At 40.1% G+C, this 559,016-nt stretch overlaps 20 protein-coding genes and 2 long non-coding RNA genes across 41 annotated transcripts in view; 13 read left to right on the top strand and 9 right to left on the bottom strand.

Annotated features, from left to right (window-relative positions):
* man1b1a (mannosidase, alpha, class 1B, member 1a) overlaps positions 1-11,023 on the top strand; it is a 20,544-nt gene extending 9,521 nt beyond the window's left edge. For all 3 annotated transcript variants that reach the window (XM_086053952.1, XM_086053951.1, XM_086053953.1), the window contains 8 exons: positions 1-35; positions 727-875; positions 1,474-1,662; positions 3,480-3,670; positions 3,841-3,961; positions 4,217-4,411; positions 5,473-5,604; positions 7,032-11,023. The exon at positions 1-35 is cut by the window's left edge and continues 145 nt beyond it. In XM_086053952.1, coding sequence (XP_085910078.1) covers positions 1-35; positions 727-875; positions 1,474-1,662; positions 3,480-3,670; positions 3,841-3,961; positions 4,217-4,411; positions 5,473-5,604; positions 7,032-7,241 — 1,222 coding nt within the window. In that variant the 3' untranslated portion in view covers positions 7,242-11,023. The remainder of the gene's footprint in view (positions 36-726; positions 876-1,473; positions 1,663-3,479; positions 3,671-3,840; positions 3,962-4,216; positions 4,412-5,472; positions 5,605-7,031) is intronic.
* A 17,065-nt stretch (positions 11,024-28,088) lies between these two features.
* whrna (whirlin a) lies at positions 28,089-181,407 on the top strand. 3 transcript variants are annotated; one of them, XM_086053738.1, is made up of 13 exons: positions 28,089-29,826; positions 99,106-99,324; positions 102,206-102,331; positions 117,695-117,787; positions 121,443-121,651; positions 126,496-126,532; positions 147,675-147,887; positions 149,859-150,080; positions 152,930-153,004; positions 153,575-154,154; positions 157,644-157,801; positions 161,042-161,164; positions 180,936-181,407. In XM_086053738.1, exons 1-13 carry the CDS (start codon positions 29,083-29,085, stop codon positions 181,116-181,118), a joined length of 2,982 nt encoding a protein of 993 aa, XP_085909864.1. In that variant the 5' UTR covers positions 28,089-29,082; the 3' UTR covers positions 181,119-181,407. The 3 variants fall into 3 exon arrangements, with proteins under 3 accessions (XP_085909864.1, XP_085909865.1, XP_085909866.1); XM_086053739.1 differs by lacking the exon at positions 117,695-117,787 and having other exon boundaries at positions 121,374-121,651; XM_086053740.1 differs by lacking the exon at positions 117,695-117,787 and having other exon boundaries at positions 28,091-29,826.
* On the bottom strand, positions 45,019-48,256 carry LOC147135184 (E3 SUMO-protein ligase ZBED1-like). Of its 3 annotated transcripts, none has more exons than XM_086053662.1 (3): positions 48,238-48,256; positions 47,081-47,289; positions 45,019-46,501 (listed from the first exon to the last, which is right to left on the bottom strand). In XM_086053662.1, the coding sequence occupies exons 2-3, from the start codon at positions 47,184-47,186 to the stop codon at positions 45,468-45,470; spliced, it is 1,140 nt and encodes a 379-aa protein (XP_085909788.1). In that variant the 5' UTR covers positions 47,187-47,289; positions 48,238-48,256; the 3' UTR covers positions 45,019-45,467. The 3 variants fall into 3 exon arrangements, with proteins under 3 accessions (XP_085909788.1, XP_085909787.1, XP_085909789.1); XM_086053661.1 differs by lacking the exon at positions 48,238-48,256 and adding an exon at positions 47,646-47,977; XM_086053663.1 differs by lacking the exons at positions 47,081-47,289; positions 48,238-48,256 and adding an exon at positions 47,646-47,976.
* A 7,655-nt stretch (positions 181,408-189,062) lies between the features above and the next one.
* Positions 189,063-218,290, top strand: akna (AT-hook transcription factor). 3 transcript variants are annotated; one of them, XM_086054496.1, is made up of 22 exons: positions 189,063-189,170; positions 194,042-194,497; positions 196,539-197,238; positions 200,019-200,331; positions 203,418-203,492; positions 205,476-205,632; positions 205,881-205,993; positions 206,084-206,137; positions 206,220-206,338; positions 206,411-206,558; positions 208,720-208,841; positions 208,913-209,069; positions 209,176-209,282; positions 209,518-209,726; positions 211,143-211,290; positions 211,761-211,898; positions 214,039-214,175; positions 214,332-214,451; positions 214,557-214,655; positions 214,758-214,850; positions 216,221-216,332; positions 216,432-218,290. In XM_086054496.1, exons 2-22 carry the CDS (start codon positions 194,164-194,166, stop codon positions 216,682-216,684), a joined length of 3,708 nt encoding a protein of 1,235 aa, XP_085910622.1. In that variant the 5' UTR covers positions 189,063-189,170; positions 194,042-194,163; the 3' UTR covers positions 216,685-218,290. The 3 variants fall into 3 exon arrangements, with proteins under 3 accessions (XP_085910622.1, XP_085910623.1, XP_085910621.1); XM_086054495.1 differs by lacking the exon at positions 189,063-189,170 and adding an exon at positions 189,285-189,561; XM_086054497.1 differs by lacking the exons at positions 189,063-189,170; positions 214,557-214,655 and adding an exon at positions 189,284-189,561.
* Positions 218,291-218,675: 385 nt separating this feature from the next.
* Positions 218,676-227,864, top strand: LOC147135181 (uncharacterized). 2 transcript variants are annotated; one of them, XM_086054535.1, is made up of 6 exons: positions 218,676-218,798; positions 221,722-222,437; positions 224,674-224,787; positions 225,002-225,106; positions 226,251-226,376; positions 227,398-227,864. In XM_086054535.1, exons 2-6 carry the CDS (start codon positions 221,753-221,755, stop codon positions 227,592-227,594), a joined length of 1,227 nt encoding a protein of 408 aa, XP_085910661.1. In that variant the 5' UTR covers positions 218,676-218,798; positions 221,722-221,752; the 3' UTR covers positions 227,595-227,864. The 2 variants fall into 2 exon arrangements, with proteins under 2 accessions (XP_085910661.1, XP_085910660.1); XM_086054534.1 differs by lacking the exon at positions 218,676-218,798 and having other exon boundaries at positions 221,626-222,437; positions 227,398-227,863.
* Positions 227,865-229,812: 1,948 nt separating this feature from the next.
* Positions 229,813-262,768, bottom strand: stxbp1a (syntaxin binding protein 1a). 2 transcript variants are annotated; one of them, XM_086052859.1, is made up of 20 exons: positions 262,291-262,768; positions 255,148-255,197; positions 252,201-252,282; positions 252,014-252,090; positions 251,541-251,619; positions 250,702-250,805; positions 246,485-246,633; positions 244,922-245,006; positions 244,067-244,197; positions 243,878-243,985; positions 243,721-243,781; positions 243,315-243,380; positions 243,152-243,232; positions 242,679-242,817; positions 242,087-242,196; positions 241,518-241,619; positions 240,390-240,475; positions 240,015-240,169; positions 237,851-238,009; positions 229,813-231,587 (listed from the first exon to the last, which is right to left on the bottom strand). In XM_086052859.1, the coding sequence occupies exons 1-19, from the start codon at positions 262,325-262,327 to the stop codon at positions 237,900-237,902; spliced, it is 1,812 nt and encodes a 603-aa protein (XP_085908985.1). In that variant the 5' UTR covers positions 262,328-262,768; the 3' UTR covers positions 229,813-231,587; positions 237,851-237,899. The 2 variants fall into 2 exon arrangements, with proteins under 2 accessions (XP_085908985.1, XP_085908986.1); XM_086052860.1 differs by lacking the exon at positions 237,851-238,009 and having other exon boundaries at positions 262,291-262,766.
* Positions 262,769-263,324: 556 nt separating this feature from the next.
* Positions 263,325-299,057, top strand: niban2a (niban apoptosis regulator 2a). Its single transcript, XM_086052858.1, has 14 exons — positions 263,325-263,910; positions 271,326-271,456; positions 273,383-273,511; positions 273,615-273,720; positions 274,382-274,549; positions 287,778-287,893; positions 291,619-291,723; positions 291,818-291,980; positions 293,340-293,527; positions 293,616-293,771; positions 293,966-294,079; positions 294,220-294,327; positions 295,650-295,761; positions 296,985-299,057. The coding sequence occupies exons 1-14, from the start codon at positions 263,856-263,858 to the stop codon at positions 297,818-297,820; spliced, it is 2,487 nt and encodes an 828-aa protein (XP_085908984.1). The 5' UTR covers positions 263,325-263,855; the 3' UTR covers positions 297,821-299,057.
* Positions 299,058-300,293: 1,236 nt separating this feature from the next.
* On the top strand, positions 300,294-317,423 carry taf1c (TATA-box binding protein associated factor, RNA polymerase I subunit C). Of its 2 annotated transcripts, XM_086053615.1 has the most exons (15): positions 300,294-300,745; positions 301,513-301,624; positions 302,846-302,895; positions 302,970-303,065; positions 304,806-304,873; positions 304,964-305,211; positions 305,584-305,715; positions 305,786-305,903; positions 305,980-306,051; positions 306,141-306,276; positions 306,577-306,705; positions 307,165-307,354; positions 307,442-307,579; positions 307,778-309,153; positions 315,590-317,423. In XM_086053615.1, exons 1-15 carry the CDS (start codon positions 300,629-300,631, stop codon positions 315,749-315,751), a joined length of 3,144 nt encoding a protein of 1,047 aa, XP_085909741.1. In that variant the 5' UTR covers positions 300,294-300,628; the 3' UTR covers positions 315,752-317,423. The 2 variants fall into 2 exon arrangements, with proteins under 2 accessions (XP_085909741.1, XP_085909742.1); XM_086053616.1 differs by lacking the exons at positions 300,294-300,745; positions 301,513-301,624 and adding an exon at positions 303,566-303,708 and having other exon boundaries at positions 302,845-302,895.
* A 110-nt stretch (positions 317,424-317,533) lies between these two features.
* ccng2 (cyclin G2) lies at positions 317,534-325,620 on the bottom strand. The gene is made up of 8 exons (XM_086053617.1): positions 325,470-325,620; positions 324,392-324,523; positions 323,515-323,652; positions 323,160-323,410; positions 321,743-321,821; positions 321,482-321,580; positions 320,501-320,703; positions 317,534-318,798 (listed from the first exon to the last, which is right to left on the bottom strand). The coding sequence occupies exons 2-8, from the start codon at positions 324,494-324,496 to the stop codon at positions 318,663-318,665; spliced, it is 1,011 nt and encodes a 336-aa protein (XP_085909743.1). The 5' UTR covers positions 324,497-324,523; positions 325,470-325,620; the 3' UTR covers positions 317,534-318,662.
* A 746-nt stretch (positions 325,621-326,366) lies between these two features.
* ccni (cyclin I) lies at positions 326,367-337,193 on the top strand. The gene is made up of 10 exons (XM_086053863.1): positions 326,367-326,590; positions 327,064-327,223; positions 329,805-329,939; positions 331,421-331,495; positions 331,625-331,765; positions 332,734-332,862; positions 333,143-333,244; positions 333,962-334,109; positions 334,372-334,568; positions 334,702-337,193. Exons 2-10 carry the CDS (start codon positions 327,110-327,112, stop codon positions 334,912-334,914), a joined length of 1,254 nt encoding a protein of 417 aa, XP_085909989.1. The 5' UTR covers positions 326,367-326,590; positions 327,064-327,109; the 3' UTR covers positions 334,915-337,193.
* A 1,890-nt stretch (positions 337,194-339,083) lies between these two features.
* On the bottom strand, positions 339,084-346,542 carry sowahb (sosondowah ankyrin repeat domain family member B). 2 transcript variants are annotated; one of them, XM_086053211.1, is made up of 5 exons: positions 345,195-346,542; positions 343,576-343,806; positions 342,646-343,022; positions 341,357-341,547; positions 339,084-340,252 (listed from the first exon to the last, which is right to left on the bottom strand). In XM_086053211.1, exons 1-5 carry the CDS (start codon positions 346,435-346,437, stop codon positions 339,799-339,801), a joined length of 2,496 nt encoding a protein of 831 aa, XP_085909337.1. In that variant the 5' UTR covers positions 346,438-346,542; the 3' UTR covers positions 339,084-339,798. The 2 variants fall into 2 exon arrangements, with proteins under 2 accessions (XP_085909337.1, XP_085909338.1); XM_086053212.1 differs by having other exon boundaries at positions 341,357-341,544.
* A 551-nt stretch (positions 346,543-347,093) lies between these two features.
* On the bottom strand, positions 347,094-412,007 carry shroom3 (shroom family member 3). Of its 3 annotated transcripts, XM_086053208.1 has the most exons (26): positions 411,447-412,007; positions 399,868-400,022; positions 386,460-386,651; positions 371,921-372,046; positions 368,058-368,264; positions 365,844-366,166; positions 365,510-365,744; positions 365,215-365,270; positions 364,656-365,097; positions 364,266-364,550; positions 362,282-362,720; positions 362,026-362,159; positions 360,282-360,428; positions 359,763-360,202; positions 358,432-358,638; positions 358,002-358,188; positions 357,583-357,877; positions 354,794-354,870; positions 353,598-353,689; positions 352,151-352,910; positions 351,888-352,059; positions 350,929-351,071; positions 350,757-350,829; positions 349,736-349,901; positions 349,515-349,636; positions 347,094-349,442 (listed from the first exon to the last, which is right to left on the bottom strand). In XM_086053208.1, the coding sequence occupies exons 1-26, from the start codon at positions 411,597-411,599 to the stop codon at positions 349,038-349,040; spliced, it is 6,033 nt and encodes a 2,010-aa protein (XP_085909334.1). In that variant the 5' UTR covers positions 411,600-412,007; the 3' UTR covers positions 347,094-349,037. The 3 variants fall into 3 exon arrangements, with proteins under 3 accessions (XP_085909334.1, XP_085909336.1, XP_085909335.1); XM_086053210.1 differs by lacking the exons at positions 399,868-400,022; positions 411,447-412,007 and adding an exon at positions 396,291-396,484; XM_086053209.1 differs by lacking the exons at positions 386,460-386,651; positions 399,868-400,022; positions 411,447-412,007 and adding an exon at positions 376,992-377,474.
* On the top strand, positions 368,058-369,014 carry LOC147135174 (uncharacterized). The gene is made up of 3 exons (XR_015089804.1): positions 368,058-368,343; positions 368,412-368,480; positions 368,636-369,014. It is a non-coding gene; the product is annotated as an uncharacterized LOC147135174 (long non-coding RNA).
* Positions 412,008-414,729: 2,722 nt separating the features above from the next.
* LOC147135172 (uncharacterized) lies at positions 414,730-432,177 on the bottom strand. 5 transcript variants are annotated; one of them, XM_086054215.1, is made up of 8 exons: positions 432,040-432,177; positions 429,248-429,367; positions 427,218-427,294; positions 426,908-427,154; positions 424,546-424,659; positions 418,337-418,903; positions 417,408-417,524; positions 414,730-417,133 (listed from the first exon to the last, which is right to left on the bottom strand). In XM_086054215.1, the coding sequence occupies exons 1-8, from the start codon at positions 432,119-432,121 to the stop codon at positions 416,520-416,522; spliced, it is 1,938 nt and encodes a 645-aa protein (XP_085910341.1). In that variant the 5' UTR covers positions 432,122-432,177; the 3' UTR covers positions 414,730-416,519. The 5 variants fall into 5 exon arrangements, with proteins under 5 accessions (XP_085910341.1, XP_085910342.1, XP_085910343.1 ...); XM_086054216.1 differs by adding an exon at positions 428,660-428,788 and having other exon boundaries at positions 426,908-427,294; positions 432,040-432,058; XM_086054217.1 differs by adding an exon at positions 428,660-428,788 and having other exon boundaries at positions 426,908-427,291; positions 432,040-432,058.
* A 904-nt stretch (positions 432,178-433,081) lies between these two features.
* slc71a2a (solute carrier family 71 member 2a) lies at positions 433,082-458,277 on the bottom strand. The gene is made up of 12 exons (XM_086053753.1): positions 457,969-458,277; positions 452,247-452,345; positions 449,881-449,943; positions 449,309-449,436; positions 448,637-448,751; positions 446,692-446,910; positions 445,497-445,610; positions 440,106-440,177; positions 438,765-438,877; positions 438,358-438,455; positions 438,000-438,157; positions 433,082-436,787 (listed from the first exon to the last, which is right to left on the bottom strand). The coding sequence occupies exons 1-12, from the start codon at positions 458,041-458,043 to the stop codon at positions 436,515-436,517; spliced, it is 1,527 nt and encodes a 508-aa protein (XP_085909879.1). The 5' UTR covers positions 458,044-458,277; the 3' UTR covers positions 433,082-436,514.
* A 4,429-nt stretch (positions 458,278-462,706) lies between these two features.
* Positions 462,707-472,463, top strand: LOC147135170 (uncharacterized). Its single transcript, XM_086053809.1, has 14 exons — positions 462,707-462,845; positions 462,981-463,127; positions 463,676-463,727; positions 463,818-463,918; positions 464,586-464,671; positions 465,344-465,425; positions 465,505-465,590; positions 465,909-465,996; positions 467,005-467,053; positions 467,149-467,239; positions 468,725-468,825; positions 470,730-470,814; positions 470,955-471,059; positions 472,067-472,463. Exons 2-14 carry the CDS (start codon positions 463,112-463,114, stop codon positions 472,169-472,171), a joined length of 1,047 nt encoding a protein of 348 aa, XP_085909935.1. The 5' UTR covers positions 462,707-462,845; positions 462,981-463,111; the 3' UTR covers positions 472,172-472,463.
* Positions 472,464-474,272: 1,809 nt separating this feature from the next.
* spina (spindlin a) lies at positions 474,273-486,399 on the top strand. The gene is made up of 7 exons (XM_086053376.1): positions 474,273-474,418; positions 477,551-477,656; positions 477,880-477,928; positions 478,022-478,157; positions 478,333-478,450; positions 479,328-479,561; positions 482,637-486,399. Exons 2-7 carry the CDS (start codon positions 477,617-477,619, stop codon positions 482,834-482,836), a joined length of 777 nt encoding a protein of 258 aa, XP_085909502.1. The 5' UTR covers positions 474,273-474,418; positions 477,551-477,616; the 3' UTR covers positions 482,837-486,399.
* Positions 486,400-486,652: 253 nt separating this feature from the next.
* Positions 486,653-493,468, bottom strand: dnajc25 (DnaJ (Hsp40) homolog, subfamily C, member 25). Its single transcript, XM_086053374.1, has 5 exons — positions 493,062-493,468; positions 489,339-489,491; positions 488,824-489,194; positions 488,617-488,716; positions 486,653-487,425 (listed from the first exon to the last, which is right to left on the bottom strand). Exons 1-5 carry the CDS (start codon positions 493,392-493,394, stop codon positions 487,303-487,305), a joined length of 1,080 nt encoding a protein of 359 aa, XP_085909500.1. The 5' UTR covers positions 493,395-493,468; the 3' UTR covers positions 486,653-487,302.
* A 5,887-nt stretch (positions 493,469-499,355) lies between these two features.
* On the top strand, positions 499,356-500,779 carry LOC147135167 (GTPase IMAP family member 9-like). Its single transcript, XM_086053515.1, has 2 exons — positions 499,356-499,613; positions 499,711-500,779. The coding sequence occupies exons 1-2, from the start codon at positions 499,523-499,525 to the stop codon at positions 500,460-500,462; spliced, it is 843 nt and encodes a 280-aa protein (XP_085909641.1). The 5' UTR covers positions 499,356-499,522; the 3' UTR covers positions 500,463-500,779.
* Positions 500,780-510,224: 9,445 nt separating this feature from the next.
* On the top strand, positions 510,225-521,537 carry LOC147135166 (uncharacterized). Its single transcript, XM_086053789.1, has 8 exons — positions 510,225-510,366; positions 512,009-512,143; positions 513,905-514,340; positions 516,416-516,658; positions 516,763-516,983; positions 518,625-519,423; positions 519,484-519,775; positions 519,827-521,537. Exons 2-8 carry the CDS (start codon positions 512,010-512,012, stop codon positions 520,759-520,761), a joined length of 3,060 nt encoding a protein of 1,019 aa, XP_085909915.1. The 5' UTR covers positions 510,225-510,366; position 512,009; the 3' UTR covers positions 520,762-521,537.
* A 4,778-nt stretch (positions 521,538-526,315) lies between these two features.
* Positions 526,316-532,823, top strand: june (JunE proto-oncogene, AP-1 transcription factor subunit). 2 transcript variants are annotated; one of them, XM_086053724.1, is made up of 3 exons: positions 526,316-526,695; positions 529,135-529,257; positions 530,806-532,823. In XM_086053724.1, the coding sequence occupies exon 3, from the start codon at positions 530,969-530,971 to the stop codon at positions 531,998-532,000; it is 1,032 nt and encodes a 343-aa protein (XP_085909850.1). In that variant the 5' UTR covers positions 526,316-526,695; positions 529,135-529,257; positions 530,806-530,968; the 3' UTR covers positions 532,001-532,823. The 2 variants fall into 2 exon arrangements, with proteins under 2 accessions (XP_085909850.1, XP_085909851.1); XM_086053725.1 differs by lacking the exon at positions 529,135-529,257.
* A 7,589-nt stretch (positions 532,824-540,412) lies between these two features.
* On the bottom strand, positions 540,413-547,159 carry LOC147135164 (uncharacterized). Its single transcript, XR_015089858.1, has 3 exons — positions 547,064-547,159; positions 546,804-546,961; positions 540,413-540,647 (listed from the first exon to the last, which is right to left on the bottom strand). It is a non-coding gene; the product is annotated as an uncharacterized LOC147135164 (long non-coding RNA).
* Positions 547,160-559,016: the final 11,857 nt, after the last annotated feature.

Genomic DNA, 559,016 nt, shown 5'->3' with positions numbered 1-559,016 from the left:
CCTGGACACCATGTGGATTATGAACTTGAAAGAAGGTGCTTTTTGTTTTCAACCTGAAACCATTTCTTGCGAACTATTTCCGCTTTAAGTGGAACAATTCCTAAATGAATATTTTGGTATAAAGCATAAAGAGATTCGACTATCTTGATGACATTAAATAAGCAAGATGAACTGGGCTGTACTGTCTGTCCAAATTTAAAGTCCTAGGATAAATAATTATCTGTTACACAGATTAAATTACTGTTTCTTTTCATTCAGCTGTAATAATTGAAAATACCGGTATAAAGTGTGGTGGCAATTGTCACCATACTTGTGCATCGTATTGCTGGTTTTTCAAAATAAATCTACTTTAAATTTTTACTCCATAATTGTGGGAGCTGTTACATGGAAATCAACACCATATTTTCTGTCATAAAAATGATTCTGCGCGGGTAATTTTGTTGTTCTTACAAGGCTTTTTCGCATTCAACGTGCTGAATACACACTTGTCTTATATGTATAGTAATGCAAATCAAAAGAATGAGATAATTAACTGTACATGCTCTAAATTACACCAAAAAAAAAAGATGGCGTCGCCGTCACACTCTGTCATATTGCTTTCTACCAACTTTACTACTTTATTTTCCTAATGAATCCTTTGTATCCATCCATTATCCAAACCACTTATCCTCACAATGTTGTCATATTTTGGCCTGTATTAAGTTTTACATTGATTTTGTGCCACAGAGTTTGCGGAGGCAAAGCAATGGATAGAGAAGGAGCTTTCTTTCAACCAAAATGTGGATGTGAATCTTTTCGAGACAACCATTCGTGTCCTTGGCGGTCTGCTGAGTACCTACCATCTAACTGGAGACCAGCTGTTCCTAAATAAAGCTGTGAGTCATACAACAGGCACCTCTCTTCTCATTGAGCTGTTACAAATTTATAGGAGACTGACGCCTTCTGTTTTGCTTTGTGCTGATGTTACTGTAAATCACTTTTTTTGGCGGGGGGGGGGATTACGATCAGTATCAGAAAAGTTCCAGGACTGGTGTCACAAATGATGTATTTTAAAGCAAACTTAGAAACTACGAGCTTTCCATTTTGTTGTGGGTCGGATGATCAACCAGCAGCGTTTGCTTTGCGTTGTGGCAGCACAACTCGTGGTTGCTTCACCTTGATTCCATGTCTGCCCTCGTGCTCCTTTTTCACCTAGCCAGGCTGAGTGTAATTTTTTTCATTTTTATTTTTTATTTTCCTTCTCTTTCTCAAGCTCAAAGGGGCTAAGGGGACCAATTTTGAAGATGTGTATGACATAAAAATGGCTGTGACAGCATAGCTGCAGAGAATCCTCCCTGGAGTGCTTCGAAAGTGCGTTAGACCCTAGGGGGGTTACTGAAGAGAAATATGAAATGTATCTTTAGTGACAATCGTGGAGCTTTTCTGACACACCTTGTATATTCAAGGATTTCAATTTGACGTTGCTGCTTACAGAAAGACCTTGGGTCCAGGTTGATGCCTGCCTTCAAAACACCCTCAAAGATTCCTTACTCTGACGTGAATATCGGGAAGGGAACAGCTCACCCGCCTCGATGGACGTCTGACAGCTCCATGGCTGAGGTCACAAGCATTCAGCTGGAATTTAGAGAGCTGAGCCGCCTCACTCAGGACCCACAGTACAAGGTCAGGAAGGCAGAACACCATGAGAACAGTCAAATCTGCTGTAGTGTATGCAATGATGTGTATAATGTATAAATATAGTTCCAGTTTTGATGACCATATTATTGGTTAAAGCAGCATTTACCAACCCGTAGAAATTGTTCATGCGATCCTCATATGTGGGGTCTGGATTTTAGATTTTGTCTTGATGAAAAAGAATGGAACCCAGATTCACATCACACAGGTATTTTGTTGAACGTTGAAGACTCACCCAATACAAAATAAAATGTTTTCTTCGTGAGATAAAAGTAGAGACAGGCTCAAATTTGTGGCTTGATTCATTCCCAATATGAATTCAAGTGCCTTACCCCATTCGATTTATCATCATTATTGATGTGATGTAATGTAATGTGTTAACACATGTTCAGTGATGAATTAATTAAAATTGAAAGGCCAGTTTGGAAATGCTTGTCCCTGCATAGACTAACCTTTTGCACTGGTTGTACGAGTTCACCCAAAGGTTTTCTTCGGTGCACGAGCACAATCGTAAATTATCGACTGCATTTCATTTGTTTGCAATTGCTGCCTGTCTTTTTAGGAAATACTGACTGGTGAATGATAACTAACAATCTGGTCATTGTAAAGTATTTGAATCACAATTCTACAAGGTATCTTACTCAAAAGTATTGGTCCTTAGACCCAATCCCAATAGGCTACCCCTCAATTGTGCTTTCCTGTCGAGGCTGCGAGTGTATAAGGTGTCCTAATTATCCGAAGTGCTCCGTCGCCCCGTCCCTTTTGCACCCACCTCAGCCGAAGCATATTACCCACAGTTCGTTGCAGATTTGACCAAAATAGCAGGAAACTTGCGATGTTCAGTGGAATTCCTTTGCCTGTGCCGAAAAAAGTCTTTTCAAGAGTAAATATCAAATTATTACATACTTTAGAATTTGTATTTAATTTCCATCGATGTTTTAAAGTTGCCTACATATTTTTAAAGCTACCTCTGTATTTTGTCCCAGTGTATTTGCTGTACTTAGCAACCTTCTGCGTATGTGTCGCAGATCGTGCAGGGGGCGCAAACAGTACAAATAATCAGAGCTGGGCATTCCGCCTATGTGACGCCCATTTTGTAGGCGATAAACAATAGACGGAAAACCTAAACAAATATTCGGACTAAGCATAGGGCTGCAAAACAAGCCCATTTTTTCTGTCTATGTAATTGTCGATCATCTATTTTTGCGGTGAGGCTTCAATGGCCACAGGGGCGCTTCTGTTTCCCGTTGGCTGGGGCCGAGGTCCTCAAAGCCTCAAATGTCTCCTTTTAGGACCTTTGCGAACCTTTGAGGACCATGGCCGCGGCCAACGGGAAATGGAAGCCTCCCCCCGAGGTCCTCAAAGGTCCATAAATGTCCTAAAAGGAGATGCATTTAGTCCGGCCGCGGTGAGGCTTCCACGCCACGCTGAGTCTTTTGTTTCAAATATTGCCCAATTACAATGAAATGTGAAATGTACCAAAATACACTACCACGTTTTGGGAAGCTAAAAACCTCAGAGCATGGCATTAGACACACTGCGGTCCTTTTGACAATTAGAACGGGGTAGGCAGGACACAAGTCACTCTTATCTTAAAAGAAACATTTTAAAAGGGAAATAAAAGGAAGCTGTAGTGTGACAAGCTGTTATTATGTATTATAGGCATCCAGGGTTTATGCATGCCATCTGAGGAGCACTACTGCTGGGTGCAAATGTAGATGATGTTGGGCAGGTTAACTTTTTTTCTGCACATTTATGTACAGTATTCATAACACCTTCTGTCTTCCTGCGGTAATCCCTTTCAGGAGGCTGTAGATGAGGTAATGAAGCAGGTCCACAAGCTGCCGGGCAAACATGATGGTCTGATACCAATGTTCATCAACACCAACAGCGGCCAGTTCTCTCACAGAGGCATCTATACGCTGGGCGCCAGGGCAGACAGCTACTATGAATACCTGCTCAAGCAGTGGCTCCAGGGAGGCAAGACTGAAGACGAGTGAGGACAACTTTTCAATGGAATATAGAAATAGGCAGAATTATTTCTGTTGTGTGTGATTTTACTGTATATTACAATTGGTTAACTGCCAGAATTAAACAAAGTAATGTGGGGGTGGGTTTTATTAGAATCAATCTGGTGGTCTTATTTTTATTGTTGTATTCTGCCAGGCTTTTGGAGGACTACATTGAAGCAATCAATGGAGTGAAAAAACACCTTGTTAGACAGACGGGGCCACGCAAATTGACCTTTGTTGGAGAGCTGTCCCATAACCGCTTCAGTCCCAAAATGGTAGAAATGCACACAAAGACTCGTCAAGTATTGAAATCTTACTTGTCTGGATGTAATCATGGAGACGTGATCAACCAAGAGCTTCTTGTTATCTTGACATTGTGTTTGGAGATGAATACCTTGTGCCTGTCAGTGAGCTACTTATCCAACTCTTGACTGCAATTGGACAAATTGAAGTCAACCAATTCACAATGATCAGCTTGTTGAAGGTTTGAAATATTTTCCTTTCTTCCATTCAAATTCCTCTTCTTTCAGGACCACCTGGTGTGCTTTCTCCCAGGGACCCTGGCGCTGGGAGCCCACAATGACCTTCCAGAGGACCACATGGATTTAGCTGCACAGTTGATGGAGACTTGTCACCACATGTACACACAGATGGAGACCGGACTTAGCCCGGAGATTGCGCACTTCAACCTGCATGCCACTGATAGTCATGACATTATTGTCAAGGTGAGGCTTCACATCTCCAGTATACATTTTTAATTTTATTTCCTTTCAAAACGTGTCCTCTCAAAATTTACTGTCCTACTTATTTCTTTGACTTGACAAGATTATTTGTGCCCTTTGACTGAGTTCAGGACAGAGGCTGACAAATATGGGATAGTTGGGACCGATACGGTTATCAAAACAAAAAGCTATCCAGTATATTGGACGATTAGAAATAATAGCGCCACCTGGGGGTGACCCTGCAAGCCCCACCCCTTTTCAATGTACTGGCCCGCACCACTGGCCAGTATAGATTGTAGTCGCATCAGCTATGCATTTCATCCCAAACGCACAGCCAGCCAGGCAAGCCGCTCTTGATCTTCCCTCACTCACAGCACGTCCACTTTGTCAGAGTGCACATTTTTGCACTGGAGTCGAAGAGAAGTGGCTCCTTTCACACACTGTGTCTCATTCACTTGAAAGAGAGGTCTCCAGCCGCCAGAGCGGAGCGTCGCCGCTTCCCCGGCCCGACAGTTGTGGCCCCCGCCTCAACGACGGCAGCTTTGGGGAGTGTATTTATATTTTAGTGGCCAAGACTTGCCATGTGAATGTTATGGCAGAACCTCACACACAGCGAGTGTGGCCATCAGGCGCGCTCCCATCCCTCCGCGCGCCTGTTGTGAAAGCAAGGCCGTGGCGGTGTGGGCCGGGCCAAGTGAGGTGGTGTGTTGCTGTTTAAGACTAATGGAAAAGCGGCACTAGTCTGCCTAGTGACAATTGTTCATTACTGTTTGGTGGTTGGTGTGCGCAGCAACCAGCTTTAGGACGACATCATGAAAGGGGTGCAGCAGCGACACGGGGAGAGGCGGCGTTTTAGTGAAGCCGGCGTCTTACTTTCGGGTTAGGAAAATAGCCACCAAAGTGTGCTCTTCTGGCCACTCCTATGAACAATTTCTGTCAGCGCCCCTGATTATAAAGGGTTGAGATACTTTTTCTTGGAAATGTACATTGCATGACTCCCTACTTGACACCCCGATTGTATCTTTTCGAATGATTTCAGTGTTGACAATGTTTTCCTAATACAGCCTGCAGATCGACATAACCTGCTGAGACCAGAAACTGTGGAAAGTCTGTTCTACATGTACAGATTCACAAAGGACCCCAAATACCGAGAGTGGGGATGGGAAATTCTGCAGAGTTTCAACAAATATACTAAGGTAAAATGAATGAACAGCTACAGTCTTGATAGCAAAAAACAACTCAGGGATCACTTGTTCATAGAAGCTGCTTAACTCATTCACTGCCATTGACGTATTTATTTGTCTTTTCACAGTCCAGCCATGCAATCCCAGGAAGTTATTCATATTTTTTTCAAATATTTTCAAATGTTAGGGTAAAAGAGGGTCGGTCTGAAAAGGGTAAAAAAGGGTCTCAAAATGTCTGGCAGTGAATGAGTACACAAGAAAGGCCTTCAAAGGAAGACAGAATATATACCCGTGAACAAAATAGTTGGTACCCCCGCTGTTAAAGGAAGCAAAACCCACAGTGGTCACAGAAATAACTTGAATCTATCAAGTGTAATAATCACACCGGTCAACACATTTTTACTATTTTGTTTTCATCAGATATGCAAGTAAACTTTTCTATATTATTTTGATCATATGATAGGTTTGTAGCTCCCCCTAAAGAGGTTTAACGGAGCCCTATCCTGGTATGTTTGACCTATGGCTACGAAAATAGGAAGACTCATTTAGGACCCAGAGACATACAAAAAAAAGTCTTGGTATCTATATCCTAAGATGTACAGGGAGTAAGTTATGAATATTTGAATGTACAATTTTGGCCCGTTTTTGCACATTTACAAGGATCCTAGATTTTATGCGGTTGCTCTGTACCCTCTCAAGACCTGGGACATTAACGGGGATAAATATCTTGAGTTTTCGAAATACTACATGATGAGGCAGGTCACCAAATTTTGCATTTCATAATTCCTTCACCATTAAACAGGAAATATTTAATAACTCCCCTGTGCATGGTCCCAAAAATCCAAAACACGGATATTAATTGTTCGGGTTCGATAACCGGGAATCGAGTGGAAATGGAAACCATCATTCCCGTTCTCCTGGAATGGCTTTTCATTTTGTCGCATGCTGTTGCCATGGCCGTGCGCTGTTTGCAAAGAAAAAATATGCCGTTTTTCAGTATCTAACCCTGGGCACATTCATCAAGTCTGGCAAATACTTCTATATTTTTGAGAGTTATTGTCCTTATGTGCCAGTACCCCAATGTGACCGGGGTTGTGAGGGTCCTTTATAGACCTTTATAATTTGGGTCTATGATAACCAAATATCACGTTCGTAAAGACAGAATACCGGTATTTTAAGCCGCTCTTGTATTCCGTATCATTATCTGGTGCAAGTGGTCAGGATATTGCGGCAGTTTAGTGTACAATAGTCAGTCTTTTATCCAGAAGAGCTGTCTGTGGGAGGGACGGTTTTATTTGGCAACCTGGAGGAAACACCTTTTACTGTAAATGTCATGTTATATCACTGTCCTCTTATATTACAAAGCATCTTTTGCCTTTAATGTCCTAACCATAAAAGTAGATTTGAGCCACCTGACCAACAGCCTCCTTTTTTCGCAGGTCTCAGATGGAGGCTACACATCTATCAACAATGTCCGTGACCCTGAGAACCTGGAGCCCAGAGACAAGATGGAGAGTTTCTTCCTGGGCGAGACATTGAAATACTTCTACCTGCTCTTTTCTGACGACATGGAGCTTTTCAGTCTGGACAAATATGTCTTCAACACCGAGGCCCACCCGCTCCCCATATGGCCCTCTCCACCCAAGTAATGGCACCATACAGGAGATGTGTGCTTCAATCATGCCGTGACGTCCTTATCAGACTGTAGGCGTTCCTCAGTCAGGTGCGCCGTTGAGCTACCGAACTGCTGTGATGGTCAGTGACCCAGGTGTGCGCAAGGCCACCTGTACTTGGGTACATTTTCCAAGTGGAGGAATTTCTGTTCAGTGTTTCTCAAGGAAAAGGTCTGAGCTGGTCTCTCCTGTAAATAAAATGGTTTGGAATTTGGCCTGGGGCTTGTCATGATACAGTATGTGGAAGGTCTTTGTCACCTTAGGGCATTGATATTTCGTGTATGTATGAACGATAAGTTTGATTGTGATTCTTGACATTAAGAGGCTTGTGAAGTTTTTCTATTTAAACCGATTGCTGTCAATTACTGTTTGGATTATGAATCCTTAAATAGCATTTTAGCCCTGTTGGAGAAATGTATCCGCTGTAGTTGTTCTGGAACAAATTTTCAGGATTAGACTTGGGTTCGTTCTCAGTTCTGAGGTTTCCATCAGGCTTTATTGTACAAAAGGAGATTCAACTTTCAGAATAGCTAAACATTACATTCATGGCGAAATTTTCATGGCACAAAATAACATGATTTACTGCACTGTTGTAGGGTCACAAACCACTGCAGGCTTCTGAAATAAAGTTTTGTCAAGCCGCTTTGTTAATCATGTACCGGTACTATTGGAATGTCACCAACATGTATGCCAAAGACCTGGGAAGTCCCAGATTACGTTTACTCACCAATAACTGCAACAGAGAGCAAAGTCGGACAACAAAGTTGACCTGTCACGTAACAAAAAGAACGTTAATATTTGGACACTTTCATTACACATTGAGCAAGTGAGAAGGGAAGAAAATGGACCTGGCCCCCTTTTGTAGTTATGTTTTTGTGTGTCTGTAGTATTTTTGTCCATTCATTTCGAAGTACATTTCTAATGTTAGCTGTTAAGCCTGGCTCACAATCCCTGTTCTAGATCATCACAAAGGACTATTGGGGCCACACTGAAAAGAAATAAGATGTAATTTTATGTGATTAAAGCTGCCATTTTAAGAAGTGATCCCATTCCCACACAGCATGACAGAAATCTGCCATGTATTCATCATCAGCTTTGTACTAAGCATAGTGATACAGGGACACAGAAAGGACTCGCAGAAAAATGAACTGTCCAAAATGTCTTGAGATAAAGAATTAAGATTCAGGTGAAACTTTTGGGTTCAGAGTGGGCATCTGTACACTGTATAAATATCTTTTGTACCATGGTTGTAAGACCTTTGGAAGGAGTGATAGACTCACTCTTTGTAAAACTGATGCATTATTATCATCATCATCATCATCATCATCAGAGGTCGACGTTCGTCAATGCTTTAGTCCGTCTATGAGTTCTCTTACATATTTCAGGCCCGCCCAGTTGGTCAGAGTCTGCCAAAGGGCATCGAAAACGGACTTACCGGTACCACGTGACACGCAGGTGCCTCACCCCTGACACACAGCCAAATAAAGAAAAATAAGACGGTGTTGTATACCTTTCGGTCCCCCAGACGCAATGACGTGTGCCCCATATTGATTTTATTTCACCGATGTGTCTGTTGTTTTTATTTGATATTTTTTTTCTTTATTTAGTGCCATGTCTGCTTGTGCGGCACCTGCGTGTGACATGAATATTACGTTCTCGATGCCGATTGGCTGTCGCCGACAAGGGACGGACTGGGACCACGCGGATCGGTCAGAAATACAGAACTTAGTGACGGTTAGACGATGCCATGATCAGATTATTATGATCACAATTTGAATGTTATTGTGTTGCTACCACAGTGGTGCCTTGAGATATGAGTTCAATGTGTTCCGTGACCTCGCTCGTAACTAAACACATATCAAATCATCTTTCCCTACTGGAATGAATAAAATGCTCTTATTTGTCCCAGCCTTCCTCACCCCCCCCCCCCCCCCAAAAAAAACATTGCACACTCATATTGCACTTTATAAAAGCATACAATAATGACCTAATTAAAGAGAATGTTAAGAGTTTTTGCCATGTTTCAATTCAGTGGATGTGCTGCTCCTGGTGTGTACGCCTTGGCCACTGGGGGGCCAGTATAATACACAGATATACTGCACGTTTGAGACAGTCTCAGCTTCTCAGTAAAGCAGTAATATTAGTCATTCTTCTCAGAGGATAAAGAATAGATGCCTGTGAGTATTATGTCTGCAGTACATGTGTTGCTCCACCATTTGTGTTCATAAGTCTAGACTGTTGATATTCATTTGCCCAAGGCGTTTTACATTTGTAACCATTAGGCCAAAAGGATTTAAAGCAAAACCATGTAGTTGTTAAACACATATGTAATGCTCTTAATTTTATGACGTTTGACTGAACTTCAACTGGGAGTGGCACTTAACAGCTTAAAGCCTCTTTTTTTGAAGATTGTTCACCACCAATTAAACTGCCGCTTATGTGAAGTGACTTGACTTCTTTGCCACCCTGCTGCACTCGTCTCGCACTTTGAATTTTTTTCTGGCAAATCGTCCAGACGATGGCTCGTATCTCGAAAACATTGTAAATTGTGTCAATCGTATCTCGAGGCACCACTGTATCACAAACATCCCAAACACTCATTCCTTTGATGAATGTACTCGTTCACATATCATTTTCACGTTGTGCACTCACTGTGATTCAAATTAAGGTTCTATGTGTGCGGCTACTATGTTGCAAAGTAGATACCTTTGAAATGAGGGAAAATTGGAAAGGATTTAGTTTATCAAAACAATATACAACACAATGATAACATTCTGATGTCAGCTAACACCATTTTCTAATATTGATTGCTTTTTGGGAACATTTCATAGAAATATGAGCTTACTGTGTGTTTTTTTTTTCAAAGTATTCCTGATCCCCATGTTGCAATGTTCAGCTAATCTTCCTCAAGGAAGTATGAGTAATGTTTCCGAATTTCCTCCCATTTTTGCTGCGTGAGATTTATAAGGATTTTAATTGTAAATGCAGTGGGGGGTTTTATAGACATGTATGTGAAAAGTGTGTAAACAAAAGCAAAACATGAAATGTAAAATTGCCTGAAATGCTAATGTGCCTCTCAACACACCACCATATCATCATACTCAACACTTGCCAGTCATCCGCATGTCCTCCATCCTTCTTCAAAATCAACTTTGAAGTTTGTAATGTAGCGTTTTCTGTATAGTTGAAAGTTTGTTTTGTTGCTCTTTAAAGTGTATAGTAACGTGTCTTTCCCAAGCGGTTGTACTTAATTCTTTCCCTATACTGGCGTCAAAGACACTTCTTCTAAAGTTGGGGTTCAAACTATTTTCGTCAGACATGTCGAAGATCCAATCTCCTCATGTTCTGACCGGTCCACACAACTGAATGTGCACCATAGTCATCCACGTTCTCCTGTGCCTGATAGAATGTTGTTGTGTTCTTTTGCTGCAGGCTTACGAAGTGGCTGCAGCCCTGGTTTGGTTGTTTTATTTCGATTGTGGTGTGTAGCTGACAGAACATTGTGATGTACATATTTTGTATAAATGATTTTGAACTTGCATTTCCAGCTCCACTATTTAATTTCAAGTTCTACCATTTGACTTTTAACACAAGAACCACTGCCATATTTGCAACCTTTAACTTCTTTCCGTTCCATTTAAGATGCCTTCTATTTTACCTCGAACTAATGTCTGTTTAATAATTGATTGATTTTTGATTTACTTTGTGGGAAAATTCTAAGTTACCTAATTAAAAATTATTCATAAATCTCCCTTCTACATTGACTCATTTCACATTGCTGTGCTCTTATTTAATGATCCCTAATGGACAATTGGTAGAGCATAAGAAATTCTATTAAATGAGACCACTTTTAATGATCTTTTACCGCATAGCTATTAGGTTTCTCAATTCACCTTGAGAGTCACTGTTGACCCAATATGTGCATGTCTAAGATTGTCATTGTGACTTTCAGGCACAACAGTTTGGGGATTTTTTTTTTCCCACCCATGTGATGCTTTCATGTGCTCTTTACACTGTGTTACCCTGGTCTGGAACCATGACAATGACGCAGGGTTCAAAACGAAATTAGTTGTTTGATGCCTCTATTCTAATCAGTGTAATTAATGGATGAGTGTGCAATATTATCCGTTTAATTAGAGCACACATATCTGGCCAACTAGTCACACTAAAATGGGGAAGGTTGGCATGTACTTCTAAATGAACCTAGTTTCTTCCATCAGAATGCTATCAAAACAGTTTTTATTAATACTGATCTATGTCTGATATGTAAGTAGTAATAGTAGTGGGGGGGGGTGATTTTAAGTGGAATGTAAACCTTAAAAGTGGAAGTCAACCCAAACATTTTCTTTTTCAAGAATATGTTTCCAGCAGGCCCACTAGTTGAGACACGACATTCTGATTAATTTTGCGTTTGTGGAATATAAGCAAAATGCACTAGTTTTTAGCTATCTGTGGGGGCGGCCATTTTGTCTTCTGTCGACTGGAAATGACATCACAACTGACCAATCACGACTAATGATCCTTAAAAAGCTTCTGCCGTTGGCATCTCTCCCGCGCTGGCGTCAATCACGGACACTTTTTTTTTTTTGGGGGGGGGGGGGGGCGTAACGGGGCGGGGGGGTGTGATAATTTTTATGAATAAGGGCGGGGGGTCGCGGCCAGAAGGGTCAAATGTATCTGATTGCAGGCCGCGAACCAAACCGAAACGGCCCCTAAAACGAAACGCCCTCCCATGGGAACGGAAGATGCAATTCTATCCCTGCATAGTACCAAAAAAAACCAAAAAACCGGTAAGAGACACCACGTACCCTGAAGCATCAAACACCAAAATGAAGCTCGCCAGCGTGCGAGCTCCTGCTGGGCAACCAAGGTTAACCAATGAGGTTGAGCTTCAGCCGCCCAAATCCGTCGCACTTGATTGGTCGAGATGCCGCATTTCACTTAGCCCCGCCCCCAGCACCCGCCTCTAAATGTACAAGTACAAATCGTGAGTCTCTACTCCATACGGTAGTGGTAAATGTGGTGCAAAAGTCACGTGTGCGTACAGCAGCAGGAAAACAGAAAAAGAAGTCGCCACTCGTGACTCCTAGTGGCGACTTCTTCAACTACAAATTGCCATCCATACAGGTACATAAAGTGTTCGCCAACCTTAAAATGGGTATCAAGTCAAAACTTTTCTTGGCAATAAAATGTTCTATGCAACCCCACTAGTCTAAACACAACATTCTGATTAATATTGCTTTTGTGGAGTATGGATTAAGCAGCAAAATCCACCTGTTTTTAACCAACTCCCCGGGCCCACAGTTTGATGAAAGACTTTTGCGGACTTGTGGTTGTATGTCGTCATTCGTGTAGAGAGTGGCAGTGTTGTCGACTGATTTCCACCTAGAGGTGTGTGGGCTCCAATGGTGGGGGAAGATGCCAGTCCAACCTGGCACACTCAGATCTATTGGGAGGGTCTGTGCAGTGTGCCCAACGCACAAGCTGTTGCAGGATTTTTTGACTTTCATTTTAAACACCCTGCTATTATTGTGACACAACTACATCCTGTAGTTTTATATATCCCAAAAGTTGCTATTTCAATAGGGTTAATGTTCACTTTCTGCATCCATGGAATAAGGCCAAAGTGTGTGCCAAAGTGTCACTGAAATTAAGTCATAGCAAGCAAAATGCAAATATTCTTTTCAAATGGATGTGGGCAGTAATGCAGTTCAATCATTTTCTTGCCACCATACATTGCCTGAGTGCTGGGATTGATTAATTCACCTAAGGGACTGGGTGGACATTATGACTTCATCTCACCTACAAGTCATCTGTCAAAGAATAGATGCTGAAGTGCACATTCTTGTTTTCATTGTGGTAATTATCAGAGATGGATATTTTACTAAAGTTTGCCGGTCCGTCATTCGTCGTCCGTCAGCAGCCTGGGCTACCCGTTATCGTTGCTGTCATGTGAAAAACACATCTCCATTTTTTTTTCATTTTCTTATTTTTACATGAATCATGTTTCCGCATTACAGACATCGAATTAAAGTGAAAATTTTAAAAGTTTCCAAAATTGGAGATAAGTGTTTTTCACAGGACAGCGACGATATGAAAAATCTATCCATCCATCCATTATCTGAACCGATTTAATTAAAATGGTAAAGTTTCGTTTGCCTTAACCAGAATCCCGTGTCACATTGTTGCCAAAGGTACAATCCTGGTGTATTAAAATGCTTCCTAGTCCTTGCAAACCGAAATAAAGTAGAAATTACAAGAAATCAATGTTTCTTCTTCTTCTTCTTCCTCTTTTTGAACGGTCACCCAGAAAAAATAATAAAAAATCACCCACCTAAAAAAAAAAAAAAACACACAATGCAGTTCTCCGAAAATTACCTCAAAGAATGATTTCATTCAAGCTCTCCATGATCTCCTGACGAGGAAGTATTTAAAAACTCAATTGCTTTCCCATCAGCACGTCGTAATAGCACAGGGAGCGAAACTAAATTAGCCGTTTAATCCTTCATCACTTTAATTCATAGAAGAGTGTAATTTTCTCATTACACCTTATTAAATCTGCAACAGGCAATTCACATTCTAATGGAAAATGATGACATATACCTAAATGTGAATGCTCTGAATTTTTGAACATTAAGTCACAGATTTGATTCCTCAATGTTCCGAAATGTGCCCCACTTTCAGATTCCCAATTAATGCTCTGCCTTCTGTGTTACAGTTAAACGCTAACATCATCTGCTTGGAGGAAAAGCAATAGGTCTACTGTTTATGTATGGCATAGTGAGTAGTAAGTACTGTATTTGTTTCCGCAAAGCCAACTAAACAGCTAACTTACACTTTTTAAAATATTACTACATGTAACAGCCAAACTTGGACAATGTACAGTAGGTGGTGCCAGAGACACTCATTTGATCAACAGAGCAATTCTATTGTCGCAATCAATTATAAAATTATTTTGTCATGACATCAGGCGTATTTGTTTAACCCACCAGATAATATTGATAAAGTATTTGCAGTACATACATTACTGGCTGTTTTGTATTTTTATTTTTCAATGTTCATTTATTTTGAAAACCCACTCTTAATTTCAATAATATGCAAAAAAAAAGTGTTCTATCACATCTACGTACTTTTTTAAAAACATAATCATAGGTCTAGTAATAGTAATCGCTGATTATGTATTATGCGCCTCCCCGACCGGAGGCTGCCATGTTTTCGCTGCCATCTTTCTTCAAACGGATGCCCGAAGGAGATAAACTCAGCGAACGTAGTTCCTCAACATCATGACTACAGCATGTATAACAAATGCAATGCACTTTCTTCGTCACTTGAGGGAATACTAGAAGTCGATTGTGATGACATTTTGCTTGCACCTCTGCTGAAGAAATTGGTGGTAGTTTTGTGGCGTGGGGTCTCTGTGAGGCACCGTAGTACATGTGCTACAAAATGCACGCAACTTAGGTTGTTGTGTTCTATTAGTTCGCCACTATATGGCACTAAATTCTACACAGTGGCCCTACTAGGGCGGGAGCAGCGACCGCTTGCTTTTGTCACATGTATTATTATTATCCGTAAAGAATCCCATTTTTAAGGAATCCAATAAACTTTCACCCTCACATGGGGCCTGGTGATAAATTTTATATTTTAAAGTTGCTATACATGAGTAAAAAAAAAAAAAAAAAGGTTTGTAGCGCCCCCTACAGAGGTTTAACGGAGCCCTGTCACTGTATGTTTGACCTACGACTACGAAGATTGGGTCACTTGTAGCACCCGTCCCGAGACGTACAAAAGACTATAGGGTAGCTATACCCGATATAAGGAATATTTTATAAAATTTTGGCCCATATTTGCACATTTACAGTGATCATACTTCTCCTAGTTTACGTTGTTTTTGTTTATTTTAATTAATAAGAGTTTTCATTCTTTTACATTTGGAAATCAATTAAAGAAATGTGACGCTAAGTACACAATCATCTGCAGTGATCTCGTAAACTTGGCATTTACGGTATTTCCTTCGTAGCTTTCAAATCCCGTATAAGCCAACACTTTCACATGGTCTGTGCATAATTAGGTTGGCATCGTTCTCAGGTTTATGCTATTGATGGCTCGTGGGATACTCTGTTGGAAGTGCTATGATGGTCTGTGGTTAGGCTGGCAGATTTCGCCCGAGGCTTAAAGCTGCACCTCTCCCACAGATGGAAGCAAAAAATAAGTTTTCAAAAACTAATTGATTCCCAGGAGGAGTTTAGAGGGATTTTCTTCAAGTACCCTGCAGCTGTCTGTATGCTTCGGCCAACAAATTGGAGCAAAAAAAATACTGTGAATAATATACCCAATTGATGAATGGGAAAATCTTCATCGTGGGTTCGATCCTGGCCCCAGCCTCCTTGTGTGGAGTTTTCATGTTCTCCCCGTGCCTGCGTGGGTTTTCTCCGGGGAGTCCTGTTTCCTCCCACATTCCAAAAACATGCATGGTAAGTTGATTGGACACTCTAAATTGCCCCTAAGTGTGATTGTGAGTGCGGGTGTTTGTTTGTCTCTGTGTGCCCTGCGATTGGCTGGCAACCAATTCAGGGTGTCCCCCGCCTACTGCCCGAAGACAGCTGGGATAGGCTCCAGCACCCCCCGCAACTCTTGTGAGGATAAGCGGTATGGATAATGGATGGATGGATGTTTAATAAGTGTGTGAAAGTTATCGCAAAAATCAAGCATGTGCACATGCAACTGCAATAATTCATGTCCCCAGCATGGGAAGAATTCACATGGCAAAGCAATGGCATGATCACTGAGAGCTGAATCGATCAAAGACGCAGTGGAGAGGTTGGCATGCACCAGACTGTGCTGTGAGATGTTCATCAGTCAGCAAAATGCCAACTGAAACCCTGTTGTCTCCCCTGTGAGGGATTAAAAGAAAAGACAGGGAATTAAGGATTTAGTAGTGACAGATGAGAAGTCTACCAGCCTCTATAATCACTTACAAGGCAGTGCTTCTCATAAAAAAGGTGACTTGTTTAATATGCCTTGGTCAATACAGATAAATACATGGGTGACCATCCATCATCCATCCCTGGTTGCAAAAAGTCAGTCGCAGGGCCGTTATAGACAAACAAAAATGTATACAAACATTGACAGCTACAGAATACAAATCGTTTGGAAACACATTGGAGTTTAAAATGTTCAATAAGGTGTGAAAAACATTAGTTCCAAAGCTGAAAGTAGAAGAAGCCATTTAATAGATGTTGGGAATAAATACAAACATTGATTTGACTGCTTGTTTTTGACTTTTGTTCAAAACAAACACATTTGTATTGAACAGAATGCCACCTGCTGAATCACATTAGCTACGAGAGCAACATCTCAATAGAAGATAAAGAGGATGCATTTATACTATATTCGAGCAAAAACCTTTTAGAATTAAACTCTATTTGCTGCTTTGTTTTTTTTGTTTTGTTTTTGTGCTCTCCTTTAGGGACTGTAATTGCAAATCCAAATGTAGAATTGTGCCTACTCTTAAAACTACATGAAATTAGTTATGAGTTACTAGTCCAAACCAAATACCGGTACAGTATATATATATATATATATATATATATATATATATATATATATATATATATATATATATATATATATATATATATATATATATATGTATGTATATGTATATATATATGTATATGTATATGTATATGTATATATATATATATGTATATGTATATATATATATATGTATATGTATATATATATATATATATATATATATACATATATATATATATATATATATATATATATATATATATATATATATATATATATTTTTTTTTTTTTTCTTTTTTAATTATTTGTTTTTGAGTAAGCCAACAAAAGAAGTTTATAGACAAAACAAAACAAGAGGTTTAGGAATTAATATTATGGTTGAAGTTGGCACCGGGGCCCGACAAATCCGATAATATGAATATATTTAAAAACAGAATCAATAGAACATTCTGACAATGTAATGTAGCCAATGACTGTGGAGTACGAAAAGTTGGTATATTGTGTTAGAATTGGGAATTAGAATATTCTCCTTTCCTTTCATGTCATTCATATAATGTGATCACATATTTTTAAATGATTGATTTCACAAGTTTGTTTTTACAGTAAACAGGCAAGCCCAAATTTAGAGTTGCCTACCTTGAGTGTTGTAGCCTACTTTGTGCCACAACATGCTGAGCAACACCGAGGTCTATTTGAGGAGATGTAGACTAAATAGGAGCAAGAAGAGGCTGTCTAACTGAGCTGCAGCATCATAGTTGTTGTTCTCACAGAGCAGAAGAATATATACGCCTGTGACAATTCTTGTGCGTTCTCTTTGGATGTATCGCTGCTAACTGAGGTTTATAATTATTGTAACATCTTTGCTAATTACAGTTAGCCCATCTTTTTTATTTCACATAACACATTAGCATTAAGATAGCAAATTTTCATGAGATGATATGGTTTGGTCGAACATTTTGGTGTTTTGAACAATATTTCATTTTCTTTTGTTTGATTGTCAGTTTTACAGAAAACTTGAACGGCGAGTGACAAATAAACAGCTTCAAGTTAGCGCGCATGCCTCTTATGTGGATAACTGTCAGTCTATGAGTAGAGCCACTAAAATTACTTTAAAAAAATATTATTTTTAGTCAGTTAAAGTTTGTTTCCACAAGTTTAATGTGCGGGAGGGGTAAAATGATTATTTTCCTTTTTTTGTTTTAATGTTTCTCTATATTGCAGATTTTCACATATTGCGGGTGCCGGGTGGCTCTCAAATGCATCCCTGCAATGACAGGTGTTCCCTGTACTCCCGCCATCTATCTTCATTTAGTCCATTCTCGAGAAGCAGTGGGCAGTCACGGGATACCAAATGCAAACCTTGAGTCAGGCTCTGGAGGATATGCAGACACAGGAAGTACCCCAAAGAATTGATCTGTGGACCTTCCTGCTGTGTGACCTCAGTGCTGACAACTACGTGGCCTGTGATAGATTGTGGATGGATGGCTGGTGACCACCTTCATTCTGTTAACTGCAAAAAGCTGCTCCTATAAGCCAAACTATGTGGGTTGTAACCATGACAACGTTATTGCAGTGGTTCAAGGAGGATCAAACCAAACCCAGTAAACCTGTAATTGGTAGGAAAGTGTACATGTGTGTGTGTGGTCGTGTATGGGTGTGTGTAGGGGGGTTCATTATATAGAAACAACACATGAAAAAAAACTGACTGCTTGTATGAAACTCCGACAAAGTCTATCTGAACCTCACAAAAATCCAAAGTCTGATTATCACCTTTATTTTAAGAACCTTGCTTTGTGCCTTACACATGTGAGTAACTTAATTTGCATTCTATACAAATCACTGTCAGTGATCTCAGGGTTTAGGCGGAAAAATTAAGCAATTATATTTCATCATGGAGACACTCACTAAAATGCCAAACTGCATGCAATCAGTATCACTTGCAATGGCGAGAAATGCACTAGTCGGTTTCAAAGTATACATTACTGTCTGTTTTGATTCGTGTTCTCAGTGATTAATGCACAAAATGTCAAATGTGTTGCTGTGTGAAAAATGCATCAAGTTTTCCCCAGTGTTGTAATATTGCATAATAATCTTGAAATGCAGTACATTTCATGGCTATGTTAAATATTAAATAACACACCATTGATGTAAGTTTGATTGCTTTATACTTTAGGTCAAACGAATGGCCAAGGTGCAAACCAAACCTATTCTATAGTTCAGTGTCAGCATTTTAAGTAGAACATTGCAAGGAAGCATTGCTCACACTATTCCTGCTCAAAATTGCATGTAAAATTCATGTTCCTCAGGGCTAAAAAAAACAACAACAAAAAAAAAAAACGAACACAATTCCCCTTTTATATAAGCAGTTGTATTCCCCACAGCTGAGAATAGCAATGTGATACCTATTCAACATTTTGTCACAAATTCCATGGGGGTATGTGCAACAATAGAACAGATACTGACTGTGAACAGATGTGGACAACATTTTTGGACCAATTCCATAACAGAAAGAAAACCCAACAATGATCACTGTAGCTGGAAACTTCAAAGAATTAAGAGAGCCATTGATCGTAGTATGAAAAATGGCGTCGGCTGTCCGTGACAATTGATCATTCTGATTCGCTGTCAGCTAGAATCAGTGCATGAGATTGAAGACGATGAGATAGTACACAAAGGCAAAGATGGCATTATCTAGTAAATTACGCTCAGCAAAATGACGCTGTCTACTTGGATTTGTTCCTGCTTGATTATGAATGTGATGGGCATTGTCCTGCATATGAGTGAATTTTATTGAATGAAACCCTGAGTATGACGGACAGATGGACGCATACATGGCCAACCTTCACTGAGGTGTTGTGTAACCCTGGCAACCCCACTGAAAATGTTCTAGCTCCGCCCCTGGACCCCCTAGCATGAAACCAATTGGAAGTCGCACGGCCGTGTTTTGAGCTAGAGCCCAAAATGCGTTGCCTGTGTGATTTTTTTTCTTTTCCAGACGATTCAAACACCACAAAAATAATTAAAGATCACTTCCCAGTTGGAATTGATTGATTAATGACGCATGTAGATTAGGTTACTATCAGGCCAGTGTGATTATTCATTCATTTTTTTCCCCCAGAATTGTGTTGGACCACAAACTAAAGTAATATCCAGTTTTAATTCTATAATTTTCAGTAGATTTGCATTACTGTATTCCTTTTCATAGTTGCAAGTTATTTCCGTCATCGTCCTATCTTTACTGGAGTGGTCGCAACAATTCGGTGCATGTGTATATTAACAGTAAAATGACGATGGCCAGTGAGCAGTGTCGAAAGAATTTTGTGACCTTGAAAGTCACATATTGACTGAGACAGGATTGGTCGTTAGCATGCTGCAGAGGTGTGTCACCTAGAGTGACAGGTGTTATGGTGGGAAACGGCAGACGTGCTATGTCTGACGACCGGGCTGCTGTGATGAGCAAACAGTGCATGAATGCCATATGGTGTAAGTGATTTACAATTACAACAAAACGGGAGTGCATGACAAGTCAAAAGAGCCAAGATGCAATATTTGCAAAACAAAAATAACTATTTGCATTCAACCAAGCCAAACCATTTCAGTGAAATTCCATACAATTGCTTTCAATTTCCCATGCAAACCACTAACACGCAAACACTTGATTTCCATCACCACTGTATTGCTTTTAGGAATGAAGAGTCTTCTTGATGTGTGTATTTTTCCTCTGAGTGGTCTTTAAATAGCTCGTAAACAAGCAACGGTGGTATCGTCCTTGCTCGACAATTGGAATTTTATGAATGACCACATCCAGCATATTTAAAGGGAAGTCAACCCAAACATATATTTTTCAAGAACATGTTCTATGCAGGCCCACTAGTTGAAACAAGGCATTCTGATTAATATCGCGTTTCTCGAATAAGAGTTAAACCACACGTTTTTAGCTATCGCTGGGGGCGGCCATTTTGTCACTTCTGTCAACTGAAAATGACATCGTAGTTGCTCAGGGCTGAGGTAACGACCAATCACTGCTCACCTGTTTTCTGAAGCTGAGCCATGATTGGTCGTTACCTAAGCCCTGGGTAGTTGTGATGTCATTTTCAGTCGACACAAATGACAAAATGGCCGCCCCCGGAGATGGCTAAAAACGAGTGCATTTTGCTTCTTAAGTCATATTCCACAAATGCATCATCAACCAGAATGTTTGAACTAGTGGGCCTGCATAGAACATACTCTTGAAAAAATATTTTGGGGTTGACTTCTCTTCTTGACCTTTTTAACACTAGCCTGCTTTTAGAGGCGGCCGTGTTTGTGATGCAAGTGAGGCAGCCCTCATGCCGCTACTGCTGGATCAACTGGCGAGTCTGGCATGACCACAGATTTTGGCAAATATCGACAAAAAAAAGTGAATTCTTGTAAATATGATCATTATACTGTATATATGATATAGCTCATATAGGCCATCACCAAAGATATGTTGGCTGAACGGCACTTAAGTGACACGACTTTTTGTGCGCACCCTTTAAGTTGAAAATTGTGTGTGAATAACCAATTGAGCTTTGACAGAATTGGAAAACTCAAAAGGCTTGCATCTGTCAAACCAAAACACTTCATCCTTGCGAAGCCCTTCATGGAATGGGTGGCATTTTTGGAACAGCAACACTTTAAAGAATAGCTCGGGCATTTTTGTGTCTTGGGGGGTCATTCTGGTTTGACATTTATGTCATTGGATGAGTAAGGCCAACACTCACAAACATCAACCAGAAACAGTTTTGCACTGGCTGTTGGATGTGGGAGTAGTGGATGATTCTTCTTCCCCTTTATTCTTATGAAAGTACACAAAACAAGTCTGGAAGGCATCAACATCTGCTCAAAAAGGGACTCACCGACTATCATAGAACGATATCTCATAAAATGCATGTTAGACATACAAATGTGGACAATATAAGGGGCATAAAGAGATCATCGGGGGGCTATTTATTTATTTATTTTGGCTGTTTTTGGAGTCATAGAAATATGATCTGTTAACAAGCGCTTGTTCCTCTGTTCACACCGCCTCCTCTTGGTCTGCTGTCGGGCAAGGCGGATCTCGGCTCCATACGCCACTGTTTCTTTCTGATTCATCGTAATTGCAAACCCAAAGTAACTGCTGCTGGTGCTCATATGCTGACTTGTTGCGGGTATTGTTTTTTTTTTTTTTTTTTTTTTTGACATCATAGGCAAAGAGTTTTGGATAAAATATCCCTAGCTGGTGAGCCAGTGCAGCCATCTTGGTCCATTAAAGAAAGTCAAGAGATAAATACACTCATTTCATGGCAGTCCAGTGCAAATGTAATCTAAACAACAAGATTTCTGTGTGGCAGTAGTTGCAGCTCTTGTCAGGAAAAACGAAAGTAGTACGATATTCTAAGATTCATACTGACTTCAGTCAGAAATTTCTTTCGCTGATCACTTTTTTTTGTTTTTTTGTGACTGCAACGGTACTCTGAGAGATATGGGTAGGCTACTGGTATAAGAAATGTCTGAAAACCTATTTTTGACAAATTTATTTCAATTAATTTTTCAGCATCTGCCCTAGCTGAAGCGCCGACGTCACAAAATATAAGAGTGTTCCTTTCTCAGCTAAACGACCGCAGTGAGACGTGTAGAGTGCAGGTCATTTTGCAGAGCTTGGGGCGCAGTGATATAAAAATGTACTTTTAACACACTCTAAACACCAGAGTGATTCATGATTGATGTTGAGCCTTTCCCTAGACAGTCTGCAGCTGGTGGCAAAGATAGAGTCACGTGTGTGCGTGTGGGTGTGTGTGTGTGCGCGCTTCCGTCTGCATAGGAAAATAAAATGGGTTATGACTGTCCATCTGTAGCTGCTCTGCGCTGTGTGATTGCCTGATTTTTGTTCTTTGATCTTTAATTTTTGTTAATCCCCCCACTGTACCGTATCAAAAGATAATCTTCTAATTCCTTCAATTAAAATCATTACATAAAATAGTTATTAGCCTGATGATTGATGAAACAAAACTCCAGGCTGAATAGCATGATGGGAAAGAGTTAAAACAGTACCAGCGGTATATGGAGAAGCAGCTCGCCTTATCTGTGGGCTCCGCACTTTACAATTTGAACGCATTCAACCTGCTGTGGATGCAATAATATTTTGCAGTTATAAACATGACTCTACAGCTCACCTGTTTATGAACCGTTTAGCTTCCATTGGTGGAATACTGATGACTCGGTTAAGCATTCAGTCATGCACAGTTAAGCCTATTAGGTGAATGCTAAGCCTTGTTAAGCGTTCAGAATGATTACAGCTTGGCATGAAATGTTTTAATTAAGTTGGGAGTAGGTATCATTTTATGCAAAATAATTTCCTTGAACTAATCTGACTTGGGGTTATTGAACAGTACAGTACATAATTTGTTGTTTGACTGACAGGAACTCAAAACCATAAGTGAGTTTTCTGCTTCTGCCTTATCAGGGGTGGAGCCACAACGTGGCTAATGGGTGGGCCTGGTAAAATCAGGTTGGTCTTGAATATTTCTCTCACTGAGCACAATCCTCCTGTCCAAACACATTGTACATTCAAATAAAATGACAAACAGAATAATATGAAGTTCAAATCTTCCTTAGACAACCACAATTATGCCATGTTCAATAAAATGAAAAAAAAAACCACAACGAAACACAAATTCTAAAATAATTTAATAATAATTTACTAAAAGTTGAAAAGTATATCTTTTTTCAGGGATCTCAGTGGGTGGGCAATCTGCCAATCTGGATGGGCCTGTGCACACCCATTGGCTCCGCCCCTGTGCTTTATACACCATACACACTACTACACTAAATCCTCGTTACCATGTCAAATTCCTGTTTTATTTGTTGATTTCCTGTTTGGACTTTTAGTTTATAACAGCATCGTTTTTATATGCAGTGCTGTTCATGAGCTAGGCATGAACCTAACCTAGCTGACTTAAAGGAAAAGGCAGGCCCGTGATCTGTCAACAACAACAGACAACCATTCCAAGTCTTTACTGAACCGAACATTTGTTCGGAATGTCATTTTCTAATCTCTAGTAGCATACGGTCGCTAGCGCAGTCAAAATGACTGGGAAATAGGAATACGACACGATTTACACAATGAGAGACACCAAACATTTGGGAAAACAATCATCAAAACATTATAAACTGCTCAACACGCAACTGTCAGCAGTCTTGTTCAGTAATGACAACATGAAAGCGAATTCACTGAGAATTATGAGATTCATTTAACTTTGGAAAAAAACCCATCACTTTTCTCTGTATTGTATGTGTGTATGTATCTGCAGGTTTTTATTAGCCACCACCATAAATACAAAACCAAAAAAAGAGCAAAACAACATATCTCTTGGAGTGGAGAGGAGAAAACTGAGACAAACACGATCACATTAACTGATAAGCCTCCTTTGAAACTACTGTATGTACAGTACACTATTTCCTGTGAAAATGCACTTGGCTTTATCTTGGTTGTCTGGTATGCTGCCTTGCCTTGCTTACAATTCTGCTGCGTCACTTGCATCACTTTGGTGGTAGAGTGCAATAATGTGTGATTCCACTCAGCGCAGCTTTAACCTTATGTGCTCCTTTTTTCAAAACGGCATGCTCTTTTTGTTGATTCATTCAATTGCACTTTTTTTTCCCCCCAACAGCCCTTTTTTTATGTATCACCCAATAAAGTCTTAGCAGATGGTCATCATGCAAGGAGCAGTCTTACAAAACCAATCATTGCAGGATTATAAGGCAGAAAATATCTAGATTGTGCCTTAGAATGACAAGCGTTAAATACAACATGTTGATCTTAACAAATTGTCAGCAGGACAATGTCATGAAATCAAACCTTACAAAAGATGTCGATGTGATGAGAAAGTGATAATACACAGTCGGGATTAGCCTAGTGATTGATAGTGATATTGACTGGTATCAAGTTCGTCACAGATGTCTCCTGTCATCTACATCTCTGCTTGATTTTATGACATTCTCTTGGTTGATTGTCTGTAAATATATCAGTCAAAAAATATTACAAAGCCTTGTAAGGTTTCCGAATTCCAGTGAATCATGACCAACATTTACAAATGGAGAAAACACGGAACAATGGTGTACCTTCTCAGATGTGGCCGGCCCACCAAAATGACTGCAAGAGCACAGCGACAACTCATCCAGTAGGTCACAAAGGATTCCAAAATCTAAGGAGGCCACCTTGCCTTAGTTAACGTTTTGGTTTTTGCAACCACTGCAGATCAAAATCTGAATGATATTGCAAGACGAATATTCTATGCACTGACCTGATGAAAGTTGAATGTTTTTGTGGTGGATGCTTTCTTACATCCGATGTATACGTAAAAAAGCATTTCAGAAAAAGAACATCATATCCATAGTGAAACAAGGCTGTGGTAGTGTGATGATCTGGCGCTGCTCTGCTTCTTCAGGACCTGGACGACTTACTTGCTATGATTGATGGAACTCTCAGTTCTACTCCACACAATCAAGTTTTTGTCTGAATGGCCCGAAAAACAATACTGCAAAGAAGAGTGGGCTGAAACGTCTCGACTGAGATGTTTAAGACTCAATGGCAGTTATAGACAACGCTTGATTTCAGTTGTTATTGCTGAGGGTTGGCTCGACAATTTAATAGATATACGAGGGTAGGGTTTTTTTCACGCAGGTAGCTTTGAATTTTTTTTTGTCCTTAATAAATATAAATATCATTTAAAAACTGCAATTTTTGTTGCCTTATGTTATCTTTGTCTTGATAATCTAAAAATAGATAGTAGGGAAAATATGCAACAACAAAAAAGATTGAGTAGAGGGCAAATACAGTTTGATGCCACTGTATTTATGAATAAATCAACATTTGTATGTTTTTTTTTTGCTCTTTAAAACTTTGGTGTTTCGACTGAAAATAATCATAATCACACAATTTGGACTGGTTACTTATTTAGAACCCCGTAAAATCCATTCAATGTCATCAATTATTATACCTGTCAAACGCGGGCTGTGCCGAATCTTACAAAAGTTGTCATTTTCCCGTACATTTTTGTTTATACTGTAATCTTACACAGTATACAGTATCTGTATATAATCTTACACAGTATTTATCGCTCGGCTAGAGAGGTGGGGGAAACAATTTTTTTTTCTCCTATATATAATTGTACACAGTATTTATCAGTCGGGGGGAGGAGGGGGATTGCAAGTGAAAGTCGGACGAAGTTTCCAGAATCAGAGAGGTGGACAGGTCCAGAGTGGCGGTAGCAACGTAGTTTGCCCGCGATTCGGAATGTACGGCGTACATGTTTGAAAAGGTGTCTCCGCCAGTACAAATTACGCCGAACACGTACAACTTGACAGGTATGAATTATCATTTAATCTGATGTGTGTCCGGTTTGTGGTCTCTTTACATTAGCTGTCCTTCACTAGTTGAGTTACAATTTGGGTCCTTGAGAGATTATTTATGGAGGTTTAGCCTAAAGCTGCAATGTGGTGACGGGTTCAGGTGCCCGGGTTATCAATCATGAAAGCAACACTGACAATATTTACTGCTACGGGAACTGCTGTGCTCAGCTATGGTTTGTAAAGACGACATATCTAAAGTACATTGTTAGTATAATGTGCTCTACTGTATGTAGCAGCCCATGAAGTCTTGATAAAGCTGTCTACTACGAAAAGAATTATACCCCTGCCTCGTATAATGGAATGGGTTATCCATCAGGTGGTATCATAAGCCTCAGATTAAAGCTGTCACTTATGTAATAAATGACTTGAGTGCTCTTGATTACACATGTTTCCTGAAGCTGTGTCATCTTTGTGTGTGGGTGTGTGTGTGTGTGTGTGTGTGTATGTGACATTTGTTACGTCAGCTTGATTAGGAGTCAAAGAGGACAGATTTATCCCTTTCACTCTTAATCGTGAATATTGTTCAAAATATGCTATTAAGCGGGATCAGGAACTATAAAAATCAATGATACTTGGGGTACTTGCAGAGAAAAAAAAAACAATGCCTTGTAAAGTAATTATGGTGTGCGTGTTTCTATGGATCTTCCTGGCTACGGTTTGGGATAACTTAACATGAATTTTTAATGACGGGGAGGCATTTCCATGTCAGTCTTGATCACCAGTACCCACTATATGCTTGAGGACTTGCCTGCTGCAAGAAGAAAAGAGCAGGCAAAATTCTCTTGGACTTCTCCTACCATGGAAGCCAGTAGTAGCGCCTTTTCCATTTCCTTCCCCCAGGTTGGTGCTATCAGTCATTGCACACCAAGAATACTGTACCGCACATTCCAACATCTTTTCGCCACATTTGTTCAGACACTGTAATTAATATGTCATTGGTGGAATCGGTGGACTCATGAAACAACCTCAAAGGAGTAGTGGTAAAAAGCACAATGACTCTTATTTCTTCACAATTTATTTACTGCTTTTTACTTAGGTTGCTGTTTGTATTTTGAGTAAATGTTTTGCATTTTATGAAACCCTGACAGTGATTGGTGTCAAAAGCAATAATTTCTCAGCCATGACAACTACTGACCATTGTGTAGAATCAAATGAAACTCTTGGAAGAGAACGGAAATGGGTAATCTACTCATTTTAGTTATGTTATGTCCCTAGTGAGAGACGGAATTCTGATTGTGGCTATTGGTTAAGTAAATAGCGTGTTTTGGAAGTGAAGTAATAAACTGTTCTAATGTTGAAATTATAAGATTAAATGTGTGTTGTGCTCCCGAATTTGTAACGCATTACGAGGCTCAGTAAGAGTAATGCCATTACAGTAACAGTAACAATACACCCAAAATGTTAACGGCAACTCAATTACATTACTTTGTTACTGCCCAAATGTAATATTTTACTGTACTGTGTTACTTTTGTAACGCGTTACTCCCAACACTGAATACAAAGCAATAAAGAATCAAAGGAACATTGTTATATAACAAACATACATGCAATACAGTTAGCAACACATTTGAGAGCACATATCTGTAACAGGTTGTTTTGCAGCTCCTGCCTTGACAACAGTAATCGTGTGTTAATGTTAAATCGACTACGGTCTTTCTAACGAACGGGGAAAGGGGCAGTGACGTATGCCATAAAGCAGTCAGCACATTCGTAGTTTTTGTGTGGCAGGGTTCCTACCACCCGCCTCAAAGTTGTTTCGTGCCAGCGATACAGACCCCCTCAGGCCATGGCAAAGTTACCGTTCAACTAGTTGTAAGTCAATGTTTCATCAAAAGAGTTATGAAAATATTTTATGAAAGTTGAAATCCTACCTAGTGTTGCTTTAAAAAAACAGCAATGAACACATATATTTGAACTTTGAGTTCTTTTGTCATAACTTGACAATAAGTGAGTCGTTATTCACTCATAAAGCTAAAGGGTCAAATCACATCCAGTCAACACAAGTCCACTATAATGTCAGGATGCATTGTGTAACACCAATGACGAGGCTCAGACAGGAGCTAATCTTAGACTTGGTTCTACTAATTGAGAAGCGCTTTTTAGCTTATCTTGCTGCCGTCATGCGTGCTCGTGCGCGTGCGCCGGGGGCTATAAATAATCCACGAGAACCAAAAAGTACGTCACTTCCTCACAGGCGCGTCAGGCTTGGGAGCAGGCAGCTCTTCACTGTCACAGTCGGTCTCCACTCGGTCGCTGTAGTAACGCGTGGGAAGCGGAGGCAGCGATCTGCAGCTCCCTTCGACCGATAATTGTAACACCACCTGCCCACACGCTTCATTTTTGGTGGTGAAGTCATGACCGGTATACTTAGTTTTTACCACCTTGACGTTGTTTGGAACTAATCACCACAAGAGGAACAATACGCAAAAGCTGGAACTTTTTACCGTTTTTTTTTTTTTTTTTTTTTGTTCGTCGTAAAAAAAGAAGCCCCATAGTGCAGTTGGTCGGCGCTTTGGTGGCTTTCGGTGTTCGTTCCGCTTGGAAGCAGTAGACGAGGAGGCGGACACCAGAGAAGCGGCTACTCGCTGGCCACCTGACCCTCAGGAAAACAAGACGGCGGCTAATGACACCAAGCTACCACACTGACTGTGCGAACTTTGCGCAAGGTTGATGCTTGGTTAGCCCGTTGAGTTCCCTCGTTGCCTCGGGAAGTGCACTTTAATTTCATTCTCCCAGCGAAGACGTACGTGTCTGTGCGCTACGTCGCTGCGCCCACCATGCCAAGCGCCGGTGTAATCCCGAGGCAGGAGCCCGCAACGCCTGCGCTCTAACGTGCACCCGGTGTGGCGCCGCTGCCGGGATGAGCACCACCGACCTGGAGCGCGTGTCGCTCAGCTCCTCGGCCAACTCGGTGGCCTCGAGTGCGCGGACGCTCTCGGCCAACGTGAAGAAGCTTCACAACGCGCTCAACCTGCTGCTGAACGACTTCGAGAGGGAGCAGTTCATCCACTGCCTCAATGTCTACCACTCCAAGCGCAACGTGTACGACTTGGTGCAGACCCTCAACGTCATCCTCAACGCGCCCAGCAAGCGACAACTTCTCCCCATGCTGCGGCTTGTCATCCCGCGGTCTGACCAGCTGCTCTTCGAGCAGTACACCTCGGAGGGCCTCTACCTGAAATCGGATTTAGTTGCAAGCAACGGTACCGCCGAGCCCCCGTCGGGCCACTTCCCCGGCGCCAGCCCGACTCCCCCGGCTCACTACTCCCAGGACAACACAGCCGAGTTCCAGTTGGCGTTGCGCGGCTCACCGGATAGCTTCAGCACCAGCAGCGACGGGACAGCTCCCCTGGTACCGCTGCTCGGCAGGAACTTCATCCACGAGCCACCGGGCGAGCTGCGGCAGGTGACCATGAAGCGGCACAAGAGCAACGAGGGCCTGGGTTTCAGTATCCGAGGTGGCTCGGAGCACGGCGTGGGTATCTACGTGTCCCTGGTGGAACCGGGGAGCCTGGCGGAGAAAGAGGGTCTCCGGATCGGGGACCAGATCATGAAAGTCAACGATAAAGTCTTTGACAAAGTCTCCCACGCTGAAGCAGTTAAGGTAATTGCCTTTTTCTTTTCTTTCTTTTTTGAAACGCGTCACATCGACAGCACTTTTAGAAGCACATTCTCACGAACATGGCTCAATCGAGTTCATAATGTTGACTAAAAGGCCCAAGAAAAGCAAAATTGTTGAAGGTAATTAGTACGAGGCTTCGGTGGGTGATGAGTTGTTAACTTGTTTGACGAGGTTGTTATGCAACCACAGAAGTTTAATGCAATAAAAACATGTGTGTTTGCTTGGATGTTTGTATGGAAGGAAGAGTGTTTTGTAGCCATCCATCAATCCATTTTGTGTACCGCTTGTCTTGTTCGGGGTCACTGTGAGCTGGAGCCAGTCCCAACTGACTTTGGGTCAAAGGCATACTACACTAGTTGCCTATCGATGGCAGGGTACACGTACACGCACACACACCCACACACACAGAACCATTCACATTCACACTGTCACCAAGTGAGAAGTGACTAAGCTTGTGGCTGTCTTTGCAAAGCCCATGAAAATAAAGACTTGGACCACTTAGGCCCGAGACACTTGTCTGTTTGTCCATGAGCATCAAGGCAGCCCATTAGCAAATGAGGTGATGAAAGAGTGTGGCTGATTTGTGTGTAGCGCTGATTGATTTAAAAGGAGCGAATGTCAATAACTTGGCTTTATGTGTACTGAGCTACTGAACATGTCTCTTGTCTTCTTGTATTATCCATTTCTATGCGCTTTTCTTCCTGTATAACCATTTGTTATTGATTACACAACTACAGTACTGTTTTACATCCTTTTAAACCAGTGGTAAATAGTCTCATAATATGGATTCTTTGGGCTTTATAACGACCCAAGCCACTTGTTACCTTTGATTTTCCATCCATCCATTTTGTACAGTGCTTGTCCTCGGTAGGGTCTTGGTTGAACTGTAGTCTATCCTGGCAGACTTTATGCTAGAAATAGAGTACATCCTGGACTGGAACCAGCCAAATGGAGGGCACATAACCATTCACACTCACATTCACACTTACAGTATGGGCAACTTCAAGTCTTTATCTTGCCTACCATGTGGAATGTGGGAGGAAGCAACTGTAGAGTACCTGGAGAAAACCCACGCAAGCGCAATGAGAACATGTCAACTGCTGAGCCATGATCTGAGGACAGAACCTTTCATATGTTAGGCGGACGTGCTAACCACTTGTCCTCCGTTTTAACAGTTCTGTTGAACGCAACATAAAGCCATTCTGACTTATACAAAGGGGTGCACATAATTTTTTTCATGGGTTACTCACAGGAGTGCCAGGAGATTGACGTTGGTACTCACTAGTGGTTCAACGGATCACATAAGTCACGGTTCAGATGGGTCACGGATTTTGAGTCACGGATCGGATTGTGTTTCGGATCAGCAAAAAACAAAAAAGAAAAAAAGATAGTTAGAACTTTGAACTCATTTATTTTAGAAAACACTTTTGCCCATTAAAAAAAACTCCTAATGTTTAATATGGCCATTCAGGATTTAAGAACGCAATATACACTGTATAAGAATAAAATAAGAATGCTCTTACCAGACATTTTGAGCTGAATGTTTTCTTAAAATTATTTAATGAGAAAAAGTGTTTTTATGAAATAAATGAAGACAAGGTTTTATTTTATTATTTTTCATCATGAAAAAGACCTTGAAGTGCAATTTAAGGTACCTTCCTTTACTCATATACAGCGCATTACAAAATAGTAAAAAAGAAGTTAAAAAAAAAAGTAAGCCAGGGAACAGCTGTTGAACTACCAGCCAGGCACTTGTTGCTAATGATAACAGTTGCTAGCCACTAACGCCAGCGTACTTAACTAGCGTTTGTTAGCTTCCTAAATTAGCGACTGAATATGACTTCGGGATGGCGTTGTGTTGATGTAGGTGGCAAGCTGAGACGTCGAAAACTAAAGTCAAGTTAGCTGTTACGCCACCATGGAGGTCAACTTCAAAGTAAAAGTCTACTAAGGCATTGGCATCAATGACGCAATGTATTATTTGGTAAGCCTTATTTTGAAGTTAGCCTTTGCGGAGGAGGCGGCCATTTTGTCACTTTCTGTCAACTGAGAATGACATCAAAGTTGCTCAGGGCTCAGCTAACGACCAATCATGGCTCAGCTTCAAAAAACCGGTGAGCTGTGATTGATCATTACCTGAGCCCTGAGCAACTGTGATGTCATTCTCAGTTGACAGAAAATGACAAAATGGCCATCCCCCAAAACGGTGGATTTTGCTGCTTAACTCATATTCCAGAAATGCAATATTACTCATAATGCAATGTTTAGACTAGTGGAGGCACATAGAACATATCAAGACACATTTGGGGTTGACTTCCTCTTCAACACATCAGTGACAGTCTAAGTAAGTAAAAAATAGTGGTTCTTAGCCTCTGAGTGGTTGGCCAACCCTGTTATAAAATGTTGAACCTTAGTAACATCTTGAGTCAGTACTTAAAATAACCTGGATTTGTACAAGGCTCAGACATATGTTGTGAGAAGAATTTAAAGTTGTTCTATGCTGAATAAAAGTGTCAGTCGTAGTTTCCAGTGAGGACTTCAAGTTCACCAACCGTGAAATGATATCTAATACTTTTACCTAAAGGAACATTGTATTTTTTAATACTCCACTTAGTCATGAAGCAACTAAAGTTGTTGAAGGTATCCCTTCTTTTGTTGACAATTACTGCCCCGGCAGCATTTGCTCTAATGCCAGCATATTGTAGTTGCAGATGGATTTTCGAATCATTTAGGTTTTCACCATCAATTGGATGTATGAATATGAATATATTTCAGTATACTATGTTTTCTTCTGGATGACTGTCTCACTTGCCTCACTGTTCCATATTTCATAAGAGTGACCTCTCCTAACTGACCTTTCTGTTGGTAAACATGCACAATGTCTAAGAAACCAATACAAGCTCTGTATCAGATATGCCGCTACAAAGTTAATAATGCCCCGTATTGATTGACACGGAGACTTTTTACCTTCGTATGATTCATATTGTGGTTTTTGTTTCCAATGGTGGGACTTGCATGCCATAATAATGAGAGGTGTTTCTTATATTTCAGTGCGCACGAGTAATGGCTTGTGTGCCTGCGCACCTGTGATAAAGTTGATTTCATACTGTCGGCCACGAATATAACCGAATTGACCGCACGCGTTCTATTCATGCAATTTTCTTCACATTTTTAAAATGGTTTCTGGTCTTTGAATACATGGCAACTGATTACAGCAGCTGTAAATGCTCTCTTTTGGAGTAAATGAGGTAGTGCTTTTTATTTCTCAGCAATGTCTGAGATGTGACAGGGGTAGGAAAGGATATGAATAAGTCTGTAAAGCGTTATACTCTGGCGTCTCTGTATTGCGTTCATGTTTGGAAGTGCCATTTTTCTGCCAATCCTCGTCTCCGTGTTTGCTCACCGATTATGTAAAATGTGTCAGCACGAAAAATTCAACTCCCACGTATTGCTAACTTTACCTGGCACTTCAGTGACTTCCTATTTATTTCAGTATCTGCTTCACGAGTACATACTGTATTTTACAACACGTTCAACAACTGTGGTTGGTCTATTGCCGTCAGGTACAGTATGCAACCATTTTCTTTCCTGACTGCATTTATTTGTCTGGCAGCCAGCCAAACGAGAGGCTCTGCCTGAGATAAAAATCTCTGGAGGTCATTAATTCTCAAGTTTGCTTATTTTTTTATGCCTTCTCAGTTTAGACTAAATGTTATTAGCAGCGTTTACAACTGTACACATTTTAACCTCTTCACCACAAGTGACTACAAGCAGGGCGGTTTCTCTCAATTCTGCACCCACGAAAGAAAATGGAATATGTTGATCTTGTTGCAGTGGACATCTTAGATTGCAATTTCATAAACAATGCCGAATGATATTTTTTGGTTTGGTATTTTTCTTAAAGATTTATTTTTCTCAAATTTTTCTCTAATACTTTCTTCACACCTGGCGAGATAGTAGATAGTACAAACAGAATAACATTTGTAGCGTAGTACTGTAGAAGTGCACAGGTCATTCTTTTAATGGGGAAAAAAAGTGCCTGGGGTTGCAGGAATATAACTGGAGTTCCACTCCACCCTGCAGCTGGCATTAGTGTCAATGTTGAATACTTTTTGAATGCTATTAAAGCATGCGGGAGAAGTAAAACTTTTTCAAAGGGTTTTTGTTTTTTTATAAAGCCCAATATAATATTTTTTTTTTTTTTACCTATGGGTCTGGAATGTATCTCCTATGATGAATGGTCTCAACCCAATAGAGCGTGCTTTTCACATACTCACAAGACCAAAGTAAAGGTGGCAAGACCCACAAAGAGAAAATTAATGTGACAACAATCATATCAATTGTCAAACTGCTACCAAGCACTCGAAAATTGTTGTTGACTATTTTATTGTAGATTTATTGTGCTGGTGTACGAACAAAAGAAAAAAAAAAACCTCATTGCCCAAACACTTCTGGACTTCGTAATTGTTAAGTACCCCCCCGGCCAAATAAAACATGGCAAGTGTTAAATTAATATGCGGGTTTAAATAATTATCGAACACATTTAATAAATACATAAGCAGGATAAATAAATGACAAATTAAATGGGAAGACACTTTCTTTTTTTTTTTTAAATTCTGCTCTAGATGAGATCGCCTGTGATTGAAAGTCGAAGCGATGGAAGTTGGTCCACTGTTTTAAACTGGGGTCGGTTACATAAAGCAGGTTCAACAAACTCTTGAGTCCAATCCTGAAGTTTGAGTTCCTCTACTCGGAGATAGGAAATTCTGAGTTTCAGGTTCCAGAACAGCTGATTGGAATCAGTTTACTCAACTTGGAGTACTGTATGTTCACCTAAAGTTCAGCGCGTGCACCACAATTTATGAAAAGATAGTATCCATGAAGACCCGATTCGACAAGTCACCATGGCAACGGGGAAGATGCATGGGAAAACATTGCTGCTTGGGCCAATGCGGAAGTTTCAATGTACACTGAAATAAATGGTGTGTTGAATTTACTCACTTTTATTTTGTCAAAAGGTAAAACAAAATAAAATCATCTGGATCAAAATACATTTATTTTGTAGATGAATGGTCTACTTAAAAAAACGTATCTGGATCCAGATGATTAGATTTCGTGCAACCACTTGAAGAAATAAAAATTGAGTAAATTCAACAAACTTTTTTCAGTGTATCACAATAATATAACATAATGGAAGTCTATTAATTCATTTAATTTACTGTAGGTGCAATCTCATTTTACATTAAATTCCAATACATTTTTTAAACAGATGTATAGCCTACATCTACTTACATTTTTTAAGTAGACATATAGTCTACTTAAAAAATCTGGATTCAGATGATTTTATTTCATGCAACCACATTGAAGAAAATTGAGTAAATTCAACAAACTTTTTTCAATGTATGTAGATGATGAACTGTCACGTGAAACTTTCGCCTCCCAGAGCAAAGTCTTATAATTGATCAGCTTTCGGGCTTACATATACACTATGGCAGCACAGAACGACCCTGAAGTGAACAAGGTTGTGTTTGCTAAAACGTCATTCATAGATCGCGCAAATAATATTACAGTCGACGATGCCGATTTTGCATAAAAATGCAAAGTATAGTCTGATTTCGAATTTTTGCTACACTTGATCAGATTGCTGTAAAGTTTATTTACAATAGTTGTTGACCAAATTAGGATGTTTGGGCAGAAGTGGCTTTTTTCCTCGCTCTTGCCGAGTGTATGAATCACACGTCTTGGCAAAGTGGTGATGAGTGCTGAAATACTAATCAGTAATTAAATCACTAATTAAATCATCTTGTCTCATTCCACAGACAAAGACGATAATTGTATCCCACTGGATATCACATGAAGTGCCGTAGCTATAGAACAGTTTCACACCACTAATTATAACCACATACAGTATATAATTGGGTTTTTTTTTCCATTCACAGACATACCGAGGCTTAGCAACAACTCTGAATTGCATTTTAGCTCCTGGCTTATTTAACAGAGATGATGTCACATTCAAATAAGATGCTCAGTGGATTTATGCCATTGGGACACCAAGAATGCCTGATTCAATCACCTCCTCTTGAATTAAACTCTCATAGAACTTCATTACTTCTATAATTATATATGTTTTGTACACATTACCATTGAATCCAATGCCCGTTTTTTCCTGGGTAAGGTATCTCTAGTTTGTATAGTATGTTATCACCTCACCAGTGTTTTAAGGCTTTCAAGACCCAAGTTGAACATTTCGACTTAATTCATCGGAACATCAACATTTCTTCCTCTACGCAGGAATTTGTTATCGGCAAACCCAAAGAGGATAACAATAAAGCACTTCTAGAATTAAACAAGTGGGTGAGAAAATAGTTTGACTAAATGGGCTGAGACGCTTCCGTTGCTGATTTAACAATTCTGTTAAGAACATTTCTTTGTTATTCTGTGACACTGTTAAAATTAACAACTGTAAAGAGATCCACCTTTTGGCGTTCTTCGCAAGTGATGCTATTGCTTTTGTCATCCCTTTGCCACTCTGCGTGCTACATGTCGGAGTATATTGAGATTTGGCACGTCGTTTAGTCTTTGTGAGACGGTTCAATGCAGTACTGGAGGAACATCAGCCAACACAAGCTGAGACAACGTGGCCGTTTGAGCAAATTTAATTGATAGACGGATCAGGAAAATTAGCCAACCTTTCTTCATGGTTATTGCGACTCCTTGTTTAGCACGTCATTGTGCCATTGGGCTAATTTAATTGCATTTGCATATGGATTGCATGCATTTTTGTGAAACTTTCCACGACTTTCAACACAACCATTTTCAGTTGTTTGTTTTAGGGTGACTCTCTTTAGTTCCTTCTTGGGTAAAACACATGCTCTAAATAGTTTAAGTCTGGAAATGGAATTGTCCAGTCTCATACATTGCGCTTATTTCTCCTGATGAAGTCATTTGTTGTTTTGGCATTGTGCTTTGGGTTATTACCTTGCTGCCACGACGAAGGCTTTGGCAGTCTGTTTGGTTGCATCTTTCTTCAAATTGCTGGACTTTTATTTTGAGCTTTCATTTTGCCCCTACCATCATGTTGTTCATTAATGAAAATGAATGAAGAGCAAGCCATGCAAGGCCAAGTCACGACATTACCTCTGCTGAGTGTCACAGATGAGCTCAGACTTTTTCCCCGTGAAAATGTACGCTTTTCGTCACTTCAGTAAAGGTTATCTTTAAAACTTTTCCCTGCTCCACAGTTATTAAAGCGTGTCAACGTAATTTTCAGACAAATTTCTGCACGGCCTTTGTAATCTTCAATGGATTGCAGCTTCCCGGGGTTCTGTTCGTGAGTGTTCAACAATAAGTACATTTTGAACGAGCTCTTTTACTTTGGAGGTTGCTGATGATGATACTAACAAAATATATTTTGTATCTTTTTTTTTATTACTCTAAAAATGTATCTTTCATCAGCTTCTGTGCTTATCCTTGATCTGTCTAACTGTTATTAAGTGCACCAGTGGTCTCTTCTTCAGGACATTCCAAATGTTTATGTTTTTGCTGAATGTTTGTATAATTGCTATGATAGAATTTACATCTTCACCAAACATCTTAATTGTTTGTTTTTCATTGATGGTCACATCTGTTTATTCATTTATTGTATGAAGGTACAGTGAAATTTTTTTTTGTTGAATTTACTCCACTTAATTTTTTCAAGATGTTGCACAAAGTAAAATAATCTGCATCCAGGTACACTTTTTAAGTATCGTATTTTCAGGACTAGAAGCCGCTACTTTTTTCCTAGGTTTTCAACCAAGCGGCTTATATAAAGGTGCGGCTATTCTGTGGATTTTTCTTCCACCGCTATGGGAGCTCTAACTGGAATTAAAATCAAAACTAAGAAAAATTCAATGCGATGAAGAATGCGCTACTTTTTCTTTAGCAGATAGAATACGGATGGCAAATTACAAACAGTTAATTATTGTCAAATCCTCGCCCCTTCATCATGGAACCCACACGAAGAAGTTTGTATGATGCAAGTTTTAAGTTGAATGCCATTGATCTTGATATCCAGGAAGGAAACCGCGCTGCTGCATGCAGGTTTAGCGTCAATTAATCTGTGGCGAGACATTGGAGGCTTCAGCGGGAAATGAAATGAAGATAAGTACTGCATATTTTTTTCTCTTGGTTCTGTTCCGTTTAATCGGCAACGTTGCTGCCTGTTAAAAGGCACTGTTAGGAAAGAATCTGTTCAGGTACATACATGTACATTTACATTTAGTTCAAAATCGTTCTGTAAATGCAGTAAATATCTTTGGATGCGGTTTATATAAAGGTGCGTCTTATAGTCCAGAAAATACAGTAGACTATAATTCACTTGCACAAGGCATGAACAAGGCATTCTGGGAAGCCTTTTTTCTAACGCAGCCATCTTGGGTGTTTACACAGGCGCTGCACACACATACAGTTGTTAACATCAATCATCAACTTGTTTTATTATGACATTTTCAAAGTATTTTGACGACTTGCCAGCTGATCTATAACCGTGATACCGGCAGAAAGTTGCTCTCTGTGTGGAGGAATCGGGCCATTTTTCTGCAGAGAATGCTAGGCCAAGTGTGTCTTATCCCGACATTGTTTACTACCAGGTGTTGACAACATGCTCTGTGACATACGCCAGATGAAACCTTACAAATAACTGGATGAATTATTTTGTAAGTGGATGAATACAGAGTGTGAACTTCAAAATTTTTTTCCGAAGAAGTAGGTTTAATTGTTGAATGGGTAAGTAAACCGCCGGGTGTTGTTAATGTAGCACAGCTATTCTCTGTGATTTCCCACTCATCCTCTAGCAAATTACCATCATGTCACAGTTTCTTTAATGGTCGGCCAGAACACGTCCACCTAATGCTAGAAAATTCAACTTAGCAGAGGCATTCAAGCAATGCACATTGCACAATTGCAATTTATTGTCTCAATGAGCAGTGTAAGACACAGCTGCACAACAAAAGTCACCCGTTAGACACATTTTCCAATAATTTTGCTCGCATGAAAAATGGGTGGCTTAAAAAAAAAGGTGTCTTCTGTGTGTATCGCAACACACTTTAATATTTCATCTGCCTTATTAACGCAGAATTTTTTTTCTTTTCTGTGTGCTTAGCAAAAAAAAAAAAGTCTACCTTCAACACGTCTTAAATATTGGAAGTACAGTACATGTTTGTGTCATCTTTATGACAGATTTCTGTCACGTGGACTACAGCTTGTGGGCTACCTTTATTTATTTCTTTTTTAAAAAAACATTTTTATGAATATTTTTGTTTTCAGTTTACACACTAAGAAACAATCAAGACTTTCGGACTTGTGTTTCTTTCTTTTCATAGTGTATATTAACACGTTGTTGTTTTTAGGGGATTTACATGACACAGCAGCAGTCTCTTATTTTCCACCATGGGAAGTGGCATATAAAAGTACTGATGATACCTTCAATGGCTATGTTAATGTTAAAAATAGGAATATTAAAGTAATTATGTATTAGTAACACAGACTTAACAGCATGTGTTTGTTTACTATGAATTAAGAGTGAATCTTACTGGTCAATCTGAACTTTTGTTTGTGAGTTCTCCTTGTAGCCAATCAAAGAAATCACTAATCCACTACAAATACAAGGTGGACTTAAAGTATTATCTAATTTTCAGCAAATTCCTAAAGTAAATTCATACACTACAGTTTTTGCCCCCATGTTCATCTATTAAGCTCAATCATCGGGATCAAGATCATTTTATTCATAGGATGTATAGTCTACTTGTTGTTTTGAACATTTATATACTGTTAATTGTCAGCGTTTTGTTTGGTCGAAGGGAAGTGAAATTTGGCCAAAATGATGATGATGAATAGGTGGAAGCTGTCATTTTTACTAAATTGTATTAATGTTTGGCTATTTGCTTTGTCGGACACAGCTTAAAGCAGTGTTATGTCTAATTCATGACACGATGTGTCAGTAAATGTGCTTCACTTACACACAAAATTGTCAGTACCCTTCAGTTGAAGGAAGGAAAACACACAAAAACTGGAAGCTGACAAACTGTTAAATACTTTAAACAAAAATACTGAGAATTAACTACTGAAAATCAGGAATTTCTTTTTTTTGCAGTCCAACAGAACTATTTTAAGACACAACTAATGAAACTGCTTTGGACAAAAATGATACAAAATATCGAACTATTCGAAATCCTTCCCTCATTTTTTCTATTTACTGTTTGTGTCTCTTGTATTCTGAGTTTTTTTTCCATTTAACCTCCACTTTGCTAACAGTTTTTTTTTTCCGAATGTCTTTCAATTTTACAATACCGTAATTTCCTGAAAATAACACACAAAATTGAAGGAGGTGTATATTATCTAAGGAGAAAAAAAAAAGGAAAATGTTCACATTGTATAGACATGTACCAGTCACGAGGGGCTGTAAAAACAACAAAAAAACAAAAACATACTTTTCATTCCAACATGATAAGGTAATTTTTGCTACTACTCACCGAGAATCACAGAGCATCTTGGTCACCACCATACTGACGCCATATTGTAGCATTGTCAAAGGATCTTGGAGGGGGGTGACTTTAGTCTGTGAACTCTGTTTATTGACAACAAAACACAGCCTACTGTATGGCGGCAGCGGACGCCCGAACAAAAAGTACTCGTAAGAAATGAAGAGCACACACTTTTGTATCGCTTGCTAATTTGCCAACTCACCCCGGTTCCGACCCGTGCGAACAAATGACACATTCAAGAGCTTGGAAATAGCAACATTTAAAAGAGAAGTCAACTCAAACCTATATTTTTTTTCAAGAATATGTTCTATGCAAGCCCACTAGTTGAAACAAGGCATTCTGATAAATATTGCGTTTGTGGAAAAATAATTAATCCACCCGTTTTTAGCCATCTCGGGGGGAGGCCATTTTGTCACTTCTGTCGACTGAAAATGAAAACAGGTCAGCCGTGATTGGTCATTACCTGAGAAGTTGTGATGTCATTTTCAGTCGACAGAAGTGACAAAATGGCCGCCCACTGAGATGGCTAAAAAGGGGTGGATTTTGCTGCTTAAAGTGGAAACACACACACCTTACTTTCTCAACATTTACTTTTATTTTACATAGAAGCTCATTTCAACTTCACCAGCTCAGTCCACAGTTAAAAGGTCAATCCTTGGTTCTTAATCATCCCGGGCCTCTCCATAAACTGCTCACTGTCTCAGTTTTGAAGAGCGACTTCTCAAAGCCGTGTGATTCAGATTCTTCTAAAGATGTTTGACAGGTTCTAGTTCACACCTATTTAGAATAGTAAGATGTTTTGCTCTTTGCCAGTTGACATTTAGTTAAGATTTCTTCATGTTCATGTTCTTCAAGAAAACCTGAAAATGACAAGAATTTACCAAAATATATGACGGTGTCAGGTTCAGCTATTAGCCTTAACAAGGATCCCAAAGCAAAGTCAGTAAACCAACAACCAACAATAGCATTTTAATTAAACAAGAGACCATGGAGATTGTGACTGAACAAACACAAACAAGGTAACAAAAAGAAAAAAGGTCAATGTTACGTGTGAAAAACCTACAAAGTGACCAGTACAATAAATGTGGTGAATGGAGCCATGTCAGAAAGGGGCCACCCCCAAAAAAAACACATCTAGTCAAAATTCAAAAGTCGACCCACACAAGGGACAAAACAGAAATATGAGGTTCACCATAATTTGCATAAGAATAACACACACCCAGGTATAAAACACGCCAACCCTTCCAAAATAACAGTTAAAAAGCAGGTTTTCCTCAGTACTCGTGTATAATACGGTCCCTTGATTTGCTGGTATCCATTATTATCATCTGGTCATTTGCATTTGTGCAAGTGCAGGTTTTTAATGCTTCCATAACACAGTCTCACTCTATACTTCAAACATGATGGTTGAAAGTTGCCCTCTTTTTCACAGTTTTGGTCAATATCCTCCCCCTGCATACACACCTGTTTTGTAAAGAGCGCTGGCCCATGACACACTTTGGGACCCATCGCCAATTTGAGAGTTTGACAGAAAAGGAAAAAAGATATTAGTGAATACTTATGTCAATGATAAATTATTAGTCACATAACATTCTTTTCTTTTTTTCGCAGTCGACTCTTAAGGGCTGGGGCAATATGGCTGAAAAGTAGTATCTGACATGTCCAATTTATTAGTTGGGGCGGGGTCAATTTGCATTTGTTTAATTTGAGTGACGTTTCGCGTGACAAATGAGAGGCGGAGTCAGACCCGTCACCAGAGCCCAGCCTTAAATGGGTGCCATTGGCCCGCCATGAGCGATTATGGCAAATATAATCAAGGTTATTTAGAGTGACCTTAAAATCGCGAAGCATGATTATTGAATATATTTATACATATCGTGGTGTATATGATTTTATTAATTGCTCAGCGCGTGGATGAAAAATGTAAATGCGTTGTTCTGAAGTTCAAATTCACCCATGAGTGTTTCTGCTGTCTAGCAATATAAGATGCTAAATCCGGTGCCACGAGTTGAAACACGGCATTATGATTAATGTTGCGTTTGTGGAATATTAGTTAAACCAACAAGAAAAGGAAGTAAAAGTGCATCGTATTTTAGCAGTTTCACTAATAGTAATTCTGATGTGAGATTATCAATAATCAGCATCAGAGTCATAAAAAAAAAAAAGATATTATAGCAAAATACATTTAGGACTTTTGTAATAATTTAATAGTTCTGCTCTTGGTTTGACCATGGTTTCCTTCTGCTGGCTAATATAACATTAGAGAGAACTGAGTGAAATAAATGTTTGCACTCTGAGGCTTGTGTGTCCATGCTCATATTGGTATGCACCTAGTAACACAGCATCTGACTGGACACAGTTAAGTGATTCGCTTTTGACAAAGTGCCAGCTGAAGGTATAGCGAGAGCACTGCACATATGTCACACGAGCAAGAATCATATCACCCAGTTCTTTTTCTTGGCAGTCCAACACATGCTGATACTACTACTAAGATGTTCTTCTGAATATTCTTGTAGTGCTGAGAGTGTGGCATTACCTTTTCTGCCATATTGACTGAAGTAAGAAAAATACTAGATGCCGTGCAATTCTGAGCCACAGCCAAGTGTCCACACTCACTATAGTAAATATTTTTCTGATTGGTTCAATCCAAACCAAACAATATATTTGTAAAGGCAGGATTTTTGAAGTGGTCTTAATGTTGTGGCTGGTTGTTTTATTTCCTGTTTCTCTGTGTGTCCCGTCCCATGTCAATTTATTAACACTGAAAACAGATTGAAGCTAAAAAGGGGTTTCGCTCAATTCAGGTAGGCAGAGAGAAACTATTTTAGTCTCCTTGGCGTTTAATCACCGCTGAAGGCTGACAAGGTTGAGTGTGGTTTGATGTTTTGATCGCTGTACAAGGAGGAGACGAAGAGCATATATGGAAATGTACAGTACAAAACAACATTATGAATAACAGCTTTTGAATTCTGAAGATGATGACCTTCATTCAGGTCAGCTCAGGCCTATGTGAGAGAGTGACTGACAGTTTCTGTGCATTTGTAAACAATTCTGCATCTATGCAAGCTAGCGGTGTCATCACAGACAATCAGGTGCGTAAAGAGTAGACACACAATATTCGGTCCTGGGATGACATGTAGTCTGTGGACAGAGGTGTTGCTTGGCATAAAGGGTGCAACTTATACACTAAGACAAAAGCATAGCAAAGCTGCTCTTGTGGCATATTAGCAGACCTCAAACTTAATTGTGCGCTCAGTGTTCCGCACCCCTGGGAAAGCTGCGTGCGTGGGGTCCTACTTTGATTTGAAGAGAGACGTTGTCAAAAAAATGGAGAGCACGTTGAAGAAAAGAGAAAAGAGCATGCTATATTTGGTCAGCTTGCATTAATATGTTCATTCAACATCAAAATATTGAGATCTGTATGGAATCATGAACAGCCAATCGCAGTAACAACTCCAATGCTTCATATTTTGTTTAATGTAACATTTTGCCACTACCGGAAAATTCAAGGGAAAAAAATAAATGTAGTATCTTTCTATCCCAAACACAAATGTTGTCTGGACAGACGCAGTTTGGATTGACCAAACTTACAGAAAAATTGTGGTTACGGTAGTTTCAATTTTAACATTTGACAGCAGATGCATTATTCTGCTTTTTGGAAGAAATGGTCATTGTCAGAACAGGACTACCTTCTTGCAGCATGGATAATAATGGCACATCTCTTTTCAGTGCAAAGACATTCAAACAAATTCTATTTGTTTTTTGGTTTCATCTGCTGGTCTGCTGTTTAATGATCGCCAGAAATGTGCAGTCAAAATTGTGATGATTAGTGATACTGGAACAAACTCAGAGCACTACTTTTCTTATGTGACAGAAAAGACTTACCAGTGCCACCTGTTTGTTCTCTTTTCTTCATACTATTGTTTTTTTCCCCCCTTCATTTTGCATTATTTCATCCTATTGAAACAATTGGCTCACTCTGAACATATTCGGTACAAAACAATAGCAAATGTACACAATGAATGGCATGGTCAAATCATTTTCATTTGAGTTTTTATCATCCTTTGGAAGATAATCTATTTGACAAGTATCAGCTCAGATGGACATTCTTGTCGTTAGCACTCCAATTTAGCAACCCCTCAAAATGTGGCATCTGGGCACATTTTCTGCATGAACAAGCTGCACATTTTCATTGGTCTTTTATTGTGACTGGTCCAAGGCACACGTGTGCAATAATCAAGATCTTTAAATAAGTCCCTTTATACAGTATGTCACATGTGCCAGATACATGGATCATTTCATTAAAGGTGACATGCTCACTAGAGAAAGTGTCAAATCAGTGAACCAAGTCCGAGAGATATGAGAGTCATTTCTTTTGTGGAGGGTATTACATACTTTATGAAAATTGGAAGCAAAATGTGTGTCATATAAATTACTTCTAAGTAGGGGTGGGCGATATGGCAAAAATATCATATCACAATTAAAAAAATAATAATAATAAATCACAATCACGATTTTTGTCCCATAATTTTCTCAGACTGATTTTCGCATTTCCGACCATTCTCCTCATGTTAAATATATAAGACAGATTTCTAATGTATATAAAACCCTCAAAGAAAAAAAAAGACATTTTAAGCCAACTAAGCTTTTTGAACAGGTTTTTAATTAAAGTAGTGCAACTTTTATCAGCATGTGCAGTGGTGCAAACATCAAAGGTAACATAAGGTAAACATCAAAATAACAACAAAAGGCACGTTTGTAACACACCAAATAGTAGTGATGGAAAACTTGCGGTATTTCTTTACTCCTATTGATGGTGCTCTCATTAAATTTTCAGTGTATCTTTAAACCAAGAGCACCAACTTGAGGACTAAAAACATATTCCAGGTGTTTCATGAAGCTTCATTTTACCCATCTCTACCAAATTATTTTACAATATTTTAAAGTGTGAAATAAAATGCCAGTGTAAGTAATGGTTGTCTCTTAAACTGCAACAATTTAGAACAAATATTATCTAACTGCAGTGTCTACAACTGTTTTTCATCAGCCAACTTTGAGCTTTTATCTCCTTCTAAAAGTGGAAACAACCACAGATTACAGTCATAAATTTTTTGCCAGGAAGACTAATTTGTCAATTTTATCTGGCTTGAGTAGCATTGACTGGCAAGTTACTATGTTGCCCCCTGTGCCGAAGATTCGTTCTGAGGGAGTACTCGTAGCTGGAATGCACAGATACTTTCGGGCTAGTTGGCTGACCCTTGGATACTTCCCCTCGTTGAGTCTCCACCATTCAAGAGGATCCATCTCACTGTCTGCATTTGGTGTGGACAGGTAGGCCTTCAGTTCCCCTTCTATTGCCTCTCTTAGAGTTGTGGGGGCGGACATGGTGGAGGTTGCGGATACGGCACTGGAGGTTTTAAAAAAAACGGCTAAAGTTTTCTTTTTTGCTTTCTTTGGCGGACTTTGGTCTTCTATCTCAGGGCTCAGTGATGTGGATGGAGGCTGATCGTGTGCTTGTGCATCCAGCATGAACTCCAGTTCAGACACAGCGCTGGCTTGTACTCCGTCTTTTTTGTCACTGTCAATGTATTGGTGTTTGAACCTGGGATCAAGAAGAGATGCCATGTCCAGCAGGGCATCAGTGGTGGGATCTTGGTATTTTTCTGTAAGGTAGTTGAGAATAGTTGTCTTCATCGTGTTTGTTAGCTCACTGTCCTCATCGTCCAGGTTAAGGAGGTTGACCTTCAGCAGGTGCAGGACTGCCTTGACATAGGAGACATTCACATATTCCTCCCCTGAAAGTGCATCTGTGAAATCTCTCAGCGGACAAAGGGCCTTCTTTATGGACTCCATTACATCAGTATCTTGCCATGTTGGCACCAGGTGTTTCGTCTTCTTATCATCCTTCAGGACCTGAGAAATGGCCTTTTCTTGCTCCAACACTCTCTCAATCATGGCAAGTTTGGAGCCCCATCGGGTTGGCGACTCTGTGATGAGTTTTTGTTGAGGTAGTTTCATTTCGGTTTGAGCTTGACTCAAATCCCTTTTCTTCTTCCAGCTGAATGAGAATGCACTCACCACTTTCTTGCAGACAGAAACTGCACGTGTGACACGACGGTCTTTGGCACTTTTTTCTGAAAGAACACAATATATTAAACACCAGATGTATTGATTAAATCAAACTAAAATCACATTTGGTACATGGTGTCATTGTCTATTGTTTTTATTGAAGAGTTCAGCAAAATTATTGTGATTTTTCCGGGGCTACATTTTTCACAAAGTTGATATAAAACATTTTTTTTTTTTCTGAAACCACAGATTAATTGTAAAATTGGTGTGTTCTGTGGTTCGAGTTTATTCTGGAGTTATTTTCATAAAAGAGCTCATTATATTATACAGACTGATACACATTTAAATTATTTAAATAAAATTATTACATAAAACACTAACAAAATAAATTACTATGATCTTAGTTTGAGTTGTTTTAATTAAAGTTTATTATATCATAGGCTAACAAAATAAATTATTAGGTTCGGTGTTCTTACCCGTAGTTTGAGTCGATTTAATAAAATGCAATTTTAATATGCAGCAATGCATCAATAACAATACTCCGATTACTGCTTGTTTTAAGCTTTTTATGTGATCCTGTTCAATATTTGGCCCAATATTTGCATTTATCAATTTATATATTTATTTATTTATTGTTCACATACCTATGGCTATGTGCAGTGTATGCCCAAAACAAAGCAGACGAGTCCAATTGTTGAGTTCCAAGGCGTTCACCATGTTAGTTCCACTGTCTGTGGTCATGCAGGTCATATTCTTTTCTTTCAGTCCCCAACACTGAAGAGCATCCCTCAGCCCTTGAGCTATGAGCTCCCCAGTGTGATCTTCTGGGATGTACGTTGTTTGGAGAGTCGCACTGCAGAGTTTCCAATCGTGAATATAATGAATCGTCAGTCCTAAATAAAGCTCTGAAGTGCGGCATGACCACAGATCACTTGTTGTTGCGAAAAAACGGACAGTCTGAACTTGACGTTCAATCTTTTCGCGGCATTCAGAGTACAGACGTGGAATGGCAGTGTTGGAGAAATATTTACGGCTAGGCAGTTCATAACGCGGGTCTAGTACTTTGAACAGTCTTTTAAACCCCTCGTTTTCCACTGATTTAATGGGAATCATGTCTTTAGCAAGGTAGTAAGTCACTGCCTCAGTTACTTCTTTCCACCGCTTGCTTGCTGTTTCATATGGAGTGCCCTTATTAAATGACTGCGTTACCGTGGGTTGTGTTAGCTTGGGGCTAACTGCTGCCTCTGGCTGCCATGTGTCTGATTTCCGTTTGGTTTGGCTGTCAGCGTAGTGTTTTGAATGCTGTCTCCGCAAGTGATTAAACAGGTTCGTCGTGTTGCCATCCGACGTCCGAACGGAGTCCCCACAAACTTTGCAAATAACTTTTGCTTGCGCTTTGTCCTCGGGAGAAAAGCCAAACCAAATCCACACTGTGGATGTGGAGTTTCTTTTCGGGACCAACTCCGTTTGGTCGTGACTTTCCGCCATGGCTTCCCGCTATACACACAAACAGGGAAGCGGGAGTGTCACGTACGTTGTACTGTGCGAGCTGTGATTGGTTGTTCTGTCACGCGTCAGCGGCTCCGAGCGTGAGCATAGAGCTAAACTGAATAGATTGTGCCCTATAAACGAAATAACGATCTTTTGGCTTTATGAGCTCGTCCACACGTTAAGTTAAAGTCCTTAACGATCTAATATCGTCATATCGCCCATCACTATTCTGAGTGTTATTTGAACCAATGGAACCATCCATCCATCAACCATTCAGGGTCACAGAGAAGCAAGATTCTGTCATACCTACTTTGGTCAGGAAAAGAAAGACATGCCATACACACGTGGGCAAATTTGTACCCTAAAGAAAGAAACATATATATATAAAATGCTCAGTAGAATATCTAGAAACTGAAAAGTAAGTAAATTAACATTGAAAAAAAAAAAAAAAAAGAGGTGCAATAAGTAACTGAAATAAGCATTGCTTTAATTGTGGTCCAAGAGAATTACTAAAAGGTAAACATCTAATACAACTGGCCTGGACACATTATGATAGCACTTTATCTTAATTTTGTGAGGAAAAACCTTCATAGGCAATCACTGAAAACCAGCAATTTCTTTAACTCCGTGAGACTTCTGCGCATGTCGACAACAATTTGGCCCACTCTTGGTGAGGAAACTGCTCCAGCTGTTTCGGGTTCCTTCTCCAGACTGCATGTTTCAGCTCCTTCCACTGATGTTCAATCAAATTTAGATCAGGGTCACTAACTAGAAGGCTTCTTGGAAAAATTCAGATGTTTTGTTCTTCGTTATTCATGGATGTTTTTGACTGTGTGCTATTTGCTCATCATCCTGTTGGAGGACCCATGACTTTCTGCTCTTTGATATTCCCACACACACACTGTAATAGATGTAGCAAAGCAGCCTCAGAACATAATCAAGCTTCCTTTTATAATTATGTTTCACAGTAGTTTTACAGCGTTCTTTGCTTTGTATGCTTTATGTTTGTTAAACATAAACATGCTAAACATGTATCTGTTAAACACAAGAGATGATGTGACGTGACAGCAGTTCAAAAACTGCAGTTTTGTCTCATCCAGCCAAAGGTCATTTACTCTGAAGCTTTGTCACCGGTTAATCAGCATTTTTGCTAAATTGTAGTCTCATCTGTTTCAAGTTATTTTAGTGGCCATTGTGGAGTTTTCTTTCTCTCTTTCTTTCTTTCTTTCTTTCTTTCTTTCTTTCTTTCTTTCTTTCTTTCTTTCTTTCTTTCTTTCTTTCTTTCTTTCTTTCTCTCTTTCTTTCTTTCTTTCTTTCTTTCTTTCTTTTAACTAGTGGGCTTCCATAGAACATAGTCTTGAAAAAAAATGTTTGTGGTGACTTCCACTTTAAGGGAGGAGAGGTAATTTTTGAAATGGATAACATCTCAATTACTTACCCAGTAATCCTGTATATCATCATCATGCATCCATTCGTGTAAGAAGATTGGTTTTTTTTGTGTTTTTTTTAATTAATCCTCGTGGGTCTTTGCAAAGATGTCAAATGCTTTCATTTAGAGGGAAGCGTCACCAATTGTTCCCAACTCAAGTATTAATTCACTCAGTGGTCATATTTGGTTTATTATTAGTTAAATTTGCAATTGCAATGTTAAACCTTGTTCTTGTAAAATTAACTACCTTTGTCTGGCATAAATTGTTGAGCTTTTGATTTATAATGATGAAAGTTCAATATCAAATGCCCAGGTGGAAATTAACATGACATTGTGAAAATGGTGGTTAAATAGTGCTATCTCTTCAGTGAATGTGTGTCAGTATATGAAGATTGATAGAGGAGATGTGCCCTGACCCCAGAGGGGATTAATGGATAAATTGTGTTTGATGGATATTTTCCATTACAAACATCACACGATTATGAGAATGAAGATAGTGTGCTTTGAATACTAATGAAGATTTGAAACATTCATTGTTCCAATGTCTGTTGCTTTTCTTATTATACCACAGATATAATTATGAGCTGATGGCAATGGCAAGGTGATATAGCAGACGCCATACATGATGAATTAAAAACGTTTTATTTAATGTTTGGGCATTGTAATTGCAACAAATTAAGCCTGTGGCATCGCTGGCAATCATCTGAAGATAACTGTGACGTTAGGGTCATATCTCTCGTTAGGAGTGAACCTCCCTCTATTATGGACAATGCTCACATCCTTTCCATGACATTCTGTAGCAGCAGAGGAGCTCTTTCTCCAACAGATTTATTCATCTTTGCTGCCAGTATCAACAGTTTAGATGAGGGACGGGCAACTGAAAATATGGAGGGGTCCATACATTTTATTCACCGCTAATGGGAGGGTGGGGGGTTTGTAGGTGGCACATAGGACCAACCTGTTGTACAGTATGACAAAAAGGCCATTTTAAATACATATGTGCATATAGATGTTTTTTTTTATTGAACCAATCAATGTACACAAGAGTATTTTGATACATATTAATGCTCAGATGCATATATAAAAGATCTGTTCCTCCATTCGTAACACTATTCAGCTATGTATCCGTGTTTTTGGAGGACAAAAATTTAGTAACTCCTCAAGCACTTCAAACGAACTGTTTGTGTACTTTTGAGATCGTGTTGTTGTGGCGACTTGGGTTGGGTATAATAATTCATCCATTCATCCATTATCCTAACCGCTTATCCTCACAAGGGCCGCGGGCATGCTGGAGCCAATCCCAGCCATCATCGGGCAGTAGGCGAGGTTGCCAGCCAATCGCAGGGCACACAGAGACAAACAAACATGCACACTCACAATCACACCTGGGGATGTGCTAACCAGTCGACCACCGTGCCGCCCTCATAATTCATCAATACATCATTATATGTCACTGTCAATATACGTCACTCTTGCACTGATTGTATGAATGCTTCTCTTCTAGCAAATTGACTACATGTATTACTTACCACAGACCAACAGGCAACACTTTAATCTTCAGTTTCTGTTCTTCCTGATTAGATTACATTCAAATTTCCTAATTTTTTTCTCAAATGCTGTGTATTTGTTTGTCGTTTTCAATAAATAGAGAAAAATGAAAAATATTGGTACTCCTGCTGCAAAAAATGCCTTAATCATTGTATTTCAAAGCACTATTGAAAAAAAAATGTGTTTAAAATGAGTACTTTCATAATCATATCTAATGCAGTAAATATCTTCTAGGCTGTTTGTCCACCTTGAATTTGTTTGGTTTAGAATACTGTTCCTCATGGGAAATAATGGAAATTGAATTAGTCCTTTGCAAGGTCAAACTGTTGACACCATAAAAACTCTATGTTCAAAAAGGCACAATGCAAATTACAATGCAATTAGAGCAAAAACATAAATCCAATAAATGTGTTTTGTTTTAGTGATAAATGATAGAGACTGTGTCAAATATGCAGACACTTAATGAATGTTTTGCAGGTGACTCCATCCACAAAAGAACATGTGTGTAGTGTGCATTTGTTTTTCTATGAAACAGGCTTGTAGAGAACTGCAGAGTTTTGTACTGTGTTATTTGTGTGACTTTAGTGGCATATTTTTCCTCAACATGTTTGTCGAATTTGGACATTTTCTGGAGCATTCAAATGTTCCACTGTAATAATCCAAAAGTTATTTAAAAAATGTTAACCCAGAATGACCATTGCATATACCCTTATTCAGTATATTATGGTGAAAAGTTATTTTCAGAGCTAACGGATGCCCATTTTGCGGACGGACGGAGGACGAGAAGTCTTTCATGAAGGATTAAGCAATGATGGAAGTGGGTTTTCGTCCGTCCCTCTGTACGTGTCTAACAGGGTCAAGTACCGACTGAATGTGTTGTGTTGGCTTCTTTTAAAAAGCAAGACCACTGCATGTTCTCTTCTACGGAGCTGCCTTCAATAATTGCCTGCACAACGCTTTTCATGTGCTTCCCAGTAGTCACGTTGCACAGGCATATTCTGCCCTCTAGTGGTTCAGCACATGTAATACCATGGATCATGCCACAGGAGTCAGGATGCCATTTCACTCACTGACAGAAACACGCCCAGCCTGTCTTATGTGTGTAATACGGGATAGCAATTTTGTTTTGTTAACTGTTAACTTTTAGTACCTTATCCCTATGCATGCAAAGTATGTCTTTGTGTGGGACATATTTAGACCGTAAAAATCTCGCCCAGCATATACATTTGTAGCGAAAGTCAACCCACTCTTTTTCAAGAATATGTTCCCAGCAGGCCCACTAGTTGAAACACGGCATTCTAATTAATTTGGGGTTTGTGGAATATAAATTAAGCAGCAAAATGCACTTGTTTTTAGCCATCTCTGGGGGCGGCTATTTTGTCTTCTGTCGACTGAAAATGACATCACAACTGCCTTCACCGACCAATCACGGCTGACCTGTTTTCTGAATCTGAGCCGTGATTGGTCGTTGTGAGCAGTTGTGATGTCATTTTCAGGAGACAGAAGACAAAATGGCCGCCCCCGGAGATGGCTAAAAAGGAGTGCATTAACACTTATTCCATAAACGCAATATTTATCAGAATGCCCTGTTTCAACTATAGTGTGCTTGCAAAGAACATATTTTTGAAAAAAAAAGGTTTGCATTGACCTCCTCCTTAATTGACCTGGAAGTGAAAGTCTTTGTTTCCTCTTAAAATAACCTTGCGTTATTTTGCAATAATTATTTGACAAAAACTCAAAACGTCTTGCGTTAAAACGCAAACGTCTTGCAATAAAACGCAATAGTATTGCGTTATTACCCAATCTTAAATATTCTTCTGATGTCCCCTGGCTTGCTCCAGTAAGCATCATCATCTTCATCACATCATGACCGTCTTGTGATGCAGCTATATGCTATCTTGGTTAAAGAGTTGTAAACAATTCAATCCACTCTATACCCGGTAAGTGGATGTGCATAGGAAATTATCTAGCTAATGATCTTTAAATAATGTTTATGAGTACACGGAGGTATTTTTTTTTTTTGGGTGGCGGATCGACGGAATGTAAGGACGGAAGCGCTTTAAAGTGACGAGGACGGACGGGGTCAGAGGACAATTATTTTCATGAATAAGGACAGAGGTACGATGACGGAAGGGTGCCGAGGTTGCGGACGGAGAAAGGACTGGCAAAAAAGGGTAAAATGCCCAGCTCTGGTTATTTTATTGCCATTGGACATTATATGTCTCACATAGGTAAAAAAAATAAATAAATAAATACAATTTGAACAATATTCCAATAATCTGACTGTCCCAGGAGGGGACATCACGTCAAAAAATGATTGAAAACCCTGCCTTACCAGAGAGATGTGTAAATCTTACAGAAGATCTTTGTTGATCGACCTATTGATACTGTGACCAACAGCAGACGTTTTAATCTTCTTATGGGTTTGTGTGTAGATTGGATTTAGTTTTTTTTTTTTTTTTTTTTTGGCGTTCTGCACACTCATGGATGGCCATAGCTGCTCTATTTGCTGGACCTTTGTGAGAGAAAATGAGATTATTACCAGGAGCAGGATACAAACCCACAAGGAATTGTGGGTTTGTCCATTGCAACTTAAGTCTACTCCCTTAACCTCTCGGCTATACTTGTGATAAGCCATAATGTGTTGACTGTCTCAGTGGTTTGTGCAATCACTATCACGGCTAACTGCGACATTTTTTTAAGACTAGCCTTGTCTTTTTGTGGTTCAAATTTTGACTGGCATCCATCCTTCCATTTTTATGTACCACTAATCGTCTTCAGGGCCACATAGAGTTGGAGCCTATCTTAGCGCCGCCTTCAGACAAAAGGCAGACTAAACCCTGGACGGGTCAGCAGTCAATCACTACACCATTAGTGACCATTAGAAAGGCAGATATAATTAAGTTAACCTCTGTAACATTAATAGTTAAACGTCTTTTAACTTTAGTCAGGAATGATCAATGAGGGAAGTGTGATAGTATCGTAAACAATACAGCTGCTCCCACTCTGATATAATTGCATTGTGTAAAATTATAAATAGTGAGTGACGTCACATTAATAAACATACATTTCAGTTTATTAATCATTTAAAATTCACAGTTTACTCCTTTTTTAAATGATGGCCTTTGTGGCTGATCCCTGCCATACAGCGGCAATCATCCTGTGAGAAGAGGACCAGTCCAGGGTCTTGGTCAGGATTGAAGAGTGAAGGACAGTATGGAAGGCATCACATTCCCCGTCATGCGGCGGTGAACCCGCAGCTAGTATCTCGAACATGTCCGAACTCAGACAATCGCTGGTCAAAGCTCTCTGCCGATTGGTTGATGTTGAAAACAGGAATTTGAGCAGCATTATTTCACATCTGATATAGCCAGGTTGGAGATAAGCTGATTTAGCTCAGATTAGAACCTAGGGCAAAATGGTTTAAGTAAAGAATTAAAACCAGATGCAGAAAGATAATTGACTCCAGGTTGAAAGGAAATTACAATTTCATTTTGGATTTGTTTCAGATGGGGAAGAAGGGATAGTATCAACGGATTGAGGTGATGGAGCAGACAAGTGGAAACAGTGAAATTAGAAAGATGTGAAGGAGGAGAGCAAGGGGGAATTGAGTTAGACATTTTCATCTGTCCACATGCTATGATCTGTCAAAATCCAATAGACAATTATCACAGCTGTCCAATGCCATCCTGTGTGTGCCCTCTGATGATGTAATCTGCAAAGGTGAGAATTAACTGGAATTTATTGTTGAAAAAAATGTCTTTCATGAAATAACCCAACTGGTTTAATAGCGTGGCATTCAGATAACATAAACAGGATAGGGATGGATCTCATATACTTTGCAAGTACGGTATATATTTAACTATAATTCAGCATCAAGCATCTTGCGAAGCTATGGCATACTGTAATATGCAGTAACGTGTATCATAATAGCATAATAACATTGAAGGGGTGATGAAAAGTGAGGCGAGAGTGTTTAATGTCTCTCCTTTATGGTAGAGGGAGGGAAGAAGACAGTGACGTGGAGGTCTTGTTTCTTAACGCCAGTGCACTTACTTGGAGTGGCTACTTAAACCACAAGCTCTAAATACAGACACACACAAAAATATCACACTCATAACTTCTCCACCGGACTGGGGATAAGGCGCTCACAGTGTCAGTGTTTCAATCATTTTTGAGCTTGAGTTTCTTTTTGATAGCTTACCTTTTTCCCCCATAGAAAACATGTTTTCTGAATATATCAAGAGCTGCTGGGTTGGCTGATAAAACATGAGTCAAAATGTGTATGCACATTCGTTAGTTACAGTAGCAGTGAGAGCCAACAGGATTGTCAATCTGACTTACTTTTATACTTTAAGTCATTTTGAAACCATTATTTTGAAACTTTTACTTAAAGAGGAAGTCAACCTAAAAATGTTCTTTGCAATAATATGCTCCATGCGCCTCCAGTAGTCTAAACACAACATACTGATTAATATTGCATTTGTGGAATATGAGTTAAGCAGCAAATTCTCAGCCATCTCAGGCGGCGGCCATTTTGTCACTTGCTGTCGACTGAAAATGACATCACAGTTACTCAGGGCTCAAGTAACGACCAATCACGGCTCACCTGTTTTCTGAAGCTGAGCCATGATTGTTTTTCATTTTCAGTTGACAGCAAGTGACAAAATGGCCGCTTCCTGAGATGGGAAAAAACGGGTGAATTTTGCTACTTGACTCATATTCCACAAACACAATATCAGGATGTTGTGTTTAGACTAGTGGGATTGCAGAGAACATATTATTCTAAATATTTTCTGTGGGTTGACTTCCCCTTTATGTAAAAAAAAAAACTCAAGTTGATGCTTCTACTTCTACAGACGTCTTCTTAAATGCTAACACCAATACTTCTAATTGAGTAATGAACATGAATACTTTTGACACCTCTGTTAATGACGTGATTGCAGTATAATGTAATATGCCTGGTCAGACAAAAATACACATTTACCGTCCAATATATGATCATTCTCTGCTTTGTCCTAGCTTATTTATTGCTGATGTTACTTGGAATATTTTTGTGTTGTAGAGCTGCACCATACTGTGTGTAGTTTGGTCATTGCTACACGTCTGTGTAACTGGAATAGTCATCGCAAGTCAGTTTTACAGTGTTACTGCAATGTAGGTGGCAAATAAGGTAAATAAACGTGTGTTGTCATCTACATTCAAGGTTATCTGACAGGGTTGCAAGGTAATAGTACCACACGTTCTAAGACACATTACCCTCCAAGATTGGGTATGTGCACCTTGCCAAGACTTCAGCAAATAAGAGGCAAAGCATTCTTATTTCAAGTTGTTTATTTGTCGCTCCCAGAGGAGTAAGCAAAGGGGATCAGAGGGGATCGAGCCTTTTCCGTTGCCAGTCCCTCTCTTTGAAATGACCTCCCCATAAACGTTAGGAGAGCCGCCTCGCTTCCCATCTTTAAAACTCGTTTTAAAAATCATTTTTATTCTTTGGCTTTTGACTCAGCATGAGACTTGGTTTTACTGTTTTTATGCTTTTTACTGTCTTAATAATTAATTTGTTTTATTGTCTGTTGTTGTATGACTTACTTATGCTCCACGTACAGCACTTTGTATACAGCGGTGGTTGTCTTAAAGTGCTTTATAAATACAGTTGAGTTGAGTTGAGTGTAACTGACTCATTACAATCAACTTGATATTAAAACAATTCAGAAAATAAAAAAAATAAAAATGAATGTTATTGATTTTTCCTTAGCGTATTTAGCTTTTTATTGTTTTTTTTGTATAGCTCTTTGTCAGTTGTTTAAAGGGATGGAAATTCTATTTTTTTTAAATCTGATTAATAAAACAAATTGACAGATTTATCAATTATTGAACTGATCATTAGTTGCAGCCATAATTTCATTTTAAAACAAAGAAATGTTAACACTTCAACGTGGGTCTCATAAAAAAATCATGAATGATGTATTTTGGGGCATTGAAGAGAAAGAATGGGAGATTTTGGTGAGAAGCTATAAATAGCAGATAACGTGAGGCTCCTGGGAACGTGACAATCTGCAAATAGGCCCTTTGTTCAAAAGGAATGATTTGAAGCTGGGGACAAAAGTTGTGGTTTATAGTCCAAATTTCATCTGACTATAACTCAGGAGACAACACAAGTATTAGTTTATCACCCTCGCTGACAAATGGTGGCTGGTGCCAAAGCATAATTTCACAAGAGATTTATTTTTTAGTGTGAGGGTTGTTTGAGACAAACCCATTTGTTTGTTTGTTTGTTTGTTTGTTTTTTTAAAGAAATCAAATAATCCCCCAACCTAAACCACCTAATCAAAGTTTTACCTTCAAAATCAGTCAACAAGGCCAAATTTCGTTGTCATCTGATATTTTACAATTTCTGAATAGAAAGGAACAATTTCTATTCTGAATAGAAAGGGTAACTGTAATATTACCCTAATTCTGGATGAATCCTTAACTGACACTCAAGACGTCCATATTTGCATCTATGGACAATATACAGTCTGAAATGAACCTAACAAACAGTAGGCTATGTGTTTTGATCAGAGTAGCTGAAGAAAAACCCTACACAAATACAAATACTAGGGATGTTCGATACCACTTTTTGTCAGACCGATACCAGAAATTTCAATTAACAAAATAACAGCTAATGGTGAACTAAGTGTTGCGCCAAATACTGCTAAGGAGGACTTACTCGATGTCAGATTTGTTTGCCTTAAGTATCTGTTACTGGTATTGGCAGTCTTCATGAAACCCGACTGAAATAGGGCCGCTATCAGTCTGACACCGATGCCTGGTATGGGTACTTGCCCATCCCTAACATATCCATCCATCCATTACCCAAGCCGCTTATTTTCACTTTGTAGAATCTCACCAAAATTTCAAGGAGCACACATATAAAAACAAAATATTAAAAATCAAAGTTGAGGCGACATATTTACTTTGCTACATATTTTACTATTACTGCATTCTTAGCATTGGCGTTTGTTACATCTCATGATTTGTCATACTTTTGTTTAAATGCCCATCACTTATTCACGGCTGGGGATATTCCACTACACTCTCAGGTTCCAATCAAGCATATTGTCACTGTCCGGTGGAAAACACTTCCCGGTATGTCCATTTTTTTCATTTTTCTTATTTTACGTGAATGGTGTTTCTGCGCGTCGGACAACGCATTAACGAGAAAAAAACAAACAAAAAAAAAAAATCACAGGACCGTGGCGATATTTAAAGCACACATGGTAACATGAGAGCAAATCGAGTATGCATTGGAAGTGGGTAATGATGGAGTTTAATGACTCAGTCTGACATACATACATGCAAATACATATATACATGTGTTAATTTCATACAAGTATGAATTTATGGCAGAATTATAATAAAGGGCTAAGAATGTGACATGAAGAAAATATGAATGTGAGTGAAACTTTTTATGACAATACTTAAAGCCTCAGTTTGTGCACGGACCAAATGCTGCTTCATTCAAAATGGATGCTGCTACATCCATTTTGGTTAGCTCATCATAGTACGGTATCTTGCCCAGCTGTCAGCGTTCTGCCTACCTGTCTTTTTTTTGTCATTATGCTATGTTTTATATTTAAATTTTGTTTCTCCCTTATCTTGCATGCAAAGCACTTCCAGCCTACATTATAAAATGAGGTGTGTGTATGTACATATGCTGAGAGACACTTGCAATCCATATCACACAGCAGGCATAAAGTCAAGGAGAGACAACAAGAGCTGTCGAGCTGAAACTAACTAAATGTCCCCTCATCTAACCTTTCCTTTCCTCCTAGAGTTGTCGTAGGTCTCCAGGCAGGTGTTTCAGATATATGCGCGAGTGTGGGCGTTGGGGGCTTGCCCTTTTATACTCCTACCAGGTGTTATCCAGCTGTCTCTTCTCTCCCCTGTGCCCACTGCAACAGAGACATCGAGCCAAAGCAATCAGCAAAGCAACAACAGCACTAGTAACAGTTAAAAGCATTGTGCCCTGTTTCACAACAGAAGACGCTGATGTTTATATGAACGCACCACTGTTCTGAACACATTTTCTAAATACAAATATGATAGTAACAATAGTAAATAAGTTGAATGGCAGAGAATTGGCAAAAATAAAACGCTAATCATAACTTGTATTGTTTGCCAGGCATTATACTGATACGGTATATTGCAATCATATTCTGTAATTTCCAGACGACGAAGCACATCACACAGTAGTCCAAGCCTTTTGAAGTCCGTTGATAATAGTGCATTTTTTGACACTGTTCTATGCTGTCAGGATCCACTGGAAAACCTCAGCAATAGTTGCTCTTGCAAGAATTACGCTTTGCATGCGGCAAGTTTTGATAAAAGATTTCATCATCCAAGCCAAACACTGACCCAAGCAAATGACTGATATGAATATTCAGTATGATTGCAGACTCTAATGGTTTTATTGGTCCACTGTGACGTGTTCAAAAATTTCATTGGACAGAGATGACGAGACTATTGATACATTTATTCCCGTCATGAAGCTCGTCAGTAAAAATTCATAAATAACACATTTAAAGCCGCAGGGTTCAAAGCATGGGGAAAAAAGTAGTGGCTTGTACCAATAAAATTACAAAATCTCCTTTGTAGACTACGCCAAAGATCAGCAGTCTAAATTGGGTTGAAAAGTGAAAGGTGAAAAGATGTCATTTTCATGTGGTTGAAAAGACGTCTTTAAAAAGTCATCCTTTTACAGTCTAAATTTGGTTGAAAAGTGAAAAACAGAGCTGGACAGTCCATCCCAGGGCGGACCGGACAAATTTTGGGGGAAAAAAGGGCTCAATTAAGTAAGGTCAGAGGTGGATTTTAGTCCGGCCCACTAATCGGACCTCACGCGTGTGACATGGTCACGAGGCAGCCAATCTCAACCTACTCGGTGATATGCGTATGTTAACATGGCAGGGAGGTCATTGTTTGTTGTGCGGGTGCTCAGTCATGGTTTCATAAAGTAGAATGTATGTGTTTAGAATTGTGGCAAATTCATATATTTTGCGTCATGGTACTCTTTAGATATGAATTGAATGTATAAAACACCAACGTCAGTCTGGAAAGTGTGTCAGTGACAATCACTCTGATTGGCTGTCAGCCAGGAAGTCCATCTCCATTCAAAATGGTGCGCGGGAGTGACATATATTTTAAATATCTTTAATAAATGCGAATAACGATAGCAAAGAAAAATTACATTTTCGAGACAATAGTTTTTTAACATCATGCAGCATTAAAAGCAATACAACTTTATTTATACAGCGCATTTCACAACAGCTGCAACTGTAACAAAGAACTTTACATATAAAAAAAAAAACAATAATACAACAACAAAGACGGCTAAACACAACCCAAACTTAAATCATATAAAAAAAACAAAACAATAATACAACAACAAAGACGGCTAAACATAACCCAAACTTAAATGACTATTTTTGGGCTAAATTTTGACCACATTGGACGGGCTAAACACAACACAATTATCAACGACTATTTTCGGACAAAATTTGGACCACATTGGATGGGCTAAATACAACACAATTATCTACAACTATTTTTGGACTAAATTTGGATCACATTGGACGGGCCATAACACAACCCAGTTTTCAACGACTATTTTGGACTTAATTTGGACCACATTGGATGGGCTAAAACAATAGCCAATTTTCAATGACTATTTTTGGACTAAAGTTTGACCACAATGAAGGGGATGAACAAAACCCAATTATTAACAACAATTTTTGGATTGAATTGGGACCACATTGGTCGGGCTAAACACAACCCAAATTTAAATGACTATTTTCGGGCTAAATTTGGACTATGTTGGAGGGGCTATAACACAACCCAGTTTTCAATGACTATTTTTGCACTAAATTTGGACACATTTGGATGACCCAAACACAGTCCAATTTTCAACGACTATTTCTGGGCTAAATCAAGTCTGAGACGGACCGACCAGATTTAGCCCAAAATCCAACGTCCAGAAGACGTCTGGTGCTGGGTGGGTACATTTTCAAGATATTACAGCAGGAACTTCTAGTACTACCACACCTGACTCAGAATCACCACTTCAACTTAAATTTGTTAATCTTAAAGAACATTTTCCATGTGTCATGATTCTGTTTTTGTTTAGATTACCGTATGGTTTTGTTTCTGCATGTCGTCCTAGTTCGGTTTTGTTTCCAACTATTCTTGTCATCCCGGTCCCTTGTGTTAACCAATCAGCTTCCTCCAACCATTGTCTCTTGTCCAGGTGTTCCTTGTTAACTCGTCAGCTTGCATGTATTTAGTTCCTTGCTTTCTGTCAGTCTTTGTCAGATCATTGTCACTGACGCTGTCATGTTTTTGGTTTCTCCTTGTGTTGTGTTTTGGTTCTCTAGTGTTTCTTTGCTACTTTGAGTTTTGGATTTTTGTTAAATATTTTCTTCAGTACGCCCTGCTTCTCCCGCCTCCCTGGATTTGGGTTCTCTCCCATGCATTCATGGCATCATGAACATCTATTATATTTGGAATAGTTCATTGCACGTCAGGCAATGTTGAAGTAATATTTTATCATTATCAATTATCACAAAAGTATAAGCAGATGTTAAACAGCCTAATATGATTCCAAACAATGAAACACTCATTAAACATTGCTGAAGGAGGACGAGTAGTAAATGTAGCATCGCTGATGGAACTCGTACATTCAATTCCTCATGGTTAATTGTCACACAGGAATAAAATGTCTCAACCACGAATGTAAGGTAAAATGTGAAACACACACATAAAACATTCTTTACATTTTTATTGCCAGACATCAGCTCAAAGTTGAGCCTTTCTATTCATTGTCTGTGGCAGTGTTTCCCAATTCTTTTCTGTTATGCCCCCCTCTTCCGACTCACTGCCATGGCTATAAATAGCATCATCTACAATTTTTTTTTTCATCTGCACATTGTATCCTTATTGGGCGGCACGGTGGTCAACTGGTTAGCACATACGCCTAACAGTTCAGAGGTCGTGGGTTCGATCCTGGCTCCGGCTTCCCTGTGTAGAGTTTGCATGTTCTCCCCGTGGCTGTGTGGGTTTTCTCCGGGTACTCTGGTTTCCTCCCACATTTCAAAAACATGCATGGTAAGTTGATTGGACTCTCTAAATTGGTGTGATTGTGAGTGCGGATGTTTGTTTGTCTCTGTGTGCCCTGCGATTGGCTGGCAACCAATTCAGGGTGTCCCCCGCCTACTGCCCAAAGACAGCTGGGATTGGCTCAAGCACGCCCCGCGACCCTTGTGAGGATAAGCGGTATCGATAATGGATGGATGAATGTATCCTTATTAACATTAACAAAAACAACAAACAAAACAAAAAAGACAAGAGATCAACATACAATGAAGAAGAACTTTATTATCATCCTATTTTAGTCTCTCTTTGCCTTTCTTTTCATCCCTGTTAAATATTTGTCCAAGATGTCTCTCAAGGGTTTGTGTACTGCACTTCATAACTTCCTGCTATGTGATATGTGTGTGAAACACTACACATAAGAGCCAATACTCTGACAATGAGAGCAGCCCTGTCACCTACTGTAGTGGATGTGCAATTACACATAATTCTAGTAAAGCATGAAAAAATAAATAAATCATGTTCCCTGGGCTCACATGTGCTCCCCCTTGGCGTCGCACCACATGCCTCCGGTGGGGTCAGCCCCCTTATTTGAGAAGGACTGATCTATGGAAATTAGGGTTCAAGATAACTGCGTGTATTCCATCTGGTTTTGAGAGAGACGAAGTGTACCCCCTAAACTGGACGCCAGTCAATGAAAGGGCATAGGCTACAAAACAAACATGCACACTCACTTTCACACTTAGGGACTGAGAGGATGAAGACCACCGGATTTTAGAGGGTATTGCTATTGATATATTTAGGAGGAGCTGAACTTTATTTTCATAGACGGTGCATGCGGAAATGCTGGCGGTTCCTGTTTTTCCTGCAGGCGCAAGGTAGTGTTGTCAAATGTATAGATACTTTGAAAAGTATCGATATTTACACGCTGTATCCGAATACGATATTAATATGTCATGGTGTTGATAAATGTCATGGTATTGATAATACAGTGTGCTGCCCGCAGCGTCCACCGCGCACACTCTGAAAGCAGAGCAGCCTTTCCAACAGAGGACAGACAGCCTCCGGCACTCAGCAGGGTAGGGCTTCCAAGATAAGACGAGTAATCACGACGTTGAGGATTAAAATCATTAACAATTAATTTTAAGAGTTGATGTAAATCTCCCTTTCATCGCAGCATGGTGGTGATAAACGAGCATCTAAAAAGGAAGCACGTGGCTGATGCCCAATTTGATTTCTGACATAAATAACAGTCGTGTCTGCAAGCTAGCTCTTGTTAGCATACACTGTCAACCGTGTGCGTTTGATGGAACACCGCACGCAGTTCCTGTTGTGGTACGCTAACATATTGTAGCATCTACTGTGGCTTATGGAGGCATTAGTTAGCTAAACTTACGTTTATTAAAAACCAAAACACAGTTTTTGTATAGCCACGATTCACATCGAACAGCAAGGGCACATTTGCTACCACACAATTATTTGTGACTATGCACAGTGTTGCGTTTATGAACTCGGACATCTAACTTCTCAAAGTAACACAACATGACCTGCCTGTGTATGCCACAAGCCCTTAACGGCAACTCTTAACAATAAAACACATAACCTACCTAGGTTGTTAGAATATATTCATTTACAGAGCTGGGCATACCGCCTATGTGACGGACCGGTCCGTCTATCCACCTATGATGGATGCCCATTTTGTAGACGATAAACCATAGGCGGGAAACTTTAAAAAATAGATGGACTAAGCATAGTCAGAAGCACATTTGTTTCTGTCTATGCAATCGTCTATTATTAAAATAGTTTTTAAAGTTATTCAATAATGAAAAATAAAAATGCAAAATAATGAAGTTATCAACTTATTTATAGACAAAATATAATTTTTTTACTGCTGCAAATGACATACATATGTGAAGTGACCAGCAGTTATCTCTAGCTTATTCTGTTTTTAATAATGGTGTAACCGCTTGCATTGTCTGTCGCCACACTGGCCAAGAGCAGTGACAATGCTTTGGTCACACAAAAGTCACTGTGTGCTTTTCCGCACAGAGATGTCACCATGCAAGGTGTGGGTGTTCCATATTTGAAGGGAATGAGAGAAGCCACTTTCATTGGTGGCACATCCACTACGGCAGTAGTTTCTAAAATATGTCGTTTTACGCGCGTCTGCGAAATTAGCAAACACCCGTTGGTAGCCTAACAAGCCTCCGTGCATATTTACGCAGTGGCAAATTTCCACCAGTCTTCCAACCTAAGAAGTATGGTAAGGGGATGCGGGAGACAACCCGAGTACCCGAAGGTTACTACCCACACAAGCACCATGCTGCCTCAAAGTTCATAATCCATTTTCTTTTGAACTTGCATTATTTACACAAAGTGACACAGTTTGTTTTCACTTTCACTCCAATTCACATCATACATAATAAAACATCAAAGGATGCATAAGGTGCTACATAAAATTTGGCTATTATTATTATTATTATTAGTAGTAGTAGTAGTATTATTATACAGGATTTCAGAACATGATATTATAATAGGAAGATAGCGTTAGATACTGTAACTGATGATCATACAAGAGACCATTTAAGATTTCTCTTTAAGAGAAGTTACTCCCATGTAGCCTTTAGTCTCACTCAAGCAGAAAAGAACTGATGACTAAAGGCCCTGTCCTGTCACAGGCACTAATGGTAGATGGTGAAGGTTAAAGAAAAATATCAAGCCTTGATGTATTGAAACCATGGATGGGTGTAATACCCAGTCACTTGAAAAACACTGCGACACATATCCGCAGAGGTTCAAGCAGAATGGACAGAAATGACAGTTGTCGGGCTGTCTGCTCTTTTGCTGCACTGTGTATTGTGAATTTGGCACCTGTGAGAACATGCGGTCTGGATGCATTGCAATAATTCTAGTGGAGCTGAAGGCCTTGGACTCGAAGTATGAAGGTAATAAAGAATAAGAGCACTTAACTGGTTCTGACAGATGCACCACAGAGAGTTCTACATCTCCCCGATTCTCGACATGCCTCTACTTGACTCGACTTGTTTTACCTCCACACATATACATAAACATAAAGTGCACAGGGTTGGCAATGGGTCATCAAAGATCTTAGCCAATGTGGCTAAACAGTATAAAAATCTAGCTACACATGAATGTAATTAGTCACAATCCATCATGTTGCTCAACCTTAAGCCACTAGCCGCTGTGTTCAGACTTGCAGGGCATGATGCAAACCAATCCAGTTTGATTTTTTCTGTTAAATCTGATCTTTTATGTAGCCATTCCAGACTGCAGTCGCATCGGACACATATCCTATTACTAGTCACATTTGAAAGAGGACTGGGTCAGTTTTGAAAAAGTTGGAATAAGATACAATGGACAAAAAGAAATGCATTGTGAGCATCTGGCAGAGCACTCCTTAACATTTTTGTCCAGTCTCATCTTGTCAACGAACAGTTGCACGTATTGTCATGTTTTGGTCATCAAAGAGCCATGTTTTACTCCTCACCGTCATGGTATCATCATGAATAAAAAATGGACGTCACAACATCATTTTGTCATCGTTGACGAAAAACTACACTGGCGTAAACACAAGAAAACAACAACAAGACACTAAACACCGGACACTATCATTTTTCTGTCCTCTTCTGCCCTCTTTGATGTCATCAACATCATTGGTTTAGAAAAACAATTAGATCAACCCCAATTGTTCTATGGCTAATTTTGAATATGATGTTCATACTGTAAGTCGGGTCGGCAACCTTAAATATTGAAAGAGCCATTTGAACCATCTCACACAGACAAATAAAATCACGGCGAGCCACAAAACACTTTTGATATCAAAAGTGAGGATAACACTGCATATATCGTTTTGTTTAACCTGTATATATAAAGAAATGTTACATTTATGATATCAATGAGCCGCGACATAGAACGGGCAACTTTCTGTCTGTTTGAAGCAAACACGTTTTAAACTCTTTAAAAAGATACTTGTTTGAATCTTACTTTATATAAAGCAGTTAATTCCACCTGCAGTGAGCCACCTGCTTCTTTGTTCCATCATCATTTTATCTCGTGTGCTTTTAGCGATGTTCGAAGGTGTGTTGACGGCCGATGCAAACGTGCGGTTGCAGATGAACTTTTTCCCAACGGAAAACAATGGTCCATGGGCGAAGATGTGCTAACGGAGAATGAATGCCCACCTGCCTCTTTTGAATGCCCCCCCCCCCCCCGATTTGCGAGTTGAGTTCGCTGCTATGGAGTGTGCAGGCAGCTTTCAACTTCTATTATGAGGTACTGTTTGACTTAACAATGTTAAATATGTATTTGCAAAATAATAGCCAATTAACCCTTTCATGCATTAATTATGATTTGATGATTTATGATATAAATATATTTTTTAGATGAATTAATATAGGCGAAAGCAACTTTTAAATAGCTGTCCACTGTAGTGACCACTGTGCTTGAAAGGGTTCAAATGTATATTTTACTTGGTTAATGTGATTTTTGCGCCTGAACCTCAGCGCTTAGGAGCGTCACGTCAGAGCTGTAAGACAACTTCATCTTCACTGTATCCACGGTTTACCTACTGGCAGCCAAATAGCTCAATACATCTTGGCGCCATGTGTCCCGCATCTGCGTGTGATGCATATTCCATCCATCCATTTTATAACACTTATCCGGGGTCGGGCTCCGACCTGGAGAGGGCACTCCACACTTTTTTGACTGAGGACCATGGTGTCAGATTCGGGGTTCTTATTTTCATTCCAATCACTTCGCACTCAGCTGCAAACTGCTCCAGTGAAACTTGCCATTCGCAGTTTGATGAAGCCAACAGTACTACATCATCTGCATAAAGCAGAGATGGAAATCAAACTGCACCTAGAAATTCTCTTTCTCAAGGTCATGAACAGAATCTGTGACAAAGGGAGCCAAAATCTTACTGGAAACAAATCAGACTCACTGCAGTCAATGTAGACGGAACTCTGTCAACAGCCCTTATCAAGTGGGTTCGGTACCCCATAATCCTGAAGCACCCCCCAGAGAACTCCCCGAGCGATGTGGTCGAATGCCTTTGCCGAGTCCATAAAACAAATGTAGACTGGTTGGGTAAACTCCCATGCATCAATGAGGACCCAGGCCGATGGTGTAGAGCTGGTCCACCGTTCCACGGACGGGACAAAAACCACACTGCTCCACACACTGTTGACGTATATTTTGAGTGACAAAAAAAAAACCAATACAGACATTTTGTTTTAATATTGAAAGAGCACCATAATTGTCAAACTAAGAATTACATTTGAGCAATAAACTAAAAAAAAAAGTATTTGAATTTAAACCCTCATTTACTTATTTTCCAAAATCAGAAATTGCCACAGCAAAAAGATCAAAGAGCCGCGTGACACTTGGGAGCCGTGGGTTGCCCACCCAAGTCTATACAGAGGACAAATACAAAGCTATACTCATGCAGTCCAGGTCTTCTTTGTTGTGCTGCACTACTTTAATAATAGTTACACTGTAATGAAGAGAAACAACACAAAAGCCACACAATGAGAATCAGCTCATGGACAATATTACCATTAGCAACAATTGGTAATGAGCTCCAAACATAAATATGTATAGCCATGTACAAAATTAATCAGTGATCACGTGAAAACTGATCTCAATTATCGTTGTAGTCGGCTGTCAGACCCTTTTTTTTTGTAATCTTGCCGTCTGAGCTTTGTGCCATGTATCTAAAGGCACCCAAGAGAAGTAGGCCAGGCTTGCAGGCCACGGTTAGTCGATGCCGTCAATATCTGCACTCGGGCACAACATTGACTCCACACTAACCGTCTTGTGTTGGGCCATTAGTATCCACCAGCACAGCGAGGAATGGATTATAGGCTGCTGCAATGTGGGCCATAAAATCGTCACCTCCCATCGCAGGGGTCCAGGCATCAATACGGACAAAGGGTGACATGGTCACAGGGAGGCTGACATCACGGAAAGGACACCTTCAAATGCAACAGTGCATGCGCATCGACCACGCACTCTTAAAATAACATGATGGGCTTGCGGATTGTGTAGGAGTGTCAGCCAGTGGAGTGTGGTCAAAGTTTAATGAATTAGCTTTCGATAATCACTGTTGCCAAACATATGGAAAAGGTGGCCATAGAAAGTATTGAGAAAGAAGACGTCCTTCACTTACCACGTGCAAAATTATTACATGATGCTTGAGCTTTAAATAATGTTTGTTGATTGCGAAACAGGCGGCACGGTGGTCGACTGGTTAGCACGTCCGCCTCACAGTTCAGAGGTCGAGGTTCGATCCCGGCTCCGGCCTCCCTGTGTGGAGTTTGCATGTTCTCCCGGTGCCTGCGTGGGTTTTCTTCGGGTACTCCGGTTTCCTCCCACATTCCAAAAACATGCAGTGTAAGTTGACTGGACACTCTAAATTGCCCCTAGGTGTGATTGTGAGTGCGGATGTTTGTCTCTGTGTTCCCTGTGATTGGCTGGCAACCAATTCAGGGTGTCGCCTGCCTACTGCCCAATGACAGCTGGGATAGGCTCCAGCACGCCCGCGACCCTTGTGAGAATAAGCGGTATGGATAATGGATGGATGATTGTGATGCACGTTTTTTTTGTTTTTTTGGGGGGCATACTGACGAAATATATGGACAGAAGCGCTTTAAAAGGATAAGGACGGACGGGGTCGGAGGATGATTATTTTTATGGATAAGGACGAGGGGACAATGACGGAAGGCTTCCCAGGTTGCAGACGAAGGATGGACCGACAAAATGGGGCCCATCTCTGCCAGTGGCGACTACTCTTGGTGACTGGTTGACTAGCAAAATAATCGTTTGTGGCAGTCCTTGTTAAGAGCATTACTTCATTACTGGGCTCCTTGGCATAAGGAAATAATAATATAATACAGGTCATGTCTATTTATTAGTAGAGTTTTCGCTGCCGCCTGTCTATTTACATTCATAACTAATTCGCTCGTGCTACTCGCCTCTAGACTTACTTTGCAGTGGACTGTGTGTAGCTCACTGTCGGATGTTGCAAACCCAAACCGATGTCAAATGACTGACAAAATAGTGACTCTTTAGAAAACTAGCTCCTCTCTGTTCGCAGCCATGTCATCAGTGTTAACAGTGCCAAACCGGCTCATCTGCAACAAAAAATATTTTATACTACACATTTTTAAAAAAGGGCAGATTTAAAGATCACACAAGCACGAATGGATGACAACCTTACTTGTACTGTCTCAAATTTTAGGGGGACAATGTGACCATATAGGGGCAGTCTTGAGCCCTGTAATGCCAGTGAATGATTTAATAACTGAACCACTGCAACTATAGTGAGTAAACTACACATTTTCCAGCACAGCCTTAAAGCGGAATTCAACGCAAACATTTTTTTTTTTTAAGAATGTGTTCTTCGCAAGCCCACTACTTGAAACGGGGCATTCTGATAACTATTGTGTTTGTGGGATAAGTGTTAATCCACTAGTTTTTAGCCATCTCTGGGGGCGACCATTTTGTCTTCTGTCAACTGAAAATGATATCACAACTGCTCACAATGACCAATCACAGCTCAGATTCAGAAAACAGGTCAGCCGTGATTGGTTGTTGTGCGCAGTTGTGATGTCATTTTCAGTCGACTGAAGACAAAATGGCCGACCCCAGAGATGGCTAAAAACGAGTGCATTTTGCTGCTTAATTTATATTCTACAAACGCAAAATTAATCAGAATGCCGTGTTTCAACTAGTGGGCCTGCTGGGAACATATTCTTGAAAAAAATATATGTTTGGGTTGACTTCCGCTTTAAACTTCGTTGGCATGGAGTTCACCAGAGCTTCACAGGCTGCCACTGCAAACATTTTCCATGCTGTAGACATAAGCGACCTTGTGCTCCTCCACCTGTTTGAGGATGCCTCACAGATGCTAAATAGCGTTCAGGTCTGGGGCATACTTAGCCAGTCTGTCACTTTTAATCAGAGTTTTTTTTTTTTTTTTTTTTTAGCAAGGAAGTGGTCATCTTGAGTGGGTGATGGTTCGGGGGGTTCGCTATAGCGGTTAAATACTGCCTGTGGCTAATTTCTGAATAAAATGTGTCTGATTCAGGGTTTTCTCAGTGAACTTGAGCTCCCCAGTGCCAGCAGCGTTTATGCAGCCCCAGACCATGACACTCCCACCCCTATGCTTGACTGAAGTCTGAAGGCAAATACTGGTACTCTTCACCTTGTTGCCACCACATACATTTGACAACATCTGAACCAAAGGTGGGATCATCAGACCACAGGACCTGGTTCCAGTAATCCATATCCTTAGTCTGCTTGTGTTTGCCGAACTTTGTGCAAGCTATCTTATATATCTCTAGAAAAAGGCTGCAAGGCAGCAATGCTTGCAGCACTCACATGTGTATTTTCCAAAGATAACCTCTGGATGTGACGCTGAGTAATTCTTTTTTTTAACGATTCTCAGAGTTCTTGGCCATAAGGTGCCGTATTGAACTCCCTGTGTCCAGTAAGAGAGAATTTGAGAGTGATAAGACGCCCTGGTTCCCATTCACACCTGAGATCTTGCAGCACTAACAATACAGAAGAGGGGAGGGAAAATAATTGGGTCCAATTTTGAGCGTTTCATATAGTAGTGTATTCACTTTTGTTGCCATGACACCATTTCTTCAATGCTGTCCTATGAAAAGACAAAAAACATTTGCAAAAAGGTGAGGGGCGTACTCAATTCTGTGAGATGTTTATGTTGCAATTCTAAATCGTATAACTAATCGTATAACTACACTGACAATCTCTGAGACTTCATCAATTTCTCTGTGTGAACTTATAAATTAACCTCTAGTATGCATGGATATATTGATTAGGTTTTAAACTATTACGATTTTGAGGGCTGTTCACCAATCTCAGATTAGTGAGTTAAAAAAAAAAAAAGTTACTTATCTGATCACAACATGGACCAATATGTTTATTTAAATAACTTCTTACTGATTAAAAAAAAAAAAAGTTGTTAATTAACTTATTGATTGAATTGAATTGAATTGATTAGGGCTGTGAATGAATCGGTCGTGACTCAAAGCGAGTTGGGATTTGGCCATTGAAAACGAACGCCTAATCAGAATTTTTGCATTCGAGTTAGAGTGGTGTCGTCAGAGAGGAATTTTGGGACGGCACTTATGGTTCTGTATGTGTGGCATGGTTACATGCGAAGTGCACATGCGTGAAATCTATGAGATATTTTTGGCCGGCTAATGAACAATAAATTCAGCTGTTAAGCAGTCAGTCAATAGCTAGCCGAGCTAGGCAGTGCATTACCGCCTCGCCGTTGGCTGCTGACGCCATCCTGCCAACAAACAAATGGGAGTTTGCAAACTTGGATGTCGAACCTGAGGGAAGAACTGCCTTAGCGCTAGCTCGGATAAAGCTAGTACTATACAATGAGGATGGATTTAAAATGGGACCTAAGTGAAAAAACCATTCTGGGTTCTGCAGTTAGTCAGGGTACGGCGCAGGATCCTAGGGATTAAAATAAATTATTTTAAATTAATAAGGAAAACCTTCCCGTGGGTTGATAGTTGATGTGCTGTGGCAAGGCGCCCATGCAGGCTAAACTCCGATATGTTTCAATTAGATAAGTGAATGTGACTTTCTAAACGTATGATGCGTATGAAGCGATATTTAAGTGCACTATATTTACCATTTGTATTTGATTTTTCATTTGTTGGATAAAAACATAATTTTTCTAGGAAGCGCAAGATAATGACTTGATTCGATTTATATCTTTATTTGTTTCACAACTATGATTTAAACAACTTTGCAACTGTATGATTGTGGATAATAGCGCATATATATTGTGTCATCATCAGTGACATTTGCGACATTGTGGGGCCTACTGAATTATTTACAACGCAAGACGTGCTCTGTTTTTGTCATATTTGGCCATTAATGGGCTAACAGAGTTGGCAGAGTCATGCTCTTTGAAATATGTGTGTGGGAGTGAAAAAAAGGGTACATTTGAATGTGGAAAACCCTGCAGCTGTAATGATTTAATTTGCGGAGCCAATCTATGATGTAATTGATCCGTCGGCATATTAAAGCTATTACGGCTGATCATAAAATGCAAAATATCGACCGGGATTAACACTTTTCCTGTGTTTTCACTGTATCAAAATGCATATTGATGTGCTTGTCAAATGTGACTCAAAAAGGGTTTAAAAACACTTCTTTTTTTTGTTGCCCAGTGGACAGTCTGAGCTCATGTTATAGAAGTGTTTTTTCTGATGACTTTTTTTTTTTTCTGGTTTAGTTCTGTGCCCTGCTTGAGCCCGTATTTTCACTGCCAGTTGAAGAGGGGCCAAGATTCTGGGTCATAAAAAAAAAAAGTACAATTTTAACTAACAGAATGAATGTGTCAGCATAAAGGATGAGCTAAGAATGATAACCAGACTGTAAAATGAAAACGGCTGTTTCCAAATGGTTCACTTAGCACAGGGATGTATCACCTACACTACAGTTCTGTCTTTTCAGTGCAATTCCAGCTTTTTAAGATGCTGCAGATGGATTACATGTGGCACCTTTTTTGGGGTTGAGGGCACTCATGTTGCAGCAAAGGAAAGGAAAAGCAAAATGTGTCAGGAGTTCATCACTGCGGTCTCACCAGTTTTGTGAAACATGCTGCGGCATCGTGTGACATCATGTTTTTTTTTTCTCGCGATTTAAGAGGCAATTTTTCTTGAACATTTTTGTCAGATTGTATGACCACGGTGGATGAAATTGAACCTCTACTTATGTCCTTATTGTTGTATTTTACTAGTACGTCTATCTGTTGTTCTGTATGAGGTGAGATTCATGATAATGGTGAAAATATAATTACTGCATTCTTATATCCAAGTGAACGAACGGGCGGGGGGAAATTGAGTGTTTCTTTATTTTTAACACATTTAACATATAAACCAAATCAAATTCTGCTTTGGGCCGCCTAAAAGTTTGGGCTGACACCGACTGTATTTTGGTCCTTGTTATTTGTTAAGAGACATTCCCCAAACTATCCACGTGTCAAATGCTTTTCTAGATTCTAAACTCGTATTGTTTTACTTCACTCCTTTTGCATTATTCTCCAACTGTTCCAGCCTGTCGAATGAGAAGTCTGCTGCTGAGCTATAGGCTTCCTCTGCCTGCTCCAAAATCAACTAATTAAAATCTGCTATATTCTACTTGTTTATCTTTCATTTGAAACCACATGTGAATTACAATAAGCAAAACTGCATGGTGCCTGTCTATGAAATAAGAAAAAGTACAAGGTTGGTGCCCTGCAAGCAACAGAAAATATTTTGTCATATAGGAACATCACTAAATCCTGACTTGTTTTTTGATGTTTTTGATTTCAACATTTATTATCACTGAGTGATTAGTAGAGGTCAAAGCGAAGCAACATTTAAATGAGCTTTGAAATGTGACTTGCAAAAGCCTGAACATAAATCACTGCGGGGACAGCATTAATTTTTTTACATGTCATTACGTGACATATCTCGTTCCTATAAAAGCTCACAAGAGAAAACACTAGAACAGTGATTCACAAATGGTAGTACGCAGGGTTCTTTCTGGGCTGAACTAATCTGTGAATATAATGAATGCTTTGACCAGATCGTGAATACGTTCTGTAATTTCCAATTACCTAGGAGGGCATGAAGGTAACAAAGTGTGATTTGTGTACGGGGAAGTCCAGGAGCAGGAAGGAAGGAAGCAGCGAGTAGGGTGTGCATTGGAGAGATGTCGGTCGAGGGTCCCGGGGAATCCGCGACTGGATTTGGTTTGGATCATTTGTTTCGAAATAATTTGCTGACTCCGCAATGCTCATCCTGGTTCCTTTGCTTGGGCAAAGCACTAAACTCTCCTCGTGAGAAAAAAATGATCTCAGCGATATAAAATTTGGTTTCATTTGGAGCGAGAGAGCTGAATCCGCACCGTGTGATTTGTGCTGAGCAATGAATACATTAAACTATCGTATCTCAAACGTCATCTTATATTAAAACACACAGCACCTATGGACAAACCAGTATTTTTTGTTTTTAATTTTTTTATTTTTTTATTTTTTATGAAAGCGTGATGAACTGAAACAATCAAAGTTCACTATTGAGTCTTGAGGTACAATGTACAAGCCTAACCAAAACAAAAGAACCTTGTTTGATTGATTGAATTGGGGGCAAGAGATCGGACAACGGCCCACCTGAATCTGCGGCCTGCTGGTCAATTGACTTTGCCTGGGTTAGTCTGTTAAAATGTATTTCATTTCAATGTTTTTATATGATGTTTGTTTAATATTGCTTAATTGTATGGAATTTTGGTTGACCGGCCAACAATGAATTCAAACTCAAACTTGGCATTGTGAAAGCATCCTGAGAGGCAGAGCTGGTTATGCCCCCCAGAGTGGGGGAACAACTGTCTCTAAAAGCCTTCTCCTTCCTTTCTTCTTTGACCACCAATTCATGTGAGAAAGGCTTCTCTTCACTTTTGTGTGATCCTTTTTCAAAAAGCAGACATTGAACTTTTGGATAGAGTGAATACCTTTCCATGTAACTAAGCATACAGCCTGTTTAAATGAAAAACACCACATCTACTACACTATTGCTTTTCAATGTTGGTCAAGATGGTGGTACTTGGACAGCTAGTATTTGTTGTTGTGGTACTTGGTGTAAAATGTTTGACAGAACCACTGTATGAGAATATACATTAAGGATCATTTGTTGATGGCGTTGCTTGAGTAAATCCTTTGTACCTTACACACCAAAGAGCCGTAAGAACCCGAGAACTTATTTTAATATTTTTCATCATTGAGGTCATATTGGTAAAACTGATCCAAACTCATGATTTAATAATGACTTAATTGCATTGTTTTGCACAGTGAACCAGCAACTCAAGCTTCAAAAATACATTTAAAGTCTGATACTGTTATGTTTGGGCTTTTTAGTTTTGTTTTCTCAGAATTTCCTTGTCCGTCTCGTCAATGATTGTGTCCACTTGTCTGCATTCCACCACCTTGTGTTAGCCAGTCAGCTCCCTCCTACCTTGTGTTTCTAGTTGTCTTGTCAGTATGCTTGTATTTAAGTTCCTAGTTTTTGTTTCTGTCCTTGTCGGATCATTGTCACTGTCAGGTTGTTTTGTTTCTCCCAGTTATGTTTTGTTTCTTTGCTACTTTGAGTTTTGGACTTTTGAAGATTTGTTTGTCCTCGTTTTTGTTAATAAATATTTTCTTCAGTACCCCCTGCTTCTCCTGCCTCCCTGCATTTGGGTCCTCCATCCCGGAAACGTGACAAATACAGTATATTTACTGTATGAACACAGTGCAATATTATCTGTCTTTTGACTCTCGCCCTATGTAATTATCTGGCATTATCCTACTCAAATGGTACCCCATTTGAGTTTGTTAAAGACTAACAGTCAGGTTTACAAATCCCTCTGTTGAATCGAAGTTGGACCTGTAAGTCACAATAATTACAAATTTAATTACAATGGCCCCAACACTCCCCGAGCCATTTAGTTTATCGAGTAATTACATGGACTCCACAATATATGTTTAGAGTTTAGCAGACAGAACCAACCCTTGGAAATTGCCCACTTTATGTATAGGCGCACTTTCAGAAGACCTATTACAACATTCACAGAGCTGGTATAGGTGTTTTGTAAGACTAGCTAGACTTTTATCCTTGGGCTGGCCAAGCCTATCACAAGGGGTGCGCAAAATGAAACAGGTTATCAACAATGAACATTTATTTTTATATTGAATAACGGAGTTATATGGAGCTAAATCTGTGGCTTCAAACCTATTATCTTAAAATGTACATATTCATTTTCTATTTGACATATTTTACTCAAATCTATGAATGAGTTAGGTTACCTGTATGTTCTAAAAATTAAATGTAGCCTTTTAGCACAAAGGTTTACCCACCTGTGTAGACAGTGCTTCTTTGGTCAACTTATTTCAAATATTTTGTGTGAATTGCCACCCTTAAAGTGCAGTAAGTGTTACTGACCAAGGAGCCAACGCCCCTCACGCCCATGCATGTGACATGCAGCTGTAAGTACAACATCCACTGTATATAAGCTGACATTAGCCAAGGCTGCTACGTTGCTAGCATGACTTATTTGTGTTGGAATTGCCAAACATGAAATGCTACCGGTTTGATGTTGTATATTTTGAATGTACAATCAATTAAACTCTGAAAATTGTTGGGTTAAAATAACACAATTTTGGGTCAAAAATAGACCGATACACAAATTCTGTCAATTCGACCCACTTTCTTGCATTGTTTTTACAAAACAGCCCCTTTTTTGGGTTGTTTTGTACAAAATTGTGTTATTTTTAACCCAACTGTTTTTAGAGTGCAGACATTGACGCCGTTGAACATGATCAGTCATTTGGTTTGTGTACACATGCTGACAAACTTTAGCGGATGACTTTCAAAGAACTTGAACCGTGTCTGATAGATGCTTGCTTGTAATGCAGGCTGGCAAAATGAGGCTATGTATTATACTGATGCATAATGATGCTTTACTTGACATATTTGACTTGTCTGACATTGTGAGTTCTATGGAACTATTTGCCTTACTTTTGCATGTATTTGTTTAAATCTCAGAGGACCATAGACAGCTTGTAAGTATTCGTTTCTCATAGGAATCCATTATTACTTTGTACATGGACATAGAGCAATGGCTGTGAAAAGATACATTCAGTTACAGTACATTTCATGATCCATCAAGCAGCGTTGATGGATATGCCACATTCTCTTCAAGCTGTTCTCTGTTGGGGGGTTGGGGGTGGTTGGGGGGGGATTGAAAGTGCTGAAAACTAAAACTGGGTATCAAAATGATACCAATGGATAGTAGTAATGCAAAAGTTGCATTTCTGACAGCATTTCTCCGGTTATAGGTTTCATAGGTGTTTTCACATAATTGGGGATGTTGGTATGTGTGTACATGTACACTGTGTGTTCTCAGTATCAGTGTCCTCATTAGTGTCATAGGAAGCTGGAGCCTATCCCAGCTGACTTTAGGGGAGAGGCGGGGAATATCCTGGACTGGTCACTGCCAAAGGCACATACTGTATAACAAACGTTTACACTCACATTCACAACAACGGGTAAATTAGAGTCAATGAAGGTTCTGTGAGGCCAAACTGTCAATAATATTTGCATATTTTTATGTACTGCGACTCTTAACACATTTAAATTCAGTATTAATTGGCTTTACTTTGATGGGGTGTGGCCGCTGTTGTGCTGATAATCCCAAAGGATGGCATATCCTGTTGAGTCACATCTCTCGAAAACATTCTCCTAATAATGTGATGAGATGCAAATTTAGAGTGTGAGTTTCGATGTAACTTGTAGCTGGAGACTCGATGGCTTACTCTTACTCGTTAGTCTGAATGATGATTAAAGCATTAAAGCAGCAGATTCTACTTTGTCAGAAACACATAGGGCTCTATTTGCGTGACCGGCGTAAATCCTGTGCGGCACGTGGCATAAGTCTACGTGACGAGCGCAGGCCGTCAGACCTGCAAATGGGGGCTGCGCTACTTTGGGAGTGGTCACCGAGGACTTCAGTCATAAACAATCAAAGCGGCTCCTTTCCTTTCGTTTAGAGGTCCTGCACTAGGGTCTCGACATGGCGGAAGCACAGCTGAGAGGTGAAGGCACAGACACACAACCTAAAGTCACTGTTTGTTTAAACAAAAACGGTGACAAATGTGAGCCTTAAATATGACACATTCAATTACCGTACTAGTAACGCACACACAAATACTGTATCTGACAAGGATTAACGTTTTTATAACTTCATTAATCAAATGTATTGCACAGAGTGCACCGAGTGGCTGGATATGACACGCATCTGCAGTGTACTGACTGCAACCCACCGGCAAAGTGTTTTTAAATAATAGTGAAAGAATATGACAAATTTACTTATAATTATTTCCATTATCCACCTGTCAAAAATGAGGTGATAATTGGGTACTTTCCCCTAATCTCAACCCATGTATGGTGTTCGGGTCTGTGGGATCCACGTTCAGTTTTTATCAAATGAAAAATGACCTAAGGCATATCTGAAACCTCCTCATGGTGATAAAACACTGTTATGGGATTTTCTTTTTTTATTACATGTTAGTTTTTAAAAAAGGAGTAGCACATTCATTCATAAATGTGATCTAACAAAGGTAGAGGGCATTTATTAACAATGTGTGCTGTTCATCTGACTTGCAATTGGGATGTAGTAAACATCTGTTGAGTATTTTAACAGAAAATGATTTGATTGCGTTGTTTTGAAAACCCCAAACTCTAGCGGGTCCATCAGAGCCAATAACACTGGCTGAGTAACAAAAATGCAAACACCATACAAGGATTAAAAGGTTTGGCCATGCACTTTGGGTTAACTATCAACTTTCAAGTTGAAAACCTTCAAACATCTTTAGGATGCATACAGCCACACACACATACACCCCCCCCCCCCCACACACACATCATTATCTGCCTCTAAATGTGTATTTGCCTGTAGCTGCTCATGTGGTGTGTGAGTTATATGGGGTCAGTCCTTCTTTGGGCCCATTAGTATCGAATATAGCATTTGGTTTTCACATGGTGACAGTATTCTACAATTTCTACAAATGCTGCCCACCCACATCTTTGCAGAGCAGTCACTAGTACCAGTGTGTGTGCTGCAGGAGGAGGGAAGCAGCTAACGGTGGCAGTGACAACTGATAAATGAATGAAATGTTGGCTTGCTGTTATTGTAGTTGTGTGCGTGTTGTGTGCGTGTGTATGCGTGTTTCACACTGGCCGAACGTCACATTTAAAACATGACTTGAACTGAGATTTGATCTTCATGTAATAGATGATTGTAGCTGTCTTCCCTGTAGCTGTAAGATGCCAGCAAAAATATTGTTTTTAATGTGTGTATTGGGTCACTGTCTGACAGTCCAGATTTCATCATGCCGAAATGTATTTTAAAGTTGCACAAATCATATGATCTCAAACGACACCGAGTCCCAATCCAATACCTCGGTGTACTGGCCTCACAGTACCTTTCTGCTAACCAGCCAGTTAAACACCTCCACACAATAAGTCACTGATGCCAGGATGGGTTTAGACCTTCTCTTTATATGGCAGGTGTGAAACTGTAACAGATACAGAATGAAAAATGAATAAAATATACGAAAGTCACCTATTCACAAACAAAATGGTGGCACAGTCGGCAATGTAAATAGTTACCTTAACAAATTGTAATTTGCAAGCTCGACTATCTAACATCAATCTATTATTAATACAAAATAATAGCTCTTGTCCTCGCGCTGATTTTTTTTTCACTCCCTCTTAAAGGGCAGCGCACCATAAAAAACGAAGGCTTAAAGGGAACTGAACCAAACAGTCTCTTAACTATAAACTACTGAAATAATAATAAGGTTCAAAACACTCAGTAAGGCATTAAGAAGAAAAGATTGCATATCCAAATTGTTGAAAATAAAAATTCATTAATTGGGATTTTCCACTAACAACCCAGGCTAAATTTAGCTTTTCCCCGACAAACAAAGTTGTTAGTCTCAGTCAAGATGTGTCACTTCGTCATACTTCCCTGACACCAATGGCCACTTTCCTATTAACCAGAGCATTGGCGCCATCAAATGGCATCTTAGAGTGACATCTTAGAAGTGCTCAAAGCACGTAAATACCGGTAGGTGTGTTTATCAGCAAAAAGTTGAGCGTAGGTTCTTCAGAAATGTCGACTTTGTAACCCACTAGTATTGTTTAGTGTATCTGTAAATAAATGACACAGCAGATGATCGATGGAGTAACCTAGATAAATGTATTGGCCTCTGCTGATGTGTTGTTGCCACCGGAGTTAATTTTCTGCCTTACTGAGTACAAGAAACATGAAGGCGAACATTGGTGTGCTGTGGTGAGATAAGACACAGAAACACAGCAGGAGGCTACAGGCGTTGTTTGACAGGATCTGGCTGCCCCGAGGAGGTTGCTGCAATGCTGACTTCTCAGAATTCCCAATTCAGGACACAAAGGTGAATGTTAAACATGTGTATTTCACAGATTTTGCCATATATATATATATATATATATATATATATATATATATACTGTATATGTGTCTTTTTTCACGTTTGCAACATAATGACTTGAGAAATTACTTTTCATTTGATAAGTTGGGCTCAAAGATATAGTGTTAAATTAATTAGGCCATAATACAACGTGTTGTTATGCAAGTGCACGCTTGGAATAGAATTGTCATGATTAGAGGATTAGCCTGTCGGTCAGTCAAACCCCTCGCTACAGAGATGCCTGCCATCTCATAACAAACGGCTTCATCATGTCGACTGGAGCGCGATGGGTACAGACTTTCACAGATAAAAATCAAGTGTAATGTAAATAAAACAGAAAGCGGCACTATGACATCAAAGTTTGTCATTTGAAGTCCCACTGGCCGAGTAAATATCCATAAATTGGTTAGTCTGTTCTTTAACTCAGTCGGTGGTTAGCCAATGATAGACTGACTCAAGCCACCAGCCCATTTTGCTAAGAGAGAATGATAATGATTTGATAATTATAAATATAAATTAGGTTTGAACTGGTCAGTTATTAATTGAATAAACACATTTGTAAAATGAGGTAAGTTTCAGTTCAACGGTACATGGTATGTACATTACATATATACATATATATATATATATATATATATATATATATATATATATACATATATATATATATATATATATATATACATATATATATATATATATACATACATATATATACATATATATATATATATATATATATATATATATATATATATACATACATATATATATATATATATATATATATATATATACATACATACATATATATATATATATATATATATATATATATATATATATATATATATAAAACACGTCAGCTGTTCAAGTTAGCTTGTTGAACCACTGTAATGAATTACCAATGTCCTTTGTCATTGCCTTTTTTCCAGAATAATTCTATGTGGTATTAAGAATGTGGATGCCATTTTACTCCCTAATTGACTTAATTAACAAACTTGTTACATTCATGAACAATTTTTAAAGGAAGATGGCATTTTATAAGGTTCATAAACACCTTCGCAGGGCAATAGTCATAGCTCGCGCAATTGTTTTCAGTCAAACAGGAAGAGAACTTTGAAAAGTACCGTTAGTTGAACCTTTGCTTAACTTTTTTTAAATGGTGTTTATTTTTTGTAATGTCTGTCTTAGTTTTTTGTTTTTATAATGCATCTTTTGCCTGCCCGTGAGCTCCATGTTTTCTTGATTGTTCAGCAGAAAGTGCATCAAGCAAACTGTGTTGACATTCTTGGCAAAGGATGAACAGGCTTATTTATTGCCTGAATCTGTGTGCATGCTTTGGCTGTTCACCTGCTGTTTTAGAGGAGACTTTAACTAATGCAGCTCTGTGTTTTTTTCCTGCGGAGTTCAAACAACAGAGAAAAGGGTAGCTGTTTAGTAGAGGTTCACATTTACTTAAATATAAAACAGGAAGCAGTATGATAATATATGTGTTTGTAGATCGAATCAATCCACTCTTGAAAACCAAATGTGTACTTTCTATCATTTATTGAGATTATGGATGTGATGCGGAATGCAACAGCTGAAAAAAAAGGGCTGCCCCATGCTGTTCTCCATCTGACAGCAAGTGCATTAAATGGTGCAATGTTAATGCGGAAATCATGCAGAGGCTGCACTTGACAGCTGTGAGTCCGTGTGGATCGTCTTTAGCTCTGACAAACAATGTTGCCAAATACAAGCAAGGTTTTAGGGGAATACAAAACGATGCTGTCACTTCCCTCTCACACATATTTCTCATTTTGTCCCTGTAACATTTTGTCCTAAAAGTATATGACCACATTAACCTGTAACTTTAAAAGTGCCTTGGTCTTCAAATATTTTATATCGTATGCAACATATAAGTAAGCATGTTATACTTACCATTTATATACACATATATATATATATATATATATATATATAATGTAAAGATTGTATTCAGTATCTCAATGAACATAAGAACAATTTCCAAAATTTTGAAAAAATATTTGTGTATAACGCCAATCGCGAAAGTAATATAACGTATAAATTACAAAATTTTAAGTTTAATCAATTTAATGACTGCAAAAAAATAAGCCCACAACAAAAATGACTATATCTAGTATTTTGTATGACCTCCATGACTTTTATGGACACTAACAAACCTGCTAGGCCTGGCATGAACAAGTTGTAAGTCTTTTTCTTGGGGTATTTGTGAAACATGGTCTTTAATGCATTTGTTAAGAAAAATGACTTTTTTATGTGTACAAATGAACAAATGTTGTTTGTATTGAATGGCCCACATTTGTGGGAGTATTTTTTAGTGTGGTATCCCATAGCAAATCTTGATTCTGAAAGGAAACTGTAGTTGTTCTTACAAACCTGTTGGGGTGTACTAATTTATGTTGGGCACTGTTTTGGGAAACAAAAAACTGGGTTTGACTCCCCCCAAAAAATCCAAAACAAACAAAGAAACAAAACAAATAACCCGTGTATTATATTATAGCTGTTTACCTGTCTGTACTCATAGCAGAATTCAAAATTAGTAGTACTGACCAATATACTTTGAGCTACGTAGCAATCTCTACACATTAATACATTTCAATTATCAGCATCTCTAGTCAGTATGGTGCATTTTATTTACATTGTTTTGTTTTTGCTTCTGAACCGCTCCAGATAATGTATGAGGCACAGTTCTGTTCTATTGTGGTTTTGCGTAATATTCATGGTTTGTGATGTGATAATGGTAGTATTAAGAGGTGGATTAAGTCGGATAATTCCCCACTGAAGGCTCAGGTACCAAATGCACGGCCCGCCACTTCATCTTTGTCATCACCGGTACCCTTGCGTTGTTCCATTTAAAATAAGTGTCAATAAAAAAAAAAATAAGCCAAGCAGTAACATAAAATGACATTAGTTGTGGCGATATTTAATCCTTAGACACATATTGAGGTTTTGTGAGATATGTTGAAATTTCGTTTAGGGCGCAGCATTTTCTACGAATTTATATAGTATGTTCCTTCTTTGGTTGAATTCGGCGACCTCTTCAACTTCAGAGGTTCCAATTGATACAGTACATATCAGTTATCCATAAAAAGAAAATCAGCACCAGATCTTTTTTTTGAAACAAAATAGAAAGAGTTGTTCACCACCCTGCTATTAGATCAAACATGCCTATTCATTAGGCTAAGATTGCCAAAGTATGGTGTCATTAGCAGAATGCTTGGCCAATTATCCACTGAGAAAATTGTTGGGGTTTTTTTTCAGCTTGCCTCTAATCTACACTGCCCAAATAACCTAATACTGATACCGAGTCCTGCTAAAATTCATCGGTTCATGTGGTGAAAAAATACTCCAATAGCCAATTGATGTTTACATTTATTTTGCTCTGGAGAGATGAAAAGCTTACATATCAGAAAATGCCCTTTTAGCTCAGAAGCTCTGACAGGGTCAGCTGAGTTCTGTCTGAGTGATAGCAGAATAGTTTCAGTTCAATATACAGTAGCCTACTGTAGTGTCTGCTTGAAAATGGCCCTGAGTGATAATGTGTGTGTCACTGGTATGAGAAGCTTTCAAGAACACAGTGTATGATGGTACACAGTGAGGTGACCAGAGCTTGTCCTGTATCTCCCTGAGGCCACATACATGACCACCTCTGCTGACAACCACCTGTAAAATAAATATATTAGCATCATTAAATTTTAGTAGCTCCTTCAAGCACATTCAAAATGGTTCCTAAAGGATTCCCTTGATCTATTTTCAAATACAAGACACGGTACGCACTACACACCAGCTATTCAATAAGTATTTGAGTTATGTTTTATTGAATATTGTACGTCTATATTCGTTTGCATGCACAACAAATCTTTTTCTTCAATATTTATATGGTACTCAGTAGCTTTTTGTCTTTCGGCAGGGGGGCTATATTTTATTAAAAAGGAGAGCAGTAGCACAGTCACATGTAAAATATGCAAGTCTGTCCTCAAATATAATGACAGCACAAGTGCTATGCACGCCGCCCATCCGAAAAGGCACTCGCCAAAGCTAGCTGATAAGCAGTGTTAAATCCTTACTTCACACGTCAGCAAATTCACCAAACACTCTCCTGTAATAGTGAAAAGACAGATAATAGAATGTTCGGGTTGATTAATGGACTCTTTATTGTAAAAATGAGCAGATAATGTTATTTCTTCTGGTCGATTCATGAACTCTTTATTGTAAAAATGAACAGATAATGTTATTTCTTTACAATATAGCACACTCAGTCGTCATGATCAAAATGCTACAAGATGGCTACCTTCTTAGATCTTAGTCATAGTTAGCTTGTGATGGAATGCTTAGTCAACTTCCTCTACGGTTAGGCCAGAGGATCTTATAACTTGAGAAATATGTATTGATAAAAAATATGACACATTGGTAGCTTTTTACAAGACTACTATAAAATATTTGTATTCACTACAGTCCTAATGGGTTCCTAACCTATAACAATCAGGAAGATATGATCCTCTCTTTCATTAGCTTTGTTTCATTCAAGCAGCATGTGGTATCATATCAACATGATTAAAACGGATGAGTGATTTATTATGAGAAGCTGATCAAATCATTTCTATTGTTATAGAATCAATGGGCATTGTTAATAAGGATTTATGATTTAAAGTGGCTAGTTGAAGCTGAATGACCCACAAAAAAGACAACAGTTGGTTGCCTTCATATTAATTGAATGCTTGCGAGAATATCTATGAAGTGGCTTGCCAATTCTAAAACCAAAGTATACATTTTTGACCTCCTGACTTGACACTGATGAATAGATAATACACACACCACTCAGGTAGGATTTATTTTTTGTAGGTACTGTAAAGAAAAATATTCATTATTGACAGAGGATGGGAGTAACAAGTTACATTTAGTCTGTTACAATTACTCAAGTAACTTTTTGACTAGATTGTACTTGACAAAGTGGTTTTAAAGCACCATGTACAATATTTATATTTTTGAGGACTTTTACTCTGTTACAAAGAGCTAGTGCACTCATTCCTTGTATTTTCTTTTTCTATGGGTATTTATTGCTGGTTCCGTGACCTATTTTGGTTCATCAGCGAGACAAACAGTATATCTCGATCCACTCCAACATGAGTACTTGAGTGACTCCATTTGACCAATCAAAACCACTTTTACTTCAGTCATGTTATTCTAAACTAACAATACTCCAGAGTAAATATTTTTGGCTACTCTACCCACTTGTGTTATTGGGCTCGTACACAGCATTTTGCTGTTTGTCCATAATGCACCTTTTATCTGCACAAGTGGTCTCTTCAGGAGACGGAGACAGATGTATAAAGCTTTCAGATGAAGGGACTGTTTGTAGGAAGTTGGTTGTGTAAGGCCGCCCACGGACATAGGCATCAGTTCTTTCTCTTCTCTCCCTTAGTTGGCTGACTCCAGGTAACTTTGTTTTTTGCATAATGCCACTGCGCATTGGCAATTCCACCCACACGTTTTATTTTACCTTCTATTTTTAATGAATAGCTCCATTTAAAAATATGCTTCTCATTCAAGACTTTTGGGGAAAGTGTGACGTTTTGATGTTCACATATTTGTTATGGACTTTCTGTCTTCCCATATTAAGAAAAAAATGTTATCAGGTTCATTGAAGATTCACATTGTGAATGTGAATAGTTGCTTGTTTATAACGTGCCCAGCAAATCAACTGACAACCAGGTAAGCGCCCAAAGTCAGCTGGGATTGGCTCCAACTCCCCCGCAACCCTAATGAACACAAGCACTGCCTTGAATGAATGGCTGGATCACCATCTGCTGCCAGAAATTTACGGGTATGTACATCAAACATTACTGGTCAAAAGTCTGGATAAGGTTTAGCATTATTGACAAAGTGTGTTTGGTAGTGTACTTATGTCATAGAACAAATTGATGTGTTGTTGACACAAGCAACAAAGGGGAGGTAAAGGCAAATCATGTATTTTGTTTTCACAAAACTCATGCTGTAAACAACTGCATTTGAATGTAATTATTCAACTTGATGTTATTAATCACATTGAGTCACAAAAGTCAAAATCCGGTAGGTCATTTAGGTAGTGTTTGTAAATTATGCAGACATCCTCACCTGCTGATGATTTGAAACAATTTTATAAGTTGAATTTTGTTGGACTAAGTTGGACTTTTTTTTTTTTTTTTTTAGCCACAGATGATTTCATCTTAAACAGTCGTTTTATTGTTACTGGCTGAAATACATTGGTCTTGAATACCTTTTCCACACATTTTTTAACAAGAATAAATAGTACAAAAGAAACACATAGCGCTGTCTACTACAATAGCTCCCCATCAGCTGCACACCTACACAAATGAATGCAGTTTGCCATTTTGCGTTGCAGGTATTTTTAGCTCAAAGTACCTTTGTATGATTTATAATTCTGAATATGGGGAGGAAAAACAGCTTTTGAACCCTTCAATTTCAGACTATGCAGTACTAATCTAACAACACAGATGGTAGTGCAAAGCACGCCCAAAGCATAATAAGGAGCAGTTGACTCAATTATATCATCTTTCCTTTCCTAAATATTTGCTTATGAGTGGTAGTGAACGCACAGTGATTTAAGTGAGTTAATTGTTTTTCTCTCATGTCCTATATAATCAGACAGGCTGGCTGGTTTGGATTATTCTTTCAAGTTTACGTATTGGGTGGATGTGAAAATGTAGTTGCAGAGCTGCCAAACTCGGGAGGCATTGGGGAGCATTTATTGATATTAGTGTTAAGAGTATACCGTAATAGCAAGCTAGTCTATATACCCATCAAGTCAGAGAAATAATATTTGTTGTTGTAACTCAAAATCTAGTCTTGACAGTTGTGAATGAATCTGAATGTTAATGTAATATGCGAAACGTGCAGACAACTGGAGCGGCCATTGGCACCAGTTTCAATTTCACATAACATTCATTAAAACTGCTCATTTGCTTGCGGATGCATTGATGTACATTATATTCAGGCTTCCTATTGAAGCCATTGGAAACGTGTCTGTGGTATCATGCTAATAATAGCGTGATTATCACATCTCCCTTCAGGGAGCCTTAGGATAGGATAAACACAACTCATTAAGTTAACAGTACATTCAACGAATAATAAGGGGTGAGTGCTTTAGAGTCACAATTATTTGAGCAGATTGAACAACCTCTTGTAAAATCCTAACTATGATGGCATGCTAAACTTGAAAGTAAACACTGAACAATTTCACAGAGTCTCTATTTTTTCAGTGAGATCTTCCATAGCATCTCTCAAATAGAAGAATACGGAAGACCATCCGTGGAATTGTTTCTAAAACATGAATGGAGTCTTCCAAGTTCCACAATATGGAACAGATGCTTATGTAATGCAAATATGCAATGGGCCATTAAACACAGATTGAGATGTACATACATTTTCCTGTTGTCTATGTTCTTCTTTTTCCTCAAATACTTCCAGTCACTGAAAGAGTTGTGACATCTGGAGGTGGCATTGTAAATTAGAGTTGCTGAGGGACATGCTGTTCAATAGAGGGACGAATGACGCAATAGGAGCCCGCTTTGATTAATGGGCTACTGTACTATAACAAGTGCCAAGTTGGGAGTAGATGAATTTATTGCCCCGTCAGCAAATAAGAGTATCGTTTTTCTTTTTGAACAATTTTACTCAGTTCAGTGTCAGGGTTGAGGACACTGTCGTGTATGTGGTTTGCTGCAGCACTTAGCAGTGTCGAACCAGACGGGCAATAGTTACCTTTGCCAAAAATTGACAATTTTCACTTCCCTGGACTTAGTTAGTTTTACTTTAATTGTGTGTAAACTTCACACCATGTGCCAACATTGTATTCTGTTGTGAAGGTAGTGATATTGATCTACAATCTATTTTGGGTGAAAAAAAAAATACATTTGATCCCACAAACATAAAGGGAAGTCAACCCAAACATATTTTTTTCAGAATATGTTCTATGCAAGCCCACTAGTTGAAACAAGTCGTTCTGATAAATATTGCGTTTGTGGAATAAGAGTTAATCCACCTGTTTTTAGCCATCTTTGGGGGCGGCCATTTTGTCACTTCTGTGGAGTGAAAATGACATCATAACTGCTCAGGCATAAGCTATCGACCAATCACGGCTGACCTGTTTTCTGAAGCTGAGCCGTGATTGTCGTTACCTGAGCCCTGAGCAGTTGTGATGTCATTTTCAGTCGACATAAGTGACAAAATGGCCGCCCCCTGAGATGGCAAAAAAGGGGTGGATTTTTCATATTCCACAAACGCAATATTAATCAAAATGCCGCGTTTCAACCAGTGTGCCTGCTGGGAACATATTCTTGAAAAAAATCTGTTTGGGTTGATTAAGATTTAAAATTTGAACAAAAGTAATACATTTGTCCACAAGGTCAGAAGCAACATTATGAAATCAACTTGGTCCATATTGTTCAATCAGACAAGAAAATGATAAACGTGTACGAGACATCGAGCCCTATTTCGGTAGCGTGGCACCCGTGCGCTTGGCGTAAAAACGGGCGTAACTTGATTTTCGTACCAGCGCAAGTCTAGGCTACCATGTTTGGGGCCGTGTTGCGCCTGTCTGGGTGATCCGGCACACGGACTTGCTTAGCCCGCGAGTCATCTGACAATTTGGTGAAAGTAGTCTGTGCTTGGTGTAGAAACGGGCGCATTGTCGTTTTCATACCGGGGCAATGGTCTAGTTCAGAGTGTTTGTGAATTTGGTGGACGAGCTACACCTCACTCTGCGTTTCTGCCTCGCCCCCAGAACATCTACAACTTTGGTAACAAAAAGTAGACAACATTTTAGACTGGCTAAAAGGAGGTTTATTTTGCAGTGCAAGTGGTCTAACGAGATTTTGGTGTATTTAATTGAGGCAGACAGATTCGGCGCTCTGCGGATGACTGATCCGTTACCGGATTTCATTCACAAATATGACACCGGCGTGGGACAATCCCTCTGAATCATTGTAGAAATCAATTGACCGGATTATAATCATCATCTTTAAAAATATTTTAATAGCATCCGGCTGGCAACCACCCACCCACACCGCAATTACCCCGGTCGACTTAAATCTATTAGGTGCACGTTGATCGGCTGATCAATCATAGATTCATGGGCATGTTGAAGGGGCATCGTGCTGGGATACTTTGAGAAAGCTCCATCAACATTTCCAACATGAAAATATTTTGTGTTATGTATGTTTTATGCCAGCTGGAGTTGTAACTTGTAATAAGGCGATTCAGCGGTTTTAGCTCAGTGGTCTGGTGCTCCGAAGTCCAAGTTGGATGTTTTGGGTTTTTTTCCGCAATGTCAGGGTTTGTGCACTAGGCCCGCCCTGAATTTGATGCCACAAAAATTGTCCGGGAAATGTCTATTTCCATCCCACAGTGACGCATAAAGGCACAAATGCCCCGTGAGGCCCAATTCTACCTGCACAGTCAAGCAAAATATCATAAGAAAGAAAACTCCACCCATGCGCAGAGTTAGACTGGGCTTTGTGCTAGACTTGCACCTGGCTCGAAAACAGGGCCCAACATGTTTTCATTCAGATCCAGATTTATTTTTGTTGGGGAAGAAACAAAATGTCACCACAGTACCAGAGTTGCTCATTGCATTTTGAAAGTTGCAACTTCCACTGTTGTTGTTTACTATGTAGGAAAACACTGTATAAAATATGTAAAAAGAAGCAAGTTACTTACTGTTTTGTCTTAAGAATTTGCACAATTATATTGAAATAGCCCGTAAAATGTTTACAGACTTTATCTGTGGATTGTATAATGTAAAAAATATATATTTTGTTTTTAGTAGATTTGTCACAAGCATATTCCTTCTTTGTATATACTTGTAATTAGGGGTGGGAATCTAGGGGTACCTCACGATTCGATTGGATTCCGATTTAGATGCCCACAATTCGATTTAATTCCGATTCAGAGGCCTATGATTCGATTCGATTGTGATTCCCGTGAATTGGCTTACATTTTATAGTCCATGTAAAACACTCGTACCTTTTTTAAAACAAAAAACTCAAGGAAGAGCAAAGATTTATATTTCACACTTTGACTTCGCTCCGCTCGTATGAGGTTTTGCTTGTTCCGCCATCTTGTCACATATTAGTTTAGCCTAGCACAGATGTCTACTTACAAATGCACGTAATCGCTTTTAGTTTTTTTAGTTAAACTTTAAATATCGATTATTAATACCTATGAATGATTCAGAATCTTTTCAATACTCGAAAAAACGATTAACGTTCCCACCCCTACTTGTAATGTTAATTTAAAAAAAAAAAGAAGATAAAACCACCCCCCATTTTACAATGCTCACCATCCAAATTCCCACACAACTACAGTCATGTCTCATGACATGGTTTTCTTTGATGTGAAGAAAGCTATTCATGACTCAATTAGAATTCACATATATTGTCTTGCTTGTGTGCTATGTGTGCGTCTGCGCAGGTGTTCCAGTACATTAATTCAATTTAATGAGAGAAACTGAGAGGAGTAGATAGATTGGGGAATTTGAGGATTAGAGGAGATGAGTATTGTGGATGTTTTTCTCTGGCTAATCCTGTGATTGATGATTTGACTCCATTAAATCTCTGTCTTGGCAGCCTTGTCATTTACTCATTAATCTTTCCAAGTGTTTACTTAATTTGGGTTCCAAACAGCTTCTTGTTAATATCCAACCAACGCACACGTGTATGCTCAAGCGTCTGGCAAACCACTGTACTCAAGAGTCGTAAAACTATTTTGGTCACACTAGTTGTGTTGTTCTATAGTGAATTTCTTTCCCAAGTGAAGAAAACATGTTTTTGTAGGTAGGTAGGTATGTTGCTAGGAATTCTGGTGCTCACTGTGCAAGCTTTGGTAAACTCATATGATACACTTTGCAAAAGTGTGTAAGGTTGCAGAGGAGTTGCAATCCCTCTGTTTTTTAACTGCTGTTTCCAGGCCACTCTCATTATTTGCAGTTGAATACTGGCCAGAGGAGTTGTGCCATAGTACATGTCTATCTGAATTTGCTGTACGCTTTAGCTCATCTCATTTTGTGCAGACAAAAAAATAGCTGAGACTGAATCAACGAGTTCACTTTCTGCAAGTATTGCACTCCAATTTGGCTCAATTTCTTTATGACAAGATTAGTCAACAATTATTGCCGCACAAATGTCAGAATTGTGTTAGTATGCCCATTCATTTACACTGAACTAAAATTCTGACTCAGATTAGAAAGCTCATGTATTGATTTGAGACGTGATCTCAGCTGTCACAGCCATATTATGTCAGATTGTACACATAGTGACAATCAATGGAGTTCTGCTCTGACAAAGCAAAATTAATTGAATATCAGTGATGTATTGGTGGGCACCAATAGACTAGAAATGCAGCAGATGCAGTGGTGGACCACAGCCAAGTCCTATTATATGCAATACAAAATATGTGCATTGTTTGTCACTTCCGGTACCTAGAGCCACGATTCCTCAAGCTTGAGGTTCCGGATCACTCGGAATGAGTAAGTAAAACCTATTTTCTAATCGATCTGTTGGTTGACAACTTGCAGGAAGTGACTTGCATGTATTATAAAACCTCAATGAGAATATGAATTTTAACAGACTCTGAAAAATGTTTGCACCCTGACCTTTAACTCATATTCCACAAACGCAATATTAATCACAATGCCGTGTTTTAACTTGTGGGCCTGCTGGGAACATATCCTTGAAAAAAATACGTTAGGGTTGACTTCCCCTTAAGAACATCACACTTGGCTGACTGTGATCGAATTTCAGATATTGAAACATAGTTACGGTGGAATATGAACTGCAGATATTGTGCAGAATTTTCAATGTGTGTTCGGAATTGAAAAAGTCAAATCTGTCATTCCAAGTGGAGTTTCCAGATGCCCCCTGAACCCAACATACTTCTTTTTTACACATGAATGTTATGAATCACAGTCTATGATGTGTGTGCAACTCCACACTTTCATTTCAGTTTCACAACATGCTCATCTGAATGCTTCTCTGTTACTCTTTATAAAGTGTTGTCGTCAATGTCAAAAATGTTCCATGTGATTTAGAATTGTTGTTGTTGCTGTTGTGAAAGTTCCTCACAAATCTCCCCTTCATGTTTGCTGAGTGAGTAGGCCTATGTGTGTTTCTGCAGGGCTTGATAGATCCAGTGTGACAGCAGTAAACTCACAAGAGAAAAGGCAATTTTCCTGCTTGAAACGTATTCGTCCCTCACATCTGATTTGTGCGTGTTTTTGTGCGTGTGTGCGCACGTGCGTCTTTTTGGCATGCTTGAATGCACTTGATTTGGCAAGCGCACTCTATGTCTTCATAACTACGTATTAAGCCTGTGCAATTAGTTGGCATAATAGACAAAGAATGGTTTCAACTATTGCTACTAATACATTTGACAGACACTCCAAGGAAGCTTCTAACTGATGGAGCGTTTTCGCCCTCTCCTACAATACGACGTGCTGTCATGTTTTTATTGACTCTTTCACCTAATTCTTTTAAAATTATAGAGATGAGCTTTGAGCTTTTGTACTGACAACAGAACAATAAAACCACGTTTGCTTTCATGCATAGGCCAGAAATAAGACTGACAGTTATAACACACTATTAATCTGGAATTTAATGCGGCCTCGCTATGTAACAGAGTACACATTTTATCCATCCATCCATCCATTATCTATACCGCTTATCCACACAAGGGTCGCGGGGAGTGCCGGAGCCTATCCCAGCTGTCATCGGGCAGTAGGCGGGGGACACCCCGAATTGGTTGCCAGCCAATCGCAGGGCACACAGAGACAAACAAACAACCGCACTCACAATCACACCTAGGGGCAATTTAGAGAGTCCAATCAACTTACCATGCATGTTTTTGGAATGTTGGAGGAAACCGGAGTACCCGGAGAAAACCCACGCAGGCACGGGGAGAACATGCAAACTCCACACAGGGAGGCTGGAGCCGGGATCTAACTCACGACCTCTGAGCTGTGAGGTGGACGTGCTAACCAGTCGACCACCGTGCCGCCCAGTACAAATTTTAATCAAAGTTAAATGTACTGTCATCTTAATTGTCTTTATGATAAGTATGTTCATAAAGAATTGTAGCTGTATGCTACTGATGGTCATATAAGAGCAGCTGCTTGCTGGTGTGATTATGCCGTGATTTATATATGATCCGATTAGTCGACTAACAAAGTAAACCTTAAAGCTCTAGTATGGACTGATGACATGGGAGTTGAACTTTTTGTGTGTCTCGTTACATCAGGCATAAATGTCAGATTTACAACATTTCAAAACAAGAACATCATACTAACAGTTGTAAGTCAAGTTATGGACTGGGGCTGCTGGCTACTTCTGGACCTGGACTGGTTGTTGTGATTGATGAAACCATGAACTGCGCTCTTTACCAGAAAATCCTGAGGGAGAATATCCGGCCTTCTTTTACAAACAGTATTTTGTGTTTACTTGTGTTTTTTATGACAAATATTTTTTTTGTTTTTTTTTATGATGGGAAGGGTTTAAATGCGACTAAGGTTATTATAGTTAACAAAAACTAACGAACTGATTAAACTAAAATTTTTAAAACATTTTTATTAACGGAATAAAATAAAAAAATAGAAATAAAAATATTTTAATGCTTTTGTGTGTGTGTGTGTTAGTGCTAGGTTTAAAAAAACTGATGAATCGAAGTGATTTTCCTTTTCATAGCTCAGTATCGATTCATGTCATCTTCCAAACCGCTCATCCTATACAGGGTCGCGGGGAGTTGCTGGAGCCTATCCCAGCCGTCAATGGGCGAAGGCAGACTACACCCCGAACTGGTCGCCAGCCAGTCGCAGGGCACACATCGACACTGTCACTGAGCGGGAATCGATCCCACGCTGCCCGCACACAACTCAGGCGTGTGTACCACTACACTATCAGTGGACCTGTATCGATTCATAAAAACATAAATTCATGTGACTTCTCGCGAGATCTCGTCAATAGCATAGTGTATCAAGACACTGCAACTACTGCAGAATTCAGCCGCTCGGGTGCTGACGAGAACCAGAGGGCGGGAGCACATTACGCCAGTTTTGAAATTGCTGCATTGGCTCCCTGTGTGTTTCAGGATCGATTTTAAAGTACTTTTATTAGTTTATAAATGTGTTAATGGTCTTGGGCCATCTTATTTATCTGATTTGCTTTTATCATACCAGCCCTCGCGGATCCTGAGGTCCTCTGGCGCCGGCCTTTTATTTATTCCAAGGGTGAGGACCAAAATGCATGGCGAGGCTGCATTCAGCCATTTTGGTCCTCACCTTTGGAATAGCCTGCCAGAGGATGTCAGGTCTGCAGAGACTGTTGATATTTTTAAGAAGAAGCTCAAGACACACCTTTTTAGTTTGGCTTTCAACAACTTTTAAATAATTTATCTTTTCTTTTGATTGAAGATAATTCTATGTTTTGCTTTGAATGTTTTAAAGCACTTTGAGTTGCATTTTTATGTATGAAAAGTGCTATATAAATAAAATGTGATTGATTGATTGATTGAAGACATGGCAGAAGCACTGAAATCAGCGCCAACAAGCTTGAAGGCAGATGAGGACAGCAATGAACTCATTAGTGAGACAGTCACAGGAATGTGAATGTCAGGAATTTATAGTGTATGTTTGCCACTTTATTTACACAGCCTGCCCTGTGGTTGGAATTGATTGAAATTATTTTTTTGTTTAATACAACATACATGATTCAAGTAACTGCATTGGGTTCAATTCCATCCACCCATCCATTATCGATACCGCTTATCCTCACAAAGGTCGCGGGCGTGCTGGAGTCTATCCCAGCTGTCTTCGGGCAGTAGGCGGGGGACACCCTGAATCGGTTGCCAACCAATCACAGGGCACACAGAGACAAACATCCGCACTCACAATCACACCTAGGGGCAATTTAGAGTGTCCAATCAACTTACCATGCATGTTTTGGGACTGCGGGAGGAAACCGGAGTACCCGGGGAAAACCCACACAGGCACAGGGAGAACATGCAAACATCCCCACGGGTTCAATACCTAATATAAATATTTATACTTATTTTTACTAACGCACCAAATTATAGCAAGATGTTTCTACTATTTGCAGAATTGCTTATTGTGTGAATGTCGTCCAGATGAAAGTAAAATTAGTAATGCGTGAAAACCCGCCTGAACCGAATCAAAAATCAATCAAAGGACATCGTGAAGCATAAATTGAATCGAATCGGGCGCTGGTCAATCGAGTCAAATTGATTTTGGAAATCTGAATCAATATCCAACCCTAGTGTTTGTGTGCTCTGTCCAAAGATGTTTAACACATTTAGATATGAATACCATTAAATGAAAGATGGTCTTCTGTTTTTCTCAGTCGTCTTTTAATCTGAATTTCAAATGTCATCAGTATACAGCGATAACAAAGGGATTGACCTTACGGTTCCCAATACTTTTGGAGGGGGCTGTACATACGTATATGTGCTTTTAATTTGACCCTTTCTGTACTCCTGAAAGATTACTTAATTTAAGTACCAAATCAAACCATAAAGGAAGATTGATGTGAGAATTTGGATTCAAGAATGGGGAATATTTGTTTCGTTCCTGCATTTATTTATTTATCAGTGTAAGAAGAAAATGTATCGAGTGAACACAGCACTCTGAAGGGCAGTATTTTAAAAGCTTGTATTGTGCTTCACAAAAAAAAAACACTAGGATTTTGCTCAAGCCAAGGACAGTAATTTTTTTTTCTGTATGACAACACTCTGCGCTTTAGATTTGTTTGCAGTAGGCACTGTGTGCAGGTTGAAACCGGAAGTGATGAAAAAACATAGTCCGCCTGTAATAGCCCTGCAAGGCAACAGTGTGATTTAGGTGAAACCTTCATGATTCCCAGTGCATGAAGCTTAAATGTGATTTCTCCACAGGTTCACCTCATTTGTCATGATTTTCAAGAACATGGTTCACATGGGCCCCCTTGCTTTTTGCCTTCAGAGTCATTGAAGCAACTAAATCATGGTGGTGTCCCGCGAGGACAAGCTCTAACTGTAATGGAAACACTCACTGAGGCACACTGCCCATCTAGCCAGATGCACTACTAAAATTGTTTTGTGATACATTGGGGAGCTACAAAATATGTTTGTTTTTTTTCAACTCACCCTGCTTCCCCTGACTTCTTTAGTTCGGGAGTAAGTGGAAGATAATCCCTCACCTTCTCACAATGTGGAAATTCATCAACTCAACCAGCCTCCGTAAATTTCATTATCATGAAAACCGGGGGCCCCAGCAAAAAATAAATAAATAAATAATAAAATTGGTCAACCACTCCTTTGCATGTACAGTTTCAAACCTCTTAAATGTTTATTTTCCCAGTTTCCAATGCATGCAGAAAAGCTTTATGTCTACTTTCATCACCTGTGAGTTTGATGAGCATTTTCTTTCTTTTCATTTGTCAAACGCGATTCCTTACCCACTCCTGCATTTTTGAAATCACAACAGTGACAGTGTCAAGTGTGCAGCTGTTAAAGTCAACAGCCTGAAATACTAGGGCCTCTGGGTATTTACTCAACTGCCCCGTTTGGCCTGATTTTATGAGCAGTCCAGGTACATGGGAATATATTGATCTGCCAGAGGGTTCCACACGCCGAAAGCCATTAGTAGGCAATGAGCCACAGCCAACAGCAATTTCTTCCAAAATTGTATTACTGTACATCTACTTTTCATGTTTGCGTATATGTATCTGTTTGTATCTAGCTGTCTGCATACATTTAGTTAGAATCTGCTGTAAAATCCGTATTTACAGTATCTCACAAAAGTGAGAACAACACTCCCATGTTTGGAGATATTTTATTATAGCTTTTCATAGGACAAAAATTTCATTAATTTATGAAATTTTGCTCCAATGTATAGCCAATGGGCGGCACGGTGGTCGACTGGTTAGCACGTCCGCCTCACAGTTCAGAAGTCGTGGGTTCGATCCCGGCTCCGGCCCCCCTGTTTGGAGTTTGCATGTTCTCCCCGTGCCTGCGTGGGTTTTCTCCGGGAACTCTGGTTTTCTCCCACATTCCAAAAAAATGCATGGTAAGTTGATTGGACTCTCTAAATTGCCCACAGGTGTGATTATGAGTGCGGTTGTTTGTTTGTCTCTGTGTATCCTGTGATTGGCTGGCAACCGATTCAGGGTGTCCCCCGCCTACTGCCCGAAGACAGCTGGGATGGGCTCCATCACGCCCGCGACCCTTGTGAGGTTAAGCGGTGTAAATAATGGATGGATGGATATATAGCCAATGTAAAATAAAGTAGACAACACAACTTAGTGTCAAATTACTATCCCTTCAAAATAACTCAAACCATTTTTGTCTATGGCAGACATGTCTTTAACCACCGCTTTCCTGCCTGTTTTCCATCTGTCCCTGCTGCAACACACCTGATTCAAATGATCAGCTCATCAGCAAACTCTCATCAGCGGGGGTGGATGGAAAACATTCCGGTCACTGACCCTTGAGGACCGGGTTTAGACAATGGTCACCCCTGGTCTATTTTTGTGCCGAGCGCAAGTGTACATGGTGAGCTGTCAAACTCACTCAGTTACAAACATGTTTTGGGGGGTGCGAACATGTCACCATTTCTGTGACCAACCATTTCCGAATTAATGACTCTGTGGCACTGTCCACGATAGGGTAGCAGTTGCCTTCAATCGCTGGTTGCATTGGTTGAATGGAATGACGACAGATCAAGGTAGGAAGAAGAAATGAGGGTTTACCTCTTCAAATAGATTCCAAACCCGGACCCCCGATGCCTGCCCATGACATTGGGTCAGTTTCTGTCATTGAAATGCACTGTTGCAGTCTCAGAATGGGGTGATTGATTATTTCCAGCAGCCTCTCAAAATGTTCCCACTCTCTTATTCTCGGCAGTTTCCTCTTCTTTTTGCGTCTTTCTTCAGTTATGATCATTTTCATGGCCGGATATGCAGCTGTATAGCCTCTATGCTTTTTGGACACAGAATTAGCCAATTCAGGTTTTAAGAACGACATTTTTAAAAAAAATATTGAGATCAATGCGTGCCATTTTGTATGTATAAACAAAATGTATACTTGCCAATGTATGTACTGTACATATACTTATTCACTATAAGCGTTTACATTACATATGTAAACATTTACATGTCATATTCTTGACCTTTTTGATTGCATTCCATGTCATCCATTGTTGATATTGATAATACATTTGTGCCGTTACAGTCAAGCAAATATGTTCATTTAATTGATAATTGGATGCCGGTCAGTGAGGTGCTTGGCCAGATTGGACGTGTTCCCAGTTTGAGCCGCGGTGGTTTTAAAACAAGCCTTACAGACGGGCTTTGTCATGTTGGTCGGCCATGAAAGCAAAAAAGTTCCATATAAGACACTTCATACTTTTCAATGAGGAGCGGAGGGGCAGCTAGCGCTTCAATGCTTGAGGCCATCTTCCTCACATGCAGGAGGCGTACCACGTAGACGGGCTCCTTTCGCGTATGTATACTTGCGTTAAGAGAGAGTTGGTGAGCTCCGTGTGCTTTTTTTTTTTTTTTTTTTTAATAAATACTGGTGTTGAAAAAAAAAGGTATTGAGCTGTTTTTTTATGCAGAAAAATCATAGGATGGCACTGGTACCAGTATCCCAGTATCCCGTGCAACACTATGTGTTGAGATATTTTGAGCGGACTGTAAATTTACAGTTCTACAATCTGTACACAGACTCTTTTACACTGTCACAAAATGTCATTTCGTCAGTGTTGTTCAATGAATAGATATAACAAAATATTTGCAAAAATATGAGGAATGCACTCTTTTTTATGAGCTACTGTAACCTTACTTCTATGATTTGTGTGCATTTGTTGCCCTTTGTCATATTTTCAGCATTCTCCCTTTTCCTTTCCTCAGGTGCTGAAGGGCAATAAAAAGCTTAGTCTCTCCGTGCGATCGGTGGGGAGGATTCCAGGCGGCTATGTCACCAACCATGTATATACATGGGTTGACCCCCTGGGCCATAGTGTGTCGCCTCCCCCGGACCTCCCTGAACATCACAGTGCCGCCCTCAGAAGAAGTGACAGCCAGCGACGCAGCAACATGCAACTCCTGCAGGAGGGAGATGAGAAGAAGGTGAGGCTTGTGAGAAACTAACACTGAGAATTACAAACACTGTATGCCCACTTGAATTAATGGTGAGAATAAGAGTCCCCGCTTTCATTATGGACTTTTTAACTGTTTCTGCTTGACGTGATGCTTCTTACGAAAATTTCACGCTGTTGTGCGTTTTTAATGTTTCATCTGCAAGTTATCGTTGTTATACTTCTTGAACCATCAACCTTCTTCAAAAGCTCTATGAGCCGGAAAACTAGAATATTAATGCATGTAAAAAGGCAAGAGGAATTTCTGTCATCGAAAGTACCTCATCTATCTCACTCCAAAACCCTGTCCACTTCCCCTGAAGGGACTAAGGAAGATGTTGCTTCTGTAATGGGCATTAATCTTTAAATGGACCGAAGACTGCCAAAAGTAACTGGCTATTTCTTTCACATTGAACATTTTGTCACTTGGACACTCGGAAGTCCTTTTTGCCTGTGCATTTTGGTCCTTACAGGTGGATCATGTGACTCCTTTCATACTGGAACTCCAACACTGACAATAGTTATCTCACAAAACCAACTTTCAATGATACTTTTACAATTGCAATTATAAAAATAACCACCAAAGCATTATCATCAGGTACAGTAATTACATTTGAAGTCCCGCCGAACTTAACCTGTAATCATCACGTAACCCTCAAGCAAGGGATAGTGAGACATGCTTAAAACGTTTCTTACTCCAGATCTTTTAAATGTTCATCATCTGAGAGTCACATGTATAAATCTGACAAAAAGCAGATGATGTCCTCCATTTTCTAACTTGGCAAAGCAATTTGGCTTTCTTCCAACATGACAGTAATACAGAATTTTAGTGACTGAATCACAGCACTACCAACCAATGCAAAATTGCATCACTGTGGGTTTATAAAAATGATGTTTATGGAAATATGCATTCACATACCCCAGCCACATTACAGCGTACATTTGTGATTGGTTTTCCTTGATAACAATCACAAATTAATATTAGGCATGGCTAAGCCATCACCGAACTTGTCCATGTGTAAAATTAAATTTGGCTTCCATGGATCATAAAAGAACTGTTCTAAGCTATTTTACATTAGCTCATAATAATTTCTGCACTCCAAATTAAGGATGGGCAAGATAGAGTGAAAAAAAATAGGTTGATATTACCAGTACTGATACAGTATGTAGATAATAATAAAATAACATTTTGTAATATGGAAAGTGATCAAAAGTGAGTTGTGTTTTATCTGACTGACAGTATCTGAATCAAGTTACCTACGGCTGGACGATATGGCTATAAAATCAGATTTGTCCATTTCCCCCATGGAAAAATCAAATGGCAGTAATATTCCCAAAATTATCAGCTTTTTATTTCTCTCCCATTTAGAGATTTGCTATATTTGTCCCGATAACACAAATTCTTTGGAAAAGCTTTTTCCAGGTTGTTTTAATTTAAAACTATTCTAACAAGAAAGTTGAACTAGTACAGCTGCAGATGTTGTGTCACTCACTAAATGTGCACTGGGAGTTAAAAATATAACAATTCTGGGTAGTGGCTTCTCTTTCCTTCTCTTTTCCTCCTTCTACATGTCAGGTGCTTTTTCTATAACCTTTCAGGATTGCTACAGTGGCTTGCGAAAATAGATTGCTCCCTTGAACCTTTTGACCTTTTGCCACATTTTTGAATATGTACCTGTATGTAGGGCTCAAAACACCACCACAATGGATTTCAAATGAAACAAACAAGATGTGCTTTAAATGCAGACTTTCACCTTTAATATGAGGGGATTTACGGTACACGGACAACAGGTCACTGGTGTAGGAATTATAACAGTTATTCGGTTGAATTTCCTCCCAGTTTTTTACAACAGGGGCAGGCTCGCTGCATGCTAGCATCAAATATCCTCATCTTAAACGGAGTTTCCATTAACACAGCCTTTTCCAGCCAGTTGTAATTCCAAAGTCCATTTTATGTACCACAGGTCTTGCGTTAGATATATTAAGACGGTCAGTAGCAATGGCTTACGATGCTGACGCCAGCGTCATTATGATTCCAAACAGAGCAGATAAAAAAAATATGATTGGCTGTCACGTCGCTGGAAGGATATGACGCGCCGCCGTAACCATGCACGGCGCCATCTTGGGTTAGTGCTTATTAGGGAAAGAAAAAAAAAGTTGTTGCTGTACCAAATCCGTACCAAACCTTCATACCAAGATGCGTACCGAACCGTGACGTATGTGAACCGTATATATTAGTATACAAGAAAGTTTGGATCTTCCCTGACACAATGACTATTTAGCCTTAGCGAAACGGTTAGCCGCCAAGTATGACGCTCTCAAGGCACTTACATTTGTTGACAAATCAGTTTTGAAGTCTGCATTGACTGCACATATTGTTGTGCAGAGCGGGCTTTGCCATAAATCCATATTTCAAGTTGGTCTTCTGGTATTGTCTGTGAAATGTACCCTTCTTTTTCTTCTTGGGCAACCGCTCTTGTTATGAATTCTCACTGGGCCTTTTCCCCATTGCAAAGAAACTTTCAAAATACATCTGTTTATTTTACTCATTTGCTAGCTTATGCAATTAATATTAGCGTTACGTGAAGGTGACAACTAGACATGCGTTAAGAGTCAGTCATAGATGGATGGAACAGAGAGAATCCGGTCACTTTTCAAAATAAAATATTTTTCAACCTCGGATCCGTACTGTACGTTTTTTTTTTTCTTTCATCCGTGCGGCCCTGCGCCCCGGTACCGGTCTGCAGCCCGGTGGTTGGGGAACCCTGTGATTTTGTTTTTATTTAAATGTGATATGTTTTTCTCCTTCACTATTTTACAACTGACTTGAGCTATAAACTGTACTTGAGTAACAATTCCACTGTCATTGATAGGTCAACTTGGTTTTGGATGATGGTCGATCCCTGGGCCTTATGATCCGAGGGGGAGCAGAATACGCGTTGGGTATTTACATCACCGGAGTGGATCATGGCTCAGCAGCGGAGTGTGGAGGGCTCAAGGTATCATGAATCTGTCTTTCTTACAATTACTCACTTTCATCTGACAAAGCATTGAAGACCTTCTAGATAAGATTCTAGTTATTGCCATTCCTTTAGATTTAAAGTTAAATCAGTGTTATATGTCATTATAAGTAATAAATATTACAAAATTATAATACGGTAAATATTTTTACACTACACACAACCGTGTGTATGCGTGGCTCGAGTGCAACAATGTAACGTTTTACAGTTTCTTAAAGAGAAACACTAGATTACTAAGCATTTGTGGCCTCAGAAAGGACTTCTCACAATTTACATTGTTGCTCGATGCACAAAATTGTTGTAGTTGTCACGTGATGGCATAACATTGTTGTGCTGGCGTGCTTCGTCATTATTATTGCCAAGTGAGCTCGACTCGCCTGCACAACACTTAACTCAGGTCTAGTGGCTATTTTTTTTAAATCCAAAACACCTCCAAATAAAGCTAGATGACTTAGTTTTTTTCCACTTAAGACGTTGAATGTGTTCTGCACTCTCTTTAACTTCTGTCTTCCCCTGCAAGGCATACAAAACCTGTTGTTCCCGCCCTTGGATGCTTGTCATCAGCTAGCATATGAGGCTGATTGGCTGGATTTAGCGTTTCATTCCAGGACAAGCATAAAACATACTTGTACTTTACATGCAGTTTCATTCATTGATTCATTTTCTTCCACTTATCTGAGGTCGGGTCCCGGGGACAGCAGCCTAAGCAGGGAAGCCCAGACTTCCCTGTCCTCAACCACATTGTCCATCCCGAGACGTTCCCAAGCCGGCTGGGAGACATAGTCTCTCCACTGTTTCCTGGTTCATCCTCTGGGGCTTCTCCTAGCGTGACATGCCCGGAACACCTCACCAGGGAGGTGTTCAGGTGGCATCCTGACAAGATGCCCGAGCCACCTCATCTGCCTCCTCTAAATGCGGGGGAGCAGCGGCTCGACTCTGAGCCCCTCCCGGATGAGCGAGCTTCTAACATTATCTCTAAGGGAGCCACCCGGCTGCTTGTATCTGGGATATTATTGTTTCGGTCATGACCCACAGCTCGTGATCATAGGTAAAGTTAGGAATGTAAACCAACCGGTAAATCAAGGGCTTCGCTCAGTTCCCTCTTCACCATGACGGACCGATACAGAGTCCGAATCACTGCAGTTTGCTCATCACTGCTGTTTATCTCCCACTCCATCCTCCCCTCACTCGTTAACAAGACCCCGAGATACTCCTCCACTTGGGCCAGCATCTAATCCCCGACCTGAAGAGGGCAATCCAACCTTTTCCGACTGAGAACCAGATTTTGAGGTGATGATTTTCATCCCAACCGCTTCACACTCGGTTGCAAACCACTCTAGTAAGAGTTGAAGATCACGGCTTGAAGAAGACAAGACTACCACATCATCTGCAAAAAGCAGAGATGCAATATTACGACCACCAAACCGGACACCCTCAACGCCTCGGCTGAGGCCTGAAATTCTGTCCATAAAAGTTTTGAACAGAGTCAGTGACAAAGGAAAGACTTGGCAGAGTCCAACCTTCATTGGAAATGAATCCGACTTACTGCCGGCAATGCGGACCAAACTCTGACACCAGTTGTACAGGGATCGAACTGCCCTTACTATGGCGTCACCTTACGGCCACAGTTATAGTCGGCACTGACTCAATGTCCACCACCTCCCCGGGATGTGAACAAAGTTCTACCGGAGGTGGGAGTTGAAAATCATTCTGACAGGGGATTCTGCCAGAACTTCACAGAAAACCCTCACAATACGTTTGGGTCTGCCAGGCCGGACCGGCATCTTCCTCTACCATCGGAGCAAGCACACCACCAGCTCCGCCCCTCTCTTCAGCCGAGTGTCCAAAACATGTGGCCGCAAATCTGATGACACAAGTCGGTCATCAAACTGCAGCCTAGGATGTGCTGGTGCCAAGTGCACATATGGAAACACATGCTGTTCGTTTTGGACAATCTGTGACGAGCACACAAGTCCAGTAACAGAACACCACTCAGATTCTGATCAAGGGCGCCGTTCCTCCCAATGACGTCACTCCAGGTTTCACTCTCATTGCCCACGTGAGCATTGAAGTCACCCAGCAGAACAATGGAGTGCCCAGAAGGAGTACTCTCCAGCACTCCGACCAAGGACTCCAAAACGGGTGGGTGCTCCGAACTGCTGTTTGGTGCGTAAGCACAAACAAAAGACAGGACTCGTTCCCCCATCCAAAGGCGGAGGGAGGCTACCCTCTCATCCACCAGAGTAAACCCCAATGTACAGGAGCTAAGATGGGGGTCAATAATGCCCACACCTGCTCTGCGTCTCCCAACATGGGCAACTCCACAGTGGAAATTAGTCCAACCCCTCTTGAGAGGACTGGTACCAGAACCCAAGCTGTGTGTGGCGGCGATTCCGGCTATATCTAATCGGAACTTCCCTACCTCGCACACGAGCTCAGGCTCTTTCCCTCACAGAGAGGTGACATTCCATGTCCCCAGAGCCATCTTCTGTAGCTGGGGATCAGACGGCCAAGGTCCGGGTGCAGATTTTGGTGGTAGTAGCAAATATTCAACCGAGAGCTTTGAAGGCCGAATTGGAGAAGGGTTCCATGTGAACAGCAGTTGGCTTTGGCCGGCACCCAACTCTCTACGCACCCGACCCTTTGGCCCCTCCTAGAGGTGGTGAGCCCATGGGAAGGGGGGCCCACGTTGTCCTTTCCGGCAGAAGCTGGCCGGGCCCCTTGGGTGCAGGCCTGGCCACCAGATGGTCGCCTTTGAGCCCCACCTAAAGGCCTGGCTCCAAAAAAGAGAACCCGGTAACCAGCGTCAAGGCAAGGGAAAACTAGATCCATTATTTTCATTTATCATAAGGGGTCTCTGACCCGCTCTTCGTCTGGTCCCTCACCTTGGACTTGTTTTTTTTTTTTTTTTCATTTTTAAGATATTAACATCTTCAATGTTCAAAGATCAATAACGATAAATGGTTCAGCCCTACAGCAAATGCAACCAGCAGGTGCAGTTGAAGTGGTCAACAAAGCATTGCCATCACACATGCACACACGTTTTGAATTATGCAGCTGTGATAGGTAGTTGCAGTTTAGATTCTCATCAATTGAAGAAAATGCCATCGCTCCTTTATATTCTTAATGTCTGACTGATACAAAACTCAAGAGTAGCATTTTGACACCAAATAGCTATTATGATCAAATAAAATAAAATAAATGTTTGTTAGTTTTACTGTAGACTAAAAATATTTGTGTTTTACATCAAAAGAGCGATATGAGACCACAGGTCAACATTTGAGTCTTTATTTCATGATTTACAGTTGCAAGAAAAAGTGGTGGGAAATGGACATCATACTGGTCAGGTGATTAGTAGGACGTAGAAGGGAAATAAATTGCAAGTGCACTTGTTCTGTTTGGTGCCTCCAAAGACAAATTCCTCAAAATTCATTTGGCATGAAACATTCATGATGGTGACCTTCTGTTGAATGCTATATAGGCAATCTATTCCTGCACAAGCTTGCCTAAAAGTAATTTTCATTCTTTAGCATTTAAAAAAAAACTTCTGAAGAACAATACAAATACATTTGCACATTTGTATTAGCTGTTTTTTTTTTAATCCAGCTACAGGAGTCAAGTGTCAAACTATACTGAAACTCACTGTTTCACGAAGCCCACAAGCACACTTGAGCTGGCAACCTCGCCAGAAAAATGTTTTAGGAAATGTTAACATACTAATACTATCATTGCATACAGTTCACAGCTTCTCACGGAGACAAATACAGAACTGTTTCTGGATTAATGGTGGATGTAATGTATTAAAACATATATGGGTCCATGAACAGGGGTACTGTTAAGACATTACTCCTTAGCCTGGCAGCTGTATTGTGGATATTTTCTGATTACTCACGTTTCTTACTACAAGTATGTGAGGTTCACTGAAAACTCTTTTATTCTGTTGGCTGGAGTTATGAATGTGAGCGTGGATGGCTTTCTTTCTGTGTCATTCTGCTGATTGATTGGATAAGGCGAGGATGTGCTCCATCACCTTCCCTGTGATGTCGAACAGGATCAGCAGAAAAGACAAAGGATGGATGGATGGATGGATGGATGGATAAAAGATTTGGGAGTGCTTTATTTACTACATGTACATTCTCTTTGAAAAATAGATTAGATTAGATTAGATTAGATGTGCCCTATTGTAAGCATTTGCCCGGTTCAGTTTAATTTTATTAAAGTGGTCAGAGAAAAAGGTCATACTGTACTTGCAACGATGCCCACACAGTAACTCGCATGCATGCAAACCAAGAAAAAGTGGATCTCACAGTTCTTCTGACTGCTTTTTCATGTGACTTAATTCTTATCATCTGTTTCATTTTGAAGTGGAATGGTTTAGCGAGAAGACTGTTGATAATCACGTTTAACATCTGATATGCAGACAATCTTTTCCCTTCAATGCCTCTTCGCAAGCTTTTTCTCCCAAAGATGTGGATGGTTGCTATGGATATACCAGAGTAGCAAATGTGAGTGCTAATCACACTGGTGGGATAGATGAACCATTTGATCGAACAAACACATGACACCGAAATTATGATGAATTTAAAATCTTACCGTCTATATTTTCACATCTGCTTGGACCATTTTACCAAAGCGTATCTACTTCTAATGACTCTGTAACATGTGCTGTATGTTTGAATATCGTCACTGTCCTGCGAAAAACACATATGTCCAATTTGGGATTTTTTTTGTTTTAATTTTCATGTTAATGCGATGTCTTTAATGCGGAAACACCATTCATGTAAAAATAAGAAAAATGAAAAAAATGGACATACGTGTTTTTCACAGGACAGCGGACTATATGTTCTGTATTGTTTATTTGGAATAACAACCAGCAACAAATTCCTTGTGTGTGTGCGGAAGGAAGAGTCTGATTTTGATCCTCCCCATGCAGTGTTGGTATGAGGCATTATTGGACTTCTAATCCTATCTAGGAGACTGGAGCATCAACAGAAAATTAGGTTTTGAGGCAGAAGATCTGAGGCTGTATTAATGCGGAATTAAATCATCTTGAATTTGGGTAATTTTGAGTTTTTCCCAGTTGTTTTGGTGCATTTCTCAGACCAGAATTGAATTTCTCAAAATTACTTGGTAAGCTCGACCTCATTGTGTCACTTGTGCACATCAAAAAAGCAGTTTCTCTTTTCTTTGAAAAAGTCACAAAGGCTGTAGCACATCCATGCAAATGATTATTTCCAATTCTCTGCTGTTTCCGACATTATCAGTTACTTACTAGTAATAGTTGGAATCAGAGCTGGGCATTGTCTATGTGACGGACCGGTCCATCTATCGGCCTAAGACAGATGCCAGTTTTGCTGACGGTTGACAAATGACGGGTTTTCAAATTTAAAAATAGATGGACTAAGCATAGTCGGAAGCCTCTGTATTTAATCCGTCTTTTGTCTGTAGTCCGTCTTTAGTCTATTTTTCGCAGCAAGGCTTCGATTGCCCCGGCGAGGAACAATAGTGAGTTGTTGTTGCTTGGAGGACAGATTTGAGTGAAGGACCAGGCTGTGAACAGGCTCCACGTCGCAGAGAGTCACTGTGAGTCATTCTTTCAGTTAAAATATCGGTTTGCAGTCAGAATCGCTGACGGAAGCCCGTTTAAAATCAGAGGTGGATCGGCCCCCCGAATAAAAGGCGAATGACGGACAACAGACGGACAACGCTGCAGACGAATGACAAATAACGGACACTCAATTTCTAGTAAAATGCCCAGCTCTTGTAATGTAAACAGAAAAAAACTGGAGAAATCTTTAACAGTCAATCATTCTACCACTCCTTTCACATGTGGCTTCATTGCTATCACTGGTTTCAATTTGAATATAAATGCTTTACTTAAAGATGACCTTTAGCCAGAAGAATGCTGGTATTGCGCTGCACTAAAGGGCTGCATATTGTTCTTTTTAAAACATTGTACAATAAAAAAAAAGAACAATGATTATTTTGAGGAATCAGTATGTATTTAAAATGTCATGCTGTAGGTATTCATATTCAATCTCACCCCTTTTGGAGCCATCTGACTTTCTGCCTCAAACAAGAGCTAGAGCAGTCCATTGGACTTCTGCTTTGATTCCTACTTGGATTACATGAAAATACCCAGACTTCACCAACATGAAGAAATTATAATAAATCAGCATTTGACACAACCTGTTCTCCATGAAAAGCAATACTTTGAGCTGTTGGAAAGGAAAATTAGCCCGTCTACAAGAAAAGGCTTTAGGCATGCCCTGTTACATGTTAACGCCACTCCCGACACTGAAAATCCTCTGATGCACCACTTGTAGCAGAGATTGAGAGACAATTCTCAGCTATGTTACTCAGCTGTGGGAAGTTGTATTCCCTGATGCTATGACCACTGAAGTAGATCAACATGTTGCTAAATCAATGCTTTTGCACAATATAAATTGGCAGCATGTTTCCGACAATGTGCAGCGCGTTTGACTCAGCTACATTCCACCGGGCTACTTTTATGTTATACGCAAAACAAAAGGAGTGAAAAGGATTCCTTTCTTTGTCGAAGTTTCCGGACTCGCATGTGCTTACGAGTCACGCACAGAGCAACTTTTAAAAACACGTATAATACGCTAGGGCAAAGACATGCAATAATTTTCTTATGGAATTGTATCCTTTAACTGAATTTGACCAATCAGATGCAGATTTAAATGTGCATCACCCCCCAATACTTGGACATTATCTAGTGGAATTACAATGAATTAGCTAAGAACATATTGAGCTTCCTTATTTTTCTGCATGAAAAAAACCACTTCTTTCATTAGGTAAAAAATATTATTATTTTTTAATTAAGTACATGCTAAATATTGCAATAATATCGATATCGCTATAGTCAACATCTATATGGATGGTCTTGCTTATTGCATGTTTTCCCAATATCGCGCAGCCCTAGAACAAGCGCATATGAATGAACAGCTATTCAGATTCAAATAGAAATGTGTGAAAAATTCAAAGTCTTCAAATAACTGAGCACGTTTATCTTTGGATTGTGCGAAAAAAGCCTGAGAAAACCCATACAAGCACAGGCAGAGCGTGCAAAATCCACACAGGAAGGCTGCAGCCAAGAGTAGAACCTCTCCACTATGCTGTCAACCCCCTGCCCCCATTATTTTTCTCCCTTAATATGAAATATAGAATTCACATTTTCTGAATTTGATTCCATCCATAATTTTGATTTTTCCTTTTCTCAAACCCCAAGCCTAAACATTGAATACACATGAGGGATGGCTAACTAAATGAAGAAAGCTGTGAGCATGTTAATGGCTCCAGGCCAAGGATTTCTCATTTGCGCAGGGGTGATTTTCCATCCTGTCTGATGATAAAGCAATCCTGCTGAGACAGCACATAACACAGTGTGACAAAAAAGAGGCTTAGCAAACAACAAGGTCATTTACTGACAATTCAGTCATCTGGAATTTGGCAATAACCCACAATGACTCTCTGATATGGATTACAGCATTTCAATGGGTGACAGAGTAATCACAAGATTGAAATTAAATTGTTAACAAATTTTGGAATAGGACAACTGTATTTTCAAGTATATTCGTTAACTTAAAATACAATCGTCCTATTTCTAATTGCAACATTTTATTTAACAAGAAATAAAGACTTGACAAAGTTAGGTATATTAAAAGAAGAGATTCACAGAGCTGGGCATTTCACTACAAATTGAGCATCCATTATTCGTCATCCGTTTGCGGCGTGGGTACCCTTCCGTCATCTGTCATTTGCTTAATTTTTTTTCCAGTGGTAAAAAAAAACGATCTACTATAGGCCGTTCCGCCTCTTAATTTTAAACGGGTGTCTGTTGGCGATTCCGACTAAACTTCGCGAAAAGTAGACTAATGATGGACTACCGCCAAATGGCGGACTAAATAAAGGGGCTTCCGTCTATGCTTAGTCCAACTGATTTTAAAATGTTCGCGTCATGGGTGTCCGTCAGTGACGAATAGACGGTCCGGTACGTCACATAGGCGGAGAGCCTAGCTCTGGAAATTTAAGGCAAATTTTTGACTTTCCACTTTAGGAAAGTGAAATTAAAGTGACCATTGCATTACTTACTGTAACAATTTACAAACCGATTGTACAAAAAAAAACTCATATTGGAGGCTGGCTGATCCATCCATCCATCCATCCATTTTCTGTCCCACTTTTTGTCACTAGACCACACAACCCACCTGTCCTATCATATAGTGGCTATAACTGCATCGGATCATACTGAGGACTGTTTTAAATATACAGGTGTTGTGTTACCTCATTTAGCTACATCAAAGAGTCTAAATATGAAATGACTGCAAGCGTAGCCTGTTTATTTCCATCATTTGTAGCGGTAGGAACGTGAAGCAATGTGAATACAATAACCACGGTGTACCTGAATAATATAACCCGAGAAAGCAGTTTCCTGTTTCTGTCTTCAATAAATATGAGATTCAAATTGGGGACCACACATAGACAGCAGTAAAGTGTGATTGCTACCCAGAGGTCCATTGATCAAAGTCAGACACCTCGCCTTTCTCATACACACAAGCCACCAGGGACCTTTTAGGGACTAAATAACAACTGCTGCCTGCTGCTGGTGGGCGGCAACTCTGTTGTCTTTTTCTTTTTTTGTAATCTCTACTCACTCGCTGTTGAGGGATGGTCTTTGTAAACCTTAAAGAAAAGTGGGCGTTGCACCCAGCATTTAATTGAGACCATAGCCATCAGTGTGAAGCAGACTATTTGGGAATATATGGTAAACACACAGGTTTTTTTTTGTTTTTTTTTCATAGTTAGTTTTCCAAATCATCAAAGAAATCCTGTTTTTGTTTATTTTCTTAAACAGCCAACAGAATTCAAAGTGAATGACATTTTTTTTTGATAAGCACCGATTATATTTGCCTTCATAATATTCAAGATTTTCTTTAACAAAGCCAGCATTATTGCAACGCCCCCAACCCCCACCAACACACCAAATTATTCCAAATGCATTATTCTGAATTGTTATGCACAAGAGTTGAGGGGAATAAAATAAGTTGTGAAGAACTCTGAAAAATGCATGTTGTTTTATCCATTCCACAGAAATCGTTCAATGGGAAGTCAACCGAAAAATCTTATTTGCAAAGATATGTTCTATGTGCCCCCAATATTCTAAACATGGCATTCTGATTAATGTTTAATTTGTGGAATATGAGTTAAGCAGCAAAATCCACACATTTTAGCCATGCCGGGGGCGGCCAGTTTTTCACTTCTCTCTACTGAAAATGACATCACAGTTGCTCAAAGCTCAGGTAACGACCAATCGCGGCTCACCTGTTTTCTGAGCTGAGCCTATCCATCCATCCATCCATCCATCCCATCTAGGGGTGTAACGGTACACGTGAGTGTATTAATACGTTTCGGTATGGCATGTTCGGTTCGGTCCACTTATTAGCGCGAATTTACGCACGGGCGCTATTGACTGTTGCCTGCGGGAGAGGAGGGCGGCGGCACTAAAGAGGAGCCAGGACGCCAGAAGCCGTGATAAATCATAAATGCACAGATAAATGGCATTATAATGGCATACGCAAACAAGCCAGAGCTCGAAGGTCCCCCCCGTACACTGCGGTCTCCTGTTTGGGAACATTCTATTCCATCCATCCATCCATCCATCCAGCGAGAATACAGTGGTCCTGTGATTGACTGGTGACAAGTTCTGGGTGTAGGCCGTCTTTTGACCAAAGTCCGTAGGGATAAGCTCCAGCTACACCGTGACCCTGAATGGGGCAAACACTGTGCAGGGAATGGGTAAAAGGTTTTCACATTTCTTCAAGCCGATTGGTGTACAGTATGTCAAAATCCTTTCTGGGCCAGATTGAAAGGGAACAAAAAATATGTTCAAATATTGAGCAGTGTTTGGTGTTTCTGTTTCACAATAACTTTGCAAAAAGTACAAACACTTAAATGCCATGTAATATACACAGACCACAATCTAAAATAAAATACATTGTATGTTTTTGCCAGTTGCCATGTATAACCCATCATGTATTATGCTGTGTATTAATGCCATAACAAATACCATAACAGGTTCCAGCGGTCTGCTATGTATGCAGAGCCTGACTAAATTCACACATCAATATGAATAGAAAACATTAGCTGATGCCGTTTGAGTGCCTGTAATTAATTAGTAAGTTCAAGCCGCATCAGTATATTCGTATCTGACAGGCAATCAAATTGTAAAATAGAATCATTTGGGCCGTATCGATTCAAACAATATATACAAAAGAGATTAGGCCGCATGACACTCCTATTCTTGAATATCTGTGCACTGATAAAATGGGGATTGGCCAGCTATAGTTCTTGAACTATCTAGAGTCCATAGTGCATTGCAATAGGAGTGCAAAGGCACACCAACACATAATTGAAATAGATGAGATAAAAAAAAAAAAGAAAAGAAAATGGCAAGTAATTTGGGGTTATGGGACAGAATATTAACAACCACGGTATAAATCGTACATGAGCAAAGGGGGGGAAAGCACTAATACAATATCAATAGATAATGATCAATGGAACTGCAAAGATTATAGTGTGTGTTTTAATAAAGTAAGAAGCCACAGGGCCTAATTATATTTTAAAAAATCACCTTCAATTATCAAAAACAGAAGATGAATGTACTTTTAGAGTTCATACGGCCCACTTTCCTTCTGCAATAAGCTGCATTTCATCTGCAAATTGCATTAAAAGTTCTGCCACTTTAAGATTACAAAGGTTTAAGAAGTTGGACATAGGCATACGGGTTGATATCTAATCTATGCTGTTCTGCTGCATCTGAAAGGAAAAAAAGAATATGACAAGATTGGAGAGCACCTAACCCCTCTAAATGGGGTTAGGTCTTGCTTAATAAAGTACTGTATTCATAAACGAGACCGAATCTGGTGAGTGGCAGAACAAAAAGTTGATTTTGTGCATTCAAGTCCCCTAAACAACATGCACATGTATTTCCATTTTTCATCTGTCTGCCCAGCCATCCATTGTGCCCACCTTGTTGTGGGGGCAAGAGTGATGACCATTGACTGACTGACTGACTGATAAATGTGTGTGTGCGTATATGCAGTGTGTGTGTGTGTGTGTGTATATATATATATATATATATATATATATATATATATATATATATATATATATATATATATATATATATATATATATATATATATATATATATATATATATATATATATATACATACACATTCAGGCAATGGGCGGGGGACAACCTGAACATGCAAACTCCACTCAGGGAGGCCGGAGCCGCGACCGAACCCACGACCTCTGAACTGTGAGGCGGACGTGCTAACCAGTCGACCACTGTGCCGCCATATATGTATATTAACTGAAAACATGTTTTGAACCCAATCATGGTTTGGGGTGAGCTGGACGGCAGAGTGAAGGCAAACGTGCCAACAAGTGCTAAACGCCTCTGGGGACTCCTTCAAGAAGGTTGGAAAACCATTTCAGGTGACTACCTCTCGAAGCTGAATGAATCGAGAGAATGCCAAGAATGTGCAAAGCAGTAATCAGAGCGAAGGGTGGCTATTTTGAAGAAACTACAATATACTGTCTCATTTATGAACCCAGTTCAAGTAAACACGTGAAGATAGCATGGCAGATTGAACGACAATCAGAAAGTAAAATGAAGCTTGCGCTGCTGCTGGACACCAGAATCGGAGGACCAATGCACTGAGAGTTCAAGAAATTGGTTCTCAAAAGTCTTTTACCACAACAGAAATATGAAGGAGGAGAGTTGGAAATTGATACTGCAATTGTACCAGATAAACTAGCAACTAGTCTAGCTTCTTCTACTATTCCTTCTTCGGAGAGTTCAGTAGAGAATTTTCAATCTGGAGATTGCTGCCTCTCACAGGTCTGGCCAGGTAGTTTCTATGCCGGCTGACAGATCATTAATTGTGGATGGCAAGCTATCAGATTTGTCTTTTTTGTCTACCCCCAATAGACTCCCACAGGACACAGGATACGATAGGTCTTATACCATTTCCCAGGTGAGTCGCAATTTGCATATAAACCGCCAATAACTGAAGTGAATCATTTCCTTTCAAATGTGATTTGGAAGCCAGCGAGCACAGAGGAAGAGAAACAAGGATGATATTTTATTACACCGTGCTGCTGTTGCAATAATGTAGATTGTCTGCAAGAGTCACCAGACAATCAGTGATGTGTGCATTGATGCGGTCGCAAAGTGCAATCAGATGATTTTAAATTTAAAGACATTTATAAGCTGAATTATCCTAGTAGGCCCTGTAAACAACGATAGCAACGTTTTGGTTTTTGGGTTTTTTTTGCTCTTTTTCAGTCAATATTGATTATAAATTACAACTTTAAAGTGGCTTTTTACCCTATTGTCAATAATGTAAGCCACAACTTTATATAAGATGCACCCACTCTACTAAAAAAAAAAAGAAAAAAAAAATGTATAAGCCGCACCTATCTATGTTGAAAAATTTGATATTTATCGAACGATTTTGAACTGTAAATGTACATTTATGTACCTGAACAGATTCTTTCCTAACAGTGCCTTTTAACACGGCAGAAACTTTGCTGATTAAAATGGAACAGAATCAAGAGAAAATTAAGTACTTATCTTCATTTCACTGCCCACTGCCGCTCCAGATTGTCAGCTCTACTTCTGCATACCACCTAATTCATAACCTAGTGCATTGCGCCCTCGCCTGGTGAACTCCTCCACCTGCAGTCACATCCTGCTCATGGCAATTGTATTGTAGTATACTGTAATTAAGGTTAGATCGCCCCTAGTAGTGGAATAAAAATACACAGAATAGCCGCACCTTTATATAAGCCGCATGGTTCAAAACCTAGGAAAAAAGTAGCGGTTTATAGTCCGGAAAATACAGTAAGTAAAAACTCTGATAACTGTCGATGTGGGCTCACTGACGGATGCCCGTTTTGTTAACGATTGACTAATAATGGGACACCTTTTAAAAAAGACGGACTGACAAATGCTGGGGTTTTTTGGGGGGGAGGGGAACAATTGATGGACCAATGGACCTCTGACGGACTAACTGATAGACTGGATTGACTGACGGCCTGACGATTACAAAAATGAAGGGGAGGAGGAATGACAGATCACCTAAATGTAGTAAAATGACCACCTCTGGTTATTCCTTTTCTGCAAAATGCTGCACCATGACCTGTGTTATATCTGGCCAAGGGGTGGCCCCTTTGTAGAGTGTAAGTTTTGACATCATTAAATATGAGTTACAGTCATTTAGAACTGGCAATGCGGCCAAATAGCGCAGCTCAGTGTGGAAAGCAACAGGTGTAAAAATAAAAATGGATATTTAGAAAAGTAATAATATGGATATTTAAAAAAATAATAATAAAACAAATAAATAATACGTACTCTATAATTAAAGTAGTGTGGAAGTGGACAGCGGGGCTTGCTCAAGGCGGTTGTATTCCCCCATCAGACATTTTAATACTTTTCATTGTCATACATGGCAATAAGATAAGAATACGTTTTAGTTGGTAAAATACGCCAATATTGAAACTTAAAACCTATAAACTGTGTATGAAGCATGCGCAGAGGAAAGGATGATTTCAGTTTGTGCCTGGGATGAGAGTCTCTTTGCACATGACTTGTTTTTAAGATATAATACTACTGTATACTGTATAAAGAGATTTAAATTCATTTGGATTATTCTGGGGCGGCACGGTGATCGACTGGTTAGCACGTCCGCCTCACAGTTCAGAGGTCGTGGATTGGATCCCGGCGCCAGCCTCCCTGTGTGGAGTTTGCATGTTCTCCCCGTGCCTACGTGGGTTTCCTCCGGGTACTCCGGTTTCCTCCCACATTCCAAAAACATGCTTGGTAGGTTGATTGGACACTCTGAATTGCCCCTAGGTGTGATTGTGAGTGCGGATGTTTGTTTGTCTCTGTGTGCCCTGCGATTGGCTGGCAACCAATTCAGGGTGTGCCCCGCCTACTGCCCGAAGACAGCTGGGATAGGCTCCAGCACGCCCGCGACACTTGTGAGGAGAAGCGGTATCGATAATGGATGGATGGATGGATTATTCTGAATAAAATGACATTCATGGTGGCCTGCCATCTTTAAAAACAGAATTTCACTCCTATAAGCAATATTTGTATACTTGCCAAAAATAGAGTCTATACACAGTCAAATTGCACGACAGGATCTATTTTTGCGTGGTCTTTTTATTTTCAAAAAAGCTCTTATTATTTTTGCAACAATACTACTATGTCGCAGAAATTTCCATTCGTGATTCTAATAGTCGTCATCACAAGTTTCAATTTTGCCATCAGAAAGAAAGACATGAAGGTCCATTGGGTTTGATGAACTGCCGTGCAATATGCTGCCATCTCAAGTGACGTGAAAAAAAATTTTCTTGACTGCATATATATTTTATTTTAAAGTGGAAGTCAACCCAAACATATTTTTTTCAAGAATATGTGCTATGCAAGCCTACAAGTTGAAACGGCATTATGATAAATATTGCGTTTGTGCAATAAGTGTTAATCAACTCATTTTTAGCCATCTCCGGGGGCGGCCATTTTGTCTTCTGTTGACTGAAAATGACATCACAACTGCTCACAACGACCAATCACGGCTCAGATCCAGAAAACAGGTCAGCCGTGATTGGTTGTTGTGAGACGTTGTGATGTCATTTTCAGTTGACAGAAGACAAAATGGCCACCCCCAGAGATGGCTTAAAACAGGTGGATTAACTCTTATTCCACAAACGCAAAATGAATAAGAATGCCATGTTTCAACTAGTGGGCCTGCTGGGAACATATTTTTGAAAAAAATATATTTGGGTTGACTTCTGCTTTAAATAAACAAGCCTGTTTCTATAAGTTTGTCCTTTCTTCAGTTACATATACTCTATGTATATACACTAGGTATGGTTATGTATTTTTCTAAAATATTGATGGTCACGCAATTGCTGTCTTTATATCATTATCTTTGCCAAAATACTGCCCAACACTGTATTCCATATGGTGAATTACTCTGTGATCCCCCCCAATTCATAACAAAAATTGTCAATACAACGTGAAACTCGTGGCATTTGAGGAAGTGCAGCCAGAAGTTACTTTTGCCCGCTTTACAGAATGTGTTCTTGTCTAACGGCAGCATTGATCATTCACACATCCGACAGCTTTTGTTGTGTTATATTGAATATAGCAGCCCTACAGCATCTCCGCTGTGGTGCAGAGATGGACCACAGAAAATGAAATGCTTGTGACGCAGCACAGGGCCCATCTTGTCTCAAATAGAAGCGTAATGAAGGAGAGGACAGGAGAATGGGGAGCAGAATAATGAGGAGAGAGAAGGAGGGAGTGAGGCAAGGACAGAAGGCAATATACCCGGTAAGTAGCAAGTTGAATACAGCAAAAAATGCCGCACCTATTATTCCTCAGCCACAATCAATACTCATCAAGGCGTACAGTAGGCTTGTCCGATTGTAGCTGTTGCTCACAGCTTTAGCCCTGACTCCAATTAATGACAATTTGACCGTACCTTGTACCAACGGACGGGCAGAAAAATGAATGCAGTTGTGGTGATACGACAACAGCGCTTGTATCTGACGATTCGCAAAACAAAAACCACAGAAATTGTGTGAATACTACGAGGTTATTTTTCTGAGTCAACTATTCAATATATTAACACAGTATGGTGTCGATTGATATTCAACAGACTAGCTATCCTGACAATATATTCCCTCTGATTTTTCTGCAGCGTGTATCACCTTAAACGATTTGACCGGACTCTTATTGAGGCTGTTACATCTGAAGCACACCATTGCCTCTCTGCCCATAATCTGTCAGCGTCTTTCCAAAATGTAAAATATTTCCAAATAAATGAATGTAAGGGATGAGCAAAGAGATCGAGAGCACTTGACACCGCTATCAGAGATGGCTTTTTCCTCAGTTTTCCCCGCGTCGCTATTCTGAATCGAAAGTGCCGAAACAAATTGGGGGTGCATGAAGGTGACCTGGCAATTTCCCAGGTAGTATCAGTTTCGTATCAGAGACAGGAGGGCTCACTCACTTCAGCGACTATTTTTACTCTCCGACAAGTATTTTACTGTAGACATGACGGTAGGGCTGAGCAATTAATCGAAATTCAGTTACAATTACGATTATTACACTCCACGATTACAAAATTGGCATAATTTTAAAAAACCTTGATTAATATTCATTTACATCCAACAAACTTGTTTGTTTACATAAGGAAATCATACTTGAATGTATACATTTGCACCTTGTTTTTAAATTAGTTCATAACTTATTTTATAAATTTTGTTTGGTCCAAAATGAACTTACTTACGTTTATTTATCTTTATATCTTTTTACATTTAAACATTTTCTTATTTTTTTCCCCCCAAAATCAAATGATCATTTGAATAGTCGTGATTTCAATAATTACCAAAATAATCATGATTAATGTTTTTTTTTTCATTAACGAGCAGCCCCACATTACAGCATCGTCTTTCAACCTTTATTTGCTAATGACAATATTGCATTACAATTTTTCTCAGTTGCTTGGGTACATTTCTCAAATCAGAATTCAATTCCTCAAAACTACTAGTTCAATTTTCACATCATCGTTCATATCATTGTCAATGGGTGTCTGTTAAATTGTCTCACACCTCCCAACATTTTGCCATTAGTTCATCATATAAGTCTTTACATGCAAAAGTTGTAATATCCATCCATTATCGATAGCGCTTGTCCTCGCAAGGGTCGCGGGCGTGCTGGAGCCTATCCCAGCTGTCTTCGGGCAGTAGGCGGGGGACACCCTGAATTGGTTGCCAGCCAATCGCAGGGCACACAGAGACAAACGAACATCTGCACTCACAATCACACCTAGGGGCAATTTAGAGTGTCCAATCCACTTACCATGCATGTTTTTGGAATGTGGGAGGAAACCGGAGGACCCGGAGAAAGGCCGGAGCCGGGATCGAACCCACGACCTCTGAACTGTGAGGCGGACGTGCTAACCAGTCATACACCGTGCCGCCCAAGTAGTAATATGTCAAGCATATTTTCACACATTTCCATTGGCCTTTTTCCCCAGGCGAATCTTGACTTCCTAATGAAGGGAAATGTGTGAAGCATTAGATGGACCAATGATCAACCAGTTCTCTAAAACAGCTCATCACAAAAGATGATCATTGTTGCGACGTGACGTGGATGAAAATTTGAAAAGACTGCACAGTAATTCGTCCAATGTTGCATTTTCCCTAAGGAGATTGCCTCACATCACATTTCTACTTTTTTTTTTTTTTTTTTCTCTTTGTGCTATGCAGTGCTGTCTTTCACAATGAGATGGTTTGTCAACACATTACAGTGCAAACAGTAAAAGTGAAATTGTGAGTCTCGCCGAGTCTCTTGCAATCAATCGTCCTCATACACGAAGGTGTAAACTTTGGATTTCGAATAATTGTCCTCAAAACTTAAGCAGCAGTTCACATTGGAACATGCCCCCGGACTACACTGTTATATTGACAAAATGACTAAGCACAACAACAATGACACAAAGACTTGTCGTTTCAGATGGCACTGACATGTTTAAGTGACACAAATATTTACTTTTGAGAGGTGTACTAAGGACTTTGAGAAAGAAAATGGTTTTTGCAGGGGAATCATGATGTTTGGCTATTTGTACAAATTGTTCTCAGAAATGCACTTGTTTTGCAAATTTCACTTCTGATCTGAGAAGTGGCCCAAAGCAAGTGAGAAAACTTAAGGATGATCATAGATTTGAATTAGCGGGAATGCTTTTCTTAGCATTTAGCAAACAAGTGTATTTCTTTGAAATGTTGTACACGTTATTTTGTTGTTTAATTGTAGATTATAGTGTTTGCAATCTCATAGTGGGAAATCTGGGGGAAAAAAACCTGTGAAAACGTCACAGTAAACATTGCCCGAGGGACGTCAAACACAGTACTAAGTAACGAGCAGTTATTGTCACTTTATTGTTTCTTTTGTCAAACTGAGCTGGAACAAGCCGCTTTTATTCAAGTTTTTGAATCCGTCCCTGAGGCTTTAGTTCTACCTGACAGCTGCGATGGCGACTGCTTGCTGGGGCAGCACTGTCTGTCAATCCCATCTGCACCCCTGACTTCAGGCTCATAGCAGAGTATAAACATTTCATGTAAAACATTTTGTGTGGAGCTGTAGTTTTTTTTCAAACTGGTCTTTAAATAAAATTCATAGAATAGAGCGTTGAGAAAAGAGTCAGCAGTTAGATGATAATATTGCTATTCTTCTTTACACAATACAAATTGCAACAATACAAGTACATGCAGTACATGCATACAGCGCTTAACAAAGGTATTAGACTAGCCGTTATAAAAAGCAGACGACACCATCCAGCGTCATGAAGTTCTTTAATAGGGAATTCAATAAGCTCTTGATGTTTTACCGTTTGAAACAGGATTAACGATTCCAAATTGGATTTACCTTTTAGATCCAGAGAAGCCAGCCACACCGGGCATGATAGAATCATCATAGAAACAGGAAAACTGATTTTGGCAATAGTGGCATAAAATTACATTCGTTGGTAATCTAATCATTTTGTTAAGCACTGTTCAATAAATCCATTCTTGCAGTCGTGCACAACAAACATTCAAGCGACAGCATATCTGAGCAGCAGCATACCAGACCCCACTCGTAATCATTTTTTATGGTCTTTTAATTTTTTTTATTAATTCTTTTTAAATGTTCAGACTTTTATGGACACAAAAAGTATAGATGAAAGTTTTGTTTCACATTAAGCATTGGTAGATAAGAATGTTCTCATTTGTTCTTCTCCATTGCGCAAGTTGGCAGGGTCCAAACGTGTAACCAAAAACAGACAACCACCTAATTATTTCAATCGCCTCTACCTCCTCCATCTGTTATGTGACCTCTCTATGACCTTTGACCTATGCACCTATGCATGTTACAGTCTCTGCCCAGCCCACCCTTGCAGTCTTGCCCCTCCACCACTCCTTTCTGTTCCTTGCCCTCCTCGCAGGTTGGGGACCAAATTCTGGAAGTAAACGGCCGCAGCTTCTTGAACATCCCGCACGATGAAGCCGTCCGAGTACTGAAGTCGTCGCGGCACCTGATGATGACGGTGAAAGATGTGGGTCGCCTGCCTCATGCCAGGACAGTGGTTGGTGAGACCAAGTGGATTGCCAGCTCCCAGATTGCGGAGAGCTCCGCAAACAGCAGTATCGCAGGGTAAGCTTCACACAAAATGCTCTACTGAATTCGATTAGGACAAAAATTGTAATCATGATTAGGGATGTAGCGATTAATCGAATTTAAAATAGTTTCGTCTCGATTAATCGATTCGATAAATTAAAAAATTGTTTTGATTAAATTCAACTAGAAAATTATGTCTTGAAACGTTTTTTTCATTCCAGATGCATAGCACATTTTGAATGTGTAGATCAAATTATGTGCTTGAGCCAAACATCTGTGCGTATTGCGTTTGTGGATGGCTGCAGAACCACATTAGTGCACAGAGACAAGCATGGTAGCAATTTTTTTAAAAAAATCTAATCGAATCAAAAATCGGGAACTTGAAATCAAAAATCAAATCGAATCAGGGCTTGAGTGAATCGTTCCATCGATAATCATGATTATTTTGTTAATAATTAAAATCATGATTATTCAAACGATCATTTATTTTTTGATACAAAACAAGAACATTTTTAACATAAAAATATATATAAAGACAAATAAATGTAAGTAAGTTCCTTCTGGACCAAAACAAATGTATAAAATTAGTTATTAAACAAAAAAAAGTGCAAAATTATAAATCCAAGTATGATTTTCTGGTGTAAACAAATATAGTGCGTTGCATATAAATGAATATTAATTAAAAAAAAATACGATTATGCCAATTTTGTAATTGTGGAGTTTAATAATCGTAATTGTAATTGAATTTCGATTAATTGCACAGCCCTAGTATTTGGGGCCGGCGATGTTAATGAATATGGCCGGGGGGTCGCGGCCGGAAGGGTACCCAGGTCAAGGGTGGAGGGTTGCGGCCAGACGGGCAAAAATAGGGTCAAGTGCCCAGCTCTGATCGTCAGTGTCTTCCAGTCGACCCCCCACAATATCCACCTACATACTTGACTTTTGACAGCAAGTGGGGATTTACTGTAAGATCTGCAAAGCTGCTCTTCATTAAACTGGTCTTATTATTGGAAAACAAAAGAAAAGAAAAAAGACTCAACACAAAGACAAGACAGACTTTATCTTGTGCTGTGTAGTGTCTGTGGTTGGCCAACACTTTAAAGAGGGAAAATTTATCACTGACAAACATCAACATATATATCTCGCTTTATCCATTATCACAATGAAGGATAGCCAGATGCTTGAGATTTAAGAGCAGCTTGTGCAGAAAAAAGAAAAATGTGAGGTAAATGAAGCCCCCCCCCACCCCCCCATCTCCTTGCGCCTCTAATGTGATCAGACATCCACCCATCTGATGACAACTATCACACGCTTCCTGAGGAAAACAAGCCGCAATTGCAGCGTCACAAGAAAAGGCCAGACCTCCTTTGAAAATGCCACAGCTGATCCACTCATCTTCTGCTCATGACTGGGAGCAGTGCGTGGCCCCAACGAGCGAATTAAAGTCGGATATCCTGCAAAAGCCACATGAGGTTTCCATCATGAAAACGCATCCCGACGCAACGCTGTAATCTCCAAAGCAAACATGGATATAAAAGATACTTAACATTTTGTTTGACAAGAAATATACGCTCGAATCTCCCTTGAGTTGTTCTGCCGTGGTGATGGCGTTGCTTTGCTAGAGACAGATGGCCGCTCTCTGCGACTGCTTCCATCCATTTGTTTCAATGCGAGACAACAGACGTTTTTGGCGTTAGATTGGGAGCTAGCATAAATCACTGCGAAGAACCGCTCTTCCATATCCATCAAAGAAACCAGAAAGAAAACAGCTATGTTGACACCTCCAAAACACATTTTTTTGAATGCAAAGGAGCTGTATGCTTCTAAGAGGGTCAACTATATTAATCTTTAAAAACTCATGTAATATATTAACATGTTATTATTGAGAAATAAAATGTGCTATTTCATAATTGTAATTTCACTTCAAATTCCTTCATATTCATTGGGTAACTGAATCACAGATTCACACTTGTATTATTATTGTGTATTCTCTGTTTGTGCGCTAGTCTTGTTGCCTCATTTTTTTATTATTTTGTAGCACACATACAAAAAACGGTTTTGTGCTGTGTAATCGGGTTCATTGAGAGTCAAAATCATAATGTGAAACCCCAGCATCCACCGAATGTAACTATTAATCTATTTGGAAGTGCTTTCTAGTCCTTTGCACTAGGGCTGTGCAATTCATCGAAATTCAATTACAATTACGATTATTACACGCCACGATTACAAATGTGGCTTAAACGTAAAAAAAAAAAGATTATTGTTATTCATTCATAGCCGACGTGTTTGTTTACACAAGGAAATTGTACTTGAATTTATTTGCACCTTTTCATATTTTAACAAATTACAAATTTACAATATTAAATAACAAATTTTACACTTTTTGTTTGGTCCAAAAGTATTTATTTGTCTTTTTTTATGTTCAAACATTGTTTCGTACCCAAAAATAATTAAAAAAAATTTAAAAACATTTTTTTCATAATTGAGCAGCCCTAATTTGCACATCAAGAGGCAAGGGCAGCTTTATTTATGTTGTGCACTTCATACACAAGGTAACTCCACGTGCTTCACAAGAACATTTAAAAGCATTTAAGAACAAAAGAAATAACGCCATTCAGAAACAAAACAGAAACAGAAACAAAAGTACAGAAATAAAAGATAGCTTACTAAAATGACTAAGAGAACGTATAGCGCAAGAAAAAAAAGCTTTTTAAAAAAAATGATTTTAGAAAATGTTTTAAAAGTGAGAAGTAAAGTGTTTTTCTCACTTTCTGCGATTAAGACTTCAAATTTGGGTTATGCCTTTAACTGCGGAGCCGCTGTCATCAAACTCTGGTGGAAATCTCAGTTGCAATCAAAGTCTGACCTCAGGCCATCTTGCAAAGGAAGGAAACAGTATGAGCCTAAACTACATAATTACAACATAACTACGGGTGGTGTGTAAATAGAGGAGAGTGATGGCTACCCAAACATGTTTCAGCTTAGCGGCCATTTTAGTCACATTGAAGTGCAGTCAGTTTTGGTATGCTTGGATTTTTAACTGCCTAAAAAAGAATTCAAACCACTGGGAACGTGACCAAAACCTGTAAATTGAAATACAACAGGTGTGCTTTCACACAAAGAATGCTAAATCATTGCTGAATCATTGAACCTTTATTTCACGATTTGTGTTTTTGACAGTTTGGTTTTGATTGCATTCAGTTTTGTCATGTTTTCCCAGTGTCCATTTTTGTTGTCGCGTCTTGCTCCTTAGCTTTTTGTTTCCACCTGTTGGCGTGTGCCAATGAGTTCCCTTCAGCGACTCGTTTCTTGTCCAGGTGTTCCTCGTTGTCTCGTTAGTTAGCTTGTACGTAGTTCCTTGCTTTCTGTCGGTCTGTGTCTGTTCGTCGTTTCTGTTGTTGTCAGTCATGTTTGACCTTGCTTTTTTTTTTTTTTTTTTTTTTAACTTTGTTAATTTGGTCTTTTTTGATTATTCCGCCCTCCTTGTTTGCCTTTAAGTATGCTTTGGGAAAATAAATACATTTTGAGATTACTCCTGCTTCCCAGTCTTGCCTCTCTGCATTTAGGTCCTCCACACTAACCATAAATCGTGACACTTCAAAGACATTTGGTTTTAACTAGGGCTGTCAAAATTAAAGCATTAACTATGGAGATTAATTTAAATTTCATATCGCACTAAAAAAAAAACTCAGTTAACTCAGTTTTATTTACGTCCTGTAGCAGCTGACCTCTGCTCACTCTACAGCCAAACTTAGAGCAGAGTCACTGTCGCAAGGACGGACTTTTACGTAGTTTTACTTGAAAAAGTTACTTGATGGCTCATTGGAGAAATCCAAAATGATTTGCACACTTTGCACAGCCAAATTCAAATACCATATTAGTTGTACATCTTTGGTGTATCGTTCAACTGTTGTATTTTACAGGAAAATAATCGTATTCAAGGATCAAAGAAAGCTATCAGAACTTTCTTTGAATCGAAATATACTTTTTTTTTTCCACCTTAATTTACAGATTTTACTCAAGTAAATAACGGTTCCAAGCTTCGTAAAAAATTTTAGTCGGAAAATACGGCTAATCACGATTAATTATGGAAAATCTTTCGATTCATTAGTTGAAAATTTGTAATCGTTTGACAACACTAGTTTTAACTCATTCACTGCCCTGAGAAAAGGCTTTTCTCACAGTTTGTCTCTCATATTGCCTCGTCACAAACAAATAATTGCATGTGTGATAAAACTACTTGTGGGATCGCGACAAATGCCTTCAACAGAAGTTTACCGTTGCACTCTCCTTGTCCCGGCTTTTCTTCTTTTCCCTTTTCACACAGCCATGGTGTGAAATTTGAACTGTCAGACGGAACAGCGCATAGAACAAAAGCAGTTAAAAAGGACGATTGAAAGACTGAAAGGAGTTCAAGAAAATCAGTAGACTGAGGTCAAATCGCAAGTAGTCCTTTTGCTTCAACAACACAGTAACAGGAAGAAATGTAGGACATCAACTAAAACCCCCAACCCCCTTTTTTTTTTTTTTTTTTTAAACAGCACTTTCTTCAGCCCAAACGAGATTGGCAACACTCAGCACAGTCAATAATGTGTGGTGCTGAAACAACGTGAGTGTGTACAAACTGGGTAGACTACTCAGCGCACCCCTATTAAAGGAATAAAATGCATCATCGGCAATCAGGCAATACAAAGCACACCGGACTAGACTATAGGAAGTACGAATAAAAAGTAAAAACATGAAATTGCGGATACTCTATCATATAACGACGTGCCTTGTCACAATAATCATTACATCATAATGCCATCATTTGTGTGCGCCATCAGCTGCTCCTCTCGTTGCCCGGTGTCTGAATGTGTCTTCGTTGCCTTTTTTCACAGCTACTCGGCGGACCAGGGAGCCTCGGCTGCTGGAAAGGTGAGATTTCCAAAACCCTATAGGTGTGCACATCTGTGAGTACCATGTCTGCGGAGGTGGATGTGTGCTTTTTAATTATCCGGCAGTTAAGATTTGACTTCCAAATGCACTGAAAGACCAACATATTGTCCACAGTAATCCACGGTACAGTGGACCCTCACAACTGAAACTCATTTGTTTTAGGGGGCTGTTAAGTTGCTCTGTCATCAATTCCATGTGTTTGGATATCTGACAGGCATTTATTTGAGTCCTTAAGAGAATTGCACATATCGTCCCCTTTTCTTGACTTGCTTTTTGCTTTCGAGCAGGGTGGAGTGAGTGAGTTTGAATGTGATCTTTGTCATTTGAGCTGTACAGTAGTGAAAAAGAACAGTTTAAAATGTACATACATATACAGTATTGGACAAATTATTGTACATCACAAAAAGAAGCCATTTCATCAGGGAGGTGTAAACTTTTTGTCATGTTTGTTTTTTTTAGCGTTTGTGTCTGTCTCATCAATGATTATTGTGTCCACCTGTGTGCATTCCATGCCCTTGTTTTAGCCAATCAGCTCCCTCCTACCTTGTGTGTCTCGTCCAGGTGTTTTTTGTTGTCTCGTCAGTATGCCTGTATTTAAATTCCTTGTTTTCGTTCAGTGCTTGTTGGATCGTTTTCGCTGTCATGTTTTTGGTTTCTCCTGTTGTTGGGTTTTTTTGTTCTCTAGTCTTTCTTTGCTACTTTGAGTTTTGGATTTTTCAAGACTTGTTTAAGCTGGTCTTTTGTTATTAAATATTTTCTTCAGTATGCCCTGCCTCCCTGCATTTGGGTCTTCTACCATACAACCATGACACTTTTTCTATCATCTTTAGCTTTCTTTCATGCCCTTTTTTTTTAGTTGTATCATTTACTGTGTTGATTGTAAAAATAAGGCAAATCCTAGTGCTATCAAGTGATTAAATTTGTTAAACTAATTAATTAAAATTTTCCATAATTGATCGCGATTAATCGTATTTTTCAACTGGAATTTTTTACAAAGCTTGGAACCGATATTCACTTGAGTAAAATCTTGGAATTAATGTGGAAAAAAATTTAAAGTATATTTTGATTCAAAGACTGTTCTAATGGCTTTCTTTGATACTTGAATACGATTCTTTTCCTGTAAAATTACAACAGTTCAACGATACACCAAAGATGTACAACTAATATGGTATTTGAATTTGGCTGTGCAAAGTGTGCGAATTATTTGGGATAAGTAAAACTACGTAAAAATCCATCTTTGCAACAGTGACTCTCCTCTAAGTTAGGCTGCACAGTGAGCAGAGGTTAGCTGCTACAGGAAGTAAATAAAACTGAGTTAACTGAGTTAATTTTTTTTTTTTTTTTTTTTTTATAAAATTTAAATTAATCTCTATAGTTAATGCTTTATCTTTGACAGCCTTAGTAAATAAATTATATATATAAAAAATATTGAACCTTGAGTTACGAACAAAGCTGTTCCGAACAATTTGGGCTCCGCACAAAATATTTGAGGAAAAATTACCTCTATTTACGTACAAAGTACGTACATGTATTCCTCCGTGGCGTGAGGTGGAAAGCTGTTGCTTGTGTAGGCAAAGGTTCCACCTCTGTATCGTCTAATCACAAATGATTGTGTTGGCCAAAAAGAAGTCCAAAAATATTTTTATTTTAATCAGAAAATACTATCAGCAGTAGGTATGTTATTTATTGAATTGTAGTTTTTCTTTCATTAAGCAATGGACGTTTAACATCAAAATATTTTGCATGTTCTCACGAGGCGGAAGTTGCACCTTCTTCCAATATATTCAGCAAATTACAGATGCCAGAAGCAGCTGCGTCCACTCCAAACCGCCTCCAAACGGGGGGCTGGAACAGATTAATTGCATTTCTATTCATTCCAATTGGAAACATTACTCCAATTTATGAACATTTCAGGCTACATACAGGCACATGGAATGAATTAAATTTGTAACTCGTTTCACTGTACACACGGGTGCCCTTTTTTTTGTCTTGGAACACCGACCCCAAAAACGACTGTGCATGTGCTTGCGTTGCTTTACTGATGCTTGTTAGCAAATTTCCAAGTCACGTAAACCTGACCAATTAAATGTTAAAAATGGACTTGGTCTTGTGGCCCATTTTTTATATTTTGGAGCAAAGCAAAAAAAAATTGAAAATTTAAATCCTATTTGGTGTTTGATTGAAAAAAAAAAACTGAAAATAATCAATGACTTTCCTGTTATTCGTTTTATTGGTTATACAATGTTTTATTTCAGGTGTATTAATGTACATGCTACACTATCACAGCAAATTTAAATCAAGCGTGTTTGCAACAACAAAAACGCCAATATTACTTTCTATTACATTGTTTATTACAACAAAACTTCTCTCCACCTCCTACCCTCTCCCTCTCATATTCTTGGGCACTTCCATTATCTTCAATGTTGACTTTGACTTTGACTTTTAAGCTAAGTTCAGAGCTATGTTGGAGTCAAGAAATATAAGAAGGAATGTTCGAAGAGACAGCTGCTGATGAGAGGGGAGGGGGTGAGAGAAATAGCTCACTGCTCATTACCATGTCGCTGATGGATATTCTTTTTTTGACAGATGGGGGGGGGAAAGGTACAAGAGGGAGGTGGGAGATATTTAGAGAGGAAGAGAGACGTATTAGTTCCAGACAGCTGGTGTAAAGAGGGTTTAAAAACAATCTGTTTTACACAGAACAGCCATTGCTGTAATTAACCACACATTCAGGCAGACAACTTAAGATGTGCTGTATCATGTGGCCAAACAGCGAATCATAATACTTCTACATGGGCAATTTGATAAATATTGTACTTTGTAGTCAGGCTCAACCGATGTGGATTTTTTTTTATTTGGCATAATGAAATTCCTATAACCGATTAATTGGACGATTAAAAATAAACAAAAAATACATAATGAATAAAATTACTTTTTTGGTCCCTTAACACTTACAGCAATAAATATTACAGGCAGAACATTTGACATTAATCAAATTAGTTTTCGGTTAGTGTTTGATTGTGAGAAAAATTGGCAAAAATCAGTCACTTTTTTGGGGGGGGGGCAGGAAGCAATGTTTGAATGGCATTGTCTTTGTCTTATGTTGTAATGTGTTTTTTTTTTAAAAAAAAGGAAAAATTTGAAGAAAAAAAAAATCTGACGATTTTTAGCAATTTTAAAATAGCTAATATTCCCCAATTCATCATTTGTAATGAAGATGAAAAAAATGTATTTAAATTAACAAAAGTAATTGTTAATTAGTTCCTTTTTCTGTTTCATCACAATGCACTGGATTGCACCACACTAATATGGAAGATTTTTTTTAAATTCATGAACAATTGTGTGTACATGCCCTTTGTCAGTACACCACATTATTTAATCCTCTCAGGAGCCTGGGACTCTGGAGGCTCCAATCAACACTTTTTTTTTTACATTCATTCCAAGTTTAGTTAGTATATTCATTAAGACTAAGTACACCTTAATGAATATCCATCCATTATCGATACCGCTTATCCTCACAAGGGTCGCGGGGCGTGCTGGAGCCTATCCCAGCTGTCTTCGGGCAGTAGGCGGGGGACACCCTGCATTGGTTGCCAGCCAATCGCAGGGCACACAGAGACAAACATCCGCACTCACAATCACACCTAGGGGCAATTCAGAGAGTCCAATCAATTTACCATGCATGTTTTTGGAATGTGGGAGGAAACCGGAGTACCCGGAGAAAACCCACGCAGGCACGGGGAGAACATGCAAACTCCACACAGGGAGGCCGCAGCCGGGATCGAACGAACCCACGACCTCTGAACTGTGAGGCGGACGTGCTAACCAGTCGACCACCGTACCGCCATCTTAATGAATACGAACATTGTAATCCAAAAGGCATGCAAGTTGGGTTTTGTAAAGACATATAATCACTCAGCTGACACATGCTAAACAAGTTGGATATATATAGCACTGCTACTAGTCGCATCATTGCAGCTACAAATCTGTATGTTCTATGCGGAACCTAATCTGAAGGCTCTACATTGATTAAAAAAAAAAAAAAAGCATTTGTTGTGGTGTGTGAATAAGCCTCTGTGTAGTTTCATTTGTGCTACCGCTCGTCCAAAGACAGTTTGATGCATTATCAAGGAATTGAATGGACACTGTCTGTCCACTTTACTGTCTTATTTAATGGGTTCAGTAAATACATCAACGACCCCCGCATTCAGAGGTGCCACATTACAACCCTGCAAGAAATTATCCACCCGTCAAATCTATGTTGCAAGGCCAGTTTGAGTTTCTTTTACCAGTTTGTGATTAAGTCACCTTGGTAATTCTTCTCATTATGTTATCGATTGAAAATGTAAAATATGTTTGCATTGTCATTATGAAAGTGAAACCTCAACACAATATTGTACATAGGATAGTACAGAAGTGTGAAGTGTTTAATGCTCTAGTCTGTCTTTGGCTTTGCTTAATGATGGCAGTGTTGCTACTTTAGAGTGAACATGTTTAATATGTGGGTATGGTTTAATATGGCCCCCTTAGTCCTGTCAAGGTATGTGTACGTGAGCAAGACAGCGAGCCCGCAGCTGCTGTTGATGCCTTTGTAAATGAGCTCTTTACGTTCACAACAGTGTACATCATCGTATCAATGAGTGAAGCAATTACATAACCGGTAGGTACAGCGCCATGAAAAACTAGTTGCCCTCTTCTCAAATGCTTACTTTTTTCAAAAATGTTCCCACATTAATGCTTATGATAAATACAACCAATGCCAAGTAAACATAAAATGCAGTCACTGTATTTATTGAGGTGAAAAAATATATATATTCATAGTGTGTGAAAACGTACCCGGCCTCTAAAGCTAGTAACTGATTGGGCCACCCTCAGCAGTAGCAACTGAAATCAAGTGTTTTCTATAACTGGCAACACTTTGTTGAGTGTGGTCCTCCATTTGGAGTAAAGGTGGGGAAAAAAAGCCACTATGCTGAGGCTTCATGCACTTTGCTGATATTTTGTGTGATGGAATGCATGCCAACAGTCCAAAAGGTAAAGTGGGGAAAAGAAGAGGAAAAAACATAATTACAGTTAATCTTTTGAGGTCTAGTGAAGGACATTGAAGTGCAGATTTAAAAGCAAATTTAGCCTTGGAAAAAAAATTCTCTGATTTCGCTGATTTTGTTATGTATTATATATGTTTAAAGATGAAGTCAACCCAAACATATTTTTTTCAAGAATATGTTCTATGCAGGCCCACTAGTTGAAACAAGGTATTCTGATAAATATTGCGTTTGTGGAATAAGAGTTAATCCACCCGTTTTTAGCCATCTCTTCGGGCGGCCATTTTGTCACTTCTGTCGAATGAAAATGACATCACAAATGCTCTGGGCTCAGGTAACGACCAATCACGGCTGACCTGTTTTCCGAAGCTGAGCTTTGATTGGTCTGAGCCTGATGTCATATTCAGTCGACAGAATTGAGAAAAATGGCCGCCCCCTGAGATGGCTAAAAACGAGTGGATTTTACTGATTAACTCATATTCCACAAACATAATATTAATCAGAATGCTGTGTTTCAACTAGTGGATCTGCTGGGAACATATTCTTGAAAAAAATATGTTTGAGTTGATTTCCCCTTTAAGTAAAATGAACAGGTATAATCTATTCTATAAACTCCTACAATATAATACCAAAATTCCAAATACAAATATTGCTATTTTGGGCATGTATTTGCACAAAATGATAAAAAGTTGAAATACCACCAGTGAGGCCGATTACTTTATTTTTGTAGACTGAAAACATTTGTATTTAGACTTCAAAATAAGAAAATATGCTAATGAGTGATTGCATATCTGCATAGCAATTCATGAAGTGTTCTGCAAACTGTAGATTGTGATATCTTCACTCGTGCCCTCTGGAGATTGTTGCTGATGTCACTCTGAGTTTTTTGGGGCCTTGTTTTCATCTCTCTGTGATTCACTGCTGTGTTTTCTCTCATCTGCCCCTTTCACATACGTTAATAATTAATACTCCAGTCGTTTCCTTCTTCATCTGGTTGTGTTGGCTTTGGCCAATAGTTGTGAAATGGCTCTGACTGAATTCTGTTTCAAGATTGCTTTGTTCTTCACCACTTTGGTTTTAATGTTGGTTGTACCCCTAACTAGTATAAATGTAGACTTCACAGGCAAAACCCACATCTCACTTGGGCAGCAAAACACTTCTTTCAGTCACATGTTCCAATACTTTTGCTCACATGAAAAGTGGATGGGTTAAAACAAAATGTGCTATTTTCTATCAGACCCAGATTTACAGTAAAAACCTGGCAATATAAATTGAATTTCGGATCTTTTGATGTTCATCCCAATTATTATTACTATTAATTATTCATTTATATCTTTTCTACACATACCAAATCAAAATGGAGCCTCCTGCCTCATGCATGAACCGTTTGAAATGCCTTCCAGGAGACTCTTTTGTCTGTAAAATAAGTGGGCGGGGTGTCTTATAGCAAGTCCATTAAACATAAGTTCAACGTGAGCTTATTCTGCACTCTAGTAAATTAAGTAAATGTTAAATTAATTCACATTCTTAATATAATACAAATATGGTTGGAAGTAGTGGTGGGCGATATGGCAAAAATATCACATCACTATTTTGTTAAAAATAAAATCACGATCATGAATTTATCATGATTCTTTTTTTTTTTTTAGACTAATTTGCACATTTTGGACCATTTTCCTCACGTTAAACATATTTAAAATGTATATAAAACCCTAAAAAAAAAGACATTTTAAGACGGCTAAGCTTTCTGAACAGGTTGTAATTTGAATAGTGCCAATTTTTATCAAAATGTTTAGTGAATGTAAACATAACGTAAACATAAAAACACAGCTCGTAACATGGGTCTAGTACTTTGAAGAGTCTTTTAAAGCCCTCGTTTTCCACTGTTTTAATGGGAATCGTGTCTTGAGCAAGGTCATAAGTCACTGCCTCAGTTACTTCTTTACACTGCTTGCTTGTTTTTTCATATGGAGTGCTCTTGTTAATGACTGTTACCGTGGGTTGCGTTAGCTTGGAGCTAGCGGCTGCCTCTGGCTACCATGTGCCCGTTTGCTTTGGCTGTCAGTGCTGACGTCCGAACCGAGTCTCTGCAAACTGTGCAAATAACTGGTTTGCGCTTTCTCCTCCGAGGAAAAGCCGAACCAAATCAACACTGTCGATGTGGAGTTTCTTTTCGGGAACAACTCTGCCTCGTGGTGACTTTCCGCTATAGCTTCCCTCTATTCAAACAAACAGGGAGGCGGGGAGTGTCACGTACGGTGCACTGTGCGTGCTGTGATTGGTTGGTCGGGTATGCGTCAGCGGCATAGAGCTAAACTGTATAGAATGTGCCCTGTAGACGATCAAAAGATCTTTCGGCTTTATGAGATCATCAACACGTTAAAGTCCTCAACGATCTAATATCGTCATATCGCCCACCCCTAGCTGGAAGGAAACATTACAAACAGTACATCGTAGCAGGTGAAGCTGGAATATTTATAGTTGAGATATTATACTCCAGATTATTAGCTACTCCTGGAAAAGGCGTTTCATTAAATCCTTACTATAATTGGCATGAAAGATGCTGTGTCGTTTTTGCGACTTATGTTACTTTCAAGACTGTCTCACAGAAATATACAATATACAACGAACAGAGCTGGCAGGAACATTTTGCCTCATCATGTGTTTTACTCAGTACGTTAAGTGTTCTAACTTTCAGGCTAATCTAACTACTACCTTATTCATGCACTCAAACTCACACGCGCAGCTGACTTCCATTACACTTTGAAAGCATTCCAAGGGAACTCTAAAAGCTTAGTGCAGTGACATGTACTATATTCTGTATGAAAATCATCAGTGTCCTATTTCAAGACTGATAAGTCCTTATTCCGCTTTGAGTTCACTGCAAAGTGCAAGACCTCAGGATGGCGAACTTTAAAACTCTAGATTAATCCAGTGATGAATGAGTGCAGCTGGATAACTACACCAAGGGAAGCAGTATTTCTGAATGTTGCCCTTGGAGTCTGTCATAAAAATGAGCTGGGGTAGCGGGGTCGCTAGGTTGGGGGGGCTGACTGAATGAATAGACTGTGGCTGATTGATGAAATAGTTCTCTCTCCGATTGATGTGAAAAAAGCTTAAAAAAGATACATCATCACAATTTAATTTCGGAGTAGTTTCTCTCAATCGGATGCATCAAAAAGTATTCGCGTTGATTTGGGAATATAAAGAAACAACACTTCACATCCGATGGGCAGTTTCGATTCTTCGATTACATTCATTTTGAAAGTATATAATCCCACCTTGCAATATTTTCCAGAATGTTTTATGCATCTGTTCAACACAATGGTGCCTTAACCCATTAAAGCAGGGGTGATCAATACGTCGATCGCGATCTACCAGTCGATCGCAAAGCTAATATTGGTAGATCGCATGACATTTCTAATGGCTGCCAACTGTATTTTGAAAAATGCCTTTATTTCAAAAATGTCATACCGGAAGAATTTGGCGTTGCGGCATTCACCCATGCGTGTTGCTTACTTTTTCCTCGTCATTCCTCGTTGTTTTGCCAAAGCCGAGTGAATATACAAAGTTAATATAACAAGTTTGTTGAAGCATCACATTTTTGACAATAAGGATTATCTCTGGGAGAAGACTGGCGTTGGTTGAAAGCAGGCCAAAGTGGTCACTACTATTATGCATTGTCTATCGTGATTAGCTTTGACGCTAAGTAAAGCTATCTTTGTCATAAATACAATATGTTGTTATATGTCTGATCTTTTAGTTCTATGGTGTGTTGGCGTTTTACAGCGTTTTGCTGAGCAATAAACATCTGTAAAAGGAACTGGAGTCTCGCATCTAATCAATGGGCAGCATAACATGAAAAAAAAACAAAATAACATAAAATAAAAGAATAGTTATGTTGTGTTGTGCAACATTGAAGGCGGCACGGTGGTTGACTGGTTAGCACGTGCGCCTCACAGTTCAGAGGTCGTGGGTTCGATCCCGGCTCCGGCCTCCCTGTGTGGAGTTTGCATGTTCTCCCCGTGCCAGCGTGGGTTTACTCCGGTTTCCTCCCACATTCCAAAAACATGCATGGTAAGTTGATTGGACTCTCTAAATTGCCCCTAGGTGTGATTGTGATTGTGAGTGCGGATGTGTGCCCTGCGATTGGCTGGCAACCAATTCAAGGTGTCCCCCGCCTACTGCCTAAAGACAGCTGGGATAGGCTCCAGCATGCCCCCCGACCCTTGTGGAAGCGGTATTGATAATGGATGGATGGGTGGATATGCAACATTGGCTCATGCGGTTATACAAGGTACATCAATATAGACCTACATTATAAATAAAGAATTCTCAATAGATTTGAAAATAAATATGTTTTGCATTTTTGTCGTGGGTAGGATGTACCCACTACAAATATGCAAAACATACTCTACCCCCGGGGGGCCCGCGGGCCGGATTAAACTTGTTTGTGGGCCAGATCCGACCCGCGGGCACCCCTGGGGTAGAGTATGTTTTGCATGTCATTTTGTAAGTAGCTCGCATGCTGAAAAAGTGTGAGCACCCCTGCATTAAAGCCTGAAGCCCCTCGTGACTCATCTCTCTAAAACCTACGGTCATCTTTGGAGTCACCCTTGAAAACCTGACATTTTTGCCACCTACAAAATAATTAATATCTCAGCCCCTGTAGCAGAAACATAATTCCAAAAGAATTTGAGAGCTTAGACATATGGCTTTCACACAGGCCCGAGTTTATTCATCTTTACTGTTTCAATCGAAGATGCAAGTGAAGCACTATTTTTATTTTTTTTTTAAATCGAGTGGTAATTACCATGCTGTATTCTCTTACAAAGACAATGAAGTCGTCATTGTCTACGAACATATATCTTAATCATACATCACGTTTGGATGGTTTCACGGCTTTAAAGTCTGCGAGCGTGTCGTCTATATCACTGCCGTGACTTATATCAAATCGCCCACGATTGACTGTGCCAACATTACTCCTCGAAAAAATTCCGGATATCCTCCGTCAACTCACGACATCGTCACACGTATATTCTGATGCATTTCATTGGCTAAGAGACCGAGAATTGGATTAAAAAAAAAAAAAAATGACGTACGGTATACGTTCTCCCAGCTTTAAAGGGAGAAACACACAACAGCGCTCCTGACAGGTGAGCCGTGATTGGTCGTGATGTCATTTTCAGTCGACAGAAGTGACAAAATGGACGCCCCCAGAGATGGACAAAAACGAGTGGATTAACTCTTATTCCACAAATGCAATAATTATCAGAATGCCTTGATTTAACTATTGGGCTTGCATGGAACATATTCTTTTTTTTTTTTTTTTAACTTTTTTTTTTTTATTAACATTCTTGAAAAAAATATGTTGCGATAGACTTTCACTTCAAACGGACTGTCACTTGTGTAGCGCTTTTCTAACTTTGGTACTCAAAGCGCTTCACACTGTAACTCAAGATATGAGTTGAATTTGTTCTGTGGCCACACACTTCTCAGCATGTCAAGATGATTAACGACGTTTGACTTCTTGAGCACCGCAACTTTCGCTTTGCATTCAAGACATGTCGGTGTGCCCCTGTGCTCAAACTGAAAAACATTCCGGCTCCTGTTTTTCTTGCAATTGGCTGTTCTCGTCGTAAACCTTTGTCTTCACGGCAGGTTTTGAAAAAGACATGACTGGGAGTGGGTGACGGGATATCTTTTCCTTCCAATTGGTGTCACTTCAGATTTATGCTTCGCCAAAGGTTGTCATGAGCCTGAGCTATGGTAGCCCATAAAAAAAAATAAAAAAGCCCATGTCAATGACACGGCCGCACTAACATTCAACTTGGATGTCAAGTTGGGGGCTGCAGAATATCATCCTGCGGGTCGCAAATGGACCCCGTGCCGGAAGTTTGAGACCCATGTATTAAAGTTCGTTTGAATACACATGGTGTATTTCTCTTCATTTTATGTTTAGTTTGACAGTTAACTTGAAATGGAAGTGGCAATAAACTTTGAGTCTTTTTTTTTTTAAATGAATGTTTCACTATTTTTCAAAGTGATCCTTATTGTGAAGTGAGTGCTCGTATTTCAAGTATATGCTCACAAGTCAAAGCAAAACAATCTTAAATGATGTCACTCGTATCTTAGAGTACCACTATTTCTATATCGACATGCATAATATGCATGTCGATATAGAAATAGTAGTATATTATACTACAATGATCACTATAAAACAATATTTGTATTCTCTCTGACATCTTTGAATGAGTGCAAAGCTGTATAAGAAGCTGGTTCCAGGTAACCAATAGAGCAGCAGTGTGTACATTGTGATTGGGAAAAGGGTAATATTTCAAAGGTAGTGTAATGCGCTAGAATCAATATTGAAATAATTTGTTTCAGTGTAGTAATACAATAAAACAATATTAAGGTATTTTGAGAAAAGGTGAGATGGAAATGCGAGCCACGTCACTACTTTTCATTGGTTACATTTCTGAAATAAGCTTCAACGTCCACTAAATTAACCGCTGTTCATCCATTTATCCATGATCTGATTCAGGGCCATGGGTTATGGGTATGTGTAGACAATCATTCCTCCTCACACCAATTTTGATTGGTAGATGGTTCAGGTTTTTGAGCAACTATTACAACATTTTTTTTTAAATAATCGCAGTCGTTTTCCAAACTGCACAACCTTCATGGTGTTCCAATTTGGAGGTGCCGAGGTATCAAGATTAAAATCCTAAATGAGACGAGCAAGTGTCTGACTCAATATGGTGATATTGGAAATGGTGCCACCATATTCCAATTATGCGTGTCAGTGTGTTCACCCAAGACACACGGCATACAGATGGGCTGGCTCTAAAAGGTGAAGAGGCGTAGTAGTGGGGCCCGGCTGATAACAGAGAGGTGATAATTCACAGCGAGGTTCCATGAGCCGAACGACCCTTAGAATGTGCCCCAATCGGGTGATTTGATTATCATTTTGAGCTTTCTTTCTGTATCCTCATTTCAATTTCTTCTCAGCTGATCTGTGATCATATCGCATGTCCTTCCTCACGCCTGGCCCGCTCCTCCCTTTGAGTGTCCCTTGTCCCGCCATTCTGTAATCATAGCCTTGAGGCCAGACCACACGATAAGCTAATTAATTACAGATAGGTCGCAAAGGAATATTCAGTCATTAATTTTACTCTGACCCCATTTGGGCTTCGGAAATTACCGACAGTAATATCACCGAAAAAAGGGTGATTATCAGTCAAATGAAGATTTCCAAAAGGGTATTCAATGTGGTCAGGTACAACAGGAAAATGTCCGTGGATAGTTATATGGCGTTATGGCATTAGTAATATACAGCTTCAACAACTTAAACATAATGAATTTTAAAGAAACATCCATCCAGACATAAGAAAATGAGGCCTTGTTATGTAAAAATTGTGGGTACATAAAGCCGACTTATGAAAGATTCCATTACAATGCTGACAGAATATAATGCTTGCCAATGCCATTTCAAAAATTCAAGTGGTTTGCAAACTAGCACAAGCAAAACACAATAAAAAAAATGCTGTAAAGGGCTATTTATAATGTGCCTTGGATAATTAAAAAACTGTATGCTACAAGACCTCAAATGAGGTTTCTACAAAGATACATTTATTGGCCACAACATTTGAGATCTAATGAGATGAAGTACGATGTTAATGCTCAGTTTTGATTGGTACAATGTATGTATTATGATTATAATATAAGATATAATTACATAATTGGTAATAATGTACAACTGTACAGTCGTGCCAAATAGCCAAATAAGGTCATTACATTGTGCAAGTGGTGAACATCTTAAAAAATATGTATCGATGGTGTAGGTGGTGGGCGGCACGGTGGTCGACTGGTTAACCCGTCCGCCTCACAGTTCAGAGGTCGAGGTTCGATCCCGGCTCCGGCCTCCCTGTGTGGAGTTTGCATGTTCTCCCCGTGCCTGCGTGGGTTTTCTCCGGGTACTCCAGTTTCCTCCCACATTCCAAAAACATGCATGGTAAATTGATTGGACTCTCTAAATTGCCCCTAGGTGTGATTGTGAATGCGGATGGATGGATATATCGATGGTGTAGGTGGTCTTCATGTTGTAGTAGCACGGTGTAAAATGAAACTTACTGTACATATGTACAATAATTTGGGCAGAAGTGATCATATTTTTGCAGTTATGATGCCCTGTTGCAGATTTTTGTATGTTTGCTTACTGACCACATTTCTGTGCTTAATTAGCCAGACAGCTTGGCCTGTTTCACACACAGTTAGGTTTTCCTTCAATGTTCATATTTTACTGACAAAACATGTTCATGATTGAATGAACATACTAACCGTGTCAATGTTTACAACTGGAACTCAACGTACCGATAAATGAATAACGCATGAATTGGGATTGGAAAGTTGTTTTTCCCTAACAAATTACAGTGAAAATGTTTTGTTTCAGAATCTATTGTCGGATTAAAATTCCTTTTGGGCATGAAAAGTGGAAATGGAAGGACAGTTTGAGACAACCTTGACAAGAATGAGTTTGTTGAACTGTGAAATACTGTACAGTCTGCATTTATTGGATAATGTGATCACTGGCCATTGTGGAGGACTATGTAAATTCTCCAGCACTAAATGGCTTCCAGTATTACATTATCCATCATCCACCCTTTATTCACTAATACACACAGTAATGACAATGTCGGGTATGTTTTGCATTTTTAGGCATTGTAGCCATTTTGTCACTTTGAGCGTTTGGCGCCTTCGGGAAGTAAAACCGTAAAGTTTATTGGAGATTTTGACTAATGATTTTTTTTTTCTTCATGTACTTTTCAAGGGCTCTGTAAGTATGACATAGCCTGAGAGAAAAGAAAAACATGGTTAGTGTTATGCCCAGTAATGTGTGGACAACAACTGTGTGCCAATGGGAACTTTATTTTTATTTCAACACACCCACATGACTACACTTGCATCGCTTTACGACACTGACGTCACACTATTTGTAGCACTAAGTTTGTGGGCAAAATCGTAGGGCCCAGGGTCGGAGCCACAACATGGCTAATGGGTGGGCCTGGAAAAACCAGGGTGGGCCTGAATATTTCTCTCACTGAGCACAAGAGGGTCTGAAAATGTCTGGTAGTAAATGAGTTAATAGTAATTTACAAAAAAATTAAAAGTATACATTTTTTCATGAATCTCACTGGGTGGGCAGTCTGTCAATCCGGGTGGGCAGGCCCACCAATGGCTCTGCCCCCGGTCCCCATAAAAGTTCGGGCTGTTTGATATGAGCATGTTACAGTTGAAGAGGTATTTGGTGTACATGAGGCATGACCTTTGCCACCTATCTTGCACCACAAGTAAACAAACCCTTCTATGGCTTAGACAAAGGCAGAGAGAAAGGAGGAAACAGTCAACATTGTTAGTGTGTGAAATGTAAGTCTGAAGAAGGTACTATCATTTTCAGGTTCATTTTTTCGAAACAAGACGGAATGGAGGCCGTAATTTACATTTGAGAAAATGACAAATCCAATGACGAAGGTTTGATTTCTAGTATGTCCCTTGAGAAGTACTTTGAAAAAAAAAAAAAAAAAAAAACTTATAGCTTTAGGTTAGTTCAGGCGGTGCAACCCCAAACACAACAATTTGTTGTCATAGTTTCTGTTCTGTTCTGTTCTGTTCACGTCAGCGGTAGTGGTCACTTTTCTGCCTACAGCGCTGTTGTAAAGTCTAATGTCGGTGGGCACAAAGGATCGCCTGAAGCACTGATCTGCTCCTGGGTGAAAATCATTTTCCATTCATTTTGATGTGCTTCAAAGTGCTTGAATTAAAGACTTTTGCTGCTGTAGCCATAGTTTCTGAAACCAGCTAATTGAACCTGTAATCTCTTAATTTAGTAAAAATGATACCTCTTTCTCTAATCACGTGCCTGCACTTTTTGAAATGACTTGTATCATGTAACCAATCACAGACAGCAAAGATGCACCACGGTTCGATATGCGGTCATCTGACCAAAGCCATATAGATGGGTCATTCCTCTACGTGCGTTAATTCATTGTTAACTTAAAATTCTGATCAGGCCACAAATTGATTCTGCTGCTTATAATTTAATTCTCTATGCATGAACGAATAAGGAAGTTGTATTGATAAACGGCAGCTGTCTATTTCCTTGATGAAGACTGAGATATTGGTAGTTTGAGGCCTGTCAAGGAGCAACAAACAGGATGTGACTTCAAGGTCCACACTCTTGTTCAATCTCAAAGCACTCTCATTAGTCTGTCTGATGGAGGCACATTATAGCTTGCACTGTGATTAAATCAGAACAGTCCCTGTGGGCAATAAAACATGAGTTACTATGCACAGCTCCTCCTGTGTTATCATAAATCTGTCTATTTATTAGACATTTTTGTTTAGCAGGGACCCTCACAAAATTTCTACAAAAGCTTTAACATCTTGGATCTTTGCATCTTTAACGTGAGAGGTGTTTCTACGGATTTTCTAAACAATGACCAGTATATGTTAAAAACTTCGGTTCAGTATATTTTCGGTACAAAAAAACAGATTTTTAAAATAATATTTTTATTTTGAAAAGACGTCAAGTAAACTGTACTTTTTTTCGAAAAAATAAATAAAAGCAAACCATTCGGGTGATGTTCTAAGAAATTACAACAGAATAAAAAATACACTAACAATAAAGGTCTCTTAATTTTGTAAATTATTAAGACACTGAAATCTTTAAACACTCAGCAGCAACAGCCTATGACTGACACATCTAAGTAGTCAAGTGTTAAAGCCAAGTTGTCATTACAGTACATAAAAATACATAAAATAACAGTTACAATTATAGCTAACTACATTAAAACTATTTTTATAATGAAAAAAATACAGTAACTTTAAAAAGTCTATGAAATTGTATACATACACTTTTTAGGCATTGAAATCTTTGAATGTTCAACAGCATATTGTAACGAATTGGGTTATCTGTGTTGTGGTCGGATTTGCGTGTTGCTGAGTTGTGATGTTTCCGAGGTTCATGAATGCATCGTCCGGCAAGCGAGTGGAGCAGCGAAGAAATAAGAGCATGAGCAGTTGTACTTGGATTAATAAAAACGTGATAATTAAGCTAGGTTCCTGGAAGACGCTACAATATCAAATCATATCAAATTTTATTTATATAGCACTTTTCACACATAGGATGCAACTCAAAGTGCTGTACATTAAAAACGTCAAAATACAACATAAAAAGAGAACCCGCTCCCGCCTTCCCTCCCTCCCTCACAATATATGCAAAGACAGACATCCACAAGTACGCTTGCACTCACACACACACACACACACCCACACACACACACACACACACACACATATAACCCTAAAAAGCGACATGGCAAAGCACAGAGAAACCATATGAGGAAATAGTACCCAAGGGGAGCTTATCCACGCTGAGAGGGATGATAGCCCATGGCCACGGGTAGCACCACCACCAAAGAGACCCCCGGGGCAGACCCTAAACGTAGCGCATGGAGTCCAGCCATAACTCCCAATATGATAAATCTCGCTATTTAAGTTTGACGTTTTTGCTCCGCAGTGTACGGGGGGGGCCTTCGAGCTCTGGCTCTCCCACTCTCCTCTCCCGCATGCAATAGCGCCCGTGCGTAAGCTCACGGTAGTAAGTGGACCGAACCGAACATGCCGTACCGAAACGTATTAATACACCCACGTGTACCGTTACACCCCTAATATATATACATACAGTATATATGGGCCTCTGTCTCCAGTGCAGTAATGCACATCCAAGACAAGTGAAGCAACATTTAAAAGGCAGTAGGAAGTCTCAGAGCAGAAAGTACACGAATGGCGTGAAAGCGAGTATATTGCTATTTTGGGAATTTTTTTTTCCGGAAACTATTAGGATTCTAGCTGTATGTGTTTTTAATTGTAGAGAATAGTTCCCCGTCTTTCACTCTCTTGCCAATTGATTTGCAGGTCTGCTTTAAATTCCAGAAGATCAATCTAGCAAAGTTAGTCATCCATTTTAATGTTTGCTTGGTGTTGCAAAGGTCCCTGACTATTATGTGGGCTTCATCACCCTGGCACCTCTGCCAGCTACTGGCCAGTTGTTCTGCATAAAGCCATTAGATGAGCGATTGTGAGCTATATTTAGCGATCAGTGGAAATTTTGTACAGTGTGTGCAAGGTTGGCGGTATGATTCAGTACTGAAAAAGGATGAGGAACAGTCTCATCTTACTTGGTTAAATACACTTCATTCTCACTCTTCTATTATGCTTGTAGTAGGTCAGGTCCTATCTGGGTCAGTGTTGATCTGGCTTTATCGGATTTTCTCTGTTATCGATTGGAGGTTGACTGTTGTTCACTGCGATAATAGGAACCGCCAGCTTAGCTGGCATTTGAGGAATCCAACTTTAGAATGACCTCGCAGATTGGAGCGGCGCAGCAAATGAACCACTCTTTCTGGATATCCGTTAACTGCAAAATGTATTCTTGCCTAGAACGCCCTGCCAAGCGGAGCATCATTACTGCCGTTCAATAGTGACCAATTGTATTCGCTCCTTTAAGTGCCAATCTGCCCCATAATAAGACAGTGAGAGACACGCTGGCTGCTCACATGCCTTGTGTGGTCCCAAGGGTTCACTCGCTTCCGCCCTTGAGTTAAGTAACAGAAGCATGGACGCTACAGACAGAATTTCTGGAGGTGAGCGTCGTGATTAGAATTCAGAAAAGGCATCGCCAGAGTTCACCTTGGTCATTAAAGAGTTGCTAGCTCTACCCAGACATTGAACAGCCACTTCCCTTAATAGAGACTGATGATTGAAGATGAGGAGAAGGCAGAGAGAGGTAAATGGGAGTCGGATTCTTCCTCGTATTTCTGACTGGTACTAATGTAAGACCTCACACTTTGAAGTTTTCTTCAGTATTCAGGAGTTAATCCAATAAATGATGCATGAAAATGAAAAAGGAAAAGAAGACCGGAAATTCTTACTGCTGCCTCTGAAATTCCATATGAAGGCTCAGGATTGCAGTTACCATGTCAAAATGCCATAAATGAGGAATAAACTTCAGGACTAAAATACTAACTAATACATTACAGGAAATCATAACGATCTTTGGAAACCAGGCAAATGTGCTTCTCATGGTGTTTGGAAATGGATGATGACAGCAGATCAGTGGGAAAGCATGCTTCATTTTTGCTATAGATTTCCCGTCTTACCATGACATCATTAATGTACTATTGCTTTTCTGTCCATGATGCTGCAGGAAAGCTCCCCCATCCTAAAGATGTGTCATATTTATTGTAATGCAACAGAAAAAACCTTGGGCCGAACTATGAATTCATCCTTGTTGCGTCCATCCAGGCTAAAGATTTTTTTGTTGTTTGTATTCAGAGACCAGGGAACGGTTTAATTTAGATCAAGTTCAAATTGTGTGTGGTAGGAGCGGTACTCAATATGTCAATATAGGCCAAAATGGTGTCTAATTAAATTTTGCTTAAGTAATGTGATATGTGATTTCTAGGGATGTAACGATTTATCGAAAATCGATTTTATATCAATTAAAATATGCATCGATGTAAAAAAAATTTGATAAATATAATAAAAGAATCGATTCACAACAGCTGCCAAGATTAGACTACTCACACGACAACTTCAATGATCAAAGTCATCGACAGTTAATTTTAATAGTGGACATGTGTTTTTCTCTTGAAAAAGCCTCATATCCCACGGCATCCGGCATCCATCTCTGCAACGCACATGCGCAGTAGTGGTAATCCGGCTCATCCGTGATGTAAACAGAAGCATTGTGCGTAACGGTGTCGTGGCTCCCGAGTTAGCGTTAGCAACCAAGTCTGGGCGCATTTCATAAAATGTAAATCACACTTTCATAGCTAATAATGCTGTGATAAATGAGCATCTATAAAGGAAGCACGTTGTGGCTAATGCCCGACTTCATTTCTCACATTGGGATAGTCGTTTCTGAACGCTAGCTTTTGTTAGCACACACAGGCTACCGTGCATGTCCTGTTGTGCTACACTAACATATTGTAGCATCTATGCACCCGTGTTGCGTTTACGAATCAGAAATCTCAGTACTCCAAATTAACGCAACATGACCTATTTTCCAGAAACCTTAATGGTAACACCTAACAATAAAAAACATAACATACCGACTTGTTAGAATGTACTAATTTAGATTGCTAAAAAAAAAAAAAAAAAATCTTCCTAATCTTTAAAGGTTGTTTTTTTTTCCATTCCAGGTGCATATCACATTTTGAATGTGTCGATTGAATTATGCATATTAGAGAAGCAAAACAAAACGTTTTGGATTAAGGTTCAATCCAAACCAATACAAGTGTTTAGTTTAGTTTTATTTAGCACAGTACTTTTCACTAATTTTACTCATTTGATTTCACTCTCCGAGACACTCTCCTCTAAAAAAAGGATTAGCGCCCAAAAAAGTGAAAAATGTTTCCAAAAATATATTTTTTTGTAATTATAGGTGGTTTCATAGTATAAGTGCAATTTAGCACTACTGTTAGTGATTAGTCAACTAGCAAAATAATTACGTATTACACGTATTATGTTTGCGAATGGCTGCAGCACCACTCTTAGCCCACAGTGACAAGCATGGTAGCGACTTAAAAAAAAAAAAAAAAAAAATGAATCCAAATGAAAAATGAAAATCGAATCGGGGCTTCAGTGAATCGTTACATCCCTAGTGATTTCCCTATGCATTCCACTATAACCGACCATTTCTACATATTAGAGCAGTGTCAATTTAATGTGCTTATTATTTAAGAGCATCATGTGTAGAATTGCTCTTCATTTTGGGAGCTGTTTCTATTATTTTCCTTTCCTCATTTAGCTTCATGAAAGGGTCCAATTATTATGTTAATCTCCGAGTATGATGCCTTAAAGTGTTCCCCGCATATTTGTAAGTTGTATTATTCACAGTTAACCTATTTGCCATCTTGTGACCTCTTGGTACCAATGAACTCCGTTGAAGTTAACAGAGGAACTTCATCAAGTCATGTTTCAGCCTTGTCAAATGAAATGAAATGCGCTTTGGACCCATTTTGTGGCATCTATAGGCAAACCTGTTTTGGTCGGCGTCAATCGATTGCTGATCCTCACTATTTGTGGCAGGGCTCTGTACTAATCCTTGCAAATAGTGAGGCAACACTACAGTTCTCCATCCTTATATACTAAATACTTGACTCTCAACATTGACACTAAAATGACAACAGACAAGTGGCAGGCTGCTCATCTGTTTCCGTTTGTGAAAAATATCACCCTTGTGATTGACAGCAAGCTCGTTGGCACAGCAATGATAGCTATGAAAGCTGTAGTGGGAAAAAAAAAAGGGTTCTGCCCACACGTCTGAACACTCATTCTGTCATGCTATAAGCTTTAGTTTTAGCATCGCATGATGACAGTGGATGATGTAAGCACAGCAGGTGGGATGATAATTAATACATTTGGGAAGAGCGAATGATGGGTTTCTCATTTTAAGTGGGAGTAATTTATGACCTTCCACTTTTTCTGTCCACCCTAATCAGTTCCCAGCCTTTGTTGAACCTCCCCCATCCTGCTCCACCTTTACCTACTGAGCCCCTGTGGTTTTAGCCTTCTTTCCTCCCAAGCCTTTTTGTCATCTGTTTTTTCTTCAACCAACACCATTCTCTTTAAAAACATCAACTGCGGTTTAGCAACTACCTGCCATCCTCTGACTTCATCCATTCATCATCTGTCACCCCCCTCTGGCTGTCCTCGCCTCTCAAAACTATCCCTCATATCCCCTTCTCTGTCCTTCTTTTATTCTTATTCCTCATCCCACTTCCACCCGTTATCCTAACTTCACATCCCCCTGCTTTTTTTTATAAACCCTTTTGCTGCTTCCTTCCACTTCCTCTTGAAACTTACTTGGTCTTACTCTCATTGTTCCCCCCAGTTTGTCCAGAAGACCAAGTCATTCAATACCTTACTTTATTTCAACTCAACTGCTCAACATGACAGAAAATTAATAGTATTGTGGTGGGATTTAATGTAAGACTTACGTATCTTTTCAGTCTGGTTTCTACAAGGGTGTGGCCGGATCACAGGTGACCTTGTCTAGTCTGGCGAACCAGTCCAGAGCTATGCTAGAAGAGCAAGCGCGTCACCTGCTGACTGAGTCGGAGCGGCAAACCATGGGGTACTACTTGGAAGAGTATCGGGATGGACACATTGGCGTGGAGCAGCTGGTCATGGCGCTTTTCGAACTGCTCAACACACATGCGAAGGTGAGAGACGAGATATTAGGATGAAAAGACAAAGGTAAAAATAAACCTTTTTTTTTTAAAACAAAAACAAAAAAAGGTCCTTGCGGAGGAACATGTGTCCGTTGTTTGTTTGTGTGTGTTTATGTGAATCTCTGGAGATTTTTCCCAGGGTTGTTTGTTGATGCTCTGCTCTATTTTGTTCGGCCTTCCGCTACTTTTATTGTCAGTATTATAAATATAAGCAAGAAAACAAAGGCATCATAGTTCCACTTTTTCCGAGGTGTTGTACTATATTTAGAGCTACATATAGATATAAGATTGGTTAAAATAATGCGAAAGTCCATTCAATCAGATGAAGGTGGTCTATGCAAAAATCTCCATCCCGGCGCCTCCAAGGCGGTGGTCCACCTCAGATCTTGTCTCGGTCAGTCGGTGCATTTGAATCCACATTTTATGAAATAAAATGCATAATATTTATGCATGCATAATACATAATATCATCTTTGCACACACACTCATAATACTTGTACAAGCAGGAACAAACCTAAGTAAAAAGCAACTTTTTGAATTATGAAGAATTAAGAGATTTTTGTGGCGTTGTGCTTTTTAGGTATGATTTGAATGAATGAGCCATTGATCGCAGTCTGCAAAATGGCGTCAGCCGCAGGCAGCGAATCAGTGCATGAAATAGACTATGAGAGCAAAGCCACGGCAAAACAAATGTCATTATCTAGTAAATTAAGCGCAGCAAAACGTTGCTTTTTACTTCGGCTTATTCCTGCTTGATTATAAATGTGATGGGCATTGATATGGATATGTGTGGATTTTATTCCACAAAACCCTGACTGTGGATGGTATGATAAAGAGTGACGCATGCATGCACGTGCGCACCCCCATGTCCACCGCTCACTGAGGTGTTTTGTCACCGTGGCCAACCCACTGAAAAATTTCTGGCTATGTCCCTGATGACGACGGTTCACCAAATTTGCGCAGGTTTAGAGGTATATTTTCTGAAAAATATTGGTATAATTTAGAATTGTATAACCTCAGCTTTCCTTGAATAACATACACCAGTCACAAAAAAGTGAAGGATATTCAACTTTCAGATGAAATTTTAGGGTACTTGAAGCAACACTCTGTCATATGTCAGTTTTTGTTGATTATGGTGGTGCCATGTGGACAAAAGCGGTAGTGTTCTGACAAAAATCAACCACATTTGCCATGCGTGCCAGCGCGTAGTGTTGTGAAATCCTGAGCCGCCCTTGTAGCAAATGGAGGAAGTGAGTATGCCGTAAAGCAATTCAGGACATTTGTATTTTTTTGTGTGCCAGGGTTGATCCCATCCTCCTCAAAGTTGTTTTGTGCCAGTAAAAACGATAGAGACCCCCTCAGGGCATGAAGTACCGTTCAACTACTGTACTTGTAAGTCAATGTTTCATCAAAAGAGTTGTGAAAATGTTTTATTAAGGTCGATTTCTTGCCCAGTGCTGCTTTAATGTGACTCTACAAGGAGCAAAACTCATACGTATTTAATCCCTAAAAATGTCCAGGCACATCCACTTCTATGCCTTTCTGTGACTCTTCCAGTCACTCTCAATTTCTGACACTCGAAGTGACCACTTTTCTTAGCCTGGCAATGGCGAGGCGCTGTTAATGAATCGTTCAGTGCCAGCCTGGTCTCATGATGTCAAACTGTGAAGAGCATGATGAAGACGACTATTTAAATATCATTGGTAATTGCTCAAACACCTGGTCTAAATTTTGAAAGCAGCAAGCCAAACGACTGAAACGTTGAACAGTTTGACACGTGTTCAAAAGGTTATTAAGTAACCCGGGAAAGGTTATCGTGTTTTTTTGAGGTTCTTCCTGGAATTTCACCAGTATACACAAATGTGATTGACTGTATGAGTGTTCACTAATGTGGCATGTGAATGTTTCGATCTTACGACTTTTAACTGTAGCTTTACCTCTACCGTCTTCATCTTCCTACAGTTCTCTCTACTGTCAGAAGTGCGAGGCCTGGTCACCCCGCAGGACTTGGAGCGTTTTGACGGACTGGTGTTACGCCGTGAAATCCAGGCCCTCAAGGCACGACAGGGCACAGCAGGAGCTCCTCCACTCCAGCCGGACACTCTATCCATGGTGTCGTATCCTGACACTCTGACCTCGTCTTCGGCCAGCTTCATGACCAACACCACTCTGAGCTCTGCCCGGGTAGGTGGTACTGCCGAGTAGAACAGACGAATACAAATATGACTCGGAGTAAAGCAGATGATGAGGCGTCATCTATTTATGGTGTGTGGCGGGGATGGGGACTAGATTTGTTTAATGAAAGCTCCCTTTATGGTGAAGACATTTGGCAATGCCACGTCTCACTACTTTCCTTTTAAAATGGCAACTACTAAAACAGTATTTTGAAAGGAAGTGTTTTCCTGCAACACTTTTAACCTTCTAATCTCCCCCTCCCCCTGGTAGGAAAGGCTGCTGTGGCTGATAGATATGATGGAGGTAGGAGTAACTTTTGAAAGTGGTGAAGCACCAACCCACACAGTGGGATAAGGGGTTGGTCAATTCCCTGTGGGCAGATGTGTACTAGATACCATGAGAAGAGAACAATTCCAAACAGGCCCTCCTCTTTGTTCATTATATTTTCTCCCAGACAAACACCGGATTCAATTGAATATCAATTTGACAAATTTCTTCCATTTAGCCCCAGTAAAAGGATTTTTAATGTCGCAGTCGTGTGCATTTTATCTCCATGGACTGCCTCTCTTGATTCTTAATGCTGTCCTCAAATTGGACAGCACAGTATGGTCTTGTATTGTAAACCAATTACCGGTAGATGGATTTATTTTCCACAGCATTTCTGATATCGTCTAAAATAATACATTTCATTCACAAAGAAATGGCTTGCAAAATATTCCTCTGGGTACCTATGTGACTTTTGGTTTTGGAGTGATTCTTTTTTCTGCTGTGGTTGGGTCTCTGGGTGGCGTTTCCTCATACAGTGGAACCCCGCCACCACCCCAAAGATGAAAAAAATCTTTCATTGCTGCAATATGGTAGTGACAAAAGTGGTACACTCTCTGTCCTACCTACTCAACACAATATGGCTTAAAGTGGCAAACATATTTTTTTCAAGCTGAGTTTCAGAAAACAGGTGAGCTGTGATTGGTCGTTGCCTGAGCCCTGAGCAACTGTGATGTCATTTTCAGTTGACAGAGGTGACAAAATGTCCGCCCCGAGAGATGGCTAAAAACTAAAAAATATCAACTCTTATTCCAAAAGCATAATATTTATTAGAATGCCTTGTTTCAACTAATGGGCTTGCATAGAATATATTCTTGAAAAAAATATGTTTTGGTTGACTCCCCCTTTATGTGAAATAAATTGTTATCAATAATATAGTACGGTCGGCATGCCAGTCACATAAGGTGGGGATTCAACTTAAGGTATTGTAATGGAGACAGTTGGAGTCTGGATCACATCATTTCAATTTTAATTGGGAGTAATTTGTTTGGAAATTGGAAAAAGGAGGTCAACTACTGTCCCCGAACGGAATGTGTTTGTCTTTAGAGGTTCCACTGTTCAAAGATTTTTGTATCCACCTTTCCACCAAGTGGTAAAGTTCAGTTGAGCTCACCACAGTAAGGCTTGGAGTTCTGTTTTGTCTTATGTTTTGTTGTTGTGTTCTTCCCTAACCATTCCCAAATGTTTCACATAAATGACTGCTGTGCTTGGTAACTCAATGGAACTGTGGGGGGAAAAAAAAATAGAGTGATACAAATTCATTTAATTGAAGTACCATTCACAGCTTTTGAAACACTGCTGAACGCAATATATGTGTGGTGGAAAATGGCTTTACAGTACTTAAGCTCTGCTGTCGCTTTCAAACTTGTGCAGAAACAATTCTATCCCTCTTCATAGTGTAATTACCAAACTGGAGGGCTTAAAAAGGAAAACGTGATTAAACACATTTGCTACTGTATAAGGCATGGAAATAAATTTGCTAATGCCTGCCTAATGCATGATTATACCCCAGATAAGATACACAAGTAATGCAGGTAGTCAGCTCACTGGTGGATGGAGTGTTTGTTTGTTTACAGATTTAGTAAATAAGATGGCAGAATACAGAAAATGAAGCTTCATGAAGCACTTGTAATATTTTTGAGTCCTCTAGATGGTGCTCTTGGTTTAAAGATAAAGACATCAGGAATTTCTGGAAATTGTGTTTTTTTTACCTACTTCTATGCCCCTACCCAATCTTTTATAATACTTTAATTGTTTTAGCGAATGGTCGACATGCAAGTGAAAGTTTACTGCCGGACAGACAAACTGATATCGAGAGAAATACAGTAAGCTTTGGCTTCGTTGTTATGAATTCACATTACGTGTTGGTTTGAGTCGTTTTTCAGCATTATACTGCCACTGCTGTGTATGGAAAATTAGAGAGCTAGGTAGCAAGATATTACAAACAATGACAGTCAACTCCATACCAGTGCTGGCAATCCATTCTACACCACTGGGAGAATGTTGTGAAAATATCTATTTATCTCATTTTAAACTACCATACATACAGTACCGCGTCTTCAAAAGCTGAGGGCCTTTTCGGATCAGTCCATCTTTTAAATGGAATTGTGTGTAAGTGCTCCCGGCGTAGCAATGAAGAACCATTAAGCAGAATTGATGGGGCTTCTGTTTTGGTTTTGTGGCACAGTTAAATGAAGGGCAGCATTTGTCTGAACTTAGCTTGTCTCTAAATTTGCTACGAGAATCTGCAAATGTCTTCTTCTTCACATGGGAAGTTGGAGTGAGATATCACATCCTGCTTGGCACAGAGCTGTGCGTGCGTGTGTAAGCATGTAAGCATGTCCTTTAATCGACCTGAGAACTTCTTGGAAAAATCTAATTTCTCATTTGTTTTGGGGGAAAATGCACGCCTCTTTGTAACATCTGCTCACAGGCTGTTTGCGCTGTTTTCCCTCTTCTCACATTTGACCTTTTTCTGATTGACTTCTGCATTTCTACTTTGTCCTCATCTAATGCTCTCATGCATCTTTTAGAACGACAGTGTGGCGGATTCTAATCAGCAGGATCCCTTGGACAGTCTGAACACACTGCTGGCTGACATCTCTCTGGTGAGCCCCGCAGTCTGGCACACACAAACACAAGTTTGACCCGTTTTGTTGGAGCGGAACACACTTTTGCACCAAAGCAAGGTTGAAGATGATCTTTTTTTTTTTATATGTCTTATTCATTGAATGGAAAATGGCGAGCAACGGCCAATCACAATATTCCACTCCTCTGCCTACCTTTCTATCTCAGCGGGAGGATGAAACAAAAACAAGTCAAGAAGAAAGCTTTTAGGCAACCATTATTCTCAGCTGCCTACTTCTCCAATCATGCTTTATTTTCTTTTGTGAATGTTCTTTTATGCTTATTTTATTTCTCACTCCATGCATTAGTGGCCATTCATGTCTCAGTGTTATTCATTCCACTAAAGTATAGAATGCAAAGTGTTAAATACTGTTCTGACGTTTTCCAACTTGATGTGAGGACCTGAATATCTGGAAGTGGGTTTTATATGCTATTTGAGAATCCTCATCAATTTACAAAGACAATCGCAGGTTAAATGTTGTTTTCTCACATGCAGCTTGTCCTTTCCACATCCCTAATTTATCATGATGAAAAATATCCTCTCACTTCAGGATGACGTACAGTGCGCCACAGCTGACTCTCCCCCCTCCTTCAAGCCTCCACCCCCATCAGGGGTGCAGAGGCGCAAGAGTAGAAGAGACCAGCTCAACAAATGCACTTCGTCCGAATCCACACATTCGGGCTTGCACTTCACAGCCCCCACCCGCCCTATCCACAACAAAAAGCCAGGTCACACCCCTTCATCGCCCTCACTACATCACATACAACAACCTCCCATGTTGCCTTCCCGGGACTATGCGGCCATGCGAAAGAAAGAACTCTTGGCGCCTTCCAAGAGAGAAAAGAAAACACCCGCTCAATTGTCCGTGGTGGCCCAACAGATTATTGGCCCTTTTCCACGCGTCCAGTCCCCAAACAGGGGTGCCAAACTGGCTGACGCATCCCCTTTACCGCCACCTCCGCCCCCACTCCCCGCACCTCCTCCCCCTCCTCCTTCTCTTCCCCTTAAACCAGCCACAATCTCCAAAGCCTCGTCTCCCGGCTCTAAGCAACAGTTTGTTACAGTGGAGGTTCACAGGCCCAACGCAGAGCCGGACGTCAATGAGGTGCGGCCGCTGCCCCAAGCTAGAGGTGAGAAAAGTAGGGCAGAGAAAATAATGTGCAAGTTTGGAATATACAATGCATCAAATCAACCACATTAAATAGCAAAGGAGCAGTATAATTATCGAAATAAATCAGGCCAAGCCCCGACAAAGCACACCTAGGCTCCCATCAAGGGGGTCTTTGAGTCATGGTCAAAATTCATTATTTTATTAACACAAGTAAAAGTATTATTTGTGTACACAAGATGTATATTAGGCTAGGATCACACTGCAGGTGTTAATGCTCAATTCAGATTTTTTTTTTTTAATCAGATTTTTTTGTGCCAGCGTTCATATTACGTTGTAATGTAATGCACATGCGTCGCCAAAGTGACCCGCATGCGCAGAAGAAGAGACGACGTCACTCCCGACGTTGTGTTTGCGGAAGTAAATGCGGTCCAGCGTGTCGGGGCATTTATACAGTCAAGCGATTAGGTAGGAGGTAGAAATAAATACAGTATTTGGGGGAAATTATGAGGCGAGACTTTAGTATCTCATTTCATAGAGAAATCACTAACGATGACGTCATGTCATATGTGCGCGTAAATAATGAATCGATCTGAACCGTGGCTGAATTACTACTATCGCCATAAATGTCCACTTTATGCTTCATGTTTCAAGTGGGATTAAGTTAAAGTAAAATTGTGTTACTCAAAACAACTTTGCAGATTCGATCCCCCGGCAGCCAGCACTTCCCCTCTGCTTGCGCGGAGCACATTTTGAGTTTCTGATGACGTCAACGTCGGATATATGCGACCTGGCCTTTCAGACCGCGGCCGCATTGAAAAAAATCGAATACGTATCCGATTTAGAACCACATATGAAAGCGACCCAGGTCGGATTTGAAAAATGGTAATTGAGCCGTTCAGACCGCCATAAAGAAAAACATCAGATACAGGTCACATATACAATACAATACAATTTGATTTATATGGGCAAAAAAATCAGATCTGGGTCGCATTTCCCTGTGGTGTGAACCTAACCTTAGAAATAGCCAATTTACACACATGAATGACCAGATTTGCCATACTACATCACTAATCTGTACTCACAGCAAAAAAAACAAGAGTTGAAAAAGATGATAGTCAGCACAAATCTATCTTGGGTTCTTGCTAAAATGAGCTCTACTGAGGTGAAGAAGTGTCATTTCTATTTGGAACTAAATGTGCAGCAGAATTCAGCTAACAACAGCATGGTACACAACTCAGGTCTACTAATGTGCATTCCAAAGTACAGCATACAATAGAACAAACAAAATCCATCACCTTGCATCCAAATCCTTGCATCCATCACTAGGCGGTCTGATGAAACTCTCCTCAAGGTGATTCTGCAACATTTAAATATGTTGGTGTTTCCAAATTAAGAGGAGTTGCTCTGTAGTATCAGACTTTCATTTAAACATTCAGATTCGTGAGTTCAACTGTTCTCGTTGCCTAACAGCTAGTGAAGAGCACTAAATTACTGCCATTAAATAATTACATTAGTCCGCCTGTCTCGCACATAAATAAAGCATCCCTAATGGAATGTAAGAAGATTTTGAAGATAACTTTGCTACGACAATGGCGAGAGGAAGAATTTATTTTTTATTTTTTATTTTTTTTTTATCGAATCAACATCAACAGCTGCACACAACGTGCATTTAGTGGGTGTGGGAACCATTTTCAAGATCCTAACGTCTTGTCGCTCCAATCAAATTGCACACATCTGTCAGCTTGCTTACCTCGTTAAAAATGAACAATCCCTAGGAATAATCATATATTGCCCAGCGGTATTCCCAGGTTGCAGTTGTCTTGATGCAGTAGGCCCACACCAGCCAGCCACAACGACATCATGGCAACCCGCACAACATAATGCTATCCGACACAAGAGTTGCATAATCCGCCTTTGTAAAGATGATAATACTCAGTTCTGATTGACACATTGTCAGAAAGGTCTTCATTTAACTTTTTGTTCATGTACTGTCTCATAATGAAAAGCTGTGTGTAATATTTATACATCTCACTGATTATCAAAGCTGAGCACTATCATCTTAGTCAAAGCACATTTTTGATACAGTTTTTTGTATTGCTATCATTATAATGTGCAAGTCATCATTATGTTGTGGCTGGTTGTGTGTTCATCAGCCACAAAGCAAACAGATGTTGTTGTCCACAGCACGTGGGAGATGAGAGTGGTTTGGATTGAACGACATAAATGTACCGTTTTCCCAGAAATACCGCTGTCAGAAAATTTTTCTTTGGTTATTTGGAAACCCAATGTTTTTATCCATATTTCGTATAAAACATGCTAATTGTCCTCTTCAGTACAAACAAGAATATTAATTCATTAAACGATATCTCCTCAAAATTAACTAAGATTTAAGATTATTGGACAAGAAGTTGTTTTAAGTGGTGTAGTTAAATATGTAATATTGTGTTAATATAAGTTAAGCAGCAAAATCCACCCGTTTTTGTCCATCTCAGGGGGCGGCCATTTTTCCACTTTGTATTGACTGAAAATGACATCACAGTTGCTCAGGTAACGACCAATCATGGCTCAGCTTCAGAAAACAGATGAGCAGTGATTGATCGTTACCTGAGCCCTGAGGGTCTGTGATGTCATTTTCAGTCGATAGCAGGTGGCAAAATGGCCGCCCCCTGATATGGACAAAAACGGGTGGATTTTAATGCTTAAAGTAGAAATCAATCCAAACACATTTTTTTCAAGAATATGTTCTTTACAAGCCCACTAGTTGAAACAAAACATTCTGATAAATATTGAGTTTGTGGAATAAGAGTTACTCCACCTGTTTTTAGCCATCTCAGGTCGGCCATTTTGTCACTTCTGTCGACTGAAAATGACATCACAACTACTCAGGGCTCAGGTAACGACCACGCCTCAGCTTCAGAAAGAAGCTCAGCCGTCAAGTTTAGTCAACAGTAGTGACAAAATGGCTGCCCCCAGAGATGGCTAAAAACAGGTGGATTTACTCCTGTTCCACGAACGCAATATTTATCCGAATGCCTTGTTTCAACTAGTGGGCCTGCATAGAACATTTGCTTGTAAAATAAAATTGGGGGTTGACTTCCTCTGTAAGGTGCTGCATAAAATGACCCAAAGATGTTTTAATTGCTGTAGTAAAAAAAGAAAAAAATGTGAAAAGTATGAAAACAGACAATAGAAGACACTAAGGAAAAACATGTTACATTTTGGTGAGGATCTGGATAAACGTACATACTGTACACATTCCCTCTGTTTGCCGCCCTCCATGAAAAAGGAAGTAGCACGCTAACATGAAGAAGGGAGACACGAGACAAAGGAGTCACTCTATAGAATGTTCAATATAGCAATTTTAAAACAACAAAATGGTATTGTAAAAAGAGTGCTGTTAAGGTCAAACTAATTGAACTGTTAAGCATCGGGATGGAAGACAAACACACTGATTTAGTCCCGAGAGAATGAAAGTGCTGATATCACGTGTGCCTGCTCCCCCCCTCAGGTGGCGCCCTGTCTCAGCTGTCAGACAGTGGCCAGACTCTCAGTGAGGACAGCGGTGTGGACATAGCTGAGTCAGGACACATCAGCAACTCCCAATCCTCATGCACACGACACCCTCAAGACACCCAGGGGGGCGGGGGGGACAACCCCACCAAACCGGTGAGGGTGTACTTCCAAACAGCCGTGGGCCCGACTTGAATGAATGAGCATAGAAATAGTTGAGGGGAATGCATCATGTGATTCCACAACTGTGTCTGCTGCTTGATCTCTACCTTTGTGAGGACCAATTGAATCGATTCCAAACAGTTTGATCTTAAAAATAACAGCCCTGTTACGTTGGACCGAGGCTCCTCTGCCACCCTCGCCTCATTGATGTGCATGTAACGTAATAGATTCAAGCTCTGGTTCTCTGTAGCACTCACACAGTGCTATTTTAAGAACAACCAAAGGGCTTTTGTTGCTCACAGTCCACCGCTGTGAAGAGCGCACGAAAATGAACGTCAATATTTACACACTCATCCTGTAACTGAAAATGTTAAATCTGCTGAGTTCAATTCAACGATTTGCATTGTGTGACAACCACTGCATGGTAATTAATTAATTTTGCCTCCCCTCCACACTCAAATGTAATGTAAACTTTTCATGAGCGGCTGCTTTCTGAGGCTATTTAAGGTTTAATGTTCCAATTAGATTCAAACGGGTACTGAGGGAATCATTTGTCACTGTTGGTTCTCATAAATGCAGACGTACAAGTCCATGTGGAACATCTTCCCTCTGTTTTTGCACAGTTTACTTGTTTTGCATTTTGGTTTTTAAATGTCCCATTAAATTTCATTCATCCACTCAAACATTCCATCTATTGCTTCATCCACCACTGTAGTGTAGTAAAAACAGACTTGAGAGAGATGTTCGTTGTGAAAGGTCAGAAATGGTGAAGCTTTGTTGGTGATGATGGAAAGGTTATTAGGACATGACATATTTCATTAGAAGGCTATTTCAAAAAACAATCACAATAATCAAAGGACGTTTGTTCCGGGAGGGAGGAAGTGTGAGGGGACATTTGACATGGGCCGTACAAACTTTCCTACATTATACATTGCTTACAATAAATTCTGGAGTCTACCACACATTTATGTATAAGAATTAGTTCCGGTGTTTCAGCAGGTGAAAAGTAGGAACCCCCAATGACAATGTCAGCTCATTCCATGACACTGATCTATTTATGAGAATTTTTAAACGATCTTTCCGCTGTCATCCTTATACAACCCTTTACTAACTGTACAGTGTAACTTTCATAACTGCCATACAAGTAGAACAAATATATAAAAAACTAAACAAATGAATTCATTTAAATATAATTAATGAGAGTAGAGTAGAGAGAACCTTGCTGACTCTAACCTGAACAAAAATATAAACCCAATACCTTTGGTTTTGCTCCAATGGGAAAAAGAAAAAGTCACTTCTTTACATGAGCTGAACTACAAAATAAAATATTTTTTTATAAATACACAGAAGGCTTGTTTCTACATTGTTCACAAATCGGTCCAAATACTCTCCTTTGCTGAGATAATCCATCCCACCTCACAGGTGTGGCAAGATGCTGATTAGACCGCATGATTATTGCACAGGTGTGTCTAGGCTGTCCAAATACTGTAACAGGCCACTCTAAAATGGACATTTCTACTGTATTAGAGGGTCTGTAATAGTCAGAAAAACAGTCGCATAGAGTTGATCAGGTTATTGATTGTTACCTGTGGGTTGTTGGTCAACGCCTTTTCAATGACTCTGCGAATTTGCTTGATATTGGCACGAACTGGGAAATCCGGTCGTATACACCTGTGAGATTGATGCATTATCTCGGCAAAGAAACAAATCGTCGCTGTCCTGTGAAAACACTTATCTCCAATTTTGGAAACTGTTTTAATTTTCACTTTAATGCGATGCCTGTAACGCGGAAACATGATTCATGTAAAAATAAGAAAATGAAAGAAAAGGGAGATACGTTTTTTTCACATGACAGCGACGAAATGCTGACTAACAGATTTGGACAAATATGTGAATACTATTTGAGAGAAATAGGCTTTTTGTGAAACTTTACATTTTTGAGTTCAGTTCAAGAAAAAGGGGAGCAAAAACAAAAGCATTGCTTTCAGAGTTTTTGCTCAGTGTACTGTAAGTGTATTAACAAGTTAACTGCGTGCGCAATAAAACTATTATGCTCAATAACTTTAACGATAGTTGAGGTAGGGTGGAACCTGAAGAGGCAGGACTCTTGCTAAAGCCATCTGGTATTGTACTGAGCGGCCATAACAGGGAACGGTTTTCCACTTTCCTATATTGTGATCCATTTCCAGTCTTGATGATCATCATCACACTTTCCTATTTGCTATCACTGGCAACCTTCGGTAGGTGGCATCACAAGCCCCAAAAATCCCAAACAAATCCTTTGGATGCTCACTGAGCTGAAGCCTCACAAGATTTGCTAAAGCTTCACAAGGTATTAGGGATATCACGATATCCAAATGTCACGGTACGATTATATCACGGTTGGAACCTCACGATACGATAATCATCACGATATTGTGGGGAGGTTGGCGATATATAAAAAGCTCACGATACTGTATAAAAGCTCACGATATTGTAAAAAAAGAAAAAGGAAAAAGAAGCTCATATTTAAAAAAAAAAAACATCACTATATTCTGTTTTTGTACATAATAAAAGCATTCACAAAGAAATAGGTTTGGCCAGTCATGAGCTCCTATTAGCGATTGGCGTGGGTCTTAACATAGGTGGCATCAAATTAAACTGCACTGATAAACTAACCACCAGAGGATGCTGGAGCTGTACAAATGGAAAACAACATGGCCTTTTAAACAGATTTGCTGCTATTAATATCGTCACATAATGACAACGATATATTGTGGCAATTTTAATACGGCGATATCACGATATTGCCGATATTGTGACATCCCTACAAGATATTCATGTAATATCCACATGATGATGGATGCAATTTTTTAGGGAGAATTTTGAAATGTTGGTTCAACTCCAACTAAGACTAGTTAGGGAACTAATAATCGGTAACTTCACCGACTGATGCTCACATTTGTCATTTGTCTTTATTTGCATAATAGCCTGCGTAAAAGTTAACATGATTCCAATCAAATATTACAGCACTTTATTGTATAAATTGCTCACTTGTATGTGTTAATTTCTCATATCGTTCAAGCGAATTCATGCAAGTGTGAGGAAAGCATAGCAGCAACAACAAGTACAACAAACATGTCAGGCAATCATCATTTAAAATTAAAATAAAATTTACTCCTCCCAGAGGCATGGAAATGTCTGCAACATAATATATTGCAAAATTATAATTCTAATCTCTCTGCCTTACTTTAGCCAGGGCTGTTGGAGCCCACCTCCACATTAGTGAGGGTGGCAAAGAGTGCAAGTACTTTGGGCATCGCTATTGAAGGAGGAGCCAACACTCGACAGCCATTGCCACGAATTGTCACAATACAGGTGAGTTGCAATTATGTAACGCTGCCACTAATACCTCACATATTGCCTGCTATTAACACAGCGTCCTAGTCAACATACATTTTGGTGAAGCTTTCTCTCGTTCTCACGTTGTCAGCAGTGTTCATGTTCTTGTCACTCTGCAATGATAGCACCCGCCCACCTGCCACATTCAAGATGGTATTTAATGTCCTTTAGGCCTATGTGGAATCACACTGAGAGCCTACCAGTGGCATTCTTGTTATTTTGCCCAAAGTCAGCTTGGATATCCTCCATCTTAAGTGACCTGAAAAAGGAAGTCAACACAAACATTTTTTTTTTTTACACAATACGTTCTATGCAAGCCCACTAGTTGAAATACAGCATTCGGATTAATATTGGGTTTGTGGAATGTAAGTTAAGCAGCAAGCTGCACCCACTTTTAGCCATCTCAGGGGGCGGCCATTTTCTTTCGAGTGAAGATGACATCTCAGTTGCTCAGATAACGGCCAATCACGGCTCACCTATTTTCTGAAGCTGAGCCAGGATTGGTCATTATCCGACCCCTGAGCAACTTCGATGTCATCTTCTGTCGACAGAAGTGACAAAATGGCCGCCCCCCGAGCTAGCCAAAAACAGGTGGATTGCTCACATTCTACAAACGCAATATTAATCAGAATGTTAGTGGGGCTGCATAGAACATGCATCCATCCATCCATTATCGATACTGCTTATCCTCACAAGGGTCGCGGGGCATGCTGGAGCCTATCCCAGCTGTCTTCGGGCAATAGGCGGGGGACACCCGAATTGGTTGCCAGCCAATCACAGGGCACACAGAGACAAACATCCGCACTCACAATCACACCTATGGGCAATTTAGAGAGTCCAATCAACTTACCATGCATGTTTTTGTAATGTGGGAGGAAACCAGAGTACCCGGAGAAAACCCACGCAGGCACGGGGAGAACATGCAAACTCCACACAGGGAGGCCGGGGCCGGGACCGAACCCACGACCTCTGAACTGTGAGGCGGACGTGCTAACCAGTCGACCACCGTGCCGCCCCTGCATAGAACCTATTCTGGAAAAAAAATATGTTTGGGTTGACTTCCTCCTTTAATTAATGAGGACAGGCAGTGTAGAAAATAGATGCAATAGATGCATAGTTCCAACAGCATCTTACTCCTAAATGGATAAATGAGTGTGAATTGTTGTTTGTATGTGCTCTGCAATTGACTGATGACTAGTGTAAAGTTTATCCAGCCATTTCTAAAAGGCAGCTGGGAAAGGCTCCTACTCACCTGCAACCGTAAACAGGTTAAGTGGTATAAAATGAATGAATGAATGAAATCATTGAAAACCAATAAATTTAACTAGATTTGTATGTTTTTGTAAATAGCTCCGCAACAACACTCGGGCCAGTACCACACTATCATCAAGTACATCATACAAGTGGCTTGTGGCAACGGCTCACGGGGAGGAGTCAAAAATCAACGACATTACAGTAATCTGTAAGGCTAAGCATTATGCTTGGATGGAAATTACCAGAGGAATACTCATCAAAGTCCATGGTCATTTCCTCATGGCGATAGTACTAAACCTTTTCTGACACAGAGTTACAGTTTAAAGATCAAAGCAGCCTCAGGCAGTAGTCCACAACGCTTTAAATGCCGTCTCTCAGCCTTCTTCCTAGTGAGGTGGTGATTGAATAAAAAAAGGATACTGATTGCAACAGGATGGATGAAAGGATTGGAAATCAGCACTTTCAAAATCTGGGAATGTACAGAAAAGACAGAACTGTACATTTGAAAGGAGGAGGATGAGTGGCGGTAATAAAAGGAGTAGGATTTGAGCCCATGAGGAAACAGAGGTCTGGTATAGCCGGCGGTTGCATTTTTGTTTATGCATGCTGTGGCATACATCCACTATTGTGCCATGCTTACTTTTTTGACAAATTTGATGTCATTGGTCTATTTCTGCTTCTTTTTGCTTTGTAATTGCGTTCGACTTGGAAATGTTTATTTGCAACATTTATGCCTAGGATTTATTTTTCCAGCTCCAAGATTTATTTATCCAGTGTAAGAGTAACATTAAAACAAAAATGTACAGGGTGCTGATTTATCGAGCCATTGGTCCATTTGCTCCGATATGCTCATTTACAGCCTTAAACAACGTAAATTGACTTGGAAAGAGTGTTCTATTTTCATTTAAGAACCAACTTCCCAGCCAAGCTTGTTGATGTTACATCCCTGAACAATAAAAGTGCAGTGTTTCATTCTTATTGGAAGCCATTAATAACACGGCAGCCTTGAGGTCACACTTTGCTGCAAAGTAGGGAGACTTTGGACGTCTTCAAGGTGGGAAAGTGAGCTTTGAAAACTCTCACCTGGGGAAAGGTAAGTTCATGTTATTAGGCCCTTGAGCAAGGCACACAACTTCATTGTTTCCCCCAGTCAGAGCCGAGCATCAGCATGATAAACCGGCGTTGGCGAAGGCAACAGCAGAAGAAGAGAAACATTAATTTTGTTTCTGGCTGTCCGAGGGGCATCGGTTCCATTCGAGGGACAGATGATGGCCTCAAATCCCAGCCACTACACTATATTATTCTGTCCCAATTGTATAACATAGTCAAGTTGATATAGCACACCGTTGGCTTGTGCATTCTGTTTCTCCCCGGCCACTGAATGCCAGCCGTAATCTTTCTAAATCACCAGTCCTGAAGCAGCCGTTATCACCGCTGACTTCACATCACGATGACCGACTGCTCTAGCGGCATCGAGTAATTGTTGCAAGCGCAGACTCAAAATAAAAGCCATAAAAACCGTATTGTGATGATAAAAATGTCTCTCTGTGGAAGCTATCTTACTCTCAAGGTCAAGCAAAGAGCAAGATTTGACAGGCACAAGTGAAATAGATCATTATGAAGTCAAACAATGGGGTTTATTGACAGCTATGTTGTTAGATATGGCTTGCACAAGGTTTACACTTCTTATCTAGACCGGGTGATTATTATGCACATTGTTTGGGATTTACCGGCACCTAGAGGTGATGTTGCATACTGCAATCTGCTAAGTAGCAGACCTCTCATGATTCCCCTTTTAACTCATTCACTGCCAGACATTTTCAGACCCTCTTTTACCCTAACGTTTAAATTTTTTTTTTATAAGAAATATAAATAAATTCCTGGGATTGAATGGCTGGACTGTAAAAAGACAAGTCAATTTGTCAATGGCAGTGAATGAGTTACAGGCACAACACAATTTGTTTCAGGGCTCTGGTGAACTTGCAATTTGTACAGATTTTTTGAAATAATGAAAATTATTCTGAACATTATTGTTGAATATGCACCATGGTGTAGTAATGGTTCACACGTCTGGGTTGGAATCTGCTTGAAGCTGGCATACTATCCTCATGTTTGCATGGGTTTTCTCCCACACTCCCAAAGCATAAATTTGGACTCCATTTCCATACTGTCTATAGGTGGGAACGGGAGTGTGAGCAGTGGTTGTTTATACAGTATGTGCCCTTTGATTGCCTAGCAACCAGTCCAGGTTGTACTCTGCCTCTCTTTCAAAGTCATCTGCGATAGGCTCCAGCTAACACGCAACTCGAAAGAGGAAAAAGGCTATAGAAAATGGATGGATTATTTTTTATCAAATAAATGTTTGTAATGGCCATGCAATTTTAAAAATATGTTAACCACTCTACAAGGGGTCATCAAATTACAAAGTTTTTTCGAGGTTAAGAACAGGGCACATTGACACATTCGTGCGATTGTGGGATGGATGAAAACCTACCTCCGTCCTTGCTTAATCCGTTCTTTTTAAAAGAGTTCTCATCCTCCGTCAGACCGTCCACAAAATGGCCGTCCGTCCGGGGATTTATATCCACATACAAAAGAGACCCAGATCGGATTTGAAAAAAATCTGACTTGTACTGTTCACTCTGCATGAAAATATCAGCATATAGGCAAAAAAATCGGAAGTGAGCTGCAGTGGGAACATGGCCTAAGACTCTCTCTAAGTTCATAATCAGGGCTGCATGTAACATTTTTGTCGTGGTTCCCAAATGAGCACCAAAGGTTGTTGTTTGGTGTTCATCAGTGTTGTTTTCGTCAACAATGACGAAATTATTACGTTAACCCCTCTTTGTTTTCCTAACGATAACGAGACGATGACGAGCTAAACGTGCTCCTTGACGACCAAAATATGACGTGACATATGAGTTTTATGGACGAGACGAGACTGGATGAAATTGTTAGTGTATAGTCTTGTCAGACATTCAAAATACATGACCGGACTCGTTCGGATTTTAGAATGTTGGTGCATAATCCATGCTTTCCCTCCAAACATTTCTATGTCAATGAGTCAATATCAGCATAAGGTGCCTTTGAGACTTCACTATTCCATCCCCCCAAATAAAAGCTGAGATTTTCTATTGAACTTCATATTCATTTTACTGAGTAGATGTTATACTGATAAAAATGCATATTGGTCGAGCTCCCATACTTTATTATAAAGTAATTTAAATTTTCCACATGCAAAATGTTCAATATGGTTATTGATAGTGAAGGAGGATCATTCAACCACTTATTAGACACACATATTACCTTATTAGTATAGAGCCCGCGGTGACACCAGTGTAACAAACACTTTGAACTCCCCAGTTTCTTTGTTTTAAAACTTTATGCCTGACTTTAACCCATTAAAACCCTAAGCGACATATACGCAACATCCTGGAATAAAGACCATGTGATAGTCATGTGACTCTGACAGGAAGTGTTACTAAAAAATACAAAGAACGTGATGTGATACTACAGGTAATTTCAAACTCATTTGACAGTTCCAATATTTTGGTAACATGTCCTATAGTGCCCTCAACCTGGTCTCACCATAGTTATTGAAGAAACTAATATCAAACCAGGGATCGAAATATCGCTGTGACATACATGTCACCTTGGGTTTACAGCCTTAAAATACGAATGAAAAGCTCGATGTGACATGTTTGTCACAATAACAAAAAATGTGACAATCCACCCAATTTATTTAGCGGTATCTGCTATATTCAATTGAAGTATGTTCTGCTTGTCTATTAAAAGTGTACTGAACAAATAGAAACACAAAATAATGTGAAAGTAAAACACTTTTTGGAACTTTAACGTAATGCTAACACAGTTTTACTATCCTATGAAATAGAAATAGAAATATAGTAATAATAAAAGAAATATCTCATTATTGTGTATTCTGTACTTTCTTATTTTTTAATACATTTTTAGAATGCAAAAGAACACGCAATACTCCCTTCAAAATGCGATCAAGATCATCCTGGGAGATGACAGTGACTTTGAGGGTTGTGACGATAACTCAGATGAAGACCCAGATGACCCTCTTTATAATCCCAATAGCCAAGATAGGGAAAGTGATGAGTCAAGTGAGTGTGGTGATTCAGACAGTAGTGAATCAAGTACTTCTGATGATGAACCACAACCAAATGTGAGTTCAAGAGAGCAAAATAAAAATATATCCATCCAAGGAAAAAAAACAAGAATATGTCCATGGTCACAAAAAAGGAACAGAAGAAGGAACTATCCAAGGGAAAAAAACATTTTCTTGGAGGAAGAAACCTTTTGAAATCCCTGAGTGCACATTCAAAGGACCACACGTCACACCTCCAGACAATCTTCTTAGTCCTCTGGAGTACTTCAGAAAGTTCATAACGGCAGAGATGCTTGAGTTGCTCAAAGACCAAACAAATTTGTACAGTGTACAAAAATCGGAAAACCACAACAATGTAATCACCACTGTAAAAGAGCCGGAAATAATGATTGGTCTTTACCTGAGAATGGGACTTTGCCAACTGACAGGAAATCGTACATACTGGGAAAATGACACAAGGTGCCCCATGGTGGCTGACATCATGTCACGTAATCGTTTTCTAAACCTGCTGATATCTACATTTCACTGACAACACCAACGTATCAAACAGGAAAGCAGAAGATAAGTGTTGGAAGATGGTTGGATATGTTTCGCAAACAATGTCTGGATATCACCCCTGAAGAGCGCAACTCTATTGATGAGCAAATGGTGTCCTTCAGAGGGACACACAGTCCAACAAGACAGTATGTGAAGGGCAAGCCCGACCCTTGGGGACTGAGGATTTTGAGTCGCTGTTGTTCTTCGGGAATCCTCTGTGATTTTGTAGTGTATGAAGGTGGCACTGGGAAAAAGGTTTTACTGGGCATGGGAGGTGATGTTGTCGTCAAGCTTTGTGAAACTCTCCCATCAGACCACAACTACAAAGTCTTTGCCGACAATCTTTTTTCTTCAGTACCACCGGTACTCAACCTTATTCAACGAAAGATCTACTTTGTGGGAACTCTGCGTGGCAATCACTTAGCTGGGTGTCAGCTTGAAGATGATCAAATTCTTGCCAAGAGAGGCAGAGGATCTGTTGACGCCAGGGTGGAAAAAAATAAAGGCTGGCCATTGTCTGGTCAAGTGGTATGACAACAAATCGGTTACCCCGATCTCATCCTATTGTGCAGTTGAGCCTCAAGATAATGCTCGACGCTGGAGCAAAGCAGACAAGACATTTTCGGAGGTCAGGAGGCCACACATTGTGAAGTAATATAACACATTCATGGGAGGAGTGGATCTCCTTGATGTATGCATTGCAAGGTGCAAGTATCACGTGAGGTCACGGAGGTGGTACCTCTACTTGTTCTGGCACACCATCATGTTAGGTCTGGTTAATGCATGGTTGATCTACCGCCGTGACTGTAAACTACTTGGTGTCAAAAATGGACTGCGACAAAAGAGCTTCCAGGCAGAGGTTGCCATTAGCCTCATTCTTTTGCAGGCACGAAGAGGCCGACCATCACTCAATCCCACATCTTCACCACCACCACCACCGACCAAAGGGGTTCGTCTTGGAGTTCCAGATGATGTTCGCTCCGACCAAGTTGCACATTGGCCTGTGAAATGTGACAAACGCGGCCGCTGCAAACACTTCAAAGTCAACGCAACTACCACTCTCTGTGAGAAATGTGATGTGCATCTTTGCTTCACTGAGGAACGAAACTGTTTCAAGTCTTACCATCTAGTGTAGGCTAAAAAAAATGGTTTTGTTTTTTTTGCACAACTTTTGTTTTTGGGTCTGTTGTTCAGTTCTCTGTACCCATGGTAGCTTGTTACAAATGCAACCAAATATGCAGCATTATTTATTTTTGATACAGTTGGCAATTTTGTGACACAAAACTAAACTGAAGAATTCTATTTTAAACCTTGTCATTAAAGTCACAGCTACAATATATGTTGTTGAAATGCAAATAATAGGCACTTTTCATGTTACTAAGCACTAAAAACTGTCATGTTTACTTATTGCCGAATAAAGAACATTTTTTTACCACTAACGTCCAATGTGGAATATATGTAACAACACAGATCTTTTGTATGAAAAAGTGTTATTCTGAAAAAAACATCAGAAATGTGTTTTATGTGATCCACTTGGCCTGTAGTATATTCCACATAATTTTCCTTTATGGAAAAATGGGTCTGGGTTCTTATGGGATAATATAATAATATGAAGGAAACTCATTTTAGACTTTTGTTGTACTGGTGTGTGCTTAGCCACTTCCTGTATAAGAAGACCTCAGAGTTTAATTATTGTGCTACATGTTTATGATGATTGAGTGATTCTGATAAGGACGCCAGAGGCACCTTATAGCGCCATTGACCCAAGTGCTCTAACCAGCCATGACAATAATTAAAACGTGTGATGTCCTATTAAATTATTTCCGCATAGATGTGACGTGTGTTACATTTACAGCCCGAGAAAATGGTTGCTTGTACTTGCAATCCAAACCTGGAGAGAGGAACGTAACTGTCATGGCAGCTGTCAGTAGGGAAACTGTGAAAACTGTGGTGAACAAATATAACATTTAAATTGGTTTGTCTTAAAAGAGCAGCACTTGAGCAATTTGTGCCATTTCTCTCGTAATTGACTTAATTACGTAATTAATTACGTAATCGTAATTGCAATAGAGAAATGCCGTGTTCAACTTGACAACCAATCAGCAGCAGTTCAGACAATGGCTCAGACAATGGAGCGGCTGGTTATTTCTCTGTTCATACATTTCAATGCCAAGCATTTTAGGAAAACTTCATAAATACGTATTTAGTCTTTGTTTTAGTTTTGTTTAAAAAAAAATAAGGAAAGAAAGAAAAGAAAAGAAAAATTGCTATCTTGTGTCATCAAGCTTTTGCTGTGATGTGTTGCGTTTTAGATTTGTAAACCAAAACGGATTTATAATAGTCATATGCGCAAATGATTCCACTCTTAAAAAATAATGTCAGCCCTAAAAAAAAATCATGAACGCTTGGTGAATAGCTCATTGGGTTAAATAGCCTGTAGAAGGGTACAAAACACAGTACTAAATCATCTGATAACATAATGTGTGGTCACCTTGGTAATAGAAGCATGATTGTGAAATTGCAAGTTTGAGATTATCCATTATCAGTCTCATACCTGCAGGGCAGTAGTTGACAGGTGTGGGGTGCAAGCACATTTTAGCCATTAAAAAAATCCAATCCATTCTGAACATTGTAACATGAAAGCCCTTGAAAGCATCATGAACAGTCATGTTATGAAACAGACAGACAGACAGACATACAGTATGCTGAAAATGTGTAGAGCAAACCAGCCTGCAAGTGGAAAAAAAAAGGTTGGATAAAAACTGTTACACGTTGATAATTAAGCAAATCCATGACGAATAAGAGCTAACCTGACGCAACGACTAATACAGTATTGTTACTTCCAGTATGTTAGCCTGCTTGCTAGCTATAATATGTTAACGCAAGACAAAAAAAAAAAATCCTTGGTTTTTGTTTGCAATTTGTACTTACTGCTTTGCACAATCTTTTTTTAGGTGAGCTGGAGACTATAAAAATCTAAATCAGCTCAGCAAATTCTTGAACTCAAATACTTTTTGATCAATTTCATTCAGTTTTCCAACCTCATCACAGCACAGAAACAGCTATTAAAGTACTGTACTAAATTGTATAAGTTTGAACACTGACACAGGGAAGGTGTTATGCTAGTTTTACTGTCTTCGGGCACACGGAGCTGGGCATTTTACAAAAAATCGAGCATCCGTTATTCGCCTTTTTTTCCGGGGGGGAAAAATAATACCAGTCTATCGGCCGATCCGCCTCTAATTTTAAACGACCAACTAATCTTTCACTCACCCCCTCCAAAAAAAAAAAAAAAATCTGAGGTAATTGTTTTTGCAAATGAAGAAAAGATGATTGCTGTCAGAGAACTCCTGGAGTCACTGGCTATAGAAACCAGAGATCAAGTTTCAAATCGTAGAGTGCCGAGAGGTGCTGACCTTACGTTCAGCAATCTTATAAAATCAATCACTAATACAGCCTTTTATCAACAGACCAGGAGATTGATTATTGTCATGGTCTTCTGACTTGACTCCCTTAAAAGAGCATCAAACAGCTCACTCAGAACGCTGCAGCTCAGGTTTTGACCAGAACAAAGAGATCAGAACATATTACTCTAGTCCTAAAGGCTTTGCACTGGCTCCCACTCAACTATGGAATTGATTTTAAAATTATAAACCCAGTAGGGCTCTGAGATCTTGGCTCAGTTAGTATAACCTAAACTTCAAAGTAAACATGGTGAATCTGTATTTAACTCTTACACTGCACGCAAATGGAATACGCTGCAAAAAGAAGTCAAACCTGAGTGTAAATGCTTTTAAATCAAGGTTAAAAAACTTTACTTTTCATTAAGGTCTTTTAAAAAATGTTAATCATTTTTTTTCTTTTAGTAATTTTAGAAACCTACCTTTATTTCTTTACTTTTCGATATTTTTAAAATATTTTAATGTATTTTTTTTGTGTAATTGTGGTAAGATAATTTTATTTTCTCTGCTTAGCGTCTGAATTCTATTGCTAAATCATTGTTTAGTTAATCACTAAAAAAATACCAAGCAATATTAATTGGGTAAACAAACAGTAATCAGGAAAAAATGCTTTTGGAATACACTTTAATGCAAAATAAAATGTTATCATATTAGTTGATTCATCGATGGAATAAGACGTAGAATAATCGATTCTACAAATATTCCATAATGGCAGACCTATAAAACAACACTGAGAAGCCAGAACTTTCAAAATGTCTGTCATATTTCTTTTCCCACAAATATGAGTCTGACACTTATGTATTCAAGGGAATGTGATGTGTCAAGCGTTCAAAGGTTGCTGCCACTTGAAGTTGGCTTTAGTCTGCTTTTGCCCTACTTTAGAGTTGGTCTATCCACAGTTTGGCACAGCATGCTTTAACGTATAATCAAAATGCAAATTTGTGTGACTTGGCCGTGCCAAACCTGACAGTAATAAATCCCAGTGACACTGCCTTCACGCTCTCAACTGAGAAAAGATGGACAAATATATGCTGCATTCAAGCCCTCGGGGCAAACTGGGACATTGGGCCTGCAGTGACTTCATGAATCGTTTAGATCAGTGGTTCTAAAACTGGGGTCGAGTGACACCCAGGGTTCTGTGAGCTGTATCTTGGAACTACAAATGAATTTGTGATAAATTATTATGTTGTATTATTTAGAGAGAAAAAAAATGCACCAGAACAACATAAGGTGACCAATGTGCAAATAAATCAAACATACAAAACTAATTACTCCTCCCTGCCTTAGTCAAGATGTATTATTACAGGAATAAAGTGCTATTTTGTTTTTCTAACAATTTTTTTTAGAGGATAAAGGTGTCTTTTCCGCAATAAAAGCCATAGTATTACTAGAATAAATTTGTACTTCTTACGTTAACTTGTTAAAATACGACTTTGTTCCCTTGTTAAACTTTGACTTTAAAGTGATATTGTGAATTTATTGTGGGAAAAAAAATACAACTGTATTCACATAAGACTGGCTTTTTGTCACCCCCAAAAAATATGTCTTTATTCTTGAGATTACAACTTTTTTTCATGCAGAAGCAGTACAATGTATGACCAATGCGCAGAGGTGTGTATTTTACTACAGTTTGCTGGTCCGTGTTTCGTCATCCGTCAGCGGCTATCAACATCCATCAAGTGACTTTGTGAAGATGACATTTGAGTGGCAGGTCCGTGTGTGTGTGTGTTTGCGCGAGTGTGTGTGCGTGTTTTTTTCTAAGAATAACATCACACTTTTGTTAATTGACTTCATCGTTTTAGTTCACTTTTGTCAGCCTGAAATTTTTCATGACAAACTGAATTATAATCGTCGGTGCGTCATTTTTTGTGACGAACTGAATCATAATTGTCAGTCCGTCAGTTAAGTCTGTCAGTTAGTCCGTCAGAAATCTGTTGCCCCGTCAGTCGGTCCCCAAAAAACGTCAGAAAAACGGACATCCGCCAGTGACGGACTAACAGTCTGACGGAATGCCGACCTCTGCCAATGCGTATACAATAATGTATAAAACATACAAAGTGTGCTTTGCCTAAATATTTCAGTTTAATGTTGTGTATTTATCTTAAAGAAATACGACGTAGACATTTGACTGATTATCTACTGCAAATTCAATTCAGTCTACCAACAGAAGTAAATTAGGTCAGCAGAGAAACTGTTCTGGATACATGCCCAGAGGTGCATAAGGAGATTGACATTTGAAATCTATTATTTCCCTCGTTTCAAAAATGTGGACGTATTAACAGTTGGAGCAATAAGTGCATGCACTGTGTTTTTGTGTATGGATGGTTCTCAGAAAGTATGGTCCAACCGGATGTTGAAACGCTGACCCACTTCAAGAGTCAATATTTCCTTCCCTTTACAATTAATCACCAGATTTCACTACTTACAATATTCCGGACATACTGCAAAGATGTAAAATAAACAACTTGACGGAGATTTGTGCTGTTGTTTGTGTGTTAATGCATTTTGAATGGTGAAATATAGCGATGGAGACCAACACACCCATGTAATTAAGAGCCTTTTATACCCTTGAAATCCATCATCTTCAAAAACAGTTGGTACCAATAAATTGTCAGAATGTCAATGCGACACAATACAATTTAATCGAGTCCCATGCTGTCCATAATGTGATAATACGTCACCAGAAAAAAAAAAAAATGGTGCGCTTCCTTCTCTGTTCACAAGGTGCCACCGATGATCTGCTACTGTAATGTACTATATACTTCCACTGGAATGACTTAAAGTGGAAGTCAACCCAAGCATATATTTTTCTATGTTCTATGCAAGCCCACTAGTTGAAACACAGCATTCTGATAAATGTTCGTTTGTGGAATAAGTGTTAATCCACTCGTTTTTAGCCATCTCTGGGGCGGCCATTTTGTCTTCTGTCGACTGAAAATGACATCACAACTGCAATCACGGCTCAGATTCAGAAAACAGGTCAGCCGTGATTGGTCGTTGTGAGCAGTTGTGATGTCACTTTCATTCAACAGAAGACAAAATGGCCGCCCCCAGAGATGGCTAAAAACGCGTGAATTTTGCTGCTTAATTTATATTCCACAAACGCAAAATTAATCAGAATGCCGTGTTTCAAGTAGTGGGCCTGCATAGAACATATTCTTGAAAAAAATATGTTTGGGTTGACTTCCGCTTTAAGTAAGTTGAATCGGAACTTCAATGGCTTCGCTGCAAAATATGCTGTTAACATTAAACATTTTTTTTATTTATTTTTTTTTATTCTGCGACGACCGAGTAAGCTATATGTGTCAAGCAGGGGATCCAGTTTTATTGCTAACGCACGTTCAATACAATAGTTCAATAAATTATTTCACGCTAGTTGCATGCACTATTTCTTTAGTGTACTCTTGGGTGTGAGTCAGCAGGATATGAAAGGCGCACATTTCAGCTGCAGTCATTACATATTTTGCGAAGAGAACGCTGATCATTTGTTGGTGTTTCCCTTGCCTCCAATGTAACACTCTGTAACATGATGGCTATTGTTGAATTAATTTTCTGCTTACAATTGGTCATTTGTTCCAGTTTTTCTTTGTATGAAGGTAGTGAAGCTGTTCAAGTTTAAAAATAGTCAATTTAAACTTTTTTTTGTTCCTTTTTTTTTACTTGAGTGCACATTGCTTGGTGTTTTATGTGCTTTTGTGTGCTTTTATGACACAACGGCATTGACCACAACATTCAACAATCTCTCTCAAGCAAAGGGCTGTGTGAACTAGTTTTATTTATTCAGAGCACGCTGCAGGAAGGATTGATTTAAAGCAAGTTTATTTTGGAGCTCTCGTCACACTCCTGGATTTTACACATACTTTCTGAGAACCATCCATATGTGCTTCCATGTCGGTGTGTGCGTGCATGCGTGTGGATGTGTGTATCAAATTGAAACGTCATTCACTCCATTGAGTTACCGTACGACACGTAAGAATGATAGGACATGTCTGCGGACTGGCACTGAGGCCTCAGTGATGCCAAAAGTACTTTTTCACCAGTACCCTTTTGTGAATCAACCCACCCACTGTGGGGTAATCTGTGATCAATGCAGGAGAAAACATCAGCTTCTGCAGATGACTTTGCTTTCATGATGTAAAAATCACCGTCCCGGTGTCAATGCACATTGCACAAGGTATAAAGCTGTATACAGTATCCTATCGTAAACCATCTGCCCATTCAGCTTCTATTTACCTGGATACGATCCATCTTTCCATTTTCTATACTGCTCTTGAGGATTGCAGAAACTGGAGCCTTTCTCAGCTTACTTCGGGCAAAAGGCAGACTATACACCCTCAACTGGTCACTTGTTAGTAACATGGCATAGCTGGATAATGATGTTAGATAATATCAAGGAAATTCAATCTAAAAGATAAAAGCTCAAACAAATAGAGTCACATACTGATTCAGTGTAAACCTTCATTTAACCTTGCCATTTAAATTGGATTACAGTACGTGTTCCATCACCGTTTGCAGTTGGAAGTCCCCAAATGGGCTGTTCGTCACCATAGGAAAAGAACTCAACAAAAACTTCTGACGTATCCATTTGAACGTTAATAAGGTGTGCATCTCGGGAAATGCACCAAGTTGGATGACAGCGCTTTAGTTCAAGTTGTGCTGGCTCATAAATCCCGACTTTCTCGGCAACTTTACTTCAACTCACTACTAAATATGTGCAAGCAGAATTTTGAGGGACAACACGTCCTTGATGTTGCACACGCTTTGAATGTTATATTTTATTTTGTGTCCTTTCTTCGACCAGTATTCACTATAAAGTTTGTGTTACAAAAGACTTTTACTCGCCTTTTTGAATAGAAACTGTTTATTTAGCAAGTACACTGAATGAACGTTCCTTTTGTCACATTATGCTGCAGAGCAGAGTCAATATGATGATCAAGTTTGGGGTGCATTGCACTAGTTTGTTAAGCAGTCAGTGTTTCTTCTCTTTTATATTGTGACTGTGGATATTTCTAATATTAAAAGTCCCACAAGTTATTTTGTAAGATGTTGCTTTTCATATACAGTGTTTAATAAAATGGGACCACATACTCTATAGCCTTATATTAACTATTTCCTTTTGTTTATTTCAGGAGAAAGTGTAGGATTAAATACTTTTTGAGACTTTAGTTAAAGTGAAAGTCACTCAAAAAAATTATTTCCAGTAATATGTTCTATGTGACTCCAATAGTCTAAACATGGCATTCTGATGAATGTTGCATTTGTGGAATATGAGTTAAGCAGCAAAATCTACTCGTTTTTAGCCATCTCAGGGAGCAGCCGTTTTGCTACTTTCTGTCGACTGAAATAGCATCACAAATGCTCAGGGCTCCAGGTAACGACCAATCACGGCTCAGCTTCAGAAAACAGGTCAGTCGTTATTGGTCGTTACCTGACCCCTTAGCAACTGTGATGTCGTTTTCAGTCGACAGAAGTGACAAAATGCCCTCCCACAGAGATGGCTAAAAACTGGTGGATTAACTCTTATTCCACAAATGCAATATTTATCAGAATGCCTTGTGTCATGGTCTGTTCTGTGTTGTTGTCATAATCTGCTCTGTGTTTTAGCTGATTAGCTGTGGGGGCGTGTCCTTCGGCGCCGCACTTATGCAGCATTTGCAATCAGGGGCTTTAAAAGGACTGCGGTGTCGAGGGCTAGGTGTGAGAGTATTACTTTGCTTGCCTCCATCGAACCTCGTGTCTGTTTTTCCAATCTGCCTGGTTTATCTTGTAGTTTTGATCGCATGTTTTTTCCCCGAGTATTTTGGTATTTGTGTTTTGTTATCTGGTTCGGAGTTTGGATGAATTTGGATTTTCCCTGATCCCTCTGTGGCAGGTGATTTTGCGTTTGTTGTTTCTCCTTGACTTTTGCAAGCGTTTTTGTTTTTTCCCGTGTTCTTTCCAGGCAATCCGCCTGCGCTTTATTTTGTACTTTTGACGGTAGTAAATTGTTTTTGTATTGTATGGTAAATAAATCTTGTTCAAATCTTCTCGCTGGTCTGTGTTTGTGGGATCCACTCCTTTTCCGGGTTCTATGCAACCCGACAGAATACTCTCACCATGGATCCCGCAGACGGCGAGAAAATTATGAAAGCTCTGGCCAGCCAAGGGAGACTAGTGGGCCAACAGCATTCTTCTCTTATGGAACTCCGTGGCGCATTATCCATGTTGATGCAATAATTGGCGGACATGGGTTCGCGGATGGAGCAGCTAGCCTCTCGTGGAGCACAGCCAGGGCCACCGCGGACCACAGTGGAAAGCGGGCACCCGGCTCCAACCGCAACCCGTGAACCTAATCCGTCACGCTACGGGCGTGAACCAGGTAGTTGAGGTCAATTTATTCATCAATGTTCCTTAATTTTCTACCAGCAACCCACCGTCTATGGGCATGACAGTTCCAAAGGAGCATTTGTTATGAGTCTCTTGACTGGCCGAGCTGCCGCCTGAGCGATGGCAGTAAGCAATGCAAGACCGGAGCTTCGGTCATCGTATGTTCAATTCATTGCGGAATTTCGCCAGGTTTTCCACCATCCGGTTTGTGGTAAGGAAGCAGGGGGACAATTATTGGACTTTTCACAAGGAGGCCAGTCAGTGGCCGATTATTCAATAACTTTTCGTATTTTGGCAGCCGAAAGCTGCTATGATGACTGTGCGTTACGCGGTATATTCCGTCGTGGACTGAACTCTTCCATAAAGACTGAACTAGCAGTCCACGATGAGACCACTAGCCTGGAGGACCTCATCGCTTTGACTATCCGGCTGGATAATCGCACGAGGGAATGTCGACGAGAACGCCATATGGTGCACTACCGGTTGACGGCGTTCACCGGCCGAACCAGCTAGGGGCAGTCGACCCATCCTGCTCCAGTGCCAACCAGACCAGACCACCAGCCACCCCTGGGTTTAGCGACCTGGACTGAGGAGCCAATGCAGCTTGGTGGAGGACGGCTACACCCCGAGGAGAGGCGCCGGCGATTCCAGTCGGGGGCATGTCTCTACTGTGATCTTCAAGGACATAGAGTTGCAGCCTGCCCATCTAGACCCAACCGCCCGGGACGAGCTGCGACCCTGCTGGGGAGTCGTAAATCGGACACCACCACCGTGGGTGGTGACCACATCGGACCATGTGAGTACAAGTCAACACAAATGGACTCCACAGTAGACTCCTCCCTGTGGAATTTGAACAGACACGAGGTGGCAGGGGAGGTGTCGGGCTATGGGAAGGAACTGAGAATCACCACGCTTATTGACTCTGGTGCAGACGATTGTTTTGTGGACCCGTGCATGGTGGGCACTTTAGGAGTTAACAGACCTGAACAAGTTACGGGTCCGTTAACGTTGAGATGGTCCGGTAACCATGTGGAACATCAACGTTTCCTTATCATGCCGTCCAAGGCGGCCCCGGTAGTGTTCGGATTGCCCTTGCTTAAAACGCGTAACCCTGATATTGCCTGGGACAAGCCCGCCGTTGATAATTGAAGCAGATTTTGCAGAGCTGGTCGGATCCTCCGGCCCGACTGGATGCCCATTTTTAGGGCGGAGGGGTGGGGGGTGACAAATTTAAAACAATGGCTGGACTAAGCATGGCCGGAAGTGGTTTTAGTCCGGCCCACTAATCGGCCCTCCTGCGTGTGACGTGCTCGCGAGGCGGGCAAATTAAATCTCAGCCTACTCAGTGAAAGGCTTCTTTTTAGGTTTCTTTCAAAACAACTTGTGTCCGGGAGTATATTCAAGCTGCGTGCAGCACTCAAGTATGGCACATCATGCACTTTCCTATCTTCCGGAAATATGCCGTAGCAAAACTGCTGTGTAGTGGTTTGCTGGCATGCTTTTATTTTGGAGGCCGGGAAGTGTGGAAAATAAGTAACTTGTTGAATGCTTGCAGACTTGTTGTCTGTTGGACCCAAATAATTATACAATACGACAAAACCAACTCCAGGGCTCGCAATGGAAGTAAGTACACGCAGCTGGGTAAGTACGTGGGTAAGTGGCGCATTTAAAGCGTGTCCACAGCGGGTTTGAATAGTAAGTTAGCCAGCTAATTGTCTTTAAATCAACCTCTTCCGTTAGCATCTCTCCCGTGGGGATTCATGCCCTTTTTTGTTGTTGTTTTTTTAGGGGGCGGGGGCCGACAATGTTTATGAATATGGCCGGGAGATTACCCAGGTCAAGGGTGGAGGGTCGCGGCCGGACGGGCAAAAAAGGGTCAAGTGCCCAGCTCTGATATTTTGTCATGCCCACTATTTGCAGTCTGCGACACGGGGGCGAGTTCAGTCGGAACCGCGTCCGACTGAAGTCATTAATCTAGACCAAGTTCCTGAGGAATATCGAGATTTAAGTAAAATTTTTAGTAAGGATCGTGCTCAATCCTTGCCTCCGCACCGACCATATGATTGTGCTATTGACCTGATCCCTAATGCTCCTCTTCCCAGCTCTCGGCTGTACCAAGTATCACAACCGGAACAAGAAGCATTACGTGAATACATTTCGAATTCCTTAGGGGCCGGGTTGATTCATCCATCAACTTCCCCGGCAGGGGAGGGTTTTTTCTTTATTGATAAGAAAGACAAGGCCTTACGACCTTGTATCGATCATTGAGGATTAAATGAGATCACAGTAAAGAACAAATACCCACTTCCTCTTTTGGACTCTGCATTTGCTCCACTACAATCGGCTACTGTTTTCACAAAACTCGACTTGCGAAACGCGTATCACTTAGTGAGAATACGCGAGGGGGCGAATGGAAAACTGCCTTCAAAACACTGTTCTTTTCCAGAAGATTAAACTCTGCTGAATCCAACTAGGACGTGGGAAACCGCGAATTATCAGCCATAGTGCTCGCCCTCCAAGAGTGGAGACATTGGTTGGAAGGTGCAAAAGTACAATTCATTGTATACACAGACCATAAGAACTTGTCATACATTTGTTCAGCCAAACGATTCAATTCACGCCAAGCACGATGGGCTCTGATGTTTACCCGGTACAACTTCGTCCTGATTTACCGGCCAGGATCCAAGAATCAGAAGCCTGACGCCCTGTCCAGAATCCTTGATTCCACCGAGGACCCGAACCTCCCTGAGCCAATTTTTACCTGACCGTTGCATAGTGGGGGGCCTACGGTGGGACGTCGAGAAGGTACTCGAGGCGCAGAGAGACACTCACATTCCGACGGGCTGCCCCGTGGGGAGATTATTTGTGCCTTCTTCCCTTCTATCTGAAGTTCTGCATTGGGGACATGCGTCGAGGCTTGCCTTCCAGCCCGGCATCAACAAGGACCCACTCGTTGATTGGTCAACGTTTATGGTGGTCGGAAATCAGGAACAATGTCACAGAGTTTGTGGGGGCCTGTTCGGCTTGCGCCTGTGGCAAGTCTTCCCACCAACCTCCAGCGGGCCTGCTGCAGCCATTGCCGATCCCAGCCCGTCCTTAGTCGCACGTGGCTTTGGACTTTGTCACTGGTCTACCACCATAGAGAGGGAAGACGATCATACTTATCGTGGTCGACAGGTTCTCCAAGATGGCGGTCTTCGTGGCTTTAACTAAGCATCCTTCTGCTTTGGAAACAGCCCAGCTGATGGTCAAACATGTTTTTCGACTCCACGGAATCCCCAAGGATTTGGTCTCCGACAGGGGCCCCCAGTTCGTGTCTCAAGTTTGGAAAAGGTTTTGCCGGGAGTTGGGGACCAGTGCGAGCCTGTCATCGGGTTCTACGCAACCCGACACCTTGTTTCAACTTGTGGGCCAGCATAGAACATGTTCTTGAAAAGAAAATATTTGGGATAACTTCCTCGTTCATTTTTTTTTTTCCTTTAGTTTTTACTTCACATTCAATTTTGGAAATATGAATCCAATTTTTGTATAACTGTAGTTTTCATTTATCTGTTCAATAATGCATTTTTTTTTGCTTTAAAAATAAACTGACAAGATGCACTAAAACACACACAGCCTTGACATAAATGTACTGTTCTGGGAAAATATGCACCATGGCAGGCATACGTGTTGTTATTATTCGTGTTTACAAGCTTGTAGTTGAGCTTTACAAATATCCAATACCACTATTCCTTCAAAGTAGGCTGTCATTTGCAAATGGATGGCAAGCCTTTACCTCCCGCCCATATTGTGTAACATGAGATGCAATTCTTGTAATCTTTATTTGTTTGTATCACCTTTCTTTTGACAGCCTTGATTTCCTGATTGCGCCACTCGCTCAAAATTCAGTAATTACCAGTGAGAAATTGTCAAGTGTGTAAATGCTCTAAAGTGATCATTTTTCAATTTTTTTTTTTTTTAATTAATAACCTTGTGTTTGTCTGTCTCTTTCTCCAAGCGGGGCGGTTCAGCTCACAACTGTGGTCAGCTGAAGGTGGGTCAGGTGATCCTGGAGGTCAATGGGGTTTCCCTGAGGGGGCGTGAGCACAAGGACGCCGCGCGCCTCATCGCCGAGGCCTTCAAGACCAAAGAGAGGGACTATGTGGACTTTCTGGTGACTGAGTTCAATGTAGCACTATAGCTGAGTGGGAGAGGAGAGAGACGAGCGGGGATTCAAGGACAAAAGGGGCGGAGGACATTTTCATTTTTAAATGGCACAACTCTTTAGCGGTGGACTAAGAGGAAAGTCCACCTCATTCGTTACACAACCTAATTTCTACCATGGACTCCTTCTCGATTCTTTTCAACATGTTACCTCTCCGCAGTGACACCCTATGCACTACAGTAGATAATTAATAGCAGAGCCTACATAGCCTAGATTTTGCTCTCTTGATATTGAAATAAATGGATTGGCCTCCGTTTGAAATCTACTGGAACGCCTTGCAGTCATCCAAGTTAGCGCAGTCACTCTATTTCATTACTTTTTGGCTACTGCACCTGAAAAGAATGGTCCCACTCTGCTTTCCTAGTTTGAATTTATATATGTACAGATGAATAAATATAGATGTATATATTCTATAGTGTACAAACTATAAAATCTCTATATGAAATATAAACCCATGGAGAGTTACATCAACATATACACATATATTTAAAAAATATAAATATATATGAATCGGAGCAGCTCACATCTGTCAGATAAATGTTGTCCATTTTCTTAATTTATGTATCAAATGAATGATCATTGTGGAAGGGGGCTGAAAAGCACCCCCACAAGCACAGGGAGAATATGCAAACTCCACAAAGGCAGCCAGCAGGTTTGAAACCAGAACCCCCTTGTTGGAGGCGAAAGTGCTAACCACTTTGTCGTGGTTCCATATTAATAACATATTGTCTGTTTCAGCGCAGTTCAAAGGTTGCACGGCATTGATCCTGATCACGCCTGACAGCATAAACACATAACAAGACAGCGTATAATGAACATACATAAGAACACCTGAATGTGGACATGCACTCAGTGGGGGATAACATTTCAAAGTGTTTCACTTAGACCACTCAGTGTTCTTTCCGATGCTCCTTAGACCATTTTAGTTGGTAATTTCCCAGCCTAATTAAACTCCCCAGGGAACATGATGAAGCCAAGCCCAGCGCATCAACTCGGGAGGTGTTGTCAGAAGAGGACAACACTGCCAAAGAGCTAAGCTATACTTCTCACTGTTGGACACCGTTCGTTTATTAGGAAAAGCAATTAGGATATAGGAGATCAGATAGCCTTAAGAGAGATTGCGTGAAAATAGGAGAATTGGAACAAAAAGAGTACATCATCTGTAAAGAGTAAACAAGATGTAACTGCTATTCTTGTAGAAGTACATTTGGTGAAACCACATCTGTACTTATGTCATGCGACAATGGAACCTTTGAAGTCCAACACGATTAGTTTGGATTTGGTTAATACAATTGTGGAAAAAGAACTAATTTTTTGAACTATTGTCATCATAAAACCTTAATTTAAGCAGGCTATATAATGTTCCACCAACAGAATTTGAGGTTGCACTGTTCACACCTAACGCAAACAATAGAATAAATAATGTAATGGAAAACAATCAAGCAGACAAAGTGGAAGTACGGTGGTAACAGAGCGTGCATTTTCGTGCTATGTGACGACGTATTCTAAAAATGCTGCAGACTAGTTAGTTGCACTCCGTTCGTAACATCAAAGACGTCATCATTTAAAAGCCAATCTGTAAAAGTGGAGAAGACGACCAATCACGGCGCAGTTAGTGAACTTCGCACGAACCGCGATTGGTTGTTACCTGAGCACGTTACGTCATTCTCAGTCGACAGCAAGTGGACATTTTTTTTTTTATATATTAATTGTACATGAAATATGATAAAGTTATCACATTCATTATAGATGAAATTAACTTTTTACTGCTGAAAATGACAAAATTAGTAAAATATCCCTTAGGTTTCTGGCTGTGTAAGTGAACTTATTAGTGAAACAACCAAGGCTACATTTAATATTTTTAACAACACTTTGTGACAAAATAAGATGACTATTTCTAATAGCAAAATGTAAAAACAATGAAATGCTCAGTCTTAATGATGAATAGCAAAAGTGTAAGGTGAAGGTGCAGTCACATTGATGAGCTGCATGGGTCTCTCTATTCTACAAAAGAAGGTAAACACTGTCAAGAGTCAAAATGACTGAATGAAATGAACTTATTTACTTAGTTTGCAAAGTAGTCTGCTCCTACACTTAAAGGCTAGTCAACCCAAACATATTTTTTTCAAGAATATGTTCTATGCAGACCCACTAGCTGAATCACAGCATTCTGATTAATATTGAGTTTGTGGAATATGAATTAAGCAGCAAAATCCAACCCGTTTTAGCTATCTCTGGGGGCGGCCATTTTGTCACTTCTGTCGACTGAAAATGACATCACAACTGCTCAGGGCTCAGGTAACGACCAAGCACGGCTGACCTGTTTTCTGAAGCTGAGCCATTAATGCCAAAATGGGTTTGGGTTATTTTCCCCCTTTAATCAAAAAACTGAATTGAAGCTCTGTTAACAATATAAACAACAAAAACGCAACATGTAGCAACATGTATGGTGTTCTGCTTTGAATTTGAGTGTGTTTACATCATCTACGGCAACTTGTATATTTTGTTCTTTCACACTTCTGACTTGCTCATTGTTAATGCTGGTCCTTCTTTTGGGTGTGTGCGGTGTCCATGTGTGTGTTGAAAAGCTGAAGATAAAAAGAAAACAGTTGGCACAGTTGCTCCTTTGACGCTGAGGTCCACTGAGGTACTGATGCCTGTCAGAATGCACAACAGTGGATCAACCTCCAACGCTTTATGCAGAATTAATTTTTACACCAAACTTTGGTAAAATTCGGAACTTTACCAACTGAGTGTTCACTTTTAAAGGTTCCACTGTACATTCAATTAAATAGCAATAATATATTTGCCCAAAATGTATATTTCGTATTTTAACAGCCAAAAATCACATTTGAGATGAGAACATATTGTCTTCCTCATAAATTAATCATCAATTCTAATACTTCTTGCCATAAAATGACTTCCTTGTGTTTTTTTAGACAAAACGAAAACAAACTCAAATTTAAAAAAAAAAAAGAAAACAGTAATGGACCTTGATTTTATCAAATCTTTGCAACTATAGATTCTGGGAAAATCCCCAAAAGATTTAGGCTCACAATTTACACTGGCTAGGATTTCATTTGCTTTGCAGTCTCTTGCATTGCTCATGTGTTTGAGTGCCGCAGCCAATTAATTGTCAAATCTCCTATACACCTTTTCATCACTTAATTAGAAGTGATGTCTTGAAATGAATGTACTATAGTCACTGCAGCACTTGAAACACATCAAATGCAGTGGTTGTTTCTGACAGCGTGTTCTAGAAACACGAGCGGCTGCTAAACAATTGAATATGCAATCAAACACTGACACATAAATGAAGGCTTTTGTGGTCTGTGTTGAGCATTTGCATATTCCACATTATGCCGCCATATAAAGGGCAGAGGACATCATTACATCCGAGCCTCTTGATAGCAAATACAATCAGTCTGCTTTAAGAGATTGGTGTTAAGAGAATGTGAGAAAAGAAGACACTCAAGCAGATTCACATTTGAAAAAATATGACTTGGAGTGGCAGGGGCGGCGCTATGTGGTGGCCACCCCTGCTCACTCCCTGGCCACCCTCACATCTAGGGGAAGATTTTGATACCTAGGACTTTTCCACTTTCACATGAATGCAGTACCTTGATACTTTGCCACAGTTAATTGATAGTAACTGCACATTTAAAGAATAGATCCACAATTTATCTCAATACAAACTAAAATAAAATGTATTTAGTAGAGAGTGTTTGATTCATACAGTCAATGTCAATCAAAATTATCACTTTCACACCATAGCAAGCAAATAACATGGCTGAGAAGTCAGTTTATCATACCAATTTCTCTTTTTCTTTCCCAACACATTCATAATACAAGCAGCAACAAACCTAATAAAGTAAAAAGCAATGTTTAACATGATAAAGAATTAAGAGACTTTTGTGTCAATGTGCCTGTTGAATAAGATTAGAATGAATGAGACATCGATCGCAATATGCAAAATGGTGTCGACCGCCTGGCAATTGATGACTCTGATTGGCTGTTAACTAGTGAATCAGTGCATGCATGAGATAGAAGTAGACTATGAGATCATACTTTATACACAAAAGCAATCCAACGGCAAAGAAAATGGCATTATCTAGTAAATTAAGGTCAACAATATGTTGAGTTATACTTTTACTTGTATTGATCAAAGTTCTGCATATTTTATTTCAAGCAATCCTGACTGTGGATGGTATGATAAACAATGGCTTCTTGGTTAAATAAGCACACGCTTATGGCCACCGCACTGAAACTTTTCTGGCTACGCCCCTGTGGAGTAGCTTACTTTTGTCCAGCATCACCATCATTTTGTCAGTTTTACAATGGTTAGCTTTTTTTAAATACATCTATGACCAGATGATATACATTAGCGGTACGCCTTTCTCATTTGTCATTAAACTGAGTACTTTACTGTTTTTATGTTCTAGTTATGGTTTAATTTGAACAGTAGTTAGCCTAGCCAGTTGGAGGTCAACCAGTGTTCCATAATGAATTGTGTTCAACCCTAGAGGTTCCACTCAACACTAAAATGTTGACTTTGATCTCGCTAGCTGAGTTCACTGTTGTAAACGACAGTGGCAGTCGGTAGGAAATTTCTCAAGCAAGACAATAAGGCCACTTGGAACTTGTGCGTTCTTAACCTTCCCCATCCTGAACCTCACTGGCCTGTAGTCGCACTGCTCTGTACTGATTCCAGTTTCATCGCGTTTACATGTGCCATTATGTCATAATACGACCCTAGGCAACTTCAACTTCCCTGCCTTTGTTGCTTATAGTATTAGTGAGTCGTTCTGTTCATTTCTATACTGCAGTGTGGCGGTTATCATTTTTAATTTGCTGGAAGAACAATCTAAGTGATAACACAACATGTTCGAGTTGGGAAACCGTGTGTGTGTGACTAAGAAACCTTGTTCAGGGTAAGCATTCTGAGAACACTAAGGGTCTATTCAAATAAACTGGATTTAGGCGTGCAGGTGTAGACAAATCCAAATCCAACTTTTCGAAAGGCAAGTGTGCAAAATGGTTTGAAATGCTGTACACAAAAAAAAACAGCCATTACATTCTTATGTTTCTGTTTAAGTAATAACCAATCAGTGGTTAGAGACCTGTGTAATATAACTCCTGAATGAGCCCATCTTTTATAAATGTGTCAATAGCAGCGGAACCTCACTGACTTGCTATTAAAAGGCCTGCGGGGAGGGAGAGATGGTGGAGGAAGTAATGGCAGCTTCAGACAGTCTCATTAATCAGATGCCACGACGGTCTGGCCTGTGCTCCGTGGCATCGACTCAAGCAACACGCACCCCCAACAAAGGCTCCTTCACTCCCAACTTCCTTGTTAAATCAGTGATCGTGCTTATCTGTTTCACTGAGTGTGCCTATAGCCAGTTAGCTTTGGTTCTTGTTGAGCTTCCACCTTGGGATCTACATCTGCCTATTTTTTTTTTTTTTTTGGTCCATTTTGCTTTTCTTTCTCATCTGTCAGTCCTGATGTTGTTTGCCTGCTCCCAGCACATTTGGACAAGGAGGGTTATACAATGCTATTTATACAGAAAGTGTGTTTAATTTTTCAATAAAGATAACTGCACAAAAATGTCAGTTGTCATTTTAATGGTGGAGAGAGGTTGCCTCTAAAGTGTCTGAATGTCAAATGATGATTATATAAAATTGGGACAATTTGCTTTCAAAACGTGGGCTGGAGTAGAATAACCACATTTGGGTGAATCTGGATAAAGACAGTCTTTTTCAATTTATCTTGAAAAACAAAAAAGTGTCCACGTAATGCAGTGGTTCTCAAATGTTTTACACCAAATACCACCTCAAAAAACACTTGGCTCTCCATGTACCACAATAGCTAATGACCAACAGTAAAATACAATGGCATAGTAGGCCCAAGTGTTCATCAAACATGAGTTAGATGTTTTATTCCTAACAAGCATATTTTAATGTTACTTAGTCACTGTGACATTATGCACCGGTGAAACATTAAGACTGTACTTAAATATAGGAAAATAAAAACTGTACTTAAATAATCATTCAAAATGTACTGTAGCATGCATACAAGTTAAATAGATCATACCTGAAAAGATGTTTGAAACAAACCATTGTAAAGAAATGCTAATTGTATTGTTAAAAGTTAAATACAACTAAACTGTGCCGAACAAACTGTACTGCACTTAAAAAACAATTGAAGCCACTTAAACATGCCGTTTTAATCCACATATTTAGTTAAGTGATTATTTCGCATATCACTCGAGGTAGCTTGCCGCGGTTTATGCGGTCTTATGCGGCTTTGAAGGCGTCGAAGGACCCAGCCTCTGAATTGCCTTTCTAGAATTTGGACAGCGTGCAGTTGAGTCGCACCGGAAGTGACATCAAGCGGACGAAAATACAGCCTTCGGAGGACGCAACCTGTGAATTTGGACACAGACTGAGAAATCACAAACTGTATGTGTTCGGATCTCTAGAATTGTTTAACAGCAGGCAACTACTTTGTAATGTGCATTTAGATCAACTACACTGTAGAAAGCACAACTTGCATTTTTTTGGCCTGAAACAATCATTTAAGTTGGAAAAACTTTCAAATATGAATTACTGACGTTTATGACAACAGTGTTAATTAGCGCAACAAAGCAAGCAAGCAGTTTGTACTTATATCTTTAAATTTGGGTTCACTAAAAGCGACAACCATTCTGTAAACGCTTCTTTGTTGTGAAAAGCTGGAAAGCCAATTTTCACACAGCAAATCTTAAAACATTGAGTTAAATTTGTTAAATAGTTAAATAGTTTGTTGCCTTGAAATTTTGAATTCACCCAACATCTTTTTTGTGTATGGGACCGGCATGGAACAGCACTGTTTCCAAATCTTTATTAGGTCAACGCACATATTTTATGTTAGAAACCAAATCTCAGCACACCACCAAACAAGTGGCACAAAAAGCAGATACATAGGTTAAATGCCATCTAGTGGAAGAACATTTAATTGTTTTGCCTGTTACAAAATAAAGTGTGGCAAAAATGTTCCTGAATTGGTGTCACTTACATTTTAAACCCACACTTGGAGTTTTTTACCTTCATTGTGCACCAGACGATCAACCGGGACATCTTGTGACGTTTGTTTCGTTCAGTGTACGAGTGGAGGAGAGATTTGTGCAGGACAACTCATGGCTGCATCACTGTGACAATGCACCTACTCACAATACCCTGAGCATCTGACAGTTCCTGGCAAAAAAACAACAGTCTGCTGGAGCAACCTCCCTACTCATCCGACGTGGTTCATCGTGTTTCTCTAAAGCACGAGTCCATTTTGAAGATGTCAATGGTAATACTGTAACCAAAGGTATTGTACTATACAATTTGTCTATACAATTTAGTCCCATGTGAACAGGAGCCTATCTCAGCAGACTCGGGCTGAAAAGCGGGGTACAACTTGAAATGGTTGCCAGCCAACTGCGGAGCACATACAGACAAACAAATAAAATAACATATAAATAATCCCACTCATGTCTGTGGAGATTCTTAGTATCCAGTAATCTTTAAATGTTAAATCATGGCAACTGGGCTTTTCTCATTTTTTTTTGAAGATGTTCACCTTTAATCCAAAAGGCTTTTTAAATTCTAATTTTTTAAAGGGCCCACAATAGGATGTTGTTGTTGCTCGACGAGGCTGGTGAACGAATCGTCCAACATGTGATTAAATTATGTTGGAACAAATGTTCCAAAATGCAAAACACCCAGCACCACCGCTTTGACATCACACTCGATATGGCATCCAGTTATTTTGTTCTGTTATTTTGCTGCACGTGTGTGACTCTATGACACGTATGTTTCACATCACTCGTTTCAAAGTACTCAAAGGCCAATTAAATGCACGGAAAGCAATCAATGTGTTATGAGTAATGATGGGGGGGAAATAACGAGTTGATAGTGTCCCCTTGTGGGCAAATCTTTCAACAGCAAGTCACGTGTCGAAGTAGTACATGTCAATCTTCCACTAAGCTCCTCCTTTCCAAGGTAATGATAGCAAACCATCCTTTTTATCCTAAATTTTGTCTGTTAGGAATCAATTCTGGAACAATCGCACAGCGACCACACTGTACTTTACACAAATCTAGTGTATATAAATTAGTCATAGGATAACTACAATTAGCAATGGCATTAAACGTGACGAAGTAGGGCAGCTGCTTTGTTACAGGAATGATCTGAGAAAAGCAGAGCCGCTCATGTGCCTGGGAGACTAAACCCAGGGTAAATAACTAATTGAGCTTAACAAAAGTTTGATCGGATACTCACTCAGCAAGACGCAAGCATGCTCATCAATGTTTGCAACTTAGAACAATGTCTTCAATTTTACAAAACTGGCTACTTCGACAGAAACTACAAGTGAAATATGTTCCAATACAAGGTACGAACATTGTCTTTTCAAAGTCGTTTTCATGGGGTGTACCTGTGCTGGCAAAATGTGTCCGGAGTGAGTTTATAAGACGTAAGGAATCGTTCTCGTGTATCCGTTGTCTGTACCTGTGTATAAATGACATCCTTTGCACTAAAGTAAATCTGCTTACTTTATAGTTTGACGTTTCGTGCTGTGTTGAAACCTGTTGACTTTGCATGGTTTGTTGTGCTGAGCGTGTGCCATGGTGACACAGAGGCGGGTCTTTGCTGTCATTAGTTTAGTGGTTTTCATGGCAACGGACCCTTGTGAAATCTGCAAATCCTGCCTTAAGGTAGACATAACTGCTATTGTATATTTAACTGAGTGAATATTTGTTGCCCAAAATATTTTGTCTTCAACGAAAATGTTTAGTCTGTGCTCGCTTGGTCTCTCAAATCAGCAGCAGCCAGGCTGCTCGGTATTTCTTTACAAATGTTGTTGAGCAAATCTTGCAGGACTCACAGATTTGGATTAGTGAAGGTGTAAGGAGCTCTTACAGGTGTCTCGTCTGCAAAATGAACAGATGAATGATTAGGAATGTCTCATGCCTTACATGAGATAGAAACTACTTTGTGCAAAGTTCATTCAAGATCAAATTGTAGACAGACCTCTCTCATATGGAAGACGAGTAAACAAATACGCTTTCCTAGTTTTACTTGTGGAAAATCACTGCTCTTTTGCACATTGTCGAAATTTGAAATGACCTTTTTGATGTTATTTTTAATAATTATGTTCATCATTGTAAAGAGTAAAGACACTGTTCATGTTAACGATTTCACAAGAATTATCAACAATAATTTAACAAGTTAGGAAATGTACATTTGCAGACATTTATTTCTGTAAACACAAAGTGTTTACATTGTCAAATGATCACTTCTACAGTATTCCAAGAAAAGAAAAACATCACCGGTGAGCTATATATAGAACAGGCCCACGGGCACCTCATTTTTGGGAATACTTGGTGACCCCTGCATTGGATCATGTCAGTACCCGATGTTGTGTTTGCTGTGCACATTTTCAGGAGGGCCATCGGTTTTACTTAAGTCGTCATGGTAGTTCATTATTTGCTTACAAGTGGTATGATCACATACAATGTATGCACAGTGTAATTTTCAGACAATTTGTAGTTAGTTTTCTACTCTGGGTGTTTGTATCTCTGTCTGAACAAAAGCCCCATTTATCTTTCAACGGAATCCGAAATAAAAGTTTCAAGGTGGGTGTGGTCCAAGGTCACATCCATGTCCAGCCACATGCTTTCCTGCCTGCCCATACTGTACTTTTAGTTATGGGTCTTATGAGAGATGTAAATCTTCCAAATAGAATGCGTTAGCGAGGTACAAAAGAAATGATTGAAAGTAGAGTGACTTGTAGAGTGTGGCAAGGAACCCCAAATTAAGACGTGAAAGATCGGATATTATAACCAGTATCTTATGTTCTTATTTGTTGGCTCGAGACATCTATTTAGTCAACTGCAGTGTCCTTGGCCTCTGTTAACTGTATGGTCTTCGTTTGTACTCACGGAACATGTTGTCAATAATACAAAGTGACCTTGTTTCTATCACTATCCTACGCCAATGCAGTGGTTAAGTCATAAATACAAAAGTTGACATGAAATGGCGTTAAAGTACGTCGATAACCGAGCTTGCCTTCTGGTGCATATTCTTCCACCGCTGCGCAAACTAGTTCATCACATGCACTTTGTAACTTGGAAACCATATGTTGAAGACCCCTTGTATATGCAGCACTACTATAATTATTTCGTACAAGATAAGAAATTGTATATATTAAATCATAAATCAAGTCCTTGCTTAATTCATTTTGTTTGTCCTTAAGGATACTCTTTGGTCGTGTACTCCCGTAAGGGAAAAAAAAACAAAGTCTTTCTCCAACTCCTTGCCAACTTTCTTACACTCTGCTCCAGCGAGGAAGAAATTGTTTTTTCCAACACCGTACTATTTTTGGGTCAATGTTGAAATGTCGGGCAGCTCTGGAATGCCTGTGCCACTCAGAGCAGCACTTTTTAAACGCCAAGGTGAGCTACAGTTTTACAGATGCCATGTGTTGTGGTAATGACACACGCTAGGATAGTGCTGGAAATTAGGGCTGCACGGTTCTTACAGATTAGCGCTCTTTATTTTTTTTCTAAACGTACACCCATCTGCTTCAGTGCTTACTTGTCTCCTGTGTGATGCCCAGTTTCGCTACATCTTCCTGTCCTGAGATGTTCACTAATGATCATTGAGTGTGTGGGAAGTCCTCCGGTAAGGGGTTAAATGCAGATGAATCCCCCCCCCCCTATGGCCACAGAGGAAAATCCTCAATTCATTTTGGCATGTCCAGGATAACAGGTGTAGTTACTTACTTTATTCATACAATGAGCAATATCACAAAGCTTCTCGTGGTATTTTCTGGATTTACTCCCAGGCCAAACTTGGATACCTGCAGATGATATTTTGTGGTTTCCTGATTTGAGATTCTCATGGGTCCCTTTCCAAACGTCCTGCGTTTGTCCAGCTGCTGAGTCGTCTCCACTCATTCTTTTGTGGTCTCCAAAATTGCATAGTGAAAAAAAAATGGCGTGGTAGCCAGTGTGAAGGCCCGATGGGCGTGTACTCCGCTGTGACTACATGTGTTGAATAGTTGTGTGCAGATATAGAGAATGCCAGATGCACCAAGATAACAATCTCCTTGTGTTAATCTGGGCTACTGAAGTAGCAGTGCAGTCACTTCTCCTAATGAGAATGTGAGTGCTGCTCTACTGCAGTGCTCTCTACTTAGTAAATGTAGAATCATTTCTCAATCAACATGAGAACATTTTCAAAATGTTGATTAGAAACTGGCCTGTTGATTAGAACCCTAGTTTTGCTCGATTTTCATGGTGTTTTTTTTTTTTTTTTTAACCATATTGCATCAAGAAATGTATTTGTGTGTGGAGAGACAAATCTCGTTTGCTGTCCATGGCCCACATTTGAGGGAGCATTTGATAAGATGTGTGCAGAATGTAGAAGATACAATTCTCCAAAAGCGATGTTAGCCACACTGTCACAATAATTAGAGTTTATTCTTTCACGGATCGCTATCCTACATGTATTTTAGTTCACCAGAGTGGTGGCAGTGGATGTGGTTGCGGTTTCAAGTCCACTGCCGGCGGGGGCCCAACCACTCTAGAATGATGGAAAATTTGGTTTCCATCAGTTCTATTTTAAATTTCACAACACAAATAGCATACAGCTTGGATTATCACTTTTCACAGTCTGATTACATATTTGCCTGGCCATGTTTTGTCACAGCAGAGTTAAATTCAGAGACAAAAAGATGTGTGCCATGTGATACAAAACAATGAAATGTCTAAACATGGCAAAGCAAATACTTTAAATACATGATTAAAAGAAAAAATGTCAGCCCAGCTCATCTAAATTGTTTTTAAAAGTTGTTTTTTTAATCACGGACAAGAGTATGCAATTCTCAGAAGTAAGAATTTGTATACCGGTAATCTGTACTTTCGATTTTCAATTAAAAAATAATTTGTTTTATGTCAAGGCCGACTGGTTAGCACCTCCGCCTCACAGTTCAGAGGTCGTGGGTTCGTTCGATCCCGGCTCCGGCCTCCCTGTGTGGAGTTTGCATGTTCTCCCTTTGCCTGCATGGGTTTTCTCCGGGTACTCCGGTTTCCTCCCACATTCCAAAAACATGCATGGTAAGTTGATTGGACTCTCAAAATTGCCCCTATAGGTGTGATTGTGAGTGCGGATGTTTGTCTCTGTGTGCCCTGCGATTGGCTGGCAACCAATTTGGGGTGTCCCCCCCCTACTGCTCGATGACAGCTGGGATAGGCTCCAGCATGCCCCGCAACCCTTGTGAGGATAAGCGGTATCGATAATGGATGGATGGATGTTTTATGTCAATTCAATGTTGGGCCTAGTTAAAAAATGCAACTGCACAAAACTGCAAAATGGGCCACAGGTCAGGATTAGAAAGCTATAGACACAAAAGTTTTATCTATCTTTGGGTTTTTTCTGTCTTTGTTTATTGTTAATTTTAAACTGGACCCTACTTATCGGCAGCCAGATGGCTGAGGAGGCGAGTTGGTGTGATGGGGCAGGCCTTATTGGACCATCGTGGATCAACATTAGACATGTCATACATAATTTATTTAAATGTGAGTCAAAACTTGTAATCAATGCCGTCAAGTTTATATGGCCCAATTATAACAGCCCTATTGGCCAATGAAAACGCTTCTTGAGTCAGACCCATGGGGTGCTTTAATTAAAAAAATAAAAAAATAAATTCAACTTAAACTAAATGTTGTACTTTGATCAGTAAGTAACTTGTAATGCGGAATTAGATGAAGGCACGTTTTGTTTTTTATAATGACGTTGAATGTTTTTAGGCTTCAAGTCTACTTCTCAATGCTTTGTTATTTATTGAGCACTGTTTTGTCACATTGTAGGAGCTGCATTCAAAGACTTCCTCAGCACAACTTGACTTCAACCAGCTAACCGATGGGACCCCAAGAGCCAGTTTGCAACATTTCCTCAGGTCAGAGTTGAGTCCCAATAAACTGACAAGTGAATGGAGACGGTAAAGAACACAAAAACTGGGGTTCTGTCTTGGACTCCAGCGCCAACGTGCATCTCACCCACCACCTCTGAAACATCTGAAGATGCGTGGGATGAGGAGGAAGAACAAGATGATGACTTTTATAGCCAAATGGATGAGAATGGCATCATTGGATTGACACTGGTGGATGACGCACAGGAACATGATGTCAATGCAGAATGTAATCGAACCTCATCTCCGGGACCGCCCACCCCTGACGATCTTTGTGGCTGTGAGGTTCCGGATATGCCATCTGAGGAGCTCAACTACAACCTCGATGATCATCTTGAAGATGTATTGTCAACCTGTGAGTCACTAAACTCCTTTAACTTTGGTGGTCTAAAGTGATAATGAACTGATAATATGCTATATTTTAAATTAACTTAATCTTCCCCGCAGAATGAAGTACGTATAAATAGATACATCTAGCTACACACACACATGTATGTATGTATGTGTGTGTTAGGGGTGAAACGGTTCACAAAATCCACTATTTCTCAATTTTGTGCTCACGGTTTTCGGTTCAGTATTGATGTAAAAAAAAAAAAAATTGTAACATGACAGTCTATATTCACATCATTATTTTTAATGACTATTATTATTATTATTTAAATTGTTTTTCTATCTATGCCAGTGGCATATAATGGCAGGCATAACAAACTTCTCTTCACTTGGATGACAAAAGGTACAAGCAACGTGTATATCCGTCTGTTACCATTCATACAACAGAATAAGTCATGGTTCCCGGCAAATACATCAGCTTTGTTTTCCGCTAGACAAGCCAACTCATTTCACATTGAGTACGTACTAAACTGAGACAAGATCATTACTTCCGAAAAACACTGATCTTATTACTGTCCTTTATGAAAGCTCAAATTAATTAAGTCTTATATGATGCACATTGACTAAGATGTCCTAATTCATATAATATGGATATAGTCATGATTGTGTGTATTACTTTCTACCAAATCCTCGCTGTCATGTGAAAAACACTTTTCTCCTTTTTTTTTAATTCTCTTATTTTTACATGAATCATGTCTCCGCGTTACAGATATCGCATTAAAGTGAAAATTAAAAAAGTTTCCAAAATTGGAGATAAGTTTTTTTCACAGGACAGCGACGAAATCGAATAGACGGTGTGTGAATGAGCTCAGCTGAAGTATGAATGTTAACTTCCTCATCTCGTCATTCACGGGACATAAACACACACAATTGTCATCTTTTTTTAGTATGAACACCACCACACTGGATTTCCAAAGAAACAAACAGGATGTGCTTTAATTGCGGACTTTCAACTTAATTTGAGAGGATTTACGGTACACCCAAATCAGGTATTGCTGTAGGAATTAAAACAGTTGATCTGTATTTATATGCCTCTCAGTTTTTTTCACAACGGGGGTCAGCTAGCTACAGGCTAGTATTGCCTTAGACTTCCACTTCCAGGTCGTTTAAGTGTACGTCGGCGCTGGCAGAGATTTTTATGGTCTAAAGATTTTGCACACAAGGACGTACTTTGCATGCAAAGGGAAAAGGTATGTGCGAAATGTTAAACCACTAGAGGGCAGACTATGCCTGTGCAATGTCACTGCAGAGAACGCACATGAAAAGTGATGTGCAGGCAGTTAATAAAGGCAGCTCGGTAGTATCGCAGAAGAGAACAGTGGTCTTGCTTTTTAAAAGAACCCAACACAACACGTAAGTTGGTACTTGACCCAGATAGGGACGGACAAAAACACACTTCCGTCCTTGCTTAGTCCGTCCTTTTTAAAAGAGTTCTCGTCCTCTCTTGTCCACAAAATGGGTCTCGGTCGGACGGGCCGTTCCGTCCCTGGGACAGAATGGACAGAATCTCTGTTTCTATATGAGAGAGATAGAGAGAGCTATACACACACAGTGGCTTGCAAAAGATTTGGCCCCCTAGAACATTTTTACCTTTTTCCACATTTCAGGCTCCAAGTATCAATATATTAAATATGATTTTTTTTGGGGCGGGGGGGGGAATCAACACCAGGTGGGTTTAAGAAATTAACCCCAAACAGCAATTCTAATTGAACCAGGAATTGACATTCAAATTTACTGAAACAACCATGTTTTTTAATCTATAAACACAGACAGAAAAATTGTGAAATTATCTTTTCCTTCAATAATGGATTTTTTCTTGATGCAATCACGACATCTCTGCAAAGTTTCTTGGAAAACACTTTTGCATTTGGGGTTTATTGTGCTGATTTATTTTGCCACACTACTATATTTACTGTTTGACAATGTCAAATTAGTATTGAAAAATAGTAATGAAAAACTACTGCAATACTTTCAAAAACTAACATCATTTCCTCCTATGTTTCTAGTCTGCGATGACGTCAGCCTCTTAGAAGAACAAAGACATAATGAAGACAAGGCAAACGAGATGAAGACACCGAAAGGGCAGAAGACCGATCACTACTCTGAGAGGGACACACACTTGGACATGGCTCAGGGGAAGAGAGATGGGGCAGAAGGTGAGAGGGGTTTGCGCAATGGACCAGTCAACAATAACAAAGAAGAGTCCGAAATCATCACTGAGCGCCAATTTTTTGAGTCCCCGCCCTCGATAGTAGAAGCTGATGGAGATTGCAAACCTCAGTACCAAACATACCAGGCTTCATCTCGTCCAACCCTGCCCATTTTCACTCACCTGTGCCATTTTACTTTGGACGAAATGGCTGCTGCTCCAGGGATCACAAGTGAAACTGTTCCAGACATGTGCTTTACAGATAGTCTTGCAGACTCACACAGTGTCATGAGCTGCCGGTCCAGTCCTCACCACCCAGAAAACTCTGAAAATGAAGAAGAAGAACTAGAAGAAGATGCTATCTCTCCTCAACCACTCATGACGAATCGGCAGAGTAGTCTTACGAGTGAAAATTCAAAGACTGGTCCTAAAAAACCCACTCACTCACCGGCGTATATGTCACCGCCTTGTCACGATGATGTACTTTCAAGGACAAGTTCTCATAACAAGCCAAAGGAAGACTGCTCTCACACTCCCAGAAGATCTAATGAATCAAGGTGATTCAATTGCAGTGGTGTCTTGAGATTGTCTAAAATGTACACGTTTTTTCAAGCCTTCGTTTAACCAATTAATTTTTTTGTTTGCTTTGACTTGCGAGCACAAAAAAAAAAAGTTGAGTGAACTCAAAATTTCAAGGCAACAAACTTGGATGAAATTGTAAGTTGGGCAATTTAAAAAAAAAAAATTGAAGTTTAGCAAATGTGAAAATGACTTTGCCGCATATTCTTTACAGCTTTACAGAGCTAATTGTCTCTTGTATTGTTCCCCCAACTTAATGGTATAAGAAAAACAACTCACGAAATTGACTTGGAGCAAACAACTTGCTTTGTTGCGCTAACTAATATTGCGGCATAAATGTCAATAATTTCTATTTTAAAGTTGTTACAACTTAAATTAATGTTTTAGCCCCCAAAAAATTCAAGTTCTGTTTTTTTACAGTGCCGGAGCACCATGGCAGTGAAGTCAACCCAGCACACTTTATAATAAGCAGCGGTTTGGCAAATAGTGGACATTTCATCAAAAATGAGGCTTCAAGCCGTTTATTGCCACTCACAGTAGAAGTTGACTGTCAAACTAAACAGAAAACCAAGACAATTACTCTTTTGTATTTAAAACAATCATATAGCTTTGCCGCTCACTCCTCCAGCTAAATGCTAATTAGTATCTATGTCGCAGTGTTTTAACCATGTAAGCCAACCACTTAAAGGCAAAGAGCCACAATTTAGGCTGTGTTACCACAAAGAGCCACAGCATACACATACACTTGGTATCTTGATTGTCGAATGTAGTCCGTCCCATTACCACGTTCAAATGAGACCTCCACACACACACTGTATTGCTCACGTTGTGTAAAAGTGACATTTTTCCTCATAATCCAATCATGGGCCGAAATTACATTTTCATCAGACAAACATGCTGTAACAATATCAAGAGCTCAGGGTTTGGTTTTATCACGGTATTGACATCACAGTATGATGTTTATTGCAATATTGTGTGAAAGCTTGCGCACCCTAAAAACAGTTGGGATCAAAGTAACACAATTTGGGGTCAAAAATGGACCGATACCCTAATCGGGTCAATTTGACCCACCTTTTTGCGTTGTTTTGTACAAAACAGCCCAGTTTTTGTGGTTTTGTACAACACTACGAAAGTTGGGTCAAATTGACTCAAGTAGTGGATCGGTCCATTCTTGACCCCAAATTGTGTTATTTTGAACCCAACTTTTTTTAGAGTGCAAAACTGAAGTAAGCCTCACTGTATTGCTGGAAAGTTCACGGTACACGCTCTGGTCACTAATTTCACAGTATCATATTTCTTATTTTTAGCATTTGGAATGTGATACTGTCTACTGACAGTGATTTCCTTGCTTATCAGGTCAGGAACACTGTGAATAAAGGCAGTAGGTATAGAAAAAGCAAAGTAACAATAAATAAAATCATCACCTTGTTAGTTTCTTTTTCTGATGCTTACTGATATGCTTACATTTGGAGGGCAACTTATTTGTGATGTGTTGTCTGAGGCAAAGGGTGGAAGTCGGGCGAAGTTGAAGTGTCAATCACGGACATTGCTCCCCACAAGACGATGGCACGTCGCAGTGACATATCTATTTTTTTTTAATCGGAAGATAATGTACTGTAGCTCTGAGCGTACGCGGCTGGCTTTTGTTTACATAGCTCCGCAGGAGAAATGTCACGTGCGCCAGTCGGCCAATGATCAGTGCATTGCTTCAGCCGTGTCAAATTATCACGTGGGTTACGCAGCCAAAATCCGATTGGCCGCGTAACACGAACCCAGAAGTGAGGTGCTGGAAAGCCGCACCGGCGAGCAAAATTACATTTAATAAATTACAGCTCATTATTTTGCAGCGAAAGAGCAGGACGATAGCAAGGAACTTATACCGCACCATTCCGTGCTCCCCACCCTGCACCACATACACAATAATGGAGTTGAGAGCGGGCTGCGCTCATCTGAACTCATTTTTGAAGTTTCGCATTGAAACCGGCCAAAGAGACGCATGCGATTTGCAAACCACGGGTTGGCCAGGCCTGATTGAACACTAACAGTGCAGCAACAACACGTAGACAGACAATATAATAGTACTAACAGTCATATATTCTTTGTCTTCTGCGTAGAATTATTATAATATTAGTAACCATATTGATGAGCTGAGAGGGGAGTTGAGAAGTCGCAATGAAACATTATTATGAATCCCACTGAAGTTCTAGGCAGGACACAGGACATGCTCCACTGCAGTGACCAGTGTTTCCATCTGCCTGTCTCATACTGCCCTAAGGTGGCCAAGGCAGGCACACCAGAAGAAGCAGCATTCATTTGATATAATGTGACAAAAAACGTTTTGACTTCTTACATCAAAAAGCTAGGGCACTGCCAAAAGTTTTTTTAGCATTGCATGTTTTGATGAACAAGAAATTGAAGAAGAGGCAGTTCAATATTTTTCTACTTAATACTATTTAATTGTCATGACTGTATTTTTGAGTACAATATTATGGAACGCTATTTTTCTTCATTAGAAGACATGTTAAAACAGATTTTATTTTTGGGAGGAAGGCTGGGCCGACAATGGCATTTCCATTCGTTTCAATGGGAAAAGATGATTTGAGATATCATATAAGCATGACCATGGTACAAATTCAACTCGCATCTCAAGGTACCACTGTATACTAATGATTTTGTATCCGGCTTCTTGTACCACATTCATTCTCTTTTCTACACTTTGCTTATTGTCTGTTAATAATGAACCCTTTTGATATTCCAGAAAAGGCTATCCAAGTCACTGGGTACCAGATTTGTCCAAGGTAAAGCCGAGGGTGTCTTTCCCTAAAGGGGATTACAAGCCTCCCAAGAGCAGATGGTCTTCCAAGAATCCTCCAAAGTCCCTGACACCAGAGGCCCCTGTTGTCTTTAAATCTCCCGCTGACATTGTGAAAGAAGTTCTGCTGAACACAACTGATGGACCTCAGCCACCATTCGACTTTAACAAAAGAACATCGACTGGCGGCCCTAACGGCACCGTGCCTCAGGAGTTCCGATGCCAGCAGAAGGCCGGCATCCTGCTCGATCAGCTCCAGGTACAGCTAAGCGCGTGTCCGCATTGCTGAAATGACTGTGACAGACTTTAATGGGTTTGACTGGCAATTTCCAAAATAAAATTGCCAGCCCTCAAGTTCCTTCTTGTCATATATACTGTAGCACAATGCATATACGACATGTGTCTTTCCAGTACAGTGGTCACTCGCTATATCGCGGTTCACCTTTCGCGGACTCGCAACATTGCTTTTTTTTTTTTTTTACAGTGTTATTTTGTAAGCGTATGAACCCGTATGGTGTCCTCATTGACTGCCTGTATTTTTACAGTGCAGTTCAACATGCAGTTTTTTAAAGCATGCAAACCCCGCATTGTACTGTAGACCTATTTGAGTACATTTCCTCCGTGCGTGACTCGCGCAAATGCGTTCGGCTTACTAAGTTGAATTTAGTGGGGGGGAAGAGAACAAGTGTCAATAAAGGTAGGAGGATGAACTTAGACTTGATCGCTTAGCAACCGTGGTGAGAATGGTCAATGAGGTTCAGTGAGATGCGCAAGAATGGGACTCTTTCGTTTTGTTCTTAAAGTTTTCAAATGTAATCGAAGGTGACATGTCAGGTTTTTCTCATCTTTTCGCCCAGGAGAGAAAAAAATAGCAATGACTACCTATAAAGGAGAAAATAAAAACGCATCAAAGCAGAGCCACAAAATGGGACGGTCAGAAGAAGCGTGAGATACGAGCAAGTCAAAATTGATCATTTCTTATGTTTGCAACTTCGTATATTGTTCATTAAAATTAAATTTGTTCTTTCAAAAATGTGTCATTTGTATGAAAATGTTTAGATTTTTATTTTTACTTAAACAGATGTTTGGGCTTTTAACTTCCTGTTGTGATCATTTATTAACAATGGGTCAGTGTGACGTGCTCTAATGTTTATCATAAAAAAACAATAAATCACATATCGCAATGTTTTTAATGTTAAGAAACAAAAAATTTTAAAATCGGCCAGCAGACAAACTTAAATCCTTTCTTTCCATCTCTTGATTTTCTAAACGGGTCCATTTGACGCACAAAATAACAGGAAGTTTAAAAAGGTTTGGACATTTGTTTTGTTATAAAATAATATTAACAATATGAATAATTATTATTACAACAACAATAATAATAATGTATACTTTTTCTTACTAAGGTTCGAACTTTGATAACGTTTAAACAAGAAAGAAATGTTAATGGTGAGGTTTACAGCCTTAAAACAAACAGTATAATAATTGCAAAAAAAGTTTTCCTTCTTTGCGCATTTCACCTATCGCGGGTTATTTTTGGAAATTAACCCTCGCGATAAATGAGGGACCACTGTATAAGTCTTGATTTTTTTTTTTCCTACTTTAATATCAATACATAGAGTGATCCAAAAAGTCTACACACTCCCGATTGTGATTATTTGTCGCTAATTAGCATGAAATATTAAATCAACACAAAAAAATGAATACAAAAATCTTGACACCCCTGTTTGGGGGGGGGGAAATATACAGTGCACAAGATTAATGACCAAATTGAAAAACAAACTGGAATCTTTTGCGGTTCTTAAAAAAATCAAAAAGGCAAGTCCACTTCCGTCTACTTGACCATTTCTTTCCCTTTTGGGGAAGTGCCGTCCTCCCAGCTGACTTTAGGTGCACCCTGTGCTGCTCACCAGTCAATCGCACCCAGCCTACCCCAAAAACATTCATTCATTCATTCATTATCCATACCGCTTATCCTCACAAGGGTCGCGGGCGTGCTGGAGCCTATCCCAGCTGTCTTTGGGCAGTAGGCAGGGGACACCCTGAATTGGTTGCCAGCCAATCGCAGGGCACACAGAGACAAACATCCGCACTCACAATCACACCTAGGGGCAATTTAGAGAGTCCAATCAACTTACCATGCATGTTTTTGGAATGTGGGAGGAAACCGGAGTACCCGGAGGAAACCCACGCAGGCACGGGGAGAACATGCAAACTCCACACAGGGTGGCCGGAGCCGGGATCGAACCCACGACCTCTGAACTGTGAGGCGGACGTGCTAACCAGTCGACCACCGTGCCGCCACCCCAAAAACATTTGACCACAAATTTGCTGTGTTTTTGCAAAATGTAGCAAGGTTTTTTTTGTAAGCTGCCATTTGTCTTTACGCCCTACCCCATAGCTAAGATAAATGAAAACAACGTTGGGGGGATTGTCGTACACAGATACCATCTGCCATTTCATGCTGCTCCTTTAATTAATGTTGCTCCAAGGCATCTTCACAGTTTATTTCCCTTTTCCTGACATACTTTTAATACACACATCCCTCTGATGCTTTGGAAGCTGTCTGACGTAATGTAAGATTCAACCAAGGAAATCTTACTCACGTTGTGGTTAATCAGAGTCACTTTAAATGATTTCACGTTTTTATTGACTGCTCATTTGTGAGTTTGAATATGACAGATGATGAGAACCACATATGTTTTTTTTTGTATTTTTATTTATTTAAAGCGGAAGTCAACCCAAACATATTTTCTTCAAGAATATGTTCCCAGCAGGCCCACTAGTTGAAACGCGGCATTCTGATTCATTTTGCATTTGTGGAATATAAATTAAGCAGCAAAATGCACTTGTTTTTAGCCAACTCTTGGGGCGGCCATTTTGTCTTCTGTCGACTGAAAATGACATCACAACTGATCACAACGACCAATCACGGCTCAGATTCAGGCTGACCTGTTTTCTGAATTCCACAAACGCAAAATCAATAAGAATGCCTACTAGTGGGCCTGCTGGGAACATATTCTTGAAAAAAATATGTTAGGGTTGACTTCCGCTTTAAGTTGTACCGGTGTACTGTAGTTGTCATTAGCCAAGGTGAAATTACCCAAGACGGATAGAAATTGTGAATTTTTTAATCTGTCATTTTTTTACATCACAAAAAGATAATCTTTGGGCTTTATGTATCCACTGTATACTCTCAAGCTATACTATTTTTATTGGGATACTTGTCCATTACCTACAGCATCTGAATTGGAAGGAAATATTTGAAAATAGGGCTGTTAATGTGTTTTCCAGCAAAGGTGCCTTTTTAATTTTTTTTCATGTTTTCTCTCCTCTGGCTGGCAGGAGGACCATGGCAGACTGCTGACTAAGTACGCCGAGGCAGCGAACACAATTGACCGCCTGCGGCTGGAAGCCAAGGTTTGATCATCTTGAACCATCGTTTGAATTGATTACTTGCATTACTACTTTCATTTCATTGGGCGTTACAAAGAAAGAAAGGAAACATTTGTCAATGTGCTACTTTGTCACTCACTATAAAATCTTAGAAATAAAAATGATGCCGCTTGACGTAAATGAAGACAATCAGTATTAAAAGTGGATGGAGGCAAAATTATGCGTGAATCAAATTCACTTTATTCACACATGAGGCTCAAAGTAATTCAGAAACAGATCGTTTATAATTTATAGATGTAATCTGTGCAAATGTTTTGTGGTGCTTCCATTTTATTTTAATTACTATCACCTTATTGATATTTTTTCTGTAAATTTAAATATTTCTTGCTGTGTCCCTGTATGCTTGGAGCCCAATCAATCAATATGCACTACACAATAAATAATTGTGCAATTCCTTCAGCATGCATTATGTACATTATTTACAGTGTACATAAATATTGGGACATGGACACAATTCTAATCTTTTTTTGCTCTAACCAACAATGCAGTGGATTTGAAATGAATCAAACCTGCAAACTTTCAATGTCAATTTGAGTGTATTTATATACAAATCCAGCAAACAGTGTGGGAATTACAACAGTTTGTATATGTGTCTCACACTTTTGAAAGGACCAAAAGTAATGGGACATATTAACAATCATAAATCAAACTGACTTTTCACACTTGGTGGTAAAATCCTTTGCATGAAGCCAATTACAGCATGAAGTCTGGAACACGTGCATATCAGCAGACTCCGGATGTAATCCTTGGTGACGCTCTGCCAGGCCTCTACTTTCACTGTCTTCAGTTACTGCTTGTTCACGAGCCATTTTCCCTTCAGTTTTGTCTTCAGCAAATGAAATGCATGCTCAATGGAATTCGGGGTCAGGAGATTGATTTGGCCCTTGAATAACATTCCGCTTCTTTTCTTTAATAACCTCTTTAGTTGCTTTTGCAGTGTGCTTCAGGTTATTATCCATCTGCACTGTGAAGCGGCATCCAATAAATTCTGACGTATTGGGCTGAATATGAGCACGATATTACCCAATCCACTTCCAAATGTATCCTACTGCTTTTGTCAGAAGCGGTCACGTCATCTATAAGTACAAGGGAACTAGTTCCATTGGTAGCCATACATACGACTACATACAACTAATTGTCACATTACTTTTAGTCCCTTAGAAACTACCAGGGACATAAACAAATTTGTAATTCATACAACATTCATCAGATTTGAATGTAAATATGCTCAAATTAAAGCTGAAAGTCTGTGGTTAAAGCACATCTTTTAGACTGGTTGAATTCCTTTTTTTTTCCTAAAAAAAATCTTGCCACATCTATAAATCTGCTAGAAAACTTACATTTTTTCATGTGCACATTGACAAATCTAATTAGCAATAATTTGTGTGAGTGGTATTTTTTGTAAAAAAAAAAATATATTGATCTGGAAAAGAAGCTCAAGGTTTTGTAACAAACCTCATTTATTTATTTTCAGCACTGTATGTCAAAAATATTATTAACTTAATTAAACAGAGCCTTGTACTATCTTACCAACATGATATAATTTCTTGCAAAAAGAAACATTGTGTGGACTTGGATGAGTCACTTTATAATAGGCACTGGGAAAATAAAGTGAAATTATGCTCAAATGTATTGCCACAATCCCTTATTTCATATAAATTTGTTTTCACGTTGTGGAGGGCCCAAGTAATGAGTGTTTATTATGAATGAATTATAAATACTAGGAGATACAATTTATAAATAAAAGGTATAGGGGGTCACATTTTAATCATCACATTTAGATGCTTAATTTAGTCCCATTGCCTTATTAAATAAAGCACTGAGAAATGCATTCTCCTTTGACCAGGTGATGTTCAGTAGCGAATGGGACTGTAGTGGATGTAAGGTAGGCTACACAATTTCGTCATTGTGGGTGACACCATTTTGTTTTCTTTCCATTTCCACAAGGTTAACCTGTACTCTGAACAACCAAAGTCTGCTCACGTCATGCCATTAGGACTGCATGTCGAGCCTTCAAAGTTCATGCGGCTGGACTTTCCTCAAGCTCAAAAAGCACAGCCCAGCTCAGTTTCTCTTCAGCCAAGTGGACCCAGCACACACATGAGTAAATTCATCATCGTCATCATCATCATCATCATCATCACCTCTGCTCTAATAGAGTACATCACATTCATTCAATGATTATGAAATGCTTTTAGCTATGCTAAGAATGTGTTGTTGTTTTTTTTTTAATGAACAATGGCGTGCAAGACGAGACATTTTTTGAGCATTATCTCATGTATAGTGAACTTGAAACAAGAAGATACAACTAAGAATGCATTCCTTCCCTTGCGTTATATGTGCAATGTACAGGAACCTCCTCCGGCCTATGTTTATCTTCCTCCATTTCAAAGAGCTCGGAGGCCCAAGGCAGTCAGAAGTTGGCAAATACACTCTACGCACAGGCCGACAAGTTCCTCCAGCAGGTTGTCAGCTTCTCATTTGTTTTCATGTCTCATATGTGAAGGGGTTCATTTCTTTATGTGGTGTTTTTTTTTTTTTTTTTAATCATTCAGCTCCATCATTTTGAGGACTTACTGAAAAGCAAAACACCCTTCCAACAGGGGAAGGTGAGACTAACTTATTTGGAATCCTTCAATCGAAATGCTTGCTTTCACAAATTCACACTCATAAACTGGTGCCTCTGTTTAGGGACTTGCACAACTTTATCAAGGACTTGATTCTTTAGAAAAGGGCTACCTGGCAGCCAGCAAAGAACACAAAGCCCTACAGCAGCAAGGGGTCGAGCACGGCCACTTTGACCCTAATCGGTAGGAAGGCTGGATTCCATTTTGATTACTTATTGTCAATTATGACATTTTTGCGTTGCCTGCGTGTGTTAGAGAGCTGGAGGAGTTCATCTACCAGTGTGGGCGGCATATGGATGAGCTGAAAGAGAGGGTGGATCAGAATTCCCGTGATGCTGATTCTGCTCATTCTCTTTGTCCTCAAGTCCCCAAATCACCTGCATCTGACGATTCCCACGCAGAGGTAACGTCACCCTTCTCTGTCGACAGCAGTCTGTTTCCGACCTGCGCTGTCTCAAGTCACAGACTACTATTTACGTGAGATTAGCTGGAACATCGATTTGTCCAACGCATATTGATTGGGGCTGATTGGCATTTTCAAGTTATGTAGTTAAATTGAAATATGGTTGGCAATTTACCTTTAAATCATTTTACCGTTGTCATAGGGAACACTCGACAAACAATGAAAATACGGGTCCAAACGAGGCAGGGGCGGAGCCATGGGTGGGCCTGACTGCCCACTCAGTGGGATTCATGAAAAAAATATATATACTTTTAAATTTTGTTTGAATTACGATTAAATATTTTGTCATTTGTGTTTCGTTGTGATTTTTTTTAATTTTATTGAATATTTATAATGGCATAATTGCGGTTGTCTAAGGAATATCCGAACCTCATATTATTCGGTTTGTGGTTTCATTTGAATATGCAATGTGTCGGGACAGGAGAATTGCGCTCAGTGAGAGGAATATTCAGGCCCACCCTGATTTTTTCCAGGCCCACCCATTAGCCATGTTCTGGCTCCGCCCCTGAAACGAGGTCCAAAGCCACCATGTTTAACAATCCTGAACCTGCATAAGGTGGCCTAGTGTGGCTTTTAACTCAGTTCTTTTTTGTATACAAGCATTATCTAATAAGTTTCAATACTCAGGTTATAACAAAGTTACAGTGCTCATAAAGTACATCCAATCATATTTGTTAAAAAAAAATACAAAAAATAAAACTTTTGGGCCATTGATTGTGAGTGAGATTTGTCAACATACTCACCAAAATTGTAATTATTAATATACTGTAGCAATCTTGCAAAAATCACTACACACCAAAGACCTTTTAGATTAAACAGCAAGAATTTATCCACAAAATTCAGAAAATTGTTTTCAAACTAGTTGTGGCACAAGGCCTTGTTGAAGCAAATTGGCCTTTGATGACATTTTAATAAACCTTAACAAGTACTTTTGTATTGAAGTTGTCTTGCTTTTTATAAAGCACTGTTATTTATTATTTGTGACATTAAAATGATCTTTTTTACTTCAGTTACCAACGGCACAATTCACCCCAGTGATTTCTGACTAATGGCACTTTTTAGCCCGCACTCGGGGCAAATTGTGCTACACAGCCACTTTTTTTTTCTAAAGCTATATTTCTCAAACAGTTTATCTAAGATCCAAAGCGATTGTTCCCAGGGATGCACAACTACCTAAACAATGTACACATTTTAATTGGAGGCATTCCTTAAGTAAAAATTGGCACTACTTAGCCCGCTCACCCCTACATCTCTAACATGCTTGTGTCGTACAAACCTCTCTGAGAACATCTGGGGCTGATCTTGTATCTGTCTCAAGGCAGAGAATATCAAATAAACTCCAAAATGTTGGGTACACCCCCACACTGACCACCTTTAAGTTGATGCAAAAAACTTTTCATTTTCCGCTGCTTTCTCTGTTTTAATGGATTCAAACGTACTTTCTAACTAGGGCTGCTCTATTATGGAAAAAAAAGACTACCATAATCAGGATTATTTTGATAATCATTGAAATCACGATTAGTTGATCGATCATTTATTTTTTGATACAAAACAAAAAAATGAACGTAAACAATATATAGACAAATAAATGTAAGTTTCTTTTGAACCAAACAAAATTTATAAAATGTGTTATTATAAAATAAAAAAGGTGCAAATGTATAAATTCAATGCGTTGTATGTAAATGAATATTGATCATCGTTTTTTACGATTATGCCAATTTTGTAATTGTGGAGTGTAATAATCGTAATTGTAATTGAATTTCGATTAATTGGACAGCCCTAATTCTAACCCTTTTTAGTTTCTTCTAACTGCATACTTTTAATCCTTTTTAAATGGTTTTGTCTTATTTTAATGTTTGCTTATCATAGTTTTTAATATTGTAAAACACTTTGAATTGTTTAATGAATTGCGGCATACAAATAAACTTTCCTTAACACCTGTCTATCAGTTTTAATCAAAATTTAGCATTATTATTTTGTGAACTAAGTCTTTAATGCAACTCTTGGATCATATTAGATTGTGCAGTTGTACCTAATGGGGTGTTCAGTGTCTCTGTAATAAATGCACAGTATTTTACCATAGGTTTGTCCCTCCTTCCAGAGTCAACATACGCCTTTGTTGCTTGATTCAGTAGAGTTGACCAAGAAGGACGTTGGGCTAGTTAACCTGAATTCTTCCGATTTCAAGATACGATGTGCTGAACAAGCCCCAGACGTTGATCAGTAAGTGCACACCAATGTGTTCTGTTATTTTTCTGTTATGTTTCATGTTGCGCCGCGTTGTTATTATTCAGGAGTTCAACGGTGCATCTCACACACGCTCTGAATAGCAGAACGAGGACGGAGGTTAGGAAGTCTTACAGCAGCAGTCAGAGCAGTTTGGCCGAAATAGGTACATCAGAGAAGAGACGCGCCAAACCTCAAACTGGGATTAGGAGAGTGCTTTCTCAGGTGAGCAGTGACCCGCTGACTTATAATGACCTTATTCTCGTTCAGCACCTGTAAACCGAGTAGCGTGCGTGTACAGTAGTCAAATGATGTGTGCTGTGTTGCGCAGGACGGGGTCATTTCTCCAGGAACGGACAGCGGCTTTGTTGGTTCTGAGTATAGTCATCAGAATTGGGCTGCAACTCACAACTCTTGCCACCAGAGAGCCTCGAAGCGGTAAGTAGGAGGTCTTGACTCTCTTGCAGCAGATTTACTTTGTGCACTTTGCCACAACATAAATCTCACATGACACATTCACATGGCATTCGCTCATTTTCCGATCGTGTTTCCATCAGTTGTCGCTTCAAATATGTTCACAATTTCTCCTTTTATCTATAATTCCGTTGTACGATAAAGTCATCTCTGTTCTTTTCTCTTTTTGTTGGTTCTCATTTGCTTCACGGTGCGCCAGTGTGTCAGGGCCGACAGAAGTGAGCTCAGTGAAGCCGCAGACAACGCGAACCTCAACACCATCTCGTGACTCCTCGCAATCACACAGGCACACATCAATAGAACCCAGTGAATATTTACAACAAGCAACGAGGAGATCCTTTCCGGGGGAGCGCAAACAAAGGAAGTGGGTCTATAACACAGACTCGACCAGGACTGACAGTGAAACCAGTGAGTTTGCACATTAGTCATTTTGGGCTCTATTTTTTTTTTAGACAGTGCATCTGATTGTTATATCAGCACTTGGCTCGCCACCACACGCATTTCCCAATTTGGAAGACCAGTCTTCGCAGAGTTGGACGGACCGGCACATTAGAGGGGTTGTTTTAAATTTAGGCCTGGCTGAGTGACAGTTTGGTGACAGAAAGTCAATGTAAACCGTACACATGTTCAGACCACATGTACTGTAAGTGCTGGTGCAGGGTAGAAAGCTGGTCTAATGCCACGTTCACACCAATCGCGGATGAGCGTTCCGCTTCGCTTTATCCGCTAGCGTTTCACCGCGGGAAATTTGAAACCTGAACGCAGCAGCCGCTCATTCGCGCACAGCGGAGAGGGGAGGGGCTTCGCTTGGTATTAGACGACGACAGCATTTTTCAACATCGCAAACAAGTGGCCGACACACTATGCTAATGCTAACAATATTGCTGTCTTGGTAAAGTTCAGGAACTGTAAAAAAAAAAAAAAAAAAAGCCGCCGAGTGAACAGGACTCTGTGTGACTCTGTGTGACACTATGCCCAATGCTGATTGGCTGCAAAATGGGAAAAAAGTTCATTTATTTTATACGCAGCGTCCCACCGCTCCAAACGCATCATCCGCGCCAACCCGCACGCAACCGCGCCCGCCCGCACGAATTACATTGACTCCAATTGAAACGCGCCGCCAGAAACGCTCACAACGGAATTGGTGTGAATGCAGCATAAAGCAACATATTTTATAAAGAAGTGAACAGTGGGCATCAAACCCTGTAAATCATGCTAATATAATTTTGAAAGGGAAAGTCAACCACAAGATTGTCTTTACCGTAATATGTTCTATGCACCCACACTAGTCTAAACATGGTATTTCGATTAATAATTTGCGGAATGTGAATAAAGAAGCAAAATCCACCCATTTTTATCCATCTAATGCGGTGGACATTTTGCCACTTGCTGTTGACTGAAAATGACATCACAGTTGCTCAGGGCTCAGGTAACAACCAATCACGAGGAGGAGCACACGAATGACCAGGGGTTGGGGTCGGTCTCCAAAATGCCATGTCGAGACTCTAGAGCGCCGCAATGAAAGGAGCCACTTTGATTGGCCACAACAGAAGTTGGCTGCAACCGCACCCACCGCAGTGCAGCCCTCCTTCTCACAGATCCTCTGGCCTACACTTGCCTGTGAAATTATCAACATGGGGTCTAACCTGCCTCTGTGCAGAGTTACGCCATGCATGATTTACACCAGTCACAAAAATAGAGTCCTCAATGTCTAACTTAAAAATATTTATTTTTAATCATTTTAACCATGAAATAACCACCAATGACTCCCCTATATTTTCTCATTTTCTTGTGTATTTAACCTGTTGCCTTTTGTGTCCGCAGCCCATAGCGTGTCTGAAGACATACAAAGTGATCAGTATGAAGAAACCTTCCCCTGTTCCTCCCCAAGCTCCTCCTCCTTTGCTGTGCGTCATCACCATGGCGACTCTCGTCAAACACAGAGGAGGTCCAGCCAGGTGGTGACTTGCAAGTGAGTGTGTGACGCAGCAGCTGCCATGACAACGGCTGCGCAAACAAAGCATCCCTCCTGACACTTGTACACAGGACTTTTGTAACCATTTATTTGGAGAGTATCAATCTCCGCAGCTCATGAAATGCTGACAGACTTTTTTTTTTGGGTGACGTCAAGCATTATTTCATGTATTTGATTTCAGGTCTGGCTTCTAATGAGTAGGGTTACATATAAAGAGGTAGCCTACTGTGTCTTACCCCCGTGCATGGTTTGGTGTGGAATAACTCATATGTGTGCTGAAATTGACACCTGCATCGATTGAGTGGGTGTTGTTGTCTTGAGTGTTTCCGCAGTGCAGCTCTCACATTTCGCACACTTTTCTCGACCTCTGACATGAATTGCAGTGGCAAAAAGAAAAAACTAAATTTGTTCAAAAATGATATTGCACGTGCTACTTGATGAGACGTTAAACTTGTGTGCCTTCGTAGTGATTCAAGTCAGGCTCGGCAGGCCACCAAGTCCAGCACACCAAAGCACATTGGGGAGAGTCCCATGACGAACCCTCTTACTGCAACTGATTCCAGTCAAGGCAACTGCACTCACCACCGAACGTCACGTCCGCTCAGGTTGGTTAATTTCCTCAAAGTTTGACCCCCAATGTTCATACAGAGGTTTACTCACAGCACACATCTCCATTACACAGTAGGTTGACTGAATAATGCATCCGTTTAAAGTTTACAGCTACCAAGGAAGCCTGTTCACTTTTTAAGTAGTCACAACTCTTGAATATACCGTTCTGCTTTGCATTCATTGAATATTCAGATACACATACACAAAAAGAAAAAAGTCCTAGCAGAACGCAATAGAAAAACGGAACTATTCTCAGTTTTGATTGACTCTGCCAAAGGGATACACAGGAAATATACACACTACTCTGCATATCGCCCACACACACAATTTGTTATTTTAATGACCTGAACATTAATTTCATAGTAGAACAGCAAATCCCATTGAGGAATTAAAACTGCTTGGGTTGTTCTCTGAGAACATGGTCCACGAGTGTGACAATTGAGCCCAAAACTGAACTTGTGCAAAACCAGTTAAAAATGGTACACGATTTACCGCTATGAATAAATATAGTTCACTCAGCCCTCGTGGACGTTGGTACGGTTGTTACATGGACACCAAACACTGAGCACTCAAGTACCAAATTATTTTTAAAATAAATATTTTTACATTTCAACTCCATCACTACCTTCATACAAAGATATTCAGTTCAAAAAATGGTAAATGAAAATTACCTTTAAAGGTTTTAGTTTCTGGCGGCACGGTGGTCGACTGGTTAGCTGCTAAGCGGGTGTGCTAACCGTTAGCACATCCGTTTGTCTATGTGTGCCCTGCGATTGGCTGGCAACCAATTCAGGGTGTACCCCGCCTACTCGCCGACCCTTGTGAGGATAAAGCGACTCAAATAACGGATGGATGGTTTTAGTTCCCAAAGTAGTTCCAGCAGATAATAATACGCCTTTTATTTTATTGTTGCAAGTACCTGGTGGACTCAAAATGAAACGCCCGTAACAGAATTTGTTTCTGCCGTCACATATACAGTAGACCGCGTGGAACTCGTTTAAACAATATTGTTGCAATTACATTCTGCCAGTTATTGGTAACTGTTTTTGAAACTGATTCATTTTAAGTGCAAAAAAGGGTTTACATGGGAATGTTGGGACGGCTGTAATTCACTGCAACAACACAAATCTCACTAAGGTTGTTTATTTTATCCCTGCAGTCAGCACTATTGTATTCTAGTGATTGATTTGAAAAAATATTGACTCAAATTGGATCACCATCCGCAGACCAGGGCGGACGGTGAGCCAATTTGAGTCAGTATTTTACCCAGTTCCATTATATTTAGAGCATTTTAACCGTGGCTCGTCCTTGCAGCTATACATTTTATGTTTTTTTATTTCTTTTTTTTTTTGCAGCAAAAGGAGAAATCAACCCAAACATATTTTTTTCAAGAATATGTTCTATGCAGACCCACTAGTTGAAACAAGGCATTCTGATAAAAAGTAAGAGTAAAGTAGCAAAGTCCACCCGTTATTAGCAAACTTAGGGGGCGGCCATTTTGTCTTTTCTGTCGACTGAAAATGACATCACTGCTGCTCAGGGCTCTGGTAACGACCAATCACAGCTTGCTTGTTTTCTAAAGCTGAGCCGTGATTGGTCGTTACCTGATCCCTCTGTAGTTGTGATGTAATTTTCAGTCGACAGAAATAACAAAATGGCCGCCCCCAGAGATGGCTAAAAACGGGTGGATTAACTCTTATTCCACAAACGCAGTATTTATCAGAATGCCTTGTTTCAACTAGTGAGCCTGCATAGAGCTTATTCTTGGAAAAAATGTGTTTGGGGTGACTACCCTTTTAAATGTATTTTTTCCTCCAATTGTATATTTTTTAGACATTAAACAGTAAACATTATGCACAGTGGTTCTGAGGTACATTTTATTGCATATTGAAAGTAACATGCAAGTACACACGTACACAATACTTTCACCGCCTCTCAGCATTTTTTTCTGTTTTTGTTACATTCCAATGAAGAGACCACATGAAAAGTACTGCAATAATATAGTCTGGTCATTATAGTATTGAGAAATGACTTCCCAAACCCTTTACACTGTCTATTGTGCTTGTATTTGTATAACGACACAGCATCTTTGTCCTTCTGGACGTTACGTAAATTTGTTGTCCATTTGTTGTTTAGGTCTCGAGAGCACTTGAGCGATGTAGGTGGAAGCAGCAGAAAGAAATGGACTATTGATGGGAATGAGGTGGACAAGGTGGTGAGACGCACTACCAGGAAAAGATTGGCGCCCAAACATCAAACACAACGTGACACATGTATGTTTATCTGAAATAACACTGGACCCTTTTATCACAATCATCTTCCTTCCACAATGTTTACTCCAAGATCTTCTGTATAAGTATATTATTATCGTTATTAAATGAAGGACCATTTAACATGATCATCTGTATGCGGTGATTTTTATGTTTCAGCAACTGCAACAGAGGATGAAAACTTTGCGCATCGACTTCTGGTTTCAAGATCCACTCAAACATCAATTGCGGTGGCTGACAGCCAACATTCACACACAAGTGCCCGAGTCCAGCACATAAGTAAGAATGTGTCACGCTTTAAAAACTGATATCCAACCCAGGAGAGCAGTTCATTATTATAGTTTTACAGTATGTGGAATTAGATTGGATGTGCATGTTTTGCAGCGCGGGATCATACTGAATGTGCAAATGACAATGATGGCAGGACTAGTGGAGTTCTTCCTTGTTCTCAGTGTTTGTCACATCACAAAGTGCCTTCTGAAAGTAAGCAACATCCCCTCATCCTGAAGGAGAACTCTTGTCTTTTGTCTCCTACTGATGCACTTTGAATCGCCAATGGTTATTGCGGCTGTTTTTAACCATCAGAGCCAGTAGGTGGCAACCGAGAGTCAGCCCAGTTCTGCCATCATTGCTGTCATCATTGTGGCCATTCGGATAGCAGGACAAGCAATGAGCAAGGTGAGGAGGCCTTGTGGTCAAACAACAATTACAATTGAGCTCCCGTTCACTACCTTTATCAATTGCAATGATCAAGAATGATTGAGGTTAATCTTAAAGATATCAAAACCCAAGCAACACATCTACCATAATATACCTAACTTTGTAACTTTCAATTGAGGTTTTCGAGTGTTTCACAAAATTAAAAAATAATTATTTTTTTAATCGCCACAGATTATAATATAATCAGAAAATGAAACGTTTGAATAAAAAGGAAGCTTTGGCATAAATTATGACAAAGAAATACATTTACAAAGAGGAAGCTATACTATAATCAGAAAATGAAACATTTGCATAAAGAGGAAGTTTAGGCATAAATTATGACAAACAAATACATTTACAAAGTGGAAGAATATGTGTCTTTGTCGGCACAATGATGGATGATCCCATACAGATGCTATTTTTCGGTCTCACATCTGGCCAAGTCTGATCACCCAACCTCCAGCAATCATCCAACCATGTATAATAAAATGGTCATCACATTTTTTTACTGCATTTTGTAATCCGAGATGCAAGTAAAGTCGTCTAGATTCATTTTTGCGCTGATTCCAAATCTGCCCTTGTTTTTCTCGAGCACATCAGGTTTCATAATAATAATATACAGATAATATAATAAGTAATATTGTAATATGTCTGTACTATATTTAACAATATTTATGAATTAAGGGTGAGGTTCAGCAGCAAGTGGATTTTTTTTTTCTGAAATTCAGCTATAAATTCCAATGCATGGTATTGCACAAGCTTTTATAAGTCAAACTTAAAACTGAAAGTATCTGTGCTGGAAAAAGAGTAAATAAATGTTTAAATCAGTGACAAAATATGTGTACGGACACATAAAGCCATCTCCTATTAAAATTTGCTGTTGACCAGTGTTTACATGTCGAAGGGGCATCCTGCTAGGCTAGAGGGGGCCTAAACTTCGAGAAAGATCAGTTGCCGTCATATTTTCCTGGGAGTCCTCCATCTTGTTGCGTTGTCATTCAATCACCACCGCTGACCCCAAAAGTTCCCGGCAGCTGCGCTAACCATAGCACTACAGACATATACTGTAATCGTGTTTAACGAAAACATTAAATGTAAAGGGCATGAAGAGCATCTGAACATTTACAAAATGAATTCATATGCAGCCTCTTCTGAGAATTTGAATCAGACAAAGAGTAGTGTGTTGTCAACATGTGACTGATGATCCAGGAGCAATTGTTTCAGCACTATCATTTTCTGTACCCAGACTTGCATACGCTACATACTGGAAATTAGATCAAAATAAATGATCGAAATAGTTGCACTTCTCAAAGTTTTAGTGGGAGTATCTGATGTGCTCTGTTTCACAGACTGTTGCAGAGACTCAAACACGGCCAGGATCTCCAGCTGTACACCAACAGAGTCGCCCAGCAGAGCGGCACCGCCTGCCGTGTGCTCGTCATTGTGTCCTACACCATTGCTGTAAGGGGCATGTGCACTTGACCCCCACACACCACCCCGATTTTTCCAATGTATTCATGTGAGCAATGTGTGATTTTATGACTGTTTTCTGATTTTTAGCCTTTATCTCCAACCTCAACCCGTCCACGTGTGCACCAACAACACAGGCTCCCCCTCAAAGGTCGACAGTAGCAAAGAGGAGGAGAGGCCGCGACCCTCGCCGTGCGTCGTTCCGCAACGCTCTGTGGATGACGCCCTCCTCGCTGCGCGCAAGATGAATGACAGGTCAAAACGCATGGTGCGTTCACTGACTGCGGGCCTGCGCTCTCTGGAGCGACTGTCCAAGTCGCACTCCAATTCCAACTCGGACTGACTGTCTGTTCACGGGGCAGGCGAATTGACTCCTCACAAACTTGCAAACATTTGCTGCCTATTTTAAGTTATTTTTTTCTTATTCAAGGCAGGGGCGGAGCCAGAATGTGGTTAATGGGTGGGTCTGAAAAATCAGGGTGGCCCTGAATATTTCTCTCACTGAGCACAATCCTCCTGTGCCGACACATTGGTTATGAATTAAAATGACAAACTGAATAATATGAAGTTCAGATCTGCATTAGACAACCACAATTATGTCATTCTTAATATTCAATCAAATAAAAAAACACAACGAAACACAAATTCAAAAATAATTTCATAATAATTTACAAAAAATTAAAAGTATATATATTTTTCATGAATCTCACTGGGTGGGCAGCCTGTCAATTTGGGTGGGCCTGTGCACACCCAGGCCCACCCATGGCTCCGCCCCTGATTCAAGGCAACTTTTGTCTTTTAATTGTAATTTTTGAGGGCATAGTCGTTATTTCATCAGATGCGCTGGCATGCAAGCTGTCATCAGACCTCAAAATATTTGACGTTGTGTAAAGCATATATTAAGCGCATTGAACACATTTAGTATTCCAAAATAATTAATAAATAGTTTTATAAAGGCACGTTTGGGAATTAAATCTGACGACTGTGCACTACTTCGCGGTTGGGTATGTTCGGAGATGCTCGGTTCACCGTGTCCCCAGTCGTAGAGCCTGGCGCATGCACCGACATTCCGTTTTTGGTGCACACTGAATAACAGAACGGCAAATTTGACTTCTGTGCAGGCAGTCCAGGTTCAGTTCCCACTCAAGTGATGGTGTGAAAGTGAGTGTGAATGGTTGTCTGTCTCTGTACAGTATGTGCCCTGTGACTGGCTGGTGACCAATCCTGGGGGTAGTCCACCTTTCACCTGAAGTCAGATGGAATAAATTCCCACTCTATGCTAGTGTAGAAAACAGATGGATGGATGGAATTTGGGGAAAAGGTGTGATCCATTCTTTTGGACAGCTTGTAGAATTACCTTAGTATTGTAGTGTTCACTGCTATTGATGATATAATGCAAGACCAGTGGGTTTATTTTTCAGTCGTTCATTGCATAAATTACGTGTATTATTGCCGTTGCGCTGTTGCCATATCACGAAACACTTGTTTGTGCATATTTTAAATTTTTCTGGGTTTTTTTAGTGTTTTATTGTCTTTTAAGTGAACGTTTGTCTTTATAGATAGGACGGCAAATGAAGCTCGCTTAATTTCACATCCAAATGTTTTATATTGTACCTGAAAATATTACTGTGAAGATGAATTGTGTTTATATTTGCATTTTGTTTTACTTGTTTTTAACCATTTTCTCTTTGTCTTTTTTTTTTGTATGTGTCCTAGAACCTTTTACACGATAGCAGCCATATAAAGGTTGAACATTTGTGAAGTACTGATTATTGTGTGATCAATATTGTACAGAGTGGTTATTTAGCAAAGTTGTAAAAATGAAGATGACACCCATAAATTTATTCTGGTCAGAAAACTAACGTACCATGTAAGTATGCATACACTTTTAGACTTTAAACATATGTTAAACATATTCTTGTATTCTATCTGTCTAGAAGTACTATATATTAAATTATCAATGATAAGCAATAAATTATAACTGTTGGGTCCTATCCTAGCGTACTATGTATACCATTACGGCCAAAGTATCACGTCAACATCAATATGACAACAAAATCATTTAATTGATTTCATATCGATATTGAATTGACATCAGATGCTACTGGGTAATACCAGACCTTTTTGCAACTGACACAGCATGAAGAATGGAGATATTTTTCTATAGCCGAGCAGAGACCTTCTTAATTGTTACTGTAACCTATATTAAAGACACGACATCAGAGGTAGCTAAATTATCTCCCTTTTTATTGTTCCAACAGGGCTACTGTGTGCCGTAGCCAATATGGTCCAGCCGCGGCAACCAACGGGCGTTCCCGTTTTCTACGGAAACGCCCCGTTCTGAGAACGGGAACGCCCCCTCACCTCAAGTTGACGTCACTGGCAGGAAGACGCCTGTTCTCCAGTATTAAGTTTCCAAAACGGCTGCGTTTTTTAGATAAAGTTCACGTGTTGAGAGTAAGTAATAGAGTGAACTTACATAGCGTTTTAGCTTCACCATATGATGCTCAAAGCATTTCAGAAAAGCAACTTTCAAAACCGTTTAGTGTGTATGCACAGGAGGCATGTTGTCATTTGGACGCGGGCTTAATAATGCAAACCCATGTCCTCCAAACATTTAATTTGGAACGTGGTTTACAGTCAACTACTTGTGAATTGGATAACATGGCATTCCTGAGCAAGAGAATGTCTTTTTTTTTTTTTTATGTTTGATTTAAACAATGAATAGGACGCTGTGCAGTTACAATCCAGTTACTGGACACTTTATGGCAGCTCTACACAAGGCTATTTGACACCATGGATAGGTGCCGGTCAGCTGTAATGTCGAAAATATATGATTACGTAGATGGGGGGGCGGGGGGGGGGGGGGAATGGGCTTCCGTCTATGCTTAGTCCGACTATTTTTTTAATTTCCATCATTTACCACCTGCAAAACGGGCGTCCATCATGTGCAGATAGGTGGACCGGTCTGTCCCATAGGCGATATGCCCAGCTCTGGTTTGTAGCGTGGCCTCGATAGGGGTCAGGTGGTCCATTATGGCTTGAGGTGTAAAAAGGGTGCGCTGGGCCTCCGGCTGTGTGAGACTGAATGGGGCCTCACTGCAAAAATCAGCTACCTAATCTAGACTTAGAATCTAATATCAAGCTGAAGTCTTTTTGATCTTATTTTGAGAATAAAATGCTATGCAAGTGCAGAATTTGTAAGATTATAAATATTGTTATAAGATTATTTGTCTTTTACTTCTTACTTGTTTTGTAGAGCCTAAAATTCTTTCATTTACATGCAAAATAAGATAAATTACTGTCAGAGTCTCAGTTTGATGCTATAGTTTGTTTTCAGAGAACATTTAGCTGTAAGAACTTGTTTCAAGAACCTCCTAGTAATTGGTTGTAACTTGTACCAATAACACACTTCACTATCAACACACTTAACACTTTTTGTTGTGATGTGCTCCAGGGTGGCATGGTAAGTGGTTAGCACGTCTACCTCACAGTGCAGAGGTTGTGGGTTTGAATACAGCCCGGGCCTTCCTGTGTGGAGTTTGCATGCTCTCCCTGTGCCTGCGTGGGTTTTCTCTGGGTACTCTTTTCGTCATTTCTATTGTTAAATTCACGAGCCGATGATTTAAGATTTAAAATTAATTTGAATAAGCACTTCATGAGTACATGTGTTCAAAGTACATCATAGTTGTTGTGGTGAAAGTCATTGATGAAAAGTAATTTGAGTGGAAGAAAAAGGAGCATATGTCTACAAATAAAGGAGTTTTACGGAGCCCCTCTGGTGCCAGGGTACGAGAATTTTTTTTTTCTGCTAATCTGTACCCACAGTTTAGTAATCTGTACCCACAGATTAATAAACTGTACCCACAGTTTAGTCATTTGTTCCCACAGTTTAGCAAACCGCTTGCGTTCCGTCGTACACACAGCCGTATATCTGTAAATGTAAATTCAATTAGGAAGTATATTGTTTATAGAGCGTAGTGCAATGCTTTGTGGATCACATTTAGAGCAGTCATGGTATGGTTTATTTTCACTTTCATATATCCATTATATCAAATGGAAACATTATTGCTTGAGTTCTGTGGTGTTGCTTAAGCAGTTTTAGCAGCTGCGAACGGCTGCAATTAGCCAACGTTCCTTCATTCATTCATTCAATATCCATACCGCTTCTCCTCACAAGGGTCGCGGGGCGTGCTGGAGCCTATCCCAGCTGTCTTTGGGCAGTAGGCAGGGGACACCCTGAATTGGTTGCCAGCCAATCGCAGGGCACACAGAGACAAACGTCCGCACTCACAATCACACCTAGGGGCAATTTAGAGAGTCCAATCAATTTACCATGCATGTTTTTGGAATGTGGGAGGAAACCGGAGTACCTGGCGGAGGCCCACGCAGGCACGGGGAGAACATGCAAACTCCACACAGGGAGGCCAGAGCCGGGATCGAACCCACGACCTCTGAACTGTGAGGCGGACGTGCTAACCAGTCGTCCACCGTGCCGCCCCTGCATAGAACCTATTCTGGAAAAAAAATATGTTTGGGTTGACTTCCTCCTTTAATTAATGAGGACAGGCAGTGTAGAAAATAGATGCAATAGATGCATAGTTCCAACAGCATCTTACTCCTAAATGGATAAATGAGTGTGAATTGTTGTTTGTATGTGCTCTGCAATTGACTAGTGTAAAGTTTATCCAGCCGGACGTGCTAACCAGTCAACCACCGTGCCGCCTATGTTAACTTTTCTTGCGTCAAATTCATTCACAACCTTTTTCGCTCGCCACAAGCAATCACCCTATTGTCATTATAGGGTGGCGGAATGCAAGCGGATTGGTAAACTGTGGGTACAGATTACTAAATTGTGGGTACAGATTAGTAAACTGTGGGTACAGATTAGTAAACTGTGGGTACAGATTACTAAACTGTGGGTACAGATTAGCAAAAAAATATGTTTTCTCATACCCTGGCACCAGAGGGGCTCCGTTGAGTTTGGATACAACTGAGTAAATTAAATATCAAGGTTGAAATATGAACTGATGAGTAATTATATGGATGGGGAATTGGTACTACTTTATGAATTGGATTCGTTCACGTGGTATTTCTGAAGTGTAAAGTATGGAGAGGTGCTACTTAAAGGGAAATGAAATACAGATTTGTTTATTTAAAATATTTTAAGCCAAAGCAGTAATAATTACGGATCATTGGGTAGCGGTATTGCACAATTTTCAGTGTACCAGCCGCCCTCAAAGACGAAGTAGAAAGACGATGCTAATGACGTTTTAATCGCGGATTGGTCAAGCAACAACATCATCATTGTGCGACAAGTCGCGTCAGAGCCTGGTACAAGCCTCCATTTTTAAACAAACCCCTTCTCTCCCTTTTTCAGATGATTCTTTTGCAGATATTCTATAAGTATCATGGCTTCACGGAAGTTCACTCGGTGGTCAGAAAGCGAAGTAGCCCTTTTCTTGAAATTGGTGGCTGATGAAAGGATACAGCAGGAGCTGAACGGAACTCGAACTGAAAAAGTCTACCTGGAACTTTCCCAGCAAATGGCCACGCACGGGTTCCACCGCAGTTCTCAGACTTGCAGAGAAAAACTGAAAAAGATGAAGAGTGACTACAAAGCTATAAAGGACCACAGTCGCCGCGGCAGTTTGTACAGAAGCGATTGGAAATGGTTCGGCCAGATGGAAGCCATATACGGCCACAGACGCAACAGCCGAGGGCGAAGCGTTGAAGCGAAGCAGAAACAAGAATGGTCCGTGGAGGAGACGGGCTGTCTCATTGCACTCTGGTCTTCTCCTGAATCACGGAACAATTTTGCAGGCAGGGGCAAGCTGATGATTGAGTTCATTCGGCTGGAGATGGCTAGTGCGGGTTTCAACCGAACCACGGAACAGATAAACAACAAGATGAAGAAATTGAAAATGGAATACAGGGGTAAGAAGAAGCAACTGAAAGGCAGTGACCTGGCACAAATGCCATTTTATGAAATGATGGAATCTGTGCTCGGCAACACACTCTCACCCTCGTTGATGGAGCACGTCAGTCCTGCCACTGCAATGCTGGAGCGCATCATTGACCCATCCGCAGGGAGTGGTAAGTCACGTCTGTACTATAGTTTTTCCAGTCATGTCATACATAGCGCTACATTAGGGGACGGTGCTCAGTGTTAGAGTTGTCATCTCGCAACCCAGAGATTGTGGGTTCCATCCCCGGCCCCGTGACCATGTCGAAGTGTCCTTGAGCAAGGAACTGAACAGTTGCTCCTGATGCTGCGTCATCAGTAGGTGAATGAGGAGTGGGCCTTGAAGGTGGGAAAGTGCAATACAAGTGAAAAAGCACCACCGTAATGGACAGCATTAAAATACAGATGCGTAGTAAGCCTAACTGTTCAAGAATGAGGCAGGAGGTTCAGTGCTCAATAGTTTTAATATTATTGTAAGCCACTTTACCTCCATAATGATTCTGTATACCTTCTGCACTGCAGCGCATTCAAAGGTCAGATGTCCCAACAGTTTACCCTGTCAATGTGTTTGAAGTTACTGGAGCACCATCCGACTGTAAAATAAACTGTCGTTAGATGCGTGGTAACCTAAGTTTGTGTAGTGAGTAGTTCTTCCACCCAACATTGCAGTGTCCCCATGTTGTCACTATACATTTACAGCACATGCCGACCGGAGGTTAACATGCTGCCTAAAATTGAATGCAGAAGTGCCGCGTCTAAAGAGTTTATTAAAGTGTGTTACGCAATATATTGAAATTGTACCTAAATAAATGTTTGAAAACAAACAACTCTAAAACATTTGATGCACATTTGTTATACTTGTACTAGTTAAATACAACTGAACTGTACAGGATCAAAATTGTAACATTATACACAATTTGAACATTTGTTTTATTACTTAACCCATTCAGGCCTGAAGCGCCTGGCTCAACAGCTCCCCAAAACCTAAGGTCGTCTTTGGAATTACCCTTGAAAACCTGAAGTTTTCCCAGAAATTCAACACCTACAAAATAATTAATATCTCAGCCCCTGTAGCAGACAGAAACATAATTCCAAAACAATTTGAGAGCTTAGACATGTGGCTTTCACAGACTCGAGTTTATTCATTTTTACTGTTTCAATCGAAGAGGTAAAAATGTGTCAAAGTGTAAGTGCAAGAGGGGTAATTACTATCCCCTTTTCTGTTACACAGACGTCGATATTGTCATTATCTACAAACATATATTTTAACCATATATCACATTCGACTGGTTCAAAGTCCACAATCGCGTCGTCTATATCACTGCCGTTATTCATTTCAGAGCTCCCGCGATCAACGGAGTCCGCCATTACTCCTCGAAAAAATTCCAGATATCCTCCGACGACTCACGACACTATCACATGTCTATTCTGATGCATTTCATTGGTTAAGAGACCGAGAATTAAATAATAAATAGAAAAAATAGAAAATAACGTATATGCTCTCCCGGCTTTAATGGTAGAAATATGCAACTGCGCTCCCGGCTCTAGTGGTAGATATCCCTAATGGTACTCTTACCACATTGAGTGAGAACCACTGATCGATACGATGAAGCAACTTTATTCCACTTCACATATTTGACAGTGTGCAATGAAGACTTCGAAAAAGTTCGTTAAAAAGTTTTTTTTGTTTTTTTTTTCAATCATTAATTCTGCTGATGGTGTCATATTGATTGAAGCAATTGAGGTCAAATCAATTGCGCTACTTGGCTTCATCCAGCGGGGGCGCTATTGATTTTGGCAAATAGCGTCCTTATTTTCCAATTGGCTTTGTGAACCGATTGCCGCTCACATTGAAATCGTGCAATAAATGTTTGTTTTCTCAGCTTTCTGCTCTGAAACCAATGTTTTGGGGTGAAACCGACCCATGTTGTTTCTGCTGATTGCAAAAGAATGGAAAAAGCTAGAAGCAAACTTTTTTTTTTTTCTGAAGAATGAAAAGGGTGTACTCATTCTTTTGGTAGGGTCAGTTTTTGTATCAAAATATTCCAAAATGGCTGGCAATACAAGGAACTCTGCTCTTAAAATTTCTAGCAATGAATACGTTAATATTTTGTGAATATTGTATACAAATTATTCACGTAATACTTAATCTCCTAGCAAATGACAAGACAATAACAATGTCCCCTCAAGGTATTTAATTTTCTTTTAATCATGTCGTCCTGCAGCCTACGTCCATGCAGCAATTTCCTGACGTCTTTTATAAATGTCTGTTGTGATTTTGCGCCACATTCTTGACAAACACAACAGTTCTGCTACAAACACACAGCATGTTTAAACACCGTTCTTCATTTGGGATGTTATTTTTAGGTTTGTCCGATGAAGACAACATGAATACAGCTGATATTGCTACGCCACCACGTCTATGCGACCCTCCTTCACCTTCCTTCCTGGCAGAAAGTGCAAAAAATGATGCCGGAACAGGTTGGATTTGAGAGTTTACCCCCTTTGTTGATGTTTTGGGATTTGTCTTCAATTTTCGACAAGATCTATTAACATGCATATCAGTGGCAGACGTGACAAGATTCGTTCTCAGTATTTTCTTGCATATGGTCAGGAGTTTATCCTGTTGTTCTCCATTTGTTGCCTTTGGGATGTGCATATTCTAAACTTTTATGTTTTGGGGTTGTTATTTCAGGTTTGTCCACCGATGACCACGACATTAAAGTCGACACCGACGTACCGCCACCGCCACCCCTTCAATGCAATACAGCAATAAGTGCAACAAACAATGCCACAAAAGGTACGATTTTTGCAGCTTTCTCGCCGTTGACGAAGCTCAGGAACAGTAAACAGTTGAAACTATTTTATGGACTACAGCAGGTAATTGGTTGACCAAAATAATGCACCCAGGACCTGCTGCATCAGCATATGGTCTGACAATAGGTCTCAAAATTTCATCAGGGTACCTCTGGCTAGCATGTGGAAGGCTTAGAAAATCCCTCATATAGCGAGACCAGATTAAAAAAAATGTATACATTTACCCCTCCCACATGCTTTAAACACATTTGAAATGTATTTAAAAAAAAAAAAAACACTTACCAGTAAACTTTTTAAAACACACCATTTCAAATATTCCCTATTCGTATTATTAATAATACTACATGAATGTATATTTTTTTAAGGTACAGTGGTACCTCAACTTGTGAATTTAATTAGTTCTGTGACCCCATTTGCAACTTGAAACATTCACAAATCGAGGTAAATTTTCCCATTGAAATGGAAATCCAATTAATCTGTTCCAGTCCCCAAATTGTTATATTCACATTTTACTATATGTATGTATATATATTTTCTAATTTTAATTAGTATGTGGTTGAAAATAAATATAGAACAACCGGGCCTGGGCGATAATAAAATATCTGGATGTATCAAGACACATGATCGATATCAATAGAAAATGCCTTTGATAAAAATGTTTTGTCGAAAAAAAATCAGAAAGCAAACCCCGCCCCCTGCATTGTGTGTGCTGCAAGCAGCGCAACAGCCAACTCCAAACATGGAGAAAAAGCATTTTAAGCAGCAGCTAAACCTACGAAGAAATACGCACAAGTGTGGCGTACTCACACGAAACGAGAGTGTGAAGTAAGCTCGTTAAATTTCATGTTCTATAGCGCCAGTGTTAGCCATGTCCGATCCTCGTCAAGCCACAATCAAGCAAGTAAAATATGAATGGACTGTGGCAATAATGAGCCCGTTCAAAAGATAACGTTGTCCTCAAATGGTTGGTCAACGGTAATACATACACTGCATGAGAGTATTAGCATATATATATTAGCAATAACAATGATTTATATAGATTGTATCAAGATACTTTTTACCTGAATTGTGTTGGCCAACGTCACAACGTATTTTGAAACTGTTCAACATTGTTATGTTCCCTTTAGGTTTGTCTGCTGAGGTTATGTTGGTTGACAGGAGTGACAACCTTCCGCCACCACCAGCACCTCCTCCATGTAACTCGCCGTCAACGTCCTGCAGCTCCAAAGAAAGTTCAACAACAAACAAAAGAGGTAAGATTTTTGGGGTTGGACATGGAAATAAGTTTCTGCACTGTTGAAATATAGCCGGCTAGTTCGAATTTGTATTTTTTTTGTCACCGTAGTTTCCGGACTATAAGCCGCTACTTTTTTCCTAGGTTTTGAACCATCCGGGTTATATTACGGTGCGGCTATTCTGTGGATATTTCTTCCACCGCTAGCGCCGCTCTAACCAGAATTACAGTACAATTCAATACAATACAATTGCCATTAACAGGATGTGATGCGGCGGTACGGTGGTCGATCCCGGCTCCGGCCTCCCTGTGTGGAGTTTGCATGTTCTCCCCGTGCCTGCGTGGGTTTTCTCCGGGTACTTCGGTTTCCTTCCACGTTCCAAAAAACATGCATGGTAGGTTGATTGGACACTCTAAATTGCCCCTAGGTTTGATTGTGAGTGCAGATGTTTGTCTCTGTGTGCCCTGCGATTGGCTGGCAACCAATTCAGGGTGTCCCCCGCCTACTGCCCAAAGACAACTGGGATAGGCTCCAGCACGCCCTGCGACCCTTGTGAGGATAAGCGGTATCGATAGTGGATGGATGGAAGGATGTGATGCAGGTGGAGGAGTTCAACAGGCGAGGGCGCTATGCACTAGATTATTGCATTAGATTGTATGTAGTAGAACAATAAAAGGTGGACATTAACTGACAAACTGTAACTGCAGTGAAATCACGATAAGTACTGTTTATTTTTCGCTTGATTCTGTTCCATTTTAATAAGCAAAGTCACTGCCGTGTTAAAAGGCACTGTTCGGAAAGAATCTGTTCAGGTACACGCATGTACACACATTTGCAGTTCAAAATCATTCTGTAAATGCAGTAAATATAAAATATTTCACCATAGATAGGTGCGGCTTAAACATGTTTTTTTTAAATAGAGTGGGTGCCACTTATATAAAGGTGAGGCTTATAGTCCGGAAAATACGGTACCATTGGGCACAGAGGCAGGAGAACCCAAATCCTAATGACTGTTTATTTCAATTGTTGTTTTGCACAGCAAAAAGGAAGCAACCAAGCGATGGCCTGTTGGAGTTTTTGGAGCGGTCAGACGAACGGTTCTTCCAGTTTAGTCGAGAGCTGATGCACAGGATGGAGGAGGACACAAAGTCACTGCTTGGACTCTTAGGACGCATGGTGACAGTGATGGAGGCTTCACATAAAAATAATAATGAACACCATCCATCCACAAGTTGAATTGTGATGGGAGCTTTAGAACTTTAGTGCTCTTTTGTAAAATATCACGTTTTACATTGACCTTTGGAGCTTTTTTTATTTTATTTTATTTTAAACCACATGTTGGGCTCCTGGCAGACACTTGTAAATAGATTTGTATTTTTTAAAAAAATGTATTCATTCTCTATTGTGTTGGGATTGTACCAACATAAAACCAGAAATGTGTACTAAATGTAAAACAAACTTGTGATTGTTAATAAAAGATATTACATTAAAAATGGCAGTTATGGATTTGTTTTTCTACTAGACAGTCTTGAGGACAGCCTCAAAACATTTTCTGCTGAAAAAGTTGTTCTTTGGGGAGATTAATAGGTTATTACTTTTGGCTCCATACTGAGAACTGCCAGTTCACTACAAGTTTACTTTTATAAGGAATGCCTTTATTCTCTCTTTTTAATCATGTCATGCTTACAATGACTGATTGATTAAAAAAATGGATACTGTGATAAAACAAGTACACAGTTTTAGGGAGCGATGCTAAAGTGGTGTGATACTCAAAAGTTTAGTAGTTGTTCAAATGGGTTTAACGTCAAGTGTGTTTGATGTCCCTTCTATCAGGAACAATAGAAGATAATTTCCTTGTGTAAACAGTGCGCTGGATATAATTTGTATTTTATATTTATATTATTTTATATTATAATATTATCATAGTATTATATTTTATATTTGTAATATCTGGCTTTAGATCCGACCTGAAATTTTCCGCTCTTTTCCGGTGTCTGTTGTATTTAGTGTTTTATGTTAATTTATTGATTCCATTTTGTCGTATCGTGTTGTAAAGTGCTTTGTAACAGCTCTAGCTGTTATGAAATGCGCTATATAAATTCAATTGTATTGTATCGATGTATAAATGAATAATAGTTGTTGTTGTTGTTGTTTTTTACAATTGCACAGCCCTCGTTTGTGTTGCATTATGTTCTGTTAATCGCTTTGTTAACAGCTGCGGCTGCTGTGAAAACGCCATATGAATAAAGGTGTATTCGTCGGAAAATGCCATTTTAGCAGATACGGAAATATGCAATTCACCATGAGGAGAAAGGAGCCGTTATCATTGTTGTCCACTAGAGGACGCCATCTTCGCACAACCTTTGACAAGATCGATAGACGGAAACAATTGCACCTGACTGCAGCCGGCAGATCGGGGTTGAACTAAACGGGTGAAGCTAAACGTTTGACCGAAGTCATCAAAACGCCCATTTGGACATCTATTCTGGGTGAATGGAGGGTCGTACTGCCAGGAAAGTAGGTCTGGCGTGTTCAGGCACCCTGAAAATTGGGGAGTTGATGTTTGCTCTGAGTGTTTCGACCATTGGGTTCAAAAGTTGTGGTTCAAAGATGTCCTCCGCATAGAAATGAGTGGGATGGGTGCACTTCCAGGTGTTCCCAGCAGAGGGCTCATCCCCTGGATGGTTGAGGTTAGTACAGTATTTGGGTTTGAGTCATTTGATAAAAGGCACTTCAGGGTTGCGAATACGTCCAGACGGGGTTCGGACTCCAGCGTCCACTTGGGTGACTCAAAAACAAATACAGTTGCTAATGCATTGTGTGAGCGCACGAGCATTTAACTTTGCTTGTGAAAGTCGGCCGAAGTTTGCAGTCGCTAACGGGATTAGAGCCGAAATGGGCAAGACGAGATCGGTCTAACAAAAAACGAGTTTTTAATTATTTTTTTTTCCTGTACAAAAATTGTTATACGGCGTACTCGTATTTAAAATTTAAAAAAAAAACGTATAAAATACGGGTTGACAAGTTGACAGGTATGATGTTGTGTTTTCGGTCTCAGTGGTCTACGTCACGGGAGGGAGCCAAGCGTGGTAATATTGCTCGCTCTGTCAGTTCTGTTGTCTAAAACGGTGACCGATCGCCACCAAAATGCAAATGCACATTACTACTCTTGTCCACTTCAACCTGTGAAAGTATAAAAGTGTTCTGCGCAATAGTTTGGATTTATTGACATAAAACGTGATCGCATCATTATCACCAGATAGGCAGATTACCAAAGAGTTACTTGGTTGTTTCGTTTTCTTAAAGGATGGGCAGTCACTATTCGTACACAAACAATTATAGTCAGTTAAGTCAGTATTTCATTATGTGTCCCATTTAAATGATTCTCCTGGAGCCCTTTTAACACACTGCATTCATTATTCCTTTAGCAAATATGACCAATAAGTCAAGAGTCTTAAACGTAATGGAAGCCAGTTTAATCGACAGCCTTAGTACATATATGTTACACATGGAAGTATTGTTTGTGCTTCAACACTCGCAAACATACATTCCCAATAAGTTAAACAACTTAAAGACAGACTAATGTGCAGGTATTTTTCTCTAAAGAAACCAAGCAATTTTACAGTTAATCCTATAGAACAGCAAATAAATACAAAAAAATAAACACAAGTAAGCATTTGCAGCACAGAAAACTTGTTATAGTGCAATATTCAACTTGTTTGGTTGGATAAGTGGAAAGGGATGGAGGAATTTTTTTTTTGCTTTTTGCTTTTTTTTTTTTACTCTTGCAAAGCCATTCACCATTGGAGAGGATTTACATTGCACCAGCGGAAAATCAAGCAAAGAAAATATAGTTATTTCTCCCCCCCAATTGTTTCCAACTAACAGCTACAGCTAAAACATCGCAAACACAGTGGCCTCCTATTGGCTTTAATAAAGGAAAAGGTAGCACTACTTCACAGTCCGAAACATCACCAGTCAACAGTGAGACGTTAAATAGCAACATATGGCATTACAACACTACACTGTGCATGATCCAAGGAAACATCGTTAGTAAGCAATAATAAGGCTGACAGGATACAATACTGAAATACAAGAGGCCTTCTATTGAAGCATTCATTCAACATGAAACCGTGACGTTGTCGGGGGTACAGGAGGGGGAGCAATTGAATACTTCATAGTTTTGGCAGTCGGAGGAGGGATGATTCTCTTCCAAATCAGCAACCGGACACCTCTCAGAACCACTACTAGTACTATCGTATACACCGCTTACAACTCAGTCGATTATAACCTTTCGGTCAAAATACAGCATATGTGTTGGAGGTTGTCAAACACTCATTTCGTATTCAGAACCTCCAATTGTCAACCTAATAAAAAAAATCCTCTGTGAGCACTACGGAGGCGGCGGCTCAGCATCGATAACCGAACATAATGCGACGGCAAAAGCATTCGTGTGGTGAATTTGCATAGTCTGAGCTAATGCGTTGAGGTGCAAGGTGAGCGGCGGATGCTTCAGTAGAAGTTTTGAAAGCGGAAAGGTCTTTCAGTAGAGTATCCAAACACAACATCTTTGTGGAAAAAAAAAAAAAAAAAAAAAAAGCTAGCTCCCATTAACATCCAACACAGTTAACAGTTCAGACAAGTCCAAGCATGCTACTTGATACAAACATCTCAAATGGGCAGCAGGGGCGACTCCTCTCCAGTTAAATATATTCATATATTATATTGCATGTTGATTGATATGCTATATTTTACAATTTGAACCTCTCAAACGGCACATCCCTCCTCCACCCGCTTTCACTACACTGACACTAAGCAGGTGACCCAGGACGACCAACAAGGATAGATTTGACCTTGGACGTATTCTAGAAGGTTTTATAGCATACAGTACACGTTTACATTTTGGTCAATGGCCCTCTGTTATAGACATTGAAATCAGGTTCTTTCATTGCATCCATTGCAAAACATGAGAATACTTGTTTTACTCTTTTGTTTAAACATATATTTTTTGGTCATAGTCTTAAATGACTTTTTTTTTTTTTTTATTATTCTCAAGCAAGATGCATACACAAGAAAGGAATGGTTGATGTAAATGGGAACGTAAGGAGGAGAGAGATTGGATGATCTGTTTTTTTTTTGTTTTTTTTTAACTTGTCACTTCCTCATCTGGTTTGTTCATGGCCTTGAGCTGCTCCAGCAGGCTGGTGGGGGTAAAGATGTTGGTCGATCCTGAGGACACACACAAACACACAAAAGGCCTGCAGTTAGATATGCGCTTCAACACAGACACGGAGGGAAAATGTGTTTTCAGCTCTTGCCATGGAAGGATTACTTCAAAGGTGTTGCATGTAATCCTACGTCCAATAGGGAGATAGAAACGGCATATATTAACATACGTTTAATATTACAAGTTCTGGTTTCTGCTGTTGTATACTTTTATCCTTCGCGGCATTTATTTTAAAAGCGACTTATTTTTTGCATCAGTCAAATAAATAATAGTTGACGATTCAGAATGGTATTTGGGGGGAAAATACAATTAAACCGCCATCATCCATCACGACGTCTCGTCAGTTCAACGCGTGTGAAAGGATTTATTTGAAGTGTGTGTATTTTGCTTGTTCCAAAAGAAGGCGCAGCCTCAACAAAAGGTCCATTGGCGAATTCACCTATTTGCTCTTTTGTGCTCAGACCAAAGCAATAAATATTACTTTGGCGCCATTTTAGACCGCTGGACACCCGAAGTTAATGTCTTTAGTGGACTCACATACACATACACGGGTGACACCAAACATGTGAAAATTACACTAGCTAACATTTTACGATTAACAGTGGTTTGTTTACATGTTTGACACGAAAGAATGTTGAAACGGGATATGGGTGATTCAACTCACCCATACATGACACCCGTGTCACTAATGACTATTTTCTTTTATATTCATTTTGTTATCTATTTACCCAGTCAAGTCAGTTGAGAACAGATTCTCATTTGCAGTGCTGCCCTGGCAATGAAAAATACAGTTTTATTGTTTTTTTATATTTTACCAAGAGAAGTAGTAAACTTATATTGACTGTTGTATAACAGTTAACAATGTTAAAATTTGTATTGAAACGTTACACAATAAAGGTTTTATGATTGATTTCCGTTGTCATTTGGAAGAGCATAAAGGAATCATTGTTTGCTGGGGATGTCACGATATCCAAATGATACGATAATATCACGATAGGATACTTATCACGAGGTTGGCGATATATGAAAAGTCCACAATACTGTATAAAAGGTCACGATATTGTAAAAAAAAAAAGCTCATATTAAAAAAAAAAAAATCACAATATTCTGTTTTTGTACATAACAGCATTCACAAAGAAATGGGCTTGGCCGGTCATGCGCTCCTATTGGCGATTAGCGTGGGTCTTAAACATAGGTGGCATCAAATTAAACTGCACTAAAAACTAACCACCAGAGGGTGCTGGAACTGTACAAATGGAAAACTTGAGCTTTTAAACAGATTTGCTGCTATTAATATCGTGACATGACGATGACGATATATCGTGGCAATGTTAATATCGCAGTATTACAATATTGATGATATTGTGACATCCCTATTGTTTGTATTTTGGGGCTTACAGTTGTGTTTACTTGCTTTACTACAGTTTACTTTTAGATCACTGTGGTCACAAGCCGATGAAACAATTTTATATACATTAGCACTAAAGTTACGTATATGTCATTACATTAGCATTAGCGCTAAGAAAACACGAGTTGTCCAGGTTGGTCAACCATTAGATTAGATACTATTAGATACTGTTCTGGGGTTGCCACGGCAATGATCTGTGTGCCCACCACAAGCAAGTGGAGCATCAAAATGATTTTGAAATTATTTCGAAGGTGAAAAATGATATCACATACTGTAGCTTGAAGGCCTTCACACAGGCATGAAGCCTAACAACTGTTTGAATATGAGCACGTGCAAATTTCTGGGAATGCCCACTGTACACTGGAATTAAATGCTAATTATGTAAGATGAACTTTCAAGACAGCTGAAGACACATTTCACACTTTTTTTTGTTAACTTGACAGGTGCACGAGTGGAGTAAAGCAAATATCTTGCCAAATTTGGTTCAGCCTCATTATCATTTTTACACATAATTGCTTCCAAAGTTCATTCTTACAAAATGGTTTGACCATTTGATTTACTCCTCACAACACACAACAATGTTTGAACTTGTGTTGTTTGTTTCTACTGCCGAGCTGCATGTCATGTTTCCTCCGCTTTAACCGTCAATAATTTCTACAAATTAGGGAAAAATGACCAAAGTAAACAGATGCAGCAAGTCCAATTTTGATTGCTTCATCACACATGGTCAAATGGGATTGTTTACTCTCAAACATGTTGCTTTGTGCCCTAGAAACAAACAACTTTTTGACTAATTAGTAATTAAATACAACACTGACTTCTTGAACATGGCTAAATCTACACCTAAAGCGCATAACAAACACAAATACTTGCGGTAAGTAGGTGATGGCCATTATCGTGTGTTGAATGTAAAAAACAGTATGCGCCGGAGCAGACATACTGCAGGCTGAGAAACCATAAATAAAAAATTGTTCGGAAATGATATCGCTTTAGCGGCTACGTTAGGGATGACAATGATGTGCTGCGACCATATATTCCTTCGAGAGATGGTTACTGACATGGGAATGAGTATTATTTATGATGTGCTCCAAGGATGCATGGTTGTCAGTGTAAAATGTATATACAACGTGAAAAACTGTATTGTATAATGTCAAAACAACGGGATACAGTGTTTACTGATCAGCTTCATTTCAATTAACTTATTAGCAAACTTAAAATAGAGGCGATCACGAGGCACTTTGAAAGTCAAAACGGGATTGGTATGAGGTGCTGCAGAGGGCAAAAATAAGCTTTACATCTCTCTCTCGCGGGCGCACACACAAACATTCTGAATGAAAAAAAATATCTTCTGTAATTCACCAAAGAAAACGTACTAAAACCAAAAACCCTCACAAAAGTAATTTTGCACTGTATATCTGTGTGAGACTGTTCTTTTTTTAATCTAAGTGTCCCAAAATTTTGTGCATGAAAGGAAACCAAAAACTGGAACAGAATCTACAGTCATTGGCAAAATTGGTGGTACCTCTCTGTTCGTGAAAGTAAAACCTAAAAAAGAAAGAAAATCAACTAACTCATTCACTGCCAAGGACGTATTTATTTGTCTTTTCACAGTACAGCCATTCAATCCCAGGAATTTATTTATATATTTAAAAAAAAATTAAAAAAATAAAACGTTAGGGTACAAGAGGGTCTGAAATAGGTCTAGTAGTGAATGAGCTAATGAAAATCAGACATTGCTTTTGAATTGTGGTTCAACAGAATTATTACAAACTCATGAAACAGGCCTGGACTAATAAAATGATACCACAAGAAAAGACGTGTCCTCAAATTAGCGTCAGAGTTGTCTTCAAACTTGTAATCAGTCAGTCGGATGATTAAACGGGTGACGAGTAGTCACTGCTGTTTGGTGTGTACCACACTAAACATGGACCAGAGGAAGCGAATGAGAGAGTTGTCTCGGGGGATTAGAAGGAAAATGAAGTATGTTAAAGGCAAAGGCTACGAGACCATCTCCAAGCAACTTGATCTTCCTGTGACTACAGTTGCACATACTACTAGTTCGAAATTTAAGATCCACGGGACTGTGGCCAACCTCCCTGGGCGTGGCCACAGGAGGAAATTTGATGACAAATTGAAGGGATGGATAATATGAATGGTAACAAAAGAGCCCAGAACAACATCCAAAGGAATTAAAGGTGAACTCCGAGGTCAAGGTACATCAGTGTCAGATCGCACCATCCGTCGTCGTTTGAGCCAAAGTGGACTTCATGGGTGACAACCAAGGAGGACACCACTGTTGGAAATAAATCATAAAAAAGCGATATTCATTTTTGTCCAAGGCTGTTTCATGAGTTTTGGTTGTTGTTGATTTTTTTGAAATTCTGCTGAACCACAATTCAAAAGCAATGTAAGATTTGCATTGTTAATTTTCATTACATTTAAATTGACAGTAATATCACTTTTGTCAGATTCAAGTTATTCCTTTAACCACTGTGGGTTTTTATTTTCTCATAACTTGAAATGCTGATTGGCCACGCAATAAGTCCCTCCCTTGGACAGTTGCCATGGCAGCATGGCGAGTGGTTATTGGTGAGCCTGAGAGCTTTTCTGTTAATGTGAGTGTTTCAAACGTGAGAGAGGTCAATGTTATTTTTGGCTTATGCAGCACCTGGCATCAACGGCAGCTATTTGATAAACGTCGTAGTTGTTAGGTTGCTAAAGCATATCAAGTGGAGCGATGCTACATAGCCACGCTGTGTCAGCAGAGATACGTCACACTCAGACTGGCAACCCTTGAAGAAAGATGCAATCCTCGCGTTTCCTTATCACCAAATTGGTCATGTGTAACAGCACCCTCTGCTGACGAGCCATTGGCCATGTGAGCATGTGATGATAGTACAACACAACATCAAGGGAGAAAGGAGAGTCTCCTTCAATGAACTTCAACTATGTCCCGAAAGAAATCAAGGTGACTGTCGTGGCCAAGGGTTCATTAGAAAAATAAAGAGAAAAATTTCAGTGATAATAAAGATGGATATTGGGGTAGATTAAATCTGGAGTGATCGGTTAGCGGGTGAGCCTTTATACCATCGAGGGGCGATTTAATCCACCCAGCAGAGATGATAGGAGGAGACAACAGGGATGGGGGTTGGACAACCTACTCAGGCATGGCCGCTCATCAACACACACTTTGTCTTTATATAGCCTTTATTCTTAATTCACACGCATCTGTGCAGACAACGTTTTTGTGAGGTTCGAGTTCTAGTCTCTAGCCACGCACCAGAGAGGCCCGACGATTATCTGCATGGGTGTCTCATCCTTCCATGTTGTATCCATTTAAGAAGTTTTGACTTGCTGTGCACAACATCGGGTACATTTAGACAATATGATATCCAGCACCAGAGCTACATCAAAAAGATCAGCCTTTGCCAAGATGATAATGCTCGGTTTTTACCAGGGATGTAACGACTCATCGAAAATCGATTTCAACTTCTCAAAATATGCATCGATGTAAAAAACAAAAGAATCGATATGTAGTTAAGCGGTCAAATTTATTAGTTCATTTTCAAGATTTTTTTTGTCAGTTACAAAAAGGTTATTGTTATTATCATCTTTTGGCTTTAAAATGAGTCATTCATATTGTTTAAAAAAAGGTTTTAAAAAAAATCTAATCGAATCGAAATCGGGAACTGAAAATTGAAAATCAAATCGAATCGGGGCTTGACTGAATCGTTACATCCCTAGTTTTTAGTGATACTGTCAGAGAGGTACTCCTATAAATAAGGATAAGGATTTTCTTTAGGACGATTTCGATATTGGGATAAAAAAAAATTCAGATCACAGATTAATCATCTAATTAATTAACAAAATATATAATGAATAAAATAGCTTCTTTTTTGGTCCTTTAGCGCTTACAATAAAGATGAATTACACACGTTACACGATGACACTTAATTGTCAGCTGGGGGCGCAAGGGGGAGGATGGCCAATACGCTATGAAAGTTAATCGTCGATGGTAGGGCGGGTGGGGGCTGGGCGTTGGCCATCACGTGGTTCGACTGGCACAGAAATAGACTGGAAGTTTGGGAAAATCGCAACACATTCCAGAAATTTCCGATGGCGAACACCACCCACGATTACGCCGTGCCACAAGATGCTGGACACCATACTGAACCCCTTCCCTCAGGTACAGTAATAGTTAATTCTCTACAGACGGCCAAATGATTTAACTGTTTGGTCAGCACAGATTAGGGCTGCCTGATTATCCCCAAAAAGGTTAATCACGATTATTTTGGTCATAATTGAAATCACGATTATTCAAACGATCATTTATGTTTTGTTGCAAAACAAGAACATGTTTAAACGTAAAAAATAAACAAAGAAATTTCTTTGAAACACTCTAATTATGCAAGTTCCTTTTGGACCAAACCAAATTTATAAAATCAGTCATTATAAATATATTTTTTTAAAATTGCAAATGTATAAATTCAAGTATAATTTCCCTGTGTAAACAAACATAGTGCATTGGATATAAATGCATATTAATAATGTATTTTTATGATAATGCCAATTTTGCAATCATGAAGTGTCAAAATCGTAATTGAATTTCGATTAATTGCACAGCCCTAGCACAGATGTTCACAAACAATCTTTTTGGCTGACTTTGAGGCTATAGTAGACCCTGATAGAGCGGCCCATGCAGTGAGAAAAGGCCATGATGTACCCATCCCTGAGGGTCACGAAAAGGAGGAGGTGGTGGAGGTACAAAAAACACTATTGAGTGATTAAAAAAGAAGAACAAGGAAGCCCTTGTGCTGTTAAGAGTTCAGAAAGGGCTTCTTGAGCGGCTGCCTTTACTTTTTTTCTGTGTGATTTCTCTCTCCCTCCCTCCCAATCTGTCTCTGCCTCACTCGTCTGAGGCGTCTGCGTCCTCAAAGGACACCCTAGTGGACTCTCGGAAGTCGGGGTGCTGCAGGTCCGATAAGAATTTGGTGGGGGTGAGCATGTGGGTGGAACCTGTAGGAGGAACAGAGGTGGCTTCACCACTCGTCTTTCAACACATGCCAAGGCCCTCATCCACTCTCTCCAACTTTTTTTTAATTTTTTTAAATTTTTTTTTTATAACAACCAATTGTTCTTACAAAACACACAGACACACTCATTTACGTAACTGTTCACTCACAAACAGGGATATATACATTGTCACAAAAACACTTGGGATGCAGAGAGACAGAAAAAGACATGGCAAGGCTACGATTTAAAGACAACAGTTTTGAAAGACAAGAGCTGAAGCAGAGCAAAATAGGAACACAGAAGAGAGCAGCACAGAGAAGCATTAAGACATCAAATCAACAGTCCAGAGGGGCTTGACATTAAGGGCTATTATAACATAAGACGCGACACACAAAATAGACCTGCTGGAAACACTTCATTGTGATGGTAGTCAAACTAAAATGTCCCACTTTGAAATTTACTGGATATTTTGAAAACTGAATGATAGACCTGATATTCTTGCCTGTATAATTGTCAGTATTAGTATCCTACAAAGATTTTCTTCTTATTTAGTATAGTTCTGATCATTATTTCAATTAAACCGTAAGCAAGCATGCTTATTTTAGTGCATTTGGATCATTTTAGTGGTAGATGGTCACCATCAAAGGAAACGTGTTCATTTTCATTGTCCCCATTGGGCAAATCGCATGAAGGGACAACAAAGTGCGGTAAACACGTGAATGAAGAACTAGTTCCATCAAGGTGTTGGGAGCGGGATTTTGGGGACTGTTTTGGCGCACCGACTGATCAGCCGAGGTCGAGATCAGCTCCGATTTCTGATTCGGGAGGATTGGTAATCGGCCGATCCCTTAAAATTAAACCGATCATGTCCATCTCATCTCCCTCCTCCGAGGTCTGAAAAAGTTAGCCGCTATCCCCTTCTGCTGTGATGACTAATAATAGCCTTTTCATTTTTATTTGAGAGAACTACTTCATGTGCATTTAAAACAACCCGTTTATACCTTCTCGCCGGTATTGTTCAATGTTTTACAATAAAACAAGATTGAAGGTTTGATGGTGTACTTACTGTATGCTGCTTGTTCTGAAAAAAAACATTATGATCTGCAAAAATCATGATCGGCAGGTCATTCTTTTTAAAAATCGGCCAGAAAATTGTGATCGAAGACTTTATGTACGAAATTATTATGAAATATATATTTATATATATATATATATATATATATATATATATAATGAAAATGACATCACAGTTGCTCATGGCTCAGGCAACAACAATCACGGCTCACCTGATTTCTGAAGCTGAACCGTGATTGTTTGTTACCTGAGCCCTGAGCAACTGTGATGTCATTTCAATTCGACAGTAAGTGGCAAAATGGCCGCCCGCTGTGACGGATAAAAGGGGGTGGATTTTGCTTCTTAATTTATATGCCACAAACACAATTGTAATCAGAATGTTGTGGTTGGACTCGTGGGTGCGCATACAACATATAATTGCAAATACATTTTTGGAGTTGACTTTCCGCTTGAATAATTTTCTTTCATTTGATCTTATACAAAGCAAGCGCCACAGCCTGTTGGAGGATTTGGCCAGACGATTGATTCTGATTCTGGTTCTTCCAGTGTAGTCGAGAACTGACGCACCGGATGGAGGAGGACACAAAGGCACTGCTGGAACTTTGGGATGCATCGTGATGCTAATGGAGGATCACAATAGCAATACTGAACACATCTGTGGGATGGACGGCAGCTTTGAGGACTTTCTAGTTGTCACTATTCACTGTGATTCTTATATTGGTTGTTTGGCGGTGGAACAAAATGTGTTCATTCTTATTCCTTATTCAGATTTGGGGTAGAGGATGAATCACATTTGCCATTGATTGCCTTTTAAAATCTAAAATATTATTTGGCGGTGTGGTTTAGCATCACAGGGTCGGATCCTTAACCTACAAGTGAGGCTTTGTTCTTGTTCTTGGTCTTAGCCCCTCCCCTCCCCGTTTTCACTACTCACCAATGATGGCTTCCCACTTCCCATTGGCCTGTGTGACCTCATAGGCGCAGCGCATCTCGCTGAAGGACACTCCCCCAATGATGAAGACCATGACCCTCGGGCCGGTGCGGTATTCTCCGGGTGTCTTGTTCTTGTGCCAGTGTCCATACCGAGCACTGCCAGGAAGCACAGGCGCGTCACCTTGCGTGTACTCTTTTCTTGGTGATTACTGGTGCATTATATACAGTACGTACAGGCCCAGGATAGCATTAGGCACAATTAAAGACGTCCATTGCAAGAGGTTGAACGCTCCCAAAAATAACAATTTAGCAAACCAAAATGTAGCCATTATTGAAATGAAACATATTTCGTTTCTGTGTGTTCGTGCGTGATTACCTGACAGCAGTGGTGCTGAAAGAGGCAGAGGAGCGGGTGGAGATGTAGGGGTAATGCTTAGTATCAAGCTTATCATCAATGGCATCCTGCGGAGGGGCAACAAGGCAAATACTTTTCAATAATTAAATCCACTCAGATAAATATATTTATCGTCTACTAAGTCTACGACAGCTTGAGGAAACATCTTGAGAATGTTGGTTAATGCTGCCTTTACAATGCAACACAAGGTCAACATCTGGTGCTAGTGTTGAAATGTGTAATTAAAGTAGGAAGTCAACCCAAACATTTTTTTTAAGAATATGTTCTATGCAGGCATTCCGATCAATGTTGCGTTTGTGGAATATGAGAAATCCACCCCATTTTTAGCCATACTTTCACTTACATAACATTAATCGACTCCGTCCATCGCTCACCCCATACGACTGCCATTCTATTTTAATTTACCAGTATGTTTTATGTTCTGCTATTTTGTTGTACTGATTTTAATTATGTTTTACAATGACCTTGAGTGTCCTGAAAGGCACCTATGAATAAAATGAATTATTATTATCTCAGGGGGTGGCCATTTTGCCACTTGCTGTCAACTGAGAATGACATCACAGTTGCTCAGGGCTCAGGTAGTGACCAATGACAGCTCACCTGTTTTCTGAAGCTGAGCCATGATTGGTCGTTACCTGAGCAACTGTGATGTCATTTTCAGTCAAGGGAAGTGACAAAATGGCAGACTCTCGAGATGGCTAAAATGGGTGGATTTCTCATATTCCACAAACGCAACATTAATCCGAATGCCTTGTTTCAACTAGTGGGCCTGCATAGACGAAATTCTTAAAAAAATATGTTTGGGTTGACTTTCCTTTTAATATTATGCCCAATGAGATCACGTTTAAAAAAAAAACCTGAATCAATAAAACTCAAATCCGAGCAGTCAAGAGCTACTTATGTTTATGCAAACGCTGAATGTAGCTTGAAATAATAGTAATAGAAACAAGCCCTTTTGCAAATATTTTTCATTCTTAGGTAAACTACTTAATTTTGAAGCTGTTCTCGAATGTAAATCACCTCAAAAGGTTTCATTAAAACTACAAACATGCATTCTGAACTGAATTTATTCAGGACTTGCAAACCCACCTCCATGATGTCCTTGACCAGTGGTGTCCAGCGGGACAATTGATAGGTCTGTTCACTGACTCGCTCCTTCCTGTCCAATTTCTTGCCTCGACGGAGGGTTGACTGAGAAAAGGAAAAACTTAAGCGTGACATAAAAATGACACACAAAACTGAAAGGAAGAAATTCAATACACTGCAATCTTTACATTTTAACGGCACTAGAATGACCTAAATAGTGAAACAATATACCGCCCATCTGTTTTCTATACCGTACAGTAGTCTATGCCCAGTGGAAAACATTTTTTTTATCCTATGTGTTCTATCATGTTTTTATTCATTTACATAACAAGCTGTATGTAGCACGGTTATTTGTATGATTTTGTTCGTATATTTTGAAGGACTTGTAAATGTGCCTGTCGGATGACTACAGCCTTTTGTTTCTCCAAGTAACCAACCGAGATTTATTAAAACATTTATGGTCCACGCACTCAAATAAACAATATGTTTAGCATCTAATGACGTTCTCGGTAGACTAGAATGTACAGTATAAGGAGCGGAAGGCGTCACAAGAAGAGAGTGGAGAGAGTTACGTCTGTGACAATGGGGACCCCCAGATGAGCCATGTTGGTGATGATCTCACTGTCTTCAGGGGGAATCTGAGCATGCTGGATGAGCTTGTTCAGGTTCTCCTCCGTTATGCCTGCAGACGCACATACGAAATCACCTTGCGCACGGTATGCGTGTCATGAGTAGTTTTTATGTTATGACATAGGGACAAGGGGAGGAGTCAGGATTGCTTTTGGGGGTTTGGGTCGATGAAAAACCCAGTACAATTTGTTTTGTGTCAGGATCTGGTAGTTTCGGGTTTGATTGGATTTTGTGAATATCTATAACTGCCACCTAGACAGATGTTCTGTTTTGCTAGAGGTCTGCACTCTACTGGCTGCTGTTGTTATTAAATTGCAATGTTCACCATTCATCTCCATGAAAGATTTGAACTGCGTCCTTCACAGTACACTTTTTGATTTGAACAAATTATATGCGCTGTATTTTATGTTGTGTAGTTCTGTGCATGTACACCTCCAAAATCATTATCAAACTGTAATGATTAAGAATGCGATTAGAATGGCAATGCAGGACAGAGCTCAATATTATACTATATCAACTGTGTAGTGTTTGTACCATTCTTAAGGAAGATGTAGAGCAAGATGATGCGGATCTTGTCATACGTGCTGACGTTGGCATCCAGCAGAATGGGCACGATGGCCCTCATGGGATCTTTGATCTTCTCCCCCTCAGCATCTGTGCCCATCGCAAGGTCCTACAACACACAACGTTACATGCTTGTGTGTCTTTCATCGTCTTGTCTTCATCGTCAAATGTGATGTCATCGCACCAGTCCACAAAATAATACACACTGCAGCTTGTATTGATGTGAACGTGATGTAACTAAAGGCTCCTCTGTCAAGCTAGATGGAAATCACAAACCTCACAATAGTGCAGTTTAACCCTGAGATTTATCCTAGCCGATCAGGTAATGATGATAAAATGCGCTATAGTTAAAAAGAAATACTAAAGTAAAAAGAAAAAGTGTTGCGGTGTGCAACAATACTTTTCCATTGTTAAAATACATGAAATTGTTGCTCCCATTTCACCTGTTCCACACGGCACAGCTTGTCCACTGTCCCCTGGTAATGCTTCATGCAGTCTTCAGCAAGCTGCAGGTGAGTGGAATACTACAAAACGCAACACATTTATAGTTAGCATTGCCGCATTAACAAGCAAAAAAATCAATCAAGTCATCCAAATCAACCATACCTTGCTGAGTTCCTTCTGATATTGAGGCATTTTCTTCAACATCTGGGACAGATCCCTCATTGTGGTCTGTTGAATGAACAGCAACATCAAATCACAAACGCCATTGGTCGCTAATCACGAACGAACTCATCAGCTTTACAAAACACTTCGGACAAATTATACAAAAGTACTGAAACACCATGTCACTCTAAATTCTCCCGTGGAATTTAGAATGTAAAAAGTGTCTGTGACCTCCAGATTGATCTTTTGATGTCAAACCCTTTCATCTATAGCAAAATAATAAAGGGATTGACCTCACTGTCTCTTGGAATTGTCCAAGATATATTGCTATGCTAACTAAATAAGATTCAAGGGAACTGAGAGCTCTCGTTCAATTCCTGACGAATGAATGAACGATTCATGTTACCTTCTCTCCAGTGTTCATTCTCTTGCTGGAGGAAAACTCCTTCAGCTGACGTGTCACTTCCCTTTATGCCAAAACAAAAACAACAATATTGGTGTCTCCCTGGATATGACATTAGAAATACTGTGAGGATGTATGGATGATCAGGAAAAATACTCACTGGGACACCTCTGCAATATGTTTGTGTCTCAGGCTCACCCACAGGTCATCGTCTTCATGCAGGAGAACCTCTTTCTCACGGGAGTCCCCCATGCCACTAGTGTCATACCTGAGCAAAAGCGGAATTAAAAAAACCCTAATTGCTGCTTACACTTTTAACTGCATCGAAAAGGCTATTATTTCTGTGTACTTGTAGACGTCGTTTTCAATGGGCAGCAAGTCATAGCCCATAGCCTGGAAAGTGAGCTCATGCAGGACAGGTGAAACGGGGTCAAAGGCCCTGTCCAGGATGATCAATTGTGAGCGTGCCTTATCTGGACCCTGCACGTACAAACAAAAGACATTATCAGTATTTGCAAACTGTAATGCATTCAGAATCACAATAAATAAGTATTTGATCTAAGGACAAAACTTGAGAATATTATCTCAATGGAGAAGTATAAGTAAAAGCAGAGCTGGGAATACCGCCACCCCACACATAAAGAATTGTCAGTTACCGTAATGTGTTTGGTACCGTCAGAAAGCTTCACTTCTCTGCTTTCCGAATCCGTTGGAATTACGTTGCTATCTTAAACGGTTACAGTGATTTGAAAAACAAGTGTCACCTCCTGTCTGCGACGACAGGTTCGCATCTAGAGGGATTTATATAACTAGCTTGCTCCCAATTCTCCAATCCTGCTGCTTCTTTGTCACGATATATTGTTGTTTCACATTGTTTTTTTATTTCACCACACCTTATGATACGCAAACTAACCGCATAATAGTGCGCTATCTGTTCAAATATGACATGTTTTTTTTTGGGGGGGGGGGGATTAGACTGATAGACGGATCAAATTTTAGCGGTAGTTGGTCGCAGTTTGTAGTCGGAAACACTCACGGAAGCCTATTTAAAATCATAGGCGGAACGGCCCATAGTCAGGTACTATTTTTTCCGGCCCGACAAAATGGCGGATAAACGGACGGCGGAAGGGTATCCCGGCTGTAGGCGGAAGGCGATGCAAATAAAAGATACAAATTTGGACAAAAGGGCAGAAAGAAGACTCACCTCTCCCATGGTGGGGTCATCAGCCTTGTAGGCATCCAGTTTATCCTGAACCAGCTGAGCCAGGGTCGCGTTGTCTTTGTAGTCGCTGATAAATGGACAGACCATTTGGCATAAATACAAATGGCACATTTCTGCTTGATAATTTGTACCACAGCAACACTAACCACCATAATAAATGCCACAAATACTGCACGTTAAATCAACAGTAAATGGCTTGTAATGGATAGAATAACATCCTTCCCTTCATTACTTTAGTGGTCTGTAATATTCGTGAACCAAGCCCAGACAAGTCGCATATTGTGTGAGCAAAGTTAGCAACATAAGCGTACTAGTCAAAAGTTGGACACACTTTCTTATGCTACTGAATAACACAGTGTGACCCAACCTTTGAGTGATAATGTACTTAACATAGTTAAACAAAATAAAGTGTGGAATATGCTTCCGTCCATTTTGTATACTGTCGATCCTCTTTTGAAGAGGGAAATCAACTCAAACACATTTTTTTCCAAGAATATGTTCGCAGCAGGCCCACTTGTTGAAACACGGCCTTCAGATTAATATTGTGTTTGCGGAGTATGAGTTAAGCAGCAAAATCCACCCCTTATTAGCCATCTCAGGGGGCGGCCATTTTGACACTTCTATCGACTGGAAATGACATCACAACTGCTCAGGGCTCAGGTAACGACCAATCACGGTTCAGAAAACAGGTCAGCCATAAGATATCACACTATCTTTATCAAACAACTTTTTAATTTTAAATGTTCAAAGAAATAATGCAATTTTAAAACCAGTCACATAAATGCGATTTACTTTGTCACCGATAACTGAGTTTTTGTCTTTACATATTGCTGGTGTCGAACCGAAGTCACAAATTTGTGAATTTCATATTTTTTCAAATTTATATGATTGGTCAGTCCACATGTGTGGGTATTATATTACAAATTATTGACCAATCTTAAGTGTTGAAATGATAATACAAATTATTGACCAATTTTAAGTGTTGAAATGAAAACGCTTTGCACTCTTTGGCAATGCAATGTTAACAGTTGAAGAAACATGATGTTTCTGGTCTCCTGAAAAGTAACTATTTAGACGGTACGAGGTTTCGGCCCGGTGGCTGCAATATGTTTAATTACTGAGCATGTGTTGATCGACAACATATTGAATTGGTTTTGGCTTGTTAAATATACACAAGGTGAAGTGGGCAATCTTTTTCTTCCATATTTCTGTATGCGGCCCTCAGTTGAGAAACTTTGGACATACCTGGTCTATCTCAATCTACTACGGTACACAAAACTATACATTTTAAATCAACATTCAACAATATCATTTTATGACTGGCTCACAGTAGATTAACTCATTCACTGCCAAGGACCTTTCACAGTCCAGACATTCAATCCCATAAATGTATTTATATTTTTTTCAATTTTTTCAAACTTTAGGGTAAAAATAGGGTCTGAAAATGTCTGGAAGTAATGTTGGTGGATCATTGTCTCATCAAGACATAGGAAAGATGCAAAGGTTGTGCCTTTTGATGCCATTTAGCAGCCCTCGTGTGCTCACCCTCTGTATCGGACAGCTGGGTACTCCTTCAGTGTGGCACACAGCGTGGCCAGTTGCTCAGCCAACCTCTCCATCACAGGGTTCTTCAGCTGGGTCTTATGAGGGCTGTAGAAACTGTGGAAGGCGTCAGCATTGTCCAGAGAGTACACCTGCATGTAGATAACAACACAACTTAAGACTGAGTTTAGCTTTTGCTTTAAGGTTTGTTCTCTTAATTATCGTAAAGCTTCCCTCGTGACCTCTCATGCAATGCCCTCTTCTTTAAAGCGGAAGTCAACACAAACATATTTTTTTCAAGAATATGTTCCCACCAGGCCCACTAGTTGAAGCACGGCATTCTGATTAATTTTGTGTTTGTGGAATATAAGTTAAGCAGTAAAATGCACTCGTTTTTAGCCATCTCTGCGGGCGGCCATTTTGTCTTCTGTCGACTGAAAATGACATCACAACTGCTCACAATGAACAATCACTGCTGACCTGTTCTCTGAATCTGAGCCGTGATTGGTCCTTGTGAGTAGTTGCGATGTCATTTTCAGTCGACAGAAGGCAAAATGGGCGCCCCTAGAGATGGCTAAAAACGAGTGGATTAACACTTATTTCACAAACGCAATATTTATCAGAATGCCCTGTTTCAACTAGTGGGCTTGCATAGAACATATTCTTGAAAAAAAATATGTTTGCGTTTTTCTCTTTCTTTCCTGCTGTGTCTGTCTCTCATCTTATTTTTGTTTTTGTCAAAGACCAAAATATTACCAAATGAACAAGTACCATACCAGTTTCTATTTGCATGCCCTTTTATTGTTGATTTCTAGTAAGTAGCAGGGGTGGGTTTTGGTTGGTTACTACGGCCAAAACAACCAGGAAACATTTGACATACTGTAAAAAATATATCTTTATCCTCTCCTGTCTTTTTGACAGTCCTTCTGCTTCCTTGTTTCCTTCTGCCGATGTGTTGGTCTCCTCTCAGGTCCCATGTGTCTCCTTTATAAGGCTGCCTTTATTCCTCACCATTTCCCATCTCTCGTCCTTGTCTTATTTCCTTCCCGCGCTCATATTTTTTCCTCCTCTCCTCCCCTTCATCAATCACCATCACTGCTGCCTCCTACCCCATCTGCCCACAGTCACATGACCACGCTTCTGCACCACAGAAGGGTCCCTGCGTTCGTCCTGCTACAATTGGCAAACACTTGCTGTGTGGCTCTTGCCTCATCCAAAAGGGGAATGTGCATCTGCATGTGGGCGGGGTTATGAAGCAGTACTTTGCCTGGAGCAGAAAATCACTGACTCTGAATTAATAACAGTAGACAGGATGGAGCAAAGCATTGTGGGTCAAGAAAAAAACGTCCAGATGAGATGAAGGAGAAATACCAATGTTGAGGGGGAATTAGGGTGGTGGGGTTAGTAGGACTGATTATACATAATATACAGTCCTTGTTGGACAGGTTGGAATTGGGCAGGACTACATGGAAGAGTCCTAAAATGGTCCAGGTCCTACTTGGGGGAAATTTGTTATTTTGTGACCACTGGAAGTCCTAAATCTGAGCGAATGATCATGACATGTGGGGTCCCTCAAGGGTCAGTCCTTCAACCCCTTTTGTTCAGCCTCTACATGCTCCCCTTGGGTCAAATTCTTCAGAACGCCAATGTTGGCTATCATGGCTATGCAGATGATACACAGCTACTGTATGTATCGATGTCCCCAAGTGACAGCAGTTCAATTAAGGTGCTGTGTCACTGTCTAAAATAATAACTAACTGGTTGAACCAAAATTTCCTTCAACTAAACCCAAATAAAACTGAGGTAATTATTAAGTGTAATAACAAATAGAGGGTTTCTGTTTGTCAAGTTAGTTAATTATGGTAAGAAGGTGAGATATGCGAAATGAAAAGACAATAGTAGGGCGGGGAGCTGATGATGGTAAATCTGGTGACTCAGCAGCATTGTGATCAGTGAACTGAACAACTGATGGTTTGTTGTTACCTTTTCTGTCGATGTGTTACTATTCTTGTCTGTCCTTACAGCTGTCTAATCCACTCTATCGATCCCTGCCTGCGTGCTGTCAAATGAATGTGGCTAAACCGTTCCAAATCCGATCAACTTTCCTACATAAAAACTGGAATTAGACACTACTGTATACTCAACAGAGGATGCAGAGGATGTTCTGGAATTCTTTCAAATCAAAATGGCTGACGCCATCGATCGCAGGAGCTTTGAAATGAGTAACGGCAGTGATATAGACGATTGTGGACTTTGAACCAGTCGAACGTGATATATGGTTAAGATACATGTTTGTAGACAATGACAATATCTACGTCTTTGTAACAAAATAGAGGATGGTAATTACCACTCGATTTTTTAAATTAAAAATAGTGCTTCTGTTACACTGACACTTTATTTTTAAATCTTCGATTGAAACAGTAAAGATTAATAAACTCGAGCCTGTGTGCAAGCCACCTGTCTAAAGGTCCTGATACACCAAACCGAGGTCGGAGGTCGTTAAGCGTCGTTGCGTCTTTAAGCGCCGTCTGATTAATGTAGTGGCCACCGTAGTAGTGTCGTAATCCATCTGTAAGCGTCTTGGGGGCGTTTACGTTTGTTGAATCGGCGTCACCAGTCGGGACATTTGGTCACTCTGATTGGCTGTTAGCTAGCAAATCAGCGCTCAGAGCACCAACGGGAAGTGACAAATGCGGAAAAACAGTGAGCACGCCTCCGCTGCTTTAATCTTCTTACAAGTACAAGAGCAATGTAAGTATTTCACAATACCGTGTCAAGAACGCGGTGGTTTACTTCGCGTGGGAGTTCATCGTGAGCGAAGAATAGAGCCGAATGCATTGTTTACGTTGTTATAATCAGCCCCCGGCCAACATCTTTCCGGTTGGAGTTTTCTAACCATGAGAAATGGTGACTACCGCCGCCGATCGTATGGAAGGGTATTACATCTTATGCATGCGCAGAAGGTACTTTAATGGTCAGCGTCGCTGTCTGTCGTTGCGGTGTGCTTTTCCAGCGTGATGTGCCGACAGCCGGCCGGACGCCACAGGGGGTAAGCATCTGTCACTGTTGGTGAACGTCGTTTTGGTGTATCAGGGCCTTAAGGTCTCAAATTTTTTGGAATTATGCTTCTGTCTGCTACAGGGGCTGAGATATTAATTATTTTGTGGGGGTTGAATTTCTGGGAAAATCTCTGGTTTTTAAGGGTAATTCCAAAGACGACCTTAGGTTTTGGGGAGCTGTTGAGCCAGGCGCTTTAGGCTTTAATGGGTTAACTCATATTCCACAAACGCAATATTCATCAGAATGCCGTGTTTCTACTAGTGGCCCTGCATAGAACATATTCTTGAAAAAAATATGTTTGGGTTGACTGCCCACTTTAAGCAGAACAAGGGCATTATTATTTCACAATTGACTAATCATGTTGCTTATAAAATAGACATTCATTCATTATCCATACCGCTTATCCTTACAAGGGTCGCGGGCATGCTGGAGCCTATCCCAGCTGTCTTTGGGCAGTAGGTGGGGGACACCCTGAATTGGTTGCCAGCCAATCGCAGGGCACACAGAGACAAACATCCGCACTCACAATCACACCTAGGGGCAATTTAGACAGTCCAATGAACTTACCATGCATGTTTTTGGAATGTGGGAGGAAACCGGAGTACCCGGAGAAAACCCACGCAGGCACGGGGAGAACATACAAACTCCACACAGGGAGGCAGGAGCCGGGATCGAACCCACGACCTCTGAACTGTGAGGCGGACGTGCTAACCAGTCGACCACCGTGCCGCCATAAAATAGACAATTCATAATAATTTTAACAGTTTGTGGACATTATGAAGTTATGGAGGGTTATAGAGAACATAACATGGTCTATAATTTTTAGTAAATGAATGGAATATTCAGTATCAAGAATTAGTGGGACTTGAACAAACTCCTTTGTGACATGTTTTCAAGTTACAAAGTGCCATTTCAGTAAAGGGAAGTCAACCTGAAAATATTCTTTCCAATAATATGTTCTATGTGCCTGTAATAGTCTAAACACGACTGAAAATGATATCACAGATGCTCAGGGCTCAGTTAACGAGTACTAACGACCAATCACGGCTCACCTGTTTTCTGAAGCTGAGTCATGTGATTAGACAAGTGGGGCTGCATAGGACATATTCTTGTCAAGAAAATATTGAGGTTGACTTCACTTTTAACTCACAAACGTTTACCTGAGACTCATAGGGCAAGAAGGCGATGTTGATCTCTGTCAGTGTCTTGATGGTTTTGGAAGCGCGGCTCTTTACCAGCTCATTGAACAATGGATCGGGACAGGCTGGTGGGGAGAGGGACACAAATTGTTAGAACGTTTTAGGAATACAGGGCTCTGGGTCGTCCAGATACGGTCCTTGGATAATGCAAGCACTAACAGATAATCCAAGCAGTAAACTAAGCAATTGAATCACCATAATGGACAGTTTGGTAACCTGAAAACTATTGGCCCCGCTAATTGTAGCTGATATACTGTTAACAATTTGTGACTGTCTGCATTCCCTGTGATGGCTGGATAAGAATCAGCACCTCCAAATCTGAAATCATGGTTTTGAGTATGAAAATGGTAGATTGTACCTTCCGAGCTGAGAGGAAAAATCCGATTGAAATTGAGGAGTTTAGAAGCTAGGGGGCCTTGTTTTGGTAAATGGACAACATACCATACATGCTTGGTGTAAATTCCAAGTAACTGACAAGACCTGTAGCAGCAGATTTTTAAAATTTTGAATGATGCAAGATCAAAAATATGGATCAATAAGCACTACGTGACCATTAAAGATGAATGATTTTGATTATTATTATGATCAACCATCCTTACAATAAACCTAATAGCCCTTTATGTCGCTGTAAACGCAGTGTACCTCGCTGTTGACAATGACTTGAATTAGAGACTAAAACTATGGGCGAGAAAAGAAGAAATAACAGCACACTGAAAACTAAAAGGTATAAATCAAAACTGCATCCAAAGCAGAAAACTGTGAAAACGAAAAAATTGTGAAAAAATCTTGCAAATGCTCACAGTCAGTGAAGAAAACATGAGCTGCTTTGTATTTCGCCGAATGGGGGTCCTTGAAGTCTCCGATGAGGGTATGGACTGACTGGGAAGAAGAAGAAGAAGCCAAGAGGTGTGATTGAAGCCTTTTGGTAAGCATGTTGAAAACATACTACACTTGTATATTCATGTACTGTATTTACATTGATGCCAGCATTGCATTTACTGGAGGAATAAGTATTCCAAACATTTGGGGAAAATACCAAAACACGTTCGCATAAAACAGTTTTTTTCCTTTTCGGTGAGTGGTGAGTTATTTAAAATTCTTTCTTTTTGTGTATTTGATCAGATGAAAGTAAAAGAAAACAATAAATAGTGTTTAGAATTTTGAACTAGTGATACTGAAAAAAACAAAGGGAATTGCGAAGCAACTTAGAATTGCCATGACAAACCTTTGCGCGGATGAGCGAGAAAGTGGATGAGCGTGTGTGAATACTCACCTTCTCTGTAGGCGTAATCAGAAAAATAGCCTCCAGGCTGGGAAGAGGCTCTCGTCGCTTGTTGATGTCCTCCACAACTAGGTGAAGGATAAAGAGAAACTTTGTTATCCAATTCCACATGCAGAGGTACATACACATAGACTACAGTGTCAAATGGAAACAGGTTTGGTGTGACCATTTCACTTACTGGTGATGCCCTCTGTCATGATGTCTGTCATCTTGCAGCAAGAGGACAACATCCTCATGCTGAGCTGGTCCACAATCAGGGCCTGGAAACAGGAGAGGAAATACTTAATATAGAGTACAAACATCTGCAATTATACATCCATCCAGTGGGTGGGTGAGCTAGAATGCATCCGAGCAACTTTGGGCCAAATGTGGCATACACCCTGGACTGGTCCCAAAACACTTGAAGGGCATAAGAGTCTTCAAATAACCTAACATGCATGTTTGTGGAATGCAGGAGGAACCTGGAGGGTAAACATGCCAACTCCAAACAGGAAGGCCAGACTCGAAATCGGAACCCAGAACCTCAGAACTATGAGGCAGATAGGCTAACCTCTAGGCAGATGAACTAAGAAATCTTAGCATTGACCTTTTTCATACAGGATTGTGTAATTATGGGTGTCATTTGTGTGCAGAACTCTTGCAGCAGTTCATGTTGCAGTTAAAGAACAATTGACGTTGTGGCGTCCTGCCCGTTTTCCATCCCTCCTTGCTACAACACTCACCTGATTCAAATCATCAGGATCTTTTTCTAGCTTCTGAAGACCTTGTTGATTATCTGATCCTAAGAATCAGGTGTGTTACAGCAGGGAGAGGTGGAAAATAGGCAGGACACCGGCCCTCCAGGAACAGGATTGAAGACCCCTGATGTACGTCATTATGAACATTATAGGAATAATGTGACATGGAACTCTCAAAGTGGAGGATGTTTGAGGGTTTTGTGTTTTTATCCATCCATTTCAGTGAGTACCGGTACATTCCTCACATTTTTTGTAAAATACTTTATTATACAGGTGCAATGATTAATCAATTAACCGACAACTAATAGATTATTCAATTAATCAATAAATACTTTTGATAATCAATTAATTGTTTAGATCCTTTTTTTAATTTAAAATTGCCCAAATCTGGAAAATTTCAGCTTCTCAACAGTAAATAAGCAGAGATTTTTGTAATCCTCCATGAAAACAGACTCTTTGTATTGAACCAGAAAAAAACATTTGCTTTTACTTTGGAAAACAATGATCATTACGGACAAAACCAGTAATTGAATCATAATTCATTCATGTTTGGGCATTTTCTGCAATGTCAATTTGAAAAAAATGCCCTGCTTTTGAAAACATGTATTTTTTTAAATCTGATTAATTGATTAAACCCAAAAAGTAATCAACTGATTAATTGACTATTAAAATAATCATTAATTTACAACCCTACTTTACTATACTGTATTCTTGAAGCCTTTAAAAAAATATTACTACTCTGTAGATATGTTTTTTTAGCACCCTATGGATTTTGTTGCAGTTGAAATCCACCATTTGACATTTTCTGGGCTTTAAATCTTTTGTTCAACCCATTCCATATGGAATGATTTACCCTGACAAAAAAAATGTGTGCTGCACTGTAAAAAGATTAATGATGTCTGATCAATTTACAGTAAGTGGAAAAAACTCCAAATATTGAATAGTAAATATCAAAATAGCAAGAACGTGCTGATTTCATTGAAAGGCAAATTTGTACCGGCCTAATCAGGCCGGCGACAGTGAACTCGGGTGGCCCGACCCAGTCATATAGTGACCTCGGGCTACCGAGCCACTGTTAATGTAGAACCCTGTTATATCACTTCATGGGACATCACTGAAGAAATTACACTTTGCTCCAAGTAAAGTAGTCCGGGTACAGTTTGTATAGCATTTACTGTACCCTCACTATAACGCAACACACAGCCATTAATGTCTAAACCACTGGCAACAAAAATGAGAATACACTCAATATGTCCAAAATGGATCCAATAAGACATTTTCCATCTCCGGTGTCATGTGATATGTTAGTGTTACAAATGTGTCAGATGTGAATGGGGAACAGGTGAGTTTAATTTTGATGTTGTTGAACTCTCTGAGGAAAAAAGAATTCTTGCCTCACATCGAGATGGCCTAGACCAGGGGTGGGCAATTCCGGCCATATCTTGCACGTTTTATATGTCACCCTGGTGCAACCCACCTGATTCAAATGATCAGGATTGTTATCTAGCTTCTGCAGACCTTGCTGATTATATGATCATTTGAATCAGGTGTGTCGTAGCAGGGACAGAAAACAGGCAGGATACCGGCCCTCAAGGGTCGGGGTTGCCCACCCCTGGCCTAGACCAATGATTACAAACCAGATGCTGTCGCACCCTAATTTGCCATGAGCGATCATCAGGGGTGCCGCGGGAAATTATCCAATTTGACTTTATTTGTACAAAAAATATTTATTACTTAAAAATATATCTGCGTTGATTGAGCTGTGCCTAAAGATAATGCACAAGAAAGCCTACTTTGCTGAAGACAAACCATTCTGTGTGGTCTGATGAGACCAAGATAAACGTATTTGGGTCAGATGGTGTCAAACGAGTGTCATGGCGACCAGGTGAGGAACACAAAAACAAATGTGTCTTGCCTCGAGCCAAGCATGGTGATGGGAGTGTCATAGTCTGGGACTGTATGAGGTCTGTCAGAACTGGGAGCTACGGTACACTGAGGGTACCATGAATGGAAGCGGAGTTTTTTCACGTGAATAACCCCATATTTTTCACAGGGCATGAGGGTCACAGGTGAGCTGGAGCCTATAGCTCAGCTGACTTTGGTGTGAGAAGTGGGGTGCACCTTACACTGGTCTCCAGCCAACCATAGAGCTCAACTAAATCAAAGATCTAAAATAAAATGTTGTCAGGACATTACAGGGAAGTTGTTGGGAAGTATTAGTGGATGTTGAATGGACATTGTAGGGACGGATGTTCAAAGGTCACCACAGTTTAGTGTAGTCAGAATGGACATTATGCAGGAGACACAGTGGACATTGTATGGACATCATAGTGGGCGTATAATGTTGTGTTCTAATGTGGCCATTAGGAGTACAATCTTACTTCTCACCTTCCATTCGCCCTTCTTCTTCACCTTCTTGATGACATCATTCATAATTTCTGCAACACAGAAATAAGAAGGATCTAAATTAGAATACTGCCCTTGTGTGTGACACATACAAATGCAGCGACAATACAGTACTTGCCATTAAATCTTCAACTGAATGTTGGACTAAGGGAAAAAACAATGCCACTTCCAAAATACGATTACAGCCAGGATTCAACAGGATGCAATGCCACTGTGATCATACTACTACCCTTCAAGTCCTTGCTAGATCTATTCAAGATATTGCAATGCAACTGAGTTTCTACACATGATCTGATATATTCCTGGGACTAGAGTTGATTGGTTCATTTTAGATCAAGTGGAGAGGCTGGCAGCAACAAACAGAGAAAGTGCAAGAAGGGAAGAAAAGGATTTGGCAGACTCCGGGCAGCAGCACCCTGTGAATCACAGGAACTGTATCTGACCTCCTGTGGGAGAGGTGATCCTGGAATAGTGCCAACAACATAGTGCAGTATAATTCCCACTAAACGACACAGGGTCTTAACCTGTTCTGTCAGCACAACAGTGCGAGTCCACATAAAGCAAAAATGAAAACAAACTCTGACCCACAGCAAATGTCTCTGCCAGACAATTAAACCAAACACTTTTTTGTTTCTAAAAAAAATGCGACTTGTTTTTCAAGAATCAGTGGCTCCAGTACCACAGGATGAGACGCTTCCACAAACAAAGGGGTCATCCGTCATTCGTTCCCCCTTTTCCTCCTCTGGAGCTGATGTTTCCTTCGGCCGATAGTCTCTCTCTGATAAAGGCTGCAAGAATAAAAACAGTTTCTACACTCTGGAATAATGCCGTACATATTGATTCTTAGGAAGGAAAGAGCACATATGCATTTTCACTCCAAATGATATTACAACACAAGTAGAACACACTTCTTTTCACGGGGAGTTGGAAACAAAGCACCTGGACATGCCATTATGCAGACAATCATATGATTTGTACCCTCTGATGTCCAGAACGCAGTTCGAACAATACAGGAAAGCACCACAGAGGGGAAGAGACCTGATCAAACATAGTGCAACAGCTGTGTCAACCAAACACACACACACACGCGCGCACGCACACACAAACAAAAGACGTATAATCTCTGCCCTGTCCAGTTTAACAGGATACACATCCTTATGACTGAACCTTCAAAAAAGAAACTAAGGACATTGCAATGTCCAATTGTTTGTTTTTATTTCTTTTTTTAGCAATTGGCAACATGCTTCAAGCATGACTGACATCTTCCAAAATGTTGAAGATTTTATCCAGTGAGACCACGGGGCGGCCATTTTGACAGCTACAGCAACAGCAACAGCGCTCCCGGCTCTAGTGGTAGAAACGCGGTTATGCAGTCCCGTCCTTAATGGGTTGATATTGCGTTTGTGGAATATGAGTTAAGCAGCGTCACTGATAGTGTAGTGGTACACATGCCTGAGTTGTGTGCGGGCAGTGTGGGATCGATTCCCGCTCAGTGACAGTGTCTGTGTGTGCCCTGCGACTGGCTGGCGACCAGTTCGGGGTGTAGTCTGCCTTCGCCTGTTGACGGCTGGGATAGGCTCCAGCACCTCCCCGCGACCCTGTATAGGATAAGCGGTTTGGAAGATGACACATGAGTTAAGCAGCAAATCCACCCATTTTTAGCCATCTCAACGGGCGGCCATTTTATCACTTCTGTCGGCTGAAAATGAATCACACACGCTCAGGGCTCAGGTAACGACCAATCATGGCTCAGCTTCAGAAAACTAGTGAGCCGTGATTGGTTGTTACCTGAGCCCTGAAATACTTTGATGTCATCTTCAGTCGACAGTAGTGACAAAATGTCCGACCCCTGAGATGGGTGTGTTAACTCTTATTCCACAAATGCAATATTTATCAGAATGCCATGTTTAGACTAGTGAAGTCGCATAGAACATATTGCAAAGGACTTTTTGGGGTTGACTTCCCCTTTTGGGAAGTGGCACCTTATAAAAAAAACAAAAAAAAAAACATGTGATCCTCAGAGGGCAAACATTCAACAAGGGTGAAAAATCCTACCTGTAATTTGCATTACAACATGCCAAGTAATAGTATTTCACTTCAGCTGTGTAGGCACGAATGTACATTTCAAAGGGTGCCACAAAGTGCCACAATGGCATAGATTTTTTAATTTCATCACAGCTACATCTGTGGGATTTGGTAGGTAACATCCAGCGACCTTAGTGCAAGTGGACAGCAATATTATCTGTACTTGTACCAAAATTGAATTATTTCTTTTTCTGACCCAAGCGCCAACCCTCTAAAGAGATTTTGTAGCAATTATTTATGTCATTTTTACATGCTTATTAACCACTTTCTAGCACCGACCCTCAAAGTAAGCAGTGAGATATTATATTACTGGCTATGCACACTTGAAAAATCAGCCTTGCCTCCACAAGTACTGAAGCAGTGTCAATGAAAGGCCTGCTCATGGTTCACCTCCCTTCCGGGACTTTCACCTTCAGGAGACGTGTTGTGACAGTGTTGATATTAAAGATATATAACCAGACATTTTCAGCATGGATGAACTGCAATACAACAGTCATCATAGGTTTAATATATTGGGGTAATTTCATGATAATTTTTGTGACATGTTTTGAAAATGAGTGAATGCATTTGATAACTGCTCAGCCCAAATCCTTGATAACATCAAATAGTTAGTTTAGTTTTCATACCAAAGGAACAGCACATTAATTACAAAGAAAAATATGACTTTTAGGGGATTATGTAAAAGATTGAAAAGGTCTTGAAATTCACACGAAAAAATTTCATTTTCGATCCCCAATTATTTTAATAATAATTCCTGTGGGAAGAAACCTTGGAGCCAATGGCCAGACTGATGCTTGTCTGCTGCTTGGTCAAACCCATCTTAAAGTAGTCCAAGTTGCAGTTGTAATGATCAAAAGTTGAAGCTTGTATTCGCCACCTAGCCAGAAGTCAAGGATGGCTTTTTTTCTACCGTGACCATCTTGGGCGTGTTACACACACGCTGCACGCACTCTGACATGTTTATATCACCAACAAAGTCTGTGTACTGTATTATGTAAAGCAAAGGCAGGTCTATAAATGAACTGTCAAAAAGCTTAGTTGAGTTAAAGTCCACTTTGGCTCAATCGACGACGGATGGTGCGACATGACCAGGCATTTTTTTTCTCTCCCGGGGCTAAGGGGGGGGCTTGACCAATATGTGAGGGGTCTGAGAAAAATCAGATCCCGGCTCCGGCCTCCCTGTGTGGAGTTTGCATGTTCTCTGAGGATAAGCGGTATTGATAATGGATGGATGGATGAAAGGCTGTTTGGACATTGCTGTACCTCTCCCTTTAATGTGCTGGTCTTATTATTTTATTCAAACTCTCCTAAGACAATTTTCTTCTTTGCTTCCTCTGGTCCATGTTTAGTGTGGTACACACCATGTCACCAACAGCCCAGTGATGACATGTCAACCTTTAAATTGACTGATTACAAGTTTGAAGACATCTGTGATGCCAATTTGAGAACACACCTTAGTTTAACCTCCGACAACAACATCCCTGTGGTCAAATCATTTTCAATCTCTTTGAGGGGTACCATAATTTTTTTCCAGGCCTATTTCATGAGTTTGCTTTTAAAAAATAATTCAGTTGAACCACAACTGAAAAGCAAATGGCTGATTTTCAGTGGTTGATTTTCTTTACATTCTTATTCATTATTTTTGTCGGATTCAAGTTATTTTTGTGATCACTGTTGTTTTTTTCTTTCATAAACAGAGGTGTACCTGTACATGCGTCTGTGCGTGGTGTGCTGAGAGGCATGGGAGGATGCCTGCCAGCTCTGACGCAGCACTCTTCCTCAGCGTAAGACAGAGATTTCATTATAATTACAATGCACTGTAGAAGCCTCTTTTAGAACTAGCTGTCATGCAGGTCTTTGTGCTCTGTAACCACAGCGACCGTGTACGTAAATGTGTGTGTGTGTCTACAGTCAACCCGTATATTTATTGTGCGTGCGTGATTCACAGAAGGCCGAGGGCTGCAGGCACTGCAGCAGACACCGAAGCCAGACGAATGTGATGCTGTGGTTCAGTGATGTTTCCAAGGTCACTTTGCAGCTTTATAATTCAGATCACTTTGTATCATTCCCTGCTTCACTGAACTGCTCTTTTCCACTGTGGAGACCCTCAAAGAAGACTTACCAAGTATACATCTGAACCACAGTTTCACTTTTTGGAGGTTTGAGGTCATGCTATGAGCATTGTTTCAGTCCTGATATTGTACCTATCTTATCCAAACCCATCCTGCTCGCCTACATTTCCAATCAGACATGCTTGAATATAAACACTTAAAACATTTGCTGTATGAACTTGATGACCTGGACCAGGAGTGTAAAAGCCTTACAAGCTTTTGGGCATGGATTGACAAGAAATAAAATGTTGGTAACCGTGCAAATTGTTACAAACTTAGGCCTGCTAGGCAACTGTATCATCAAGGGATGATTTATGCTTACAAGATTTTCTTTTATCTAGTTGCTACCTAGACAGTAAAAATAGGTGATTTCTACCTGACAATCAACAAAGGTAATGATACTGTAATTGTGAAAATAAAATACAATATAGTGATAAAATACATCCATCCATCCATTATCAATACCGCTTATCCTCACAAGGGTCGCGGGGCGTGCTGGAGCCTAACCCAGCTGTCTTCGGGCAGTGGGCGGGGGACACCCTGAATTGGTTGCCAGCCAATCGCAGGGCACACAGAGACAAACGTCCGCACTCACACTCACACCTAGGGGCAATTTCAGAGTGTCCAATCAACCTACCAAGCATGTTTTTGGAATGTGGGAGGAAACCGGAGTTCCCGGAGAAAACCCACGCAGGCACGGGGGGAACATGCAAACTCCAGACAGGGAGGCCAGGGCCGGGATCGAACCCGCGGTCTCTGAACTGTGAGGCGGACGTGCTAACCAGTCGACCACCGTGCCTCCCTGATAAAATACAAATATATTATACTTGTATAGTTAAAACAAGTCATGAAATATCACAGGTCACATGTGAACTATAGTGACTATACTACCATAAGGAATCTTCAAGTAATGCCCCTATAAAGGGTTAACAGATTTTCATCAGAATCCATTTTCAACAGATTCTGTATACGTAACACATCAGCACCAATACATAAAATACTCTACCTAATGTGCATAAAAATCATCCACAGGCCATTTACTTATGAACTGCAGTTCCCCTCCATCTGTAAATGTGATATGAAAATAATAATAATAATAATAATAATAATGATAATAATAATAATAATAATAATAATAATAATAATAATAGCCACATCCAGCATTACATGTTGAGTGACGAGATTCGAGCGACTTGGCCTCATTTTCATTCTGCTCTCTCATCGGGAGCACCGCACGCTGCCCATCCCCCACCCCCAGCTTCTACATCTATTGCTGCAGAAAGGACCCATGATGGTTCTTCAGCCAGCCGTCCCTCCCTCCCTCCCTCCTCTCGGCCCCTCCACCAATGGCAGCTCAGCTTCACCTCAGCCTTACAAAGCCCAGGTGTCACCCACTGCGTCCCAGGCCCAGCATCGACCAACCTCGTGCAGTTTTTGTGAGTGTTTACAATGCCGTGAAAAACATTCCAGTGCATTCAGGTCCTGGCTTTACTTATAGTTGCACAATTATGTAAGTGCCAGTTACAAAGCCTTAACAAATAAACAATTCTGAGTATATTGAGGTTTTTGGCTCAAGTTCTCTCATTAATTTAATTGATATTGCATTGGAAAACAAAACTCAAATCTATTGATTAGACTCATTTTGCTATATCAGTCAGTTGAAGGTGTCATATACAATAGACCACTTTACAGGGTTATTATTTGTGGAATTATATTTTTAACTAACAATCAATGTGAGAGTCAGAGGGAAAACACATTTTTCACCTCTCTATGTGATAGCAAGCCAAAAATGTGTGATACAAAGTGGATGTTGGCTCCATATTTGCTAAAGGACAAATTATAACACAAAGCACGGTTTAGTTCAAGAAACTGACAAATATAGTAATTATGCTGTCATAAAATTACATCTTTGTGCTGCAAAATGTGATCTTCAGTTTATGCACCATAAACCAAGAACATAAAATATTTCAAATCATGCTAATCTTGATTTTCCACTTGAAGGGGCAATCAATTACAAATATTTGACTTTGACCACCCCATGCCTGGCCTGGCAAAACTACCGATACTTGCATCCATGGCCCAAAAGGGGAATGAAACTGCGCCTCCATATTTAGGCCTGCATCAGTAACACACACAGAACCAACCAGAGCATCATCACCGTAATAAATAGTCTAAATTGGGACTGAAGGCTGCTCAGACTGGTTTTGTAAAGAGATGACATAACGTACATGCAAAATGTTGTGTTTTTTGGGGGGAGGGATGCAATGCGGAATGTGGACAGTCGCTTGCAGTGCGGCCATTAAAGACAATTCAATGGTCTTGGATATTGTCCATCATTAACATATACAGCAGATCGAAGCTTGTATCAGCCCTTGGGCGTAAAGTGTATTTTACGCAAGCGGAGCATCCTCCGTCAAGGGTGAGGCACTGCCGAAAACGCGAACCTCTGAGGATCCATTTCAAATAACGCAGTAATCAACTGCATTCGAATTGCTCATATTATTAGCCAATCAAAACACAAGAAGCTCGTTTTCGCCGCTCAATATCCAGGCAGAACTATGCGGTGATGTGATGCTGCTAAACGCTGAATACGACGAAAAGGGCGTACGTATTTGCCCCCGAGCATTTGTCCACCGTGTCAGGACAGATTTCTCCACTAGTCATCAGTGGTTGATCACTGATTGTTCAAGTCAAACTGACATTGGCGCATAGGCGTCGCAAGGCACAAGCAGCCGGGCTCTGCGGGTTACCTCCATCACTTTCACTGCTGTGCTTAACTACAGCAGTCACAACGAGACGTCAACAGCACCACCTTCATCCTCATCCTTCCCAACCACTTGCATCCAGTCATTTGTAAACGGCACCAAATACAATCACGCCGCAGATTGTCATTGAGGCTAATTCGGAATAGTAACATGAAGGTTCTTACTCTCTCCGACCACCGCCTTTAATCCGATAGGTGCCATGATGGTGCCGAGTGTAGGGTCGAGTGCTTCCTTCTCTAGTCCTCCTCCTCCTCCTCCTCCTCCCTGTGTTCACCTCCTCCCATCACTGCAGAGGAGCCCTCACAAGGAGACGTCAGAACGTATCCTTCCGCGTTATGCGCACCACTATCCGGGCGTTTGGACTAACTTTTGCGTCTTATTAGCCATTAAAGATACCTTTCATGTTACACACTTTAAATGTATTATATAAAAAAGACTACTTAGCTCATTTACAGATAGAAAGGTGAGTTGTAATGCGGATTTAAGTAGGGGTTGTAAACTTAAAATGTACTATATTTAAAAGAAAAATCACTCTAATTAGAGCAAATACGTTTAGAAAGTTGAGTTGTAATGCGGACAGATTAAGTGGGGGTGATAAACCATCCAACCACAAAATTAGGTAGGTAGCGAAACCTAGACATCTAACAGAGAGAAAAGGAATAGCTCTATTGCGCAGAACGACTGTCTTAATGACGTTTTCCCGCACATACAACTAGGGTGCTCGAGTATTACATGATAATAGTGAGGCAAAACTTCGCACTAGTTGACAACTTGGTACTATGCACGTAGTGATCTAGCGCTTCACAGTAGCGCGCAACTGTCAAATAACTAGTACCCACAACTTCGCCTCACTAGTAGTCACAGAAAGTTACTCGCGTAGATAGATTTGATATGCGCCCTAGTCATTCTATTTGTATGGTGACTGTCTTACTGCTGATGAGCGTACTTTAATTAAGCAATCCAGCGCACTAGTGGGATGTCAAACGCTTGCTGTGATGACACTAAAATAAGAACTTTAACCAGTTTGTAATGTAAAAGAGTGTCCACATGGGGGCAGCATGTATCTTTCCGCAATATCATCATAAAACGTGGAGGTGGTGGGGGGGGGGCGGACAAACGTGGACAATCGGTTTATCTTCCATAGCGAAACAATACAATTGGCCTTACTATGCCACCCAGCGATGTAATGATTAAAACTAAGTTTAAAATAACACGAGGTGTGTATAAAACACATTGCCTAAGTGTATGGCTATACAGCCGCGCAGGGAATATGACATCTTAAAACCTCATATAGGTTGTATGCGTGTCTTTCATCTTCAAACAATAGTGTGGTACAGTAATACTATTTGATTGTTGAGGAGAAACCTCGCGATACGGGGCCACACCCAAAGCAGGGCCGCCTTAACACGTTGGACCAGTGATGCCTTCCAGAAGGTGTGCCCCGCCTTTCTGAAGCAGAACCGTGCGTGAGTTCACCTCCTCCTTCTCCTTCTCCTCCTCGTCCCCGCCTGCCGCCAGGGTGTTGTCACTTCGCCCAGTGCTCGGAACAAAATCAGCAGAGACAGCAGCTGCAGACTCCCTCGAGGAGACAATTACGCTTTCGCCTTCTGGCTTAGCTCGAATAATTGTGGTACGAGTTGGGAATTTCGCTCGGCACACTCGACCCGGAATTTAGTCGCCTACAACCGGTTGGGATTGTGACCGAGTCTTTGGAGGTTCTGCTGCGACCATGGGGGACGTGGTTTCCGCTCACCTGGATGAAGGAAAGCGGGAGATGATTACAGGTATGAGAGGAGGGAGTGCCTCAACAACACCCTCTAATTTGGCACAAAGCCTAAACAGCAACGACATTTTGTTTGTCACATTTTTGGTTAGCAATAAATCGGTGCTCGTTGTTGTGCAGTTTAGCCAATAAGCGATGTTAACTAGAGTACCGGTATTCCTTTGAATGCTTCTCTTTTTCTTCTATCTTTTGACCAGTCACATCGATTAGATATTTCTGCTGATATTATTATATCACCCCAAATAAACAACAATAACAACAATCATTAGTTGAGCCGGCAGTCGACATAATTGCTCCCAGCAAGTGTCACCAGCACCTTTCCAGTGTCCATATAAAAGCATCACAAAATGTTGTCATAGTGGACTGTTCTCCTCGATCTTACGAAAGAGTTGTCCTCTGGGCCTTGTTCCCAGACATAATAAGTAGGTTTCCCAAAGGGGAGCATGTTTGTATAAATTGATAGTGGCTGCTATTTGAGGCTCCGATTGCTCCAGCCTCCCACTGTGTCCCGAACATTCTGTGGGATTTACTCCAACCAGTCGTAGGGACCGAGTGGAGCAGAGGAGACGTGTAGAGGCCCAAGTCTTGACTCATAACACTCCTCGGAAAGAGGGAGCTCGACGGCACAGGCGAAAAACAACCAGGGAAAAAGGGAGCACGTTTTACGATTGAGCTGCATCAGACGTTATTGCTTGAAGTCCAGATCAGACATGAAAGCTTTTAGACGACATACATAAAAGTGATGTTTCTTTGCACTTCTGAGCTTTATCTTTAAGCACCACTACAAAATATATTTTCGTTGATTGGGTCATTTTGCGCGCAATGATGACTTAGCTAGGCTACATTTCATGTAAAGTGCAATACAGTAGTGTTTTTTTCTCAAGCTTTTTATTCCTTTTACAGTTGTAAATGCACTAATGAAATGAACATACACAAGCAGAATTCATGAACTTTCTTACTGATAGTGCAATTGTGTATCTCCAGCAGGTGTGAAGAGTTGCCATTATTCCATTTCTGACTGGGTAGACTTTATGAAACACAATGCTTTGTGTCTCAAAGCTGTTGTCATGCAGTGCATTTTCAAAGGCAAACTAGGGGATGACAGTTGGCTACTTGTAGTGTAGCGGTTCACATAGCTGACCTTCACATGCAGGAGAGGACTCGTTTCTGGATGAGTGCCCACATTCACAATCTCTCTAAATGACTTGCGATCATACCAGGGTATAGGTGTTCTTTTTTGCCCTCTTACATTACATTTTCCTCTGCACAGTACCACTCAAACTTGGCTCGGTTCTACTCGAGTGGGCACACCGGGAAACTGCGTAAACCACACTGCATTCAATGCATGATGCTCACAAAAACAACAATAGAGGAGGAGAGGCATCTCCTGTATTTACTTCTCAGCATGTGGCTGTTGGTCAAAATGAAGAGACCAATTTAAGCTTATAGGTGCAAAAAACAGTACCCGGTAGTGCGTGCTTTTGTCAATGGAAAAGCGACAATGGTCAGTCAATCAGTGTTCAGCTGAGTAGCTACCGTCCAGTGAAAAAGATGTCCTTTCAATACGAAAATGGATAGATCGAGCTTATCGTGCTGTGCCCCTGGACAAAGGGATGACAAGAAAGGGAATTCAGTCAGTTGAGATTTCACTCATCCATTTCACATCCTCTGTATTGGATGTAAAATACATAGAAACAAACAACAAAAATATAATGTGCTGGATGTGTTGGCGCACTGGACCCAACGATGGGCTCTCAAAAAGTGAACACAATTGTATGCAGGATTGAACAGGTTTTGTAGTTACGGTTACTACAAATCAAATTTGCAGCCCAGAACGTGATGTCATCCACGCATACTGTTTTAGGGTGACCCATAAAAATAACAGCAATCATCAGCCTCTTTGATTCACGCTGATTGACCTTAGGAGCAAAAGTTGAGGACACGTTACTCTCATCTCAGTCTTTTCTCGGCTTTCGTGCCACTATCTGACACTGTAAGTACATGTGTCTCAGGCGACATCACGTGAAATGTTTGTTGTTGATCACAAAAAGGTGTTTGTCTTGACTGAAAGTTGATCCATTCAGTCTAGCTATTCACACTGTAAGATGGAATTGCTTGTCTCAATTGGATCACCTCACTGAAATGTGACCTTGTCTATGCATTTAGCTGTTTTGGATTTTTGACATCTGCGTTTAAGAGCATTGGCACAAAACTCGTGTTTTCTTTATGTATTATTCAGTTGCTTTTTTTTATCTTTAACCATCAATCTTCATTTTGGATTCCAGTTTAGCACTACAGTACAGTTTTTATGATTGCTGTCATTGTGTCTCCTCTGAAAATTACTTTCTATTACTAATTAGCCTTAATGTCTTGGAGTTTTAGCACCCAATGCTCTGGCAGGCACTTCATAGCTCGCAAATGCTTGTTTCCATGAGTACTTTTAGAGGTCATTGATGTGGCGTGGACTGAGAAGATTTTTTTTTTTTGCATGTGTGCAGATATGTTTTGTCTTGTTAGATGACTTAAAACTGCAAATATATTAGGAAATGAGTTGACAAAGAAATGAGAGAAAAATGAAAATGATAAGTTCAAGAATGGAGAAGAGAAAACAGCTGTCCTGTCTTCATATAAACCTTCTGCAATTTGACCTATTGAACCGCCAGCACCCACTTCTTACTCTTGGCTTAACTTTTGCGGTGCTTTTTTGACTCCATATGGTGTGTGCAGTGACTCTTAAGGGCACATTACTGTGTGGTCACTATAAAAATGGCAATCATTTTGTGTGTATTTGTTTTTCTGTACCTGCTTGTAGGACCCAGGGAGGGGTGTGTGTGTGTGGAAGGGGGCGGGGGGTCATCTATGGGTGCTTTTAGTTTGTTATGGCATAATCAACATATTCCCTTTTTTTCAATATTATATAATATATATATCGCTTGTGTCGGGCCAAAACTTTGTACCTCCAAATTAGTCACGTTTCATGAGACCCAAAAACGGCGATTTTGTTCAACCATTTACATTGCACTGCGAAAAAGAGCAGCATTTTCAACACTTTAGAATGGTCAGTAATGTGTAAAAATAACAACCATGCATGTGCACTGACCAATAGTACACATTTTTAAAAACATATGAAATTCACCAAAATGTGACGTATGAGGTTTTGGACCCACCTGGCAGGTATATTACTTATTTTTCTATGATGCCTAGCTGGGCTTTTTTGACTGACTGCTTAACAGTTGAATCTAAGGCTCAACAGACAGCTAAACATTCCCATACACGTGCAAAAACTCACACAACGCCGTGCAACCCCCACATACGTACGTATTCGTCTCATGTGTTGCCATTAAAACATTACTGTGACACTAGTACACGCCACACTACTCTCTTTCATTCTCACTCGAATTTAAAAAAAAAGTTCCATGTGCCCCCTTTTCAACATTGACCACCTGCCCCAACAAAAGTACGCCACTGTTAGGGAGTACGTGATTTCTTAATTCTTGCTGTTGAATCACATTCTCACAGGATGACCCTCCCGTTTCCCACATAACACTTGCAACACTCACATAATGTTAGTTCATATTCATAGCATGATCAAAACATCTGAATACCAGAATTACATGCAAATTTACCGCCAAACAAGAAAATGTCCTTGGTTAATTTTGGAACAATATACAAATGTGAAGAAGTAACACGTAACCAAGTGCATGTTAGACTGTGTATTCTGTCACTTGATTAAGACAAAAACAGTGCCGTTGAGCTCACTTAGCATAGCTAATAACGGTGACTTGTCGGATCAGATTGATCATCATGTTACCAACAGGGTTAGAATTAGTCATGGGTCAGTTTTAGTATGTTATTGTTTCAATAGCAGCCTGCCAACTCTTACAGTAAAAAGCTGCCAGTTGTTCCTCAAATAATGTGTATAAACACAGTGAGGCTACATGATATACAGAAATGGTACAGCTTCAAAATCATTTTGATGGTACACTGACATGTAATTAAGATGCCTTTCACTTAAAATGTCTGTTTTCCGTCTCTATAGTTTTGTATTATTATTATACTGTACTCTATATTGGACCGCAAACTTTTCCACACTGATATCCAAGCCGCAGTCAAAGAAAAACTGAAAGGTACCTTGTGTTCTATTATCTAATATTACATATTATATCCTGTAGCTCAAACTTTTCGGACGGGCCATCGCGCTGTTTGTACTGTTGGTTCCAGAATTGCTTTTAGGTGTGATTTACAGTGAGAACATCATGACCCCCAACCAAAAGCTGTGATAGTATCATTCATTCTGGATGCTCCCTAATGTCATTTGTCATTACTCTAATTGATCTCTTTGTCAGTTTCTCCACATATAGGAAGTCCTCGATGTACGAACGAGTTCAGTTCCTCCGCTGGCGATGTAATCCAAATTTCCGCGTCAGTCGGATTTTACGTTAGTCGAAATTTACGTCAAAATAATTAGCATAAAAAAAGTAAAATACATTGGAAAAAAAAAAAAAAAAAAGATTCTGTACTAAACATAAACATTACTGCTGAGAGTTATAGAGCGAGAGAAAGATACTCCCGGCGCACAAACATAGACAAGCACCATGCACTAGCTAAGCAGAAACACTATGGTGCCGGGGACAAAATGGCGGAAGAGGAACGGGTGTCGTGAAATCGAAACGTCGTAACTCGAGCACTTCCTGTAGTTGAAACACATTCTTGACTTTTATGTAATTTGACTACATTAGGATAAGCGGTTCGGGTATTGAATGGATGGATGGAATCATGGATATCATATGACTGGAGTACAACTGTATGAAAGTTTCAGGGTTGCATAATATCTGTGGACATTGAACAATAATAATTCTGAATATGTTTTGTAATTTGCCCATCTGCCTTTGCTGTGCTTCTACAACTGATCACTTTCTGAGTAAATGGACACATTTAGAGACTAAACTACACCCAATTAATTATTCATTTTAGCTTCATAATGTCTATCTGGAATCTTTTGCTTACTTTGGCACAAAGAGACATCCGTTGGAAAATACAGAGTAGATGCATTTTTGGACTGGAGGGCTGGTTGATGGCGCACAGACCCGGTGCTCTCAAATTCTTTCCGGATATGGATATAGCCATTTAGAAAACAAATAGTCTTAAAAGGATTAGCAAATCAGACCGCATAACCAGTATCTAAAAGCGCAGTGTTTTCATCTCGCTATTGTCTAACAAAATGCTCTCTGAACTGTACAACACACAGCCATTGGAGCAAAAATAACCTCCCATGAGAGCTGTTGTGTATTTCTCAAACTGTCTTCAAGATGTCTTTGTCTTTGATGATTTCCACTGTACTAAATATAGAATGCATGGCACTTTTACTAAGTTCTGGTGTTGCTATTGTCTCCTCTGCATTCTTCTCCTCCACATTCTTCTCACACCAGTGCTGCCTTGTCAGCATTTTCCTTCCTGCTCTCCAACTTCAGGTCAACCTCCCTCCTTCCTGTTGTCCCTTCCATAAACATATCACAGTCAACACTGTCTGCTGCTGACGGGGCCAAACACATTGACTCCTTTTTCCAGCAATGGAACGTGGGAAAGACGCACATCCACTCCAATAGTTTCTTGGACGGACTGTTGAGGAAAAAGACTTGACAGCAGCAGTAGAACTGGGTCAAATAGTGGTGAGACCATTGTGCAAGAATGGAAACTGTGATGGGGCTTTATTGATCAGTAGAAGGAGGCGCTGCTTTGTCTCCAAATGATTTGGGAAATGTATCGAATTTCAAGTCTGAGTTGTGGTAAAAGTTAATCAATGTGTCCCTGTTGTACTGAAGCAATAGATTAAGTTGTATCCATATTTGTAATATTTTTGTATTTGGGGGTCTACTTTCAAAAGCTAACAATCACGTAATCGTCACTAACCACATCTGTCAGTGACTGACGGATCGTTAGTCCGTCACTGGCAGATGCCCAAACGTTTCTTGAGGGGACTGACTGACTGACCAACGGACCTCTGATGGCCTTAAATGACGGAGTGACTGACAGATTGACGATTACAATTCAAGTCAAGAAAAATGACGGACTGACAAATGACGCTTCTGTTTATTTACAGGCTGACTTAGTTTTATAGTGAATCTTGACTTTTAATAAAGATAGAAATAAAAAGAATATAAATCAGACTACATGGAGCATTGGCTGTAGCTGAAACAGAAAACTGATATCGCTCAAAGACCAGTGACCGAGTTTAAGGCACAGACGCAGTGCCTTACCAGATGATTTTGATGATCATTTGTCTTTATTTAATATCTATTCAATTAGGGGTGTAACAATTAATGGAAAAACGATTAAAATCAATTCAACCCGATTAATCGAATAATCGATTCGAATTGAGATGAGATGAGCTCTGACATCTCAGCACTCTCAAGCCCTATACAGCAGAACCTAACAAAAGACATACCATACCTAGGTCATTAGAATATACTAATTTAGAGTGCTAAAAAATTTTTTTTTTTTTTCCATTCTAGATTCATACCACATTTTAAATCTGTAGATCAAATTATGCGCTTGCGCCAAACATCATTGCGTATTGCATTTGTGCATGGCTGCAGCACCACACTAGCGCGCAGAGACAAGCATGGTAACGATTTTTTTTTTTTTTTTTAATCGAATCAAATCGAAAATCCGGAACTGATAATCAAAAATTTTATCGAATTGGGGCTTGAGTGAATCGTTACATCCCTACTATTCATATTTATTACGGATTAGTCGTTCAATTGTCAATATTCCTGTCATAGTCCTTATTGCTGTTTTTGTAACTTCTTCAGTGTCTGTCATAATTTGACTTTGAAACAGCCTAGTTTGCATGACTTAATTTTCATTGGCCAGTAGGGAAGTTATGTAGGAGCCTAACAAAGTGGGTACTCAAACCAGGAATTATCTTATCAGACTAATTCTATTAAGATACATTGCTAAATCTGTTAAATAGCTAAAATTGATTTACGATGTGATGTTGTAAACCACAAACCATTTGTTGTGCCAGAAGGGCACATAAAGACAAAAAAAACATTCACAACCATTCAAAATTCTAAGAACCATTTTTTTTTAGGGATGTGGAAGGAAACAGGAGTACACAGAGAACAAACTAATTCCACACAGACATGTTCTTCTACATACATTTCTATGACATTGAAATAGTAAAACGACATTAGGGAAAGTACTGTGTTTTATGATGCTTTCTAATTATGTACAGTTTGGTTGAACCACCAACTCTTTCAATGATTAAGAAAAAATGATTACGATCTGATTAAAAGAAAGCCAAAATGGGAAAATCAGAACAGGACATTCACAAAACACTCTTACTGTTTGCTAATGCATTGTCAATCTTTTAGATTCCCCAATGTATGTGTGTTTCTTTGTCTCCTCCTGCAGTGAAGACCGGAGATGTGATGAGGCAGTTCAGTGACGTGTATAAGCAGCAGTACGCCGTCGCTCTCTTCAACAGCATCCGCTACGAGATAGAAGGAGGCGGCGGGCCACAATCACAGCTGCTACACAGAAAGGCGAGTTCGTAAAGAAGTTCTCTGTCAAAACCACAAAGAAACCCGATAGCAACCAGGCTAATTAAATGCTATGCAGTTAAACAGCATTCCCCCATGAGTGTAGTGTTGTTCCAACACTATGCAGATCATTAAAGTGGGATTTGAAACTCCTCCAAACACATACACTTTGCCTAATCTTAAAGTGGAAGTCAACGCAAACATATTTTTAAAAGAATATGTTCTATGCAAGCCCACTAGTTGAAACAGGGCATTCTGATAAATATTGCATCTGTGGAATAAGTGTTAATACACTTGTTTTTAGCCATCTCTGGGGGCGGCCATTTTGTCTTCTGTCGACTGAAAATGACATCACAAATGCTCACATGACCAATCACGGCTCAGATTCAGAAAACGGGTCAGCCGTGATTGGTCCTTGTGAGCAATTGGGATGTCATTTTCAGTCGACAGAAGACAAAATGGCCGCCCCCAGAGATGGCTAAAAACGAGTGCATTTTGCTTCTTAATTTATATTCCACATACGCAAAATTAATCAGAATGCTGCGTTTCAACTCGTGGGCCTGCTGGGAACATATTCTTGAAAAAAAATGTTTGGGCTGACTTCCGCTTTAACTCCTTATTATCCCGTGATTATGAACTATATTCTATGCAGTGCGTTCCAGCATATAGAAATTGTTCCATACACAATTTGAAGTGCACATGCAAAATTTTGAATGCAACAGCCGTGTCCCAAAGTTTCTACATTTACAAAGCTCTTAATGCTTAGTTTGCAGTGGTGCAAATTATATTCAGTGGTGCCTTGGGATGCACATTTAATTTGTTCGTTCACCATGCTCTTAAAGAGGAAGTCAACATTTTGATATGTTTCCAAATTGGATGACCTTTTGGAAGTTACATTTTTTTATATTTCACTATATGGTTTTAGCACTGATGGAATTTGTCAATTCAATATTGAAAGTATAGTAGCTTGAAAAGTGTAATTACTTGCCTTAGATCAGAAATGGTACAAAAAATCAGTCCAGAACATAACGCAATAATGTACTTGCTCAGCAGCGTGACCCATAAGCCACAGTGTAACTGTGTTTCCACCGTGTTGTTTATAATGAAGATGAGCAACTACAAACCGGTTGCCAAGTGATTTGTCAACAAAGGCTCTGTCGGAGCAATGCGGCGGAATTCCATGAATGAGGTCATTATTTGGGCTCTGGGGATCTGTCAATCATAACCTCCAGTGCCATGAAAAAGTATTTCTTCCTGATTTCACTTTTTTTTTGTGCGTATTTGTCACACTTGGTGGTAAAACTTCATTTTCATATCATCAAACCATAACGAAGACAACGCAAATATAAAATGTAGTTTCTAAATTAATCAGTACATTTTATTGATTAAAGGAAAGCAAAATCCATGACACATGATCAGAGTTATTGGAATTCGGTAGTGGTTTTAATCTTTCCTTATAATGTGAAGGACAGTTGTGACACAATCTACATGTACAGTATTAAATATACTGACCACATAATCAAAGCCATTCTTTTGTGTGCGAGCGTGTGTCTGTGTGAAAAGCTTCAATGCTGTATGAAGCGTCTTCTTGCTGTACTACTTCACTTTATGATTTTATAAAAAAAATATATATTTTCTCATCAGTCACCACCATGCAAAAAGGGTTTGATATAAAATATGTACTTATAACCACCAAGTACATATATTGGAAATGACTAGACCAATAATATAGGTTGAGTAAAAAATAGAAAAAAGTAATAGATATATCAGTCAACCGCTCATACTACCCCCCCACCCCCCTTTCTAAGAAGCCAGTTATAGGTTAATTTTGCAGAATTCTCAACACTATGGAGTAAAAAGCTTTTGGATAAAATTTATATTTTAAGGTTTTGCTTATTTCATAAATATGAATATTTGTATTTTTTTCAGGATCCTTTGGCTGGCCGTTCAATCTTTTCAGGGAATTTGTTCCAGTACCTAGAGGAGAACCGCAAGTGGAGAAATCGCTTTGTATCAGTGCCAAACAACTACAGCATCAACCTCTATGAGAGCAAATCAGTGGGTTCACTTTACTTGCGACTTCACCTAATTCCACCTTGGTCATTACAACATGTACCGGTAATTGTTCTTTTTTTTTTTTCTTTCATTTTAATTTTAACAGGCACATGATCGGAGGCTGCATCCCAAAGTAACCATCAACTGTGCCGGCTACAAGGCCCTGACCTCCATTGAAGATTACATCGAACTGATTAACACTAGTCTTCCAGGTAAGTAGACTGACATCACATGGATCACTGCTGCTATCATACAGTCCATCATCTCTCTCCTTTAAAGCGGAAGTCAACCCAAACACATTTTTTTCAAAAATATGTTCCCAGCAGGCCCACTAGTTGAAACATGGCATTCTTACTCATTTTGCGTTTGTGGAATATGTTAAGCAGCAAAATGCACTCGTTTTTAGCCATCCCTGGGGGCGGCCATTTTGTCTTCTGTCGACTGAAAATGACATCACAACAGCTCACAACGACCAATCACGGCTGACCTGTTTTCTGAATCTGAGCCGTGATTGATCGTTGTGAGTAGTTGTGATTCAGTCATTTTCAGTCAACAGAAGACAAAATGGCCGCCCCCAGAGATGGCTAAAAACAAGTGGATTAACACTTATTCCACAAACGCAATATTTATCAGAATGCCCTGTTTCAACTAGTGGGCCTGCTGGGAACATATTCTTGAAAAAAATATGTTTGGGTTGACTTCCGCTTTAAATGAATCCTGCTAGTAGATATACTGTTCTGTATAGCATAGCTACTGTTTATACAATGGGCTAATTGTTGTACAGGACATAGGTGTATGATCAAAATTAGCCATACAGTCAAAAGCATGGTATTTGCTACTTTCAAAATTTTTTTGTCCCATACCTCGTTTTAGATGTCAAAGCCAAATTGGGCAGCGGTCCTTTTATCAAGTGCGCAACTCAGTTCCCGCTCATCCTATGGCACCCGTACGCCCGTCATCATTACTTCTGTGTGATGACTGAGAAGGAGCAGCAGAAGTGGCATGCTGTCTTGCAAGACTGTGTCCGGCACTGTAACAATGGTAAGAAAACAAGAAAAACTCCACTTAACAGTTCCAATATGCACACGACACTGTTAGCACGCTTATATTAATGAGATTTACATGCTTTACATGGCATGTAAAACTACACAAATGAGTCTGTCCAACTGTTGCTCAGTGTCAAGGACAGGCTTGCTGGGGAAATTAGGAGACTGATTTATTTTCATTTGGTTTTTTGTTAATATACAGTACAGTCAAATCCATAAATATTGGAACTTTGTCACAATTAACATCTTTTTGGCTCTAAAAACTGCCGCAAGGCGATTGAAATCTAACAAACAAGATGTGCTTTTAACTGCAGACTTTTAGCTTTCATTTGATTCATCAAATCAGGTGAATGGTCTAGAAATGTGCCTCCCACTATTTAACGGACCAAAAGTAATGCGAAAATTGGCTGCTCAGCTTTTTCACGAACAGTACAAGGAGCAGATCAAAGGTATAGAGTTAAAGTGTGCTATTTGCATTTGAAATCTTTTGCTGTCAACTCTCAATATGAATAATCCAAAGACATGTCACAATCTGTGATGCAAGCCGTCGTTAGGTAAAAAAAAAAAATCAAAACAAACACATCAGAGAGATGAAAAAAAACATTAGGTTTGGCTTAAAACTGTTTGGAACACCATTATAGAGAGGACACACCGGTAATCTCAGCAACACCAAAAGACCACAGAAAAAAACTGGTGGCGGATAACCCTGAAGTCAATTGAGCATGCGTTTCATTTCCTGAAGACAAAGCTGAAAGCAAAATGCCCGAAGAACAAACGGTACCTGAAGACAGCAGAGGCCTGGCTGAGCATCACCAGCGCTGAAATCCACCATCTGGTATTGTCTATACATTCCAGACTTCAGGCTATAATTGTCTGCAAAGGATTTGCAACTAAGTATTAAAAAGTGAAAGTGAATTTATCCTCTTAATTCTACTTAGTCCCTAGGAAGGTTGTACAGAGAAGCGCCATATAAATCTCATGCATTATTTTTACTATTATTATAAAGTGAGAGGCATATACTGGGTATACAAAATGTTCCAATTCCTACACCATTCAACTGATTTGGATGCAAATACCCTCAAATTAAAGCTGAAAAACTGCAGGTATCACATCTTGTTTCTTTCATTCCAAAACCATTGTGGTGGTACTCGGAACCAAAAAGATGAGAATTGTGTCAATGTCCCAATATTTATGGACCTGACTGTAGAAACTAAACGTGAATGAGAGCTAGAAAACTGGAGAAATAAAGTGAGGGTTTGCTCTTTTCACTTAGAGAATCTGCCTGAATTTTGGCATATTTTTAAGAATTTACCACAAAATATGGCTCATTCACAAACATGACGTGAATAACGTTGTCAATATGGGTAGCACAAAGATGTTGACAATTTTTTAGAGTAGTTCTACTTTCAGATCCGCCAAGCAATTATTTGGATGAAACCCCAACAATGAATATCAAAATTATGCCTAATATGATGAAGTAATTTTTTTTTTTCTTTTACGAAATTAACGTAAACATGTATATTGTATATTAAGTTGTTATTCTATTAGTTAGCATTCCTGGCAAATATTGTCACATTATCTTGTCTCCTCATTCTCATAAAAGCATTTAGGAGCCTTGCCAGTCACTGGTGGAGAATGGTGTTGATCTGTATGAGGTGTAGGTGTTTATTAAGAGCATTATGACTAGCATGGTGGTTATACTAATAACATAATGGCACAGGGTGGAAGATGGAATTTACCTCAAAGTGTGGTGAATTCTTTCCCTGAATGAATGTACCACTGTACTGTATGCCTTGAACATTCCTTACATATCGTCGCCGTCCCGTGAAAAACGCGTGTCCAATTTTGTCCTTTTTTCACATTAATGGGATGTCTGGGGCGGCACGGTGGTCGCCTGGTTAGCACGTCCGCCTCACAGTTCAGAGGTCGTGGGTTCAATCCCGGCTCCGGCCTCCCTGTGTGGAGTTTGCATGTTCTCCCCGTGCCTGCGTGGGTTTTCTCCGGGTACTCCGGTTTCCTCCCACATTCCCAAAACATGCATGGTGAGTTGATTGGACTCTCTAAATTGCCCCTAGGTGTGATTGTGAGTGCGGATCTTTGTTTGTCTCTGTATGCCCTGCGATTGACTGGCAACCAGTTCAGGTTGTACCCCGCGTACTGTCCAAAGACAGCTGGGATAGGCTCCAGCACGCCCGCGACCCTTGTGAGGACAAGCGGTATAGATAATGGATGGATGGATGGGATATCTCTAATGTGGAAACCCCATTAACGTTTTTTTTAATGAAAAAATTGACATAAGTGTTTTTCACAGGACAGCATTGATATGCAGTATGACAGTATACAATTTGTAGGGTTAAATAATTGACATTGTCTCGCAAATAAACCCAGCTCAAAACTAGCAAAGTAGAAAGTTTGCTTTTTGCCTGAGGGCAACATGATCAATAGCTACAATCATTGGTTCAAAATCATTGGCTACAAGTACAAGGATTCCTGGGTAGGGTCACCATGGATTATGTGCACAAATTACCAAGTGAAAGTTGTTCAAACTCAAAATGACTGATGAATGTAAAGTCCTGAATATTTGACAACTGAATATTATGTACAACTAGTAATTAAAAACTTGCACATGTGAGGTGAGGTACACTGTAGAAAGAATGTCTTTGATCAGCCGGCATATCATGTGCTCATGTGCTGATCATAATTGTGGGAACAAAATGTCAGGAACACTTTGTGTGGATCAGGAGAGCTCTGAGTCTATGGATCCAACGTTGACAATATTTCTGTGCTTGCGTGTAGGTCACAGAGTAAAGAAAGAGGCTGATGTTGCTCCCACTTTGTCCTCTAACAGAATCAGGAAACAAAGTTAGGAGATGTTTCAGCTTAACCATGTTAGAAGCGGCCTTTGTGCTGCTCTCGGAATAAATAAAGTGGTTTACGATCAGTTAGTGACGCATACTTGGCCAAACAGGCGTCTCAGGCTGGCTGTCACTGTTGTTGTAAAGGAAAGTTCAATGGAGGGGCTCAGAGCAATAACTTCTATGGCAATGTCCAACAGTGGACAAGGGAGTGCACAATGGGTACTTAGGGTTTTTTTTTTTTTCTTTAATAATGTAATGTCATGAATCATCAGCTGGACATCAGCAGTGATGAGGCATGGGTCAACTTAAGTTCAGAATACTTCATGCCATGTAATATACACAGCATTGCGTGAGTTCCAATATAACGTGGTAGATAACAGTCTGCACAAATTATTTAATTAACAATGATTATCTATTCCCAATCTTTAAATCTTAGAGGGACAGAAAAGAATAAGGGTTCTTTAAAAAATTTTAAAAAAAGGTATGGTAATCATCTATCATGGTACAAATGGTAAATGAAGGTAATCATTTTCACTTTTGTTAGCGGTTGACGTTGTTGAGGTCTGCTATCGCGTTCCAGTAGGGCTGCTCGATTATGGAAAAAAATATTAATCACGATTATTTTGGTCATAATTGAAATCATGATTATTCAAACGATCATTTATTTTTTTGGTACACAACAAGAAAATGTAAAAAAATATATAAAGGCAAATATGTTTCTTGTATGTTCGATTTGGACCATATAAAATTAATTATTATAAAATTTTAAAAAAAGATTCAAATGTATGATTTCCTTGTGTATACATAGTGTTGGATATAAATGCCTATTAAATGTTTATTACGATTATGACAATTTTGTCATCGTCGAGTGTAATAATCGTAATTGTAATTGAATTTCGATCAATTGAGCAGCAGTACAAAAAATAACGAACCCGTATCTGTAGTAGTAATGCAGTTGTTTCTCGCTATTGGTAGGAGATAAGGCATGCCCACGAATAGTGAAAATCCGTGTATAATTGACTGAAATGCATTGGAGCAAAAAAAAAAAAATGTAACCCCCAAAAAATTCTTCGAGAAACAGCGACAAAAAAAATAAGAAAACAAATTAGAAAAACAAATCTGCAAATATGCGAAGCCACAGGCGCTGAACTGCAACTACTTCGGGGTCTGATGTATACTGTAATAATTTCTTCCATACCCGATTGTTCACCCCGTCATATAATGTCACATGAAGCAGTCGCAGTTTTTATGTAATCCAGGCCAAAAATATGCACTTATGTATACAGGAAGTACTTATGCATATCACATAGCTATGCCTGACGGGATACATGAACACAAATGAACTACTTAAAATTCCTCCCAAACGTATTGGATTAGTTGGGTGAATTACAGCACTCTACTTTTGCTGTAGACTGAAACATTTTGGACTGACATCAGAAGATAAATATTTACTATACTTACTTACAGTGTGCCTCAAGGGGAAATTCAACTCTCAGTCCGCTGAACAGTATACTTTGTGAATGCAAGAATGTCAGACAGGGGGTTAACATTTCAGCTTGTTTTCTAGGTATTTAAAACTGCATCTGATACACAGTTTAGGAGCAATCACCTTTTGCTTCAACAAACCCAATTTTCATGTGAGCAAAAATATTTTAACATGTGGCTTACTCGTATGTTTTGTGATCCAGGTGTGTCCTATTACAGCGATCAAACAGTAAATCACACTGAACATCTCAACTTATTTTCAAATTTGGGTTTTTCTTGTGTACACTAAATTAAAAGTTAGTGATGTAACTAACATTAAAAGGAGAGCGCTTTTTGTCTATGACGGAAAAACAAACAATTGCACAATCATTAACCATAGTAAGTTTAATCATTTTGTGTACCGAAGAAAGAAACCACGGATGTACTAAGTAACAGGTGCTGAATGGGTAGACCAAAAACACAACAGCAGTTGGCAAAAGGAACATTTTTGGAGCTGTTAAGACCCAAAATCAACTGCCAGTAATAATAATAATAACCTCCAATCTAGTGCTAACAGAAGACTTCGTAAATAGAAGTGTAGAGGCTACACCCTAAAAGGCATGCCACTCATTTAGCAAGAAGAATCAGAAGGTTAGACTGGAATTTTCTTTCAAAGGCAAAAAAGTATGAGTCAAAAAAGATGAACGTTTACTTAAGTGATGGAAAGGATGTGCTTATGATCTAAAACATACGAGTTTGTCTGTAATGTCATTCTTCGGACTTGCATGGCTTCTTCAGGGACTGGCACAAAAAAAAGTTAGTACAGTACATGTTTGTCTTGTACATACGTACATGTGCTCTTGGTCTTATGACTACACATTTATTTATCAGCGCTCCAGTTTCCACTTCGTAGGTATGCTGTTTTCATACGAATCAATCATCTACAAAAAGCTGTTGTTTAGAAAACTTACCATTCTCATACATCATATTGTTCCAACAACAATTGGCAAATGTTGAAAAAAATAATAAAATGAATAGAGCCTTTATCTTTCATTGAAGACTTTGATTGCATAATAATTCATATTGAGAGAGAACCGCAAGGTAGCTCGACTGAAACAATGAATCCATTGTTAATGGATAAAGGAGTCAAATATTTCAAGTCTCAGGTAATGGACATACCGTACATTTTATCATAAGATACTTTGAATAGAGGTACAGCATGCATAACATACAGTAGTTGAACAAAACAATTTGGTAACAGAATGAACAATTTGAATCAAGCTGCTTCTCCAGCGATAATGTTGTCAAGAGGTATTACTTTTACAAGTCATACTTGTTCATTCGCAAGTCAGCACGTTTATGCAAAGAAATGACACAATTGAGTTCAATGAAACATTGTGGCAACAGATATGCCGAAGAAGAACCCAATAAATTAGGGCACAAACCATAAAGCCGTATTTTGTATTTGATGTGTGGACCAGATGGGTGATAACCTCTTACAAACCTTCACCAGTTCCAGTAGACGGACACTGTAAAGGACTACATTAAAGACCAAAAGGACTTGGTGGAGATCTGTTCTCTACTGAATGCCATTCTAGTTTAATGTTGCTCTCACGTCCCAAGTGCATACATATCCATATCATAGTATTTGCGCTTGGATACAGTTTTAAAACATAGTTATGTTTTTAGCATTGAGTTGCACATTAGAACCTCCCCATTTCTTGCAAAGGCGGGACTCACAGTCTAGATCAGTGTGTTGACAAGTTGGAAATAAAGACATGCCCAAAGATGCACAAACACTCTGCAATTACATTTTTGTCATGCTGTCAGTCTTGTGCGTACTTCTTAGCAAGTCAGTTGAGGAATCCACCATGCAAACTTGTTTTCCGGCGTGATATGTTGACAGCACGTTACACAGCTTGACTGAAATGTTTATTTTGTCATACAACACAGCCTCTCTCTATGCTGCCATGGTTAAACAAATGATATTGATGATCTTTGCCAGATCATAATTAACACAGAGAGCTTGAATACAGCCCTTATAATATTGAAACGTATCGGCGAAATTAATTTAGCTGTCGATACAATGAACCTGTGATTAGAAGAAAATAAATGACAACTACCCACATAGACATTTATAGTAAGACAAACTTCAATGTCAAAATTATTATCTTGACTATTTCAATAATTATTATTAAATTATTAAAATAATTTCGGAGAGTGTATTTTACTCTAATCAAGGAAAATTATACTTAGGTCCCAGTCTCAACAGTAAAATTTCTTAAAACTTGCATGAGTAAAATATTCAGAATAAATTTCACTCAATGTAGTGGATTAATTGTACTCCAAACGATTACCGGTAAAATCAACTTTTATTTGATGAGAATATAAGTTACTCACCCACATTTTAAACTGATGAGAGTAGGGGGCGGGGCCTCATGTACTCTTGAGTGAAGAGATTTTGATCCATTTCGATGATTTAATCCCGCTGTAGTGGTTGGGGGAGGCAATTTTACCGGTACTTTTGCCCGGATCTCTCGCCACACAACTGTAGAGTTAATTTGAAAATAGCTTTGGTTGGATGTCTTGGACCACTTGTTATGGTTCACACTTCTTTAAATGAACTAAATTAAAAGGTGGGGATAATGGACTAAAGTTTAAAGAGGTTAATGTTCTTCTTGGTTTGAAATTCAAAACATTTTATTTCAAAGAAATCTAACTCCAAAATTTTCTTTACAATAACATGTTTTTGTGACCCCAATAGACTCTAAACAAGGCATTTTGATTAATGTTGTGTTTGTGGAATATGACTTTGGCAACGAAATCCACCCGTTTTTAGCCATCTTGGGGGGTGCGGCCATTTTCCCATTTGCTGTTGACTGAAAATGACATCACAGTTGCTCAGAGCTCAGATAAGGACAAAGTCTTATCAGAACAGACATTTTGTCGTGTAAAGGGTAGGGATGTAACGATTCACTCAAGCCCCGATCCGATTCAATTTTCAGTTCCCGATTTTCGATTTGATTAGATTTTTTTTTTTTTTTTTTGCTACCATGTTTGTCTCTGTGCACTAGTGTGGTTCTGCAGCCATCCACAAACGCAGTATGCAATGATCTTTGGCGCAAAAACTTAATTTGATCTGCAAATTCAAAATGTGCGATGCATCTGGAATGAAAAAACATTTGAAGACATAATTTTCTAGATGAATTTAATCACATTTAATCGATTAATCAAATCGATTAATCAGGGCAAATTGATTTTCGATTAATCGTTACATCCATAGTAAAGGGTATGGCACTCATTTATGTTCAGGGTTCACCAACTCCGGTCCTCAAGGGCCCCTATCCTGTTTCCCTCCTCCGACACACCTGATTCAAACGATCAGCTCATCAGCAAGCTCCGCACAAACTGGATAAGGATCCTGATTATTTGAAACAGTGTGAGAGGAGGGAACCATCTAAAACATGCAGGATAGTGGCCTTGGTTGTAATTTTGCGGTTGTAATTTTTGCAACTCAAGGACCAGAGTTGGTGACCCCTGGTATAGAAGCATCAGGTTTTACTGTACTTTGAAGACACACCCTCATAGCAGCCACCTATGCTGATCAACGCTCAAAGGCTTTCTTTATAGTACCAGTAGTTAATCTATAACTTACTTGGATAGATCCTGATGTGTGCCAAAAGCTTACAGTGAAAAGTGAACGTTCATTTGGTGAATGGTTATCTTTTTGCTTCAAATGACGCAGGAAATAGGGTCCCAAACCAGACATAGGGTGTAAATGATTTAAAAGAACAAGTCGTGCATACATTTTGGTCATAAAGCAAAACCAGTCCCTGCCTGTATCCAGTCTTGTTCAGCCTTTTCTTTCTCAACACGACCTGTTTGGGCATGCTCACGTAGTCCCTGTTGTACATTCCATCTGTGAGGCTGGGCTTCAAGAACATGTCATAAGGAACTGGAGCTGTGTTGGTGTTTGACTCTGGCTTTGGCATGCAGAGGTTAATTGCATCAGTGTGAATTGATGACATTCATGACTTTGGCCTGCGTTAACACGCCCAGTCTCACCTCTGTCATGTTGGCATTTTGAGGAAAAACAGAACAGGCAAAGACTATTCCTGGGGGTCATAAAATGATTTTGCGGACATGACCCCTGCCCTCTAGGCAGGCAATTTAAAAGTGAGTTGCTTTGATTAGCTTTGTCTAATTGTATTCCCAAATGTCCTATAAGGGAAAAAAATCAGGTTTTACCAGTCCCAACCTTGCCTTTTTTAATGAATTTGATGCAAAAGCATATAGATACAGTTAGGTAGATGTTGCATGCAGTTAATGAAGGTTACGAAATAAATGTAAGTCTTTATCACAGGTTGTATAGTCTCGACTGTCACATGTAATGCTAGCAATAATCTTGTAGCAATATTTTCTGGAGAGCAGCAGCTTTTCCAAAGGTAGAGGTTCTCGCATTTGATCACTGAGTACATCCTTCATGGAATCAACTGATAGCTGCAGACTATTCAAACTCTTCATGCAAGGCAGTTTTCAGATGAATACAAAAAAAAAAAAAAACGATTGGCCTGTTTATTGAGTTAAAAATAACTTGAATACACCAGAGTGCTTAATAGCGTTCCCAAAATCAGTGCCCTGCTAATTATTTGTGTTAAACAATGACCTCATCGCCCAGAAAGATGGTGGTGATGTGATTGGTCGACCTGTCGCTATGAATGTACGCCACAGAATGAAACAACAGCAGCCAGTATCCCGCTGAGAAGGAACTTCACGAGCTGACCTAAATGTGCGCCTTTGCAGTTGGCACGTGATAGAAGGGAGCACATTCAAGTACCACAACACTATTTTCAACACATCATTGAAGTACCGGGCTTTGTGAATTCTCTGGAAGAAAGGGCAGACTGTAAGATGCATAAGCTGATTTTGATTCTCGTGTCGAAAAAATGTCACCGCATTTAACTGCGCTTATGTAACTATGTGTGCTATGGAGACATAATTTATTAGTGTTTTGAACATTTAAACATGACTTTGCTTTTTGGCCAACAGAATAATTTGGTCTCCTATTTGTAGTTAGAGGCCTCTATGAGTCCCCACAGGCCTCCAGAATACCATCAATCACAGCCAACTCTCCTCCCCCTATTGCTACTTAAACTTACTGAATTGCATGGTAAAGGACGGGGGGAAAAAAAAAAAAAAAACATTTCCTGTACAGTATATGGATAAAGCTTTCAGCTACACGTGAACACAAAGTGTTGGTTCCACTCGGTTAATGAAATAAAAAGACTCAATGGTCAACTGAATAACTGACAAAAGCAATGGTACATAAAAACGTGCAAGAAAATTAACCAATGAAAATCAGATATTGCTTTTGAATTGTGGTTCAACAAGATCATAAAAAGAAAAAAAATGGCTGGTCAAAATTTAAGGTACCGCTAGAAAAGACCATAAAAAAAGACCACTTTTTTTTTTTTTCATAATCATTGATTTTATCTGGTTTACAAGATAAGTGAGTTGAAAATTAGGTAAACCAAAAAAAAAAGGTCTTGTTCAAATACGCTTGGAATTTTGAGCGGTCTGTTTTCTTCTGAATATTAAACATACTAATGAGCTTTGCGGTGATTGGAGCACCGTTCTGCTCATTTATGACTACCGCATGTCTTGCAGTCATTATATGTTGGAACACAAAGCAGCGTGGGGAATATAGTAACTATCAGAATGTATGCACAGATATACTTGTCATGTGCGAGCCACGGTTGTAGAATGTGAGCCACCTGTACCAGAATAGCTCATTAGCTCATTTTTAGTTTCAAGGCCCATGAGGTAATATTTTAACCGTTTGTCTATTTATGGCATTGTATTGCAGTGTTGTACAGAACTGTCATGCTGAGAGTTCCTCCAAATCATTTTGTTCATTTATTTAGCTACATAAAAGGAGTCAAATCTTTAACACCCCCTGAACCCTCAAAATGTTGATGTAAAGAGTATAAAACTCAGTTTCACACGTATGCAAGTAGTCTGAAGCCTTGAATCGATTGTCAACTCGATAAGTTTAGACAAGGCCATTGCAAAATGATGGCTTGAAGGCCTGGGAATTTTATTTTGCTAAACGTCCCATCAAATTGAGTCAGCCTGGCGAGGGAAATACCTCAAAATGTACGCTGTGGTAATTGCTGCCACATGTTCTATTTATACACAGTGCCCACATAGACACTGCAGAGGAACTGTGTAGTCTAGTGGTTAAACTGCTTGGCGTAGGGACCAAAAATATTGTTAGATGTAAAAAGACATGGCTTCTCATTTGTGAAAAAAAAAAGAAAAATGCAGGATTAAGAGAAAGTCCAATGTCAATACTAGTGACACTCCATTGGCAAACATAATTATTAACCAAAACAAACAAGATAACATTTGCATTTTATTCCTGGCAGCCTGTTAAACCAATCGAACACTCAATAAAACTTGATACAGACTTTGAGCTACAACAGGTCTGGCCTGTACTGTGTATCACTTAACTCACAAGTTATCATCAGCTTGGATATCGTCTCACTTTGTCACAAAGCAATAATTTAGGCTTTCACAGGGTCAACCGCGGTGCATATTTTCATAAATTGAAAACAAAACTTTCAATGGTTCTGCTTTCTCTTCCTGCCTGAGCTTTACGCATTATCTGCTTTTCTCCCCCAGGTTCAGAAAGTCAAGTAAGGGAAAAGCTTGTTTCATAGTGCACTGGGTGTTTGTTTGGCTCTTCTAAATGTGCTGTGTTGTGTCGCGGTGACAGACAGCCGCAACACAATACACATTTGTTCATGCATCTTTGAAAAACATTTTAAATTGGGAAGTTGCTGCAGGAGATTTTATTCACACATCCAGGATTGGTTTAATGTGAAAATGTTCACTGGTATGGAGGAGTTTGTTTTATTCTTCTAAGTCTAACGTCTACATGTAACATTTACCAAAGACTATCTTCCACTGGCCCCTTTCACCCATCACTGCAAAGTGATGGGGAGGGGCAGCTTCCTGTCGGGTTTACCCTGGCCCCCGCTACCAACAATTTCTTACTCACTTCCTGACTTTGTCAGCCTCTTCTGAGTCACAGACCAGGAATCATAACATTGGCCCGGTAGGTGTGGCAAGTGACAAATGAACCAGAAGCATTGGGGCAATTTAGGGAGGAAAAAGCCACAATGTGAGATTGACTTTAATATGATAAGTATATCTCTTCTTTTACTGAAATGTAAATACAACACAAGTTGTAATGGTATTTTGCGAAAGCACAATATGTTTAGGCCTCGAAAAAAAGCTTGAGTCATAATTATTATTAATAATTAACATTTAAATCCGGGCTGAAGCATGCACTGAAATGCAAAACGTTTTTTTTGTACAGCAAATGTCACCGATGTTATTTTACGAGAATATTTTTTTTTATTAGACTGAACTACTCATTATTGGTGTCTGGCTACGTGTCTTGTGTACTGAGGTCTTGATGGCTGTTTTATTTATGTATTTTTTACTAAAGCCAGTTCAATCTCATCACTTCAGCATAACCACATGACCGTAAGTAACTTCCTAAAAACACGCCGCTGTTTTAGCACGGCTGCTATGTTCCTGTTTGTTGGGTGTGTCAGTAATCATGTCAAGTCTGTCACAAACCCCCAAAAAAGTATCTTCCTCTTTTGAGGAGTTGAGCAGACATTTGGTTATGCTAGGTTTATTCTCGAGACACAAAGATTCATCTTTGTCATCACTTATGGAAACTTTTGACTATAAATGGCCAGGCAATGAAGGCAATTCATAGCCATTGTACATCTATTATATAGAGATTTTCTCACGCCTTACTGCACCATACCATATATTGTAAAACCCGTCTCCAATTGCTATGTTTTTGTACACTATAAAAAAATTGGGTTAAAAATAACACCATTTTGGGTCAAAAATGGACTGTTACACAAATTGGGTCAATTTGACCGACTTTCTTGCATAGTTTTGTACAAAACAGTCCATTTTGGGGGGTTATTTTTCACAAAACTAACCATTTTGGGGTTGTTTTCTGCAAAAACAACCAAGAAAGTTGGGTCGAATTGACCCAAGTTGTGGATGGGTCAATTTCTGACCCAAAATTGTGTTATTTTTTAACCCAACTGTTTTTAGAGTGTAGTATTAAAATGAGACAATTTTCCCCAATTAATGTGACCTTTAACTCCTGCAATTCAATTGACATTTTTTAAAAATCTTTTCAGGAAGGGAAGAAAATATACGAATCTGAAATAATGTGTTTGCACAAGCATGCACACCCTTTTATAACTGGGTTCTGGCTGTGTTCAGAATGAACTACCGGTAATCACATTTAAACTCATGTTAAATGTGAGGCAGCACACACATGGCACAATTTAAGGTGCAGCTGATATGTTTCAAATTTAAATTTCAATCTAGCAAAAGCCTGACTGCTATTTCACCCTGTTCATAATAATTTCTTCCACCTTGTCTAAGGCCCCATAATATATTTTTTTCATATATGCTTGGGAGATTTTGTTGCAAAGTTTGAATGTTTTGATCATATTTCAAAAAAGTATATTTAGTGCAAACATAGCATGTGCACACTTGGACAACCACATTTTTTCAGTTATTTTAACTACCCCTCTAAAAAGTAAAAAACAATAATACTAATAATAATAATAATAATAATAATAATAATGAGTTGCACAGTATAGGTCACATTAATGGTGGGATTTTGTTTATTTTGGTCACAAAAAACCTGGTATTTGAACAGGGGTGTGTAGACTTTTAACTGTAAATTATAAAATCGCTAAAAAGGAATCCATATTGCCCCGGAGATGGTGTTATTTTATTTTTGTCTTCTTGCTTGTTTCGTTCACATTAACAACTATCCTCTACCACTCACAGGTTTGCCAGAAGACTGCACTGTTCAGACGCCAGCCTTCACTGACAGTGTGAGACTGTATAGACAAGCCAAAGGACACTATGGCACCTGGGACATGATGTGTGGAACTCCTCCACAGGTTGGGCACTCACTACCTATGTTTTTGATGACTTAACCCTGCGCTTGTATGGGTTTTTACTGTTCACTCCTGGCTTCCTCTTGCAGGCCCAAAATGTGTACAGTAAAAAATGTTTTAAACTGTGTGCTTGGTTCACTTGAATACAAAATTGCTGTAAACAACCTTCACTACAAGTTATTTTTTTGTTCACTTTATAGCTATTTTGTTCTGCCTACTGATTATTTTGGGTGTAATTCCACTGTTGGCCATTAGATGGCAGCACACAATTGTGTTTGACACTGTAAATTTGAAAGAAGAGTATAAACCGGAAGTATTTCAAGCACAGCATCGTTTTTGTTGAAGATTATTGAATTCAAAATCTTCATTAATCCTGCTTTTGACGCCTACAGAAAGCCACAGCTCTAGGTTTATTTTTTGATTATTGATTTATATTGTGAGATGATAAAAGTGTTAGTTTGGGGGGGAAAATATGTTTACTGTAAACACAAAGCATGGATCTTCAATCAAAATTGGGATAGATTTCTCAGGGCAAAGGTCTGGACCTCAAAATGTTACCATTTTTGCAGCCGACCCATCAAACCATATCAAATGGCAAATTTTCTTTTTGTTTTCAGAACATAATTGTGGTTTTGCAAGAACAATGCTTTTCTTTGAAATCTTGTGAAATAAAACGGTATGTGCTCTAAATGAAGCTATTGTAATCACACTAAAGGACAACAATACATAAAGATGACCAAATGTATACTCAGAAGCACAAACAAAAACCAAGTGCTTTTTTCACACGATTATAAACCCTGAAATCAGTTCACATTTAATAGAAATAATACCGATAATAAAACGTATTTTGATGCCTGCAACTGAAAAAGAAAATATGGGCAAATAATTAGAAGTAAAACAGCACAAGAATTTCAGACTAAATTTTAAGTAATGAACAGGCAAATTATGCCTCACTTTCAAGCAGAACAGATGGGTGCACATTTCGAGTAAATAAATCATTTTGTTTAGCTTCTGGAAAAGTAGTAAATGTTTGGTCCATACTCTATACTCATTCATAATGATGTTCAACTTTCCTTTTGAAGAAGCCTTGCTGCTGCCCGTATCTTCAATCCCACAAATCTCTTCCGTTAAAAGAACGATTTTGATTGGCTTTGATTGGCTACGTGATCATAACAAGAGCTACTGTAACGCTGAATATAGCTGTGTAGACGGTCTGTGACAGCGGTGCATGTGAGAAAAATTACATCCATGTGACGATGTACACTCCATTTATTTAACAGCAATTGATTGTGGGTTCGAATGAGACCTTAACCTGTATTGTGGGTGTGGTCTGAAACATAGAGTAGCTGTAGGTGTGAATGGCTGTCAGCTCTGTGGCTGACTGGTGATCAGTCCAAGGTACCCCACTGGGATAGGTCTCATCTTGGAAAATGGAAGGATAGATTACATTGAACTGAGTTAAAGTTTGAAAAGAACCTGTCAGCAATCCCAAGTGCCCTGTGAATGAAGGTTTTAAGTCTGAACCGCATCTGTGTTACAACATACCAGACTTTGCAAAAAAATTTTGGCCACCACAATTTTGTTTTGTTCCTAGCCACCATTTTGGCATTGTACATTATGTAAACAGTTCAGCCGTGGCAGAGGTCTGTGCTCAACTGACTGATATTCTAGCCGTACATGGTCATTATCACGTTGCAAAAATTTGCAAGTTGCGGTACAATCAGGGCTGGATATACCAACAACCAGCACCTGCATGTTCTCAGTGATGTCTGCGTTTCTCTTTTTTCTTTATAAGTGAATGCATTTTAAAAGAAAAAAAAATCATGACATAAATTATCCATCCAGCCATTATCGATACCGCTTATCCTCACAAGGGTCGCGGGGCGTGCTGGAGCCTATCCCAGCTGTCTTCGGGCAGTAGGCGGGGGACACCCTGAATTGGTTGCCAGCCAATCGTAGGGCACACAAAGACAAACATGCACACTCACAATCACACCTAGGGGCAATTTAGAGTATCCAATCAACTTACCATGCATGTTTTTGGAATGTGGGAGGAAACCGGAGTGCCCAGAGAAAACCCACGCGGGCACGGGGAGAACATGCAAACTCCACACAGGCCGGCCTCCCTGGGATTGAACCCACGACCTCTGAACTGTGAGGCGGACGTGCTAACCAGTCGACCACCGTGCCGCCGACATAAATTATTCATTTAAAAAAGTAATAATGCTTACTTTTTATCTTGTGTAAGTATGCTGAATGCCATTCCTCAACATATGGCCCAAGTCCTCATCCACTGCCCTTGGAAATGGTAGAAAAAAACCTGTAAAATACTGTACAAAAGAAGAGTTGCTGTCTAAAGACTGAAAAAAGGCATTTTTTTCATCATGCGCACACCCATTTTACACACTGTGAGACAAGAATGCATTAACACATGAATGTAGAAGAGTGTCAGAAACACCAGTCATTCTCCACCCCTTGTGCTTTAACAGCATGCAAAAGGTCACACACACATACTAGTGAGTGGCTCTCTCTCTTGAATGAGTCCCTTTCACTTTTCTAAGGGAGCTCCTGAATCATCCTGTGTTCATTGGCGTCACCTTTCCCTTGCTTATTGCCTGTTCTGCGGCTCTATGCAATTCTTCTGGTATCGGCTTGCTGGTGCTGGTTTATCAAAGATTACGTTAGTGTGTCCCAGCAAACACACTGTGTGTACCGTTTCTTGCCACTCAAAATGTGTGTCAAATTTTTCTGCTTGATAAGATATTCTTCGTTTTTAGATTGTGGTAAATGACAGACAACATTTTGTGTATTTTGGGAATGTGTCAAGCTGGGCATTTTTCAATTTATAACAATAATATGGAAAAGCTAATACCTAAATACAAGATTGTCATTTCAATGCGCGTTGTTTTCATTTTCATTCTGACAATATTTATATATTTAATTTTTTATGCCATGCAGAGGATGCTTGGGTGTTTCATTAATGAAAAATATAATCGTCCAGTGCTGAGCATGGAACTGCCATTTAGACTTGTGACACAAATACTTTTTTTTTTTTTTTTTTTAACACAAATCAGTCCGAGAGCAATATAGCCAGACACAGTCTATGAAAACACAACATTTGTGGTTTCATAATAAATTATTCAAATGATCTTGTCTGTTCTTCAACTATTTGCATTGTCACAAAATGTTTCAGCTGCACCGTCACTCGTGTTGATTGAACATTTTGCACATCGATTAGTTGCCTCTCAGCAGGATACTGTTCAGTTCCAACATTATGAAAGGCAAATATTGATAGAGAACGGGTTAGCACACAGGGTAAACATAAGGTAACATTATCCATAGGCTAATATTACACTTTGTTCATCATTGTTTTTGAGCTACAAAACATTCATTGCCAACACTGTAGATAAACATTGAAGCATATTTGTGTTACACACAAAGCTCCTTTCTGTACGTATGTGTCTTTTCTGTATTTGTACTAGTGTATACTACTTCCTGCCTCTGAATCCATCATCTCACAGGCACACTGTGTCTTTTCAAGTTTATTTTGGTGGTTCCTTGGGTCACGTTGAGGGTGAGTGGATAATAGTCCAACACACATAGACCTCACCCCTGGAGCAAATAAAAAAACAAGACAAGGAAGGCCAACTTAAAAAGGTTAACTGCAAGAAAGAGTGTAATTATTTAGCCATCATTACTTAACATGGAATGTTTGTATGTGTGTCCAGATTCTTGCAAATCTAGTGATGGAGAGTCTCCATCCTGAGATGAGGAACGCAATTGGTCCTCGTCTGAAAGGAAAGCTGCAGCAAAGGCAAAGAGATTGGATGTTTGTGAGTTGCCGTGAGATTGTACAATACACAATGTTGCACAGGCACGGTGGAATAGTGAGAAGAATGCTTATTATTGTTAATGCTTTTTTTTTAGATCTCTGATGCAGTTTACAGGCAAGTTTTGGCCCAGACCACCAGTGAGTACGAAACTCTTCTTGAAACCTGTAAGTCTCAGAAGGTTGAACTGGATGCCAGGCTGAGAACTGACATGGACCAGGTCATCACATCGAAAGAACATGTCAGCAGCAAGATTCGAGGTAACCCAATTCACTGAAAATATTTTCCAACGTTGTATCACTTCCAAGTGCTGGGTTTGTTTAAACAATCCAGCTGAACACATTTGAATTACTATCAGTCATTATAAAGGACCCTTTTGTGGTCATAAAATGTAGATCAGATGGATGACATGATCTCAAGATCAATTTAAAATTTTAAAAATTTGATTGACCATGTCAACTATTTCATGTCAAAGCTTTTTGTGTGTTACAATGTTAGGTCGGCTATTACTGAACTTTTAAACCTGTCTTAAAATGTACAAACTGTAAGCGATCATATTTTCAATTTAAATCAATTTAAGAGAGTTTGTTTAATGACATTGTTCCGATATCAGAAAAACAACGTGATGATCAGTTGTATCAAAAAGTGCACAGTTTGAACAAGATGATGATTGCTGTCTCTAAAATTCCAGATTAATTGCATAGAATCTACTTGTTCATTTTAATTAAATGAAGTATTTTTACACTGGCTGATTTTTTTTTTTTTTTTTTTTTTTTTAAATTTAAAAATAGTGTCGCATATTGATCTGTTGTGTAATTATTGTGAGAAAGTATTTTGAATTTTTTCTTCACATGAATGAATATAATTAATTAATTAATAATGACACACAATAATAATATTAAATGTAACTTCAGTGAACTCGTTATTCTAGAAGTTTCTGTTCAACTGGTAGCGGCTTTGCATTAATAAGTTCCCAAAATGTCGCTCTCAGTTTCAAAAACATTGGAGACTCCTGTGTTCGACACACAATGTGGAATATTCTCATCAACATTCAAAGACACTAGTGCAGATGATACTATTTTTTTGTCCAGCTTTACGCCCCAAAAATGGGAAAAACCCTGATTGGCCTATATCAGCTTTATTTGACACCATCAAACCCTATGAGCAGCGAACCTGTCATTGTTTATTTATTGTGCTAATTCGAATTTCTACTCTGCTGTGTACTGTATTCATGTTGCATGAATTACACACAGAACACATTTAATGTTCAAAAATCAATTTGTCGTTGGTTGCTATAGATTTTTTTCCCCCCACGCGCACTCACTCAATTTCAGGTGAAGCGGAACGAGGGCATTTCATCAGCTGCATATTATGGGTCGCTTCTGAGTTTATCCGTTAATCATTTAAATCCTTGTCCATCCGTTAATCATTTAAATCCTTGTCCATGTAATATTAGAGATCGGATGAAATGGAATCTTTAGCTTTTTTTTCATTTTGTTACCTATAGTGTTAAATGTCACAAAGTCAGAAAAGTAACCATTTCACGTAGCCTTATTAATGTTATCATCTTAGTAAATGATGTTAACATGTTTTCCTGTGTGTGACACAAATATGTGCAGCCCTGGTGTTACCCAAAGCTGAGTCTCTCCTGAAGAGGAGTGTCCAACCTTACATCAACTCCATCTTAGAGGCCCTTATGGAGCCCACCAGCCGAGGATTTGCTGAGGTCAGGGATGTTTTCTTCAAGGAGGTGGTGGACATCAGCAAAAACATGTTAAATGGAGGAGACAAAGAACAACTGGGAGAGGTAAGTCATATTGGCTCGGGGCACATTTGTTGCCGATATGTAGTGCCACCCTGCATCGTATCATGCTTTTGTGTATATTTCTTCTAAGCACATGGAGAGGCTTTCCATGCTCGCCTTCCACCCAGTCAAAATGAAGAGTTGCTATGACAACGTGGAGGAGCTAAACCTGGAGGGACTACAGCAAAGGTTCGACGTCTCGAGCCCTTCTGTGTTTGTCAGCAGGGCACAAATCCTCATGAGGGAGGTGAGAATTCGAGATGCCTTTCGCTATGGAATGTTTGCACACTGCCAATCGTCAACGCAGCGTCAGTGTGGCTGAGAGCAAATCTACTGGTTGGCTAAAAGAAACTTCGCAGTTGCTTGTTAGTGGTCGAGCGTGGCATTTTAAACCATGGAAATACTACTACTTGTGTTTTTTTGTTTTTTTTGTTTCGACAGCAAATGGACAATGCAGTACACACCTTTGAGCAGCTGCTGCAACAGGCTTTGGCTGCCCAGGGAGAAAATGACATGTGCAAAACCATCCAAGGGTGCCAGGACAGAGTTCTCAAGGTAAATTGGAAAGAGAGAAAACTGGCATTGTACATAACAGATAATTTTTTAAAAGTTCAATACTAATGACTAGCATTGGAGAGAAAAAGATGTTCTAGTAGTCAGTAATCTCACTCTGGGTTACCGCTCTCTCCCTCCAGAAATATGATTACGACAGCAGCACAGTACGCAAGAAGTTCTTCAGAGAGGCTCTGCTGCAGATCATAATCCCCTACATGCTGCAGCAGCTCGCACCGACGTGCACTCCCGTAAATAGCACCCTACTGCAGTGTATTTTTACAAATCATTTTGTTTTGCTTGCTTTATACTACATTATAGTACCCCGTTTTGTGACTCTTGTACACTGTTAAATCATCAAGTCAATCCAATTTGTTGGATGTAAATTCAGAGAGAGGTATGTTTTTCAAGCGGAAGGCAACCCAAACATAATTTTTTCAAGAATACGTTCCCAGCAGGCCCACTAGTTGAAACTTCTGATTAATTTTGCGTTTGTGGAATATAAATTAAGCAGCAAAATGCACTCGTTTTTAGCCATCTCTGGGGGCGGCCATTTTGTCTTCTGTCGACTGAAAATGACATCACAACTACTCAGGGCTCAGGTAACGACCCATCACGGCTGACCTGTTTTCTGAATCTGAGCCGTGATTGGTCGTTGTGAGCAGTTGTGATGTCATTTTCAGGCGACGGAAGACAAAATGGCCGCCGACAGGGATTGCTTAAAAAGGAGTGCATTTTGCTGCTTATATTCCACAAAAGCAAAATTAATCAGAATGCTGTGTTTCAACTAGTGGGCCTGCTGGGAACATATTCTTGAAAAAAAATATGTTTGGGTTGACTTCCGCTTTAACATTAATTTATACAGCAATTAACTATTTCTAGTTCGATCTAATCATGTTGCTGTTTTTGGCTGCACAACTGAAATAAACTCCTACTAAAGAGAAAAAAGAAAGAATCAAGGAAAGAGACAGGTTAGTAATATAATATTCTCCATAGGTAGATGGCGAGAACAATGCACAGCTGTGAAACTGTTAGCATCTGCAATTGGCATGTACTATCAACACGATCAATCACTATCAAGACGACAAGTCGACAAACTTGAATCAGCCCTGACAATAAGCTTTAGCAAAGATGAAGGTTTTTAGGTTGCTCTTTGTGATTGTCTGAAAGATGCTTCCGTTGGAAAGGAGCCTCATAAGCAAAGGTTCTGCCTTCTCTTCAAACCTCTTCTCTTTAAAGAGGAAGGCAACCCAAACAATTTTTTTCAGAAATATGTCCTATGCAGGCCCACTAGGTAGAACACGGCATTCTGATTAATATCACGTTTGTGGAATATGAGTTAAGCAGCAAATCCACCCATTTTTAGCCATCTCAACATTTTGTCACTTCTGTCGACTGAAAATGACATCACAGTTGCTCAGGGCTCAGGTAACAACCAATCATGGCTTGGCTTCAGAAAACAGGTGAGCTGTGATTGGTGCTTACCTGATGAGTGGAGAATATTAAACACAAGTTGCTTTTATTGATCGATGCAGTGTTTAAATAGATGAATCTGTGTCAACTTCCTCCACAGGAGCTTCCACGCTTTAAAGAGCTCATCTTTGAAGATTTCTCCCCTTTCCTTCTTGTGGAAAATATGTTTGAGGAAGTGGTGCTGCAGTCTGTCACCAAGGACATCATGATGGGTGAGGATTAAGAACGATGGAGACAGATCAATTAAATGTTTAGCGGTAGTTGGGAAAATCAGGTCCAAATTCCTGGTTCTTCATTTCAAGTGACACATTTCCAAAATATTACCGTTACATTCACTGAAAACATTAAGCAGCCTGCATACGCAGACTTCAAATTGCATGTTAACAACTGCACATGACTCACAGTTATAACATAAAAGTAAACAATAAAAATCAGGTTTAAAAAGTATGACAGTAAACCCATCATGACTTTTGGCTGTCGCAGTCTGCATTTTTTTTTCTAATTTACCACATATATATTTAGATTATATTTTGTGGTCAACATTTTTACTGTATTTTAGATTTTCAAAGTTTTTTTTCTATGCAGATGTAAATCTCTATTTTACTTCATATGTGACTCGCATTTTACTAAAGCTGAGCAGTTAATTCAATTCAAATCGACATCGCAATATAGTACAATGCAATTTTCAAATCGCAACGGCTGTAATTTGGGAGGAAAAATGCTTAATTTCAGTCACTCTGTAGGCTTTATGTTATATATTTATTTTTTTATTCATATAGTGTCTTGATTAATGAGTCTACATGTTTACCTATCATTGTTTTATGAAAAGTGATAAAACCACAGATTTGTTTGGGTTATTTTGTAATCTTATTTATGATTTACTGACTTCCGTTTACACCACACTTGTTTGGTAGAATTTTGTAACGTTGTCATAGTGAACGCTTTAAAAAAAAAAGTGTTTAGTAAGTTAACTCAAATTGAAATAGATAAACTTTCATATTAATTAATGGTTCATTTGCCTTTATTTTAATGTAAGCCTAACCTGAAAAAACAAACGTTTATGTATAATAAATCTGATTTTGTTTATTATAATACAGATTCATTTATTGCTTGAAAAAAAACATGGGAAGAGTCCTTTGAAGAAATAATTGTATCTTAATCGCAATATTGAAGGGGGGAATCACAGATTATTTTTCAAAATTGTTCAGCCCTACATTTTATATCTGACCTGTTTGGTTAGAATGCAGTCGAATTGGCAGATATCCGATACCTATCAGACTTTTACCCGCACTAGTCTGATTCCAATCTGAGGACATCCACTTTTTTTCTGAATTGTGCAGCTTCAAAACAAAAACAAAACTTGGAAGCGCAAATCCTGCCTTAGAGACATGCAATGAATGTTACATGTGACTGTGTGTTCTTTTCCTGTATATAGCTGTGAAGGAGGCTGCTGTCCAGAGGAGGCACAATCTCTACAGGGACAGTATTGTCATGACCAACAGTGACCCCGACCTCCACGCACTTGGCGAAAATCCTCCAGTGGACTGGGCCACCAAATTTGGCAACGGTCAACCAGACGGCTCTCTAAGTGGCGGCGGTGATGCTGATGGAGGTTCTGGAAAAAGACGCAAGCAAGTCGTGTCCATGATCCAGCTAGACGGAGTACCTCTTCCCTATGAGTCCTGTTTGGAGGTTCCAGGGGTGGAACTCATCCCCGAAGAAGATGCTGTGGCGTCCAATGATACGAAGGAGCAGGCTGAGGCCGATGTGTGCAAGGAGCCCAATTCTCCAGATAGTGTGGTGGAAATCAGAGATCTGATCAATCCAGTGATGGAAGTGGTAGTACCAGATGAAATCAAGAGCGATGTGTCCAATGGGACAGTGCCGACATTGAGCAGCATCACAATGGAGGATGGAGTGCAGGAGGAGGTGAGCCACGTCACCACTTTAGTGGAGGATGTCCCCATAAAATCTCCACAAGAGAAGAGATCACCACAGTCAATCCTGCAGCAGTTGATAGGAAACAAGGAACAGGAAGATGATAAGGAGGAAGCGGCGATCAAGAGCGCTATTGAGGAAATAGATTTAGCAGTACAGGAAGGTGACAGCGAACAAACTGCGGAGGTTTGCGCAGCTAAACCTGATTCGTCACAGCAGCCGCCGTTGGCTACAGACTCCACTCCACATGAGGGGCCCGAGCCTGTCAAAAAGAGCCTGAATGGCGAGGACAGTATCATTGACCCTGTAGAAGTGGAAGTGGTTTTAGCGTAGCAAGACCACCATTTGAAACGGTCACTCTGTGACGGATGAAAGCGTGTTGTATATTGACTTGCTCTGTATCGTTTCTTTGTTGATGTTGCACACCTCAAGAGCAATTATCTCATCCTCTGCTTGAGTTCTCTGAGAGATGTTCTTGGTGATTGGTTCTTACGTATGCAGTTTAATAATCCCCACGGAAGCTTCCTTAATATTTTGTGTATGACACTGAATGCATCATATGTGATTTTTTTCTTTTTTTTTTTTTTAAGATAAGAATTTGAACCCTGCTGATAATATACCAGCACAAAAAATACCATTGTGGTTAAACGGGATACTGTCTAAAACCTTAATAAAAAGTGTTAGCCAATTTTGCAATAATGTGTTTACAGTAGTCCATCGACCTTGCTTGACAGCAAGGGGTGCTACAGTATAATCCTTGTATGAGTGTTTTAACTACTACAGCTTTTTCAAATCATGTCTATTTTTGTAAGTGTCTCTCTATTTATAATATAGACTTTAATGCGAGTTTTGAGCAATTACTTTCATAGGTATTACGTATTGTCTTAACTTATGGGAGTTTTTAAACCTATAATCAGTGTAGACTATATATACATGAACATTATTGGCTTTTATATATCTCCAGCTTCACTGTAAGTACATTGGATCAAACGTTGCGGGTGTTTTCTTAAGCACATTTTCTGTTGTCATTCATTGGGCTCAAAGGTTCAGTTTGTTCAACTCAAATTTGCCTTGTGAACTTTAAATGTTTGAATTTTGTACCTATTCATCACATAGAGGTTGGGATAAGTTAACAAATGAATCACAAATTACTCACTGGAGAAAAAGCTTGTTGAATTATTCATTTTGAAACTTTAAGAAACCATGACACACTGACATGAAACACGGTTAGTCTATTTTTACACTTTAAAACACAGGTCAAACATTCCTTAGATAAAGTATGTGATCTGTGTTATCTTAAATGCTGAGAAGAGAGCTGCAAATCCTTCTTTTCTTTCTTTTTTTATAGCTTATTCTTTATTGTAGAACCACCTGTTGCATCTTGGCACATTTGTCTGAACACCTTTGTTGCAAGCATTCACATTGTTAACCAATGGAGGGGCACTGACACCTCTCTTTTATTTATTCCTGTACCCTTGTGGTTGTGCTTTTCAAGATTGCGGTCTTGTTTTTGTCATCTTGAAATATGTACAAACATTTATTGATTAATAAAGTTATTTCCTGAAATAGGCCTGCTGCCTCCAAATTCAACATGCAGTAAAAAACACTGATTTAATTGTTCTACTGTTCATTTTTGGTCATATTCAAGACTTAAAATTGTCTGAACTCAAACAAATATGGAGTTGAATAATTAAGTCTTAAAACGATGTGAAAACGCTTTTGTGAAAAAATAGATGAATAAAAATCTAAAACGACCTCAATCCAAACATTTAACTTGCTCTTGGGGGCCCCCTAGTGATTGATTGATCTTATGCCTGGGGTTAACAACATTTCTGAAATTGAAAGCTACTTCTTGGGTATTGATTAATGCGAAGGTGTAACAGTTTGAAACACGCTTGCAAAATAACATTTGGACATTATGCCTAAAATTGTATGCTACTCACCATACTATTGATCTAATCTATGTGAAGACGCTGATCATTTGATTTCTTACAATAATTATCAATTGATATAACGTAGAAAACAAATATCAACTTGCAACATTTAATTTCTATAAAACTCTGAAAGTAATTACGTTCTCAAATGATCACTTCTACAACAATCCTGGGAAATCCCAATGCCACAGGTGATTAACTGGCCAGTGTCATTGTGTTGATCCTGCTACCCCCTTGCAACCCCAAGTAAAACTCTAGAAGCGCCATGGGTAAATTACAGTTAAAATTAACCTATATGATTTTGGAGGACGGCACGGTGGTCGACTGGTTAGCACGTCCGCCTCACAGTTCAGAGGTCGTGGGTTCGATCCCGGCTCCGGCCTCCCTGTGTGGAGTTTGCATGTTCTCCCCGTGCCTGCGTGGGTTTTCTCCGGGCACTCCGGTTTCCTCCCACATTCCAAAAACATGCATGGTAAGTTGATTGGATACTCTAAATTGCCCCTAGGTGTGATTGTGAGTGCGGATGTTTGTCTCTGTGTGCCCTGCGATTGGCTGGCAACCAGTTCAGGGTGTCCCCCGCCTACTGCCCAAAGACAGCTGGGATAGGCTCCAGCACGCCCCGCGACCCTTGTGAGGAGAAGCGGTACAGATAATGGATGGATGGATGGATTTTGGAGGAAGCCAGAGCACCCACGAGAGCACGAGGAGAAGCCGAAATTCGAATCATAACTCAGAACTCTACAGTTTTATGTTTTCTAAGCGTTGACATGTTGAAACCTTCATGCTCTTATTGTGGCAGTCACACATTTACTTCCGGTTACCACAATGCATTTCCAAGCAAACGGAATATGACGTTGAAAGCGGAAGTGCGTACATCTGCTTTTTCAAAGATTGGAAACGTAAACCTTTCTACTCGGACACGTGCTGACCATGCCAACGTTGACTTCGGGCTTATTGACAGTTTAACGTGCTGCAACTTTGACCTATCGTGAAACTTTTTTAAATTTCTTTTTGTAAATATGAAGTCTAATTGAATGAGTTATTGTCGTGATAATTCGATCTTTTATGTTACCCGGACTGCAACTACAACCTGCTAGCGTTAGCCGAATCTGATGCCGCAACATGCTCAGACTTGTTCTCTGGCTCAGCGAGAGACCTGTCACCAGTCCAACTCGAGACATTTTACAAATCGGCTAATGCAAATGAAATGGATTACCACTTCCCAACGAAGCTTTTCCCCTCATTCTACAACAACGGACCACCAGACTGCTCGCAGAAACCATGTGCTGGAATTTGGGGCAGTTACTATCAGGTTCAACCTCAGGTTTGTGAATACATTGGGCAACTTCTGCTCACCCTATCGAGATTATATTAAATTTAAGCGCCGTTCAAGAAATTTCCAGAGGTAATTACTGCGTCTTTCCAAGACACGTGTGACGTGTCCAATGTGTTTTATTACTTTTGTATGCTACACGTGAGGGGCGGTGCAAAATGTGACACTGATACACACTTAGTGTCAGTCTTGATGGCACTTTGTACATGAGTAGAAATTGAACGATTTGTCAGCAGATGATTCTGGTTTAGGCGGCACGGTGGTCGACTGGTTAGCACGTCCGCCTCACAGTTCAGAGGTCGTGGGTTCGATCCCGGCTCCGGCCTCCCTGTGTGGAGTTTGCATGTTCTCCCCGTGCCTGCGTGGGTTTTCTCCGGGTACTCCGGTTTCCTCCCACATTCCAAAAACATGCATGGTAAGTTGATTGGATACTCTAAATTGCCCCTAGGTGTGATTGTGAGTGCGGATGTTTGTCTCTGTGTGCCCTGCGATTGGCTGGCAACCAATTCAGGGTGTCCCCCGCCTACTGCCCAAAGACAGCTGGGATAGGCTCCAGCACGCCCCGCGACCCTTGTGAGGATAAGCGGTACAGATAATGGATGGATGGATGGATGATTCTGGTTTAAGTAGAAGTACTGATTGAACTCCTTTTTTAAAAGTAAAAACTCTTCAGAAAAGTAAATACAACGATACTTGAAAACTGGTATATGTACGTCACTTCCCACCACTAGGGAAAAAACAACAAATTGTGATTTCAGGGCGGATCTGGACCTCCAAGCAACTGGATCTTTACATCCAGACATCAGGTGAAAGGGGAGATATGGCGTCACAGAGAACCAGCTCCAATTCCGCTCTTCAAACCAAATAACGGTGAGTGACTGACAGCTGGTATTTACTCACGTGTACAAAATTGTTGGTACTCATTTGTTACTAAATTAAAAACCCATTATCATTGAAATAACTCGAAACTAAAGTAGTAATTAAAAAACATTTACTGAAAATTAACCAATGAAAATGGAACATTTCTTTTGAATAGTGGTTCAACAGAATCACACGCATGCACACACACACATACACAAAAGAGAAAGAATCAGGCCTGGACAAAAATGATGGCACACTTCAAAGACTAAAATAACTATCACAGGCATCTCTAAATCTGTGCAAGCAGTCAGCTCAATGTGACAAGCAGAGGTGGGCATTCTGTCAGACCACCAGTCCGTCACTGACCGGCGCCCGTTTTGCTGAGATTTGAAATGTAAAATTTGAACAACACATTAAAGTCAGGCCCATATTTCAAGTAAATAAATTTGGATGATTCTAAAAAATTTAACCAAATAGTCAACCTTGACTGGAGAGCTTGACCTAATTCTTCATCCAGATCCAACAATACCATATAAAGTAACAAACTGGAGTACTACTATGCAGTAGTTGGGCTATAACCATTTGCGCCCCCAGCTGGTTGATAGGACATAGTACTTATTAAACTTACTCCAACACATAACCTTATTGATAAGTTAAAATTCCAAGACTAAAGTCTTAACCACCCGCCGACTGATCGACTCAGTGATTCAGTAACATGAACAGCCTTTTCAGGTGGTCTGTCATTGGCTAATATGACAGAAGGAGGCAGTTCACATCCAAACAGCAGCTCGAGAAGTAGTCTATTCTGACATCTTGCAAATAAATTCAAGTAGAAGCAGTCCAAAAAGTTCTATGGATGTGAGAATTTCAAAGCTGCTATTAAATGAGAAGTCAATGATTATTTTCGGTTCTTTAAAACCGAAAAAATGTCTTAAAACACTGCTGTTCATAATTTGGATATCAATCAATCATTGGGAGATTTGTTTAAAAACATGTTAATTCTCCAACAGTTGATGACATGAAAACTATGCTGCGTCCCATTTACATAAACTATATTTAGAAATCAAAGAAAATTCATTTGTATAATTTGGAACGTGGTGTAAACACACTATATAAAAAGACACCTTTTTCCCCCTCACTTCCTGAAATGAAATCAGACCTTTCCTGCTTTAAATCATTTGTTGTGTTGAAATAATTTATTTATATATATTTTTTTCTTCAAATGTTCAGTTTTCATGACGTCTTCAACTCCACCTGATCCACTCGACTTCACCGAGCATGTAAGTGTGGTCTACAAATCTATCTGGTTTATCCAGGAATATTTTTAAATATTCTTGAACTCTATTGTCTCCAGATGCAGAACTTCTACTTCGATCATTGCCAGGACGCCTTTGGGTGCATCAGTGAAGTTCTGGGGGACAATTTCTATTTTAAACATGGAATGAAAAAGGTACCTTTTCTTTATTTAAAAAAAAAAAAAAATCTGTTCAGGAAAAAAAAAATCATCACAGACTAAATTAACCATCTTCAAATGTATTTGATTGGGTCATGGTCTATTCCCATTTTGCCCACAAACTATTCCCACTAGGTCTTTGTGTACCACGCTTTATGCCCTGGAACAAAAAAAAGGACTAATCCAAACCCTTCAAAATTTACTCTCCAAAAAAAAGTACATAATCCCCTTGGAATTTCTTCATTTTCTGCATAAATTGATCCTAAAAGTGCAGTCTGTGCATCATCTACAGTAAATCACAAGAAAAACATAAACCGAACAAACAAGAGTCTGCTTAAACTAATACCACACAAACAATTATTTTTTTCATATTTTTATTGAAAATAACTAGTAAACATTTATAGGACAGGGAGGAAAAAGCAACTGAACTCTTCAGTTTTTAGAACTGGTTGACCCTCTTTTGGCACCAGTTAACCTTAACCAAACGTTACCTGTAGTTGCAGATCAGACACACGCAAGGATCAGGATGAATTTTGGACCATCCTCTGTGCAAAACTGTTGCAGTTCAGCAAGATTCCTGGGATGTCTGGTGTGAAATTGCTCTCCTGAGGTCATGCCACAGCATCTCATCTGGGTTGAGGTCAGAACGTTTTATATATAAATTTATACAAAGCTGGAAAGGTTTACAAAAGTATATCTCAAAGTCTTTATGTGCACCAGTCCACGGTTGGACAAATTATCTATAAATTCTAACGAGATAAAACATATTGTTCGGGAGTAAACCTTTCCTTGATATGCATATATGTTCTCAGTTTGGCTTTCATCAAAACACCTTGAAACCACGTTTCTTCAAACTTAAGAAGCTTGTTTTTAACAGACTTAATATTACAACACGTTATTTATATACATCAATTTCATTTCAACCTCTTCAAAGATTGACAAAAGCTTTTTTGACCAAAGAGACTCATGTAGTTTACTACACTTAAATCCTTTACAATTGGTTCTACCCTCTGTCATTGTAACTAATCGATTCCATAGACGTAAGATTTCACCGATGCATTGGATAAACCCAGGGACCCAGCCCATGTCCACCATGTTTTAAGCTCTATAAAATAAGAAAACATATACTGGGTACCGGTAATTTTTTTCTGTGGTATTGATTTTAAGCAGACTGTTTTTTCTTTGTGGTTCAGATCAAAAGACTACATTTAATGACTACCGGTAATTTATACAGAAATATAAGGAATTCAAAGTGTTAATATTGCATCGTTTTTCCTCCCAATGTTATTGCCCAAAGTGCCTTTATGATGCATTGATTTAACTTCACGAGCATAAGCCCCTCCCTGTCACTTATAAGAACGAAACAACTAAACTATACATTGCAGTGCTCCATAGTCAGCAGCTACATTTCCCACCCCCTCCCTCCCATGCTTGGCATGTTATGATTTCAGGATTTCACTACTTGGCAATGGAAAGCTATCCCATGAAACAGACACACAAGTGTAGTTCTTCCTAAGTTTTGTCAGCTGAAATAGTGATTAATAAGAATTCAACCACAGCTCATCAAATTTCTGGAAACGTTCACCAAGGACTGATAAAAAGCTTACTCAAATGGGTCGTACGCATTTATTTTGAGTGCTGTGCTTGGTCTGCCTCTTTTTGTCTAATTGTTGTGGGTACCTTGAAGGGTAGAAGGTAGGTGATTTGTGGCTAATATAATTGTTGTGGAAATTACAGCGTCAACGCAGAGATGCAGTTCACACATGGAAGATAAAACGGTTCCTCGACATGCTGAATTTGCCAATGTAAGTGTCAAAGTGCACAAGACATTTCAAATGTAAACACTTGAGAATGTCTGACGATAGTTTTGTGACATCATTCTTGTGGCCTCTCAGATGCCACCAGTCGTATTCCTCCAGAACACTTCAGGCGTACAGTGCTTTGCTGTCAGATGTCGTGCAAAATGTGCCGCCAGAGCTCCTGGGCTCTCTGTTGTATGAGGAACTGACGGAGCAGAGAGACCGCCAGCTGTTCTATGAAGGCGCCACAGGGGGCGCACTCAACTTAATCCCCTTCTCACAAAGTGGAGACTCTCAACATGGCTGCCTCCTTTATCCCGGAAACCAGGGAATGGATCGCCTCAGTATCCTTCAGCTAAATGTTGGCGTAATTCAGTTTGATGACAGTTAACGACTGCACTTTGTTAGATTGAAACAAACCAGACTTACTCCATAATGTTTTATGTTCTTTTAAAAAAAAAAAAAATGTTCTTCACGCACCTTGGATTCATCCTTGAATGTTTTCTCATTAGGACACACCATTAAAAAAAACACTGTGTTCCATAGCCATCCAGAATACATCGCAGGAAAAGTCTAGCCTATTTGATTGTTCTTGCTAATGAAAAGCTCAGTTTTCATTTGACACTTTGTGGCTCCAATCAGTCAATATTTCTTTGCGCTCAACTCGGCTAAATGCTGAAACTGTGCCGGTGATGTTTCTTAAAGCAGTACCTCAGACTTCCACAGAGTGGAGTGGGAGAACCACCAAGACAAATGTTTTTCCTTGAACACCAGCAAAAGCAAACCATTTCACTTCCAACTGAAAGGCCCCATACTGCAGATCAGCTCAGCGTGCTTATTCAACATTTGTAAGGCAGAGAAACAATTTCAGTTCATGGAAGAACACCGAACCTCATTTTGATACCTTTCTGTCGATAGGTTGTGTTTCTGTGCGGTCAGATCATTTGTGTGGCTTTTGGAGATTTAGCGAGAGAGAAGAACCTCGTTTGCTGCAAGTTGTTAACAACAAAGAGGTTGCCACTTGTGTTAGTGTCAGGTAAGTTGTTACCAGACTGGAATGCAGGCCACAGGGTCTAAATAATAATAATAAAATCTGTTATTTTTGTCATCAGTCCTCACATTTTAGGTGAAGTTTTGGTGGCAAGTGAAAGTGGAACAGTAAACCTGTGGACTGTTGGCAAAGGGTAAGAGCATTTTGGCGTTGTTCAAGTATGTGCAAAAGTCTGTCTAAAATGGAGATTAGATGTTCTAATTGTTTCTCACACTGTGCCAGAATCCAAAAGGTTTGGGAAGATAAGAGCAATCTTTACTTTAATGCCAAGTCATCATGGCGATGGTGTGAATTCTCTGCTCATCCTCGGGTGATGATCTATGCTGACCGGACTGGTGCAGAACTCTGTGATATCAGGGTAAGATTGAATAAAGCATTTTGAGGTATACAGCACAATTTGGTAACAGTTACCATCAATATATTTAAAATGAAGTATTTGAAAGGTTTATTATTTTGCTGTTATTTATGAGTTCTGGAATCCTCAACTGCCTATACTGTACATTATTTCAATCGAATCATCCATTCTGAATAGTAGCAACTATTGTCAGTATTTGTACATTGTCAGATTTGAGTATTATGTTGAAAGAGCAAGAATTAAGTGGCAATGTAACGGGATGATTTCTTCTGCTGCTCTTTTGATTGTTTTGTCTCTCTCCAGGCGAATCCTGCCTCCAATCACACACTGTTTCGCATCAGCAGCACTGCAGAGTGCAGAACTGGAGAGAGGCTTATCCTCTCAAAATATTTGTCAGATGCTCACACTTTTCACCATCTTGTCACCACTCAGGTACATCGATGAATACTCAATTCAAGCCACCACTTCAAATCTAACGAGTTTGGACGCATATAATTTATTTTATTTATTGAGGCATTATATTTGAGCACGTTATTTGTAATCCCCAAAGACATGAGTGTCCTGTTCGTTGGTTGCTCCTCCTGAATAAACAAATGTTCCCGTCTTAGTCTTTTTAGTCTCAAGCAAATTGGCATTGCACTGTGTGACCCCATGCTTTTTTTTTTTTTCCCCCAAACCTGTTTTGCCATACTTTTGTGTAATGTTGGGGGCTTCGTCTTCCTTCGACCACATACTTTTCACTCATTTACATAATCAGAGATGCTGCGTTTGTACTGCGTCTTGCCCAATTCCAATGTACTTGCTATAGCCGATGTAAATCTGACTTATTTACATGTTATCAATTTTATATTGAATTTATTAAGGCGACATGTCATTCCATTTCAATCTTAGTACTCAGCCTACATTATGGACGAGCGATTTCCCTGCTTGCCCATGCTGAAGATGGATCACATGATGCAATCCCCGCCAATGTTCTGTCATGTCCTTCCGGCTGTATCGTCATCCTGGAGCGGAGCTAGAACCACTAAGGTTTTACTGGGTTCTCAGAGATCTCAGGAAATCACACAGCTGCAGTACTCAGGTTTGTAATCACTGGGGGGAGTGATTCAGTCATTTTTTGGTCATTCCATTTCACTGCCCAACAATCTACATATGGTTACAAATTCAGGTGGCAGAGCAGAAGCGTGCGTCAGTGTGGGTCCTCCTCAGGCACTGCTTCGGCCTTGTGATAGCCTCAAACACCTTCCTGTGCAGATCCCGCACCGCATGGACACAGCAATTAACAGACTGTCCTCACCATCTGCAGGTATGGTTAGATCAGAGGGACTGTCTTTGTTTAATGATTGAATACCCTTCGCAATAATGTAAGAATAATCAAAACAATTGTAACAGATGTCTTATTTAGATCACAAACATCTTGAATGATAAGAAACAGTAGTTCTGAGAAGCACTTGTCAATACTCCTCCTGTTAAAACTCATGATTTTATGTTTTCACATTTTTAGGTCTAACATGTATCCAAAAGAGTGCAAGGGATGGAAGTAATGATTGCATCTATGTGCTGCAGCTGACTGAGGCAGGTGATATTTTCTACCAAATCCTTGAACACGAGCAGTTGGACACCACCTTGTTCCCAGCTACAGAGGATGAAGCCCTACCTAAAAAAAACTGCAAAAAAACTCCACCTACAACACTGGAAAATAGCACAGAGACAGGGAGAGAATCTGAAAAGCCTTCACCGCCCCACATTGCACAGAGACATTCTCAGTTGATGGCCTCCGACACAGCCAGCGATGAGGACATCATCGGTCCAACTCAGGGTGGAGCGCCTCACAGATTTGTGGCTGAAACACCAGAGAGACAACTCCAAGTTGACGATGTGAACTCGGACACTGGTTCTGAGGATTCAGAGACACAAGTGAAAGGACGAAACCTGAAAAGGTTGAACCTCCAGCTACTCGTCAGTGATGATCCAGCACACGGATTGAGTGCAGATGGTGAAAATGAAAATGCTAACTGTCCAGCTAATGATCCAGAGCGGCCAAACAGCGATCAGGACACAAACACCAACTTGAGTCATGCTAATCTACCTGTCCAGCAGACTCCGGTAAAGCTCAGTGAGGATGCTCTCACCACGTGGAAACTCTGGCTACAAAAACTGATGCGCAAAAGCCACAAAAAAAAGCCACGTCCACGCTGCCCACACCAAGTCACGGTCAACACCAGAGGTCTCTTCAGTCTGACCAGTGACAAACTGAGACAGTTGTCTGAAGAGGGCCACGTGGCAAGTATGAGACGCCAGTTGATTGCGTGCATGTCCGAGCGTTCCCTGCTGGTGGGAAGCGCCTCACAGCCTTCGGATGTGGTGCCATTTCCAGACCAGGTGGACACAGGAGAGTGGACCGACGATCTGAGTCACCGTCTGACTCTGGCCTGGCAAGGCGAGGAGAAGTGGAAAGCATGGTGGGAAGACCAGCTGGGGTTAAATAGGGAAGTAAAGATGGATGCTCTCAGAAGGAAGAGGAGGAGGGAAAGGGAGGCGAGGATCCGATCCGGCGGGCGACGACTGGCGCTTTCTGAAAGCTTCACTTCATCAATCACCTACCAGTCAGAGGTGGACGATTTCTCCGACTTTACGAGCTGGTCCTCTGCTGCAAGCCAAGGGGCGTGGTCCGAAACAGAACGGGTGGAGTCCGACGGCATAATGGAGAGTGAGGCGCCAAGAGCAAAGACACCCACCACTGTGCTCAACGAGGCCGCGTTTCCTACGCCAGGCGTCGTTACCCCGTCAAAGACCGTCCAACCTGATTCCATGCCATCCAGTCAGAGGAGAAGCAAACGCCCTGTCGAGGACTACCTCAGCTCTCTGTTTGGATCACAGGTAACTGTATTTTTCACATTACTGCTTGAAACTGGGCGCTTAACAAGTATTGTGGCATTTATCAAATAGACCGGTGGTTCTCAACTGTTGTCTCCCTGGGACTTGCATTTTCCTTTGGTTGCGTAGTCACGACAGTAAAAAACATGTTTTGTTTAAAAATGGCCTCTGACAACACGCGTAGTATATGCTGTTTAAAATTAGTTTGTACCGCCAAAAGCATATCGCTCATCATGACGTCTTCTTGCCAGAGGCTTAGCTGCACTCTATTTGTTTACGGAATAAATTTGGTGGCTCAAGTGCGAGGCAGCTATACTTCTTTTCGCCTACATAATTACACTGGTCAACAGCAAATTTTAATCTGAGATTGCTTTACGTGTCTCTAAACTTATTTTTGCTGCTGCTTTAAAATGTCTTATTTTTTCTAGCACATTTTTTTTTTTTTTTTTTTTAGTTTTACCTATAAAAGCTAGCGCAGTACGGATTTACAGAAAAGAATTCCACCTGTTACTAAACCTAATTCTTAATTCATAAATATTACTAAATACATTAATATATTATGAAAACCTGGTGCGCTTGAAAAAAAAAACCCCACAACGGCAGATTTGGAATCAGCGCAAAAAAATCACGTCAAAGTTTACTTGCATCTCTGATTAAAAAAATGTAATAAAAATTTGTTGTCCAGTGATATGTTCCATGTAGGAACTGTACTGTAGCAGAAAAATTGAGATAAGAATCCGTATAATTTTTTTACCAGCTGTCTGCACCCCACCAAAATGGGTCCCAATCCCTCAGTTCAGAGAATCACTATAATAGACTGTATGTAGATGCCTCATTTTAATGTGGGGGGGGGAACTTTCCGCGTAAATCCAGTGAACACCCAACACAGATTGCAGGCTTGGGATAGAGCTAACTGATCTGGCGAAGGCCTGGTAGACACACGAAACATATTCAGGCTGTGTTTGTACCCAATTTGCCCCTCCTTGAGCAAGGATGTCAAACGCTGGTTTTTGTGTTTCATAAGATTATCCTGTGGTCTGAGGTGTATTGCGAGTGGAGCGATAATGCAGTCCGAAAAGGATCGGGCCGACAATCTTAAATGACCTTGTGCGGTGTTCGCCGATCTGTGGGACCCTCATTCAGTTTTTTTTTTTTTTTAAATGACCCAAGGCATATCAGAAACTTTCTCCATATGGTGATAAGACATTGTTATGGGATTTTTTTTAATTTACATTTTCTATTTTAAAAAGGAGTAGAACATTCATTCATAAATGTGATCCAACAAAGGTAAAGGGCAAATATTAAAGCGGAAGTCAACCCAAACATATTTTTTTTCAAGAATATGTTCCCTACAGGCCCACTAGTTGAAACAGGGCATTCTGATTAATTTTGAGTTTGTGGAATGCTCAGATTCAGAAAACAGGTCAGCCATGATTGGTCGTTCTGAGCAGTTGTGATGTTATTTTCTGTCGACAGAAGACAAAATTTGGCTAAGATGGCTAAAAACGAGTGCATTTTGTTGCTTAACTTATATTCCACAAACGCAAAATTAATCAGAATGCCGTGTTTCAACGAGTGGGCCTGCTGGGAACATATTCTTGGAAAAAATATGTTTGGGTTGACTTGTGCTTTAAGTGTTTGCTGTTCATGTGTCTTGCAATTGGTATGTAGTAAACATCTGTTGAGTAGTTTAACAGTAAATTATTTGATTGTGTTGTTTTGAAAACCCTAAACTCTACTGGGTCCACCAAACCCATCAACAGTGGCTGAGTAACAAAAATACAAACACCATACAAGGGTTAAGTCAAGTCAAAAATGTCCTTTACAATACATTCTATTCTAGTTTTAACATGATATTCTGATTAAAGGGACCAGAGCCAACACGGTCTATTTTTCAATAACAAGCTCAATTTATGTATTTTTTTTAATCAGAAAAATGATATTATCTTGCATTTTAACTTCATTCAATTTGTTTTGGAGAAATCGGTACAAAACTAACGTATTCAGGAACGCCTACAATTAATGAGCAATTTGACCACACCCCCTCCCCTCCTTCCATTCCTTGTGTGACCGACATGATAGGGATTCGATTTTGTCATTCAAAGTCATTATAAATAGTATCGCTAATGTTTTCAAGGTAACGATGATCAATCGGCCCCAATACATGTGTACATCTCTACTTAAGACCCACTTCCACCTCTGAAAACATCACAAAACGATTAGCCTTTCCATGTCTGACCAAAAAGAGCAAGAAATGAGCAGGATAAATGCAGCTGAGGTGCACTTCATGTCACATGCGTCGTTTCATGTCATAAATCACCAAGATAGTCAAACACATTACATTCCGATCTTTCCAAGTCCAACTTTGCCATTTCGACAAGCCGACCTCCGGGGCTTGTATTTATCCGAAATTGACGGACACTTGCACGGCGACACCGCTGTATCTCTGGCTGGACAGAATTAAAGCGTTCGCTGCAACGAGACCTCCTCTGTAACAAACATGGCGGCGTAAAGCTAACTCCTACTCGAGCGGGCAGCTCGTCCGTGATACGAACCCTCATGTATGGACGTTAAGAAATAAATAAGAAATAGCTTCTGCTAATAACATAAAGAGTTTGCATCACTAAATGTCCGAAAACTACGATCAATTGTCAGTAAAATTCATGTGCACATTACTGGTATTATCCACTCTTAACGGGTAGGGGTGTAACAGTACGCTAAATCACATTTCGGTTCGGTTCGGTTTTTTGGAAACTTCGGTTCGGTATATTTTCGGTACAAAAAAACGGATTTAAAAAAAAAAAATGTTTATTTTGAAAAGTAAATGGTAAATTTTTAGAAAAAATAAATAAAAGCGAACCATTCGGGTGATATTCTAAGAAATTACACCAGAATAAAAAATACATAAACAATAAAGGTCTCTTAATTTGGTAAATTATTAAAACACTGAAATCTTTAAACACTCAGCAGCAACAGCCTATGACTGACACACCTAAGTATTCAAGTTAAAGACAAGTTGTCATCACAGTACATGTATTCACTTTTTGTGATAAAAATAATACATACAATAACAGTTACAATTATTGCCAACTATATTAAAACTCTTTTTATAATGAAAAAAAATGTTAGTCTTTATGAAATTGTATTCACTTTTTAGGCATTGAAAATTTTGAATGTTCAACAGCATATTGTGACGAATTGGGTTATCTGTGTTGTGGTCGGATTTGCGTGTTGCTGAGTTGTGATGTTTCCGAGGTTCATGAATGCATCGTCCGGCAAGCGAGTGGAGCAGCGGAGAAAGAAGAGCGTGAGCAGTTGTACTTGGATTAATAAAAACGTGATAATTAAACTACAATATGATGAATCTCGCTATTTAAGTTTGACGTTTTGGGCTAAAAAGACTGCTTGCTTCCTCGGCTAAGAAACATTCACAGTCGGACGATGCCGTGCATGTTAGACCTGCTAGCTGCAACATAGCCGCCGATTTCATGTAGCAATGTCGGCACACAACTTTCGGACTTATCCACGCACTTTTCCCATCGGCGATGGGGAACTGGAAAGCCAGAATAATGTTCCCAAACAGGAGACTGCAGTGTATGCGGGGACCTTTGAGCTCTGGCTCTTTTCTGGCTCTCTTTAGTGCCGCCACCCTCCTCTCCCGCGAGCAACAGTCAGCGTCCGTGCGTAAGCTCGCGCTAATAAGTGGACCGAACCGAACATGCCATACCAAAATGTATTAATGCACCCACGGGTACAGTTACACCCCTACTAACCGGTAATTAAAAAAAAAAAAAAAAAAAGATCAGCACAATATTTGTTGTGGAGCAGATGGTGGTTTTTCCTCATGGGAGCTCACTTTTGATACTTTTGATGTTAATAAAAACTAAATATTGTGCTGGCCACTTTTATATTTTCACAGGTTGAAATGGACAAGAGTAATTGAATTTTAGTGCCAATGAATCACTTTCAGACACTATTTGACAACAGAACGTGACAAACCAAAACAAGGAACAACACGGATTAAGCCTCACTGTGATGACGTTGATGGCCTGAGATGGAGAACAAAAAACAAAACAAAAAAACACGCCCCAAAATTGGGTGGGCCCATTTGCAGCTTTAGTCATCACAAAAAGCCCATAAATCACTACACATTCTTTTAGGGGGGTGAATTTTAGTACTGACAACTTTTTCATACGGACCTGTTATATAAGTGTTGATGTTCAGCCAAATCAAGTGTCACTATAATTTCATATTGCGTCAAGTAAGGACCAATCACGGCTCAGCAGTCACATGACCAAATTCAGAAAACAGGTGAGCCATGATTGGTCGTTGCCTGAGCCCTGAACAACTGTGAAGTCATTTTCAGTCGACTACTAGTGCCGAAATGGAGAGATAGATAAAATCAGGTGGATTTTGCTACTTAATTCATATTCCATAGATGCAATATTAATCAGAATGTTGTATTTAGACACGTGGGGACGCAGGGAACGTACTGTAGTAGTGTTAAGAACGTTTTTGACTTGACTTTCTCTTTAAATGTGTTCATGATGATGAACGCTGATGACTTCCGAGTCATGACTTGTGTCGGGAAACAGAATGTAGCCAATCAAGAATGGCCTGAATGAGGAACAGGAAGTGGACGTAAATAAAAACAAACATGTCCTACCCGAAACACAATTCTGATGGACCTCTGAAATGGGGGACCGGTCCGTGGAGCCGTGGGAAGCCCGAGAGTGCCTATTTAAAGACTCCACCAAAGTTTTCCACGGTCTTCTTTTTTTGAATTTGGGATTTTTTTTTTCCCCCAAAAATAGTCCCAATACCAAGATTGTTCCCTTCTCTCGTGTGTCCTCTTAAATACAGAATTTAGTTTTGCTTCCCAATTGTTGCTTTTTTTCTTTGTTTTTGTTAGTGCATTAATCCACTGTTAGCTTCCATGTTAAGCACGATATGTCAGATGTATTTTGTTGTATAAAAAATAAACGTACAGTACTTGTTCCACACATTACCATGTGCATGGATGAATAGTAGAACAATGCTGTATAATGATTGCCATTTGACTCTGGAATGGATCGAGGACAAAAGGCTCGTCCTTACGTTCTTGTCGTTGTCCTTATGTGACATCAGTCTGTGGTGGAAAAAAAAAAAGAGTGGACTTTGGGCGGCTTTCCTTAGAAACCGTGCCAAGCTATCTGATCACAAGTCAGAGGTGGGCAATTAATTTTTCCAACGGGCCATGCAACTCAATTGTGTTAAATATGAATGTCTTTTTTTTTTTTTTTTAATCAAACACTAAATTGTATTGTTTTAATAAGATGCTGTTTTGTAGCCCTTTTATAATTGTTGTTATAATTGGGTAATAAAAACAAAAACGTAAAGTTTATTCAGTTATGTTAAAATGTCATATCTATACATATTTACGATAAACCTTGCCCAGATATGCTGTAAGTCTAAGTTCATTTGACGTTGGTGCGTCATGAAAAAAAACGAGCACCAAACAACCTCTGGTGCACATTTGAGAACCGTACCACATTTTTAGGTGCATTCCTGAATAAAAACCGTATACACGTACATATACTTAGAGAAATGTCATCTTAATGGGCATATGAGAAGATTGACATGGATACAGTTAACCGATAAAAGCGTTGTCAGCCATGCATTCCATTTAATTCCTGATATTAAAACAGCCCCAAGAGGACTTGCTATGGGTGACTGGTATCTGCCGTCGTCGCAAGCACCCAACACATTGAAATAAGACCAGTATTGGCCCGATAGCCATACCCGGTATCGGTATAATCCTTGTGTGTACCAGGCCTAACTCTGCCTTGTAGAACAGCGGAATTTACCATAATTTGGGGTTAATCAAGGCACTTTAAATGGTGCCAGGTGTGTGCTAACTTCCATTTAACACAAGTTTGTGTGAGATTGTGCTGAACACAGCCACATCCCCGGTTATTAGAGGGTGTGCACATTTGTGCAACCACTTTTTCTCTCCCCCACCCCTTTTTTTTTATACCTACTATAGATGAATATATATAAATAGAACTCTAGTTAAACTGTATATAGATATATACAGGTACATGGGTATGTATGAAGAGGACGTTGTGTGAAAAGTATTGAGGCTACATCGGAGCTGAAGTGGAACAAAGACAGAATTCAATCCTCATTCAAATTAACTTGAAAGATAAAAGCAAACAGAATTGAGTCCTTTTTCTCTCTGGTTGACTTTTTGGTCCAGATATAAAGATATAAAGTATTTGAAAACACCCAAAGTGTCATTAATGGCTTTTTCAACTGTTGAAGGGAATGATGATAACATGAGCAACAACAGCTGAGAAACTTGTGTATCCTCCTCACCTGAAAAGGTGGCGTATCTTTTTGGACAAAGTGAACGCTAAACATGTTGCACACTCTACCCATCCCCGTTGTGTGTTTGCAGGATGAGCCCTCTCAACACGACAACTACTTCGATGCGGAGCAGCACTCACTTCGGCCTGTGGCCCACTCCTCCCAGTCTCTGCCCCTCTCCCAGACTTCACAGGGACGGCCGTGGTCACAGTCATCACAACCAAAGAAAAAGAAGGCACGGATGGGATTTTGATTTGTCCATTGCCCCATGTTCCAAATGCAGTCTTGCCATTTTCGGCTGAAAACCTTTTTTTTTTTTTTTTTTTTAACCCTCATTCTAAGGTTATGATTTTACTCTTCTAATCTTGTGTTCAACAAAATGAAGTCATTCCATCAGCCATGGATTCAATTGACCTCAGACCTTCAACCTCAAAGCAACCAAACATTTGACTTCATCCCTGCTCTTTGCGAACATCATTTTTACTACTTGGTGACCTCAAGATACGATGAAATGGATTATGGTTTTTAATTTAAGAAAAAAAAACTAATTGGATCATATCTGGAAAATGTGTCATCTTCAACGACAGAGACCATCACAAGGCAGAAGAAGACTGAGTGCATGCTGGGCTTGGTAGGACCAAGTGACATTTTTTTATTCAATGTGTACATGCAGTGTGCAAATGCGGCCTGTCGAGTGATGAAAATAATCATGGAGGCTGTTATTTGCAATCAGTGAAGTGAGTGATTTCCTACGATGAAATGTGTCATCAGTTCACAGTTTAAAAGAAACCTCTTTGTTCAACCTATTTGAAGAAACTGTTTAATCAGCTGGTTCAGACAATTTGTCAGAGGTTCAGAGTGACTTAACCTGCATAACGTCTCATCTCTTGGGAGGGCATCTTTACTTTTTGGGTGAGTTGCAGGCTAAGGTTGCAACCCCAGTTAAGGCAGATGGTGGGAGCTACTTCAAGTTCATTCTCAGCACTGATGTAACATTGCTGCAATTTTCGCCTCGACACTGATCATGGCTGTCGATTGTTTCAGGGTTTCGGTCCTGTTTTCATGAATCAGTATAGCAGAAACTGACCCGACTTGTGTGGATCGTTGGCCGGATTGACAGTCATTTTGCGAAAATGAAGTTGGGGGAGAAAAAAAACAAACATTGCGCGGCATAACAGTGGTTAGAATATGTGCAAAAATCTTTGGTTGCATTACAACCTCCCCTTCACTTCCAGTGCACTATGTTTGTGTGCTGAACTCCTCCATTCTACATCGAGTCATAGCTTACGGTCTAACTCGCTGTGGCTTCAAGGGAACTTGACACCGTAAGCCAGGGATGTCAAACAAATTTTTTATCGTGGGCCACATTGTAGTTAGTGTCTCTTGGAGGGCCTTTATGACTGAATTTTATGAAACCATATAAATGTTTAATCATCCCCGCATATTACATACTGCTCAGGGAATTGATAGTTTTAAAAACAGACGTCAACAATGCTTTGTTCAACTGTTGTTTAAATTAATCAGGGATTTTTTAACAAGAAAATGATTGTAATATCTCCATTTTATACATTATACAGTATGTGATGATTTTAAGTTTTGGTTCAGATTTTTAGCAAGCATCACGGAAGGTGACATGCTTAATTTTGCTTTCACGGGCCACATAAAATGATGTGTGTGTGGAGGGGGGGGGGGGGTAGATCTTTGAGTTCAGTTTGACACCTGTGCCGTAAGCAAGTAATGGAAGATGTTTAGGACTGTGTTGTGCCCTCAATGCTGCTGTTGAAGCGTGAGTGTGTCTCTGACATATTTTCAGGTTTTTACTTAGTGTGCATTGTGTAGCAGGCCGATGTTGGCAGTGTATTACAAATAATGGTGATACATATGAGCTACTACAAATAAAGCACAACTATCTAAATTAAGGTGGATGTTCCTGATCTGAAAGTGTGGTATCTGTAAAGTTGTTCTTAATTTTGTCAATCAGCCAAGCTGCTGGTTCACTGCAGCCTGATGTGGTGAAAATGAGAGAGCCAACAAGTTTAAAAAATAACCTTTTTATAAGATGTTTTTTTTCCAGTACATGTGACAAAAGAATAAATTAACGTATCTACAAAGAACTATAAACTTTTTTTTTTTTTTTACATCATTTACAGTTTTACATTTTTCTATGCATTTTTGTACATTTTTTCTTAAACATGAATTCAGCTTAAGTTTGTTCCACACAACATTCTTTTTGGACTGTTTTCAAAACGTTTTTTAAGCTACATCCTAAAAATTGGCAACTTTAAACTCGGGGTCAAAAAAAACAAAAACGCACACTATCACAAATAACACACTCACCAAATTAGTCAACAGTGTTTGACTCTCCAGGGAGAGTAAGTGCTCTTTGCTGAACTTTTTGTAAATGGCCTCAGGAGAGTCAAGAAAAATGTTCAGCAAGAAAACCAAACAAACAAAATAATACATTTGTCACACGTCTGTTTTCTCCAAAGACACAAACTGCTTCCAGCACGCAAATTACAAACTGTGCAAATGAACAAACTCAGAAGAAGGTGAAGGCAGTTGCAGTCACTGAAGTATTCAGTCAAATCTGGACATTACGTTGCAATCAAATGTTCATAACGATTTTCCATCCTTATTGCTGCTGATGGTGTATTAATAAATTCTTGGCATAATATTTTGAGTCAACACATCTCAGGAATTGTTGGAATTTTAACTAAATGATATAATCACATTTATTCTAATATGCACAAAAAAGTAGCGAAGTATGATTATAAATAAATGACTTGAAATGGAACAGGATCAAGTCCAGATAATTGCAACTGCGGCGGCCCTCAGCTTCTGTGGATAAGTAAACTAATTCGTCTTTGATTAATAACAGTCAACACTTTCTATACATGCCACATTTTGGTAAATTAAAGTTCTTGACAACAACTGATCCGGTTGCAATTCTTGCACCCCAACCAACCAGAGTGTCTTCAACCAAATGCTGTGTATCTTGGAATGTACCATGTACCACCAACACATCTAACTAAAAATCTAGAAATGCGCGTCTGCTCAGCTGCCAGTTGTTGTGCAATTCACTTCTAGCACCGGAGCTTATTAGACAATAAATTAAAAGTCGAACGTTCGGGGTGGGGACGAGGCACAGTGACGTGGCGGAGGCGTCAGGCGTTGAGGTATTGGCGGCATCTGTGGTGGCGGCGGAGGTGCGCCGGAAAGAACGGCCCTTCGCCATCGCTGCCCAGTGAGCTGCTGAGGGACTCCTCGCCCGAACTCATCATGTCCTCGCTAGAGTCCTCACTGAAAATAAATTACAAAAAAATAATAATAATTTAAAAAAAATTGCTTACCAATACCATTGCTTCAGGAACAGAAAAGTCAGTGCATCTTATTTATATATTTAAATATTTTCCGTACAAATTTCTTCACTTCTCTTCCGCTTTACTATCAGCTGATTGTGGTGTGTAAAACTGTTTGCCGTCACGGTTGTCAGCTGACTGTCAGTCAGTCATTCTTGATGTGAAATTAAACGTCGCAAGGTTTGTTGACATAGCCTGCGGGTTACCGGTATGTGCTTCCTGTTTGGATTAAAACCAAAATACAAATAAACACTCTTAATTATAGCCAAGCCAGTTTTGAATATTTGTTATCTCATTAAACTCTGTGAGAGGTGCAAAACATTTGAATATCTCTTAAAAGTGAACATTACTATTTAGGAAGCCCTCACAATGGACGTCATTACAATTACATGCACAACTTACAATGTGGCCAGTGAGTCAAGTTCCTCTTCCCTCATTAATTTCAACATTAGCCGGATGTTTCAGAAAACCCCATGTTGCATTAAAGGGCGAGGCCTTGCGTGATGTCACGGAAATTTGTTTTGTCTCAGTGGTACGTTACCAGTGACTCGCACACGTCCAGACACGCAACACTGGGAGATAGGAGAGGCAGTAGCAGGTAATGTTAGTGAGTCAGTCAAGGAGCCTGTCACGTCTGTGTGACGTAATGTTCCAACGCTGTGTGTTGTCGCGGGTGGGGGTGGGGCAACCAAACGCTAAATTGGTTGCTGTAGAAACTTAGACGTGTGTGTGATAACCCTCGGGGTTTGTTTGCTTCCTTTTTATTTCATGTGTCAACAGAAGGAGTGTTTGGTATTTTCCAGCTGACTTTAACCTGCCGTTACATGATGACTTTGATCATCTATTCAGAAACTATAATCACACTAGTCCACGACACTTAAGTGACTCAACCAGAGATTATCGAACCCTGTAAAATAGTTTTGCTTTGATACTGAATGCTGTCTGTAGACTATGGAAAATTTATTGTACATTTAGATAATATTTAGAATACACTGGGGTCACATTCCAAATCACCCCCGCAATAGATTAAGTCTGCGAAGTAGCAACCAACTATTTACGGTGTTATTTCTGTACATTCTGTTGAATGCATACATTTCATCATCATTAATACAGTATATGCATGTGAGATGCAGGTATTATTTTTGGCCACTTGGGCTCCTTCCACACATTCTACTCCATTGTAAGTTACCATGAATGCCTTTATGCCTGTGAGTAAGCTTTCCCCCGCCCGGTTTCAAAAAGAAAAAAACGGACTACAATTACATCAATAGCCACACTGATTCAAAGTTATGTGAAGGTGACTTTAAAAAAAAAAGGCAACTGAATCAAAACAGATTATTAACAGTCATTAATTGAGCCCTTAGCAACTCTGATGTCATTTTTCAGTTGACAGAAAGTGGCAAAATGTCCGCCCCTTGAGATGGACAAAAACAGGTGGATTTTACTGCTTAACTCATGTTCCACAAATGCAAAATCAATCAGAATGCCGTGTTTAGTCTAGTGGAGCAGCGTCGATCATATTATTGTTAAGAACATTTTGAGGTCAACTTCCTCTTTAAATTTAAATTGCGTGTAAATCTCTTTTTTTGGGGTGATGTTGTGAACCTGAAACCCAGGCTACATTGATACGTTACAATTCTCACCTCTCACTCTCATCCCAGCAGCACTCGGGGATGGTGGGCAGTTCGGGTACACTGCGGTAACTGCTGTGCAGGTTCTGGGCAGTGCGACGAGACACGATCCACTGCAGTTTCCTATGATTGGGTTTGCTGCACTCTGGCGAGGCGTAGTCGGACAAGCACTGAGCAACTTGACTGCGCCACAACAGGAGTTCACTGTCTGCAATCTGAAACCAAACAGGCAGCAGACCGATTAGCCTGGTTTGGCCCCCTTGGCCCGCCACTGACACAAACATGTACACACACTCGAGCTTCCAAATGTGCAACTGCATACTGAAACGGGTTTCGTTTTTCAGGTCACAAGTTTAGAAGTAGGTTGCTTAAGACTTCTTTGAAGCCCAATCACACTTTATACAAGTGACAACATACTCTTTTAAAATGTTGAAGCAACTTAGCAATATTTGAAAAGGCAAAAAATTAAAACCAAGCCGCTGATTCTGTTCGAACCCAAAATCCAATTTCACTATTTGACTTTTTACAAAAATAGCACGCATGAGATTATTCATATATATAATCCGAATCAAATTACATCTTGCATAAACGCATACCTCCACAGACAGGATAAATCATATTTATTGGATTGGAGCCTGGCTAAAAATGATCATGCTTTATTTGTACACATTCAACATCTGCACAAGTCTCCAGTGAGTGCACTGAGGTACATGATACCAACAAGCATTTGCTTATGTAAAGCCTAGCTAGCATAGTGGACAAACATGTCTTAGTAGCCCAATCATAGCACATTGGACCACTTTGCTAATTTGAAATGGATGCTGCGCTCCTTACAATAAGGCATGTGATTTCTGCCATCCGCAAAGAGAGGTTGTGATAGTAATGAAAATGTTGCACAACTACAAGAAAGAGACTGTTTGTTTTGGTCTTGAAAAGTACTACAACTATAGTAATTTCCTGTTGCGCACTTAAGTTCTACACCGTTTTGTTTACCTTCAGGTGTCTCTGGATGTGCTGGGCTATTTCCAACATGTCCTGCGACGGAATGGCTTCAATCTGCTGTCTCAGAAGGGACAAGGCTAGGACGGACGGCTAGATGGAAGTGGAGGAGAAGTACAGGGTGGAAAGGCAAAGGAAGTGTTAAACATTTTATGGTTGGTTTTAACATTTTTTTCCCCTCATTCTCAAGCTAATTTGTTAAAAACTTTTATTAGGCTGCTGTAATGCAAGTTGAGCTCAGCTGTGAATTCCTACCTTAGCTTTGGAGAAGGAGATCCGGCACAGGCAGGCTTTGAGCTGAGCCTCCAGCTTCTCCAGGCTCAAAGTTTCCTTCCTGTTCACACAAAATCATGAGCGTCAACTCAGTTCAGACTTGGAGACATTATCCCACAAGATGAAAAGAAGGTATTTTATTTATGTTGCTCCGCAACTATATTAGAATAAGTGATTAAAGCACTGATAAAATATTTCACGTATAGAATGGCGTGTTGCAAAACACAAACATGACCCTCAACTGGTTATGCAAGTATTGGTGTCAGCGACAGTCAGCACTAAATCTTATCAGCGCGCTTCAGCCAGACGCAACTGTCTGATAGTTGACTGCTGGCCCAACTCGAGCGGTTCTGCTCACACAAACAACGCAGAGTGCGGTGGAAAAGCACCGACAAGCAAAAACAATGAGGTTTTGTACATGCTGGCAGCAGAAAATGTTGACCGAATGTCGAATTTGCAGACGGCACGTCTACGGCAACAGAAAGGCTCAAATGTGAAGGGGGAAAAAAATATGTCAAGCATGTCAATAAAATATTTCCAGATTGAAAATAAGTTGACCCTTCTTTGTTTTATTGGTACAAATGCTGTAGTGTTAATAACTATTGCTTTTGTTTATTCAATAGGTGCTAATAGTGGTTAGTCCAGGCTGGCTGTTTTTATTTGAGTCTGTTCTATCTAGGGCAGCACAGTGCACTAGTGGTGAGCATGTCTGCTTCACAGTTCTAAGGTTCTGGGTTTGAATCTTGACTTCAGCCTTCCTGTGTGCAATTTACATGTTCTCCCCGTGATTATATGGGTACTGCGGCTTCCTCTCTGTTCCAAAAACTGTCATGCTAATTTAATTAAAGACTAAATTGTCTCTAGGTGTCTATGTGAGTCCGGATGTGTTTAGTGAGTTTTCTCTCTATTATGTACCCAAGGTGTGGCTTTGACTCCTTTATTCCGGTTCAGATGTATCACCAAAAGAAGTGTCTTACTTAAAGCGGATGTCAGCCCAAACATGTTTTTTTTTTTCAAGAATATGTTCCCAGCAGGCCCACTAGTTGAAACACTGCATTCTGATTAATTTTGAGTTTGTGGAATATAAGTTGATCATCAAAATGCACTCCTTTTAAGCCATCTCTGGGGACGGCCATTTTGTCTTCTGTCGACTGAAAATGACATCACAACTGCTCACAACGGCTGACCTGTTTTCTGAATCTGAGCCGTGATTGGTCGTTGTGAGTAGTTGTGATGTCATTTTCAGTCGACAGAAGACAAAACGGCCGCCCCCAGAGATGGCTACAAACGAGTGCATTTTGCCAAATTATGTTTGGGTTGGCTTCCGCTTTAAGCATTCTTCACAAAGAAAAGGGGGAGAAGAAAAATAGGAAATGAAGTAGTCAGGATTTCTATTCACCTCTCCGTGGAGTGAGACAGTGCAATCTGATGGTACAAGTGCAGAAAGGTCAAGGCTGTGACAGATTTGGACTTGAAGTCGAGTTTCTCTGTGATGATCTTCTCCATACGAGCGAGGTCGGACACGCTGAAGCGGCACTGTCCGATGCGGATAAGCTCGTCCGTGGACGCGAGGTTGCACTCCTCCTCCGTTACTTTGGCGGCCATGTGGAGGCAGCTCAGGCTGATGCAGGATAAATGCTTCGGTTGGATCTGAAATAGGATGCTGGTTTTTAATACTTAACGATCCTCCCTGTATCAGCAGTAAAAAAAATGGACTTTTAAACAGCAACGGTTCAAATAGGAGCATCGTGTACCCTCATCATGGCCAAGAATCTGTCAAGCAGGTTAACAGCCAGGACGAAGGTCTGTGTGGTGTAGCCAAAGAAGCTGATCAGACTCCACAAGTCCTCCACTTTGGCATCTCTGCACTTGGCTGAGATTCTCCCATCGTTCTAGAAATTGAACACATGTCAGTTTTACACTTGCACTCATACTCACACGCACACCTAAAGTATGGGCAATTTAGAGTCTTCATTGATCTTTCCAGCATGTTTGTTTTTGGAATATGGAAAGATGTCAGAGTAGAGCATATAAATTCCACACACGAAGGCCAGAGTGGAGATTTGAACCCGGAACTCCAGAATTATAAGACGGACTTGCTAACCACAAGCTCTGCAGAATCTGAGCCAATTTTGTTTTTTCAGATTAAAAAATAAATAAAAATAAAAATAAAAATCAATGGAATATTAACATTTGTTCTCCAATTCCAAACTTGCAGGAAGCTTTCATTGGGCATAATGTGTGAAATCGTAAAATTGCAAATAATACAATTTTGTTTATGTATGCCAGCGACAGACAGAACAACTAAAATCTTCCACTTGATGGACTTTAACCTATGCATAAATTTTTGTGACATTTTTGTTGCCAATAGATTTTTTTCCAATGTAAAAGTTTTGCCTTGGGTGAGCAATGGTTGGGAAACACTGCACTTGCCAGTCTCTGTGGCAAAGCAGGGCACATCTCATCTGAGCTGGAATTTCATTTGTCTACTCAACATTTTATGGAATTTGAAATCACGACTTACAAGTTATGGTTATGTTATGCAAGTACATTTTAGAAGGAACTTCAACCCTTAATTGAGACAATTCAAAGAAGAATTAGCTTTATTTAAAGTATAGTGAGTGGACTCACCTGATTAGTGGACTCAATGAGACTCAGGCCTGTCTCCTTGGGGAGATAATAGACCTCCACCTCATAGTTTGCCCGCAGCTCCTTCATCAGTTTGAAGGCATCCATGTCTCAGCTGGCGCTCTCGTATTCCCACTACAGAAGCAAAAACACTTATGTAATTCTTGTTGGTAACTTGTCACTGATATCTAGCCCTAAACTGTTCCAGATTGTTGACCTCCTTTTAGAGGGGAGTGACAAGCACAGCTCCCAGCCCAGCCCACTTCCCCACAGCTGGACCCGGGTGTCAGATTTCCCTTGTGAACGCCTTTTGGGCCCCAGACCGAAACAATGTTTTTTGACGGGTTTGCTTGTTTATCTGGGCCGTAAAGCACACAAAAATACGCCACACTGATCAGTTCCGTTTTCTTTCTTTAATAGATGGCAACCGAGGGAGCTGAAACTGTCGTTGACTGCAGCTAGCGAACCTTTTAAATCCTCCCTTAGGAGAGCGGGGGAGGGGCTGTTTTTCCAATTCCTCAAACGGCAAAACATTCTACCCTACTGCGCCAACATTGACACCAAAACAAACGTTTTCTACATTATGGTACGATAATAAAATCAAAAAACAGCGTTGTGTTTTTCTGAATTGCTGTTGTCCAAAAACGGCCCTTGGACACAACAGGATCCCAAGGAAACCAACAACGTCCAAGTGATAAACACATAGATGGTTGCCAGACGAATATCCTCCTTGCAAACGGATGTTAAATGACTATTTATTAACGCAAATCTACGTAAAAAGCATGAACTATTTGGGAAAGTCTCTGTTTTCCATGTAAAAACAAAACTGGAGAATTAACTTCAATACAGTTTTTGAAACGGTGCGTTTTTTCACATAAATAGCGGTGATACATTAATCGAAAACGACACCTTCTGAATATTTGATGATCGTTCGATTACTCTAATTTAGATTTAGTCAATGTAAAATCGGCATTCGTTTATTTTCCTCTTTATTTCTTTCTCCGTTGATTGGGAGAAAGAATGAAGAAATCGCGCGGTTAATATCGCAATAATCCCAGTAAATTGATAGGGGTTATCCTACCTGTTAAGGCAAATTAGATCCACATCTCTGTTGTATTTCGCTGATGTATTCTTCTGGTTTCCCTGCAGTCCGTCTCCTTTCTCTTTTCTCTCTTTTGTTGATGTTGCTAACATGTACGCCCACCCATGATGTCATGGGAGATGAACCAATCATAGGCTTGGTGTGAGAATAGAACTTGCCTCCAGCCGTAGCGGCTCTAACGTTCAAACACAATACGTACGTTGTTACAGACATTGTCATCGTTTTATTTAGGCGTAGTTCATAACAATCATAAACATAATACCACAGTGATAGATAATAGAAATATATTATCACCTTGACGAAAACAACCGCTGGAATTGAAATATTTCCGACCTTGAACAAAAGACGAGTATCGTTGGATTGACGTTTCCATTACCCAATCACAGAGCTGATTTTTTTCACGTTCAAATAGTCCGCCCAAAATATGCGTCTTTTATTGGCTCTTGATCTGACAGTAGTCTCAACGCAATAAAACGGCATTACGTAAAGATTTAGGGTAGATCTGTTCTGTACATAAATGTAGCTTCTCAGTTGAATTCTATGTACTGTTGTTTGTGCTCGCAACAGACAGACTCAATCAAAACGATACACATTACATTAGTAGTCTACAGGGCAAAAGAGTGTGCTGTGGAAATATACGTTCAAAAATGACGTTACGACTGTTATACAACTTATCAAGTCAAGCACACTTATTTGTCATTGTATCATGTGGATTTGCGCTTGACTGCGCGAATGTTCCGCAAATATTAATGTCCAGCCAAATAATGGAGGGAATTGTTTTTAAAATAAATCAAAATACTGAAACTTATTAAAAATGTCTTGGCCTCACAGAGGATTATGTTTATTCTCCCCTTGGCCTGAGCCAAGAGGGAGGCGGGGTTTGTTTCCTTCTCTCTTCCCCCACTCCCCTCTTCGGAAGTGGACACTAGCTGTCTTCTTTCCCCATCTTTATTTTTATATTTTACAATAACATCCCCAATCGAAGCCAAGATGGACGACTAAGCGAAAAGAACGGGTCCCCATTTCCCCGACTTTATTTATCTCGGAACTGAGTGGACCGGATGAAATCCAACCGTGGTTTTCTCCGCTTCGCAGGGGAGGTAAGGCTATGGGCGCCGTCTACTTCCTGGATTCTTGGCAGCTATTTAAATGGCCTTACCATTCATTGAGCATGCTTGTCACAGAAAACGTACTTTCGTTTGTCAAATACAACTGATGATTCGGGTTGAATCTATTCATAATGATCTCTCACATACATTCATTGTTACACGTCGAAGAGAAGTTTTAGCTTTTCTGCGACGTCAGGTCAACACGCTAGCCTGCTTTACGGAAACTGTCGTTAGCCCAGTTCCAGGGAATAATACAGTAGATTTGGCCGAACGCTATCCTCCTAGATGTGTCATTTCTTTCATAAGCTACGTGAGGAAAGTGACTGACGGGTCAACATTCTACAGTCAATGCTCTATTTTATCTATCTAGCTTCAGGCATCACAATGTTACACAAGTTTATGCCAAGCCTCAACCAGCTTTTGTTTTAAATGAATGAGTCCCATAATGTTCTATCATCTTGCAGGTAGCTGTATCCAGTGGGGAGGAAGACTTAACCAGGGTGAGACGGAATGAAGTTCCCCGAACCCTGGGGTGTCCACAGACTGGCTTTTCTTCTAGAAAAGGCCATGTCTAGGGAAGCGAAGATGTGGAGGGTCTACGTGCCAAAGAAGCCCTCCTCACAGGTCAGGGCTTAGGCCTACTGCTATAAAACTCCATTAAGTGGCTCCTTCTCCAAGCCCACCAACAGCAACAACAATAATGTTTCTGCATGAAACTATATGCTCTATTCTGCTATAACCGTGATTTAAATGTGCATAATTCTTATGCCACCACATCCTCTCTCTATTTCAGTGTTTCCCAATTTTAGTGAGCCAAGCACATACTTTACTTAAGAAATATATCACGGCACACCACCACACAAAAAGTCAAAATGCTAAAATACTGATTCTATCTATGCATTGCTACAAATTGGCACACTTTGTGTGATATCTTGGCCTGTTGAACACAAACCATGTGGGAGGAAACCGGAGTACCCAGAGAAAACGCAAACACGGGGAGAACATGCAAACTTCACACAGGAAGGCTGGGGCTGGAATCGAACCCACAACCTCTGAACTGTGAGGCGGAAGTACAAACCAGTCAAGGACATGCCGCATATACTGTATACATATACAATGGTACCTCTACTTACAAACGTCTCTAAATACGAATTTTCAAGTTACGAAACGCCTCAACAGAAAAATATTGCCTCTTTTTACGAAACAAATTTCAAGATACGAAAGGTAAAAATACAGTATGGGCTGCCACTCGCAACTCCAGAGTTTCCTGAACGCAACATACACATAGCTGCTCTGCCATTGGCTAGCCGAGTATCTTCCTGGCGTCCCATTGGCTAAGAGGGACCTCTACCATATGTGTCTATGTGTGCAGATAGATAGATAGATAGATAGATATGTCTATGCAGCGTCCTCGGCACTCGCCCCTCGGGCCATGAGGTGTTCCGACGTGAATTAGAAACAAGGAAAAGAAAAAAAGGAGAAAATCTTTTTTTTTTTTTGTCCATACAAACGAAGCAAGAGATAATAGAAAAGTATGAAAAGGGGAAGCGTTTGGTTGATCTCGCCAAACAATATGACAGTTGCCACGTTATTAAATCAGTTCTTTACAAAACGCCAGGCAAAAAATACTTCTGAGAGAGAACAAAAAGCGATGAGGACAGCAATTAAAAGGTAAACGACCATCATTTTTATCCTTTACTCTATTCTTTGTTTTTTTTTTACATTATGCACTACTCTCATTTATTGTACAATAATCTAATTGTAACATGTATTTGTTACATATTTTGATGCATTTTTATGCTTTGTAAAACATTTATGTCTGATTATTGGGGGGCTTGGAACGTATTAGGGCATTTCCATGGAAACACGTCTCTACTTACAAAATTTTCTACTTAAGAAATTTCTTCCAGAACCAATTAATTTCGTGAGTAGAGGTACCACTATATAGATAGATATAGATAGATAGATAGATAGATATACAGTGATCCCTCATTCATCGCGGCTAATGGGGGGACAGAACCCGGCATGATAGGTGAAAAACCGCGAAGTAGCGTCTGACTTATTATTATGATTATAATAATAATAATAATTATTATTTTATATGATATTTATTGTACAGTTTTATTTTGGGGGGGATTTGCGCCTCTGTTACGCTGTTTGCAACCCCCAACATGGTTCCCACACTTCTAAATACTTGTTAAACAATCAATTTAACTTTAAAAATGCAAAATGAATAATAAATACCAAGCTGTGATAAGAATTTACCTTCGACCACGGCAGATGACGGTCAAGACGGAACGTTCGCTAAAAAAACTACGTAAAGGTTTTCATTTTTAGCATAAAATTGACCTACCTTAACTAGAATGCCATAGTGTAATTTATCCAATCCCTCACTTTAAAACGCTTGCCGTCGTCGTGAAAAGTGAAAGTAAAAACGGCCGCTTCTTCTTCTTCTTCTTCTTGCCTCCTACTTCATTTAAAAACGAAGAAGCATGGCCACCGAAGGGGGATCATGCATTAACTTTATCTTTGCACAGTAACATCAATAAAGTCCTTTGGATAAAATGCAACACGGGATTGTAGTTAAGGTAAGCTGTTTTAAGACAACAGTAACAAACACTTTCACACTTTATGGGGCGATGTCTAAGTCGTGCCGGCCGGGAGCGCGCTGTGTTCGCGACATATAAACACAGCTGTTGTACTGTACTATCCGATTTTTACAAAACTTTATTAGAGCAAACCCATCATTACAAATACGGAGGAGAAAGTATCCGGCTTGACTGATTAAATCAACGGCACGTTTGAATAGTGGACGAGACTAAGCGAGAGGCTGCGATGATGCGCACCCAGTCAGCTCACATATAGTACACGGTGGAAAAAGTAAATCTACTTGTTCTTCGTTGGTCGTCAGTCACCGCCTTTTATGAGTGCCTGTGTGTATGTACAAAGCCTCAGAGTCAACTCATATCTTTGAACAATGGATCTTTCTGCAATATAGCTGCCGATATGGCTGTGTTGTTTCATTTTTCGTTTGTTATGAATGCTTATGAAAAATCCACGATGCAGTCGACTGATATGAAATACATTTATCATGATACACTTTTCAAGCAAATTGAAGACAATGTAATGAATCCAAAGGCATAAAACAAATTCTTGACAGTGTGATACAAGGTTTGCTCTTGTTGTTTTCTGTCTTTTCATGCAGGATACAGATATCTCCCCGACTCAGCGGGACAAGGCCGTGTGTTGGCTGACGGAGCTCCATGGCAGACTGCAACTGTACCCAGAGACTCTGGTGTTGGCTGTTAGCATTCTGGACCGCTTCCTGGCTTCCATCAAGGTAAGCAAATGCAGAGCAAAAACATCAAACTCACTGCCGCCTGCCAGAGGAGACTTTCGGACTGTCAGCTGAAGCCATTATCATTCACGTCATCTTTAAAGGGGAAGTCAACCCCCCAAAAGTATTTGCAATAATATATTCTTTGTGCCTCCACTAGTCTAAACAAGGCATTCTGTTTAGTATTGCGTTTGTGGAATATGAGTTAAGAAGCAAAATCCACCCGCTTTTGTCCAGCTCATGGGGTGGCCATTTTGTCCCTTCTGTAAACTGAATATGACATCACAGTTGCTCAGGGCTCAGGTAACGACCAGTCACGGCTCACCTGTTTTCTGCAGCTGAGTCATGATTGGACATTAGCTGAGCCCTGAGCAACTGTGATGTCATTTTCAGTTTACAAAAGTGATAAAATGGCCACCCCCTGCGACGGGCAAAAAACAGGTGGATTTTATTGATCAACTCATTTTCCATAAACGCAATATTAACCCATTAAGGACGGGAGCGCATAACCGCGTTTCTACCACTAGAGCTGTTGCGTCATTCGACTTTTAAAGCCAGGAGAGCGGATACGTCAGTGTCTTTTTTTAATCCAATTCTCCGTCTCTTAGCCAATTTAATGCATCAGAATATACCCGTGAGGGTGGCGCGAGACCGCGGAGGATATCGTGGAATTTTTTCGAGCCGTCGATCGCCCGGAGCTTTTATAAGTAACGGCAGTGATATATAGATGACGCGCATGACCAGTGGAACCAGTCGAACGTGATATGATGTGGTTTGTAGACAATGACGATATAGACATCTTTGTAACAGAATAGAGGATGGTAATTACCACTCGATTTTTTTTTTTTAATTAAAATGGTGCTTCTCTTGCACTGACACATTAGTAAATAATAATAAATTCTGCCAGTGTGAAAGCCACATGTCTAAGCTCTTTAATTCTTTTGGAATTATGTTTCTGTCTGCTACAGGCGCTGAGATATTAATCATTTTGTAAGTATTGAATTTCTGGGAAATCTTCAGGTTTTCAAGGGTAATTCCAAAGGCAACCTTAGGTTTTGGGGAGCTGTTGAGACAGGCGCTTTAGTCCTAAATGGGTTAATCAGAATGCCGTGTTTAGACTAGTGGGCCTCCATAGGACATATTCTTGTAAAGAAAATGTGTGGGTTGACTCCCACTTTAATTATTGTGTATGTTTTATTTTTTTCTACTTCTACTATATTATAAGCTCCAAATGGTGTTTAAATAGCGAATTAAAGTGACATTTTTACACTTCAAGGCGAGATGTTAAAAAGTTATTTATACCCTGAGATGTACAGTTAATGGTTTTACAAGTTTCATGGAATGGAATATTTCAATTGCCATTGTTAAGGTGCGGGGGAAAATGGATTGTGAATGCGAACATGGATCTGTAACATAAAATAGTATAAATAATCATGATTTCATAAAAATGTCCAGTGTGTCTGATTTGATTCTTTTGCCTTCAGGCTCGTCCAAAGTACCTCCGCTGCATCGCGATTGCCTCTTTCTTCCTGGCTGTCAAGACCTGCGAGGAGGATGAGGTAAACTCAAACACAATTTCAACACAAGCGTTTGCCGTAAACAATGGAAAGTTATGAAAAAGGGTCAATTGCCATCCATTTCACATGTAGACGTGTGTGTGTGTGTGTGCGTGTGTGCATGTCTGGCAGTGTGTGCCCTCTCTGAGGGAGTTGGTTGTGTCCAGCAGCTGTGGCTGTTCTCCATCAGAGATCCTGAGGATGGAAAGAATCATCCTTGACAAACTCAACTGGGATCTCCGCAACACCACACCACTGGACTTCCTGCATATTGTACGTACAGTATAAAATACGTATAAGATATTTGTGTGTAAAACAGTGCTTGGCCATAAATGTGAAACAATCTAGAGCATAGCTTCTTGTACCGCGTGATGACCACGTTATTGTATTTAGGTGCACCATTTGTAACCTCGAAACGTCGTATGTCGCCATCATCAGAAACCTAGACGTCATGTGACGGGCTTTGTGGATTTGTTAGTATTGCATTCTGTGTTTTTCCACAAACAAATGTGTTTGTTTTGGTGCAATTTGCTACATCGTTTAATTTGCACAAGTGAACCATTTGTGCTTTGTTGAACCCTTTTGAATATATGAAACGGAGGCTTGCTGTAGAAACCTGTGCATTCAAAAGTACTTCACTAGGAACTGAAGACTTTAAATGTATTTATTTTTGCAGTTATTTATCTCATCAAATAATAGGTTGATTGGTTTGTTGTAAATAATACAAAAATATTGTATTATTAATTTTAACAAAAATAATAGTTATACAGTCAATGTTTTCACACCTATTTTGTTAAAAAAAAGGGTAATCAGTTAGAACTAAACTAATTAAAAACTATAACATAAAAAATAATACATTTTCCATTCTTCAAACGTATTTATATTTTAACGTCATCAATGAATGACCTGGCAGAAGTTTGTTTTTAAATTGAAATGTGGCCCTTGAACCTGAGCTCAAAAGTTTACTAGACATGTCTTGTGTTTTTTTTCTTTGTACCTTTGATTGAGGCCTTTTAGTGCCACATGCTGGCAAAAAGATGTTACTGACTGGTCATAATAACCTTTGCTTTTGTGTTCTGTTGCACATAAGTACAGTAACTGAAAATCGTACATTTTTATCATGCTTCTTTTCACGTGCGGTTTCAATTGTGTCAGTGTAAAATAATTTGTGACAACTTATATATAATGTTTGATAATTCTTATTTTTGTATTTTTCCCCATTGGTTCTACTTCTTCCATAGTTCCATGCAATGGTGTTGTCATGTTGTTCTGGGTTTTTGGACTCGTTGCTGGGACTGAACCGCTCTCAGCATCTTGCCCTGCTCACACGACAACTTTACCGCTGTTTGGCCGATCACTCACTCATTCAGGTATAACTTGAGTGGATAATACAGCTTATTTATTTGGGCCCGACCAATATGGATTTTTTTGGAGACCGATGTTGATTCCGATATTTAGCAGAATAGAATTCCGATAACCAATTCATCGGCAGATTAATTAAATAAATACATAATCAATATACAGTGCATAACTCTACTTCGTCTGCTTGCTTCTACTGTCTGTTTGAGTCAGTTTGTTTGTATTTTTCCTTGTATTCTCTATGTTTGTCTTGCGCATCTACTGTATAAGTGTGTCCCTTTTGTCATGTAGCTGAGAGGATCCATGCTGGCCTTGGCCCTCATCACTCTGGAGCTGGAGACCTGCTGCCCCGACTGGCTGGGTCTCACCATCGAACTGCTCAGGAAGGCGCAGGTACTGGAGCTCCTTCAAATGTGTCCATCACAACAACAAAGAAGCTCACTCAGTGCAAATATGTGTAAAGTGTTTTATAGCTCCCTCATACATGGAGATTGTGAAATGTGGTATGGGTTGGTATGTGGTTCCAACTTTTGGAACGTCATCACTCATCAGCTCTTCGTACCGATATTTTGCATGACGTCACAGATACTTAGCACCTCCTTCAGCTATGAGGAAGCGCGCTAAGGAAGAGGTGGTCTCGATAGTGGCTGCATTTTAGAAAAAAATGAGAAGCCTGCCGTGTGCAATTTGTGCAAGTCAGAACTCAGAAGTCTCATTCAAGGGTTCAATATGCAGAAGCATTGGTTGACTCGGCATCAAATAAAATTCCAGGAGTGTGGGGTTAAAACACCCCACAATTAAATTAAAAGTAAAACATTTTTGCATACAGAACTACTTCTAGTAACTTATTAGAACATGCATATCGTCGCTATCATGTGAAAAGCACTTATCTCCATTTTTTTCATTTTCTTATTTTTACATTAATCATGTTCCCGCGTTACATACATTGCATTAAAGTGAAAATTAAAAGTTTCCAAAATTGTAGATAAGTGTTTTTCACAGGACAGCGACGATATGGTGTAAAGGGTCAGATGAGAGTAAATACCTGTAATTGGTGTATAAATAATCCATATACATATAATTTCTTCTTCTCTGTTTTCCTCTTTTTAGATCGACACCTCAGAGTTAATCCGGAGTCGCGAGCTGGTTGCTAGTAGTCTTTCCACGCCGAGAGCTTCCCTGCCTCCAAACACTGTCTACATCTACCAACCCCTTCAGAGCCGAACCAACTTGCAGCCTCCAGCCCAGGACTCTCTGGGTATACAATCACACTGCATGTAGTGTCGAACACACTTTGTACTAGGCGGAGTAGTAAACAAGGAAGATTGAGTGCTTAATCCAATGTGAAATGAATTTGCCACAGTCAGAATCTATAATGTCAAATATCATTTAGATCAGCAATTCAAATGTCCCTCATCAGATTTCAATCGCTAATTTTATGACTGTTAAAAGTAGAGTAGATGTAGTCATTCCATTTTAGCGTTTGTTATTCATCATTATTTTTCCCTCTTCTCTTCAAGAGAGCGTCATCTCCTCCATTGAGTCTTCCACACCAGCAGCTGGAGTGGAGGAGGGGCACCAGCAGCGATGCAGCGTCGCCCTGTCCACTGTCAACCGCGGCAGCCTGCCGGCGCTCCTCTCTCCTCCCAAACCGTTCGGCCCCCTCAACCGCCTGCACAAAGTCACCATGCGCTGCAAGGCCTCGGCAAAGCGGAAGGTAACACAAGCCACCGCCATTCTTGTGTAAATATGTTGTCGGATCAAGTTAGTTTCATTTCAAGATACTGTACATATTGGCTTTTTTGTCGTTAAAATCATCTTATATGCATACTCCATGTCCGTGTCTGAAGGTGGAGGAGATGGAGGTGGACGACTTCTACGACGACATCAAGCGCCTGTACAACGAAGACGGCGTCATGACCGCCGCTATCCAAGAGGGGGCAGCTCCTGCCATGGGGGCCGTAACACCAGCAAATGCAGAGGGAGGCCTCGGAATCCTGACTTCACAACAGGAAGGCAGCTCCTCCCCTTGCCCGCCGCTGCAGCCAGTCTGTGCCTCGTAGAAAGCGTTCCCAGCTGTGCTCATCGCAACTGTCTCGCCACCGGCGTCATCGTCCCAATCATTTGAACCCCAAAGAGATCAAGTTAGTGATGTCTGAAAAGCATAATGCAACAGCAAATGTCTTAAAAGTATCCAATCAAATGCGGCCTCTCCGATACTACATTTCACTTTGACCTCAATGGTTTAGATGGTTTCGATGAGCACAATCCGTCCCCCAAATCTGTTCAGGTGTCTTGAGCTCAGCTCCTGCCATCCCCTTCAGCCAGTCAACAGAGTCCCAAAAAAAAATTAACATTAAAAAAAAAAACAAATAAAAACCTGCTGCTATTATTGTTATAGTTGCCATTGTTTGACATAATATAAAAAACGAAAATTATATATATTTAAAAAAAAAAAGTTATTCAAAAAAAAATTACTCTTACTCCTACTCTACGCTACTGTTTGTCAATTTTTATTTGTTTTCCCCCTTAAATTTGTTGTCTTGGATTCACTGTCCACTCCTCTCTCTGTGTCTACCACTGTGTCACAATCCAACTTTAGAATGTTTGTGTAGGGTCAATGAACTGTTCCTCACATATAAAGAGAAAATTACAATATTTAGCAAAGAGCACTTTTGATCACATATGCATGGAATGCTGATGAAGTAAAGTTCCTCCTGGCTTGTTTTGCCTCTCAGCTTGTTGAGGCGGCTTGAATGAATGAAGGTTTCTCAGGGTGCTTTCTTGATGCTTTGGCTTAATCTGAAATTATCCATCTAAAGACAAAATATATATACGTATATATTTTGGGCACGATCGAAACAACTGCAGCAAATCTCAAAGTGCACCTTTAACAACAAAGAGTTGAAGCATACAGTGAGTAACTTGAGAAGCCAGTTCTGCTCCCCAAAACCATATATTTCCTAACAAATTCTCATCAGACTAACCTGTGTGTGTGTGTGTGTATCTGTGTGTGTGTGTGTGTTTGAAGAAACGGGCCAAATTGCATTTGGCTACTGTCGACCAGGGGTTCATTTCACATAGTAGGTTTAGTGAAAACTCAGAGTCTTGCTAACCCTAAAATAAGGGTAACTCAGAGTTTTCCGTTTCAAAAAGGGAGGTAACTCAAACCAGAGAAAAAGGGGTAACTCTAGCCGGTTTCAGAGAGCGAGGTAACTTAAGATCTCGGTCAGTTACCACAGTAACATGCTCTCTGAACCTAACCTGGTCGGGACCAGGTTTAACTCAATGAACCTTGAGTTTCTCTCTGTCTTCGCCCTCTTTCAGAGCCACACACTCCATTTCATTTCCTCGTTCATTCCGTTCGCTGGCGAGTTTTGGTGTAGCCTTCTGCCGTCTGTCATTAAAAGAGTCAGTATACACTGAAAAAAATGGAATGTAGAATTTACTCAATTTTATTTTGGTAAGTGGTTGCACAAAATATAATCATCTGAATCCAGATAGATTTCTTAAGTGGACTGTACATCAATTTAAAAATATATCTGGCTCCAGTCCAGATTATTTTATTTTGTGCAACCACCTGACGAAATATAATTGAGTAAATTCAACCATTTTTTTCAGTGTACCCCCATGAGATTATGTCGAGGGCTTAACTGTTTTCACAATGTTTTTATATTTCATCAGCTGTTAAGTGCGCTTCTCTCCTGCGAGAATGCACCTAAATGAAATAAATTAATAGGCGGAAGCAAGCAGTTTTCCTCTGCTATATTATTGTGATTGCGAAGGACTTGAAACTTCCACATATATTGACCCGAGCAGAAATGTGCTCCCACGCCCCTCCCTCGTTGCCATGGTGGTGACTCATCAAATCAGGGCACCATTCACGCTGTCTTTTCTTAGTTGGGGTGCATGCGCTTAACTCCAGGTGAAGATACTCAAGAGTTGAGTAAACTGATTGAAATCAGCTTTTCTGGAACGGGAAACTCAGAGTTTCCTATCTGCGAGTAGATCAACTCAGACTTCAGGATTAGACTCAGAGTTTGTTAAACCTGCTTTGTGAAATGGACCCCTGATGGATTTAAAATCCTAGTTAATATATTGTGTAGTAAAACACAAGGGCATTTTAAAATGAAGCATCAGAAATGTGTGTGCTTCTGCCTGAGCTGAACACAGGCAAAACAAAATGAGTGATAATAGTCACAACATGCTCTGATTTTAATCTGTACTGTACTTTTATTCTTGCAAAAAGCTCTGTTTGATCTGCTGGAGGGGCCTGCTGGATGCTGATCATGGTACCTGAATGCACCATAAGGCAAAAGAAAATAAAGAGAGTGACAACTGATACTGGTCGTTTTGTGTTTTATTTACAATGCGTCATTTTGAAAAAAATTGAAGAAATATTGGTGCCTTTTCTTCCAATCGCTTTTTCTTCCGCTGTAGGTGTCGATTTTATTTATTGTATGTCCTGTTTGTGTGGTTAGGGTTAAAAAGAACTGACCAAAACGACAAACCGGTCTCGTAATACAACCACTGACCTTTATTATTAAACACAAATTGTTAGAAAATCATTTCTTGTAAGTTAATATCAAAGCCAGGTGTTACTGACTGGATGGCATTTGTCATTGAAGCTCCTATTTTGTGTGTATGAGAGAAATACAATTCTGGAGGCCCTCAAACAAAGACAGGTGTTGCGATTATCAATGTACGAATAAATAAAAATCCATCGGTTTTTCAAGAGTTAAATAATGATACTAAATACTGCGTAGACAGTGGAACCTCAGAAGATAAAGCACAACAATCTGCTGTTTGACTTGTACAAACGTCCAAATAATAGAAAATAATGACTTGAAAAGTACCCGATGTAATGAAATTCACGAACTGTAGAAGTAATGTTTTAACTAAGACGTTGAACACCTGTAAAATCAAAGTTAAATTACTCACCCTTGAAGACAAGCATAGCGGGACTGTGATCTGTAATGGTGTTTTGCAGGTATTGCTGGAATTAGAAACCGCGTAATATGAAAAGATAAATGATCTCATTTGTAAGCACTACCCAGTGCCCAATATAAAAAGTGTGCTTTTGCGGCTTCTTGTGGCATCTTGACGGTATATAACGATGACGTGAGGGGAGGAGCTTCTACAATACAGGCCAAGCCCGATGAGAAAATCGGTGCTTTGCTGCCATCTCGTGGCATGTATTGGCTATTGTTCATTAACTTGCACATTCTTTGCGAGTCACAGCTCTTACTGTTTATGGATTCCTTTATGTCATCAAAATAATTGACCATTTGCAAATGCTATTTGGGCAGACGTCTGACTTTTGACGCATATTATTTGCTGAGATTAAACATAAAACAAAGATAGATGGATTAGTCGGATCAGATAATGAGGATATGTGGGTAGAATTCATTTTTTAATCGTATTACAAAACAGATTAATGGATAAATACGGTCAGAGATGGGAAATTCAGGTCCAAAAAGTAAAATCCCTGCCAGTTGGTGTTGAGCCACAGGTGCTTCTAATCAACTGAGCTTGTTTACCTGCACCTGTACCTAAAGCCAAACTGTGGCAGTGTTTTTACTTTCTTTACCTGCTTTCCCATCTCTGAATAGGAAAATATACTTTTCTGGTCAATTAATGTAGTGCATACTGTACAGTACACCTTTGATCAAGGAGCTTTAGATGTGAATGAATTCTAAAAACGCATTCGTGAGACATGTGCTTACATGTTTACAAGAATGAACATATTTAAATGTGGCAGAACTTGTTTTACCCGTGTTTGCATTGGGAGGACATCGTATCTTCACAAAGGCACCTTTGACTATATTAATAACCTATTTCGTTTGCCAGATGTAACTAAAGTATGCACCAGCTCATCATAAGCAACAGCTTTACTGAACCTTCTGTGTGGTGGAGGTGCAACAATGTTATAAAATTGTGTGCAGGTCTAACCGGATTTTGAAGAATGCAGTACACTACGTTTGCTTGACTTGAAAAATACGCATGCAACAATACACACTGCTGTTTGGGGCCTGCAAGTATTTTCTATTAACTAAACTTGTTTAAAAATAATATACCTGGAAGAACTAATCACAGATGAGCACTCAGTCTTGATGTGATCCGCAGCCTTTAGTTTCCCTATGCAAACATGTTCAACATGTCGGTACATGTTTGTATAAAATTTCCTCTAGATTATTGGTTGAGATATGAAGCAATAACTAAAAGAAACGGCTCCAGTTGAGAAACACATTTAATATGCTGTGAACTTTGTCCAGTGAACCACTAATAAAAATACTGATCAGTACAATTGACAATGTATAAGATGTTTGGAGAATTACAATAGTTACATTTCCACCAAGTTTGATACAAACGCTGAGTACTTCCTCACTTGAGTATTTCCATTCAAGCCCAATTTCGAGCCGCGAGGAGCATAACGGAAATAACTGACAGATGAAAACAACCACCACATTAAATGATGACTACATTATTTTCACCGGTTGAATCGCAACATGTTAGCTAGCTAATGTGTTTTAGCACAACATCTAATCAGTTAAAAGACTGGAATAATGAACAACAGTTTTAAAAATATGAATGCTTTAAAACATTGTTTATATTACATATAACATTACATGTTGGTCCTCAGAATTTGTGTAAACGTATTTTCATGAAGGGGGAAATGAAAAGAATCCTGTTTGGGGAAAAAAAGAAACATACAAGCGTTAAGCGTGAGTGAAAGATGACTGATGTTTTGTCTTGAAGAACAATGACATCAGACAATCAGGTGACCGACACATCCGCTCTGCAAATTCACTTTGACCACTCACGCCAACCACCTTTGTTTTACAGTGCAATGTTTTCTTTGGCACCGGTAGAGCAGCAAGTCAGGCGTGTCACCTAACTTGAACTCAGGCTTTGAACTGAATTCAAAAAGGCAACCGATGTGCACCTCAGTCATCAGACTTGTACCCATGAAAGCGAGCCAGCGATTTGTGTTTTAAGAAGGCTGCGATTGATGACGACCGTTTGACTTTAGTGCCAGAGATGGTCCTGGGCCTCTCGCCCTGGGAGGCGAAGGACAGGTGATGTCGTCGATGGCGTCGGCGGTGATGCGGCTTCTGTTCGCTGTGGCCTTCCCCCGCAGGGGATCCCGCTTCGCCTCCCCCGGCGTTGCGCGTGGGCGCTCCCAACATGTGGAAGATTTCCTGCGGCGCGCTCCGGCTCAGGTACTGCCAGGGCTTCTTCCCGGCCGTGTCCCTCAGCTTCACGTCGGCGTCAAATTTGTTGACCAGCAAGCGAATCATGTTCTTGTTGCCGTGGATGGCGGCGAGGTGAAGTGGCGTCTGACCGCACGATGACCTGGCGTTGATGTCAAACTCTAAACCGGCCTTTTGCACACCGTACCTGCAAGCACAAGTGGAGGAAACAGCTCATACAGCAATTAGTAAAAACTACGATAATGAGTAAAAACACTTGTTCGGTGCAGTAGCTGGGAAGACACTTGCTATGACACTGCATGCATATGCTTGCCCTCACCACTATTTTCATCTTGGTGTCAAGGAACCATTTAGATGTGATTTGAGGGGTTTCAATTAGACATAAATAGTGCTTTGTTGCCAACTTGTGGCAACTCTAGTCACTTTTAAACCATTTTGGGAGGAGCATTAATTGTTGTTTTTTTTCCCTTCTAGCGGCAGGGTTAAACTAGTGATGGGAAAATGAAGTTTCAAATTTGCTTCATGAACCAGTTGTATTTTTTGATTCCTCTAGATGGCACTGTTGATTTAAATAAAAGGGTTTAAAGTGGAAGTAAACCCAACCATATTTTTTTCAAGAATATGTTCTATGCAAGCCCACTAGTTGAAACAAGGCATTCTGATAAATATTGCGTTTGTGGAATAAGATTTAATCGACCCATTCCTATCTCTGGGGGCGGCCATTTTGTCAGTTCTGTCGACTGAAAATGACATCACAAATGCTAGGCCTCAGGTAAACACGGCTGACCTGTTTTCTGAAGCTGAGCCGTGATTGGTCGTTATCTGAGCCCTGAGCATTTGTGATGTCATTTTCAGTTGACAGAAGTCACAAAATGGCCGCCCCTTGAGATGGCTAAAAATGGGTGGATTTTCTGCTTGACTTATTTTCCACAAACGCAATATCAATCAGAATGCTGTTTTTCAACTAGTAGGCCTGCTGGGAACATAATCTTGAAAAAAAGTGTTTGGGTTGATTTCCGCTTTAAGAAATGGCAGGCCAATGTTGAACAGAGAGTGCCACCTAGAGGAGTAAAAAAACAACAACAACAACAATTGGTTCATGAAGCAAATTTGAAGCCTCATTTTCTCATCACGAGTCACAAAAAGTTCATTTCTGATTCAACTATTTTTTATTAGCAAAATGAATTGAATGTAAAGGCTATGCCAGCGTCCTGAAATCAATCATTAGAGCTCTCACTGCATTCTGATTGTAGACTAGCAAAGTCATCACAAAGTTGCATGCAAGCAGTACCAGAGTGTGTTGAGAACTCGATGGTCGCCGTGTTTGGCGATCCAGTGCAGCACGGTGAAACCGGAGATGAAGTCTCGTCTGTTGAGAAGAGTGCAGTCCTCTCGGAACAGCGAGTAGATGTCTGGCCAAGCTCCCGACGCCCCTTTCACCACCCAGGCGTGTTCTCGGGGCTCCAGAGGAACCATTGACTGCTGACAAAAACACACACGTCAGCGACCGGAATAAGACAACGGAACCATCATTCCAGTTGAAGCGGACAAACTATGAAAATTGACAAATTGTCTGAAGTGTCTGCCCACCAGAAGTTTCCAGTAAATCCAAAGTGTGCTACTTCTGTTGCTTTTGATATATTTTTTTTGAGATGTGCAACTATTAATTGACAACTAATCATTAACATTATTTTGATAATCCATTAATCGTTTTGATACCTTGTTTATTTTCAAATTGTCCAAATCCTTGGAATTTCAGCCTCTCAACAGTAAATTCTCAAGATTTCTGTATTCTTCAAAAGGGTTTTTTCCATCTCAAAAATAAGACATTTGCAAACATCTGTTTTTACTTGATTAACATTTTTGCCTTTTTTCTGTCATGTTACAGACCAAACCAGTAAATTGAATCATTATGAATTTATGTTTGTGCATTTTCTATACTGTCAATTTGAAATAATGTCTTCTTTTGAAAAAAAAAAAAAGGGATGGAAATTAAACCTTTTTTTTAAAATCCAATTCATTGAATAAATCAACAAAATAATCGACAGATTAATCGATTTTAAGATAATCGTTACTTGCAGCTCAAATATTTGTTTAACCGTTGCGTGGCGGGTTGGACACTTTGTCCAAAGAGATTTTTTTCTAAGTAACACAAGAGTTGATGCACTCGGTGCCATGCACTAGCCACCACTGGTTGTCATGGCAACCAAAGCTGTGCAATTTGAGGTTGAGAAAGAAGCGCACCTCCTAAACAGTGTGATTTGAACCCGGGTGTGACAAGTGGATTATAAGGATTTTGTCATCCTTCCTTTCTTTATTTTGATTTCAGAAAGTCACACACATTTTGTAAAGACACCTGTCGGTGATTTTAAATCGTGAAAACAATGTCACCAACAACTGCTGTTAAAACACCGCATGTTTACACACTCATGTTTCCCTATAAGATCGAAACTTCCTTTACTGTCTTGTAAATTTGAGCGTGAGGAAGTTTGGCTCGTAGTCTCAGCTTCATCATTTTTTTTTTTTTTACCCTCTGGGTTATTTTCACACTGTCGTCTTTTTGGCACTGTGGTGTCCTACCTGCCTACTGGGGCTTTCGGGATGAGCCCCAGGCTTCCCTTTGGCTTCCGCCCTCTCGGCCAAGTCAGCCAGGCTGTTGCACCGAGACGGCGTGGAGCAGGACGACAGCGAGGACGACGACAGGTTGTAGTGAAGGCTCAGCGAGGACGAGATGCGGTGCAGGCGCTTGCGCCTCGCCGCTTCGTTCCCTCCCGCTCGCTCGTCAGCCGCCGCCGCCGCCTCCTCCTCCTGCAGGAGCTGGTTGAGGTCGGCGCCCATGCTGCGGCACATGCGGCCTCTCAGCCTGCTGCTGATGCGCCTGGCGAGCGTCGGGCGCTGACGCGGCCCTGGTGACGAGGCGGAGCAGTCGCTTGATTCATGGTCGTCGTAGAGATCACCTGGACGTCAATGCAAATATTTTACAATATGCTCCACACAAAATGTTGGAGATATTTGGCTTTCAGGAGACATTTCAAGGACCTTTACACCGTGAAGCTCATTTAAAGCGGAAGTCAACCCAAACATATGTTTTCAAGAATATGTTCCCAGCAGTCCCTATTAGCTGAAACACGGGATTCTGATTAATTTTGCGTTTGTGGAATATGAATTAAGCAGCAAAATGCACTCGTTTTTATCCATCTGTGGGAGCGGCCATTTTGTCTTCTGTCGACTGAAAATGACATCACAAATGCTCACAACGACCAATCACGGCTGACCTGTTTTCTGAATCTGAGCCGTGATTGGTCGTTGTAAGCAGTTGTGATGTCATTTTCAGTTGACAGAAGACAAAATGGCCGCCCCCAGAGATGGCTAACAACGAGTGGATTAACACTTATTCTACAAACGCAATATTTTTCAGAATGCCCTGTTTCAACTAGTGGGCTTGCATAGAACATATTCTTGAAAAAATATGCTTGCGTTGACTTCCTGTTTAAGCATTGAAAAACTGACCTGAGGAATGGTGCCATGGAAGGCCTCTGGGCAGCACAGAATGCTGGTCAAGATTGTCAGAGGAGCGATGCAATGGTGCCACACGGGCTGCAAATGTCCGTTTGTCGAGGAGATTGCCTGTCGAGTGATGCCAGGGTGCCGTGACCTTTAGTTCATTGGGACGCGTCGTGGATCCGAGATTTTTCTCGGGTTGGAGGACCTGCTGAGTTTTTAAGGCATCCACTGGACCGCCTGATTACAAAACACAGACAAAATCCCCTTTGACGTGTTGCGATAGAGCGTTTAAGGCCATCGTGCTGCCTTTTTTATAAACATGTCAGTAATAGAAATGATGTTTGTATTCAAGAGAGTCCAAACCACTTCTCCTCACAAGGGTCGCGGGCGTGCTGGAGCCTATCCGAGCCGACTTCGCTCAGTAGGCAGGGGGACACCCCAAATTGGTCGCCAGCCAATCGCAGGGCACACAGAGACAAACAAACATTCGCACTCACAATCACACCTAGGTGCAATTTAGAGAGTCCAATCAACTTAGTATGCATGTTTTTGGACTGTGGGAGGAAACCGGAGTACCCGGAGAAAACCCACACAGGCACGGGGAGAACATGCAAACTCCACACAGGTAGGCTGGGGCCGGAATCGAACCCGTGACCTCTGCGCTGTGAGGCGGACGTGCTAACCAGTCGGCCCCTTAATATTTATAATAAATGAAATTAAAACTGTACCTATATGATTGACAACAAAAACACTTCTAGATATTAATTGCAACTGTTTTGTACTCAACAAGTTAAATACAACTGAACTGTACTTACAAGTCAAGTCAATTTATATTTTGGTGGGGGGCAAAAATTTGTTCTATGCGCCACCATTAGTATATGATTAATATTGTGTTAATGGAATATGAATAAAGCAGAAAAATCCACCTTTTAAATTTTTTTTTTTAATCTTTTTCAGGGGGCGACCATTTTGTCACTTGCTGTTGACTGAAAATGACATCACAGTGCCCAAAGGCTAAAGTCGTGAATGCCACATGACCAAACCCAGAAAAATAGTGAGCTGTGATTACCTGAGCCCTTCGGCACCGTGATGACATTTTTAAATTGACAGCAAGTGGCGGTGCACAAGGGAAAAAAAATGCCAGCGTGGGGCCGCGTAGAACATATTATTGGAAATATATTTTATTGACTTGAATTCCTCAAGAAATGTTCTCTCGTGGATAAAAAAAAAAAAAAAAAAGTTCAAGTCACTGTAACATTATACAGTTTAGATATTTCATTCAGTCATTGTTCACGTACCGCTGGTGGTACTTGTAGCGCCTTTTGAGAATCACTGACCTACATATCCTAAAAGTCCTAACGTTGGTTCTGGTACTGGAAACAAAAATAATTCATTCATTTTTTACATATCAGGCATACAGGAAGTCGTAAACAACAACAACATACAAGAGCTCCAAAGTGTTTCACGGTCTTTACCGTGTGACATTTTTGTTCAGTGGAGTGAGGTTTTCTAATGTACAAATAAGTGTCTTGGGTCAATCAAGGTTGTGCAAAACTTCACGACTGTAATGTGCCACAGCACAGCGGCTGGGAATTAGTGCTCCAAAAGGGAGTGTGCAACCTTACCTGCTGGCAAATGCAGTTTGTCAGTGCTGCCGTTCCACCCTGATGGTCTGGCTGCCCACTCACTGCTGGAGAAGCCAGCATCAGACGGGTAGGAGAAGATGCTGTTGCGGCTGCTCGACAGCCACGTCCTTTCATTTGGACTCCAACCATGTCCGTGCTCCAAGGCTAAGCCTGCAGGCTGCGAGTAGCGTCTCTCCCCGTCTTCAGCTCTATCTGGAGACGGCAAGGAGCGCTCTGCGGGCAGGCTCCGCCGGGTGGGGATCGATACAGAAACCGCATTCGGACCCACCGTTGGTGCTCTTAAGTGCTGCTCTGATTCCAAATGGGGCGCCGCCCCCTCCGGCACATTCTGGATGGAAATCTTGGGAAGCATCCTCTCTGTTGGTGGTGAGGCAACGGTCTGGTTTATGCTGGATTCAGCAAGGGGTTCAAGGTGACCCCTGAGAGGTCCAACTCCTCCTGATGTGCGCAGCTTCATCTTAAGCACTTCATCATCATCATCATCCTCATCCTCATCCTCCTCATAGGAGACTGCAGTTTTGTAGCTCTGCCTGTGTCTGGTGCGGCGTGGCGGAGCATGCAGACTGTCGTGGTGAAGACCCCCCTCTTTGGTGTTGGGGGTTCCAGGAGGTGACTCCTGCTGGCTGATTTGTCCATGTTGCACCGCGGCTTGGAGATGGCTCTGCCTCATAGCCGCACCTTGGGGCCTCGGATATATTTTGGCTGAGATTTGAGCGTGACTCAAGGCCAGAGCTGCTTCAGTTCTACGAACCTGCTTCGGTTCCGGTGGCATGTTCAAACTGGTTTCTACATTGTTGTTGTTGTTTAGTATGATCCCAGCCACCGGTAGGACTTTTTGCATGTCAGGTTCTCTTGGCAGAGCGGGTGCTGCCTCCTCTCTGGGCAACGGTTTGTGCCGAACTTTTTCTTTGCCCCAGGCCGGGTTCAAGGGTGGCGGTGGCTCAGCGGCCCTCCGGGCGGGTGTCCCGGAAGCGGTGGTTCCGACGCCGCTTGTGCCCGAACCTCTGAATTTCTTCCTGAGAACGACGTGCGACACGCCGTGCTCCTGCTTAACCGTGGCCACGGAGTTGACGAACTTTTTGAAGAGTTCGCGGTTCCGAACCTGGTCCGCATGGTCGCGGAGGAAGCCCTTGAAATGGAGAAGCAGGTCGGAATTTTTCACCGAGCCTCCTCTGCTCTGGAGAAAATGTAAAACCGAGTCTTGAGTGAAATCCGTGTCCATTCTGGTTTCAGCCTTTTACTTCTTGTTGGTTTCGAAGGTCGGGAGTTGGTTGAGTGTCAGAGGAATGAGGCCCCGCCCACTTCAGGTATTTAACCCCTTTCTCGCTAGTCGCGTTCATGCAGGTGAACCCGAGGCATTGCACGCAAACATAATTTTAAACACAGATTAATTATACGCAAATTTACGAAGTTCAAATTTGTAAATACGCACTGGAAACGAGGGCCCGGGACTGTCAGTAACTCGAGAAAAAAGTGTTTTTAAATTGAATCAGTGTTGCCAATTTAAGACTGTGTTTCCCTCTAACGAACGACAATATAATACATGCGGTACCTGGATGCATAGCAAATCTGTAGGCCGTGTATTTACAAAACGTTAGGGATGAAAACGTTTCAGGTTGAACCTAAAGTGACCCAAAACATTTGTAGCTGAACTTGATTTGAGTACACACATTCAATGTTTCAGTAGCTACATTTTCCACAACTTGCTGTTCTACTTTTATGTTCTATGCATTAACGTTGAAACATACTGCACTCTGTGTGTCAGTGGCCATCCCCATTCCTACATTTATTCATTTCGTAAATGCAGACTTTTAGTACAGTTCATGTACTGAATACTATTAGTGAATCACTGTAAATGAAATTGACTGTACCACTGACAACATTTACAAAGTACATTTATTTAGCAAAAACAAAACAAAAGAACACCAGGAGCCATTTTCCAATCATCCAACCTTTTATAGATCCAGCAAAACACATCTGGGATAATCTGTTGTGCCTATGAGGAGTAAATCAAAAAGTGAGTGTGATAGGTTTTGTGTGTGATATTTGGAAAATAGGAAAAACTGATGATATGTAAAATGTGCTCTCTGAACTACAAAAAAGGTAGAATTTGTAGGTGTAGGATAAAATATTGTCCTTAGATAGACATTTCAGGATGAATAAAACATGTACTCAAATTGTTAAAAACATTTAAAAAGTCTGCACTGCTGCCTCACTAACGAATACGGCGCGTTTAACTTATTTTTGACATTCATTGACATGAGGTTGTCTGATTGGATGAACCTCTAAAAAGTATGTTGTATGTGATGAATAAGTGCATAGTCACCAGTGGATAACCTTCAAATAAATGGCCAATATTTCCAACAGCTGCTTTAAATTTTTTGGGACACAAAAAAAAGTTAGGTTATATGATGAGAAACCTTTAAGAGCAGGAAAACACAACTGGCACCGAAAGGATCGATAGAATAGTGAGTCTAGTTTAAGGCCTTGTAAGATCAAGAAGTATTTTTTGCATTACAAGGTTAATTTAATGCCTAAATGTATAATAATAACTTATGCTCAAATGTGAAGACTGTCTTGTTTCTTGATTTATATTATTATGAATAAGTTAGGGCCAACCAAAAAAATGTAACGATGAAACAAAATGCATTCAGCATTGCATCCCATCCAAATCTTTGGACTCTTCCTCCTTTGACATCAAGTGTTTCAACATAAAAATAAATGGAATTCAACTCTAGTGGCAATTTATTCTTATTTTGTCTTTGGCCACCAGCAAACATGCTTGTTTATTTGAGCAAAACCGAAGTTGCCTAAAAGAGAGCACCATTTGTGCCTTCAGAATGGCGAAGCTGCATGAGAGGACCTTTCATCATTTTCTCACGTTTCACATTTGATCTCGTAACAGTCCATTCTCCTCCGTCATGTACTAAATATTCTGTCTGAGGAAAGTTGAAAGAAATGTTCATATAAACATTTAAGGCTTTTACAGCCCTTGTCCAAAATGACAAAATCATTCAAATATCTCAAGTAAATGTGTCAAGTATTCCTAAAACAGTTGGAAACTATTTAAGAGGAAGTCAACCCAAACATATATTTTTTCCAAGAATATGTTCTATGCAGGCCCACGAGTTGAAACAAGGCATTCTGATTAATATTGTGTTTGTGGAATAAGAGTTAATCCACCTGTTTTTAGCCATCTGGGGGCGGCCATTTTGTCACTTCTGTTGACTGAGAATGACATCACAGTTGCTCGGGTAACGACCAATCCACCTGTTTTCTGAAGCTGAGCCATGAATGGTCATTACCTGAGCCCTGAGCATTTTTTATGTGTCATTTTCAGTCGACAGAAGTGACAAAATGGCCGCCCCAGACATGGCTAAAAAGGGGTGAATTTTGCTGCTTAACTCATATTCCACAAACACAATATTAATCAGAACGCCGTGATTCCACTAGTGGGCCTGCTGGGTTGATTTCCACTTTAAGCAATAGAAGAAAATGAGCCTTATAAAAACCAAAATGATCTTGTATGTTATAGACAATAACTTTTCTTCGGCACGTCCATCCTGGTGGACCTTTACAGAGCAGCTAAGATTGGCGGCAGTTGGGCAAATTTAAAACTTAAGGCAGATGCATTATTTCTCTTGTAAAAGTTTCAGTCGGGAGCGAATAAAACGAGGCACATGACAGTGTTTGCAGCTTCACGTGTGACATACTGTGTGCATAGATTCAGTGAGACCAGGCCCACTCTTGCATCCTGTTAACTCCTCCAATTCTGAGTTCGTTTTTAGTTTCTACACAGCGGCTTGTTGCTGTTTCATGACATCACAGCGATGTCACTGTGGTGGACCTGGCCGAGTGGGTGTGGCCAGGAATCGGAGAGGAGGGAAGCAGCTGTGGCAAGGGAGAGGAGCAGGAGACGAGGCTCGGGGACGAACGCAAAGATCCTCTTGACCGATCTGGAGCCGCCGCCAACTCTGGCGGGAGGGTCTCCGCTAGCCGTGACAGCTGCTCCTCGCGCTGACGTATGAGGTCATCGAGGTTCCGTTGGCGAATCAGTAGGGAGGGTTTGGTGCTGACAAAGTGGCGGTAGTCTTGGAGCTGGGGTTCAGCGAGGTAGCCTCTCAAGATGGCCTGAACGACGCGTTGCCGTCGATCCAGGTTTTGCTTCAGCTCCCAGGCATCATCTGTTTGACTGAGGAGCTGAGAGCGCTTGTGATTAAGGGAGTCCTGGGGAGACAAAAAAATCCTAACAATACCTATAACACGAGGACTAATATAAAGTGTCAAATGTTTTCTCACCCGCTCCTCTGAACTGTCCTCCTTGGTGAACTCTTCTTGTTGCAAAGCGTGCAGAGATTTGTCAATCCTCGAAAGCCGGCTACACAGTGACAGCAGCAGGTTGACAATTTTCTCAAGATCTCCTGGAAAAACAAAAAAAAACCTAAAGTTAATATTACATAAGATTTAGCCCAAGCCTTGGTTATTTGCGCTGTAATTGCCCCTATTGTAACGGAATGTACCGATGAACATGCTGTACTTGTCCCTCTCATTCATCTTGCATAGTTTGTGCACCAGAGCGTCAATGCTGGCCCCGAGTGCCTGGTGGCGCCTCTGCTCCTCGCACAGAGCATCCTTCTCTTGGCGCATAGCCACCACACTGCACCTCAGAGCCTCACACAGCTCCGCCTAACGGAAAGGTAGAGGGACACACCAGGAAAACATCACATTTCAAAATAACAAGCATAGCGATATTAGGCAATCCCATTCAACGCGCCCATTATACAGTTGAAACTCGATTGAATGGACTAATTGGGTGAAAGCGTCACCTGTGAAAGCCAATCGTCCGTTACATCCAAGTACTTTTTTCATAGCCTAAAACCCCTTTTTTTCTTTTTTTTGTAGTCCAAAAATGCCCCATAACATATTGCATCCGGTCACTGGAGCCAAGGTGTTAGTGTTCTTACTTTTTTAAACCTTATTTACGGTTGTGTTCCATACATAAGGGTTTGCCCCCCCCAAAAAAAACCACCCAAAAAACACTGTGTATTGTGCCAAAAACACCATGGTTGAGTTGTGTACACTTCTCACATCGTGTACACATATATCGATATGAATAAGTCAATACAAAACGCTCCTTTGCTAAGCTAACGTCCATGGTTTCCATTACAGTTGAAGGCACTCTCTCCCCTGCCAACACGGCCGCTACATACTGTATATCCATACATGACTTTTAATGGGAAAGTCGCCCCTGCTAACATGGCCGCCAGGTTGTTGTTTTTTTTAGCCTGCTCTAGTCTACTGTAGACTACTTTTTATCCATAACAAGAGAGTAGGGCAACCCAGGAACATATTACGTGTCTCCGTTGATGATTGTGGCCAGTTCTGGAAGGGGCAGAATTAAAAAGCTACTTTATTGGTCTTTATTGGTAGCATTTTGAGTGGTTTGGGCAATATTTTCTGCCCATTGAATGTGGGGTCCGTTGGTCCGTTAAATTGAGGTTCCACTGTATTTAGAGGATGCATTCTCTTTTCTGTTTCTACCTTCGTGCTGTTGAGGTCCTTCTCCTCCATCTCAGTCTTTTGATCCACCCCTGCATTGACACCATCCTCACTCCTATACAGGGTGTAACGCAATTATTTAATGGCAACAAACAAGCTGGAAATTGAAAACTGAGGTCTGCGAGTGAAACAAAACTCAAAGGAAAATGAATACCTGGCGTTTAATGGGCTGACCCTGGCTTGCCATGGCACTTTCGCACCCAGTCTGCTGTTTTGAAAGATTTCCTCCACAAGCTCTGCAGGGGATTTACCCTCCCATGTTTCTAGGATGGGTATCAGAGAGCGATCTTGCATTACCTGTGTCAAAACAGAAGAATTATCAACAACTACAACTGCTGTTGAGTACAATTAATAGATATGTAGGTGAAACGAGGTCAAAAGTCACATGCTGAGTCAAAAATATACGAGCTCACACTAGAGCTCACACATTAGTTTCACTTTATCAAACAAACAAACAACATTTTTGGCACCCGCCTGTAGAAGAAGAACCCACAGTGATCACTGAAAAATAACTTGAATCTGACAAAAGTCATATTAAATGCTTCAAAAATGATGAAAGACAGACATCTGTGGATGGTAGCCGGAGATGCCATCTGGAGAAATCACCCATAAAACCGAGACAACTGAAGCAGTTTGCTCATGAAGAGTCGGGCAAAATACCTGCTGAGAGGTGCACAAGTCTCACTGAATGTTAGAAAAGTCGTCCGATTGCATTGAATGGCCTCAAAAAGTTGCGCGGCAAAATATTAAGTTAAGGGTACCATCATTTTGGTTCAGCCCTTTTCCATGAGTTTGTTTTTTTGCAAAAACGGCAATTAATTCTGTTGACCCACAATTCAAAAGCAATGGCCGATTTTCTTTGGTTAATTTTAATTCCAATGTTATTTATTACTCTTGTCAAGTTATTCCTGTGACAACTGCTAATTTTTCTTTCGTTATCAGAGGGGTACCAACAATTGCGTCCACAAAAGCAAATTATCTGATGAATTCAACAATATGTCTCCGTCTCTGATGTTGTGGCAGGTGAGTAGAGCGACAACGCTGGCCTTGATGAGAAAAGGTAGCAAAATGACAGAGAGTCAATAAGCAACACGCATTTCTCCAGGTACCCACCAGCTGCCGTGCCAGCGTTTCCACTTTTCGCTCCTCCGCTGTCTTTTCCCTCTCGAGCAGGGGCTGGTACTCAAGGTTAAGTGTGTCGTCAAACTGTAGGCTGTCCATGCTGGAAGAGGTGGACGTGAGGGTGGACGACCGTGGCTTGGAGGATGCCACAAAGCCAGGTAGGCTGGCGCACGGTGCAAAGAACGTATAAGATGCAGACTGAACATTTTTCATTTCAACACCAATATAAAAAAAATAAATAAAGGAAAACCAACCTTCCTCCAATCTGCAAAACGTTTTTCTTATCAAGGAGAGGAGTGGGAGGCAGAGGGACGTCTTCCATGATATTTGTCTCTTTGATCGAAGGAGAAGGTGATGGAGGTGCGGGACTGAGAAGAAATACCTCATCCAAGTCCTCACTAAATAATCCTGTGGACGTTCCCGCCGTTTGTTGTTGGTCAATGGAGCAGTTGAGGCTCCGCTCGGATCTCTTCAGCGAGGAAAGGTTCTGAAGGACGGACTGATCACAGGATGTGGCGGGACGTGACTCGACATTTCCACTGTGTTTCTTGTCCGGTGTGGAAGCAAACTGGAAATGAAGCAGCGGAGATGATCTCACCGAAGACACCGCTTGGATGTTTTCTTCGTAACGCTCTCCTCTTCTCTCGAAACTAAATGTTCTCTCTCTGTGAGCGCCCTTGGTGGTGTCTTCTAACACACTGGTATCACTCAAACTGTGCCTCGTCGGTTTGTCCATCACAACGGCGTCAAAGCGGCCGTCGAGGCTGGTAGCGCCACCTTTCGTACTTTCAGCTGTGCCGCCGTGGGGGCTGCTTGGGAAGGTGATGTCGTCCAGATTAGCTTGATTCACACCCTTGCTAGACTGCCAGTCGTGAGAAGCGGATGTGGAGTCGAGGGGGCAAGGCAGACCAACTGAGGCTGCGAGAGAGGACATGCTGTGGGCTCGCTGACGTTCACTGTTCCTCTGACGTTGTCTGTCCCTCAGTGGGACAGGGGAGTGGGAGAAGGCTGCATCTAGGAAGGAGACAAAGATGGATAAAAGACATGGTGGGGTTCAAATCACATTGTTCTGTATGCAACAATAGGTTGTAGTTGACTTGCAATTTTGCCAGCTTGTTACTGTATATATATATATATATATATATATATATATATATATATATATATACACACACATACACACATATATAAATATACATACAGACACATATATAATGTATGTATATGTTAGGGCTACAATATTGGACGAACATGGATATTGACTGTAGCGATATTGATATTATTTGCAATATTTAACCTGTACCTAAAGAAATGACATTTTTACTATCTCATGAAAGAAGTAATTTTTTTCATGCAGCAAAACAAGCAAGCTCAATGTGCTCTGAGATGATTAATTGTAATCCCCTGAGATAATGTCCAACCATTGGGTGGCGATGTGCATTTAAATTTGCATCCGGCTGGTCGAATCCAGATAAAAGCGCTTCCATAAGAAAATGATTGCATGTCTTTGCGATATGCGTATTGCATAGACCATTATCGTGATATCGATATTTTTTTCAATATAAGTACATTTCAGTCTGTACTGTCTACTTTAACCAGAGTGTTGTTTTTAAACAATCATTTGTACTTCTACGTAAGTACAGAGTCCGAGTACTTGAGCCAACCCTGGAGAGCACAGATTTCACCGTTTATTATGCTCACCTAGGAAAGACCCAGCAGGCTGGATGTTGTTGGGATTGTTCTGTGATGGCTGTGGCGAGGCGAGGCCCTCTAGTGGCTTGTTGTCTCCAGCGCTATGAGACACGACACAGGAAATTGCCAATAGAATATACATGGTAAAACGGATCAAACATTTGACTTCTCTACTGTATGCTTTTAACAGTTGCAAGTGCATATTTGTGCCACCGTACATTGATCACATTCATGCTACGCTGCTGTCATATGTCCTGGTCTTGTTTAGATCATTCTCTGATTTACTCAATCTTAAAAGTATTTGTCTTAAGTTTTCTCACCGTCATTCAAAATTTTCCTTTCTCTTTTAAGGCTCTGTTGAACCAGCAGCAGTACATTCATTGGCTTGGTATTGCAATATATCAAAAAGATCCGCGCAAGCATCCACCCACCCACACACACGGAACACACACCGAATTCCTAAAGTGACCCCTGCCCTTCACATTTTGAGAGTAAACATATTCAATATCTTTGGCTTAATAAATCCCAGTGCACTGAAGTTGTTTGTTTTTTCAGTGTCAGTGCCAGGGAGCTTTCTCTTCTTCTTTACATTCCTCTGTGTAAAACACATCTTCCTCTTTCCTGAACCCTTATACTCTTCTCATTCCTCATTCCTTCCATCTTGTTCTATTCATATCTAGGACTCTAATCTTTTTTTTCATCATTCATTTTTCTTACTCGCTTTATATGATTTTCCATCCACAATCTCTCATGTTTTACCCGTTCCAACGGAATTGCATCATGTTCTCCTTTCCCGGTGTCTTTGTGGACATGTCTTCCGCCCTTATACTTCCCGTTATCCACTCAAAAACATGTTTTCTTCTACTTCCTTTTGCTCTTTTCTTTCAGCTATCCTGTCAATCTTCGCGGTACCCTAGCCTCACTTGTTTCAGTTTAAAAAAACAAAAAATGGAGCACACATTCTGTCACACACATGCACACAGGCTCATGTAATCTCCCTCAATAGACGAGCGCTACAACTTTTGTAACTCTAATAAACTCCATTCCCGATCACCATTCAATTCAGTGGCATTCCGTTGAATTTTCAACAGAAAGACTTTTGAAAAAGCGGGAGATGAAATCGGATTAATCACCAAAATTGAACTGAACCTAATAAATGAGATGGACGCAGAGAGAAAGCGATGAGGCTGATGTGTGTACAGTACCTGTCCACGGTCTCAGCGCGGCGTTCGGGCTCCGACACAAAGGCAGCAAACCTCTCCACTGGATCTGACGCCGAGTCCTGAAACGCACACATTTTAGTCTGTCAGCCAAGGGCGATTTTGAAATAAATAATAAATCGGCGGCTACAATCTAAAGCTGCGCACTGATCAAATTTCCATGTGTCATCATTTACGTTACTTGCAAACGTCATTTTTAATGTTTCATCATTTCAAAAATAATCTTAGAAACTATATACTTACCAACAAAATGCATGAATAGTACACAAGAGTATCAATACATTTCAAAAATATTTCCTGACGCGAAATGGGTGATAATTGTAATTAATTGTATGTAAATATAAATGATGGTCTTGCATAATCACTCAATAAGTCACTTAACCCTTTCATGCAAAGTGGTCACTACAGTGGACAGCTATTTAAAAGTTGCTTTCGCCTATATTAATTAAACTAAAAAATATATTAATATTTTAAATAATAACATTAAATCATAATTAATGCACGAAAGGGTTAAAAATATTTATAAAATTTCGATTAATTAATATAGGCGAAAGCAACATTTAAATAGCTGTCCACTGTAGTGACCACTATGCATGAAAGGGTTAAGGGTGACACATTAGGGTCATTTAGCAAGCAACGCACTACAGTACTGTACATACTCTCTACAACTATACCGGCAAATATGCTTGTTTATATCTGGAACATAGGACCAAAAACCATTCATACCCTCTCGAAAACACACAGGCTGCTGGCATTCACCACAAAATCTAAATGATCAATCTATTTTCGCATGCAAATGTATGCAAACACATAAATACTGTACATTCAAACAAATAGGAGTGGGAACGATAATCGTTTTTTCAATGCATCGTTCGGCGTATTAAAAAGATTCTGAATCGATTCATAGGTATTAGTAATCGATAGTAAAAAGTTTAACTAAAAAATCGAAAAGCATGCGCCAGCAATTACGTGCGTCGTGCGTTTGTACGTCAGACGCCTCTGCTAGGAAAAAACTAATACGTGACAAGATGGCGGAACCAGCAAAACCTCATATGGGCGGAGGGAAATCAAAGCGTCAAATAAATCTTTGCCCTTCCTTGAGTTTTTTGTTTTAAAAAAACTGTTTTACATGGACTATACAATGTAAGCCAGTGATGCACGGAAATCACAATCAAATCAAATTATAGGCCTCTGAATCGGAATTAAATCGAATCACGGGCCTCTGAATCGGATCGAATCGTGAGGCACCCATAGATTCCCGCCCTTACAAAAAAGCATAATGTTTCATTTTTTAGATGTCATTTGCCTCTAAAAAAAAAAAACTGCAAACAAAATATTGGATTTTTTTGTGTGTAACTTATAACATGGACCGAGTTGAATAATGTCTTATGCAAATTGGTGTATATATCAACGTCAGTACAGTGTTGTTGATCTCATTGGCTTTTATTTACTGGGGGAGAAAATGTCTGCAGTGAAACTTAAAAGTTAAAAGAGTGTCTCTGTGTGTCTGCCTCAAATGTAAGTTGTTTACGTGACACTGATCCCGCTGATAAGCTCAACAGATAAACTCGACGTTCGTCTTTTGCTGCCTTCCATTAAGGACTCTGAGGATGTCATATGTATACGTGTGTGTTTGTGTTTTCTCTTTCCTATCAAGCACATCAAACAGCGCCCAGCCACCATCTCCAGCGGCTCTCCGGCTGGCGGCACCACACAGGAAACATTGAGGATTCGGGCTATTTCCTGTGCAACTCAGAACAAAATGTCCCTGAAGCCAAATGTGTGTCTGATCTTTTATCATGAAACAAAGCACTTGAATGTGGAATCATTACATCGGTATAAGTGCTTAAGTTATGACTGATGACATTTTGAAGGAACAAACCGACACATATAGTCTCCGAACAGTACATTTCTAGCTACATTTTCTAAATTGAATGGTAAAAATGCTTTCCTCCTTCCTCACAACATTGTCCTATTAGACAATTAGACTTAGGCTAGGTTCACACCGCAGGCAAATGCGACGCAGATCGGATTTTTTTGCTCATATGCGACCTGTATCTGATTTTTCTGAACGGCTCAATTCCGATTTTTTCAAATGCGACCTGGGTCGCTTTCATGTGTGGTCCGTGATCGGATACGTATCCGATCCTTTCCAATGCGTTCGCGGTCTGAACGGCCAGGTCGCATATATCCGACATTGACTTAATCCGGAGCCCAAGATGCCCTTCGCGCAGGCGGAAGGAAAGTACTGGCAACAGGGGGATCGAATCTGCAAAGTTGTTTTGAGTTTCACTATTAATTTAATATTTTACTTTAATTTAATCCCACTTGAAACATGAATGATAAACATTTATGGCGATTGTAGTAATTCAGCCACGGCTCAGATTCATTTTTTACGCACGGTTAGGACGTGACGTCATCGTTAGTGATTGCTCTATGAAATGAGATATTAAAGTCTCGCCTCATAATTTCCCCCCAAATACTGCATTTTTTTTCTACCTGCTACCTAATCGCTTGACCCGACACGCTGGACCACGTTTACTTCCGCAAACACACCGTCGGGTGTGACGTCATCTCATCTTCTGCGCATGCGGGCCACTTTGACGACGCACGGTTCATACAGCAGACAAGACCGAGGTCGCATTTATAATGTAATACACAAAAAAATCGGATTTTTTCCAAAAATCCGAATTGGGATTAAGACCTGCGGTGTGAACCTAGCCTAACTAATCACAGTCTGGATAATTTCAAGTGCCAGTGTGGTCGCATGTTACCTGATTGAGTATCTCGAGAGTGGGGGATGAGCGGGAGCGAGAGTGGCTTGGAATCCTTTCCTCCGACCGCTCCAGCAGATCTTCAACAGAGGCGGATTTGCCAGAGCCCAGTATGGAGCCAACCATTGCCAGAGACCCGCTCGCCTGCTTGGGCCCGAGCCGTTTCTGTCGAGGCCTTGCTGTCTCTTGCGAATCTTTTGACCGGATTGGACTCTGTTTATTGGAGCCTGCCTCCTGGACGAAATTATGCAGGAGGTGGGTGTTGGAGGTGTGGCGCTCAGGTGGCAAGTCGCCACTATGGAACATAAGGGACAGAAAATATCAAACTGGAATACTGTTGTCATAAGAACGTCTTATGATCAAATAGTTAGAAGGGATTGAAAATATCTCTCTTGGTGGTTTTAAGTGGACGTGGTTACCATGTCGACGGGTGTGACGGAAGCCTCGGAGTGGTCACTCTGCCTGGGTAGTACAAGTTGGAGTGAACGCTTCGCAGGTCAGCTCCAGGAGAAGAGAAGTGACGCCTTTCAATCGAAGAAAGGTTGCGATCCAGCCCAGAGTCTTGAAGAGAGAGCAGGCTGGAGGTAGACGAGAGGCTGAGGGTGTCTGGGGGGGGGGGGATGAGGGAATGAATAAATTCTTACTTTGCTAGTTCCCCACAGGTCAAAAACGTTTTGAAACTAAAAATTTTTAAAAATGCAAAATAAGATAAAAATAGAGGAATACATTCTAAGTATGAGAAAAAATAAGACAAACTTCTATGTACAAAAGAGCCCAATGCTGTTCGATAAAGTGCTGGACCTCACAAAGTACAATTCCAAATTCTGTTCATTCATTCATTTCAGCCACCTGAATGGTAGGTGCTTTCCGACTGGAGATAAGCACTGAGAGGCCTTGGCCCACTCCTCTCTCTCCCCTCATCTTTCTTGGCATTTCTCTTCCTCTGCACATACTGAGCCACAGCATCTTGCTGAAGCTGACGCAAGTCAGGCCTCGACTTGGCGTTGTTTGCAGATCCGCGTTCAAACATCTTCCGCCGGTCAGCCACACTGGTCTCTAGTAGATAGCAAGATCGCTGTCATTTCACCTTAGCTGGCTTTTGTGACTGCGAGAACCATTAAAACAATATGATTCTTTCACATGAAGCAAACAAAGCCTTTGGTCGGTACAGTCATGTATTTTCATTCATTCATTCCCTATCGTGTTCAGGGTCATCGGATATCTGGAGTCTACCAGCCAATTTAGGACGAGAGGTCAGGTACACCCTGAACTGGTCATCAACCAAATATGGTTTATACATTTAGATGTGTTATTGATAGGGATGTAACAATTCACTCAAGCCCCGATTCGAGTCGATTTTCAGTTCCTGATTTTCGATTCGATTTTAAAATTTTTTTTACCATGCTTGTCTCTGTGCACTATTGTGGTTCTGCAGCGATCCACAAACGCAATACGCAATGATGTTTGGCGCAAAAGCATAATTTGATCTACACATTCAAAATGTGCTATGCATCTGGAATGAAAAAACTTTTCAAGACATCATTTTCTAGATTAATGTAATGAACTTGATTTACGATTAATCGAATCGATGAATCGAAACGAATCGATGTTGAGTCGATTTTCGATGAATCGTTACATCACTACTTATTAACGATATAATGTTTTCGGGAAGTCGGGGGAAGTTAATTATTTTTTGCACAAATTGTGGATCCAACCTGTACTAAAGATTGGCTCAGAGTGATTGCTGATGTATTGCGCTAAGATCACGCAGCCAACCTCTCACCAGTGCAGCAAAGTGCTTAGCCCATATCCCACCCCCAGCAGGGTAAACCCCCAGGACAAAGAAGCCAAGGAATTACTGGGACCCCAGAATCCGTAACCCACCAAGATCCAATGAAACCCCGCCCCTATCCATTGTAGCCTAAGTGCTCAGGCACACGGCTCGGGCGCTGGGCAGCCGGGCCCTAGAAACTTCCAGAGATGCCCCCTCAAACCCGTCACCACTCTCCCCAACCTACACCCCCCCACGTTCAGAATATTTACATTTGATTACATTGTGTGTGCATGCATTCAAAAATAAAATAGTATGCAGCTTGAATATGAGCTATGCTCAAGGCCAAACTAAACAAGCCTAGACTAGACGTTTTATGTATATTCTAAGTACGTTTTGTTTCATTTACCTCCTCCGAGCTTGAAGAGCCCGATCTCAGAATCTGAAATCCCAATCTCGTTCATGTTGTCCGGCTCAGAATAGGAACGTTTCTTCTGATCCGCGGTCAGGCGTTTGCGTCCACCGATTCGCAACACAGCAGGAGGTCCAACCGCCGGGACGCTGGGCAAGGCCGGCGGACTTGGGCCTCGAGACTGTGGTCCGACCACATGACGCTCTTTTGGAGTGTGAGGGGAAGTGACTGGGACATTAAGAACAACGCTCAGTGGTTTGGGCATGGTTTTAGGGCCTTTCTTCTCTGAGGGTGGAGGCAGAGGCTGATGACTGCCGTGTGAGGAGGGATTGGGAGAAGAAACTGCACGTGAGGAACGAACAGGGGAGGAATTGTGTTTCAAGGACGTCGAACGCAGGACCTTAGTTTGTGCCTCTTTCAATGAGTCCCTGTAAGATCTGGTTTAAGACAAGGTTCCCATAATAAGATGATTGACAGACAATGGCAAAACAATGGCTTGTTGAAGTGACCTCTGACCTGTGATAGGACGTGTCCTGCAAAGTGCCCAACATGTTGTGGATATCTTGTTTCCAAGAGGTCTTACTGTCATCTTCTTCTCTGGATCCATCCAAATGGAGGCTGCTTCGGCTCCTCTCCAGGGCTGAACTGGGATCAGGTGCAGTCCTGAATAGGGCAGGAAAACAGAAGTGTACAGAAAATGCACAGCCTCCCCCAAGGCTGAATAAGCACCATGTATCTCTTTTAGAGTATTTGCAGCGTTATTATGCATCAAAAGAATAATGTTATCCTTATACTGTGTAATTGTAAGGATTGGTCTTAATTGAATGTGTGTTTAATTTTTAATTAGTTCATTTCATTCATTTTCTTCATTTAGCCTGATTTAAAAAGTGCTTAATAAAAAGCTTTTCTTACTATTTATCACTTGCGAAGTTAAACTAGCACAATCTAAATTTTGTTCCCTTCAACCCTTTGACATTTTTACTGCTGATAGTCACATAAATTCAATTTCTGATACTTGTGACCCAGGCAGTGTAAGGCTCAACAAAGTTTTTTGAAATCATATTTCCACTTGACAGATCACAGATTGAGATAGATACAGTATACAAACACCACAGCAAAGAAGTAATAAATAACACAACAAAACAAAAGAGCAACTACCCAAATGAGAACATAACTTCCTTGGCAGAGGTTAGCAAATATAGATAAGTAAACGACCGTATTTTCCGGAGGAAAAGCCACTACCTTTTCCCTAGGTTTTAAACCATGCGGCTTATATAAAGGTGCGGCTATTCTGTGGATTTTTCTTCCACAATCCAATACGATACAATTGCCATTAACAGGATGTGACTGCAGGTGGAGGAGTTCAACAGGCGAGGGCGCTATGCACTAGGTTATGAATTAGGTGGTATGCGGAAGTAGAGCCGGACGTTAATTGACAAAGTGGAGTGACAGCGGGCAGTGAAATGAAGATAAGTACTTTATTTTCCTCTTGGTTCTGTTCCGTTTTAATCAGCAAAGTTGCTGCCGTGTTAAAAGGCACTGTTAGGAAAGAATCTGTTCAGGTACATACATGTACATTTACAGTTTAAAATCGTTCTGTAAATGCAGTAAATATCACATTTTTCAACATAGATAGGTGCGGCTTATTTATATGTTTATATATGATATATATTTACATTGGGCACAATAGAGAGTATACCCCTCATGTCCAAATTATGCACAGTGCCAATATTTTGTGTGGTCATCCTTATTGAATAGCGCTACCTTAACCTTCTTGGGCACTGAGTTCTCCAGAGCTACACAGGTTGTCGCTGGAATCCTCCTCCACTGCTCAATGACAACAGCAAAGTGGTGGATGCCCCACAGACACTGAATCGGTTTTAGGACCGGAGACATGGTTTTCTTGGAGTTGTGTTTGGTCATTATCGTATCGGGACGATTCATGGTTCTCTCAATGAACTCAAAATCCACACTGCCGGCAGCACTCCTAGCCCCAAACCATGACACCCCCACCACCTTGATTGACTGTATGTATCTAAATATGAATGCAAAGACACACTTGTGTACTCCTCACAGGGTTGCCGCCACACACGTTTGATACCGCATAAATGTATTTTGGTCTCATCAGACCACAGGACATGGTTCCAGTAGTACATGTTCCTCGAGTCGCATGGCATTGTGTAGACATCAAACTTGGATTCACACAAGCAATTGAGACAAAGAAATGTAGCATATATATGAAACACTGTGACAAACCCACCTGTCTTTCTTGTAGTTGACGCTGCCTCCTTTGTAGCTCATGGTTCTATGGGCCTTGCACCCTTTGGTGCTTCTTTCTAGCATGCTTCTGAGGTCCTCTGCTCCACAGGGGGTACCATAGTATTTGTCAGTCATCTGATTTGAAATGATTTAAAGATGCAAATTAGTGAAGCAAGATTGGGTTATACGTCGATTCCAATTTGTGAAATGTGAGTATGCGAAATGTAAAGATGCGTTCATTGGTTTGTTTGACTTACCCTGCGTAAAGAGTTTTTGTGGTGGCTATGACTGATGCTTTGACTACGTTGCTTTCCTGCTCTGTCACAATGCTCAAAGCGACTGACCCTCTCTAGGACAGAGAGACTACGGGTGGGTCCCTGGATACCCTCACCCAATGTATTGTTGTCATGACTACTGGCAGAGACGGCACCGTTTGGGCTGGTGCAACGCTGTACCTCTACGAGGGCATTCTCTAGACGAGTCAGCGGGTGTTCTTTGTCTCTGTTCTGCTCTTTATGGTCCAAGTGATGGTAATGAAGAGCTGCTGAGTCACTGTGGTGACAGAAGGAGGCCTGCGTGGAGGAGGGGGAGGCGGAGTGCTGAGATTGAACTGGTGAATGGGATGGGGGCACTTGTCCCTGCGCAACTCTGGAATACGACATTGGTTCTGGATGGACGTTGGATTGGTCCACCACTCTGAAAAGAGAAGATGAAATTAATCATTCTGGTGCCCTCTCTCAAACTTCAGGTTAATTCCCGTTTGTTTGTCTTTTTATAGCGCCAATTCACAAATGAGTTATTTTAAGGCACTTTCCATTTGAAGCATTTTACGGACCACATTTCTCACTCATTAGAAAAAAAAAAAAAAAAACAATCAGACCCCACGTTACCAAATTAGAAAAAAGAAAAACTAATTCTAATTCTAATTCTAATTCTATAAAGAGCTCATTCAGTCACAAGCAGTCAACATACAATTTCCAGGAATTCAGGGGTTTCATCATCTGCAGTCCGTAATATCAAACCATTCAGGCAATTGAAAGAAATCTCTGCACGTTGCCAAAACCCAACATTGAATGGCGGTGAGCTTTGATCCCTCAAGTGCCACGGCATTACAAAAAGCAACATCATCACATCGCGTAAAGGATAGTAACACTGTTTGTTATCACAGACAGTGTCAGTTTGTCACTAAATTTGCAAGTCTAAGTTTAAATTCATTTCTTAACGGCCAGCGTCATCTGAGATGGACTGACGCAAAGTAGAAAAGTGTGCCGTGGTCTGACGAGTCCACATTTCAATTTGTTTTTGGATATCATGGATGCTGTGTCCTCCGGGCTAAAGAGGAAATGGACCATCCAGATTTTATCAGAGAAAAGTTCAAAAGCCCAACTCTGTGATCTTATGTGGGTGTGTTAATGCATCCCTATGCACACATCCGTGAAGGCACCATTCATGATGAAAGATACATATAGGTTTAGCAGCAATATATATATTTACACAATAATACTATTGCATTAATCCAGGCACTGAGCCCAAAGAAACTAGAGATAAAAAAAAAAAAAAAACATTATACACCGTAAGTGGTATACAGTAAATTCTCTTTTTCAGGGGCCTCTAACATGTGCCCACCAGGTAGCCCCTATGGACTACCTGCCTCATCCTAAGGACTAACCTGCAAGCCTGTTCTAAAAATAGCTGATCAGAGCTTTGTGTGTAATTTTTTTGTGTTGCTATTCCAAAAAATACCACTACCGGTACTTAACAGTAAACTGTATGTAACTTCATGAAGATGTAAAAACAAACAAATAATCACTGACTATGACTGGAGTGAAATTGGTTTGAATGTGTCTGTCTCTTCTTCCTCTTCTTTTGACACATTTTGGTAAAAATAACAGAACAGCAAACACACCAGCGGTTGAATTAGTCGATTAATCGTCAAGCATTTCCGTATTTCTGTATTTCCAACACGGAGGACTTTCTAAAAGCAACAGGTGGTGTGTCCGCACAGCAAACTAGTAGCTCCTCAAGCACCGGAAAACCGCTAAAACGTGACCCTATGTGAAACCGTTAGCACGGTTGCTTGCAGAAATGTGCAAATCTATCCTCAAATATAACAAATGCCGCGTTGTGCGTGCTCATTTGACACGTTTGAAGGTTCTACTTATTGCCATGAAAATTTGACGAAGAAATTTCAATGTATTAGGATCTATTATCCCAGCGGTAATCATTTCAACCTGTACATACCTTCTGACGTGGCCCCCAGACTGTACAGTTGTGTAAGGGTCCCTCCGCTCTTGGAAGGTTTGGGGTCCGAGAGATGACGTTGACTGAGTTTGGGGATTTGGGAAATCTTGCTCCTGCAACATTTGGTTGTGAGGTCCTTGGTTAGAATGCATATGGTGGTGATGGGGGCTGTGAGCCTGCGGCCCCTGCTGGCGCTGAAACGTGTTGGCCCCCGCCTGGCTCTCGGATCTTCCTGCAGCAGGAAAGGCTCTGTTGTGACCAAAATGACTATCGTCCTGTTGATTCCTGATAGAGTCAGAAGGGCAAATGAACATTAATGTCCAGGGGGAAAAATGTGTTTTGCACTACTACAGATTTACACGTCTGTTGATTGACACATTTAATCATTACCTTTCGGACTCATGTGCTCTGTTCTGCGCTGTGGCAACCGGTGGAGCGGTGGAGTGCGGGTACGGCGAGGAGATGTTCATTTGGTGACCTTTTTCGATAGATGGCACTTTTCCATCTCTCCATCGCTCGGTCGCTTCCTCCTCCTGTCCTCTGAGGTTCTGCAGACCTTGCTGCTGCTGTCGGTTGCCGTCCTTGTCCAGAGCAGGATAAACTACCGAGGTGGATGACACGGGACTTGAACTGGGCAGCTGTGCATAGTGGGGTTCGGGTTGGGGCAGAATGAGGCGTCCTGACTGGGGAGCTGGGCTTGTAATGCTTATGGAAGGTCCAGAAGGTGAACCTGGCGGGGGGAAGCCTTGTCGGGGCTTTGTGGTGGGGCTGCTTTCTGGACTCTTTTCTATGACTGTGTGGAGCTGACCCTCAGTGATGCACGAGCCTTTAGCTGAAATTATAATGACGTAAATGATCAATCAATCATTTTCCGTACAGCTTGTCCTCATTAGGGTTGCGGATGAGCGCGAGCTTATTCTTAAAATAATAAAACTTCTTCATACTGCACCTGAACTTGAGGCAACTGGCCCACTGGAGTGATGATAGGAGCCTTTCTGCAGAGACCTGATTGGAACACAAGCCATTAGATTAAATTTAACGTTTCAGTACAAAATTACGAGTGAACTAAAAAAAAATATGAAAAAATGTAATCTAGTAGCATAGCCAATTCTCACTCAAATAAATAATCAATCAATCAAATAGCCGATTCTCATTCCCCAAAAAATGTTTACATTTCAATTATTTCAGAGTGAAGAATGTCATTTTTGTGTGTTACAACAACATATATTTTCAAGGATATCCACCTATTAACAACCCGGGTTTGCTCCACACTTGACCAAGAGTTGGGCCTCTCATGGTTCTTGATGGCTGCAAAGCTGTCGCTGCGCCGTGGCGGAGCAGGTACCCCCTTCAGGTTCTCAAAAGAGCTGGGACTGGTTCCAGGTGCCCATATAGGACCCACACTGTGCCTGTTTGCAGCCAGCACACCGCTGCTACTACCACCGCTGCTGTTGCTGCTGCCACGGTAACAGACGCCACCTATTGAACCAGGGAGGAAGGGTTAAAAAAAATAAAATAAATAAAAATCACGAATGCCACCAAGCCAAAATGATCACATTCCTGAAAATGGTACTTTACTTGGCATATCTCTGCTGTGCCCTCCCTTTGCTCCTTCCGCACTTCTTGAATCACTGTTATGTAGCGATAAAGCCGACGGGGAGCTCAGCTCCCGCTCCTGAGAGAGCCCCTGCTGGGCATTGTAAACCGTCCGGATGTAACGTATGTCAACTTGTTGCATCTCTCCACTTCCTCCTCTCTGGGGCACGGTTTCCAGTGAATAGGAGCGCTCGGGACTGAATGTCGGAGCAGAGGCAAGGTACTCCGGAATACTGGAGCTGGTGGAGAAGGAGGAGTATGCAGAGTCTCGCTTGCTGTGGAGGTGATCGATGCTGTTGGAGGACCTGTAACGAGACGTGTCGTTTATTAGAGGGTTCGGTTGAGAAATTGTAGGAAGAAACACGCCGCATAGTCTGTGCTGTTTTTTGGAGAAATATCTTTTGTCAAACTTCCTGTTTCTGTCACTTCTCTGGCCAAAGGCACTGCGCTAAGCAGTCTCGTGGCAAGATTGTGAAATTATGAAGCTATAAACTACCCAGATAGCAAAAGATGTTAAATCAATGTTGAATTAGGGTCAAGAAGGTTGGTTTTTGATTTTAGTTAAAGACTGATGTTTAATCAATGTTGGTTCAACAATATTTTGTCAGCATTGAAGTTTGTGATTCAAAGATGCTGTTGAATCTACATTGTATTTTGGTTGAATTAAAAAAATTGAAAGGTCAATGTTTAATTAATGTTGAATCTCTGTTATCTACGTTTGCCCTTCTCTATTTTTCTACTTCAGCGGAGGGAGGTGGGAAGGGGGCACATTCTGAGGGGGACAGGCCTTTTTCAACCGCAAAAAGTGTGTGTACTGTATCTCTCTCACTCTCTCACTCTCCATTATATATATTTTTTTTCAACTACTTTTTTCTGACTGATTTTTTTTTGTTGCCCTGAGAACACTGGTGTTGGTCCTGATTCATGAAACGTTTTCATTTCGTAGGCATATACGCACAGTATTTTGATCTCTTCTAATACATTTTTGAATATTAAACATTGTTTTCTGTTTGGGTAAGGGAAAAGCTAACATTTTGTAGTGGACTAAGCCATTGTTTTTGTCGCAGTGGGGTGGCATGGCTCAGTGCTAGAGTGGTCGTTTCCCAACCCGGAGGTTGTGGGTTCGATCCCCAGCCATGGTGACCATGTCAAAGTATCCTTGAGCAAGATACTGAACCCCCAGTTGCTCTTGATGCTGCGTCATCGGTAGGTAGATGAGGTACAGTGTAAAGTGCTTTGAGTACCCAAGGTAGAAAAGCACTATATGAGTGACAGCCCGTTTACAGTATTTTAATTCCCATTTAGATGATGGTTGAATCAACATTGATGTTGTGTGATTTATGGTTGAAAAACAAACGTTGACCCAACATTTTATCAGCCTTGCGCTTTCTGTATAATTTCTATTTTAGGTTTCAACGTAGATTCAACACTCAAGCCGAACCATAATTCAACATTGATTCAGCCATATTTTGCTATCTGGGTATAGTAACAGGCATCACTTTGGTAGATTAAGTAGCAGCGGTAGATTCCAAAAAAAGATCTTTAAAATAAAAACCGTAAACAACTGCTGTAGTGATGTAATCAGCAATGTAATCACCGATGTAAGAAAATACTGTTTGCAGAAGATTCCATGAACAAAAGAAAAGACTAGCAGATGCAAACCATTAGACGTCATCACGGCTTGGGCCTTAATGGCGTCTTCTAAGATACACTCAGCAATCTTCATTGATGAAACTCATGATGGCGTTTGCAAAGTGAATTGAGAAGTCAACAGAAACATTTTGTATGCCAAAAGAAAGAAAGACGCAATCAAACTGATAAACAAAGCATTCATCATACAACAAGATAATGACACAAAACAGCAAAGGAGTTCATCAGATGAGGGAAGTGGACAATTTCAAACGGGCCAAGTCAATCTAGAGCTTTAAACCTTTCAAAGGATGCATTTTACCTGTTTGAGAGGAGACTGAGGGAGACCGACCCCCAAAGCAAACAACAGTAAAAACAATAAAAACCAAAAAAATAAAAGCATTCTACTGTCATTGGCTGACTCTGCTGACCAAGGTACTGCGCGTCAATCATTAAAGGCAGCACCACGGATTGAACACTGAGGACTTCGTCCTTCACTTTCCAGCTAAGCTCAGGTAAAATGTAGCCTCTTACATGTCTGAGTTTCATTTGATTGTTTAAACAAACCTGGCGGAAGATAGCTGTTGACAGGAGGAGTAGGCAGGGTGGGGGCCACTGTGGGTGTGATGGCCCAGTGTGTGGTGGTGCTGGAGGTTTGCAGACTGAGGAGGATCCAAGCTCTCCATGCTGCCTCTTGAGCTGTACTGGTCAGGACTCTTCCTCAGGTAGCCGCCATCCAACTCAAACCCGCCCGAGAGGTCCGTGGTGGAGGCACTGCTCAACACAGATGGAGACACATTTAAAGACTATTTGATTACCGCGTAGCAGTACCAGGAACTACCCTTTCGTGCAGGTACAAAAAAGCAGAGGTGGGCATTTGTCAATGCTTTTGTCTGTCATGAGTTGATGTCTATATTTCAGGCCCGCCCCGTAGATCAGAGTCAGCCAAGGGCGTCAAGGACGGACTTATCGGTATCACATCACACGCAGGTGCCTCACTCCTGACACGCAGCCAAATAAATAAAAAATAAAAGTGTTGTATACCTTTCGGTCCCACAGACGGAATGACACGTGCCCCATACTGATTTTATTTCACCGATCACCACGCTGTTGTTTTTATTTGATATTTTTTCTTTATTTGGCAGCGCGTCCACTTGTGCGGCGCCTGTGTGTTACGTTCTCAACGCCGATTGGCTGTCACCGACGAGGGACGGACTGGGACCATGTGGGTCGGCCAGAAATACCGCCCAGAGGTTAAAGACGGATAGACGATGCCCAGCTCTGCAAACAAGTTCATTTAAACAATGCTTATTCCCAATGACTTCATTACGAAACAGGTGGTTACTAATCCATCCATCCATCCATCCATCCATCCAATATCTATACCGCTTCTCCTCACAAGGGTCGCAGGCGTGCTCTAGCCTATCCCAGCCGTCTTCGGGCAGTAGGTGGGATACACCTTGAACTGGTTGCCAGCCAATCGCATGGCACACAGAGACAAACACATATCCACACTCACACTCACACCTAGGGGCAATTTAGAGTGTCCAATCAACTTACCATGCATGCTTTTGGAATGTGGGAGGGAACCGGAGTACCCAAAGAAAACCCACACAGGAACGGGGAGAACATGCAAACTCCACACAGGAAGGCCAGGAAGCCAACTGTGAGGCGGACGTGCTAACCAGTCAACCACCGTGCTGCCGTGGTTACTAATAATAATCTAAAATACCCACACCGCATTTCCCAATTTTCCTGTCATGTATCTCTTTTCATTTTTCGACAAGGCATGAGCTCGTTCACAGCACGCAGCATTCCAAACATTTTGCCAAATACTTATAAAAAAAAGTCTGAAGGTATGACAATACAACAGATGGATTTACACTACATACTTCAAGTGACACGATTCAGACTTTTTTGCGCTTCAGTGGCAAAATTTGGATATGCGTCATGGGGAAAAAAGATGAAAACGTAACATGGAACTGGACATTCTCTGATTAGAATCAAGCTTCTTCCAAATGTGGCTAAAAATATGCTATGTATCAGATACGGTAGTTGCTACAGAAGCGTGACATCAGCGAAATACACCAATAATGGAAGGGTATGAGTCTGCACAAACAAAACCAAAAAACACTTTCAAAAACAACAGCAACAACTCTAAACTACAAAAAGCGTCAAACTCAAAAAACATGTGATCACAAAACACCAGTGTGATGTACCACGGTAGACTTAGAGTGAATAATATCTGAAATCAGTAATAGAAAAAAAGCTTTCTCTCCATTTTTTCGTCAATCTTTCAAAACCTTGCCTCAAAACGTGTTCAAAATGTGATGTTTGTAACCTAGCAACAATAAGTGCTTGAGACGTGGACTGAAAAACAGGTTTTGCGTGTGCGTGTGTGCGCGTGTGTGCATCTACGTCACACTTTGATTCACCAACTCTTCCAACCGAACACAATGCAATTACTGCCTTTGAAAAGAGGGCAGTCTTTGTCGTTCTCTTTTCTGTCAGTAACTTTTCCTGCTTCTCGAACTTGTGTCAGCCACTCTGGCTCTATTCGCCATTTCTTGGTTCGAAAGCCATTACATTAAAAACAACTTTCAAATCCAGAATGGCTCAGTATGAAGTTAGCATAGCAGTGCAACAGTAGAGTCCGTAGAGTGCGTGTATCTGTTGTAGGGGGTGAGAATGTTGCCATGGGAGACCCCGGAGGTGACGTGGGGAGGGAACATGAAGAATTCCCCCTCTCTTTGGGTATTAGCGTCAATGCCCCCGCCTAACAAACAGAGTCATGTCAGAGCCTTTCACTTCCATTTACTGCTGTTTAACAAAAACACTGACGTCACTTTGTCTGATGATATAAATCTCCTGACCAACAGCTCCTCTTTACATAACAGACACGTAATATGCAACACCACATATAGGGCCCGATTGACAAAAGGTTTGCGTATAAAACATGAGCGCAATCCTACGGTATGGCAAATCAATTTAGCATTTCCGTGCATCTGGGTCATTTCAGCGCACGGCTACAATTGGTGTTGGCCTCTGCCAGAGCAGTTTTCCAAGTGCATTGTCCGAAGTTTGAAATGCAATGTTCTACGGGATTGGCAAATACAGCCAACTGCCACATACTCTGGACAAGTTAAATCAAACAAAACATGAGTTTTATGCAGTTTGCCCAAATGTATCTGTGCAACAAATGTATTTTCTGAAACTCAGTAATGTTTGTTTTTCTTCCACTCACACTTTCAATTCTTAGTTTATGAGGTACATAGTAGAGCCAGCTTTTGTCATAACTATTATTATAGCAAAAATGCCCTTCTTATTGCTGTGCAACCGCAGGTACTTTATTACACAACATATAGTGGCTTTTTTTTAAATCTTGCACTCAGAAAATACTTCCACATACTGTATATCTTAAAAAAAAAAAAACTAAAAATAATACTAAAACTAATAAAAACTAAACCTAAATGAAACATTTGTCCAAAAATGAATAACTAATAGAAATAACAAAGTTGCTGTAAAAAACGAAATAAAACTAACTGAATTTAAAACAACAACAACAACAAAAAAGTCAAAACGAAAGGTTCAAAGGCTGGCACTGATGTTACTTTTGTCTCCCATTTAATGGGACCATTGTGCAATGCTCCTACTGATTCTGCATTAAGGAGGGTTCTATTACATGTATTAAATATACCATTGTTGTACAACGACAAGGAGTATTACAAAAAACGGTTTAATATATTAATATACCAAAAACAGCTGTCATTCAACATATTTAGCATCAGAAACATTTATTTGTGATTTTGGCTTTTTCAGCTATCATTGTATGTTGTGCACATCTATTCTGTTTTGCAGAGCTGGGCACTTGACCCTTTTTTGCCGGTCCGTCTTCCGTCCTTATTCATAAAAATTATCATCCTCCGACCACGTCCGTCTACGTCCTTTTAATGCGCTTCCGTCCTTACATTCTGTCGGTCCGCCCCCCCGCTGCTGCCCCCCCCCCAAAAAAAAAAGCGTCCAACCACCATCGTGATGACGATGCTGATGATGACTGGAGCAAGCCAGGGGACATCACGAGAATATTTAAGATTGCGTAATAACACAATACTATTGGGTTTTGTTTCACGTTATCACTTTTTATTGCATTATTTTGCAATAAAAAGATGGATGAAAACCTACTTCCGTCCTTGCTTAGTCCGTCCTTTTTAAAAGAGTTCTCGTTCTCCGTCCGCAAAACCGTTCCGTCTCTGGGACAGAATGCCCAGCTCTGTTGACTACAAAACAACCAAACGTGTGAACCACTACTCTACATATTAAAGAGATGCTATTTTCAAAAGGCAGTTGTCTTTCTTTTGTATTCAATACACAGTAATTTTGAAACAGTCCAACCAAAGAAAAAACCCAAAATGTTGCTAAAACACACAGACCTTGCGTGGTTATTGTGGTGCCAGGCATTGCTCATGGTGTCCATCCCTTCCTGCTCTGACTCCGGCTGTCCTTCACCCAGTTTTGTTGAATGCCACGAGTGAGGACGAGATGCCGTCTCACTGCGTCTGCAGGGTTTATGCACAAAGAAATGTTTTTTGTAACGTGAGATGATTGGGACATTACATTAAAGAGAAGAATGATTTATCTGCATTCACTGGACATTTCATTAGGTACAGCTGCAGAAGCTAGTCGAAATTCAAAACTCATTATGTACACAGTACATTGTGTCTTGCCTTTTAAATACTTAACAAAATGTTGACTGTTGAGGTTAGAGTTTGCAGTTATGCAGAACTGCTGTGTATCATACTAAAATGTATTTGTTTGGAGGACAAGACACTCCTTCCTCCCCTCTCATTCACTGCTTGTTTTGTTTGAAAGCTTCTCTAGGGCCTAACAACATAACCAAGTCTTCAAAACATGCAGTGTAATAAATATGCTGGAAATGACATTCTACAACGCTTATAATTTCATTAGAAAAAAAAAACCACATTTGTGAAAAACTGATGTGAAAGTTTCTTAAAAAACAAAGGAATTCTTTGTGACAGATGACAATTGAACCAAAAGATATAATATACAGTTGATCAAATGGCAGGCCTTTTTCATGCTGCAGGAAATCAACAATTCAAAGTTCATATCAGCAGTGAGAACACAAAACCTTTTCAGAGTTGGGAAATTGACAATTTTAATTTATTCATCTTGTGAAGTCCTCCCACAGTAACAAGACAAACATCCACAACTGTTTGGAACCATTCCACTGGGATATGACTCAAAAGTCAGTAGAAAAGTCTTTAATGTCGCCTTTCTATCTTTTCCAGAAATTTCTAAATGATCTCAATCAATTGAAAACATTTTTACAAAGCGAAAAATTACGCAAATAAACAAAAAATACATGACATATATGAGCTAAAAGAAACAGGATGCAACCTGCTGATCAAATAGTAGTGCTGATGTAAGTGAAGGGAATCCCAAAAGCATGAAGGGAAATGAGTGTGAAGGGAAGCAATATTTTGAACAAAGGTTTTTCTTTTCTTCCATAATTGTGAAATGTACCTCAATATTCAAATGAAACATTTTATAAATTCACATGATGTCATTTTAGATCTTTTACAGGTGTGTTGCAGCAGGGAGAGATGGAAAACATGCAGGATAGGTGCCCTTGAGCACCGGACTTGGTGACCCCTGTTTTAAAGCCTTCCTTTATATACAGTGTTAAAAACTGATTGCACCATTGGTAACCTGTTACAAAATAATTTGAAGAGCTGTAAATAGTGAAAGAGTGGCTAAAAGTATCCAAAGACCTCTTGCATTCACAAATGCAGTATTTAGAATTTCAGAAAGCAATACAATACAGTAGTATTGTAGTTTGTAAAGATGTGTTTATGATGTGTCCTGCATGGACTCCAGCAAGTCAGTTTCTGCTTCTGCCATACAGACCATGCTCCTCTCCTGCGCAGTTAGATCGCACTTTGCACTAGATGCACACATGGCACCACACCAGGGCTAAGGGCGGCTAAAGCCCTGTCAGAAATATGTGTAGCCCCGGTTAATCCCCCCCAGCATTTTAGTTGATATTCCAAAAATATATTGAAAAATTATTTTCGCAGCCTCCATATGTATCAGTTAAGACCCCTTTAGCCCCGTTGGGGAAAAATCCTGGAGCCGTGCCTTGCTAGATTTAAAGCGGAAGTCAACCCAAACATATTTTTTTCAAGAATATGTTCCCAGCAGGCCCACTCGTTGAAACACGGCATTCTGATTAATTTTGCGCTTGTGGAATATAAGTTAAGCAGCAAAATGCACTTGTTTTTAGTTAACTCTAGGGGCGGCCATTTTGTCTTCTGTCGACTGAAAATGACATCACAAATGCTCACAACGACCAATCACGGCTGAATCTGAGCCGTGATTGGTCATTGTGAGCAGTTGTGATGTCATTTTCAGTCGACATGAGACAAAATGGCCGCCCCCAAAGATGGCTAAAAACGAGTGGATTAACACTTATCCACAAACGCAATATTTATCAGAATACCCTGTTTCAACTAGTGGGCTTGCATAGAACATATTCTTGAAAAAAAAAATGTTTGCATAGACTTCCGCTTTAAGCACTGAACTTACAGTAGACACTGTCGAAAGATACGCATAAAATATACATATATCTGTATAAAAAAATAAAGCGTAACGACCAAATGAATCCCCCCCGCAAAACAAAACAAATTGCAGCTTTTGCAATTTTAAAATGGCATTCTACTACATTTATTTATTGTTCTTCTATGCTTCTCTGCTATTGCTGCAGGGTATAGTCCACCTCACCCCAAATCAACTGGCATTAGCCCAGCTCGCCAGCAATAGCATAAACAGTACAGCAAATTAATTGACAGCTATTTGTATAATGGTCGTACAGATGATAAAACAGAGGTATTCCAGTCGCGTCCTGTCATTATGCAGGTTTATGAGGTTCAGAAACATGCAGGATTTCACGTAGCTGTCTTCTACTTATGCAGATACGATCTTTTCCTGTTTGTCAGCATATACGAAACAGCCAAGCGCATCCTGAGTGATGTGAAAAGTGAAGTCATGGCATGGGCATGATTGTTCTGAGAAGAATTTACATTCTATGCTTACAAAATTGCAATTAAGTTAAGGTTTTTGCTGCTTGATATTTTGTTGCCAGTGATGTAATCAACATTCCATAATTAGTGCAGAATAAATCATAGCTTTGTATTTGGATGCTTTCAGTTTTGAAATTATTACTCAGTAGTTATGTTGAAGTTACTTTTTATTAAAAGTATGTAAATGTAAAATATCATTAAAAACTAATTTTATTGTGAAAGACCAATGGCAATAGTCAATAGTCCTTGGATATGTTCAACATTCAGTACAACAAAGTACTGTATAGGTAAACATTGTTGTGCTTGGACAGTAAAAGATCCAAAGTGAATTCTTAGTTGAACACTGAGGGCCCGATTTGAATTAAGAAGTACAGTCCACATGTTTACATTTCAGGAAACATGACAAGTTGATGTGATAAAGTCACAGATTTTTTTTACATTGTTGTTGTAAGATGACTTTGTGACTTTGTGACTTATGTTTATGCCACATTTGTTTGGTAGAATATCATGACGTTGTCATCGTGAAGCCCTGAAAGCCTGCATGTCAAAGTGTTTAGTAAGTTAACAAGTGTAATAGAAGTAGACAAACTGTCTTTTATATTAATTAATTGTTGAGTTGACTTTATTTTAGCATAAGCCTTACCAATCAGGCCAAAACAGCTATGTATAATACATTTAATATTGTTTATTGTAATACAGATTAAACAAATTGCTTGTGTTTGTTAAAAAATACATGCAAAGAAGACCTCGAAAAAATAATTGCGTATTAAATCGCAATTGCAATATTGGGGGGCAGGCGTAGTGTGGTCGCAATTAGATTGACTATGTGTACATTCAGTCAAGATTTGGGTTAAGGTCAAAATTCCGGTTTCTGAAACATTCGGGATAACCCGTTTACATGCGTGAATGGACAGAGTTACTCCCGTATATATGGTAGATGTGATCATTTGGCATATCTCAATCCAAACAGGTGACGTACAGATAACGTCATCATGCAATTGACGTCATTTCCGCTTCTTACTTTCGACCGTCAATAAAAACATATAATATTCATGTCACTCACCACAGGAATAAAGCAGTCGGTTTATTCCGTGCTCCGAAAGTGTGGTTCTGTGCAGAGTCTGGGTTTTGCCATATTTGTTTATCTATATTTGTGTATTTACAGCGAGCTGATGCCAGATGCACGGACTATACACACATACTGTATATGGGTGTCTATAAAACTGCAATTTTCACCGCAAAGTCGGAAAATAAAGTGAAAACGTATAGCAAGTGGCAACACAAGTTGCCCACAGGTGGCGAGTAAGCTGCATCGTCGCGCATAAGGTAATTTCTTTACTCGGAAGACTAAGATTCCTTGCAGGGCATGCGCAGACCACAAACCAATGTCCCTTTCAATGGCGGTATTACTATTCCAATTGTGTTTCGCCATTCATATGACCAAATAGTCAGGTTAGAAAAGGGGAAATGTTCCCTCAATTTTTCCATGCATCTGAGCATTCACACAAACTCCCTGGGCATTGTTCGGACCACATTGAGCAACATCGGCCAAACGAGTATCGCATTTGTCCAAAACCTGAGATCCTAACAATTTACATGATGAAGGTATGTTAAAAAAAAAAAAAAAAAAAATCAAACCACCTATATATCAAAATAGAACATGTCACTGAATACAGATTTGTGATACAGATAGAATTAGCCCTAGTTTGTTAGTTTTATTTTAAGCAGAATTTAGTCTCAATACAATTTATATATGGTCCCACATGGTCCACACATAAATAATGGAAAATATACCATTCAATATAACACAAAAATTTCTAGTCACCTGACCGCTGAAACGCACGACAGAGCCTCATACAAGGCTTGTAAACCAGTGTCTGGTCAGTTGTGAGTGTGAGTGTATGTGTCTCAATGAACAACTGAGTGTGTGCCCTGTCTCGCTACTGAAACTGTAAGGCAAGTTGGAGCGGTGTGATGTCCCGTTTGTAGATAAAACTGGGGTGGAAATGAAGGAATGAGTGTAGAAATATCATGTGTTTATAGCACGTGCTAGCGTCACTGTAGCCTTGTTTTGCCCAGGCATTATTGACAGAGCCACTCCGTTATACAATGATTACATGGCATGGGTGTTCACCTCGCATTTCAGTCTTTTTTTTGTTGTTGTCAACCACACTTTTCAATGTCTTTATATGAGGAGAATATGAAAATACCAAACAAAAAAAAAAATGTGCCGCATACATTTGCTGTGCGAATATTGCCAATATTCTGGGTTTGTTAATGACTGCATGTAAACATAGTCATTTTTTTTTCAAATTGTTCAAACCCACTCACAAATATTGCACTTAAATTCAAAGGCCACCATCACTTAGCTTGCTATAAAAGAAATCAACGAGATCAATTCTACCTGGATGTGAATCTGAGGACTTTGGAAATGAGGCCAGTCGCCAGGTTGTTGACGCTGGCCTCCGACGGCGACCGACACAGCGCCCCCTCGGACCGGCCCAGGGCCGCTTTCTTCTGCTTCTTTCGAAGCTTCCGTCGATAGAACACCTCCAACAACTCCATGGCCTCGGTCCAAAGTCCACTTTTTGTCGTTTATATTCACGGCTCACTTACATACACTCAAAAGCTCTTAGTCCTCAGAGAAATGAACTTTTCGGCTGCGGTTGATCTGCGAAATTTTGTTCAGCTTCATATGACACCTTCAACCTCAAGCTGTTTTCCACATCCTAGCTCATTTCATTCCTAGCTCAAACCTAATATCCGGTGTCTTGTTTCTTCTCTACTTAGAGTAAAACTGACCCATCCTATACAATCCAGCATGACCACATAGAAACCCTTTGCACGTTGAGCCAGAACTACTGCGTCTCTTCCCTCCTACTTCTATCTTGGTACTGGTGGGCTGAGGAGAGCGGCACCGCTTTAGCCCCTGACCCTGAGCTTGTTGAGCAATTGCAGCAATTACGAGTCATTAGCCTGCTGCATGTTAAAAGCATGAAGTAAACATCGCTGCTGGATGGTAGCGCTGGATGTCCCGAGAGAGTGGCGGGAGGGAGAGAAAGAGAGAGAGAGAGAGACAGAGTGAGAGGTGAAAGAGGGTGAGAGAATGAGTAGCAGGGAAGGGCGGGAGGATGGAATGTGATAAGAGAAAAGAGATAGAGACGAATTAAAAACTTTAGGACTGATAGAGTTCTATGTTAAGAAGGAAAATAATGACGTCACACACTAGATAAAGGAACTGCAGGATGCAAAAATGTAATGAAGGAAAGGGCAAGATATAAGGGAAATAAGAGAGAATAAAAATATGATGATTTACATAAATTAACTTTAGAAGAGGGATAGAAAATCTTTTTTCCATTTGTGATTTTTCTTTTATTACAGAGCTTGTGCATGTTATTTCAAATGCCTATTTTATCACCTTAATCAGTTCAAACGCTTCTACTTTAGTTGAAACAATGACAATAAAAGCTTTTTGAAGCTGCGGGGAGTGGTTTGTGCTTGCTTACAACAAACTTTTCAAGATGTATTTTCCAACACTGTGTTAGGCAATTCCCCCAAAATATAATAAACACAAATAACTAAAGCTCCCATGCCATCAAAATCAATTATTTTTTTTACTAGTTTTATGTATAACAAGTCAAAATCAGTCTTTGACGTGGTTTTTGTGACGTCTGTGCAGTTTGTCGTTTGCATGCAATAGCCTTCGAAAGGCAAAGGCCTGCAAAATGGGCGGATTTGAATTCAGCATCGTTGTGACTGACTGACTGTTCAAGTAACTCCTCACGTGTGGTTGTTAAACGCTCACGCAACTCAAAAATGACTGACAATGACAAGTGCCAAGCTAAAACTTTGAACGAGCTTCTGTCCTGAGAGGAGTTGAGAAATAAACTGCCTCAATTCGTTTTTGGAGAAAATTTTGCGACCAGAGTCGTGTTATGTTCAGTTATATTTCATGGCTTCATCAACGTAAGCTTTCACACTCACTAAAATTATATTTCTGGGTTTAACACAACACGGCAACAAACATATTGGTCAGTCCACCTCAGAGTGTTCTTTGGGCGACGTTGCAGCGTCACCATGGAGGTGGATATGGGAGAATTTATTTTACCAAGACAAAAACCCGCCCAGTGAGGCCATGGAAAATGACTTCTGGGCAGCCTTGAAGAAATTCTAGTCCAGTGCACCTTTAACACTGTCTAGAGTGGAGATGGAGCAGTGCTGACCTGCACTCGGGATGTTGTGAGTCAGTGGGGAGATTACTTTGAAGATATCTCCTCTATTCCAGCGACACACTTTCCTTTGAGGAAGCAGGGCCAAGGGACTCTGAGGTGGGCTCTCCCACTATCTCTGGGGTTGAGGTCAGCCTTGGCGGCAAGGCCCCGGCGGTGGATGAGATTCACCCAGAGTTCCGAAAGGTTCTGGATGATGTGGGGCTGTCCTGGTTGGACACACCTCAATACCTTCGCATGGACCTCGAGGGTGCATTGAAGTCTACATCTAAATGCTAGTCTACATGTATTTTGTGGACTTGGAGAAGACGTTCAACCGTGTCCCTCGGGGAGTTCTGTGGGCGATGTTTTGGGAGTAAGGGGTACCAAATCCCCTGATGCGGGCTGTTCCGTCCCTATACCACAGATATAAGAGAGTCTGGTCTGCTTTGGAGGCAGTAAGACGGACTCGTTTCCAGTGAAGCTGCCCTTTGTCACCGATTCTTTTTATAACCTTTATGGACAGAATTTCTAAGCACAGCGAAGGCGCTTAGGGGGTCCAGTTTGGTGGCCTCAGTATTGCATCTCTCCTTTTTGGAAATTATCTGGTACTGGTGGCTTCATCAAACCGCGATCTCCAACTTTCACTGGAGCGGTTTGCAGCCGGTTGTGAAGCAATTGGGATTAAAATCAGAACCTCCAAATCTGGGACCATGGTTCTCAGTCAGGAAAGGGTGGAGTGTGCTCTCCATTTCAAGAAAGACGTCCTGCCCCAAATGGAGGAGTTCAAGTATGTTCGGATCTTGTTAACGAGTAAGGGGAGGATTGAGCGAGAGATTGACAAGGTGCAGCATCTGCGTGATGCCGAGTCTGTATCGGTGCGTCGTGGTGAAGAGGGAGCTGAGTCAAGCCGCTGTTCCTTTGCATTGAGAGGAGCAAGTTGAGGTGGCTCGGGCACCTGGTTAGGATGCATCCTGGAAACCTCCCTGGTAAAGTGGTCCCAGCATGTCCAATGGGAGGGGATGACCAAGGACACACTGAAGAGATTATTTCTCCCGGCTGGCTTGGGAAAGCCTTGGGGATCCCCCGGAAGAGATGGATGAAGTGGCTGGGGAGAAGGAATCTGGGCCTCACAGCTTAAGGTACTGCCCCCATGACCCGACCCCGGATAAGAGACGAAAATGGATGGATAACCCACCTTATATCGCAGGCATTAAGACAACAAAAATTGCTTAAAAATGGCATTATGAGCATTTCTGTCATGCCCTGTGTTGTGGCCTCTTCATCTGTTCTCTCAGTCTACAATAGTTGAGCATGGGCGGGGTCTCTCCGCCTCAGCACCTGCAATCAGCCCGACCACCTGTCTCCAATCATCAGTGGTAGTATTTAGGCTTGGCTCCAAACAAGGCAAGGTGCCGGAGTATTGTTTTGTGTGCTGTTTTGCTGCTTGCCATTCCCACATTGACTCGATTGTAAACCAGGTCGTCGTCCAGTAGAATTTGAGGTTTGTGTAGTTAAGTTCTACTGTGATTTTGGGTTTCTGTTTTTTTCTAGATAGCTCTGCTCGACTTTTGTTCGAGAACTAGCCTCATTTGTTTTTGCCTTTGCGGTAACGTTCCGCGATTGTAGCTTTTCTTCACTGTTATTTTCGTGTTCTGGAATAAAGCCTGTGTCACTGCTCTCGAACCCTCCTGTCTGCGTAGTGATACATTCCTGGCCAACCATAACAATTTCCAACCCAAATTATCTTGCAAATCCTATAAAAGGACATCAAATATTATATTAAAAATGTGTTGTGTGGGACATTCCATTATTAAGCATTAACAGGCATATTTATGTTGATGTTTTTACTGCAACTACATCCACACATACGACTTCAACCTTGAAATGAAAAAAAAAAAAGGTTTCCTTTTAAATTGCTTTTTTTATCCACCCATAGGAATGATATGCTAATGTGACAGATGCCAGATTAGACAAATTGTGTAATTACTGTTTTAATGTGCAGTCTCCCTGAATGCTTAGACCAAACACAAAGTCTGTTTTGCAACACAAGTGCCGTGGGAAACTGTAGCTCCAGCCGTAAAAAGAGCAATCTCTCAGATCTGCCGGAAATCAAAATAGATGTTTGTCAAAACATGCGCATGAAACTATGTTAATAGCTGGTGTGTGTGTGGGTGTGGGTGCATGTGAGGCTGTGCGAGCATGCCATACGTGTGTGTTCTTTTAACAACACCCTTTAAGATCCTGGTGGAATCACCTTGAGGACCCACTTGGATTCCTCCAGGACATCCCCCAAAATCAGTTGAAAGGCCACTGTGACAATTTCGTCCCTCAAAGTGTATGTGCATTTCATAGCCAAGTAGAGTATCTAATTTGTATTCACACCTGATTTGAACAGCGCTAGAGTAACGCTCCCGTTGTTATTTTGATGAAACAAAGCCTTGCCGCTCTCGTGACAAATGGCTAGAGACACATGGTTGCACTAATAGTCGGTGTGACATGTACAGAGCCAAGAGTCACTTGATAAAAGGAAAATGTTTGTATTGTTTTGGTGCAGTGTGTGTGTTTAAAGTAATTACGTGATGAGCTCATTTTTAGAGAATGTGATGAGTCAATATAAAGAAACATCAACTGGGAATAAATGAAAAGAGATGACGCGGAGGAGGGGAAAGGAGAAGGGGCTAAGAGAGAAGGGAGGAACTGAGATAAACACCGGACAGGAAGGAGGAGGGTGGGAAATGGAGAAGTGGAGTAAATTCATGGAGGAGGAAAGGAGAGGATCAAAACGTATTCTAGAGACCAGAAAGAAAGCCTAAAAATGAGTAGGATAAGGAAGAAGAAAAGACGTGGTGAAGAGACAAGAGAGGATGGCTAGTAAAAGAAGGAGGGTGAGAGATGGAGAGATTAAGGGAAGAAGGAGAGGAAATGAAAGGAACGGGGGATCCTGTTATCAATGTCCCTCACAAATTAACACCCAACCTCGTGGGGCCCGGGTCCACTTCCTGTTTTTGGACCAATCAAACCTGAGAATCCTCCCCATCCCATCCCCACCCAACTTTATCTGATGGCGGCCCTGAGCCAAGGGGATTGTGGGAGAAGAAAAGAGACACTCTGCTCTTTCTTAATCTTAAAAGCAGAAAATCCACACCTTTATCCTGAAGATCGTCACCAGCATGTAATGGCTTACTCCTGACCCCTTTGTCAGAGGAATTTGTTTTGGACTTTGGGGGTAACCGTACCTGTCCATCTCTTTTAACAGTTCCCGACTGCTGTGAAAAACATCATGGAAACAAAGACTGTGGTGTCCTAAGACTTGTTCCTAGTACAGGAGGTTCTCATAGCTCCGTTCCTTTTGGGGAAATGTAATCCAAATGTACATGTAGGTCGGAAGACACCGCAGTCCATCACGATTATATACTGCTAGCGCAGTAACAAAGTCATAATTACATCAATCTGTTGTGTATTACATATTGGGGAAAGACCACATATCGTCCAGGCGGATTTTTGGCATTTTGACGAATATCGGCATATGCCTTTTTTTTTACAAATCTGAAGGCAGATGAAGCTGGTATCTTACTGAGCGGCAAAACGCTTGCGAACATAGCGAATTTGGGGTTTTCTTCAGGGTTTGTGAAATGTTGCAAAAGGTTGCAAAGATGTTCGCAGACACTTTTTACTTGTTGCAAACTGTTTTTTTCTTTTTGCAAAGATGTCTTGAACATGTTCAGACAATTTTACACTGTCTGTGAACATTTTCGCCACATTTTACAACCTTTTACGAATCCTGACGAAAAAAAAATTACTACTCTATACGTTCGCAAGCATTCAGCGCTCAGTGAAATACCACCTTTATGCTACATTCACTCCAAATCCATTGTGAGCGTTTTTGGTGGTGCGTTATAATTGAAGCCAATGAAGTTCACGCGGGCGGGCGAGGTTGCGTGCCGGGCGGTGCGCATGATGCGTCTGGAGCGGTGGGACATGGAGCCAAGCACCGGAAATCCGTCCATTCGCTGCGGATAAATCTAATAAACTTTTTTCTCTCTTCGCCTTGCGGCAGCCAATCACCATCGGGGCTACTACGTCACGCATACAGCGCAAAAAGGAGGAAAAGATTATCGTTGCCGTTTGTTGACATTCCGAGCTATATAACACGGCCAGTTACCACTACCGGGACAAGAAAAAAGAGACCAGGCTTGGAGAACCGTGAGCGAGGTATACCTGGTATTTTTTTACTTTCTTTTGTTTTATCACAGCTGTTGAACTTTACCAAGCGGGTAATATTTATTGCATTAGCACAGTGTCGGCCACTTGATTATGATGTCGTAAAATGCTGTCATCGTCTACTACCAAATGAAGCCCTCCGCTCTCTGGTGTGCACGAAAGAAGCGGCTGCGGCATTCTCAGACTCTTCTTTTGGGACTCGTGAACATTACAAATCTCTATGGTGTGGCTTGCTTTCATTTTCTCTCCTTACTTCAAATGTCCATGTGTGTGTGTGTGAGTGGGGGGTGCAACTCAGGTGCCGGCTCGTAAATTGTCCCTCCCTCTCTCCCTACCTTCCCGTGCGCCCGAGTGATGTCCACTGCAACACATAAACAATCACCAGCATGGCAAACTCGGAGCAACAGGCTGCTGCAGCGCTGTCGTTTTGTTTTAGCTTTTGCTTTTAAAGACTTTATCCAGCGACACGACAAAAGACGTGCTAAATGCAAGGTGTGTGGACTTCAAATTACCGATGCAAAGATGACGACCTCCAAATTTATTGACATTTGAAAACTCGTGGATTTGGACTTGATTTGGAACCTAAAGACTAGGACTTGACTTGGACTTGGCCTTCGAGACTTGTGCTCATTTCTGCTGGATACTCCCTGCACTTTTTGTTTTTATTAGAAATTAAAACACAAATAAGTGAAAGTTTAACATTTGTTATTTAGAAATTTTGAAAAACTATTTACTGTAGAAAACTTTGGGGAGCTTTTTACTTGTTTAGTTTTTCATTTATCCATGCTGACGCTGAAGACATGCTGATGCCGTGGAAGCTCCATGAACTTGTTTTTTTTTGTTTTTTGTTTGTCTATTCCCGATATATTTAAAATGAAAAGAAAACCTTCAACATTTTGAAAATTTGAAAAGTTGTTTTAACAAACATGTTTACTGGCATTTTAGCAATGATTTTTTTTTTTTACGCTAATATTTTCACTTATAGCCTGCAAATGAATATCGGCTCCAAATATCGGTTATCGGCCCCATTAGCTACTAACAATCGGTATCATCCCTGAAAAAGACATATCGGTCTATCACAAATACATATTCATCCCACCTAGCTTGAATGCATGTGGCTAGAACACTTCATGACAGTCGATTGCACAAGGGCAAACAAGCAGCAACATCCCAACTTAAAACCTGCAGAAAGTTCATCCAAGTTTCTCACACCAATCTAAGAATCAACGTCAATGTCTTAAGTCACACTATAGCACCATCGTGAGGTTGTGATGCTCACCACATTCCAACACATAACACACACACACACACAAACATGCACACGCATGATCTGACCTCCATATTAGGATGAAACTGGCTATAGACAAGTGACAGTATTTATAGACTGTTTGGATGGACCGAGAGTACACACGGGAGAGAGAATGACAGGAGAGAAAGGTGACTGGTTTAACAAACAGTGTTAAGCCAAGACACATTGTAGATTAGATGCAGAACACTGACCCCATTCAGGGCATACTTTGCAATCCACACTGCTTTTAACTTATTAATAGAGTCTTTGCATGTTGGAAGATATTTACTGATTAAAAACAAAATTGCAAAATATTACAAGTATATCGAAGGGTAACTTCATGTAAGACTTTTTCATCAACACCTTTGTACAATCCTTAACAAATGTATTAGCCCGGTATTTCTAACTTTTAAAAGAAGCCCAGGTGGGCCAGCTCAAATTTGGGCCCAGAAAGAATTCATCTTGGAATTGGTCATTTTCAGAGTGCTAAAACATCCGACACCTCACTGAAATTGAAATAATCCTCATTAAAGTTCTTCGTGATGCTGTATTATGTACAAAAATGCCTTTATTTACCCCAGGATGTGTAGTATATGTGTAGGATATTTGTTCTACGCATTTAAGCATTCTCAAAGGAGCTATGGGCCAACATCATGCAGCACCCAGTAGGGCTGTGCAATTAATCGAAATTCAATCACAATTACGATTATTACACACCACGATTACAAAATTGTCATAATCGTAAAAAACGATGAGGAATATGCATTTATATCCTTGTTTACACAAAGAAATCATACTTGAATTTGTACCTTTTTTGATTTTATAATAACTCATTTTATAAATTTTGTTTGGTCCCAAAAGGAACTTACAGTATATAATTATAGTGTGTCAAAGAGATGTATTTGTCTATATATTTTCTACGTTTAAACATTTTCTTGTTTTGTACCCAAATAAATGATTGTTTGAATAATCGTGATTTCAATTATTACCAAAATAATCAGGATTAATATTGTTTTCATAATCGAGCAGCCCTAGCATCCAGAGGTCAGTTCTAGACTCAGTACACTGGATAAGGGAACATATTGGATATATATTGCACTGTTGGACATATGTAGTAGTTTAAAAAAAAAAAAACACACCCAAGCATTAAGAAAACGTTTCATAAAGAAAGTCAAGGTTTGAACCAGAGGCCTTTTCTCCACATGCTGTATGGTCATGACAGTGTAGAATGTTATGGAGCAGAGGTGTCAAACTCATCTCAGGCCACTTTGTAGTCCCAATTTCCTTTGTTTAACCAGGTAAGCGAATTGAGAACTGTTTCTCATTTACAATACTGACATGGAGGCAACTGAGGGCTCTGTGAAAAATTATGAATTGTATATTTATTAAATTAATCCGCCGATTAATCAGGTCTTTTTTTTTTAAATCCATATCTGTTGGCTGTAATAAAAAGTGAAGAAAAATGTAAATGTGGTAAGAGAGAACAAATTAATTTAGCAAGAAATATGAAGCAGACATATTTTATTTGCTTTAGTGGGCCACAAAAAACGGGGCAGAAGCCCGGGCCTTGAGTTTGACACCTGTGCTCGAGAGGAAAAAAAGACTTATGATTTCTTGGGCTTAGTGATCTTTAAACAAATCTTTTCTCTTCATCCACAATACGTGATTCTAAGTGAAAGGATACAATTAAAGCACTCCAATGATTTTTTCAATCAAGATCATTTGACTTGTCACACACTCAACTCATGTACGGGTCCATACAAAAATGCTACAGCAGGACAAAGCCGCTGAAGAAGAAACAGGCAACATTGTTAGGAGATCACCATGGAAATATCGGCTGTTAGGACCCTGAATCCCAAACACACAACTGGAGTGAATAAATCCTCTGACACTTGTGCATATACAAAGGAAGTATAGCCAGGCCATCCTACCACAAGGGGTCATGACCTGCTGAAATGGCACTAGTACACTTGTCACTGATTTGTTTATGTCCTGTTTAACCTACAACACCCATACCACGCACACAAATAAAGAGGATTACTGCAGAAAGGAACTGTTGTTTTCCTTAAGTAACCTCTGATGACTCATTTCACAGCTGATCACACACTTCATGTTGTTTATCTGGTGGGACCGGCATTTTAGTGTCATGTACCTGTTCTTGATGCGGAGCTGGACTCCTCCTGTTGAACATGGTCGGCTGCGGTGGGTTGTTTTTTGTTGCGGTTGTCGTTGATGCGGAGGTGGTGATGTGGAAGAAAGGGGAGGAGGTGAAGGAGCACAAAACGAAGAAGGATACGAGGGAGGTGAAGACCCAAATTCCTCAATGTATCCGGGATCAAATTCCCTGAAGGTGGAAAAGAAGAATTATTATTACGCTGCATATTTTTACAATGCCATCGGCTTACATAACCACGGAAATGCTAAAGTTATTCTGTACTTTCTTTCAACTTACAATCACGTTCTTTATATGATTTTGTATGGTCAAGTGCCACTTATTTATTTTGGGTGTTTTGTTGTTTCATAAGAAGACCATTTGTCTTATTACTCTCACTCCATATTCACTGTGTGCCAGACAAAACAAACCCACTTATTGTGTTAACATCCTTCTGTGCTAGACAAGACGTCTCGTTTTGTCCTTTCTTGTTCCAGTTTTTTTTTTTTTAATCAGCACAGTGTACTGTATCCTCCTGATCAGTGGCAGTACAGAGATTACATTTTGAATCAAATAGCTGAAGTTTGTCAGATGAAGGACGCAGACACTCGTGTAAATCATTTCCTCATACACGCACAAGGCGAGTTTTGGAGACCTGCAGCAGTCTAGCGTCTTTATTATTTGTTTGTTCAGCTGTTCAGAGTTTTAAAAATGTGTTTTGTACAAGGGGCAGAAACCATTGCATAATATGTAGGGTGTGAGGTGTGGGAATTCCCCTAATTTGCACAATTTTCCATCCATCCATCCATTATCGATACCTCTTATCCTCACAAGGGTCGCGGGGCAAAATTTTCCTACATTTCTAAAATTCCACTGTAATATGATCTTTGTGCTCTGAATAAATGTTCAATAGGAGAAACAGTATTGCACCATGTGTCAGGAGTGTTTTTTTAAATTGAGTTAGGTGTATCCAGCATGAAAACCAGAGAGCTGTCTATAGGTGAAAAACAAGCAATTGGGTAGCTGAGAGAAGATGAAAAATCAATCAGAGCAACTGCACAAATTGGCAATAGCCAGAACAATGTCTTGTATGTCCCGAAGAAGAAAGAAATTGACCACGTAGATAAAATAAAACAGAAACAATTCATGACAGAAACATTATGAGAGCTCATCAGCAACAATTCCCAGAGGGCAGGAGTGAAAAGTGGAAGAGGTAAGCATATTACAGAGTTACAGAAAATCAATCGATCACTTCAATAATTTAGAGGAAGCCATAGAAAACATTGTTATATTTAAAAGTCGGTAGTCAGTTGGACATACAGTATGTGCCCGTTCTGCATAACATTACTTGAAAAACATGGAGAGATCGCCACCGATTGTCACAATACGTTGAATGACCCAGATGTACAGAAATGCAGAGCTGAAAGGAGTTTTGTCATAGGCGATATGGCATGACTCCTTCTTGTGACTGGCTCCAAGTCAGTCTTTACATCATTGAGAAGCTCCAAAATCGCATTGCTGAAGAGACGATATATCACAATCGTTTTTGGTTTCTGGCATTTCAAAAATGTTTTACACAAGCAAATTCTTCCCACCACCTCTCATTCTAAATACAATACAATACAACTTTATTTACATGGCGCATTTCACAACAGCTGCAGCTGTAACAAAGCACTTTACATAAAATGGCAATAATACAACAACAAAGGCAGTGAAAGCAGTAAATCAGAACAAAAATTAACGATACTAACATATATACAATAGACATCAGAAAAACAGCAGAACAGTGTAAATCTCACGTTGGGTCAAAAGCCAAAGAATAGAAATTTGTCTTCGAATGAGTTTTAAAAATGGACAGAGAGGGGGCTTACCTATCATATAACGTAAGGTCATGCTGGCACCGCTGTGCCTGCTAGTTTGCGCCTGCCTCTCAAATGAGGTATTTAAAGGCACAACATTGCGCCATCGCAATTTGTCTCAGGTTTGATAAATCACATTGCGCTTGCTACAGTGATGAATTTAAATACATATTCCTCCCAGATTGCACAAAATGAACTGCACTGCCATTTTGCACATTAAGCAGACGCAATCATTGTTGCGCTCAGTTAGTAAATTACCTTCCACATCTGTTTGTGAGGTCAATCAAGTTTGCGCCTGCTATTGCATTCACAATCGTTTAGTAAATGAAGTTCTTACTCTTCTCTTCAATCTATTCAAAGTACCGGCAGGCCTAAATATCTTCCACTACTTTTGTTCACCTACAAATGTGGTCTTAAGTTACAAATAATGTTGTGTATCAGATGCAGATGTAAATGCCTAGAAATAAAGCAGATCTGTTGATCTCTTATCTCATATTCATCTTTTATTGTCGAATCCAAATGTTTTCAGCAGAATTTAAGGAGGGGAGTGTATGTACTGTGGGTAAAATGTGAAATTTTTGTATATAAATCAATTTTACTCAACTACTATATTCATATATTTACGTTTAAAATGATCAATTAATTGGCTTGGTTTTACTTCTGTAACAGCCAGTCGATACTAAATGACCATGGGTAAAATGGTAATCTTGCTACTGTTTACTTTGCATACATTGTGAGAGATAAGATACAAGTACATTTACACACTCGTGAAACCGTGTCTTCATAAACTGCTGATTTAAAGACTGATAAACCTGTCTGGCTCATTTTTTGCTGTCTTGTTGTAGAATTCGACCCAGAAAAGAATCAATGCAATTCTGTTGGATTCTAGTAACATTATCATCGTAGTTGCAGAGTTTACAATAGTATCCACATTATGTAAAATATCGCCCTTGGGAAAAAAAAAAAAAAAAATTAAAAAGCACATCCGACAATGCGAGTACTCTAACCTATCAAAGTGTTGGCTCTGATTCGGTTAAACTACCGGCAAATAACTCACTGTGGCACTATTATCATCAGTTATAGTGTGAAATAATTTAGATTTAGAAACATTACTGTTCTAATCGCAGATTTAGTTTTTTGTTCAATTCTGTTCAGTTGAATCACTATTGAGTAGTTGTAGAATAAACATTATTGTTGTGTGACAGCGAAAACATCTGTGACTAATTTAAGTCAGTGAATTTGTCTTCCTCAGCCCAGTAGGTCTTTGAAAGAACAATTCTTTGAAACGGAAATAAATCATGAACAAAAAGGAGGTGCGCGGAGAAGAGCCTCAACGTGAAACCTGTTCAACTGGTGTCAGGAATGTGGAACACCCTGAAATCTCCTCAACAGGAGGCACCATGTTGTCACATTCCACTCACCATCATGCGCAGACAAACATGCACGCACATCCAAAAGTTAAAAGCAGCGTATACACACACACATTTTGAATTTGCCAAAAATGTTTCTGAAATGTGAAACAATCTTTACAACAGGAAAACAAGGTTCATTTTAAGAATGAATTAGATGCACAAGGAAAATGTCCCCAGATGACACCTAGTATGCAAGATATTTTTTTTGTTGAGTTTAAAATTTTAATGCCAAGTTCAATTTTTCGTGCGAGTGCATTTAGCAATGTCCAGACCTTCCAAAGTGAATTAAAAATGCCAGATAGTGGTGATGTCTAGCAAAGCTGCAAGAGAAATTACACGGGAAGAGGACCAAGCTGTAAAGTTGTTAGTAATAGTTAAAAACAACAACCAAACCACTTGTGTACATGTGAACAGTTATGCTTTTAGTTTTAACAGTTAAACATTTAATGCTTAACAACAGGAGAAAAATAAACATTAATGAAATATAAATGTCAGGTTATCTACAGAATTGACTATTAATCTGAGGTGGGCATTTACAACGGTCCGTAAATCCCGACGGAAGGTCTGTCAGTCAGTCACTGATGGACTCCCGTTTTTGCTGGCGGACCCACGACTGACGGTAATTTTGAAACACCGACAGAAGCGATTTACGGCCATTCCCCGGACCGCCGCGAACCAGAAATAAAAAGACGAGGGGCATTTTGGGGACAAGAGGCAGGAGGAGGAGCATTATTAGAATAAGGATTTATATTATTCTGTGTAAAGTGGTACAAATGTTTTTTTAATGATTAAAATTATGTGCTGTTACCCTTGTAAACTGTTTTGTAGTGATGGTCCGAAAATAGCGGTGACAAAATGTAATTTAGCGATGAGGGAAGCGCGTTATAAAGAACGATGAGGGAGTGACGGACTGGGCCAGCCTGAAATAATGCCGGGGCCCGAATGTCCACCCTTACCCCATTCACTATATATTCCCACACTATATAGTAGCCTGTATATATAGCTCCCTCATTCTGATTGGCGATTCGGACAGCCAGCTAACTACTTGCTCCTATTCGCACCACGAGGGACCAATTGATAGTCCATTGATATATTCGTCCATATCATCGATGCGCACTACTTTCCCAATTTAAATTGTGAGCAATTTTGAGGGCGCTACATCACTCTCTCTGGACATTTGGAAACCACTACAAAATGGCGTGACCCCGATATTATAAGGCACTATATAGTGAATAGTATAGAAATACGGAGACAGGGTGACGATGACGGACCTCTGGCTCCGCCACTGGCGAAAGACGGAAGTTCACTGACAATGTTCTCTCCCTAATCAGTCCATCAAGCCTCAAGTCCAACAAGACTGGTATCGGTTATGTGCCAAAGCGAAAGTAGAGGAAACGGACAAATGGATTCTGTCAATGCGAGCCCACGCGTGTTTGTGTTAACGGAACACAAATAAGATCAAATCGCAGATCTCAGATCAGTGTCATTTACACATCCGTGTCTGCCAAAAGCACATGATATATGTGCTAAATATGATCCATTCAAGGTGTGTTGGTCATGAAATAAGGAAACAAACAGCAGCAAGCCGAGCAATGCCGACATTAACTCCAACTAAACAATATGAAACGTGTCCTTTTTGAAATATGTATTCATTATTTTTGACTTATCTGTTAGGGTACCCAGGTCAAAGGTGGAGGGTCGCGGCCGGACCGGCAAAAAAGGGTCAAGTGCCCAGCTCTGCTATTCAAACATTTGCTGTGGTTTTAAAACATGTCCGTGTGGGTATGGCTCATTAGTCAAAGGTTCAAATAATATGCAAGTAATGTTGAGTCATCAGCAGTTGCCACAGAAAATAGACAATGGGGCTGAATCTCATTTCATTTCATCACATTTTTCAGTCTTCCTTTCTCAATCACGTCATCAGAGATCACCCGAGGTGCGAGGAGCAAGAAATGAGATGTTATCTCCGCAATGATGTAATTTCACAAAGACATTATTTCCGGTGACGTGTGTCTTGGACTAATTGTCTCTGTGGTTGAAGTATTACCCAATTACAACACACATCCACCTGAATGCTTTATGTTTCAAGTTGAATGAAATTCAACGGCAGTCATGTTATCAAAATCTGGTTTGAATTACAGAAAAAACATGATAAGGCTTGTTGTATTTGGTTCATAGATATCCTGCATGGATGGTAAATGACATATTTCTTCTTGAATTAAATCTTAATGACAATACTTTAATCACAGTTAGATTGTTGTCATTTAAAAACAATTGTGATGATAAATAAAGAGAAAATTGCTCTGTCAATGTCCAAATATTGTATTTCTGGACCTGACTGTTCAGGATGTATCGTTCCTCTGCTGGTTCGACCTTGTACACATACAAACAAACAGCCCCAATCATCCCATTGCATTGCTTATAAGCAACCTGGACATCTCTGTTGGTGGGGGCTAATAAGTCCGGACATGCAATGTTCCAGCAAACGGTCCGGGGCGTTTGGATTACCCAACACACAGGACAATGGGAAGTTGAATGAACACTGTTTGGATCTCAGACGAGAGCGGAATGTCTCCTAGTGCCACTTCTAAAAATGAATGAATTCAAATAACTGTCTTAAAGTAACATCATGTTATTGAGTAGCAATGTAACTTTTCTATTTTAAATTCACAAACATGTCAAGAACCACAAAGGTGTACACTTGCAGTAAATCCACTCAAAAAATTCATTGTTCTTCAGTCATTGTTTTTTGTCACACAGTAAAAAGAAAGTTGTCTCTGAACCTAATTCCAGGTTGAACATAACAGTCCAACATAAAAGCTCCCTCTGTGAACTGGCTGTCTCCAGAATCTTATTAAAGAACACCCACGGATACACACCCGTGCAGAGAGGTTGTCCTGGAAACGGTTTTGTTGCAGTTGTCTCTACACTGACTTCTTCCTGTTCGTTTTTGAGCCAGAGAAAGTCAAACATTCATTCAGCTTGATTACGACAAGCTTGCACAAAGGAAGAGAGTCAGCGAAAATGATTGAATGCAAGGAGACAAAGACTGTCTGAGTGAGGACAAACAGACGACACGGCTTGGACTTAAACTCTCAAGAAATCAAATTTTCCATTGCCAATTGTTTCCATTTGTTCGTATTAGAATATGGGTTACTGTCATTAAAAAATACATTTTAACCTGTACAACGTCTCAAAAGGGTTGACTTTGATTGACTTTGACTTTAGATTAATAGATTAGATTAATAGATTCGATTAGATAAATAGCCTGTAAACCTTGAGCAGGCACTTGATGTCAAAATACGTTAACATTTAGAATTTTGACCACGTAAAATTCTTATTATAAATATTCATCCATCCATTTTCTGCAGTGCTTGTCATCATTAGCGTCGTAGGTGAGCTGCATCTTATTCCAGCTGACTTTGTATTGTTGAATGAATACCTCTGATCTAGTTTCCATCATCCATTGTCTGAACCGCTTGTCCTCACGAGGGTCGCAGGTGATTTGGTTTATAATGTAAGATAATTATCTTTTTAAAAGCCGAACTACCCACATGGCTCTAACAGATCTCATTAGATCATGTGATGATAGCTTGGCATTTCACATGTAAATATCATTGTTGTTAATTATTTATATATAATATTCGTAGTTTACGAAGAAAATAATGCTCAGTGCTGTTTCACAGTGACACTTATAATAATTGAATTGTAATTTGCAGCATTAAGCATTTGTATTGGTTTATGTTCATGTATTTGGGTGAGGTCAGTGTAATTTATTATGGATAATGTAACTAAATTACAAGGATTGGGTCCAACTTAATATAATTGAGTTCAATAAAAATTAATTCATCCAGAGTAGTACAGTTTATTTGTAAAGGCTTGGTCTATAAAAACTAACCCAGGTAAAATTCACACCTACACACACTTTAGCGTATTCAATTAACTTACCATATGGTGTTTTAGAATGTGGGAAGAAACCAGAGTACAAAGAAAAAGCCCACAAAGGAACAAGGGAACATGCAAACTCTAAATATAGGCCAGAGCCCAAATTTGAACAGCCTCAGAACTGTGAAGCTTCACTCTAAAAACAATTGGGTTAAAAATAACACAATTTTGGGCAAAAAATGGACCGATACACTACTTGGGTCAATTTGACCCAAATTTCTTTGTTGTTTTTGCAGAAAACAACTAAAAAAAAAAAACTATTTTTGTACAAAACAACCACAAAATATGGGCTGTTTTGTACAAAACAATGCAAGAAAGTGAGTCAAATTGACCTAATTTGTGTATCGGTCCATTTATGACCCAAAAATGTGTTATTTTTAACCCAACTGTTTTTAGAGTGTGTGCTAACCATCCATTATCTATACCGCTTATCCTCACAAGGGTCGCGGGCGTGCTGGAGCCTATCCCAGCAGTCTTCGGGCAGTAGGCGGGGGACACCCCGAATTGTTGCCAGCCAATCGCAGGGCACAAACAAACATCTGCACTCACAATCAAACCTAGGGGCAGTTTAGAGTGTCCAATCTACCTACCATGCATGTTTTTTGGAACGTAGGAGGAAACAGGAGTACCCGGAGAAAACCAACGCAGGCACGGGGAGAACATGCAAACTCCACACAGGGAGGCCGGAGCCACGATTGAAGCCACGACCTCTGAAATGTGAGACGGACGTGCTAACCAGTTGCCCGTGTGCTAACCAGTTATCCACGATATGCCACATGCAACACTACCAATGCAAATGGCACATTTGGCAAGTTTTTCATCACTGTTTTCCACAGTTGTGATGACTCAGCATAGAAACGTGATTTTCTTCTGTTATTTCAACGTGAATGAGTCTATTAAATGTTAAATTGGCCAAGTTGCATGCAAATTACACTTGATTTAATCATGTTAATCTTTGACTTCTTCTTACTCCTTTTTGGACTGCAAGTCCATGTTTTCAATTGGGTTGATTACATTGTAGATATTTGTTTTGGGCGGCACGGTGGTCGACTGGTTAGCACGTCCGCCTCACAGTTCAGAGGTCGTGGGTTCGGTCCCGGCTTTGGCCTCCCTGTGTGGAGTTTGCATGTTCTCCCCGTGTCTGCATGGGTTTTCTCCGGGTACTCCGGTTTCCTCCCACATTCCAAAAACATGCTTGGTAAGTTGAGTGGACTCTCTAAATTGCCCCTAGGTGTGATAGTGAGTGCGGATGTTTGTCTCTGTCATCTGCACAATCTCAAAAGAACCCAAAGGAGTTGTTTTAAAATGCCTTTACAAAGATAATATTGCTGAGTGAATGATTCAATTATCGAACTATTCATCCATTCTTATGACATTTGTCCTCATTAGGGTCATGGCTGTTGTGTGGCCTACCCTTGATGACTTTGTGTTAGACGCGAGCTACACCCTGCACTGGTTGTCAGCCAATTACAGGATACATATAGATACACAAAATTTAGAGTCTTCAAGCAACCAAACATGCATGTTTTCGGAATGTGGGAAGAAGCTGGCGCACCTGGAGAAATCTCATGCAAGCAAAGGGAGAACTAGTAAACTATATTGACTAAACAATATACAAATAACATTGACTGTATTTATGCAGCTGTGGCACTGCATCATAAGAGCTGTGACTAGACACTCTAAATACAGTTTGGTTAAAAATAACACAATTTTGGGTCGAATATGGACCGATCTACTAATTGGGTCAATTCGACCCACCTTCTTGCATTGTTTTGGACAAAACAGCCCATATTTGTGGCTGTTTTCTGCAACAACACCCCAGAAAGTTGGGTCAAATTGACCCAAGTAGCGGATCGGTCCATTTTTGACCCAAAATTGTGTTATTTTTAACCCAACTGTTTTTAGAGTGTAATATTTGGGTTTGTACCCAATAGTGCCCAAATGTACAGTATATATTTTTGTGTATTACACAGGCAGCTAGGTTATTGCAAACAACAAGCAGGTGCCATGTGAAGTTTCTTTCTTTTTTTTTTTTTGTCTGAAGGGAAAACAAAAGTCAAACGCAATATAACACCAGAGCAGTGCAAGACTGCTTCTAAGCGGGTATTAAATGACAAAACATCTGCAGAATGTGGAGCAAGGAGCAATGCAGGTGACACACGCACAAAAACGCACTTCTGAAATGCTTACTGATACAAATCAACAGAAACCTGCTCAAGAGAGAAGGATAAGTCTTATGCCACATGAAAAGCTATCAATTGTAAGATAAAGTTTAAAAGAAGGTTCTTGCTACACATTAGCTCCATTGCCGACCTCAGTATAGCGTAATACACTTCACTTTCACTCATAAATGTCACATAGCACAGCAAACATGCTGAAATTGATTATGGCTGCTCCACAAAAGCGAAACTAAATTAACTGGTTTGATCACATAGTGTGTATATAAACTGTGGATTATACCTGTATGAAACCCTTAGCATTTAGCAACATACAGTCGATTTTACTTTCACTTAAGTTGCCATTCCTTGGGCAAATCGAAGTTATGGTATGTTTACGTCTGACACACGGAACAAGAAAAATACATAGTGTACACCAAAGACCAAAACAGCACTTACAACACTGATGTGAAGGTCCTCGGAAAATATGACGCTTTATTTTGAAGGTGCTCTCTAAATGCGCGTGTGCACCGGTCTCTTCCACTCTGTCTTTTCGCTTTGTTCTCAGTTTTTTAACCAACCAGGTTTCGCTGGAATGCACCAATCAGGGAGAGAGTGTGGCAGGAATGGAGGAGAGACAGGTAGTTGGACAGACAGGTATGGTGAGTGACGCAGCATTTGACAGGTGTGCTTCGAGTTATACGCCTTTTGTCTTCCAGAAATAGAGGATGATGGATGCACGCATACACACACGGTGCATGTAAACACCTATCCGTGTCATACAACGTTAGCAGCATACATTTATAAACCTAAAAAAAAAAAAAAAATGTATAAACATAATGTGCACATGCACGCTCCAAGATTATTCCGCTTAACAAAAACTAATGAAATAACTCCAACTGAAATTGAAAAAACATCTTCATGAGGGAATTAAATAAAATAAAAAAGAGATTGCTTTAAAAAAATAAAAATAACTAAAAATACATTTTACATTTATAAAAGTTACTAAAACTAAAAAATTGTGTTGTTTTTAAATCTTAGTCAAGTGATTTCATACATGAGCTTTTTGGCTTTATTTTAAATGTATTTATTTTGGTATTACTGCATAGCCATACAGCAGAAATTATTACACAATATATTGTGTCCTTTTTTTTTTTATCTTGCACTCCGTATAATTAAAAAAAAAACTAAAACTAATAAAGACTAAACTCAAATGAAGCATTTTGAAAAAATAAAACACAATAAAAACTAACAAACCCACTCTAACAACTAACTAAAACTAATTTAATTTAAAGGTGAAGTCAACCCCCCAAAATATTTCTGAGAGGATTGGATGGAGCGAATGTGGCTAACAATTAAAAGTATTTAAAGGAGATAGACCATGCATTTTTTACCACAATTTAAAACAGTTCCCCGTTGTCATAATAAGATGCCTGTGACATGAATGGTTGATTTGTCTATATATGCCCAGCGATTGTCTGGCGACCATTCAGCCTCCAGCACACCCTTACGAGGACATGCAGTATAGCAAATGGCTTCATGGATATTACCGGTAGTATCATTTCATTTGCGGTGATCCACGTGGAACAATACAATCTTTGGGTTTTCAGTATTAAGAACTTCATAGCACCCTAACAATTGTCTCTCCAGCAATCCTATTGATAAAATGCAGTGAGTGAACGAGTAAGACAATAGTCCAAAGGTCAAGGCAGCTCAAATAGGAAGCTATAAAGTTTGACCTACTTTACAAGTCTGCTACACACTACAAAATGCATATCAAGGTCTGCTTCTAATGACAAAGTTATACTATATATGTATGGAATTTATATAATCAATAGTTATTATTTCACAAAAACAGACGGGAAGGAAGTTAATCAGACACACACACTTGAACTGTGATTGTGTGCAGGAAGAGTTTTCGTGAGATTCTTGCCACACCTTAACACAATGCCATGTGTGCTACGACAACTGTCTGACAGTGTAAGTGTGCGTGTGTGTGTGTTTGTGTGTGGGAAGTCTCGTGTTGAATCAGTCCTCTCACTGGACGTCCGCAAAATAAAAGCTGCAGTAGCAACAGAAGCTTTGCAAGCAGCCGCACCCCAGGCCCAAACAAATACCAGCTATTGTAGCTAGCAGGGTATCAGAATGAATTCTAAAAGATGCTTTATGGAATAATATACCTTTAGGCAAACACATAGGAAGTTCCTTTATTCATCTTTCCTACCGCTGAATTAAAAATTTGTGGCGCAACATAGCTAGGGTGACCAAAACGTCCTCTTTTGTCTGGACACGTCCACTTTTTAACAACCTATCCAGGCGACCGGCAGTGTTTTATATATTCATGAAAATGTCGGTCTTTAATTCATTTTCAAGGGACCATGGGTTTAATTTGACTGATTTTTTGCGCGATAAATGAGAGGCGGAGTGCTTTTTTATTTTTATTTTATGAGTAGTGGAGTGCACCGTTACTGGGGTGTGCGTCGTGGGCACTGGCGTGGGACCCGGAAAAAAGAAGCCAAGTCGTGGCAGGGACAAGTGCGTGGACTGGTTGTGGAGCAGATGCGCTCAGTTACAAGAGTGAGTGCCATAAAAAAATGTTTGCAGTTGAAATGGGGTGGGACATCCCGTTCCTGAGTCTGTGCTTGTCTGTGCTTCACCGCTGTCGGTCACTGAACCGAGAGGTGCGTTATGTTTATCGCTTGAACAATCCAAATACAACTGCAGTCTATTAGCCCCTGACTACTTGGCACTTTAGGACAGTGACGACACACGGACAAAGTAACAGTGTGCTCATACATGTTGCAATGTCTAATAAAGGTGCTGGTCGGCGATCCCAAATGTGGACACAAAACACAAAACAACAGTATGAGAAGAGGGCTCACGTGCAAAGTTGAAGTTCCTTAATTGTTAGACCCGGAAACACATGATGGAGAAAAAAACAGTTGTGAGGAAGAGAAATAAAGACTTTGTTAAATTAATGCCCTTGTGAGACTACTTTATTATTTTACTTTTATTCTTACTACTTATTTTACATTGCTACACTGAAACGATAGTAAGAAATAGTAGTAATACTAGTCAAAACACAGCATTCTGATTAATTTTGCATATGTGGAATATAGTGTAACTTAAAGGGGAAATCACCCCAAACATTTTTTTCAAAAATACGTTCCCAGCAGGCCCATTAGTTGAGCGTAGACACGGCATTCTGGTTAATATTGCGTTTGTGGAATACGAGTCCACCCCTTTTCATCCATCTCAGGGGGCGGCCATTTTGCTGTCGAATGAAAATGACATCACAACTACTCAGGGCTCAGGTAATGACCAATCAGGCTCAGCTTTAGAAAACAGGTCAGCCGTGATTGGTCGTTGCCTGAACCCGGAGTAGTTGTAATGTCATTTTCAGTCGACAGAAGTGACAAAATGGCCGCCCCCCCTAGATGGCTAAAAACGGGTGGATTAACTCTTATTCCACAAATACAATTTTTATCAGAATGCCTTGTTTCAACTAGTGGGCTTGCATAGAATTTATTCTTGAAAAAAATAAGTTTGGGTTGACTTCCGCTTTAAACAGCAAAATCCACCAGTTTTTAGCCATCTCAGGGGTCACTTTCTGTTTTGTCACTTTCTGTCGACTGAAAATGACATCACAGTTGCTCGGAGCTCAGCTAACGACCAATCATGGCTCGGCTTCAGAAAACAGGTGAGCCGTGATTGGTCGTTACCAGAGGCCTGAGCAACTGTGATGCCATTTTCAGTGGACAGAAAGTGACAAAATGGCCGCCCCTTGAGATGGCTAAAAACAGGTGGATTTTGTTGCTTAACTCAATAATGCAATATTAATCAGAATGCCATGTTTAGACTAGTGGAGGCGCATTGAATGTATTATTGCCAAGAATTTTGGGGGGGTTGATTTCTGCTTTAATTAAGTAAGCCTTGAAAAGACCCATAGCACATATTGCATGTGTTTTCCAATATCGTGCAGCCATACTTTAAAATTATGAAAGTTATGTGAACATAAAACACACACTCGCCTTACCTGCGGACGGTGATCTGTAGAGTCTTGTATGATCCTTTGACGAGGGCGATGGCTTCCTGACGGTAACCTGTCAGCTCGATGTCGTTTATGATGATAATCTCATCCCCCACCTGCAGTGGGCACTCCAAAGTGTCTGCCTTCCCGCCCTCTTCTACCTGCAAACACACATATACTTTATCACCCCGCCCACCATGTACAACTAGGAGATTTTAAAGGGCTGCTTTCCATTTGACACAATGATATCATAACTGATTAGGAAACAAGAAAGTACTGCATTTGAGGGAAGGTGACTGGGAAATTTTTCTCCTCTACTTTGATTTTCTTTCATTGCTTCGATAGAATTTCATACATTCTAGAATAGGCAACTGGAGACCTTGATTAACTTTCTAAAAAAATGTTTTCAAGACATTATTCGGGCCATAATTGGGAAATTCAAAACATGTTTGCGCAACAGTGGACCCCTGCATGCTCACGGTTCAGCACCCTGCCCGCAGCAGGGTCTCCCATTCACAGATTTTTTTCAATATTTAACAATATATAAAACATATTGTTATGAGCCAACCCTCGCTTTATGTGGAAATTGCATATTGGCGGTTAATCAACATTTTGGGGGAAGAATTTTGGAGGTTTACAAAAAGAATGTTTTTTTCCCATTACATTTCATTGGGTGTCAATTATCCCTAGCGAGTAGTGTTTTAAGTTTTAATATCACCATTCACCACTAGACATCACTTAGTTGAGCTTGCAGCTTAATGTTGGTTTGCTGCTCAGCAGTTTTGTGTCGTCGCTTGAATGGTTGTTTTTATGCACGAGAGCCCTTTACACTGGAAAAAAAAATCAGTATCCATCCATCCATTATCTATACCGCTTCTCCACACAAGGGTCGCAGGCGTGCCGGAGCCTATCCCAGCTGTCTTCGGGCAGTAGGCGGGGGGACACCCTGAATTGGTTACCAGCCAATCGCAGGGCACTCACAATCACAACGAGGGGCAATTTAGAGTGTCCAATCAACTTACTATGCATGTTTTTGGAATGTGGGAGGAAACCGGAGAAAACCCACGCGGGAACGGGGAGAACATGCAAACCCCACACCCCTGATCGGAGCCGGGATCGAACACATGACCTTTGAACTGTAAGGCAGACGTGCCGCCCAAAATACAGTATGTGTTTGTTTTTTTGGGATTGTTCAAACCTTTTGTTTTTGAAGGCTGGATCGTTTATACATGTATTGCACTCCAACTATATTAGGATACTGTGACATACATTGGTTCGAGATCATTTCAATAGCCCATCCCTATACTAGATTAATTGGAGCTTTTATAAAAAAAAAAAATGCTACACAGAGATGAATGTCTTGTGTGGTGATTCATCACACACACACTATACTGTATCAGCATCGCTCGAGCGCTTTATCAGCCCAACTGATGACGCCTGTAAGTGAGTGAGCCAGCGGACATCTACTTGCGCCTGCCGAGTGTGTGTCATGTCAAGGTCACATTGTCTTGTTTTCTCTGGTTCGATGTGAGATACTGTAAGTGTGCACCAACTGGGAACGAGTTCAAATGTCTTTGCGCAGAAGCAGTCTAGCAGGATTCTTGCTGAGTTTGGCGGTTACATTATTTGTTAATTGAAATATGCATAGTTATGTCTGCTGGGACTATGGTGTAGCACTTCAGCTTTACAAGTAGGACAACAACAAGTAGTTTTATTAGTACACTATGCCATAAATATCTTTTCCCACTGCTTTTTGTCTCTTAGGATTAAGCAAGAACTACCAAGATAGCATTCCTAAATGTTAATGGAAAAATAGTCAGGCCCTTTCATTGTGGTTATTTCTTTTATGCAAGTTTAGATTGGATGTCCATGCATGTGAAAAACACCCACACACACACACCCACACACCCCCACATACAAACACACACACACACCCACACACCCACACACAATAAATGGTACATTTAAAACTATTCTCTACAGATCTTATGCAGATTTTTTTCAGACTGAGACAAAAGATTCTTTTAATTGAATCAAAAGTATATTTGGAAAATGTACAGCATTGGGTAGATACGTAATTTTTTTTTTTGGGGGGGGGGGAATACTCAAAATTGATTAATGGTATTTTAGAATAGAAATGTATGTGCTTGTGCATGAGAAGTCTTCCTAACCTAACCCACTTGTACTGTACATTAGTCCAAACAATCCAGATTTTAAGTGTGAACTGTCAAACATGCAGAAGCACAATTCGGATAGCTTTCGTTGAGTTTGTCACATCATTCAGTGGAATGGCATCACTGGAACCGCCCACATTGTCCAGAATGCCAAGTAGCACCACCTGTTTTCGGAATATTTTATGCAATTCTCCATGAACCAGGAAGTAGCCTGCTAACTAGCGCTGAACGGTTTTTTAAAATCATCTAATGGCAACCCCCCACTCTCAAAATTGCAAATATGATTTAATCTGTGATTATTTTTTCCAGGTCCACTTCCCGTATATTCTTTAAATATTGCCTCAGTGGTGTGGATCTTTGTAGAAATAATGTAATTTTCTCTTCCCTTTCCCATCCCCTTATTCTCCAAAGCACAGATTCTTTTCTCAGCCTTGCACAACCTTCCTTTGTGATTTGGTCTTTTACATCCTCTACCGACCGTAGCGGATGTCTTCTTTCTAGAGAGATTTTGGTTTAGCTGTGTTCATCCTGACTTTTGCATCTTTTTTTTTGAGATCATCTAATATTTCGGAGAGCTCCAGATACTCAGGCGAGCAACTGTTAGCTTTAGCTCGACAAGCTAGGCTCACAGATCTTCTCTTCTCCATGTTGGCTCTACTTTGTTTACTTGCGTAGCTCATCTTGCGTGACCAATTTCGATGTAAATACAAAGTGTAAGTCAAGTTGTCAAGGTAAATTGAAACTTTCAGACAGGCAATTTTTATTTAATATGTTGTACTAGTCATGATGTCACCACAAGTCATTGACAGTTTGTCGACTTCAAATAAGAGTTTTGAAGTTACTTAACACTACTGTACTGCAGTCTTTTAAACGTCCACTATGACAAATTTACAAACTTCTAACAAACAAGTGTGGCGTAATTTGTGTAAACATAAATCATAAATTCGATTAACACAATAATGCAAACAAATTTCAAATTTGTGGCTTTATCACTTCAACTTTTCATGTTTCATGAAACAAATAATGATACTGAATGTAAACATGAGGACTGTATAGGGCTGTGCAATTAATTGAAATTCAATTACAATTACGATTATTGCACTTCGCAATTACAAAATTGGCAGTCGTAAAAAATGATTATTAACATGCATTTATATACAATGATTTGTTTACACAAGGAAATCATACTTAAATTTATACATTTGCACCTTTTTTATTTTGTTTGGTCCAAAAGTAACTTACATAGTGTTTCAAAGAAAGGTATTTCTCCTCATATTTTTTGTTTAAAAATTGTCTTGTTTTACCAACAAAATAAATGATCATTTGAATAATTGTGATTTCAATTATGACCAAAATAATCGTGATTAATATTTTTTTCATTATCGGGCAAACCTAGGACAGTACCTACAGTATTAAGCACTAACTTTCACTAGGCACTGAACAATAAATACATTGTTGTTATTTCTTCTATGCAAGTCTAGATGAGATGAAGCAGAGTTTTTTTTTGTCCAAATTGCAGCCTTTATTATTTAAAAATTGCAACTACATTGTGATGTTAATTTGAATTTGATTGATTTTTCAGCCCTTCTGCAAACTAACGGACAGATGTAAAAACAAGTCTGGCAATTACTGCAGTATACTGCAGTATATCAGTTCCAGTCACAAAGTGCCTGCTGTATAATCATTTAAGATATCATCTGATAGAAATATAACAACATATTTGAGTCGCTATAAGGGTTTAACACAGTGACAGTCACGAGTAATTTTTATTTAATATGCTCGTGACTTAAGTTATCCAGCACTGTTGTGAAACAATAGACTCCACCCATCTGGTCCTCTTCAGATATTAAAACAACTGCCAAGAATCTCTCACAGGGCACGTCAGACCCCTCCTCTGAATCAAAACAGTGTACCTCACATTTGAGCTGCTATATTTTTAAAAGTCTCAAAATGTGATGCTTCCATGCCGTGAAGTGCTGTACAAAAAAAACCGTGACAATGGAGAAGAAACATAACAGTGAGGGTTTTAGAAGATGCATTGGGCAAATAATTCCATTAATGTTAGCAAATAATGTTGACAACCCAAAAAATTACGATTATGACTGCATCTAAGGAGTTACTTTAACATTTGGGAAATAAAAATACACTCCGTAAAAGAAAACACTTGAAATGTAAAACAATTAATTTCACAACGTGAAAAAAAGTCTGCGCCAGTGGGTGTGTGTGCGTGTGTGTGTGCGTGTGGGAGGGGGTAGCTATGGTATTCCAGCTGATATTCATTATCATGCAGATCAGCTCAATATGTTCTCACTGTGACTAAACCAACATACATTCTCTAATCAATAGACTATGATTTAAGAAAAAAATCTTCAAACGGGCTAAAATTAATGAGTGATTTTCTTTTAAGATTTCAAGGTATACTAACTAGCTTTTACGATAAAACGAAACGGTTTGTAGAGCCTTTTGAAGACCTATGCAGTTCCATTTTATTTTGTTCATCTGGAGGGATTTCAATAGCACAACTGTAATCTATTTCTGTTGAATTTAATTCCAATATTTCTTGATCCGCTACATACTGCTGAGGCTGTGGCATGTTAAACTGAAATCATGTTTCTTGCCTGCCACTTGAATGCTGATGTTAAGTGAGGAAAACATAACTTTTTTTTTTTTAATTCACAGAAAAACAGCCTAACTTCCATTAGACATTTATTGTGCTGTTTTAGAATTCTATAATTATTATACATATTTTCCACTGAATGTTGTGCACACCTCCACCAAGGCCAAAAGGTTAAAACCATGTTTTTTGAATGTGTATGTGTGTTTTGGGTTTACTTGTTCATTGGTTTGTTAATTGGGAGGCATTGGCAACTTCCGGATTCATGGACTATGACCAACATACAGTGTGCCGTTATGATCATGGGAGTGGAGGCTTCTATCGCATCACTCACACTGCATAAAGTGGTCTAATATTAACAAGGTTGAACTTTCACCACTGTGCATGTGCACGGTTGCCAAAACTGACAGTCGCTGTGCTGTGAGTGATTGAAAATAATTGGTTTAAAAGTGTCACAGTGCGGTTGACGCATTATGCGTCAAAGGCTCATTTATCATTTATAATTGTGAGCCGCAATATGAAAACACAAGTTATGGCATTTACTATTCAAGAGCATAATTTTATGAGCCTATACATGGTATCTTTCTTCTTATTGATATTTATGTATATGTGTATATGCATATGCATATATATATATATGCATATATATGTATATATATATATATATATATATATATATATATATATATATATATATATATATATATATATATATATATATATATATATATAAAATTAGGGGGGCAAATAAATGCCATGTCAATTCATCTATTTAGGTCCATGCAGGTCACGAGACCTCCAGATTAAACTCATTAAAACTGTTTAGCCTGTGCTGAAATATGTGGAATAGGTGGACCTGGCGAAGACTAAGAAATGTGCTGATGTTAAACAAGTTAGGACAAAAAGTGAAAGAAAAGCAGCTTAATGAGAACCATTACAGATGAGGAAGGAACAAATTAGAGTTGGGCCTTGGGTCATACAAAAAGGTCGATGACAATCCTGACCCAGAGCGCATCACAAAATAAAAGTGTGTTGATTACTCCCACCCAAAAAACACATAATTCACATTCTTGTCCTATTATACAGCCTTTTGGCTTCAATCCCGGGAAAACACCCTCACACATACAGTATAATGGCAAGCTTGCCTGCTGTTTCGCATTTTAGTAAAATGAGGCCATGGCAGCTTTCAGGGAAATAATTACTTAATTATTAATTCCAATGAAGTTCTGATTTTCTGTAAAATGTGAATTAAAAACACAATACAATGATTTGCAAATGCTTTACAACCTATACTCAATTGAATACACTACAAAGACCCAATTTTTAATGTTCAAACTGATGAACTTGATTTATTTTTTTTTTTCAAATATTCATTGATTTAGCATAAAGGTTTTAGCATATTTCCAAAACCAGGGACGGGGCATGTTTACCACTGTGTTACATCACCTTTCCTTTTAACAACACTCAATAAGTGATTGGGAGCCGAGGACAGCAACTGAGCACTTTTAGGTGGAATTCTTTCCCATTCTTTTTTGATGTACAATGTCAATTGCTCAACAGTCCAGAGACTCTGTTGTCATCTTTTGCCCTTCAGAACGCACATTTTTTTTAATGCGAACTTTGTGTGTTGATAACAATCTGGATGCTCCTTTTCGTATTTGGCCCGAAGGACACGACGTACATGATTTCTAAAAACAATTTGAAATGTGGACTCATCAGACCACTTTTCCACTCTGCTTCAGTCCATCTCAGATTAAGCTCAGAGTTTCGGGGTGTTGTTGTATGGCTTTCACTTTGAATGGTCGACTTTTACCTTGCATTTTTTAGATAGTGACTAACTGTATTAAATGACAATGTTTTCTTTAGTGTTCCTGGGCCCACGTGGCTGTACATTTTATACCAGGGGTCACCAAATCCGGTCCTCGAGGGCACCTGTCCTGCAGGTTTTCAATCTCTCCCTGCTGTAACACACCTGATTCAAATGGTCAGCTCAATCAGCAAGCTCTTGAGAAGCCTGATAATGATCCTGATCATTTTAACAGGTGTGTTACAGCAGGGAGAGATTGAAAACCTGCAGGACAGGTGCCCTCGAGGACCGGAGTTGGTGACCCCTGCTTTATACAATGATACCGTTTTTTTTTTCTCCAGGTTCTCAGAAACATTTGATGATGTTATGGACAGTAGATGTTGAAACCCTAAAATCCCTAAAATTGCACATTGAGAAATTTTGTTCTTAAAATTTTGAACTTAAGCACTTGTTCATAACATGATGAACCTTGTGCCATCCCTACTTGTGACAAACTGAGACTTGTGGGAGGCACCTTTTATACCCAATCATGACACTCGCCTGTTTCCAATCAACCTGTTCACCTGTTGAATGTTCCAAACAAACAGGTGTCTTCCCCAGTCTTTTGTTGTTCCTGTCAAAGCTTTTTCGGAACATGTTGCAAGCATCAAATTCAAAATGGGAGAATATTTGAAAATAAATAAATAAATAACATTCATTAGTTTTAACATTAATTGTCTTGTCTTTGTATAGTTTACTCAATGGGCTATAGGTTGAAAATGATTTATAAATCATTGTATGCTGTTTCTATTTAAATTTTACACAATGTCCCAACTTCATTGGAAAATGAGTTTGTGGGGGATCCCACCCGTTTTTCACATGAGCAAAAGAACTGAACGTGACTGTCAGGTGTGTCCTATTAGATTTATTTTTCAAACAGTAGTCTTAATGTCTCCACTTTGTTTCATTTTTTTTGCCCATGATTATTACATTCAGGCTCGTTAGAGGTGTAACCAACGTGAAAACCATAGAGCCATCTATGGGTCAAAAGTAATCAATTGTGAAGCTGACAGAAGATGGAACCTTCCATAACAACACTAACCGGTTTGTTTGTGGGGTCTACTCAAATCCATACGTATGCAAAAGAGGCACTTTTAAAGGAGGCCAATTTTGCGTGGCTAATATAATGTGTTATCCTTTCTCCCACTGAGCAGGTTTTTGTTGGCAGAGGACAACCACAGTGACTTCGATAATGCTATACAGCAACTATAAACACCTCTTTGAGAACTCCATAATTCCATACTGACATTCCAAGCAGCAGGCAGCAAGGTAAAAGACTACCTGCCCATATCTGATTGGTCAGAAACTTTCACTTGTAGACTGTCAAACACAACCAATATGAAGGCTTATCTGTAAATGTTCTCAAATGCAGTCTTTCTTATATACAGATTAGTAGAGGGTCCAGGAAGTCATTTAATGTGGAATTTTGACAAACATTAGGCAAAAGTGCATCTCAAAAAGCCACACTTCCTAGACCACAGATTTCAAAATTTTCCGCAACTCCAAGTTTACTTTTCCGTCATTTTGTGGGCATGACTCTAATGTAGCAATATTTGGAAAAGAGCAGTTATGATTGAGACCCATGAACTCTGCCTAACTAAAACAGACATGACACAATTTGAAAAAAGAATCTGAACAATTCTGTTGATGTATAGCTGCATCTGTTAGATTAGATTTGTTTTGTTTTTGTTATGTTTTATAATAAAGCTAGTTTTGTCTGTAAAATTGACAGTTTCACTGGAAGCGACATTGGAATTAACAAAGCACACCGGACAATATCAACAATGCAATACTGCAGATTTTTTTTGTTTTGTTTTGTTTTTTGTACAGAGGGTTTTCGACTTCTCAGGATTACCCAGAATGCACTGTCCCGCGTCCACTTTGGATGGCTTGTTTCACTACCACTTCATTTGTTACAATTCAGCGAAGCAGGAAGGACGTTTGCCATGCCTAATACGTGTGTTGTTGGCTGTGCAAATCGAGGGTGGAAAGGCAGAAAAGGATTCTTCAGACTCCCAAAAGTGATTAGCAATCAGAGATTTCACATCCAGAAAAAAAGTGAAAGATGAAGACGACAGTGGCTGGCTGCAATAAACAGCGCCAACCTACCAAACATCCACTATGTTAGAATTTGCTCGGATCACTTTGTCGCCAATAAAATATTCTCTCCTGAAATATGATCATTCTTTGTTCTCTTCTACAACGTTAGTATTTTTTATATAATTAGTGAGACTACATTCTAGGAAAACAAAACAAAACTGTGACTGTCCGGTAGCGTAGTGTGTTTATTTCAAAATGACCTAGTTAGAAAAGTGATTTAATGTCGAGCATGTATTGTATGTGCTCGTAGGCTCCCTGCTAGTAGCTGTTGACACCAGCGCGAAAACAAAACAAAACCATACCGGCCCATGCTGTTTTTTAAGATGGGTAAGCCGATTTCAAAACGATCCTACTAGAAAAGTGATTTAATGTCGAGCATGTATCGTGTGTGCTTGCAATTGCACCGCTTGTAGCTGTTGAGATCAGCAGGAAAACAAAACAAAACCATTTAAATGCACTAAAAATACATAGTCGCGTAAAAGAGTCCAAGTGAACAGCATATGTGTTCCCAAGGAAAAGGAGGCATTGCTATCCAAAATGGACAAGCGCATGGGATCGCATGGAATTGTGGGACATTCCTAAAAACACTCTATACAGGGAAGTCAGAATTTCAAGTACACCTGCAGTGGAGCACCACGTTGTGCCGCAGCATGCCAGGCATCACTGAGGCCAACTGGGAAAGATGTAGTGTAATTAACAGCAACAAGAGGATGCACTTTAATGTTTAATAGTATTGCATTTACCATTTTAATAATTGTTGTTCTCACATTGCAAAGATAATATTGTGGTTGTGAATATTGGTATATGCTCTGTTTGTATGCGCTGGTGCTCCATGTATGTTAAAGTAGCAGTTGTTTGAAGGTTTATAATTAAATACCATCTATAGCCCCTTTCAGACCGCAGGAACTAATTCGGGAACTTCCGTATCTACTCTGGTAGTTTGCGTGACACTCGTGTTCACACACAAAAAAGGTTCCACGGCTGGACAGTTCCACCAGGAACTATCTGAGTCCCATGCCGTTTCACAGTTAGCTATAAACTAGTGGACTTTCGATAAATGAAAATATGCGGTTTAAGAGAACATTTTGGTTTCGTTTAAAGCGGAAGTCAACGCAAGAATATATTCTATGCAAGCCCACTAGTTGAAACAGGGCATTCTGATGAATATTGCGTTTGTGGAATAAGTGTTAATCTATTCGTTTTGAGCCATTTCTGGGGGCGGCCATTTTGTCTTCTGTCGACTGAAAATGACATCACAACTGCTCACAACGACCAATCACGGCTCAGAGATACAAAGTTGGCGATATGTAACTACTTCAACATAGAAACTCCAGCTAGAAAGAATGTTGCAAGAGGCGGAACCAAAGTGGCCAGGTTCAATACGTTAAACCTGATTTACATTTGAGAACGAAAACATGTGAACGAGCACCAAGAGTTTGCGGCGGCGGCGGTGGCAGTGAGAATTAACAAGGGGAATTGACCGCAACAACAAACCCTGCTCAATTTACATTGAATGCAGCGCCTTGTATCTTGCTCATTCACGACATTGGTGCGTGGTGACTGTTCAGTATTAGTCGTCGCTATTGGCCCAGAGCGGACGCTCTTAACCGATGGTGGGGCTGCTTTTTCATGTTGAGAGAAAAAAAACAGTGAGGTACAGGAGAAATAATGCCGGGGGCGATATGGAACTACTGTACTTCAACATAGAAACTCCAGCGAGTACATCAGCTAAGTGAAAAATTAGCGGTGCGAAAGTTGCAAGAGGTGGCCAGATTCAATACGTCAAATCTGATAAAACATTTGAGGACGAAACATGTGAACAAGCACCAAGATATTGCGGCGGTGGCGGCAGCGGCAGCGAGCATGAGCAAGGGGAATGGACTGCAACAACAAACCCTGCTCAATTTTGGATTTTGGAGTTGAACTTGTTGGATTTTTTTACTGCTTGTTTTTGTTTTTGAAAATGGATTTGGGAGGGGACGTTGTTGCGATGGGTCACTAATACAGTACTCAAAACAAACTTTTACAATAATGTCCTATAGCTTTTGTAATTAATCCGACACAATCCCTTTCAAAGATACCTCGTGTATATTATTTATTTTTTCCTATTTCACAAAGGTTTTTAAGTCTGACCAAGCCATGATAGCAATGGTTTTACACCTAAGTGAGTATGCAGTTCTTTAGAATTACAAGAAAAAAATGCTCATATATATCTTTTTTTTTTTCAAAAAGTCTGGTATCGGTACAGTATCGGCATCGGCGGATACAGCACAGCTGGGTATTGGAATTGGTATCAGGCCAAAAAATGGCATCGGAACAACACTAGTTACTTTTACAGTATAACTCATCCGGGGTGACAAATCAATAGCTTGGAGTACTTAGCACATTCTTAATGGGAGAACTGTGTGAGGGAGTCTTTGTTTCTTCAAAGTGATGTTAAATGAGTCTCCCATTTCTTAACAGCAAGACAGTGAGAATATGCTATGGAATATTTTTAAAGTGTGTTTTAATATGTGAACTGTTTAATACGTTCAAATATGTATCAAGCATGTGGGAGCTTGGAAACGTTAAAAAAGAAAAACGTTGTATGGTATCTATATCTTTTTTCACCTATCGTGGTGTACCTGGAACATATCTCCCTGCTTGTACTGTAGTTTTGTTGCCTACCTATTTAGTAAAACATGACACGAAGTGTATACGTTTGTCCTTGAGAATGCCATTTTTAAAGCGTACACCGCACGTAATCACTCACATCTTTCAACATGTCAACATGTCGTACCTGTAGGCCTTCTACACAATACTTGCAAATGAACAGGTCGAACATTGTTTGAGGCCATTGACATGACTGTACCTTGGAGATGATGAGCGGCTCCCCGTGCTCCAGGCCACCCTGAAGCGTAAAGCCCCACGGTGCTCCACCCTGCAGCTGGGCCTCCACAAGTATCCACCCGCCTCTTCTTCCTCCGCCTGCCGCCTGCTGGAGCCCCGCCCGGTCACCGTCCATGCCCGCGAAGGAAGCGCTCCTATCAGACTTACCGGTCCTCAGTCCGGCTGCGACCGGACGGACCGCGGGAGGGGGGACCAGGCTGACGAAAAGAGTCTGTCCTTCACGAGCACATGACCGTCGATCATTTACAACTCCTGGTGAAGGAAAAGCAAAGAAGGAGGTATCCGAGCACCGAGTTGCAAAGTGCACAGTGCATTCCTGAAGCGCAGAGAGTGGCGAAAGGTCCGGTAAAACAACACCAGGACACTCACTGGCAAAAGAGTTTGCAACAGTTGGGCAATACGTTTGAAAGCTCGCTGAATGGAGGAAGGGATCACATTCAAGATAAACGGAGGTCAGATCAGATTTGTCCAAACAGAAATCCAAGCCGCTCTTCCTCCCTCTCTCACTGTTTCTCTGTCTCGCTCTTCCGAAAGTTTAGCATCACAATAGAATTTGGTGCGACTCACTGAGCAAAGAGAAAGGAGTTGGGTGGGAGAGAGAGAGAGAGAGAGAGAGAGAGAGAGAGAGAGAGAGGGAGAGAGGGAGAGAGAGAGAGAGAGAGAGAGAGAGAGAGAGAGAGAGAGAGAGAGAGAGAGAGAGAGAGAGAGAGAGAGAGAGAGAGAGAGGTGGGGGACAAGTGCGTGAAAGGACACCGAAAAGAATGACGTAAGGAAAAAAGATGGAAAGCGATTGATTCGGACGTCTATATGTGTTGGATTTAAATCCACATCTCAAATTGAATGAATGCACGTCTCACTCCTCGCCCCCCTCGGGCATTTCCTACACACACACACACACGCACATATATATATATATATATATATATATATATATATATATGTATATATATATATACACTGTACAGAGTACAGGCGAAGGGTTGCAATGGTGTTTTTCCCTTCAAATTAAGATAAAATATGAAATAGAATATGGTTAAAATGAGAGAAGTCTATGTATGACATATGCATCTATGTATTATATTTCTTAAAACTTACTTTATTCAAAAATAAACTTCATATTGTCACTACCGAAACCATTATGTCACAACCGAAACCTTTCTGTATGTTTCGGGAGTGACTGTTTCGGATTTATTTTTCCCTTCAAAGTAAGATAAAACATGGAATCGAATATAGTTAAAATCAGAAAGATCTATGTATTTCATATGTATCTACGTATTATATTATTTGAAACTTACTTTACTCAAAAATAAACATCATATTGTCACTACCGAAACCATTACGTCACTACCGAAACGTTTCAGTAGTGACCGTTTTGGTAGTGACGTTTTATGAGAGTTGTTGACAATACTCAACAATGCAGGCACAATGTGGCTACCACAGACAGTTTTGAGCATGTGTTCAGAGATAGAAAACAGTACATTTAGCATTAAATCAAAAGTGCTCATTTTATTGCCGAAATGAGGTGTTCGATAGTGACGGTCCTTAAAACCACATGTTGATTTTCAGACTTTGGAGGGCACATAGCTTAATAATGCTGTCAACTAATTACTCGCCATGTGCCCAGTGATGAACATGAAGGTAATGTCTCTTATTGGTGAAATTTCTGGGGATGTGGCTAAAACCAAGCCCTGCCTACAGACAAATACTCTTTGCGTTGCGTTGGGGTAGGTTTTTTTTTTTACATAAAAACCTCTCATTTGAAAAGAATCTACAAAACCAATGTAAACCTTTCACCATACATTTAAAAGCAACCAAAATGTTCTATTAAAGCAAAGTTGGCAAAAATCTTCTAATTTTTTTTTTCACGAAGTGAAATTTAGGAGTTAGAGATTGGGACAGCCACCTCCCAATAGGAAGTGACATATAAAAGATGACTTTTTATACATTCAGTTTAATAGTATCTCAATTAATGCCGTGTGGTCAAATAGATCATAACAAGATATTACTAAATATGCAAGGTCTGAACACTTCATTGCTTTTTAAAATTTGATTTTCATTGTGGGACAGCAATTTCAACCAATATACATACATATATATATATATACACATATACATACATATATATATATATATATATATATATATATATATATATATATATATATACATATATATATACATACATATATATACATATATATATACATACATATATATACATACACACATATACATACATATACACATATATATACATACATATACATATATATATACATATACATATATATACATATATATATACATATATATATATATATATAAAAGATGACTTTTTATACATTCAGTTTAATAGTATCTCAATTAATGCCGTGTGGTAAAATAGATCATAACAAGATATTACTAAATATGCCAGGTATTAAATATATATATATATACATATATATATATACATATATATATATACATATATATACATATACATATATATATACATATACGTATATATATACATATATATACATATACATATATATACATATATCTCTGTGTGCCCTGCGATTGGCTGGCAACCAATTTAGGGTGTCCCCGCCTACTGCCCGAAGACAGCTGGGATGGGCTCCAGCACTACCCGCGACCCTTGTGAGGATAAGGGGTATAGATAATGTATGTATGTATGTATATAGATAGATAAAGATAAAACAGTGGTCTTGCTTTTTAAAAGAACCCAACACAACACGTTCAGTTGGTACTTGACCCGGTTTGGGATGAATAGAGGGACTGACGGAAACTCACTTGCGTCCTTGCTTAGTCTGTCCTTTTTGAAAGAATTCTCGTCTTCCGTCCGTCCACAAAATGGGCATCCGTCCGGAACGGACAGACGGACGGAATGCCCATCTCTGCTGATAGTCATGATGTTGTTGGTAGCACATGCCAGACAGTCGAAATAAATAAAATAATGAAGCTTATGTGGTGCTTGTTGACATAATTCCCCCATGCAAAAAAATAGTTCCGGGGTCCGATCAGGACGGAGTTATTTTTTGGGCCATACTCGAATTACTTCCTCTTCTTCGAAGTTAAGTGCAGTAAAGTCCTTTGAAACACGCACCTCCTTTCCTTCGGCTCCAAACCAGCTGTGTTTTATAACAGCGGACACGCACGCAGCGCGAGAGCCGCACGGGACAATATAGGCACTCTGTCACAACTGTTTCTCATTCATTTATATGACATAATTTACACTAAAATATACCCAACAGAATTTTAATAAACAAAACACCTTTGTGAAACACTCAAGCACTGAGTAATAATCCTTTAAATCGATGACGTCATTGCCTGAGCGCAACAAAGCGATATCCGTCAAAATGACTGCTCTTGTAGTGCTAATCGTTATCAAAATCCTGGTAGTCCTAGTGTTAAGGGTGGTAATTATAATCATGCTGTGTTGTCTTGGCCCCAGGTTGAGGGCCTAACTGTACAGTGCAATACTTTTGAAGCAGCAGTTGCTCAGTTCAAACTTTACATTACGACTCTGGGGAGCCAGAGCTCTTTGATTGATTACATTTGACAGTCTGCTCTAAACAAAACACTTATTATTATTGCACACAGAGTGGGGGTTTTGTCAAGTTGCCCTTTCGTGCCTGAGGAAATCCTTCCTTCCTGACTGAGAAATGCAACACAGTACAGTATAGTACATGTAAATATCCCCATCTAGAGGCAGAGAATGTTATATAACCTTCCCAACATTATTGTATTAGAACGAAAATCTCTCTCTCGCTCTCTCACTCAATATATATAAAGCCGCATTGTTTTGTGTTTTTCAGGTTAGAAAGAGTTAGTCCTAAATCCAAATGGATGTGTGTCAAACTTCAAAAACTCGATCCATTCCTGTAACACATCTGAGTTTGGTAATTGAGAATGGTTGACAAGTTTAAAAAATAAAAACCTTTGGCCACAAGTGTCAGTAACCTCTCTAGGGCAAGAATAAACATCAATAACACACCTGATGTCCGCTGCTTGTTATGTTTATACAAGCATAGTACATCTGACGACTCTGCCCTCCCCACAAATGTGAAAACCAGCAAGTGAGATCATCACTGAATGTAGCTACTGTAATTATAAGGCACTGAGGTTAGTTTTAAACATGAACAAATCTTCTAAAACAAATGAGCAATTTGAACAAATTATAAAAATGCATTGCCACCTGGAGCTGTAAATTGAACATGAATTAGCGAAAATGTTTTTTAAAAAAGCCTACAGTATTTGTGCCTTGAGCAGGATTCTTTACACAGATATTAATCATGTCATTACTGTCTCTAAAACAGAAACATCATACAATAGTAACATACATAATATATCGTCGCTGTCCTGTGATAAAACTCTTGTGTCTATCTAACCATTTTTTTCATTTTTCTTATTTTTATGTGAATGGTGTGTCCACGTCCTGGCGAAAACATGTATGTCCAATTTTGTATTTTTTATTTCACGTTAATTGCATTTCATGTGCAATGTCTGGAACGCGGAAACACCATTTAGATTAAAAAAAAAAAAAAATTAAATAAATAAAATGGGCAAAAGTGTTTTTCACATTTGCACACAAACTGACTATGTGTTGACATTGTTACATTGTTATATATTGTTATTGTTATTACCTGGGCATTATAATTGTCTCAAGCATTATAACACTTCCAAATGTTATGATTCCCTTTGGACTATTTCTGGACTTTGCCTGTTCAACATTGTTGCTGTTCTTACAGGATTTTGGCCTAAGCAAATTAAGTGCTGCATAAGGTCAATTAACGAGCATCAATTTTCTTTCCTTCTCTTCTTTCTCTCGGTCTTAGTTTGCCAGTTTGGGGTCTCTAAACAAGGCAGATCCAAATCAGTGCATCACAACTAATTTAAACATACAGCTTTCAAATTACTTTCAAGAAGCTTTCATGCATTAGAGAAGCTTTTCGTCTGCCTGAGTGTAAATCATGACTGCGACATTATTAGTACACGGGCAGAATTGACGTTAAAAGATTTCTTGGGCCAACTAAACGTCGTCTGACATATTGTGGATTGTCTCAATAATCTTCATCTTCATTCGTTTCACTTTGTCCGGAGGAGCCTCATTGAGGCACTCCTCCACATACTTCAGGAAACCAGCATGTGGCGACGTTATCTGACTTTGATAAATTTTCTTCATGAAGTCCAGCACCTCGATGGCGGCAGGTGGCGGCAGTTGGCTGACACGTTTGTGCCCCAATACGCCGCTGTCGGGGTGAGATGAGCACGTTGAGGACGAGGATGAGGACATTGAGTGCAGGGTGTCGAGTGGAGGAGTCGAGGTTGGAGATTCAAGTGTTTTTTTGCTAGGTGTTTGATGATTGGCGCTTTTAAGTGAGTCGTGGCACTGTTGGGAGGAGGGGCTGAGAGGGGCTTGGTTGACGAGAAGATGGAGGCTGTCGTCCACTGCTTGTTGAAAGAGGACATCTTGAGGCTGCTCCTCCTCATCACAAGAGTCACAGAGGAACATTAGCTCCCTGTAGTGTTTCCACTTGGGTACGTAAAAGTCTTCTGAACCGCAGGTTTTATTAGAGGTCACTGCCTTATGTTCACGTTGGAAGATGGTTCGCAGGTTCCTAAACTTTGTCTTTATGTCTTTCACTATTGGAATAATAACAGATCATATTGCTCACATTAGATAAATTCATAGCTGTCGATTGAAAACGAATCAAATCAACATTTTCAGGAATTAAGAACACTTCAAAGTTTAACATTCAGATCTAAGCATTCAGTACAGTATGTCACAAGACTGCAGCAAACCTCGCTTTTGCATATCTTGTGAAACTTACCAGAGATGGCAAAGCAAATTATGGCAATAACCATATAACAGGAAATTTAATTTCAGTAGCATAGTGATAATTCTCTATAATGTCACCTGTAAAGCGGAGCTGTTCATTGCAGGAGAGTAAGACGCTCAATGTCTGCAACAGACTCTGTCTCATTAGCTTGTTCTTGTACCTCTCTGACTTATAGTTCCACAAACAGTCGTGCTCTGGAGATGAGGGAAAAACAACAAACGAAATCTTGAGAAATTAGTCAGATTTTTTTTTTTTAGATACGGCATACTACAATTTTCAAAACAACAAATTACACATAACCCTTCCCTTACTTAAATGATGTCATCTTATGAAATATCCTTAAAAACAAAGCTAGACGGCTGATGAAAATACACTAACTTGTCACAATATTAGTGGGGTAATTACTATAATGAGATTCATTATGTAAAAAAAATCTGCCATGCTCAGTTTTGAGTGACACCTCAGAGACATTATAATCAATGCTTAGATTAATGCGTCATTCTGAAAGTGGCTTGGTCCATTCAAATGGCTAGATAAGGTAACCAAAATATTAGAAACACTACTCAGTATAATGCAGCACTGGGCAAACCACTGTAAACTACAACCACAATTGCAAACCTATTGCTAAACTAATAACGTGAGAGTCAAAGTGTCACATTTTTGCTAAAAATCCTGCATTTGATCGAGTGCTGTGTGTGTATAGTGCACACACACTCATCCAAACGCTTAAATTAATCCAAAATTAAGTATTCACCTTTGCTTCAGCAGCAGCTAGTTTGCTTAAGTCGTCACTTACTCACCGTTCACAACTGGTTAAAATCACAAATGTGCTATTTTGACATACAAGGGCAATGTCAATCAACCTATCAAATGACGGGAAAAAAGTGAAACCAATGGCACCAAAATGAAACTGCATGAGGAATTCACTACAAAAGGAAAACTTCCAAGAATCAAACGTCCAATGTAGGCCATAAATCAATGACGTCTTCCACTGTGATGTACGTACCCGAGTAAAATGATATGAGCTGGTGAACTTTGGTCTCATTCCACTGGCAGCGGGAGTCAGAAACGGGCCCACAGTCTAGTTGAACTGGACTGGATGGAGAAACTTTTATAGGGGGAGGGTTTGTACAAGGTTTGCTATCCAGTGGTGAATTGGGTCGCGAACTGGGGCATTCGGAAGCAGTTTTTTGGTTCTGTGGTTTAAGGTAATCTGGAGTGGCAGTGAAAATTTGGAAGCCCGCAGAAGTATCGGTGTAGGCATACGTCTGGGTAATGGTGGAAGAGGTGGAAGTGTTGCTGAAGCCGGCATTGTTAGTTTGGGTGGAGCATGAGGAGCTGCTCGGAGTGGAACACGCTGCTTGGTTTCCGAGCTCCAGCACTTGTACTTCCTGTGGCGTCAGTTTCTGCAGGTTGTCTGGGCTCTCTTCATCTTTGCACCACTCGCAGAGAAAGAGCAGCCGCTGGTAATGCTTCCATTTGGAGTGGTAGCGCTTATCAGATGTCCTGACCACTTTGTATTCACGGTTAAAAACTGTCCGAAGATTCTTGAACTTGCATTTTAGATCGTCAACTGCAAGACAGAAGAGAAGCAAAACAAATCCTTTGATGCAAATTGTTGTTTATAGCTAAAAATTCCAGAAATCATTGCAACTAAAGGTCTCTTTTCTTGCTTTGGAAAAATTACAACTTTGTAGAATGTGCTTTTAAGGTAACTCATGGTACAGTGGCATCTTTTGACCTTTGGGTTTAAGATAAGATAAGATAAGATAAGATAAGAATGCCTTTATTGATCCCACAGTGGGGAAATTTTCGTTGTTACAGTAGCAAAGATATAGGTCACACAGGGGCGGCGGCATAATGTGGCCATTAATGTATAACATTGACGGCAAACATTTAGAATCAAACCTATGTAGATATACGCAGTAACATGTGTATATACACATGTGTATACACACCAACCTACATCTACATAAAAAATATGAGGAACACTCATTTCGGCCTGTACATAGTACAGAGGAAAAAATACTCTAAGTGACAGTGCTGCAGTGCTGTAGTGAAATGTAAGGAACAGCATTGGATAAAAATAAAACTAGACTAACAGTAGTGGGGAATGTTGAGTATTGCACGGTATTACAGTAGTGGGGAATATTGGGTATTGCACGATACGAGCTCAGGTGCAGGACTGCACAATTGCACTAATGACCGCCAGTTTGTAGAGACTACACAATGTACTTGTTAAAGAGTCTGACAGCAGCAGGCAAGAAGGAACGGCGGAATCTCTCCTTTGCACAGCGAGGGTGTAACAGTCTGTCACTGAAGGTGCTATGGAGTGCTGTTAGGGTGCCCTGGAGGGGGTGGTCCGGGTTGCCCAGCATTGATGACAGCTTGGCCAACATCCTCCTGTCCCCCACCGAGTCCACAGAGTCCAGGGAGCAGCCCAGGACAGAGCCGGCCCTCTTGACCAGTTTGTCCAGCCGCTTCTTGTCCCGGGCCGAGACGCCGCCTGCCCAGGTGACCACTCCCTGGAAGATGACCGATGCAACCACCGAGTCATAAAAGTTCCTGAGGAGTGTCCCCTGAACCCCAAAAGACCTCAGTCTCCTGAGTAGGAAGAGTCTGCTCTGACTCTTCCTATAGAGGGCGCCTGTGTTGTCGCACCAGTCCAGTTTATTGTTCAGATGAACACCCAGGTACTTGTAAGTTGAGACTCTCTCAACATCTGTTCCCCGGATATTCACTGGTGCAGGTGAAGAGTGCTGGCGCCTACCGAAATCCACCACCATTTCTTTGGATTTCCCCGCATTGATCAGGAGGCGGTTCTGCTGGCACCAATCCACAAAACCCTGAGTAAGTTCTCTGTACTCCCGATCATCCCCGCCTGTGATGAGGCCGACAATCGCAGAGTCGTCAGAGAACTTCTGCAGGTGACAGGTAGGGGTGTTGTAGTTGAAGTCCGAGGTGTAGAGGGTGAACAGGAAGGGAGCCAAGACAGTTCCCTGTGGGGCCCCCGTGCTGCAGAGGAGCACGTCAGACACACAGTCCTGTGTTCTCACATACTGTGGCCGGTTTGTGAGGTAGTCCTGGATCCATGTGGTGAGGTGGTGCGCCACCCCCGCCCGCTCCAGCTTGTCTCCCAGTAGGGTGGGCTGGATGGTGTTGAAAGCACTGGAGAAATCAAAGAACATGATCCTCACAGTGCTCCCCGCCTTCTCCAGGTGGGAGAGTGAAGTGTGGAGGAGGTAGATGATGGCATCATCCACACTGATGCCAGGCTGGTATGCGAACTGGAGTGGGTCCATTGAGGAGCTCACCAGGGGGCGCAGGTGGACAAGGACCAGTCTCTCCAGGGTCTTCATCAGGTGAGACGTCAGCGCCACCGGTCTGAAGCTGTTGAGCTCCTTCGGGTGGGGGGTCTTTGGCACCGGGACCAGGCAGGATGTTTTCCATAGCTGGGGGACCCTGCCCAGCTTCAGGCTCAGGTTGAACATGTGCTGGACAATTCCACACAGCTGGTCTGCGCAGGATTTGAGGAGCTGGGGGCTGATGCCATCTGGACCCGCTGCCTTCCTCGCCTTCATCTTCTTCAGCTGGTTCCTCACCTGAGATGTTGTGAAGGCCAAGGCTGGACAGGAAGGAGTGGTGGCTATCTGGTGTAGCTGGGAGCTGGAGTCTGTGGAGAAAAGAGGGGAGGGGGTGACACGCCCAGCAGGAGGAGTAGGTGGAGACTGCAGCAGGAGAGACTGAGTGGAGGCAGGCATCTGATCGAACCTATTGAAAAAGAGATTCAGCTCATTTGCCCACTGCAGGTCCCCCTCAGTCCGGGTCTTGGGTTGTCCGTGGCCTGAGATGGTCTTCAGGCCCCTCCAGACTCCCCTGGCGTTATTCTGCAGCAGCTGCTCCTCCATCCTCTTCCTGTAGGACCTTTTCCCCTCTCTGATCCTCCTCCTCAGCTGGCGCTGCACAGTCCTCCGCTCCTCTATGTTGCCTGACGCAAAAGCCCTCCTCTTCTCCTTCAGGAGAGCTTTTATGTCTGGTGTGATCCAGGGTTTGTTGTTGGAGAAACACCTTACTGTCCTGGTGGGTATGGTGTTCTCCATGCAGAAATTTATATAGTCTGTAACAGTGTCCGTTAGACTACTAATGTCTTCCCCATGAGCATCGCTGAATACTTCCCACACAGTTGTGCTGAAGCAGTCCTTTAAGGCCTCCTCGGCCTCTCCAGACCATCTCTGAACCGTGCGGGTCACAGCTGGCTGCCTGCGGACCAGAGGTTTGTACACAGACTGGAGAGCCACCAGGTTGTGATCAGCTTTGCCCAGCGGGGGGAGGGGCAGTGATGTGTATGCCTCCTTGGTGTTGGCATAGAAAAGGTCCAGTGTTTTATTGTCTCTGGTGTGGCAGGTGACATACTGTGTGAATGAAGGCAGAGAGGAGGAAGGGGAGGCATGATTGAAGTCACCAGAGATGAGTACCAGGGCATTTGGGTGCTGTGTTTGTAGCCTGCTCACTGCTGCAGTCAAGACATCACAGGCTGTGTCGCAGCTGGCAGCTGGTGGGACGTAGACGGTCACCGCGATCACGTGACTAAACTCTCGCGGGATGTAGAATGGCCTCATGCCAACAGCTAGCAGCTCAATATCCCTGCTGCAAAGCTGCTCCTTAATCGTGATGTGCCCAGGATTACACCATCTATCGTTCACAAACACAGCCAGCCCTCCTCCTTTCCTCTTTCCACTCTCCAGCGTCCTGTCCGCGCGTATGATTTGGAAGCCGTCCAATTCTACGACCGCGTTCGGCGTTAGCGTTGTTAGCCACGACTCCGTGAATAGCATCAGGCTAGCCTCCCGGAAGTCCCTCTCGTGCCGGGTAAGCGCCGCTAGCTCGTCCATCTTGTTGGGGAGCGATCTAACATTCCCCATGATAACAGACGGGAGGACGGGATGGTATCGTCTCCTCCTTTCCCGGCGTTTAACCCCCGCACGAGATCCCCGTCTCTTCCTCCTCAGCTCACGGGGGATATCGGGTCTCGCCCCGGGAGCCGGCGCATGGTTAGCACGGAGTGCTAACAGCTGATTCCGGCTGTAAACAATGGGGGCTCGGCTCCGAGCCAAGTCGCCGGACACGATCGCGCAAAAAATAGCAATCAGCAGCAGCAAGAATACCGCAGTTTGGGTGTCCATTGCTACGCAAGTTACGACTATCAATTATACGAAAAAGGTATGAGGTAGAGTAATATTAAAGAACAAAAACACACGAAAAGGCTCACCGATGAGCCGGAGCTACTGTAGCGGGCTGCCACTCGCGCGGCGCCGGAAGTTTAATTTGTTCTGTGATCAAGCTTGAAACTAAATTTACCGTATTTTCCGGACTATAAGCCGCTACTTTTTTCCTAGGTTTTGAACCATGCATATATAAAAGTTGCTATTCTGTGGATTTTTCTTCCACCGCTAGGGGCGTTCTAACCGGAATTTCAATACAATACAACACCATTAACAGAATGTGACTGCAGGTGGAGGAGTTCAACAGGCGAGGGCGCTATGCAATAGGTTATGAATTAGGTGGTATGTGGAAGTACAAGAAGTACTCGAATTACGACATACGCGACACTTTTCGACGCCAGTGCCTCCTCCGACGTTTTGTCCCCAGCACCATAGTGACTACGTTTACATGCAGTCAATATTCGGGTTAAAGACAAAATTCTGATTTCTGAAACATTCAGTATATCCCGTTCACATGATTGAGCGGATAGAGTTGCTTCGGCCTTTGAATGACCCACTGTGTACGCCGAGACACGGCGTCATGACTCAAATGGACGTCATTTCCGCTTGTTACTTTCAACTGTCAATAAAACACTTGTTATTAATGTCACTCACCAAAGGAATGAAGCAGCCGGTTTCCTCCTCGCTCCAAAAGTGTGCTTTAGTGCTGTGTCTCTGAGCTTGTTTACCTCTGTTTGTGTATTTGCGGTGGGTTGAGCGCCAAACAATGCACCTTCTCATACAAGCAATTAACGTACCACAAAGACCAGCATTGAACATGCGCAGAGTGTCTCGATCATGTCTGCGCACCGGCAGTCTCTTTGCCTTTTTCGCCCTCCTCTCAGCACTGCAGTAATGCAAAGTACAGCATCCTATGTTTTTATTTTAATGTATTTTCGTTTTTTTATACCAAGCATTTTGATGTAAATTTCGACTTTAACGGTGAAATCCAACATATGCGGAAATTCAGGTTACATCACCACTGTAGGAACGGAACTCGTTCGTAAAGTGAGTACTCCCTGTACAGCAATAAAAGGTGGACGTTAACTGACAAACTGGAGTGGCAGCGGGCAAGTGAAATGAGGATAAGTACTGTTTATTTTATCTTGGTTCTGTTCCATTTTAATCAGCAAAGTTTTGCATTTTTTCATTAAATAGTTTTGTTGAAGCACTGAATTGTAAAACAGCATAACAATAAATGCTAATGTAAAGAAATAAACTGGTTTTATGTAAGTGTAACTGAAAGTCACAGCAATGTAGTAGTCGTGTGGTGCATGTGTTGTCGTGGCCGAGTGATTGACATCGGGAGGGGTGTCAACGATGATAATATCTCAATACGATAATTATCATAATATTGTGGAGAGGTTGACGATATACAAAAACTCACAATACCATATAAAAGCTCACGATATAGCAAAAAAAAATTGCTAAAAAAACCCCACAATATTCTGGTTTTGTACATAGCAGGATTCACAAAGCAATAAGCTTGGTCGGTCATGCATCAAATTAAACTGCACTAATGAACAAACCACCAGAGGGTGCTGGAACTGCACAAATGGAAAACAACTTGGGCTTTTAAACAGATTTACTGCTATTTATATGGCGACATGACCATGATCGTGGTAATTTTAATATCGTGATATTACGATATTGCTAGTATTGTGACGTCACTACTACTCTCTGTTGTATTTCGTAATTTTGACATCGCTGGATGTTTATTGGCTCTGCTAGCCCCAAACCCCCTCCCAGCTGTCACTCATCTATTTCAATTACAGCAGCTGCCTACTGTATATAAAAGGCCGGCAGCCGAGCCAACACACATTAGTAAGCTGATGAAGCTCTGAGAGGTGAAACGTCTTGTATGATCAATAAATGAGCTCACCTTTAAATTGTGTGCGGTGGATCCTTCCTTATTTATAGATTCCTCCCTCCCTCTTTTCAGCAAGATACTTACTTGAGAAAGATGAAGAGTGGTCGGACAACCGTCTCCTCAGAATCTTCAAAAGTTTCAGTCGGAGTGGACGATTGTTGTGGTTTTTAGACTTCTTGTTCCATAGACAGCTGTGTTCTGCATACACACACGTAGCCCATTCAACTAGGAAACATGCTGCCAGCTGAACAATTCATACCCCATTGTGTGAAGGCTGCAAGAAACATTTACGCATTGTATACTGCTGAGACTCTGTACCAAAAAAACGTTGTCTCAATATATTTTATTATTTCTCCAATTGTGATCAGCACATGAAATACAAAAGTAGCACAGTTTGAATAGTTTTAAACGCAATAAAACAATAAGAGGGCCATGCCATAAAATCAACAAATAATTTTTCTCCTGTCTGATGTTCTTGAAATTTTGAGGTGCAGTTGGACAATGGAAAGGTAAAGACCAGACCACAAAATACCTTTGTTCTGAACCTGTTGAGAGATATGGGCTAACAAACTATCAGCTAATTAGAGATACCTATAAATTTGACACATCTACAGTATAACTACCGTATTGGCCTGAATATAAGACTGTGTTTTTCTGCATTGAAATAAGACTGGAAAAAGTGGGGGTAGTCTTATATTCGGGGTCTAGACATTATACCCTTTCACGACGCTTGATGGCGCCAGATATCATTGAAGCGAATGCTGAATTTGACTCCGCAGGCCAAAGCAACCCCTGTCACGTGAGGATGACGTGCTATGGTAGGAGCCAGAGGATGGAATTCAGGACAGCGACAATGAGCACAGCGAGGCAGATAATTGTTTGTGAGGAGTAATGTTCTGTCATGATAGATCTCAGCTAATATCAAGTTAAACCAGTTTGCATTATTTTATTGCAATGTTTTTCCTTATTCAGATTTGTTTCAAGACTACAGTTACAGTTAGACTTCACTTTGATGGTTGATGCAGTTATTGCAATTTTGTTGTTTGACCACACGTCAGTGTAATCAGCACTAACCGGGTCAAGTACTGACAGACCTCTCAATCTGTCACAGACGGATGCCCATTTCGCTGACAGAAACATGCACAGCGTGCATCCTGCGCGTTTGTTGGCAGGGGTCAATAAACAGGCCCCAAAATACCTGCAATAAGTTAAATCTGTGAAGTAACTAGAATGTCTATATTGCTATTAAAATGACACATGGCATCTTTATGTATTCCCATAATTTAGATAGCGCTCTTAACGTCAGGTTTGTTCTTCCGTGGAGAGAGAGAAAAAAGAGTTAGCGTCATTGGCTGACAATGCAGCCAGCCTGCGAGTTTCAGAGTTTTCATAGAAGCAGCAAAGTCTCAAAACCAGCCCTTATTTTTTTTCTACTTATAGCACCGTAGCCCTGCCGCCCAGATAAAGCTGAAGAAAATGGATGGATGGACGTTTATATGTTTTTATTTCTCAAATACATGTTTTGGCCTGAAAACAAGTTTTGCTTTCATTTTACAGTAGAGTACCTATTATTTTAAATCTACGAAAAAAAAACAATTATTAAGTGTCTGCTGAGGGACACTCACATTCTGACATGGCAGGCGGGGGTGGCAGACTTGACATTGAAGTCTCCTAAGAATTTTCTAGAAGCCGCTGTGTTCCAAAACGATCGATTCTCACCCAAAATAATAAATACATAAATAGATAAAAACTCACGGAATCGCGGTGAAAATAACATTACGGAAGGGTGCCCGGGCTGCTGACACATGACGAATGACGGACCGTCAAAATTTTGTATATTGCCAATGTAATGTAACCATTACTTTAAAACATTTTTCTTTTCCTACATTTAAGCGCAGTGTTAACGTTTGAACTGTGCTTATTGTTGCAGTGACTTACAATAGTAAATACAAGTGTATTTTAGGAAACAAACCTCTGCCTCGTTTTGAACACTTTGTTTAATAATTCTATGTTTTATGCGACTTGGGGACAATATACTTGTCATAATATTACAATATGTTACAATATATTTAATATACTGTATATTGGCTTGACAAGCGATGTTGTGATTATACTGTAACCAATCATGTGCGTCACTGGCCGTATTGAGGATTGTGGGACGTTTTTTTTTTTTTGTTTGTTTGGTTGGTTTTTGCATACAGACATTTATGCTAGGTAGCCAGCTTCCCCGGTGCAATTCTGACCGACAAATTGGCCACTCGCGGATGTGTGAGTAGAAAATACTGACCTCGCCACTCCCCAATTCAACTCGTCATTGTAGGGAAGCCTTAAGCTGCATTATAAAACCCAATTAAAAGTTGCTTTACCCTTTTCTTAGGCTCTATATTAATCTCTCGTGTTCATTAACTCAGAATAAATTGTTTAAATGTAGAATGGGTTTGCCTACCTGCGTAGAAATCAATAAGTGCACGTTCCTTCTCTTCTGTCCAAAACGATTTAGCTACCATGCTTGAGAGGATGTAGGATGATGACGAGGAGGTTGTGGTGGAGGATTCAGGAGGAAGGATGGAGGATTCAGGAGGAAGGATGGAGATGATGAGTCCTGGGGTGGTGAGAACATGTTCGCCCTCCTCCTGGGAAACAATTAACGAGGATTGCAGTGGGGCATCGTTGCGGTCATCCAGGCCAGCAGCCTGCAGGAACATCAGCTGCTGATAGTACTTCCACTGCGGTACAAACACATCTGGACTGCACACCTCGCTCGCCTTCACCGCTTTGTACTGCCTTTGAAAGGTGGTACGAAGGTTCTTGAACTTGTTCTTGATGTCTTCTACTGGAGATGGAAAACAGATCAGTGTAAGATGGGGTGGTGGGTGGGTGGGTCTTGTTAGGGCTCTATTGTGTGCCCAATCTGGGCACGTAGGCACCCAAATTTCACTATGTGGAGACTGAAAAAAATGATTACATGTTCAACCAAGTCTTCTGATTCATTATAAATATTGAAACTTGGTTAAAAAAAAAAAATCGCAAATGTATGCACCAAATGTATGGCTGGGTCCCATTTATTTGAATGAGAGCCGCAGCCGAGGCTTCCCCAACTGTCGTGGCCCCGCCTCGGGGCTGGCGAACTCAGGTGGCCGCCGGAGAGTGAGGATAACTGAGCCATACCTTTTTAACTGTACTTTTACTTCCACTGCTGGATACTATACATTGTGTGAACTTAATCAACATTGAATTACAGTACAAATTGACAAGCTCTAGCGACTTTTGACTGCACTTGCAACATTCTGGACAAGGTAGTGGGATCTCCATGGATTGTTGTCCGGTCTGTTAGGTGCTGTAGGCAGCAGAGGAAACGTAAAAAAAAGTGGGGATGCCGAGACGGGCTATGGCTAGGTTAAGTTAATGCTAATAACTCAAACTCCACTGCCGAGCCTCGCTAACTCCAACTCCAAATCCATAACTACGGTGGCCGACTGGAAAATCTGCTCGAAACAGACGAATGCTGCAAACAGAGTAATGCTGCAAACAAACAAAAAAAAAGATGCAAACAAAAAAACACAGAAAGAAACTGCAAAAGTAAAACGCTGAAAGTAAGAAATGCTGCAAATGGCCAAACACTGCAAACACAGGGATGAGGCAAACAAAAAAAACAAAAAAAAACACACACACACACAGATGCAAGAAAGAAATGCTGCAATCATAGCAACAAAATGGAAGCAAACATTACAAACCACAAAACAAATGCAAATGCAAATGCAAAAAAAAACAAAAACGCTGCAGAAATCTAAAACACACCAATTCAAAGACGACAGCAAGAAAAAATGGTACAAGTTCACGTCATGCAAAAAAAAACGCTGCAGAAATCTAAAACACACCAATTCAAAGACGACAGCAAGAAATAAATGGTTCAAGTTCACGTCACTAAACGGACGTTTGCCAGGCCACTAAGGGGCATCGCAGGACCCGTCCTGTGAGACCAGACCCTCACCAATTTCTGGTCTTACCATCCTTCTATTCACCACCGTCCTTTGTCTGTCGTGTAATTTTACTTACTGTATGTCTTGCGTTAATTAGATAGCATACAAACTTTTATAAACAAATACGATTCAAGCCATGTGACTATGCTGCTGTATTCTAATATTCTAAAAGTTTAGATAACGTCCATGTGTTTAAAAAGACATGAAGTAAAACGTACCTTTTATTTTCTCCAAAAGACGGCCAATTACAGTACCTACGAATCAAGCAATCCCGTTCACGTCTTTCCAGAGGATCTGGTCTCACACTCACTTTTGCATGCTTGCGACCCTCATGAGGATAAGTGGTCCTGAAAATGGATGGATGGATAACAAACACTACACTGTGTCCTACTGTCATAATATGAATTTATACTTGTTTTTCATCATTTGTTTTTATTTTGGTCGATGAAAATCTCTTCAGAGGAAAATGTCCATGAGCACTAAAACGTTTGGGGTCCTGCCTTTATATGAAAACATACGTGTGCGCGTGTGTATGTATGTGCAGTGTGTATTGTTGAAACGTCACTGCTAAGTAAATCATTTGTGATTTATTCTTTGTAACACTAATGTTAAATATATAAACAGTAAAAACACTTCTACACGCAGTCCCAGTGTTAGGTTCCTGACAGAATTGGAAAAATAAGAAAAGTAAGCTAAATTGTTCAGGAAGTGAATTTGCATAAGTTGGCAGCTCTTTTAATGTGATGCGGTCACACCAGTGCAACCAGTACAAAAAGTTAGTCAAGATCAGTAGTTTTAAAACATACCTGTGAAAGGAGCTGGTGGGGGTTGAGCAGACAGAAGGATTCTCAAATGTTCCAGCATTTTCCATCTCAGCTGGCGATTTTTGTAGCTTTCTAATTTATGGTTCCACAGGCAACTGTTCTCTAAAAAAAAAAAAAAAAAAAATGTTTTTAATATACATTTTGGTCTCACTAGTCATAATCTTCACAAAACACAGAATTTACATTTTGTAAATTGTAACCTCAATAACCAAATCATGTTAAAGAAGATATACTATGCATTATGGATGTCACGATGTCCAAATGTCCCGATACAATAATAACATGATACTGACCTCACGATAATTATCACAATATTGTGGGGAGGTTGGCGATATATTAAAAGTTCACGATACTGCATAAAAGCTCACGATATTGAAAAAAAAATTGCTATTTAAAATTTTTTTGAATTAAAATATTTCATTTTTTTACATAATAACAGCATTCACAAAGAAATAGATGACCTAGAATGACCGAACACCTAATAATGAGGCACTTAAGGTTGAGTGTGATCTGAGGCACACATTGTGAATCGGGTCAATTTGGAGAGTAACTCAAATGTGTTTTGTTCCCCTTTATCTGGCGATTAGTGTGGGTCTTAAACATCTATCCATCCATTATAGGTGGCAAAAAAATTGCATGAAATTAAAAAGCACTAATAAATTAACCACCAGAGGGCGCTGGAACTGCACAAATGGAAAACAATTGGTTTTTTAAACAGATTTGCTGCTATTAATATCGTGACACGACGACGACAGTATATTGTGGTAATTCTAATATCGCGATATCACAATATTGTCGATATTGTGACATCCCTACTATGCATGTGATAATTTACAGCAGCTTGCAGGTGTCTTAATAACATGCTTGTGACATGCTTTGGAGGAAGGATCTAGGGCTATAGTACAGGACATGTTATACACTATTTACGAGGGGTGTAACTGTACACGTGAGTGTATTAATACGTTTCGGTATGGCATGTCCGGTTCGGTGCACTTGCGTTCGGTTCGGTCCACTTATTAGCGCTGACTGTTGTATGCGGGAGAGGAGGGCGGTGGCACTAAAGAGGAGCAAACGAATACGCAAACAAGCCAGAGCTCGAAGGTCCCCCCCTTACACTGTGGTCTCCTGTTTGGGAACATTCTGGTTGTCCTGCTAAAATCGCCAATGGGGAAAGGTATGTGTATAAGTCCCAAAGTTGTGTGCCGACATTGCTACATGAGATCGGCGGCTATGCTGTGGGTAGCATGTCTAACATAATAACACTTAAAACAACATCATCCGACTTTGAATGTTTCTTAGACGAGGAAGCAAGTAGTGTTTTTAGCCAAAAACAAAGTACAACAGCTCTCTCCTTCATTCTCCGCTGCTCCTCTCACTAGCCGTACGATGCATTCATGAACCTCGGAAACATCCCAACTCAGAAAAACACAAATCCAACCACAACACAGATAACCCAATTCTTTACAATATGCTGTTGAACATTCAAAGATTTTAATGCCTAAAAAGTGTAAATAATTTCATAAAGACTTTAAAGTTATTGTATTTCATGATAAAAAGAGTTTTAATATACTTAGCAATAATTGTAACTGTTATTGTATGTATTTTTTTTCATCACAAAAAGTGTATATAGGTACTGTAATGACAACTTGTCTTTAACTTGAATACTTAGATGTGTCATAGTCATAGGCTGTTGCTGCTGAGTGTTTAAAGCAGGGGTCTTCAATCCTGTTCCTCAAGGGCCGCTGTCTTTCCTGTTTTCCATCTGCCTCTGCTACCACACACCTGATTCAAATGATCAGACAATCAGCAAGGTCTGCAGAAGCTGGATAACGATCCTGCTCATTTGAATCAGGTGTGTTGCAGCACGGAGAGATGGAAGACAGACAGGACAGCGGCCTTCAAGGAACAGGATTGGAACCAGGAAACACCTGGTTTAAAGATTTCAGTGTCTTAATCGTTTACAAAATTAAGCGTTCTTTATTGCTAGTGTATTTTTTATTCTGGTGTAATTTCTTAGAATATCACCCGAATAGTTCACTTTTATTTTTTCTAAAGAATATACCGTTTACTTGTCATCTTTTCAATATAAACTTTTTTTTTTTTTAATCTGTTTTCATCATCTCTATTTCTATAGTGTGACTTGTATAAGTACTTTAGGTGATTTCTGGATGTCAGGTTTAGTTTGGTGACTAATTCATTGCCATACTTGAAGTGGGGTCACATTAAAGCAAATGTTTTCAGGAATTCCTGATATATCAGAAATTCCCATCACTTCACTTGTTTTGCACGGCATTCATTTTGATTCAGATGTAAAAAAAAAAAAAATAAAAAAAAAAACGTTCATTTTCAAGTGAAGAAGCTCTTCCTTTAGTTAAATAAATTAACATTGCAGGTATTCTAGTACAGTACACAGGGGTGAAAGATTTTTATCTTGTTCCCATTACGATTTCCAGCTTTTAAAACAAGCCTAGAATATGTCAGCCATTTCAACTGACCACCCTTTATATCAGAATTCAGAGTTTTGAAACGTGTAGTTTCACAACTGTAACATCTTCTGTTGCCAAATATCTGTCTGGAGTTGCTGGTCGCCATTGCTGTCATCAGTCAGTTGCTCATTTCGTACGCAACAATCGGTCGAAACGAGCAACGGTTGCCAAATGCATGTAATGGACCACACACTGTCAACATCGCGAGATTCGCGATGCACATAAAACTTTGGCAAAAGGGTACTTTGTAAAATATAAAGGTTTGAAATAATGGTCATTTTAACTTACTGGAAAAGAATAAAATGAGCGTCCTTTCTTTCTCCTCTGTCCAATATCTCTCCGGAGTGAAGCTGATTGGAGAGTCCTCCATATTCGTTGTTGCTGTGTTTGGTCCCCTTCCTGCTTGACTCCATGTTCACGTGATCGATAATCCGGGCTCTGATTGGACGCCAGTTAGACGATGTTCATCAATAGTACTGCACGTTGCCCAGGAGAGGTCGCCGTTTAGCGCAGTTACACAGTACAGTACTAGACTTTTCAGCTCAATTTTTGATATACTGTAAGATCATCTTTATTATTCCCACATTTGGGGATTTAAAAAAATAAAATAAGCATGCTCAATAAATCAAATCAAATTGTACTATTCAAAGTCTTATTCTTATGTAGAAATTGTTCATTTATAGAAATGACTTGAGAGAATGACAACCGAAGATTATCTGCACAAAATCACAATTATGATTATGGTTACACAGAGGTTGGTTGATGGTAAGTGATAAAGACTTCAAGCGTCCGTGACTATATTAGCCCTATAAATTACAATAGAAACATAAATAGCTAAGAATAATAAAAGTAATCAATCCATCCATTATCCATACTGCTTATCCTCACAAGGGTCGCGGGCGTGCTGGAGCCTATCCCAGCTGTCTTCGGGCAGTAGGCGGGGGACACAGAGACAAACAAATATCCGCATCCGAAATCACACCTAGGGGCAATTTAGAGAGTTCAATCAATTTAGCATGCATGTCTTTGGAATGTGGGAGGAAACCGGAGTTCCCGGAGAAAACCCACGGCACGGGGAGAACATGCAAACTTCACATAGGGAGGCCGGAATAATAATGATAATAATAATAATAAATACATAAATAATAGTAATGAATACAAAAGAAACAGAAGAGAAAATAGTCATTTCAATGATAAGGAGGGGACTTTTTAGTTCCCTGGTGGTGCCCTTGCAATGTGTGAACTGGTTTTGAAGGGAAAACTACATCTGTAATACATCTACATCTGTCATAACACAGCACAAACACACAAGAAGTTGAGACGGGCTCAGTTAATGGTGTCAAATTATGTTCCCGTTTTAATTACTACTGATCAACAATATGCCTGAACACATTCAGGACAGACATTCTATTTACAGTGAATTCCATGTATGCGGGAGGTTAGGTTAATCACAAACATTTAAATCCATGTACGGCATTGACATTGATGAGACACTTTGACCGCTGTAGAACTCTCATTAAAGTGGTTAACAATCAAATGACAATGTGCACATTTGCATCAATATTTGTGGAATGAGTTTTGATAATTTTGAGATTTTTAGATGCCATATTGTATGTGTGATATGACAAAATATCAGTGGTGAGACTGATGTCATGGTGGCAGTTTATTACAATTGTAACATGATGGTCTTTCAAAGCGAGTATTCCACAAGAGCATAATGTTGATGGTAAATGACTATGTAAATATTATATTATCATAAATATCTAATTAAAATTTCTATCTTCAGATTATGGATTTCCTATAACATTGTTAACCTTTCAGTGTTTGTGCCAGAGTTTAATCCCAGTCCATATAGTGACAGTGAGTTACAGAGAACAAAAAAACTTCATAATAACCATTTGATCGACCCAATCATTCACATGTTCAGTTTCAATTATTAGGTCATAAATAAAACACTTTTGTACACTGTGCCACTTATCTACAGTTAAACTCTTGGACATTCCTTCGTCAATCTTCTCTTTAAAGCTTTCATCCAGTACAAATATTATACCTCCATTGCATTGTAAAGATTCACTGAGTTGTAAAGTGACAAAGAGATTGCTTCTGTCCGAAGCAAATTTGTGTATATATACATACATATATACTGTTTATACATACACACATATATATATGTATATATACAGTGTGTATATATATATATATTTTGTACAACAATGGTGCAGAAAAAAAAAAAGTGAAAAAGTGGGAGCACATTCATTGATGATACCAATATATATTGTATTAGTAAGAGTGTAATGTTCCAATGAACATTGTCATCTAATGTTGAATTAGCACCAGAATGTATGCAACAATAATGTTACGGTCCTTCAAATACAAGTACTCAGAAGTACTTTCACACTCCAATTTTAAGTATATCATAAAACAAATCTAATAAATGAGAATTAAACAGGTTGAGTGTGATCTGAGGTAGTGTAACTAACATGACTTAAATTATAAGCAGATGCTCTCTTAATGCCCAAATTAATGTTTATTTAGCTTTTCACTATTTTATAAAGATTAATATTAGTTTAACGGAGTTAATACTCTGGCTTCATCCCACATCCTCAAAACATGTACCGGTACTGTATGTTAGGTTAAATGAATGTGAGCGTGAATGGTTGGTTGTCCATATTGCGCCCTGCGATTGACTGTCAATCAATCCAGGGTGTGCCTCGTCTCTCGCCCAGAGTCAGCTGGGATAAGCTCCAGCTCACCTGTGACAATTATGAGGACAAGCAAGGCAAAGAAGATGGATGGATGGATGGATGGATTTCATAACTTTCTTTTGGATTAAGGCAGGGCGAACCGATTTTAGGTGATGGACATGACAAAGCACGGCTCCGAAACGCTATGATAACTAACAAAATTGGACTGTGTTTTTCCTTGACAGGATGCAGCTAACAAGAGTCTCCTCTCTGGCCTGGAGTTGGGACTCGAACGCCTGTGGACGAGCCGATGGGGCCTGCTCGGGCAGAGCCTGAAGAGACAACGTGCATCCTCCTTTCCAGGTAGGGGCAAAGGAGATCGGGAGCAATAATGTGAGCTGGTTGGCCGTCGAAATATATTGTGAGGGTCTAAGGAGAACGTCTGGCAGAGTATTCATATCAGAAGGAGTTTCAACTCTCATTTTTGGCAGAACTTTGATCATGTTTGATTGAGTCCGTGAGGGACAAATTCTGTGCCTCTATTGGTGAGGCGACCGGCAGGAGCTGTGGCCGTGAAGTGTCTGTCCTTTGGATGGTGCTCCGGGATTTGGGCCATTCGGTCCGTGTGTATGACCGGTGTCAGAGTTTGGTCCATATTGCTGGCAGTAAACCGGATTTGTTTCCGAGTTTCCAAGGCTGTCCTTTGTCACCGATTCTGTTCATTATCTTTATGGTCAGAATTTTTCTACGCAGCTGAGGCGTTGAGGGCTTCCGATTTCGTGGCCTCAGTTTTAATTCTCTGCTTTTTGCAGATGATGTAGTTTTGTAAAGTCGCTATCTTCCACCGCTCCTGAAGCAGTATGCATCTGAGTGTGAAGCGGTTGGGGTGAGAATCAGCACCTCAAAATCTGAAACCATGGTCATCAGTTAGAAAAGACAGCAATACCCTCGCTAGGATGGGGATGCGAACCTGCCCCGGGTGTAGGAGTCCAAGTATCTTGGAGTCTTGCTACTGTGAGAATCTCAGTCACCCGGGAGGCGTTCAGAGTAGAGCTCTTGCTCCACATTGGCAGGAGCCAGATGATATGGCTTGGACATCTGGTTAGGATGCCTCCTTGATGCGTCCCATGTGAGGTATTACAGTTGTGGACAACCAGGAGGAGATCCCGGGGAACACAGGACACTCTGGAGTGACAATGTCTCTCGCCTGCCCTGGGGGTGCCTCGGGGACTCTTGGAAGAGATGGAAGAAGTGGCTGGGGAGAAAGAAGTCTGAGCTTCACTGCTTAGGTAGCTGCCGCCATGATTCAACCCCAGATCAGTGGAAGAAGATGAAAGGATGGATTGATGGAATGGACGATGCAAGATTGTATGTGGCTCAATCATCTTCTGGTATATTATAGCTTCTCATATCTTGTTCTTCCTTACAAAGTAGAAATTTACAAATCAACACCGATGCTTTAGCCGCTGTAAATATGCTGCAGACATGTTTTAATTATACAGTTCCCATTAATAAAAAATAACATCAGTACAATTCAGCTGTAAGATGATACAGCTGAATATGATAACGTCTTTAAAAAAATTCTTCCACTTTAAGCATAAAGATATACAACAATCCCACCCTAAAGACTTTGTTTTTCAGTTCAGTTGGTAAATCATCAGAAATGTGACACTACCTACTTATAAGAAACTTTTGGGAAACCAAAATATGTATGTTTCCCCTTTCAATCAAATCAAAAGCTGGTGTCATTATCAGTGTGGCCTGTTTTGGTCACGACCTCATTTTCTCAACCAAACACTTTATTTAGTTAAAAACTAGCTTCACATTTGGAGCACTTTGCGCCTGCCACTCTGTTAAACCCACTGCTGGCTCTGCTGGTCAGCCCAGTGAAAGGCTAGTCCCGCCTTCTGGCAAAGCCTCAATGCGACTGGAGCGTCTTACTGTCAGACTTCGGACAATCAAGGTACTGTACTTTAACTCACCCAACAGCAATGGAAATGTGCTCTTCTTTTTAACAAAATGCCAATCAATCAAATTACAATGTTTAGTCGCACATGCTGTGGCCCTTCCACTGGTCCATCAAACGATACTGTCCTGCAGCAGAGGCTCAAAATCCTCATCACTGGTGGTGGGAGGAGTTTCTTCATCGCTCCCTGGGAGAGGCGTGTTAATGTGGATGCCTGCCAGCGAGGACAGCGACTCTTTGCTCACTGGGCGAGGCTTGTCACTGAGCGGCAGCTGAGAGGACGAAGAGGCGGAGGAGGGTTTTTCTGGGATGAAGAGAGCAACGAGGAAGGCGACAACCACTGTACAGGCCCCCAAAAGGAAGGGTGGACCAGGGATGAGTGTTTGCTAAAAGAAACAAGAAAAAAACTATTATCAATATTTTTTATCCTTGATTATGGAGCTCTGTATTGTCTGCCTTGTTCAGTTGTTAGAGTGATCATAGTCCAATTGGAAAATCACTCCTTTGATACCCTGTTCGGCCTATTAAAAACAGGCTTGAGCATGCTAAAAGCTGACATTTGAAAGGCTCAGTACACATGCACTCAATTTAAAATTAGACCAATCGTGGCTCAAGTGAAAACGAAGTGTACACCACACCATCTTAAAGAAAAATAACTGCACTTTTTTCACTACTGTTTATGGACGGATAAATGGAAAAACTAAATGGCAGAGGATAAAAAAACCTACCACCATTTTCGGACTATAAGTCACTTGGAGTATAATTCGCACCAGTCAAAAAATGAATCATGAAGAAGAAAAAACATAAGTTTTGCCTCGGAGGAGGTTTTTCTTTTTAGTTTAAAATGGCTTACCATAACTAGAATCCCTGATACCATTGTGGCCAAAGGTAGAACCCTGCTCGGTTATTGCTGCTTTTGCTGCTATAAATCCTTGTAGTGTCATAAGGAAGCCATCTGCTAAACTAACGATATGTCAAACATTCGTTGCCTTGACTACTACTTCAATGACCTTTTCTGCTTACATTTTTTTCTGCTTTCTTTTGCCAGTTGGCAAATACTTTTGGTGCATTTGGTGCACCACCTTCTGGCCAACGGCGTTAAGCATCAAAAGCAATTGCCAAATGCCAGGATTATGTAACTGGGATTTTGGGTGCCGGTCCGATCTCTAATTTTAACTCATTCACAGCCATTGATGAATTTACTTGTCTTTTCACAGTCCAGCCATTCAATCCCAGGAACGTAATTATATTTTTTTCAAACGTTAGAGTAAAAGAGGGTCTGAAAATGTCTGGCAGTGAATGAGTTAATACATACACGTTGCACCTGAGTATAAGTTGCAGGACCAGCCAAACTATGAGAAAAAGTACAATTTATAGTCTGAAAAATATGGTATATGCATATAACATCTTGTTTGGTCAAAGCAATGATAACTACTTTGGTGGGGGCACGCACTTTTCTAGGCATAGGCAATGAAGGGGAAAAGGTGACATAACATCAAGACTGTCATACCATTTTACCATTTTAGTTACTCAAATTTTAAGGATTTTCAACTAGTCAGCTAATATCATGGGTGTCTTTAATTTCTTTGTGTATGTACCTCAGTTGGACTGTGAAGGGGCAAGGGGTCAAAGTCTCCCTGGATAGGGTCCATGGTGTTGAGCTCCACATTGAAGAGGAAGAATATAAATCCATACAGAGCTGGACCTAAACCATTACACAGACCTCTGATTCCCGTTATCATTCCCTGAGCCACACCTGCGGGAACAGACAAATTCAGGTCAGCATATCAAGCCACTTAGTTAAACTCGGAGGCCATCAAGCTTCTGCTCATAATAGACTGCCTGTATGCAACAATCGACGAAAACATGAGACCAACTACCAATCTCAATACTGGCACAGTGACCTGTGATGGAGATGACATCAGAGCAGAAAAGGGGAGAAACTGTCTTTGTCACCTTGTTTATCAGGATCAGCAGACTGTGACACCAGAGCTGAGACTGCAGGGAAGGTTATGGAGGACATGGCTGCAACAGCACCAGCTGCCCACATCATCCTGTTAACAAACACACAAACACAATACATGCATAATGAAAACTCATGGTTATGTAGGAGAGGTGGGGCAGCATTCTTAACAGACAGTCTGAACAGTGAAGAAAAACAAAAACAAAAGACTAAGGCATGTATCTCACTGAGCAGCGAAGGCTTGCGAGAGTTAGTGAACCTAGCAAATGTTTTTTCGTCAGCGTTTCGTCTTTGCAACCTTTAACCAACCCTGGCGAAAAAAAGCATTCAATCCGTACAGAAACACTCGCAGACCTTCGCTAATAAGTGCGATACGGGCTTTATGAATGACAAATCTCACCAAGGCTCTGATCCTAAGCCATACCAGGCCAGCTGAAGAATCTGGAAGCCCAGACCCAACAGAACAGTGTTTTTATTACCCAGAGTCCTCATTAGCAGTGTGAGTACAAGAGTCTAAAGAAGAAAAACAGAGAGACGAGTTTAGGTCCCGATGCATATTTAATGACTAAGTTCAGTACAAGATCAGCATGAAAATTTTTTGGCTGAATGTAATTAGGAGAGTATTGCGTAAAAGTATTGCGTGAAAGAGACACCTATTACTATTCACAATTGTTAACATTGACCACCACTACTACAGCAACGACTACTACCACTATGGCTACAACTACTTAGGGCTGGGCAATAAGGCCTTACAATAACATCAAATTAAAAAAACGCTACACATCTTTCTGCTCTATCACAATCTTTTTTTCATGTAGAATTGCACAGTTGAGGCAAAGCAACCTCTGCAAAACGTTTGTGGCTTGGAAACACGTTAAGTTTCCAACATTTAACACTGCAACATATAAATTGTCTTTGGCTTGACTTTATGATCGCCTTCCACCAGGTTCTTTCTTGTCATGCACAAAACAATGTGAACATGATTCCGCTTATGTTGTCTGTTTCTCAGCAGTGATTAAACTCACTAGTCACTTTTTGAAAAGCAGTCAGTTAAGGAAGGAAGGAAATCAACCCAAACATAATTTTTTTCAAGAATATATTCTATGCAGGCCCACTAGTTGAAACAAGGCATTCTGATTAATATTGCATGTGAATATGAGTTAAGGAGCAAAATCCACCCCTTTTTAGCCATCTCGGCCATTTTGTTACTTCTGTCGACTGAAAATGACATCACTGCAGCTCAGGGCTGAGATAACAACCCATCATGGCTCAGCTTCAGAAAACAGCTGAGCTGTGATTGGTCGTTTCCCGAGCCCTGAGCAGCTGTGATGTCATTTTCAGTCGACAGAGGTGACAAAATGGCCAACCACAGCAATGGCTAAAACGGGTGGATTAACTCATATTGCACAAACGTAATATTAATCAGAATGTCTTGTTTCAACTATTGGGCCTGTATAGAACATACATACATTTTTTCTTGAAAAAAAATATGTTTGGGTTGACTTTCAGGGACTGGTTGGACTATTGTTAGTGTTGATTAATCGGCCAGCCCTACTACTGTGTACAATGACTATTACTACTGTACTACTACTTCTACTGCTGTACTACTAACACTACCAACAGAAGCAGCAACAACAACAACATAGCATATTAATGTGTTGTATGACACTATTTGTTTTTTCTCATTCTTATTTCACTTCATGAGCTGTAATGCAAATATCTTGTTGAGTTTTTGTGTTACCTGTGCAACAATGGACAAAATTCCCACAACTCCAATAAAAACAGCAATTGTTGTCGAGGAGAAATTGACGACCTGTAGGGATTTCACAAAAGTGAATATGATTAAACCGGCTGATGAAATATTGCAAAGACTTACAACAAAAATGTCCCTATTTTCAAAAAATGTTTTTTTCCTTTCAATTTATTACGGTAATTGGATAACTTTAAAACATCGAAGAGTGAAACTACTTTCAATTCCCTCGATATCTAGCGCAAACTTGTCATTTGATGAGCAAGTCAACTTGATTAAATAACTGTTGAGGTCATTACAGGTCAGGTCAGTATTACATAACATGACATTTTATAGTAGAACTGGGGAAGTAAAAACACAATAGCAACAACATCATAAATATTGACGTGGAATTTGACAACACATTTAACAGCAATTAGTGTACTATTGACATGGACATACATAGCAACCATCTAAAAATGTAATTTAAAATTCATTGACACATTTGGTTTTTTTTTAGGGGAAAAAAAGTTTGTTGGGTACCATTTAAAAGGGTCTAAGGAAAGCATTAACTGAAGCTAGATAAAATTAAAAAAGAGTCAGTATAAAACTGTCTAAAATATTCATTTTCATTAGGAATTAGTTACAGTCTTATCCTTGTTTGATAAATTATCTGATTAAGCGGTGTCTCTATACTTTTGTTCATTTAATGTACAAAGGTATTGCTGCATACGCCCATGAAACAGTATTATGACAATGAGGCCATGTCATGAGATCCTCTTGTCATGTCACTGGCTGAGCAGTCTACATGTGTGGAGCACATTTCCCTCTCTGCTTTTCTGCTCAGCGGTCTACCCCTGACTACAGGAAAGCCCATGCAGCCTAACCCCCTTTCTTTGGTCCTGTTTGTCATCCTTGAAATATGTTTACACAAAACCCGGACATACATTTCCTACTCATCCGCTCGCTACAAGACAGATTGTAGTGATTGTTCCCATACATGTGTATATACTTTACTTCGTAATTTTATTTAATTAATTTGCAATTCATTTGATGTACATCCCTGAATAAACCTTTTGAATAAACGTTACACGGGTCTCCCTTTTTGTTGTGGTCATATTTTATTTCCGCTGAAGACATAACATTTCGGGAGAACATAAAAAGATGAATATGAGACTAAATCAACAGTTCATCTTTTATTTCTATGTACTGTAGTTGCATTTGGATCTGATTGAAAACAGCGGTTCCTAAACGTTTTCCACCCCACGACTCCTCGTTTTTTTTTATTTTTAAGTTTGTGGACCATGGTAATGTTCTTGTTTTGTCATGTCTGTTGAGTTAACTAAATGTAATACCTGTGTGGATGTAATGAGAAAATGCAAAATGAAAGATTTTGACTAAATATAATACAGTTCTTTGCCTTAAAGGTAATGTGTTTGTATTCATATTTCCACCATGAAATAAGTGTGTATATGGAAGAATGACCCCTCCCACTACACGGCTCTGAGTGCGCGCACACAAACGTCCGCTGAAGTGAAATATGAATACCATAATTTCCGGACTGTTGAGTGAACCTGAATGTAAGCCGCACCTACTTCATAAAAATAAAAGAAAATGATATTTACATTTATAAGCCACACTGGACTATAAGCCGCAGGTGTCAATGTTGTAACTTGGAATATTAACACAGGAAGATGTTACACAGAAGATTTTTTTACCATTTACTGAACACGCAAGTGTAAATCACCCTTCAAAGGCAATTCTGTACTCTCTGTACTCATGTACTATACCATCCCCCAAATTGCTCCAAAAGTTAAATATTATTGTAGTAATTTGATAGAATTTTATTTTTTGTGTCCAGTGACATGCATTTTGTTGTGCAAAGAGAACTTGTCCTATGCCTTTCTAATAATTTCAGCTGTCCTAATTTTCACTGCTCACCAAGAATCATGACAGCCCGCGAAACGGCTCGGTGCAAGGAACAAGGAAACAACGGTAAATAAAAACAAACATATCTTACCCACTGTATAAAAGTGTGTTCCCCACACGGCAATATGTATTTTCCAAACCAAGTCACGCCACAGCGCCATTTTACAATACAGTACTGCCGCCACAGACACACGCGGTAAACATGAGTCATGACTGGTTTATGCATAACATAGGTCAAAATGAGTCTGTGATGTGATTTGAATTCGACATGTATATTGCGTGTCATAGGCCTGCAGAAATGAGCGGATTTGAATTTGCCATCGTTGGGACGTTGACTCTACACATTATTCAAGTATATACTATATTACTATATTACCTTCCGCCTTCGTGGTCGCTACGCACCCATTCAACTCACGAAAAATTGCTGTGTGGCGACACGGCGCCTGCATCTTGTGCAGAGCTAAAACTTTGCATCAGCTACCAATCTCAGAGGACTTGAGGCATAAACTGCTTCTATTTATTTGGGGAAAAACTCCTAAGCATTTTTGAAACAGAACTGAAATGAAACGTCATCAATGTAAGCTCTCACACACATTAAAAATACAGTTACGGTATTTAAGGGATGGTATCCAAGCATGTTGGCCAATTTTTAAAAATCTGACGAATATTTATAAGAGGAGGAATATTTATCCAGAGCGACCGGGCCATTGCACTGCTGTGGCCGCATCAAACTGCACCGTGGCTGGTGAATTTTAACAGATCAAACTCAATGAAGAGACCAAAAGACGCCTGCAAATCAACAGCAGCCAATCAGAGGAAAGCTGTTTTACATATGAAATTATGAAAAACAGTGATCCAATTGGAACAAAGCTTGTTTATAAAGTGAATGTTTTTGAATATTAATGAGAAAAAGACCCCCTTTAATGAGCATAACAGGACAAACCTGCGCAACAAAACACAACTGCTAATAATATAATCCAATATTTTTACTCACATTAAAAATTGGTCATTCAGATATAGATGATAAGACTGGAAATGCAACCTGAAACTGTGATCTCATATTCATCTTTTGAAGTAAAGGTAATTGTTTTTAGCCAGCAGCAAAAATAAAGGAATAGGGCTCACTGTTCCAATTAATTTGGAGGGAAGTAGAGAAGGTAAAATTGTAGATCTGATATAAAATTTCGATCGAACAAAATAATGTTATATCATTTATATTGTGGATCTTTTTTTTTTATGCACACTGTGCACACACAGCACATTAATCAATATTTAAAGACAAAACAAGATGCTTTGAGTCTGTCATGAGATTTCCCTCGTCGCTACCTCGGGAAAGCTGGAGTTTTTTTTCTTCTGCTATAAGTCTGATCATGAGTTCTGGTTTTCTTTCATTTAATCAGCACACAGAGCCAACACGGCATCCATTTATTTACTTGTAAATAGGACTGCCATGATTAGTCGACTAATCACGACGACGTCGACGATCAAAATCGTAGACAATTAATTTTAATCGTCGACGCGTCGTTTATTTATATATTTATTTATTTGGCACATTATTTTTCTTTCGAGACTGCCGCGTCCTGCTCTTCTCCCGCTGGCTGTTTTCCTATCTGCAACGCACATGCGCAGTGGTGGTAATCCGGGTGATGTAAACAGAAGCATTGTGAGTAAAGTAGTGTAAGCCTTATGTAAGGGCTAATTCGTGTTGGCAACAGAGTCCGAACGTTACGGCGCATTTCACCAAATATACTCAATACAATGCAAACCTGCCTTTCATGCCAGCACCATGGGCATGCCCAATCATTTAAAAAAAAAAGGAAGCACGTTATGGCTTATGCCTGATTTCATATCTGACATAGGTACAGTTGTGTCTAGAAGCTAGCTGCAGTTAGCATACACACGTTACGGTGTGTTTGATGTAACGCTCCTATTTGGTACGCTAAAACGTCGTAGCGTCTTCTATGGATTAAGCAGCCATTATTCAGTAAACTCACGTTGATTAACAACCAAATCTTTGTGTGTTTATGCCCGTGGTGAACATCGAAGCAGGAAGCGCACGCTTGCTCCCACTCTCTCTCTCACTCGCGAATGGAGTGATGCGTTCATGAACTGGAAAATATCAGCACTCAACACAAAAACGACATACCTGCCACTCATCGGCATCACATAACAATAAAATCCATAATTAAGTTTGTTGTAATATACTATGTTATAGTGCAAAAAAACGGTCTTCCTTATTTTGTTACAGGTGCATACCACATTTTGATTGTGTAGATCAATTTACTACTTTTAAATTATGCATACTAGTGAAAACAATAACAAAACCTTTTTGATAAAGTTTAAATTAACACAAAATTAAAAACCAATACAAGTGTTTATTTTAGGTTTTTTTTAGCACAGAGCATTTGCCCAATTTACTCCTCTGATTTAACTACCTTCCGTTAAAAAAAAAAAAAAAAAAGTCTTGGTACCCAAGAGTGAAATATGTATACAAGTACTTCTTTTTGTATTCATAAATAATTTCACTGTATTAGTGCAACTCTGCTAGTGTATGGTTTTGGTTCAATTTTAAAACGCACTAAAGAATTACCGCTAAAAAATTTAAGGCTAGAGTATCGCCATCAATTTAAGTCGCTCCTTTATTTATAAACATGTCAGGAATGATGGCTTAAGTTGCAAAGTTTAATACAAGTTGAATATACTATCATCTTGTGTTCATGATTAATTTGTACATAAAGAATTTAAGCTGTAATCGAATGATCCTTATTATAAGAGCAGCAGCTTGCTGCTGCGATTTGCCGCGATTTATATATTATCGATTAGTCGACTAATCGCGACTACTGTTGGTGATTAGTCGACTAGCAAAATAAGCGTTTGTGGCAGCCCCGCTTGTAAACAGTATCCAAGATCACAACTATATTCTTTTCGTCTCTTCACTGTATCTCTTCTTTTCGTACTTCTTTGATGCCCCTCACGTTCAGACTGAAACATCATACTCAGGCTTTCAGAACAAGATTACAATTTTGTGTTGCTACAATGGAACTTCTAAAACTGTTAATTTTAAGTTAATTTTTTTGAATTTTTCTTTTACTGGATAAATTGTAGGTATTCTTGAATGTCATTTGAAGCACTGTGTTGTATTTATTTTAATTCTTTGTACTTTGCTGCATTTCTTGAAAAGCTGTTGTACCATTAGATTTTGTCAAAGGTATTTATTTGTTTTTCATTTTATTGTGTAGTCTCTGTAAAATATATTTATATATTTTTAAAGAAACAGCAAATCCATGAAACTGCCATTAATTGAATGCAATACTATATTGGGAAGTAAAATGACTTTTTTACGTTTTGGTTTATATATATTTTTTGTCCATATACCTCTAGACGGGAGTGTAGGTTGAAATAGCAGATACTTTGCATGTTAGTGGACCTATTATAGAGAAGTGGTGTGTGTGTGTGTGTGTGTGTGTGTCTTACCTGTCGCAGATAGAGGAAGAAGCTAGAGTACTGTCCAGCCTCTGGTAAGTATGACAGGAACACGGTGATACAAATGAGTAGGACTGTGGGGTCCTGACCCACCTTCCTCAGAGACTGAAAGAAAGACAGAAAAAAAAAGTAGAGAAAGATGGGAAATACGACACCAAAGTGCTTACAGGGAAAGTCAACTCAAAAATGCCACACTCCCCCACCTGTCTAAACACAGCATTTTGATTAATATTGCGTTTGTGGAACATGAAATAAGCAGCAAAATCCACTCGTTTTTATAAATCTCAGAGGGCGGGCATTTTGCCGCGTACTGTTGACTAAAAATGACATCATAGTTTTCTGAGTTTGGTCATGTGACGACCGCAAGTTGAGCCGTGATTGGTCGTTACCTGAGCCTTGAGCAACTATGATGTCATTTCAGCCTGTAGGATTGAGCTAGGCTAAAGTAAAGTGAGAGAGAAAACCAAATGGGACAGGAAATATTCATTGTTTCTCGTGTCGAGCATGATGGGCTGAGGTAACTCGCTAACAAAATGAACATTCTAAATGTTGGATAACTGCAATTTATTCAGCCAGCTAACGTGGCAGCTTCACACAGCTTCGGTGGAGACTCATGTCCTCGCGCTCCCAACTAACACCTCCACACAACATGTTGACTGTGAAACAAGCGAATAAAAGTGTGGAACTCCTGTCTGCCAATAAGGACTATGACCGTTTGGTATAAAGAAAGAGGAGGCTTTGCAGGAGTGTTCCGATGTCACATACTGGTTTTGTTTTTAAAGGTTTTATTTTTATAACTTTAGTAAAAAGGAATCTTTTCTCATTATTATTAACATTATTAATATTGTTAACATTGTTGTTATTATCGCTCTTTTCTCATGATTATGTTTTATGTTCAAATTTTACTTTCAGAATGTACAGCTGTTTGTTTCAGCTACTGTTTTTTTTTAAGTGCTACATAAATAAATTTGAGTTGAGTTGAGTTAGACAATCAGGCATTCCACCACGATTCACAAGGTGAGTGCATGTATCCACGCTATGACTGTGATTATCAATAGGCTAATTTGCATTAACTCTTTTATAAATTTGACTTTAGAAAGGCGGACACAAAAGGTGAGTATCTGTGAAGGTGTACTGTACACTATTGATAGTAATCCTAATTGTGATATTTAGTTCGAGTACTTACAGCGAAGGGGTCAGCTTGTTCCCAGGATATGGGCGCTCCCCAGGTGTTGAGCCTCATCTTGTCCGGCAGAGACTCAGGCACAGCAAGCAGGATGAAGCAGATGTCGACCAGGGCAATGAGTGTGGCAACCAGAACCACCAGGTTGTCTCCATACCATGCTGACAAATATGCCCCGATTGCCGGGCTTGTCACCAGGCTCGCTGCGAACGTAGCAGACACCTGGAACGAGAAGGAGAGGAAAAATTGAATGTTTAAGGAATTGAACGGTGTTCAATGTGCAGCATCACATATTTTATACATAAGTATAAAGTACATTAACAAAGGCTTTGATGCTTTACAATCTTAATCAAGCCCATCAGTAGTCTCAAGTCATTTAGTTGAAACTGAAGATGTAAGACTGCTCAGTAATAATATCTTATGACACAATGTTGAGTGTAGAATATTGGACTACGGTGTGAGCTTTCAAAATACTTTACTGGCTACTAAAGCCCATCAGATGCAATTTTTGATCTTTTACACCTCTCAGTCAGAATGACTACTAAAACTACTACTACCATTCCTACTAAATCTATTAGTATTATCTGTGTATCATTGATTGTTTTTGTCTTGTCAAAATGGCAGCTAGTCCAGAAGCTAGATTCCATTACAAGGTAGATTTAATGCATAACATTATTGAATACTCTAGAGGGCACCAGTAATCAATAATGAGTGATTGATTTTCAAGTATAAGATGTGCAAAAAGTTCTTCAGAGAGAGTTTTTAATCATGTTTGTCACTGTTTTGTTGCACAGACAAGATAGACTACCACAAATACCAAAATTATTCATAACGGTAAATTATAGGTTTTGGACACTTATTTTCCTTTTTTGTTTTATTTTCATTTTTTGTTTTTAAAATATGAAATGACTTGAGACCCAAAATGTTATTGCTGCCCATTTGAAACTGCAGGGAACTGCCTTGATAGTTCCTGTGGCAGGCCATGTTTCCTCAACAGCCAAAGAAAGTCGATTTTCCGTTGGGCATTTGGGGCCTTTGGGATTGTCATTACCGGGAACTTCAAGGTCAAAACGGTTGACATAGGGCAGTTAGAAAGTGTGGGTTAGAAAGTGTGAAGTCCACAATCATCTGTGCGGTCTGGAGCATGTGCTTGATGCACCAGAGCACCAGATGCTCCAATTCTATCAATGTCCAGACTCAGGATTTTGAAAGCTGAATGCGTTAAGGTGAAGTCATTTGTGTTACTACAAGTATAAATATTTGGCTGGCATTAATGAGAGAAAAAAAAAACAAGAAACATTGCCTTTATCTCATTCACTGCCAGACATTTTCAGACCCTCTTTTACATTAACGTTTGAAAACAATTTGAAAAAAAAAATAATAATAAATTCCTGGGAATTGAATGATTGGACTGTGAAAAGACAAATAAATACGTCAATGGCAGTGAATGAGTTAAATGAATATTTCCTCTAATTGCAAATGTCAGCTCCAAAAGTAGCCAGATATCCCAGGCCATGATGTTGCAGTGAGTCACTGGCTGCCATTTAAAGGATGACAAATTGCAGCGATGAATCAGTCACACTGCATGTTTCGACAAAAGTCAAGGGTTTGCTGACATTTACTGTGCCCTTGTGCTTAAAGATCAAGAGTGAACAACATCTTTAAATTTGATTTGCAACCTGCCTAACATAATGCAATGCGACATGTGCCTCATTGTTTTTTCCCGTTACATTTTGCTGTGAATGCCACCAGTTCTTAAAGTAGCGGTATGAAAAAAGTCATTCAAAAACTTGGTCTTCCACCAACTACTACCCGCGACAGTCGAGAGACATACTCTAAGTCTTTTTTTCCAGCCACTGTGATTAATTCAAAAGACGATGGTTAGCACGCATTTGTTAACAAAATAGACTAAATGAAAAATAAAGGAGAATGAAATTCAAGTACTTACCAGACCATAAGCTGTACTCCTCTCTCTTTCATCCGTCACATCTGCAACGTAGGCAAAGATGACAGAGAAGGTGACAGAGAATGCTCCTGACATGGAGATCATGGCGAAGTACCACCTGTGAAAGGATTAGGAAAGAAGTCTCTTAACCATGCAGTTACATCACTGATGTAGTTGTGAAAAAGGCCAAAAGTAATATCAATTTTGAGAATTTCACTTCTCCTTCTAGAGCATTGCTATTTTGTAGCGATAGGGTATGAAAGACTCAATATTTCAGGAAACTGTTCATGGCTTTTGTGGTCTTTAAGCAATTATCATCCGGCCAGTCGAGTAAAGAAAAAATGATGCTCTTCACAGTGTCAGAATGACTTGAAAGACTTCCAGGAATAGCGGCTCATATGCAGGTACTGTATATACTTAATGGAAGTGGTGATAAATTGGCCGTGCGCTTGTAGTTATGGAATGATCAATGTTGCTTGTTGATTGCTTAACGCAAACACTTAAACACACAACACAGACTCTATAAAAAACACACCATAAATCTGACTTAGATGCTTAAGTGTTAGAGAAATGTATATACAGCAGACCAAAGGATTCAGTGAAATGCAATGAAAACTGTGAGAGAATAGTAATAGGTTAACTGTTATCCTGCAAAAGGACCACACGATGACCTACCAGGGGCTGAGTCTCATGAGGGGGATTGGGGCGCAGGTGAAGAAGACAGTGACCAACAGGAATGAACGCCTCCCCCACACGTCCGACAATGCACCAATCAGAGGGGCAGACATGAACGACAAAAGACCCTTGAGAGGAAGAGGAAAAGTCAGTGACCGCAAAAGACACTGACAAAAACTGCTCAATAAATCTCTCCAGAGGTAACAGAACGAGACAACAAAAGTCACCATCACAACAATAGTGATCATCGGGCCAATGTCTTGTTTAAAAATGGTTACAAAGTCTTACCAATTCTAGTATTTTGTATCACATTTTATAGTGTGCACTGTGCATACTCCTTTCCTTTTTGTTAGATTTCTTTATTGTATTATACTATATCATTTGCAAACTGGGTAGTCTGTTTTCAATTCCAAAGCAATGGTTTGCAAAATATTTTTGCAAAGAATGTAACCTTCAATTCTCCTTGGATTTTGCAATAGGTTCATTCAATTGAACGGACAATTTTCATGACATTTAGAACTGGTTGATACATATTGATTGTGTTGAACAGCGTGACATTTTTCAATTTTTACCTTCACGCCTTGAATGAGTCCATTCATCAGGAACGTGTGCTGTGGAAATGTTTCATGTAACACCTACACAGAAAGACAATGAAGATGCCATGAAAATATACAATCACTACAATTATATCGTGTAAATAGCGTGCTACAGATACACTATATGAACTACATTGGTAACAATTATCAAAATATATTTTAATTACCAAATCATGTTTTCTGTAATACAGTGATTTGGCTGCATTTTTTAGATATATTTGAGATATGTTATCCAATCCATCCATCCCATCCATCATCTGAACCCCGATCTGTTCCACTTTATCATATTGAAAGCATTCGCACAGTATTACTAACAACCCAGTCCGTGTTTTCTCTACGGTGTGATGATGTCTATGTGTGCTGTATTAAAAACAGACTGAAATAACACTACAGATCTAATCTGTTGACTTCAAACTTTAACACAGAATTACCAGTCTTCCAGCTGCTTGTGAAATGTACAAAATGTCGAAATATTACGTTTACCCACAGTATTTTTTATATTCGGTTGTAGATTTTGTTTTTCCTTAATGAAAATGAACATTTTCATAATTTTCCTGTCCCATGTTGTACAGTTCCCTTCAATAAAACATAAAGTATCTGACCCCCCCCAAAAAAGTGGTCTTAATATATTTCATTTTTCATAACACATTTCTCAATGTATACCTCTGAATTAATTCATTACGGGGCCCGTCAGAATGCGGCCATATGTGGCCTGCCAGTTGCCCACCCAAGATAAATGCATTGAGCAAACATCAAATACTGTATATTAAGGTACTGTGATGTACATTGGTTCAATAAAAAACAGACATATGCACATATTTTGTCCCTATTTAAAATGGCATTTTTGTCAAACATCTGGTTCGGAAGTACGTTGTCCTATGTTGCCACCCAGTAGCATTTATGAAAAATGGTGGCCCCATCCTTCATTTAAGTTGCTTATACCTGGTCTATGGTGCCAAACGGTGTCGCGCATCGCCGGTTATGACATACTTTGAGCTAGGGGTGGGCGATCTGGCAAAAATATCATTTTTAAAAATAAAATCACGATCACGATTTTATCATGATTCTTTTTTTTACATTTTTTAAGACTAATTTGCACATTTCTGACCATTTTCCTCATGTTAAACATATAAAACATACTTAAAATGTGTATAAAACTCTAAAAGAAAAAAATGACATTTTAAGTCAGCTAAGCTTTCTGAACAGGTTTTAATTTGAATAGTGTCAATTTTTTTTATTTTTATCAAGTGCAGTGAATGTAAACATAAAAACACAGCTCGTAACACAGGTCTGGTACTTTGATGAAGAGTCTTTTAAAGCCCTCGCTTGCCACTGTTTTAATGGGAATCATGTCTTCAGCAAGGTAATAAGTCACTGCCTCAGTTACTTCTTTACACTGCTTGCTTGTTTTTTCATATGGAGTGCTCTTGTTAAATGACTCTGTTACCGTGGGCTCCCACTATACAAACAAAAAGGGAGGCGGGGAGTGTCACGTACGGTGCACTGTGCATGCTGTGATTGGTTGGTCGGGTATACGCGCCTGCGTCTTTGCGCCACCATAGAGTTAAACTCTTTAGAATGTGTCATGTAGACGATTAAAAACGATCTTTTGGCTTTATGAGATTGTGAACACGTTAAACCGCTTAACGATCTAATATCGTCATATCGCCCACCCCTACTTTGAGCAAATCAACCGTATTTTATTTTAGTGATCCACCATAATCTTCACATTTAGAATTGCATTTAAAAACTAACAAACTAAAATTATTTACCGGTACTCATGATTTATTTCCTAAAGGCATTGGAAGCTGAAGCAGTGGAATTATGAGCCACAAATCTTAGGAGCCCCAAGTTGCCAACGTAATATTGCCAGCCAAATAATGAATAATAATTTTAATTCACAAATATAGAGTAGGTATTGTTTTTATTTAGTTATGTCTTCCAAAAAATAAATAAATAAACCAAATTACAGAATAACAGGATATAACCGTTAAACAAAAAAACTGACTGTTCTCACCCTCTGTTCAATGACATTGATTTAGTCATTTCATAATTACTGAGATAAACAAAAACACAAAAATCCCACAGATACTTGGAAAAAAAAAGCTCCAATCGCATCATTCAAAATGATGTCATCAACACTCGAGCCATCAAGGTTCAACTGGCTCTGATGACTCACACTGTGACCTACTCTCAAGTGAAGTGCTATTGTTGACAGCAGTTAATAAAATGGGCCACAGATGCTGTCACTGTGAAGTGTTGATGAGTCCCCACACTGCCACGATGTGACAAATCTTTAATCGTGTCTTCCGTCTTACCTCAGACACAACACTATTACTCACCGTTAGCATGGGTGTGGTCAGCAAACCCCAGGCGAAGAACTCCAGGAAGATGACCACAACTGCATGGTACACACTGGGTCGGCCTATACCCTGTTGAAGCTAATACACACATGCAATGCATATACACATTAAAATCACTACTATAGTTCAATGAGGCATAAAATATAATTCTGTCACCATAATTTAATGCCACGGTTGGGGTGCTTAGTGTGTGACGAGTTGTATATTTCTAGTAAGTCGGTAAAAATACATCACATTACATCACAGAAATGAAATGTATGTGTAACATACTTTGCAAATAAAAATGACTCTGAATATGTTCTTACCTATTCAATCCCCACTTCAAATCCTCTTTAGAGCTGAACAATTAATTGAATTCAAATCGTCATTGCAATGTAGTACCGGTAGTTGCATTCTACTACATTGTACTCATACTACTCTATTCAAAGGAGCGAAGTCTACATCTTTACATGTCATAGATGAAGTCACAGATTTGTTTCCCTCATATTGTAATCTGATTTATGACTGATTGCCTCATGTTTTCGCCACACTTGTTTGGTAGAATTTTGTGAAGTTTCGTAGTGAACTCATAAAAGACTGTAAGTCGGTGTTTAATAAGTTAACATCTCTAATTGAAGTAGAATTGCTGTCATTTTTGTGTAAGCCAAACCTATTAATTGCACCAAAACACTTTAATATAGGTTAATTTGTTGCAGGGGTCTTCAATCATGTTCCTCAAAGGCTGCTGTCCTGTCTGTTTTCCACCTTTAATTCCCATCTCTAACCCAGCTAATTAAAATAATCAGGATGGTTAGCCTGCTTGTGCAGACCTTACTGATTACCTGATCATTTGAATCAGGTGTGTTGCAGCAGGGAGAGATGGAAAACAAGCAGGACAGCGGCCCTCGAGGAACAGGATTGAAGACCCCTGATTTATTGCATCTGTTTCTTAAAAAACGATTAAACGATTTGATGTGCAAGACTGATCCGCTTGCATAGTTCCTTTTTGATGTAAGTGGTGTGACATATTGTGGAAATTAGTTGGCTGGATATTGGTTTCTTGGTGATCAGCTGGTTGTGCATGCAAAATGAATGGCACAGAAAAGGCAGGTTCAAATGCCGCTAGTGGGGGGGAGAAACGAAAGCCAATCCCCACTGAGAAAGCTCCAATGAATAAAACTGAGTCAATTCAAAAGGAACATAGAAGGAAAGTGGATGGGATGAAACACATGGCATTGTCAATGAATGATGAAAAATGAGAAATACATTTCAAATATAAAATCACAAATGGAAGAAATGCTGCAAATGTTTGAAAGTGCTGTTGCTTTGCATTACTTGTTTTTGCCTTTAATTCCATTGGCAAAATGACTGGTTTTAAAAGATGTATAAGCATAACGATGGATTCAATAAGGATGTAAGACCTGGTTTAAAGTGACCAGCCAACTTTCATAGAAGGCTATGTCAGAGACTCATGTCACTGGAAGTCTCCAACTGGTTAAGGCTTTGCAAGGTGGAGACCAGAAAAACATGCAGAAAAGGAACTGTGCAGTAATATGGAGACTAAAATTCACAAAAATCCAAGTTTGCATGTCAACAATCAAGATGAACCAAAATAATGTAGAACAACCTCATAAGCATCTTACGTTTCACTACTAGGACACAGTAGCAACGACTGACAGCATATCAAACCAAAGCAGCAAGCGCTCAAGATCAAAAGTGTAATCTACGGCATCTGCTTGTCTTAAAGCCGAGGCTAAAATGGCTGCTTTACTTGGTAGGCAAAAGGTGCTCAAAGAAAAACATGTTCTTGAAGAACAAGAGGAACCATTAAGGAAACAAAAAGAACAACATTTTCTTCGCTCCTCTGGCTCCAATGTGCTTCTTAGGAAAATGGCAAGAAATCTTACTTTAAGAGAGGCCTCAACATTCATGCCCAAATGCCAAAGGACAATAAAGTATGCAGTTGGAAGACCAAATCCATATTTGGGAGGGGCAAGCCCAAGGTCACCTGACAGAGGCCGTAACAATTATGTCCCTCAGGTGTCAGTACTGCCAAACACACAAACCACATCTTAAATTGTCACAGCACCCTCTGTGTCCCAAGTCGAAGACACTCAAACCCGTTTCAAGCAACAACATCAGTAAACACAATATGATGTCCATATTGGGAAAACAAAATGACATTGAATCATTATTTGTAAACCAACAAACACTTGCCTCACTGCCAAAGAGAGATATCCAAGTCTTTGATGGCAAGCCACTGCATAACCTACCATTCTTTTATGAAAACATTAGAACTCACTCACTGTGGACTGCCTGCATTACCTTGAGCAGTTTACCCGTGGGAGCCACAACAGCTTGTCCGTAGCTATCCACGCACGGCACAGGATATGACACTACAGCAAAGGCTTTATTCAGCGAACACATTTTGGAAATGAACATCGATACTGCATCTGCATATATGAACAAAATATTCTCATGGCCACAAATGGAAGTCAGAAGATGCAAACGAGCATAGAGATTGTTCCAGCGTGAATGTTTTAGTGCCAAGGATGTATACGATCGCTGTGACTTAAATGCACCAGCTAATATTCTCAATGTCATCAAGAAGCTGCCTTACAAATTGAGGGAATTTAGTGGAGGACTGTAGCATGTGACTTTCAAGAAAATCACAGAAGAGCAATGTTCTTGGATACTGTTACATTCGTTGAAAGGCAAGCGAAGGTTGCTATTGATCCCATATCTGGTGATATACAGGATGCCCCTATAGTTGGAAGGAGGAGAAACAGTAGCAAAGGAAGACCTATGAATAAACCAACAGCAAGAGGGAGTAGTTTTGCAACAACTGTCGCAACATTGGATCAAAAGCCAAATAAAGAAAAAGGTCAAAGATGGAACTGAGACTTGTCTCAATTGCAAAAGCACACAGTGAGAAGTTGGAATTCCTGGAAACTAATGGGAGTTTTCTTTGGTTGCATCTGCACTGGGCACTTCAGCAAAGTAAATGTCTCTTCTGTAAAATATGTAGCCTATGGCATCCCAGCTTGCTGCACATCCATCAAAAAGAAAATATAGCAGGTATAGAGAGAGAGGAGTGGCCATAAGTTAACACTAAGGATCCAGGTATGATGAAGGTCAAAAATGGTCTCAGTGGGGCCGGTGACTAAAACTGCAAGCTTGCAGTAGTACCTGGGATACATAAGTCAATCAAAGTCAAAGGATGGTGGAAACCTGTGCCTTTCCAGACCCAGGGAGTTCTGCATCCTTCTGTACAATGGGTCTGATGGAGAAATTGGATCTCACTGGGAGAAAAACAAAAATTGTTTTCCGCACTATGGGCCAAGACAACATTGTTAACAATGGCATTATATACGACTTGCAAGTTTCTGGTTTGGACAGTGATATATACTGCAAAATGTCAAGGCTATTTAAAGCGGAAATCAACCCAAACATGTTTTTTTCAAGAATATGTTCTATGCAGGCACACTAGTTGAAACACTGCATTCTGATTAATATTGCTTTTGTGGAATATGAGTAAGCAGCAAAATGCACCCCTTTTTAGCCATCTCAGGGGGCTGCCATTTTGTCACTTCTGTAGACTGAAAATGACATCACAATTGAGCAGGGCTCAGGTAACGACCGTCACGGCTGATCTGTTTTCTGAAGCTGAGCCGTGATTGGTCATTACCTGAACCCTGAGCAACTGTGATGTCATTTTCAGTCGACAAAAGTGACAAAATGGCCGCTTACAGAGATGGCTAAAAATGGGTAGATTAACGCTTATTCCATAAATACAATATTTATCAGAATGCCTTGTTTCAACTAATGGGCCTGCATAGAATATATTCTTGAAAAAATATGTTTGGGTTGACTTCCCCTTTAAACAACAAAAAAATGCCTGTTAATCGGAGCAACACACCACGACAAAATGACCTGGAAAAATTGCCTCATTTCAGACATTCATTTACCAGAAATAGATGCAGATGTGGACGTCCCAAATACCCAAAGCTTTGAAACCCCTGGTATTTGTCCAGAGTGTGCATGAAGGACCATATCTCAGAAAGACGAGGCTAGAATGGACTATAAATGGACCACTGGACAATCGCAGTCCTGTATATCAGTCCAAGGTGTGAGTGAACAGAATTTCTGCTATTGGACTTGATGATTTATGGAATCAGCAGTTCAAGACAGACTTTCATGAAAGCAGTCAGGATGAACAACCAGAACTGCCAAAAGAAGACTGTAGGTTCTTATAAATGGCTGAAAAAACTGTGAAACTGAGAAATTGCCATTATAGTCTTGCCTTAGCCCTGACTCTGAGGGACAGAGGTTTAATAGGTATGCACCATTAGAGACTACATACCATTTATGAATGGCCTACTGGCAAGAGAGTGTGACATAGGGAGCTACATAATGAGTTGTGTGTTAGAAGAGTTCCACGACTAGTGTCAAAAAATATATATTTAAAAACCAAACTACAATTTTTTCCGTTCAAAGTAAATTCCCCCAGAAACCTGAGCTCTTTTCCAGCCATCTGTGCCATGTCTTTATACATTCCAAGAAGGACTCTTTCGGGATACTTCGCCGCTCCGTCATCATGGGCATCTTGTAGTCATCCATGTTCTCAAATCAGGTCCACTTAACGACTCCCTTGAGCTTGGCAAAGAGGAAAAAAAATTACTCAGAGCCAGATTGTGTGAGGGAGATTGCTCCAGCATGGTGTTGTTCTTCTCAACCAGGATGTTGAGGTTATCATGAGCAGCCGCATTGTCAGCCACGAGCTGGAGCCTTTCCCAGTTGACTTCGGGCTACTTTGTGCCAATCGCAGGGCACATTTAGACAAACAACCATTCAAACTAAGGACAATTTCGTCTTCAGTGAATCATGCCAGCCGGATTATCCGCAGAAAACCCAAGCATGCAAAGGAGAATATGCAAACGACACACAAGAAGGCCGGAGCCCGGATTCGAACACCTAATCTCAGAGCTGTGAGATGGATGTGCTACCCGCTCGTTCGCCGTTGTAATTAATATACATTGCATAATTTCATCCAACCAGCTGTACACAAAATTGATACAATCACACAAGGAACAAGTCCAATACAAAATAATTTCCGAAATGATCAGCAACAAAACGTTTGCTACTACTGTATGAATGCAATGATGTGTCAGTGTCTAGAGATTCCAGTGCGGTGGGTTGAGTTCAGTGGAGATGTTAAAATGGACGCTTGAGCATGTCGAGGGTGCAGACTGTGCAGACTGCCACTGAGCGCTGTGTGTTCGAGGCAGTGCAGTTATGTAACAGATGAGGATAATGGCTCCAATCTGAGCACATCACCATTGCTCTGATCTCAGCCGACTGATCGATTACAAAATCATACAATACGGGCCTCGTGTTAAGCTTTCGTTTTATAACGCGTCCAATTGTTTGTCCGAATTAATATTGCCTCCAAACACACGTCTCGAACCTCGAATAGAGCGTTTTTATTGTATTGATCAGAAGGCACAAGGTGTGTTTTTCGGTGAAAAACAAATTTAACAAATTATGTCATAACATTTAATGACAATTCATCTAATGATAATCTATACACGTGAATGTTAACCGATTCGTTTTGAGCCCAAATCATTACATTTACAAGATAACACGTGCAGGGTGAAATAGGGACATTATTGATCGGTTTGTTGAGGCAAAATTATATGAATACGTCGTGTCATCAACCCACCGCGGCTCCGTCCTTCATGATGATCTTCTTGACAAGAACCACTCGGCCGGTGCCCGCCGGCTGTTCCCCCGCCATCTCTTCACACCTGCCGCCGGTGACGAAGCATCCTTGCCGCGTTGATATCCGCAGTTCTCCGGGTGCTTCCAGGATGTCACCTTAAAGAGTGCCCCGAGGAGGCAAGACCGAGCGAAGGGATTGATAACAGGATACAAGCAATAATGAGATAATCTCTCCACAACGTCTCAGCGCAGATCGTTACTCCATCAGATCAGTCAGCACTCAGCAGTTCACTACGGTGAGGATGGTGCATTCACTCACAATGTCAAGTTAGACTTTGGCAGCACATGACTTCCGGTTTGGTTTTTTTTGAGTTTCGTTTTCGTGCAAAAGCAAAACCAATCATCAATTTTGCGGGATGTATTGATTGCGGTTGTTGTTGTTCGCATATCTGTTTTACTCATCATATAAGACACATAACATAGTAGCATATCAAACTGGGTTGAACATGCAAACAAAATGGACTAAATAAAGCCTATTCCGTCACTGTAATGTACTTATTCAATCAACACAGTAAACTGATATATACATATTTTTTTCTTAATTTATGCTGTTTGATAGGATTCCAATTTAAAATGGGAGAAGGATGTCGATTGTGAACCATCGATTTACGTCTGTTCATTTTTTTTCATTTCTTTTACTTTGAAATGAAACCTGCACTCCGGTTGGTAGGGCAGTAACAGACGAAGACGTACTGGCGGCTTTAATCTGATCACGTGTAAATGTCTGTGGTTGTGCCTGCTTGTTTGTGTGTGCGTGTGCGTGTGCGTGTGCACGCGTGCACGCGTGCACGTGTATGTGCATGTGTGCGTTTGTACGCGTGTCTCCGCGTATGCTTGCGCGTGCGCGCGTGCGTATGAGTATTTGTGTCCGTGTCTGTGTCTGCGTGTGATAAAATAACGAGAGATGATGGAGGAAAACGTGACCGCCTCTTATCATCAGTCAAGAGAGAGAATGTATGAGACAAATTTCAGCAATGCACTAAATCAGGGGCTCGGGGATCTCCAATGTGGTGCCTCAGCCCCCAAGGACCCCATGAGTAGCCCACGGGCCTCTTCAAAAATGTAACTGACAAAGATTTATAGAAATAGTGTTGTTGCATATTGATGATTTATCAGATTTTTTATTATTGTGAGAAATCATTAACATGATAAGTGTTTGGACTTAAATGTTTACAATTCATTTTTCACAATAACATATTGCAACATTATTATAAGGGATATGAGCAAATTTGGTATTTCACAGGCGTGTGTCAAAATGGTGTCCCGTTGCATTAATGTGTTCCCAAAAAGTAGCTCTCAGTTTCAAAAAGGTTGGTGACTCCTGCACTTAATCATAATACATGATTTTGCGCCCATGATGGCTGAGTCACAGACATTACAATGCCACTCCAATGCCTTTCACCAAAGTGTCACTAAACAGTGGTTCTCAACAGGTGCCCCTTGGGATTACTTGAAGGCACTTCAGGGGGTACTTGAGATTTTAAAATATGTTTAAAAAGTAGCTGCAATGCAAAAAAAAAAAAAAAAGCATGACTTGATCACAGCAGATCCTCAGGAAAGCACAGCCCTTGTGTCTCACTAAATGCAAAAAGACTCAGTTCAGTGCAACAATGGAATGTTAAGTGTTGACACTTGGTGATGCTATCAGTCTTCTATTTAATAATTAATTAGATATTTTCATACAATATTTTTCAAAATTAAGTTGAACGTTTCTTTTGGAGAACAGATTCTTACTGTGATCGCAAAGGAGGACACTGTATTGATAATTATTCTTGTGTGCACAAATCGTAATTAAGTTAGTCCTCTTTTTTAAGTTACATCTTTTCATTTCCAAATAGTTCTAGATGTATGACTCCAAATTGAGTTGTCGAGTTTGAGACTTGACTCCTGACTCCCTAGGGGAGTTTGCATGTCTCCCCATGGTTGTAAGGATTTTCTCTGGGTCACTTTGATTCCTGACACATTACAAAAACACACATTGTGATTATTGAAGGCACTAAGGGCCCATTTATATGAGGAAAATTGTAGGTAAAAAAAATCCCAAATATTCTATTGGAAGTGCCTTTCGTTTAAGACAATGACAGCGTTTTGGGGGCTTGTACGCAAACATTTGAAACCACCAGAGATGGGCACTTTACCCTATCTTGCTGGTCCGTTCTCTGTCTGCAACCTGTGCACCCTTCCATTATCGTCCTGCTGCCCTTATTCATAAAATAATAGTCCTCCGTCCCTATCCGTCCTCATCCTTTTAAAGCGCTTCCGTCCATACAATTCAACAGTGTGTGTGTGTGTGTGTCCCCCAAAAAAAAACAGCGTCCATGCATGACGCCGTGGGAGAGAGGCTAACGGCAGAGGTTTAATAATTCATAAACAATATTTAAAGTTCATTAGCTGGCTAATTTCCTGTGCACATCCACTTACCGGCTGGGAGTATCATGAGTGGATTTAATTGTTTACAACTGTTTAAGTGTCAACCAAGATTAGCATTTAGCTACCCATTGGATTGGGAAAAAAATTAGCACTTATCGGGAAAAAAATGAACACCAAACAACAACCTCTGGTGCTTATCTGAGAACCACACCAACATTTTTATGTGCATCCCTGCATATAACAGAACGGCACTGCTTTAAACACTAAAAATAACGCGTCAGGAATTCCCTACATAAGGCCCCTCTGCTAGCTGGCTGGTGGCAAGCATAGGGAGCTCAATTGGTCAATATCAATGACATAATTGGCAATAGACAACAGACAATCTTACACATTCTCACACAGTACGTGCAGTTTAGAGTTTATCAATCCCTCAATCTAAGAGGTTACGATTACTTAACATATGAATGATTTTGAGATGTGGGAGGTAACTTGGTCAGTCGTGTACCTATTATCTTGCAGACCTGATCGGTTCCTTTTGTTGGCATTGCTAGGCAACAGTGTACAAGCAGAGGAAAGTGTAAGCCAACTGTTATCTGAGCAGCCAAGGACTGAGAACTAAGTCATCTTTGGCTCAGCGCAGCTTCAACTACGCAAAAATAGCATCGGCAAAGCAAGTACAGTTGGTTTTGTGGCGGACAACCTAAAGCAGGTAGGTTTCATCTAACTAAAATACTACAGACAAGGACACACAATGGTTTGTAGCTGCTATTGAATGTCAAGACATACTGTTTGCAACACCAAATTGCAAAACTTTGTGGCTTCACTGAAAGTAATGTTTATTCTGTCTACATTCATTTGCATCTTAACTTATTATTATTATTAGAGTTATCGATCGGGTCCCGCGCACATATTATGTCATACATGTCTGCCTGTATGCTCAAACGATAAAGATGGCATTGGCTAGCGGTCACTGGTTGGACAAAGAGATGAAGGGAGAGGCCCCAAGTCCCAGGTGGGTCACATTACTATGACAATTACCACTGATGTTTATTCAATATAGCAAGCAAGTTTCATGGAACTTTAAAGTTCAATTAGAAATAGCAACAGTGTGCAGACTGCCTGTTATTTGAGCATCACCTCTTGTCCTATTGCCTGTTTCTTCTTATGACAGATATGGCCACGCTTCAGCTTTGGCAGGGAACATCGTCTTTCTTTTTGGAGGAGCCTCCAACAACAACCAAGAGGTAACTTGGTTTGGAATTTGTCACATGGAAACTTGATACCACAGACTTCACATTCTGTCACAAATAATTGATTTAGGAGGACAACCCAGTTTACTTTGATGACTTCTACATGCTAACAGGTGCAGTACTGTATTTTCTGTATTTTCTTTTTTTTTTTTTACTAGTTGGACTGTTTTTGATAGAGATGACTGATTCATATTGGGGTTTTTTTTTTGCAGATGATTAAATAAAAATATTGTTTCCTGTGCACTCCAATTCTGCCATAATTACGTCAAGACACAATTAATGAATTAATCTATAATCAATTACACACAACTAAAGATAAAGATTCATTCACTCTTTAGTTACTTTGCTTAAGAGAAGTGAACAATACTAATCAATAGTGACATGTAAAGTTTCTCCAGATGAGGTAACATGGGAGAAGATTCCGCAGAGTGGGAACGTTCCCCCACCCAGGCAAGGGCACACTCTCTGGTAAACTACTCTACCTATACATCAAAGTCTTTGAAGAAATTAGTACATGAATCAACATTTGTATTTTTTTTTTCTTCTCAGAAAATGTGCTGATGTAGGTTGCAGGCTGCATGTGATAATGACTGATGATTAATAATCTTACCCTTACGTGTCTGTACACAAAAACACTAAACATGTCTGTTTAATGGGGAAATCAACCCAAACACATTTTTTACAAGAATATGTTCCCAGCAGGCACACTAGTTGAAACATGGCCATCTGATTAATATTGCATTTGTGGAATTTGAGTTAAGCAGTAAAATCCACATGTTTTTGTTCATCTTGGGGCAGCCATTTTGCCACTTGCTATCAACTGAAAATGACATCACATTTGCTCAGGGCTCAGATAACGACCAATCATAGCCGAGCTTCAGAAAACAGGTCAGCCGTGATTGGTCTGAGCCCTGAGCACTTGTGATGTCATTTTCACAGTCGACAGAAGTGACAAAATGAGATGGCTAAAAACGGATGGATTAAATCTTATTCCACAAACGCAAAATTTATCAGAATACCTTGTTTCAACTAGTGGGCTTGCAGAGAACATATTCTTGAAAAAAATATGTTTTGGTTGACTTCCACTTTAAGATTATTTTCCTTGTCAGTGTTATTAAAGGCAAAGTGTATGTGTTTGGAGGAGTTTCAAATCCCAAGGCTGCTGAATGTCTCCCAGGAGTTTTCAGTTTTGACATAGGTGAGGACTAATGGACGTATGGAATAAGATACCGGAGTATATGATGGAAAAGACCCTCATTCTTGTATGCATGTTGTTGATGCGTTGTTAGTTTTTATTCAGAAGAGTAAAACAAAAGTTTCCGTTGTCTCTCAGTGTCTCTAACCTGGGAATGCCTAACAGTCGGAGGTGTGGCACTCAGAACCATAGGACATAGCTCTGTTGCCGTCAAAGATAACATCTATGTATATGGAGGAACTCTGAGAGGGACACCAACTGATGATCTCATGGTCTTCAACACAGGTGTAAATAGTTTAAAGGGAAGTCAACCCAAACATATTTTTTTCCAAAATATGTTCTATGCAGGCCCACTAGTTGAAACAAGACGTTATGATTAATATTGTGTTTGTGGAATATGAGTTAAAAAGCAAAATCCACTCATTTTTAGCCATCTCAGGGGGCGGCCATTTTGTCATTTCTGTCGACTGAAAATGACATCATAGTTGCTCAGGGCTCAGGTAACGACCAATCATGGCTGACCTGTTTCCTGAAGCTGAGCCATGATTGGTCGTTACCTGAGCCCTGAGCAGTTGTGATGTCATTTTCAGTCGACAGAAGTGACAAAATGGCCGCCCCGGAGATGGCTTAAAAGGGATAGATTTTGCTGCTTAACTCATATTTCACAACGCAATATTAATCACAATGCCTTGTTTCAATGAGTAGGCTTGCATAGAACATATTCTTGAAAAAATATGTTTGAGTTGACTTCTCATTTAAGTACTGTACATATACAGTAAAATGTTTCATTCTTTTTTTTCATGTACAATATCATTGTCATTGTCATGATTCAGTGTCTTACGCCTGGACACCAGTTAAGACAAGTGGCTCACCACCTCCTGCCATGTGAGATGTTCTCCTCTGATAGTTTTTTAATGAGTTAACTGTATGATATCCTACTCTGCTGGACATTCAAATACATTTGTGTGTGTGTAGGTTTGGACAGAGTTTTGCTCTGGTTGGAGAGCAGCTTTTCATGTTTGGGGGTTATGGAGCCAGTGGAGATTTCTGTAAGGACCTTCATGTCCTTAATATTGGTAAGTAATTTGACCTGAATAGAACGAGTTACGTGATCAAAATCTCTTAAGATGCGAAGAATGAGTATGTACCTGGGATTTAAAAGGGAAATTAAAAAAAAACCTTAACAATAACATGTTCTATGCAGCTATACTGTGTAAACACGCTATTCTGATTAATATTGGCGTTGGTTTGTGGTGTATGAATTAAGCAGTAAAATCCACCCGGTTTTATCCATCTCAAGAGGTGGTCATTTTGCAACTTGCTGTTGAATGAAAATGACATCACAGTTTCTCAGGGCTCAGGTTACGACAATCACGGCTCAGCTTGTAAACGCACATGACCAAACTCAAAAAGGTGTGAATGGGAGTGCGACTGTGATGTCATTTTCAGTTGACAGCAAGTGGCACCCCCCTCAGATGGATAAAAATCGGGTGTATTATGCTGCTTAATTCATATTCCACAAATGCAACATCAATCAGAACAATTCTGTGTTTAGACTACTGAGGCCGCATAGAACATATTGTAAAGTAAACCTCCGACTTCCCAAATGAACCTCCTGCATTCCCCAGGTAAAACTGTCAAGCAGTATACAAGAAGAGAAGAAATTATCTTCGTCTTCATCTTATCTTGTAAGTTGTAACATATTAACATATTATTAACAGCCCTCCTTTTTTTGATTAATAGAAAACTTGGTATGGCAGAAATGGGAGTCAAAAGGAGAGTTTCCTGCTGCCTGCAGTGGACATACCTTGACTGCACACCATGACAAAGTACACAGACACAAAGATGCACGCAACTGTTTTTACCATTGTTAAAAAGTACTGATCATGTTGAATATTTACCATAAAATTCCAAAAAGCAAGTAGTATAACAGTAAAAGCATTATTGTTTGTGTTTAGAGGAAGTCAACTCAAACATTTCCTTTACAAGAATATGTTCTATGCAGGCTTACTAATGGAAACAAGGCATTCTGATTAATATTAGGTTTGTGGAATCTGAGTTAAGCAGTACAATCCACCCGTTTTCGTCTATCTCAGGGGGCGGCCCTTTTGTCACTTCTGTCAACTGAAAATTACATCACAACTGCTCAGGGCTCAGGTAACGACCAATCACGGCTCAGCTTCAGAAAACAGGTCAGCCATAAAAACGTAATATTCCACAAACGCAATATTAATCAGAATACCTTGTTTCAATGAGTGGACCTGCAGAGAACAATGCTTCAAAAAATATATGTTTGCGTTGACTTCCCCTTTAGCTCATATTCCACAATGGCAATATTAAACAGAATTCCATGTTTAGTCTAATGAAGGCGCAGATAACATATGGTTGCAAAGAAAATGTTTGGATTGACTTCCCCTTTAACAATACAGCTTTAGTGCAATAGGTTTGTGACATACAAATGTATTTTAGGTTCCTACATTCTTGACTGTCCACATGTTTAGGATATTTACCTGTTTGGAGGCAAAAGCTCAAATGATGACCACACAATGACATCATCCAATGAGATTCACAAGTTCAGTATTGGTTAGTGCAGATTGAAACAAGAGTTACAGTGTATATCCTTATACTGTACATAGTAACTTTGTAGTGTTTGTGTCCTTAGCTAAAATGAAGTGGAAAGTCCCTTTGTACGTTGGTATTCCTCCAGCCCGACGAAATGGACACACTGCCTTCATCGTTCACAGCCATGTGAGTGTGCTGTACATTATTACAATAATAAATGGCATACAGAGGGTCCTCAATTTATGACAGAGTTCCATACATGGTGATGTAACCTGAATTTGTCATTTAGCATGGAAAAAACACTTGTTGACCAAACATGCTAAAAAAAAAATCAAATGGAAAAATAGTAAGCTAACTAAAAATAGCTAACTCAGCGTGCCTTCGACAACATATTCTTACGTCCGTAACCTTGATATTTCATATGTGTGGACTGTGGTAATTTGAGGACCCTCTGTTTGCGGTGCATTTCTTTGCTCACAAAATTAGTGTTTGTCTGGTTGGCAGTTGTACATATTTGGAGGAAAGAATGAAGAGCAAGAATTTAATGACCTGAAATTGATGAAACTTATCAACCCCTCAGAGAGACAACCAGGTATTATCATGTGTTTATTTATTCACACCAATCCATCTTAACATCTCTTTTTTTGTGACTGGCATTAATCCTTCTCAGTGTATGGCGTATCTCTGTGCGGAGGGTTAGACCAGATATTGGTAATTTCGCAGAAGAGAGCAGGACCTGTGCCTGCGAGAGGGAGGGCTGCGCTGTTGTGGGAGTGGTCTCGGCCGACCTCAGTCATGGCTAATCAAAGTGGTTCCTTTCATTCCCTATAAATGGGGCACTCTAGTCACGTACTAAAAACACATCTGCGCCAAATGATAAGAGATTAAAGCAACACTGGGTCATATGTCAATTCTTGCTGATTATGGCGGTGCCATGTGGACAAAAGAGGTAGTGTTTTGACAAAAATCAACCACATTTCCAATGCGTGCCAGCACGTAGTGTCGTGAAATTCTGAGCCGTCCTTATAGCGAAAGCAGGAAGTGGGTATGCCGTAAAGCAATTGAGGACATTTGTATTTTTTTGTGTGCTAGGGTATATCCCACCCTCCTCAAAATTGCTTTGTGCCAGTAAAAATGATACAGACCCCCTCAGGGCATGAAGTCCTGTTCAACTACTGTACTTGTAAGTCAATGTTTCATCAATAGAGTTGTGAAAAAATGTTATTAAGGTCGATTGCTTGCCCAGTGCTGCTTTAAATACTATATAATCCAATGATTGAGCGAGTTGGATGTTCACAAAGTTTTGTGTGTAATATGTCACGTTAGACCAGCTGCCCACCACCCTGTGCCGGCCTCAGCAGGTGAAAGGTGTAGATTGACTTTTCTGACATCAAATTGCCACTCCGCCAAATGCATCTCAAAGACACACCAGGTGCACTGGCCCGGCCAGCTTGCCGGGGACCGGTCCGCCAAATTTGTAAACCCGCAGCAAGCCGTGCACTGTGCCGGCATTTGTGCAGATGCGCTGTCTACAAAAATAAAGCCCAAGATGTGATGTGTGTTGGTGTGTAAAAGACGAAACACAACTTCTCACCCACAGTCATGAAGGAGATTCTGTCTGAGTTTGGTCTTCAAGGAATCAGTCACAGGTGTGTGTGTGTTCGTGTGTGTGTAAATTTTATTCTCTCAATGATGCTCATATTTAATTTTATTCACTTTTCATTCTGGTTCGGTCAACCAACAGTTTTACTCCCACCAAAATTCCCAATGTTCGCTATGATCTGAGTGAATATTCTCCAGCCAGCCAGTCCAAGAGTACAACAGTTTACGGACAGGTGATCAACACACACACATTGCTCTAGGCTACAATGTGATGTGACATGATATTTTGGCAAGAAGTTTGTTGGTTTGTGAGTTATTCTTTGCTACTTTTCAATCTCTCACACACAAAAATAACTGATATTCACTGTTCACCATACCTGTATACTGTACAATGTAAGTTATTTAGGGTCATAGTTTTTCTGCAGGTCAAAGAAAAAGGTTTTGAAATTTATGAGAATGAATTTCTGATCCAATTGTCCTCAGATTTAGTAGCTCCATAACCATTCTGCAAATGTCCTTGAAATTCATTTTCAGTTTGAATACCTAAGGTTAATAAAAAAGTCCAAAATTAAGTCAGATCACATCTGTTAATAACCTCCTTCGCATGAATTTTACAGATTTCTAATTGAATATATATAGCACCTGCAGTTTCTTTTGGGAAAGGAGTAAGGAGTTCAAGTTCCACCTTAAGCTGCCGACTCCAGTGTTGTATGTACAGTATGTCGAACCTTACTTGTTGTACTGTGATTGTGCCACCTTAACGTCGCCTAATGTCTGAAAACTGTGATCAATCGTCACCAAAATGTATGCTGGCATCTCTACTTATGGTCAATTCAACCCAGGGGCGGTTCCAGAATGTGGCTAATGGGTGGGCCTGGAAAAATCAGGGTGGGCCTGAATATTTGTTTCACTGAGCACAATCCTTCTATCCCGACACATCGTATATTCAAATAAAATGACAAACTGAATAATATGAAGTTCAGATCTTCCTTAGACAACCACAATTATGCCATTATTATCATTCAATACAATAAGAAAACACAACGAAACACAAATTCAAAAACAATTTCATTATAATTTACAAAAAAATTAAAAGTATATATTTTTTCATGAATCTCACTGGGTGGGCGCTCTCTCAATCTGGGTGTTAGCCTGTGCACACCCAGGCCAACCCATAGCTCCGCCAAAATATTAAAACAATTGCCGAACGACTCATATCTGAATTTAAAACACTTCAGCAGTGTGTGTATGAAACAAACAAACAAACAAACAAACAAAACTGTACACTGTAAACGTACACGGACATGACATAACAGTGACGTCATGGGGTGTGAATACCCATTTCTTTCTACAGGTGATGGTAACAGTCTAATATTTTCCATCAATCCATTATCGAATCCGCGTATCCTCACAAGGCTCGCTGTCGTCCTGGAGCCTATCCTAGCTGTCTTCGGGCAGTAGGCGGGGTACACCCTGAACTGGTTGCCAGTCAGTCGCAGTGTCAAATTTTTTGAACGGTTAAAATGTATGTTGTGAAGCAAGCAAAGATTGTTTCCATCTGCTGCGATATAGTAAGTGATTTTTTTTTTTTCTGAATCACTAATGAACAGTAACCTAACCCAAACGAATCTAACCTAACCCAACCTTATTTATAGGTTTCATTCATGCAGTAAGTGCTGTGTGCTGTGTAGCTACTGCTATAATTTCTTCTGCTGCAGATATTTGTCCACAGAGACTTCAGTGCACTTCGAGACAAGGCCATGTCAACGATACAGACAGCGTTCACGCTACTGGACCAGGAGTTCCAGAAGCTGGATCAGTATGTTTGTTAGGTTATAAAATGAAAAAAATGTAAAAAAAAAAAAAAAAAAATTCTGTGAAAACTAGTGACATGAAGCAATTACAACTAATGAATTGAAAATGTTTCCATAATTAATTATGATTAATCACATTTTTTCAACTACAATTTTCTACAAAGCTTGTAAGTTGTAACAGATATTTACTTGAGTAAAATCTCGGAATTAATGTGGGAAAAAAATAATTGACGTATATTTCGATTCAAAGACTGTTCTAATAGCTTTCTTTGATCCTTGAATAAAATTATTTTCCTGTGAAATGCAGCTGTTGAACGATACGTCAAAGACTTACAACTAATATTGTCACGTTTGCGGGATGGGGGACCCAAATGCAGGGAGGCAGGAGAAGCAGGGGGTACTGAAGAAAATATTTGTTGACAAAAACGAGCACAAACAAATCTTGAAAAGTGCAAAACTCAACCAAAACACAACTCCAGGAGAAACAAAGAACATGACAGAGACAATGATCCGACAAAAACTAGGAACTTAAATACAAGCATACTGACAAAACAATGAGAAACACCTGGACGAGACACACAAGGTAGGAGGGAGCTGATTGGTTAACACAAGGGGGTGGAATGCAGACAGACAGACAAATGCTAAAAATACAAAACTAAAAAAAAACAAACATAACAAATATGGTCTTGAATTTGGCAAGGACCCTCACCCTATAACCCACGAATACTTTCAATGGATGAAGTTATTAAATGATTCTGGCATATGTTTTATTGTTCTTGATGACAAATGTGTCGCAGCAAGAGGTTTTATTATGTTCTATACAATATTGTCCAAATGCATCACATTCTGACTGACTATGCTAACTGGTATTCAGCATTGTATTGCACTGCATCGAATTGTGTGGTATAAAGGCACCCTACTACTGTACTACATGATCTTTTTTCTTATCCAATTCCTTTGTTGACTCGCGGTTGACGATAATCCTACAGTATATACTTGTGTAGAGTATTTACCCAGAACAATTTCTTTGCTGTACTTATATTATTATTAGCATTAGAAACTGGATGTAGGTCAGCGCTGCAGGTGCCTCGGCCCGATTAATGATAGATGTTATTATCTATGACAGGAATGGGCAACTAATTGCTCTTAATATGTTTCCTTTTTGATAGTATATAGTACATTTTTAAATGGATGTATAAAAGATCCACTATCCTAACCCAACAACAAAGGGTTTGAAGCAAAATAACCACATACTGTATATTTTTGTTTTCCCAGTACAAAGGGCCCATGTGCATCAAAATTGCCATTCAAGGATGGCACAAAACTGCTGAACAAGAAGCTATCATTAATTGCAATAACATTTTTTTTTTTTTTCACAAAAATCAACTCACTCAATATGTTAATATTAGTGAGGTACTATGTTTGTCTTGCATATCATTCTAAATCCTCCAAAATATATTAGGCCTACTCACGTTGTAATATAAGGCAGTGTGAGAACAAGTGTAAGCACAACTAAGACATGTCTCCCATCTTGTGGTGATTGGTGATACTACAAATTAAAACTACAGTCGAACTGTGCATAGTAGCATTTCAGCACCCGCGGCTTCGGATATTCACTTTTTATTTTCTCTATTATTTTTCTCACTTTTTGGATATTTCACAGTTTTTCCAGGATTATTATTAGTAACATTCCTCCCCTTTGTCTTCTAAAACATATATTGAATGTTTATTATTTGGGGATTTTGTAAAAAAACCTTTTTTTTTTACATGTGAAAGCCATTTCCTAAAGTGATTCTTTCTTTCCAGTCATATTCTGGCCCACATTCCCTGAAATTGGATTACGACTGGTTGTATTCGTCTATTCATGGGACTCAAGTCTATGATTGCGACACTTTACCTATCGTTTCAGGGAGAAGAGAGAGTTGTCAAAATCTGCTATTGCTCTGCAAATAGCGAGAGAAGACCATGAGGCGAAGAGGCAACAAGACCAACAGGTTCATTATTTCATAACACCGCAATTCAGATCATGGATGGATGGATGTTTTAAACGTCAGTGTTTCCAAAGCTTCAGAATCCAAAGCATATTGTCGCTCATAACGCAGTGTGCGATATGTTGTGCTTGTGTGCGTATCAGGAGCTGCAGGAGATGCTGGGCAGACATCGTTCTCAAAATGAGGCATGGCTTCGAGCCAGAGCTGAGGAGAATGACAGAGAAAGGAGGGAACTCTGCAGACTGAGGGTTAATACAAACACACACATATGCACACAAACACACACATTAGCGTTTATTAGGGATTTCATCACATTTTAAACAGTTCAAGAAAACCTTGAGCCCTAGATCATGCACTTGTTGAAAAACACAGCACTACCTGCTCTCACACAAAGCCCTCAATACCCTTTGCTCCTAGACGAGCATGTGGAGGACACTGAAGGGAATTAAGAGATAAGTGAAACATCCAAGGTGCTGTTTAATGATCTGCAAGTGGAAGGATTACGGGGGGAAGAGGGAGAAAGGTAAAAGTGGATGGGTGAACATTTAGAAGTTGTAAAATTAGAGGGAAAAGTCAGGAAAGCGAGAGACAGCATTACAAATAGTAGACTGATGGAGATGTCAAAATATATACATGGAAAGCTTTGAAAAATTATAAAAACAAAAAAGTATTGAGAGATGGAAAATTGTTGATCATTAGTGAGAATGAGAAACAATGTGGGAAAAGCTGCGAAACTTACAAAATATGCAAACGTAATGAAATTGTGGTTAAAAAATAAATAGCCAAGCAGTAGGAGTGATTTATGGGATCTCATTAGTTGTCGCTGAACGATATTTGCAGAGCTGGGCATTTTACAAAAAATTGAGCGTCCATCATCCGTCAAAAGCTGGGTACCCTTCCGTTGCCCGTCATTTTTCCAGAGGGGAAAAATATAGTACCCATTTATAGGCCGGTCCGCCTCTATTTTTAAACCGCCGTCCGTCGGCGAGTCCGACTAAACTTTCACTCGCACCACACCCCGGGCTTCCGGCAGTGTTTCTAAACTATTTAGAAAAAAAAAAAAAAGGAGGGACCCCCCGGCCCTTCTGGAGCTCTTTTCCTGCAGATGTTTGGAGCTCTGATTGACTTAATTCATTTAAAAACAAATGAAAAATACATCTCTTCAGGAAAACCTAAACGTAAATGCATTCTTCTTTAAATGTAAAGCATATTTGTGTACTGATTGTAAAAACACAATAATGCTATTCATTCTTAGGAGGAGGTTCTGCAAGAGCAAGAGAGACTGAAGGAGGAGCACAGCAGCATCCAGAAACGTAGCGAACATCTTCTATCTATTATGCAGCAATTTAAAGGAATGTAAGTCTTTAGACGGACAGACAAGGGGGTAGGGAGACTGATACTGTTGTTTGGTAAAGATATACCGTTACTTTGAGATACATGGCTAGCATTTTAAAGACATTTTGATACCGCTGTCAACGCCAGTGGCCAACAACCTTTTTGAAACTGAGAGCTTACTTTCTTGGGTACTGATATGCGGGGTGCTACCAGCTTGATACAACCTTCTGAAATTACGGATTTGGTCAAATTACCTTTAATATTGTTATTATTAATAATTGAATGAAAGATGTTCATTTATGTGAAGACACTGATCAATAATTAATAATCTCTCACATTATAGTAAAAAGGAAGCCTATGAATGTTGTTGGAATTTAGTGGGTCACTAGGCGCAAAGCCAATTAGCGATTCCCAAAAACAACTATTTACTCAACGTGTGTTCGTTTTATTTTTCAAGAAGGCATCCAATAGAAATAAAACTCATACCAAGTCAATTGATTTTGCTCGTCTGTTTCTTTCAATTTCTGAAGTTTAGGAATTGTACAAAGTCGCACCCGAGACGGGCGAAGTCAGAAAAGGCACGGTCTAGTAAAATGCAACCCTCACATTTGTTTACATTAATATAAAGCCACCTATATAGAGTTATCAATGACCAGCCGGACTCTATGGAATAGATCATTCAATGTCAATATGCAACATTTTATTCTTATAATTCTGCCAGTATTTACTTTTTTTAAATTAGCGCTTTTACAACATTGCGAGAAAATGCCTGTGTCACATCAATGGTGAGCTATTTTCAGAACAGAGGACTATCTGGTGTCTACGGGCACCACGTTGGTGACCCCAGGTCTATTCTGTTTTTACAGGCACAAGCACTGACACTAGACTTGTACGTGCAAATTAAACATACTTGTAAACACATAACCAATTATGTCTCCAATAATTATAAATAATTAACCACCAGAAATGTTATTGTTTAAATATAGTCTTCTATTCCCTTCGTGCCATTTGTCAATCTCTCGAGCACTCAGCCGCTCTCCTCCTCCTCTCTCCGCATTCTACAGACGGCTGGAACACAATTAAGCAAGAAGAAAAGCATTATGCGCCATGCTTTTCTTCTAGGTTGCACTATTTGGCAGAGCTGGGCCAGGGCGGGGAGAGAAAGTGAATATGGTGAAGCAGCGACTCTACGGCCGGAACAGAGTCTGCAAAGAAAATAAAAGCTAACGTTTTGGCGAAATGATTCATCGTTTCAGTTGTTCGTTCAATTTAGATTTCAATCGTACCAGCTAGATTGTCTCTCTCTATATACAGGAGTATATGACACATTTACCCAATCCACAATGACACATTTAAAGTTTGAGCAATATAAACGGTTTTTCATGTCGTGGTTTGAATTTTTTCGACTCTTATATCGGTTTTTGATGTTATGGCATATTTATGGACTCTAGCCACGTCAAACTTCCAAACGTGTATACTACATGTTATTAGGCAAGACTTAATAACATCAACAAATACATTAGCTATTATTTGCATAGGTGGCAAAAGTACTCACACCAACAAACAAGAAGTAATGATTTGACTCCTTAAGTTAAATAAAATAAAAAAAAACTAGACTTCAAAATGTACTTAAGTAAACATTACAAATTAAGAACGATTTTTTATTGTAAATTCTATACAATACCTGTGTAAAAAATGCAAAAAACTTATTTGCATATGGTGCTCAACCAATCAATCAATCAATCAACCAATCAACCAACCAACCAATCAATCAATCAATCAATCAATCAATATTTTTCAAAACATCATCTCAGATGTTATAAAAGTATCAAGCATGTTGGCAGTCAGAAGTACGGTGTACAAATATGTGTTATCAAAAACTCGTCAGAAAAATAAATACTGATGTAAAGAACGTTCTACTTGAAAAATAAATGTGAGTATTGTGCTTCTTCCCAACACTGACAGTTTTCGTTTCTGCAAGGAATTTGATGCATTGAACCTAATTACCATCAAATGTATATCAGTGAAGTAGAAAATTAGCTTAAATCAATTTTCAATTTCATAAACGTAACACAATACATATCATTTTATTTTGAAAGCCTTTGGCGGAACTCCCACATTTGTGTGGGGTTGGCTTAACTTTCAATGGTGAGATGGCCGTGCAGTCGCTGCGCGTTCCCGACAATTCGGAACGGGTTCTGTGGACGGTCAGCCGAAGGCAAGACAACTCACCGCAGTCCTATTCCGGACCCACTGGTGCAAAATAAGAACGGTAAGACAGAAGCGAACGTGCACCTGGCGCTCAGCTAGCTTGTCAAGCTACGGGTAAACCGCCCAAAACAAAAACACTTGTGCGTTCGTTTTGGCAAGAGGCGTCCTCGCGCAGTCGGTTGGTGTGGCGGCTGGCGGGGGAGGGGCCGTGGGCAGCAGCAGCAGCAGCAGCAGCAGCAGCAGCAGAAGCAGACAGCATGAGACATAACCCCGTCTGCTGCTTTCTTTCTTCCTGCAGTCTTTATGTCTCTCCTCTTTTGGACAGTCCCTCTGTCATGCCACCCCTTCACCCCCCGATTATCTGGATGGTGTATGTGTGTCTAAACAATCGAGAGTAAATCAAGCGAGCAACATGGCTGACGCTGGCCCTGCAGAACCTGCTTGCTCGTTTCTCAGTCACTGGGGATGATGTCTATATTTTTTTTACCATTTTCCCAGCCTCATAGCTTTGCATTGGTCATACAGTTTTAGTAACCTTATTTCACCAAGAAAATAGAAAAGAAAACAAGCAACTTTGGTCACAAAACATTTTTTTACTGCATCGGCTTTATGTTATTGCCTGAGCAGAACAAGCTGTTGTATTTTGTTTTTGTTCAATACATTGGAAACCTCCAACGTTGTTTGCTGCTTGCCCATAGCCACTTTTGTAATTAATTTGAAGCAAAGATCAACTTGAAGTTGGGTGCCGCAGGTAAACCAGTCAAGCTGCTGTCCTCCAAGCACTCCAGTAAAATGATAGTAGTATCTAATGCAGTCACATCTACTAACCATATTGTAAGATTCAACACATTTTTAGCTTCAAAATGGACTTCATCAATTTGAAGATAACCCTTTATTTCTATCCATCCATCCATTATCTGTACCGCTTATCCTCACAAGGGTCGCGGGCGTGCTGGAGCCTATCTCAGCTGTCTTCGGGCAGTAGGTGGGGGACACCCTGAATTGGTTGCCAGCCAATGGCAGGGCACACAGAGACAAACAAACATCCGCACTCACAACCACACCTAGGGGCAATTTAGAGAGTCCAATCAATTTACCATGCATGTTTTTGGAATGTGGGAGGAAACCGGAGTACCCGGAGAAAACCCACGCAGGTACGGGGAGAACATGCAAACTCCACACAGGTAGGCCGGAGCAGATCGAACACATAACCTCTGAACTGTGAGGCGGACATTCGACTACCGTGCCGCCCCGCCTTTATTTCTATTTCATTTAAATTTGTCATTATTGTTATGTTCTGGGTCATTGTTACACTCATTCTCTTCAGCAAGGTCATAAAGAAATGCAGCTTTGGAAACATAGTATGCAGAATTGGTTTATTTTAATTTAAGTACAGAATAAAGCACATTTACGTAAAGAATAAAGCGCATTGATATGACCAGTACCCTGTCCAAATTTACAGGAAAGCTCTTCCAAGCATCAGCTGGACTTTGGATGTCACAGTCAGAGAACCCTTAGGGGTCTCAATGCCGTCAATTCCTAATAAGTCTATTGAAAATATTTTTTATGAAAAACATGTATGTCATGTGACCTGACCTGTTTCACTCTCAGGATGTCAGAAGGCCTAACTGTTGACCAAAATAGATTCAGATTCAGGATTTTGAGTATTTGTTAGTGTGTTGTTTAGCATTGTGAACTATGTGACTTGATTTGCAGATAACCTAACTCGTGAGTTGCAGTGGATTCTCCAAGGTCAAAAACAATCTATTTTGTGATGCTGGTTGACTTTTACCTCTTAGTTCTAATTTCAAAACATTTTTTGCCAAATGAAGTGAATTAATTAATTTTAATCTACGATGTAACTGCCATCATTATAAAATATTTATTATCTACACAAGAAATGATTTGAATAACTTTGTAATATTCCTTACTGTCATACAGGTGGGAAGAGAAGGTAACTGCATTTTGAAACAAAAACTACTTAACCCAGTCAGCCATGTAATGGAGAGAGATGGTGATGGTGATTACAGAGTGATACTGTCACCTTGTGGTTTTTTCTAGATACTGCTGACATGGAATTGCTGGATGCTTTGTGCAGTACCAGTATATTGTAATATGTATTAACGTAAGCATCGGCTTGTTTGAACCTATTAGTGAAGGTAATTGATTTGATATATATATATATATATATATATATATTGGCGGAGGGCGGAACGGGGTGCTGGGTGATAATTTTTATGAATAAGGGTGGGGTGGTCGCGGCCGGAAGGGTACCCAGGTCAAGGGTGGAGGGTCGCAGCCGGACCGGCAAAAAAAGGTCAAGTGCCCAGCTCTGCTTTTTTGTGTGCGAGATAAACCCCAGTAAAAGTGGATGTTTGTTTTTGCTTAAAATGTCATCCTTCCTGTAAGATTGGATTTTAATGCAACTATTGATAAATATCATTTTTCCCTAGGCTACATTATTACATTAGGGAAAAGGAAAGGATAAAGCGGGAGTCAAGTCAAAAAATTTTCTTTACACTAACATGTTTTATGCACCCCCACTAGTCTAAACATGGCATTCTGATTGATATTGAGTTTGTGGAATATGAATTGAATGAATTATGATATGCATGAATGAATGAACTCAGGTAACAATCAATCACGGCTCACCTACTTTCTGGGTTTGGTCATGTGACGTTTGGAAGCTGAGCCCTTTTGGCATAGTGATGTCATTTTTAGTTGACAGTGAGTGGCAAAATGGCCGTCCCCTCAGGTGTATGAAAACAGGTGCAACATTTTTTTTTTCATATCGTTCTTTGTTATTTCCGAAAATTATTGCAATCCACTCGAATTTTTAAGCTTTATTGCCCACCGCTAGCAAGAAAGAGTGATGCTTTAACCGGTTGTAACGTAAAATAAAATTCCTCAATATCAATGAACTCTGATGAGGAGTTTTGTTTGTGGAGCCAACTAACTCTTAAAAGGACCTGGGTATGATGAAAAAGCTTACTAGAAAGCCTACTTGTTGACAAGCAGGCAGTCGTGTGTGTGGCACGCGCGCTTTGTTGTCATTTGTTCTGTTCATCAGTAAAGGTCAGCAACATATAGATTTTATCTTCTAGGCTCGCATTGTGCTAAAAAGAGCTATCAACATGTGGAGATTTGATTATTTGTACTGTATGTTTTGCTCCATTTTTTTCTTTCTTTTAAGCCTTGGAGCGTTTTGCATTGTAGCTGTATAGCTGGGCAGCTTGGCTGCCTCCCTGCCTCCAGATGAATGAAGAGCACTCCGGATCACAGAGACACTGCTGATACAGGTCCTACGTTATTCAAATTTTCACTTTGTGTGATATGGTGTACTGTATCTCTTTAGCACTTATATGAAATGTGGCTTTACAGTATGTTGCATTGCTGTTAAAACTAACAATTATGTCTTTTGGGTTTAATGGGGCACCATTAAACCATGATTGTAGTTTTCTTGTCATTCGTTTTTTTTCTTTTGATGCTTGTTGACTTTGCTGTGATGTTGCATCTCCTCAGGGCATGCAGGTGTTTCTGCAAATATGATGAAGAAAAAAAATCCCAATAAGTGAGCCACCACACTTTAGTTCATACTTGAGAGTGTTTCATGCACCTCAAATGACTGGCAATGTTGACAATTTTGTTGCTTATCTCCCTGAAGGAAACATAAGAGTAACCTGGGTCCAACCACCAAAGTTCTGTCACAGCCACGACGCAACATTGTCGGCTGCAGGATCCAACACATCTGGAAGGATGGAAGTGGCCATGTAGTATGGAAAGGGACAGTTCTTGACCAGGTAGCAAATACTGCTTCAATTCGTGTGAATGATGTGCTATGTCTAATCGTGGAACTTCTGAAAGTTATACCTGCAACTGGTGTCTTTAGAAGGAAAATTAATGCTCTTAATGCTTGTGTTGTTGTCCGGACTTCAGTGATTATTGAAGGGTGTTATATTTGTTTCACCCAACCAGGTGCCTGTGAATCCATCTCTTTATCTGATCAAGTATGATGGCTTTGACTGTGTGTACGGTCTGGAGCTCCACAAGGATGAAAGGGTTCAAGGATTGGAGGTGCTTCCTGACCGACTGGGTGAGTGTCAACTGACCTCAAGTGTTCAGCACATGAATATGTCCACACTGCTCACTGTGAATTTTGGGATTTATTTTTTAAAATAAGGAATTAACTAATCCTGGAAATACTTGGATTATAATTCCTTTTTGGAATAATGTTTTTTTTTTTTTAGTATTATTATTTTAGAAATGCATGACTTATCAGTGTTTTACACGATTTTGTGCAATTTTTACAAGATACTTGAACTTAGTTTGTTATAGAATTTTGACTAAAGTTAGCTTTAGTCATAAATTGTATTTTAGTTTTAGTCCAATTTTAGTCGCCGAACATAAAGAGCAATTTTAGTCGACTGAATTAATAATTGATTTAGTCAACTAAAATTTAAGGAAAATATCGACTAAATTAATAATTAACTTAGTCGTTGTTTTCCTTAGAGCGGAAGTCAACCCAAACATACTTTTTTCAAGAATATGTTATATGCAGGCCTATTAATGGAAACACGGCATTCTGATACATATTGCATTTGTGGAGTAAGAGCTAATCCACCTCTTTTTATCCATCTCAGGGGGCGGCCATTTTGTCACTTCTGTCGACTGATAATGACATCACAACCGCTCAGGGCTGCTCAGACCAATCACGGCTCAGCGTCAGAAAACAGGTCAGCCGTGATTGGTCGTTACCTTAGCCCTGCAGTTGTGATGTCATTTTGAGTCGACAAAAATGAGAGATGGCTGAAAACTCTGTGCCTCATGAATTAATTTTTGCTTTACGAACATCCCAGGTGCATTGATGTGCAAACATGCATTCAGTATTTTGTTACATTTAAAACTGTTAGCCTCCGCATAGCTTCCTGAAAAACGGCTCATGTCTTATTTTTATTTTCCAATGTATGCAGCCAAATCCCGCCTGACAGATGTCAATCTAGCGGATACAATGATAGGCAAAGCGGTGGAACATATGTTTGAGACGGAGGAAGGTCCAAAGGAGGAATGGCGGGGAATGGTACTGGCCCGGGCTCCCATCATGACCACCTGGTTTTATATCACCTATGAGAAAGACCCTGTCCTCTACATGTACCAACTGCTGGATGATTTTAAAGAAGGAGACCTACGCATCATGCCTGACTCGAGTGAGTGCAATTTGGTTTGGGGGTAATTTGGCTATTTTTCACTGCGGGCATACAGCTCCATAAATAGCGTAACGTCATTGCAGCAATGTAATCACAAGTCAAAAATATGTTTGCAGTGTTGAGTTTGTAGACAAGAAACACAAAACTCTTTAAATAATTTGCTTTGCAACCTAATGCATTAAAAAAAAATTTTTTTTTAATGAAATATTCATCTATCTTTTAGGATAAACAGGCTGAGGCATATATATATATATTAGGGGTGTAACGGTACGCTAAATCACATTTCGGTTCGGTTCGTTTTTTTGGAAACCTCGGTTCGGTATATTTTCGGTACAAAAAACAGATTAAAAAAAAAAAATGTTTATTTTGAAAAGATGACATGTAAATGGTACATTTTTTTGAAAAAATAAATAAAAGTGAACTATTCGGGTGATATTCTAAGGAATTACACCAGAATAAAAAATACACTAACAATAAAGATCTCTTAATTTTGTAAATTATGTCATGTCATGTCATGTCATCTTCCAAACCGCTTATCCTATATAGGGTCGCGGGGAGTTGCTGGAGCCTATCCCAGCCGTCAATGGGCGAAGGCAGACTACACCCCGAACTGGTCGCCAGCCAGTCGCAGGGCACACATAGACACTGTCACTGAGCGGGAATCGATCCCACGCTGCCCGCACACAACTCAGGCGTGTGTACCACTACACTATCAGCGGACATTGTAAATTATTAAAACACTAAATCTTTAAATACTCAGCAGCAACAGCCTATGACTGACACATCCAAGTATTCAAGTTAAAGACAAGTTGTCATTATAGTACATATATACACTTTTTGTGATGAAAAAAATACACACAATACAATACAAGTCTTTATGAAATTGTATAAACTTTTTAGGCATTGAAATCTTTGAATGTTGAACAGCATATTGTAACGAATTGGGTTATCTGTGTTGTGGTCGGATTTGTGTGTTGCTGAGTTGTTATGTTTCCGAGGTTCGTGAATGCATCGTACGGCAAGCGAGTGGAGCAGCGGAGAAAGAAGAGCGCGAGCAGTTGTACTTGGATTAATAAAAACGTGATAATTAAACTCAGAGTTGGGCACTTGACACAAGTTGTTTTGAAACAGTTATGTTCCAAGTCGGGGGGCGTCGCTTCAAAAAGACAGCGACAACAATGGATATCGTGCCTGCTACAACAAAAAAGGAACCGAGATGACTAGACGATGCATTCAATTTTATTGCGAAAACGATCTGGAAGGTCGCGCCTAAAGGGGAACGTGGGTGAGTAGCTTCTTTTTATACATACGCCGCAGCCAAACTAGTTTGCTTTGCAGCAGCAACGAGCTGCGTGCTACATCCACTCTCTCCTCTCCGTGTGGGAAACTGTATGTCATCGCAACATGTGACATAATGGACGGATCAGAGCAGCAACAATTGCTGATGTGTGCGCGGCATGTGTCGCAGACCTGTCGCCAACAGCACAATGCGTCTGTCATGAGAATCAATGCGGCAGTTGTCGCTCGCAACGACACGGGAGTAGAAAGAAGCCTAAAAAGAAGTCTTTCACCGAGTAGGTTGAGATGAAATTTGGCCGCCTCGCAAGCACGTCACACGCATGAGGGCCGATTGGTGGGCCGGGCTAAAATCCACTTCCGGCCATGCTTAGTCTAGCCCTTTTTTAAAATTTGTCAGCCCCTAGCTCTGATTAAACTAGGTCTGACGGCGTGTTCCTGGAAGACGCTACCATATGCTACATTTCGCTATTTAAGTTTGATGTTTTTGCTCCCTCGTCTAAGAAACATTCACAGTCGGATGATGCCGTGCATGATAGACGCACTACCTGCAACATAGCCGCCAATCTCATGTAGCAATGTCGGCACACAACTTTCGGACTCCTCCACGTACCTTTCCCCATCGGCGATGGGGAACAGGAAAGCCAGAATGTTTCCAAACAGGAGACCGCAGTGTACGGGGGGACCTTGCAGCTCTGGCTCTTTTCTGGCTCTCTCTTTTGCGCCGCCACCCTCCTCTCCCGCGAGCGAACAGTCAATAGCGTCCGTGCGTAAACTCGCGCTAATAAGTGGACCGATCCGAACATGCCATACCGAAACATATTGTACCATATGTACCGTTACACCCCTAATATATATATATGTTTTATTATTATTATTATTTTTCCCCCGTTGTCTAGTCTTGAAATTGGTCAGTTTAAACAAGGCGACCCTGTCTTATGCCTGTGAGCAACTACATTCACAGCACGTACGGCTGGGCCAACACTGTTCAGCTTTTGTTACCATGATGACCGGGGGCGGAGCCTCTGCGGTTTCTACTTACTAACCTGAGTCCAGAGAGTGGGGGCAAGTGCAGATGAAGTAAAAATTAATATTTTCACTCCTGGACACAGCACTTTAGACTGTGTATATGTGGCACAGTGGACACATTGGCAAAACTGTGATGTCACAGTTTGACAAAATTTGAAAATAATTTACCCACACAGACACACACGGCACACCTGTTTTCTGAAGCCGAGCCATGATTGGTCTTTACCCGAGCCCTGAGCAACTGTGATGTCATTTTCAGTCGACAGCAAGTGACAAAATGGCCGCCCCCTGAGATGGACAAAAACAGGTGGATTTTACTGCTCAACACATATTCCCCAAACACAATATCAATCTGAATGCTGTGTTTAAACTAGTGGGGCTGCATAGAACATAACATTGTAAAGATTTGTTTTCCAAATTCTTGAGGCTGACTTCCACTTTAATCCACATAATGCTAAACCTTATAAAATTAAATATCACTAATTTGCTAAGATCAACTTGCAGTCTATTCCTACTGGGACACAAAAGTAAGTGTTATTAACGACACACTCTTGAAAAATGAAGGCCTCCTTTTAAATGGATGTCAACTTGAAATCAAAACTGGATTTGTCCCGTGTTGAGTAAACAATTTCTTGGCCCTCTTTTGCAGAAATTTGATATAAGCTCTCTCTCTCCCTGCCAGATGATTGTGACGACATGCTAGCAGTCTGTTTATCTTCACTTTTGTCTCTCATCCCTTCTTTTTTGCAGATGACAGCGTCCCAGCCGAGAGGGAACCAGGTGAGGTGGTGGACAGTCTGGTGGGCAAACAGGTGGAGTATGCCAAAGAGGACGGAGGCAAACGAACAGGCATGGTCATCCACCAGGTGGAGGCCAAGCCTTCCGTATACTTCATCAAGTTCGACGATGACCATCTCATTTATGTCTACGACCTGGTGAAAACTTCATAAGACTTTGCAGACACCCTGACCCCCTTCTCTCTGGACAGAAACGAAACACCAGACACACTCACAACACACACGCCTGATTCTGTACATGCTCTAAAGACCCTTCTTGACTAAAGCCCTTGGGGATCTTTTAAAGATAAAGTCATTGCATACTTGTTTGAAAAATAGATGACAAGACAGCAGAACAAGTCGGCAATTATGTCAACTTATGTACTGTAATTCAGACTTAACTATTTTGGAAAACAATTTGATTGCGAGAGAAAACAGGCATAGAACGCTATTGATTTCCATACGGTTAGGAAATTAGCAATGTAGCAACATGCTAGGTAATTTTTTTGTCACCTAACAAGCTACCAGAACACAAATTTGACAGTGCTTGTTGGTGTAAAAGGCATTCATTATAAAAAGAAACTACACACTGAATACAAGGACATCAAGCTTGACACAAAGAGACATCCTCACCCTTGTCTCTCACTGACTCGTATCATGACCATATGGACGGCCATTTTCTAATGTTAATGCCCCAAACCATGTTACCTACTTTTGTTTCTAACATACTTTATACACACGCATTGCATTATCAAAGTCCAAATGATCACACTGTAAATCCAGTCTTTCTTTTCAAAGTCCTTTGCACTTCCATGTTATTATTTTTCACCCTTTTAAAAGCTCTTAATTTAATGAAGCATTTTTACACACACAGTTGTGCCACCTAATGGTAAAATAATTACTGTTTTCATTGCTGTTTTTTTGTCTAGCTTTAGATATTTATCAAATCTTTCTTTGCAGCCATCATCCCATAATTTCAGGATATCCTTTGACTTTCAAGCATGTTTTACATCTGACCAAAGTTAAAAAACTCATTTGGATATACATATCATCATTGTTTGAAAATACATTTCGTTGCCCTTTCCTGTCAGAAATGGGCTTTTATCAACCGGTGATCCTTAAGTGGACCCGTGGTCAGTGCAGTAGTTTCACACGCAAGGGGACAGGAACTTATTTGTTGAAGATGAAAATCGATAATATCAGAACTGAGGATATCCCAATCAACAAAAGCAGGGTTTTGTACAGAACAAAGCAAGACTTAAAAAACAAAACAAAAATAAAACAAAAAAAACTTAATTTAATTTCACAACTGAAGATTTGTTCAAAATGGAACCCTCAAGATGTCTGCAGATGAAAACTGTGATTTGAAAAAAAAGGGAATTTTTTTCCCCAGATTTTATATTGCCAAACTGCTTCTTGATGTGGATTTTTTTTTTTTTACAGTAAGTGTTGCAGACAGTGTTTTTGATTTCACTAAAGCCTTTGCATAATGCATTTGTGTACTTGCTCAAACGTCGATGGTTTAAAAACAAAACAAAAGGCAACTTTTGTGTAGTATAGTTGTGACTTACACACTTATTATTATAATACTATCATTATTATTATATCTGCGCTTCCTCCAGTTAAACTTGTTTGCAAACAGTTATGCATTCTTGGTGTTGAACTTCAAGGAGAACAGTTTTGTTGCACCTTAAATCCCAAGGAAGGGGTTAAAGAAGATAAGACACAACCAATATTCTCTGGGACACTTGTTAGAAGTTGAGTTGAGTGAAAGTGAAAAAACTTTCAGAAATACAGTCGAGTGTAACCAATGTGACGTCTTTTGAGTAATTGAAACCGGTTTCCACCTTATGTCCATGTCTGCGTTTAAACGAGACACTAGTCTTGTTTTATTCGCAGTATAGAAAATAAGACTTTCAATGATGATGGAGTGATGTGTTAGCCAGCTCCACGCCGTGAATACAGTAAATTGGTTGTAGTTGGTTTTATTACTGTATGTATGTGACACAATGATCCTCCGGGGAATGTTTCTTTAAATTTCATTTGGCCTCGTTTACTCACAACTGAAGGTTTCCCAGAAACACCTGTCATTCCTACCACCAATAACGTTGTATAGCTGAAAGTCTCCAACAATGAGTCTGAATAGTTGTTTGCATCTGTAATTACGAAACAAGGAAACGTATCATTCTATGTATGGTTTTGGGATACCGGTGTATGTTTTGAAGTCTAAAAAGAGGATCTTGTTTTCTAATTGAAAATATATGCTGAAGAATCACATGAGAGGCAAAGAAAATGTTGAAAGCCATTGGGGATGTCTTGGTTGAATGCATGTACAGATGCGATGCAAATGTCAAACCTTCAGTTCGTGTACTTTCTGTGATGTAGATAGTTGTTGAAGCAGATAGATGACAACTATTGTTCATAACTGCACAAAAAAAGACTCTCACAGACATTTATGCGCATATAGTATGTTTTTCAATACAGAGAAGTATGATCATCTCAACATGCACTGTTTTAGTTGACTTTGGTGACAACACAATTTGCCCGCAAAATTGTGTCCACAATAGTTTCCTTGATTTTGCAGTTACTGATTATTGTTGTTGATGTCGAAATGACATGGCTTTTTCTATCATCCTGCCTTGTATTGTTTGTTTTTTGTATGATAAAACATGTATGTTAATTTTTATTGTTCATGAAAAGCTGTGGTTTGTGCTCTTTCCCATGTTTTTGTTTATTTTTGTCAGTAGACTGCTGCGGAATGATTGTCCTTGTCTCAGTTTCCTGGAGCAGAGTCCTTCAAAGACGAAGTCAACCCTGAGTTTTTCTGGATATGTTATATGTGACTCCACTAGTGTAAACACAGGATTATGATTTATAATGTGTTTGTGGACTATGAGTTAAAGCCAAAGAAAAATCCACAGTTTTTTAGCCATCTCAGGGGGCGGCCATTTTGTCACTTATGTCGACTGAAAATGACATCACAGTTGCTCAGGTCTCAGATAACAACCAATCAAGGCTCAGCTTCAGAAAACAGGTGAGATGCGATTGGTAATTTCCTGAGCCCTGACTAACTGTGATGTCATTTTCAGTCGACAGAAAGTGACTACATGGCAAGCCCCTGAAATGGACAAAAACAGATGGATTTCATTGTTTAACTCATATTCCGCAAACACAATATTAACCAGAAATCCATGTGTAGACAAATGGGGCTAAATAGAATATAATATTGTAAATAAAAGTTTGGGGTTAACTTTACATTCTGATTGACATGTAATAGAATGAAATGTAATCTAAATTAATCGTCGACGCGGGGAAGCGGGTGTTGTACGGCGGCCGTCACTACAAAAGATAATCGATGATGGGGGGCAACCGTCAGGCAGTTCCACCGGCCATGTGAGAAAATCAACAGTTATGGCTTGATTCATCAGCACCATCACAGATGCTCCACCAAATGTCTTCATTGGTGTATCTTGTAACTTAAGAATGGCTGTCGCTGGCATTCTTCTGTCAAAACTGGACACTAAACATCCACTTGTTAAGGTCCACTTGAAATTAATTTGTGGAGTTGCTTCTGTCATGCTGTTCACTGGCTTTTATTACTTCAGTATGACAACTGTGGGTGGAGCTAGGGTGCTGCAACTAGATCAGCAGAGACTAGTTGAGCAGGTACTTATTAAACAGCCCAGAATCTAATGAGGTGCGCAGAAATAAAAAAAGACTTACATCATGTCGCTAAATTATACTTTTCATGTGTGCAAACATAACACATGGACAACCATTTACACTCACACCTACAGTATGAACAAATTAGTCTTCATTGAAGCCTACATTCATAGTTTGGAATGTGGGCGGCAGCCAGTGTACCTGGAGAAATCGCATGCAAACACAGCGAAAACGCCACACAGAAGGACTGGGGCAGAGATTCAAATTGTCCTGAACCTCCAATGTGTGGTTGCATATGTGCTGCCAACTCATCCACTTTGTTTGGAACATGTGAATGTGAATTAAAATCACATCAAAACTTTATTTGAAAAATGCAAAATACATCATAAAAATTGTCGTCAGTTCAAAAATCTGAATAATGGTGGTGGTATTTTAAACAAATACTTTGGCTTATCATGTAAACAGTATCTGAGGAGGCCTTAGCTGTTACCACCATTTAACGGTTTGTTTTGGGCTTGTGCAAAATAAATTGATTAAATGCTCATGCAAGACAACTTGCGACATTGTTCGTTTTAAAATCCTATCCTGAACAGTGCAGGTGTTTAACTTGCGCTCAGGAGTGAAGGACTGCGGGTAAGAAGGGCTCAGTTCACCGGCAACTGTGTCACACTTGAATTTCCTTTGTGACATTTATTTCTGCACATCTGCTTTTGCGCTGGATGACAAAATAAAAAAAGGACGTGTGGCACATATAACCCTTAAACACTCAAGTTAAATTACTTGTATTGAAAGAAAATGTAAACATTTCCTCTGCAGCTTGCAGTTTATTCCACTTAAATGTCCTCTTGCATGAGGCCTCATTCCTATGAAAATATCTCTCACAATATAAACAGTTTGTATGTAAGTCCACACATGTCATTTGCATGATCCATGTATGTTGGCACTGAGGCACGTGTGCACGTCACAACTTGTGGCTGTCAGTCATCGATGAAGGTCAGCCGTCCGGGTCCTTCGTTCTTCCTCCAGCGTCTGTACCTCTTCATCTTCGGGTCGGTGGCCATTTTCACCTTCATCTCCTCTTCCTGTTCTGCTCTGTACAGCTGGACGAGGCACAGGAGGAATATTTACTCTTGACAGTTTCAACAATCCAGTTTCACAAACCATGGAAGGTATATCGCGGGGGAAGTACGTTTGTGATAGGAGAAAATCGGCAATACAATCGGCTAAGTCAATAAATTGAACATTTTTCATGATCCATTCAACTGAGGATGTAGGCAATTTTTTGCAGAGGTGGCCTGCATACTGAGAAGATTGAGGCAAAAAAATTGTCAAAAAATGACATATGCCATTATTTTAACAATGGTACAACTTGAACCTATTAAAACCTGTTCTCACTCTCTCGCTTGCACTGTTCTCCAAATAAGAGGCAAAGCATTGCTTCAAGCTGTTTATCAGCTCTAGTTGAAGTTTACTATAAAACTTACACAAAATAATTCAGCATTTTATATTTAAACACCAAATTGTTCAACCAAGCCATTACCTCATTCAATCCCAAAGACATATTTATGTCTTTTCACAGTCCAGCCATTTAATCCCAGGAACATTAATTTTTTCAAACTTTTGGATATAAGAGGGTCAAAAATGCTAATAAATTTGCATTGGTATAATGAAAAGCTAGTTAAAGAAGGTACTTCAACACACATGGAGCAGCAACACACACAAACAGAGCATAGGTGGAAAAATGACAACCGGTATTACTGTATCTTAGTAAAGGACCTTCACTGCCTACCCTTCTTGCTTTTAACATTTTGAAGAACTTCTTAATTTACCGTGGTGAATTGAGTTGGCCTATTGAAGAAGAAACACACCACTCTCAAAGTCTTGTTTAGGTATTAGAGTGAACCCGTCGCTGCACGACCTTAGGACCTTTGTGTGGCCCTTTCCAGCCCATTTCTAAAACAGAGACTGCAGTGAAGCAAAAGAAAGTTGCAAAAGCCATTGCTTCCAGAACAAGTGGAAATTGTCAGATTTTTTTACACTGAAATACAAAACAACTGCATGTGTCTAGCTCGCTAAGAGACTGTGGCTGTTTTCAAGGAATTCAATATCAAGAGCCACGACAAAATGAAACATGCAAACTACGACAAGGTGACTGGTAACGAACACCCTGAAAAATTAAAGCAACTGAAATCTGAACGGTCGGTCCCCCGCACATTTTCACCTCACCAAATCTGGCCCGCTTTGCAAAAAGTTTGGACAACCCTGATGTCGAACGTTTTTATGTCACAAACCTCGTAATTTTCTTTGATCCAGAGTCGTTTTTCCAGGAAGGATTGCCTGGTGGTTTCATCCAGACTGTCAAATTGAGACTGGGAGATCTTCATGTACCTCCTGAGTTTATCAAAAAGTAGACAAACGGGTCAAAACAGAAGGTGATGGTCTCGTTCATCTACATAACCAAACATTACGTTGCTATTGAGCTTCCATAAACATCTGACCTGATTATGTAAAGCTTCTCCCGGTCGCCATACTCCTCCCTGCAGATGGTGAAGCGGTAAACCCAAGAGACATACCAGGCCACGTAGTTGATAACGTAGCAGGGGAACAACACTATCTGGCACAGCAGGATGTCGGACAGGTTGGGTTTCTGGTAGCCACCTTTGATGTCGATCTTCGTTTTGATGATGTCGCGGATCACCTCCTCCTCCTGCTCCCGGATCTCCTCTTTGGAGCGCCGGTTCTTGCCCTTCTCCTTGGTGCGATTCAGGAGGCCCTGCTCCTTGGCGATCAGGGTGGCCTGGATCCGATACTTGGGGACGTTCGCCAGGCAATTAATGGCCTCGTTGTAGCTGCTGTGCCAACTGTAATACTGGCGACAATAGAGGAGGACACAGCGTTTTTTTTTTATCAGCTAAACTGGATGTCCAGTTTACCAAGTACAAGCATTAATGCATATTGCCGGCCGGCAACATTGGATGATCTAATTCCATCATAATTCATCGCTACACAGTACCTGGAAAATCGAGATAGCACATATGGTAACGAGGATTACGATCCTGACGTCCACTTTGGGTGTGAGCTGTCGGCGGTAGTAGGTGTAGTAGTGCTGGTAGTACTCCTCAGGGTGGTCCAGCATGTAGTCGTAGTCCCTCCGAGTGTCCTCATCCTGCAAACAATTTAGGTTTGCTTTTACTGCAAACTGCGAGAGGAGCTCAGCCAAGACAAGTGCCGACACCCCCACCCGAGAAAAAAAAATACAAATTACATCGCCAACATCGTTTACATTTCATGTAATATTTTTTTATAATACAATTTAAATGATCCGTAAATTCATTATTATTACTAGCAACGTGAAATGCTAAATGTTAGAAATATCTCTCCACCACCTCAAACTACAAGCACAATAGTAAATGTAGTTCGTATTAGAGCTGAGCAATCAATCAAATTCAAATCGACATCGCAATGTAGTAGAGTGTAATTTTCAAATTGCAAGCCTGCAATTTGGAAGAATTTGAATCACTGTGGTCGATCGGTAGGATTTGTTTTTTTATTTACTTATACTGCATATTAGGGCTGCTCGATTAAGCGATTTTGAACCGAAACCGAATTTTCTGGATAAAACGATGTTAAAAGCGTTCAAATCGGCGCGTTCGAGTTTGTTATTTTTGGTGTATCTAAGCCACCGTAGTTTCCTCTGCATTTCCGCTTCCTCCCACGAGCGTGCGTACCGGAAAAAATACAACACCATCCATGTCTATACCGGCGATTCTGCTATTTGCTCGGGCAAGTGAGCGTTTAGTTAATAAATCGGGCAAATATAGATCTGTAGTGTAGTATGTGCCCCGCATGTACAATACAACCCGTGAGCAAGTTACTCAACGTCTGAAAGGCGTCACTTTTTCTCTCCTCTACAACGGACCTCCGGCCAGCCGGTGCATCTGTACTTTTAAGCTTGACAGTGCATTGTATTATTGACTGACAGTTTTGCACTAATCATTGATTTATGTTTAAATAAGACCAGGGAGAAATGTGAAAGGCTAGTCACTAGCTGGTTGGCAAAATGACTTGCTGACAGACTGTTTGGTTTACAGAATTGATTGTCTACCTTCTCTCATGTTGATGATTTCGTTTCAGATGGTATATGCACTTTCTTCTTTCATTATTGGTTTAATTAAGAACAGATCTGGAATCTATTGTGTAAGTAAAAAGCTGTTAATCCCAATGGATTCTTCCGTGTGTATTAAGTTAAATTGACTGGCATTTTGAGTTCAAAGTTTAAATAAAAGACATTCAAAATACTTCATTTTTGATTATTTTTTATTTTAAAAAGAAATTGTAAAATCGGGTTTGAGAAAATAATCGGGATTTTCTTGTTAGGCAAAATCGAACAGCCCTACTGCATACTGTCCACTACATATGTTCGCTGTTTATGAAGTTGAATGTTTACATGCCATTGTTTCATGATGCATGAAAAGTTGAACTGATAAAGTCGCAGATTTGTTTTCACTATTGTTGTAATCTGATTTAGGTTCACGCCACACTTGTTTTAATGTTTGGTAGAATTTTGTGATGTTGTCATAGTGAGCGCTTAAAAGACTATGAATCAGAGTGATAGCAACTCTAATTTTAGTAAATAACTAATGATCTGTCTTTGGCCTGGTTGATTTGCCTGTATTTAGCGTACGCTTTACCTATGAGGCCAAAACTTTTATGTATAACAAATCTGATATTGTTTATTGTAATACAGATGCATTTCTTGCTTGGAGAAAAAAAATATTAGATTATTTTTCAAAATCGTTCAGGCCTAATTCATAACAATCCAAACTTTGCATTATCATATTTGACAGGGAAGATATCGTAATACAGCAAGCATATTGTCGTAGAGGTGCAACAATCAATCCACTAACGGGCAACTTATCAAATTAATAAACAACTATATTGATAACCAGGTCATCGTTTAGAGACATTGTTTTACTTAAAATTGTCCAAATCCTCATATTTCAGCATCTCAACAATAAATATCAGATTCCTTTAGTCCTACATGAACGCAGACTGAAAATCTTTGTGTGTAAACCGAATAAGACATTTGCACACATATGCTTTTACGTTGGAAAACAAGAATTGTTAAGAAAAAAACCTGCACCATTAAAAATAATGTCCTGTTTTTTAATAAATTGAAGGAAATTTAAAAATGGTTTATAAATCTAATTCATCAAAAAGATAACTGACAGAGTAATCGATTATTAAAATGATCATTATTTGCAGCCCTAATATTGTGTATCATTACATGGCACAGGTATAACTAATGTGGCTGTTGAGTGTCTACCAGAGATGAAACAGTATAAAAAAATTTCACATCACGATTGGTGACCAGATCTATGACATTAAAGTAAGATTATTATTGTAATATCTATGTAAACAGAAAATGACAAATGATAGAAATTTACAATTTATAGAAAATACAAAACTCAGCAGACTGATGCACTTTCCGCATATTAGATATTGTAAACAGCAAGATCTAAAATGAATTTTTATGCACGCAAGACCTCAAAATGCCAGAACAAACCACATGACAATGTTCTCTTTTCTCATTGGTCATAAGACTGTAAACAGGAAGTAGGTTTGCTTTATGGACTCGTGTGTGATAATGTAGAGCAGCACAAATTTAAAAAAATTAGCAAAAATGTGCATCCGTTCACAATTGTTATATTTACTTTGACAATATAGCTGGCTAAACATCAGCAAATAGCCCTGTATCGGTACAATGTAAACGGCTTCATCCCTAGTAGTAATGTGGTATACATTTTCAACTTTTCAAATGCACTTTGACATTATGTAATTGAACAACAGTTAATATAAAATGACTGTTTGTAAAAGAATTGTGACCACACGTTTTTGTTATCCAGTTTAGAGGACTTGATGGTAACGCCTAAATATAAAATAAAAACAAAGGGTGAAAGACAATTCGCACAGTTTTCATTTTTGCATACTAACATAAAATTGTGTATTTGCAGACTAGCATTACACTTACAAAAGGAATTTATTTCAAATAGTGGGTGTGTGAATTAGTATTATGTTGAGGTCCTGCCACATGTATGCTATTCTGCCCATGTGGCACTTTTCCACTGGACAGGCACTGAATTGAATCCAGGTCGGTCTTGCTAATGCTGTAGGTTGTGTTAGCCAAACGAACACACATCTAGGGCCAACTTATTTTTTAGTTCTAGATTGTCTTTTTGACATCATTCATCTTTGTCTTTCATTGCAAATTATGCATGACTGTCTTCATGCTTTCATGGCTCAAATTTTCAAATAAATTGCCTACGGTCACTATGGAGCTATTGTAAAAGTTTCAGACAGTGTCTAAATTTAAATGTCATGAGTTGACTTATTGAAAGCATAATGCTACAAATCTGCTCATCGTTTGCCTGTCTTGCTATCACTTTACGATCGCAAAGCGATGTTTAGCACCCAACTTGTACACTGACGAGATGCAATACAAAACAGATTCTGACAAAAACAATGGCAATGCCAACCAAAACAGAGTTACTTTACTATATTCGTATTTGGTCTTATTTGATTGTTTATGAGGTGTGATGCGGATGAGTGTGACGAACCAAACTACAGCTTAAAAAATAAATCAAATGAACTCTGTCTTGATATTGTGACCCGGCCGGCATTTAAGGGAAGCGACCGCACGCCCGCAACTCTCTTGAGGATAAACACATGAGCCGACCTTTAACGTCTCGTACGCTGTAGCAACGAGCAGGAACTTTTGGTGGGCCGACTCCTCAGTCTCTCCCTCCGACCCTGGATCTCCAGGTCTGAACCGGTCCGGGTGGTAGCGACGGGCCAGCTGCCGGTAAGCCCGAGCGATCTCCGCCTTGGAGGCCTCCCGTGTGACCCCGAGCACGTCATAGCAGACCTCGGTGCCGCAGTACAGACCCTCCACCAGCGCCCTGGCCACCGGCAGTGAGGACGTAGACAACAATAGCGCGGAGAGCCACCACCAGGACCGCACTGCTGACCCACCACCACTTCCATGGAAAAGGTCCGCTAGCATAGCCATCTCCACGACTACCGGTGCCTGTCAAGGCACTATCTGCGACGCCTGCGCGCTTAGCTATGCGCATGCGCAGTAAATCGACCATAGCTGATAGCTAGCTATGGCAATTACGATAGGACAAAATATAGAGCGCATGCGCAAAAACTATTTACAGAATGGCAACTATAAAGGGTCATATCGTTTTATTACAATAGATAGATAGATAGATAGATAGATAGATAGATGGATAGATGGATAGATAGATACTGTATTTGCTTGAGTAGAAACAATGTTTAGTTTCGTACTCTATAATACTGTGTGGCCAGTAGCATGGAAAAAAAGTTTAAACACACTTAAAGACACACACACACACACACACACACACACTGCTGACTTTATAAAGTCTTTTGTCAACTTGAGTTGGCTGAACATTGGCACTTATACAATAGGTCTGTATGTAAAAATGATGAATTCCCCTAAAATAATCTGTAGTAATTTAAAGTCTTTTTTGTGATGACTAAAGCCACAGATTGGCCCGCCCACTTTTGGAGCTCAGTTTTTTTTTTTTTTTCAGAGCTGGGTATTTTACTAAAATTTCCCAGTCCGTTTATCGTAGTGATGGGCATGACAGTTATTTTAAGTGAAGGTATCATTAGAATCAGTTTATCAAAAAGAACCATTCAAAAGATTTGTATACCGAATCATTCCGTTTGTATCGTTCTAGCACTAGTTTATCACCTTCCACCTGCAGGCGGGTAAAATACATGCTTGGTTCCTAACTGTTTAATGTCACGTACCTTACATCCTCTCTTATTACATTCTTTGAGGCTTTTCTCTCTAAGGGTTGGGACAGTTGTGTAGACTGCAGAGCCTTGACAAAACAGCCTTGCTTTCCAAGACTAACATTACTCTTTGCAGTTCTTGTCATGGGTCATGTGTCATCTTCCACACCGCTTATCCAGTACAGGGTCACAGGGAGGTGGCGGAGCCTATCCCAGCTGACTACGGGTGGAAGGCAGACTACACCCTGAACTGGTCGCCAGCCAGTCGCAGGGCACACACACAGTCACTGAGTGGGAACCGATCACACGCTGCCCGCACACAACTCAGGCGAGTGTACTCTTTGCAGTTATTTATCATTGGAAATGTTTTCATTGTGTAGGTGATTGCTTTCAATTCCGCTTGATAGGACGAACACCATCTTCCCGCTGTATGCTCACCTCACGGATAATTTCTGGATCATCGGGCTGCCCTGCTGTAAATATAATTCCCGCTCCTCCGTTCTCATTGATACTTGAAGTAGAGCAATCTGTGTAGATTATCGTGTCATATTCTATCCAGTTTCTTGACACCTTTGCTAGTGATGACTTGCTGTCTCCTATTACCTTTCCTGTCTTAGTTCCTTCAAATTCGAACACTGGTTCACATGTCTCTGTCCACGGCTGTCATCATGGTTATATGCATCGGTTGCTGTTGGAATCCATCTGAACTCGATTGTGATAGTCGCAGGAGTTCATCTTCTGTGCTTCTTTTTGTTCTGAAGCCCGCTTGATTAAGGGATAGTAGGTTACCTCTTTCGGTAAGATATCTTAGTCTATTACATAGCAATCTTTCCATCACCTTCCCCAAAACTGAAGTCAAAGAGATATGTCTGTAGCTTCCCAATTGATCTGCAATTATTCCCGGTTGTAGCATTGGTATGATGTCTGCGACTCTGCGTCCCGGTGGGACTTGATGGTTCTGCCAGGAGGTGTTATAGATGTCTGTGAGAACTCAAATGGGTACTGGGCCCAGGTTGTGGAGGAGACGAGGATGAATTTTGTGTGGACCAGTAGAGTTGGCCATGTTTAAGCTATTGATGGCTGATTTGACTTTCTTGGTAGTGAAGTACTGGTTCCCGTTGTGGTCGTATCGTTGATTTCTCAGGAAGCTATAAAGGATCTCTTTCATTCTTTCCATTTATAACAAACTGGCTGATTGGTAGTATCTCACGAAGCCATCTGCTTACTGCTGACATAGGTCTTCTGTTCCTCGACAACTTGACAACTGCTCTCTTTGGATTCGTCAGGCTTCTTAGGACTCACCACATATCTTTCGAGCCTTTTACACCTATCACCTTTCTTTTCCAGATATCTCTCTTTCTTTCACCGACTAGGCCGTTTACTACTGAATCCTGTTCTTTATATTCTCTTGAGTGGATATACCTTCTTTCTTCCTCATTTCATCTCTTCTCTTCCCTGTCTCGCTTATCTCTCTAGTTTTCCAGCATTCCTTTGTCATTCCAACTGCCAAATGTCCTTCTTGCTGTGTCCAAAAAATGTCACTGAATAGTTTATTTTGTTGCATCAGACTGTTTGGTCACACCTCAGGCCACTTTGCCATGGATTTTTCCATTTCTTCTTTGAAGCGTTCAGTATTTCCAATTCCACATCAATCTTTTCTTCCCTTTATTTTGTTAGTGGTTTGTGATCAGAAGACAAATGGTCTAGCATTTCCCATGCAAATAAATCAGACTGGGTTTCATGGACTACAGTTACAGCCGGGGACGACATCATACCAGTTGATGGGTCTTGACGTGTCGGGAGATCGCTGTTTATCACGGTCCTATTATCATCCATCACCTTCTCTCTTATATCGTTACCTCTTTCATTGGGTTGCGCTGTCTCACCCCAAAGGATGCTGTGGGCATTAAGGTCTGCACAGGTTATGATATTTGGTTTTATCTGTATAGGTAAGTCACCTTGATACCACCTATCTGTATAGGTATGGTGAATTTTCTGGGCCATGTTGAATGTGAAGTTGTCATTATCAAGGATTGATATTCTGATTTTTTGGTGTTCTAAATCCCTGACTTGACTTTCTGTTGAAGGAATGCAAAATCTAGGCTTTTGTTTATAATGACTGCCAGTCCACCACCTTTTGCTTCTCCCTGTAGTTCTCTGTCTTGGAGTATGATGACATACACTTTCACTTTCATTGCCGGTACCTTATCTATTGGGGCTAACTTTGTCTCTTGTAGACAGGCCACATCTACCTTCACCTCCTCCGTGAGGTTTTCTGGTATCTTAAATTCTCTTAATATGCAGTTTGTATTCCATTGTAAAATGATGAGCTGCTATTGTCTTCTGTCCGGCCCTGACTATTCTCACAGGCCTTGAGATATTGTCTCTTGCATTTATTACATCGGGACGTTGTACCATGGGTTTCTTTCTTGCAGCATGGACACCTGATCTTGCGAGACTTCCTCTTGTGTTCCTAAGCTTGTCTATGGTTTTTCCCCGACAGCTAAGATAATTCCAGGTGCGGTGACCCTCTATATATGCTTCCCTATTGTTGTGGCTAAACTCCGTATATCCTAGGTGTGATGTTACTTTGCATGTTAGGCAGGTGGCTCTAGGATAGGTTTGCCTGATTAATCGTTTACACTTGCAACAGACATTTCTTTCTGTACTTGTACGTACTCTGATTACAGTCAACACACACAAAAATACCTTTTCTTTTTGCCTTATCTATACTTGCTCTCGATAGGTGGAAGCAGGTAACATAATTATTGCAGACCAATATTTCCCTGAGTGTCACTTTTCCGCATCTGTTGCAAATGACTCTTTGTATTGTTAGATGGATTTTTTCGCATCCATGTTGGGACCACCCGACACCACGCTTAGGTAATTCCATTGTCGAGCTGTTGTTGTTTTTGTTGCTGCGTTAGTAATGGTGACCAGTGAAAAGCGACGTTCAAAAGTTTGGGATTGTTTTGAGCCACTTAATAAGGTTTGTGGGAAGTGGCTTGTAAATACTCAGAGATGGGCACTGTCCTCGGGCCACAACCTGGATGCCCTTCCATTCCCCCCCCCCGTCCTTTTTCATAAAAATAATCGTCCTCCGACCTTTCTGTCCTCATCCTTTTAAAGCGCTTCTGTCCTCACATTCTGTCGGTTGCATTATGGTGTGCACACTTACCTTACGAACCTTACCTTTTAAACGCTACTTTGAAACTCTGACTGTTTTAAAACAGGAGGTCACATTCTTACCTTTCTTACTAAATTTTGTAACCACTGTTAAAAATCAGGACCCTGTGTAGAAGCCAAACACTCCTTTGAATCCCTGACTGCTTTAAAACACAAGGTGACACATCCTGACAGCTGAATTTTTCAACAGAACTTTGGGACAGCTGTCAAAAATCGTGACCGCTTTGAGATTAATCGCCTTTGAAATCGTAAATGCTCCTTTGAAAGCCTCAGTGGGTCGCACCACTAACTCACTACTAACCGATTAGCACCGTTCCAACTTGAGTATGTGTATATTTGTGTATGCAGTATATATCATCAAACCCAACCGGTATGTAAGAACACTTTTAGTTTCCTTTCAGAATCAATATTTTCAATGGGATACTATACTAGACTAAGAAATACTCCCACAAATGTGGGCCATTGAAGGCAAACAAGATTTGTTCATTTGTACACGCAAAAAAGTCATTTGCTCAACAAATTTATGAAAGATTATTTTGCACAAATAAGTAGACCCCGAGAAAAAGACTGACAACTTGTTCATTCCAGGCCAAGCAGACATGTTGCTGTCCATAAAAGTTATGGAGGTCATACAAAATACTAGATATATTCCTTTTTTTTTTTTGTGAGCTGTATCAATTTTTTGCATTCATTAAATTTATAATTTATACATTATATAATCAACCTTACTTTCATGTTAGGAGTTAAACACATACTGTACAAAAAATATTTTATCAACACTTTGGAAATTGTTCTTATGCTATTGAATAAAATCTTTGTTCAATTTTATATGTATATATGTATATATATATATATATAAACCTTTTTTTTCGCGAAAAGAAAATAGTAACAACTATAAGCCGGTCTGCCTCTAATTTTAAATGGGTGTCCGTCGGCAATTCTGACTAAACTTTCACTAGCACCCCCCCAAAACCCATAAACTACATATTCAATCTATGAATTTTATTACAGACAAATTTGCTATTTCTTACCTGCCAAATCATTTGAGCATTTACACAAACAAGCAGATTTTGAACCCTTCACATCAACAAATGGAGCAAATGAAATTATACAAAGAAGAGATCATATTTTAAGTAAATCATTAGCAATTGAAAAGATTTAATATAATTTCACAGGCTAATGTTGTTTTTACAGTATGCAAGTTTTTCCATCTTATTTTCATTTTGTTGACCTGCAATGTTTTTAAAAGTACAACAGAGGTCACTATTGAGTGAACAAAGTGCCAACACAGTTTGTGTAATGTGTTGATACACTCCTTGAGGTATCATCAACCCATCACTAGAATACACATCTCTACCACGTACCACAAATGTCTATTATAATTTTTTAATAGACACTTTATTATTATACTATTATACTTCTGTTTAAAAAACGAGAGAACCGCTCAAGTAAGTGAAGTGATAAAAAATGTTTTTTTTCCCCCTCAGAGCCAACACACACACACGGTAAACGGACTGTCACTTGTATAGCGCTTAAGCCCCCCATAATCCTGGCGCCGTGCCCGTCTAACACTGATTGCTGTTTAGAACAGTTTATAAGTCCCTCCACCTTGTCTTGGACCCCAAATCCAACTGAAGAAAAGCAGTCCCAAAGCAACATGCTGCCAACACCGTGTTTCACTGTGGGTATGGTCTTACTTTGGTATTGGAGCAGTGTTGTGTTTTTACCAAACATGCAGTACCTTTTTGAATCATGGCCAAAAACGTCAACTTCGGTTTCAACGGATCATAACGAAATCCCCTAAAGGCACGAGGAAAAAGATTAATGCCACTCTGCCGAGAACAAGCAGACAATACACACTCATAGTTTCCATTGAATGCTATTGGTGTTATTTAGATGATGGAGCGCTCTGATATATTGTTAATGCTGGTCGCAGAAGAGCAAGTTGAGCAGGTTTTTATTAAGGTAAAGAAATCTGTCAGAGTGGAGCAGACTGTTACAGTCCATCCACAGGGTTCCACTTCAGCTTTTAATGTGAAAAGTGTCTACTGAGTGCCATAGTTGTTGTTATTTAATTTGTAAGAAGTCAGTTTACTACAGCAAGTTTCATTATTGTTATGAAATCTTGTGATGTCAGACTAAATATGATAACAGTCCACCCAAGGGGTGGAGCACTGAAGAAGGATGTACACCAAATCTGAAAGTGGGCTGTGTTTATTTGCAATCTCATCAGAGAGTCAGTGCAAGATGGGTGCTCTGTACTCAATCCCTAAAGGTGAGGTTGAAAATTTTCATGACTTTCTGCAATCTTCTGACATTTGTGATATTCTTACTGAGTAACTGATTGAAGTACAGTATATTTCTGTCATCAGGTGACCCCCTGAGAATTGTGATAATTGGGAAGACTGGAGTTGGAAAGAGTGCTACTGGAAACACCATCGTTGGAAAAAAAGTGTTTTTGTCTGCAACAAGTACACAGTCAGTGACTGAGCACTGTGAGACAGAAAAAGTCAAGGGTCGGAGAAAGATTCAGGTTGTCGATACCCCCGGGATTTTGGATACATCTGTAAGTCCTGAAAAAATCACAAAAGAGATTACAAAATGCATCCACATGTCCTCTCCCGGACCCCACGCCTTCCTGCTGGTCTTGCAAGTAGGAAGGTATACAGAAGAAGAAGAAAAGAGTGTGCAAGCTCTGGAGAAACTATTCGGTCCTGAGGCATCCCGCTACATGATTGTTCTTTTCACCCATGGTGACGATCTAAAAGGAATACCCATACAGCAGTACGTTAAAAATGGCAATCCAAAGCTCCAAGAGGTGATCAACAGATGTTGGGGTCGCTACCATGTCTTTAACAATAAGAAAAATTGGAAGAGAGCTCAGGTGGTGCAGCTGATTAAGAAGATCGATGACATGGTGGCGGCAAACGGGGGCCAATACTTCACCGAGGCGATGTTTGAGGAGCCAGAAGAAAGGCAGAATCTTGACAGAAATGTTGCAGAGGGGCAACCTTACAATTTCTCTTCCATGGGGGATGTGTTCCAGGAACTCTATGAGTATAAAGACATATTCGGCCAAGAACGAAGCAGTGGTGGTTCTGGCCCCTCTGCCCCTACCCTCTGAATGAATATTCTGTAATCAGAGCTGTAATCACTGGCAGGGCTAGGTGACCGTTTTGGTCGGATTGTTTGTGTCTTTTTTACTTTTTGAGTTTTTATTTTATTTTTTTAAGCTCAGTGCATAGAGGTACCATGGCATTCAGTGTCTATCTACTTGTAAGTCCACATGACTCTACTTTATTCTTTGTCTCTTATCCATATCGCTCATCTAGGTATGTGCTGTTACAATAAACTTTTCCTTAGTTACTCAGATTCAGACGCCACAAGATGTTGCTTGGCGCACTTTCTCTTGTCTATGATAAATAAAGTTTTTCTTTAGCACACAGTTGTCTAGGCATTGTTTTACAAAACATTTTGGTGACAAAGATGGAGCTTCACTTTGCCATGTGTCGCTTTGTTGGCCGGACATATTGCCGCTGCACAGAGCCAGTGGCTCAAAAAGGAGTATGCACCATACGCGCTGCAGAGGGGCGCTGCGCCAAATGGGGCGATAGGAGCAAAATTATTTCAAGTAGGTATTTTAGGTATAAATTATTTCGAGTCGGTATTTTATGAATGAAACAGGTCTTTGTTCACGTGTAATCAGAGGTGGGGATTCCATCTGACCGACGCACTGATGATAGACAAAAACTTAGACGGACAAGCATAGACGGAAGTGAATGTGGGGGTTTGACAAGTGCAATGCTACAATAATAAATGTGAATCCACAGGGTTTTTTCCACACTGCTGTTGAATGACCTTTTAGCCTTAGCAATGCAGCTCGCCACCAAGTATGACGCTCTCAAGGCACTTTCATTCGTTGACGAATCAGTTCTGAAGTCTGCATGGACAGCGCATATTTTCCAGAGCGGGCTGGAATCACGTCGTCATGAATCCATATTTTAAGTAGGTCTTCTGGTATTGTGTGTAAAATGTACCTTTCTTTTTCTTCTTGGGCATAGACTCATGTTGAATTCTCACTGGGCCTTTTCCCCATTGCAAAGACACTTTCCAGATATGTCTGATTATTTTACTCATTTTACTAGCTTGTGCATTTAATATTAGCATTACACGACGGAGTCAATTTGACACGCATTAAGAGTCAGTCATACAGTAGATGGATGTAACGGAGAGAATCTAATCACTTTTCTAAATAAAATAGTTATCAGCCTCATATAATAGATTAACCGGAAGAATTATACATTTGTTTTCTTACATCAGGGGACCTCTGCGATAGACAGACTGACCAAGAGACGATGTATATATATATATATATTCAACCCATAATTACACTCAGCACTTTTTATCGGGTTACCTGCCTTACAGAAGTTACACACCCTCCACCCGCACCTTCTTTTTGGTCTGCACTTACAGTACTGATCCACATCACAAAATCTAGTTTCGGCTTTAACCAAGATTGACATACCATGTCTGGTTTCTTTACTCTACTAGGAATAAGACTCCTTGCATTCCAAAGAAGGAGTAGCATAATTATTAACACTAACTTGCCCATACATCTTTGCTCTTGCCTGCTATTTGTCTGATTACTAAGCCCACTTCGTATATGACTGACTGTAATTTAACTGATCACTTAGTTCAAGTTCATCCCTCACTTTCTCCCATTTCAAGTCTTCCCTCGCTGGTACTCTGCAGTTATTGCTAAGACCTGAATCCTTTTAGCTTTAGATTGAGTGTCAGCTATCGCAAAAATCGTCTATTTTCCTCCCACTTCTTCATGTCCTCTAGGTTTTTTCTAGTTGCTGATTGCTCTTGACTGTCTCTCCCTTGCCTTTGTGTGTCCAGTCATCTTATCGTAACCGCATCCACATGAGAGGATTTTGCTTTTATCTGCTACACCTTATTGTTCTCAATCCCCACCAAGTGGGCTATATCCCACCACAGTTACAGCATTTCACCCTTATTCCCTCACCACCCTCTCCAAACTTATAACAGCTCACACGTATCAACCTTCTTACATCAGCTACATGTCTAAACTAGTGTCACTTATTAACACATCTCATAGGTTTTGGTTTGTACTTTCTCACTCTGATGAATTCTGAAAACAGCTCAGCAGAAAGCACCCACATCCTAAATTCCATTAGCGAGGTCTCAGTCTCATCATCACTCCCCTGGTCATTTTTTAGAATTTCAAACTGTACTGTTACTAGCGTTCAGGTGATCTACCAGCTGCTTGATGACACACTAAGTGGCACATCAGCAATTATCCCCTTGCGCCCCTCTGTCTGCTCGCCTAACCTAACCACTTGGGCCACATAGGATTTTCTCACACTTTTGATTTTCTGCCACTGGCCCTTGATCTCCACCTCTAATCTGGAGGTATGCATCCCCTAACAGTCTTGCATACTGGACACCTTTATCTGTACAATGAGATATGCACTGGCTCATCTCTATTTACCAAGTCTTGAAAAGCAACATGCCATCATAGATCAGCACCTTGTTAAACTCTTCTCATAACAACCATTCAACACATTCAGGCTTCCTGCTCAGAATTTGTTCAGACTAAGACTGAACTTGTGTAACCCTTATATTGTGTTGGGGTCAAAATTGACCTGTTTTGAAGTTTAGGTACGTAAAAAGTACCATTTGCTTTTTTCTACCGGAACGAGGCTTCATCTAATCCTCGGACGCAACTATTTTAACGCAACAAAATTAATTTTCACCATTTTAACAAAATTCTAAAGGTTTAAAAAAAATTTGTGGTGTTATGGGTCAAATTTGACCCATAAGTGAATACTGGCTGTTTAAAATCTGTGGGTTGCTCTTTGGATCAAATATGGCTCAACATGCTCCACAATAGGCAGACAAACAGACAGAGGGACGGAGACACACACGCACACGCAAACATGGCACACGCATTCTTGTAAATTATTGTTACACGGGCACTCACACATACACAAAGGCCATCTTCGCCCCACGTGAACTCAAGCTTTCTTGCAACATATTGATACATTTTGAATAGAAATAAACGTTGACATATATAAGCAGAGTTTGGGTAAGATATTATCAGTTGCGTTCTGTTGGAGCTGTTGTCTACATGAGCAATAGGTGTCCAGTTTATGAGGGCCGGATCATATCTTTGGTCTTGACAGTCAGTGATACTGAAGAAAGAGAGGAAAGCCAAGCTGAGGAGGATGAGGATGGGGTTCAGCATGACTCTGAACAAGACCACACATCTGATGAGGAGGCCCCAGATTTTACAGATGCTGAAAGAGAGGTCTTCCAGTCAAGGAAATATGACATTTCATGGTCATCAAGCCCTCTGGACACCCAATACAGGGTACCAGAAGAGAAGAAACTCAAAATGATTCCAGGGCCTACTGGAAACGCTATGTCGCATGCCCAAGACATCAAGTCCATGTTTGCTGTTGGTTTCCACAACCTCTTCAGAAGATCCTGCTTGAGCTGACCAACATGGAAGGGGGAAGAGTGTTTGGTGATAGCTGGATGGCATAGGAACTAAGGAGGGGATTCCAGGGTGAACAACATGCACACTTCTTCTATAACAATTCGTGCCCGCCTATATTTCTGATTAACGTGGCACGAACGTTTGATTGGATGTATGATACGTACAGTATTTATTGTATTGTATTGGAGCGTCTCTCAAATTAAAAACAAAACAATAAAATAAACGACATAAAATTCAACGTCTGCTCCCCACGCGAGCAAGCTGTTGTGTACGGCCACAAGTTCCGCCTACAGCTGTAATTTATGCTGTTTCTCTTTAAAAACCACTCACATAACGTACCTTATCTGGCCTGGTACCTAGTGGATCCAAGCATATATCAGAGAGAGGCACTGCCCCTGTGGCCCCCCCTCTAGCTCTGCCAGTGCCTTCGACCTGCAGGTTTCCATCCCTTAACATTGTTGCATACTTTACCTCTGCTGGGCACCTTTATCTGTACGGTGAGATATACACTCGTCTCATCTTTGTTTAACAAGTCTTGAAATTTGTCATACCTACATAGATCAGCACGTTGTTAAACTGGTCTCATAATAGCCATTCATGCCATGCAACCTTCCTCCTCAACATTTCTCAGACTAAGACTGAACTTATTTGAACCACTTTGAGTTTTTATGCTACGTGTTCCTGGAATACTCGACAACAGTCACCACAAAATTCAACACAATTGTACTATTTCAATAAGAGCAGAGCTACAAAAAAATGGAAACTGAGGCACTCAAAGTATTTTGGATTAAAAGGCCTTTATTTTAACATGGCCAATTGGAGATAATGCCTACGTGTTTCAGCCTTGGTAGGCCTTCTTCAGGGCAAGCTTGAGTGGACTAGTATGGACCATGCATGCATTCTAGTGAAGTCCTGCATTGATCCCTCGACTGAAGAGCACCAAAGAGACAGTTTTGAGAAAACTCAAAACTTTCGAGAAGCACTCCTATATATATTGATTGCTAAGAGCACAGCTATTTTGCTTTTGAATTTAACCTTTTAATGTTTGCTCTAGGGATGTGCGCGACTAGTCGTTTAACCGTCTATGATTTATTAAACGTTTAGTATTTTACTAGTCGGTTGAACGCTGCATTAAGATTCACGCATCTTGTTCCTCACGCCTCTGCCTCTGTCAACAAGCTGTGCACCAAGAGAGAGAATTGCTCGCCCCACCCCGCACGCGCGCCCGCACGCGCGCGCGCATAGTATGGGGCGGGCACTCTAAGTTTGAGGAAGAAAAGTAAATTCTGAAGATGTCGAAGCTACCACGAAAAACAACGGCACCGTTTGGCAGTATTTTGATGCAGCAGATGGCAACAAGGTCGTCTGTAGGCTTTGTAAGCATAAACTCGCTTACAACCACTTTCTCAGAGCGATGAGAAACCACATCCAAAGTAAATCTCGATGTGAACCAGCAGGTGGATGGCGGGGGGGCCAGTCAGACGAGCATGAGAGCGTTTGTTCCAGCCAGGCGCTGCGATGCTCACCGCACAGCAAAGATTACGCAACTCATTTGTAAAATGACGCGATATTTCTTTTGTTGAGGGCAGACGGTTCGAAAAATGAATGCTGTATATCGAGCTTAAGTACGTGGTGCCAAGTCGCAAAACAATAACGCCCCAACTCGAGAGTAGCCATAACCAAATGAAAGAGGAGATACTACAAGCGTTTGAGCGGGTCAGCTATGTGGCCAGTGCCTTAACTACAGACGGATGGACGTCCATAGCCACCGAATCTTACATGACTATAACGTATGTGGACGAAGCTGTGTGCGTCATGCGCCTTGGAGGAAAGACACACAGCTGAAAAATTGGCTGCTCAACTGCGGAGTGTGATGGGTACGTGGGCACTAGAAAATGAAGTCGTCGCCTGTGTGCATGATAATGCACCTAGCACATAGCGAATGAGACCCTGCTGGACTGACTCATTACATTATACATAATAAATGCCATGCATTGCATTGGCAAATGCATCAGAAATGTATTTCTCTTTCAATTGTTCATTTTTTTCAATCAGTTGTTGTTACATCAGTCGAATTTGAATTAACAAACTGTCCTTAATGTTTGGGCTAATATAGCCCCTATGTAAATACACAAAACATTGGCATTTTAAACTTTGGATTCAATATGTATTAAATTTCAAGTTTTCTTGCTTATAGACTAGTCGACTAGTCGCCAATAAAATTTGAGACTAGTCGGCGGGCAAATTAGTTGAAATTCCCATCCCTAGTTTGCTCTCAGGTATATCTATCCTCTCAACAATGAAAATGAGAGCTTGCCATTAATGATGTTTCAGGATTAAAATAAAGATTTCTAAATGAAATTATTACTATATATTGAATTTTTTTCTATTATTATTTTTTTTAATACATTTACTTAATGGGGGAAATTAACCCAAACTAATTTTTTTCAAGAATATGTTCCCAGTAGGCCCACTAGTTGAAACACGGCATTCTGATTAATATTGCATTTGGCGAATATGAGTTAAGCAGCAAGCTTTAGCCATCTCGGGCGGCCATTTTGTCATTTCTGTCGACTGAAAATGACATCACAGCTGCTCAGGGCTCAGATAACGACCAATCACGGCTCAGCTTCAGAAAACAGGTCAGGTTGTGATTGGTCATTACCCAAGCCCTGAGCAGTTGTGATGTCATTTTCAGTTGATAGAAGTGACAAAATGACCGCCCCCAGAGATGGCTAAAAACGAGTGGATTAACTCTTGTTCCACAAAGGCAATATTTATCAGAATGCCTTGTTTCAACTAGTGGGCTTGCAGAGAACATATTCTTGAAAAAATATGCTTGGGTTGACTTCCACTTTAAGATTAAAATGACTGCCACTTTCATTGGCCAGTGACTTGGGAATTTCACACTGACTGGAGGTTTATCATTCATGTTTGCATATTATTAAATTACAGTTAATTCTGAAACAATGCCAGCATGAATTGATAGCATTATTTTCTATGGTCCATTTTAATTTAGTGTTTGAAATTTGGAAATACAGTATGTACTGTATCAAATGTTGGTTCACTAAGCATTTGCTAGATGAGTCATGGGTAGGGACTCTACACATCTATTTGTATCCCATGTAACATATACTGCCTGTATGTCTTCCAGGAAACCCACAATCAAAAGTTCAGAATATAGTATAGAAGTGCAGGTACAGAATGTTAGCTGCCTCTTTAGGTATAATAGTATAGCTATTTCTATTTCCTGTAATTGCTTGTGGCAGATAGCAATCCACGGATCCCCCACACCCAACATCAAATCACCATTTCAATTCATCCATATCATACTGTATATCCCTTCGTCATTGTACGACTCGGTGAGGCAACACTGAGTACCATGCCCTTACAAGCTGTTTAACTCAGAACAATCTTTACTGGCAGTTTCACCTAATCTCTGTTTGTACAGTGTCATATATTAGCCAGGACAGCCATTTAAACATGGAAGCAATGATAGCTGAGCCTCAAAGTGACAGTATATACTATATAGCTGGAGAGCAGTGCGTCCACACAAAGATGAGATTCTTCATACAAGGTACATCCTCTCCTCCACAATTTCTAAAACAATTAGTGTCTGCAAAAAACAAAAAGAGAACTGCATTTAATAGTAACGCTGTACAATTGTGTACACAATGTACCGTAATGAACACATTTTCCTGATATTTGCAGGGAGTTTGAAGCCGTTACAAAACGTACAAAAGTGAAAAGAACCCTCAAGTGGTCAGCTCTGATACCTTCATAATGAAGAAAATCTGAGAAATAGTGCAAGATTATGGACAGAAGCTGCACCAAGAGCAAAAACGGCTAAACAAGTGCCTTGCCCTCGTAAGAACCACAAAATGTGTGCATTTGCACACAATGTGCCAGCTAAAAAGAGCATGAAATGCAAACTATTTTGTGTGTATTGGAACTTTTCTTTCTATAAATCAAATAATTTGTTTGGATTTTGTTAACTCTTATAAGGAGTAAAAATAAATGAGAAGATTAGTTCACTAATTATGTGAAATATTATGTCGGCCATATATGACATTGAAGCTATCTGAAACAAATGACCAAGTACTGTATCACAGTACCTTTTATGTTGGGTGTTGTTGACTGCATACCATTTTTTCTATCTTGGGTTTCAAAACGTACCAACCTAAAAACATTATATTCAGATAAGATATCAAACTAATTTGGGCTAATTTGTCATTGTACCACACTGAATTAGGATTGAGGAGGAGAAAACGGCTGTGTGTAAGCAGCATATACTATACCACTATTAATTGTTACCATTGTTTATGGTTTAATTTGAGTGTTTATAACGGAATATTATTTATTTTACTATTTGCAACTTGTTTTATCAAATCTAAAGTTCCAAATCAACCCTGAATAATTGGTCTTTTATATGACAACAGATAAAAGAAATACACCTGCACTTTACGCTGACAATCAAAGTCTATATCGGGACTTAGTTTTAGGAAAGACTGTCCTAAATTATTATTGTCTTTTATTAACCTTGTCTTCCCTGCCTACTTATTTTCACAGCCTTAATATGGACAGGTTAAATCGTCTCACAAACAGAAGGGGAAACAAGAAACAGTTTGAAATTAAGTCTAAAACAGCGGATGAAGCTGAAAGAGAAAACAGTAATATATGGAAGAGCAAATAAACCCTACTCTACCTACAATTCAAGATTCATTTCCCAGATGGTTAAAAATGACTCAGTCACGTGAAAAACTGGAGAAGCATTTGAAAATTTGGCCACCAAAGAAGATGTATAACCCAAAGGCTGACATTTCTCATTTGACATTTCTTCTGAAACAACTTAAAATCAACAAAGCTCATTTAACTGAGTGGAAAGAATCCTGCAAGGTAGTGAGACATAATATGAGGATGGACAAGAGAAGAATGAGAGGAGTCACGTCAAGTCCCTTTGGAGATTCTGAGAATGGAGGCAACATTAATCCCGTTGCCTCAGAGTGGATAAACTCATAGAAAATCAAATACCAGCATCAGGAGCCTGGGATGCGGAAGCAGGCTTGGCTTTCAGCACCACAAATAAGAGTAGCTATAGGTTGAGGGCCCAGAATTATTTCAAACCTGTGCTTCTGCCCAAAAACTGACCAAGAGTGGTGCAAAATTGACTTGAATCCTGGAGGTCTTCAAGGCAACCCAGAAGTCATGGACAAACCATGAGCTGGAGTAGGGCAACTGCAACTTCCTGCCGCCCTGCAGATTCATGCACGCTTTAAGAATGCTAATTCACATTCTGACTGGCAAGGAGCCTGGATGGTCTCAGATATTCAATTCCATCATGATACAGCATCTCTTAATTAGTGGCAGGAGGCCTGGAGGTTCCACACGGGCCATTGGACACAGCAATTTTCTCAGGAGAAGTGCTCAGCTGGGTTCATGGCGATCCAACCCCAGAAAGTGATCAGTTCCTCAAAGAGCGGGTCTAAGATGCCCCACTTAAGAATAACATCTATTTTCTTTGAAAATATAAGAAAATAATAATACCTATACTATAATAAGAATGTACAGTACACAATAAGCACGTCAAAATAAACACATTTGGAATTAATTAAATCACACAAGACTACAATTTTGTTTTATAAAACAAATCTTACCCCATGGCCAAGGGAAGACACGTTTGACAAAAAGTCTTCTTTTTGTAAATTACAAATTCCCCATTTTTACGGTGCTGCAAAACGTTGCCCACATTACAGTATTCTCTATCACTATCGTGTTAATTTTTTTGTGTCTTTCATCCGTGGACATTTTGGTTGTTGCTGTTTGCAATTTCTAGTAAAAAAAAGTACAGAGGTTTGATGATTTTATTACCATGGTATTTAGAATAAAACTTCTTACAATGCTTTCACTGTGCACATCTGTATTTTTTTTTGTTTCTTTTTAGTGGATTATGTTCAATATGATTGATTGCTACAATTGTGACATGAATTTCTCATAGTGTTTCTAGACCACTACAGGTTTATAATGATCAAAAGCAGTGTGGTCAAGAATTCAGTAAATACATTTTTAATGACTGCAGAGTGTTTGTGGGGTGGCGACGTGGGAGGTCATGCACCTTTTTTCCTGTTTCATTCATTTGCTATTTCTTGTCTACATCTCAACAGCAGGCTTGGGCTCCTCGTGTTTGGCATTGCGTACCTCTCACACTAAATTTAGAGCTGCAGCTCAGAATCTACTCTCATACAATGTAAAAATAGCAAGGAGGGAGACTTGCTTTCCACACAGCTAACACACAGCGCAGACTAAGTCTGGGCTTGTTTAAGCTGACAGCAAAACAGACCTAGACGGACGGACTTAAGACAATCATGTGGCCCACAGGCCCCGAAGCACTGTCGTGACAGACCAACAACTTGGATTGGACCTTTATATATAGTTGTGGTGGATAAAGCAAGGCTTTCAAACAAACACTAAAAGGGAAATCCTCTGACTGGACAAAAGACATCAGGTAAGTTATGACTGTTATTTTGCTGTCGTTCTTTCGCTCCCAAGTTTGTACTTAATGTGGGTTATTTTATACATGATGTGACTGTAGGTGTTGGCAGACCAATAGTTACTGTGGTGCAAATAAGACCTGAAAGATTTCCTGTAAAATGAAATTTAAAAAAAAAGACATGGATAACGGACATAAAATAGCATCATTTGTTGTTGAATTTCACATTTTACTTACAGCAGTCCTTACGGCAAACGTATTTTTGTTTTTTGCTGCCATAACCATTAAAAAAAAGAATAAACAAAAACAAACAACCTATATCTCCTCAGCAACAAGCTGAGGAGATATAGTGATGCATACTGAACACCAATTTGTGTTACACTGCAATAGTGTAAGTGATAAAATACAATCTTTGAGTGCACTGCCATTTTTGCGTGACGTCAGACTTCTGCATGTTGGCCTAGTTTCATCAATTTGCAGAAGATCTGACATTTCTAACTTCAGTTTTATGGAATCCTAAGCATCTTTCACAGATCCAATCTTTGCCTCTTCTAAAATGTTGAAACAACGGGGAACACTGCGATACAAACATGTGAACCCCTTTTAAGGGGTTAATGCATCATCTGAACGTATTGAGGTCACTGTAATTGCATTTTCAGTGAATTCAATGGAGTGACTTCAGAGCAGTGGGGCTGCCTGTGGTGATCTTAGATCATTCCCTAATTTTAGATAATAGTTATTGCATTAGTCAGCTTCTCTTATCACCAGCGACACCGTTGAGCCCCCGAGGTTCATCCTGCTGACAGGCAAGGATTAAAGGCTCAGGTCTTCAATTTACACTTCAGTAACATGTCTGAAATTCTCAATTATATTCTTCAAAATTGTTATTAGCTGGCCATCCTGGTTTCAATTCATTGGTTTGTTCCAAAACAGCCACATGAGTTTTGAAATGTATTAATGCGAACATGCATGTACTATAAGTCATCAAATATTTGTCAGCATTTTTTTGTGATGCATTATAATTTATTACAGTGCTGAAAGACATTGCCTTTTTTTTTTTGCTTCATTGTGTACAACTCCACTCCACTATGAACATGAGCAAAATCTGATAAATGGTAGACATTTACATTGAAAACTATAATTAAAAATTAAACTATTTCACCAGTGTACATTTTGTTCCATTCAAAGTTTTTATTTGTATCAAGCAAAGCACTATGTGAAAATACCTGATTTTATTATGTCATTTCAACCTCAAGTTAATGCGTCACAAGTTGTGGTTTCTTGTTTGTTGATTTCCGTCGCTTGTGACAACCGTGTGTGTGTGTGTGTGTGTGTGGGAGAGGGAGAGAGAGAGAGATGGGATCTCATGTCACAGTTTGCCGATTCATACATCACTGTGCAGTGCATGGCAATTCAACCAAATATTTGACCCTGACACTTAATATTAGACCATGTGGTAATACTCTATCGCTGGTAATACAACTACATCAGGATGCAACATTCAAGGATATGCGCTTTCAGGGAGCTGTAATCCATGTTTTATCTTAAAGTTTAACTGTTTGTGTGGACGTCACATCATGAGGAAATGTGGCATTTGCTTTGATGATTATGAGCTTTCATCAGATAAATTGTTCACAGACTTTCTTCTTGGAAACAGGATGTTGTCAAACAAAGGCGAGCAGAGGTCTTTCAGCAATGGCCGGCTAAGAGACCAATGGGAGAAGAGAGCGCAGACAATAGCAGACCAGTGCAAACAAGAGGGGCAATTGAAGGAGAAAAGTTCCCTCAAATTGTGAGCATGTCTTGTCAAGAACATTGGAAATCACAAACACACTTTATGCACCTGTAACTTGTAACTGTAGATTTAAATACAAATCAGGTGAATTCAATGAGTTCTCTGTTTGTTCCATGACAGAACCAACATCTATGCAGTAAAAACAACAAAGTCCATGTATTATTAAATAACACTATGCATCCAAGAACAATTCTTAAAAATACATGTCTTCGAAAGTCCAAGTTATGTAGCCTACTGTTTACGAAGAATGGGTCATTAACCATAGACCATACTTTCACACATTCATTTATAAAATAAATCAAAAAATTAAAATGGCTGTCGACAAGTACAAAAGCCTAAATGAGAGTTACAGAAATTGTTTTTCCTTTACCTTAAAAACAATTTTAAAAAAAGATACAAAGTAAAGTAAAAGGTACCAACATTTTCATTTGTTTGATATGAAGTTTGAAATGATTCAGTTGGACCACAAAAATAAAGCAAGGGCTGATTTTCACAAATTAATTGTCAGTACATTTATAATCAAATTATTTCAGCGGCTAGTTTCGGGTTTTCTTTCTTGAACATACGGTTAGCAACAAATTAGCCTATGTGTGTATCTCTTACGATAAAAGAACAATCACATCTCCACCACAGACAACCTGCAAAGACTATGCTTTGAGGCTCCTTCACTTAAAGCGGAAATCAACCCAAACATATTTTTTCCAGAATATGTGCTATGCAGGCCCACTAGTTGAAACAAGACAATATGATTGATATGAAATATGAGTTAAGCAGCAAAATCCACACGTTTTTAGCCATCTCAGGGGGCTGCCATTTTGTCACTTCTGTTGCCCCTCAGGGCTCAGGTAACTGACACATGTCTGTCTAAAGTGGACAATGGAGAGTGTGGATTCCAGAAATGCAGAACAAGACAAAGACTGTAGAATACAAAAAATCTTCAAACGCAAATGACCGACAAATTAGGAACAGAAGTCGCTGGCTAAAACAAAGCCAGGAAACATCAAATTGGAACAAAAAGCCCTCGCAAATGGCAAGGAAGAATAGATTAATTGAAAAATATAAATGAGAGAGCAAACTCCAATCGCACGAAAAATAAAGGACAAAAAATATCACAATCAAAACTCTAACAAGAAAATCGAAAACGTAATTCGAGAGGTCTAGAAAAATGAGCTTGGGCAAGCAAGGTCAATCATGCGACAAGACGTGGTGGAGAAAAGAGTCCTTTTAAACCTTGCTGATTATGATCAGCGACAGTTGGTCAACTGAAGGGAACGCCCCCACTCCAGCTGGGCTGCAACGAGAGAGAGAGAACGAGAGAGAACGAGAGAGAATGAGAGAGAGGGAGAAAGAGAGAGAGAGAGGGAGAAAACACAACAGAGCAAAACCATGACAGTAACGGCTCACATGTTTTCTCAAGCTGAGCTATGATTGGTCGTTATCTGAGCCCGGTCTGTGATGTCATTTTCAGTCGACAGTGACAAAATGGCCGCCCCCGGACATGGCTAAAAATGGGTGGATTTTGTTGCTTAACTCTTATAGCACAAACACAGTACTAATCAGAATGCTGTGTTTCAACTAGTGGGCCTGCATAGAACATACTGTTCAAAAAAATTGTTTGGGTTGATTTCCGCTTTAAAGCATAACTTTTAGCATTATCTAAAATAAGCTTTAGAAATAAAAACATTTTCTTCTTCCTGGTAATACAAGATTCTCATCACTGACAAAAATGAAATTGTCTTACTTTGTGTTTGCCTGCAGGCTTTTCTCAAAGTGGAACTACCATTGGGCTCTGGCGGCCGATGGAGATAAGACAAAAGGCGAAATCTCCGACTTTCAGAGGGTCACTTCAGAAGAAGCAGAAAAAAACAAGACAAAAATCAAATTCAAAATCGTACCTCCCCCTCCTCCCAAACCTAAAAGTAAACTGCTACCCCCTTCTTCTAGGAGGGCATCACCCCAACCTCTAATAGTAAAGCGTAAAGTTGAAGTTGACATATTCCGGTTACACTGGAGGGAGTCCTGGATGAGTCTGAAACCACCGAAGTATCTTTTTCTTAAGGCTAATAAGACAAAAACCAAAATTCAAGGATTTACAACTATAGATGTGGTCAGAGACAACAAGTACAAATATGTGGAATATGCATCAGAGCCTGAGTGCACATCTACTATTGACTGGAGCCACTCCTGGAAGCAGGTAAATGCATGAAACTGGTTTATGAAACTAGTTTGTGTGTGAAGATGACAGCAAAAAAGTTAAGAACCCGTTTGGATGAAATTTGGACCTTGAAGCAACACTGTGTAATATGTTGGTTTTTGATGATTATGGCGGCGCCATGTGGACATAAGCGGTAGTGTTTTGACAAAAGTCAACCACATTTCCCATGCGCACCAGCGCGTAGTGTCATGAAATCCTGAGCTCTCGCTGGCCTGCAAGTTGGACTGAATTACATTTCTATTTCCAGTGGCTGTGTGAAAGATGAATAGCGATGAGGTAATGAATCTATTTTTTTTTTAAACAATACTTTTATTTTTTGTTTGTTTTGGGGCTTCTGCCATGACACCAGCGTAGACGTCCTATCAACTTCCATCCTTATAGCAAAGGAGGAAGTGAGTATGCCATAAAGCAATTCAGGACATTTGTATTTTTTGGGGAGCCAGAGTTGCTCCCATCCTCCTCAAAGTTGCTTAGTGCCAGTAAAAACGATACAGACCCCGGCCCCCCACCCCCCGCCCGCCCCAACGCATGACAAAAGTCCCATTGAACTACTTGTAAGTCAATGTTTCATCAAATGACTTGTGATAAAAATTATTACGGTCAAATTCTTGCCCAGTGCTGCTTTAAAAGCAATTGATAACAATTCTAAGGACTGGGCGAAATAGGAACAGGAATATTTTTGAAATTTAACATTCAATCAAAAGTGTGTCAAATATTCTTATTCTGTTTTATGTACACAGTCCTAAATTATATATTTGCTTATTTAAAAACAAATGATCAAGTTGTAGCTTTATTGTACTATGGTATTCATTGAATGATATATTTCAAGTCTAAACCCTTAGGTACCATTTTAAAGCAGTAGAAAATGGATGGCAGCTAGACTCTCTCTGTTGTCGTATTTTACGCTTCATAATATGCCACACATTTGCAATGGGAGACAGGTCTGGACTGCAGGCAGGCCAGTCTAGTACCCACACACTGTTGTAACACATGCAGAATGTAGTTTGGCATTTTCTTGCTGAAATAAGCAGGGGTGTCCATGAAAAAGACATTGCTAGGATGGCAGCATATGTTTCTCCAAACCCTGTATGTTCCTTTTAACATTAATGGTGCCTTCACAGATGTGTAAGTTACCCAAACACAGCCCCATACCATCACAGATGCTGGCTTTTGAACTTGCTTCTTTTCCTCTTGGACCCGGAGGACACGACAATTTCCAAAAAGAATTTGAAATGTGGACTCGTCAGACCACAGAACACTTTTCCGCTTTGATCAGTCCATCTTAGATGAGCTCAGGCCCAGAGAAACCGGCGGCCTTTCTGGGTGTTTTGATAAATGGCTTTTGCAGAGTTTTAAGTTGCACTTACGGATGTAGCGCTGAACTGACACTGGTTTTCTGAAGTGTTCCTGAGCCCATGTGCAGATATCCTTTACACATTGATGTCGGTTTTTGATGCAGTGCCCGCCCGAGGGATCGAAGGTCATGGGCATTCAAGGTTTTTCAGCCTTGCCGCTTACACGCAATGATTTCTCCAGATTCTCTGAACCTTTTAATGAAATTATGCACCGTAGATGATGAAATCCCTAAATTCCTTGCAATTCTATGTTGAGGAAAATTGTCCTCAGACTGTTCGACCATTTTCTCACGCAGCTGTTAACAAAGAGGTGAAGTTTGTCCATCTTTGCTTGTGAATGTCAGAGCACGCTTTTATAGCCAATCATTGCACCCATCAGCTACCAATTGGCCTGTTCACATGTGGGATGTTCCAAACAGGTGTTTGACGAGCATTCTTCAACTTTCTCAGTCTTTTTCCACCTGTCACAGCTTTTTGGAACGTGATGCAGCCATAAAATACTAAGTTAATGATTATTTGCTGAAAACTAAAAGGTTGATCAGTTTGAACATTAAATATCCTGCCTTTGTACTGTATTCCGTTAAATATAGGTTGAACATGATTTGAAAATTGTTGTATTCTGTTTTATTTACATTTTACGAAACGTCCTAACTTCAATGGAATTGAGGTAGTACAAGTAATAAATGCTCTGTGTTACAGGTAAAGTGTACAACCCTGCCAGAGTGTTCTGGGGAGAAACCATTTCAATGGGATATTTTGTTCGACAGAGATTTGATCCCCAATCCAGAAATAGGAGTATATCATCTTCCTGTATGGGCCGGCACCTGGAAAATTATGAACTTTGCCTTCAGACAACAGAAGCAAAAGTGGGACTGTGAATGGCCTGCTTTCCAACTACATTTCAGGAACAAGTTTGACGACATACAGCAAATGTTGGAGCAGGTGGGGCTTTTTTTATCAACAGAGACTTAATTTTCATTGATTTCACTGAATTCCCAAATCATGTTATTTCAATTTAAAAAAATGTAAACTTATGTCTCAAATAGGACGAACTTCCAGGGTGGGAGGATTCATGGAGGCTTTCAAAACCTACAGTTAAAGCTGAAGACTGTACATTGTTTGAGCTCACAGTTGAAATTATGAAGATAAATGATGTGCTACTGACTGGGTGGAACAAGTCCTGGCTGATCTCTGCACCTGTGCTGGAGGAGGAAAACGATCATGCGAACATCTGGAGCTCTTGCAGGCTTTTCAGCCTGCAGCTCAGGTGGATTGTTACACATCTTACTAAGTGACATCTGCACACAAACATATGTTGAATATGTAACCATGAAGTAATTCACTTTTTGTTTTACATGAATTTATAATTAATTGGACTTGTGGTGGATCATGCATCTATGGGGATTACTCATCCGGCATTTTGGAGCAACGCGCGGCGTGCCGCACAGTCATAGCTAAGTTAGATTTGGAGGACAAATCTGAAATTTAATGGGTTAAAGTGTACCTCCGGCGGCCCATTATGAGGTATTGATGGGGAAACGGCGTAATATTGTGAAACATGATAAATATCTGATGTTCCCCATTTTGTGTCTAGTCTTGTATTTGCCAAAATAATCTACCTGATTAATTTGAATGCATGTTAGGAACGGATGTGACGTCAAGTCGTTGACTGAACCGTCCCTTGCACCCACCAGTTGCTATTGAGTGATACGGCATATCGCTTGCCTATAGGTGTAAATCTGCTTTTTCCTATTTTTTTTTTTTTTTTTTTTGCAAGGTGAGTCTAATAAGCCATCATAGAAAACGTCTTCCCAAACTTAAAAAAAAAAAAAAAAGTCCACTGCCAGACAGGCAGGATGGATGGCTGGGAACGTGGCATCCAGCCTTGGATATCTATCTGTTTATTTATTTATTTGTTTATTTATTACCCCGACGGCAGCTGGGATAGGCTCCAGCATGCCCGCGACCCTTGTGAGGATAGGCGGATTGGATAATGGATGGATGGATGTTTATTTATTTCGACAGAAAGGATGTAAGCTGACCCGCATCGCAGACAGTTTTCTGCCATCGCATGCGGCAGCTGATTATTTATTATGCGCTGCAGCACTGGCCGCGTCTAACACACAGTTAGTTGGGCAGGATAGATTGACATGCATGGCAGCACACAGCGGCTGAAATCTGACTGGACAAAAAAATCCAAATATCTACATACAGTACAGTCGTTGAAGCAGTGAAGCCCCCCCCCCCAAAAAAAACAGAAATGAATATGAAAGAATGATGCGAATACATTCGTAAACTTTCTTTGAACAAATGTTTGAATTTAGGTTGTAGAATAAAGCAGGTCTGCGCTTCTGACCGTGCTTCAGCCAGTAGACACTGCCAGATGCTATTTCTGCCTGAATTCTGTGTGCCCAGGAAATATCAGCCTGTGCTGGTTTTTCACTGGTTAAGAAGTCATCTCCACAACATTGTACATTTGTAACATTTGAGGATGACAAAAATAAACACACATTGTAACGTTATCTTACCCTACTACTGTTCCGCAGTTCTGGACACTGCAGTCACATACTGCACGTCTATCTCGTTCCTCATATTTTTTATGTAGATGTAGGTTGGTGTGTATACACATGTGTATATACACATGTTACTGCGTATATCTACATAGGTTTGATTCTAAATGTTTGCTGTCAATGTTATACATTAATGGCCACATTATGCCGCCGCCCCTGTGTGACCTATATCTTTGCTACTGTAACAATGAAAATTTCCCCACTGTGGGATCAATAAAGGCATTCTTATCTTATTCTTATCTTATCTGACAGAAGTACTTAGAAACAGGCTGATATCACGTGTTCTTTTTACTGTTTCAAAATATGTAGCGCTAAGTTACAATATATTGTGCCCGCAGGTCGTGTAGGTCTTCACTACAATCCCATCAAAGGCACAGCGACATGATGACAAGGAGGCGTAATATTCTCAACTCCCTCCTCACATCAGAACTGAATGACGCTAATAATGACAACACCGAGTGGTGGGATTCTTGGAGGACTCTGAAAAGATGGAACCCACCAGAAGAGGATGGCCCGGATGAGGTAGAAGACAATGACTCAGAGTTTGATGAATTATTTAATGACACAGAAGAAGAGGATGAAGGAGTGGACAATGATGAGGAGAATGACGGATTAGACGAGGAGGAAACAGAGGATGAAGAAGAGGGTAGTGAAGATGAGAAAGAGGAGGATGAAGGAGTTGATGAGGAAGAGGACACAGATAATGAATACAATGAAGAGCATATAAACCTAACGACAGAAACACATAATGGGGAATATTATGAAAATGAGACTATGTGTCACGAGGAGGAAGAAGATACAGAAAATGAAGAGGAGAGCGAAGAAGATGAGGAAAGGCAGGCGTTTGATGGGGAAGATGAAGAGCTTGAAGACAGTGAAACACATGAGATGAAACCGCGGAATAATAACAATGACGTCCATGAGGAGGATGAAGAAGGAGACAATGGGATAACTGACGATGAAGAGGAGGAGAAAGTGAATGAACAGTGTAATGAGAAAGTGGATGTGAAGGAAGAAAAGGGAGAACATGAGCTGGACAAGGAAGTTACGGAGGAAGAGGAGGAGGAATTAAATGACTCCGATATCGACAATGGCGTCGATGAAAACGACCAAAATACCGTTGAGGAGAAGGAAAAAGTCGTCAAGGATAGGAACAATGATAAGCGCATGGATGAGGACCTAAAAGTAATGGAGGAGCATGGAAATGTAGTAAAGGAAGAGCAAGTATACACCAACATCACACTGCAGCTCAGAGAGATATTGAGAATGATTTCAAACGAAAAGGAGGAAGATGAGGAGGAGAAGGATGAAGGGGAAGACCGAAAATCGACTAAAACACAAGGCCAAGTAGAACAGGGAGCCGGAGAAACACAGTCGGACACGAGAAAGAGACAAGATGGTACGAATAAAGAGGAGGAAGACGAGGCGGGTTACGTTCAGGAGAAGGAGGAAGAGGAGGATGAGGTTGAGGAGGAGGAGAACGAGTGGAGTGAGGGTGAGGAAGACGAGGAAGAGAGGAAAGAGACTGGGGAGGACGAAGAGGAGTTCAAGGAGACGGAGGAAGATGAAGAGGAGGACGAGGTTGAGGAGAAAGATTTGAGAAACGATACTGAGGAGGACGAAGAAGGCGAAGTTGAAACGGATGACGATAAGGAGGCCAATGAGGATGGAGAGGATAAAGAAAATGACCAGGATGGAAGGAGAGAGAAAACAGATGCAGAAGAAGATGATAGTGATGAAGGGGATGATGAAAGACATGAATGGACAAACAATGCTACAGATGAGGGAAATGTGAAAAAACACGCCGATTGTGAGAGGGGAAAAGAATGGAAAGAAAAATCCCAAAGAGCAGATACAGACGAAGATGAGGAAGACGAGGTTGATGATGCTGAAAAATATGTCTCTTTTGACGAGGAGGATAAGGGCAATGAAAAAGTCCCCGAAAGAGAAGTAGACAATGAAGATGACAAGGAAGGGAGCGAAGAAGATGTCGATGACACCGAGGAGAGATCTCTCAGCGAAGACCAAAACTCTGAGGAGATAATGGTGAAGACAGACGGAGAGGCAGCACCTAAAAAGGAAGACAACAGTAACACAGAGAAAGAAAAGAAAGATCAGAAATCCAGGAAGCCAATCAAGGGCAAACCGAAGGCCCCGCTTCATCTGCAGTTCCACAAACTGAACACCTCCTTCTTCTCGTGGAAGCAGTCTTGGATGGTGGCAGTGGCTCACAGGAGAAGCGATGAAGATGATGAAGAGGACGACATGGAGGGCGAACAAGAGGAGTTGAAGGCTTGGCGAGAATCCTGGAGGATCTGTCACCTGAGAAAGACACACCAGGATGATGTAGCGTGTTTCTCCACAGGGCACCCGTGGGTGAAACACAAAGGACTGATGAATGAAGATGACGGCTTGCTAAAGAAAGGCTGGACTCGCAGCTGGAAGATGACCAAGAAGGTTGAAGACATGAAATGATTTGAAAGGACGTGTGAGAAGAAACTCTGATGTGCTTTGTTAGATTTAAAATGAAAACAATAAAATAAAAACAAAACAAAAAAACGTAGAATACCAATGATTAACTGACTGATCTGATCAGAATCATCATCATACGAGAGATAAATACATGTATGCTTATTTAGCTCTTGTGTGTGTAGCAGTTTCCCAACATGAACCACATTTCCACTAAGCAGTACAATTCAAGGATTGGGGTCAACCTTCAGTTCACTTTCCTCCATTTGAAATAATAGGAACAAAATCAAAATCATAAATACTTTAATAACTATTCGGGCAATTTTTGAAACATGCTGCAAACATTTGGAACGCATTCAAACTATTCAGCATCATACATGTAGTTTATAGAGGCAAGTTATTGAAAACAATTTAAAACACATTTTAAGAAATATTTTCTTGAATGAAGACCAAGGTACTACTTTGGTTCTTCTTACCTAGGCAGAAAATTGTAATCTTCACAGTTTTACTGAAAACCATCTGTTGGTGTGGTTTATAAGTTTTATTTTCAGACACAGTAATTAACCTCATTAGCCTACCTACAGAGTTTTACTGCACCCACTTCCCTCGTACCTCCAATTGTTGTCATGCTGCCGTCGTTGATGAGTGTCGTTTTTTATATTTCGCAAAGTTTATCATAGCATTGATATTTCTAAAATGTGTGGGGAATACAAAGCTTAAAGAAGAAGATGAAATGTATATGTGCATAATCACATTTGTACGTTTGTAAAATAATGTCTGAATGCACTCACTCCATATTTGTAAATGTGTACATGAATGATATTCAAAAAAGTATGTCTGCTTTGATTTGTAAATAAAACTATGGAAAATATGAAAGTATGCGCTGGCACTGATTAAATGTGGAATTGTGTTTGTACATTTTATAAGGTCCATGTACTAGTACATTGTTTGCCCTGACTAGTTGGACAACTTTAGCATACTCGTATACTAGAAGAGCAAAACTGTGCACTAGTTGTCTGTGTGCTACTAGTACTACTAGTGACGATAAAATTTGCCTAGTTAACATTTTGCGCTTCACTGGTAGTACTAGTACCACTCAGATGTCAACTATTGCACTGTTTTTCCTCACTAGTATCATGTAGTTGTCCCAATTGTATGCCAAAGTTGTGCTACAAGTATGCAGAAATATTACACAGCAGTGGGTGGAAGGCAGTACTGTAGTGGAAAAAATGTTAAAAAGTTAGACATCAGTTTACTAATGCACCCAAGTCATTCTACAAGTGCGCTAACTGTGCTATTTTTCAGGCTAGCTTTTGTAGGCCTATAGGTCAGCTGCACCTTTTTTTGCGGCACAGGACAGGCAAGTCATCGTGTTTGACAACCGACATAGAAGCCAAAAAAAAAACATTTAAAAAAATCTCTCTCTAACTCTTTATGACTGTAGTTGTTGTAATAGTAAACCCTGATGAGCTTTCAGAAAAAAAAACAAGCAGAGCAAAATATTTGGTATTGCAAAGGTGTGAAAAAAAAAGACTGCTGGTGCCAATGTTTTTTGCCAATATGATATAATATGTCGAGGTTTGGTTGTGTGCATAATGTGGGAGGGCACATGATGGGGCTGTCGGCGTCGGCTCATCTTTGGGCCATCGCCCAAAATATACAAAATGATGTTTCACCTTCATAGTATGCTGGACATACGACAGCTTCTCGTGGAGATGACATATGCTTAAAGTGGAAGTCAAAACAAACATATTTTTTCAAGAATAAGTTCTATGCAAGCCCACTAGTTGAAACAAGGCATTCTGATAAATATTGCGTTTGTGGAATAAGAGTTAATCCACCCGTTTTTAGCCATCTCTTGGGGCGGCCATTTTGTCACTTCTGTTGACTGAAAATGACATCATAGTTTCTCATGGCTCAGGTAACGACCAATCAAGGATGACCTGTTTTCTGAAGCCGAGCCGTGATTGGTCGTTACCTAAGCCCTGAGCAGTTGCAGCATGTCGACAGAAGTGACAAAATGGCCGCCCCCTTAGATGGCTAAAAAGGGGTGGATTTTGCTGCTTAAATCATATTCCACAACACAATATTAATCAGAATGCCATGTCTCAACTAGTAGGCCCGCTGGGAACATATTCCTGAAAAAAATATGTTTTGGTTGATTTCGCTTTAAGTCCACGTGAGGATGCACACAGCATTTTCACAGGGCCAGATTTGATAGGGAATACCCACATTTTAGGATTGCTCTTCTGAAGGCATGAGGGGATATAAATGACAGATTTGAGTGAGCCCAGAACACGTGCAAGGACATTTTCTGTCCACTAGATGGGAGCATACATTCGCTGCAGCCACTCGTACATGACTAAGCATGCCTGTGGAAGTAAAACCACACCACTGCTGGGAGAGTGTACTGCTGATTATCTCCCTGCCTTTGTGTTGACAGTTTGAACAATGTAGGATTTCATTGGAAGCATCTCATCTCAGCTCATCCTAATTTATACCGTGCTTTGACAACAGCCACAGCAGTACCCAAGCACTGCATAGAAAAGATAAAATAAAATGTATACAATCATATATAACTAAACAAAATCTTCTAGATTGTAAATCTTCTTAGCTGTAATCCACTAAGGCTCACAGAGGATGAAAGATGTAGAATTACAAAAAAAAAATATTACTACAACAGGAATATACAGTGGGTACGGAAAGTATTCGGACCCCTTGAAAGTTTTCGCTTTCCGTGTCATTGCAGCCATTTGCCAAAATCACAAATGTTCATTTCATTTCTCATCGATGTACACTCAGCACCACATCTTGACAGAAAAAAATATATATAATTTTTTTGCAAATGTATGAAAAAAATAAATAATGTGACCCCAAAAATGACCCCAAGGTGTCTCAAACTAGAAGAGAAACTAAGGGTATTAAGAGGCCCCATGCAGTCGGCCACTTTAGGAGCTAAAGTGTCAGGGGCAACAATTAGCACATCAGTTTTGGCTGCATTTAACTGAAGAGAGTTGCTATTCATCCAATCCTTAATTGCAGTTGTCTGTGTGTTCACATATAATTTGAGTACTCACATTGTAAAAATGTTGGGTTAATTGAGGTCCCAGGATTAAGCCCCTTTACAATGACTTCGAAGACAATTTCAGTGCCATTTCAATGCTAATTCTGAGAGATGGGCCCTTTACCCTATTTTGCTGGTCCGTCCTCCATCTGCGACCTGGGCACCTTTCCGTTATCGTCCCTCCGTCCTTTTAAAGCGCTTCTATCCTTACATTTCACCAGTCAATCCAACCCCCCCCCTCTCCCCCCCCAAAAAAAATGCATGACGCATGCATGGGAGAGAGGCTAACACCAGAGGTTTCATATAATGCATGTTGAAATTAACTTTTGGCCGCCTCATTCGGCATCGAAAAGGGTACATCACACGCATGCACGTGAATAAGTAGAAGCAGCTGAATAAAGTAACCCCCCGCCCCCACACACACGCACACACACATAGGATGTTTTCTTTTTTTTTTTTTAATGTGGGACAACAATAGTGGGACGAGACCGAGAGGGATACATCACAGCCAGCTCTCTTAACAGGCTGGGAGTATCTTGTGAGTGGATTGACTTGTTTACAACTGTTTAATTGCCAACACAACCACCCTCGGTCACTAGACTGACTGGCGATGTGTAAACTTTTTTTGAAGGAGGACAAGTGGTTCTCCTCTAGTCACTCTCTCACACATATTCTATTTTTCTTTTCATAAGTCTTGCGAATTACTGGGTAATCATGGGACCTCGGGTACCTTGTTTTGTGCCATACCCTGAAGAAATGCTTGTCACCGAGCTGGATCTCTGGCCAGACAGAATTAGCGTTCACCCACTCCAGCTGCATCAAAGGCGGGCGACAACTATGCGAAGGTCTGGTAAGAGGGTGACCACGACGCCAGCCCCTTGGCTGCCTGACAGGCGGGAGTCTGTCGCACGAAGGTACCATGAGAGGGCGACCACAACACAAGCTTCTTTGACTTTCCAACCAATGGCGAATGAAGAGCTACTTGGCTGCCTGTCTGTGACACGGAGCCCCGTGTTTGGGTAGTAAGAAGCTGGTTTTCTCCTGCTAACTTCGTTTGTTTAGCGGCCGAACGCTAATTACTGCCTCGATAGCTGCAGTGGTGTCAGCCATTGCAGCAAGCTGTTAGGCTACCTGCCTACGGAAACAAACGAAACTTTAGCATTGCTAATGTCTGAAAACAGTGACCAATCACCACCAGAGTTCTGCCATGACACCAGTACTAGCGCGTAGATGGTCAAATCGACTTGTCCTTATAGCGAAAGGAGGAACTATGCCGTAAAGCAATTCAGGATATTTCTTTTGTGTGCCAGGGTTGCTAACCATCCTCCTCAAAGTTGCTTGGTGCCAGTTAAAACGATACAGACCCCCCCGGCATGACAAAAGTCCCATTCAACTACTTGTAAGTCAATGTTTCATCAAAAGAGTTGCGAAAACGTTTTATTAAGGTTGAATTATTGCCCAGTGCTGCTTTAAATTAATGCAAAAAAACCAACAGCACAATATTTCTGATTTTGCTGAGGTCATGTTTTCCTCATTTAATGTCAATAAAATCCCAAATTTAGATTTTTACCGATTGAAGTGGACAATAGTAGGAATATGCACATAAATTTTGGTGGCGATTGGTCACCGTTTTCAGACACTAGGTGACAACAGAATGTGACAACCACCCAGGAAATTTTATTACAATGCTTACCTCTTCATTTCACTCACGTAGTCTGTCTGATGTGTCAATCAAGTAGTCTCCTCCCAATTTGGGGGCGTTCCATTTTGTGCTAAAATTCATCACACAAAAATAACCTTTAAATCAATACAGAGGTTTTTTTTTTTTTGGGGGGGGGGGTATTTTTTGTACTGACAGTCTTTTTACATATAACAGTGACCTGTTATATAAGTGCCAATGTTCAGCCCAATCAGGTATCCCTACCCATATAACCCAAATAAAATACAGTACTCGAATCTGGTCATATGGGAATTTTAAAGTTGAGTGACCTTTAAGACAAGAATCTGTGTTTCTTATGCAAAACAGAAAACGCCCAAAAATCACATACTGTATTACACACATATTATTTGACTGCAATGGGCACTATCGCCACTGGGGGACGCCGGAAGGACTGTAACATGGGTTGGCAGGTCACTGGCAAAAAAAAAAAAAAAAAAAAAAGAATCACATACCTTAACACTTGGAATACAATTCGAAACAAATAGTTTACTTATAAAGATGGCAAATCTCAGCTTTGATAGAAAAACAAATTTGTCTGAAAGGTAATTCAACAATAGGTTATCATTTTACGACAACATTGAAGTCAATTGTATGTTCAATTTCCATGATTAAATCTTGTAATATAAATCTATTTATTATTCTCTCTCTCTCTCTCTCTCTCTCTCTCTCTCTCTCTCTCTCTCTCTCTCTCCCTCTCTCTCTCTCTCTCTCTCTCTCTCTCTCTCTCTCTCTCTCTCTCTCTCTCTCTCTCTGTCCGTACGCACGCTCCCAGTTTGTGTTTTTGACTTACAATTAGCGGATTTGACCCATTATGTCCACCATTTCCGGGAAATATTATATGTATTCATAGCTGCAATCATATATTCAATTCACGTCTCCCGTTTAATTAGTGTGTGCATAATTAGCTCTATGATTATTCTTTTTTTCTTGGTATTCCCATTAAACGTTGACAAACCGATATCTGTTGAAATTAATTACTTCAATACAAACGTGGCAGGGGGAAAAAGCAGAACAAAAACGTCAGCGCGTGAGTCACTTGATGGTCGGAGAGCGAGCTGAGTTCGTTTGTGTGCTTGTGCGCGCGTGTGTACGCGCGTGTGCTAAACTGACTCACTCTGTCTGCTCTCAGATGCTTCGACATCGCTCTGCCTTCTGTGTGAGTATTCACGATTTTTATCCTCCATATTCACAAGCCGACCAGCTGTTTTGCATGTGTGAGTTTCAGACGAGGGCTTTGGTTTGTCTACTCTGGACGAGGATGTTGAGTCATGTTGGACCGGGAAAAACGGCGATTCTTTAAGTTTATGGCACTAGTTTAAACTTGATGAGCTCTGGCATGAATCGAAATATGATAGAAATGAGAAATGAGATGATTTCACTCGATCCTTTTTATCTGCGGGCTTTTTAGGCTATGGTGTGGATGGGACACGACTCTTCTTTTTGTGTGTAAGCTCCTGCATTGATATGTAAGCAAAGACGCGCTTCATTAGTCCAAACGTTATAGGTGAGACGTTTCTACACTATTTAGGAAAGATTTATATCATAGTTGGCTTAAACTTTTGATTTTCTTCTCACATGGTGATTTTTGAGGAAGAAAAGCAGAAACGTGGGCTGGCATGTTGAGTTCATTTATTGAGCGTTGCACCCAAAAGTATACTTGTGGTCACTTTAAACAAATATTAGATTGATGATCTATATTTTTAAATGAAATAATACTTTCTGAAGTGTCATCAAAGTTTTGATGATAACACATTTTTGACTTGAATTTTTTAAGGCATTCATTAATAATTATGAAAAGGCATAATCAGAATTGCACCATAAAAAAAACATGACATGCAAGGTTTTTCGCAATTCAAAGTGAGATATTAATGCCTAAAAGGAAAGCAATCAGCATTCCAATCACTGTTTTGGGATCATAGCTGGTGACTGTTACTTGTGTCATCAGATAATTGAAGCTATGACTAACAGTAGTAGCCAGGGCAAAATCTTTTTTCACAGTTTTTATTTGTGTGTGTGTGACTTCAGTGGTGAAGTGGTGATCGCATGTGCCTCACAATCATGAGGTTCTGTGTTCGAATGTCGCTCTGGTTTCACTGTAGGGTCGGCATGTTGTCCTGCTGCTTAAGAGTTGCTTTTCTCTGGGCTTCCTCCCACTATCCCAAAACGACATCCAAGTTGGCTTCACTGAACACAGTAAATGAACAATATGTCTGAGTTGTTTGTCTATATTTGCCTGACGATGTGCCCTCCAGAGTAAACCACGTCTCGCCCAGGCTCCAGCACACCCACAAACCTACTGGGAACAATGGTATTAAAAAAAAAAAAAAATAGATGGACAGATTTTAATAATAATAACACTGGTCAATATTTTTTTTATAACATTTTTGAATCAGAGACTTTAGTAGATTTTTCTGTGTGTGTGCTGTTTCCGAAACTTCCCTCATATTTTTCCTAGCACATCAGATTTTCATAATAATAATAAGAATTATATATATATATATATATATATATATATATATATATATATATATATATATATAAATATATATATAAATATATATATATATATATATAAATATTATTTATTTGTTTATTTATTTATTTATTTATATATATATATATATATATATATATATATATATATATATATATATATATATATATATATATATATATATATATATAACATGTAATGTGGCAATATATTAAGTTATATTTATGAATTAAGGGTTAAAATCAGTATTGTGCAAGCTTTTGGATCAAACTTGAAAATATATTTTAAAAAAGAAAATATCTAAGTAACATTTTTTTTAAAATTAGCATCAAAAATACTATAGGGGCACAAAACTGTCTCCGATTAAAATTTTCTGTTGATTAGTGTAATTTATTCATAGGTCACACTGAGCCTATGTTGCGCTGGAAGCATGAGAGGAAGGTGTTGGTTGATTGATTTTGTTAGTTAGCTAGATTCCACACAAACATGAACTAATTTCCGTGAAATATTGTGGAAGGTTTGGTTCAATGCATCCATGGTGAATCCATCCATCCGTTTTGTATACTGCATGTCCTCATTACGGTCACAAGTGAGCTGAGTTTGGATGAGAGGCAGGGTATATTCTAGTCTAGCCGTCAGTCACAGAGCACATAGGAAGAACATGTCACTTCTCACAAGATGGCCTGATATAAGATTTGAACACACAACCTCTGAACTGTGAGGCGAATCTTCTAATCACTGCGGCATACATTGAAATGTAAACAGAATCTTGTTTTTTTTGTTCACACCATAACAGTTTAAGCTAGTTTGCGTATTTCCTACATCTTACACTGCATTCCATTAGCCCCATAGCCTGCTAGCTAACATAGGGACAGACAAACAAACAAGGTGCTTGGCTTTTTTTCCTCAAAATTGTATTGAGGGGATTGTTTTTCTGTTTGGAACATGATGTCAATATTCCCCCTGGCTTAGAATAAAAAATGATGCACTCCTGTCATCTGCGTATAACATGATTAATGTTTTGCATTATGGGGTTAGGCTTTGCTGTTTTTGTTGACTTTTATTGCACTTTCATGACAAGATTTGTGTTTGTTGCACCAGGAATCAACTGGCTGGCAACAGTACGGAGATCAAGCGTCACACAATATGACAGCATGCTCTCTACGGCACGGCGGTAGACACTGACCAGGCGCTCCTGCGGCAGGCTTGCCCTCAGGAGTTGTTGTAAATAATGTATGAATTGCTGGGCGTTTTTCCATTGTGGATTTGCTGTTTATAATCGATGTCAGGTCACTTGAAATTTGAGGCCCTCTATGCAGCCACGACACCTAAAGAATGTGATGCTTAATTATGCTGCTGTAATTCTCAGAGTTCCAAAACATTTCCTTGTTTTTATTCAGTCAGTGTGGAGTTGTTAGTGTTACACTACATTCATTTCAAAAATTCTCCACCTAGCTCCTATATTGTGGTTGTGTAAACATTCTTGTCACAGTAGAGTAAAAACAAGTTATCCATAGTGAAACTGTAAAACAACAAATGTAACACTGGATCTTGGTGTTTTGAATACGAGACCGCCAACATGACGAGACTTTTGGTGTACCATATATGCTTTTCGCCTCACGACTTTTAAGTTAATACTCCTCGAGGCTGGTCCTTCTTTTGAAATAAGTGTCATCAAAACCGACAAAGACAAAGCAAAACACATAAACAGTTAGCTTGTGGTTGAACCATGGTCTAGGCTTTGCCAAGAACCATGTACTGACTCTTGACCACCAACTTGTGTGTTCCTCCCATAATTAAAGGGTCTACTTGCTTAAGCAGGTTCTCCCCCGGTAAAATTGTCGATCCATGAACTTGGATCTCTGCTTCAACTTAAATCCCCTCATATCTCTTTCACAAGGCTCGTCATTGCGTCACTCATACTTACCTACAGGGTGGGCCTTCTGACTGCTCTTCCCTACTAGTCTGTTGTTTGTTTTTGAGTTTTGTCATTGTCTCTCAGTTCCCCCGCATTGCAGTGACCACTTTATTTATCTCTATTACGACTCAAAAATTAATTGTTTCAGCCATGACTCTTATTTTCCTGGCCCCGCAATGGTGAAACAAACTCTCCCCTTCGTCACAACATCAGATCAGAATTGGCATACCCTGACATTTTAGTTAATCTTGTGATTATGACAGCAAAAACACTTTTCTGTTCCAGCAAATTCTATAAAAGGCAAAGGCGTGTTTGCATTAGTTTGGTGTCAGTGATGAATGATAGAAAGACTTGACCTCAAGACCCTCAAACGCTTCTGGTAGAGTACATTTTGAGAGCTGGGTCCTCACTTTCAACATCAATGACCACTGTCTTCACAAATGTGGATGGATGAAAAATTATCACATAACTTTAATAATTATAATATACAGAGGTGAGTATTCCGTCAGGCTGACAGACCGGTCCGTCTGTACATCACTGACGGACGCCCGTTTTGCTTACGATTAACAAATTACGGAACGCCTTTTAAAAATGATGGACTGACGAATGACGGAAGTGAGTTTTGATTCATCAGTGTAATCGTCACAAACTGCGTCCGTCAGTGACGGACCGTTAGTCTGTCACTAAAGGACAGACATTTTTCTAGCGTTTTTAATCGGGGACCAGCTGTCGGACCAATGGGCTTCTGACAGACTAATGGACTGATGATTACAATTTAGTCCGTCATCCACCTCTGGTAATATATCCCTGTCAACATGTTATCTTTTTGTTCTCTGTCTCGTTTCTCCTTCTAGACCTGCTCGTTCTCCTGCCAGGACCTGGATTCTATATTCTCTTTGTCATCCCTTGTTCTTGTTCTTCATCCTCCACCCACTGACATCAGAGGAACATTTCAATCTCTTATGTTATTGAGGTTAATCTGATTATGAAGATTACCTCTAAGAAAATTCCTCATCAATGACAGCCAAGATGGAGACTCCTTTCTACCATGACGACTCCCCCGCCATCCACAGCTTCAGTCAGTTTCCAGAATACGAGCGTTACGCTGGAAACAAGATGTTGATGTGTAAGAAGGCCATGTCAGTAGGGAGCCATCATTTCACTGGCAGTGGTAGCAGCGTAGCAGGAGGAAGAGGCACGAACCCCAACAACCTCGGACTAACCAACAACAACTCCCTCATGACACCGTCGGCATCCTCGGCCGACATGAACATGCTGAAGCTAGCCTCCCCTGACCTGGAGCATCTGATCATCCAGTCCAACCAGGGATTGGTCACCACCAGCCCTCTGTCCAACTCCACCAACCCGTTCATCTATCGGAACCAGGCCACCAACGAGCAAGAAGGCTTTGCCGATGGCTTCGTCAAAGCGCTCGCCGACCTTCACAAGCAGAACCAGCTGGTGGGAGGTCACATGTCGCCATCCTCCTCCTCCAATGTCTCCTTACAAGCGTCCTACCAGAGAAACTTGATGTCCACTAGCGACATGCCCATCTACACCAACCTTAGCAGCTACAACCAGGGACAGCTGGCGTATGCCGGAGCGCAGATGACATACAGCGGTAGCTCGGGTCATAACGGCGGTGGAGCAGGTCAACCACATACCAGAGGTCTGGATGCCCCTCAAACTGTCCCTGAAGTGCCCCATCTACCTGGAGACCCGACATCACCTCCCTCCCTTTCCCCCATTGACCTAGAGACACAAGAGAGAATCAAAGCGGAGCGCAAGAAGCTGCGCAACCGTATCGCGGCATCCAAATGCCGTAAGCGAAAACTGGAGCGAATCTCGCGACTAGAAGAGAAAGTGAAGATCCTGAAGAGTCAGAACTCAGACCTGGCCTCCACCGCATCTATGCTGCGGGAGCAGGTCTCTCAGCTCAAACAGAAGGTCATGAGTCATGTCACCAACGGCTGCCAGATTGCCGTCAGCTCTCCCAACAAATCTGGAGGAAGAGGCGGCAGTGCTGGCAGCGAGGACTCCAGCTGCTGAGGGGTGGTGGTCGGGGGGACATCAGAAGAACAAGGGAAGTTGATAAACCAAATGGTTTCTAAAATTTGGGAATTTCACTCGTGCTCGATGCTCTCAAAAAGAGCCTAGTGAAAGTGGTTCAGGGTCAGATAGCGCCCTGTGAAACAAAGAGATGGTTTCATGATATTTAGCCAGAGATATCCATCAAAGACTGCTGACTGTCTAAGGGTTCAATAGCAGATATGAGGTTCCTGGACATGAGGAAAGTTCAAGGGAACGCTTTGCATTTCTTTGGTGTTTAATATTATTTAAAGAGACAATTCTGCAGAATTTGTCTCAACTTTGAATCACTTTAAACAGCTGAAGTATTATTTATTATTTTTTAATTATTATTGCATCTCATCACACTTAAAGTGGAACTTCTTTTTCCATTGTTAAATAGATTTTTTTTTTAAATCATTGGAACTATTTTTGAATAATGAAATCAACCAGCGTGAGGGCATACATGTAAGTATGAACACTTCATTAAAATCAGTTGTGTGATTATTATGTTGAGCAATTTGTCGAATGCTTTTGATGAGACTGTGGCTGTACTTCTGAATTCATAATTTAAAAACATGTACTGAAAAAGACATTTACGTTTACCAACATGTTGATGGAAATCGCTATTCTGTTATGTTACTGTGTTTGGGTTGTGTTTTTTTTTAATTTCATTACATGCATACAGATCAACTCTGGTTGAAAGTCCAATTTTCAAATTATTATTCATGTGTTGCTGCTTGAAATTTAAAACGTTTATTGCCACTTTGTCAAAAATAAAGTCTAATGATCAGTTGTCACTGGTCACCACTTTTTGTCTTTTGGCTGGTGGATGCTTTCCTTGCTAGATGGACCTGGGGTCTATTTCGCAAAGCAGGTTCATCAAACTCTGAGTCTAATCCTGAAGTCTGAGTTGATCTACTCTCAGATAGGAAACTCTGAGTTTCCGGGTCCAGAACAGCTGATTCGAATCAGTTTCCTAAACTTAAAGTACCTTCACCTGGAGTTAAGCGCGTGCAGCACAACTATTAGAAGACAGCATGAATGGAGCCCCGATTTGCCAGTCACCATGGCAACGAGGGAGGGGCGTGGAAGAACATGGCTGCTTCAGGTCAATATATGCGGAAGTTTCAAGTTGCAATCACAATAATATAACAGAGGAAAACTGCTTGCTTTCGCCTATTAGTTTATTTTATTTAGGGGCAATCTCGCGGGGGAGAAGCGCACTTAACAGCTGATGAAATACAAAAACATTGTTCAAACAGTTAAGACCGGCATAATCTCATGGAGGTACACTGAAAAAAATGGTGGCTGAATTTACTCAATTATATTTCATCAGGTGGTTGCACAAAATAAAATCATCTGGAGCCAGATATATGTATTAAGTAGGTGCATAGTCTATTTAAAAAATGTACCTGGATTCAGATGATTATATTTCGTGCAACCACATTCAAGAAATAACATTTGAGTAAATATTCAACAGAAACTTATTTCAGTGTATGTAGATGATGACTGTCATGTGAAACGGCACCGCTCAAAAGGATCATTTTCTGGAAATGCTAAAACATCACTGCACAGTCTGATCTCCTGATGAATATTTAATTCTCTGCGTAGTAATGCTGCACCTTCATCCACATACACTGAAAAAAATGATGTTTGAATTTACTCTATTTTATTTTGTCAAATGGTTGCACAAAATAAAATCATCTGTATCAAGATACATTTTTACAATAGATGTATAGTCTTCTTAAAAATTCTATCAGGATTAAGATGATTTTATTCATGCAACCACTTCACGAAATAAAATTGAGTAAATGATGCAGAGCATTTTTTTCAGTGTACAGGATCATCATCAAAAGTACATGTCACGTTTGTCTCACACTGAAAAAAATGGTGTGTTGAATTTACTCACTTTTATTGGTGCTTGCACAAGTGGTTGCACAAAATAAAATCATCTAGATAGATCCAGATACATTTATTTAGTAGATGTATAGTCTTAAAAAATGTATCTTAATCCAGATAAAGATATTTTGTGCAACCACTTGACAAAATAATATTGAGTAAATTCAACACGTTTTTTCTGTGACACTGTGCCTAATGGACTTCTCATATACTGACTCCGATTTTTTTTTAATGACAGACGGCAGAACTACGCTACGACAAAACTCGCCTAGGCGAACTGAAGGAATGAGGACATGAAAAGGAGTGTGGGGCTCAGAAAGAGGGCGGGGACAGAGCGAAACTCAAGGTTCACTGAGATAAACCTGCTCTCGACCAGGTACTGCAGTAACTGATCGGGAGTTTAAGTTACCTCTCTCTCTGAAACTGGCTAGAGTTACCCCTCTTTCTCTGGTTTGAGTTACCTCCCTTTTTGAAATGGAAAAGTCAGAGTTTCCCTCCTTTCAGGGTTAGCAGACTCTGAGTTTTCACTAAATCTGCTTTGTGAAATGGATCCCTGGTTTCAAAAATAGCAATCCAATTTTGGTTTTGAAACAAATATGACCAATATTGAAGTTGTTTATTCGTGAGCTGTAAGTCTAAATAAATATATACATACATTGGTAACGCACTGAATAACTTAAAAGACATACAAAATAAAAACATTAAAAAATTACTTTAATTAACTTGAATGTTTTTTCTTTATCAGTTTTATTTCTATACATCATCAGCAATATTAAATCAGACAAATTAACTCATGATTGGGTGTATTAAGTGAATGATTGACTTTTTAAAAAGCTATTCTTTGGATTTTTATAATATAGCCTATTTCTTAAAGTGGGGGAAAATAAAGCCACATTCAAATGCAAATCATGACATGCTCTACAGGTTTTGGACTTTTTTTTATGAGAAAGCTTATTCAGCAATATTAAACAGGTTCTAACTTTATGGGCAAAAAAAAAGTACTTATTTATTTCCCTATTATACATTTAGAAAATATGTCATGGTTTGCGTAGAGGAGGACTCAAACGCAGGGAGACTGGAGGCAAAAATGAAGTGCAGTCCAAAGCATTTAATCAAAAGAAAACAAAAAGGACAACGAGGTACTGGAATGACTCCTAAACAACAAGGATCAAAAGGACATCAAACAAACACTAGGACATGACTTGAGTTGACTTAGACAACAGACTAATGACAAATGACAATGAACCAACAAGGACTGAAAGAAAGTGGGGAACTAAATACAGTGTACAAGCTAGTTGACGAAACAACGAGGAACACCTGGACAAGACACAGAGGGGAGGAGGGAGCTGATTGGCTAACACCAAGCACCGGGATGACAAGCACAGGTGGACTCAATAACTTAACGAGAGACAGACAAAGGAACAAGGAAAAACATGAAACTAAAGGTCAAAACCAAACTTAAAAGACAGACTATGACAAATATTTGTATCAACTGTATGTGACCAACTAAAACAAGAGCATGTACACTGCTAATACACTGTTACGTTCAAGCTGATGTTCAAGATGTTTGTGTCAATATCAAGGGCGGAGCCACCGGTGGGCCTGGGTGTGTACAGGCCCACCCAGATTGACAGACTTCATCATTCACTTGATAATTTTATCTTAATATACGATGTGTTCGGACAGGAGGATTGTGCTCCGTCAGAGAAATATTCAGGCCCACCCATTAGCCACATTCTGGTTCCGCCCCTGGTCAATATACAAATGATGAAACCTTCACCAGCTGCTGCTTTGTGTCTGAGCATTCATAATTTCAGTCAAAAGGTTTTTACACCGCATGAGCAATTTGTAATATGAACTGTAATATAAACTGTCGAATGTCCCACATAGGTGCATTAATGTGCTGTCTTGTCACAACAATTTGCACTATTAACCAACACAACACCTGCAGTCCTTGATGTTCTCATTCTTAAAGATTCTTTGTCCATATGTGCCATTGTGAATGGTTGTTTGTTTATATGTGCCCTGCGATTGACTAGTGACCAGTCCAGGGTACTCCGCATCTCACCCGACAGCAGCTAGTAAATCTCCAGCACACGCCATTAACTGCCTGTGTTAATTAATGTGTGTGTTAAGGGAGCAATGTCTCTCCCACGTTGCGTCCAAATCATTAACATTATTGGCTTGAAAAAGAAAATCAATGTAAAGCACAGACCAGCGAACTAAAATGGAAAATAATGTAAAGTAATCATATCCCTCTTGGTTTGTTGCTGTTTTGTTTTTCACTCTTCGCATGCAGGAGAAGGGACAGGGCGGCACTGCCTGCTCTGACCGCATGTCCATGGTATGTAGAGTATATAAATGGCTGTGACTATGTATGACTATGTACGTTGGGTGAGCACATCTGCTACACGGCAAGGTTTTGAGTTCTGACCTTCCTGTTTGGTGTTAGGGTACTCTAGCTTCCTACCACATTCCAAAAATATGTTAATGAATATAAAATATTTCTATAATGATCCACAGAGGGAAAATTCCAGTGTTCCAGAAATATGGGGTAATGCAACAAACAGCTGAATATTGCTTCAAATAAATAGAATACAAATATACAACTCAGCAGATTAAAATCGGACATTGGATATGGATGACAGTCATTTGATTGAGTTTGGTGGTGATGGGGGTGCAGTGACAAATTGTGGCCCACACAGCCATTAGAAAGTCTGATGGTGCCTGAAGAGCTCAGTTGTACCCCTGGTTGGAATGATGCACTGGCTTAAGGAGCCACCCGTCTGCCAGCTCATCATAGAGAGGGTGAGAGGAGTGGTCCAAGACGGCTCTTGCTTTGTTCTTTGTCCTCCTCTCAGCCAGAGATAAGTTGTCCAGCTCTGATTCATTCAAAGAGCGGGTCTTCATCACCTTACTGAGTCTGCTCATGTGTTTTGAAGACTCTCAATTATCCAAAGAAGTGAATGTCCGTGTTTGTCTATATGTGCCGTAACTGGGGACGAGTCCAGGTTTCACCCCGCCTCTCACCCCAAGTCAGATGGGATAGATTCCAGCTCAACAAAGACCCTGAACAGGATTAGCAGTATAAAATGGATGATACATTTTTCACGCTAATATAAATGGATGTATGGACGAATGACAACCACTTAACATAAATAATTGTCTTAATCTAATTTTCTGGATTTAAGTGAACATAAATGTGTACTTGTTTGTTTTTATTTTTAATATATATATTAAAAATAAAAACAAATGTATTGACGCTATGTACGACGAATGTAAAATGTATTGACGTTAAGTGAAAGACTTTTTTATATAAATGTGAATGATCTATCTATCTACCTATCTATCTATCTATCTATCTATCTATCTATCTATCTATCTATCTATCTATCTATCTATCTATCTATCTATCTATCTATCTATCTATCTATCTATCTATCTATCTATCTATCTATCTATCTATCTATCTATCTGAGTGCTGTCAAGAGATTAAAAAAAAGAGAGATTAATTGATTATGATCTGTAATTAATTGATCTAATTAATCTATTTTTAACCTCCCTTGAAAATTGCTGAGAAAAGCTCCAAAGCCCCCCATTGTCTGTATGCATGTATCTGTATTTATGATGTATATCTTTTTTTTTCAATTACCCAGTCATTTGCTATCATGAGGAACTGTTTTTCGCATTTACCAGCCAAGTTCCTAGTTTCTGTTTTCACGACGATCAGTGCAAAATGAGTTGAAGTTCCACTCGCCATCAATAAAGTGTCCAGTCACCCCCAAAATAATATCTCACAAAAGTGAGATATTAACCTTTTCATGCACAGTGGTCACTACAGTGGACATCTATTTAAAAGTAGCTTTCGCCTATATTTAGTAATCTAAAAAATATATTTATATTTTAAATAATTACATCAAATCATAATTAATGCATAAAAGGGTTAAAATATTTTTTTAAATTTGGATTAATAAACAAACAAAAGTTCCTCAAATTGTTTATGACCTATTTACAGTATTTAGTACCTGCAGTGATAAGATATCTGATGTCTGATGGCTTTTGTACATGCTTCCACACACAGGCCACTCACAACAACAACTGCCAATTTAATCTAAAAAAAAAAAAGAAAAAAAAAGAAGAGCAACACCAAATGGGATGGCAAGCGTCGAACATCCTTCTCATTTGTAGGCATGGCTACAAGAGGTGTGTCGCCTATAGCTAAAGAATTGTTGTTCACAATAATTTATTGTGATTTATTGCATTTATTGCAATAATCCTTCATTAAAAAAATACTATATACCATTATAAATGTATATATCCATTTTAGAAGAGATGATTAAAGGATGCAATGCATGTTCACAGAATGTGCCATGTAGTGTCTCTTTATCACGCGCAGCAACCCAAATGCATAACAGAATGCAGGGAACGGATTACAAGTTATTTATATAAGACTTTAGGTTGTAGGTGGCGTTGCCAGAGGGAAGACTCAGTTGACACACATTGGCGGAGGGGGAATGGTTGACTGACAATATCTGAAATAAGAGCTGTTCTGAAAACTATGGACTGTTGGCATAACTCAAAGAGCCTTGAAAATCTTTATGGATGAAGACTGGGTTGCAACCTTGGATATTACAAATCGACCACCAAATAGAGGCGCCAATTTGTGATTTTAATAGAAATAGATCATTTTATTTTACACATGCCACTATAAATGATTCTACATTTAGCTTGGCTTTACATGTCATTCTGCAACACAGCCATGATCAACTATATTGATAACACACTCTTGTGAGTAATCAGCAGGGATGCACATAACTGGTACGCAGGTACGCATGCGCAACAGAAATCACTGACGCGTTCAGTCATTTGCGTCACGTCGCACATTTGTGTACCCTTACACACTAGTGGTGCAGTAGAACGAATCATCTTTGATTGGTAAGGATCAAGCTTCGGTTGTGCACGATCCGCAGAATGGTTGGTGAAAAAAAATGAAAAAAGGCTTATTTCAAAATAAAGCTTACCAAATAATACATTGAGTCATTAATACCAATGCAATAGCCTCTGTGAACCTTTACTTCGAAGTTGGCCCGCGTGGTGGCGTAACGGCTAACTTGATTTCCGTTTTCGACGTATTGGTAGTTTTAACGCTTGCTACCAACACTAACACAACGCTGTCTCGAAATCATATTCAGTCGCTAATTTAGGACAAACAAACTGCTGGTTAATTACGCTGTCATTGATACGGCACAAATCTCCGGCGTTAGTGGCTAGCAGCTGTTATCATTAGCTGGTAGTTCAACAGCTGCTGCTTAATGGCTTACTTTTTTTTTTTAACTTCTTTTTCTATATTGTGGCCCGAGGTTACTTTGTAATGTGCTGTCCATGTTTTAAGAAAGGGGCCTTAAATCGCACTTTAAGTCTTTTTCATTATTAAAGATAGATGAATAAATAAATAAAACTTTGTCTTCATTTAATTTATAACAACACGTTTGCCTAATAATTTTAAGAAAACATTCGGCTCAAATGTCTGGCAGCATACCTTGAAACGTATACACTGTACCGCTTACAAAATTGCGTTAAATTGTGTTCATTAATCCTAAACTGCCATATTAGACATTAGGAGTTGATTTTTTTTTTTTTCTTGGGCAAATGCGTTTTATAAAATAAATGAAGACAAAGTTCTATTGTTTTGGTTTTTTTCCCTCATACAAAAAACAATCCGATCCGTGACTCAAAATCCATGACCAATCCGAACCGTGACTTATGTGATCCGTTGGCCCACTAGTGAGTACCAAAGACATTCATTCATTCATTCATTATCCATACCGCTTATCCTCACAATGGTCGCGGGCGTGCTGGAGCCTATCCCAGCTGTCTTTGGGCAGTAGGCGGGGGACACCCTGAATTGGTTGCCAGCCAATTGCAGGGCACACAGACAAACATCCGCACTCACAATCACACCTAGGGGCAATTTTAGAGAGTTCAATCAACTTACCATGCATGTTTTTGGAATGTGGGAGGAAACCGGAGTACCCGGAGAAAACCCACGCAGGCACGGGGAGAACATGCATGGAGCCGGGATCGAACCCACGACCTCTGAACTGTGAGGCGGACGTGCTAACCAGTCGATTCAAACAGTAATTCTTATAAAGTGTTGTCTGTATAATGTACATGATAATATAAAGTTAAATTGTACACTCTAAAAACAGTTGGGTCAAAAATAAAAAATTTTAGGTTAAATTTGACCCAATTGTTGTGTTAAAAAAGGACTGACCCAGACTTGGGTCAGTTTGAACCAAAAAATTGGGTTATTCAGTTTTGACCCAACTTTAAGTGTTAAATGAACACAACAAATTGGGTCAAAACAATGCAAATAATTGGGTTATTCCATTATTTTTTTATTTATTCATTTTATTTATAATGTTAAGGATACTTCCCCTTCCTCAAAAATGTATTAATAACAAGTGAAAGTTAAAAAAAATGGGTATTTACCTTCAGGTACATCACCCCTGACATTGACATAATTTCAGCAACAACAGTAGTGGCTGGTGTACATTTGGTCAGAGCTGGGCACTCCCTCCCGGGGCTGGACTGGTCAGACACCCATTTTTAGGGGTGACACGTTTGAAGAAAAGGGCTCGATTAAGCAAGGGCGGAAGCGGACTTTAGTCCAGCCCACTAATGGATCCTCATGCGTGTGACATGGTCACGAGTTAGCCAAATGTTCCTGTGGATTACAGTAAACACATAAAGTTAATATGGAACATTATTTGGAGAACGCACAGTTCTTGTGAAGTATCACATCCTACAATGGCAGCAGACTAATGCTTTTTTTTTTTTACGATTCCAGCACTCGTCCTGTCCAACACACACGCTCAGTTACAAGCAACTCGTTTTCCAGAGCTGGGCACTTGACACTTTTTTGCCGGTCCCGCCGCGACCCTCCACCTTTGACCTGGGTACCCTTCTGGCCGCGACCTCCCGCCCTTATTCTCTGCGGGAGAGATACGAACGGCGAACGGCAGAGGCTTTTTGAGGATCATTAGCTGGCCAATTTACTATTCAAACCCGCTGTGGACACGCTTCAAACACGCTTAAAAATGCGCCACTAGTACTTTACTACTTACCCAACTGCATGTGATTACTTCCGTTGCGAGCCCCCGGGGTTGGTTTTGTCGTATTTTATAATTATGTGGGTCCAACAGACAGCTAGAAGTCGCAGTCAACAAGTTACTTATTTTGCACACTTCCCCTCCTTCAAGGCCTTCAAAATAAAAGCATACCAGCAAGCCACTATAGACAGCAGGTTTGCTACGGCGTATTTCCGGAAGTAGTAAAGACACCAGTAGAAGTGCATGATCCCCACCTTGATGTACCGGCGTCACACTTGAGTGCTGTGCGCATCTTAATATACTCCCGGATACAAGTTGTTTTGAAAAAGTTGAGTTCCAAGTCGGGGCGCGTCGCTTCAAAAAGAAAGCGACAACAATGGATATCGTGCCTGCTATAACCATAAAGGGACCGAGATGACTTGACTATGCATTTAATTTTATTGCCAAACTAGCTTGCTTTGCAGCAGTAACGAGCTGCGTGATGGTGCATCCTCTCCGTGTGGGAAACTGTATCTCCTCGCAACATGTGACATAATGGACCGATCAGAGCAGCAACAATTCCTGATGTGTGCGTGGCAAGTGTCGCAGACCACCTGTGTGTTTTTGAATGAAAATGCCTAGTTTTTGTTTTTTTACTTATGAATCCCCTTTGTTTATGTGTTTTATACATCTATTTTAGTTTACATGTTGTTACCAAAATTCTCTCTGTTATTCTCTGTGAGTGTTTGTAATTTTCAATGTACAAAGTTAATAAAAAGCATTATTAAAAAATAAATAAATGTGTGGCAGACCTGTCGCCAACAGCACAATGCGTCGCTCATGTGAATCAATGTGGCAGTTGTCGCTCGCGCCGACTCGGGAGTAGAAAGAAGCCTAAAAAGAAGCTTTTCACAGAGTAGACTGAGATGAAATGTGGCCGCTCTAAATTGAGCATTCTGCCAACATGTATGTAATGTGTTCCCAGAGAGAACACAGCAGTTAATACATGACTAGAAACAACACCCATATTACGCTTATTACCTGGCAAAATAACACATATATAGAATATGTGAATATGTGTGCATACACACCGTGAGGGTATGTATGCACACGCTTATGGCCACCCCTCAGTGAAATGTTGTGACACCCTGGGCATCCCACTGAAAAGTATTTGGCAACACCCCTGCAAATGAGTGCTCACTAATATGCTGCTTTTGAAATCATGTTTCCATTCCATTTTCAAGTGAAAGCATCCGCTGGAGTTTTCCAGCTACACGTTAATGACATCCTTCCTGATGATTAGCTATGAGTCAGTCTGACTCAGAAGTGAAACTGTGCTTGACCGGGTATTGACGTGCTACTGCCTCTGCTGATGATGACAATAATGATGACGATAGTTGTTGCCATTTGTCAGGCATCACTCCAAGGAGAGTTACCACTTATCATTGGATTGTGCAGTGAAATCTGAATGAAAATCTAACTTAAGAAAAACAATGAAGTGTTCAGACCTTGCATGCTTAGTCATATCTTGTTATGACCTATTTTACCACAAGGCATTAATTGAGATACTATCAAACTGAATGTATCAAAAGTAATCTTTTCTATGTCACTTCCTATTGGGAGGTGTCTGTCCCAATCTGGAACTCCTGAATTTCAATTCATGAAAAAAAAATTAAATTCAATTCATGATTTTTTTTTTTTTTGCCAATTTACAAAATACTTTACTTTAATAGAACATTTTGGTTGCTTTTAAATGTATTGTGAAAGATTTACATTGATTTTGTAGATTTTTTTCAAATGAGAAGTTTTTATGTAAAAAAAAAAACCTACCCCAACTTTTCATGTCACTACCGAAACACAAAGAGTATTTGTCTGTAGGCAGGGCTTGGTTTTAGCCACATCCCCAGGAATTTCACCAGTAAGAGACATTACCTTCATGTTCATCACTGGGCACATGGCGAGTAATTGGTTAACAGCATTATTAAGTTATGTGCCCTCCAAAGTCTGAAAATCAGCATGTGGTTTTAAGGACCGTCACACTACCGAACACCTAATTTCGGCAATAAAATGAGCACTTTTGATTTTAATGCTAAATGTACTGTTTTCTATCTCTGTACACATGCTCAAAACTGTCTGTGGTAGCCACATTGTGCCTAGCATTGTTGAGTATTGTCAACAACTATCATAAAACGTCACTACCAAAATGGTCACTACCGAAACATTTCGAAATGTTTTGGTAGTGACATAATGGTTTCTTTAATGACAATATGATGTTTATTTTTGAATAAAGTAAGTTTGACATAATATGATACATAGATACATATGTCATACATAGATCTTTCTGATTTTAACAATATTCTATTTCATATTTTATCTTAATTTGAAGGGAAAAACACCAAAATGCCAAAAAGCCTAGCAGAGACAGAGTACAGTCGAAGGGTTAGAATGACCCAGTGAAATCCAAAGAATATTTAATAAAGAAAGGAGGAAGCAATAAGAGTTGGAAGGAAGAAGGGAAGCTGAAGTCGACCAATGAATTATTCAGCAGAGAGCAAAGGAAAGTCAGAAGAGCATGGAGCAAAAGACAAGACCACCGGATGTCTCTCAAAAAACAGAGAGAAAGGGAACGTACAAAAATACAAATTTCACACATTTTCCAACTCTGAATTTGAACCAATTCAGTAGAATGGCCCATATATATTAAACCGGTTAGTGTTTTTTGGGTTTCTTGAGTCACGGATCCGATCGTTTTTTGTATGAGCAAAAGAAAAAAAACAAAAAAAAAAAAACAAAGTAGAACTTTGTCTTCATTTATTTTATAAAACGCAGTCTGTAGTGGAGAGCGCCATCTACTTTGCTGTTGTTTGCAGAGGGAGCAGCAAAACGTAGAAAGAATCAATAAAGTCAGATGATACCATTGGCCTGAAGATGGAGATGTTTGAGTCTGTGAGGGGCGAGAGATCATTGAGCAAACTTCTCTCCATCATTCTTATCCTCCCCAGGACACTTTGTAGCAGCAGAGGAGCTCTTTCGTCAACAGACTAACTGAGCTTTGCTACCAGAATCAATAGTTTAGGTCAACTTTTATACCTTTCATTTTGTATTTATTGAACAATCCTCCACTTTGTGTGAGATAAATACTTTTGGACATTACGCAATAAACATTATGCGTATATATATATATATATATATATATATATATATATATATATATATATATATATATATATATATATATAGTTTTCTGAAACTCACCTGTTTTCTGAAGCTGAGCCGTGATTGTTCGTTACCTGAGCTGATGTCATTTTCAGTCGACAGAAAAGACAAAATGGCCGCCCCCAGAGATGGCTAAAACTGTGTGGGTTAACTCTTATCTCACAAATGCAATATTTATCAGAATACCTTGTTTCAACTAGTGGGCTTGCATAGAACATATTCTTGAAAAAATATTTTGGGGTTGATTTCCACTTTAACTATTTTACTGTTTATTGTATGTGTATTTTAATGGGCCATGTGTCTGCTGAATAAAGTTGGATGGATGGATGGATGGATGGACGGACGGACGGATGGATGGATGGATGGATGGATGGATGGATTGGGTGATATGAATCTATGCAGCACTTGACAATATTTCGATGCATAGATGGATGAATGGATATAAGGGAGAAAATGGAATACTACCAATCATTTACAAAAGTAAACCTTCCCATTATGACAATCAAAATTAGTTCAGTTAAACCATCCACTTCACGGAAGTCAAGTGAGTGAACTACATTAAAAGATTTTAATACAGTAATTTCATAATTGTTATATAGTGGTACTTGTAAATATCTAAGAAACAATAACAAAATAGAAGGTCAGACATTATTTTGTAAATGTTTATTATATTATTTATTATAATTATGACCTGCATATTATTATTATTATAATGAGGCTTTGAAGGAAAGTCAGATCGAACAATTGAAGTGCTCCCACTGCATTGCACAACTGGGCACTGCGACTTACGCATGGTGCTGCTCCACTAAGTAGATTTTAGGCTTGTAGGTGGTATTAATGCATTTGTCAGAAGCCAAACACATTCAAGAAGTAAATTTGAGGAAGTAATTGTGAACAGTAATAGTGATTGCTAAACCGTTGTACAACAAAATATGAAGTTCCGGGTACTGTCATTTTTTTGTCCAGGCCATTTTCCTTGGTTTGATTTTAAAATAATTGCCTTGGAACAGAATTCATATTTATTTAGTTCTTATTACTTTTGTCAGTTTCAACTTACTTCAGTGACCACAGATGTTTTTGTTTGTTTGTTTGTTTGTTTGTTTTTTACAAGGATACCAACAATGTTGTCTATGTGTGTATGCAGGCAACTTGAAGTAGAAAGAAAAGCAATCCGCAACCATGTCCAAAACATGGGCGAGCAGTCAAGATTTTTTCCTCCAACAGTTCGATTGAGATTGTTTTGCAGTTTTTCCATATTCTGCTCCAGATGGAGTGACCCACTTACTGAGAGAGAGGCTATGTGCCATTTCTGGTGACTAATACCCCCTCCACCCACACCTCAAAACATACACGCACACACACACACGCATGCACACACGCCAGTGCGTAAGCTCAAACAAGCAAACACCAAACTTTAGAGATTTTGTCAGTAGGAATAATGACTTTTTGAAATAAATATGTGTTGACAGTGAACATCAGTGTGTGTTGTAGTATGTTTGCAGTTAAAAACCCTTCAGTTAGAAACTAACTACTGTCTTGTGGCTGCTACAAACTGACATCTAACCTCAACAAAATGAAATAAAGCTTTTTGTTTGTATTATCCAATGAACAATATGTACTGGTATGCAAATGTAATAAATAAAAAGTGGGTTCAGGTTATCACTCGAGATAGAAGGGATTTCTATGAATATAATTACAGTAATTTCCATACATGTAAACACATCACAGTGAAAAGGTGAAGGGGCAGCACATCCTGCACAACACAAGAGATCATATCAAAATGTGGTTAAAGTTAAATGGGAGTCAGCACACACTTGCCACCATCAAGTAGCTCTGATTAAACCCAAATAAAGTTCAGCTTTTCTAGTAGGCTTTTTCTGACATTATTGTGGTCACATCTTACTTCCATAGCATCAGAACAGATCATTGCTCAAAGGAGTGGTGAAGGTATATTAAAGAATTTCCAGGGCATTAAATATATCACGGACCAAAGTGAAGACTGTCATCGTCAAGTGGAGAAAATATCACAAATTACAACATTGACATTACCAAGAACTGGACTTTCCCCACCGCCAAAGCCAACGCACCACCAAGTGGTGATCAGTTGACAACTCTTTTCCTCTCTTCACCTGAGCGTCCAAGACATGCGGCCGCAAGTTTGATGACGCGACCACAAAGTCGATCATCGGACTGTGGCCTAGGGGTCCTGGTGCCGAGTACACATACGGGCACCCTTATGTTTGAACCATTAATTCATACGTTTTTTGATCATCGATTAATAGTTTAAATTGTTTAATTCAAAACTCAGAATTTCAGCCTCCAAACAGTAAATATTTTGAGATTTCTCTAGTCCTTTGTTCACTCCTCGCCTCCTGCATTTGGATAATTGGGTATTTCCTTTGACTCCAATAAACCCCCCTTTACACTGTGTACGTCGACAACAGAATCCATCACAAGTTTGGGAGAGAAGAGCTCAGGGACAATTATGTAAATCATATTAATTTCAGCCCCTGATCTGCTGCTGACCTCAGGTCAGATCTCTGGAACACACCAACTCTGTACTCCCGCACTCTTACCTGGAGGGAAGTCTGCCTCTTCCTTCATTCCGTCTTTCTGCCACATTAAATATTCATGAGACTCACTTGAGGCATCACGGAGCTCCCACCCACTGACACTGCCCAAAGCTGTGATGTCACACTGAGGTGATAGTGGTTATCTTGATAGGAGCGGGTCTCTAGGGGGAAACGATACAACATGGTGGATGTCAGTGAGGATATGATGGAAGAGACGACTTGAGCATCTGACAGCAGCTGACTGGCAGCAGAGTCACATTCACCTCCTTTGTCAAAGATGATAAGAGTCTCCAGCAGTCTCTCAAAACTTCCAATGCAATTGCATGAGGAGAGAGTAAAGTTTTACATTGACAGCTCAGCACCAGATACTGCGAAGGGAATTGGTGCCGAGATGTGAGAACAACTCTGCTGGCTACAATTAGTCAACTTTCACTTGTAATGTGGCCATTACCTGCCAAAGCAGCGGGGAGTATGGCGATGTGACATAGAAAAATGTAAAGCAGAAAAGTCAAATGACAGGCTTCTGGGCATTCATTAATGAAAACATTTTTTAAAAAACATAATGAATGTAATATTAAAAGTATACTGTGCTGCTTATCGAGTAGTTGTAATCACACTTTCAAAATTCAAGTGAAGTGTAGCATTCTATGGACAAAAGTATTAGCACAGCATGCCAGTAAACAAACATGAAATCCGCCCCTCCTTTGAAGATGTAACAGGCTCCACTCAAAACAAGAATCGAAAACTCACTTGAGTGCTCAAAAATGAATACACTAACTATTCTGAAGATCCAAGTTGACCAACACTTAATTTCCAGGGGAGCTAAACAACACTAGCATCAGTGCCAGTGCTCAAAGAACCATCAGCAGCATTATGGATGAGCTAATGAAATCTGGTCGACCTTTTATCTTCAAGCTTCCCGTCACTCTTTCGATGCCTCACTCGTGAGGTTGTTGGCTTACTATAAGACTGACTGTATATTGCATAACCATACACACACACGCACACACACACACACAAAATGAATGTTTTCAGCTGTGTTTGTGTTTGATGTTGCTACGGTGAAGCAGAAAGCAAAGAGAGAAAAAAGTGATATAATTAAAAGAACCAAGTGTCACAAAGACATAAAACACAGCTGAAAATGTTCACGAGATGAAATAATTTGTTACTCAAACAGAGATTTCTTTTTATTTCCACATGGTCACATTTAATGCTAGCTGTTTTTGGCTAAACCAATGGGTTTAAAATATGCTAACTGTGAAGAAGATGACATTTTCCTCATCACTCATTAATAACTTTAAACTAGATTATGTGGACACTGCTACAGTTTTTCTTTAAAACAACAAGCCACGCAGACAAAAAAAAACATGACTGAAGCTGAAACAGGTTGATGGTCAGAATCAGTGATGAAGGTGTTCAGGGATGGAGGAATGTTATACTGGCGTGGTAGTTGTTGAAGAGTGACTCAGATGCTCCGCCCACACACGTACTGAGTCATCATAAACTGCCAAGCACTCAGAGTTTGCGCGTTTGTGTGTTTTTGTGTGTGTGCGTGCGTGCATGTGTACCTGATTTAAATGTCAGGAAAGTGAGAATCTGACTCAATGTTTTTTCTTCTTCTGATTGGATGATTGTAATTTTGAGAAGTTAGAGCAGGGGCCCACACTCTAGTCATAATAAGCCTAATAATGAACACACTTATGTTTAATGGCCATAATGGTTGAAAGTGTTTTCTTAATTCCCAATAAGAAAAATTAAAAAAACCTTTTTCACAGAACCATTGCTGGTTTAAATATTTTTGGATTATTATAGTATTTGCTCTTGAAAGTGGGCACATAAATTGTCCCGCAAATTAACTGTTACTTTGGAGAATGAAGTATTCATTTACATAAAATGCGCTCTTATAAAACATTTAATTAGTTAGTTTGTTCTTGCAGTTCAAAAACATATTTTATATGTTCAAAAACATATTTTATATGTTTTTAGAGCTGTCAATCAATCGATAACACTTAACACTTGATTGATAACGCTAATGGTGATATATTTAACATTTCACCCATGATTAATTACAAATGAATAACAGATTTTGTATTGGTTCTAAAAACAATAAAGAATATTTTATTTCTCAGCATATGAGTGGACAAATATGCTAACCATGTGTGAATATAATTATTATTGCAACATTTCAAATTCAAGGTCAACAGTAAGTAGCAGACGGGCACATACTGTAAAACTGTTACTGTATTGTACTCTAAGATACTTAGGACATCAGCGTTCAGTAAGCCGGTAGCTGCCTGCCGCGGTTGAAACCCCTAAAATGTCAACAAGTTGAACTTTTTAGTTTAAAATTACTTACTTTAACCAGCATCCCGCCCCGCATTGTGGTCAAAGGTAGAATCCAGGTCGGTTATTGCGCCTATGGTGTCTGACAAATTGACTACTTGTTGCCACAGAGGGGATCAGCGGCAACCTAAAGTTAAGCTAACTAGCTGAGGAGATGTTGTCTCTGGTGCCAACGCCCAATGTTTTGCCATCCGTGGTAGCGTGAGAGAGAGGCTAACGACAGAGGTGTTCGGCGTTGGGCTTCACTGGCAGTACTGCTGAACATTTGATTTAAAGCTCATTAGCTGGCTAACTAGCTAGCCACATTCACACACCTCCACTTACAGGTAAAGAAACTTGGACAAACCCGCTTGCGCCCACACAACGTATGCGCACTCCCCACATAGCTACAGTACGTCACATATATCGAGCTATCCACGACCTGGGTACCCATCCGTCCTCGCCCCTCCATCCTTATTCATAAAAATTATCGTCCTCCGACCCGTCCTTGTCCTTTTAAAGCGCGCCCCAACCGCCGCCCCCCCCCAAAAAAAAGCGTCCGTGTTAACATTATTTCAAGCTCATTAGCTGGCTAATTTCCGATGCACATCCACTTACCGGCTGAGAGTATCGTGAGTGGATTGAATTGTTTACAGCTGTTTAACTAAGACAGGCTTTTAGCTGCCAGCAACCACCATTGTGATATGATGATGAAGATGATGATGATGATGACGGGGACATCATGAGAATATTTAAGATTGCATAATAACACAATACAATTGTTGCACATTTTCACTTTTAATTGCTTTATTTCACAATAAAAAGTAAGGCAATGCTATCTTAGGAGGAGAATGAACGTCTTCCACTTCCGCGTCATAGCTTTCAGTGTTTTTTTTTTCCCTCGTCAGTGAAATGGGCATTATGCCTCTGACAACAATACTGCAGGGAGGGAACGCACATGAAAAAGAGCACTCTAGTGTTATGCAGGCTTAGCAATGCAATCTTGCTTTTTAAAAGAACCCAACACAACTCGTCAGCCGGTACTTGACCCGGTTAGGGACGATTAGAGGGACGGACGAAAACCTACCTCCGTCCTTACTTAGTTCATCCTTTTTAAAAGAGTTCTCATCCTCCGTCCACAAAATGGGAGTCGGTCCTCTGCATAACAGTATGACAAGATTCATTCTGCTTAAAAATTTGCACTTCCTTTTCCACGGCCACTCGAATCCCCCTTTAATCACATTAATCGTGTACTGAACAAGAATATAAACGCTATAAACACTTGAGCTGGACTCAAAGATTAAAACCTTTTCCACATGCGCAAAATGCCATTTCCCTCAAATATTGTGCATACATTTGTTTACAAGCCAAGCTGACAGGACTGTAGCGGCAGCATTTTATCAGTCAATATTATGTACAAGTGGATTCACTTTGATAAAAAGGACATAATGAGTGCAGCGATTGGAATATCACAGATGCACCAGGAGTGCTTTTTCAACTATCACGGCGGCAGATGCAGCACTGGTGAGTCCTTTTGATCATACAAAGGTTTGGAATGTACAAGCTTAGGTTACGGGTCATGTGTACTTAGAATTGCATGACTTTAATCTTTGAGACAAGCATACTGGCAGGATCAACCAGGTTGACTTGGAGCCAGGGCTGGGCTGGCTGTCAGGCAGGCGGCTATGGTGGTGTGCGGCCTGGTGACAAGCCGGATACCCCTGCACGCACACACATGCTCGCCTGCAGCCCCCGGCCATGGTGGCTGCTACCGGTGTGGAGCAATGTCCAAATGGGGATGCCTTGCTCGGAGGGTGTGAGAAACCGCGCAGAAATTCCCGCCATGGGCGGGCGGGGAGAGGATGCCGACGCGGGGCCTCCCGGCCTCGCTGTAGAACGGGCGCCCCGAATGGTCGGATAAGATGCCTGCCCGAACGCTGGTGCTACGACTTAATTGGTTCTTCTTTTGATAGCCTGTAAGAATGCTCGCCTCTTCTTTTCCTCCCCTTTAACCGTTGTTAAAGTGTGGCATTTCCACAAATTAGCGACAAGTTTTGTACCCTGCCAAAATGACCTTGTTTGTATTCAGCGCAGGGCATTGTGGGATGCGCGATGCCAACATCCGGAGCACTATCGTGTTTTCTACGTTTTTGTACTTTGTTACATTGTACATAATATTTTGATCTGTGCAAGTATTGTAGACGCAAAACTATGTGTGCTAATTTGGTTAAGTGTACCTGTTTGTTATATCAGTGCAATACTATAAAATTATATTTTTCATTCATAGAGTGATTGGAAAAATGCACTATTGGATAAATAAATAAAAAGTATCATGTGTGAACCTTTTGATTTGTTGGCTAGTCTACAAAATGCATAAATATGCGAGCTGATCACTTGGACAATGTTAAAAAATGAGTTGAGCATCTCAGTTAGGGTTGGAGAGGGGGGCCTATATTTGTAATTTTAGCCTCCAGGCCTATGAGTAGGTAAAGGCAGCCCTGCCCATTGAGCATGTTTGGAATGTTCTGGATCGGCGTGTGCAATATACGTTCCTGCTAATATCCAGCAATTTTGCAGCATTAATACATTTTGAGAATTGTGCTTGTTCCTCCAGACCTGAACATTATACAGTACAACAAATAATATGCTGTAATGTTCAGATACACATCTGGGTGTGCCGATGTTGTTTTGGGAAAAAACAACAACAACAACATTGTTTTACATGACGGAAAACAAAAACACCAGTAAACAAGACGATGTGTTGTTTTTGAAGTGTCATATCTTCATACCAAGACCAAGAAGGAGGTGAGGAGTTTACTTGACTGGAACGCTGTTGCCCCAACTCCTCCTCATCTTCAGCTTTTCCTTCCTCACTATGTCTATATGAATCACATCCTGCAGGCATTCGCTTTAGTTCTTTCTTCCCCAACCAACAACTGAAGCTCGTTCTTTTGTCTGGGAAGCATATTTGTCCGCCGGGACGTCAGCCTGGATTATACTGAGTTGTGGTCCAATCTTGTTTTAGCTCTGACCTCCGGGCACCTGCACGAATCAGACATGCTGCTTCCAAAACGCTGGGCATCCATGTTGGAGAATGTTAGCAGACTTCACCCTCAGGCAAACATAATTGTCTCTGTCCTCGAATCCTATGAAAAACTAATGAGATATAAAGTGACATTTTATTTAAAGCCACTGCCTCAGAGGATCTCACCTGCAGACTACAAAAACTGCCTGAAAAATGCAGAATAAAGTGCATTTAGACAAAGGGCTAAATCATTATTCTAAACTTGCTCACTCACATATAAATTCGCATTATCAATTGTAATGGTTATTTATTGAATACTTTAAGAGACAGCACATCAGCCAAATGCATGAAAACAAGCGACATAAAAACGTATCAAATGTGAATTTTATTGAGTGGAAAAAAAGCATTACCCAGAAGAGAACACGTTAGTACATGGTGGAGAATCCCTCTTGGCACTGCTCTTGACCATCATTCAAGTTTCTTAGCTGCCAATGCTGAAAGACGCAGGAAAGGAAGGTTTTGTTCTGAGACTTTACAGTACATGGATCCGTTTTTTGGGTACTCACTGCAGTGAAGTCACCAGGTACACTTAGCAAACAATGAGCCACAATACAAAATGTTTTCCATCTCCATATGTGATGGTGGGGATTTCTTGGGTCAAACTCAAATTTTTTTCATCCTCTAAACACGGGGGATCCAGTTGATGCCCAGTTGCTCAAATATTGCCCACGGCAATTTCTCCTAAGCCTTCTCTGAATCACTTATATGTTCACTGGAAAACTAATGGCGGGCATGTACACTATCTTGTGGAGAGGGTACTATGAAAACTGCAAGATTTCAATGTATTGCGGCGCAGTGTGTTACCGACTGATTAGGATCTTGGTGGCTAAAATTCCAATTGCTAGACATCTAGAGTTGTCACACACCCCTGTCACTGACAAAACACTTGAAGTTTCCATTTGCATTACCCACTAGATTTTGCACAGGTCTGTGCTGAGCAATTTGTACCCACAACCCGGTAGGGTAGTCACTTCAGACTGCAACATTTCTAAAGGCCATGAAAATTGTTATCAAGCCTCTAGCGAAGGTTTCATTTTTCAGCAAAGTCCTAGGAAAAGTTGTTTACCAACAATTTACTGACTTTCACCTGTCTAATAAGGCTTTTGATACTTTCCAAACAAGATTTAGACATTACCGTAGCATTGAGGCAGCACTGATCAACACTGAGGTACAATCTGAGCGGGATCTGCCAGATCTGAGCGCTGTCGCGGCACAGTTGACCATGTGACCTTATACAGAGGTTAGAACACTGGGTGGGAATCTCTGGTACTGTACATTCTTCCACAATTCCACAATGGGCATTCAGATCTACGTGTCAAAGAAGGCAGGTCAGGATGGGCCAGTAGAGTCACTCTGGTATACGCATCGAATAGGTCAGTGTGTTAATGCAAAAATAATTTTCTTCAGCCAAACTCAGATAAAACTGAAATCTTAATCTGTGGTCCACACAAACAGGAAGTGTTACCAGTCACCTTAAGACGCTCTCTCAGAAACTTAATATTGTACTCAGACAGGAATTTTAACAACCACATTAAATCAATAACATCAACAGCATTATTTACCCATTTATTTTTGACCAGGGTTTAAATGGTAAATAATGCAAATTACCATATATGGCTGTACAACCCTATGGACTTTCTCAGGTTCGTAAAACCTCTGGGAGTTGCCTCCTACTGGTGTCCACAGTCAGGACTAAACCATTTAATAGGGGTGTAATGGTACGCTAAATCACGTTTCGGTTCGGTTCGGTTTTTTGGAAACTCCTGTTCGGTATATTTCCGGTACAAAAAAACAGATTTTTTTTTTTTTAATATGTTTATTTTGAAAAGATGACAACTGTACTTTTTTTTTTTCGAAAAAATAAATACCGGTAAAAGCGAACCAAGTCGCACCAGCCATAAAATGCATAATACAGAAGCAAAAAAACATCTATAAGTCGCACTGGAGTATAAGTCTCCCCCTTCCCTCCACCCCCACTCGGAATCCAAGTTGTCTCTGTCGCATAACGTAAATAAATGTGTCCATATAAATCTAATTAATAAAATTGTGCGCTTAGTACACATCATTTCCACCGAGCTACGATGGTAACCTTTAGCTAACATCCACACATGTAGCATTACAAGAAAGTTACGGTAAGATAACATTAAACTCACCAAAACGGTCGTACATCGATTAAATAAGTCTTTTATTTATCGCCAACCATGTAGAATGTTCCCAAGTCTCCAAAAGTATTTTTGTATTCGGTCGTAATTATCTTTTGTCCGTCTCCTCCGCTCCGTACGTGTGTGTGGGTGTGTGTGGGTGGCTGGCTGATGATGTAATACCACTGCCAGGCACGGCGCCTTTTAAAGGAACAGTACACTATTTTGTATAGATGGATTGATAGACAGTCAAATTGTCTTTTTATCATACTATTTTAATTACTTATTTAACACAATATTAGATTTTAACCGTTTAAATTATTCATGCATTTTAATAGCTTTTAGAAATTTACCTTTATGTTTCTTTATGTGGGTTACAATAACATGTGAAATGATATACACTACAGGTTATTCTGCCCGTTGTAAAGTCAATATGGAATGCAGGTTTATATGCAGCCTTAGAACGCCCTCCTGTGGTTGTTTGGTGTATTGTTTGCTGACCTTGAAAAGGAAAGGGATACGATATAATGAATAGTTAATAGTAAATAATTTCACACATAAGTCGCTCCAGAGTGTAAGTCGCCCCCCGGCCAAACTATGAAAAAAATATGCGACTTATAGTCCGGAAAATACGATAGTTTAAACTTTGCTTTGGAGTTTGAAAACTGCTTTTACGAAGTCCAAAATTACATAATTTCAGCAACCAAACCCTCCTGCGCAGCATCTACATTGCCCTTTTTTTCCGCACCGCGCACCTACGGAAATGTGCAACCTATGCGGAAAAACATGGATGACAAGCAAAAGCGGTACGCTGTAAACAACAGTGTTTTGCACTTCCTTGTTCTTTTTTTTCATTTATTATGTTAGACTGTCCACCCCAAACTGTTGTTGTTGATATTTTATTGAATTAAAACATACAATAAAATAGTTTTCTGCTTCTACTGTGGTGAAGTGCTGTTCATATGCCACAGATGCTCTTCCCATCCTCCTATAGTCTGGGATGGTCTCAACTAAAACGAGTATAGAAGGCTGCAAAAGTTGTGCCGGCCGGATTCTGCACATCTCGTTTCCACGTGGAACGGACATGCGGCAAGCATCAATCTAAGCCCGTCTGTGACACGCGTCAGGTTAAATCCTTCCTGTATAAATTGAATAAATAAATATCCAAGTCTGGATATGTACTTTGCCACTGTTAACGGCCATCTAACTTAACTAGCGCCATTTGCTTTATGAAAGATGGCTCACATTCAGCTCGCTCCCATTAACTGAGGAGCTCACAACCCGCGCCGCATTTTGGCAACTTGTCTATTTTCCGTGGTACATGTGGAATTACAAATACTTTTAGCTACCGCTGTTGTAAAATACTCTATGTATATGGCCGGTTGGGTGTCGAACTATCGTGATTGCTAGCTTAAAGCGCAAAAACATGTAAACGTGTGCCATGTAACAGGCAGATGCTTGTAAGTGAATATTTGTATTGTCGTTTGTAATCCACTCAAACTTTGTGGTTCAAACGGATATGGTCATAACAAGAATAATACATTAAACATTAACAACTCTCCATCCATCCATCCATTATCCATACCGCTTATCCTTACAAGCGGAGCCTATCCCAGCTGTTTTCGGGCAGTAGGCGGGGGACACCCTGAATTGGTTGCGTTTTAGACTGTCCTGGTGCAAAGCCATTGCTCTGAGCTCCATGCAAGAAATACAACAGCTTCTCCTAAATATTCGCTCAGGAGTTGTTGGGGAATTACAGGTTTATCAATGAGCCTCATTTGAAAAGTGGTGGGCAATTTTTCTTCCATTATGCATGTTCATCCATCCATTATCGATACCGCTTATCCTCACAAGGGTCGCGGGGTGTGCTGGAGCCTATCCCAGCTGTCTTCGGGCAGTAGGCAGGGGACACCCTGAATTGGTTGCCAGCCAATCGCAGGGCACACAGAGACAAACAAACATCCACACTCACACTCACACCTAGGGGCAATTTAGAGTGTCCAATCAACCTACCATGCATGTTTTTGGAATGTGGGAGGAAACCGGAGTACCCGGAGAAAACCCACGCAGGCACGGGGAGAACATGCATGGAGCCGGGATCGAACCCACGACCTCTGAACTGTGAGGCGGACGTGCTAACCAGTCAATCACCGTGCCGCCCTTGACAACTCTCGTCTTCGGCTTTTATACTCCCCAAAGGCTTAGATAAGACTTTTGTAAAGTCTTGGATAAAGGAAAATAGCAGTAGTGTGTAAAAAATAATAAACGTTTTGTTTTTCTTGACCAATTGTTCTAAAATGTTTACAAATGATCAAAATGTATTTTTGATATTATCAAAGGCATTCTAATTGGTATCCTTTTAGTATTTTGTTGACCTAATACAAATAAAATGAATTTGATTTGAAGTTGTTGAGCTGTCAGGAAACACTGACGCTTCTTCCTTGGGGAATCGTGAATCACTCATATAGTACGTTCGCTTGCTGAACTGATAATATACGAGAATGACAGGACGTTCACTGACTCATTCGCGAACGCCAACAGTACGTTCAGTAAAGTCCCTCCCCAACCTGTCTCTGGCTGCTGATTGGTCATTCGCAAAGATTCACAAGTGAGTGACAAACTCTGCATTTCCGCACCCAAACGACACGCATGCAACAGAACTCAGATGCATTGAGAAAAGAACGAACCACTTCAGGGAGTGATCTGTTCAGTCACGTTCACTCAAAAGACCGTTCCTTTGAAGGAAATGTTCACAAACGACACAACAGTAGTGCTTGCGTGCCACATCTCAGAGATGTTGTGTCACCCTGGCCACCCCACTGAAGAGTTTCTGGCCGCTACAGCCATGGTCAGTCATACATAATTCTTATTTTGTATGTGTGGACCCGTATGACTCCATCATACTTGTTTGTCACATTATACATCTGTCTGTCCAGTCACATTCTGACAGGGAAAAAATTACAGTGGATCTTATATTTAGCAGGCCTACAGTCCCGTACCTCAGTACGACGAGTTTACCATTTTTAGTGGTTTCCTTCTGTTTATGTTGGTAAAGAGTCTTATGCTCAATAAGCACAAAATTTGAAACACAGGCACAGAGACAGAACACAGTACAAATGGCATAAGAGAGAACGTATACTATGACACTATTATCCGGAAGATGAGACAATTTAGTCATGTGGCACAAAATTTTACAGCATGACACGTAGAGTCCAAAACACTGCCATTCCATAGCATAAATCATCAGGTTCAGATGACTGCCATATTTCAGCAGGCTAATGGGTTTTGGCCTTTTCCTCTGATGGAGAGGTGCCAGTAAGCTCACACTGCAGGGAAAAATTAACCTCCCTGAGAGGGAACTTATGGAGGGTACGCGCATGAGATCACACTAGGCGGAGGTCACTGCTATTGCACCCACTCAGTATCCTGATTGTAGGAAAGGTTTGTTTTGTTTTTTTATTTACAGTATGTGATTTAAAGCACCCAGCCATATGCATGATGTTATGTTCTTGGACTAAGCTGAGCTTTCCTCCATAAATGAGTTTCCTGTAGCTAGAAGCCCATGAACCACATCTTTCGAAAACACTGGCCCCATTTATACAGAGAGCAATATTTTCACCGTAGATTAGTCTTTGTTAGAGAAAAAAACCAAGTAATTTTCAGTGGTATCCCATAAAATGACACTTGGTTTGTCATATGCCAGAATATTTTTGTTTGCAGAGCTTTTTGTCATTTCCTGTTCCTTTCCTCTATGACCAAACCCTGAAAGCAAGGTTAAAGGTCAAACTTGAGCAACTTGTGTGTGTACACACGTAAATGCATTATAATCCCATGCAAAAATATCATAGCATGGCACACTCTCTGTGAATGTAATTGTTTGTTTCGAATGTATGGTTACTCATAAATACTGTGTAATAGTCATACAAGTTGTGGAGTCAGGGACACAGTGCTCAGTGGGCACTACCAACAAGATGAATACTACTTTAGACATGCTAAATGTCTTTTCATAAAATACATTTCATGTGAATAAAATATGGATTTTTGACCACGATAAAAGACCACTCTCATTGGCTCCCACCCCAATTCAAATCCTGCTTGAAATCCTCACTGGTATCTTTGTGACTCTCTGTTGAGAGGGAAATTGAATTGAATTGGTTTATTTGCAGGGAAACTGGTCAGAGTCCCAAATGTTGCACTGATGATTGACGAACACCGCTGTCTGCTCAGATAATATCAAATCCCTGGAGAGGAAACTAAAATTATTTTGAGACTCTCCTGTGTGGATATCCGAGGTTTCTGTAAGTCTGTCATGAGCATTAGTGTCGGTCTGAGTGCAGCATATTAACTACAGGTTTTACTGCGCTATAATTAATCCTTGTCACGCTCATCTATAATTCATGGAGGTGTTTTTTTCATGGATTTGGAAGAGAGAGGGGATCTTGTTTGAATTGTACACTATATTGAGAATGTGGTAGTTGCATGAGGGGCACTCAGTTATTAAACGGTAATGTTGAACTTTTTTCTCATCTCAGTATTTTGCATTGCTGCTGACCTGTGGGACACATTTGCACAGAGCAATACAATACAAAATAATAAAGGCCTAAAAAGGCACAAACAACATTAAGCCATTTAGATCTGAGTCTGATTAAAGATGAAAAACAGTAAAAA

The sequence above is a fragment of the Filicampus tigris genome, chromosome 15 (assembly GCF_054856515.1).
Source record: "Filicampus tigris isolate MCC_2025a chromosome 15, RoL_Ftig_1.0, whole genome shotgun sequence".
NCBI classification, from domain to species: Eukaryota; Metazoa; Chordata; class Actinopteri; order Syngnathiformes; family Syngnathidae; genus Filicampus; species Filicampus tigris.
Note: the sequence above shows the minus strand (reverse complement) of the source record. Positions and strands in the feature narration are given on the sequence as shown.

Coding starts and splice junctions, on each gene's coding strand:
- LOC147135170 (XM_086053809.1), top strand. Junction 467,054..467,148: donor CTTCAAGGAATCAGTCACAG/GTGTGTGTGTGT, acceptor GTCAACCAACAG/TTTTACTCCCACCAAAATTC. Junction 470,815..470,954: donor AGAGGCAACAAGACCAACAG/GTTCATTATTTC, acceptor TGTGCGTATCAG/GAGCTGCAGGAGATGCTGGG.
- LOC147135167 (XM_086053515.1), top strand. CDS start 499,523: ATGTACACCAAATCTGAAAGTGGGCTGTGTTTATTTGCAATCTCATCA. Junction 499,614..499,710: donor TCTGTACTCAATCCCTAAAG/GTGAGGTTGAAA, acceptor TTCTGTCATCAG/GTGACCCCCTGAGAATTGTG.
- LOC147135184 (XM_086053662.1), bottom strand. CDS start 47,186: ATGACCTGCATGACCACAGACAGTGGAACTAACATGGTGAACGCCTTG. Junction 46,502..47,080: donor TACACTGCACATAGCCATAG/GTATGTGAACAA, acceptor GTGTTCTTTCAG/AAAAAAGTGCCAAAGACCGT.
- slc71a2a (XM_086053753.1), bottom strand. CDS start 458,043: ATGGCGGGGGAACAGCCGGCGGGCACCGGCCGAGTGGTTCTTGTCAAG. Junction 446,911..448,636: donor GGAGTACAGCTTATGGTCTG/GTAAGTACTTGA, acceptor TTCTCGTTCCAG/GTGTCTGCTACGTTCGCAGC. Junction 438,878..440,105: donor TTTTGTCCATTGTTGCACAG/GTAACACAAAAA, acceptor TTTCTTCTTTAG/ACTCTTGTACTCACACTGCT.
- niban2a (XM_086052858.1), top strand. CDS start 263,856: ATGGGGGACGTGGTTTCCGCTCACCTGGATGAAGGAAAGCGGGAGATG. Junction 294,328..295,649: donor TCGCACCGACGTGCACTCCC/GTAAATAGCACC, acceptor CTTCCTCCACAG/GAGCTTCCACGCTTTAAAGA. Junction 295,762..296,984: donor CACCAAGGACATCATGATGG/GTGAGGATTAAG, acceptor TCCTGTATATAG/CTGTGAAGGAGGCTGCTGTC.
- ccng2 (XM_086053617.1), bottom strand. CDS start 324,496: ATGGATGCCTTCAAACTGATGAAGGAGCTGCGGGCAAACTATGAGGTG. Junction 321,581..321,742: donor TCTCCTTCTCCAAAGCTAAG/GTAGGAATTCAC, acceptor ACTTCCATCTAG/CCGTCCGTCCTAGCCTTGTC. Junction 318,799..320,500: donor TGCTGGGATGAGAGTGAGAG/GTGAGAATTGTA, acceptor ATTTATTTTCAG/TGAGGACTCTAGCGAGGACA.
- dnajc25 (XM_086053374.1), bottom strand. CDS start 493,394: ATGGCTATGCTAGCGGACCTTTTCCATGGAAGTGGTGGTGGGTCAGCA. Junction 489,492..493,061: donor CAGCGTACGAGACGTTAAAG/GTCGGCTCATGT, acceptor AATTGTTTGCAG/GATGAGGACACTCGGAGGGA. Junction 487,426..488,616: donor GGATCAAAGAAAATTACGAG/GTTTGTGACATA, acceptor TGCCTCGTCCAG/CTGTACAGAGCAGAACAGGA.
- stxbp1a (XM_086052859.1), bottom strand. CDS start 262,327: ATGGCACCTATCGGATTAAAGGCGGTGGTCGGAGAGA. Junction 243,381..243,720: donor GAATGAACACTGGAGAGAAG/GTAACATGAATC, acceptor TTCATTCAACAG/ACCACAATGAGGGATCTGTC. Junction 240,476..241,517: donor TGGTCAAGGACATCATGGAG/GTGGGTTTGCAA, acceptor GCCCCTCCGCAG/GATGCCATTGATGATAAGCT.
- june (XM_086053725.1), top strand. CDS start 530,969: ATGACAGCCAAGATGGAGACTCCTTTCTACCATGACGACTCCCCCGCC.
- LOC147135181 (XM_086054535.1), top strand. CDS start 221,753: ATGGCTTCACGGAAGTTCACTCGGTGGTCAGAAAGCGAAGTAGCCCTT. Junction 225,107..226,250: donor AACAAACAATGCCACAAAAG/GTACGATTTTTG, acceptor TGTTCCCTTTAG/GTTTGTCTGCTGAGGTTATG. Junction 226,377..227,397: donor TTCAACAACAAACAAAAGAG/GTAAGATTTTTG, acceptor TGTTTTGCACAG/CAAAAAGGAAGCAACCAAGC.
- whrna (XM_086053738.1), top strand. CDS start 29,083: ATGAGCACCACCGACCTGGAGCGCGTGTCGCTCAGCTCCTCGGCCAAC. Junction 117,788..121,442: donor GACAGAAGGCAATATACCCG/GTAAGTAGCAAG, acceptor CCCTCCTCGCAG/GTTGGGGACCAAATTCTGGA. Junction 154,155..157,643: donor GCCGCTGCCCCAAGCTAGAG/GTGAGAAAAGTA, acceptor TCCCCCCCTCAG/GTGGCGCCCTGTCTCAGCTG.
- shroom3 (XM_086053208.1), bottom strand. CDS start 411,599: ATGGACGGTGACCGGGCGGGGCTCCAGCAGGCGGCAGGCGGAGGAAGA. Junction 400,023..411,446: donor AGCCGCTCATCATCTCCAAG/GTACAGTCATGT, acceptor GTGTGTTTGCAG/GTAGAAGAGGGCGGGAAGGC. Junction 352,060..352,150: donor GTTTTGCAGATTGGAGGAAG/GTTGGTTTTCCT, acceptor ACCGTGCGCCAG/CCTACCTGGCTTTGTGGCAT.
- spina (XM_086053376.1), top strand. CDS start 477,617: ATGAAGAGCACTCCGGATCACAGAGACACTGCTGATACAG. Junction 477,657..477,879: donor CAGAGACACTGCTGATACAG/GTCCTACGTTAT, acceptor GCATCTCCTCAG/GGCATGCAGGTGTTTCTGCA. Junction 477,929..478,021: donor AAGAAAAAAAATCCCAATAA/GTGAGCCACCAC, acceptor ATCTCCCTGAAG/GAAACATAAGAGTAACCTGG.
- ccni (XM_086053863.1), top strand. CDS start 327,110: ATGAAGTTCCCCGAACCCTGGGGTGTCCACAGACTGGCTTTTCTTCTA. Junction 331,496..331,624: donor AGACCTGCGAGGAGGATGAG/GTAAACTCAAAC, acceptor CATGTCTGGCAG/TGTGTGCCCTCTCTGAGGGA. Junction 331,766..332,733: donor CACTGGACTTCCTGCATATT/GTACGTACAGTA, acceptor CTTCTTCCATAG/TTCCATGCAATGGTGTTGTC.
- LOC147135166 (XM_086053789.1), top strand. CDS start 512,010: ATGTTGTCAAACAAAGGCGAGCAGAGGTCTTTCAGCAATGGCCGGCTA. Junction 516,659..516,762: donor TACAGCAAATGTTGGAGCAG/GTGGGGCTTTTT, acceptor TGTCTCAAATAG/GACGAACTTCCAGGGTGGGA. Junction 519,424..519,483: donor CCGTTGAGGAGAAGGAAAAA/GTCGTCAAGGAT, acceptor GTAATGGAGGAG/CATGGAAATGTAGTAAAGGA.
- sowahb (XM_086053211.1), bottom strand. CDS start 346,437: ATGGACACGGATTTCACTCAAGACTCGGTTTTACATTTTCTCCAGAGC. Junction 343,807..345,194: donor CAAACTGCATTTGCCAGCAG/GTAAGGTTGCAC, acceptor TTTTGTAATCAG/GCGGTCCAGTGGATGCCTTA. Junction 343,023..343,575: donor TCCATGGCACCATTCCTCAG/GTCAGTTTTTCA, acceptor ATTGACGTCCAG/GTGATCTCTACGACGACCAT.
- akna (XM_086054496.1), top strand. CDS start 194,164: ATGGAGACGGTAAAGAACACAAAAACTGGGGTTCTGTCTTGGACTCCA. Junction 206,339..206,410: donor GGCCACTTTGACCCTAATCG/GTAGGAAGGCTG, acceptor TGCGTGTGTTAG/AGAGCTGGAGGAGTTCATCT. Junction 208,842..208,912: donor CAAGCCCCAGACGTTGATCA/GTAAGTGCACAC, acceptor GTTATTATTCAG/GAGTTCAACGGTGCATCTCA.
- taf1c (XM_086053615.1), top strand. CDS start 300,629: ATGGATTACCACTTCCCAACGAAGCTTTTCCCCTCATTCTACAACAAC. Junction 306,277..306,576: donor CAGAACTCTGTGATATCAGG/GTAAGATTGAAT, acceptor GTCTCTCTCCAG/GCGAATCCTGCCTCCAATCA. Junction 306,706..307,164: donor ACCATCTTGTCACCACTCAG/GTACATCGATGA, acceptor TTTCAATCTTAG/TACTCAGCCTACATTATGGA.
- LOC147135172 (XM_086054213.1), bottom strand. CDS start 432,121: ATGGAGGACTCTCCAATCAGCTTCACTCCGGAGAGATATTGGACAGAG. Junction 429,368..432,039: donor GCTCATTTTATTCTTTTCCA/GTAAGTTAAAAT, acceptor TTTTTTTTTTAG/AGAACAGTTGCCTGTGGAAC. Junction 417,525..418,336: donor GCTCATATCATTTTACTCGG/GTACGTACATCA, acceptor CCTCATCTCCAG/AGCACGACTGTTTGTGGAAC.